Source organism: Mytilus galloprovincialis, chromosome 7, assembly GCF_965363235.1.
Source record: "Mytilus galloprovincialis chromosome 7, xbMytGall1.hap1.1, whole genome shotgun sequence".
NCBI lineage: Eukaryota > Metazoa > Mollusca > Bivalvia > Mytilida > Mytilidae > Mytilus > Mytilus galloprovincialis.
In genome coordinates, this window is record NC_134844.1 from 38,545,172 (window position 1) to 39,121,887 (window position 576,716).

A 576,716-nucleotide genomic window follows, 5' to 3' on the forward strand; every position below is an offset into this window, starting at 1 on the left:
AGGGGCCGGAACATATTGGGACGGATCGACCTAGGGACAGATCGACATGAAAGCATACTATTACTAAACTAAAAGAAAGTGTAATGCTATTTATAATGCCAGCCATGGGATCTTTTATTTCAAATACTGATAAATATCATAGGGCCGAGAACGGGATTTTAAAACTCCTTCCCAGGAGTTTATTCATATATTAGAAGAAGTCGAAGAGTGATTGGAAACAGCTGATACCCATTTTTTTTCTAATCATAATACATACTTACCAAACAAATTTTTATAAACATGATAAAGAATGACCTTCATTTCACAAAAAATATTTCATTCAATAATGTAATGCTGTAGACACGCTATGTGTGGAAATAACCAGTATAATCTGGATAATACACAACTGCAAACTGGTGGAAAAAAATGAGTAATCACATGATCAAGCAATACAATTTCTTCATTTAAAAAGTAGCTTTTCTCCGTTAACAAACGCAACAATGATTAAGATCAATTCAGGGGAAATAATCCTTGTACTAAATTGAAAGTAGAAACAACGTGAGGGAGGGAGAAAAAAGAAAACAATTGCTTTGATATTTTAAACAAACCATGGAAAGACAAGGTTTGCACAAGTCATAACCATTTATCCATCTTTCTGTACCGACTGCGGGTCCCAATATGTTATTTCCCAACACTGCAACAGTTGAAATCTGGACATTTGTTTATAAATAATGTATAAAAAAATAATACATGCATGGCCATGGCATGGACTCAAAATTTTGTGCACCAGATTTAGTTATCTTGTTATGTACCCTCGTTTAAAGTTATGATAATGTGGTTACATATACTGTATATGACAAATATATTGATCTTGCAGCATTTGCAGCATTCAAAACCGATGTTCATTTTCCCTGATTTATATTGTTTCTTATTGTTGTCTAGTTGCATAATGTTTATTATTTGAACAGAATATGTTATCATGATTATCTTGTTATGTTTGATGAAAAAAATCGCCAAATATTTGTATAATTCGCCATAACCAATTACATACAATGTACCTGTCAACTGACCCGTATTCTGCGGGTGTGACCTGAGATTTTCACAATTCTGAGGGATCACCCGGAACACCCGCCGGGTCATTGAAATAACCTGGGAATTCCGAAAATGACCCGATTTCACCCGTATTTCTTAGCCTTGAGAGTGATTTCATAAGTAATATTCCTTTGAAATACCGGCAAATTCGCAATTCTTCCATGAACAGGAAGTTCATCTAGCTATGTAAACTGTCAAATTAAGTGACCCATTAAGTGCATGGCTTTGCTTGACAGCTTTGGTGTCAAACACACTGTTAATTAACACCAATTACCTTAGCTTTAGGTCGTCAATAAATAGCACCATTGGTTTACAAACTGATCTAGAGTTACTTCCCCTTATTTGTCACCATTCAAAATTATTACTTATATTTACGTTTTATGGGTAAAAAAGATTAAATCGTAAAAATATAAAATTCAAATACATATTGAAAAATAACTTTTCATTATTTTTATACCTTTATACAATTTTTTAAAAAAAAGTTGAAAATTATTTTTTACATTTATACTTCCTTTAACTGTATTACTATATTTTATCATAGTCTAATTTCCTTGTGAAATGAAAAATATTGTGGTTAAAGGCTACATAGAATAAAGATAAAAAAAAAGTCAATAGTCTCAAACATTTAAGAAATACATTAAATTCTAGTGTTTGATGATTGTAGTATTTTTCTCAAAAAGTAAAGCACATAAGACTGAGTTACACAAATTTATAAAAATCTTAAAAAGTGCAATGAAATAATATTTAATAAGATTTAAAATGACTTAACAAAGTGAACATGCATTGATGTTTTGGTATCTTTGATATATATTATAAGAAAATGTACCATAAATACTGAAATTCAGCTCGAAAAAGCTCGTACGCGTTATGACCTGAGATTTGATTCTTCAATGCAGGTTATGACCTGCATTTTCATCGTCACAGGTTGACAGGTATGCAATTAATTATTTCCCCCTTGATTTGCATACTTGTAATAGGATACTGGAATTTAATGTATTCATCTTTATTGATATTTGTGAACAAAATGATCCCTTCAGTCTATTTATGCAGTATAACTGATGAGACTACCATTACCATATCACATGCATTATTATAGTAGTCTCAGAGTTTTATGTATTATGTCATTGACCCAACTGTTCAGGGTAAACCCTCTGTGGTTGTATCCAGCTTCGTTCGGCATAAAAATTAATTGTTTATTACCTTGAGTACTATAATAGATAAATATAAACTGTAAACAGCAAAATTGTTCAGCAAAAATAAGTCTACAAATAGGTCAACATGACCAAAATGGTCAATTGTCGCTATAAAGAATCATTGCCCTTTAAAGTCAACTTTTCACACCTTTTCGTAATTTTATAAATGAGGTAAACAATGAAATATGTCAATATAATTGATAACTAAATCAAATTTTTTTGCTAAAATCTTTTCCTCTGAAACAAGGACGTATAACTAACATAATACATCCTTGTCTTAAACTACATGAACTACTCGGCCAAGTTGGGCTAATATGTTCCAAGGCTTATCACCACCTTTTTTTAAACACAAAGTATAGTGCATTGATCATAACATTCTATACATCCTATTCATGAACATTTTCAAAAATTTATCAATGTAATATATGCTCAGATATTCAAGGCACAACATGATGTTACACTTGTTAAGAAAATTACATAACTTTTGCAAGGTGCAGGAATGTAATATCTGTTGTAAAAAAATATAAATTATGTCATTGTTTACCTCATCTTTAAAAATTGGAGTTATCTTCCTTTGTCTAGAATAGCTGTTAAATCAACTACTAATAAATGGAAGCAATCTTTACAGTTCAGTGCTTTCAAGCAATTTGATTGGCTTATATCTCTGAAACTAAAGCATTTCAAGCAAATTTGACAGAATGAAAATGTTCATCTGGTCAAGACCCATTTGCCCTGAAATTTTCAGACGCAAATCTATTGATGAGTTGCTGCCTCAGAATTGGTAATTTTATGGCAATTTTACAGTTTTTGCTTATTATTTTGAATTATAATAGAAAGAGATAAACTGTTTACAGTAAAATTGTTCAACAAAATAAGATTTACATGACCAAAATGATTGATTAGTACCCTTTAGGAGTTATTGCCCTTCATAATAAAGGAGTATGTTGGGTAAGGTCCTAAAATGGCCCCCTTTTTTAGCGTAAATTTCAAATTTGGATTTATTGACCAATATCACAACAAATCATACATGAAGCTAATACAGTGACTAGATAGGAAATAAGCCATTTTGTTGAAAATATTACATTTCTGCGTTTCATTATGACGTCACAAGCATGACAAGTTGTACTCATATTGATTTTTCACGAAAAAATCAATAAAAATGGGTAAATTTCCATAGATTATCGGACAGGAAACATAGAGCGCATACGTCGACGACAAAGATCTTTTAAAAAAATGTTTGTGAAGACATTTCACATGTCTTATTTGAATATCAAGTTTGTCGACACCTGCGCTCTATGTTTCCTGGTCCTTAATTTGGTTGAAATCCAGCTGATTTTGTCAAATTCCACCAAAATCCCTTATCTTGACCTTTTTGGGATGTAAAAATCAACGTGTTAGAATTAAACTTTGACAAAAACAGGTCTGTTTAACCTTTTCACACGTCATTAAGGCAAATTAAAATGTTTATTGTCTTGTAACTATGAACTTTATAATTGGGGCCAGATATGGCACTGACCGAACTTACTCCTTTTTAACAACTTTTTGTAAATTTTTGTAATCTTTTTCATAAATCTTCTTCTCTGAAACTTCTGACTGACTGAGACAAATTTAACTTGGCCACAATCATCATTAATACAGCAGTCCCACTAGGCCACGATCACACTACGATCTGTGAAAAAATTGTAGTACGATCATGTAGATCGCAGTAAGGTTGTATCACGGTCGTGTTGAGGTCTTCGAGATCGTGATGAGCGTGGCCAACTTTGAACATGTTCAAAACAATTGTGGTGCGGTCGTGTTGCAATCAGGTCGTAGTGAGAGCGCACTAAGGTAGTGGTAAGATGGCAAAGGTTGCTGTGCCATTGTAGCAAGAGCTTAGCGACAGCATGCTTCTATTCGGAGAGACTGCGCTAGGATCTCACAGCAACATTATTACGACCTCACTACGACCATCACATTCTCACCGCGACCCAACTACGCTTCCTCTACGACCATACCACGTTTACACAACACTGTTCAAGACCACAGTACGATTCTAGCATGCCCTTGCAGTCCTCATCACACTCTTCTTACGACCTCATTACGTTCATACTACGACCATCTTTCTCATTGTCATTTCACATAAAATATATCAAATCTCTCCAGGTTTTGTTTGTCTGTATGTAATTAGGACTTCTTATTTTAGGGCACTTTGAAGCTTGCCGTTCGGTGTGAGCCAATGTTCCATGTTGAAGGCCGTACCTTGACCTATAATGGTTTACCTTTATATATTGTTACTTGGATGGAGAGTTGTCTCATTGACACTCATACCACATCTTCCTTACTATCAGAACTCTGTTTGCCTCTACATCAACCCCTACCACCTCGCCCACATCTTCTAGTAAATTTTGGTGGCATGACTGTATTGTTTCCAAGAAATCTACGTATCAATCAGAAATAGAAGGAATGGATCTGTATTAATATGGAACATGATGTTGACGTTATCGCTAAGAACCTAGTAAGAACTCGGTATGAACGTAGTGTAATTGTGGTAAGAACGTGCTATAATCACAGTAGAAGCGTGGTAAGATCGTGTTGCAATTGGATTACTCGTGGTATGGTGGTAGTGAGAACGTGATAAGTGTAGAAAGATCTTGATAATCGTAGTGAGGTCCCAGAATAAGCGCGGTGAGAACGTGGTATAATCGTAGCTAGATCATTGTAGAAGTGTAATGGGGAAGAAGTAGCATCGTGAAAGCATTGAAAATTTACATTTTCATGCCGCTCATACTGAATTTATTTTAGATCGCAGTGAGTGTGTAGTGATCATGGTCTAGTGGGACTGGGGCTTAAGGCACAAATGTATCTAGTTAGAAAATGTGACTTTCCTATCAACCAACATGGCTGACATCACTAAAAGTAGAACATAGGGGTAAAATGCAAGTTTTGTATATAACTTTTTGAATCTGTAAATAGAGAAAATCTGAAAGGAAAAATAATGTTCAGAATTATGAGCTCTAAATTATTATTAGAGTTATTGCCCATAAATGACATATTTTACGATTTTTTTAAATATTTGCATTTATCATGTTTAGAGAGAAACATATTTTTTCTGTTATGCCTCATTATGATAAATAAACACTCAAAATTACAAAAAAATGATCAGCAAGGCAAGATCTATCAATAAGTGGAAACTAAACAGACTAAAAGATCAGTAATACCAGATCAACAAAATAGAGATTTTTGTCATGGTCTGTTCTCATCTACAATGTTAGAGAGTGTTCTTTGTTTGATATTTAGGTAGACCAAGGTGAGCAACACAGGCTCTTGAGAGCCTCTAGTTTTTGTTTTTGTCGACTTCTATCTTTCCTTTTTCTTCCCATGTGCTTGTAGCTCTTGTTAGAAGGAGGTAGAATCTAGTGGGCAGTTTTGTGTGCAAAAATGTGTAAAATGTTAAATATTTCACCTAATCTTCGGACTGATTCAAATATTTAACAGTGATAAGTTTGCAGAGGTGTATTAGTATTACCACTGTAATATCAACTGATCAGACGGAGCTTATAATTTGCATAAGGACCGTCTATTTGAAGATGTGTGCGATAAGGTTGATAGCCATTATAATTATTATTGATTTCTAATCACCAAACAGTGTCACCAAACAGATGTACAAAAGAACTGAGTGTATAATATGGGACAAATAACTGGACACTTCATTGATAAGTTTATCCCAAAACTCCTGTCTATAGATGGACTGGTCTTTAATAAGCGAACCTGTTAAATTCCGTCCAGTCAAGTGAAATAAATCAAGTAATATCCATGGGGGATGTCACCTGTTGCAAATGACACCGCCCTGAGGTTGACATATATGGTGCATCATAAAGAGTATATTTGAATTTTTATTAATTTTAGCAAATACAGTAGTTTGGGCGTATGACATTTGCGCCGATTTAAAAAAAAAACCATTCTTTCATTTGCGCCGATTTTATATTTTCTCCTACCAGGTAATTAGATTTACAGGTAAGTTAATACTTGTACATGTATTATACCATAAAATCTGGTTATAAATGTTGTTCACTTTTGTTTAATTAGTTAGTTTTGATTCATATTGTTCTGGAAGTTTGTTGAAACATGATGGACATATTGAACACTAAAATGAGCTGAGGAGTCAATTCTTTAATCATTGAGGGCCATACATATCGGAAGTTCAGTGTCTTGAAACATAACAACATATCTTACTAATGTATCATAAAATCGTGTAAAGCCAGAGTCACCACGGATTCTGGTAGTCTGACTATTATCAAAACACAGAATGAGCCCAAAAAGCAGAGGCTAAAGAACGGTCAAGGTCTGGAGTTGTTTCTTGTATGCCTTCTTCCATCTCCCCATTGTGAGCAGGGGACAACAGTTAAATATATACATGTTATGATTGACAATTCATTTCATTTGTACAAGTGTCTAATCAAAGAGGTCTATAATGATAAATGAAAAATAACAGGACTTTGATGGAGAGTTGTCTCATTAGCACTCATACTACATCTTCTTATATCAATATATTCACCTGTAATTTACCTGGAAAAAAAAAACGGCGCAAATGAAAAAAAAATCGACGCAATATAAACTTCCTTAATTTGTTAATAATTAATTGGGTTACTTTAATGTGCAATTTTAAATGTTTTTCTCTTGTTTAGTAATTTTAAAAGTTGATTAATAATCAAAAGTGTATATTGCTCAATTTTCTCTACTCTTAATATTTTGCTTCTGTAATGTCTGTGATTCTTTACCGGTAATCTAAATTAAACAAATTGTCATTAGGTCGGATTATAATTAAAAGTGTAGCAACAGATAAACATGATTATTCAATTCACAAAATAGCCCACTGCCACTTTTGTGTGTAATATACAGTGCAAGTGTAAAAATATCATACATTTAGAAAATTGAGCCTTTAATTTACAGCTCAAAAATTAAGCTTATGCACATCCGTACCGTATTGACAAGTCAAGAGATGTTCTGAAAACAAAAAATATTACCTGTTTACACCTGACCTAATGAATTCTTCAACTAATATATATCAGATAAAATGAACATCCAAATTGTCTTCTTTCATTTCTGGCCTTAAAATACAATAAATGAATGAAAGTGGGAAAGAAAAAATACACTACTAATAATGAGAACTATATTTGAAGACCGGAAATAAAGGTAATTAATTGTTGTTTTGTCTGATATTACATGTACTAAGTGACATAAATATTATTTGACATTATAAAATGATTTATCAAGGGAAATATATAAAATACTCCCACCAATAGAAGATTATTTCCTCCAACATTAACCACTTCATCGACTTTGGGTTCATTGTATGTTTTAAGTTCATATACTATATGTATCGTTATAAAATGTGAACATCTGGATTGTTTTAATCGTAAATGCCATCCACCAAAAAGTTTTGAATCAATGGTTGAACTATGAAAGGTTACAACTGACATCATAGAAATTTCACCTCAGAAAGTAACAAATCTATACTTTCATCTCTTTTTGACTTGCAGGAGTCATTTTAGTAATAAAAGTATTAAAGGGAGACAAATCCAGGTAATCTAAGTTTACTTTTTTATATATTTTTGTAAGGAGGACTTGTCAATGAATTCAAATTTATAAAAGTACATCATTAGTTTAAAAACTAATTAACATTTTCACAAATATTGATAATCCATAGAATGCTTTTTAGTCAATTGCAGACAATTTTGATAATATATTGTAGATTGTTTATGTTTCTGTAAAATGCTGCTGAATCGAGGGTCTGTTGGAACCAAATTGAATTAAAATTATTTGTATATTATAGAAAGGGTCAGAAAGAATGACAACTCTTTGCTTTAAAACTATAATACAAATGTACATAATATTTATGTATTTTTTCTTTTCAATGGAATTGTGACTCTATCTAATATTTGACTGTAGCTAATAATAAGTTTTCTTAAAGCTGTAGAACTGAACAGTGAAGTTAAAGATTGTGATTAGTACTAATGCTACTACTTTTTACTCTGATGTTGAGTGAATTTGCAAATACAAATAAGCATGTAAAACTTACCTTCTCTATTCACAAAATATGCACTAAAGACATCTGAGTTACATCATACAGTATGATGTAACTCTAGTGCATATTTTGTGAAAAGAGATGATACATGTAATTTATAGATCACATGATTGTATACTAAATCAAAGATGAAAGTTGATTTTAGTATACCTAACAGGCATTTACCTAGACACAACATACACGATTTAACAGCAAATATAATGCTAGGTAACAAGGTTTAAAATTTCGATCATTTAAGAAACTTAACTTACCTCCACATTTTATAAAATAAAAATTGATAACATTTTTGACTGGTCAATCAATATTTTACTTACAGGAGAAGGCTCTGACATAGTTAGAACAGCTGTTGGCAATAGATTTATTTTTTAATAAATTGTTTGAAAAATATTGTAGTTGACAAATATATATGTCAATGAATTATGAAACTGATTTTTCAATTCCAGAAAAAAAATGGGGAAAGAAAAATGTTGACAATGACAGTTTATTAGAAGTTCCTAAAGGATGGAAAGAACCAGGAATAACAAAAGAAGAAAATAAACATGGCATGCTGGCAGAAAGTTCTTTTGCCACTTTATTTCCAAAGTACAGAGAAAAGTACCTGAGAGAATGTTGGCCTTTGGTTAAGAAAACTTTAGCGGACTATGTGAGTATTTAATAAAATGTAGACTTTTTATAAGAAAAAGAATGTTAATGGATATCTTCATTTTATAAAGAGTAAATCTTTACAAAGATAACATTTTTTTTTGTAATAAACAAATTAATGCATGTTATGTAAATGCAAGAATAAGAGTGTGTGTATGTGTTTTTTTTTACTTTTTGGTAGTGGTTAGTGTTAGTTGATGTTCATATAATGTATATTTACAATAAAATAAAATCAATTATTTGATATTTGTTTTATTCAACAAAACCCTTTACACCTTATAGCTAGTCAGGTGGTGATGGTAAAGAGATTGTAAAAGCCTGACTACTGAAAAAAAATTAAAAGAAAATATCTTAAGGATGGATGCAGTGATTCATACATGTATCATCATGTTACCCATAAGCATGAGTGAGCATTTTAACCAACTTTTCTTGAAAATTGTGCTGAACTTTGATTTACAGATGAATTCCCATTTTAGTATTGCAATAAAAACATTATACAATTACTGTCTTTTGGTGAGATAAATGTGTGGTTTTATTGACTTTTGAAAAACTGATATTCACTGAGGTCAACGGCCGAAGTGAATATCAATTTTTCAAAAGTCAATTAACCGAAACAAAAGACAGTAAATGTTTTATTCCATATTCCGAGAGAAATGAATGTAATGGAAAATATTTACAAAAACCAATTGTACATCAAACCTTTTTAACCAAAATTATACACGTAAAAGCACACAACGTTTTGCGCATTGAATATCCTTTTTCCACAGGTGAATATGCTTATTTATTCAAAATCCCATTCATATAGAAAAACCTACTAATATTTTAGCAATATGGAATAATAGTATTTATTTTTAAGTCACACCAGTATCAAGTGATTGTTATTTATCTTTTTCAGGAAATCAAGGCAGAATTAGATGTAGTAGAAGGAAGTATGTCTGTATCTACCACCAGAAAAACCTGGGATCCATATTCTATTGTCAATGCTAGAGATCTTATCAAGTTATTGGCCAGGAGCGTCCCTTATGAACAGGTAGAGTTGTTTTTTAATATAGAAATATTTTCCTAGACTTCCCTTTCGAAGAGTTTCTACTCAGATCCAGTTGTTTTGACAGAGGTAGAACTAATTGCTAAAAGATACACGCCATTGACTGAGCATGCACAAGCATGCACGAAAAAAAAGGCATGTGCACAGATTGATAATTAACGGTCTCTGAATTTGGATATTTTCTCAAAAATCTGTGTTTTCTGTTGTTCAAAGACAAAGGAGTAGGTTCAGTAAGACCCCTTTTTGGCCTCAAAATATAGCAGTTTTAGAAAATTGTGAAAATGTAATCGTTTAGATATTTATTGCAAAGTAGAATGCTTCTGCTACATAAATATGGGCTGTTTTTGACAAAACAATGGACATATATCGAGTACTAGCATCATTAAGTCATGCTAAATTACTGAAATCTTCACAATTGTAGCATTTTAGTTAAATTTTAGACGGTTTCCGTCTGAAATGAAAGTGGCCGCATTCGTGTTCATTCATAATATTGAAATTTAAGTTGTATTTGATAATACATAATATATATAAAGGTTGAGGATGAACACGGATGCAGCCACTTTCATTTTTGACAAAAATCATCTGAAAAGTGACAATTTTTGGCATATTTGATAGATTTTTCATATTTAAGCTTGAATCGGGCTGTTTTAAATGACTTATTAAGTTAAAATCTTCCCCATTAACTAATTGAATCAATTGAAATAGACACTTAAGTGTTTAGAAAGTGTCTAAAATCTTTCGTTACCGGACCTACTCCTTTAGATTGTAGAGAGACATTTATACATCATATCACAAATATATCTGACTGTGTACAGTTTCAGAGGAGTTGCGGCTCAATAAAACCAGTTTCTTCCTTTTGTAGTATTGATTACATTTGCCAGAATACTCCATGCAAACATTATTTACTGTAGAAAAGTTATGGAAAAAGCCAACAGCTTGCATTATATGTATATAGACTGTTCTTGTCATTAATTATGACATTATGGATAACATAAAGTGTATTTGATAACATAAGATTAAAACCCTTTCGGAGGCTATGGAACTTTATTTTATTTACAGGCAATTAGGATTCTAGAGAATGATATAGCATGTGACATCATAAAGATAGCATCACTTTGTAGAAATAAAGAAAGATTTGTAAAGAGAAGACAGAGAGTCATAGGTCCAAATGGATCTACACTAAAGGTGATTAATTTTAACAAATTATATAGTTGTACTGTAGCACACAGGTTAGCACTGTTTAAAGATGTCCAAACAAACACTTTTTAGCTGTAGCTTGAACTTGTGTGGTAATATGAAAATAAGAAGATGTGGTATGATTGTCAATGATACAACTCTCCACTACAGACAACTAAGAAATTACTTATTATAGGTCACTGGTAAACCTTTAACAATGAGCAAAACCCATGCTGCATAGCAAGCTATAATACTCATCTTCATTTTAGCCGACATCAATCATTTTACTCAAAAACTAAAACACTAAAAACATGGTGAGAAAAAAAATATTTTTGAAAGTTATTACATCTAAAGATAGATTCTACAACCATTTCAAATTATTGGTATGCTTTTGAAATACAATTCATGAACATAAATATCACTAAATAAATAAATGTCACTTACAATATTTGACTACAAAATTTATATCTATAACATGGATTTCATTTTTAACTCTATCTGCTTCTATTTATATCTAATTCTGAGTAATTTAGAGGATTCTATGTAACTACTTCTTTTATCTAAACAGGCAATAGAGCTGCTAACAGAATGTTATGTTCTGGTACAAGGTAACACTGTGTCAGCTTTGGGACCACACAAAGGATTAAGAGATGTAAGTTAAAAGACATATAACACTTTTATAAGATTTTAATGAATAATTGAATCAGAATAAAACTATTGTAATCAGCCTCATTACATGTTTCCTCAATTAAGAAGTTTTAGAAGAAAATTAAAAGATGATGGAAAAATGTATTATGTTGAAGATGAAACAACATTTTTTTTAGAGAAGAAAAGGTATAACCTTTTTTACTAATTGACAAACAGAACAGCAAAATATCCTAGTGATTGGCAGAGGATTTGTTTTGATTCTGTCAATAAAATCAAATCCTTGCCTGTTTACTTAGAAAAAAGTCAGTCATTACTTCTGTAACGATAATTTATGTATGTATAAGTCAGCTTATAAAAGTTCATAGTTGTCTAATTGCTAAATGTTGTATTTTTCAGGTCAGAAAAATCATTGAGGACACTATGAAAAATATTCATCCTATTTATAATATTAAGGTAAGACTTGGTTTTAGTGTGCTCAACAGTTCAGTAATGTGAAACACTTTGTTTCTTTGTTTGTATGTTGGTATTTAACAATTTTCAGCGCCCTTGGCTATATCATCATATAGTTTATATTGGTTAAGGAAGTCGTAGTACCTGGAGAGAAACACCAACCTTCAGACTTGTTACCTAATACAGAAGGACAGCCTATCTGGTACTGTGGATTAATTAATATTTGTTGGATACCAATTTTCATGGGTACAGGGTTACCACAAATTTAAATATTCAACAATATACAAATTTCAAAAGGAATGTATGCAGACTTTGCCAAAACCAACAAATTGTTAATACACGAATATACAAGTTTTCCTCAATAAACAAAAAATTGGTACCCACGAAAATAAATGAATCCACAGTCCATGTCAACGTGACAGAAAACCAATCTATATTTATCAAATGACTACCTCTTAATTGGCCTGAATATAATAATAGTAGGGAATCTATTTAACCAAAAAACCAATCAATATTTATCAAATGACTACCTCTAAATTGGCCTGAATATAATAATAGTAGGGAATCTTTTTAACCAAAAAAACAATCAATATTTATCAAATGACTACCTCTTAATTGGCCTGAATATAATAAAAGTAGGGAATCTATTTAACCAAAGAACCAATAGATATTTATCAAATGACTACCTCTTAATTGGCCTGAATATAATAAAAGTAGGGAATCTATTTAACCAAAGAACCAATAGATATTTATCAAATGACTACCTCTTAATTGGCCTGAATATAATAAAAGTAGGGAATCTATTTAACCAAAGAACCAATAGATATTTATCAAATGACTACCTCTTAATTGGCCTGAATATAATAAAAGTAGGGAATCTATTTAACCAAAGAACCAATAGATATTTATCAAATGACTACCTCTTAATTGGCCTGAATATAATAAAAGTAGGGAATCTATTTAACCAAGAACCAATCGATATTTATCAAATGACTACCTCTTAATTGGCCTGAATATAATAAAAGTAGGGAATCTATTTAACCAAAGAACCAATAGATATTTATCAAATGACTACCTCTTAATTGGCCTGAATATAATAAAAGTAGGGAATCTATTTAACCAAAGAACCAATAGATATTTATCAAATGACTACCTCTTAATTGGCCTGAATATAATAAAAGTAGGGAATCTATTTAACCAAGAACCAATAGATATTTATCAAATGACTACCTCTTAATTGGCCTGAATATAATAAAAGTAGGGAATCTATTTAACCAAAGAACCAATAGATATTTATCAAATGACTACCTCTTAATTGGCCTGAATATAATAAAAGTAGGGAATCTATTTAACCAATGACTACCTCTTAATTGGCCTGAATATAATAAAAGTAGGGAATCTATTTAACCAAAGAACCAATAGATATTTATCAAATGACTACCTCTTAATTGGCCTGAATATAATAAAAGTAGGGAATCTATTTAACCAAAGAACCAATAGATATTTATCAAATGACTACCTCTTAATTGGCCTGAATATAATAAAAGTAGGGAATCTATTTAACCAAGAACCAATCGATATTTATCAAATGACTACCTCTTAATTGGCCTGAATATAATAAAAGTAGGGAATCTATTTAACCAAAGAACCAATAGATATTTATCAAATGACTACCTCTTAATTGGCCTGAATATAATAAAAGTAGGGAATCTATTTAACCAAAGAACCAATAGATATTTATCAAATGACTACCTCTTAATTGGCCTGAATATAATAAAAGTAGGGAATCTATTTAACCAAGAACCAATAGATATTTATCAAATGACTACCTCTTAATTGGCCTGAATATAATAAAAGTAGGGAATCTATTTAACCAAAGAACCAATAGATATTTATCAAATGACTACCTCTTAATTGGCCTGAATATAATAAAAGTAGGGAATCTATTTAACCAAAGAACCAATAGATATTTATCAAATGACTACCTCTTAATTGGCCTGAATATAATAAAAGTAGGGAATCTATTTAACCAAAGAACCAATAGATATTTATCAAATGACTACCTCTAAATAGGCCTGAATATAATAAAAGTAGGGAATCTATTTAACCAAAGAACCAATAGATATTTATCAAATGACTACCTCTTAATTGGCCTGAATATAATAAAAGTAGGGAATCTATTTAACCAAAGAACCAATCGATATTCATCAAATGACTACCTCTTAATTGGCCTGAATATAATAAAAGTAGGGAATCTATTTAACCAAAGAACCAATCGATATTTATCAAATGACTACCTCTTAATTGGCCTGAATATAATAAAAGTAGGGAATCTTTTTAACCAAAAAAACAATCAATATTTATCAAATGACTACCTCTTAATTGGCCTGAATATAATAAAAGTAGGGAATCTATTTAACCAAAGAACCAATAGATATTCATTAAATGACTACCTCTAAATTGGCTTGAATATAATAAAAGTAGGGAATCTATTTAACCAAAGAACCAATAGATATTTATCAAATGACTACCTCTTAATTGGCCTGAATATAATAAAAGTAGGGAATCTATTTAACCAAAGAACCAATGGTATTCATCAAATGACTACCTCTTAATTGGCCTGAATATAATAAAAGTAGGGAATCTATTTAACCAAAGAACCAATCAATATTTATCAAATGACTACATCTTAATTGGCCTGAATATAATAAAAGAAGGGAATCTATTTAACCAAAGAACCAATAGATATTCATTAAATGACTACCTCTTAATTGGTCTGAATATAATAAAAGTAGGGAATCTATTTAACCAAGAACCAATCATTATTTATCAAATGACTACCTCTTAATTGGCCTGAATATAATAAAAGTAGGGAATCTATTTAACCAAAGAACCAATAGATATTTATCAAATGACTACCTCTTAATTGGCCTGAATATAATAAAAGTAGGGAATCTATTTAACCAAAGAACCAATAGATATTTATCAAATGACTACCTCTTAATTGGCCTGAATATAATAAAAGTAGGGAATCTATTTAACCAAAGAACCAATAGATATTTATCAAATGACTACCTCTTAATTGGCCTGAATATAATAAAAGTAGGAAATCTATTTAACCAAAGAACCAATAGATATTTATCAAATGACTACCTCTAAATTGGCCTGAATATAATAAAAGTAGGGAATCTATTTAACCAAGAACCAATCATTATTTATCAAATGACTACCTCTTAATTGGCCTGAATATAATAAAAGTAGGGAATCTATTTAACCAAAGAACCAATAGATATTTATCAAATGACTACCTCTAAATTGGCCTGAATATAATAAAAGTAGGGAATCTATTTAACCAAGAACCAATCATTATTTATCAAATGACTACCTCTTAATTGGCCTGAATATAATAAAAGTAGGGAATCTATTTAACCAAAAAACCAATAAATATTCATAAAATGACTACCTCTTAATTGGCCTGAATATAATAAAAGTAGGGAATCTATTTAACCAAAAAACCAATAGATATTCATAAAATGACTACCTCTTAATTGGCCTGAATATAATAAAAGTAGGGAATCTATTTAACCAAAAAACCAATCAATATTTATCAAATGACTACCTCTTAATTGGCCTGAATATAATAAAAGTAGGGAATCTATTTAACCAAAAAACCAATCAATATTTATCAAATGACTACCTCTTAATTGGCCTGAATATAATAAAAGTAGGGAATCTATTTAACCAAAGAACCAATCGATATTCATCAAATGACTACCTCTTAATTGGCCTGAATATAATAAAAGTAGGGAATCTATTTAACCAAAGAACCAATAGATATTTATCAAATGACTACCTCTTAATTGGCCTGAATATAATAAAAGTAGGGAATCTATTTAACCAAGAACCAATAGATATTTATCAAATGACTACCTCTTAATTGGCCTGAATATAATAAAAGTAGGGAATCTATTTAACCAAAGAACCAATAGATATTTATCAAATGACTACCTCTTAATTGGCCTGAATATAATAAAAGTAGGGAATCTATTTAACCAAAGAACCAATAGATATTTATCAAATGACTACCTCTTAATTGGCCTGAATATAATAAAAGTAGGGAATCTATTTAACCAAAGAACCAATAGATATTTATCAAATGACTACCTCTAAATAGGCCTGAATATAATAAAAGTAGGGAATCTATTTAACCAAAGAACCAATAGATATTTATCAAATGACTACCTCTTAATTGGCCTGAATATAATAAAAGTAGGGAATCTATTTAACCAAAGAACCAATCGATATTCATCAAATGACTACCTCTTAATTGGCCTGAATATAATAAAAGTAGGGAATCTATTTAACCAAAGAACCAATCGATATTTATCAAATGACTACCTCTTAATTGGCCTGAATATAATAAAAGTAGGGAATCTTTTTAACCAAAAAAACAATCACTATTTATCAAATGACTACCTCTTAATTGGCCTGAATATAATAAAAGTAGGGAATCTATTTAACCAAAGAACCAATAGATATTCATTAAATGACTACCTCTAAATTGGCTTGAATATAATAAAAGTAGGGAATCTATTTAACCAAAGAACCAATAGATATTTATCAAATGACTACCTCTTAATTGGCCTGAATATAATAAAAGTAGGGAATCTATTTAACCAAAGAACCAATGGTATTCATCAAATGACTACCTCTTAATTGGCCTGAATATAATAAAAGTAGGGAATCTATTTAACCAAAGAACCAATCAATATTTATCAAATGACTACATCTTAATTGGCCTGAATATAATAAAAGAAGGGAATCTATTTAACCAAAGAACCAATAGATATTCATTAAATGACTACCTCTTAATTGGTCTGAATATAATAAAAGTAGGGAATCTATTTAACCAAGAACCAATCATTATTTATCAAATGACTACCTCTTAATTGGCCTGAATATAATAAAAGTAGGGAATCTATTTAACCAAAGAACCAATAGATATTTATCAAATGACTACCTCTTAATTGGCCTGAATATAATAAAAGTAGGGAATCTATTTAACCAAAGAACCAATAGATATTTATCAAATGACTACCTCTTAATTGGCCTGAATATAATAAAAGTAGGAAATCTATTTAACCAAAGAACCAATAGATATTTATCAAATGACTACCTCTAAATTGGCCTGAATATAATAAAAGTAGGGAATCTATTTAACCAAGAACCAATCATTATTTATCAAATGACTACCTCTTAATTGGCCTGAATATAATAAAAGTAGGGAATCTATTTAACCAAAGAACCAATAGATATTTATCAAATGACTACCTCTAAATTGGCCTGAATATAATAAAAGTAGGGAATCTATTTAACCAAGAACCAATCATTATTTATCAAATGACTACCTCTTAATTGGCCTGAATATAATAAAAGTAGGGAATCTATTTAACCAAAAAACCAATAAATATTCATAAAATGACTACCTCTTAATTGGCCTGAATATAATAAAAGTAGGGAATCTATTTAACCAAAAAACCAATAGATATTCATAAAATGACTACCTCTTAATTGGCCTGAATATAATAAAAGTAGGGAATCTATTTAACCAAAAAACCAATCAATATTTATCAAATGACTACCTCTTAATTGGCCTGAATATAATAAAAGTAGGGAATCTATTTAACCAAAAAACCAATCAATATTTATCAAATGACTACCTCTTAATTGGCCTGAATATAATAAAAGTAGGGAATCTATTTAACCAAAGAACCAATCGATATTCATCAAATGACTACCTCTTAATTGGCCTGAATATAATAAAAGTAGGGAATCTATTTAACCAAAGAACCAATAGATATTTATCAAATGACTACCTCTTAATTGGCCTGAATATAATAAAAGTAGGGAATCTATTTAACCAAAGAACCAATCGATATTTATCAAATGACTACCTCTTAATTGGCCTGAATATAATAAAAGTAGGGAATCTATTTAACCAAAGAACCAATAGATATTTATCAAATGACTACCTCTTAATTGGCCTGAATATAATAAAAGTAGGGAATCTATTTAACCAAAAAACCAATCAATATTTATCAAATGACTACCTCTTAATTGGCCTGAATATAATAAAAGTAGGGAATCTATTTAACCAAAGAACCAATAGATATTCATCAAATGACTACCTCTTAATTGGCCTGAATATAATAAAAGTAGGGAATCTATTTAACCAAAAAACCAATCAATATTTATCAAATGACTACCTCTTAATTGGCCTGAATATAATAAAAGTAGGGAATCTATTTAACCAAAAAACCAATCAATATTTATCAAATGACTACCTCTTAATTGGCCTGAATATAATAAAAGTAGGGAATCTATTTAACCAAAGAACCAATCGATATTCATCAAATGACTACCTCTTAATTGGCCTGAATATAATAAAAGTAGGGAATCTATTTAACCAAAGAACCAATAGATATTTATCAAATGACTACCTCTTAATTGGCCTGAATATAATAAAAGTAGGGAATCTATTTAACCAAAGAACCAATAGATATTCATCAAATGACTACCTCTTAATTGGCCTGAATATAATAAAAGTAGGGAATCTATTTAACCAAAGAACCAATAGATATTTATCAAATGACTACCTCTTAATTGGCCTGAATATAATAAAAGTAGGGAATCTATTTAACCAAAGAACCAATAGATATTCATCAAATGACTACCTCTAAATTGGCCTGAATATAATAAAAGTAGGGAATCTATTTAACCAAAGAACCAATAGATATTCATTAAATGACTACCTCTAAATTGGCCTGAATATAATAAAAGTAGGGAATCTATTTAACCAAAGAACCAATAGATATTTATCAAATGACTACCTCTTAATTGGCCTGAATATAATAAAAGTAGGGAATCTATTTAACCAAAGAACCAATAGATATTCATCAAATGACTACCTCTTAATTGGCCTGAATATAATAAAAGTAGGGAATCTATTTAACCAAAGAACCAATAGATATTCATTAAATGACTACCTCTTAATTGGCCTGAATATAATAAAAGTAGGGAATCTATTTAACCAAAGAACCAATAGATATTCATTAAATGACTACCTCTAAATTGGCCTGAATATAATAAAAGTAGGGAATCTATTTAACCAAAGAACCAATAGATATTCATTAAATGACTACCTCTTAATTGGCCTGAATATAATAAAAGTAGGGAATCTATTTAACCAAGAACCAATCGATATTCATTAAATGACTACCTCTAAATTGGCCTGAATATAATAAAAGTAGGGAATCTATTTAACCAAAGAACCAATAGATATTCATTAAATGACTACCTCTTAATTGGCCTGAATATAATAAAAGTAGGGAATCTATTTAACCAAGAACCAATCAATATTTATCAAATGACTACCTCTTAATTGGCCTGAATATAATAAAAGTAGGGAATCTATTTAACCAAAAAACCAATCAATATTTATCAAATGACTACCTCTTAATTGGCCTGAATATAATAAAAGTAGGGAATCTATTTAACCAAAGAACCAATAGATATTCATTAAATGACTACCTCTAAATTGGCCTGAATATAATAAAAGTAGGGAATCTATTTAACCAAAGAACCAATAGATATTCATTAAATGACTACCTCTTAATTGGCCTGAATATAATAAAAGTAGGGAATCTATTTAACCAAGAACCAATCGATATTTATCAAATGACTACCTCTTAATTGGCCTGAATATAATAAAAGTAGGGAATCTATTTAACCAAAGAACCAATAGATATTTATCAAATGACTACCTCTTATTTGGCCTGAATATAATAAAAGTAGGGAATCTATTTAACCAAAGAACCAATAGATATTTATCAAATGACTACCTCTAAATTGGCCTGAATATAATAAAAGTAGGGAATCTATTTAACCAAAGAACCAATCGATATTTATCAAATGACTACCTCTTAATTGGCCTGAATATAATAAAAGTAGGGAATCTATTTAACCAAAGAACCAATCGATATTCATCAAATGGATACCTCTTAATTGGCCTGAATATAATAAAAGTAGGGAATCTATTTAACCAAGAACCAATAGATATTTATCAAATGACTACCTCTTAATTGGCCTGAATATAATAAAAGTAGGGAATCTATTTAACCAAAGAACCAATAGATATTTATCAAATGACTACCTCTTAATTGGCCTGAATATAATAAAAGTAGGGAATCTATTTAACCAAAGAACCAATAGATATTTATCAAATGACTACCTCTTAATTGGCCTGAATATAATAAAAGTAGGAAATCTATTTAACCAAAGAACCAATAGATATTTATCAAATGACTACCTCTTAATTGGCCTGAATATAATAAAAGTAGGGAATCTATTTAACCAAAGAACCAATAGATATTTATCAAATGACTACCTCTTAATTGGCCTGAATATAATAAAAGTAGGGAATCTATTTAACCAAAGAACCAATAGATATTTATCAAATGACTACCTCTTAATTGGCCTGAATATAATAAAAGTAGGAAATCTATTTAACCAAAGAACCAATCGATATTCATCAAATGACTACCTCTTAATTGGCCTGAATATAATAAAAGTAGGGAATCTATTTAACCAAAGAACCAATCGATATTTATCAAATGACTACCTCTTAATTGGCCTGAATATAATAAAAGTAGGGAATCTTTTTAACCAAAAAAACAATCAATATTTATCAAATGACTACCTCTTAATTGGCCTGAATATAATAAAAGTAGGGAATCTATTTAACCAAAGAACCAATAGATATTCATTAAATGACTACCTCTAAATTGGCCTGAATATAATAAAAGTAGGGAATCTATTTAACCAAAGAACCAATAGATATTTATCAAATGACTACCTCTTAATTGGCCTGAATATAATAAAAGTAGGGAATCTATTTAACCAAAGAACCAATGGTATTCATCAAATGACTACCTCTTAATTGGCCTGAATATAATAAAAGTAGGAAATCTATTTAACCAAAGAACCAATAGATATTCATTAAATGACTACCTCTAAATTGGCCTGAATATAATAAAAGTAGGGAATCTATTTAACCAAAGAACCAATACATATTTATCAAATGACTACCTCTTAATTGGCCTGAATATAATAAAAGTAGGGAATCTATTTAACCAAAGAACCAATCAATATTTATCAAATGACTACCTCTTAATTGGCCTGAATATAATAAAAGTAGGGAATCTATTTAACCAAAAAACCAATCAATATTTATCAAATGACTACCTCTTAATTGGCCTGAATATAATAAAAGTAGGGAATCTATTTAACCAAAAAACCAATCAATATTTATCAAATGACTACCTCTTAATTGGCCTGAATATAATAAAAGTAGGGAATCTATTTAACCAAAGAACCAATAGATATTTATCAAATGACTACCTCTTAATTGGCCTGAATATAATAAAAGTAGGGAATCTATTTAACAAAAGAACCAATAGATATTTATCAAATGACTACCTCTTAATTGGCCTGAATATAATAAAAGTAGGGAATCTATTTAACCAAAGAACAAATAAATATTTATCAAATGACTACCTCTTAATTGGCCTGAATATAATAAAAGTAGGGAATCTATTTAACCAAAGAACCAATAAATATTTATCAAATGACTACCTCTTAATTGGCCTGAATATAATAAAAGTAGGGAATCTATTTAACCAAAGAACCAATCGATATTTATCCAATGACTACCTCTTAATTGGCCTGAATATAATAAAAGTAGGGAATCTATTTAACCAAAGAACCAATAGATATTTATCAAATGACTACCTCTTAATTGGCCTGAATATAATAAAAGTAGGGAATCTATTTAACCAAAGAACCAATCGATATTTATCAAATGACTACCTCTTAATTGGCCTGAATATAATAAAAGTAGGGAATCTATTTAACCAAAGAACCAATAGATATTCATTAAATGACTACCTCTAAATTGGCCTGAATATAATAAAAGTAGGGAATCTATTTAACCAAAGAACCAATAGATTTTTATCAAATGACTACCTCTTAATTGGCCTGAATATAATAAAAGTAGGGAATCTATTTAACCAAAGAACAAATAAATATTTATCAAATGACTACCTCTTAATTGGCCTGAATATAATAAAAGTAGGGAATCTATTTAACCAAAGAACCAATAGATATTTATCAAATGACTACCTCTTAATTGGCCTGAATATAATAAAAGTAGGGAATCTATTTAACCAAAGAACCAATAGATATTCATCAAATGACTACCTCTAAATTGGCCTGAATATAATAAAAGTAGGGAATCTATTTAACCAAAGAACCAATCAATATTTATCAAATGACTACCTCTTAATTGGCCTGAATATAATAAAAGTAGGGAATCTATTTAACCAAAGAACCAATAGATATTCATCAAATGACTACCTCTAAATTGGCCTGAATATAATAAAAGTAGGGAATCTATTTAACCAAAGAACCAATAGATATTCATTAAATGACTACCTCTTAATTGGCCTGAATATAATAAAAGTAGGGAATCTATTTAACCAAAGAACCAATAGATATTCATCAAATGACTACCTCTAAATTGGCCTGAATATAATAAAAGTAGGGAATCTATTTAACCAAAGAACCAATAGATATTTATCAAATGACTACCTCTTAATTGGCCTGAATATAATAAAAGTAGGGAATCTATTTAACCAAAGAACCAATAGATATTTATTAAATGACTACCTCTAAATTGGCCTGAATATAATAAAAGTAGGGAATCTATTTAACCAAAGAACCAATAGATATTTATCAAATGACTACCTCTAAATTGGCCTGAATATAATAAAAGTAGGGAATCTATTTAACCAAAGAACCAATAGATATTTATCAAATGACTACCTCTTAATTGGCCTGAATATAATAAAAGTAGGGAATCTATTTAACCAAAGAACCAATAGATATTTATCAAATGACTACCTCTTAATTGGCCTGAATATAATAAAAGTAGGGAATCTATTTAACCAAAGAACCAATAGATATTTATCAAATGACTACCTCTAAATTGGCCTGAATATAATAAAAGTAGGGAATCTATTTAACCAAAGAACCAATAGATATTCATCAAATGACTACCTCTTAATTGGCCTGAATATAATAAAAGTAGGGAATCTATTTAACCAAAGAACCAATCAATATTTATCAAATGACTACCTCTTAATTGGCCTGAATATAATAAAAGTAGGGAATCTATTTAACCAAAGAACCAATAGATATTTATCAAATGACTACCTCTTAATTGGCCTGAATATAATAAAAGTAGGGAATCTATTTAACCAAAAAACCAATCAATATTTATCAAATGACTACCTCTTAATTGGCCTGAATATAATAAAAGTAGGGAATCTATTTAACCAAAAAACCAATCAATATTTATCAAATGACTACCTCTTAATTGGCCTGAATATAATAAAAGTAGGGAATCTATTTAACCAAAAAAACAATCGATATTCATCAAATGACTACCTCTTAATTGGCCTGAATATAATAAAAGTAGGGAATCTATTTAACCAAAAAACCAATCAATATTTATCAAATGACTACCTCTTAATTGGCCTGAATATAATAAAAGTAGGGAATCTATTTAACCAAAAAACCAATCAATATTTATCAAATGACTACCTCTTAATTGGCCTGAATATAATAAAAGTAGGGAATCTATTTAACCAAAGAACCAATAGATATTCATCAAATGACTACCTCTAAATTGGCCTGAATATAATAAAAGTAGGGAATCTATTTAACCAAAGAACCAATAGATATTTATCAAATGACTACCTCTTAATTGGCCTGAATATAATAAAAGTAGGGAATCTATTTAACCAAAGAACCAATAGATATTCATCAAATGACTACCTCTTAATTGGCCTGAATATAATAAAAGTAGGGAATCTATTTAACCAAAAAACCAATCAATATTTATCAAATGACTACCTCTTAATTGGCCTGAATATAATAAAAGTAGGGAATCTATTTAACCAAAGAACCAATCGATATTCATCAAATGACTACCTCTTAATTGGCCTGAATATAATAAAAGTAGGGAATCTATTTAACCAAAAAACCAATCAATATTTATCAAATGACTACCTCTTAATTGGCCTGAATATAATAAAAGTAGGGAATCTATTTAACCAAAAAACCAATCAATATTTATCAAATGACTACCTCTTAATTGGCCTGAATATAATAAAAGTAGGGAATCTATTTAACCAAAAAAACAATCGATATTCATCAAATGACTACCTCTTAATTGGCCTGAATATAATAAAAGTAGGGAATCTATTTAACCAAAGAACCAATAGATATTTATCAAATGACTACCTCTAAATTGGCCTGAATATAATAAAAGTAGGGAATCTATTTAACCAAAAAACCAATCAATATTTATCAAATGACTACCTCTTAATTGGCCTGAATATAATAAAAGTAGGGAATCTATTTAACCAAAAAACCAATCAATATTTATCAAATGACTACCTCTTAATTGGCCTGAATATAATAAAAGTAGGGAATCTATTTAACCAAAAAACCAATCAATATTTATCAAATGACTACCTCTTAATTGGCCTGAATATAATAAAAGTAGGGAATCTATTTAACCAAAGAACCAATCGATATTCATCAAATGACTACCTCTTAATTGGCCTGAATATAATAAAAGTAGGGAATCTATTTAACCAAAGAACAAATAAATATTTATCAAATGACTACCTCTTAATTGGCCTGAATATAATAAAAGTAGGGAATCTATTTAACCAAAGAACCAATAGATATTTATCAAATGACTACCTCTTAATTGGCCTGAATATAATAAAAGTAGGAAATCTATTTAACCAAAGAACCAATAGATATTTATCAAATGACTACCTCTTAATTGGCCTGAATATAATAAAAGTAGGGAATCTATTTAACCAAAGAACCAATAGATATTTATCAAATGACTACCTCTTAATTGGCCTGAATATAATAAAAGTAGGAAATCTATTTAACCAAAGAACCAATAGATATTTATCAAATGACTACCTCTAAATTGGCCTGAATATAATAAAAGTAGGGAATCTATTTAACCAAAGAACCAATAGATATTTATCAAATGACTACCTCTTAATTGGCCTGAATATAATAAAAGTAGGGAATCTATTTAACCAAAGAACCAATCGATATTTATCAAATGACTACCTCTTAATTGGCCTGAATATAATAAAAGTAGGGAATCTATTTAACCAAAAAACCAATCAATATTTATCAAATGACTACCTCTTAATTGGCCTGAATATAATAAAAGTAGGGAATCTATTTAACCAAAGAACCAATAGATATTCATCAAATGACTACCTCTAAATTGGCCTGAATATAATAAAAGTAGGGAATCTATTTAACCAAAGAACCAATAGATATTTATCAAATGACTACCTCTAAATTGGCCTGAATATAATAAAAGTAGGGAATCTATTTAACCAAAGAACCAATAGATATTTATCAAATGACTACCTCTTAATTGGCCTGAATATAATAAAAGTAGGGAATCTATTTAACCAAAGAACCAATAGATATTCATCAAATGACTACCTCTTAATTGGCCTGAATATAATAAAAGTAGGGAATCTATTTAACCAAAGAACCAATAGATATTTATCAAATGACTACCTCTTAATTGGCCTGAATATAATAAAAGTAGGGAATCTATTTAACCAAAAAACCAATCAATATTTATCCAATGACTACCTCTTAATTGGCCTGAATATAATAAAAGTAGGGAATCTATTTAACCAAAGAACCAATAGATATTCATCAAATGACTACCTCTAAATTGGCCTGAATATAATAAAAGTAGGGAATCTATTTAACCAAAGAACCAATAGATATTTATCAAATGACTACCTCTTAATTGGCCTGAATATAATAAAAGTAGGGAATCTATTTAACCAAAGAACCAATAGATATTCATTAAATGACTACCTCTAAATTGGCCTGAATATAATAAAAGTAGGGAATCTATTTAACCAAAGAACCAATAGATATTCATTAAATGACTACCTCTTAATTGGCCTGAATATAATAAAAGTAGGGAATCTATTTAACCAAAAAACCAATCAATATTTATCCAATGACTACCTCTTAATTGGCCTGAATATAATAAAAGTAGGGAATCTATTTAACCAAAGAACCAATAGATATTTATCAAATGACTACCTCTTAATTGGCCTGAATATAATAAAAGTAGGGAATCTATTTAACCAAAGAACCAATAGATATTTATCAAATGACTACCTCTTAATTGGCCTGAATATAATAAAAGTAGGGAATCTATTTAACCAAAGAACCAATCGATATTCATCAAATGACTACCTCTAAATTGGCCTGAATATAATAAAAGTAGGGAATCTATTTAACCAAAGAACCAATAGATATTCATCAAATGACTACCTCTAAATTGGCCTGAATATAATAAAAGTAGGGAATCTATTTAACCAAAGAACCAATAGATATTTATCAAATGACTACCTCTTAATTGGCCTGAATATAATAAAAGTAGGGAATCTATTTAACCAAAGAACCAATAGATATTTATCAAATGACTACCTCTTAATTGGCCTGAATATAATAAAAGTAGGGAATCTATTTAACCAAAGAACAAATAAATATTTATCAAATGACTACCTCTTAATTGGCCTGAATATAATAAAAGTAGGGAATCTATTTAACCAAAGAACCAATCAATATTTATCAAATGACTACCTCTAAATTGGCCTGAATATAATAAAAGTAGGGAATCTATTTAACCAAAGAACCAATAGATATTCATCAAATGACTACCTCTTAATTGGCCTGAATATAATAAAAGTAGGGAATCTATTTAACCAAAGAACAGATAAATATTTATCAAATGACTACCTCTTAATTGGCCTGAATATAATAAAAGTAGGGAATCTATTTAACCAAAGAACCAATAGATATTCATCAAATGACTACCTCTTAATTGGCCTGAATATAATAAAAGTAGGGAATCTATTTAACCAAAGAACCAATCGATATTCATCAAATGACTACCTCTTAATTGGCCTGAATATAATAAAAGTAGGGAATCTATTTAACCAAAGAACCAATAGATATTTATTAAATGACTACCTCTTAATTGGCCTGAATATAATAAAAGTAGGGAATCTATTTAACCAAAGAACCAATAGATATTTATTAAATGACTACCTCTTAATTGGCCTGAATATAATAAAAGTAGGGAATCTATTTAACCAAAGAACCAATAGATATTCATCAAATGACTACCTCTTAATTGGCCTGAATATAATAAAAGTAGGGAATCTATTTAACCAAAGAACCAATAGATATTTATTAAATGACTACCTCTAAATTGGCCTGAATATAATAAAAGTAGGGAATCTATTTAACCAAAGAACCAATCAATATTTATCAAATGACTACCTCTAAATTGGCCTGAATATAATAAAAGTAGGAAATCTATTTAACCAAAGAACCAATAGATATTCATCAAATGACTACCTCTAAATTGGCCTGAATATAATAAAAGTAGGGAATCTATTTAACCAAAGAACCAATAGATATTCATTAAATGACTACCTCTTAATTGGCCTGAATATAATAAAAGTAGGGAATCTATTTAACCAAAAAACCAATCAATATTCATCAAATGACTACCTCTTAATTGGCCTGAATATAATAAAAGTAGGGAATCTATTTAACCAAAAAACCAATCAATATTTATCAAATGACTACCTCTAAATTGGCCTGAATATAATACAAGTAGGGAATCTATTTAACCAAAGAACCAATAGATATTCATTAAATGACTACCTCTTAATTGGCCTGAATATAATAAAAGTAGGGAATCTATTTAACCAAAGAACCAATAGATATTCATTAAATGACTACCTCTTAATTGGCCTGAATATAATAAAAGTAGGGAATCTATTTAACCAAAGAACCAATAGATATTCATTAAATGACTACCTCTTAATTGGCCTGAATATAATAAAAGTAGGGAATCTATTTAACCAAAGAACCAATCAATATTTATCAAATGACTACCTCTTAATTGGCCTGAATATAATAAAAGTAGGGAATCTATTTAACCAAAGAACCAATAGATATTCATTAAATGACTACCTCTAAATTGGCCTGAATATAATAAAAGTAGGGAATCTATTTAACCAAAGAACCAATAGATATTCATTAAATGACTACCTCTAAATTGGCCTGAATATAATAAAAGTAGGGAATCTATTTAACCAAAGAACCAATAGATATTCATTAAATGACTACCTCTAAATTGGCCTGAATATAATAAAAGTAGGGAATCTATTTAACCAAAGAACCAATAGATATTCATTAAATGACTACCTCTTAATTGGCCTGAATATAATAAAAGTAGGGAATCTATTTAACCAAAGAACCAATCGATATTTATCAAATGACTACCTCTTAATTGGCCTGAATATAATAAAAGTAGGGAATCTATTTAACCAAAGAACCAATCGATATTTATCAAATGACTACCTCTTAATTGGCCTGAATATAATAAAAGTAGGGAATCTATTTAACCAGAGAACCAATCGATATTTATCAAATGACTACCTCTTAATTGGCCTGAATATAATAAAAGTAGGGAATCTATTTAACCAAAGAACCAATCGATATTTATCAAATGACTACCTCTTAATTGGCCTGAATATAATAAAAGTAGGGAATCTATTTAACCAAAGAACCAATCGATATTTATCAAATGACTACCTCTTAATTGGCCTGAATATAATAAAAGTAGGGAATCTATTTAACCAAGAACCAATCAATATTCATCAAATGACTACCTCTTAATTGGCCTGAATATAATAAAAGTAGGGAATCTATTTAACCAAAGAACCAATCGATATTTATCAAATGACTACCTCTTAATTGGCCTGAATATAATAAAAGTAGGGAATCTATTTAACCAAAAAACCAATCAATATTCATCAAATGACTACCTCTTAATTGGCCTGAATATAATAAAAGTAGGGAATCTATTTAACCAAAGAACCAATTGATATTTATCAAATGACTACCTCTTAATTGGCCTGAATATAATAAAAGTAGGGAATCTATTTAACCAAAGAACCAATCGATATTTATCAAATGACTACCTCTTAATTGGCCTGAATATAATAAAAGTAGGGAATCTATTTAACCAAAGAACCAATCGATATTTATCAAATGACTACCTCTTAATTGGCCTGAATATAATAAAAGTAGGGAATCTATTTAACCAAAGAACCAATCGATATTTATCAAATGACTACCTCTAAATTGGCCTGAATATAATAAAAGTAGGGAATCTTTTTAAGCAAATACTCAACAATGTAAACGAGGTTTTCAAATAAAAAAAATTGTATGAATAAACAAGTTTTTTGTTAAAAATAAGACAATAAATGGGCATTCTTTTTGTAAAAATCCTGAAATTACAATTTACTAACAAGCAATGTGGCAGATGAAACATGATTTATGTAAAACTAATACCAGACCTGGCATGCATTAAATTTTGGAGTATGATTATCGTATTCAGACTCAATTCAACCAATCAAAATTGTGGATTTTGTGTTTTGAGTACAAATATAGTAATCTTAGTACTGAGTAAAGTTTTATGACGAAAGGCACTGAATTAAGTATTATTGTTTGACTTGTTAAGGAGTTCTGTTGATGTTAAGGGAGATTTTATAACCATATCAAGCATAATAATAATTGCATTATTATTGTAGACATTGATGATAAGAAAAGAATTAGCAAAAGATCCTCAACTACAAAATGAAAGCTGGGATCGATTTTTGCCAAAATTTAAGTCTAAAAATATCAGTAAGAGGAAACAACCCATGAAGAAGAGAACTAAGAAAATATATACACCTTTTCCACCTCCACAACCAGAGAGTAAGGTAGGTTTTTATATGACTGCAAAATTTTTGCGGTCGTATATTGGTATCACGTCGTCGTCATCATTGTCCTCAGCATCGTCCAAAGACGGATGGTTTGCGGATAATAACTTTCGTATAAGTTAATAGAAATAAAGAAAATTTAAACACAATGTTTATAACCACAAAAAGAAGTTTGGGATTGATTTTGGGGGTTATGGTCCCTAAGGTTTAGAAATAAGGGGCCAACAGGGCCCAAAACAAGCATTTATCTAGTGTCAAGACAATAAGTTTTGTATAAGTATTTCAATTGTTCTGAAATTGTACCACATTGTATAATACCATAAGTAGAAGGTTGGGATATAATTTAAGGGTTATGGGGCAAACAGCCTAGGTATAAAGGGCCAAGAAGGGGCCAAAACAAGCATTTTTGTAGATTCAAGACAATAAATTGGAGTTATCTTTCTTTGTCCAGAATAATAGTTGAATCAACTTAAGGTAGATAGGGTGTCTTCCTCCATTTTGGATTTTGAAATACCAGAAAACAAGGTCTAGATTTTTGATAAAATGTGCAAATTTTGAGATTAGTAGGTAATTCATGTGTAAGATTTTTCATTATGATATAGAAAATGCCATGTTTTATCATATTTAGGGTTGTATTTTACCAAAAAACAAATACTTTTGTTTGATTCATTTTTTTCAAACTTTGCCAAATAAGGGGAGACAACTCAAATGCAAGGGCAGATAATTCAGATAGTGTTACTTTTACAATAGAATGTGTTAGGAATTTACCCATTTTATTATGTAGCAAGAAAACGAGTCCGGTGACCCTATTTTTTCTTCTTCTTATCTGAAAGAATATTATTGGAGCTATCTTCTTATATTTTATCTCAAAATTCTATGGTGTAGTTTTCGTTTATGACCGAAAATTGGGTTTTTCCATGATAATCTATACAAAATCTGACAATTTTGCACAACCTGTAGTGTGAAAATAAGTCCGGTGACCCATTCTTTTTATTAATGTTCTTAAACAAGCAGGATATAAACTACATTTTGGCAAATTATTAAGAAATTCTATGGATTATAATTTAGACACCCCATTTACCTTAAATCAATGCTATATACAATATACAATGCAATATTCACTTCATTCACTTCTACTACCAACTGATAAATTTTAGGAATCTTTACCATTCAGTGATTACAAGCACTTTGATTACCATTCTAGGATTATGCCCCTTTACAAGTGGAAAAATTGAAGAATTTTTTCGTTTCTATTCTCTTAACTTAAGTTTGTCTCTACAACTAAATTTAATGAAATGTGTATATAATGCTTATTACCTCTTTACTCAATTTAAGTTCAATTTTTGGCAGCTTCACTTTTACAGTTCTTGAGTTATGTCCCTTTATAACATTATATGCTAGCGGGGGCATCATTTGTGTCCCTTTTGACACATTCCCCATTTATTTTACTATTAATTAATATTAATTTTACCCATGACTGTATGAAATTTTATATTTTAATACTTGAATACTTTATGATGTATTTTAATGAGAAGTTATTGTTGCAAACTCCATTAGAAATTTGAATTGAGATCATTTTTGGAATAAAGGAAAGGAGGAGGTAAAAACAAAATTTTAGGGAGGGGGTCAATTTTTCTCATTTCAGATTTCAGAAATTAAAAAGAAAATTTCTTCAAATATTTTTTTTTTTGTCTTCTGCTTTCAGGTTGACAAAGAACTTGCTTCCGGTGAATACTTCCTGAAGCCCAGTACCAAAAAGGCAAGGAGGCAAGCTGAGAAAAAGGTAATCAATTAATTATATGATTATACACAATGTTAAAATAAAGATAGACATAAAATATAAAAAAATTTCTTAAAAACGTATTTTTTCATATTTCAGATTTCCCGTTTTGGCATTATTTTTTCTTGGTCTGTGCATTCCCTCGTCTGTTTGTTCATTCATCTGTCCTGCTTCAGGTTAAAGTTTTTGGTCGAGGCAGTTTTTGATGAAGTTGGAAGTCCAGTCAACTTGAAACTTAGTACACATGCTCCTTATGATATGATCTTTCTAATTTTAATTCTTAATTAGAGTTTTTACCCCATTTTCATGGGCCAGTGAACATAGAAAATGATAGTGTGGATGGGGTATTCTTGTTTTAAAATCATTTTTGTTTATTATTTGTTTTTGAAAAGAATGAATAAAAGAGGATCTGTGTATTGAAAAAAAAACTTTAAATGAAACCAATTTATGCAATTAATCATGATAATCAATACAACATTTCCAGCCATTTATAGGAAACTCTTAATACACAAAAAATTGAAAAAATTAAGAAGAAGATTGATTAGGAACACTTAACCTGCACAAACAAACGAAAATTACAGAATATAATGTTTATATTATAGCCTGTTTGCTATTCCAATGAAAAGATGATTTTGAATACTATTTTGAACACTAATATTAAACAAAAAATAACCAGTAAATAATTTTAATGATTATTGTTGAATTTTATTAGGAAAAACAGAAAGAAGCAGTTGGAAAGAAACAAGACAAGAGAGCACAAGCATTTGTTCCTCCACAGGAGACAGGAGAGTCAGCAGCAAAGAAATTAAAGAAATCAGGTTAGTTGTATTTAATGCCCACTCACTTTTAATTAAAATACATATATAGATTATTAAAGATTCTTTAGGCAAGAATGTTCGTCCTGAACATGCATGAAATATTTGCCACTGGACTTAAAGCAACTCATAATCAATCAATCAATCAGGCAAGAGGGAGTATTCAATCCCATTGAAGAGCTACGTGTAGCCAAGAAATATCCTAGGGTTTGAAAAACCTTTGAAAATCTGTTTATCGCTATTTTCTTAGGCAACATCAAGAACATATGCTTATGGCGTCATACATTATATTTCTACTCTACTGAGGAAATCCTATATAAGTTAGGTAGGGTGATATGAAAAATGATCACAAAAGAAAAATCAAGATAAAATAGTGATAAATTGTTTTATTTTATGAAATTGATGAAGGGAGTAATATGAAATTAATCCATAATTGTTTCTAAATATTTAAAAGCCTCTATTAAGATACATCATCAAAACTGCTAGATTTGCACTAGATACTGAAAAAGTCTTATGTAAACTACATCTTCTAAATGATTAGTTGATATATTGCTCCATTGTAACATGAAATGCAATTACTCCCCTACAAATACATATTTAGGAAGTATGCATTCTTGAAAACTCAATTTCTACATTACCCAGTCATTCAATTCAACGTATAACCATGAAACATAATGCAAGAATTTGGTGTCTTAATAAAGTACTACTTTGTATTGGTAAATTCATATTCCAAGATGGATAGCATATAACAGTTTAAATGTACTTAATAATGTCTTTATACGACCGCAAAAATTTTAATTTTTTGGTCGTATATTGCTATCACGTTGGCGTCGTTGTTGTCGTCGTCGTCCGAATACTTTTAGTTTTCGCACTCTAACTTTAGTAAAAGTGAATAGAAATCAATGAAATTTAAACACAAGGTTTATGACCACAAAAGGAAGGTTGGGATAGATTTTGGGAGTTTTGGTCCCAACATTGTAGGAATTAGGGGCCAAAAAGGGCCCAAATAAGCATTTTCTTGGTTTTCGCATTATTACTTTAGTTTAAGTGAATAGAAATCTATGAAATTTTGACACAAGGTTTATGACTACAAAAGGAAGGTTGGGATTGATTTTGGGAGTTTTGGTTCCAACAGTTTAGGAATTAAGGGCCAAAAAAGGGCCCAAATAAGCATTATTTTTGGTTTTCGCACAATAACTTTAGTATAAGTTAATAGAAATCAATAAAATTTTAACACAAGGTTTATGACCATAAAAGGAAGGTTGGGATTGATTTTTATACGACCGCAAATTTTGAAAAAATTTTCGTCGTATATTGCTATCACGTTGGCGTCAGCGTCGTCGTCGTCGTCGTCGTCGTCCGGCGTCCGAATACTTTTAGTTTTCGCACTCTAACTGTAGTAAAAGTGAATAGAAATCTATGAAATTTTAACACAAGGTTTATGACCATAAAAGGAAGGTTGGTATTGATTTTGGGAGTTTTGGTCACAACATTTTAGGAATTAGGGGCCAAAAAGGGCCCAAATAAGCATTTTCTTGGTTTTCGCACCATAACTTTAGTTTAAGTTAATAGAAATCTATGAAATTTTGACACAAGGTTTATGACCACAAAAGAAAGATTGGGATTGATTTTGGGAGTTTTGGTTTCAATAGTTTAGGAATAAGGGGCCAATAAAGGGCCCAAATAAGCATTTTTCTTTGTTTTTGCACAATAACCTTAGGTTAAGTAAATAGAAATCTATGAAATTTAAACACAATGTTTATGACCACAAAAGGAAGGTTGGTATTGATTTTGGGAGTTTAGGACCCAACAGTTTAGGAATTAGGGGCCAAAAAGGGACCCAAATAAGCATTTTTCTTGGTTTTCGCACCATAACGTTAGTATAAGTAAATACAAATCTATGAAATTTAAACACAAGGCTTATGACCATAAAAGGAAGGTTGGTATTGATTTTGGGAGTTTTGGTCCCAACAGTTTAGGAAAAAGGGGCCCAAAGGGTCCAAAATTAAACTTTGTTTGATTTCATCAAAATTGAATAATTGGGGTTCTTTGATATGCCGAATCTAACTGTATATGTAGATTCTCAACTTTTGGTCCCGTTTTCAAATTGGTCTACATTAAGGTTTAAAGGGTCCAAAATTAAACTTAGTTTGATTTTGACAAAAAATGAATCGGTTGGGTTCTTTGATATGTTGAATCTAAAAATGTACTTAGATTCTTGATTATTGAAGTTTTTTGGTCCAGTTTTCAAATTGGTCTACATTAAGGTCCAAAGGGTCCAAAATTAAACTTTGTTTGATTTCATCAAAAATTGAATCCTTGGGGTTCTTTGATATGCCAAATCTAACTGTGTATGTAGATTCTTCATTTTTGGTCCTGTTTTCAAATTTCAAATTCTACATTAAAGTCCAAAGGGTCCAAAATTAAACTAAGTTTGATTTTAACAAAAATTGAATTCTTGGGCCTCTTTGATATGCTGAATCTAAACATGTACTTAGATTTTTGATTATGGGCCCAGTTTTCAAGTTGGTCCAAATCAGGATCTAAAATTATTATATTAAGTATTGTGCAATAGCAAGTCTTTTCAATTGCACAGTATTGTGCAATGGCAAGAAATATCTATTGCACAATATTGTGAAATAGCAAATTTTTTTTTTAATTAGAGTTATCTTTCTTTGTCCAGAATAGTAAGCAAGAAATATCCTATTGCACAAGAATTTTTTTTAATTGGAGTTATCTTTCTTTGTCCAGAATCAACTTAAATCTTTGTTATATACAATATACAATGTATATACACTTTTTACTACCAACTGATAAATTTAAATAATCTTTACCAAATTACCATTCAGTGATAACAAGCAGTTTTTTTACATCTTAATATTTTATGATGTATTTAAATGAGTAGTTATTGTTGCAAACTCCATTAGAAATTTGAATTGATATCAGTTTTGAAAAAGGGAAACGGGGATGTGAAAAAAAGGGGGGGGGGTTAAATTTTTCTCATTTCAGATTTCATAAATAAAAAGAAAATTTCTTCAAACATTTTTTTGAGAGGATTAATATTCAACAGCATAGTGAATTGCTCAAAGGCAAAAAAAACCTTTTAAGTTCATTAGACCACATTCATTCTGTGTCAGAAACCTATGCTGTGTCAACTATTTAATTTTAGATTTAAAAAGTTTGAAGAAGAAATCTTTAATTGATTTGTAAAATCTTGGCATTTGTTTTGTGTAAAAAAAAACCATGTAATGTCAAAAATTTGATCACAATCCAAATTCAGAGCTGTATCATGCTTGAATGTTTTGTCCATACTTGCCCCAACTGTTCAGGGTTCGACCTCTGCGGTCGTATAAAGCTGCGCCCTGCGGAGCACCTGGTTGGAGTTGAGGTCACAACAGTTTATGAATTAGGGGCCAAAAAGGGGCCCAAAATAAGCATTATGACCATAAAAGGAAGATTGGGTTTGATTTTTGGAGTTTTGGTCCTAACAGTTTAGGAATAAGGGGCCCAAAGGGTCCAAAATTGAACTTTGTGTGATTTCATCAAAAATTGAATAATTGGGGTTCTTTGATATGCTGAATCTAACTATGTATGTAGATTCTTAATTTTTGGTCCCGTTTTCAAATTGGTCTACATTAAGGTCCAAAGGGTCCAAAATTAAACTTAGTTTGATTTTAACAAAAATTGAATCCTTGGGGTTCTTTGATATGCTGAATTTAAAAATGTACTTAGATTTTTAATTATTGGCCTAGTTTTCAAGTTGGTCCAAATGGGGGTCCAAAATTAAACTTTGTTTGATTTCATCAAAAATTGAATAAATGGGTTCTTTGATATGCCAAATCTAACTGTGTATGTAGATTCTTAATTTTTGGTCCAGTTTTCAAATTGGTCTACATTAAGGTCCAAAGGGTCCAAAATTAAACTAAGTTTGATTTTAACAAAAATTAAATTCTTTGGCTTATTTGATATGCTTTATCTAAATATGTACTTTGATTTTTGATTATGGGCCCAGTTTTCAAGTTGGTCCAAATCAGGATTCCATATCAAGTATTGTGCAATAGCAAGAAATTTTCAATTGCACAGTATTGCACAATAGCAAGAAATATATAATTGCACAATATTGTGCAATAGCAATTAATTTTCAATTGGAGTTATCTTTCTTTGTATAGAATAGTAGTTGATAATATATGTTGGAAATTTGCCAGACATGACTATGATGTCATTTTCTATTTTTATTTGCCAATATAACTTTATGTAAATAACTTCATTGGAAATTTGCCAATATAAAATGTTGCTGATGAAGCTTTTTTTCCTATCTTATCTAAAATGTTTTTAGATAATGTATGTTGGACATTTGCCAGACATGACTATGATGTCATTTTCTATTTTTATTTGCCAATAACTTTATGTAAATAACTTCATTGGAAATTTGCCAATATAAAATGTTGCTGATGAAGTTTTTTTTATTGTTTTATACAATAAACAATGTATATTCACTTTTACTACCAACCAATCTTTACCATTCAGTGATGACAAGCACTTTATTTTACATTTTAATATTTTATGATGTATTTAAAAGAGTAGTTATTGTTGCAAACTCCATTAGAAATTTGAATTGATATCAGTTTTGAAAAAGGGAAACGGGGATGTGAAAAAAAGGGGGGGGGGTTAAATTTTTCTCATTTCAGATTTCTTAAATAAAAAGAAAATTTCTTCAAACATTTTTTTGAGAGGATTGATATTCAACAGCATAGTGAATTGCTCAAAGGCAAAAAAAAACTTTTAAGTTCATTAGACCACATTCATTCTGTGTCAGAAACCTATGCTGTGTCAACTATTTAATTTTAGATTTAAAAAGTTTGAAGAAGAAATCTTTAATTGATTTGTAAAATCTTGACATTTGTTTTGTGTAAAAAAAACCATGTAATGTCAAAAATTTGATCACAATCCAAATTCAGAGCTGTATCACGCTTGAATGTTTTGTCCATACTTGCCCCAACTGTTCAGGGTTCGACCTCTGCGGTCGTATAAAGCTGTGCCCTGCGGAGCACCTGTTTTTTTTTTTTGTAAATTCTAGTAACATATATTCATTGTTGCTTTATTTTAGATGATACAGTCAATGTTGAAGAGTTGAAAAAGAAAATCAAGAAAGCTCAGGTAATTGTTTGTCTGACTGTTTAAAACACCAATTTCAACTTCTTTTTTGAGACTAGCTGTGACTAAGTCAATTTGCCTAAATGATGTCATTTAACAATTGTCTCGTACTGTTTAAAACATAAGCATGGTGGCATCAGAAAAGTAAGGGAAATTGCTATATAGATATGCTTTATCCCATCCTTATATCAAGCCAGACAAAATAAGGATTTAGCCTATCAAGTGTTTTTTCCTAGCAACTAAGAAGAAAAAGAAAAAGAGAGACTTTGGCTGCACTTATCCATGATAAGTTATATTTTATTCATTGTCTGTTAATCTGTATTTATACCCCACGCAACGGGTTGCGGAGGGTATAATGTTTTTGACCCGTCCGTCAGTCCTGTTTCTTGTCATCGCAACTCCTCTAAAACCATACAACAGAATTTCACGAAATCTTTTTAGATAATAAGGACATACTATGTAGTTGTGCATATCGACAGGAAATTGTGATTCAATTTTTTTTCTCAGAGTTACACCCCTTTGAAATTATTTACTTTAGATGACTACTGCAACAGTTTGTCATTGCAACTCCTCTCAAACCACACAACAAATTTCACGAAACCTGTTCAGATAATAAGGACATACTATGTAGTTGTACATATCGACAGGAGATTGCGATTAAATTTTTTTCTAGGAGTTACGCCCCTTTGAAATTATTTATTTAATGTACTACTGCAACAGTTTGTCATCACAACTCCTCTCAAACCACACAACAGAATTTCATGAAACCTTTTCAAATGATAAGGACATATTACGTAGATATGCATATCGATAGGAAATTACGATTCAACTTTTTTTCCAGGAGGTATGCCCCTTTGAACGTATTTGCCCAATATACTTCTGGAACCTTTTGTCATCGCAACTCCTCTCAAACCACACAACAGAATTTCATGAAATTGTGTAGATAATAAGGACATACTATGTAGATGTGCATATTGACAGGAAATTACAATTCAATTTTTTTTTTCTTACACTTGTTTTATTTCTCAAAGGTTCTTTAATTTTTTATTGTCAAATTCTCTGAACTGACATACCAAAATTTTGCAGAAATTAGTTGTACATAAAGATGTTTGGTTTGGTTTCAACTGAAATGAAAAAGACCAGCAAGAGCAATTATGAAATCTAAATTGTTATTTTTTATATTTCAACTCTTCACACAGTAAATAGTCTTTTCTGTAAACATTTGATTGAAAGATGAGTAAGAGACCTTTACAACAATTCTTGTGTTGAATGGTGGCTCAATAAGTTACTTTTGAGTCCTATGGAAATTACGTTTTCATTTTGACCATGATAATTATAATAATAATAATCTATTTTATTACTGTGTCACATATTGATTGACATACATATTATACAACAATATTAAAACATACATAGAACAATCAATACCCAGCCATATCATTTGGCTTATGAGACACCATATCTATAGCCTAACCTGACACTTAAATATTTGGCAAGGATGCCAGATAGGTTTATTTATATTACAGTATGAGTAAATGGGTCCTGTCATAAATATTTTTCTAGTTTTGAATAATTGCTTCTTTGTAAATTGAATTCAAAATCCAGATAATAATGCATTTATCTCTTTTATTTCCTAAAATGTTATTAATTTTTTTTTTCAAAATAGATTCAAATATGTATATCTAAAACACATCAGGGAAAACATTCCTAAAGGACAAGGTACGATAAGGCCCCCTTTTTGCCCCCCCCCCCTTTTTCTCATTTTTCAAATTCTGTTTTGGAAAGCTACTTAAAATATTCCCTTAGGTATAAAGTTTCTTTGGATGAACTTCAAAACCATTGATTTCAAAAAATGGGTGAGCAGAGGGGGGTAAAAGGGAAAAAAAACGCCAAAAGAAGGAAAAATTACCATTTTTGGGATACGATTGCTTTCAAGCAATCTGTAGACTTATACCAGTGGCTCAAGACAATGCCCTCACGTCAACCATTTTATTCTAAACATTAAGAACATCTCAGATTCTTATGATTGTCTTGCTTTTAAAGTTAAATACAAACAAAGGGATTGAACTTAAACAACTTTCCTATAATGTTCTTTTCATAATCTTCATTTTTGATATTTCCCTTTACTTATATGCATGTTTTTAACAACACGGAAAATCGGCAGAATTAAGCAGTATTTATATTTAGTGTTTTTATAAATTTAGAAACACGTCAGAGGGAAGTCCCCATTTTTGATAAAAATGCAAGAGTTCTCTGAATTCCAGAAATCTATTTCTGTCATATAAGAACTGAAGTGGAGTTTTTTTTATATGTCACCATTATGAAACTGATACTTGATATTGTACTTCCATAAAGAAATAGAGAACCATCTAGGTCGTTTAATCAAAATTTAATAAACGTTCTTACTCCAAGGTTTGTTTAGGTAATTATGCGCATGCGTATAGTTTTCTGGACTTCAAGGGATATTAGCTATAAATAGATTGAATGGTTGCTCTGGATTCCCCCCTCAATTTAATAATTAAAAACTCATGGGATTCTTTCTTTGTATGTCTGCTATTGAGGGTTATTGTTGTTGCGTAATTTTAAATCATATGCATCATTTAAATTAAAATAAATGTATTCCACATTGTTGAGGTATAACTACACACCCCTTCAGGCAAATTGGAGTCTTCCATATTATCGTTTCAAGTTGTCTCCCTTCCGGAAGTAACTTCCGTCAATTCTGAATGTAAATACACTTCGAGAAAAATTAACTCGTTCTGTTGATATACATCATATTATATTAAAAACGATCGCAATTTAAATTGAGGAATATGTACGGAAAGGAGTCATGACAACTGACCCAAAGGAAATTAAACATTTAAAGAGTTAGGAATGGGGTTCCTTCTAGAATTAACGTAAGAAAATAGGTGATAATTAAGATACAAAGTGAAATACCTTCTCTCACTCTGAGTCTCAATGACTGCTGTGGAAAGTAAACTTGGAATTTATAGTACAAAAATAAAACACAATAGGCCTAAGTACATTGTTCATACACTTTTATCAGGGATTGGCTATTTTGTAACAATTCATATTACGTAAATTACATTTTACATGTGCAGTTGAATTAGTTTTGAAAATATTATTATCTAGCTACATGTATACATGTCTCAATAAAAACAATGGCAATCGTATCCCTCAGAGCATTCTGCTCTTTGATTGGTCATTGTTTCTTAAAATTTAATAGGGTGCGCATACGTGACCCAGAGAAAATTACAGCGATTTAGACAGAAAAATCAGTGCTAATAACATTGGAATAAAAAAATTCCTAGGTCAAATTGATCAGGTAATTATCGTTTGATCGAAAAAAATAATCATATGCACAACCCAAATTTAGAGAAGAAATCTTGTACATGAAGATGTTGTATTTTTCAGAAAAAGAAGATTGGTCAGACATCTGGATCCTGACAAATAAACGGAGTTCCAACTGCAAAAAACTGTTGAACAGAAGTAACCAGGACTGCATGAGTTAAATTGACAAGACAACAATATTAGAAAACTGAATTTTATTTTGAACTGTTTGATGCAGTTTTTAATATGACAAATATTTTTTGTATCAAAGAACACTACAAATTTTATGTTATTTGTAAATTTTTGTTGTCATATGTAAACTCTAACACGAGCCATTTATAGATACCATTCGTTTTATAATATGATTGAAGAAATGTGGAAATCTCAGCTACAGAATTTTTTTCCTTTGGATAAGTATGCATTAAATATATCATGATGTTTAAAAAATGCAGTAGAAAATAACTTGATTGTACAGCTTTGTTTGGTTTATCTTTTATTGGGGGATTTAGTAATATGTATAACTGTAATTCAGATTGCTGATGGACCTTTTCTATCTAACACAACATACATGATAATTGTGAGCGGCGTTTAATTCCTGTTTATATTTCGAAGGAGAATACTAACAAAGTAAGCAAACTTTTTATTCGAATATGTATCATTGGAGTTTGATTTCACTAACAATTTCATGATGTATAAAAAAGACTTTTTTCAGTGTTCAAATTGAAATTGGTTTTGTATATATATGTATATATATACATACCTGTCAACCTGTGACGATGAAAATGCAGGTCATGACCTGCATTGAAGAATCAAATCTCAGGTCATAACGCGTACAAACTTTTTCGAGCTGAATTTCAGTATTTATGGTACATTTTCTTATAATGTATATCAAAGATACCAAAACATCAATGCATGTTCACTTGGTTAAGTCATTTTAAATCTTATTTATTATTATTTCATTACACTTTTAAAGATTTTTATTAACTTGTGTATCACAGTCTTATGTCATTCACTTTTTGTCATCATCTAAAATTTATTTTTCAAATGTAATTTTAAAATGAGACTACTAGCCTTTCAACATACCATGTAGAGGTTTTATATGTATGAACATTCATCTCTCAATTGACAAGGAAATTAGACTATGATAAAATATAGTAATACAGTTAAAGGAAGTATAAATGTAAAAAATAATTTTCAACTTTTTTTTTAAAATTGTATAAAGGTATAAAAATATAAATGAAAAGTTATTTTTCAATATGTATTTGAATTTTATATTATTATGATTTAATCTTTTTCACCCATAAAACGTAAATATAAGGAATAATTTTGAATGGTGACAAATAAGGGGAAGTAACTCTTAGTTGAAATATCTTTGTAAAACAACAGGGCAATTTATTTACGACCTAAAGCTAAGGTAATTGGTGTTAATCAACAGTGTGTTTGACACCAAAGCTGTCAAGTGAAGCCATGCACTTAATGGGTCACTTAATTTGACAGTTTACATAGCTAGATGAACTGCATGTTCATGGAAGAATTACGAATTTGCCGGTATTTCAAAGGAATATTACTTATGTCATGAAAATCAATCTCAAGGCGAAGAAATACGGGTGAAACCGGGTCATTTTCGGAATTTCCGGGTTATTTCAATGACCCGGCGGGTGATCCGGGTGATCCCTCAGAATTGTGAAAATCTCGGGTCACACCCGCAGAATCCGGGTCAGTTGACAGGTATGTATATATATATTTAAATAAAAGTTCAATCATTTATTGCATTGTTTCATTGTGAATTTAATATTTCTCTACGTCTTGTCTGTGATAAATTCAACAGGAGGTTAAACAGCCTAATACCCTTATAATATCATCAAAGGTCTCACTAGTTCGGCGGAAAGTTTTTACTATTCCAGTAGAAGTGTCATTTTCACTTTTTTATATTCAGCCATGCTGGATCTATGCGAGCACTCTGCATTTTAAGATTGTGCAGAATTCTTAATTGAAGACATATCATGAAACTAATTATGTGTTTTTATTAATGCAGAAACTTTATACACCATTCTAATCCTCAACTGCAAACTTTTGACATGCTGTTTGTCCTTAAATTAAGAAAAGATTGGACCAACAACCCTTTTATTTTAGATATACACTTACATATAGTTCCTTTGTAAATCAGAATTTATAATAATTTATTATTTATAAATTAATGTGAAAAAGTAATATACATCACTCTAAATACTTAGTAAGAATTTTGAAAGTATTTTATTAGTATCTTATGCTTGTATATATAAAAAAGAAGATGGGGTATGATTGTCAATAAGACAACTCTCCACAATAGACCAAATGACACAGACATTAACAACTATACGTCACCGTACGGCCTTCAACAATGAGCAAAGCCAATACCTTATAGTCAACTATAAAAGGCCCCGAAATGACAAATGCAAAACAATTCCAACCAGAAAACTAATGGCCTAATTTATGTACAAAAAAATGAACAAAAAACAAATATGTAACACATCAACAAAAGACAACCACTAAATTACAGGCCCCTGACTTGGGACAGGCACATACATACAGAATGTGGCAGGGTTAAACATGTAAGCAGGATCCCAACCCTCCCCTAATCTGGGACCGAGGTGTAACAGTACATTATAAGAACAAACTATGAAAATCAGTTGAAAAAGGCTCAACTCATCAGATGGATACAAATAGAAATACTAGACAGAGTTGCTGTGGCAGGGTACTTAGGTTAAACATATTTATTTATAATTGATAGGGAAACAAGTAATCGCAACTTATTTTAATCCCTTTCCACTTTGTGGTTGGAAATGCTGCCTTGTAGAGGCATTTAGCCTACTCTTTTTCAAAATCTACAAGGGTGTCTTTTGCGTGTAAGAGATATGGCTCTCTTAACACAGTTCAGCCATTTATTGTCCCTTTCCAATGGACTGTCATTATTTATCAAGACCATACTTGCAAATGGTGTCAAGGGAGAGCTGAAAATTCAGTCCCTTAAATTTTCTCCACAGGAAAGGAGATCAAACCAGGAACCTTTGTATTAGTAGTCTGATACAGTTACAGGGGAGCTTATGACGTTGCTAATGTATAATGTTATTTTCACAACGTCAAATTGTGACATATTGGGAAAAGATGCATTTTCGACTGATTTTTATCATTCAAACTGATTTAATTAAAAAGCGAATGTATGGACCCCTATTTTTTAAAACGACATTTTGATAAATATACAGCAAAAAATTACGTTTTTTTTCTCAATTCATGACCATTTGATAAATATGAGTTATTTCTGAATAAAAAATGCATAAATGTTTATGATACTTCTTATAAAATACAGAAATTACCGATTTGTGTTTATCTGTTAAAACAAAAAAGTATGTCTTTCTTTCGAAAAAGAAAATACGGTAAAAAAAACTGAATTTTGAGCAAATATACATAATTTCAACCTCATTTTACTTAAAAAGTAGCACACGAAGGGATATTTTTTTATCACATATTTAATTTAATCAGATAAAAAATAGCCTATATGCAAATTTTCATCAACTTGTAAATACAGGATCAAAACTGTATTGTATGCCCTTAACCACTACACTTGCCAGTGGGGCGACTTGTCCTGCTTCCGAAAATATCTATCTCATAGGGAGGGATAAATTCTACTTTGTAAAGGATCACTCTGATTTAAAAAAAAAAGGGGGGTTCTCTGAATCTGACATTATCAAGATGTTTGATTTCTTAATTGATAACATATTTGTTACGTTTGGAGGACGTGTTTTTCAACAGACTGTCGGCATTCCAATGGGAACCAATTGTACCCCTTTTCTTGCCGACATGTTTCTTTATTATTATGAGGCTGACTTCATACAGGAAGTGCTTAGAAAGAAAGATAAGAAGTTAGCAATATCCTTTAACTTACCGCTATATAGATTATGTTTTCTCACTGAATAATTCAACATTTGGTGACTGTTGAAAGCATCTATCGGATCTAATTAGAGATAAAGGATACAACAGATACAGTTAAGTCGGCCTCATAGCTTGTCTTATATCTAGAAATTGACAATGCGGGTCGGTTGAAAGCAAAACTTTACGACGAGATGATTTCAGCTTTCCAATTGTGAACTTTCCATTTCTAAGTAGCAACATTCCAGCAGCACCTGCATACGAGGTATATATCTCCCAATTGATATGATATTCCCGTGATTTTCTTGATAGAGGGTTGCTGCTCACAAGGAAGACAAGCTATTAAACAAAGAGTTCCAAATGGTGAAGTTGAAATCATTCCTTCGTAAATTTTACGGACGCCATCACGAGTTGGTTGACTGTTATTGAATAACCGTTTCACAGATGATTTCGGATATGTTCCTCAAGTCGTAACTATAATCTTCTTCCCTTTCATGAATGTGACCTACCGAAATAGACTATTTGCCGGATTTTTTTATAACATGAGCAACACGACGGGTGCAACATGTGGAGCAGGATCTGCTTACCCTTCTGGAGCGCCTGAGATCACCCCCAGTTTATGGTGCGGTTCGTGTTGCTTATTCTTTAGTTTTATATGTTGTGTCATGTGTACTTTTGTTTGTCTGTTTGTCTTTTTCATTTTTAGCTTTCCTTAGCCATATTTTGCACAACTTTTTGGAATTTTGGATCCTCATTGCTCTTCAACTTTGTACTTACTTGTTTGGCTGTTTTGATATGAGCGTCACTGATGAGTCTTACGTAGACGAAACGCGTATCTGGGGTTCTAAATCATAATCCTGGTACCTATTAGCCATAGCGTTGTTAGTTAATTTTCGATTTATGAGTTTGAATGTCCCTCTGGTATCTTTCGTCCCTCTTTTACATTCTTATTTATTGAATAGACAAAATTGCGACAAAACATTATAGGCACTGGCTACGGTTACATGGAAATGTAACAATAATAAAAATATTATTGTTACATTGGAGACTAAATGCCGGAATGCATGGTTGGGTAAGGACCTGTTTAATTACGAATGTAACAATAATTATTGAGGCTACGGTTACATTGCGTTATTGTTACATGAAAAAAGCAATGTACGATGGGACTAGTAATATGTACTAAATAATAAAAGTTGAGGACATTTATTACATACATTTATTAACTGTAATTTTTTTATTTACAATGACAATTTCTACAAATCCAGTAAGTTGTTTTTAAAGTCCGACACATTTTTGAAGAACGAAATTACGTCCTCCACGGATACGTGTACATACAGAATTTCTTAGTATTTAAGTTACAGTAAGCAAACTTTGCTTTTGATTATGAATTTGCGTCAAGTTATAAAGCTGTATGAAATGTATGTCTTGATCCCAAGTTTTATTTTTTTCACCATAAACAAAATTGCTCCAAAGTATAATGACAGTAATAAGAGTAGGTGTGCAGTTAAATACTTTAAAAAAGTGAAACCATTTAACTATATTTTTTCGCCTTTGACAGTCACACTCCTAATCTTGAGCAGTATCTTTAAGAACATCAAAACCATTAATACGTAGTAAAACTATTCAAGTTGTACACCATTTGTTGAATAATAATATTTTATTATTTATTAGTATTACCAGAGACATATAATATTATATGTCTCTGGTATTAGATTACAAGTATTGTTTAGTACATATGAAAGAATGAAGCAATACAACTATAGAAGATTAATTTTAGTTTAATCAATCTAGCGTACGTTGCTGTTTTTCATGTAACAATAACGTAATGTAACCGTAGCCTCAGTAATTATTGTTACATTTGTAATTAATCGGTTCTTCGCCCAACTTTGCATTCCGGCAATTAGTCTCCAATGTAACAATAATATTTTTATTATTGTTACATTTCCATGTAACCGTAGCCAGTGCCAACATTATAACATTCTACTTTAAATTTAAAAAAAAACCGCCAAAAGACAAACTAAAATCTACACATTATCTTAACTTATAATTCAAAATGTGTACTAGTACCTTTAAAGGGGTACTAGCTACGAGATATGTAAAAAATCTTAAGTTTGATTTTTTGCTGTTCAATCAATAATGAAAGTGAAATAGTGAAATAACAATTCGCTTTTTGCAGCCAAAAAGGTTCAATTTTGTCAAATTACAGTAAGAAACATTGATAATTAGTAATTCACTTGCAAGTGAGAGAGTCGACCTCTTTAAATCCGTATTCATGTGAACTTCAATTTAACCCCTAGCTAGAGATTGACAACGCATGCATTGTACGTGTACTGGTTATTTAAAGAACAGGAATGTCAACAATATGAAAGTGAAACTACGGTAAATCATTCTTCTTCTTCTAATATACAGTTACAGCTTCATTGATTGAAGATTACGAACTATTATTTTTGATTACTAATTCGATGAACATAGAATCATTCTTATACGGTTAAAAACAATGAGAAACATCTTTTTTTAATCTTTAAAATAAAATCAAACAGACCTATAAAAATCCAATTGCATGTGTTGCTTTAATCTATTCATATCTTTATTTATGTTTACATCGCTTATATGGTCATCTGAGGTCAAATCGATAGGTAATTAATTAGATGACGTCTGGACTAAAATACACATGCACAAACGAACCTATATATCATCTACCCCATGCTCTGTAAACTGTTTATTTTAGACTTTTGATAGTTTGGATAAATGTTTTACATTGTTATAAATCAAATATGAGAATTTGAGTCAAATCGGTGACCATGAATTTGACAGCTAGAGCCCCTTTAAGACCCACTTTTTACATCTGGATAGTATTGCAATGCGTCAGTCAGTTATTTTAATAGGTCACATTCCCGACGTTGTTCATTAATTTATACTACATATCTGTTGATGGATGTATAGTGTTGCAACTCAGTGATAGGAAAATAACGTAAGTACAAAACTGATAAGTAACTTATTGATGACAATGTTTGCAAAATGTTTGATTTCAACTGCATGTTTTTCTTTTTCTTTGAGATCATATCATATATCCAAAGCTTCAATTAAACTGTGCAGTTCCCGTTTTGCATATAATGTCAATTAGCTAGAAGTAAAAGATTGACGTTTGATTACATTTCAAACACATTTAACTGTATCTAGAATTGTATTGGATATGACATAACATTGTGTTTTGTTATCGCAAAATTGAGATTGAAAATGGGAAATGTGTTAAATAGATAACAACCCGACCAAAGAGCGGCTACCAATAGGTCGTCACACAACTCTCACACAGCGAGAAAATCTGGCACGCGGATGCAGGCTTCAGTTGGCCCTTGCACAAAAATTTGTACTGGTTCAGTGAAAATGAATATCCAACTCAAAAAAATATTTTTTTTTTTTTTTTTTTTTAAATGTTGAAGATTGACAAAGACAAGCTGCTCCTTTCTGAGGACAGGCGCAAAAACGCGACGCGTCTAAACATGCTTTGTGAGATCTCAACCTTCCCCATATACCTCTATCCAAGTCTGATGATAGAAAAGGTAACAGAAGAAACTAAGAAGACGAAAAAACTACACTAACATGACAGCTCCAGATTTTAATTTAACTGATTGAAATATTATGTTTTCATCATATGAAAATTGAGTGTAATCACTTCCATTAGAACTTGACCATCATAACATCATAAACTATATGAAAAAGACGTAACCTGTATCTTGCCAGCAACTGGCATTATAATAGATATGTTTATTTCCGATGCAAAGACGCTATGAGTGACATATATTGATTTTAAAATATGCCATCTTTAATGACCTGACACCAATATCTTAACTTAATCCTTCATAAATAAGTCTGTTTAAAGGTTTGGTAAGCTTTTCAGGTGAAAACGACATATTTGTGCTTTGTGTAGAATATTACCAAAAATTGGATGTGAAATACCTAAATATTTAAGATGTCTGCGTGTTGATTAATAATCAAAAATGATGTCCTTGTACCGATAATAAAATTAGGTAAATTAATTGTTTGACAAGTTTATCATATCGAAAACCCTTGTGTAATATTTTTCAGTTATACAGAGATTTCTGTCTTTAAAATCAAATGCGTTGTTACATACATGAGTGAATCGAACAAATTGAAACACTCTAAGATGGCGAGAAAAGTGAACGCCACCATCTTAAAATGGATAATTAACAATAGGAAATGAAAAAAACATTTTTTTTTCGTAAATTTTGGTATTGAACGTCCCGTGAAAGTTAGTGCGCATGCAGAAGAATAAATATTTTCAGTGTACATACTGAAGTCTTCATTATTGAGAGCAAATACATCATCCAAGAATCTAAAATGTTATTAAAAATCACAAATTCCACTCCGAGTAAAATTCAAAACGGAAAGTCCCTAATCAAATGGCAAAATCAAAAGCTCAAATACATCAAACAAATGGATTTCAATTGTCATATTCCTGACTTGGTACAGGCATTTTCTCAAGTAGATTCAGTACGTGGTTTCATATCTAGCTAAATCTCTTACTTGTATGACAGTCTTATACTATTCCATTATATTGATAACGATGCGTGATCAAAACAAACAGACAGATAAAAATGTAAAAAATAAGGGTACAACAGTCAACATTGTATTATAATCTCCATCACTATGAAAAAAAACAAATATGTAACAAAAAAGCAAAATATGACATATAGACAAAGCACGTTAGCAAACACGAAATACAAGAATACAAAAAAATACCACAGCACAATAACACAATGCCGGGGTGAAAAATACAGAGCCACGTCATGTCACAAAGAATCACAAAAGGCATATAGACAATGTACTAAATATTTGTATACGATGTTGTTTCAATGGATCTTTTACTCAGAAACTGGTCCACAACAAATGGTCCCAATTGGAATTCCGATAAGGAATCACCATAGTGAAAACAAATGTAATTTAGTGAAATTTTAGTGCAGTTATTGTATCAAAGCAGGTAGATTAACATAGTTCTGTTGTTTGTTATTTCTAAAAAAACAATACCTAAAAGATTTTGAACATATGTTTTCGCAATCTGACTTTTAAAATGCCCATTAAATTATGTGTGTGCATTTTTTCTAATGAGATCATGAGGCAAGCATATGAGGCAAAGTGGTATTCAGGGTTGAAAAAATTAACTGAAATGGTAATAAAAAAAGTTGTCTGCATCCTTTTCATCCAAAAATGTATTTTGAATTAGTATTTACCGAAACATATCAGATCAACGCGTTATCAAATCATTCGCAAGTCTGGCTAAAAACATGATCCAGCAAACTACAGGGGCATAATCATTGTAGGTAGCATATGCAAGTTATTTAGTCAAATTCTAAATACCAGGTTGACAAAATGTTAGACAAGTTGACAAAAATAAAGATATTATTAAAAGTTAGCAGATTGGTTTTACTAAAGAATGTTGCACAACAGACTATATGTTTGTGTTGGAAGCATCATTACAAAAATTGTGAAAACATATTTCAAAGCCTATCGATCTGTATACATGCTTTGTAGATTTTAAGCGTGCATTGATTCCGTTTTTCATCTGCATATTTTGTTATAAACTTAAATGTATATGTGTTGGAACAGAGATGTATGACATTATAACATATATGTATTTAAAGTATTTAAACATAGTAACATGTGTTAATATGGACCAACACAGGACAACCCTCTTCAAATAGAATAAAAGACGTATGACATGGGGAAATTCTGAGCCCCTGCCCTTTCAACATATATTCAATGTTTGATAACCTACTTTGACCGAACATGTGACTGAATGTTAATCTAACACATCACTTAAATATTATAATCCATGCTGTTGATGTAGTTCTTTATCATCATTTGTCCAAGGACTTAAGAATTGTGTTTATAAATTATTTGAATTTACAAATATTTTAAAAAGACAGCTACCACTAAAAAGACCATGTTTCTTGTATTTAACAAATCAGGACTGCATAAAAAAATTAAAATATCATTTGGAAACCATATTTTAAAATGATAACAGAACTACACATATCCACGGATAATTTGTTCAGCAAATCGGATCGTTCAAAATGCTAAAACATAATTCTATATTAAAGGAATGAAAGATAATTTCAAATAAAAAAGAACTTTTCACTGGAAAGTCCAAAACCTAGTAGTTTGATATTTATAACCATATAATCCGACCAATCTTGTTGTATGGCACTAAAAATATAGCTTATTTTATACTTTATAAGAAACAAAAAACATATGGATAACTTTATTTTTAAAGAAAGTGATTGTCTTGTACTATAGAAATTTCATACTTACTTTTGTGAATTTTCACTTAAAGTTAGCATAAAACATCAAATATGGCATGTAGAAGGGAACTAAGTTCACTTTCTACACTGTTTAAGAAATTATGAATGTGATAAAATTATGGATTCATCTTATGAAAGAAATTGAACCTTCAATATTATCATATGGGAGGCAATAATATATATAAATCTAGCATAGAAAACGTTTGACATAGCCTTAAATTCCTATATCTGAATTATATGTTTGTAATCCAGTCTACCTGGAAACAAACCCATATTTAAAAAAGTAACAATTTTCTGATTAAAAAATTTGAAAAAAAAATGATAGTTTAGAAAGCAGTTTTGAAAAGAGTACAAATATAAAGTCAGGCAATGAATTAAGAACTAACAGAAAATATAAATGAATAAGGCAAATGATTACAAGATTTAGAACTAGAGCTGTCATGACCTTGAAATTGAAAAAGGAGACATATTAGTATAAAATCTGAAAACAGAAAGAATCAGCTTTGTAACAACGCAGATGAAATACATTTTCTCCTTTTAGATGTCCTATTCAGTAAGAAACAATTAAGGTCTTTACATCTGTATTATTGAAATTCTAAACTCAAAATTATCTCTTATCTGATGAGATGAAATTTGTTTGTTACTTCAAACTTATCTTAATTATTGCTCTCCCTCTTTGAAGAACGTGAAAAACTTCTAGAAAATATCAATGTAATTTGAACAATCGCAAAGATTAAAAAAAATCTACCAGAAGTTCTCTTATATGCTAATAGGTATGAAGACGTATTTTCTCCCGGTCATAGTGGCTTCAAGTGACATTGTATATGTTTTGTTTAAATGTACTTCAATTACTCTTATCGTTCTAATCATTTACTGTGCTTTACTTGTAACAAATCATTTGATAGTATAACTCAAATTTTGAGCTCAATGATTGGTTAATAGAAATATTTTCAATTATCTTAAAACTTTGTTTTTTCCGGTTTTATAGAAGTACTTGAAGTGTACTTAATATATATAACAATTTTATTATAGAATTAGTGGATTATAAACATGTTTGATTGATAATAGTATATTTTCCTGTGTCATATAAGTCAACAAGGCCCTGCAACTTTGTTTTATTAAATTGATTGTTGATTGAAAGCGTCTGGATGATTATAATAAGGTAAGTGTCTGCAGTAATGTAAGATAAATTGACAAAACGCTATTATTAGATCATTGAAGTTTGATTCTTAGTATAAATAATAAGTAAAATCACATAAATACTGAAACTCCGAGGCAAATTCAAAACTGAAAGTCCGTAATCATGCTTATCAAATGGCAAAATCAAATGGTAAAACACATCAAACAAATGGACAACAACATTCATATTCCCGACTTGGTACAGGCATTTTCAATTGTAGAAAATGGTGGATTGAACCTGGTTTTAAAGCGTTAAATCTCAGCGCTAGACACATCATTTTGAATTTAACTAAGCCATCGGAATCTTTCCACATTGCAATTTTAATGACTTTTTGAAACCGTTTATTCCTTCCTGGAGGGGTTAATTCTGCAGAGTGACTGAAAATCTAAAAGTATGTTATATTATTTGGTTAGCGATAATGGACTATTAAATTTAAATGTGAAAAAGATACTTTTAAAGGATGTAACCACTCACTAATAATCAGAACAACCACTTAAAAATTACCATGACTGATATTGTTTTACAAATATGTTGTATATTTGATTTAATCATGCCTCCAGTTCAATGAACTGAGTTCAATACAAAACTGGAAATACAGGTTTTAGAATTAAAATTTGATCGACTCTTAAACTTATGAATTTAAGGAAAGAAAAAAGTGTCAATACTTAAGAATATTATCGGAATATTTTGATCATGATACTAAAATTGAAATAAATAAAGTCAGCATCTTTCCTCTTTTAAAAATTTCGTCAAATTCAAACTTTTTAAAATGTGATCATTTACAATGTCACTCATTGGTATGAGCTTTGCGATTGGTATTTGATTTAATCATGCCTATTCTCCTAAAGCCAATGATATTACATTTATATAAAAGTAAAAGTTGATGAAATATCTTGAAATTTAAATTAGATGCAAGATATTAAAAGCAATACTTTTATATTTATGCTCCAGAATATCAGAAAAATATTTGCGTAAAAATGCAATCAATAGATTTAGCATAAGTTGGAATATGACAGTATTATTCCGTTTACAATTGTAAAAATGTAATCACATACAATGGGAGGCTTTGCATATGAGTTGATAGACAAAAATGACTATTTAAATAGAAAAGACCAAATGGCACTGTTTTTAAAATATAAAACAATAAAATCATATGTAAGCTTTTAAAACTAAAGACATCTAAAATGAAGTGAAAAGATAACTGTTGCGGGAACATCCTTAAAAATGTTACATTACATTTGTTTAACATATTTAATTTATTCTATATTAATATAACATGCCTGTTTCGATTTAAGATTTTATATTTTCAATTTCAATGCCACTCTGAAAAAATGAATGGAACATACATGTACACACAGTCAGGATTCTACTTCGTCAGAATTATCTCTCAATTACGCCATTTCATTTTCACAATCGTAGAAATGGAAGCCATTGCAGGGCTGACGCGAAGCCAATTTTGCTCATGGAAACCGATAAATTTATCCACATTGCACCATTACGATCCTTATATGCAGCTGTATTTTAAAAGACGAATGTTTCAACTAGCTAATAAGCATCAGTTATTGACCTTGTCTGCATTGATTCAACTTAAAAATATTGCCTGATCGGTTGTCAGGTGGAATTTTCGAAAATTTATAAACGTTTAAAAAAAATCTAATTAAATATTTCGTGGAAGGGCAGACTAGATTGTTTTAGCGTATAAAGACTAGAAACCCTAGTTTTCACACACAAAAAAATTTATTTTTGCAAAGATATGCGTTTTCATCATCCAACTTGAAAGACTGTCGTCAAGTACTTTAAGTAAACAAATAGCTATTCGAACACAATTTCTCTGTTTTTGTGACTCATTAGATGGGTATTTCACTTGACCCATATATTTCATCTTTTAGTACTGTATTTTGTGTTATAAAGTCAATCTGTAGCTTTGATATATAAAAATAATAGAATCTGAAGCGAGACGATGTATGAAATAATCTTACTTTGTACGATATCAAGACAAAATATTCAACTCAAACAAGCCTTAACATAAAAAGGTGCACCCGATTTTCTCTTTTCGATACAATTGTTACCCAATTTTTTGGAATTTTTTCTTGAGTCACATAATGGAAGGGCAGACACGAAAATTTGTGAACTAATAGATTGGTATGTTTTCCGTCCGTGGTAATTTTTTCAAAAAAATCGGAGGTTATGCATTTTCTTCATCCAACTTAAAAGATACCCATGTCGTCGACTTCAAATCTAATTGTTCTGCTTAACTATGTACTAGATAAATTGAAAACTTGTGCAAATTGTGTTTTTAAAATAAAACACCTCGTAATTGAGAAGAAAATTGTAATTTTGTTTGTTTCTATTAACTTTTAAAATTGTTGTTACTATAGCAAACAATACAGTACACATTTTTCGCCTTCTCTAACAAAGAGCTTCGATTCTTTTGTTCTATTTCAACCGGGTTTCCGACTGCACAGCATAGTAGATTCTCCCAAAAGACAAATGCATATTGATATAATTGAGATTCGAGCCAAAAATATGCTAGGTATGAAACAAAATAATATATACGCAATGTGGATGAATTGGGACTTGATGTGGAGATGTACTCCTATTCTTTGCGGAAGGGGAAAGCAGCTCAACGTTTAGTACAACACCCTTCTCATATTTAATATTCATTAATGAAAATATAGTTTGTTAGGCATTTCCATGTAAAGAAAATTTGATTTTTTCAAGTTTTATTGCATTTTTTTAGTTGTATTTTTCAAATTACTAAATATAATATTTCAGATACAGATGCTTCTATCATTTATCGGTAATTCGTATATTTTCCCTTTGATTTTACTGCCTAATATTTCCGAGTATCAACGAACTGGCTGTATCACTGAAAATATTAGGCAATACATTGTGCGACGTCATAATTACCGATAAACAGAAAAATAGGTAGTTTCGTTTTTGATACTGACTATATTATATGGAATATCTCAACTCGCCCTAACGGGCTCGTCTAGATATTCCACATGATATAGTCAGTATCAAAAACAAAACTACCTATTATTCTATATATATTTGGTTTTAATTTCTTAACCTTACTTAATCATATATGAAGCTGTAACTGGTGACATAACACAAGGGCTCTGTTCTACCATTCATTAAATACTAAATGATTCCTCCCCCATATGTACATGTATAATTGAAGCAAATACATATATACATGTCAATTTGTATAGTGCTCTAGCTCGTCGACACTTAAAAAATGAGTTTGAGACCTCTTCGTGGCAAGATCACTAGACTTTGATCTTCTGATAACAAGTGTTCCGTTCGAAGGTCGATTTTTTTTCTCTTGGTACTACGATTTCCCACAATACAATGGCAACCTTGATAAAGCTAAGTGCTGAATGTGGTGTTCAACACCATAAATCAATCAAGTAATCAAAGTGCATGTACCCAATCATCTTACATTCTCTTACATTACATATATTAATGTACATAGGTTAGTGCAGATTCCTTAAAATTATATCAATAGGGAAATGGACAATTACGGTAAAAAGTAAAATTACAAAAAATACCGAACTCCTGGGAAAATTCTAAACGGAATGTACCAAGTCAGGAATATGACAGTTGTTGTCCATTCGTTTGATATGTTTGAGCATTTTTATGATTTAACTTTTTTCCTAAGCTAATTGCAAAATCAAAAGCTCAAACATACCAAATAAATAGATACACATCTATGTATCTAGCTTTTCACATCTGTACAAAGAATTTTACTTGGTTTTCTATAGGGCCTTTTAGCACCATGGTGATATATGTTTAGATTTTATGATGATAAGTACTCTATGTGCAAGTGTGGTGCTTTTACAGTAGGGATACAGTACTATTCTAAAATCCTATGATGCTTTATTTGTTGGAAAAAAAGCTGACATAAATGTAGGTGCTTATTTGACCATGAAAATATTTTGCACATCTCCTTTTTAATAAAAAATTTGAAAAAATTAAAAGTAAATATACATATTAAGAACAAACAAAATTCAAAAATCTATATAAAAAAAACGTCAAGATGATTTATGACACTCTGGCAAGCCTGATCTATTATTGGTATCAAGAGTTGTAGTTTACGTCAAACATTTAATTCAATACGCTGCCTGTGCAGCTATAATTTCAGCAGCAATGTGCCCCTCTACTCGCCGACTTGTTTCTTTATTATTATGAGGCTGACTTCATGCAGGAACTTCTTAGGAAGAAAGATAAGAAGTTAGCAATATCCTTTAACTCTACTTTCTGCTATATAGATGATGTTCTTTCACTAAACAATTCAAAATTTGGTGACTATGTGGAACGCATCTATCCAATCGAACTAGAGATAAAGGATACTACAGATACAGTTAAGTCGGCTTCATATCTTGACTTACATCTAGAAATTGACAATGAGGGTCGGTTGAAAACAAAACTTTACGACAAAAGAGATGATTTCAGCTTTCCAATTGTGAACTTTCCATTTCTATGTAGCAACATTCCAGCAGCACCTGCATACGGGGTATATATCTCCCAATTGATACGATATTCCCGTGCTTGCATTTCCTATCATGATTTTCTTGATAGAGGTTTGCTGCTCACAAGGAAGCTATTAAACCAAGAGTTCCAAATGGTGAAGTTGAAATCATCCCTTCGTAAATTTTACGGACGCCATCACGAGTTGGTTGACCGTTATGGAATAACCGTTTCACAAATGATATCGGATATGTTCCTTACGTCGCAACTACAATCCCCTTCCCTTTCATGAATATGACCTACCGAATTAGACTATTTACCGGATTTGTAATCACATAAGCAACACGACGGGTGCCACATGTGGAGCAGGATCTGCTTACCCTTCCGGAGCACCTGAGATCACCCCTAGTTTTTGGTGGGGTTCGTGTTGTTTATTCTTTAGTTTTCTATGTTGTGTCGTGTGTACTATTGTTTTTCTGTTTGTCTTTTTCATTTTTAGCCATGGCGTTGTCAGTTTCTTTTAGATTTATGAGTTTGACTGTCCCTTTGGTATCTTTCGTCCCTCTTTTAAGGGACTGTAGAAACAGCATATATGAAGAACTTTGAAAGATCTCAATTCTGATTATTTCATAAACTGTTTCATTTTTACAAAAGAAATTCTTAATTAAAAGAAAGCTACCATTTGTAATTTTCGACACTATGAGTGTATGTGACATATTAAAGTTATAGGGATATCATTTATAGCGTTGCTCCCTGATCATTGCTATAATTCTTATTTGAGAACAAGAAAAATCCTGTTTTTTGCATATTCAATTTAAAAGAATTTACTTGTAGAAATTATTATTTTGTTAACATACTAAATGTATCATGTCTATCACTGCTTTCTTCTAAAGCGCCGATTCCAAATTAGGTCTTTCGAAACTTCAGGCTTTTTGTTTCCCCATTAGTTAAGTCATGTTTTGGTGCGTAATTTTTCATTGTTTGAAGTTCTCTATCTTAAACTAAATCAGCTTTGTTCATTACTTTTCAAGTCTTTTTTTTAAATGTCGTCATCCACTACATGTTTTAAACATATAGGTCTAGTTCTAACAATTTTGTTGTTGCATTGTCGGTAATCTGTAATTGCAAACAAGTGTGATATTTGTGGTGGTGGACGTCCCCGAGGGTATCACCAGCCCAGTAGTCAGCACTTCGGTGTTGACATGAATATCACTTAAATGGTCATTTTTACAAATTTCCTGTTACAAAACTTAGAATTTTTCGAAAAACTAAGGATTTTCTTATCCCAGGAATAGATTACCTTAGCCGTATTTGGCACAACATTTTGGAAGTTTGGGTCCTCAATGCTCTTCAACTTTGTACTTGCTTGGCTGTTTAACTATTTTGATCTGAGCGTGACTGATGAGTCTTATGTGCTTCAAAACGTGTACCGATTTTCATACGATATGATCTTACAATTGATGTATCGTGGTCCTTTAACATGAAACCGTGCGTACAATATAACACCCAGAAATGTTTAGAAAGTATTGGTTTCTAGTCAAAAAACAATTGGGGACCAAATATTTTTTCGATTTAGCAAACATGATCTTTTCTTATATAGACTTTCTATAATACCATTTATTTAGACAAGCATTTTTATGACATTACTTTACTGTTTAGCTATGTCAATGATACTCTAATGCTAAACAAAATAAGCAAATAGTGAAAGTCGTTATATCAAATGGTAAATTTTCACCAATATACAATATAGGTATTTTATTTTAAAGAATTGATTTTGACAACACTAAAGTAATATTTGTTCCTTTTTTTATATACATTTCTGAAGTCGCAATGTTTTTTTAAATGATAGTGCACATCAGACGTAAAAGCAACCTCTTCTCTACACTGATCACAATATTATATAGAATTATAAAAGAATGTGTTTGTGCGAGTGCCAATGAAACAACTCTCTATCTAAGTCACAATATGTAAAAGTAAACCATTATAGGTCAAAGTATGTGTGTTTCTATGATTATTTTATTGAACATTTATCTACCCTTAGATTCATTTCTTTTTTAGACACATTATCCGTAAATATGGAAAACCTTTCACTGCGACTATATAATTTTCTAAGTAACAAGCTTGGATCCGAAGATACAGTGAGAACAAGACGAACTTATTATTTAACACACAATTATTTGAGCAAAACAAAAACGCACTCACCGTTCATCTGTGGAAGTAAAGGGGAAGGTCTTAGGATGAAAGGCAGTGACACAGATACAATTGTCTTGATTAAAGATATACACATTGTTGAACAACCTAACAAAAATGTTGGTTCTAACAAATTTGTAATGAGATCTTCTGATACCAGACCAGGCTTTGCACAGTTAGAGCTGTGTAGTAGTTTCACATATTCAGATGCGTGGTTAAAGAAAATCGGACATAAATTCTTTCTTTCTAGTAGTAAAATGATGGAGCAGTTACTTTTTGTTAACAAAGACTATAGTGCATGTAACATTACCAATCTACATGGGCCATGTATGTCTACAAGTAATGAAACACAAGACTTTACTGTTGGGATAAAGTGCATATCATTCATTAAACAAGCACAGGAATGGGTAGGAAGAAAACGACATTGGCCAACAGCACCAATGCAAAAGATAATTATTGATAGTGGGGTCTGGTTTGTTCCAATAGGCTACAAGCTGTCACCAAATGAAGATATAGAATGGCGAGCTGCATTTACAGTAGCTGAAATACTGCTAGTGTTTTCTTTTACCCATACCCAACTTATGGTTTATGCTCTTTTAAAAATAGCATTGAAAGACTTAATTGAAAACAATTGCCAATTCAAAGAACTTCTATGTTCTTATTTTTTATAGACGGTTGTTTTTTGGATTTCAGAAGAAATTGGGGTCACAGAATGGACACCGCATAACTTTATGAATTGCTTTCTAGAATGCCTTAAACGACTGGAATACTATGTTAAGTATGATAGCTTGCCGCATTATTTTATAACAGAAAGGAATATGCTTGAACATAGAGTCACTTTACCCGAGTGGGTGGATTTGAAAATAAAAATAGTTCAGTTGTATAAAAAATACCCTACATGTCTTGCTTCGTCAGGTTTTATGTCTGTCTTCTTCCTTGTGCCTCTATATGTAAATGTATCACAAAACATTTTGCCTGCATTAAGTGAAACTGACATGGTTGGCTGTGCCAAATGTTCCGCCAATCTTTCCAGTCTTAATGAAGTAAGATTTATGCTTCTAGATGGTCAGGCTATCCTCACATACATACTTACGCCTATGCAGGTATTTGTTAATAGTTTTGAACTACTCAAACAAAAACCCGACCGGTTTATATTCAAGTGTTTATTCAGTACAATGTGTCGAGGCGTTGGTACCCGTTTTACCTCTGACGATGTGACTGGTGGTGGTAATAAACTACATTATCAAAAACTTAAAGAGATATTACCATTTGTTATCTTAGGAGTACGAAGCGATGCCGTATCAGGATGGAATGTTTTAGCTACATTCTATTATTGCATAGGTAGATATTCAGTTTCACTAAAAATAACTGACTACGTATTATGCAAGATAAAGGAAGCGAAACAAGAGAAACTGTATTACAGTGAGGATAAGTTTACCATCGACTATTTACCAAGGGGATGTCATACTATTGACTTGAGCGATATACACTTAGCTTATTCAATGGAGCCGAACGATTTTTATCGTGGCTCGTTTTTAATTCCCGATGAAATGAAACCAGAAGTAGAATACAAGAGATATATTCAGAAACCTCCGATTGTGTACACATTTTTTATACGTTTTATGTGTTCACTAAAGTTAGAGCAGACTCAAAAATGTTCACAGTCATTAAATAATATAAAAACATTAATTGAAACCAATAACAATATTGGTACGCATGTTATGAAAGCAGAATGTTACACACTTCTTGGTATTGCTTACTATCTGATGGGTGATTTGGTGGAAGCAGAAAATTACCACAAAAAAGCTTTTGTATCAGATCGTTCAAGCCAATTCAGATATGTGAAAAAGCTACAAAAAATACGAAGACAATACGAAATGGGAACGAAACCCTTGAACAATTATAGTCCAACATCTATTCAAGATCCTTGGCACCACTTTATGTCAGAAACTTTGAAAAATTTGGCTTTAAAAGATGTTTTATAAGACGGATTCAACCAATGTACACAGACATTAAAAGGATGTATACTTAACAGTGGTTGGATGTCCTGCGGTTTTAATATGTTTTGCAGAATTCGTCAAGATTGTCCGATTTCTTATTAAGTCTTGGTATTGGTAGATGACATTATGGCCATTAAATTAGGACAAAATAGTAACCTCAAATGTGTAGAGGTGAAAAAAGATTGCTACCTAAAAATATGTGTACTAGCAGATGATGCAATTCTATTTCTTAAATCATCAAAAGATGTTAGTTTAGCAATACATATAACTGAAACTTTTGGTAGTTTCTCAGGGTTACAATTAAACAGAAGGATTTTGGTTTAGGAAACTTAAACACAGTAGCGATAAATTGTAAATGAGAAATTAGAAAACTGATAAAATTAAAAGGCTTGGCTTTTACTTTAATTATAACAGTCAAGAATAAAAAATGAATACTGGTAAACAGCTAAAAAAATGTGAAAAGATAATATCAAACTGGATGAAAAAAAACTTAACATTAATAGATAATATTTAAAACTCTAGCCTATCATCATTTTTGGTCCTCAATGCTCTTCAACTTCGTACTTTATTTGGCCTTTAGAACAATTTTAATTCGAGCGTCACGGATGAGTCTTTTGTAGACGAAACGCGCGTATGGCGTAAACATTAAATTTTATTCCTGGTATCTATGATGAGTTTATTTCTAACAGAATGGGAATACAAGATAAAGTTAACCGAACAACAACATGCAAAGAATAAAAGAATAAAAAAAAACAAAAACAAAAAAAACAAAAAAAAAAAGAATATTTGGAAGGTGGGTTAAAGATGACCTCTATGGAATTAAAATTCTATTTTCCTGACTTTAAACAACCTCATCAACATTGTTTTGTCAGTGGTAGTACTGCGAACATGAATAAAACATGGCTCATTAATGATATCAGTCATTGATGTCTTTCAGTGAATATAGAAAGAAGATGTGATAAGATTGCCAATGAGACAACTCTCCACAAGAGACCAAATATATAGGTCTCCGTACAGCCTTCGACAATAAGAAAAGCCTATACCGCATAGTCATCTATAAAAGGACCAAAAATGACAAATGTAAAACAAACTAAATGAGAAAAGCTTAAGGCCTAATTGATGTACAAAATTATAAACGAAAAACTACTATGAAACAAGCAACAACCACTGAACTACAGGCTCAAGTCAACATTGGTAACAACCATGGCACAGCTTAGTCACTACTCCAGTACTGACATGATTTAACAATATTTCTAAAATTATCCGTTTATAAATTTTGAAATTATTAAGAAACTAAGGGTTCAACTCCCTCATGCAAAGTTGACTTTAGATGAATTTGGCTATTTATTTTGGGTATTTTTTGTTATATAATTTCTCATCAACGGGTTTGGTACTTATACATCTTCGGATTTCAAATGTTTGGCTTTTAGCGTTCCTGATGAAGGTAAATCCAGGAAAGCGCTTCGGACGCATGAACATATAAAACTGTTGTTTTCAATTTTTTACATCACTGGGTCGATACCTATGTATGTGGATTATCAGTCCCCGAGGGTATCTTCAGCTCAGTAGTCAGTACTTCGGCACTGACATGATTTAACAATCTTTTCTAAAATTATCCGTTTTATAAATTTTGAAATTATTAAGAAACTAAGGTTTTAACTCCCTCAGGCAAAGTTGCCTTTATATGAATTTGGATATTTATGTTAGGTATTTTTTGTCATATAATAGCTCTTCAACGAGTTTGGTACTTATACATCTTCGAATTTCAAATGTTTGGCTTTGAGCGTTCCTGATGAAGGTAAATCCAGAAAAGCGGTTCGGACGCATGACATTATTTAACGTGTTGTTTTCAATCTTTTAATGATCTTGGTTGTTAAGATAGGTTCATTGTCAAAGAAGTATTCAAGCAGTAACACAAATGAGTAAAAACATAATACTCTGATTCCGCCAACAGTGGGAACTACCCTGATGAGCCATATCAATGGTTTACTGCTATTATTGATCTGCAATATTGTCCTGTCTGTATATCACATATTGTAATATTTTAATGTTTTGTAAATATTGACCTCTAGTTAATTTGGCTTTATAACTGTTTATTTGTGTACTGAGAAAATTAATGACGCAAGGCTAATTTGACAAATGGCTAGTTTTATTATCTGCAGTTAAAGTTGAACTGTCAGATGTGATTAAGACAAGTAACGATATCTTGGGGTGTAGGGTAATAAAAATTAGTTATGCCTATTTGTTTGAATAGAGATAAAGTAATTAAACTCTATGATAAAGGTCAGTTGGTCAAGCAACTGGGAGATTGTGTATGAGGTGTGATACTGAAAGATGTGTATTCCTTGAAGTCTTGAATCAGTTAGATTCTGGAGGACTTGTATTCAAAGTTAATATGTGAAAACTTTGTAGCTAACTGTCAATAAGTCGGAAGTAATGTACATTTGTTAATAATAGTCATCAAAGGTACCAGGATTATAATTTAGTACGCAAGACGTGCGTTTCGTCTACATAAGACTCATCAGTGACGCTCATATCAGAATATTTATAAAGCCAAATAAGTACGAAGTTGAAGAGCATTGAGGGTCCAAAATTCCAAAAAGTTGTGCCAAATACGGCTCAGGTAATCTATTCCTGGGATAAGAAAATCCTTATTTTTTCAATAAATTCAGAGTTTTGTAAACATGAAATTTATAAAAATGACCACATAATTGATATTCATGTCAACACCGAAGTGCTGCCTACTGGGCTGGTGATACCCTCGGGGACGAAACGTCCACCAGCAGTGGCATCGACCCAGTGGTATAAATAGTACTGGATTATAATTTAGTACGCCAGACGCGCGTTTCGTCTACATAAGACTCATCAGTGACGCTCATATCAAAATATTTATAAAGCCAAATAAGTACGAAGTTGAAGAGGATATATTGTCGTCCCATAGATGGCTATGTCCGTCCGTCTGTGTCGGTGTTGACCTCCCCTCGATCACGTTACAATATCAAAATTGATGTGACATGAGTGTCACTATAAATGCATAGGTTTGGCATAATATTGATAGTATAAAACAATTTTAATGATCCTACAGTAAGAGCAAAGTAAGACTAATTAAAAACCAATTGTTCAGAGAACAATTGAAGGTCTTTCCACCAGTAATATCTATTTTGATATTAAAATATTAAAAATAAGTCTAAAATGTCTGTTCATATGGCTTTGTGATTTATAGATATGAATTTAAAGCAAAGGTGAAAATCTAGAACGTCAAATTAACCTTTGACCTTGACCTCAATTTCAAGGTCACAAACTGAGGATCTCAAATCAAAAGACCCTCGGTCTCTAATATGTATGGTTAATAAGTTGTATCACTTTACACATAATTTCAGATATGATAGGGCAAAAACTCCGATTCATTGTCTACACACCCTTTCAACTAAAATTTTTAAGTTACGACATGTCGCAACTAACAATTTAGTCAAAATAATTTGTCAATATCTTATTAGGTTAATGAAAATGAGTGAAAATAAGCCAAATTCAAAATTTAGAATATGACCTTGACCTTTGACCTTGACCTAATTTTCATTTTTTTGGACCAAGGACCTCAAATCAAAAGATCCCAGGTCTCTATCACTTATGGTGTTCCAGTTTAAAATACATTTCAAAATTTCAAATACAAAAGGGGAAATAACTCTCATATGGAGCGTTCATATTGCTTCGGTCAAAATTGGACAAATCATGCAAAGGATATAACGAGCAATTTTATAAAATAAATTTGTCGTAATCTTTTACGGTTGCGAAGGAGTCGTGGACACAAGGAAAACAGTGTTTGGGGAGATAACTCCTACAAAGAAAAGTATTCTGTTACGCAGGGTAAATTTCAAAAGCGCATAAACTGTTCGATATCATATACCAAATATCTAAGCGACAAATTGCGAAACAAATATTTATCGCAAGAACAAAATTAGACGGAAGAAAAAAAAATAATCAGAAGAAAAACAATAGGTCTTTCCACAGAATAGTGGAAAGACCTAATTATATAACGCACAAATATTTTATTATATTTTTAACATGTAATAATGACATAATGTATGCAGATAGACATTATATAGAAATAGAGAAAAAAACAGTTGAAATCTTCACCATTGAACCACTTCTGATGATATTACAACATTTAAAACTAAATCTGTTTCAAATGATGATGAACATTCAAGATCTAACACTATAGCATCTGCAGATCTGCAAAACATGACTAGCATGATAAAAATATAATAACACCTAAATATAGATTCTTCCATTGATTCGAGTGGATTATCGGATTTATCCAATCGAGATAGTTAAAATATCAATTTTAAAGTCCAAGCCACGGCGAGGACTTTAAAATTTATAATTTAACTATCGAGATTGAATAAATCCGATAATCCACGAGTAACTATGTAAGAATCTGTTTCTCTAATGATTAAACAAAACAATTTTTTTTTTTTTTTTGTTAACCGAAAATCCCCTTCGAGTGACTTTCACATTGCACGAAGTTGTCAATTTCATTTACACCTGTTAGCATATTTTTGATTCATCCAGTTAGCTGTGTTAGTCATGATCCTTAAAATCATCCAATGATCTTTTGAGATCACCGGCAACCACACACACGTTGATTACATTTCTTTATACAATGGGTTCGGAAAGGGATAAATTTACATAGAATTAGAGAAACTGAATTATAGCATCTGAAAATCCTGACTCTTACATACAAAAAAAGTAAAATTTCAAAAATACTGAAAATGGTGGATTGAACCTGGTTTTATAGCGCTAAACCTCTCACGACAGTCTCTTCAAATTCCGTTATAATTACAACGATGCGTGAACAAAACAGACATAATAAATGAAATAGTCAAAATATGGATACAGCAATCAACAATCTTTAAACAAATAGCTTTACAAAAAAAGCACAAAAGCATCTATCAAATTAAAAACACATTCATTGCTTCGCGTGTCTGACGTCAGAAAATTAATACGTCACATAGGAAGAAATTTTGTTGTTCAAAGTTTACACAAAACAATATTATAATTTCACTTTGGGAATGTTGGCATATAAAAATGAAAGATGCTACAAAGATTACAGGAAGTTCTAATCATACTATCAATGTAACGTATAAACCTATACATAAAGCAATCATTCTTTTAGGTGTAACGACGATTATAAACATGCTTTTAATACTACAATATAAAATCAAACAGTCCTAGAAAAAAATCTATCTTTAATATTAATGTTTTTCAGCGGGTTATTTGATCATCGGAAGTCATCTAGATGTTTGATTACATTGTATCTAGACTAAAATACAATAGTTTAGACTTCTTGATTTGTTATGAATCAAATATGCCCCTTATTCGGCACAACTTTTTGGAATTTTGGATCCTCAATGCTCTTCAACTTTGGACTTTTTTGGCTTTATAAATATTTTGAAATGAGCGTCACTGAAAAGCAGTGAATATAAATTTGACAGTTAATATAAAAAAAGAAGACGTGGTATGAATGCCAATGAGACAACTGTCCACAATAGATCAAAAAGACACAGAAATTACCAACTATAGGTCACCGTACGGCCTTAGACAATGAGAGAGAAGCCCACACCCCTTTAAGAATACTTGTATACTGCATATTTCTTGTTTACCAAACCACCTTCGGAGCTGAGTGTAGTGACGTTTACTACAGTTTAACTAGTTTCTTCTGCTACACAATCACCATGAGAAGGAAATAAATCAATTAATTTCAAATGGAAAAAAAGAGAGATCAAATGAAACGATCTATTTCGAAAAAAGAAAATATCATAAATATACAACTCATATGGCTTACATTTCATTATAGCTCACTAGACAAGAAGAAAGTTTTATTGTCTGAGTTTTTTACGAAAGAAATATACCGATAAACCTATGCTATTATTTTTTTTTTATTGTCTTAAAAGGGCGTTGAAATGAACAGGAATAATTCTTTTTTAAATTATCAAACGATATTGTGAAAAAGAAATAACAAAAGAAAATTTAAAACGTTACATGCTTTAATCTGAAAGATGAAATATTTTATTCTGAATCGATATAGTACGCATGAAATGTTTAAAACAACGTAGAATATGATTATCTTTTGCTCACTGGATTTTCCATGAAAAAATATATTTATCTGTTTTGTGGAAATACTTCAAAACTGGCGTCCTTTAATAGCAAAAAGGAGGAGCTCCCTATTGTTTGAGAAAATCATAAACCGGTATAAATGAGAATGACACATTTGTGTGTGTCGTATAAGTAACGAACAAGCTGGAATTTATTTTATAGGTAACATAGCTGGAGCTCTCTGACTATAATTCACTCAACAAAGTTTGTTTTGTTTGTTAGAAGGTGTAATTCGAACATCACAATAACATTCGCGTTTAGAAAGAATAGTATAATTTAAAACTTGTTTGTATCAATTGCTAGAACAAATTAACTTCAGTATAACGAGGGAAAGTCAATGTCAATGCAATGACACTCACCAAACGCTTGGTGAAGATACATTTGAAGATGAACTGTAAAATATTTTAATAAACTGGAATATTTTCAGTGACAATCTTAATTTGATTTTAATTTTGTCTCGGAAAGATATAGTGTTACTTGCTTCCGGATGATAACAGTACGGTAAGTGTCTAAAGTAATTTAAGATATTTAGCTGATAAAACTATCAAATGAGTTGAGTCTGATTCATTTTAGATAGAAAAAATAAAGAAATACTTTTGAGAAACAAAGATAATTTTTTTCCAATTTGAAGATCGACAAAGATAACTTAAGTTATATCTTCGTAACCTGACTTTCATAAAATACATTTTAGAAAACGTGGAACGTTTTCCACTGAGACACCAAACGAACAAGGTGCAAAAAATGAAGGTCACCGTATATGAAGCCAATCTATTAATAATTGATTATTTCTCGATGTATATTTTATTACTGTTACTGTGTAGACTATTTTTGGTAATATACATGTGACGTGGCTCGGTACCTATATATCACGTCATTGTGTTATAGTGTTAGTGTTAATTTTTGTATGCTTTTATTTCGTATTTGCTAATATGGTTGTCAAAATACCTTTTTAGTTTTCTTTGTTGACATATTTGTTATAACACCATGTGGACTGCTGTAACTTTTGACATTTTTATATATTACATCTGTTTGTTTTGTTCGCACATCGTTGTCAAAATAATAAAATTTTATGGGACTGTCATACATGTGAGAGGTTTGGCTAGCTATAAAACCATGTTTAAAATCCACCATTTTCTACATAAAAAATGCAAAAAATGCATGTACCAAGTCATAAAATATGACAGTCGTTATCCAGTAATTTGATTGAGCATTTGAGTTTGCCATTTGCTTAGGGATTTTCCGTTTAGAAATTTCCTCGGAGTGCGATATTTTTGTATTATTTTACTTTTTTCTTTAGCTTTCCCTGTGATTATCAACTTTTTCAAATTATCTCATATATTCCTTATATCAAATTCTACAATTCATTATCGACATCGAAATAAATGTATCAACATTGGTTGCTTACTATGACGTTACCAGCCGAATTATTCATGTCAGCTTGAAATAAGGTCTGAGTGGGGAAGAGGTTAGAAAAGATTGAAAATATAAAGACTAAAAAATGTGATTAATTTTAGTATTAAAATACAAACACATGTTATCATATTATGCCTTCGACCAACTTTCCTGTTTGTGTTATAAAGTTATGTTTACAGATTAACAGATCCAACATTCTTTTGAATACTCAAAAATAATTCCCGATGCATATTTTGTTGCGCGGAAATATTCAACCAACAGCTGTAAATACCGTAATAGCTTTCTGTAGTATGTTAAAAATCGTATACTCTGCTTTCCACATCCTGCCCTTTTTATTTCCTTGTTCTATTCAAAAGTCATCCTGTTCAAAGTTAGTATCTGACATGTGCTTGATTTGTTATAATGACAAAAGGAGGGTTCGTGCTCACCTATTTTGGGTCTGTACCAAGTCGGGCTTTATATAGGCCATGGTTTTTATCCAATTCATAAATAGTTTAATCGATACATATATATATTAGAGGAATAACGAGAAGCAATTCATCGCTTGACTCAATCTTTTGTATATAAAACATAAAAGGACGAAATATGAGATCTGTGTTACATAAATTGCGACCATAAAAATAAATAAAGATGCAGTCTTTTCATGATCGATTCAATACCAGTGTATATGCAGTGAACAAATTATTAATCCATATCAATGTGGAAATTTATATATTCAAAATGTCAATCGCTCTATTTCTTACTAGATTGAAATATGAAATTTTCATTATCAGATATCTTCACAACAGCGGAAGCCGGAGTCAAAGCCGAAACCGATAAGAAAAATGAAATATCAGATAGTACATTCAATGAGTTAAATGCTCATCTGTAAATGTACTAAAACAAATAATTTCAACCAACGTTTTTAATTCAGTGACTCTATAAATGAGGGTAACCTAAAAAGTGTATTTGCGTTAGGCTAAATAGCAGTTAATTATACTTTTTTTTCATTCTCGATTTTATCTGCTTTCCATTGCTGTTTGTGTTCTCTAGTTCCATATTTCGCCACGAAAATATTTCTCTTCGCGTGCTAGGTTCGGGCTCTAATGGGATTTCTGGTGCATGCATAGAAAACGTAATCAAATTGTATCATATGTTTTGAACAGACATTAATGTTGAAATATAAACTCAATCAGATATACATGTAGTTATTGTCCAATTATCATTCACACTTCATATATATATATAACGTCATAACGACGTTCATAGTCTTGAAAAGTCCCAAGATGGAAGAAAGCTCTAGACAATGCTGCTTTTAAAACTCTTTTTGTGTATCTAATTTTTAATATATAAATTATATATATATATATATATATATATATATATATATATATATATATATATATATATATATATATATATATATATATATATATATATATATATATATATATATATAAAATGACTGAATAAATAGTCAACGATCAATCTTACAGGGCGATGGATCATGTAATATGATTCTGTACACTACAAAATATAATATATAACAAGTCAAAAAGGGTACAACATCACCATTAAATAACTATAAAATATACAAATATTAGATATTTCGGATAACAGATATCCTTCTTCGGTAATTGCACAATGACAAATGAATCATGTCAATTCAAATTGAGACTCTATCAAAATCTTGATTTATACAATTTAAGGGATATACCTTGTAAACTTTGAACTTTCAAAAATGAATTTTTTAAAGTAAAAAATCTCAATAATTATGGTTATTTAAAATTAAAATAGGGAATACATAGTAAAAAAACAAGAATATTTAAAACCCACATATTTACCCGTTGCGAACGACAGTGTATCGACAGTTGCATGTGCTTCACAATGTTTACCGATTTTCATACAGATACAACAATACTTGGCAGATTTAACGCAGATCGTACGAACTAGATTCTAAGAATTCAAGTGTTTTTAGTCTAGAAACGATCGAGAATCGAATATTTTAGTAGATTTACTATATAATCTCAGAATTATTCTAATCCATCTCATAGCTATGCATGGTCTTTTCTAATATATCTATTATATAATATATATGGACATGTATTTTTTGGATAATACATTAACGTTTAGCTTTGTTGATGAAATTCTAATGTTCAGTAAATAAAGCAATTTGTCGAACTGATAATATCCAAAAAAAAAAAATACCAGGAAAAAGTATAAGAATTGTAATTAAAAGATTTTATTTTGATTTTGGCAAAATAAGTTTGGCAGCTGTTTTGTATACAACAAGTAGAGATACTTTTTACATCGGTTTCTTAATATGACAATGCTTATAACATGTAACAGAAATATTGACTCTAAGCTAATTGCTTATGTTTGATTTTATTCTTTGATTGTGTCCTGGAATATGTAGTTTACCCTAATTTTATTTCTTTTTCAGTCACATGATATAAAAAAAAATGGAAAAGGTTTCATTGAGATTATATAACTTTCTGAGTAACACACTTGGGACCGAAGATACAATAAAAACAAGGCGGACTTTTTATATAACACACAATTCTTTGAGCAAAACAAAAACGCACACACAGGTGATTTGTGGAAGTAAAGGAGAAGGCCTTGACATGAAGGGCAGTGACACGGACATTATTACCTTACTTAATGATATACACATTATCGAAGAGTGCACCAATACTAACGGTTCTAATATCTTTGTCATGAGGACTTGTGATACCAGACCGGGTTTTACACAGTTAGAGTTGTGCAGTAGTTACGAGTATACAGATGTGTGGTGTAAGAAAATATGACACAAATTCTTTCTTTCTAGTAGTAAAATGAAGCAAACATTAATGTCTTTAAACAAGAATAATGTGGTATGTACTCTTAACACTATACATGGACCATGCATATCTACAAGAAATAAAACACATGACTTTACTGTTGGTATAAAGTGCAGATCCTTCATTCAACAAGCGCAGGAATGGGTAAGCAGGAACCGACGTTGGCCGACAAAAGCACTGAAGAAAATAATTATTGACAGCGGGGTATGCTTTGTTCCGATAGGCTACAAGCTGTCACCAAATAAAGATATAGAATGGCGAGCTGCATTCACGGTAGCTGAAATAATGCTAGTGTTTTATTTTACTCATACTCAGCTTTTGGTTTATGCCCTTCTAAAAATATTGTTAAAAGACGTGATTGAACGAAATCTAAAATTTAAAAAGCTTCTATGTTCGTATTTTTTAAAGACAGTTGTTTTCTGGATTTCAGAAGAAATTGATGTTACTGGATGGACACCGCATAATTTTGTGAATTGCTTTCTAGAATGCCTTAAACGACTTTTATACTACGTAAAACACAATATCATGCCTCATTATTTTATAACGGAAAGGAATATGTTTGAACGTAGAATTACTAAACCAGATTGGAATAATTTGAAAACAACAATAGTTCGATTGTATAAAAATTTCTCTGCATGTCTTGTTTCGTCAAGTTTTATGTCCGTCGTTTTCCTTGCGCCTCTATATGTACATGTATCCCAAAACTTGTCGCCTACATTGAGAGGAACGGACATGAGAAAGTTTTCTAAATGTTTCGCCAATCTAACCAAGCTTAATGAAGTAAGATTTATGCTTCTATGTGGCCAGCCAACATCTACAAACATACTTACACCGAAACAGGTATTGATTAATACTTTAGAGCTGCTCAAGCGAAAAAAACGACCGGTTTATATTAAGCTTTATATTCAATACGTTGTGTCGCAATATTGGTAGCCGTTTTACCTACCAGTATGTTACCCAGTGTGAAAATAAACTGCATTATCAAATTTTAAAGGAGATATTACTCTTCGTCATAATGGGAGTACGCAGTGATGCCGTATCGGGATGGAATTATTTAGCTACATACTATTATTGTGTAAGGAAATATTCAGTTTCACTCAAAATCACTGACTACGTGTTATCAAAGATTAAGGAAGGAAAACAAGAGAAACTGTATTACAGTGAGGATAAGTTTACCATCGACTATTTACCACGGAGATGCAATGATACTGATTTAAGCGCAATATACACAGATAATGCCATGGAGCCGAACGATTTTCAACGCAACTCTTTTTTAATTCCTGATGAAATGAAACATGAAGTAAAATACAAGGGATATATCCAGAAGCCTCCAATTGCGTACACATTATTTTTACGTTTTATTAGTTTTATAAGCTGAAGAAGACGCAGAAATGTTTAGATTCTTTAAATGATATGAAATCATTCATTGAAACCAATAAATATATTGGTAATCATGTCATGAAAGCAGAATGTTACACACTTCTTGGTATTGCGTGTTATCTGAAAGGTGACTTGATGGAAGCAGGAAATTGTCACATGAAAGCTTTGGCATTGGACGGTTCAAATCAATTAAAATATCTAAAAATGATAGACTACATACGAAAGGAGTATGAAACTTAAACAAAACATTCCACTTGACAGATATAAAACCCTTATGAATAAATTGGCATATACGATCATATACAGTCACAATATTTCTCCTCTTGCTTGTTTTAATTTTAATTTTTTCGTTTAAAATAGTTTTAAAGAGGACAGCTAAGCTCAGTAGTCAACACTTCGATGTTTACATGAAAATCAATAATGTGGTCATATTTATAAATTTCCTGTTTACAAAACTTTGATTTTTTTCGTAAAAACTAAGGATTTTCTTATCCCAGGCATAGATTACCTTAGCGGAATTTGGCACAACTTTTTGGAAATATGAATCTTCAATGCTCATCAACTTTGTACTTATTTGGATTTATAACTATTTTGATATGAACGTCACTGATGAGTCTTATGTAGACGAAACGCGCGTCTGGCGTACTAAATTATAATCCTGTTACTTTTGATAACTACTAAACGTGAAAGGTACAATAAATAAAAATTAGAAATGTGGTATGATTGCCAATGAGACAACTCTCCACAAGAGACCAGATGAAACAGAAATTAACGATAGGTATCTGTATGGCATTCATCAATGAGCAAAGCTCATATCGCATCGTCACGTATGAAAGGTCCTGAAATTACAAATATGAAACAGCTAAAAAGAAAAAATAACGACGTAATTTAAGAACAAAATAATGAACGAAAACAAATATGTTACACAGCAACAAACCCCAACTATTAAAATAAACGCAATTTTTTTATCCTGATAACTCAGGAATAATAAAGATGATGAAAGGTCATTTTTTTCCAATATTGATTGAGAGGGGACATGAGTTGTTTTCTACTTCTCATGTTCTCATTTTTCCCACCAGAAAAATATATATCTCCTAATCACAAAAGTTAATATTTTTGATAATTTCTATTTGAAATGCTAGTGAGGTCGACAGTGAGTGAGATAACTTTTTCCTTCCCCCTTTCCTGTAACAGGACAAACGATACATTGTTTTAGACGAACACCGGAATATCTGTACCCCTTCCGAAAATAAAAGACTAACCTTAAACTTTTTTTTAAGAATAATACACATACATATTAAAATGTTAAAATTCAAGCCACTTGAAACCGTCCACAAGGGACAACCCAGTAAAATTTGGAAACATTTTGAAAGTAAATTAGAAAGTAATAATTTGTTTGCTAATATGACCATTCCTAGAATGGAAAATAATCTTTAGGTACTCACACCTCTGTTTGTGCTCGTTTTTGCCATAAAATCAACTAACAATCAGGTGATGGTATAAAATAAAATATACACAAAGCTCAAAAATAACGATTCTTGTTCATTTAGGTCTGTGAACTCTACAGAAAGGCCAACGTCAACTATCAGATCATTACTACAATCTCGTCTAACCCGTCTTCTGGTCATATGAAGGACCCTTCTATGTATTGGATATATAAACTACGCCAAAAAAATCAAATATTGTTTCATATCAGCCTGTAGTGAGTATTTTACAACTAATCTTTCAGTTATTTTAACTAGAATCCTTAATACAATCCAACAGCTTGCCATGATCGTTTTCAAATAGGCATTTATTTGGAAAATAATGAGAATAATTATGTCTGCAGTGTAAACATTAATCATATGGTTTAGATAAATTCCACGCTTTTGGTGGTCCTTACAATTTAGTCGACAGTTTTGATTATTCCATGAGTCGATTAAAGCTGTAAACTTTGACCAGAACAACACCTGTACTACATAGTTTCGGCTACATAGTTTGTCGACATTTTGTAGGTATTCCAATGGGCACCAATTTCAGCTTTTAGTTGCAGACTTTTTCCTATAGTGTTACCGATTACTGATTACGGCCAAACTACCAAATGCACCTTTATACTTAAATTTACGACAAAAAGGACCATTCTTAGTTTTCTGTTATTAATTTTCCTTTTGTGGTGGATGATTTGGTCCCATCTTATGGTGTTTATATATCTCATCTCCCATCTCGTATGATATGTCCATGTATAAAATGACGTTATTCAGTTCAACGAGCCTAATCTATATATCACTGTTAAAGTATTAAGTCAGGTATTTCGTTCCCACATATAAATTTCAATCTTTACTCTGTTACTTCTTCTCTGAAGCCTTCAGACATGTACGAAAATTATTATACATGTGGTATTATGTGGCAGTTAGCTGGATTTGTTGTTTCAGTCTGAAAAATACCAGTCACAAAATTTAGATTTAGGCAACAATAGTTCAAATCTCATTAATCGATTAAGAAGACAAAACAAGGTAACGAATCATTTTACAACAGTATCACGCAATGAAATAAAAATAAACAGTACTATAAAACTACTTATATTTCTATAAATGCAATGTTTCGTCAACAAAGGTAATTTATAGTTGCTAACATCATCGTCATATGGACTCTGATGACTAGTTGCAATGGCAATCATAACGAATTTCCTCATTTCTTTAATCGTTTACAATAGAGAATATGATGGTATGCAATATTACAAAACCATGCTCATACAACATTGCAACATCGTAAGGGTTATGCAAAAAATAGCATAGTATGTCAAACATATCTCATGAACTTAACAAGAAGAATAAGATAGAAAAAAGACTAGAATACATCGGTGTTGGGGTAGTGGTACCTTTCGATTAATTGACAAAATAAATTATGTGAATAAAATGAATTTGAAATATCTTTACAAGATCTGTTGACCTTATAGCTACTTATATTTATTGATCATTAGTTTTCAACTCCTGACATTCGGTTCATCGAGACTCAATCGTAGATATGGTTTTAAATCGTAATGCTTCATAAAAGACTATTCCGATACGCTTTTCCGGATTTGCCTTCAATAGGAACGCTCTAAGCTGAATATTTGAAATAAGATTGTGCAAGAACTTATAAACAGCATTGGAGCTTCATAATAAAAAAAAAACCTCAAATGACAAAAAAGTACCTAAAAGAATAGCAAAATTCATATATGTTGTCAACTTTACGGCTTGTATTTCCTATCATGATTTCCTTGATAGAGGATTGCTGCTCACAAGGAAGCTATTTAACCAAGAGTTCCAAATGGTGAAGTTGAAATCTTCCCTTCGTATATTTTACGGACCCCGTTTCATAGATGATATCGGAAATATTCCTTATGTCGTAATTACAATACCCCTCCATTTTCACGAATATGACCTACCGAATTAAACTATTTAACGGATTTGTAAAAACATTAGCAACACGACGGGTGCAACATGTGGTGCAGGATCTGCTTACCCTTCCGGGGCACCTGGTATCACCACCAGTTTATGGTGGGTTTTGTGTTGCTTAGTCTTTAGTTTTATATGTTGTTTAGTCTGTACTATTGTTTGTCGGTTTGTCTTTTTATTTATAGCCATGGCGTTGTCAGTTTATTTTTGTTATTACAATTTCTTGTTTCAAAATTTTTAAAATTATTTGAAAATAAGGAATATCACCCTCATGCAAACCTCTGGTTCTTTGTCCAACTTTGGCTATACTTTTTTTATTTGGTACTAATTACTGAGCTAGTAAAACCATCGAGGACTTATATCTAGTCAATCAGCAGAGGTATCGACCCAGTGTTGTAAAAACTTAAGCAACCCATGAACAATTGAATTCGTCCGAAGCTCTTTTCTGGATTTGCTTTCATCAGAAATATTTAAAGCCGAATATTTGAGGGACACCTGACATCGTTCAAAAGCAAGGAATTCAAGCGTGATAAACTAACTTATTCAGTTAATAGTTAGTTCTTCCGATTATAGGAAGATGTTAAGTTCTTATAAAGTCTTCACAAATACTGGTGAGACCTCATGATTTGTGTTCTGGTCATTTCGTTTTATAAAAACAACAATTTAATTAGCCACCAGCTGTTATTTATTTTGGTAGCTTCCTTTAATATAGAAAATATTTTTCTGCTTTTCAAATTTTCTTTCCATTTTCAATGTAAGCAATAGCTTACTGACGTTGTTTATCATAACGTGTTATAATTCAAAATTTATTGACTATGTTGAACGCATCTATCCCATCGAACTAGAGAAAAAGGATACAACAGATACAGTTAAGTCTGCCTCATATCTTGACTTACATCTAGAAATTGACAATGAGGGTCGGTTGAAAACAAAACTTTACTACAAACGAGATGATTTCAGCTTCCCCATTTCTATGTAGCAACACTGTATTAGCGCCTGCATACGGTGTATATATCTCCCAATTGATACGATATTACCGCGCTTGTATTTCCTATCATGATTTCCTTGATAAAGGGTTGCTGCTCACAAGGAAGCTATTAAACCAAGAATTCCAAATGGTGAAGTTGAAATCATCCCTTCCTATCACGAGCTGGTTGACCGTTATGGAATAATTCACAGATGATATCGAATATGTTCCTTATGTCGTAACTACAATGCCCTTCCATTTTCACGAATATGACCTACCGAATTAGACTATTACCGGATTAATAATAACATGAGCAAAACGACAGGTGCCACTTGCGGAGCAGGATCTGCTTACCCTTCCGGAGCACCTGAGATCACCCCCAGTGTTTTGAGGGGTTCGTGTTGCTTAGTCATTAGTTTCTTTTTATGTTGTTTCGTGTGTACTATTATTTGTCGGTTTGTCTTTTTCATTTTTAGCAATGGCGTTGTCAGTTTTTCGATTTATGCGTTTGACTGTTCCTCTGGTATCTTTCGTCCCTCTTTTATAGTATTTTTTATTTGTCTTTATGAATATAACTTTTACTATTTAGTTTAGTTTTGTCGATATACATTTGAGTGGCTCGATACTGATACATCCCATCAATGTGTTATTGTGTTATTGTGCTATTTTACATTTTTTTGCTAATGTGCTTTGTCTATATGCCTTTTGGGTGACTTTTTACAGTGAATAAGATTATAACACAATGTTGACTGCGGTACCCCTATTTGACATTCTACATTTTATGTCTGCTTATTGTCTACCACCTCGTTGTCATTAAAGTGAAAGGGTTTAGTTAGCTATAAAACCAAATATTTATAAATTTCTAAAAAAAGAAAATGCCCGTACCAAGTCGGGAATATGACAGTTGTTATCCATTCGTAATGAGGTGTTTGAGATTTTGATTATTTTGCCATTTGCTAAGAGACTTTCCGTTTTTTAACTTTTCTTAGGAACTGATGTTCAAATCTGATAAACATATAGAACGAAATAAAAATAACAAAAGATAAGTAGAAAGTTGCATAATTCAATCTAAAAGATGACAATTTACATACATGTATGTTGACAAATTGAATTAAAAATCCGGAAATATTTTTAAAAAAGAATCAACACATATGATATAATCGCCTTGTGCAATTTCTCTTTTCACAGAAAACGATATTTACCTGTTTCCTAAAAGTACAATAACTGAGATAAATATAGATAAAGGTGTGAACTTTGGCGTCGATTTATAACGATGGATACTTGTTTGCGGAAATTATAAACATTTATCAGTAATGGTGATATGTTTTCCTGCATCATAATACATGTAATAGTGAACAAGGGCTTATGATCTGAATTACAACATAATAGGAGCTTTCTGACAATAGTTTAATAAACTAAATTAAGGTTAGTTTGTTAAAAGGGCTAGCTACGAACATGACTTGAAAACACTGACATACTTTTGATCAGTTTTGACTCTTGTGGATTAACGAAATATTCATAAGTGTCAAAGTATAAGTAAAACAGCCTTACAATTGATAGCGTTACAATAAGGTATGTGTCTGAACTATTTTGACGATTGGATGAATTGAGTTTTATTTATTAATGAGACAATTTTTTTTTAATTTCAAAATGTTGAAAAACAATAAAAGACTTGTTAAATCAACTTTTCATTCTTAACATTACAAACGCAAGCAAACATATGATTAATAAAAAAAATGTGTGACGATTGCAAATATGATAATAAATATCCACCCAAGATAAATGACCAGTTTTTAACAATAAAAAAAAATACAGGTTATAGTATAATAAGTCAATTTACATTTTTCGATCTGCCTTATTTAAACGTTTTTTTTTGTCGGAAGTCCACTTTTTGAAATGTTTAAAACCTTCTCATAATTACAAGCGTTGTAAAAGTTTAAACGGAGATTGAATTATCGACATTTTTGTCTAAATATGATGACATTACCCATGAAATTGTGCATGTTATTTGGAAGACAGGTATCAATGTGAAGTTGAAAATACCAAAACTGCAGAAAATATGATTGAATAATCTATATCGGTTCGGAATGTCAACATCCGTTGTATTAAAAAATTAAATTAATTTAATTTTCTCAATTGCAACTTCAGACAACAGGGATAATCATGAAATTAATACAGTTTTTTTTTTATAAAGTGCTACTGATTAAATTGACTCGCGTGTTTTTCACTGAAGACGAAACGAATGTCTGGAGTACAACATTTCAGGCCTGGTATCTATGATGAGTTTATATACATGATGAGTAAAATTTAAGCTTACAACTCAACTTGATTTAAAACAAAACAGATCCCGCCTTGCAAGCAAAGTCTAGAGACAGGACATGTTTGTTTTTTTATCAGATTGTCAAAAAGTACCTATCATTTGCCTCGCTTGAGTGAGGGTTAGGCTACGGCAATGCATGGATTTTCGAATGACATGTGTGCACGTGGTATGTAGTTATTCTGCAATGCATGATCTGATAAATTAGCTCATAGGCTGAATTCGAAAAAATAAATATAGTATAGTGTTAACGGGAGATAGATCTGTGTACCTTGATCTCAAATATATATTAATCTTATTTTTATCAAAAGCGGGTATCAATTTCGATAGGAGTCATATGACAAGGTGTATTGCATGTAAGTAACACAAATATAAAATTTATCCAATGATTCTTGATTCTCATTGTCTTCAGCTTTGCAAAAAGTAAAATCACAAAAATACTGAACTTAGAGGAAAGTCCATAATCACATGGCAAAATCAAATAACAAAACACATCAAAAACGAATGGACAAGAACTGTCATATTCCTGACTTGGTACAGGCATTTTCAAATGTAGAAAATGGTGGATTGAACCTAGTTTTATAGCGCTAAACCTGTCGCTTGTACGACAGTCGCATCAAATTTAATAACAATGATAATGATGCGTGACCAAAACAAACAGACACAATAGGTAAAATTGTCACAAATAAAGGTAAAAAGTATTAATTCGGTAGGTCACATTTATGAAAAGGGAACGGGATTTATATGGAAATGAATAACGAATGTTAAAAAAGGATTTACTTCAATGCAAAAAGACAAAAACAACATAGCAGTAGAAACATTGAAACAGTATACCGGAAATGTTTTATTAATACATAGGATAAAATTTCCTTGTGCAAACTGGATAATCCAGGAAAAACAGTATCTACCGGTTTCGTAGTTGTTTTCGAAAATCATACGCTTGTATATGTTACAGTAAATAGATGAAATTAGGAATTACACGTAGATAATAATCAATTTAGTAAATCTTGTATTTACTTATTGTATTAGCGATTTACTTACTTGATATTTAGTTGATAAATAAAGACACCAAAAAAGAAAGTAAATTGGTACGGAAAAATTAAAACACAAAAATGCTGGTTTCCGAGGAAAATTCAAAAAGGAAAGTTTCTAATCAAATACAGTAATATCCAAAATCTCAAACACATCAAATAAATGAAATAAGTGTCATATTCCTGACTTGGTACAGGCAGTTTCTTCTGTAGAAAATGGTGGCTCAACCCTGGTTTTTTATCTAGCTAAAACAAACCTGGGTTTATAGTTTATTGCAAGCTTAAACTCTCACTTGTATAACAGTCGCATAACATTTCATTATATTGACAACGATATGTGAACAAAACAAACATAATAGGTAAAAATATCAAAAATATGGTACAACAATCAACATTGTGGTTTTCTTTATCACTATAAAACAAACAAATATTTAAATTCTCCCTTATAAATTCGTCCGAATTTAAAACATTTCTAATCTATCTACATGGCGAAATAAGAGGCAAGTCAAAATGTAGGTTTAGTTTGCTCGCAGTAACTTCGATAATATATAACAATGTTTAATTTACAAAGTATCTCAACCAAACATACAATATTGTCACCAATTAACAAAGAAATGAATGCCTATTTACACAATGAGTGCAAATTACTTATCATGATACGACAAACTGTTGAAAAATCTTGAGTTATGTATGCACAGTTTACGAATCTTTGCCATTTTGTCATTGTTTTGGTTAACTGATGCTAGAAACTGAGAAGCGAAAGCAACCAAATCCTCGTTACTACTTTGAGAAACAGATCCATGATTTCTGTTGGTCTTCTCAAAATTCAGATCATTTTCTTCCTTTAGAGTTGCTAGCATTTCGGTTGGTATTGGAGACGTAACAAGACTGACATTTGATGCAACCAAACATTGTCTACTAGTATTAAGGTGAAGATCTCATTCACAGTGATAAAGGCGATTTTTACGAAAATAGTGCATGTTGCCTAATTTTGTAGTTCTGTTGTCTCTCTTCAAAATCACTAGCATGTCTCAACAATGCTTTCTGAGTTGTATTACCATTTCTTTTAATCATCGGACCATATTACAACATAGGTTTAACAGTTCGTAAATATGTGTAAAAGAGGGACGAAGGATACCAAAGGGACAGTCAAACTCATAAATCTAAAACAAACTGACAACGCCATGGCTAAAAATGAAAAAGACAAACAAACAACAGCACACACGACACAACATAGAAAACTAAAGAATAAACAACACGAACCCAACCAAAAAACTAGGGGTGATCTCAGGTGCTCCGGAAGGGTAAGCAGATCCTGCTCCACATGCGGCACCCGTCGTTTAAAATTCATTTAAAAATTACTGGTAATAACTGGGCATTTTCAGGAATTACTTTTATTAGCTAAGTAAATCAGGAATTACACGTATTTCCTAAATTTAAGTAATAACCTGTTATTCCTGATTTCACATATTTTCTTTAGCATATACACTTAAAAAAATATTGTATTTAATCAGAAATCAATCAGATATTTCGTCAACTATTTATAATAACGGAAATCGACACTACATAAATTTTAAGGTCCGAATTGGTTCGCCGATACGATATAGTTGTCTCAACTCACTAGCGACGGTTTTTGGGGTTGTTTTTTTGTGTGTCTTAGATCTTTAGAAACCAGGACAGCCATCTTATGATAAACTTTTCAAAGTGTGTTCTTTTACTGACTGATTTTTTTTTTTAAATTGGTGTGAATTAGAGTGGAGAATGATGCAGGTATAGCAGCAGACGCTTTTCCATTCGGCGCAACCTAACTCTTTCCTTTTTTAGTTCATGCTATTCATACATTTTTTTTTATATATATATGTATTACCTTGATTTTTCTCTTCTTAATCGAAATAAGAGATATGAACATCGATTAAATACCATCCAAAATTACATACCTTAATGCGTAGCTCTATTAATTGTATTTTAATACTTAATAAATTAACAAAAACTTGGAAATCATGATATATCATATAGTTCATTATGCCCTTTATGCAGTATAAGTATTGCAATTAACAGAGTTGGTTTTGAATTCTGACTGTGGTACGATTGCGAATTCAAACATAAGTTGTTCTTATGTTACATGCATAATGTAACAACATTGTAAGGGGAGGGTTGGCGCAATCAAACTTGTTCAACAACTCCATATGACTGTAATTCATTTGTTGTCGTTGGTTCATGTCTGTCATGTTTGTTTTTGTAAATTATTTTGTTATAAATAAAGTCGTTAGCTTTCTTAGTTGACAAATAACTAGTTTATATATTCTACTATGACATTAGTCAGAGAATTATACAAAAGGCCCCAAAAAATAAATATAAAAACTATGAAACATTTGTTTACATTGAGTCTATAATGGTAAATAATTTCACCTTACTTTTTTTCCTTCTTTTTTAGTTCAAGAATCATGGCCGAAAATATGGAAAACCGCTCATTGCGATTATATAATTTCCTAAGTGACAAACTTGGAAGCGAAGACACAGTGAGAACAAGACGAACTTATTATATAACACACAATTATTTGACCAAAACAAAAACACACACACCGTTTTTCTGTGGAAGTAGAGCAGAAGGTCTTGATATGAAGGGCAGTGATACGGACACAGTTATTTTACTTAATGATATACATATCGTAGAAGAGGCCAGCAATACTATCGGTTCTAATACATTTGTCATGAAGACTTGTGATACCAGACCTGGTTTTGCACAGAGTTGTGCAGTAGTTATGACTATACAGATGAGTGGTGTAAGAAAATCGGACATAAATTCTTTCTCTCAAGTAGTAAAATGAAGCAGAAATTACTTTCTTTAAACGAAAATAATGAGATATGTACACTTAACACTCTACATGGACCATGTGTTTCTACAGCCAACGAAACACATGACTGTACTGTAGGTGTAAAGTGCAAATCATTCATTAAACAAGCACAGGAATGGGTAGGAAGAAAACGTTGCTGGCCAACGGAAGCATTAAAAAAGATAATTATTGATAGTGGGGTATGGTTTGTCCCAATTGGCTACAAGTTGTCGCAAAATGAAGATATAGAATGGCGAGTTGCGTTTGGTATCGCTGAAAAACTGCTTGTCTATTCTTTTACTCATACTCAGCTTTTGGTTTATGCTCTTTTGAAAATAGTTTTAAAAGATGTGATTGAACAACATCTTAAACTAAAAGAACTTCTATGTTCGTATTTTTTAAAGACAGTTGTGTTCTGGGTTTCAGAAGAAATTGCTGTTACAGAATGGACACCGCACAATTTTGAGAACTGTTTTTCGGAATGCCTCAAGCGACTTGCATACTATGTTCAACATGACATATTGCCGCATTATTTTATAAAAGAAAGAAATGTGCTTGAACAAAGAATCACTTTACCAGAATGGAGGAATTTGAAAACAACAATAGTTGAGTTGTATAAGAATTTCCCTGAATGCCTTGCTTCTTCAAGTTTCATGTCTGAATTTTTCCGTTCTCCTCAATATGAAATCGTATCACAAAACATGTCACATAGATTAAGTGAAGCGTATGTGGTAGGCCATTCTAAATATTCCGCAAATCTCGCCAAGCTTAATGAAGTGAGATTTTCGCTTCTATGTGGTCAAGCCGTCCTTACAAACAAACTTATGCCTATGCAAGTGTTGGTTAATTGTTTTGAGCTGCTCAAACGAAGTCACGACCGGTTTATTTTCAAGTGTTTATTCAGTACGTTGTGTCGTAACATTGGTACTCGTTTTACCTATCAGAATGTCATGTGCGGGGGTAATAAACTACATTATCAACGTTTAAAAGATATGTTACCCTTTGTAATAATGGGAGTACGTAGTGATGGAGTATCAGGGTGGAATGTCTTAGCTTCATACTATTATTGCATTAGAAAATATTCAGTTTGTGTAACAATCACTGACTACGTGTTATCGAAGTTTCAGGACGTTCAACAAGAGAAACTGTATTACAGTGAAGATAAGTTTACCATCGACAATTTAGCGAATCAAAGTCAAGATACCGGTTTAAACTCAATATATATAGCTAATACAATGGAACCGAACGATTTTTCTCGTAGTTCGTTTTAAATTCCTGACGAAATGAGACCTGAAGTAGAACACAAGGGATATATCCAGAAACCCCCTATTGTTTATACATTATTTTTACGCTTTATGTGTTTACTTAAGTTAGAAATGATGCAAAAATGTTTAGCGTCTTTAAATGAAATGAAAACATGCATTGAAAGCAATAACTATATTGGAAATAATGTCATGAAAGCAGAGTGTTACACCCTTTTAGGTATTGGGTGCTATATGGTAGGTGATATGACTGAAGCAGGAAAATGCAACAAAAAAGCTTTGACGTTAGATCGTATAAGGCAAATAAAATATTTGAAAAAGATGAGCAGTATAAAATGAAAAAAAATACCATAACTCTAATGCCTTACTCTGCTTACAACCGACCGATACCTCTTAAGAGTACAGTGGTATATATACACACTCGTGGTATTTTTTCTCCTGATAGAGAACAATGTTGATTTTTTTGTTGTTGTTGTTGTTGTTTTTATTTTATTTAAAAACGCAATTATCTAGAAAAAAAGAAAACTTAAGGAAAGAGTATAACAATCATTGTTTGCCCTGCAATAATAAGAATAATAAAATATTCTATTCTTACAGTATTATGTTTTTTTGTGTGATATTTTTGCAATCGTTTTAAAGGAGAACTTCTTCCGCTTTAATTCATATGGAATATATATGCATAAAGGGTCATGTACAATATAAAATCAGACCGATCTTGATGCAAAATTCGTGTAAATCTAATAATGAACACAGATATATGGCGAGCCGTTTTGCTATTTATTCTTACTTCAAGATATCTCATAAACTTTATAAGATATCTTATATAGTTTTATAAGATATCTTATATAGTTTATAAGATATCTTATATAGTTTATAAGATATCTTATATAGTTTATAAGATATCTTATATAGTTTATAAGATATCTTATATAGTTTATAAGATATCTTATATAGTTTATAAGATATCTTCTATAGTTTATAAGATATCTCATATAGTATATAAGATATCTTATATAGTTTATAAGATATCTCATAAACTATAGAAGATATCTTATAAACTATATGAGATATCTTATAAAGTTTATGAGATATCTTGAAGTAAGAATAAATAGCAAAACGGCTCGCCATATATCATTGTAGAAAATGGTGGATTAAATCTGGTTTTATTACTAGCTTATCCTCTCACTTATATGACAGTCGTATAAAATTCAATTATATTGACAACGATGTTTTAACAAAAAGACAGACATAAAAGGTAAAAACGTCAAAAATAAGGATGCATCATAGTCATGACAGCAATGAAGTCATAGATATTCCCAGTAAGGTCTAGATCACTCACCTGTTGATAGAGCACCTGCTGATATAGCACCTAAAAATATTGGATTGCAAAAAAAACGTCGACGAGATGTGCTCAAATGTATGTTTACAAAAGATCTAATATGCACTATTTTTTCTCACTTTTAACCTAATTTATTTATTTTTTTGTCAGGATTTATTTGAATTAATATTTTGAAAATGTAAACATTTTAATCCAGATTTGTAGTATCTCCTTTAGGTTTAAATATTTTGCAAACTAGTCCCACTCCGATCCTATATAACATTTATTTTTACGGGAGCTTTTTCCACCAGTAGCTATAGCTTTACTAGTATTTGATTTTAGCGAGAGCAATTTATGTTTTACTGAAAAATTATAACACCAGGGTTTTCGATATCACAAACTAGTCAAAACATTTACTAAATTTTATCATCGCTACAAGGACATCATTCGTAAATATACTGTAACTTAACATGCAGACATCTTATACGTTCAGGTATTTCACATCCAATCTTTGATGGCAATATTCTTTACAAAGCTCAAAAATGTCAGTATTCACCTCAAAAGCTTACAAAACATTTGTAAAAATAGACTTATTAAGAAGGGATATAGTTCCGAAACTGTTGTCAGGTCATTAAAGATTGCATATTTTGGCTTTAATATTGATTCATTTATAAGGTCTTTGCATTGGAATTAAACACATTTATTCTAAAACCAGTTGTTGGCATGACAGGTTATGTTCTTCTCATATGTTTTATGATGCTAATACTAAACCCCTAACGGGGGGGGGGAGGGGGGGCTTGATATTCATATGATCAAGACATGATATTTTAATCAGCTTAGTTGAGGTTAGGAGCTGGCATGTCAGTAACGGCTAGTATTCCTTTGTTAATGTATGTATTATTGTCATTATGTTTAGTTTCTTTGTTAACCTATTCTGATATCGGACTTGGAATTCTCTTGAACTGAGTTTTACTGTGCGTATTGCTGTGTGTTTGTCATTTCTACATTGGCTAGAGGTATAGGGGAGGGTTGAGATCTCAAAAACATGTTAAACCCCGCTGCATTTTTGCGCCTGTCCAAAGTCAGTGGCATCTTCGCTAGCCAAGGAGTGGATCGTAACCCTTGGCTAGCGAGGATGAGTCGGTGGCCTCTGTGGCCTTTGTTAGTCTTGTATGGCATTTAATTAGATATTTTCTTGTGTATTATTCGGAGTTTAGGATGACGTCCATTGTCACTGAACTAGCATACATATTTGTTTAGGGGCCAGCTGAAGGACTCATCTGGGTGAGGGAGTTTCTAGCTGCATTGAAGACCCACTGGTGGCCTTCGGCTGTCGTCTGCTCTATGGTCGGGTTGTTGTCTTTTTGACACATTCCCCGTTTCCATTCTCAATATTATTAATAAACAGATATCTGATTTTAATTATACACATTTTTATATCATATAAAATAAAATTGAGAATGGAAATGGGGAATATGCCAAAGAGACAACAACCCGACCATAGAAAAATAAAACAACAGCAGAAGGTCACCAACAGGTCTTCAATGTAGCGAGAAATTCCCGCACCCGGAGGCGTCCTTCAGCTGGCCCCTAAACAAATATATGCTAGTTCAGTGATAATGAACGCCATACTAATTTCCAAATTGTACACAAGAAACTAAAATTAGAAATAATACAAGACTAACAAAGGCCAGAGGCTCCTGACTTGGGACAGGCGCAAAAATGCGGCGGGGTTAAACATGTTTGTGAGATCTCAACCCTCCCCCTATACCTCTAGCCAATGTAGAAAAGTAAACGCATAACAATACGCACATTAAAATTCAGTTCAAGAGAAGTCCGAGTCTGATGTCAGAAGATGTAACCAAAGAAAATAAACAAAATGACAATAATACATAAATAACAACAGCCTACTAGCAGTTAACTGACATGCCAGCTCCAGACTTCAATTAAACTGACTGAAAGATATGATTTCATCATATGAACATCAGGCACAATCCTTCCCGTTAGGGGTTTAGTATCATACCATCATAACATATATGAGAAGATCATAACCCGTGTCATGCCAACAACTGGTTTTTGAATAAATGTGTTTAGTTCCGATACAAAGACCCTATAAGTGAATCAATATTAACGCCAAAATATGCAATCTTTAATGACCTGACAACAGTATCGTAATTATATCCCTTCTTAATAAGTCTATTCAAAGGTTTTGTTAGTTTTTGAGGTGAATACTGACACCTTTGTGCTTTATAAAGAATATTTCCATAACAATTGGATGTGAAATACCTGAACGTATAAGAAGTCTGCATGTTGAGCTATATTTACGAATGATGTCCTTATACCGATGATAAAATTTAGTAAATGTTTTGACTAGTTTGTGATATCGAAAACCCTGGTGTAATAATTTTTCAGTAATACATAAATTTCTCTCGTTAAAATCTAAAACATTGTTACATACACGAGCGAATCGTACAAGTTGAGATATATAAACACCGTAAGATGGTGACAAGGGAACGTCACCATCTAAAAATGGATATCATGTTTATTGACCTATAAAGGAAAAAGTAGTATACCGCTGTTCGAAAGTAACTATTCCAGTCATAATTACGTTCGATAACTCTGCATGTTACTGGTTTAATTAGGATTATGTAAAATTTACTGGTTACCCGATGAATGATTTAAAGAAAATTAAACAATATATTTATTTCACCTTGGTTATTTAATATCAATTGGAGGTCTTTTTTATATAAATATAAAATAATATCGTAATGAATTGCATCGAGAACACTAATTAATCTACATTGGTATTATTATTATTTATTATTTAGGTATTGTCAAAACTTACATTGTGATTAGGTGCCATGTTTATTTTCGATCTTTGATCACGTTGATGTTATGACTTGATTAGTATCTCCTTTATCTAGCTATGCCCTTGGCTATCATTATTGTGACTATAACATGTCATATTTAATTGCAATGTAAACAATGAAATTAAATTGAATTATGTGCATGTACAAAATTATTTATTTAAAGTTTGAAAATTATTTGGTCGCCATTTTTTTTTCAAAATTTTATAAAATAAACAGCATGTAACAGCTTTATCAAAAGGAACCAATGTTTGATTCCATGCTGCTTTAAGGTAAGACAATGACTGAAAACGCGAGCATCCAACGGTTATTTGATTTTCAATGTAACCATCTTACAAAATATATTTTTACCAAGTCGTCCCACGCTGTCAACGAGGTCGCCATCTTGAAAAATAATACCAGATTTTCTTAAAATGACTGATTTTCAAATCAATTTGGAAGGGACATAATAAAAAATTAAACTATTGCATATACGATATTCAAATATTTATGAATATAGTAATAAGCAAATATTCCCACAATTATTCCATCTGTTTTGTTTAAATCGCAATTTTAGGTTTAACACGACAGAAAATCCAATATTTATCGGAGTTGAATGATTAACAGTGTGAACTTATCGAGGCAACAAGGCAAATTTTCAAAAGCATTTGGAAGGGAGAAGACCAAAATTTAAACTATTTCAAAAGGCATAAATAGATTTCTTAATATATGAGGAATTACTATATATTCCCACACTTTATGTATCATGAACTTAAAGTACTTTATTTTATCGATTCTTGAAAGCCCCTGTGCATTTCTATACATTTTACTTGGGCTTAATACGGGTGATGTGTGACGTCGTCAAAGTCACGTGATGACTGCTATAGTTGGATATGGTCAAACCTCGCGCTTCCATGGTAATGTCAAATATAATACTAAAATGACAACACTACACAAATGGACTACGCACAAATAAATGAAAGAACATTCAGGACAGAGAAATACACAAACAACCAATACAATAATACATTTCAACATGTTAATAGCTATCAAAGATACCAGGCTTAGTTTTGGAATAGTTAGTATAGATGTATTTTATTTCATTTCAGGGATTTCCGAAAAGTGTGACAGTGTAGGAACGGAACAGTGATCAACCGTACGGTTTGTTAATATTTTTATAATTCTGGAGACTATCAAGCGGGGCTCCGCCGGACATATGAAAAAAAAAGTTGCTTGATGGAAAGTTTGATGAACACAAATATTACTATATAACGTTTCTACCGCAAGTTTTGAATTGTTTAAACACAAAGTCTTTATGCAAAAATGGTCCTAACATCTCTTGCATTACAAAATTTTGAGATCCTGATCTGTGTAGGCCTTTTTAGAATAATTTGCATTCCCATGAGTTTTTTAGTCATTTTAATTGAGGTATTGGATGTTGATTTACTTGGTCTAGACATTTTATTGACGGAATTGGGGTAGGACAGGGCCTCCTTATTAATCATGTATGTCATCATTATCATCCTTTAGTTTTACATTTTTTTCATATAAGAACCACCTTAATTAGTATCAATTTTTTTTTTTTTTGAGTGTATGATACAGCTTTTTTCAACTTATCGTTATACTATCTGTTGTTAGGTTTTTTTAGTTGATTTTTTTTTAATGGAAACAAACCAGTGAGAAACTATAAAAAAAAAAAAAAAATACTAAAAAAGGGGTCGTTCGTTTCCATTATTTTTGTAAATATATTTTGGTACGAAAATTAGGAACATCTCGGTCATCATTATTTAGATAAGAGAAGTCCGAATGGAATGTTTTCCAAAACAAAACATCTTTGATCATGTGAGAAAACTGAACGAGAATAATTGTTATTAGCAAGAGGTGAAAGTGAATATTCTTTAATATGATTTGTAAAACTTTTCTTGCAGTGAATAACACGGACAAGTTTGACTTTCCAACTTCAGGCTTAACATTTTCGTTTCATTATGATTTTCTGATTATGAGGATATATTTGTATTTTTCTCTCATTTTCTTCCGTTTTATATTTCCTTAAAGTGACACCTATATAATAGCTACATGTACTGTAATATGTGAAATCGGTTAATGATTGAAAAGGTGTATCAAATTGTGCATGGTATACATTTGTGAGAATGTTCACAAAAAAATAGTGATTGCTAAATTATAAAATGTTTTTGAAAAACCAAACAATAACATTCATTATCATTAGAGACTTGATTATCCAGGGTGAATCCATAAATAAATAAATAAGCTTTATTTAGAGTCGGCATGGTATATAAAACATAGACAAACATAAGCTCTAATGAGCTTTTAACCGACATATGAGACATTATTTAACAGTACAACATTTATAACAATACAATACATAATATAGTACACAGATAAGATAAGAAATTTTATTTCAAGTCGGGTTACATTAAATACAAACATAAGCTCTGTAGAGCTTTTTGCCGACATGCAATAACTATCACAGCACAAAAATGAAGCACTAAAAGCAGAATATAAGCATAAGCTAGATATTAAGGCTAAAAGCATATAAGTGTAAACTAGGCATAAAAGCTGGTAAAAATGCATAGCTTAAAAATTGAAAAAATGGGATATGATCTAGATGGTAAATAAATTTGCATAATATATAAACTAAAAGTCTGCACAAACTGTGCACTTACAGTCATTTCCATTCCATGACTTTAAAATATTTTTGAACTGACTAAAATTAGCAATTTTTCTAAAATCATCAGGTAGATCATTCCATAAAACAGCAGCTGTGTATTTAAAAGAGTCCTTACCATAGGTTGTTGTTCGGACCCTAGGTATATTTACAATATTAGAATATCTAAAATTATATTTACAGTCTTTCAAAACAACTAAATCATGTAAGCATGGTGGTGACAATTTATATGAAATTTTAAAACACTCAATAGCCATGTTACGCATGACAAATCACCCCACATCTAATTGTCCCACTTTCTAAAAAATCGCCCCACTCTTGTTTACCAACTTGCTCCACTTATGTAAAAGGGTAAAATCGCATTAAAAGAAGGTCTGCCAACTCTCCCCACTCATGACAAATAGATAAGACACGATGAATTTATTAGTGCCAACTCGCCCCACTTATGAAAAAAGACGCCATCCCATTGTTTATCTATGTCCCTGCCCCACTTCAATACCTATGAAAACCTTAGTGAAGTGCTATAAAATCAAGTTGCTGTTAATTGAAATCCTTCAATTGTATGATTATGATACAATTAACAGTTTGTTTTCAATTTTTATAAAAAAACTAAGCTTACAGGTATAAAGTCAGTCTTGAATAATGATACGAAAATGTATTTGCAATTATATTTTAATAAGAATGTCAAAGTCATAAGAAACGAGTGAGTGGTGAAAATTAATGTTTATCCAATTCTTGAACCAATGCATGTATATATCATAAACTCCTCTGTGCACAATTTTCTCATTTTTTACGCAAATATATTGTATAATCGGCATTTTTTTCTCTCTCTGTCTGTTATGATTTAAAAAATAAGGCTGCTCATTAAATACTGTGTTTTGAAGCCGAAGTTTACCGATTCTCACCTAATAGTAAACAAATAACAATAAGCATGTAATTGTTTATTTTAATGACATATCCATTCGTATTGCGACCACAGGATTTTTATGAGGAGGGTTACGCTCAGGTCACTATGCATACGGAAAATATGTCGGCGAATTGTTTCCTGGAAGGAATTATCAATTTAGTTATAAAAAACATATATATATATATATGCATATTTTTTTTTAATTTGAGGTTTCATATGACTTTAAACATCATTTAATTTCAAAAATAATGGTTTAATAAATTTCAGGGTTTTTTTTTATTCTGTGTAGATTAGTTTTCATTTAAGTGGGGCTAGTTGGTAGACCTGAAAATTGTATATTGAAGTAGATTTTACCTTTTTCAATAAGTGGGGTGAGTTGACAGGGGAAAAAATTAAAGGGATTTAACCCTTTTTACAAGTGAGGCGATTTTTTTAAAAAGTGGGGCAAGTTGGTTAAAAAGTGGGGCGTTTTGCCAGTTGGGCGATTTGTCCTGCTTCCATCCAGGGTTTGCAAAAGTATGCTTACAAAATACAAATCCTATTAAAAGTTTGTTTCTTGTTGAACAATTCAATTTGTGGTTCACTTACATGACTTATACTATTTTTACACAGATGATACTGAATCCACAGTACAATGTATCTAAAAATGTTTTGTTAATGTTACAAAATGTATATTGATGAGATAATTTCTAGAAACAAGATGGTATTTCAAAATTCCTTGCCTTATAGGCATGCTATATATAAAACTTATGAGTAGAACACTGATATACTTGAATAAATCACATCACATTAAGGATTTACAAATAATCATTTATTAAAATAATGCCCCATGAGAGTTGTTGACATGAGTATAAATTAATATCTTAATTACAAGTATTATAAACTGAACACCTCTAGAAAGGGTTAACAGGATACATAATGTACATGTACATGCTCATTCAAACAATTAAGTATTCGATTAAAAACATATACAAATAAAAGGAGTATTTTAAAAATTTAGCAGTAATGTGCTTTCTCATAAGTCCTGATAAAACTTTAAAGTTTTCATGGATACTGAGAACATCAAAACAAAAAACATGAATAAATGAGATGTAAATTTATATTTATATAATTAGAAATCAATTAATGTAAAGTAATGTAAATTTAGAAATTAACACAAGGTTTTTACTAATGCAAAAAAATCAACTTGGTTAATATCAGATTCCATTTTTGTGATACATGTACAAACTCGTAATCTGATATACACGTATCTGTATGCAGATTTTCCTGAAATCGCAATAACTTATCTTAGAATTTTAATCAATTTTTCCAACTCACAACAGTTTCTGAGTTTACAATAATCTTATATTCATGACCAGCATGAACGATTGAGGTAGATTCTATATTTTGATTTCTTTTATTTTTTATTGCAGAGTATATATAGTTGGAAATTCAATTTAATTGGTGACAGTAATTTGAGGTTTGTTTCTATTCACAAGGTGCATGAAATTTAAGAATCGGGACAATATGATTTGCACTAGCTAAGAGATAAATTACATTGTGATTTTTTTTGGTTCAATCATTAATGAAAGTGTAGTAGTGAAATAATCATTCACTGTTAGCAGCCAGTACACAAATGTATGTTACTGTAATGTTTATTTTTGTAAGAATAAGCTTAGAAAGTTGATGATGAATTATTCACTTGCAAGTCAACATTGAAAGAGAAACAAAGGTAAATCATTTGGTTGACTGATTTGATCCACAAAAATATCATTCTTATACAGGTTAGATTGAAAAATCCATTTGCACGAGGTCAGTATCTATTTATATTTATGTTTATATAAATTTATATCGTGTTATGTGACTGTCAGTAGTGTTCAGGGTCATACCGTAATTAGATGGCCTCTAGACTAAAATATACATGATTTCTGCTATATATTATCTAGTATATGCATTGTTAGCTGTTTATAAATTCAGACTTATTATACTTTGGATAATTGTTTTAGTATGTTATAAATCAAATATGAGAATTTGAGTCAAATAGATGAACATGATTTTAACAGCTATTTATTACTGTGCACCTTTAAAATTTGATTTGATTTTTTTGTGTTTTAACACCCCTTTTAAGCACCGTATTAGGGCTATTTTGTTGCGGTCAGTTTTTATTGCTGGAGGGAGTCTGAATGCCAAGACTAAACCACCAACCTTCAATAGGAAAACTGACAATCCTAGCTATAGTAAATTAAGATTTGAGTCGTGTGCACCCTTTCAAGGGTGATTGACTAGTTTAGGCCTCCTTTTCAAAACTCTGGACCTGCATCTGTACACTTTTAAAATGAATTATGTCCCTTTATCATATGCATTTGTACATATATATACTACCAAATCTTACAGAATATGTGTAACATAAAATATTGTCCCTTATGAAATATTGTCTTTCGGACAAAATTTCATATAAAATATTGTCCACTGACAGTATTTCATAATACAATATTGTCCCTGACAATATATCATTATGAAATAATGTCCTTGTCCAGGAAATTTTGTCACCTCCCTCTGGACAATATTTCACTATGAAATTCTGTTCATGACAATACTACACTGTGAAATAGTGGCTTTGAAAATACTTTTTAATTAAATTATTATACAATTAAAAATAGTACACAAGCATGCAGCATGTTTATAACTGAAATTGTTTTGAATAGCAGGGAATTTATATTATTACTAATAGTGAGTTTCAAATTTGCATATAGATACATTACAAATGGTTTACATGTATTATAGATTAAAGAATTGTCTAACGTATGTTTCATTTTATTACAGTAAACTGTACAAATATAAGTAATGAACTGACAATCACTAATTTTGTAAATATATACACAGGCACGTGTCGCAGGAAAAAATCCTATATACCTTCTCTAACATGAATGTATGTTGATAACCTCCCCTTCATGAGACAAAATTCCATGACAATCTGTCTACGAAATATTGTCTCAATACCCACAAAATATAACCAAAATATAACCTTCCTTTAATAGGACATAATTTCACAGTATTTATCTGTGAAATATTGCCTCAATTCACACAAAATATAACCTCCTTTTAACAAGACAAAATTCCATAACATTCATCTGTGAAATATTGTTTTTATACAGACAAAATATGAAAATTTGTCCTTCTCTGGACATTTTTCCATAGACGAGCACAATATTTCATGCTACATAGTTATGAAATATTGTCTTGTGGTACAATATTTCATAGGACAATATTTTGCTTTACATAAGCTCCTTTTTCCTATTATTCAGTTGCTTTATCATTGATATCAAGGTGCTATCTGAATAGAGTTTATATATTAAAATGTGTTGAAATTCAAAATGTACATTTTGTAGTGCTTGCATTCTAGGGGACTTCCATATCTCATTGTGCTATTTGAGGGGGAAACACACTTACAAATTTAAAGCAGTTTTCAAAGAGCAATGTTGATTTTAAAGATTTTTAAAGATACCTTATATAATTTATCTTTGTTCTAATTTATTATATATCTTTACAAGACCCTCTTTTGAACTGTCTAGATGGAAATGTATTATAAAACATTGAAAAATACTCTATTGAAATAACATTCTAGCATTCCAACTGCTATATTTATATACTGTGTTGAAACTCAGAATATCCTGAAATTTTCAATTAACTACTTTAAATATATTAAAAAGTATTAAATACATATTATAGGTCTACAGATGAATGTTTCAGGAGAACAATTTTCTGCCAAAGTAAGAACATTATCAGACCTACCAGGATCATCAAAAGAAACTACAATAGATAACACTGGTTCAGCAGGTGTCATTCACCGTATTGAAAATAATACAGCTTCCATTAAATTTACTGGTACTGTTATTACTGGTCTGTCAGACGAAGAAATTTCCTCTGAAGAAGAACAAGACTACTCCTTTAGAGAAATAGGACCTGTGGATGAAGAAACATTGAAGAAAATTAATGAGAAATTTGTTCCTGAACATGATGATGATATTGTGAAGTTAGAAATAGACTTAAAAAAGCGAGGTCTCAGTGACGCAAGTAAAGAGGATAGTATTGAAAAGACAATAAAGACTGATAAGGGGGAATCACCCAGTACCTTTAGTCAAAGTAGATTTAATCCTTTTGATAGAGACTTGCACATGGAAGAAGATCATTTTGAAATCAATAATTCAAGGCCTCGTTCAGGTAATTTGTTCCTTAATAATACAAATGTTTTTGTAATACTAAAATAAAGGAATCCACAGAAGTGTGCTAAAAAATTTATGTTTAATTTTCCCTGTTGCCATTTATTACTGGTACTATTCATGGAGTATGCTTTATAATTATTCATTTAGAACAAAATACATTGAAAAAATCTCATTCAGTTCTTTGATGTGAAACAGCTCTTGACTTTAGTACAAATATGCTTTTCTACAAGTTTGATATAAAATATGATACAGTCAGAAATGATATCAATGAAAATACTCAACAAACAGTTTCTTTGAATAAGTGTTAGATATTTTTTTGCACCACAGGATCTTTTTCATCATGGACCAATTTATCAGAGACAGGGGATGAAATCACTATAAATGCTGAACTTGGACTGGCCGAGGATCATTTCTCACATCCTGAGGTATATATATATAAGTACGAAGTACAATTGTTGTGATGTTTAAAAAAACGTAAATATTTACAGACGGTTACTAAAATGTCCATCTTTATAAGTGGATAGATGCAAATTAGGTAGAATTAATACCGCTGCTACATGTAAATATTGCATTATCATATTTAATGGTTTGATAAGTAATGGAGACCATTGAGCATTAAACAGATTTTATTTGGGGGAGTGCCCTTCAAATGAGAGCATACTACATTACATTACATATACATTGTAGTATAAATTGTCTAACCAACTTGTATAAGATAGAGAGAAAAAAAGATGATGGGAATAATAAAAAAAAAATATAGCAAGAGACAAACAAAGACAAAAACAAAGCAAAATGAAAGCATACTACCGGTACACTACAATACATACATAGTATAAATTGTCTTAAAAACTCTTCTAATCTTATAAGATAAAGATAAAAGCTGATCTCTATAAACAATAAAAAAGACGGAAAAAGACTCAAACAAAGCATTATACAGGTACAAGGAATCCAATGTAAATTTGTCTTTTACAGGGACATTTTGGATTAAGTAATCATGAAGAATTAGAGATGGCTATAGAGAACTGTAAAGAAATGATCAGCATAGCACAGCCTCACTCTGACAGAATGAAAAATCTGGTTCAGAAATTAATTCAGCTAAGACTGAAGTTACAGGAACTTAAGGTAGGTTGGATTGTATATAGGTAAAGAAATGATCAGTGAAGCATAGCCTCACTCTGACAGAATGAAAAATCTGGTTCAGAAATTAATTCAGCTAAGACTGAAGTTACAGGAACTTAAGGTAGGTTGGATTGTATATAGGTAAAGAAATGATCAGTGAAGCACAGCTTCACTCTGACAGAATGAAAAATCTGGTTCAGAAATTAATTCAGCTAAGACTGAAGTTACAGGAACTTAAGGTAGGTTGGATTGTATATAGGTAAAGAAATGATCAGTGAAGCACAGCCTCACTCTGACAATGAAAAATCTGGTTCAGAAATTAATTCAGCTAAGACTGAAGTTACAGGAACTTAAGGTAGGTTGGATTGTATATAGGTAAAGAAATGATCAGCGAAGTACAGCCTCACTCTGACTGATTGAAAAATCTGGTTCAGAAATTAATTCAGCTAAGACTGAAGTAACAGGAATTTAAGGTAGGCTGGATTCTATATAGGTAAAGAAATGATCAGCGAAGCACAGCCTCACTCTGACAGAATGAAAAATCTGGTTCAGAAATTAGTTCAGCTATGACTGAAGTTACATGAACTTAAAGTAGGCTGGATTGTACAGAAAACTTCAAATGGACAAATTCAGTAATTCAACTTATATACTAAAACATTTTGTAAATCAGGTTGAATAATCTACAAAATGTAATTAGAATAGTGTTTTAACCAATTAAAATCTGTTGATCAATGGAAATGGGATCTTCTTTTAAAGAATTTTCAATTATCAAATAATAACAGAGCTTCTTTATGATACTTATACTTTAAAGAGTTAAATAATTAAAGATTATACCAGTTCTCTACCAATGAAAGGGCTTCTTTTATGATCCTTTTTATTTTTCAGGAAGGACCAGAACCAGTATCCTCTGACATTAAGATTGTTCTGGGACACAAGTTTACAATCCAAGAAAGTCGTAATGCTAAGCATTATTGTGAAAAATGTAATGCAATGATCCTAGGGGTAATTCAGGCATGGCTCAGATGTGCAGGTATACTTATCTTTCATTAAAACTGTAAATGATTGTCATTCAACTCAGATCAATGCAGAAACAAAACAATTAAAAAACGCTGTTAAAACCCTTTCATATTTTCTTACTAAAATAGTTTTCGAAGGAATGTTTCTTGGATCGTTGATTTGACATTTAAGAAGCCCTTTGGGTATCCAGCAGAGAAGCTTTCATGAAGTGGTATCATAAGGCTCTACTACAAATCTTTAATAAAACTGCTAGTATAAAAAGTAAAAGATGTGGTATGATTACTATTAGTCATAATCGATATTATGCATAAATGAATCAACTGAAAAACACTATATTATTATCAACAAATGAAAGTACAAAAAAAGTATCAATAATATATCTTTTTATTCCAGATTGTGGTTACAGCTGCCATGAGAAATGTGTCAACGGCATCAAAAGAACTTGTGCAAGTCTAAAGGTATGTGATTTTTTTTTTTCATGTCCAATTTCTACATGAATTTTCTCCCATTTGAACATATATCCTAAATCATTGTTAAAAGAACTTTTATATCAAACTTCACATTTTATCATTATTTTGAAAAGAATTTGTTTTGAGACAAGCTTGTTTCTCCAAATATAAAATATATATATCACTATTCATACCTTTATTATTTTATAAACAAAAATTAAAATAGTGAAAATGCAAATGTTTGCTATACTTCATAACAAAATTTGTATGCTTTTGATGTCACAAGGAGATATGCCAGATACTGGTCAAAAGAAGACTTACTTCTGGTGCATTTAAGCAAATTTAACATAGATCACAAGCATTATTCACAAAGTTAGTTTAACAGCAAGTATTGTCGTTAATGATCACAAAATACATGCATGTGAAATTTTTTTTTTAAAGGAGAGTAGTATTTCTTTAATTTTAACTTTAGGTTGCAGAAAATGGTATCTTTTGTTTGTCAATATGCCCAGATAGAGGTTTGTCAGCTCAGAACTACAGGTGTGCTGAATGTAGAAGTCACATTTCATTTAGTAAGTTGTAGTTAAAAAATAAGTCAAATAACAAAAATACAGAATTCTGAGGAAATACAAAAATACAGAACTCTCAAGGAAATTCAAAACAGAAAGTACTTAAAAACAAATGGCAAAATCAAAAGCTGAAACACATCAAACCAATGTATAAGAACTGTCATCTTCCTGACTTGGTGAAGGCATTTTCTGATGTAGAAAATGGTGGATTGAACCTGGTTTTATAGCCAGCTTAACCTCTCACTTGTATGATAGTCTCTTAAAATTCTGTATATATCTTTTGTCTATTTATATTCTTTATTATAGTTTTTACAATGAATGACAGGATAGCTCTTAATTTAAGACAATTATATTAGTTAAATGATATCTGCTGTTGCATGGCTCTGTCATAAATATTGAAAATAGATTTATCCCTTTTAGTCATACCAACCAAGAAAAAAATTCTGAGTTTATAAAAAAAATGTGTATTTTTGTCTCTTTATACTTTCTTGATGGTTACACAGAAGTTACAAATTCATTTGAAAAGTTTTGTACATATGTGTTTGCCAAAATATATTTATGCTTTATAGTTATACAAAAAATATGTTAGATTTATGTTTAATCATAAGAATTAGTTGCAATGGAAAGCTGTTATCAAATTATATTTTTAGAAAGTGGATTCAGTGAACCAAGGTTATGTGATTACAGTGGGAACTATTATTGTGAACTTTGTCACTGGAATGATACAATGGTTATACCCTCTAGAGTTCTACATAACTGGGACTTTGAACCACACAAGGTATTATATAATACCTCTCCACAGTAAATTACAGAATAAGTGTAAACTCCAGCATTATATTTCAACAATAAAGATTTATTCAGACTTTCTTATCAGCAATACATCACAAACAAGAGTTGAATTATCAGATTCCACCATTGATTTAAACACATGAAAGTGTAAAGTGAAAACAGAATTATTTCTTGCAATTTTACTTTTAACTCAATTTACTGTGATAAGTTTAAAATTGAGATTTCACTTTAAAGTATAATGTTGGGAGAGTCCAAGAAATCGGTAGTGCAGAACTCACTGTTGCTACTTGGTTATTGCACCATATCTATATAATTTAATTTTGGGTGTAACACGTCTTCTAATTGGCTGAAGTTATTTTGTTATCAGCCCATAGACATAATTTAGTCATGTGACAGTGACGTCATCAACTTTTTTCATGGTTTTCTATGGTTTAAAACAATTATAAGAAATGACTGTAATGTTTTTTCTGTCTATTCGAAATAACATAAAAAATGTGGTGCACACTGTTGAATAACCCGCTATGCGCGCTATTCAGTGTGCACCAAATTTTTCATGTTATTTCTTCATAGACAGAAAAAATATTACAGTCATTCCTTAAATAATGATGATAGCTGATACACTATAGATATACAGGTTTTTAAAATATAGGCTACAACTTCTCTTTGATGGTAAGATTGTCAACATTTTATTTATAGGAGCTTTGTTTTTTCTGTAGTGTTCTGCAGATTGGTTTATCTTTTCACATTGTTTTATTTTTGCCATGATTTGTCATTTTTTATTTTTGCCATGATTTGTCATTTTTTATTTTTTGACATTATTTGTCAGTCTCTCTTGCCTTATGATTTTGGATTCTCCCTAAGTTGAAGAGCATTGTGGATCTTACAATTTACAAATACAGCTAAGCTTTTTTATTACTTGTAATCAGGACTGCATTCTTTTCTCTCTTTTTTTTTTTTTTTTTTTAAAGGAAAGTAGTTTTATTTGTTGAAACATTTTCTCAAAGATAGCAAGTCCAATCTTTTTTAGATAGAAAGTTTTAATTTTATTAAAGATTTCATAAGGTATGCATTTCTGTATAAATGAAAATTCTAATTAGATTCATATTGTTGTATACTTACAGGTTTGTAGGGCTTCCAAACAGTTCCTTAAGTTGATGACTGACAAGGCCGTGATGAGAATCCAAGATGTTAATCCAATGTTGTTTAACTATGTGGAAGAGTTGAGTGAGGTTAAGGTATGGAAATGGGTTGTACATGTATGTTGATTTTAAATGACACAACATAAGAAGCTTTATACAGTGTAACTTGACTAATCTGACACACTGGGGGACCAGAAAAAAATATCAGATTTAGCAGGGTGTCGGAATACTCAGGTTTTTCTACAAGGATAGTTATATTTTGGGACCATGTAAATGTGTAGGTTAAAGCAGGATGTTTGAATACTGAGGTGTCGGATTAGTCAGGTTGCACTGTATGTCAATTATATATATATACATGTATATATATATATATCAGTCTAAAAATTTGCACAACGGTACTGATATAAGATGTTATTATACGAAAATGTTGTTATTAAATCGTGTTGACAAATATTTCGGCTCAACAAATGGCCTTCTTCTGTGTCACAAGTTTTAACAAACTTATATATATATACAACTCGTCTAAACATCAACCCAACAATGTTAGATCTGTAAATTTGCTTTCGCAAATTTTTTGTTCTTTCTTCGCCGGGATTCGAACCCATGCTACTAAGTATCGTGACACCAAATCGCCTGCACTGTACCCGTCCCGCTAGACCACACGACCACCTGGGCTTATATATATACTATCAGGTTTTTCGCATATTGAAATCTTGCAATAAATATCTAAGGAAAATTTGATCGTTGATTTATCATGCTTTCATGATAAAAACAATAACTTTTCTTATTTTACAAGATAACTTTATGATTTGACACCAAATTATGCCAGGTCAAACACATATGACATCTCCCCTGTGTAGGGAAAGTTTCATGCTCCCTGTACATTAAAAACCATTTCACAAACTTTTTGACTTATTGCAAGGAAACAGTAGATTCTACAATGGAAAATGATATTGCAGTTGATATAGGTATCTGGAATATAAAAATACAATTTACAATTTTTTATTAAACTGAACAATTAGAAGAAAAAAATATAGAATCTAAATAAGAATATAAAAAAAATAAAAAACTAATGTAGAATCTGTTACATTTTTCAGAAATTATATTATAAATTTATATTGCAACAAAAGTTTGAAACATTAATTTAGTGTGATGCTGATATTTTCATATCTATCTCTGGTGTTAAATGTTATTCTTTCACACACGTTGATCAAGAAAGACTCATGGAAAGATTTCTGTGACGAAATGGGCTTTGATATTTTTTCAAATCTTGTTTAATCTTAGTTTGCTGTATTCCAGCCCTCCTATATTTTCTGACAAATACTGTTAAACTTTAATTTTAATAATAAATGATTGATTTTTTCTTACTTTCAGAAATTACGAGAAGAACTACTGATAATGAAAAAATATCTATTGCTTTGTAAGAATGCAATGAGTGAAAAATTTCTGTTGATGTTAAAGGGTAGACAACACTTTGTTGAAAATTCAGATGTGTATTCTATGCAGGATTTCTTAGATATTCAGTCAGATAAATTATTAGGAGATTTAGCTACAATTCATTCTGCCTGGGCTCAACATATTAAAACAGACTGTGAGGTGAGTTGTCACATAAGGAAAATCATTAAATATCTGTATATTTAGTTCAGAATTCAAATTTTCTGAATTAAGAAAATAGAAAAATGTGACAAGCCAAAGGACATTAACAAAATGGATTGTTGAAATTTTAGGTCTTAAAAATGCAAAAATTTTTATAAGATACTCTCAAGAGGTGTATTTTTTTCTTATCCCTAATTTGAGTGAGTTAAGTGTTGTAACTTAATATGCATTGATAGATTAAAATAAGGATAGGTGGTATGATTGGCAAAGAAGCTTTTACCTTTTTGTGTTAGGGGTGGGCAGCTGTAAAAATATATATTTGATAACAAAAAAATACCCCTGTAGTTATCATGCTTAAGGTGGCTCGCGGGTATAAGATTTTCAGAAAAAAATGAGACATTTATTTTTCATTACAAATTTTATCTTTTACCTTAAGTAGTGGTTACTTCATCATATGGTACAAAAATCATTCCAAAAAATCAATTTGTGTTGGCCCCAGGTGACTTTTAAAATGTAGATATTATTGAAAAAGCTCCAAATTATCTCCCTTTGGTGCAAAAATGCCAATTTTTAGCATTAAAATTGAAATATCTTTTTTAAATCATCGGTGACCTATATTTTTTATTGTTGTTTTCAAATAAGCTGTACATAAAATAAAAAATGGTAAAATTTTAGCGATTTCTGTAATTTAGTTCTTTTTTTATTTCGATATTACCGCTATTTCTCCTATTAGTTCAACAGAAAAAAATAACATCAACAAAAATATATGTTTCTTTCGAAGGCAGATTGTGGGCGTAAATGAACGGTGACCCCATCTTTTTATTTCATTTTTCTATTAAGTATAAGATAAAGTGCATTTGTAGAAAAATATAGGGAAATCCTATATTAAATAAAGAAATTGATTTAGACCCGCGAGCCACCTTAATCTATTTCATGGACAGATTGATGATTAACAAATTTCTGATGCACTTATGACTATTTTTAATTGCATCTGTGATTTATTTTTACTTCTGTTTGTATCAGATACTGATGATTCTATCAGCAACTCTGTCATATATTTATTTTTAAAATTTTCAAATATCTTGAAGCTGGAAAAAGCAACCTATTCTAGAACATCATCCCTACCACACATTACATAGTCAGAAATAAACAATTTATAATGAGAAAACTATCTGTACCTCTCCCAATCGATAACTTTCGAGATCATTACATTTACGGCAAAAACTTTGGTTTGAGTGAACATCATTTGTACATTTAGGGGCGTCATCATTTCTTGAGTGAATGGTTAAAAAAATTATAATGCTATATTGCTTGAATTATTCAGAAAACTAAATTCTTATAATTGATATTCAGCACTGCTATCATTAGAGAATTGTGATTAAGTACTTACAGAACAAATATTATTTTTAGTTTGATCTGCTTAATCATGATCACAAAGAAGCTTGATGAACTTTAATAGAGCAGAGATACAGGCGATAAACTCTATCTGGTAAATAATGTCAAATAGGTGAACACAATTGATGAACTTTCACGGCAAAGTCATAACTCAAAAGTGCTCTATTATTTAGTAATCCTCTTGTAATGGGGCTTATGTTTGACTGTGAGAGATCTATAGATATACACCAAAACAGTTTGAATGTGAATGTTAAACTCATTGCTCTGTGTTACAAGAGCATTTCCTAAAATTGCAATAGTTGATTTCGCATTTATTTTGAATTTACAGTTTTAATATTGTCTCTTTTCATTTGAATGGCTGATATATATTTGCCACTGAACATTAAGTAAATATTGAATAAATTTAAATATCATATTAACTTTTCAGCTATGTAGAGCTAGAGGATTTATATGTGAGTTGTGTAATGACCATACAGAAACATTATTTCCATTTGATAGTGTAGCAATAGTGTGTTCACAGTGTTCATATGTTTTACATAGGTAAGCAAAACTCTAATTCCAATAGTTTGTTTTGCCATTTCCAATTTTACACACATGTCATGTGATAAAGTCAAAAATCTATGCAGATTTAGGATCATCATCGTCTGCATGTTAATATCAACAAATGGGTTATGGCAGTTTATGATAGATTTTCATTCAGGTAAAAGGGGTCTATTTAAAATCTATTTAAATCTTTTTACATTTGCTTAATTGTTTGTGTAAAAAAAAGTCTTGTTCACAGAAAAATTTCAGCTGATACAACTTTTTAGATTGCCACATTGAAAGAACAACATTCCTATAGTCCAAATTCAAAAACTCATCTTTGTTCCAAATTTATTTTTTTTTTTTGGCAAAGGGAAATACCTCTGATACAACAAACTAGTCCAAACCAATACAAAGAATAAGCCTTGTATAGTGTGCAAGATTTGACAACTTTTTTGTACATCATATGTCCATCTCACGTTAAACGGTTTATGGTTAAATGTGGATTTTAAAATAAGTTTGTTCATATAGAACTATGCAATAAAATAAGTTGTTTCCCTAAGGATTACTTTGAACAGATTGAGTGTTTTCTACTTTATGGTTGTCTCCCTTGGCAAAAAACTTTAAAACTAGAACTAATGTCCAACTAATTTCCAGTTTTAGAATTTTGTCAAGGGGAGACAACCCAACCGTTAGTAGAACAAACTTAAAAGAATCCCTTATACCTTAAATAATAATCCTAAGTCCTTGTTTAATCTTTTTCTTTTCATTTTTTATTGGTCAATCATTTTCATTTTTTCAGGCACTGTTTTATCAAGAAAGGATCTCAGTGTCCAAGATGTGAAAGGAAAAACAAAAGAAAAGCTACTTGACAAAATTCCATGCATACAGACTGTTTTATCATAGATTTTTAACAATATATTAAAAAATGTGCAATAATTGTGAAAACAAGAAGAATTCACTTGTTTCCTGATTCTGTTTGTCTTTCAGATATTTTTTTTATAATAAATTGTAAAATTGTTGTATTATTGTGATTACTGGGACCCCAATTGATAGAATTAAAATGAGTTGTCATCACATAGTTTATTCTGTATGGCTGCTCTCATTATCTCCCTCTCCTGATATACATATGTATACATACTGGTTTATTGACCAGTGACCTTTAAACTTTTCATATAGAATCTACCAGTAAATACTAATACAGTGATGAAAATATCTATTACTTATATTGATTGATTGGTGTATTGTACAACAGAATTGTACTATTTCATGGCTGTCAGTTTTCACTAGTGTAAGGAAAGAAGAGAGGACTACCAACCTTTGATAGGAAAATGGCTTATCCTTGTCAATAAAGATTAAAGTCTTTTGCACCTGCTACTTGCGGATTTGAACTCACAACCTCAAATACATATCGTCGCTGGGCTTCTAAAATGTCGTATATGACTTTTTTGGCTAAAAATACTTTTTGACATCAATGGTCTGGGCGGGAAGAAATCTTTGGTATCACAAAATAGCATGCAGTTAGACCAATCAAAATGTGTGAAATAAGACATATTACAAAATTGCCAATGTCAGTTGTTTGTAAAGTTTGCTTCCAAAATGTGGTATGAAAACTTGAAAATCGTTGTAGAATGGCTTTGGGAAAAAAATAATTGTACATTTCTTTATTTCTGTGAAAATAATTTAAGTTCTTGGATAATCCAGAAATGTCAACGTTTTTATTTCACTGCTATTTACAAAAATGTTCAAGTTCACATACAACATTTTGGAAGCATGCATTTTGCCAAAATTTTCAAAGCCTGTTTGAGAGAAAAAAAATTCTTGAAAAATTTGTAATTTACAACATTTTAGAAGCCCAGCGACGATATGTAGATCAGCTAAAGGTTCAGAAATTATAGCAATGCTTACAAACGCTTCAATTCATTTAAACTTTTTAAGACAATTTTAGGAAACAATGAGATGCAAGACGTATGATTTGATAGATACATGTAAAAACAAGGTATTGAAATTTTGCTTTTCCCAAAATAATAGGGAAATGCACCTTTATGAAATATTTTAAAGCTAATAGATGCAGGTTGGTGATATACATACACCAAAAAGAAATTAGTTTCTGCATTTTAACTACTTAAAACCAAATGCATGGAAGATACTGTTACATGAATATACATACAGATGACAAAACAAGTAAGCTTAATATGTAAAAAAGCAAAGAAAGAAGGATGATAAAACTTATAAGGGTCATTTTTTTTCTCCTATCCATGTAAAGACAAAGGTTTTACTACAAGACATCAACAATCAATAATTTGTGATGGTAAAGTTAAGGTCATGTAAATCCTGTTAGACAGGCTCTTTTGGGCCGCTGCAGAGGCTAATTTGTGAGCAAACCCTGCAGGGACACTTAAAATTGCAGACGTTGTAGTTATAGATGTCTATATTGGCTATAGGTGAAGGGGGAAGTTTGGGATTTCACAAGACATGTGTTACTGCTGCATTTTTGTGCCTGTCCCAAACCAAGAGCCTCTGGCCTCTGTTAGTCTTGTATGATTTTTAATTATAGTTTATTTATATGTTTAGGATTTTAGTATACATCATCCATTTTCAGTAAACTAGCACATAGTTTTATTTAGAGCCCAGCTGAAATCCACCTCCCGATGTGGGATTTTCTCTTTGTGTCGAAGACCCTTTGGCGGCCTTCAGCTGTTTTCTGTTCTATGGTCGGGTTGTTGTCTTTTTGACACATCCCCATTTCCATTCTCAATTTTATTTTCCCATTACTATCATTCCATACCCCAAATATAGTTAACCTATTGCTTACAGTATTCCAGAAACAGACCAAATGGTTTACTTTTTTTAAATTGTTATTTGTATGGAGGGTTGTCTCATTGGCACTCACACCACATCTTCCTATATCTACAAACCATGAAATCTTAGAATTGACCAATGAACCATGAAAACAAGTTCAAGGTCAGGTCATACATGTATATGCCAGACAGACATGTCCACCTTGCAAAGAATTCTATGTTCCAAATATATTTGACCTATTGCTTGTAGTATCCTAGAAAAAGGCTTAACCAGAATATCTTAATATTCATTAATGAACCATGAAAATTGGGTCAAGGTCAGATGAACCCTGACAGTCAGACATGTACATCTTATAATCAAATCCTATATATTTGATGTGTTGCTAATATTATGTGAGAAGATGAACGATTTATGTAAATTAAACATGAACAAGTGGTCAAGGTCAAATGATGCATGCCAGACTAACATGTACACCTTACAACTATTCAATACACCATATATATAGTTTACATACTGCTTATAGTATCTGAGAAACAGACATAATACCACTGATCCAGGAAATGAGGTCAAGGTCAGTTGAACGATGTCTGAGGAACATATACACTATAATGCAATGAACCCATTTATCAAATACAGATATAATATCTTATCTTCCGCGAAAAGTGAGAATCTACATGACAAAAAAGTTAAACTATACATTTCAAGCAGTCATGAACCATGAAAATGAGGTCAAGGACAATAGACATATGGAAGATGGACCTTCATATAATAAGACATTCGTTTACAAGGTCAGGGTGTTAAGAAAAACGGTTCTTAAATATAATTAAAAGCTTTACACAGAGAGTTTTTGCGGCCAGATTGTCCTCCCCATGTCACGCAATCTGCCACTTTAGTCCACGGCAAAACAATAGACAATTTCGGAATACGCCGCGCAAAAATATTTACCACCAATTGTCTGATGAAATATGAAATATGAAAATATGACAAAGATATGAATGTGGGACATATGAAACTGAAAAATAGAGAAAACATAAAATGCCAGAAAAAAGAAGAATATATGGTGACAAGAGCAGAAAGAAACACTCAATATTGGATTGGAATTTGTGTGTCCAATTCGGGTTAACATGTCCTACGAAGTCCTACCTAAATAGTTACGACCTTCATGTTACCCAATTTAAAATCTGCTAGTGATAATCAGTGATTAGGCTTCATGGCATGTCTCCTTCGCCTGCTGAGTTGAGAGATGCCTCTTGTCATCAAATTAGAAAGAACATCTCAATTCTCTCGCCTTCAAATACAATGACAGAATGTGAATGTCTAATATGAAAATATGAACAAGTTTCTCAGGTCAAAGGACCAAAAACAACACAGAAAATGAATTTTAAGCTACATAACAGAAAAAAAAAGCAACACAAAGGCTGCTTTGAAAACTTTGGGCATGTTAAAGATGTTCAGAAAGGCAACACAGTGCCTGTGCTACTAGTTGCACATGTCCTGTTGCTAATAAAAGGAAGCCAATTTTTTAGTGACTGTCATCAACATGGAAAAATTACCTTAAGTTATAGTTACTTCAACTGATATAACGTATATTATGGTCATCTGTGACGTGAAAATTAAATAGCAGTAGTTCATCTTATAGGGTAACTCAAGTCCTATGTACTAGCTTGACAAAAAAAAAAGAATATTTTTTATTGAAATTTGCAGTTTTTAATCGTTTTAAACCATTTTAAAGCTAAGAGATATCTCCCTCATTTATATATGAAACGTCTGTTACCTTCTTTTATTTGTGTGCACCTACAACAAATTAATTATTCCAGCAATAGGTGAATTGTATACTTCGTGATCGGTGTATTTTGCTTTGTTTGTGGAAACTACGGGAAAACACTAACTGACCTAACTGAGGAAGTGTATAAAGTCGTGTTTTTTCTATACATTGCATGTTGTTTCTGTATGACATCATATCTGATATTAGAAGTACACTACTAGTGGTTACATTCTAATGTAAAAATTGTTGTTTCTATGTAAACATGCATTTCAAGTACTTTTGATTTGATTTCCGTTGAATTGAGCATTATTTGATGTGGTATTTACTTAACTTATGTTTTTAACTTGTGTACCCGTTTTCTTCTTCCGTCTGTACTTATTTGTAATGGACGTTTAATGTACATATGTTTTTGCGTTCTTTTTATGGTAGTCAGTTGATGCTATGGCCATTGGTGTTTTAACACATGTTTGATTAAATGTGTGAGTTTCAGAGCAAAATTATCGAATTTGATTTACATATCCCGATTCCCTCTGTTTAAAACTGTACAAAATAATGTCAATAATGAGTCGTGCTCTGTTGTATTTCAATATTTTTTATATATCTTTAATATAAAATGTGCTAGTTGGTAATATGGCCTTTTGCTTTACAGTACTCTAATATGGACCGCAAAATAGTTAGGCACATTCTTGTTTGATGTTACTGTACAACTAACTAGCCTTACATGTATTGCCCTCTAAAATTGTCTTTCAAAATAATCAGTAACCAATAATTATTGATTCCATTGAGGACAACGCTATAGCATGGGCTAAAACGAGAAGAAGTTGAACTGGACACTTTGTCAGAATAGAGTATCAGGTTTATGATACAACGTCGAATATGCTGAGAGGTTAAACAACTGTGTGAATGATCGAGCAAAGTCCGTTTTAGAGACAAAGAAGCTGTGAAATGTCTATCATCTCTTCACAATAAAGCTGTTGTTACTGCGGACAAAGCTTCAAATAATATTGTCTTTGTTTGTAAATAGCTCTACTATGGGTGTCTTGTAAATTAAAAAAGAATTTAGAATAAATGAGTACCCAGGTAATACAGACACAAAGACATATTATTTGACAATGACGAGATTTTGGCGCATCATAATATCATCATGGCTATCCTGCAACGAACATTATATTGACCAGCAATTCTGAGGAATTATCTTGTTTGTTTTAGATACGTAAGCTTCAGACGTTTCGTACAAACAACGGTACATTGCCGTAGCTCATCTGCATTTTCTTCACCGGAATTGTCCATCAGATTGACACAAAAAATGTATCCGCAGTGAAAGAAGGCATTCAGTATTACTGTGAAACTGTTTACTCTCGTAAAGCGGTAAGTAAGTAAGTAAGTAAGTAAGTAAGTAAGTAAGTAAGTAAATTTTATTTAGAGTCGGCATATGTATACACAATAACAGACAAAACATGAGCTCTAGTGAGCTCTTTAAACGACTATCACATAAACAAATCATGCAGCATCATGCAAATACTATCAAATAAAAATGAAAAAAATATGCAAGTATGATGAAAGTCCATATATTTGATCTGTGAGCCTCCAGGGTCAAAGCTCATGTGGCAAGCGCCTCTATGTACATTAAACGGGGGAGCCAGCAAATCACTTGAAAATCATAAAATAATAACAAGCTAAAAGCATAAAAACAATAAATAAATAAATAAATATAAGCACTAGCATTTAGTGGCAGATATATTCAATAAAAGCAGAGCTAAAGGCCAGTATAAAAAGAAAGAAAGAAAGAAATTTCAGCCTTGAGACAGCACTGAATTGAAACGACATGAACTGCAGTTACATTTTTGACCCCCACACCAGGAATTTATATAAATCCTAAACTGGTCAAAAGAAGTCATGAGTCTAGCCTCATTAGGAAGGGAGTTCCATACTTGTGCTGCCTCAAATCTAAAGGATCTTTTACCCTAACTTGAGGTTCTAGGTCGAGGTACCTCAGCAGTATTCACATACCTGAAATTATATGAATTGTTTTTTATTACAACTAAATCTTGAATAAATAAAGGACATTTTTATTAATTATTTTAAAGGTCTCCAAGGCAATTGAGGGCATTCTACGAGTTTTAAATGATGGAAGGTTTGAAATCTGCAGAAGTGTTTCGTATAAACTCTGATGGTCTTCATAAAGCGAAGCGCTCGTTCTTGTATTTTTCTATTTTTCTGGTATTTTGTTCACCGCAGAAATGCCAAGTCAAAGGGCAGTAACCAAAGTTAGACATAATAAAAGAGCAATAAATGGTAAGTTTACTCAGTTTGTTAAGATGTTTCACAATTCTTTTCAAAACATTTAATTGACTTGCAGCCTTTTTACAAATATTTGAAATATGTAAATTGAAGTTTAATTTAAAATCAATTGTAACTCCAAGTAGTTTAACCTCATCCTCACATGATATACCATTATGGTATTAGCCATATCAGGATTCTAAAAAAATCTAAATATCTTTTGGATAATTTCAATTTCTATCTTTCTCCGAAATTAGTTCTATCAAAACTTTTCAGTTTTCAGTCTTGTATACCATCATTCCCCATGTGAAATTGAAAGATCGTCTTAAAGAAATAATCCACAATCCTTTTCAATAGAGAAATGGTAGAATACGCTATAAATTCATTCCTTTGGGATACCATATGGCATATATTTTATAACAGAAAGGTAAAACATGTTACACAGAAGAACAAGTGATTAGCTTGCTGGAGTTTCTTATTGACAACATATTTGTTTAATTTGGAGGTAGACTTTCCAACAAATTATCGGCATTCTTATGGAAACAAAATGAGCGCCTCTCCTTGCCTATCTCTTCTTATCTTCATATGAGTCGGAGTTCCTGCAGACACTTGTCAAAAACAAGAAGATCAAAGAAATCAGATCATTTAATTTCACTTTCAGATATATTGATGATGTTCTTTCCATTAACAATCCAAACTTTTCTGATTGGATTCATTAATATATCCTCCAGAGTTGGAAACTAAAGAAACAATAGACATGGCTTTCTCCGCCTTCCGATTTGAAGACTAATACATCGAGTTTGACATAAACGGTCATTTCCGTGCCAGAATCTTTGACAAACGAGACGATTTTAATTTGAAATTATCTATTTCACATGTATTCAAGCTGTCGAGCTTGCTACCCAGACTTTATAAAACGTCATCAGTGTCTGAGCAGAAAGTTGACGAACCAGGGTTATGTCACAGAATGTCTCGTACTTTTTCTAAAATAAAGTTCATCGAAAGATACTTAAACTTTGTTGATAGATATTTCGTATCAACTCCAAAAATAATATACATGATGGCCTTAAAGTATAGATTATAGGTACTGACGTTGTTTATTTGTCTTTGTAAGCAATTAACATTTACTGTTTATAGATATAAGAAGATATGAGGAGTACCAATGAGACAACTCTTCATCTAAGTCACAATTTATAAAAGTAAACCATTATAGGTCAAAGCACGGTCTTCAACATGGAGCCTTGACTCCGAACAGCAAGCTACAAAGGCCCCCAAAAAATAACTAATGTAAAACCATTCAAACGGGAAAACCGACGGCCTAATTTATATAAAAAATGAGAAACAAGAAACACTTATGAATCAAATCAACAAACGACAACTATACAGAGCATCAGGTTTCTGACTTAGGACAGGTGCAAACGATTACAGCAGGTTTTAACGTGTTAATAGGTACTAACAATCACTTAATTCATTTTTGGTAACATCCTTTTGACGTTGCTCGGTAATTATACATCCCGCCAATGTGGTGTTGTTTTTCATTTTTGCTTAAGTGCTTTGCATGTATGCCATATTGTTTTTCTTGAGGAAGAGCAGAAAACAGTCCAAGTTCACCAATGGTTCTTTTTTGTTTGTTTTTTTATGGATTAAGATTATAACACCATGCTGACTGCTGAACTCCTATTTTTAAAATGTTAACTTTTCCCCAACGTACTTTGTATGATATCCACATTCATTTTTTTGACAAACTTGCTATGTGCTTTTATTATCATGGTTCGGTTTCTATTGATTAATGTGATTCTTGTCACATTTTTGTCCTAATCTCTCATTTCCTGCTTCTTTTGTTCCCTTTTATATTATATGCAGTTTTTTCTTCTTGTCCAGATTCCTCTCATTTTATAGATTATCCATTGTATGGGAAGAGATTCAAGAGCTTATTTTACCATTTTTTTTTTTAATTCAAATTTTCTATTAAAAAATAGTAACCGTTCCAGGGACTCTAGTTTAAAACTGTACATGGGGATTTGAATTTAAAAATGGCTGCAGGTTCTATACATACAACGTATAAGTAATATGCAGTCTTTGGCTTATATCTCAAAGCTCATTTAGTAGTTAGAGCAGGACAGGAATGACTAAAATTAATCAGCTTGTGAAGTTCTTTGCACCATGATTTTTTTTTTAGCAAAATAGGACAAACCAATTTAGAATATTTGACCGTGAAATGTACTTTTTAGTAAATTTCATAGTTTGTTTAGTTATTATCTTAAAATCTTTAAAACTATTATGGATAGAGAGAATCTTTTAATAGTAATTCCAGAAAAAGCGCAATGATCGAACGAAATTTACAAATTGTTATATTCTTTTAGAGGTTAAAAACACAAGAACAAAAAGGTCTATACATAAAGGTTAACAATCGTCGAATGACTGTTTATAAGAGTTATTGCCATTATTAGCGATTTTTACCCATTTTTTTGGAACAGCTATATATATTAGATCATCTCGATGCATTACGTTTGCGCGCATTACCATTACATTTGCGTGCCAAAAGTCATTACGTTTGCGCGCATCTTTTTAACAGGTAAACTCAGGTAAAATATAGGTAAAGATACTTATTTACTTATAAGGAGATAAAGCCGCATATTTTTTTTTTGGTATTCGGATATAATTCAATAACTCAAAGGTGTATGCAAAATTTTAAGAAACTGTGACATAGCCCATTTATTGTTACTTGACCTTAAGCTATAACGAAGTTTAAAATTGGTTATGAACAATATATAATTTGAATTAAGAAATTATTTTCAAAAGTGATAATTGATACTCATATCTATATGAAAGTACCAAAAAAATATCGTCATTTATAATTTAATATATCTTGATTTATATTTTTACCTGAGATTACCTGTGAAATGAATGTGCGCAAATGTAATCAAAAGATGCGCGCAAACGTAAAACATTTTAATCACCAAATGCTCGCAAACGTACCGCGCCCGATCATCTGTACCCAGAAATGAGATTTGCATATGGCTGAAATTGCCAACTGACCCCTTATTAGAGTTAATGCCATTGTAAGAGGATATTTACCCTTTTTTTTTTATACCATCTGCAAAACTTTGAACCTGCAAATAAATATGAACCAACATAGAAAAACAAATTTGTTGAGTTGACAACGTATATTTATTCCACCTAACAGAAGTTCTAATGGAAATTTAACTTTGTTATAAACATTGTCGTAATATCTATTCCTGTTGGAACAAATATTCTGTACCATTCAAAATTGATTACCAACTGCATGAGTATTTATGCGAGTTATTGCACCTGAGGACATTTTTACATTCTTTGGAGTATTTTTTTTTTTTTAAACTGATAACCTGGATTATAATATAATTATATACTACTGATTCACAGCCTTGAATAACGATTTTTTTACTATATACAAGGATTTGCATGTATAGCAAGATTCTTACTAAACAAATCTTTACTATAGGCCTATCTATTGTTATTTTCACAGTCATCCCGGAAAGTTGATTAAATAGCTAGAAACTGTAAACAGAAGAGATGGCCATCAAGACAAGAAATACAAAAAGAAACTATATAGGACTAACGAACAAGCAAACATAACTTTATACGAGAACTTTAAAAATACTTTACATTGTCTAATTTTCTTCGACTAATATTTTTTTTATTATATTGACCTATTAAATGGTACCTTTTGTTTTTGTTTACAATTTACTAAACAAATTAGAGAAAAATTCTTTCACTGACTAGCAACTATATATATTGTTGACGTAACAGTCTAGATGCATCAATATCTATGAACCAAATGATATTTTACTTTGGCCTATTAGGAATAAACAGTTAGAGTTACTTCCCTTGCGATGACTTATTCCAATGAATTGTGGGTAATGACACACTTTTAGAAAAAGAAATATGGCTTCTAAATAAGATGTGATGGGTCATTTAAAAATCAAAACATTTAGACATGACAAGTAAATATGCATGGAATTTTTGTCATACGAGGCGAAAAGAAAACATCATTCTGTTGTTTGGACCGTAAATTATTGTGAAAATATGTAGTGATAATTTTATAAACCACTAACTAAATTCGAGGATCGTAAGTAACCCGGGATGCTATTGACATCACCGGTAGAAAAACCTATATTTGTTTTATGAATGTCACTTTTGATTTGGATTAAATAACAGGAAAAATTTCAAAATGAGTTGTGATGTTATGCCGACGATTTCTGAGGACGGTTCGAACGATGGCGAGTCGCAGTGTTCGGGTGATGATGCTAACTTTGAACACTTGATGGTAAACATGCTGGATGAGCGAGATAAGTTGATGGAAAATTTGAGAGAAACTAAAGATACGTTATCATTAACACAAGCCAAACTACAAGATGTTGAAAGGGAGAGAGATGCTCTCCAAAACCAACTTAATTCCACTACCCCGCAGGTAAAACATTCAAGTCACGCCCATTTCATTTAAATACATTATTATGTATTAAAAACTGACATCATCTTTTACAAGAATAGATTCAAAACAGCCATTTTGTATACATTAACCCAGCCTTGGGATATTTCATTCATAAAATTTTTACTATGAGATTTCAAGGAAAATGTGCAGTCTGAAGTTAAAGACTTACATTTTACATTTTTTATAGAGTTGTAAATCGAATAATCTTGAAAGTTAGAAATGATAATAAAATAGTATTTCCTTTACATACATTGACATATGAAATCTAATATTTACCAATAAATTTGTGTATTCAAATTTCAATAAACATAATGGAGTTAATGAAAAAATATTGTTTCTAATACAATTTTTGAATTAATATTGTTTTTAATTTTTGAGCTTTTTAATACAGATTGTTTGCTCTGTGATTGGGATCTTAATCTCTTTTGAGTAAAAAATTTGAAACAGATGTTTTGCATATTTACTATAAATATCTATCTGTGAAAATTTTTGAGAAATCAAAGAGCCATCTGACTTACTATTTATAGTTAATTGGATTATATAGGTATATTAAAACACCTGCTGTTATTTCTGCATTAATTGGTTTAAATCCAATTGTTGATACACCTGATGGTGTACTTGATTAGATCCTCTATAATAGGATTAACTGTCTAGCATTCACAAATTTTGTATAATGAAGTTTAAATACATATATTTAATGCATTAACAAAACAGAATAGAAAGATATTAATCATGCATTGATTTTGTAAATTGAAAGTAACAAAATCGAGATCTTACTCAAGTTACTGCATCATTTCAACTGATGTTTAACATTTGTGTGATACAGATTGAAGTCAAACAACGGCATGGCTTCTGCTATGGCCATCAGTCAAAGTGTGTTATCAATAACAATCGATGAGTGTCCACACAGGAACGAGAAAAAAAGTATAATAGCCCCATTTTCTAATTCTACCACCTTTATTGATATATTCAATCAGTATCATGACTTTGGATTAAAGAACAATGAATTTACTGTGACTGGAAAAAACCATGAAATATCTCCCACATTGACAGTTTGAAAATTTTATAAGCTGGAAGTCCTGGCCAAGTCTTCTGCAACTTTTGAACATGGACTATTCATATCTTGTATACTTTATACAATGAACTGATGAAAATAACCTGAAAGAATAACAAACTGATTATAAAAAAAAATTCCTACCTACCGACCCTAATTTTTTGGGGCATGCAACAGGAAACACACCTATTTTTTTTTTGGCCTTACATTGCCCATTTCCTTTCTCAATTTCATTGCATGTATATGAAATTTTCAATCCTCAATGAGAATTCCCTTTTCACTTTCTGTTGAAGAAAAAGAGCTTCCAGATTCACATATATACATGTACATGTACAATGTACAATGAATTTCAAGGGGGTATTATAAACATGATAAAGGAGGCAGTCTTCAACCTATTTTTCAAAATTCATGACCACCATTCCTTCAGACACCGCCACACCCTTCCCCATTCCATCAAAAAAGTCTATGGGGAAACACTTTGTTCCAGAGATTTTTTGGGTAACTTTTGGAAAAATGATTAAATCTGACTGGTGCAGTCATATTATTAGAATTATACATTTTGTACATCATATTTATGCAGAATGATAGATAAAGACAGACTGTATTCAGCATTGAGTTCAGCATTGTTATCTTGAGCGACTAATTATTATTAAGTACTAAATGTAAAGTCACACCATTAAGCATAAAAGGTAATTTTTACTCAAAACTCTTAACTTTTAATTAATTCCATGTGTGTTACACTTGATTTTATATCACTGATTCCATGCATAATAAATCCATCTGCAACAGATTTGAGAGATGAGTTGTAGATTGATTGAAGTGTGTATTAAATAAGGAAATTGCCAATGAGACAAATTTCCAATAACATACCAAAGGAAAAGAAGTACATTTAAATACATCATGTAACAACAGACCATCTTACTACCTTCAACAAACAAAACCGCTACTTTATAGTAAGCTATAAATGTATATATTGTAATGGATAACAAAATTTGAATCTTCAGGTATTTACAGGGAACATAAACTTCATGGACTGTGTTTGAACAATGGTCAATTTATGTTTAAACCCTCCTTTGGTACAAAACATAAATTCTGGAATTCCATAATAAAAATGAAATTGAGAATGGAAATATGGAATGTGTCAAAGAGACAACAACCCGACCATATAACAGACAACAGCAGAAGATCACCAATAGGTCTTCAATGCAGCTAGAAATTCCAGCATCAGGCCTAAATTAAAATATTGTTTGTTTGCCCTTTACCGACCGACCCTATGAATTCGTTCCGACTGAAAATCTTTTATTTGTATTTCCTGGCAATATTTTATTTTATTTTTTTTCTTCGTTCCCACCGAAAATCTTATATTTGTATTTACCGCTCAAAACTTTTTTAACGGAATCCTTGGGTTTTATCTTCCTCGTACAGTGTTTAGTCCGTTTGGTATCACTAGAGCGTTTGACACGAACACGTGCATTTAGATATTCAAAGCATTGTTTTGAAATCGATGTCGAAAGTTTTAAAATCATGACAAACATTGCCCTGTGTGTCTTTATACTTGAAGAGCAGGGTTCATTAAGAATAAGTTTGTCCAAAACAAAATTATCAACGTGTGTACAAAACATTTTGTAAACGGACGTTGTATCTTATGTAGGGAGGACTTTGCTGATCAGGATGATAATGATGCATTCGATCAGCTTTGGCATATTATTTATATCTGACATGAACCAAAAGGCCTGTAAAGGGGAGAATAATTGGCAGTAAAATCGCCAAGTTTTTCCTTTATATAGACCATTTATAAAGGCAATGTAAAATACGTGACAAGTGAGTTTCAAGTCTTGAAGCATTTTTATAGGAAACACCGGCCCACAGGAAAATTTAAACACTCGAGGGTTGAAAGTAAAATAAGACAAATGCTTAGTTTTAGCTCTTCTAACTGGTTGCAAAACGATGATGGCGGGAAATGGACTACCGGGCAGTGGCTTTATATTCTAATCAAATTTTCTTTTTATTTCACAGATATGGCTCTGGTATTCTAAGTCAGGGACTTTCCATAAGTATAGAAAGTCCCTGTTTAAGTTCAAATTTTGATAAAATTGTTAGTATGTGAATAAAACATGCTATAGGTTGCACATTGTAAATACAGCTGATTCACAAACCATGCTAGGGAGAGATAGATAATTAATATTTTTGTCATACTGGTTACCAGATATGATCTCTCATGTTTCATCTCCTAGAGACATGATTTGGGATTGGTCACCATATACCGTCAAATTGAAATATGTGGAAAATCTAAGGTCGAGGTAAGGGTACGTAGTAAAGACTTTTAATGTAAGTTAAAACTCTAAAAAGTTCCAGGCATATAAACATTGAAAATATGCCACATAGTCCTTTATTTTTATATTTGAAGAAAAAAGGTAGCAGTGCATATGCATTAACTTCACTTTCTATATTTTTTTCAAAACCTCCTAGGACTATTATACTAAATTAAATAATCCCAGAAACTTCATAGTAAAAGCATACTTAAACAAATGCAATACAAACAACAATGATATCCTGCAGATTTTGTATCTATAAAATAAAATATTATACCTACCCACCTACACATGACAAAAAATGTACCGAGTCAAATTATTTTTTGGGAAATAAAAATAAAATATTTTACCTACCTACCTACCCTGTTTCAAAAAATAGGGTCGGAAAAGGGCAGACAAACAATATTTTAATTTAGGCCTCATGTAACACACATGCATAAACCTTTTTCACTTAGTCTCATCATAGTCCTAGTTTTCAACATTTTAACCTACTAAATATAAATCTGAACTATTTGTCAGAGGTCTTTTGAGTTGAAATAGCAACATACAAAATGTACATTCAACTCCATCATAAAGAATACAAAGAAAGCTCACAGACCTTTATCATGACTACATACAATGTACAAATTTGTCAGATTTGGTACTGTGTGTTATTAATTTTAAATAATTATAATTCTCAAGACATGTACTGGATTTTAAGGACATAATCATGATAATCAATGTACAATATAACAATTCAAAAATAATAAAACAATGATCATTTAAAATTGGTGAAAGTCATAATTCCATCACTAGTATGGGTACTAAAAGACAATGCATGTGTGCATATTTGGTTATTTAAAAAATGGGAGGAAGGTTTGGTTGCTTATCCTGTATGCCAGAAATGATCAATTTTTAACACATTTTGTAAAACTTTTGCATTGGTACAAAAGAAAAATCTACATTATTTGAAAACTTGAATAAAAGTCAAAGCCATTTTGATGCTTATTTGAAAACTTGAATAAAAGTCTATTAAGCCATTTTGATGCTTAAATGATGTTTATGGCTTGCATTTTGATTATGCAGTACATCTACAAATGTATGGACTGAATAGGGGCAAACCATTTCTTGCAGCCATACAAATGTAAAATGCAACAATTATTATGAACACTTAATGTTTACCTGTTTAAATGTGATAATTCACAATGAGTATAATGAAATTCAGTAATGATCTAGACCAACACCATCCTTACTTTGAAACTTGAGATAACAGATCAGATTTAAACATGGATCAACAACATCACACAACTTTACAACTCTAGATTGATATCAAGCTAAAAGATCTGATTCCACGTTTTATTGTGAAATGACAGAGAAAAAAATCATGTTTTTGTAAGGAAGCTGTCTATATCATCACAGCTGTTTTATTCAGATAGATAAAACAGATTACAGACAGATACACACTGCCTTCTATATAGAGCATTTAGTCCAACTGAATTAAACTGTGAATGCATGTTTTCATTCAGCAAATGTGTTTTTTTAACCTTCAATATCTTGGTTTGTGTTGTACTACTTTTGGGACAAATTATATCAAAATTATAGAAAACTTCATTGGCTCTAACTCAAAATATGGACAGTTTTATGTTTAGGGCGTCTTGAAATTTTTTGACAGCTTTTGAAGTGCTAATTTTTAACCTTTTTCAGCTGGACCAAATCACTACTTTCCTTTAAAATTCTGGAACCAATCTTTTTTACAGTGTAATTTCACCCCCCTACTTGCAATTTGAGGCATTTAACATGGAGAAATAAATTTGGAAGGGGTATAAAAAAAAAATGGCAATTGACCCACTGTCAACACGAGGGAATCTTTGTGAACAATGAAAATCAAGGGACGACAATTGTGGTCTGGGACCAATATAGTGACTTCTCTTGTTACATACATGTTGATGGGGAATTTTAAGCTTGTTGTAGTCCAATTAGATCAATCAATACAAAATAATATATACACATACATTATCATTATTATTATAAAATATATACAAACTCTTTAACAGGCTCAGGCTGAGATAAAAATATAAAAATAAAAAGCAAATTTTAAACCACACACAAAAATAATAAAAAACACCTGAAGTTAATATATTTACTGTTAGCTGGACATGCTGGACCACACTACTCTAGCTATAGGGTATAGAAAACTGCTGACAGAATTATCAGCCAAGTGGTAGTAATGATAAAAACAAGAGAGGGAAACCCTTTCACTTTCTTTATATTTGATGAAAACATAGAACCTGAAATGATTTCATTTATTATCATATGAAGTGATACTAGAGAATTTCTAGGTGATTAAGTTTTCACCAGATGTTTTGTTAATAATGCTTAAAGGATATAATGTTGATCTGATGGTGATAACAAATCCTATCATATTAATTATCATGGTGATTTAAGTAGAACTTTATGGCTAATCTGATAGTCATAAGCTCTCTATGCTGCATTGAAGTTCTTCTGTGATTGTAGAAACCATGAAAAAGTTTTAACTGACTTAATGGCATTTATTTTCTGACTTCTCTCAACTTAATTCAGATAAATGAAATAATAAGATGACTGCAATCTATGTTAAGGATGTACTTAGGTGAGGTTTTGGAAATTGGTGTCAAATGTTCGGATTCCTCAGTATTTTTCCATCAATACAGGGTAAAATATTTTGCCCATAACACCCATTTTTCTTTGTATAAAAGACTTCAATAGCTCATAAAAAGCCATTTTCCAAAATTTAAGCAATTTCTTAATTTTTGTTCTTTGTATTTGAGACCCAAATAATACCAATACAAATGTAAGGTAAAAGTCCGAGGCAACCTTTTCCCGCTTTTTTTAGAAACTCAAATATCTCGAAAATGAGGTCCATGACCTATCAATATTTTTATCTTATTTTGTTCCTTACTTGATGCTATTTCAAAATAAAGTATCAATTTTAATTTCTTGATTTTTTAAAATTCACCTAAGTACATCCTTAAGTAGCGCTTCCTGGACATTCAAGACTGAACAAAGGTTGAATGCCAGAAAAAAAATATAATAACAAAACATTTTGTGCTTCAAAAGTAGTTGGGTCTTTGAACAAGTTTTTTTCAAGATTTTCTTTCAAACCAAGGCTAACTATTTGTAAACTGTAGGTCTTACATATACATCGTAGCTCTGAATGGTATGTTTGTTCTTAAAAAAAAACCAACTAGCACACTTACTTCAAATAGTTAGATGTTTACATGTTACTGCTAGTAGAACTTTGCCAATAGTCCATACTTCAAATAGTTAGATGTTTACATGTTACTGCTAGTAGAACTTTACCAATAGTCCAGAGTTAGCAAAATATTTGTTTTTCTTTTGTGCTAGTGGTCATGGTGGTGGTACTTGAAAAAATGTGTGATGTTCTTCACTATTATTTCTATTGCAAAACACCAAAATTGTCCAAACTGTGGACAAACCTTCAGATTGCATTTCAAAAACTCTGGTAGTGTACATATGTATATTACATATACATGTGTAGCCTTCTGTATTTCTTGTCAAATAAAATGTATTTTAAAGAGACCTGTTAGAATGTTAACCTTGTCTGATATTCAAGTGCACATGTTAAATTTATATTATTATCAGCAATAGTTAAATGTTATTACCAGTACATATTAAATATTTAATTTCAGCAAACAAAAATATACCATAACATTTTTACAATACTATATTTCTATTACAGCAAGAATTTGTTTCCTTATCGAAAGAAGTTAATATTTTACGGGACCAGTTACTGGAAAGAGAGGAAGAAGTAGCAGAGCTCAAGGCTGAAAGGAACAATACCAGGGTACGTTATCATGTAAAGTGAATACAGAGGAAACTTCACAGTACAAGTAAACAAGTTAGAGTAAACTTTAGTAATTAGAAGACTAACGAATATAAAAGGATGAAGAAAAGAAAGATGTGTTGCTAAGATAGGAACTAAACACAAAAGAAAAAACAAAAAGAAAGTAGCCTTCAAAGACACTAATATGTACACAACTTTTCAAGAAAATTGTTAGTTAAGCTTACCATAGAGTAATTTATACATTTAAACAGTAAACTTAAATAAACATTTTATAATGGTTGATCATCAGAGAACACAGTAAACAGACAAGAGTACTCTGTTAAAATGTAATTGTGTACTTCCTATTTTAAACTAAGGACAATGCTTTGTTAGATTTGATTACATGTGATATTTAAATGTAGGAGGAAAGAATATAATAGAAATATTTTGAAGGTGCGTTAATAACTAAGTATCCCCAGTGTTAAGTAATAACACAATTACCACTGTGCTGGTAATGAATTCACTGAAATTAGGATACTGTTATAAAATAACAAGATTATACCTACTATATATAACTCATTGTTCTTGTGAGGATTTTAAAGTACTCTGGCTTCTGTCAGTCTTGTTATCAAAAAGTTTAAACCATCTGATAGATATAAGAAGATGTGGTATGAGTGCCAATAAAACAACTCTCCATCCAAGTCACAATTTGTAAAAGTAAACCATTTTAGGTCAGAGTATGGTCTTCAATACCGAGCCTTGTCTCACACTGAACAGCAAGCTATAAAGGGGCCCTTTGAGCATAGATATTGTGTACATGCATACATGAAATCCATTTCTTGTTAAATCTGACCACTTATGATATTTATTTGTTTGATCTTTTTGTGGTATATTTTGATGAACTAAATTCATAACCTGAAAAATATTGCGGATTTCAAAATGTACCAGAAGAAAGAAAAAAATTTGAGTAAAAAAGTTACGAAACACTTCTAGTTGCTCAAGAAACGTATTCACATATATTTAGACAGAGAAGGACGTCAGATTGTACAGAAAGATTGCACTGAAAAACACGATAAAAATGTCTTGTTTCCTGTGAATAAATAGTTGCAGGAGATGAAAGCAATTTGATTTTAGAAAATAAATTGATAATTATGTATATTTTGTACTTATCTCTTATGATATGCAGGTGCCTTTAGAATGTTTGTTAACTTTTATCAAATTTTGAAATTGGCTTAAAGTTAAAAATTATGGTGAATTTATTATTACTTTATTGGGATACACTGCATTTGTATGTACAATGTAAGGTAGGATTTTAAAACATATACTGGACTTAAAGTATAAATCTACGGAACTTTCATAGTCATTTGAACTCTCTGTAAAGATCTAAGAGTTTTTTAAATCTAATTGATAAGGCACTTGGTTTTGTTCCAAGGTTTTGGTATTTGAAAGACAATCTTGATCTCCTAGCATCATCAGAGATGGTAGGCGGAATTTATGTTTTATTGCAAGTAATAGCAATGGTACTGCCATTTCTAATAAAACCTCAAGCATGCCTTATATTTAGGGTTAGTGTTAAATGGGCTCATGCACCATTATGTTCATACCTATTAGTAAATTGCTATAGCTTGTTTTCATTAAACTTTTGAAGGGCAGAAAATATTGCTTTGATCCCAGAATTTGACCCAGAATTTGAACATTTTAGTTAACTTACATGTAACAGAAAAATCTCTATAATTGCAGAAAAGAAATCATAAGAGTGATCATGATTTACCCTGCAATTACATCACAATGGATGACATCTTGAAATAATGAATAATTATAGATTATCGTTGATCATCTCAACGAGATTGATATTCTCACTTGAGCCGGGACGGTGAAAGCGAGAAAGGCAATTGAGTTGAGATGATCGATGATAATCTGTTTATCGCTATTTTACCTATGAGGACGTTGTCAATTGCATGTCAATTTCAGTAGAAACGCCACATGCCTGCTTAGTTTTTAGCGATATTTTTCCATCTCAAGCGAGTAGCATGATATGAAAATTATCACAAAAAAAAAAAGATCAAAGGAAAAATGCATTAAATAGCGATAATTATTATTATCAATATATATAAGGCCAACATTAAAAATATCTTTGTTTCCCCTCCCCGACTGAGGTTATCAGGGTATGGTAGGTAGGCAAATTATTTATTTTTATTTCTAGATATAATTTTTCTATATTGAATTTTGTAATTTTTACAAAATTCAACAGGTAAGATAAGTCAAGAAAAGTGGGGTATTCCCTGTATTCAGTGTACACCCCAGTTTTCTGATGTTAAAAACAGTATACAGAGACCTCCTTTTCCTATTCATTTTATGGTATAAAATCTACAAAAGCACACATCCTTCATGTGATAACAATGTGTAATGAAAGCTCTTAGCAAGTGTTTAATTAGTTAAAATTCAAGCTTATTTCAAGTCAAATTTGATGCATAACTCACAACAAAACAATTCCTGTGTTCACCAATTCATACCTTGATCATCAATTATGAGATGACAAAAAGATATGTTAATGACTTAGGAATTAAAATTTAATGAATAAAAATTTTCAAAAAAAGTGAACAAAATTCAGTTATGTTCAATTGCACCTGGATCATGCAGCTTGGTCAATTAATTCCTAAACAAAAGATTTGTATGTTTTTTCGAGTTCTAGAAAAAACAAGGCTTCACTTACATGTTTTGTTGTTCCTAGAATACTTTAAGTATTTACAAATTCAACTGATTCAGTTATAATGTCAAACATGCCCTTTTGTTAATTTCATGCCATAAATTGAAAAATAAAAACACAATTGAAATGGTATTGTTTACACAAGAGGTGAAAGCAGGGAATTCACGTATCCAACATTTTCTGACTTGTGCCCAACCTGTTCGAAGTCGAAGACAAAGTAGATTGATTTAAAGCACGATTCAGACCATTTTTACTCAAAGATTTTATCCTTAAAACAGGAACAGAGGTAAAAGACAAAGCCAATCAAGGTGCACTCAATGGGTTGAAAGATGCTTCAGATTTTTTATTTTCAAATATCACCCTTGCACACAACACAAATCGTGTAGCAAGGCAGTTTCTTTTCCTTGATTCCGAATGATATAGACGCTTCAATGCAAAAATGCCTTGATTTAAAACGCTTGTTGATTACAGCATCGGAAAGGTATGACAAAAAACCAACATAGCCAAAAAAAAAAATTTTGAAGAAGAATGGCCAATAAAATTTTTCAAGTCGCTGCAATTCTACCGGGTCGGTGCTGGGAGGGGAAACAAACAATATTTTATTTTTGGCCTAAATAAAAACTAAGATTAAGTAACAATAAAAAAAACTAAATAAGAATTGCAACCTTAAGTTTTAAATTGAGTTCTAAATGTAAATGTTGTATATACCAATATATGTCCTTTCAGTAAAAATTAAAGAGAAATGTATTGTGAAAGAAAAGTCATGTCCAGTCTTAAGAATGGGCAAGGTAATAAAGCTTGAAATGTTATCAACCCTGTCCCCAATCCCAAAATAGACTAATGGGAAAATTTCTTTTAGTTACCATAGAGGATGCAGGCTCTACTACATTTTAAACCATGTTGTAGAACTTTTATTTTATAAATTATTTTCCAACTATTCTTGCAACTATGATTCACTATTACACACCAACTAATTTGAAGTTGAGAGGAGGACCTGGGATTTTATTTTAAGCAAGATAATTTATGTAATACAAGGTTAGAGTCAAGATAATTTATTCTTTTTTATAAAAATAGGTATATCTTCTGCTTTACAAAAGAGATGAATTAATGCATAGGTAAATATAGGTAGTTTTTCCATAGCGGATCAGATTTTTTTTTCATACACCATACTGATGTCATATTTTTCAGAAATGTCCTAATCTGCATGAATAGTTATTTGTTAAGATTGAAAAAATAAGTATAACTGCAAGACCCAGCACAAGGGATTAAGAAGTTTAGTGTCCCCTCTCAACGTGATTTTATAGTTTTCCAGATATATGTACATAAATGCAAGAAATTTAATAAGGTATAAAAATACTTACTTCTAAATTATGCAATGTTTATGAAATGATTTTGTTTGATTTCAGTTGTTACTTGAACATTTAGAATGTTTAGTATCACGACATGAACGTTCACTAAGGATGACAGTGGTCAAGCGACAAGCCTCCTCTCCAGCAGGTGTGTCCAGTGAAGTCGAGGTTCTCAAAGCTTTAAAATCATTGTTTGAACATCACAAGGCTTTGGATGAAAAGGTAAATTAAGTGAAAAAATTAAACATAAGAAGCAAATTTGGAATATATATATATAGATGAAAAAAAAAAATGCTTAAATAGAATTCCATGTTTCCTTGCGATTTTGTTGTTATTGTTGTATGTGTATATGTCATGTATGTTGTAAATTTTCAGAGTCTGATTTTAGGAATTTGAATGGCCATTGATGAAGTAAGAAATTAATCCTTTCATGTGAAATACAGGTAGTACACTTTGTAGTTGAAAGTTCTTTGTTTGATGAACAATAAAGTCAGGTGTATAGTTAGCCTCCTTGGGCATTGTACATGTTTCCTATGAAATATGCTAATTAATAAGGTCAGGAGAAGACAAGTGGAACAGACCTTTGATAGCAAGTTCAAGAGATTTGAAAGGTTTATTTAATTAAATTCTCATTTATTATTTCAGTCAAAAGGGGTAATGATAAGTAAATATATAGTTTGTATACCAAGCCTCTCATATTTTGGAGTTCGGTTGAATTTCTACACCAATGGTTTTCTTTTTCTTTCAGTTTGATCCATGTGCATTGTGAATATCCTTATATAATAAATTACTCAAACTTTCTGAATGATGCAAGAAATTGACCATTATCCACCGTTTAATCGGTGCATGAACATGAGCTTGGTTCTCATAATACATTCTGTACCTTCTAAACTGTGTGGCCACAGAAATTATTTCTGGATATTCATATCATATAAAAAGTACTCTTATAAGTGCTCTATATTTGCTTTGTTTAAAAATGAATTTTATTTGGCTGGGAAAATGAAGCATGGATTTTAAAATGGTGGCGGAATCTTCCTTGCATGTTTGATGGTAATTTCATGTATTTTTATCCAGCGTATTGTTTCTCACATGCATATAAGCATGTACATATAAATACATTCTCAACTGAAATCGAGAATTTAAGTCAGGGATTATTAACTACATATGTTTTATTATAAATAAATATGTTTTAAGGTGTGAAAGTCAACCTTGCTCTCCTTCAAAGCATTCTAAGTAGAAGCTTTAGGCTAGCTGTAAAGTTAAGTTTTACAATCAAGTTGCAATGTCTTATGAACATTTGACAAGACGTTTGAAGGTTAGAGGAAAATATATGACAAAACTTGTATAAATGGCTCACATAACTAAGTAAATTTGGATTACACATACAGAAGTTGACCAGATAAATAGCTGTCTTTTTCATAAGTTTTAATTTTGGCCATCTTCTATTCGGTTAATTTAAATAGTTATCAATGAAAACTGGCACAATCCTGCCTTCTACTACAACAATGTATTTAAAAATTGAAAAAAGAAGCCAGTTTTTATTAATGTTTAGTTTGATAGTCAATAAAATGGAGAACAGATTGGAAAAGGAAGGATTCCTTGCTACATCAAGAATTTGAAAAAATGATGAAAAAAATAGAAATATGATACATTGATACACCAAGATGAAATTTGTTGAAAGAAAGAAAGGAAAAAAAGTTAATTGTTAAATATTGGTTTATTCACTCCAATCAATCATCATCTTTGAGCAAATACATTAACAAGAAGAAAGTTAATATGATTGGTAATTATTTGATGATGACCTTATTATTAAGTTTGTTTGTATTGATTGATATGAGGTGACCTAGTGGTCTGGTTTTGTATCTATACCAATACTGTAACAACAGTACCAACGAGTAATCCATTAGATTTACCTTGGAATATAAGATATCCATTGATTGATGAAAGCCTATCATTCAGATGAACAACAGCAGTTGACAATGCCAATGAGCTAAGAAAGTTTTGCAGCATGTGTACCGGTAAACACTGGTGTAGAGGTTAAAACTTATTATCGCACCACAGATAAATGAACACGTTGTGATTGGTTTGACGCCTTCACATGGTGACCCCTATGGATCTGTATTTTTCTACAAAATGCAGCAGAAAAAGTCCAGCTTATGATAAATTTGTAATACAGTTAACTACTGACCCCTATGGACTCATCCCCTAGGGATTTTACTAACCCTCTATGGATCCGTAGGGGTCAGTAGCGAACTATATAACTTATAAAGTCTGATTTGGTAATCCCATACAGACACTTTCTTTTGATGATTATTGTACATATATATACCTATATAAAAGAGATCACTACATACACATGTAGAACAAAAAAGTTCCTTCACAAAACATAGTCCAACCTTTGTTCTGTTTAAAAAAGTATGAAACAAGTCTACTTTACACTTGTACATACAGTATATTGGTAATTTGACATAGTTTTAAAATTTTGATAATTTAAATTCAATTAAGAGATCCTGGTGCCAGCTGCCTGCTCTTGTGTCTTACTGGACTTTACAGAAGCTTTTCTCAGTAAACAAATACACAACAATTGTTTCTTACTGGACTTTACAGAAGCTTTTCTCAGTAAACAAATACACAACAATTGTTTCTTACTATTCCCACTATTGTTTACTATAGAATGCCAGGTGTTTAATGATTTGATCCATATATTTACTTCAGGGAAATTGATTTATTGATTCTGGTTGGCTGTTTGATTAGTAAACTTAGTTATAGGCCATTGTTGTTATTCCAAAGTGTATTGCGATGGGAGAATCTAGTTCTGGTCCTATTTTATTAGACATATGATAGTCAGGAAAATTCTGTCAAATAAGTAGTTTGTCTTCTTTATAAAATGGGTTAGCTAGTTAGTTTATCAAGATTAGGGGAACATATCTGCTTTTGTGATTTTGTGCCACCCTTTTTTGGCCACAAAATGAATGTTTGGAAATATTCAATTGTCTTTTGAAAGAGTAAACATTTACTGCCTAGTTGAAGCCTCCATTTTAGGTGAAAAAAAAAATAAAATATCTAATCTTGATTTTCTTGGACTCTCTAGGTTTCCTCCAACTATAAAAAATTAACTGCCACAAATAGCCAATAGTACTGAAATTGACATTAAACAAGAAAAATTAATCTAAGAAATATGACATAGGAAGTTGCTTGAATTGACAAAACTTATATTCTTTATGCAAACAGGTATTAAGAACCATGATTGGCATAAGATGTTTTTACTTGTTTTTGTATCACTAACAGGTCAACACTGAGGTTATGAGTTAAAATCCTGCACTGTACAGGTGCACTCTACTTAAATCTAAATTGACTAGAATTGTCATTTTTCCTATTGAAGGTCAGTGATTCTCATCAGGCGCTCAGGCTTCCTCCACCAATAAAAACTTCACCAAGAAATAGCACAATAGTGATCAAGTGGCGTCATGAATTTTAATCTAGTCTTTAAAGCTATAAAGTTGGAAAGTGGCCATTGTTAAAGGCAGATGAGCCTCACAGGAAGAACCTCTAGACTAATGATATGTTCTATGATGAGTTTATTTCTGGTAGATATATAACAGTGACTCCACAGTTTAGACTTGAAATTTTAAATTAAGCACCTCAATAGTTAAGGCTACACAATAGGTCAGACCTGAAAAAGGATATATACATGTATATATAAGTTTTTGACTAAATAATTTGATACATAATTATTACTGTATCTCTTATATTCCAGTGATTTGGATAATGTTAAAGAATTTATTTTAGTTGAATTTGGGAATTCTAACCCTCTGTATCTTAAAAGTTATTGTATAAAGTTGCCGAATTGACAGTAAATTGTGGGATAATAAATTTTAATTCCATAATAGTTTCTCAAGATCAATGCCATCTAAGAGAAAAAGCAGTTTTAACGATTTAAGCGAACTTTTGGCCGGTGTTAATGGAAATGTATAGACACTCAGACTTACTGTATGAGTCATCCCCCTGTCTTGGATAAAACTCAATTCAACTTATTGATTTTTGGCGGGATATTGCACCATGGCTTCTACTGATTATTTGAAATACCAAATTAGACATGTAGTAAGAATCCAAATAAAATGATTTACGACAAGCAAAAGAAAGTCAATAGTCATACGAGATGTGTACAATAATATGCACAATATTACCCAATCCATGCAAATCTTTGATACAGAAGAGGAATATGATAACATGTGTTGTCGAGATGGCGTGTTATCTGTGGTAGGTTTAAATGTACGTACTTGTACCTAATCAGGGTCCTGCTTATGTAGGCATGCTCTATGTAGTGCATTTATTGCTTGGGTTGCAGCCAATGCAAGGGGGTTGGGTCTGTAAAAAAGTGCTTTCCTTAATGGGAAATGATCAGATGTGGGTTAAAACATGGTTGAAAAGAGGTTAATTAGTTTCATTGGTCAGGAAATTCCCTTAGTTGCTAGGTACTTTGTGATATTTGTAGGTTAATTGATGACTTGTACAAATCAATGTTATTGAAGAAAAACAGACTGTATTTAGTGACGTCTTTTAAAATTTGAGATTGCAGAAAATTTTTAGTCATGTGAGGAAAATGATGTTTTAAAGAAATAAGTGAAATGCTTTGTATCACACTAAGATTTCGCTCAAAGATTATTTACAACCAACATCTTTGGTACAAAAAAGTCAAATCTCATGGAAAAACGTTAAAATAAGCTTATTATGCAATGTTAAGAGAGAAACCTGTTTGACTGTTGACATTATTTAAAGAAAAAAATCCAGAATCAAATAGATTAGTGCAAAAAGGCTGGTGAACTTGAGGGTTGATGTGTTAGATGACATTATCCAGAAATGTGATCTTCAGATAAGAAGAATTGATATTTTATATTGTTTGTCTTCTTATCCTGTTCTGATATCTGAATTTTTGTAAATTACCTGATTCATTTGCCAATTACTTCTGAGATAAGTAAAGAATGTGAATTTAAGAAAGCTGCAATTCTTAAAGTATTAGAGATCAAAATTAGGTCAATTCTGCAGTTCATGTTTAAACTAAAGTGCAGTGGTTACAGAAGATTAAGTTTGAGACAAGGTTGAAAACAAAGTGGATATTTAAAGGAAATTATCCATTTCTGTCTGGTAAAACAAAAGAATAAAAGTCATTATCATTAGCCATATAGGCAAATGACTTTTTAAGTCATTATTTTTTGTTTTCTTGAATCATCATCATGATATACAGAAAATTAGAATGTGCTCTTCATATTGTGTCTAGGGTACAAATACTAGATGCATCAAAGAAACTGCCTTATTGTCAAACCCTTCTGTCTTAAATTTCAGATCATGCTCACTTAGAATTTTTGTATGTGAAATGTTTAATTTTGAATGAACATGACAAAATATTGTATTTAACTACCAGTCAGTACAATCAAATGACTTGGACCAGGATTTAAATGAGTCATACAAGTTAGTAAATTGTATTGATCAAGATTAATAATTACAGTTAAGATTACATAATAATTAGTAATAAGTATTTATCAATAATTTCAGGTGAGAGAGAGATTGAGAGTAGCCTTGGAAAAAGTTGCCTCCTTAGAAGAGGAACTGACAAATGCTAACCAAGAGGTAATTATACTGCTTGACTATTGCCAAAGGTTTTACCTAACTTAAGGTTTCTAATGCTAATCACATAGATCATTAGTTAACACAGAACATACACATCTCTTGCTGTTAAACATACCTGTTTTCTGATATACAGTATACATTTCTACAAGGAAATTTGTCTTTTATCAATTTTGAAATTACTTAATGATACTTGTGGTTTATTTGCTATCTTATACATGTACTGGTGGTCATTACTATTCTTATCTTCAAAGTTCAAACCTTGTTATTCTATTGGTTTACTGTCTGTCTGTCATTTAGATTGTCTTTTCTACTCTTTTTCCTATCTTAAGATAATTTTTTGAATAATGCCCTATTTTTTGTCTTTTCTGCTCTTTTTTCTTTCTTAAGATATTTTTTTTATAATGCCCTATTTTTTGTCTTTTCTACTCTTTTTCCTTTCTTAAGATAATTTTTTGAAGAGTGCCCTATTTTTTTGTGCATTGTCAAGTCAAGTGCTAGTACAGATAATTTTTTAAAGTTTAAAGTTTTTGTAGTTGTTCAATTTTTCAAAATTTTAATGATACATGAGATTACATTGTACAAAGACCCTAATGATTGAGAGGTCACCATGTCAAAGGTGAAGGACACAGTAAAAATTAATAGACTGAAATTGTGGCAAAATCTTAGATTTGGTATCTTTTGAAATGTTTGTCCAAATTTCACAGTTCAGCTGACATAATAAAAAACAACAGAATTGCCAGATAAAAGTAATGGTTTGAAACTCCTGAGTTAATGTATTCAAATACTGTATTTGAGTCTTGTGAGGAAAACATGCTTTAAAAATCACTTTCTTAATTTTAAATTAATAGTGATTGTTTTGTTGTTTTTGTGCCCCAGACGTAGCAGAGGGAGCATTAAGTTTTACCCTTATCCGTCTGTATGTCCCAAAATTGGTTTCTGTCCTCTAACTTGAGTTTGCGTCAACCAAATGTTATGAAATTAATACACAATCCTTATTACCACTAAATACAGATCAAGTTTGAATTTTGATGTTACTCAAACCATTATGGAGTTTTATCACTTTATAAATTGAAAAATTGCTAAAGCAAAATTTTTAGTTTCTGTTCTGTAACTTCAGTTTTCCCCAACCAAACATTATGAAACCTATACACAATACTTATTACCAGAAAGCTCCGATCAAGTACAAATTTAGGTACAAATTTTATCACTTTTATTGTTTTGGAGTTATGTCCCTTTATAATGTTGTATGCAAGCAGGGGCTTCATCTGTGTCCATGGGGACACATTCATTCTCCATTAAATTCATTCTGCATTTATGCTCTCACTTCATGAGCTAATCTGAAATGAACATTTACCATTAAGGATAAATCTTTTATCTTTATTCTTCTATTAAATTCATGCTAAAAAAGATTATTTTTTCGCTTAAAGAAGACTTTTTCTTTACAGTTATTTACATTACGAGAACAGCAGAGTAAGTCGAGACATTCTAGTGGCAGCACAGAGGAGACTATGAAATTGATGAGTAAAAATGATCATAAGGATGAAGTTAAACCTGAACATCTACCTAAGGTATGGTTAATTTAAAAATAAGGTGATATAGTATGATTGCCAATGATGCTACTCTCCAAGGCATGGACATGAAAAATGAGAAACAGTTCAGATGAAAAAACTAGTGGACTAATTTATAATCATACAATTTAAGAAATACAAATAAGACAGATTTACTTATGGTTGCTATGTTTTCTTCAAGTTAATAAGTAAGCAAAATTTGTGAAGCTTCAAATTTGATAAAACACTGCAACTTAAAAGTTATTTCTATATAACAAGATACAGAGTTCTCAGATGTATTCAAAGTTGTGTGCTAGTTCACTCTGGGCACTCAGGCTTCCTCCACCAATAAAACTGACCGCCACATAAAAGTACAATAGTGATGATAGTGACGCTAAACACTAATCAAACAATCTAAGATGTATTAGATATCTATAATCGTGATGATAATGAAAGAAATAAGAAAGTACATCAGTTTTTTTTCAAGAAATATTTCATTTTGGTCAGCACCAGCTGCCTTACTACTGATCTTATAAAATGAATGATGTAGTATACGTACATAAGACATCATATTATAAACAAGGATTGGCTATTAAAATAGTGATTAAAAAAGTTTTTAAAAATTATTGTAAACAGTAGTTAATTACCAAATGTTCCTCAACATGTATGAAAGGAGTTGAAAGAGGTGATTTGATGTCAAGTTTTGGGTCATGAAACATTTGATTATTAATTGTCAAATTTCACTTTCATTTACCAAAATACAGAACTTAATTTGTTTATAATATTTTATGCTTATTTCAGAGATTATCTAATGGATCTATAGACCCTGATTCTGAAGTGAATAGAATTATAGAATTACAAGACACTGTAGAAAAACAGAATAGTGAATTAACTTCTACACGGACTAAACTGTTAGAATTAACAAATAAGTGTACAGAATTAGAGGAAAGCTTAACTACAACTTCTAAAGATCTCATCAAATCACAGGAACAAGTGGTCAAGTTACAGAGAGATTTAAGAGAGGTCAGTTTCTTAGATAAGACTAACCCTAAAAAAACACCACACATTGAGAATACCAGGCTTAAAAAAGAGGGTCGAAAGATATCAGAGCAACATTCAAACTCATAAATCGAAAAATAACTGACAAAGCCTTGGCTAAAAAAAAAAAAAAAATTAAACAGACAAACAATAGTGCCCAAATATGCAAGACATGAATTTAGTCTACGAAAGGCTCATCAGTCATGTTAGTGACTCTCATTTCTAAAAAATTAAAAAATGCCAAATAAAATATGAAGTGACAAACAAGAAGTAATATTGTAAAAAAAGAAAAACAGCAATAATTTGGAGCATCTTCGAATTTAAAAAACCAAAGACTATACATATAATCGTATGCTATGGATACAGATTTATGTTAAATAGATGTGTATTACTATGTTATTTTCCTCCAAAAATACATCCACAAATCCTATGAAGTGTTTCCAAAACTGTTGCATGTTGATAATAGACAAATCTTGGAAACAGACAACAGAATCTATTGACCACAAAAAATGTTCTTGTTTTCTTTTTCAGCTTCCCCAATAGATATTGAGTAGTTTTTCGCTTGTAATTGTCTTAGGAAATCGATTTTGATATTAAATCAAAATAAAAACAAGGACAGAAAACACCGTCAAATTTTTTTCTGAAATGGGTTCCAAAATATTTTTTTTTTGTATTTTAGGGCTCAAATGATTGCAACTGTATATAAACACGATAAAGTTTATTTTACATATCAAATGACATAATGTTCTCCTCAGTCATTATTTTCAAATAGTCAATTGGGGTTAATTTGAAATAGCACTGTTTCCCTTAAATTATAGCAGCATAATTATTATCTTTTCCGTGATAACAAAATTTCAGATACCGATTGGGCTCTTAACTCATTTTAATGTTCAAAAGATATTGAGTAACCTGAACCTAAAGATTTTGCTCATACTCCCCAAAGATAGTTTGTTTAGGTTGATATACATATAGGAATGACACTCATTCTTTTTCTCTAAAAAAAATCCAAATTCAAGACTTTAAGAGGTAACATATTGTTTTTAGCAATACACTACTAGTCTAGTCAAAGTTTTGAAAAATAGAGTCTTTCAAAGCTCTGCCTATAACACCAAATTTCCAAAAAAGGCATACACATAAAAAGAGAATATTTTTAATTTTGTTTTTAAATGTCAATTTGCTTAAAATGATTTGATTGCGAAAAAATATATAAGTCATCAAATTCTTTTTGTTTAATTTATTTGAAAACTATTTGCATGACAATTAATGTTTCATCATTACTATTTTACGCCCATATAAAGACATTATCTATTATTTTGTGTTAATTACAATTCATTGAGTCAATGAATCTATAATCACCTAATGTGTTTATTTTACTCCCACCACTGTATTTAAATATATATAGCCTCTAGTGGCTTTGTGTAAAGTTGTTATCTGGAAAACTCTTTAAGTGAAATAACTACTAATTATTGATTGTTTATGTTTTATAGTCATTAGCTCAGCGAGAGGACCAAGAGGAGAGGATTGCTACTTTAGAAAAACGTTATCTGAACGCCCAACGGGAATCAACATCTCTTCATGATCTCAATGATAAACTGGAGTCAGAGTTAGCTACAAAAGAGAGCCAGTTAAAAAGTGTAAGTTTCACTGGTGAATATGACATGTACGATGTTAAAAAGACAATGCAATAGAACTTTCATTGGCAGGTTTAAACAGTACAAATCAATGTGTATTTGAAGGTGTGATCAGTTGAAAAGTAGGTGTATAGAAAGGTATAAAAATTTAATGCAAATTTTACAATTGGTAATATTACAAAAAATATTACATAATCATTTCTCTTTTGTAAGTTGGATTTTATAAATATTTAATTACTTTATATTCAAGATACAGTAATCAATGGATGAATTGTTTTGGGAAGTAGACTACAGTATTATTTGTGCTTGCAATGCAACATTCATGTGGAGAAGTTAATCTTGAAAAAATCACTGCAAACAAAAACACAGAATTTTTATCATCATTTAATATAATAAAAAGTTTAAACCTGTAGATTTCATTCATTGTATTACGTCAGATATTTAGAATACATTTTATTTATTTGAAGGCATACACACACATATTGTTGACCCTGGCCAATAATGGAGTTCTTGGTTCCCATACTTCAGAATATTTATATATATGTGGAATTTCAATCTTTAGTTTCAAGCATACCTGCTCAATCACAGAACCTATGTTGTGCACACTGAAATATGTTTCTTATATTTGTAAATTATGTTTGGGGCCCAGCTTTAATTTGATAAAAGGTTGATTTTTACCTAGGCACTCATTGAACAATTGACAATTTTTATTTTTATTGAAAATTTATGGTTTTTCTCTTTGTATCAAACAAATAAACAAAAAAAATGTCATAAAGTAACGCAAAGAAATTGAATTTCACATTTTATAAAAACAATGGCTTTTCCTCTGCCAAAATGAATGAAAGATTTTCAAAAAGCATATGTTATTATCATGACCTTAATTTTGACCTGGTTAAAAAATACTGTTATTTACATTGCAGACGGAAGAAAAGGTGCGAGCGACACAAGAGAAGTTAGAACTTGCCGAACAAAAATTACAACAATCATTGAAAAAAGCCGAGGCATTGCCCACAGTAGAAGCAGAACTAGCTCAAAGATTAGAAGCATTAACTCAGGCAGAGGAGCGTCATGGTTCAGCTGAGGAACGAATGCAGTTAACTGAATCCAAACTACATGAGAAAGAGACAGAAATACAAAGGGTATACTTTACTTGATAATTTAAATCTGCTTCAATTCCGGTATTTGTTCATGCACTGGGTATTGCTTTGTAAACCCCAGTTAATTCCTTGCTGCATAGTAGCAAGGGGTATATAGTTTTGTAAACCCCAGTTAATACTTCGCTGCATAGTAGCAAGGGGTATATAGTTTTGTAAACCCCAGTTAATACTTCGCTGCATAGTAGCAAGGGGTATATACATGTAGCTTTGTAAACCCCAGTTAATACTTCGCTGCATAGTAGAAAGGGGTATATAGCTTTTTGACCGTATGTCAGTTCCTAAGGCTGTCTGCAGAAAAAAAAGATTTTGAGATGCTAAATCAAGTATGATAATGGGATTGTGAGCCAACTGTGGTCAATAATACTGTAAACGAACTAATTTCATGACTTACGCCTGTTGAAAAATACAGTGAACATAAATCGTCACCAATATGTTTAACTTGGATCTATCCCTATTTAACAACATCAAACAAATTGGAAATCACAGATTTAAATTGTTGTGAAATCAGCTAATATGTGCCTGTCCCAAGTCAGGAGCCTGTAATTCAGTGGTTGTCGTTTGTGTATGTGATACATATTTTTTTTTTTTTTTTTTTTTTTTTTTTTAATACATAAATAAGGCTGTTAGTTCTCTCGTTTGAATTGTTTTACATTGTCTTATCGGGGCCTTTTATAGCTGACTATGCGGTATGGGCTTTGCTCATTGTTGAAGGCCGTATGGTGACCTATAGTTGTCTCATTGGCAATCATACCACATCTTCTTTTTTATAATAAGGGCTACGCGCAAAATAAAGTATCCGCGAACATAAATTGGTTTACAGTAATAGGAGGAAGATCCCTGGTTAAGACACAAGGTCTAAGTTCTAGGTCATAGTTTCTTAAAGTTGATTTGTGTAGCACAAAACTTCAGATGGAAATTGTAACTGAAAAGAATCATTCCTTAAAGTTAACAGAAGAAACTATGCTCTCAGAATAATATAAGCTTTTCTCTTTTACATTGGGGATGTGAGATTTCTCATTAAAGGTTCTTTAATTGAATTTCTTGTTTTTCTAACAATTATACAATACATGTACACCAACCAGCAATAGTATTTGATACCATAATTTAATGTAAATGATGCATTAGATGATTCTCCTATTCTTTTACAGTGTCGACAAAGAGAGAAGATGAATGAAGAGCATAATACAAGATTATCACAAACTATAGATAAATTATTATCTGAATCTAACGAGAGGTTACAACTTCATCTTAAAGAAAGAATGCAGGCATTAGAGGAAAAAAATCAACTTACTCAAGAATTAGAAAGTGTCAATCAGGCACTAGAAGAAATTCAGAATGAAAAAGTGAGTATCCTCTTGCTGTGAGCTACAGCCAACTTATATTGTTCGTGTTCACTTCAAGGCCAACCAAAGTAAAAAAAAAATGAATTTTCTGTTTAACTACTTAGCACACATCGCTGAAAAGTAAATCTGATTTTATGTACACAGATTAATCTGTTGACATATTTATTTTATCCTGAAAACTAATGGTATTTGTGTGTGACATAGGAAGTAAATTTTCTGTTTGTTTTTCTCTCAACTATCTCAAGGAGCATTTGCTAACATCTCTGTCATTTGATTACAGATGGATATTTTCTTATTCAAGTTATTGGCATTCATCCCACACCACTATATTTTATTTTGTATGCAGATTAACTGTTAAGGCACCCTGACAAATACAGACATTATTATAGGATAATAACCACCAGGATTTCGAAATGAAAAAGGATTTTATGACCAGTTAATTTCAGCTTTATAACATGTATGGTATTACCTCCTCCCAAAATACATGAAAATATTCTGATTAGTATTTTATGATGTGAGATATATTCAAACCACAAAAATGTTTGTGATACTGTCTGTTACTTCACTAGTGTGTCTTCATGATATTGAACTAAGAACTACTACATATAACGCTACTGGAAATTTAGAAATCAAAAAACATATTTATGATTATAAATCTGAAAGACTGGTTGAACTAGGGGAAATAATTGTGATGTGATTTTAAAAATTTTCTTTGCAGGAGAGAATGAATGAAGATTTAGCACGAGCTAAAAAAGAAATTGATACTCTTAGGCAGCAACTTGAATACCTGGCAAGGTAAGTGTTTAATTGTCAGAGAATGTAGTGAGTTTAGTAAGTGACTATAAAAAAAAACGGAAAAAAAGAACAATTTTGAAATGACAGTATTGATTGACATATAAAAAAGAAGATGTGGTTTGATTGCAAATAAGACAACTCTCCACAAGAGACCAAATGACACAGGAACTAACAGCTATAGGTCACAGTATGGCCTTCAATAATGAGCAAAGCCCATACCACATAATCAGCTGTAAAAGGCCCTGAAAATCACAAAGGTAAAACAATTCAAACGAGAAAACTAACGGCCTAATTAATGTACAAAAAAATTAATAAAAAACACATCTGAACACAGCAACTGATAATAACCACTGAATTACAGGCTCCTTCTTTCTCTTGTTAATTTATCAATAAGCTTTCTCAAGATTCAAAATTTTGAAGTTGTTCAATCATACCAGAGTTTGTCATCAATTTCTACAAGAACTAAAAGTAATATAAATAAAATGTTTGATAATTCGCCGTTTCAGAATCTAATGCATTCTGGGTAATATATGGAAAAGCATACACCAAAACGTTGTGATTGGTTAAAAACGTTCTAAACAATTGAAATGCAACCAATGACGTAACGTTATTTTCATTTTGGTGTACGAACAATGAGATTACCCATAGTCCTCTAGTTTCTGAAATGGCGAATTGTTTAGATCCAAAAAATTAAAAAGTAATGCTTATGTGTAAGTGAAGGTGTCAACTTTTAAATAGTAATTTAAAGTATGGGTGGTAATTTGTAGTGAATTCTGTTTATGCTTAATTAGTAATACAATATTTCTATTTTCAGGCCAGGTTCTGGGTATGGGTTACAGAGTCCCAGTGAAATATCGCGGCGGACAAACCGTGGCAGGGAACACGCTCTTAATGATGATCCTACAAAAGTATGTTTAATTCATTCCTAGTTTATACATATATAATGTCAGTGATTATTACACAAAATGACATTGACATTTATAATGCAACCATCTTGAAATTTTGTTGACTATAAATATTTGTGATAATATCGCTTAACAGTAGAAGACAGAAGAAAGACACCAAAGTCAAAACAGACAAACAGTGTAAAAAACGATAGAAGAAAAAACATATTAACCACATCAAAAACAACATAGAAAGTTAAGGAACCCCATCAAAAAACTTTGATGATCTCAGTAGGTATTTTCAATAAGATGAGTTATTCCTGGGGTTACATCAGATACCACTTTTATATGAAAATATTATACAATATTAGAATTTGACTGACTATTTGAAAGTCACAAAATCTTTATAGTTAATATCTATCATAGGTCCTGTCTTGATATGAGTTTATATCATAACAGATCAACTTCACAAAACAATAGTTAAGTTGAAACATTTTCTGTGATTTTATGTAGGAGTTTTAACTATTGGGAATATTCATAATGTCCCTTGTTTCTCATTACAATATAAAGGTGAGGACTGTTCCATTTAAACATGCATGGCACCCATGGAAGACACTTTCGAAATGAGGTTACCCTGTGTAGATGGAATATTAGAATTTCATTTCAAATTTTTAAACAGAAAAAAAATTGACACTCATGTATAGTGGAAGTTTTGAAGTGCCTTCCCACAGTCCCATGTATTTTTTTTGGACAACACTAAGAAGATATAGAGGCCCAGCATGTACGAATTTGTTTTATATAACATTGCTTTTGTTTTTGATAGGTGAATACATTAAATGAGCAGGAATAGGAGAAAATATAGGTCCCAGAAAACAGACAATTGGTTTCAATAATATTGTTAATGATTTTGTTTTATAATAGGTGAATACATTAAATGAACAGGAATGGGAGAAGATACAACAGCAGCATGTGTTAGCTAATGTCCAGCATGCTTTTGATACCAGTGATACAGAGGAAGATAGCGAGTCTGTTCTGGGGACATTTGACATGTTGTCACCTAGTGGACATACAGATGCCCAGACCTTAGCCTGTATGCTACAGGAACAACTTGACGCAATAAATAATGAAATAAGGTAGGTTGTTGTTGTAGCCAGAGATATAATGCTTTAATTGCCTTTTGCGTAGGCCACATAAAACTTGAAGTCATCCATTTTGGTGTCTGCAAAATTATACTGTAAACCAAATAATTATCATGGATACTTTATTTCTCATTAAGCCAATACTAGCCCATTCACTTTCGCTATTTTCAAAATTGCGTTATGTAGTTCAATGAGGGAAGATCCAAGTTTTACTCATTTGCGACTATTTATAATCGCATTATTTTTTCTAAAAGACGGCAAAAGACACGAAAGTAAATCGCATACAAAAATTAGTGGGTTTACAGTATTTATTTCTAAAAATTTGGAAGATTTAATATCTCTGTAAAGGAATAATCATTGAATATGTTTGGACTTTCATTTACAATAGCAGCTTATCCAATTATTTAGGAATTATAGTTGGTCATTGTCAAAACTTTGAAATTACCAACTTGGATGGATGAAAATTTACAAGTTTTATAGGCCTTACATTTTTCAGGTTAAAAAATAATCAAGAAATGATTTAATTTATTGCTTTTAAACCAGGATAATGTTTTTATCTTCTGAAAAAAAAGAGTATTTATCATTATTGTATATTATTTAATCAGATTTTACCTGTCAATTGATGTTGTTGCTTTGCTGTTTTACTTTCGAGTTTTAAACTTTTGCCATTCGCTTTCTGTTATTATTATTAGCACCACAGCAATTATTTGGAGGAAATGATATAAATAAGGGCTGTTCTAGAATATTTTTATTTTGAGACACTTGGTCTTATTTTTTAAGAGTGGTTGGGTCTAAAATAGGCAAAAGATAAAAAGGTTTATAGGCATTGGGGCTTCTGAAAAAGACCACCTGATTTATTTTGACCCAGCCTAAATTGTTTTTGTTTCCCTAACTAGTAGTAAGTACAGTCTTATATCCAGATGATATTTTTGTTTAAAGTTATTTAATGGAAAAGAGTTGCATTTATTTATTTATATAAATTCATAGAGAAGGCTATAAGAAACTAAATTAAAACAGGAGATTATTAATGTTTTTGTATAATATCATTCATACTCAGTTCAGTTCATGATCTTTTTTTTAATTCAGTGTGATCATTTATGTAGAACTTTTTCTTTAGTTATTTTTCGTTAGTTATTTTTCGTTAGTTATTTTCGTTAGCTATTTTCGTTAGTTCTTTGCTGCTGGATGTTAAACAAGCAACTGTTTACAGTTGTTTTCTACTGTAAAATCTTTATCTTCAAAATCTAGTTCAACTGAAATTTGTGTAATGATTAAAGATCAGAAAAGTTATCACTTGGATATTTATTTGAGGAAGGAAGATTGGGGTTACTGCTAAATAGTAGATAAGAAATACTTTATCTTATACACTAATAATACCTTTAATATATAATCTTTTTCAGTGAAATTAATGAAAAAACAAATCCACGAGGGTAATTTGTAGTTCATATATTTATATCAACCTTCAATCTTTGTCTTGCGTGTAATTAACAGGGGAAATAACTTTAGTCTCTGTCTTATAACATTATACTGGCTTTAATGGGAAACAATCTTGTAATAACAGTGTATGATACAACAGCCAGTTCATCATTTATTAGAATTTGGATTTAACTGGAAAATATATCAATTTCAAAAGCCATTAAGTTGAGAATATTTCATGTTTAAAAACAAAACAAAAAAAAAACATTTTGAGAGGAAAATCAGTTTAAACTCAAAAGAAATTACATGAACTCACAGATTTTAAAAGATGCTTAAAACTTAATTGATTTAAACCCTATGGTCCATTGGTCCTACCCATTCATAGACAAAGATTTGCATTTTTTTGCTAGATTCTTTGTATGTTAAAATTCTGTTCAATATGCATTTGAGAATCTATAATTGCAGTCTTTCTTATATTTAAAAATCAGCACTGCATACATATAATAAGCATTTAACATTGAGTTTTGATGAAAAACTCTCTTACCACATCTATATAATTATATCATATTAGCTTGTAGTGAATTATAACATGCTTTATGTGTGAGATTAAACTTTGACAACAGCTTATTGCTAGACTTCAAGCAAAATTTGTATGCTATTTATTTTTTATATTTTCTCTTCTTGAATCATTCTATAGATTGTTCTCTCTTACAAAGTTCCCACCATCACTGACATATTTAAACTCAAATTTATGACAAATATTCAGGTTTTAGAACTATATAATTATACATGAATGATGAAATGTCTTGTGAAAATAGTTCTTTTAAAATTTTAACCATAAAGCTGGAAAGAAGAAATTTATATATCATTGATTTTGTTCCCTCCACATAATGATGGAGCTATCTGGTCTAACTAGGAGGAGGGAATTGACAAATGTGAATCGGTACTACCCATTCATAGACAGATTTGTATTTTTGATAGATTCTTTGTTCATCCAAATTGACAATCATTTTGAAATTTATAGCAAGAAAAAGATGTAATGCCAATTAAGAATACCTACATTTAATCTCAACTTATTAGGTTCATTTACTGTAAAATATGTAAATGAATTTACATAGTCTTTGTTCTGAATAGGTTTCTCTTTGTATATGTAGTCAATTTACAAGTTGATATCAAGTTAGTTATTATTTCTAAAGATAATTTGATTTTCTTTAATATATTATCAGTTCATATCATCACACATATTTTCAGTTACTAGTTCAAATCATCAAGTTACAAGTTCCGATCAAGCCTATCTAGTATATCCACTTTCATATGCTCAATTGATCATGTAGATTTTTTAGTTAGAATTGATTCATGCATGGTTATATTTTATTTAAGAAATTCATTTAGATTTTCCATCCAAAAATTGGATTTTGTTGTTGTGCATGTACACAGTTAACTTGTTCATTAAAGTTGTTTAAAATACAAAGATTTTTCAGGATTTATGTCTGAATTTTTATGCTATTAGATAAATAACTATATATAAAAGATCTCCCTCTTTCAGATTGATCCAAGAAGAAAAAGAATCTACAGAACAAAGAGCCGAGGAATTAGAAAGCAGGGTAGGCAGTGGAAGTCTTGATGCTATCGCCAGCAGATGGCGTACATCTCCACCCCTCAGTGGTAGCTCCACCCCAACACCCAGGACGATTTTGTCCAGAGATTACCTACAAAAATATCACACTGTAAGTCCCTTGGAGTCAGCACTTCTCGTAACTTTTTGGTGTTTTCAGACTTTCTTCATTGCTGACTCCAGAAATTACATAAAAAAGCATGCTCTATCATTTGAAATCTTAACACCATATAATCACAAAACTCCAATTAATCTGCTAAGTGTCAATGATTTGATGCATTTAGGAAAAAAGGTCTGGATCCTCTTAAATAATATTCAAGGAGAATATAAGTAAAACAGAGCCAACTATTTATTAAAATAGGATGTTTTAAATGTGGTGTACTATTTTCATTGATGCATCTTTGTAAAAAAAGTACCTGATAAATAAAAAAGTATTAAACTTTTGTTTTCAGTTATTTGGTCTTTAGATAAGATCTTTGGTAAATAAAAACTAGAAAATAAATAAATCAATATATCAAACCTTGAATTAAAATTCTAACTCCTGCAAAAGAGTACTTCAAAGTAACTTTCATAAACTTCCATGTTGAAATATAATTCAACGCATTTGGCCTCTAAAAAGAATCATGTATTTAAAACCATTGGGTGCCTGGGTCTTATTAATAGGTTATTAATATCTACACAACAAAGATTATTTCTACTTGGGTTGGTAAAGAGTTCTTGAGTAGTATTTCACTGCTATGTTGTAAATGAAGTTTCATTGATTTTCTGAAATTGTTTAAAGCTTAAATTATCACTGTTAATTTACATGTATTTCATAAAAATAAGAACTTCACAATTTTTCACTGATTGAATTCCATTTCAACATTTTAAAGATAAAATTTGTTGTTTTCCAATATAGCATCTTGTAACAAAGAAAAATGAAGCTTTCCTAATTTGTAAATAAAGAAATAGCAGTCTAAGAATTTTCTATTATTTTTTTGTAACATTTTTTTATTTTTAAATGATAGAGCATGTTAACATTTGGTTTTAGCATGACAGTATTACACATATTTGCTGTTGTATCTCAAAATTTGTATAAATATATATATTTAGAAGTGGTATTTTCCTTATATTCAATTATTTATTATTAGATGTGTTATTTACTAAAACACATATTTTAGATACATATATAGATATATGTTTATATATTTGGAATTCATTTTGCAGTTCATTAAAATGTTCCTTCTATTTGTTTAATTAGTGTATTGAGCTATCACAAATTTCTTATTTAAGGTGGTAGACCTTGGTTCAGGGAGATAATTCTTTAAATCAGTTAAGCGTTTGTAAAAGTCAAGTTCATCAATGTATTTTAAGCATTTACCTGAAACAGATTGAAATTAATCTATGTAACCTAGAAGCTTAAAATATATTTTTGAAAATGGTTGACACAAACGTACTGATGATTTTAAGAGTTATTTCCCTTAACCTAGGTCTACCTCCTTAATGTATCTATATGAGTTAACTCCCTTCTCTCCCTCTGCTGGCACATCAATTATTTATATGTTAATAGTAGTCTAGATCATGTTTAGTAGTAAAATACAACTCATAAAAGCATACAACATTCAGAAATCTCTATATCTATTGAAATTTAGCAGCTTATGAATGGCTGAATAGCAATATAAAGTTAATTTGATTAAATATTTTCAAAATAGGAAGAAAAGGGGACCACTGTTTGCAGTTGTTTCTGTTTTCTGATTTCAGTTCATTTCAACTATCAGTATTTTCCCTCATTCTTTATTCAAGTGAAAAAATGATTTGTATTGCACATGTGCAGTATAGAACTGACTGATTCAAAGTATAATAATTGTAATATTGAAAAAGCATGTATTGGACAGTATAAGTAAATATGTTATGGCTATCTCAGGAAAACCTTTTTTTGAAGTTTTTGGCAATTTCTTACACTGAAAAAAAAAGCTTTTGGTTGGAGAGAAATATATTATATTGTTGATGATACAATTATATCTTCTAAAATTGTAATTTTTCCTGGAATATGCCTAAGGGCTGTTCCATTAAAACATACATGGTACCTAGAGAAGGCACTTTGAAAACAGAGTAACCACCCATAGAAGCCATTTAGAGTCATGCATAATTTTTAACCTGTTCAATACAATATTTTGCATCCACCCATAGCAGCAAATTTAAGATGCCTTCCCTAGGTCCCATGTATGTTTTTATGGACAGCCCTAACTTCACCTGACATGCATGTCTGTTGTCTTCAATCTATCACCCTCTTGCATGCTACTGCACTGTAGACATTTTTGTACTGCATCAATTATATTTATCAAAAATTTTTATATAGTCCAATATCAATATTCAAATGTTCTGACACTTTACATAAAATAAAAGATAGAATAATTTGGAATTAGTTATTTTCCTCGAAATGTGAAAAAAAAATACTGAAAATTTTAATACATCTCTATTTTTGAAGAAGAAAAAAATTAAATATTTACTGGTCTATTGAAAAAAATGCATATTTCAAATAAATATATACATTTTTGGAAAACTTGCCGTTAAAAGAAAATCAAGGTAAACAAATGGAATGGCTTCATTTCTTGTTATAAGCTTTGATTAATAAAAACTGCCAATCAAGATATATTTTCTTAGCTTGTATTAACATTCTGCTTACTATTGAACAAGAAATGTTATTTATCCTCCACTGTAGGCCCCTGCAGGAATGTCAGCTTCACATCTCTATACTTATTCCTCATCTAGTCCACAGTTGGCTACTGCCACCACAGCTGAATCTATTAACCAGGTAACTATACACACCTTTCAATAACCAGGTATCTATTCATTAACCAATACAAACCTGTACCATTCATTAACCAGGTAACTATACACACCTTTCAATAACCAGGTATCTATTCATTAACCAACACAAACCTGTACCATTCATTAACCAGGTAACTATACACACCTTTCAATAACCAGGTATCTATTCATTAACCAATACAAACCTGTACCATTCATTAACCAGGTAACTATACACACCTTTCAATAACCTGGTATCTATTCATTAACCAATACAAACCTGTACCATTCATTAACCAGGTAACTATACACACTTTTCAATAACCAGGTAACTATACACACTTTTCAATAACCAGATATATATTCATTAACCAATATCATGAATATTTACCTGTACCATTCATTAACCAGTATCATGAATATTTACCTGTACCATTCATTAACCAGGTAACTATACACACCTTTCAATAACCATGTATCTATTCATTAACCAATAAACACCTTTACCATTCGTTAACCTGGTAATTCTATTTTGATTGTTAGAAAACAAAAGTTAAGCAGAGGTCATGGGGTCAAAGATAAAATCTTTTCCAGATTGAATAGCATTATGAATCTTCAGACTTTATATACCCTAAACATGAATAGCACAGAACAAGGAAGATGTCTATTGTTGATAGTGATTTCTGTTCTAGTTAAGGCTTTGCACTTAAATGCTTTAGTTCGCAGTGCCCTTGTGAATGAAAAAATTCTTAACTTTATAAGATTGAACATAATGAATTTTTAGAAGACCTCAAACATTTTTATGCCCCACCTACGATAGTAGAGGGGCATTATGTTTTCTGGTCTGTGCGTCCGTTCGTCCGTCTGTCCGTCCGATGTTCGTCCGTCTGTCCCGCTTCAGGTTAAAGTTTTTGGTCACGGTAGTTTTTGATGAAGCTGAAGTCCAATCAACTTGAAACTTAGTACATATGTTCCTTATGATATGATCTTTCTAATTTTAAAGACAAATTAAACTTTTGACCCCTATTTCACGGTCCACTGAACATAGAAAATGAAAGTGCGAGTTTCAGGTTAAAGTTTTTGGTCAAAGTAGTTTTTGATGAAGTTGAAGTCCAATCAACTTGAAACTTAGTACAAATGTTCCCGATGACATGATCTTTCTAATTTTAATGCCTAATTACATGTTTTACCCATTTTCACGGTCCATTAAACATGGAAAATGATAGTGCGAGTGGGGCATCCGTGTACTTTGGACACATTCTTGTTTTGGGATCGTATAATGGTATGATGTAGTCCTCTTCAACATCTGTGTTGTCTAAAGACACATTGGTTTCCATACAATAACTTTAGTTCTAGTGAATGGATCTCTGAAATTATTTAAGAATGTTTAATACCACAAAAAGAAGGTTAGGAGACATATTAGGCGTTATGGGGCCAACAGTTTAGGATTTAAGGGCCTAAAAGGGGGCCAAAAAGAACATTTTTTGTAGTTTTTGGACAATAACATGAGAAATGTCTGTTCTGGACCATTTGATTGGCCCAGACCTAAGTATACAAGGACACTAAGACTGCTTAACTTCATTTATCAAAGACCTAGGTTGAATTCCTGATTCATTTTTCCATTTCCCTTTTGCCATATTAAGTTTATATCTCGTAATTTGCATGTATTACTTTATAATAAAGGGATGATAGTCTGCAGGCTAAGCCGCTTTAACAATGCTTACAGAACAATATTTATGCTAGAAAAATATATAGATAGTTACTTTCTAACTTGGCTTTATAATTATAAGATTGGAAGCTACATACCACATCTTGAACAATTCATTGTAATACTTTTATATGGAAATTTTAGATATAATTTTCTAGTAAAATTTGTGTTGGAGCTATAATCATGATATAACTTTTTAGCACAAATGCAAAGGATGATAAATTGTCATTAGTTTTATGATGACTTTTAAAAGTTCTAATGTTTTTTTTCAACATTTTTTTTTTTAATTCAAAGCAAGATATTACACAAGACTGACAATAAGTTCAATAATACTAATCCCTGAAGGAAGTGGTATGTTTCATCTGTTACTCATAAGATACTAACAACATAATCAGTGGAATTTAACAATACCTTTCAACTATAAAAGACAAGTAGTGAATTTAAACTTGATTTTAAACTTCGTTTTTAAAGCAGCAGTATAGTCGTGATGATTCAGCAGTGAATGAAGAAGCCATGACGATAAAGTGTGAATCTAGTCCCCCAACTCCTCGGTCTTTACGTCTGGAGAGAATAGCCACAGCAATAGCTCAAACATCTAATCCAACTAATGAAGATTCTGTTTTATCTTCAACTCCAAAGTAAGTATAGATGTCTAAGGAGTAATATATGGTAACACTGACATAAGAAATCTCTGAATGCAGGAACTGAAAATTAAACTTTTTGTTGTAGAAGCTGTATTCATTTATGTGTATCAGCGGGAAAAAATATAAAGCATATCAGATAAAATATATGCCAAAACATTGGATTATAGCATATCCTATATTTTATTAGAATGGATATCTAGTCTTAGTTGTTTAGAGGAATCATATAAGTAGAACAAGCTTCTGTTTCTGGAATTGTTATCTCCATCATCCTAGTAAAATGTTTAGCGAAAAGGTATATAAGTAAAATGATGATAATTGTAGGATATATGACGCTATGCAACTCATTTGACCTCCCACATTACTAATTTTTCAAACAGAATTCACTTATTCCTTTATTTTGTAGTACATACTATCGTCTTGCACTACAGTAAAAACCTTTCCAAAGGATCTTCCAAGTCATAAGACGAATATTTATCACTCAAAGGTTATCCTACAATGTTTATTTGAGTAGTGTTTTAGCTTCATATTTTCAATTTTAACATGTTTAAGATATATCACTTTCATAATGCCAAGATATTTCATTTGTTATATTTCTTCACACTTTCCATTTCTGTAGATCTGTGATAGATACCATGCAAGCAACAGCTAGTCCATTTAGTTCTACCAGTAGTAGTCAAGATTCTCTATCCAAAAATCAAAAGAAAAAGGGAATTAAAAGCTCACTGGGAAGTTTCTTCAAGAAAAAAGGAAAAACGAAGGAAGGAATAAACAGAGAAATGACACCTGTTGGTATGTATATTTGTATATAATGTGATTATGTCCAGTTCTATTGTGCAGAGATTGTATAAGGCATAGTGAAGATGTTCCATTATAAAACATCATAGATTTTTAAAACCAACTAACAATCGCAGGGGCATTATGTTTTCTAGTCTGTGCCTCTATCAATTAGTCTGTCTATTCAGTAAATGGTTAATAATTTATGGTTGCATTAACTTTAAATTGAAACTTGGTATGTTGTCAACTTCAAAAAAAGAAGCGAAATAGGTTATGATTTTTTATTGGGTTGATGTCTTATTGAAAATCATACCTTATCTTATTTTTATGCCCCTGTCTGTTCATTTGTGCATACCTAAAATTAGTTTCTGTTCTCTACCTAGAGTTTACATTTAACTAATGTCATGACACTTGTACACAATGCTTATAACCACAAAACACAGATCAAGATCTTATATTTGTGGGGTCACATTTACCATTCCTAAATTACGCCCCTTAAACGGAAAGATTGCTGAATTTTATTGTTTCTTTCTATGAATGTGTTACCAAATGTTATGAAACTTATACACATGATTATAACCTTAAAACACAAATCAAATTTAAATGTTGGTGGTGTCACATTTACAGTTCTCTAGTTATGTCCCTTTATAACTTTTTATGCAAGTAGGGCATCAATGGGACACATTCTCCATTTATGTTATGGTTATGACATAGATTTAGCTGTTCACTTAACCTGTAAAAGTTATTATGAGCAGGATCAAATGGACACATATTCTTGTTAAAGTCATATGAAACCTAAAATGAAAAAAAAACTGATGCATATGTTTCTATAACTAAATGGATAGTTGTCATTATAAAACTCATGTACATATATTTTTTTTTTTTAAAGAAAATTCTTTAATTTATCCACATTTAGAAGAATTTTTTTTGAATCGCTTGCTTCCAGGAAGCAATTCGCCGAAATATTTTCTGTATGCAACGTAACCTAAGCATGACCCTTCTCGTAAAATTCCAGGGATCGCAATACGCAGGGATCTGTCATTAAAATAAACTATTATCTGATTGTACATGTTATACACGTGCTCAATATTCATGCTTCTTTGTTGATTGTTTGATTTATAAGGTGACACTCGGTAAACTACGGCTTCAAAACACAGCAAATAATGAGCTGCCATATTTGTTAAATCATAACAGACAGATTAAAAAAATTGAAGATTATACGATATTTTTGCTTAAGGTAGCACAATACAAAGATTTTTCATCCCCAATCAGACATCTTTAAACTGATGTAATTCCACTTATCTTTCTTTAAATTTTATAAATGAGGTACCAAAAGAAAGAAGAAGGATTAATCTTTCAAATTGTGATAATTTCATTATGACATAATTATTACATCATTAATTGTTATGTAATGAGTTGCCATATTGTGATGTCTATACTTGAATGAATTTAGCTTCTTTATTATTCATAGCATCCCAAAATGTTTTATAGATTCTTGCACAACACAGTTTGACCTCCAAAACTGTGTCTCAGATTTTTCCTATTGTATTTCATTCTCTCATAAATCTTCAATGAAGTTTGCAAAATCAATTCATAAGAGTCCACTAAATTCAATTGGGTATAAAATTTGTTTTTGGAAATCTGAGATACAGTTTTGGAGGTCAAGCTGTGTTGTACAAGAATATATAAAATATTTTGGGATGCTATGAAGAACAAAGAAGCTAAATTCATTCAAGTGTGGATATCACAATATAGCAACTAATTACATAATAATTAATTATGTAATAATTATGTCATAATGAAATTATCACAATTTGAAAGATTAATCTTTCTTCTTTCTTTTGGTACCTCATTTATAAAATATAAAGAAGGATGAAATGAATTACATCAGTTTAAAGTTGTCTGATTGGGAGTGACAAAATCTTTGTATTGTGCTACCTTAAGAAATGCAGTTAATGATAAGTTAATGATATATACATGCATATGACTTTAAATAGTTATTTTAAGGAAAGTTATTGTCCATCAATTTTTTTTTTAAATCTAATTTTCTTTTTAGGTGGAGGATTTGGTGAAATGGGTGATGTAAGTGCTGGTGATGCTTTAACACTAGGACTTGGCCAATCAGAATATGATAGACGCAAGAAAAAAAAGTAAGTAGAGTTTCATTTATTGTTAAGGGTTCAAATTGTAAATGACCAGGTTTTAAAAAAAAAAAAAATCATTTGAAAAAGATTAAAATGGAAGATCGGATTTATCACAATTCTTTTAAAAAACCCACACTAGTTACTGGTTATAAATCAGGATTTTAATTTTAGTTTGATGTTCATCCCATTCATACAGCTATTATGTGATGTTATGATTTAATTTTTTATGTGTAAACAACAGGATTAATGGAAAATTAAGCAAGACCTGAACAAAATGGTCAACTAAAATAATAACTAAGAATTGAAATAGCTTTGGTCTGATATGTATGTATATGTACTTAAGTTTGACTTATTTTTTAGGCATGAGTTATTAGAAGAAGCAATGAAGGCTGGTACTCCATTTGCTTTATGGAATGGTCCGACTGTTGTAGCATGGCTAGAGGTTGGTATAACTTCCTTTTCTTGAGCGAATTAATTTTGTCTTTTGAAGGTTCATTTTACATTACACACAGAATTTCGACAGAATAATGATGGCTATGATTATTAGTTTGGAAGAATGTATATTTGGAGTGATATATTCTTCTGTACTGAAAATGTTTTCAAGGCAGGAAATGATTGAAAGTTATTTTAATTATTGTGTTCAATGTTTGAAAACTAAACTTACATTTATATTTATTCTACAGTTATGGGTTGGTATGCCAGCATGGTATGTGGCAGCATGTAGGGCTAATGTAAAAAGTGGTGCAATAATGTCTGCCTTGTCAGACCAAGAAATACAGCGAGAGATTGGCATTAGTAATCCATTACATCGCTTAAAATTACGACTAGCCATTCAGGAAATGGTCAGTCTCACAAGTCCATCAGCACCTAAAACTTCCAGAACTGTAAGTATTTTTTTTATACTGATAAAATTACTGTAGATTGCAAGGGAAAGGATAAGATTCCAACTGAAGTGTTGCAAATATGTAATGAGCCAAGTTCCTTTATCTATTTCAATTGAAATGTGTTACAATTAGGCTTAATACTGATTTTCATTATGATAAAATACTGTAAAGCAGAAATTATTTAAAGTTTTGAAGAATGGACAAAAATGCAAATCTTATCCAGGAAAATCAGATTACAGATAAAAATATCAAATTCAGAATTTGAGTTCATGTTATGGTGATATTCACCCAGTCACATTATTCACTTTATTAAAAACCATGCAATAATTTCTGAACTTAATAAATTGTAAAATTGTTTAGTAGAAAATGTAAATTTAACTTTAGCCCTTTAAATGGTTTAAAGAAAGTAATTCTTGAGTGTTTGATAGGAATAATTACAATGATGTCAAGTTTCAGTTTACATTTTTTTTATTTGGCCCCTAAAATTTAATTTGGTTAAAATAGTGCAGTCCTCTGGTATCATTGACCAGTAGATCTGTTTTGATCTTGTAAACTAAAACTAGGGGTCCAATAGATAACTACTTCAACAATAAACCCATGCAGTTGCAAAATACACCTATATGTTATCCCTGTTCTAAATTATATTTGTAGACATTAGCCTTTGGTGATATGAACCATGAATGGATAGGAAATGAATGGTTGCCTAGTCTAGGACTACCTCAGTATAGAAGTCATTTTATGGAATGTTTAGTAGATGCAAGGATGTTAGATCATTTAACAAAAAAAGATTTACGGGGACAATTAAAAATGGTCGATAGTTTTCATAGGTAAGATATAAAAAAAGAAATGTGGTATGATTGCCAATGAGACAACTCTCCACAAGAGACCAAAATGACACAAAAATTAACAACTATAGGTCACTGTACAGGCTTCAACAAAGAGCAAATGCCATACCGCATATTCATCTGTAAAAGGCCCTGAAACGACAAATTTAAAACAATTCAAACGAGAAAACTAACGGCCTTATTTATATAAAAAAATGAAAGTTGTTCATATATCAAAGGGTAGTTATACAAATGGAAATTCCTGTAAATATCTACTTAAGATAATGTTGATTCAGCCTGCTGATACTTTAAAAGAGATTCTAAGATACAGAGGGACATTCAAACTCATAATTTGAAGAAAAACTTACAACCCCATGTAAAAAAAAAAACAGTGAGAAAATCAATGAAAAAACGGACAAGTCTACAAAACACATCATACAAAACTAAGACTGAGCTGTAGAACCCCACCAAAAGATAAGGATGATCTCTGATGATTGTAAAGTTCCAATCTGTATCAACGATAAACATTAGAGTATAGTGTTATCAGAAAGTAATATTTAGAAGGAAAATAGTATGGTTCAGAAGCAGATAATGATTTGAGGTTGAATGAAATATTTGGACAAGCTTGTTATGCAATTCATATTTTTATACTAGGGATAACATTGACCAATTATTTGTGCATTAGCTTTTTTTTTGTATTCAAAATTTTTCAAATAAAAAGATATTTTTACTTTTGAAATTGAGATTATAATAGTACATTTTTGGGGAAAATTGCATACTAACGTTAGTTATCTACTACAAGGAATAAAACATTGCTTAACAGTATATATCTAAATAGAATATGCACATCTTTGTGTGGAAAGAAGACACAAATGATTAGTTGATTGAATATTCTTTACTAACCTTCAATTGCATAAACAGTAATTGAAAAAAGTTTTAAAATTTAAAAAGAAATTGTATTTTGTAAGACATTTAATCTTGTTAGTGTGCTGGTTTATTTTTTCATCTTTTAAACCTTGACTTTATTGTATATTTTCAGGACAAGTTTACAATATGGTATAAATTGTTTAAAAAGATTAAATTATGATAAAAAAGAATTAGAACGGCGGAGAGAGGAAAGTGCTACAGATTGTAAAGGTAGGGATGTTATTTTGTGTACCTTTTACAGCTAAATTCCTAATGCTTGTACAGTTAAAATTTGGTTGGCTTGTTTGCTTTGTTTGTATAAATGTTAATTCAAGCTTTGTAATTAAGATTGACGTCTTTAAACAATATATATAGGCACGATTAAACCCGTATATATTATATTTAAATTTTATTGGACGTTATCCTAATATAATTGTACAATATAAAAACAAAGCAAGCAAGCTAACTAAAGTCTTGCTCTACATGCAGTAGTAAATTAGCTGTAAAGATAGAATGTTTTATAATGACTTTAATACAGTCAAACCTGTAAATAAGGTCATTATTAGGGGGATAAAGAAAGTTTGACTTTATGAGAGAAGTGACCTTTGAATTGAGGTTCAACATTGGTATTACAACAGTGGGACATGAAGAGGTTGTCCTGACAAAAAAGGTTTTTTCTATTGATTGAGGTAACCTTTATGGTAGGTAAATAACACTTTATACATGTACCTACATGGTCATTTTCAATGGTTTTTTGCTACCATGCGCTTTATAATATTGCATGTCATTTTCAGTCATACGTTGCTAACAGCAAAACTTATTGTTTTTCAAATCAATTCATTACTTCGTGATTACACCAAGAAATTATTTTGTTAGCACATAGTTTTCTCAGATTATAGTTTCTTCTAAATTTAGAAAATGAAAGGTGACTCAATAGATTATATAATTAGAGGAATTATCCTGATGATTATACTGCATCATCTCTATGTCTTGTCAAGATAAATGATTTACTTTACTTGGGACATACATATCATGTTAATTACAAATAAATGCAAAGTGTGGTTAGATGAATAATAGTACGACTTTAAGCCTGACCAGTTAATTTCAAAAATAATTATGTAAATATATCCATTAATATCTATAATTGTTTAAATATCTATAAATAGACTAAATCGTTTATCATTCTATTTCAGATGTTTTAGTATGGACAAATGAACGTGTTATAAAATTTGTACAATCTATAGGTCTAAGAGAATATGCAAATAATTTAATTGAGTCAGGAGTTCATGGTTCACTTGTGGCTTTAGATGAAAGCTTTGATCATAATAGTATCGCTTTAGCTTTACAAATTCCTAACCAAAACCCACAGGTATGTTATATTTATAGATTAGATGTAACTATAGAAAGTGTTCCAAAAAACATTTCCAAATCTTTATAAGTAACTTTGTCTACATGTATTCTCATTACAGTAGACAGAAAATACTAAGTATCAACTTTTTTGCAAAGATAATGTTACTGAAAGAGCTATTCTTTGTTAGAGAAGACATAAAAAAAACAACAAGAAACCATCAGGGCTATTCCAGAAAAAAATGTATGGGGGGTTGGAAGGCACATTATATTAATAATACATGAGTGATGGGTATCAGAGCAACTTTTCACACTATAATGCACTATAATTCTGAATTTTAATTGTCTGGGTGGCGGGTGCAGACAAAAACTGCCTTCCAACCCCCCATATATTTTTTTCTGGAATAGCCCTCAGTCCATATTCGAATCATCACACCTTATTTAACACATGTTCATAGCATCTTTTCATAGACAACTTTCAGATTCATACATTTACTTGTGCATGGTCAATTCACATTGTTATTGTTATTAGGTCACAGTAAGAAGCGGTTGTTCAATGACTTAATTAATGCAGATTGACCCTGGGACAACTAGTGTAACCCATTCATAAAAAAAAACAGGAATTTGTTTATTGTAATATAAATCATACTCTTAGCTTAATATTTAGAGCATAACTTTGGTCATAAATAAATGTACTACAATTTAAGATTTACAGATGATAATACAGAAATTTTTTTTTAGGCACGTCAAATATTAGAAAGAGAATTTAATAACTTGTTAACAATGGGAACAGATCGACGGCTAGACGAGGTAAGTCACATGTCATTAGATGAACTTTAACCTAACAAATGAATGTTGTCCTGTTTTAGTTATTGAGGGAGTAGTAGGACAGTACTTACTAAATTTAACTTCGTTAGGTGGTTTTGGTCTGGTTTTGAAAAAATTAAGAAAATAATTCTAAATTCATCCTAACAAAAAAAATAATAATTTGATTGGTTGATAAATTAAAAAAAAATCTTTTAGATCTTTCATTTCAACCTTTGAAAAAAGTTCCAGGGAATTACAAAAAATATAGATCACAAATTATGTCAATTTTGATAAATTTGAAAAAGACCAGCTTTAAAAAGGAAGCTTTTCAATTTGCCTAATCTCTCAAGAATATCAATTTTGCCTAAAGAAACTGATTAAAACTTAGAGAAAGATGTTGGTATTTAGTAATTGTATTTGTGTTATAACTGTTATGCCTTCTAAGTAACAAATACAGATATTTGACTCTAAAATGTTCAAGCATGGTTGGGAACAGATGGAATTTTTTTCCAAATTTTAAGCATGGAAGGTAAAATTTGTGATGGTGACCACAAGGCTTGGATGCTTGGGCAAAGGGACACATCATATTATAAAAGAGAGAGAAAACTGAAAATGAAAAGAAGAAAATAATTTAAAAAAAAAAATAGTTTATACTTTTTTAGTTGAAATTGCTAGTTACAGGTTTTTTCTCCTGACATTTAAATAGGCACACTTCTGATTTACATAATATTAATTATGACATGTTTGATTTACATAATATTAATTATGACATGCAATCTGTAGAGTAGAAATTGTAACTTGTTTTTTCTAAGTGTGATATCTGAGTTTGCTTGTTTTCAGAAGAAATCTAAGAAAGGTGAGAACGTGACATCAGTATTTTATGCTTTTACTGACTGACTTTGGTCATTATGCCTAAAAATGTCAATTTTGTCAAAATAAGATCATGTGAAATGTTTTCATAATTTTAGATCTTTTAAATGGGTGAAGGCAATAATGTTTATTTAACAAAAATTGGCATCACATGGACATTTTGATAGTCTTTCATAGAATATTTGGTTAGAGTCATAGGTCAGGGTCAGAGGTGTATTTCAGATAAAATGTGTCTTACTAGTATGCAAATTAGATTAAAGGTGCACAAGTCTGTGGGTAGAAGTTTATTTGTAAAACTCACTATTTTTTTTATTGCACTTCAATTGAATTCATTAAGTTCATGATCATAAATAGTACAAATTTTCCCTTTTCCATTTGTATTTTTTGGGGGATACTTAGATTCATTGTTTTACATGATCTTAAAATTTGAGCCTCTCCCCCTTCCATTAACAAGACCATGGGCTACGATGTATCACTGTTTCTCTCACCTTTTGTGGAAACTTTGGTTGTCAAACCTTTCCTTACTAACATATGCTTGCTAACAAATATATTGTTTTCAGAAAATAAAATAGTTTGTCTGGGCACTCATTTGAACACTACAAAATTTTAAGTTTTCCCAAGTTTACAAAGGGAGGTAATTGCAGTTCAAGTTTTTTAAAAATGTTGAAAAAATACTAAAGGGAAATTCATGTTGAACAAACAACACCATGATGAACCGAAAAATAATGAAGAGACAAACTAAACTACCTTTAGTTTTATCTAAATGGAAAGTTTCACTGAGTGGTGTTAACATTAATATTGTTTGTCTATTAACTAATGATTGTCTAACATTCTATTTCTTATTATACTGAATGTTTACAAATTGAGCATGAACTCAGTTGGTACTGGCATGTATCAGTTATCCAGCTTTTGTACTAAACCATCAATTGTTGTATTTAATAAGAAACATCCCAAGACGTTTGTGTAATGTAAACTGTTGTAAGGTTATTGTTTCCCTGTTGAGTAAATTGTCTGCACCATGATTATGGTTACATGAAAATACTAGATCCCCAGAAAATTGGTTGGATGTATTGAAGCACTGTGCTTTTCCTTCAGTATTTAAACAGTAATATATTCAAAGATGACTTCATTTAGAGTAATATATAAACTTCATTAGCTTATTAAGATATCATTAGTCTCTTAATCCTTAGTAGTGTAGTCGATATAAAGAGGTAAAATAGTAAGCTTTGCTAGCAGAATTCATTTAAAAAAATTATACATTCAGATATTTGCATATATGCATATAGTTATATATCTATAATACACTTTGCTGGACTCCAGAAGGGCTAGTACTTGCAATTGCAATCACTTGGTGTCCCTCTTTCATTCATCTGCTGACATCCTTGATTAACTTTCAAAACATTTTCTCAGAAATTAATAGACAAATGAAAATCAAGCTTGGTCATAATCATATGTAGGGTGTCTTGTTTCTACTTTGTGTTAAGTGTTCTTTCAAGACGACCAACATGGCTGCCATTATCAAAAACATAAATTAGGGAAAAACAAAAGTATGGTCCTCTACAAATTTTACTTTAAAGATTAATATGGTCATTAGAAATGAGAGCTGACATTTTGGTTTATAATTACATAATGGTTAGTTCTAGACTACTTCATTTACGTTGACTAATTACTGATTATTATTCTCTCAGAAAAATTACAATTTTACATTCAGTTTACCATATGACTTGATAAAAAAATTGAAATAATCTTAAATGAAGTTAAGGTTATTTTTACTGTTATGAACCAAAAAAATGAATATAAATACACTCTTTTTGTAGCAGTTGTATTCCTGAAACAACTTCAAAACAAGGGAAATTATTTGAACAGCCTTTGAAAAATGTTTTTTTAAAGCTCATAGTTTAAACAATATTTTATGCTGATAGTGTATCATTTATAATCTTATCTTTATTTAAGCATAAATGTACTTAAACTTATATTATTTAGTCAAGATGTGATATTGCAGAACATGTTATTGATAAAGGTTGCGAGTGGTGATTATCAAACAGAAATTTCTGCTCCTCATTTATCAAGTTCAAGACTTTATTAGTTGACCTACAGAAACAAATCTGACCTTGGATTATAAAAAAATACAAGTACAATATAGAAATTGCATTCGCCACTAGCTGGATGATTTCCTTTTTCTGTGAATATTTGATGTATATGTTTTACCAAATAAGCATGCTCCTCATTTACCAGATAATCTTGTCACTAAATCTGTTTGCGGTAATAGTCAAAAATGAGTAGGAATAGAAATTACATAATAACAGTTGATAGTACCTTTCTTTTGTCATACTAATTAATTTGTTGGAGTACCAAACATTATATATAAATTATATATATATATGAACCAATTTGTAATCGTTTGAAAATTGAAATTATTGTTTATTTTCCAGGGTGAAGGTGGAAAACTACGTAGAGCCCCTTCTTGGAGGAAGAAATTCCGTCAAAAAGACAAAAGTAAAGATAGCGGTGATGAGGCAGAACCTGCAGAATCTCAACAATCACCACAGCATCCTCGCCGTGGAAATGACAATTCCATGGAACGAAGACCCAATGAAAATGGACGGACGTTCTCACAATAGGACGTAATAAATTGATCCAAAAGACCAAAATAATTGCTAGCATCATTATTCATTTCAAAGTGTATGTTGTTGTCTCAGTGAGTTTAGATAGACAAAGATTGTTGTATCACAACTTCCTGTACTTAAAGGGATAGTCTCTAAAACCTTAAGATTCACATTTCTGTATTCTCATAGAAAATTAGGATTTAAATTTTATCTTTTGTAATGCATACTTGTTATAATTGAAATATAATTGTAGCTGAACATTACAGAATTGAAATGTGACAAAACACAAGATTTTATTGAATCAAAATAATTTTTTATGAGTTTTATTTGGTCAGTGAAGTTTTTGTTACAAAGACTACTTTTGTGTACATTTTACTGACTGATACTGGAGGAGAGCTAATTCTTTTGAATAATTTGTAAACCTCACTACAATTTTTTATATATTTTTTCTTTATCTTCAAAACTGAATTGCTGATGATTCTGTTCAGGTTTTATTCATCAGTGTATGATGATAACCGTTTAATATAACCATTGATTAAATAAGTGGCATGTGGTATATCTGTGATAAAACTCCATATTCAGGACTAAATCCATAATCATAGAATTATACAGTACATTTATATACAAATCCAATATAAAGATTGCCAAAATAATGAGATAAGCTTTTTATAATTATGATATTCATATAAAACATTTATTTAGCCATAATAGGATATAACTATTACTATTCTCACCCTCTAAGTGGAGGGGGAAGGGGGGAGGAGCTATATTGTAATCACCTTGTTTGTCCTTTCATTTCTTCACCAAACAAAACATTTTGTTACACATTTCCCTGGAACTAGTATTGAACAGAGTTACTACATGTTTTGTAAGAAGCTTGACAGTGATAAATGTGAGCTTTTTCTCAGCATCTTGTTGAATGGACTTAATACTTTTCTTTATGTATTTCCAAAATACACCTTTGTACTTAACAGTATTGCATCCTTTTTGGTTAGCAGCTCAACAGTAATGAAATTGTGCTTTTCAAATTTGTCCACACACCTACATCATGTTTTCCTGATACTTTGAATTACAAGTGGGGGAATAGCATAGCAATACATGCATTATTGATGGTAGATAAGTTCTTTGTATGGTTAATATTAAGTTTTGATACTTTAAATATGGCCACCATGGATAGGTTTATGTTGGAGCTAAAATTTTCACAATTTTTTATACTACCCCAAAAAAAATTTTGGGTTCGTATAATGGTATGATGTCGTCGTCTGCGTCGTCGTCGTACGAAGACACTTTGGTTTCCGGATAATAACTTTAGTTTAAGTGAATAGATCTTAATGAAATTTTTTCAGAAGGTTCAGTACCACAAAAGGAAGGGTGGGATTTATTTTGGGGATGATGGTCCGAACCGTTTAGGAATTAGGGGCCCAAAAGGGGCCAAAACAAGCATTTTTCTAGTTTCAGGATAATAACTTGTTTACCAGTATTTCAATTGCTCTGAAAGTATACTACAATGTTTAAAATCACAAGTAGAAGGTTTGGATTCATTTAAGGGGTTATGGGGCCAAAAAGGGGCCAAAACAAGCATTTTTCTAGTTTCCAGACAATACCTTGTGTGTAATTTCATGGATCGCTCTGAAATTGTACCACAATGTACCATATAACAAAGGGGAGGCTGGGATTAAGTTTTGCGTTAATTTCCCAAATATGTAGGAATTAAGGGCCAAAAAAGTGCCAAATAGAAGCATGTTTCTAGTTTCCAAACAATCAATAACTTGTGTTTAAGTGTATCGATCTCTCTGAAATCGTACTACAAGGTTCAATATTACAAAGGAAAGCATGGGATTGAGTTTAAGGGTTATTGCTTCCAGGGGGGGGGGGGGGTTTCAATAAATTGGGGGGGGATCTCAGTTTACCATTTTTTGTAAGGGATTTTTTTTTTTTCAACATTTTTCAAATTTCAAATTTTGAAAAGTTTCAATAAGAAATATTTAATTGCAAAGTATTGTGCAATAGATGCGTTAGATCTTGAACCACATTAATTTTGTGGCAAAAACCTATATTATGTCAAAAATTTGATCACAATCAAAATTCAGATGGTATCAAGCTTGAATATTGTGACCAAATTTGCCCCAACTGTTCAGGGTTCGACCACTGGGGTCGTATAAAGCTGCGCCCTGCGGAGCACCTGGTTTTTATTCTTTTGTAACAGTGAAATTTAAATTGTACATGTATATAAATGGTAGTCAGCTACTTGTTAAAAGCTCTATAATATACCGTACTCAAGTACTCTGATCACAAATGGTAGAAAAAAATTAAAAAACAGCATGAAACCTTCCATATAATCTGATTGTGTAATAAAAAAATATACTCATGTTAGAATGTAAGTAAAAATTAAAATTAAAAGGTGTCTTTAGGAGAATTGGTTACATTGTGATATTATCTAAGTTGATCTTATTATGGCTAAATATTATATTTTGATGTGACAGTTAGTAGAATATATTCATTTTTTCAATCTAGGTAGTGTTGATTTTGAATATGGAAAACCTGTGAACTAAGGGTATCTCTTTATCAATATCATGCAGGTTTCCATAGTAAACAAAATTGTAAAATAATTGAAAAGAAGTTGTAGCAATAATCTGTTGAAAAGATTTTAATTGTTGCATTTATTTCATGTTTTAGAAGGAGACCAAGAACAATGTATTGTGTAGAACACATTTGATATTAATGTACAGATAGTATGTAGTAAAAAATATGTATGACTGCTTTTACCCATAATGCCATGGTGTACATCATAATCATATGAATGTTTGTGATTATCAGTTATTTTATGTTTGATTTTTGGTGGAAGAAGACTTCAAGTCTTCTGAAGGCCAATGGTGCAGACTTTAAAATCATTAAATTTTCCGTATGCCGCATTCGTTTCTGTGTATTACAATTTCATAACAACTTCTGATTCCTGACACCAATTTTTACACATGATTAAGCATCTGAATCATTTAATTTGTAAATTATGATTGAAAAACAATCACTATCGTAAATATGTACCCTTTTATTTATGTAAATTATTAGATTTCATCTCATCTACATGAACGTTATCTGTTTACTTGTAACCGGATGTTTTTACTGTAGATATTTGAAGTACGCATGCGTGAATTTGGTATCGGGACAACTCGCCCTTTTTAAATGTTCGCCCTTGAAGTTACGAATTTGCAGACAAAAAGATTTTGTTTTATATAAAGGATCTATTTCTTATTAAATTGTTGTCTTTATTCATTGTTTTCCTTTGTCATGTGAATTAGATGCCCTTCTACTTCAAATGGTTTGAATCTATTTATAAAATTATTCAAGACTCAGTTGACAAGAGCAGTACGCTGCTGTTGGGAGAATTTTGATTAAACTCTAAATGCTCATAGAATAAGAAATATAATCTAAACTGAATGTACCTCCTTCTGAATAATTTATTGCAATATAAATATGAATCCCTTTTGACAAGAGAAATCTGACTTTTGTCAGAAATATTTGTTTCAAAAGTGCAAAGGTATTCACGTGTGGCGGCCATATTGGTTTGTTTACAAATATGTGAAGAAGCCTCTAGAACCATGACCTAAACATAAATAGTCTTCCGAAAACATAAACTTTATGCAATACTATTTTATCAATCATGATTATTTTCATGAATTTAAATTTGATTATTTAAAGAAATAGAATTATAACAATTACGATTTTAGATTAGAGATTCTACACTGCTTTGATCTATTTATAGCCAAATTAGTTTACCTGTGTGAAAATATAAATAATGGTCTAAATGGATATTAATTTGTTTACTAAACAAGTAAAGACAAACTATGGATGGAAGATAATAATTCACATAAATATTTCAGGTCATTTGATTTATTTTAATAAATTTTCAGTTATTTAGTATTTTGTAAAAAAGGGGGAGGGTTTTTTTTTACATGTCACGCCGTATCTCAAAAACAATTTATGATTATTGCTTAAAACTTTACACACTTCTTTGTTATATTAATCTAAAGATCTGTATACTTTTTCGTTTTGATTCAAAATTTTATTTTAGTGATATTTAGTTTTTTTTGAAGAAAAAAAGAGGGGGTTCATATGTCCCTCCATATCTCAAAAAAAATAAATGGAACAAAGCAGCCTGAGTTAGTGGGGCTGCTTTTATGGTAATTCAAATTACCTTTTATTCACCTTCTTGCACCTCAGAGCTATCAGCTCTTTGATTTTTAAATTGGTTGAAAAAAATAGCTTAGTTTGTTCACTAGTCAAGAGTATCTTGGAAAAAAATATTGTTGAAAGATTATTTAAAATCCATTTTAAAACTATCATGATTGAGATTCATAGAAATACAAGTACCGGTAGTTCTGTTGGTTAGTCTGTGATGTTAGTATCTGTGATACTGTAAGACTGTAATTAAGTTTTGCTGACCAGAGGAAGCTTTAGATTAACAGGGATCTGAATTATGAAGGGGTTCTTAATCAAAGTTTTACCAATTATTAGATATTTGTTTATTCATTCAGTACCCTTCTTTATTAAAAATACATGAAAGTCTGACTTTTTATGAAGGTGGTTATAGGATTACTTGTATAAGTAAAGTTACTTTTCATTTAGTATTTTGGTGCTAAGACCTTATATGTTTTAACATTACATTTTGGTTGTGCCTTCCAAGGAAAGCTTGGTTGTGATTTCAGATGTGTTCATTATAAATATACTCACTCCATTATACACTTCATTATGAAAGACTTTCTTAGCACTAACTTAAAACTTCAACCTGTGAGAAAAATAGCCCATGTTAATCTTCATAGTACAAAACAATGTAATATTAAAGACCTGGAAATCAATGTAATTATGATGAAAAGGATTATTTTTTTTAAAACAAAATGTTACGAATCCTGAAAGCAGACACCATTTACTCAACAACACCACAATAATTTGATGCCATGAATACATTTATTTGAAGTTCAATTAGAATTTATTAAAATGCATTTATTTCAAGTTTTATATATCTGATGAAAAAGTGTCATATAAAACATTTTTGATCCATTACCAAATATTTTTGGTGTTTTTTATTGTGATAGATGACATTGATGATTATGATGTGTATCCATGTGTAATTGTGTGGGCTGTGTATGTGTGTGTGTGGTACATGCTTCATTTTTAACGTCATATTTATTTCTTACCAGATTGTAAATGTAATAAACTGTATAGCATGTCTGAAAATATGCAAATACAGTGATTCAAACAGTATTATCTTGTCTATATTATGTTAGCCATTGAACTGCTGAAAGGATGCACATCAAATGACATATATACAAATCACTAACACACTTACCTCTTATGCAGTTTGTTAAATATAATGAATATTTTCAACCTTTTCCTCATTTGCAAAGATCATTTTACATCACCAACATTTCTATAAATGACCTGCTACCATATATGCAAAATAAAATTAAGAATGGAAATGGGGAATATGTCAAAGAGCCGAAAGGCCACCAATTGGTCTTCAACACAGCTCATTCCATTGAGTGCATCACATCCACACCCATCTATATTCGCAACTGCTATTGAAACTTTATTCTATGTACAAATTATAAAAAACCAGTGTTACAAATTCCCATTCTAATCAATACAAACTTTCATCTTAAATATTGCTTATCATAGACTTTTCAGACCTGTTGGTATTTGAGAGGATGAAATGAAGAAACACTATTAGGCAACATATTTCACAATAAATGGTCAACTACAGAATACCTCCCTTCAGTCTATTCAAATCATCTCTTTCACCTTTACCACACCTGTTATGCTTGAAGTTACAAACAATACAAAAGTAAGATGATGTGGTATGATTACAGATGAGACAACCTGTTCTTCCTTAGCTCTGCTGGATACCAAAATTAATCGAGTTTCCTTTCGAACAACATAATATTGATGGTTCTGCCAATTACACCTTGAAACCTTTTAAAGTTGTAAACTTCTGTTTGTTCAGCAATCAAAACAAGATTTATGAGTTACCGAAAAACTAACTATTTTAATAAGGGTTTAATGAAATTGTGAATCTAATGTTGATACTAAAACTTAAAATAAATCTATGGTGGTACATGTACATACAATTTTGTTAAAAAAAACCCTTTTAATGAGCATTAGTATAAAAAAACAATTCAAAATTTCAATCAGATTTATGATTTTTAATTAGCACAAAAATAACATGAGATAACAATCCAGTGGTAGTGATGCCTTTCCTATTTGTATAAAGCTTTATATTTGAGAAAAAAAAGGAAAAAAAATACTTCATACCTATATGCAAAAACCTTATGTTGTGAAATTTTGTCGGTCATATGTCCATTGTTCCTTTAAATTACCTCATTTTCATGGTTCACTGACTGCTTAAAAAAATGCGGATTTTTAATACCCCATTTATGGGCATTATGTTTTTTGGTCTGTGCGTCCATTCGTTCGTCCGTCTGAAACTTAGTACAAATGTTTCCTATGATATGATCTTTCCAATTTTAATGCCAAATTAGAGATTTCCACCCATTTTCGCAGTCCACTGCACATAGAAAATGATAGTGCGGATGGGGCATCTGTGTACTGGGGACACATTCTTGTTTGTCATGTAAAATACTCACTTCTAATGAGTATTAAGACAAGCATCATTTGGTTTATGGAATCCTTGTAAAGTTTACATGTCTGACACACAGGGTTCACCTGACCTTAGTATTATTTCATGGATCATGATCAGTTTCTGGCTCTGTCTATTTAAGTCAGGAATATGACAGTTCTTGTCCATTCGTTTTTGATGTGTTGTGTTATTTGATTTTGCCATGTGATTATGGACTTTCCGATTAGATTTTCCTCTAACTTCAGTATTTTCGTGATTTTACTTTTTCCTAGGAACTAAAAACAATAGGACCACTATCTGGTGTATGAAATGATTGTATGTTCTACATGTCTGTCTGGCATGGTTTATCTGACCTTGACTTCATTTTCATTGATCATTGAAAAGTGTTTGTGATACTTATATTCAACAGGCAAGATATTTCAGCATTTGCACACTTGTTAATAAAATTGAGAATTGAAATCGGGAAAGGTCTTCAGCTGGCACCTAAAGAAAAATATGTACTAGTAAGATGAAAAAGGACATCAAACTTAACTCTAAAACACATAAACGAACTAAATAAAAAAAAACATACAAGACTAACATAACAAAGGCAAAAAGGCTCCTGATTTGATACAGGTGCAATAATGCTGCAGGGTTAAACATGGTTTGTGAGATCTTAACCCTCCCTATAGCTCTTGCCAACTTAAAATAAACAAACACAGAAATACCCACAATAAAGCTATGTTGAATAGGAGTCCAAGTCTCATGAGTCTGGTGTCAGAAAAGGTAACAGAAGAAACATAATGTTTGATTATAAATTTTGAATTTCTGTGGGAACCCTGCATTTAATCAAAAGGTACAAAGGTTCTGCAAAGTGGGTTAACCAAGATGAAGGACAGCAAATTGGGCTACTGCAAGTGAAAGGTGTGAAACATTTCATAATTTGGTCTGAAGCTTTTTAATGATAAAAAGACTTCAGAGTATTTTGCCCTGTTAACATAAAGTTTGGTGCTGATGGGGATTTTTTTAAAGGTTTTTCTACATTTTTTCTAAAAATGGACATTTTTTTTAAAGATAACATTTAGATTCAGTTGGGGATTACATTTTTTTTACACATCATTAATCAACTTTGTCAAAACTTCATAGAATTTTATGAAAGTTGGATAGAAGCTTCTTCAAAATCAAGAAATAGCACCCTTAGAAATATATTTGATTTAAAAAAGAATATTTGAATATGATAAATAGATATAGGCATTACTACATTACACTTTTACTCTGAATATTTTTTGTGAAAATTTAGAATAAGAAAATCTAAAATAAGGAATATCTTATTTAAAACAAATTTAACATTTGCACAATGGTAATTCATAATGATAGGCTTTAAGTTTTCACACTTAATTTCAGAATTAGTGTTAAAATATGGATTTTAAAAAAATGTGGTTTGTAATTACCTCCCTTTGACATATATTTTTAAAAAGAAATGACTTTACTGTAATAAGATAAGATGGTAGTGGAAAACTTTGTTTGATTCTGAGTGAACATCAGCTCTATTGAACTTTTTTTCAGAATGTATCAAACATATAATTAATGTTAAAACAAAAGCACATGTAAACAACATTTTGGCTGTATGATATCATATTAAGTTAAAATCCACTTCAGCTTGAAGTTCCTCACAGGACACCATTTAAATCATATAAAAATTTTGTATGTGAAAACAATGTTGGAAACTTTACATGTCCTTTTATTCTTTATCAAAATATAATCTTTGACAAATTATTTATCGGTTTGTATCTTGACAAATGAAATTGACAAATTAAAGATTTATCCTATAATTTAAATCTTTTTTTTATGTACAAAAATTCCTATTTTGACATTTGCTGAAGAAAAACATGGTTTTTAATACCAAGGATGTATATATATTGATGGGATGATATGAAATAAGGAAAAAATGGTACCTCAAAAAAGAATGTTTTCATATCCTGAAAATTGAGACTGATGAAAATAAATTCATCTATTTATTGATTGTTGGTGTTTCAACACTACATTTTCAACACTAAATGCAATATTGAGGTGGCTAGTTTTCATTGGTGCAGGAAACAAGTGTGCCCAGAAAAACGACAACCTTTGGCAGGAAAATATTTGTTGGTTAGCTTAGAATAATTTGCATTAGAAAACATTTAGTTTTAAAATGCATAAGAACAGCAATAAGTGCCCTGGTTTTTTGTTTATATTTTTGTCAACAGTTTGGTAAATTTGTGTCATGAATTTAAACACCATGTTGGTTATTTTTCCCATTGAGAAAATTTTTACTATATTCAATATGTTAAAGGGAGATAATTTTCCACCATGATTTGTTGCTTGTATTATATTGACTAAATATAATTAAAAATAAAGTAAATTTTGATGTAATTCCTATTTAATAATGGTCACACATATTCTTAAAATGATAAAAAGTTCTTATCATGGAAATAAATTTTTTATCTTACATTTTCAATGTTGTCCATAATCATGACTCATTCAAAACTATTCTTCATTTTGATGTTAACTATTTTGTTTTGTGAAATATTTAATTTGTGATCACGTGAAACTGAATTAATTTTGAGGTGATTCTTTATATTGGGTTATTACCTATAGAAAAGTTCAGATAGGGTCAACAACTAGAACAGCTGTTTTCTAACCTAACTCTTTATGCATAACTACAGGACAAACAGCCAAGGCTTGTAAAATTGATTTTGGGCCTTTAAAAATGATCTCTAAAGAACAGCAGAAACATTGTTTAATATTCTCGACACAAGAGTCATATGTATAAGAACCACAGACACCTTAACCCTTAAAAGCCATTGCTTGATGTATTTAACGTTGCTATGATTCATTAGCACAAGTTTTAAGATGTGGTTAAGGAAAAGTGGAAAACATTGTTTCTGAATTGATTATATAATTTGTTTATTAGAATTTTCATTTCAGAATCTAGGTATATCTTCCCAATATAAACAAATGTCTCTTTGTGTAGTGTTGTGTTCTTATTTACTTGAGACTCAATTTGACTGTACCTCCTTTTCACAGAAACAATGAATCAAAGCTTCCTAAAGCTGGATATCAGGCTAAATGTGAACATGCTATAATGTTATTTTCGCATCTATCCCTAATCAACTACCTGTTTACTGAATACTCTACATACAAGTTCATGCGCCTTTTTCGAGTCAGGAAAATCAATGGCTGTATTTAGTTATATCTTAATGTCTTTTTCATTTATGGCTTTTGCTTTTTATGGCATATCTTTGATTGCTCTGTTTAATTAATATTTCATTGCTTCTTGGCAATTTAATTATTGGAGGAACACTTGTAGTCTATATGTTGCATGCTTGATGTTTTTTGTTGTTGGATTGCTGTCTCATTGATATTATTTCCTTTCGTCTATCTAACATTGTAGTTTGGGCAAAACATCTTGATCCTGACCACAAACTTCACTCTCCAAATTTCAATATAAACCAAAAATTCATCTCGAGTTAGGACGGTCAATAATTTGACCCATCCCTGAGTCAAACCAGATTTAAATCAGTATTTTCTCCTTATCTGCTAAGCATTTGAAGTCAAAAAGACTGATTAACTCAGCATTTGACCTATGTTTTCAGTTACAGTCCTAAGTCCTTCTGGAGACTGTCACCATCTTGGCTAGCCTTTTAAAACCTAACTGATGGTCTGGTTCAAATTAAGGTATATTTATGTAATGTTTGCCACTGGTTAATAAGCTTCCATCAAACAAAGAGTCCTGCTCACCAACTAGTAATCTCTCAAGTAATTTCCGACACACTGCTCATGACATTACTATTGCAACAACTCTTTAAAGGGTATGCTAGTTGCCTGTATATGTGGCAAGGCTAAATTTCTGTCCCTATTCCAACCTAACCTAATTGTCAGTAGCTGTTCAAATAGTTACCCTTCATCTTGTTATTCCTTAACTGCCAAAACCAAGATTGTATTAATTTTTAATATGCTCTTGTCCTGAACATGCCTGAACTATTTGCCACTGGATGTAAAGCAACAATCTATAAACCAATCAAGCACGTGAAATAGAATCTTGATGTCTTTTGATTATTTGTGTCATTGGGTTGCTGCCTCATTGGCATATACAAGAGTAGCAATGCCCTTTAACGTCCGGCTTCAAACAGTCATCTTCTACTACCGTTAGGGTCAAATTGATTAATATTTTATCGTGGGATTCATCAGAGGTCTCAAATAATTACCGTTACCGCCATTTTTGGAAAAAAATTAACGTGATTTTTTCCATTATGCTTCATAAAGGTACCCCCATTACGACCCTCATATACTAACACCTCCTTTCATTGTTGCTAAGTCTTAAGTTTTTCTATGTAATGTTAAGGGCTATAAAAACAAACTATAAATATGACAATAAAATTTAATATCAATGACAAAGTTTTAACAAGTTTACATTAGAAGTAGGCACACAACTAGCTCAAGCATCTTATTTGATTTAAAACACAAGTTGACAGCAATTTATTTTTACAAAGCCTAAACCTGAAAAACATTTATATCAATATTATTATTTATTACTTCCAACTTTCTGATCAATGACCTCATTACATTCTACTATTCTGAAATATTTCCATGAAGTATATTTTGATTCTAAATTTGTATTTTGATTTTTTTTACAAAATGAAAACATTTTTATGTACTATGATTATAGGTGAAGAGAATGCAGTGCTAAGCAACACACTTATGGAATGAATATGTATGGAATGATTTTATACACAAAATGTTTACAAAAATATACAATTGTTCAAAATAAATTATACGAAATATGCATATGGCAAAAAAAAATCATAAACATATTCTCTTTTTGGAATGTTGGTGTGTTAAAATCACAGGAATGTTTTACAAGAATCATTCATGAAATACAAAATCAAAGTCCTGCCTATTTTATTTTTTTAAACAAAAATTGATTATTTTTATTTTTCATTTTATTTACCCTTAATTTTTTTAATCTAATTTTTATGTTCATCCTCTTTTAGCAAAACTTCATTTCACTTTATAAAAATTGTAAAATTTTGTTTTTACAACTTTTTCATTGATTCTTAATTGTAAAAAACTGTAACAAAATATCATTAAAAAAACTAGTAAATAAAAGTTGCCAATAGATACTTTTATCTAATTCAATATAAAAATGTTCAAGTATTCAATAACAAAAATGTTTAAAACAAATACAAAACCAATGAATATGTATGACTATATTCTCATACGTTGCAATCTCTTTGGCTTATGCAGAGTATATACAATGCAAAATGATTATGCAATTTGTAATTATGACAACTTATGAATATTTATAAATGAATTCAACTATATATCTTTGTAATTATTCCACAATTTGCATAAATATTGTGTCAATGTTTTTTTTTTTGCTTTGGCCATTTTTCCAAACAGAGTATTCATATAGAACAAAGCTATTCTAGAGTATTGTAAAGACATATTTTTTTTAACTGTTCATTTTTTAATATCTTTGCATAGTTCATATAATGTTAAAATCTTATAAAATATCTCTGTTTTAATCTCACCTTTTTAAGAGTAATTTCATCAATCAAAATAAAAAGAGCAACTTTGTGACTTCTCGATTCAAAAGCATTCAGTAAACATTGAAGATTTTTGTTTGTTATTTGAGGGGGAGGGGGTAGGAGTTCCCGAAATCCTGGTCTTAAAAACATGAAATCTCAAGGTCCAGAATTTAAATAAATTTAAATCCTGACATCCTGAAATTTCGAAAGAAGAATTCCAGGATCCCGAAAGGGTCAATCCCAAAAGGGTCAATCCCGAAATCCTGATCTTAAAAAAACCTGATCCCGGAGTCACGATAAAGGTCCTATCCCCCTCTTATTTTGAAGAAAAAACAGAACTTTTAAGCCAATACAAGCTTGATTAGTGCATTTATTTCATGACTGAAGCAAAATCATTTTTTATTCACTTTTCAAAATAAATTGTCAAAAAGACATCCATGTATACTGTCAAAACTTAGTTTCTTGGAGTATAAAACAAATCTTACAATGTCTTCATAATATCTAGGCATAAGAATCTCAATTTTCTGGAGTAATGACAAATCTGTCAGATCTTCAATACACAACCTTTGATTATTTCTTGTGTTAACAAAGATTTAATATCAATTATTTAACCAATCTCAGTTGTGTCAATACATAGAAAAAATGGTATTATGAAATATTCAGGAAAACTAAAATCTCACATTGTGCTGAGTAATATTTATATTTTACGCTCCGAAAATTATTAACATGAAAAAATAAATACAAAGTGATAAAAGCTATTTACAATAAAAATACTGAATAAAAATGGATGAACAAACAAATAAAGCAATGCATAAACTACATAGTGATAATAAAATCTGAAATAAAGTCTTCAAAAGCTAAAACTGCCTTGTAAGCTAATAGGGTGATTTATCAAAGTGACCAAGCCATTATAAACATAGCCATCATATATCATATTGTCATTTCTTATGTTCAGCCATTTAAAGCTGATGCGGCGTTAACATCTAAATGACAATGAGCAGACTCAATAAAATTTTCGCAGAATCATGAAATGTTTACACAAGAGTGCACACACTGAAATGTCTCGCCTTCTTTACTAATCATTGATATTATGTTGATAGTCCTAAGTATAAAGCTTAATAACAACTGTCACATAAACTTAACATTAACCAACATAGCTAAACAAAGACCAATGAACCATGAAAATGAGGTCAAGGTCAGATGAACCATGCCAGGCAGACATGTACAGCTAACAAAGCTTCCATACAACAAATATAGTTGACCTACTACTTATAGTTTAAGAAAAATAGACCAAACACAAAAACTTAACACTGTGCAATGAACCCTGCAATTGAGGTTGTGGTCAAATAAAACCTGCGAGACTGACATATAGATCATAATATATATCCATACACCAAATATAGTTGACCTTTGGCAATGTTTGGCATATAATATTAGATAAAAAGACCAAAACTTAAAAACTTAACTTTGACCACTGAACCATGAAAATGAGGTCAAGGTCAGATGACATCTGTCCGCTAGACATGTACACCTTACAATCATTCCATACAACAAATATAGTAGACCTATTGCATAATGTATGAGAAAAACAGACCAAAACACAAAAACTTAACTATAACCACTGAACCATGAAAATGAGGTCAAGGTCAGATGACACCTGCCAGTTGGACATGTACACCTTCCAGTACTTCCATACACCAAATATACTAGCCCTATTGCTTATAGTATCTGAGATATGGACTTGACCACCAAAACTTAACCTTGTTCACTGATCCATGAAATGAGGTCGAGGTCAAGTGAAAACTGTCTGACGGGCATGAGGACCTTGCAAGGTACGCACATACCAAATATAGTTATCCTATTACTTATAATAAGAGAGAATTCAACATTACAAAAATTCTGAACTTTTTTTTCAAGTGGTCACTGAACCATGAAAATGAGGTCAAGGACATTGGACATGTGACTGACGGAAAGTTCGTAACATGAGGCATCTATATACAAAGTATGAAGCATCCAGGTCTTTCACCTTCTAAAATATAAACCTTTTAAGAAGTTAGCTAACGCCGCTGCCGTAGCCGCCGTAGCGGCCGCCGGATCACTATCCCAATGTCGAGCTTTCTGCAACAAAAGTTGCAGGCTCGACAAAAAACTGATGAGAACAATTTATATATACAACTTGATATATAGCACTTGATGTAATACAAAATTACAATAAAATAAAGTATTGCATAAAAAATTCATAAACAACCACACATCATAAACAAATTACCAGTCTTAGACTGATATAACTGTATAACAATTGTATGAGAATAACTCATAAATAAAAACACAAATTGATTAGACAAATTTATGCAACAAGTAGCTCTAATTCCATTGGAATATCCCATATGATCAGGAGTTAAATCATTCAGTTCAGAAACTAGAGGATTATGGGTAATTTCAAGAGAATGATGTTGCTCCATTGGTTGGATACCCATTGTTTATGACATTTTTATCCAATCAAATGATGGTGTATTCTTTTGCAAATATTAACATGAATGGATATGATTTTATTATGGTTGATTATTAAATAGAAGAAAACAATAATAAAAATATGATGTTAACAGTACCCCAAAATATACTACTTTACTTATAAGTAAGAGAAAAAAAGAATGTTACTTTATAAAGTTAGTTTGTACCCTGTTTAAAATGTTGGACCGATACACAAATGGCTCTAAATGAAGATATAATTTTTGTACAGCAAGGAAGATGAATACTTTTTGATAGATAAACAATTGCAATGGGATTTTAGTGTCAGCTTTACTGTTCATCAACTTTGACTCTTATAGTAATGGATATTTTGCACAATTTTGTTAATTTATAAACAACATCAGTATTGTAGTAGCGATTCAGCAACATCTAAGCTGTACCTTTTGGATTGCCAATACTATGGAAGTGTTTTTATTGGACATACAATACTACTTGATCATAAAATATTTCGTCCCTTTCTCCATGTAAAACTAATGTTCAATCTATATTTCTTTACGAATTCAACTTAATGCAATGAAGCGGAATATCAATGTTCCTCTGCATTTCCTACTTAACTGTTCTTTTTTAAAGCTAAAAAAAATGGAACTGAATGCTCCTGATCATAGACAGACAAAATAAACGTCAATCTTCCGTTCACTAAAATTGACACATAAATCTGTTTTCAAACAGGTAATAAAGCACAATATAAATACCATGATTCATTCATAACAATAATATACAGCTGATCTTAACCAATGTCAATCCATACAATAATAAATAATTTCACAAATAGACAGACCTGCCAACTATCCCGATTTTTGCGGTATCATCCCGATTTTTATCCCTCAACCCGAATCCCGATATCGGGATCGTAAAAAAAGTCAAAATCCCGATTTTCAACAAATATACCCGAAAAAATTATTGTTTACCGATTTTGAAGTTTTTCTGATCAATTTAAAAAAAATCTATAATTTTACCTGGGGACATATTATGACAAGTTAACGACCCTACGCTAATCAACAGTCACAACAGGTGTCATAATTAGTGGTTGTATGTAATCAGATTACCTAATTGGTCGTAACAGTCCTCAAAATTACACAAATTTGGTCAAACAGCCTTTCAATTTTAATCAATTTACCATACAAGCACAATTTGCAACATTTGCCATAGTTCCACAACAAAATCATAATTAATTGAAAGATGAGAACTGTAATGAACTCTCAAGAAAACATCGTTTATCTTGAAATCCGTTTAATTTTTGAAACCAGACGTCGTGTGTCTGTTGATTCAAGGATTTGTATACTACAAATCCTTGGTTGATTTAAAATCGATGCCATTTTGTATTCACTTTTACTGTGTTACTGTATAAGCCTCCGCCGGTAAGAGCACCTCTGAATACAAAGAAAGAGAACTCAAATTTTATCCATTTTCTCATTGATACCGATAAGACCATAAGTAAGACTAAATCAAAATCTGTCTTCAATCATCCTTCTAACTTTAGGACATGTAGTTTTAGGTCTGTTGAGTCAAGGTTCATAGATAAGAAGGTTTTTGGAGGGTGAAAAAAGGATGGGGGTCTCTACTTTGAATCCTTTATTTTTAATGCCATTTTCTCTATTCTTCAGTTATTTTGTCAATTTTATAATTTAATAGTACAAGAGTCATGCAAATAAAAGAAATCAAGGCCTACAAGCTCATCATTAGTATACCAAAAGAAAAAAGAAAAGAACTTAGACTATTATAGGAGTAAAAAACAAGCACACAGAAAAGTCGCTAAAATTGTAACCCTTTAAAATCTGGTCGCGCGCTAAATCCCCCATGGAGATTTTCAAAAGTTGGCAGGTCTGAATAGATGAAGATTGAAATGCATTTTTTTTTGGGGGGAGGGGGGTATAAAATAACAAAGTATTGAAACTCTTGTCAAAAAAATCATTATGCTGTTTACCACTATAAATAGTAAATGTATTTCTTAAAACTCTTAACAAAATAATTTTGTATTAAATTCAAATCTTCCAACTTAAGGCAACATAATCCAAAAGCTAAGATTATAAAGCAAAAAAAAAAAAAAATAAACATCACATACTGTGGATTCATTATTATTCGTTGGATATCAATTTTCGTGCATTTCGTGGCTAAAGGTGAACCACAAAATCAAATGTTCAACAAATGACAAATTTTCTAAAGGCTTGTATAGAAACTTCGGTGAAACCACGAAATTAAAAATGTCCACGAACATGCAAGCTAAGTTAACCTTCATCCACGAAAAATAAATGAATCCACAGTATTGCATTTAAAATAATAAAGAAATTCTATGAACAAGTAGTAAAAGTCTATAAAGTCAATATTTAATTCACACAAATTTGATATTATCTTCAATCTGTCACCATTTTCCGCTTAGTACATCATTGTGCTGATATTATCGTCTAGCTTCTATGTTCTCGTGTAGACATTATCATCCAGCATCTGTGTTCTTAGTCTCTTAGAACAATCTCATTTCTTGCTAGGACAAGAATCTTTATTACACTCTCGAACAAACCTTATATGGTGTTCATGAAACTGTCCAAGTCTTTCTGTGGGTAATGAACATACATTTGCAGTTCCCTGTAAAAAAAATAAAAAGTTGATGAGAAATATTACTCAGTTGTCTCCCTTAACCCATATGTGAAAATCATTAACCAAAAAGAACGGCTGTTTGTTATTTATTATTAACAGCTATGTAACTACTATAATGAGCATTTTACTTAGCACCAACTGTGTTGTGAATTTCCAGTTATGTCTGGCAAAAACAATCATTTTAATCTCTATAATAAACAGCTGTGCCAAGAGGGTATGATACATCCCTTTTTTGCATATTAAAATAGTGTAACTTTCACCATTCCCAAACCAACAAAAGTTTGAATTTTGTAGTTATTTGATACAAGCATACAGGACCTTCTAAAAATCTCCTTAAATCTAATGGTTAGTCTCATAACACTGTAGTAAAATATCATACAATTCTCCAAATCAAAAGGAACCTTACTCTTAACCAACAACTTTTTAAAGAAAGCTTCTGTCAATCCTATGTTGTGTTAAATTTCACATGTTTATTTTAAATAAATCTCAATTATTGTACAAAGTGTTGAAATAGTGATGGAAGGGCTAAGGTATGCTATAATATGCCCCTTTCAAACATATAACCAGGTGCTCCGCAGGGCGCAGCTTTATACGACCGCAGAGGTCAAATCCTGAGCGGTTGGGGCAAGTATGGACACTACATTCAAGTGGTTAGAGCTTTGAATTTGAATTGTGATTAAATAGTTGACATAGCATAGGTTTCTGACACAGAATGAATGTGGTCTAATGAACTTAAATTTGTTTTTGCTTTTGAGCAATTCACTATGCTGTGAATATTAATCCTCTCAACAACAAAAAATATTTTAAAGAAATTTTCTTTTTAATTTCTGAAATATGAATTGAGAAAAAGTGAATATTGCATTGTATAGTGTATATATCATTTATTTAAGTTGATTCAACTACTATTCTGGACAAAGAAAGATAACTCCTATTTTCAAAGAAGATTTCATAAAGCATTGGTTTTAAGTGATTCAACAACCATTATGGACAATTTATTGTCTTGAAACTACAAAAATGCTTGTTTTTGACCCCTTTTTCACCCTTTATTCCTAGACTGTTTGCCCAATAACCCATAAAATATATCCCAACCTTCTACTTATGGTATTAAACATTGTGGTACAATTTCAGAAAAATTGAAACACTTATACACAACTTTTTGTCCTGACACTAAATAAATGCTTGTTTTGGGCCCTAATTCCTAAACCTTAGGGACCATAACCCCCAAAATCAATCCCAAGCTTCCTTTTGTGGTTATAAACATTGTGTTAAAATTTTATTGATTTCTATTAACTTATACTAAAAGGTATTATCAGTTATTATCCGGAAACCATCTGTCTTCAGACGCCGCGGATGACGACGCCGCTGCGATACCAATATTTTGCGGTCGTATTAAAATAAAGAGATGTGGTAATTTCAAGTGAATTAAAGCAACTATATTTCCTTTTAGGCATTCAACAATGAACAAAACCAATAAGTAGCTATAGAAGACCCCAGCACGATAATGTATTTTTCATCATCCTTCCCTACGCCTTTATCACCCTGCACATAGTTCTCATATCACGTTTTCAGACAATAGAAGGTATTATCAGTGACGTCACAATGTGAGAGAAGTTATCAGCAACATCACAATTTGAGAGATGTTACCAAGCTTGCTTTCATCAAGCTTCAAACTATCTAACGGAGGGAAAAAAAGACTAGTAATAGAATGATAACTAGATAATCAGGTTTTTTATGATATCAATGTGTAGAAAACTTGATAATTTATAATAATAACATACCTTTTCAGCAATTCTAAATATATAATCACTGGCGAAGAATTGTGTTACAGGTACACTCCACTGAAATTTAAAAAAAACAACATTATTATAAAAGAACAAAGTTTGAATGTCCTCAAAAATTTACATTATTTAATCAATTAAATCATGTTATTGTTTCGCAACAACATATTTGATACAGAATGTGAAGAATAGTTAGAGTTTATTAATATATCATATTGAAGGAGTACATATGTAGTTTCAAATTAGTGAATATCTGTTAACCTGTCTCCAATTCCCGTCACCAGGTAAACTAAATTCATGACAGTAACACTACTGGTAATTTTGCTATCTTTTTTTTAAATACAATACAGTGTTCTCTTTTGGGAAGCTTGTGCAATATACAAATCAGGCGGCAATATTCACATATACCCTATGATGACTCAATATTTAATGCCAGCTAATTAGCAACTAATTGCTAAAGATTTTGACATAAATTTTGTTGTTATTATAACTGACTTAGCTTTATAAATATAACATTCAGATCAGTTTCATATTCAAAATCTTTCTTTTTTTTTAATTTATCACAGATTTGTTTACAATAGAGAATATTTGTAAGATAGCACAACATAAAACAAGACTTACCTGATGAGGTTGTATATAATGCAGATCGTTATAATTCAGATTTCTGTCACAATTTTGACGTACCTGATGAGGTTGTATATAATGCAGATCGTTTTTATTCAGATTTCTATCACAATTTTGACATACCTGATGAGGTTGTATATAATGCAGATCGTTATAATTCAGATTTCTGTCACAATTTTGACGTACCTGATGAGGTTGTATATAATGCAGATCGTTATAATTCAGATTTCTGTCACAATTTTGACGTACCTGATGAGGTTGTATATAATGCAGATCGTTATAATTCAGATTTCTGTCACAATTTTGACGTACCTGATGAGGTTGTATATAATGCAGATCGTTATAATTCAGATTTCTGTCACAATTTTGACGTACCTGATGAGGTTGTATATAATGCAGATCGTTATAATTAGGATTTCTGTCACAATTTTGACGTACCTGATGAGGTTGTATATAATGCAGATCATTATAATTCAGATTTCTGTCACAATTTTGACGTACCTGATGAGGTTGTATATAATGCAGATCGTTATAATTAGGATTTCTGTCACAATTTTGACGTACCTGATGAGGTTGTATATAATGCAGATCGTTATAATTAGGATTTCTGTCACAATTTTGACGTACCTGATGAGGTTGTATATAATGCAGATCGTTATAATTCAGATTTCTGTCACAATTTTGACGTGTTTTGGTATGACACAAAGTCACATTAACATCGGATGATACTCTGAAAAAAAAAAATAACAAAATAAATGTATTTGTTTTTTTCCCAACATAAATGTTTGCACAAACACAAAAAAAAAAAATTAACAACATAAATGTTTGCACAGATATAAAAAAAAATTGTAAGGGTTCCGCTGAACCCAGTGTCTCACCTGCTTTTGCTGTTAATCGCAGGCCCAACAAAAATGAGGAAAAAAAATCAATAAATATTCCTCTCTTTAATATCTTTTGATTACAAGAAGCTTCTGTCCAAGTTTGTTAAAAAAAAAAATCCAGGATAGTTTATGAATCTAATAAATGTTTTAGAAACTAATTGCTGACTGTATGTAATGTTAACTGGAAGAAAAAATAAATCCATTCATAAGTAAAATACAGATAAACAGGTACAAAATTTTAACAAAATTTCCTTTTAGATACTAGATTTTTATCATAAACAAGCTTTTGTCCCAGTAAGGTACATATCCAGGATTGTTTAAGAAAAATATTAAAATTTAAAAACTTTAACCACGGAGTGAATGTATTGTTTCCTGGCAGATAAACTAAGTCCTTTTATAAGTTAAATACAGAAAAACAGGAATTTTATTTTTACAAATTTTACTTCTGGATACTATCTTATGATCATAAACAAGCTTCTGTACAGGTTTGGTAGAAATCCAGGATAGTTTAAGAGCCTTATCAAAATTTCAAAAACTTTAACAACAGAGTGAATATTTGTGGACGCTGCTGCTGCCGCCAACGACGGGATGTAGGATCACTATGTCTCGCTTTTTCAACTAAAGTGGAAACCTCAACAAAAATCTGAATTAAACCCACTTCTACTTCATTCGGAAATGAAGAATAGGAGTAAGATTTATTTATCTGCCAGAGATTGATAGAGTGTTAGTGGCTTAATATCCTGTGGAAAATATTTCATCAATTTAAAGATTTTTATAGTTTTATATCAATTATAATTTAACATGGGGATTGCATTAATCTTTAGCTGATACAATTTCTTTCCCATAAAAGATATAGAATAATAATTGTTTTTTACATTTAACACTTATTTATACATCAATTTGTGGCACAGTGACACTGGGGAGGTAATCCTCTATTGTCTATCAATTAATTAGATTATACTCCATTAATAGTTCCTTCCTACTCAATTCATATATACAAAAAACTATTATATCAACATTTCTATTCTAAGATGTTTGATGGACTGAAATGGCCTGAGATAAATAATTTGGACAACCCATCTCCATTGATATAACTGACACATAGAAAGAAAAAAAAATGTTTAAGGCAGCAGAATATTCAGATCAGCTTGTGGAAATTCAGAAATTATCATAGGCAGATCCAGGGGGGGGCCTTGGGCCCCCCCCCCCCCTTTCGTGGGAAAAATTTGGTTGATTATATAGGGAATCACTGAAGCATGACTGGAGAGGGCCCCCCTTAGGTCAGTCAGCGGGCCCCCCTTATGAAAAGTTCTGGATCCGCCACTGTTTATTGCATCTTTTTTTTAAATTTCTAAAAATGTGACTGGGTTATAAAAGCAATAATTTAAACTCGCTTTTTTATTATTTTTTTTAAATGAAAGCAGAAATTTCCTCAATATTGCAAAAATCAAAATCACAATTTAGTCTAACTTGACAAAATTGCAATAATAAAAGCATGCAATAATTTCGTAATTTACAGTAGTAATAAATTGCTGATAATGATAACCAGTATGATCTTACAAATAAAAAGGAATTAAACAAGACTAAATGACCATAGAACATCTCACTGGTCAAACATTTTGGTCTCTTATAGAGAATTGTCCCCTTGGCAATCATACCACATCTTCTTTTTTATATAGAACACTTTACTGGTCAAACATTTTGAACTATGTAAACTTTAGGTTCTTTATATCAACTTACCCAAATGATAGAGTAAAGGATGTTCTTATGTCCCAAAACATACTATATATAACCATGTAAGTTTTATTGTATGCTGTACAGGGATTAGCAATGTCTGTGTCACAATACGTCTCATCTACTGTTGCTAAGGTTTTGTTTAATAGACTGACAGTTATCTCTGCATGAAGGTCAACTGAAATAAATAAGAAACATATTATCAATTCCTAAAGGTAATTTCTAATGAAGGAGTTTGAATTCATTGGTCATATTTTGCCTTAACAGGGCCTTTCACAGCTTACTCGGATAGCCAAGTATTGTAAATTTTGTTTGCAATATAACTTTAAATAATTTTGCCAAGATCTTTTTTTGTGATACTTTTTCATATCATGAAACTCGACTGAGAAAAAAACATAGAATAGGAACAAAACAATGTCATGGGTATTGGTCATTTATGTTACTTTGGAAATTAGCAATTATCAATACTTTTTGAAACTAGTGAATATTTAACAGCTTCAGCTGAGATTGCAGCGGAAATATATCATCTAATTTAGTGGATGTTTCACAGCTTCAGCTGAGATTGCAGCGGAAATATACCATCTAATTTGAAAACCATCAATAATCTGTAGTACAAATGTATATTAATTTTCAAGGATTTTGTTGGAATAGTCCACAAATTCAAAAGTTCAACTAAAATAAGTTTCTATAGGCTTCTATGCAACCATGACCATGACAAAACCATGAAATCAAATATCCACAAAGTTACATTTTTCCCTCAATTCATTAAAATTGGTATCCACTAAAATAAAGAAATAAATATTAATATAAATGCCATCAGCCCTTACCCTCATGTCTCTTCTTCCTTCTGTTCCTGATCAATGTGTTTTGTATCTCGTTAGTATTTACATTGCCAACGTTACTGTATTGTGGTCCATTAGAGTTGTTTATAACTACAATGATGTTATTATCATCTGGTTTCTTGGTCTGAAATTCACAATTTTCTAGGTTATCAAATCAGATAAATTTTGTATCAACTATTATTCTCAACAACAAAACTATCAGTATATTTTTTTTCAACAGCGTTATATCATTTTATATAATTTATAATCTGTATATATTAAAACATATAAACATGTTTCAGTGATTGCCATTATTCAAATTTGTTCCTTGTAAAACAAATTCTGGGAAAACTTCAAAAGACTTTGAAAAGTTGAGCCCAGGACTGTTTATTTTTATAGAGTAACTGAGTAAAACATGGATTTTAATATGTTTCATATTGCTCAATCCATGTAAGGTTTGTGATTTATTGCTTAATCTAAGTATAATACTTCTGAACAAAGTACTGTTAGTCTTTCTACAACATCAAATTTTGACGGTCATATTTAATAAAAAAAAATTAAAAAAATCACCCCCCCCCCCTCAAATAAAACTGAAATACATACTGTAGTTTTTTCCTCCCCAGGAAGTTCATTTGTCTCCTCCTTTGAGTTGTTCATCTCTGTATGGTTATTATCAACAACTGTAATCAAATATATTTATTAGTATGATGTTATCATCTATAACTAGGGTGTGTAGCACTTCGGTGTTGACATGAATATCAATATATGGTCATTTTTATAAATTTCCTGTTTACAAAAATTTGAATTTAAAAAAAAAAAATGGATTTTTTTATCCAAGGCACAGATTACCTTAGCCGTATTTGGCACATATTTTTAGAATCTCAATGCTCTTCAACTTTTTACTTGTTTGGCTTTATAAATATTTTGATCTGAGCGTCACTGATGAGTCTTATTTAGACGAAACGCTTGTCTGGCATATTAAATTATAATCCTAGTACCTTTGATAACTATTTAACAACCTTGACTACCCATGAGAGTGCTGCAAAGTCCGTATGTTTTATCACAATTTTTTAAAGAATTCTTATTGATCATTCAGAAAACAAATGGATCAATATTAGACCACTAGTTATTGAGGGATGATTCCATAACTCAGTGGATTAAAAACTCATAGTATCAACAAGTAGGATGTATCATTAAACTGACTAGCAGATCTGAAAATTCCTTTGCATGGTGCAACTTATCATAATAATGTTCAAGACCAAAATATCTTATAGTATTATTTCTTAATGAGGGAGCTGGGAAACATAACAAATTACTAAATAATTCAATGCTCTTTTTCATATAGATTAGACCGTTGGTTTTACACTAGTAATTTTTGTGGCCCTTTATAGCTGGTCCGAGAACACAATTATTTCGTAGTGCATTTCTTTTAGAACATAAATGAAAATAAAAAAAATCCCACCTGCGCTTTCTCAAAGAAACTTTTACAGTGTGTTGTACTACTTTTGGGACAAATTATATCAAAATTATAGAAAACTTCATCGGCTCTAACTCAAAATATGGACAATTTTATGTTTAGGGCGTCTTGAAATCTTTTGACAGCTTCCGAAGTGCTAATTTTCAACCTTTTTCAGCTGGACCAAATCACTACTTTCCTTTAAAATTCTGGACCCAAATTTTTTTACAGTGTAATTTCACCCCCCTACTTGCAATTTGAGGCATTAAACATGGAGAAATAAATTTGGAAGGGGTATAAAAATTAATGGCAAGTAACCCACTGTCAACACTAGGGACTATATTTGTGAACAACGAAAATCAAGGGACGACAATTGTAGTCTCGGACCAGCTTGCTGTTCAGTGTGAGCCTAGGCTATGTGTTGAAGACCGTACCTAGACCTATACTGGTTTACTTTTACAAATTGTGACTTGGATGGAGAGTTGTTTCATTGGCACTCATACCACATCTTCTTATATCTATCTATAGGCATGGTAGGAATCATTAAATTTTAAAGTATTATTGAACCAGGAAATAATATTCCAACATGTTTAGTAAACTCAATATTTGTATGGGTATTGTGTATGAGGTGACTTATAGAAATAAGGCAATAGTCCTTTATAGCTTGCTGTTCCTTATGAGCCAAGGTTCCATGTTGAAAGCTGTACTTTGACCTAGGCTATAATGGTTTACTTTTACAAATTGTGACTTGGATGGAGAATTGTCTCATTGGCACTGATACCACATCTTCTTATATTTATTGACAAATTACTGATACTTACTAATATAGGGGGGTTGGTTATTTTGTGGCTGAATGACGATTTGTGGAATGACAAATTACTGATACAATGTACTTACTTATATAAGGGGGTTGGTTATTTTGTGGCTGAATGACGACTGGTGGAGTGAATGGATAAGGCCAACCTCCTTCATCGTCCCGATAAGGTGGAGGACAACAGAAACATTCACCAGGTTCGTGTGGTATCACAGGCAATCCCCCAGAAGTCCCTGCAAATATAAATATAATGGACAATCATTTTCATTTTCATCTGGTGCAAAATTGATTTTCGCTTATTTCACCCCTTAACCATTTTCAGAAAGTTCAAATAAAACTCATTAATTTCAAAATGAAGTTGAAAGAATTTCAAATAGAACTCTCAATTTCTGTAAAAGACTCACAAATTCCAAATAGATCTCATAAATTCTTTTTAATTTTACTATTAATACATTATTATTCATGGTGTAATAAATATCATATCTCTGCACCCGGAGGCAGGCTTCAGCTGGCCCCTTAGATGTTAACTTACTAGCTGTGGTGGTAGTTTTTATAGATGTTGAATGCAGTATAGGTTGTGTGATAGGTGACAACGTTGTCGTAGATAGTGTATGATTTCTTCCTCCAGCATGTAATCTGAAACAGAAATAGAGATGAAATTGGTCTCTTTATAAATACAGACCTAGAATGCCATATTCCTTAATTTTGTAATTATAATGATATATGGAATTTGACAAAAATCTGGTACCCAATCAATCATACACTTTGATAATACATGTATTATTATACAAAAGGTACGGGGATGTTGTAGTGTAGAAAGAACTTCATATATTATCAGAAATTCAGGACTTTGACCCACAATGGTTTACTTTTACAAATTGTGACTTGGATGGAGAGTTGTCTCATTGGCACTCATACCACATCTTCTTATATCTATCTAACAAACTTTTGTTATAGTTGTCTTTGAGTTATAAAAAACAGATTAAATGTTAAAACAATTGTGTCCTAAAAAATCAACCTTTTCTTGAGTCCGAAAAGAAACATGACCAAAGTGTCTAAACAAACAAATAGAATAGCAAAATGTTTGTTTCTAAAAAAAAAATGACCATTTTGTATTTCAGAGAAGCTCAGAAAAACCACAGAAAACTGTTATTGATGTTTTAAAATTTAGTATTTATTTAAATGAATTAAATGTATCCTTTAACTGTAAACATATACTGATGGTATGTCTTATAGCTTGCTATATATGTGTATTTTTGGAATTTTTTTTTAAAGAAGTGTTTCAAAACGTTTGTCTGTCAGAATCCCATATTTGACTGCTCTGTGTAATTGTACAATTCCATAAATATCATCAATAATAAATTCTGTTTATATAAAAGCAAAGTTGATATGAATGTGATAGTAAAATAACAAAAGTACCAAATTCCAAGGAAAGTTCAATACATGAAGTCCTTTCACAAATGACAAAATCAAAAGACAAAACATATCAAACAAATGGAAAACAACAGTCATATTCCTGACTTGGTACAAGCATTATTTTCCTTATGTAGAATCCCCCCCCCCCACCCCCTACATACTTACTTTTACTTTAATTCTACATATGGGGTCCGTCGGATAGAAATAGACCTAATTGCAAGTGAATATCAATATATCTATTATCCTATTTCGTCTTGAAATAAAATCTCTATCAAAAGTTTGTAACTGTTTCAAAATTGAGTGGTTAAAACAATCCTGTTTACAAAACTTTGAATTTTTTCGAAAAACTAAAGATTTCTTATCCCAGGCATAGATTACCTTAGCCGTATTTGGCACAACTTTTTGGAATTTTGGATCCACAATGCTCTTCAACTTTGTACTTGTTTAGGTTTATAACTATTTTGATATGAGCGTCACTGATGAGTGTTATGTAGACGAAACGTGCGTCTGGCGTACTAAATTATAATCCTGGTACCTTTGATAACTATTAAAACAGACCAAAATGCATCTTTTATTTCATAGTTGAATGCTCCTTTAACCAATCAAAGTTGTATGTACATGTTAATTTCTATCTGAAGCAGTTCATATATATTCTGTGTTATAGACTTACTGTGACTTAGCATTATTGACTGAAGGTGAACTACTTGTTGTATCTTGTGAATCTTTATGTCTCTCCAATATATATAATACAGTTATTGCTACAAGACTGAAATGGAAATATATATAATACAGTTTTTGCTACAAGACTGAAAGGTAAATATATATAATACAGTTTTTGCAACAAGACTGAAATGGAAATATATATAATACAGTTTTTGCTACAAGACTGAAATGGAAAGTTCATGCGTTTTAATGACTGGTGTTTCATATAGAAAACAATGAAAGAAACTTAAAAATACCACAATTTACACATTACTTAATGTCATATTAACATCTAATAAATTCAATCTGAAAGTGAATAAATCAAAAGACATATTATCAACGATTCATATCTATACAGATGAAAAAAAAATTCAGGGCTCTTGGTCATGAAACTTAACTCAGTATTCTGAGTACAAGATTTGTAAGCGCAACACAAAATCCAGTATTTTGACCAGTTGATTTCTGAGTCTGAGTATTTTTTTTGGGCAGATAACTTACTCAGTGATAGCACATTCTGGTACTTAGTAAATTAAGAGCATCTAAAAGAAGTAAAATCAAACATGCAATCAGTCCAATTTGGGGAAAAAATATCTTGTTTTCTGAATATTTTGTTGTGCATAGAAAATATCAAACTGTTATTTTGCCCAATTCAAATTGCCGCAATTGTAAGCTTCATTTAACTTCTTTTACAGCTGATTGCATTGAGTGTGTAGGCAAAGGTAATATATTTGGTTAGCTTGCTTACTAACTGAACCGTGGATTCACTATTTGGTAAGATATACTACCCTTCTTTCGAAGTAGACTAGTCCTACAGAAGATAGATTGGTTATCTGTCGGACTAGTCTACTCTGAAAGGAGGGTAATTTACCTATCCTAAAAATGACTTCACGGTTCAGCTAACAAGCAAGCTAACAAAAGATACTTCCTTTGCCTACACACTCAATGCAATCGGCTGTAATTGCTCTTACTTTACCAATTACCAGAATTACCTACTTGTAGGTTGAAAATTCAGCAGAGCTCATGTTTTATCTGTGTTATGCATATATATGTCGACTTAATTAAAACTTACTTACTAACGTACAGAGAAGCTATGAAAAATTACATACTCTCAGGCCAAAGGGTTTTTTATGAAAATATTGTATTATATATTGTAAATGATACTTACCAGAAAGCCATGATGAGTATTAAGGTGATAATTATAATTTGTATAAAGCGATTGCTGCACCATCCATTGTCTGTAGGAGGTGACGTCTTTCTGCTGCCATGTTGATGATTGTGCGATGAACTATGACGATATTTGTGACTTGGTGACGATGATGATGATTTCTTTGGTGGTGTACTACTGCAAACAAAATAAAATAAACAACGTTAAAACATACAATTAAAATCTGTCATTTGTCTTCTGTGCTATCACATACTTTTTCATAGCATTAATTTTGAATTGATGCTATGAAAACAAGTGAAACTGCGAGCTACTGCTCACTGATGATACCCCCGCCGCAAGTGGATAATATTAATTGTGTAAAAATATGCAAGTGTTCGGTAAACAGAAAGTTGTTGAGTGATGAATCTGAAAACGCATCACACGGTATAGCTGACTTATATCAAGCCTGAAACCAAATTTCAGAAATCCTGGTAGTGTAGTTCCTGAGAAAAATGTGACGAAAAATATTCATGGGACGGACGGACTGACGGACTTATGGACTAACGGACTGACGGAAGGACAGACAGAGGTAAAACAGTATACCCCCCTTTTTTTCAAAGCGGGGGTACAATTAATGATGTTATCCAATCAAAATCAATGTTACAATTGTAATTACCAGTAGTAAGGCATAAAACTGATTTGGTTTTTTCTTGTCTTTTAAAATATCTTTTGCAGGTAAACTATCATAGCTGTGTAGTATCTTATATAAGCCTTTTTGAAGTGTTATACATGATTTTGTAGTCATTAGGTTATTAAAATCACTCTCAGAACTATACTTAGTGTCTATTTGTTGTTGGGATGAACAAGTAACTAGCTATGTACATTCTATAATCTTATTAGATGTATTTCGATTTGTAACCATCTGATGAGTTAAGCCTTTTTTAACTGATTTTTATAGTTTGATCTTATGTTGTACTGTCACACCACTGTCCCTGGTTAGGGGAGGGTTGGGTGCCCCCTAACATGCGTAAACCCGCAACATTTGATGTGCCTATTCAAAGTCATGAGGTTTGAGAAAAGCATTACAAAAATATTTTTTTCATTCAACATATTCATATCCTCAGTAAATAGGAAGAAGCCGTCTGATAGATTCCTTAAATCACACTCATATTTCAAGTAACACTGTCAAACTGCTGACCAAAATTAAGGTAATTCTGTTCAAAATTTGATGAAAAATTTATTGCATGCACAGACAGACAAGTTGATTGCAAGGCAGCCCCACTCCTGGAATAGGTGTATAGGGGTATAATATGATAAACACAGGTTGGCATTCATGTCTGTTATATTTTATCTACCTGCATATATCAGCAGCCAAGTACTATAAAACAAGTTGACTGTTATGTGCATTTGGTTTTGTTCTAATGTACAATTTTTTTCAACATTAAATAGTTCTATTCAAACGTCACTTTTAGATGTACCCAATTACTTAAATATATGATTTCTTATATCAGTTTTTTCTGATGACAAATACCTGGCAGAGGAAACATGTAGAGATGCTTAATAAAACTGCAGATCATTTGAAGTATTGTTGTCAATTCTAATTAATTCAGTTTTGCATCCATTTGCATTATTTGACAACCTGCGATACCAAGAAATCAACTTTCAGTGATTCTACTGAAAGGTTTTTCAAAGGTGTCAGTTCACCATTTAGAGATGAAACATTTCTGTTCGAAATAAATGTGAATTATAAATGAATACTTTGACAGATAATGTAAACATATGATTGTAATTGTGACTCACCTAACAGTGCTAACACTACATGATGACTTAGAACTGACTGTTGATTTTAAACTATCGTAACGTTTTAATTTTGATAATTTTTTGTTCATTTTTTCAAGTTCATCTATTCTCACTTCTAAATTGTCTGTTAATTTACACAATTCTTTAACTGCACCAACATTCTCCATGAAAATACGATCCTGAAAAAAAAAAAGATAATGATTAAGTGAAAATTTTTTACAGTATGAAATTCAAAGATTCTATATGTGTAAAACATATTTGAATCATCATTTAAGATTGATGCAATAAAATGCATTACACTTATGATACTCCTTTCTGAATAAATGTTAAAAGAAATGTGTTTGACTATTGTTGGTCAAAATCAAGACTGAGATACCAAAACTAAAATTAGGGTCAAAATGTATGCAAAAAATGAATTAAATAATAACTAGGTACACTTACAGTAACTGTTGGTGTATGGGACAATGTTACAGGTAGTAACGGAAGTAAATATTTTATATGTGATTAATTCATTTATCAATTATTTATCAGATTAACCCTCCTTAATGATAAGATTAATATAATACATGTGACCTTCTTCAGATCAGTTTCTATAATAGAGTGGGACCTGTTGCACCTTTAAAATGATAACATTACATTTCTACGAAAAAGTAACATTTTGTTATCTTAACTATCACATATTTTTAGCACCGAAGTAATACAGTTGTAGTACATGTACCAGTTATCATTAAAGACAAATCATGTTGTCAAATGGTTGTGACTGACTGGCTATTCGTTTTCCATTGATATACCTTTAAATTTTGTGTATTGTATATATAACAGAGAAAAATAAATGAGTTACAAGTTCTACAAGATTTCTTGCTTCACATATATATCTCTATGTATATCTGACAAAAACATTAAAATTAAATTATAGTCTTTCAAAATCAATCGAAATCTTATTGATTTTAAGAATTTTTTTTCCAAACTTGTCTCATATAATATAAAAACTTTTTTTAAAGGATTTTTATAAAGTGGTGCTAAATAATTCAAGGTTTGAGGAGCACCATTTTTATATTGCTAATGGTGATCCCTGTCTACAATATCAATGTATTGACAAAAAACATGAAGTGGCTGTAAGGAAGACCTTAAATAAAATCCTTAGTATAACTCCAAATTTAGGTCCAATTAGTCCTTGTAACAGAGGTTGAGAAATATGACGTGAGAGTTTTTATCTTAACCAAATTAACCAATGGATGAACAGAATGAAGGCCTGTCAGATAACATGAATATATTTAAAATCAAGTCTAAGAGTGGATGAATAATAAACTTTACTATATATGTTAGAACAAATTCTGGACAAATTTGATTTTAAACAAGTCATTTGGTCTCATTGGTAATCATACCACATCTTCTTTTTTATTTAGTTTCATAAACTCCTAGGACAAAATTTGAAAAATACCTTTTACGATAAGATTCCTGCCCATTCAAACTACGTCTTTGCTTTCATTCTTGCATTTCTTTGTTTTGAAGCCAAACTCACCTTATTTACAACTAACAGGTTATTAACCTGTTTCCCAGAATTTAGTGCAACATCCCCTGTTTCCATGACAGCATCAGGAAGTACATTTTGCACTTCCTGTGCCAATACACCAGTATCATGGCGCTGATGTTCAGGCATTCCGACAGTGTCAGCGAATTCCTCTTTATATTTATATTTGTATATATTCAGTTGAGCAACATTCTTCAGTTGATCTTTTGAATTAACCTACAAAGAAAGATAACTCACATTAGTTTAACCAATCAATATTTTTTTTAATTGAACAGTAATACATGTGTAACTACAGAGTTGGCTTCTCACATTAAATGATACCTAATAGATTTGGCATTAAGTAACCTTATATAGAATCAATTTTCAACAAATATATTAACTTGCAAAAGAGAGAAAATTTCATAAACAGAAAATACCATGAGGATGCTGATGTCAATTTAACCTTCCAAATCTACTTTTATAAACAAACAAAAACCAATTGAATATTATGTCGCTTTGCAGTTTTTTCCTTTCCAAATACTTAATTTATCTTTACTCTCTTTGTTTTGAAATTCTGGACAAATCTATGTTAGAATTATACATTTTCTTTTGTAATCCTTCATTGGCCATGATGTGGCTGCCTGAATCACACCCAAAAGCCTCTTATACAAAAGTTCAGAAAGGCATGAACTAGCATGCTTACAAAAACTGTTAACACCCCTCACATGACACCATTACAGACTTTATGAACTGGATCTCTGCAACGGTTGTCTGTTACCCAGTTATCACACAGTTAAATGACACTTCCTAAATCAACTCCAACTGAATTTACTACCTTTTCTTTTTTTATTGAAATTTTCTTAAACAATTATAATCAGTAATATTTCAAAACCCAAATAAACTTATTATCTTCTGATCAGAGGGAGATAACTCAATCAAATAATAAAAGGGTCTAAAACTCAACAAACTGAAAAGCTAAAATTGTAAAAATTTAACTTGACCTTCATTTAGTTACAGGAAACAACATATCTAAATATGAAAATATTTCATTAAGAGTTTTAATGTTAATGAACGGACACCAATTTTTACTTAAAAATCTGGTTAAAAATGTAAACCTCTTTTGAATAATTATAGTATAACTAATCGCCGTATTTGAATATCAAAAATAAGACAACGCGTGACCGAACGACGCATGGATTAAACGAGTGCGCAGCACGAGTTTAATCCATAGCGGCGTTCGGTCACAAGTTGTCTTATTTTTGATATTCAAATACGGCGATTAGTTATTCTTTTTATTACATTGGCAAATGGCTTTTTTTTATGAAATTAATGTAGAAAATGTAAGGAACTATATCTTTTTCCTACGCATTGACAATTTGTTTTGATCCGACGTTATCGACGTCTTGACAACGCCTATTGTTGTATGACGTCAGAGAGTGAAATAACCAAGTTTATTTCACATGTGAAATTATCGGTTTTTATCTAACTGGGAAATCAATGTAATTCATTGCAACCAATGTAATAATGTATAATCTTACCTCTTTAATATCATCTTTAACCCTTTTATCTGAGGGTTGGAGTAAATGACCAGTCAATCTCATGTTACCATGGACGGTTAGTGCCTCCTCTGGATGGTCAGTGTTTACTCCTACCCTACCCACATGGTATACCCCATCTGGAGTCTGAGCTTTCTGCCACATCACATCTACGTCACTGTCAAACTGACCGGGATTGGAGGCCTGAAAAATCATCATAATATCATAATAAATATATCATCACAAATAAAATCCTGTAAATTCATTATAATCAAGATTCATTTATTTTCGTGAGTAACAATTTTCAGGGATTAAGGAAAACTTACATGTTCGTGGATATTTAATTTCATTGTTTTGGCGAAGTCTGTATACAAGCCTAATAAAATTTGTGATCAGTTGAACATTTAAATTCATGGTTCACCTGTACCCACTAAATCTACAAATTGGAATCCAACGAATAATAATGAATCCACTGTAGTTTATTTAAGAAATTATATATAGCTGTAGTAAATTGTAGATTTCATTGATAAAAATTATATTAACTTTTCTCTCATTATCTCTCTTTCATACATGTGCCAGACTTGAATTAAAGATAAAGCGCTTAGGTTTAAAAATTATACAGGCAAGGCAGTCTCAACCAGAGAGATTATTGTCTAAAAGCATCATGAAATTTTTTTATATATTTTTTCATTCAATGTAATCTTGCTGCAAAAAGTAAAATATTCACAATAGAATGAAGATAATTGCTATTGTAGAATGATTCTAATGTACTTAAATACCTACATCCATCCACACTAAGCATTAAAATCTCTGATCACCTTGAAACTCACCCTGACAATCAAACGCTCAGATGATTGTGCTGCCACCATATAATCATTGTCACCACAGTGTGCATGTAATGCCACAACTAACATAAAGTATCGCTGATCTGGATTAGGTCGCCCTTTCTTTCTCATATTGTTAGAAGTTGTCTCACTAAAGTGTAGCCGACCAACAGTCATTTTATTGGTTTGATTTGGTATAATATCCACTCTGAAATAGTAGCAAAAATTATCAGTAATATTTAGTGACCATATGAAATAGTGAACCTTTAAGATTAACATATTTATATTTTATTCAGCCATGTTTTCAGATTCAAATAAACACTATTCTTTACATTGTCTGGGAAGATAGTGGGTAAAAATGATACCTGAAGTATCATTGATATCCTTCAAGGCTTTCAACCATTCTGGACCAGACATGATCAGTCAGCCAATTTCTATACACCACAGAAATTCCTTTGCAAAAGGTGGAGGAGGAGAGAGATAATTATAGTCATAATACACTGATGTCAGAATTTGGAGGAGGAGGGGAGAGATAATTATAGTCATAATAAACTGCTGTCAGAATTTCATAGATTGATTAGTGTTCAACACCACTTTCAACACTGTTAAGCTATTTCTTGACAGTCAGTTTTAAATGGTGGAGGAAGACAGAGTGCCCCTTGAGAACCACTGATTTTGGTAGGAAACTGAAAATCCTAGCCAATTACGATCAGAATTGAAGGCACCTGCCCCGTGCAGTATTGGAACTCACAACCTCAGTGCTGGCTGGCTAGTGAAACAGTAATGGGACTACTTAGACCACTCCGGAACTGAGGCCCCTCCTTATAATTTCAATGTGTAATAATAATCCAAAGTTTTCTGTCCTAGTGAAAAACTAAAAACTTCTTCTGTAATACACATTTATGTTTATCATATGTTTCACACTTCAAAAAAGAAATACTTGTACATTTATACATTTTTACATTTGTCATTTGTAACTAATATATGTACGGTATTTCAAAATTCAAATATTTTTTTTCTTTCTTATAGTTATTATTGTTGGGATGAAATACCATTGAAATACCATTGTTTTATTATTTATCTATATTTCAACAGGAGCAGAGGGAAGGGGGGGGGCTTCACTTATTAACATATGTCATTGCCAAATGTGAAGCAAAGGATATTTTGGAAACATAAACCTTATTTCCTTAACACACTTTATGTATATATAGTACATGTTCTGTCATGAAAAAAAAAACAACACCTCCTTTTCCTTTTCACCATTATATAACATATGTCATGCACCTTTGCAATTACCTACAACAAGTTTCCATCAATTGTACTTGTGGTTGGTACATATATGTACAGACTGGTAGTTTATACAGATAAACATATACTGATGATATAAGATATTGCACTAAGGTTGTCAGGACTTTTGAATAACAGTATAAATCACCTTAGTGAACCAATTTTCTTGCAACTGGTTAATCTATCAAAAGCTATTTACAGACATGTAAATTATTGATAAAAAAATATTACTATTTTGAAATAGCCTGTTTCAAGTACCTTTAACTAGATTTACTTGAAATTCTACCCTCACCAACTTTAAACACCTGATATTTCTCTAAATGCTGCCAATGAACCATTCTCTTTGTTTTGAAACCTGACCTGACAGGGAGAGAGTCATACGATACAACATGGACATTCAAACAAATAAATAAACTTACAATGCCATGGCTAAAACAGAGAGAGAAAAAATACCAACAGACAAACAATAGTTCACAAAACACAATATAGAAAACTGAAGGCTGGCAACACGAATACCACAAACTATGGGTGATCTCAGGTGCTCTGAAAGAGTAAGAAGATCCTGCTCCACATATGGAAAGGTTTTTCATTGGTTTAAATGTCATTCTTTGTATAATCAACTTACCTCACAGGATGGAAAGGCTTTTTGCTTCTGTCTGATTGTGACTGTTCTATTTTGATTGTTTGTGATGGTGACTCTGACTGCAAAAGTCAACATATAAATTTAAACAAAAAGACTGGTACTAATATTCTGAACTTGATTAAAATAACTTTTCAATGGTAAATTCAACATGGAAATCTAAATAAATTTGTGACAATGTTTTTAAGTACACAATGTACATGTGAACTATTCCTGGAAACATCATTTTTTGCAAGAAAATTGTTTGTTCTTTAACTAGTTCTTTGTTAATGAAATGTCACAGAGATATGTTTTATCTATGCTACATATAAACCATTGAGTAAAGTCAAAGTACCATGACTGAGTTTAGGGTCAACTAATCTCCAATGAAATAAGATGAAACTAGATGTGCCAAACACTGCCAATGGTAATGTTGCCTACCATATAATATTGACTTTCCGTTAGTGATTTCACTTAAACTGATCTTATCATAAACGTTAATGATTGTCAACTCTATAGTGGCAGATCCAAGAGGAGGTTCTTGGTGTTGGAACCCTTTTTTTTGGACAATCAATGCATTTGAATGGGGACATATTGATGGACCCCCCTTTTATATATGAATGGATCCACCCCTGCTTTACATATGATGATGCCAGTACAGAATAAATAAATTTCACCTTTGCAACTTCAGAGAGACAAAATTGAAGTTTTCTAAAACTTTAAAAATTATTATTTTACTTCCTGATCAATGCAAAATTGTTTTCTGACTTACCTTTACACCATAGAAATGTAAATGAAAAGCATCAATTTTCTTGACCCCTTCTGGAGTTCGGACATATCTAGGGTCACCAGCAATTGCCATGTGTGCTGTGACCTGGAAATGATTCTTTTTCTGACATACAAAAGCTTCGTCAGGTGTTGAAAAGTTAAATCCTTTGTCAGAGTCTATACGATATTGAGGCGGTGGTCTGAAGTAAAAAAAAATGCATACTACTATGGATTCATTATTATTCACTGGATTTTGTTATTACAGATGAGCCACCAATTACAAATTTTCTACAGGTTTTATATGCAGAGATTGGCAAAACCCAGAAATCAAATATCATCAAAATGCACATTTACCTCAATCCACAAAAATTGTAACCTACGATAATAAATGAATCAACGATAATTCCTAATTCTTTAAAAAAAAAAAAAAAAAAACATAGTTAATTGATTGCACATTTTTAATATCTATTACATCACTGATTCATAAAAAATACATAAGTGTATAACTGAAGATCATGACAGCTATTTCTCAGGTAAAAGTTTAATAAAACAGAAAACAAATTAGATAACCCCACAAAGACATTATTCATAATTTGACATAAAAATGTTTCCAATATTTTTTTCATGTAAAGCTGTAATACAATAAAACCCTAAGCAATTTACTTCTTGTTTTGCTTATTTTCCTATATCTGTACGTGCAGTTTAAAGTCAAATGAACAAAAAATAAACATATGACATTCTTATTTAAAAAAAAAACAAATCAAACAGCATAAAGGAAATAATACTTTTTTAAGTGCTCTTTATCTTAAAAGAATACTTGACTCATATTCAAGATCTTGGTATGTTTTCAAAAGCAGCTGTTTTATGTAACTTTTTTTCTACGGGTATTGTATATAAGAGCCTCAGGGAAGATAAGTTATAGTAACTGTGTTCAACCTTTTAAAAAAACTAACTTATTATAAAATTATTATATCAACACAGATGAGATTTGCAATGTAAAATATCATTAACCCAATTTTGATGAAAGAACCAGAGTTCAATTTAAACTTCCAATTTTTTTGACTTTAACCATTTAGACTTACAGATCTTTGAGATTAGAATCTGTTAATGCTGTCCACTTCTGAACATTGAATGCCTGCCATTTGATCACTTGGTATGAGGAGTCCATGAAACCAGAATTACTAGAATCTGGGTCATATTGATAATCTTCTTCACAATCTAGGTAGCCACCAAAACTGGAATCTAAATAAAAAATACATAATTTTAGATCATTGGCATCTGCAAATAGGTGTATGGTTAAACTTAATATAAGTGGTATGTCATTCATGTAAAACAAAAACAGACTTGGGTCCAGAACAGACCATTGACTACTGATTTCACTTTATAAGATCTGATTGAATATCAAAAATATATTATTTAATAACTATTCAATTTTGTGGAGTTCAGGTTTTATAAAAAAGAAGATGTGGTATGATTGCCAATGAGACAACTATCCACAAAAGACCTGCAGACCTTTTGTCATATTTTAAGTTTATATATTTTCATGCTTTAATGACAATATGCAATGTACTTACATTTTATATAGAGATTTTCAAGCAGGTATTTATAACACTCGTGCACATTTGATTTGGGACTCAACAAGTAATTCAAATTTTTACTCTCTAGAAAGTCAATACTTTAATGGTATCTGAACCCTTAATATAGATATTTAGTTCTTCAGCAGCAAGTGATGTGAACTTATTACTTGCCATGATATTTAATATGCTTAATGGATCATGTATGGATATGCTTCATGGAGCATGTTTTTCATAAGCTTAATGGAGCATTTATGTGTATGCTTTTGGGAACGTGCATTTATATATATGCAACAAAGGAAAGGGGATCTTTTTTTTTATTTCTAAAAAATACCATAGGTAAAGAAACTACAGTATTTGATGAAATATAATTAAGTAAAATCTTCAATAAATTTTCAAAATACTCTACTTTAACTTACTAGGTTCCTGTTTAATAGGTAAGATATCTTGTCGTCCATTCAGTAGTACATTGGTTAACGTATTGTTTAACTTACTAGGTTCCTGTTTAATAGGTAAGATATCTTGTCGTCCATTCAGTAGTACATTGGTTAACGTATTGTTTAACTTACTAGGTTCCTGTTTAATAGGTAAGATATCTTGTCGTCCATTCAGTAGTACATTGGTTAACGTATTGTTTAACTTACTAGGTTCCTGTTTAATAGGTAAGATATCTTGTCGTCCTCCATTCAGTAGTACATTGGTTAACGTATTGTTTAACTTACTAGGTTCCTGTTTAATAGGTAAGATATCTTGTCGTCCTCCATTCAGTAGTACATTGGTTAACGTATTGTTTAACTTACTAGGTTCCTGTTTAATAGGTAAGATATCTTGTCGTCCATTCAGTAGTACATTGGTTAACGTATTGTTTAACTTACTAGGTTCCTGTTTAATAGGTAAGATATCTTGTCGTCCATTCAGTAGTACATTGGTTAACGTATTGTTTAACTTACTAGGTTCCTGTTTAATAGGTAAGATATCTTGTCGTCCTCCATTCAGTAGTACATTGGTTAACGTATTGTTTAACTTACTAGGTTCCTGTTTAATAGGTAAGATATCTTGTCGTCCATTCAGTAGTACATTGGTTAACGTATTGTTTAACTTACTAGGTTCCTGTTTAATAGGTAAGATATCTTGTCGTCCATTCAGTAGTACATTGGTTAACGTATTGTTTAACTTACTAGGTTCCTGTTTAATAGGTAAGATATCTTGTCGTCCATTCAGTAGTACATTGGTTAACGTATTGTTTAACTTACTAGGTTCCTGTTTAATAGGTAAGATATCTTGTCGTCCTCCATTCAGTAGTACATTGGTTAACGTATTGTTTAACTTACTAGGTTCCTGTTTAATAGGTAAGATATCTTGTCGTCCTCCATTCAGTAGTACATTGGTTAACGTATTGTTTAACTTACTAGGTTCCTGTTTAATAGGTAAGATATCTTGTCGTCCTCCATTCAGTAGTACATTGGTTAAACTATTGTTTGGTGAATCAGGGTACTTTCTCTTGGCTGGACGTGATGGAATGCTAAATATAAACATAACAAAATCACAATAAATGTTTAATCCAGATAGAAGATTTTCTTATAGATTGCAAAGTGAATTTCAAATGTCATAAACACTTTTCTTATATTAAGATGTAAGATTTTCAGAAAGAATACAAAAAGGTGTAAATTTCAATTGACATAAAGTTTCGTTTACAACTAAAATTCTAGTTTATACATTTTGATGATAAGTGCTTGGTATATATTCATGGGTTAAGCAATCCTGATAAAAGTAAATCCAGAAAAACACTCAAGATACATTAAATCTCTGATATATGCTTGTTGCAAGTACTTTTTCCAGGTTTCGATTGTTTGAAAAAAGTCTCTAGCGCTTAAAGTGTGTTTGTTTTGAAAGACCTTCTTCACTTATGGACAAGATCATATGATTGGAAAATCAAACATATCAACCATTGTTTATTTTTGGCACTTATAAAACAGGCTTACCTGAAGAAAAATATCTTCCTTACATTATTATTGAGCACATATGGTGTTATTTCCCTTTTTCTTAAAAAAACATCCTATCACATTATATCATTTTATTTCATGTGTATATAAATTAACATTGTGTTTCTGAATACATGTACAAGTATTAATTGTTTCGTACCACGCAATGAATTGATCGAAACGGATCTTTTGAAGAGAAAATAACAGGGAAATTAAACATGATCTTTTCATTGATGTAGGTTAACCAAAGCAATACATCTTGAATATGCAATAAACTGCAGTTAAAAAATGCATCATTGTTTTAAATTACTTATAGTTATGATCCTTGTAACTGCAACTAGATGAGCTTTCCATATTAAAAGTGTGAATTTATACAAACTACTTTATTATTTGTATGTTAAACCTGAAAAGAAAAAGATTGCTACCTATTTTATTAGTATGATCTTACCTATAAGAAGAAGAGATCATCTGTGAATCTGCTGGTTCATGTCTGAATCTACAACGAAACGTAATTACTGAAATATTTTTCATGTCATAAGTTGAACTCATAACTACACAGAGTGTGATACAAAAAAGTTATATTATACGTAAAACTGTATTAAGTAGATTGGCTTATTCAGCATCATATATTATTAGTTTTTTTAAATCAAATAACTTGAGATGATATCAAGTGGTAAGAAAACTCAAATTATTCTTAGAGATTTTGTATCTATTCAATCAAAATTAGTTATTTGCAGTTTCTGGTGTAAACTCAGTTTTCTAAATGAAATGTTAGAAAGTGCAATAATTTGTGAGGTTGGTGTTGTTCTTAATATATATTTTAAGTATTGTAAGATCATTCCATACTTTACAGTTTTTACTCTTATTAATACCTTCTCACCATGTCACACTTTTGATAATGGTGTCTTACCTTTTGAGGAGGTGAGATCATTTGTGGGTTCATGCCATACTTCTGTTAATAGTGTCTTATTAGTGATGAGATCATTTGAGATTTTATGCCACACTTTTTTTTATAGTGTCTTTTTTGTGAGAAGAAATCATTTGAAAAAGAGCAGGCTAATGTCGGAAAGTGGAAAGAGATAAATATAAGTTGCAATAACTTATTACCCAATCCACTATAAGATAAATATGTTGATAAAAACTTTAAATTAAATCATTTGAGAGTTGATACCACATAACTGGTAATGGGTGATCTTAAATGTAAGGAGAGGGGATCAATTGATAGTAAATGCCACACTTTTTTTAATGGTATCTTACATGTAAGGAGACATCATTAGCAGATTCGAGAATTGATGCAACACTTTTAACTGTTGTTACCTTTGAGGAGGTGAAATCATTTGAGTTTGATCTGTCTTACCTGTGAGGAGGTGAGATCATTTGAGTTTGATCTGTCTTACCTGTGGGGAGGTGAGATCATTTGAGTTTCATATGTCTTACCTGTGGGGAGGTGAGATCATTTGAGTTTGATCTGTCTTACCTGTGAGGAGGTGAGATCATTTGAGTTTGATATGTCTTACCTGTGGGGAGGTGAGATCATTTGAGTTTGATATGTCTTACCTGTGAGGAGGTGAGATCATTTGAGTTTGATCTGTCTTACCTGTGAGGAGGTGAGATCATTTGAGTTTGATCTGTCTTACCTGTGAGGAGGTGAGATCATTTGAGTTTGATCTGTCTTACCTGTGAGGAGGTGAGATCATTTGAGGGTTCATGCCTGTAGCAGAGAGAGGTAAAGGTGTGGATGATGAAGGATCAGGGTGAGATACTGGAGCAGGTGGCATGTGGTTTAATACAGGTGGCTCATTATACCCTGATGGAATAGACTTGGTGTGAATTCCTGGAGGCCTGTGGTGGCTCGGTGGATACATGTGATGCATCGTGGGGTTCACACCGTATTTGTTTTCTGAAAAAGATAATAACAGGTTAGTGAGTGTACATTTAACTTATTATGATAAATTGTAATAGATATATCATTTTAAATTTATCAATTAATAGAAAGTCTTTTTTACCTGAACCCTTGATTGAAATTTCCATTAAGATATATGACAAAATTCACCTGTTCTTAACTCAGCTGTTTACTAAGTTAATACTTGGGTTCAACCCTAATAAATTGATGAAAATCACAAAAAAAACAAAATGATCAAAGTTGATATGTGAGGTAATAACCATGCATCTGCACATGACTTAGCTAGCAAAATTTTACTTTGTTACCAGAAGATTTTAAGTCTTTTTATTTATGAAATTCTACCTGTATTCTTAAAGTCTAACTGATTATGTGTGGAGGGTCTTATGTTTTGTGATTGTTTGACTTAAATTGTTAGGAAGACTGAAGATGTTGGGCAAACAGACAAAAATTGGTACATATTTTACTCTAAAATTCTCCTGCTGCAATGCTGGAGTAATAAGACAAAAAGTAAACTAAACTCTAGACCACTCAATTCAAAATGTTCTTTGTTAATTGTAATTAAGTCAATTTCAAATTCTTTTTTTTCCTTCAAATAGAAAGTATTCATTCAGAGGATACTCATTTTTATCTTTATCTTCATTGTAAATCAAAGCAAATACACCAATCCACTAGGATTCTAGTTTATTTTATATCAAATAAATAATTTTACCAACTAACACATTTAACCTATCAAACTCATATAACTTGACACAAATGTTGCCAAAAATATTGACACCTTAACATCTTAAACATGAAATAAGTTGTTTAAGAAAGAAAACAAACAGAAAAACAAAAAGTTAAATATCTACTTCACATCCCGAATTGGTACAGACAAAAAATTATGTAGGTGTGAACAAGTAGTATGTGCTTTATCTGCCATAATATAACATTTCAAAACAAACAATACCGTAAATTAACTTATTTTCACGGATCATTGACTTCACATTTAGCCCTTTCTAGCCCTCTTCGCTGCAATTTAATTTCAAGATTTTCAAATTACTGATGGGCAGTAAGATCTTAGTTTTAAATTTTTGCAACTTATAATTACATTCGCGCTATTTTTCTTCTCGCAAAATCGTGAAATAAATAACACGCAAAATTAGTTGGTTTACACTAAACTGTTTTTGCATTTCCTTTGAAATTTAAAAAATATTTTCTTTGTAATTTAAAAACAGATGTATCTAAACAAATATTGAACTCTAAATCACTATTAGAAACAAATTTTTATTATAAAGATCAAGTTCTATAACAACAACACTTTTTATTTTTGAAGGTATCAAAATGAACAAAAAATTGTTCTTTGTGAAATAACCTCACTAGAAATGTTTCAACTTAAAATATAACGAATGAGCCATAAAATAAAAATTAACCAGCTCAGCTTGAAGAAAAATTGAATTTTGAATTTGATATCTATGGGTATACCTTTACCTTATTATCAACCATACACATAAAGCATTACAAAAAGGACAAGCAGTTGGCGATAGTTCCAATTATTTCAAATTTTTCTTACCATGAAATTTTTTCATCTTAATCCAATCATTGATTTTTTGGTTACAGTTGCACATTTGAATTTCTCAGATTATCTTTAAATTTTCAAGAATTCAATAATTTCATTCTGGTTGGACATGACAAAATAAAAGGAACCTAAAAGAATTCTTTAATTTAAGCCTCAGGTGTGACAAGCATTATGATATGAGTATTTTTATTGCATATTTGCCACCCAGATCTTGTTAACTTTCCATTTTCCACAAAATTTACATTTGATTCTTCTTTTAAGCTGATGATCTTGTCCCGTAGATTAACAACAATTGTCAAAAAAAACTGACACTGATTACTTAATTAAGCATTTTGTGTACCGAAATCCGATCTATATTTAAACTACCAAAAATCACATGTTGTATTTAACAAAGTTTAATAAAAACACTAAAATGGTTCATTGTCCTTCTTGATATTGACAAAACGATCAGACTATATTGACGAGGTATAGAATCGTGTGTGAGGTCGAGACATTGGTTTAATTAATGATTGGTACGACCTGGTACTACATTTACACGCCTTAACAAATGGAAAATTAAAAGAAATGGCTAAAGTAAATCAAGACATCCAATATTGACCTCCATATCAATTTTCGATAGGAGTCTTTAGTAGCAATTATTACGTAAAGATGTGGGACACCTAATGGCAGCAGTTACATAAAGATGTAGGAATCTTAAGTAGCAATTATTACATAAAGATGAATTTAGCATTTTATTCAACCTATTTGCACTATACATGTAATTAGAAGTAAAATTGAGAAAAAATAAATACTTTTTTCTATGTCTTAAGGCTGGTACTACAATATCGGATAATCGGATATTTTTAGCTAACATTTTGGGTATCCGATTGGGTCGGAGTCTACTGTATTAAACTACCTGGAACTAACTGGGACTATTATAGTCCCAAGTCTAGTTATTTGAAGAATAACACATTTTACACTTCTGTTATTACAGTACAACATTGATGTACAACTTAATAGATAATTCATTACATTTTATTAAAATTTTTATGTCATTAATCATTGAATATTCAAATGACGAAAATAAATAAATTATTAACAAAAAGCAATATTTGGTTTTATTAGTGATAAAGCTGCAACTATATAGAATATGTATTTAATTTTCGTCAATGTTATCATAAAAACATGAATAAAAAATATGAATGAAAATTTCCAACAAAACAAGAAATAAATAACCTACCTTTAAGATAGAGAACCATTGTAAAAGTCATATTAGCGAGGTCATTAGGTTGTAGAGAAGACCCATCATTTACATTTGTTCATAAGAATTACACTGACATGTCGACAGGTACAAGTATATACAGTGAGCCAAGTAGGAAATCGCCAGACATACAATTTATGATGACATTTCCGGAAAAAGAAATTTCTGTTCCTTTTTTTTTTCGTGATGTAATTAAGAAATTTCCCATTGTTCATTTTTTTTTATTAAAAGTAATGGAGGTGACAGAAATAAATGCAGCAGTACAGTGTAAAAATATGGAACACTATATTTTACTTTTATCGAAAGATTTTGTTTGATTTTTAAAAATAAAAATATTCCAAAAAGAATTAAAAAGAATAAAGAAATATTATTTAATTTTTAGAATTCTTATTTTAATTAATTTCCATGATTATAATGAAATAACAATGTTATTCATTTATTTCCATCAAAAATTATTTATTTTTATGAAAATTTACTTTTTGTGGATACATGATTATATATGTTGTTTTGACAATATTTGCATATCAGCTAGCAGGAAATTATCAATCAGCCTATAGAATATTATCTTTTTTTTTCAACACTGAAATTAGTGTGAATAGAATGTATGTACATTCACCTATAACTGCAAATTCAGTAAAATGTGTGTGCCACAGAATGCTTTTTAAAATTCTTAACCTAAAAATTAATAGAAAATCAACATTTAAGAAAAAAAATAAAAAAAGTTTGACCTTCAACTTTCTGAAATATGTTTAAAACATGTTTAATTTATACAAGACTAAGAAATATATTTGTATTTTGTATCCCTTCGGCAACTGTTCAGACACATAAACTATTTTTTTTTCAACTGTTTTCACAATTTATCAAAATCATTTTGAATTCTTTAAAACATGCTTGATTAACCCTATATATACATAAAAAAAATATAACACAAATCACGCTTGATTAACCCTATACTTACATAAAAAATTTAATACAAACATTTTTTTATTGATTGAAATAAATCTTGTATCTATTGTGTCTTTGAAACTTTTTGTATATTTTAATCTGGGAGTATAAATAAACAATTATCTTATTCCGCTATACACAAAAAAAAATTAACAAAAAAATAACAAATAATTTATCCGTAATATCTAAACAACCAATTAACTCAAATCAAATAATGTGTCATACCCTATAGAAAACGGAAGAATAAAGATATAAAAAATAATCTAAATCCACCTGGCTGAATCACCTCCAATTAAATTTTTAACAAAAAATCTTGAAAACAGAAATAAAAGATTATTGTAACTATTTAAAAAAAAAATACATCAAAAGTGACAAAATTACTGTGTTCAATTTCAAAAGAAAAACCTGATAGAAATTTATTGTATGTTTAAACTGAAGTGAACATAATCACAGTAAGTGTTATTTAAAAAAAATCTAAAAAGTTCTTGACCTATTAATGATTTTATAAAAGAAATGCTTTTATATGTTTTATATTCCTTTTAAGTTTCTTTTTCATTTTATTTTTTTGAGCGATAATTCCAAAAAATACTGTAAATTCTTTTAAAACTAATCTTTTTTAAAAGGAAAGCTTTTAATTTAAGTGAATTCCATAAAGATAACAATTATTGCTGTACATTAATTTATGGTATTTATATTCATATCTTAATTTTAATTTTACATATATATATATCATATATATATATAAAATAAAAAAAAATTAAAATGTTTTAAATATTTTAAGCATGTATCATATGTACCCATGTTATCCGATACTATACTAATGCCCTTTGTGTTTCTGTACTCCTAGTTCAACAAGAAATTTCTTAACTATTTGCCAAAAAAAATATAGGTTGGTGATGATCTAATTCATTATCATATACTTAAACCATTTTAAGCAGTAGTTTATTAATAATAAAAAATAAATGTAAGCGTTTTACGTGCAATATTATTTTAAATCATTAAACTGCATAAATTTCTTTCTTCATAGTTTTATTTTTGTAAATCTATGTTATATGCACACGATAAATTTATCATTATTCATATGCATGTTGGTAAAAAAACTCTACAGAGCTGCTGTTGTATCCTTATATGTATACCCGACTTAAAATAAATCTTTTATGCTTGATGCTTTATGCTCTTGATATATACAGACATTAATTTCTTCAATTAAAGAAGACCCTTTCTAAGGAGAGAATTATTTTTTTGTATTGAAGTGGTAAATAATAACTTCCTTTTACTGCAGTGTTACAAAGCCAATTAGAATAACTTAAAGGACAAATCATAAAGGGGAGATTATCTGTGACATAAGGACATTAAATATCTTATTGTGTATAAAATTCAAAATCTATAATTTTAGAAAAAAATATAACTTGTGACTGTCAAGGATACAAACTTTATTGCCATATCAATTTAAATTGACTAATTAAAGGTGATATATTTCCCATTAAATGATAAAAAAACTAAAACTAATCAATTAATAAAGTTTGTTACATTTATAAGTACTATATACCCATTTTCAAATCTATATATCTAGACAACTTAAATGTGTATGGCTATATCAATTTAAAATACTAATTAAAGGGTATATATTTCCCATTAAATGATAAAAAAACAAAAAATAATCAACTATTAAAATTTGTATCATTTATAAGTACTACCTATTTTCAAATCTATATATCTGTGCAACTTAAATATGTGTAATTATCGTGAAAAATTGCATTAAGTATCATACCTGGGTTTTCATACATCTCCATTGTAATGTGTATTGATACATCAACAATTACTGCCGCGACATGTTATAGAAGTTACTTAAATATTAATACTAATCAGTTACGAGCAGTTGATTTTCCGACTAAATAAAAACTTTTCAATTCCACGGACATTTGATAATTTGCAGAAGCAGAGAAATGTAAACTCTTAATCTTGAAAAGCTTCTGCTGAAAATAATTAATTTTAATGCATTTTTAACATGAGACATTTCAGTTTGTTTACACACAGATTGTTTCTATTTACTGCTTAGCAAATGGACTGTGTCCTGTTTTTCAATTTCAAAAAACACTTAAGGCTCATAAAAATTAATAATAACGAAAAATTAAAAAGGTCTTTTCCGACAGAAGATACATTAGAACAATTGATAAAATCTGCTATAAACTAAACAGACACATCTGCACAGCAGAAGATAGAAGCCATTGTTTCCTTCAAACAATCTGTCCTAAGAAATTGATTGAAAAAAATACCTCTAGTTTGACAGACTTTGAGCAAGAGACCAATTACAACGTGATTACAAGGTAAAACTGTGAAGCAGAGCCAAAAGAAAGTGGTACTTACCCCAATTCAAGCGCCTGTGTAATAATGCCTTGAATTTTGTCATTTAAATGTCTTTTTGCATTAACAGGTGTGATTAATGTTGACAAAAAATAAACCGAAAATTAAATCCTTTAAAATTTCACAATAAATGGCCATCCATGCATTTTAACCATCTCATAAAAAATTGTAATAAGTGTCATAATAAAATTGATTCACATTACTTAATCTTCGCTAAAAATCGGCTAAATTGAATTTATATCATCGAAATCTACATCCGCTATTATCTGCTCATAGCCTGCAACCCCATCTTCCTTAGCTAATATTATAGTGATCGGAAAATATTCTATATCCAAATTTATCAATTATGAAATTTTACACTCAAGAAAGCCTTGATAAATTCATTACAAGATGACATATATTCAAAAGGAGAACGTTTAATTACAACTCAATTTGTCTCCAACAGACTGAATAAATAGATGAAAGTTACAGGAAAGCTTAGAGTTCTTTATACGGGAAATGTCTCATGGAAGTTATAAACTACTTTTATGTACCATTCAGTAAGACTTAGACATACGATTGTACCTGGCTGTTCCTGGGTGTAATGCCCAGAGGTTAACTAGATTTAATCGTTTTTCAGATATGTAAAGTGTTTCTTACACCTTTTAAAAGACAAACAAAAGTAAATCTTTACTCTAGTGACAAGTTTGTAAAAAAGTTAAACATATTCAATAATTCTTCACAGGCTTGCAAAAATCTAAATATACATCTGCAATACCATAAACTTTGGGCTGATAATATGAAACGATTGTTCCTGTACCGGCAATGTCCATTTACTACCTGTTACTATTGGAGCTTTCATAATGCCTTAATTAACAGTTTATTTACACTTGTAGGAGGTAGTATGGTTGTATGAAGTACGGATATCCCATTGACATCCAGGACAAATATAATCTTTATTTTTCTAGAAGTTGTCGATATCCCCAAATACGTCCAAAATGGTACAAATATTCTAACTTTCCTTCATGAGTTGTCACTTAATTCTTGTAATTTGACTAAAACACATGTTATATTTAAAGGAATCTATTTAATTCAAACAGGAAATTTACATTTAAGAGGTAAGAAAAAAAAAAATCAATGTGTAAGAATCTGCTTTTCAATTGCATTTAATCTGATCAATTTGCTATCCATACATTTTATTCATTATGTTTTAATAGAAATATAAGGCGTTGTCCCGATAAATAGAATTCAAACACAAACGATATTCTTAATACAAATGTATAACAACAAAAAAACATTTTTAAGTCAATCAAAATTAATTAAATCATAATTTATAGCTGTCAAGTGTTTTCATATGACAAGGAATATTCAGTCAAGTTTATAGTCTTAATAATTTTATGTTTGAGTGAACTTATAAAACATACATCATTTCAGTATAAGATCTTTACTATTAATGAGGACATTATATATAAGCTGATCAGTCTGTAGCATTTCTTGATTGATTTGTGGTTGCTTAACGCCACATCAGTACAAAAAGCCTATAGCACAGCAAGTCAACATTTCTTAACTCCATCACAAAGTTTTAATAAATATTATCCTATGTTTTATTTGTTAACTTTCAAACTGACTTTCATTAAAAAAAATCTTCAAACTTTCTCTGTTATAATTTCTTTATTGAGACTATTCAGAAGTTATCAAACTCCTTAAAAAAAACCTACTAAAGATTAAAATGATCAAACATGGCCACAATTGAAGTGGTGACCCTACGATAGGAGTCCTATTATATTCTTTTTTTTGTGTGTGTTTTTTTTAAACCTAATAACTTTATAAACAAAAGTCTTTTTGGCTATATACCAATATTCAGTATGAAGTCATTAGCGTTTAAATTGACATTTCCAAAGATCTAGATACCTATCTTGTTTTGCAAGGAACACATCTGCCATGAAAAACTTTGTAATTTTGCTTATTCTATTTTTACTTTTGGCAATACTACATTTTAATATTGTTGAGTTATAAAAGTTCCAAATTATATTTTTACAACAGGACAACTGCATAAAAGATTTTAGAATTCATAGAATATTTCTATCATGTCTTTAATCTTAATAACAAAATTTTGACAAAGAAATTAGAAGGCTTTATCTATAAATAAAACATCTTAACTCTGATTTTTTCAAGTCTTTCGGAATTTCACTGCATCTCACCACTTTAACATTATCTTCAAAACAATACTGTTAGTACCTTGACGTGAAATTCTTCAGCTAACAGTACCAACCTAAATCAATTATGTCTCCGCTATAACAAAATTTTTATAGCAGAGATATCATGTCTTAAACAGAATATTTATTAATTTTCATTTTCAAGATATAACTTTGTTAATTGATTTCAATCATGATGCTCAAAGGTCAAGCTAGTTAAATTCCAAAAATAATTGAAATCCTTGACCATGACGGACTATAAGCAGAATAATTGACCACTTATAGGGTAGTAAAGTCAAACAAAGTGACTTGAAGACTTAAAACCGGACATCCACATGTCCTGATAAAATGTACAGCTGATCTATATCTATTTCTCAACCATCTGTCTAATTTTAAAATTTCGATCTATTTGTCATTAGCACTATGAAGATTCCTCTACAGAATTTATCAAAGGCAAACAACTTTTAATATTTTCATCTAATTGTGTTCAATGACTGCTGAGTATTTTAAGGATGTTCGCTGCTCAGTTTCAAAATAAATAATTTTCATAAAACTAGTATGTATTGATAGGGAATAAATTGAGGAATAAAAAGAGCAAAAAAAATATAGGGGTCAATGTTCTTGTTTTCGAGATATAAGCCATTGAAATTTTGGCGGGAAAATGTTCTCTCTTGATTTTTCCTAGCTTTATCATTGACCAGTTAAAGATCTCAAATACTATTAAAAAATAAATAAAATTTTAAAAGACTTTTACAAATGATCGACTTATTATAATTATACATGTAAAAGATTTATAAAAAGAAAAATGGGGGTTCACAGGGATTTTTTTTAAGGCATTCAAATGGATAAAGCCAGAGGATTCCGAAAATCTGACAAAAAGTCCAAAACATGACAAGCAGACATCCTTAAAGTACATTTTTTACAGATTAAAACTTTTTTATCATGCATTTTTAATTTTTTAATTTCTCCACCTAGCTCCGCCATGAAGCAGGCAGTTTATCATATCTCTAAATTTTCTTTGTTTATCGGACAAAATTTGGGGGTGAAATGGACCTCACCTTATTAAGTTTATACAAGTTGTTTAAAACCCATTTGTCAGCCCTAATGACAATTTTTCAAGTTTTCAAACATTTATCCCAAATACGGAAAGTAAAAGAACAATATTGATCCAAGTGAAAGGGAGGCTATCAAATCAAAAGAATATAGACAAATACTTTCCCTATTGTTAATATCCCTATCCTTAGTGGTGATAATTATTTGGTTCCTTCTTAAGAAGTGTACACATCTCAGCTGTTTCAAGGTGGACATTGTTTGCAGATTTCAAAGAACATAAAACATTTCTAACAGGGATATATAATATACAACTGTCTTACAACACAAACAACACAAATTATGAAAATCTGGTACCTGTACTCCTTGAAGGCATTCCATTTAAACATTGCATTCACACCCATCTTTTGTAAGGAAAAGTTATTTATAAACTGTCATTCACTCAATACAGGAGCTTTTCCCAGATATTTATAGATATATGACACTTGAATGAATAAAAACAACAGATCAAGTTGAATGGATTTAAAAGTTTTGTTAATCGATACTGCCAGCCCTCCCCTCCCCAAGAATTGTTTTTTTAGGACTGCTATTCCAGCAACCTTTTGACTTGTGCTCTTTTGTAGCATTATCTGCCAACTGCTGCAGGTACCTGTTTAATTCCAATTCTGACAGATCAAATGGCAGTCTATCAATCATAAATCAGTATAGGTCTATAGATATATCAGACTTTCTGCACTGTGTATTCATGTTAATATTTGATGAAATAACTCTTGGTGAATGTGATGGATATAGTTGATTAGATTCATATCAGGTCAATTGTACAAATTACAAAACTTCATTCTTGAATATTGAGTGTTGTCAAGTCTGCAGCTAGGTGTTCAACACCCAAGCAGTGCTTATAGGATGTAAACTGGGAACAATCTTTGACTGCCTCAGGAAATATATGGATAGTTACTTTGGATGGATTTTAACATTTAGAGAAACCATTTGACCAAATGAGTCTATTCTTTACAAATTATGCTAGGAGTTTGTTTGGTGCTAGAAGTATGGCACTTTCTACTTGTCGGTTATAAACAGGGAACAAATTTTGACTGCCTCGGGAAATGTATCGAGAGTTACTTTGCTAGGATTGGAACATTTAGAGACAGCATTAGACCAATTGAGTCTATTCTTTACAAATGATGCAAGAAGTTTTTTTTGAGCTACGAGTATATGGCACTCTTTAAACAACCATTAAATTCCTAAATGGGAGAGGAGAGGGGATTTGTTTATTGAAAAATTATTCATTTACAATATCAAAATAAAATATAATAAACCTCTACTGCCTATCTTATCTACTCAAGTTTAAAACATAATAAACTCCATGTATTCTTGGAGTATTCCAATGCTACTCTGTTTATGAGAAATACAATAATTTGACTGATGACTTTACCATGTTTCAAAGTTATAATCTTAGCCAATTTAAATCTCAGTTTTAAAATATTCCCTCAGTTCTAACATTAAAGAGTCAATATTCATAAATTATTAAGGTTAGGTCATGCTGATTCTCCAGAATAGAATGTAGAGGGTTATAGTCAACTGACTTATCATACAACTTGTGTAATAGATATGTTCATAGTTTGAAACAATAGACTGGCTTGCTACAAGGTATGATGTTTCAGAACTTTATTTCTGGATTTTATAGTTTTGAGTCTTGTGGATAGAATATCAAAGAATATCACATTCTTACTCTGTACCATGCAGTAACAGGAGTAATATTCTTGTAGTAGGTAGGTATGGATTCAGATTTTATCCTTTGACTGGGATTTTATATCTAAGATACCAGTATTACAAAGTGTATCACAGCAAGTAGTCATGTGGCCCTTTGAGCTATTTCTATTTAGAAAACTATTCCTAATAACAATACACCCCCTCTTAAAAAAACCTAACAATTACAACCCAAAAATGCCAAAAATATTTTAAATTTTGTAATTAGGTCTACTGAGGGCATTTTGTGGGGTTAAGATGTCATGAAATGCAAGGAAAACCTTTTATCACAGGTTTCAATATTATTTCCTGGTCTCATCACTACCAATGTGAGCACAAACAAAAGAGTGTAATGAAGGAAACAGACTTTAGGTTCTATCCATGTCTATGTCAAGCATTTTTATAATGTTTTATACTCAGATATTCAAGTTACCAAATGATGTGTATGTTCATGTATATATCCATACTTGGTAAAAAACTTAAGTTTAACAACATGTACAATGGAAGATAAACCCAGTTCAGAAATCTTCTGGTACACATCATAAAACTCAGTACCATCTTTTGGATTAGACCGATTATTGGGGTTTTCAATAACTAAACAAAGGCTTTAATATTTCATCTTCTTACTCTTATTACTTTAACCATTGAACCTATTACATGAAACTGGCAGTAAAAGAATTCTTTGGTCCTGAAGGTATGGACTGGTACCTTACCTTGTGTTGTTACTATTCCTGTTGGAATATGATGTCCATCAGGTGGTGAATAGGGCTCTGAATCAGGTGGACTGTCAGGCAGTGTCCTGAAATTAGGAAAAAGTTCTATGTCTACTGTCTATTCTAAAATCAGAAAATTAAAAGAATTTTGCAAAAAAGGTAAAACCCCCAAAATACTGAAATCCAGGGACTCAAAACTGAAAGTCCCTACTCAAATAGCAAAATCAAAAGCTCAAACACATCAAACGAATGGATAACAACTGCGAGTAAGTCAGGCAAGTAATGCTTTGAAATAACAATGTCTTTTCTAGACATATAATTTGTCCAATAAATACAGTATTATGGTAAATAAGTGGTCTAATTAATTTTTGATTGCATACAGTAGCAAATTATTGGTCTAAATATATATACTTAAACTAGCAAATTATTGGTCTAAATATATACTTAAACTAGCAAATTATTGGTCTAAATATAATACTTAAACAAGCAAATTATTGGTCTAAATATAATACTTAAACAAGCAAATTTGATGCAGACATATCATTTATTTATAAAACTTTTAATTAATTTGAAAAACAAATATTCACACCATGTAAAAAATAAAAATCAACATAAACAGAAAAAGTTTTCGTAAATTCAAAATTTAAAACTATGTTATATCAAGGGAGATAATTTTACAAAATGGAATGTCAAGTTAATTTACATATGTGTGTATGTAGCAAAAATGGTCGACCCCAAGTATTTATTAAATTGAAAAGAACACATATTATCATACTTTATTTTAAAATTCTATTTATCAATTTTCTTTCTATTAAACAAAAGTGCTTTTACCATATATATATACATTGCAAAATCTGAGAATATTGCAAAACCTTATAACTTGAAAATACCCACGACCAACTCTTTTTATTGTAATTTAAAAAATAAAAGTTTGGCAAAGCATGAAAAAAATTATCTGGTTTTTACCTTAGCTTTATCTATCTTAAATTAGCAATATAAGGGACTTGAAGGTCTAAAACTTACTTTGAATTTAATTCAACACGGATTTTAAATATCCTTTTACTCATTCTAAAATTCAAGCACTCAGCTTTTCAAAGAATTAATCTGATTGTATTTCAAAATTCTTAAAAATCTCTAAAGAATTATTGAAAATCTTTGAAGAGTTTAGATTCCATGGTGGTGTCAGTTCTTAAGAAGCAGTGCAGTCCCCATAAATATTAAATTCAATGTAACTGATTCCTCAACATTGACAATCATATCTTATTTCTCATTTTTTACATCTTTTAAATTTGAAAAAAAATATGACTTAGGAGGAAAATATTATTTTGATGCAAATATCGATTTTTGAAATAGGAAAAATTAAGGCTAGAACATACTGTACCTCTCAATAATATCACAAGTACGTACAATAGACAATACAATCATTCAAATATATTTAAACATTTTATAAAATTAATTCTGTCCAATCGGAAGAACTTATCTTATATTACACAGAAATTACTTTGGTGCCACAGAATAAAAACTACCCACCACAAAGCTATTGTTCAGGACTGACGCATCTATCCTAGCATTAATGCAATCTTTAGTTTTCAAACACAACAAATTAGTATTTTATGTAAATTAAATAAATTAATATATATCAAAACTACAACTTTTCATTCTACACAACTTCTTCTTGTGAAATAATTCCTACTTTTTCTGTATTATATAAACCACGATGAAATAAGAAAACATGTTAATATATGATTATTTTTTAATTTTATCTTCTTCATTAATATTTTTTGTACTTCAAAGTTATTATGTAAACACTTTTTGGCTCTCATTATATTTCTTCTGTACAATTTGAAATGAAAATAACTTTCCCTTTGAAATTTGAAAAAGAAATTGTACTTTTAATAAATATATGCAAGCACTTTTAATTAATTCAAAATATGCAATCTTTTACGTAACATGTACCTTTTGACAAATTATTTTGTTAAATAATGCACATGAATGTTTATATTTTTTTGACAATTTCATAAAACCTCTGATAATTTTTTATAAAAACACATTGAAAATATGTATAAACAAATATTATTCTTTTCCGTGTAATTTTTTTTCTACTTAACATTTTAATTTTCTGCAACTTGAGAGATTAGTAACTTTTTAGAAGGACAAGCAACGTATGTGAAAAAAAAAAAAAAATGTGTTCGTACTGGTTTTTCAAACCTTATAAAATCACAAATTGCACTATTTGACTGCTGAAAATACATTTTTGTGATAAATGGCAATGGTATCTAAAGTCAAAGTGACACTCGCATAATACTTGATCAAAATGAAGAAAAAATAATCTTACTGTGCTGGGCGGTAACACCAGGCATAGAGACCCCATTGTTCACTGTCACCCGTAAAAGAACAATCCGTACCAGTGGGGAACATCTAATTTTGTAAACTATACCCTGGACTTATTGTTACAGTATAGCTGGTTGAAAATGTCTAATATTTCACACTTGTTTAACGTTCAAATCGAGACAATATTTATGCTTGTTATTTAAATACTTTAAAACCTATATATATAAAATTACACAATATTACTTTTTCTTTCGAACATTAATATTATCATATAAGATTTTTCACGATTGTCTAAATGTGTGAAAATTTGTTCACTCTGATTGCACATGAGTACAACATGAATAATTTATTAATTACCCAATTTAACGACTGTCTGAACAAATATTAAACAAGCCACGATGGAGGTGTGGTTAGTATTAACATCAATCAACACGGAATAAAACATGAATAAACATTACTTTGAAAATGTTAAGTATTAAAAAACAACATTAGCAACTCAAAAAGTCAACTTTCTTTACCTTGTTGGTGCTAAACCAGAAAATAAATTCTTAAATATATCCCAGTCCATTTTTTTTTTTTTTTTTTACCCCTCTAATTATCCCGACAGTCACATGGTATAAAAAATCACGTAGGTTGTACAATAATCTTTACAAAAAATCTGTATGGGTTTATTTAATGCTACAACAAAGAACAATTCTGACATTGACACGTTCTTGAAACTGAACCTTGATTGTATGGGGGACAGTTAGTTTTTTTAGCTTTACAAATAAATACTATAAATCACCTCATAAAAACAATCTATTTGTTATTTTTGGACTTTTGAATGAATGTTTTAATAATATTAAAAAGCAAATATTTGCAAAAAATTATTGAATAATGAATAGTAAATTGAATGCCGAATCTATTGTAAACCCCCATTTTTTAGACAAATATTTTTCTTCCGCAATCGAAATTTCTCGTGTGTTACCGAATGAGTAAGTACATCTCTTGATTGATAAAAACAAAGAATTTTATACTATTTTACGAAAACGAAAATGTCCTTTTCAAAGATCTTCTTTTGGTGTTTTTTTTTTACCGGCCAAATATGGCAGTCAGCCATTTTTTTCTCCATTAAAAGCCATAGCGACGTAATGTAGACGCCTGTATGGTTTTTGTGTTGGATACATACAATACGCCGCCATTTTGATTTTTGTTATTTGTTTCATCATAAATCAGACCAATGTATATCTCATTTGAATTGTTTCACATTTGTCATGTCGGACCTTTTATAGATGACTATACGGTATGGGTTTTGCTGATCCTTGATGGCCGTATGGTGACCTATAGCAGCTTACATTTGTGTCATTTTGATTCCGGTGGAGCGTTATCTCATTTGTAATCAAACCGCATCTCATGATATATAATATACCACCAGACCAAATACTGCATTTGAGACAAGCAAAGCTTAGAGACATATGTGAGAATTTCCTGGTCAAGTTGGTACTGCTTTAAAGATCCTGGACAGAATTACCTAACTGTCAGACTTGTGATCTTGTGAACATCTGAAGATTTTACTTGATAAGTTTATAACTAATTCTGATTTTCAAATTCAAGGGGTGAAAAACATAAACTTATCACTTTTTTTATTCTGTGTTTTACTTTAAAATCTGCAAAGGGGTGGGAGAGGTTTGTGTGTACATCAAACTTGTTAAACCCAACTGTATATTATCTTGACCATGTGTTGTGTTGCAGATGGTTTCAGTATTTGTAGTTGTCAGATATGGACTGTTGTACAGTACTGTCCAATAATTTTTGGCTTATATAATGTTATCTTATTAATTTAAGCATGATATACAAATAAAGACTATCAACTGGGTATTTCCTTTTTGGTCTATGTAACATTTGTAAGGGTTACAGAATTATTGTGGTATGTAAGTGTGGTAATTTACAAGGGAGGCCTTATGTGTGATATTTTATCATCTTGACATATCATCAAATTTACACATGATCGAGTAAGATAACAAATGTCAGAAGTAGCGTTGGATTCAGTTACTCTTCCACAGCATTCGAGTCTACCCACTTTTTTTAAGTTGGGTTCATGTAACTGTAGCTTAAACTGTTTGAAATTTGTTAGGGGTAAGTCAGTTCTGTTTTGAATTTATTTAATAATTTCCATATTTTTTTAATTTTTAACACACAATATCTAGTCTTTCTAATTCCAGATTGCTCTGATGTCCAAAAACCTATGCTAGCTCACAAGGTGACAGTGAATGAAGACATATATTTCAAGGCATTCCAAAAATGAGAGAATGTTACCAGGATTCCATATAAATTATGCTAGAAAAAAACAAGCAGATTAATGAATAGACTTACACACTCCCCTGCCGGGGTTTGACATAAAAATCAGTTCTAGAGAAATCATAGTCTATTTTTACTCATTTTTAATATATAAGAATAACATTATTTTTTTTAAAGTAGAATATAATACATACGGATGCATTGCAGGGTTGTCATAGCAATGATTTTGTCCATTTAGAATGGCGTGTGTTCTCAGGTGATTGTAGTTAGACGTGGGTACCGGTACATGTGGAGGTGACGATGTACTTGATGGTAGATTTATATTATTGACATGGTGATGGTGATTCTGTGATGACTGTAATGGCCGACTATAGGCTATGGCGGGTATCGTCTCTTCAGGCAGGCATCTATAAAATATACATCACAATTACATTTAGCTAAATGTTGCTGGATTTTTGTATGTCCAAAATGTAAATGTGAAGACAGGTATGAAACAAACAACTTTAATTTTCATCCCAAAGAATCATGAATACACCAAAAAGTAATTGTTCATGCAAGAATTCCTTCAAACTGATGCAGAAGTTTGGATGTATTTTTAAAAATACTGTAAACCAACAAATATCACAGATACTTTTTTCGTGTTAAGCAACTGTTATCTGATTTCTTGATTTAATCATATGAGAGTAGACCCATTAGTGGTTATTTGCGAAGATTTAGTTTCATGTTATTTTTGCACTTGTGAAATAACACTGGATTGAACAAATATTTTTTATGATGCTGTTTCTTACAAAGTACTGTCTAACTTCAATATTACGAGTAAAACTTTAAAGCAATAGATGCTACAGAATACCTCTGGAAGTTCCTTCAATAATTCAAGTCAAAATATATGAAAAAGACCTCTACTAAAAGGCTTTTCAGTTGAATCAGTTCTTAGCTTTTTTTTTTTGCTGCCAACTTTATATCATAGGTAGGCTTTTTCCTACTAATTAAACATAGGATGGAAGTTTATCTTTGCAGGAGCTACAAGTTGCACTGACAGAAGCAGTTTAAAGGTCAGTGTTCCATCTGACAGTTCATTTCTTACATAACTTTATGTGACAACCATTAAACAGATGAAAGAACTGAAAATTGTTTTAAACTCTGATAAAAAAAAATGGGGAATGTGTCCATGGGACACAGATGATGCCCCTACTTGCATATCATATAAAGTAATAAAGGGAGATTACTGAAGAAAGGTAAAAGTGACACTACCCAAATTTGTACTTAAATCCAAGTTTTGTGATAAAAAGTAGTGTGTACAAATTTCATAATATTTGGTTGAGGAAAACTTAAGTTAGAGAAAGGATACGAAAAATTCAGCAATTTTTTTCCTATTTGTAAAAGGGCATAACTCTAGAACAGTTCAAGTGACGCCACCAAACTTGATCTGTATTTTGTGGTAATAAGCATTGTGTATAAGTTTCATAATATTTGGTAGAGACAAACTAAAGTAATAGAGAACAGAAATGAAAAATTCAGCATTTTTTCCATTTGTAAAGGGGCATAACTCTAGAACAGTAAAAGTGATGCCACCAAAATTAATACTTAATCTGTGTTTTGTTATAATAAGCACCGTGTATGAGTTTCATAACATTTGGTTGAAGCAAACTAAAGTAGGAGAACGATAACCTATTTTTGGACGTACTAATAGACAAGGATAACTTAATGCCCATTCGGAATGGCAGGGACATAAAAAATAGCTCAAAAACAGAAGACTGTCATAGGTCAACAATTATTATACACAAGAAAATATTTACCATTATTCAAAATGAATTAAATTACAATTACCTTTAATTCAAAAAATAATAAATCAATAAATTCCACACTTTTAATTTCTAATATAAAATACCTGTACATTCTTGTAGTATTGATCATGAGTGGTCCTACATCTCTCACCCATTTATTACTTATAACATCCATTTAAAAAATTATCACAATTAATTCCATTTTCACTTTTAATATGTAAAATCCTGATATTCAAAGAAAATTAAAACAAAATTTATTCAACACACCTTGACATTTTCTGTGTCATGGAGATGCATCAAAATCTAAACAATCTCAGGCAAGAAAAATCAGTTAATTAAACTTCTGATACCTGTAGTTAAAAGTTTATCATCAGATCAAAATTTCGATGAAGCGAGATATTATTTTAGCCAAGGTATACCTATACATATGACAACAATGGACACAACGAGAGTTAAAGGACAAGTTCATTGATATTTTTAGCACATCAATTTACAAACTACCTGGGGGCTAAACTAGTGGTATTATAACATGGGCTGTACTGTCGCAGGATGGCACAAGGAATACAAAAGCTGTGGTACGTCCTGTCACATGGTAAAACCATATTCTACCTACACATCAGAACTTCTCTTTACTTATCTTTCTTTAACATATATACCTGTTCTCAAATCTAGTAGTTTTCAATTAGCAATTTAAATTTGAATAGACCCATCTTATACCGACTTATCTTTACGATTATGATGGAACGATTTTAATAATCTTAAAAGCTTTTTAAGCGTGAAAATTATTTTTAATGGTAGAAAAAAATTACTTCAAATTATAAACAGATGAATAAATCATCTCTGATGTCTTCATTAGAAACCATCTTCAAGTATAATTTGTATCCCTTTATCAGATGGTAGTAGCCCTGGGGAAGTCTATATCTATGTCAAAATCTAAAGTCTAATATAAAATTTAAACAATGTTTATTTTACTTACTCAAGCAAAAATAAAAATATTTTTCTTTTTCAATAGTTAAATATAGAAATTGAACAAACAAAACACTATATTATGTCAGTTTTATTTCCTTTTCTCAGTTTTAATGTTACAAAATATATTGCTGAAAGGTATAAGTTGTAATAGTTTCAAACAAAAAAAGCCTCTAAATGCTGCAAGTGCTAATAGTTCAGGTGGTGAAACTAGAAATGAAAAATTTTAAAACCAAGAAAATATCCAACTGCTCAAATAGTAAAATTAAAGTAGCGAAATTAGACACAAAATAGTTTTCAACCATGAAAGCATACCCCTTTCAAGTGCTTTTGATTTTCATGTTCACAGTTAGTTCAAACATCATATGTATTTACACATTACAAACAGATCTCATGTGTTATCTCAGAGTGAAAATGGTCTACCAAATGAAATAAGAAATGGCAGGGCTTTCTGTCAAGTTTATATGAAGCAAATGCATGAGATTTGGTAAAGGTTTTAAAGATCAAAGAGAAGAAAAAATAGATCAAAGTATGAGAAATTAGTTTCAAGTTTGGGCAGACTGATCAAAAGAGGATAAAAGTTTGAGTAAGCAATGTATGCTACTGTCTGACATAATTCCCTTTGACAACAAGAATGGAATATAAACCAGTGCTGCATTATAACTATGGTAATGCATATAGACTATATTTTAAAGCTGCTCAAATAGGAACTATGAGTCTTATAATGTCCTTATTCAATGTATACATGATTACACATATATTTCTGCTTGTAAACATTTATAAGAGATTTTTAATATTTAAAAGACGGGGGCTAAAGATACCATAGGAACATTCAAACTCACAAGACGAAAAAACAAACAACGCCATTGCTAAAAGGAAAAAAGAAAAATAGAAAAACAATAGTACACAAAACTAAACATAGAAAAACAATGTATTGTTTCTCAGGTTTAAGGGAGGTGCATTCTAAAGACTGAGCAACACTAAACCAACCAAAAACTGGGTTTGATCTCAGGTGTTCTGAAAGGGTTAGCAAATCCTAATCCACATGTGGCACTCATCTTGTTGCTCATGCTTGTACAAACCTGGAAATTAGTCAAACACTCAATCACATGGTGTAAATAAGGATGTAATCATCAGGATCATCATCAGAAACCACTTTAAATGTAGTTTCTTTCCCCTTATAAAATAGTTCCAAAATAAACAGAAAGTCTAGGAAACAATTGTAATCAACAAATATACTGCAACAAGAAAACAAGGATAAACTTGAAAATTGCATAACAACAGGTGCTCCATAAATGGACTCCTCTGAAAGGTGATACTTCAATTTTTTAGCATGAAATCCCCATTACATTCTCACTGCATATATGTGTGTATAAAGTAAAGACAACAAAATAGTTCTATCTAATCTTTATTCAGGTTTTTTTAAATGTATGGTCTCGCAGGTTCTAGGGAGATGAGATCAGTAAATTTTAAACAACAATTGAGGGGAAGTTGAGTATTGGTCATTTTGAAAGTGTCCTGACACAGTGAGCATCATTATATTTGTCAGGAATCTCATGACAACACAATTTCTTTGGCCCTTTTAACATTAACAAAGAAGATGTGGTATAATTGCCAATGAGACAACTCTTCACAAGAGACCAAATGACACAGAAATTAACAACTATAGGTCAACGTACGTAGTATATACAAATCACTTTGATATAAACACAATAAAAGTGAGCAAAACCAATTTCCAAAAGATTGGAATAGTTGTATGCATAATTTATAACCATTATTTCAGTTTTCTATTCAGGTATGGTGGTGAATAAAAAATAAGCAACATGATATTGTGCTTGTGCATGTAGTTCCTATACCATCTTTGTCAGAAAGATAGATGAAATGAACAACATGGGTTTCAATGTCTATAATCCAGGTCACTAAAATTCACATTGAACTTGCTTTTAAATTTTAATTTGATACTTTTATCAAACATGTTCTTAGTTTAAAAATTTCACCACATGTATTATATATAAGTGTGATTTGAGGTATAGTGGCTAAGGTGGCTACATCATATTTCCAATCTTTCCAAGAAATGAATTTCAAGACCACTATAAACTTAATGTCCATAAAACAGAAATTTCAGCTGCAATAATTACAACTGGATTTGTTCACAAACAAAACAGACCTCCACTGTAATAAGTTCACTGTGAACACTTATCTACATATATCTAGATTCATTAAAGCATGCAAGTATTTAGTGCTTCTACAAAATTGGAATCTTCTCATTGACTTAACTCATAATAAATTAAATATAGGAAGATGTGGTATGAGTGGCAATGAGACAACTCTCCATCCATTAGTAACAATTTATAAAAAGTAAACCATATTGTTTTTATGTCAGTTAAGGAATTAAGTATTGATAATCAGATCTTAAGTCATTAAATTCAATAGCTACTTGTTTACAATCAGAGCGATTCAATGATTTCTTCAATGGTTTGACCTCTTGTCCTTTATTAAGACCAAATGGTGATCTCTTTATGTCTATTCTTAATAAAGTTGTAATAATTGCTTGTTGAATTTTGCCTCTACATGTTTAATATCTGGTTATTTTTGTCATTGGATTGCAGTCTGATTGACATGAAAATTACCTCCTTATTCGTATTATTATATAACTGATGTTTGCAACACGTTTCCATTTCATGAATAAAACCATAACTTAATCATAACGCTTACTACAGGTGTATAAAACTTTATATGAGAAGACAAATATAATTCTCATTTATTCAATGTCTACAAAATATCACAAAATGTAATATTTCAAGAACAATTACATTTAATCTATTGTATTTTTTCAGTCTAGTTTTTTTGTAATGGTTTGTAAACATGCAAACCTAACATTACGATCAGATACGCTATGGATAAAAAAAGTATTATGAAGTCAAATGAGCACCTATCGTGGAAAAACTAGCTAACACCAGGCAGACGGTCTGAGTTATATTATGACTAGTGGTAAAGTAGGGTAAACTTTGTATTCAAAGACAGGTTCTTAAGGAAATGAAACTGAACAAACTAGGTCACATCTTAAATATCTTCAATGCTGGATTTTAATTTAATATTTTAGTTTATACCTTAAATCAAATTATTTAGAATTGTTTGAAACTGTTTCCCCATGTCAAGCCCCAATTATAAAGACATTAATGTGCAATTATGAAAATATTTTTCCATTAAAGTTTTTTTTGTTACAATATTGATGATGGCTGTGTCAACATTACCTGTTAATCAAAAAGCTAAATACAAAATCATGCAAGGCATACAGAGTTATCTTTCTTTGTTCAGGAAATTAATTATTTTTTAAAAGAGAAAGGTAAAAGTACAAATATCATAAAGAAAGAGAAGAATCATTCTGAAAAAGTACAGATGTAGTTCTGATTTTAGCTTCAAGTTTAACTAATACCAGTAAATAAAAGTTTCATAAATTTGTTGCTGTCAGTGAATTTTACCAGAAGCTAAAAATGTTGCCATCATTAACAAAGCGTTTTTATTCTTTAAAAAAAAACCAACCATACCTAATCCACATCATGAAACAGAAATTGTTTTTTGAGCAGAAACAAAAGATTGATATAATTTGAAATTGCAACAAATAAAATAAAGCTATGCAAGAGGCTTTGTTTCGAGGGCTCAGGTTTAATTCTTGAAATTTTAAACAAAGGACAAAATTCACTTTGGGTCAACATGGCCTTGAATTTCAACTTTTTCATAAAATATCACAAAGGTCACAACTTGATTCTTAAATTGGTCTAATTCAAAAGCCTAGATACACAGCAAAAAAAAATCTTCATAAGAGTCAGCACATTTTGGACATATAGCAAAATTAGTGAAAATATTACGATTATGTGCATTTTCTTTTTTAGATCTAATAGCTTTAGCAAACCCTTGGCCACAATCAAGGATCCAAAATGTGTTTTTAACCAAAAGGTACCAATAACACAATTGTAGCCCTGGACATAAATATATTCTAGATCAGAAGTTGCAGCCAAAGTAAGTTATGATGGACATTGTTTCAAAACTAATGTTACAATACACACATGCAAAATAAAGAAGTTATTTTGCCAGAATTAAAAGTTTACATCTGAAATTGTACTATTTTGACATGATCTAAAACATTAAAATCTTTAAGCCTTCTCCTTTGTATTTGTTATAATTCTAGCAAGTATTCAAAATAGTTTTTTAAAGATAAATTCAGCAGAAACTTATCTAATCAATATATCACATATGAAGTGTAATTTCAATTTGTGCACAATTTCAACACTTTTGGCTCTTGAAATTTCCCTCATGTGCTTTGTTTAAACTTTTCTTTAAAAGTGGCCTTTATATGGTTTATCAAATTAATAACTATATACCTTATACATATTGATATTGTTTATAATTAATAACTATATACCTTATACATATTGATATTGTTTATAATTAATAACTATATACCTTATACATATTGATAGTGTTTATTTCATCTTTTTTAGAAAAAAAAACCTCTTTTCTTACAACTGTTTAAGTAAGCTTGAATTATCTCCACTTAGTGAAAATTATAGTTGTTTCCCTTTGTACACTGTCTGGGATTTGTACATATTATTAAATTTTAATATATGTTAAATATACAAGTGGGATACAGCTTATAATACTTGAATCATTAGAACATAGACGCACATCTTAAGCTTTGAAAAGTGTGTGAGAGATATATTTATATACATAATTAATCAAAGTATGAAATAAAAGATCAGGAATTTTCAAACTCTTTACAGATTTCCAGTCTCTTTCAGATCTTGTCCAAGACAATAAAGACATGAATTATTACCAATTTAAGTTTCCAGTGGATAAAAAATTCATTCAGAATTAACAAGAAAGGATTAATGTAGAGTCTCATTAGAATGAAACAGGAAATAGTAATATTTCATACCATATTTCATAACCTGAAAGTTACCTTACAACAGAATGAGAAAAGAGAACGATAATGTGATTCAAGAGGTCTCACTGAATAATAGAAAATTCATTCTTCCATTTTTCTTTCCAAAAACCAAAGGAAATCAGGACCATGGAACTATATCTATAATTACTTAAATCATGGAAGTATTAATAAACAGTCATATTTCATCAAAACACCCAGGGTGACTTGGGTTTATAGATATTATCACCTTGACTGAAAGTCTGTCACTGGCATCCATGCTGAGGGGGAATCTTGTTTGACTGTGTTGGTCAATGTTTAGTTGAAGCTTTCACACTAACTTTTACAAAGATTTAATATAAAGGATACATGTTATTTACTGTTAAGGTAATGAATAAAGAAGAAAATTGTCTTTGTATGGATATAACTTGCATTGTAATAGCTATTTGAAATCATATAGTGAGTATTACTTTTTCAAAAAGTTTATAGCAACTTTCTACCGTAAAACATCACATTGGGCTTCCAAAATGTTGTAGATGATTTTTTTGTTGGTAAAACTGCTTTTTTTCACACAAAAACGGGCTTGGTAGTTGGCAGGAGGAAATCTTTTATATTCTCAAATATCATCCATTTAGATCAATCAAAACATTTGAAATAATACATATATTACAAAATGCAAATCTCAAAGCGTTGTATGTGAACTTGAAAATTGTTTGGAATCAAGAACTTGTACATTTCTTTATTTCTGTGAAAAAAAGGTTAGTTTATAAGTTATCCAGAAATGTCCAAGTTTTTATTTCACAGCCTTCTACAATAATGGTAAAGTTAACATACATAATTTTTTTAGCAATCATTTTAATCAAATTTTTAAAGACTGATTTTTTCATTGTTAACAAATTAGATATTTATATTTTGGATGCCCACAGAGGACACACGGTACGATTTCTCTTTCAAACCATAGTAAAATTAGTTAATAATTATTCTGTTTTTCAAAAAAAATAGTACATTGTATTTGAATTTTCCCACTAAAAACTAAACTTGATAACACATTTGACATTAGAGTTACTCCCCTTTAGTCATGTATGGAAACAAAATTTACATCTAAAGTTCAGTAAATATACATAAAAAAAATCTCTTTTAGACATTGATTGATAAATTTAACCTTTCTAAATCAAAAGGAATAGTTGACTGCACATAAAACTAAATTTATCTTTCAAGTATGTCGGTTAAAAGCTCAATATAGAACTTATGTTTAAGTTATGTCCTTGTATACTATGGAGACTCTAAATAAAGCTTATTCATTATGAGTTTTTATTTAGCCTTATATTCTGTATCAAAGTATAGAATTTCTTGTCTTTTAGTGATTCAGTAAAAGTACAGTGAAAACATTCCAAAAATAAAGACCATTTCAGTAAGGTTTGAATTCCTTTCCAATATGAAAACTATAAGGTCACTGTAAGCAAGTAATCAATCAATATATTCATTGACTTTCCAATGAGTTTAAACAAACACTTCAACAACTTATGTAAAAACATACAGTTACTTAAAATTAGTACCATCAAAGTGTTTACACACTACATGATTCTAAATATTTCACAAATTAAACAAATATACATTGATAAAATTATTGATCATTCATAAATAGGAAAATCAGTAAATTATAATAAGTGGAATGTGTACCGATGACCTATACTTATATACCTCCAGTTCTTTTGAGATAAAAAAAATATTGAAAATTCAACATAATGAAATCTAAGTGCTATTAGCGATGATATAGAACACAAGAGTGTACACACTGAAATGTCTTGTGTGCTATACTGACAATTGAAGTCTCAAAGATAAATGTTTTACTATAAGTATCACATCAACTTAATATCATCTTTAAAGATCCATGACAAAAAGGTCAAGGTCAGATAGATCCTGTCAGACAGACAGATACAACTCACAATTACTCCATACACCAAATATAGCTGACCTATTGCTATAAGTATTTGAAAAAACAAACTAAAACACAAACTTAACATTGACCATGAAAATGACGTCAAGGTCAGATAAAACCGGCCAGATTGACATGTACGACCCTTTGCAATCATTCTGTTCACCACATATATATTTACCCTTACAGTGTCTGAGAAACCAACCTGGGGCCATCATGTAATTTTAACCTTGATTGTTGATACATGAAATAAGGTTAAGGTCAGGTGAACCTTGTCTTGTGGACATGTATATGTTGCAAGGAACCCATAATATCATGCATATACCAAATATAGTTATCATATTACTCATAATAAGTAAGAAACTCACATGACCAAAAAACTATTATTTTTTTAAAGCAGTTGCTAAAACCATGAAAATATTTTCAAGGACAATGGACATACTTAAAATGTTATCTGCAACCATAACAATCTGATACTGTAAATTCAGAAATTATTGCGAAAAATGCGACAGGGTTATAAATGCAATAATTTAAACTTGCATTTTGAAATATTTTATATGAATTAAAACAGGATTTTTCTAAAAATTGTAAAAAAATTTAAATGGCATTTAAGTCTAAAATGACAAAATCACAATATTAAATGCACACAATAATTTTTGAATTTACAGTAATTGGTATAAGACTGATGTTATTTCTGAAAGGCAACAAACTTGATAATTTGAACATTTTTATCAGATTTGTTTTCTGAAAGGCAACAAACTTGACAATTTGAGCAGTGATTTCAGATTTATTTTCTGAAAGACAACAAAGTTGAAAATTTGAGCATTTTTATCAGATTTGTCTTCTGAAAGACAACAAATTTGACAATTTGATAATTGGTTCTGAAAGGCAACAAACTTGACAATTTAAGCATGTTTATCAGATTTGTTTTCTGAAAGGCAACAAACTTCACAATTTGAGCATTGGTATTATCAGATTAGATTTCTGAAACGCAACAAATATGACAATTTGAAAATTGGTTCTGAAAGGCAACAAACTTGACAATTTGATAGTTGGTATCAGACTTGTTTTCTGAAAGGCAACAAATATGACAATTTGATAATTGTTTTCTGAAAGGCATCAAACTTGACAATTTGATAATTGGTATCATAGAATTGTTTTCTGAAAAGCAACAAACGACAATTTGAAAATTGTTATGACACTTTTTTTTGTGAAAAGATAACAAAATTGACAATTTGAGCATTGATATCATCAGATTTGATTTCTGAATGGAAGCATACTTGACAATTTTATAATTGGTTCTGAAAGGCAACAAACTTGACAATTTGATAATTGGTATCAGACTTGTTTTCTGAAAGGCAACAAACTTGACAATTTGATAATTGGTATCAGACTTGTTTTCTGAAAGGCAACAAACTTGACAATTTGATAATTGGTATCAGACTTGTTTTCTGAAAGGCAACAAACTTGACAATTTGATAATTTACATCAGACTTGACGATTGATAATTGCCATCATACTTGTTTTCTTTTTTTAGTTTTATGATGATCAATTACCACAGGTGAATCGTAAATTTAAAATCTACAAGTATTTGAATTTTAATTTATGCAAATTAGACATGAATCATTATGTACATAATGTTGTCAATAAAAAATGAAGTACATTTCTTTCTAAAATCTGGGCCAAGAAACCACTTACAATTTAATTTTTAAGGAAAAAATTATCAAAATAATCAAGGATATATCTTTGCTACCAATGCTCTTGGACAAAATTTTATTGAAATAATATATCATTTAATTTAATTGAACTATAATTTTTTTCAAGATGTTTTCTAAGAAAAAGCACTGAACAGTATTATTATTTGACAAATTATTGTTGGTTTTATTTTCATTTTCCCTATTAGTGAGAAAACAATTTTTTTATGTTCATTTAAAAAAATGTAGCTAATGAAAAAATATTTCCAGATTTAAAAAAAAAATTCCTAAAAGCAAAATTGTTGATTTCGTCTTACATATATATACAAATATATAGATATAAGAAGATGTGGTATGAGTGCCAATGAAACATCTCTACATCCAAGTCACAATATGTAAAAATAAACCATTATAAGTCATTTTACGGTCTTCAACATGGAGCTTTGACTCACACCGAACAGCAAGCTATAAAGGGCCCCAAAAATTACCGGTACTAGTCAGTGGCAGATCCAGTGGGGGAGGTTCCGGGGGTTGGAACCCCCCCTTTTTTTTTGCCGATCAATGCATTTGAATGGGAGCATATAGTTGGAACCCCCCTTTACTCTGGGTAGGGAACCCCCCTTTTTAAAATGGCTGGATCCGCCACTGCTAGTGTAAAACCATTCAAATGGGAAAACCAAGTCTAATCTTTATAAAAAACAAGAAACACGAAACACTCATGTACCACACGTCTTTCTCTCTCTTAGGTTCCCTCTTGTAGACAGTGTATCATGTTACATGACATTGCTCTTTTCTAATTTATATTTGCATGTCCTATCTGTATCAAGGAAGCACAGCTTTTAACTTAATATTTTTGTGATGAAAAATCAATGCACTCAATTCTCTCTATAAAACCTTTAATAGCCCTTAAAATTCTAAAACACTTAATAAGAATTATGATTTTGATCAAAGCGATTTTGATATAAATGAAGCAAAAATCCTTTAATTCATAAAGTTACAAATTAATTTTTTTTACTAAACGCCTCCTTATTTTTTAAATTTTCATTTCACTGAAATGTTTTATCTTATCATAAATATATATCAAACTTAATAGGTTAAAACTTTTTATTTCAGTCCAATAAATTGAAATATTTAATGTTGAGGGTTTTGAGTTATGAATCATTCCCTAATAGTTTCCTGTGAGTTTAAAGAAGAATTATGATGTATAGATAATCATATAATTATACATTTCCTTGTGTCAAGTATAAAATAAAAATCTATTTGGCCGCCAATTTGCCTTGCAACATTAACTAATATTGATAGAAAATTCAGTCTGTGGAAAAAATTGTAAAAATATGTACATGTAGTACGGTAACTGTTAACAGACAATGACTGACACCTCATTGTTAATTTAACATAGGCTAGTGAATTTCAATGTTAGAGATGGAGATAAATTAATTTGACATTGACAATTTAAGGCCAAATGCACACAGTTACAGGGTGAAACACTTCAGTACTTCACTCAAAATTTGCTACAGTCATTACACTTTTACTCCCAAAAAAACATCTTTTAGTTTGAGAAGAGAATGAACTTGGAAAATTATAAATCAGAATCTATTTCTGCCAGCAACAACAACTTTGTATCTTCAATGAATTCAGGATTTGCTGATAAAACAGTCATTACAAGCATATTAGCATACAGCAGTTTAAAATTTGTCTGCATGACGACAGTGGTGTGGTGGGTTCCTGCCTAAAATGCAGAAGGTCATAGGTTCAATCTCGGGCTGGGTCTAACTCTTTTTAACCTAGCATAAAGCAATTTGTTGCAAGAATAAAGACTTGGTTGTTTTTTAGGATCAAAATAATGATAATTGTTTCTGTAAAAGAAACTTATACATGTAAGGTACTAACCATTAAAAGAAATCTGTTTCAAAATTTGAATGTAGTTCGAAAACTGTTCATTTTCAAGTGCATATTTTGGGGGGATTCTTATCATCCCCTTTCTATGTGTGATCCATCTACCATGGCATGGCACAATAATGTAAAACTGCATCCAACATGTTAAATTTATTTTTCATAATTTTTTAGCTTAAAATATATATCAACAAACCTCTGCACTGTTGTTATTGAAATTTGCCAATGAAAAAGTTATGGGAAGTCAAAAACAAACAAAAATGAAAATATAGTTCGTCAGAACTAAAAATACATTTCAAATAATAAACCACATGAAAAATATAGGTCAAAAAGTTAATTTCTCCAATGGGATGCATCTTATCTTCATCAAAGTATACATGAACAACATACTTAAGATACTAAAAGAAAAGTAATATAATCAAGGTCAAATTAGGAAATTAGCCTATATAATGATGTTACAATAAGTGATCTTGTGGTCTAACAATACTTCTGAATGGAGCCAACATGGGTCTGTGTCGTCAAGTGTTCTATAACTGCTGAATGTAGTTAACCTGTACTTGTGGTTTTCTACATGTATTTATGTTTTGTCTTACACCTACTTGGATTTTCCAGGGTCAAACCACAGTCCAAGAAAAAAGATCTGGACATACAGGGACTAATTTATAAGCAGATCTAGTTTGTAGGATGTCTTTACATGTACAAACTGTATCTGGATAAAAGGAATGAGACAACTATCAAACCAGAGACCTGAATGTAAACCTAAATCAAATATAATTTGAAAGCCAAATAAAACTTTTCACTCACAATATTTTTCATCATTTATTGATATAAAATGTAGAGAGTCTTATAGCAACAACACTTATTTTGATTGATGTACATAGTTCAATCTTAAATGAAGTGTTCATATTAGTTCTATCCAATTATAATGACACAACAGACAAAAAATCTTTAAAAAGGACAAGTAAAAATTAATTTATTTACCAATATAGTTAAAAAAATAATGCAGTAAATATAAAATCTAACATATATCTTAGCAGGTTAGAAAATATTCAACTTTATTCATTAAATTTTGTTTTTATATTTATGTTCTTGTTGTAAATCTATAACATATCTCATTCATTCATTTTATTTTTGGTTTAACTATGATTTAATATACCATGATTATAATTCTAATGTTTATCATATTGCTCATAAAATTTCGTCAAATTCAATCACCCTGAACCTGTTAGTATGGGTGGATTAACATAATTTCCATGGTTTAGGGAGTGTTGGCTATTTCCGATTTTAACCAAAGACGTAAATTCATACGTAAAATCATGTTTAATTCACTGAATAGGCAGCTTGAAAAGTAAACACTTATTACTAACTGAACTAAGCTAAAAGTGACATTGTATACAATAGAAAGTTATTTGTAAATTTTCCTATAGCTGATTTTAATAACCAAATACACATATTGTATACTTTGAATGCTTACAATCCCTAACAGTCCATTTATTAGTAAAATAATTTCTTATATACCTCATCTCTTCAATTAAGTTTAACTGAACTTAAAATGACAACTAGTAGTCCATAGAAAGTTGTTTGTAAATTTTCCAATGGATGGTTTTCATATCTAAGTACAATGTACATATATTATATAATTTGACTGTTCCCAATCCCTGACAGAAGAATAACTTCAAGTCCCTGTTTCTTTCTTAAAATTGACTATGAAAAAAAATTGACATATTAACAATTATGGTTAACAAACTTTATAACCCAATTAAGATAAAATAAAGAACTATTATTGCACATGGATAAAAGCAGTGGGAACATAATAATATAAAGTAAATGCTTTGAAAACAAGAAATTGAAATGTATTTTTTAAATTTGAGTTGAGAGTTTATAATAATGAACCATTTTAAAGAGACAAATATTAGGTCAATGACACCACCTTATCCCAAGATTTTCCCTTTCCTTTTTCTGTATACTGAAAAAGAGTTTTATGCCACACAAAAGTATGTACTTTAGGATCAAAGACCAATTTTCTGGTAGGTCACTGAGTATAATATCTGATTGCTTTTGAAGAAAAATCAAGATTGGCAAATACATGTATACTCCTGTGCTTTTCAATAATTCTACTCCTGTGCTTTTTAATAATTCTAAGTGCATTGTTCATTACTTGCCACACATGGAGTAACACTATGTTATACTACATTGATAAAAAAACCACTTCAGATTACACTTACAAACAGAAAGGAGCATACCACATCTGGAGAATGCAGAGAGCAAAAATAATAGTAGAGAAAGTGTAAACACAACCCTATTGTAGAGAATGCAAGGAGCAAAATAATAGTAGAGAAAGTGTACACACAACCCTAGTGTAGAGAATGCAAGGAGCAAAATAATAGTAGAGAAAGTGTAAACACAACCCTGTTGTAGAGAATGCAAGGAGCAAAATAATAGTAGAGAAAGTGTAAACACAACCCTATTGTAGAGAATGCAAGGAGCAAAATAATAGTAGAGAAAGTGTAAACACAACCCTAGTGTAGAGAATGCAGGGAAGGAGCAAAATAATAGTAGAGAAAGTGTAAACACAACCCTAGTGTAGAGAATGCAAGGAGCAAAATAATAGTAGAGAAAGTGTAAACACAACCCTAGTGTAGATAATACAAGGAGCAAAATAATAGTAGAGAAAGTGTAAACACAACCCTATTGTAGAAAATGCAAGGAGCAAAATAATAGTAGAGAAAGTGTAAACACAACCCTATTGTAGAGAATGCAAGGAGCAAAATAATAGTAGAGAAAGTGTAAACAAAACTCTAGTGTAGAGAATGCAAGGAGCAAAATAATAGTAGAGAAAGTGTAAACAAAACTCTAGTGTAGAGAATGCAAGGAGTAAAATAATAGTAGAGAAAGTGTAAACACAACCCTAGTGTAGAGAATACTAGGAGCAAACCATTTGTACAGAATCAAGCCAGTAATGGGCAAAACACTCATCAAGACTGTAAGGAGGAGGGGAAAAAAATGCAGAGAACCTCTTAAAGGTTGGAATCAGGTGATTACCAGCCGAAAAAGAATGCAAAGAGTATAATTTTGAGAACAAAATAAGGTATAGATCTGACATACACTGATACAGAATAAAAATAATGGGTAAAAAAAATCAATGAATTTACTGTGGCTCAATGCAAAACATGCAAATCAGATATTTCAGGGTACAACACAGAAAAGCAAGGAGCACAACAAGACTCAAATAGGGAATACAACAACACCTGAATAAACTGCAAGAACTAGCATGTTTTATTTCAAGGGGTAATACACTTTTGTGTAATTATTGAAAGTAAGACACTTGAGTAAAATATATGTGTCGAATATAACAAGTAAAATTTATTTAGCATTCTAGGTTAAAGCACTTGGGTAGCATATAAGGAGCAAAAAAGGTTATAGAAAACAAATATCAAAACCATTGCAAGAATCAATCTAGAATACAAAGAAGAGACCAATTGCAGTATATGCACAATAACAACACACATATAAATCTTCTGTCTGAAAGTCTAACAAAGCTGTAACAACAAAAACAGTACCAATCTTTCTGCATCAGAAGTGCAGTACGACAATCTACGTCTCTCCAGTGATGCTAAAGGCTAAAATATTTGAAAATCCAAAGCTTAAAAAGATGAAGAGCCATCAACCAAAAAAGACAAAAAACATAGCCAAAGACAGTATACTTCTAGTTCAAACAATGGATACTATATCTACACACAAATAGCCTTCTGGTGATAAATATCTTATCCATGTACTTTTACTAAATCAAAGATGATCAATCAATTATAGATTATGTAAGATGTTCATACCTGTATTCAGGTAATAATAATTTACAGGTTTGTTGTAAAAAATGCTATATCTTCCTGAATTCTAAATACTTTTGTGTCTAGAACTTTGTAAAAGTGCTCACACACTTAACCATTGACAACATAACCCTAATATTTATATTAAGATTCATCACCACTCTGGAAGTGAGGTTCATAAATTATACCAGATACACAATTATTAGTCACCATACTTTCTTTATTGTTTTGAAAGTACTTAAACTTGTTAATTTTAGACTTAAGAATATTCACAGTCAAAAATTAAGTTGAAGAAAACATTATTAGAGGCAAATAAGTAAAATAAGAGGGAACAAGCTGAAAAGACATTATGAACGATCCATGTAAATGAGGTAGAGGTCAGACTAACCCTGTCATTATGGAAATGTATGACTTACAATCATTACATCAAATAGAGTATAAACCTATGGCTATAGTGTCAGAGATACAGACCTAACCAAGCATAAACTAAACATTGTCTAATGAACCATGAAATTGAGGTTAAGGTAAAATAAATTCTGCCAGACAGGCATGTACACCTTGCACTCATTCCATACATCACATCATGTAGTTAACATATTGCTTATCATTATTCAAGTATCTCAGTCTGAGAAACAGCCTTAACCGTACAAACCTAATGCTGACTTCTGAACCTTGAAAACCTTGAGGTCAAGGTCAGATGATATGCCAGACAGACATGTTGAGCATACAATCATTACATACACCAAATATAGTTGACCTTATGCCTCTACATGTAGTACCAAAGAAACAGATCTTACCATGATAGATTTACACTGATCAACCTCTTTTAATTTTCAGCCAAATTCAATGTATTACACTTTTTTTTTAGTTTTCCAATCATTTCCCTGTTTCAACTGTATATCTCCCTTACTCTTTTTTTTAACTCTTGACTTTTAAAAAATCATTTTTTCATCCACCACCTCTGTTTAAAACAAAAAGCTTCAATGCCTCATTACTGGCTGATATTGATGAAGAAATATTACAAGATATTAGAACTGACAGGTAAATGCATGGTAATTTTTTGTTTTGTGGTATACAAGTGACCTGGTAAACATTTTTACAGTGTGAATATGTCTTTGATGTAACTGTATAAATGATCTACATCGTGCATTAGGTGCAAAACTACTGGAATTTGCACGAAAAACTTCATGTACTTATTTATACATGTCATACTTTCTTTTCTATTTAAGGAAAATGCAGATCTTTGAAGTTTTAATGGATAGGAATTACCTATTGATTAGGTCCATGCAGTTTTTATAGTTATAATACTACTAGGGCAATACCATAATATGTCTTTACAGATATATCTTAAAGTTTTTACAGTTACTAGTTGGGTAATACCACAAGTCAGTACAAATATATCTAAATTTTTACTACTACAATTTTATAAGGGCAACTACTAACTTAGTAGGAAGTATAGAAATCTAAATATTTTCGGTCAACTGCAAGGTCATTGATATCACATTAGTCAATGCAGATCTCTGAAGTTTTAATGACTACTGCAAGGTCGATAACAAATGTAGATATCTGTCATTCTGAATGATTGATTCGATTATGGTGGAGGAAGCATGAATGCTCGTATAGAACCACTGACCTTGAGTAGGAAAGCCCACAATCCTAGCTAGTCAATTAAGATTGGAGTTGAGTGGACCTGCGACATGCAGAATTAGAACTCACAACCTCAGAGTTGACAGGCTTAAATGATATCAAGACTTGTCACAGTAGATTTAACTGACCTCCAGTTCTCTCTCTTTTTTCCATCAACAGTAATTCTCTTGACTTACTTTTGAAAATGATATAATATAGTGTTGTAAATCTGAAGACGACTTACTGTTGTCAATCTTATACATCACTGTAAGATCAAGGTTACTTAAAATAAAACTATTAAAACAATAAAACATGCATTTGAAGTTTCTAAATGTACATGAAGAATTTTAAAATCGTATTTAAAGTATAATAAATTTAGTTTAACGATGACTCTTCACCTTTTTGTATTTTATCGGTCATAAAAAACATTGTTGACAAGTGGTATCGAACATGCAAATAAGGTTAATTAGTATGCAAGAGCTAGATAAAACCACACATTAAAACTACATGTAAGGTTGACAATCATAAATAAATGGTTCATATAAGTATTATATATAGGAATGCACTGACCTTGTACGACAAGAACAATTTTATAGAGACAGACCACCACAAGGAAGAAATGAGTAGTTCATGTTTCTACTATTGGTCATAATACTAATTGTTTACATACAAGTACTAGCTACATTATCTTTATAGTAATGTGTTTATTAGTCCACCCAATTTGTGTCATTTATATTTATTATTTCTATACATGCATATGAAGTCCCAAATTTTCTATGAACCTTTTCATGCAACCCAAAACATGTGTTGTAATGATTCTTTCAGTTTCCCCTATATTTTAACATTGGTTACAGACTGTACACATTCTCATATCAAAGAATAAGTTTTAATGCCTCTATAATAGACCAATTCTCCACTTTTCTAATTTCTTATTGATTAAACTTATCCTTAACTGTTACACTATTTTTTCAGCATAGATAGTTAAGACCTTGCATCCAACCAGTAAAATAAGCAAGCTCTTCTCTAACAGTCTGAAATGAAATTATCTGTCCTCCATATATTGAAGTGTTTAACGACCTTGACTGGCTATACAGCCCTCGAACGGTCCTCCATCAACATATAATGGGGCCTTTATAGCTGACTATGCAGTATGGGCTTTGCTCATTGTTGAAGGATGTAGTGACCTAAAGTTGTTAATTTGACTGTCATTTGGTCTCTTGTTAAGAGTTATCTATTTGGCAATCATACCACATCTTTTTTTTTATATTAGACCATAAGCTTTTTGGAGTTGCCAGGACCTGAATAACAGCTGCTCCACAATTTAAGTCCCATGAAAAGGCCCTTTTTCTGAATCTTCTTCTATAGTTGAATACACAAGGTCAACTATTATGTTATTGGTTTGAGCTTAGATATAGGGTAACTGATATGGATTAATTAGACCATAAGAATTATAAAGGACTCTTTTATCAGCCTACTGTTATTCTAACACTTCAGTTTTTACTTTGAATGTACAGGTGCATTCTACTGTAAACATTAAGGAAAACTGATATTCATGTTAAAACATGAGATTTATAAGAATTGGTATGTAATCTACAATAAGCATTATTTCAATTGCTTGTAGCAATTTTTTCTGTACTTGTTTGGAAACATAGGGCAACTAGATTGATTTAGTGACAGAAACATTCACAATTTTACAAGTATTTGCATGTAATTCAAAATTCTTAGTAGGATACAAAATGTCCCTTAAGGATCACAACAACAAGCTAATCTTTCAAATTTGTACCCATATTTAAAATTCTCATTACAGAATCTCAATAATTTCCATGAATTTATGAATTTAAATCAATATCATTCAATTTTTAATTGTCAATTCCTCAAATGAAAAATTGCAAAACTTGGACTTTGATCTAAGAAACTTTTTTGTCTACAATACTAGACCAGGTATAATAATATACCGGATGATTTATATGTCCTCTCCAATAAATCATAGTTACCACATTAAACAACTATCAAACTACACTTAAACTCTACTGAACTATTCAACATCAAAACAATCCGTAAGAAGTCATATTGGTAATCATAGTCCACTCTTAATAAAGTGGTCACGGTTTTTCTATAAACAAATAAGATCCCAACAGGGTAACATTGAGAAGTTTGATATAATAGGCTTTTATAGAGATTTTGAAGGTAAAACATGTAAATCCTACTATTTTGTCACTAAATTATATCAACATTGACAACAATTTAAAAAAGATAAATTTTTAATGAAGTGACATAACAAATGCTCATCTTGTAGCATTTATTGCATTTCCTAGTATAAAAATCCTGTATGGAAGGACAGTGAATTCATCAATGACAAGCTGACACATAATAAAACAGCTATTACTTATTAATGGACACTTTGACAGTCTAATGAAACTATATATGAAGTCCAAATATATACTGGGCATAACATTTTTGAATTTCTGAAACAAAGATAGATTTGGAAATTAGTATGGCGTTCATTATCACTGAACTAGTATATATTTGTTTAGGGGCCAGCTGAGGGACGCCTCCGAGTGTGGGAATTTCTCGCTACATTGAAGACCTGTTGGTGACCTTCTGCTTTTGTTTTTTCTATGGTCGCGTTATTGTCTCTTTGACACATTCCCCATTTCCATTCTCAATTTTATTATAGAACTAGTTATGATTGAAGTCACTTCTTTGTTAAAAGATATGTTTGATTATCTGTTTTTGACACATTATAAATGAATAAACAGCAGAAAAATTCCAGTTCTTAAATCAACATTTATCCACTCCAAAAACCAAGTGGTGAATCCAGTAGTGGGTTCAGGAAGGTTGAACCCCCCCCCCTTTTTTTTTTTATAGATAATCAATGCTTTTGAATCGGGACATATGGTTTGACCCCAGTTTTATCCTGGTTTTTGAACCCCTTTATAAAATGGTGGGATCTGCCCCAACAATTTGCATTTGATAGCTGAAAAAAATAAAGCATTTTCTCATTTCACACATTAATAAAATGTTGACCCTAATAATGATGGGAGTTTTAAATGACCTTGACTAACTATACAGCCATCACAGTGACCTTGACCCTGTTTCAATCTTGACCAAATTAATACCATACTACATGTAAATGCCAATGCATCAAGTTTGTCTCAACTTCATACAGACATTTGACAAATAATTCACACATATCACTGCACCTGCATTGAAATGTAACCTTTATATGCTGTGAACAAATTTATAACTTAATTCTGCCTAAAACCAATAATAGATTCTTAATCCTTTTTAACCATTTGTTTTTTAATCGAAATATTTTCATACTTTTTGAAAAGAAAGAAAAAAGTTGAATGTTAAATAAATCTTTACACATTTTTATTTTGTAAAGGACACATGAGTCTAAAAGAAAATCCAGAAGAGAAATTTAGAAGAGAAATTCAGATTGAAACACAACCAAACATCAACCAAATTGTAGCAGAATAAAAGGAAATCAAACTCTTATTTGAATATATAAGAATGCAAAATGAAAACTTTATTTGCAGAGATAAAATTGAGTTGGCAATATAAAAGTAAAACTATCTAATGTAAAAGAAACACAATAACACTCAGTATATATCAAATTAAATTAAAATCTTGTCAGGTTTCTGAAAGAATTTTTCATTAATTTCAAGCATTAGCCAAATCTTGTTGGATCATTTTTTTTGTTTTACTTTTATTTTTTATACTACATTGTACTTGCTTAGACATCTAATGATAAACTGGAAAGGATCATGCATACATCAAAAATTTGTTTGTTATGGACAGCCACAACCAGCTTTTCCAGGACAATTTGAATGTACATATATCATTTATACTACTAAATAAAAGTGAAAAAAACATGTGGTTTTTTTTCGTGTGTGCATGTACTCATATTTTGCATCATGGATAGATATACCCAATATCCTAAAAAAAAATTCTATTGATAGACAAATTCCAAAGTTTCAATTTAATTTCATTATTACTTTTTTCTCAAATTACAAAATCTATGTGGTTGGCTTTAATTTTTAATCTAAGCAATCAATAAATGAAACAATTACAAAACGACACAATATATATACAGACCAACCACTGATGAAAACAACTTAGACCATAAAAGAACAAACAAAATTTTGCACTCATACAAATATGATAATCAAAATGCCAAAAAAAAAAAAAAAAAAAAAATTCACCACATCATGGAATCTTATGATATATTAAAAAAAAAAAGGTGAACCTCATTTAGTATCTGGTAGATAGTTATCACATTGACAATCACTGAATCATACCACACATTGTTTTATTTTACTGTAAACAGTTTCCAAAGACTATAACAGTCTATCACTCCATATAATGATATGCAAAATTACTCATATACATATATAAGTATATGATGGTATACTGTTGTCTGTCTCTAACTTGTAATGTATGAGTATACAATCATAAAAATGTCATTGGATCCAAGTCCTCACTATCACAAACTTTGTAACCCCTCGTGTCTATTTGTATCTAATGTCCTCCTAAAATTACACAGTCATTTCAGTTTTGGCGACCAAGCCACTCAAAAATAAATAGAAACTCTAGTGTCATGATACTAACAACTTCTGAATATTCATAAATTAGATAATAGCTACAATGATGCATATTGGTGGTTCCTTACCATAAAAAAAACTAACCAAAAACCAGAAATTATTTGAATCTAGAACAATTTCAAATTCTGGGAAAAAAAGAAATGTAATGTATGCCGACTATAGAAGGGTTAGTTAGTTCATACTGAAATATCAGTGAAAAAACCCTTAACCTTAACCAGGTGCACTATAACCCTCCATACTTTGGTTGCAGTTGGCTTGGTACATTTTTTATCAATGACAATGTTCCAAAATTCAAATGTCTTCCAGATTCAAATAATTTCTTGTTAAAAGCTTTGATACAATGTTTTTGCTACTTTGTTTCTTCACATCATATAGATGTTATCAAATTAAAAAAAAATTAAAAACATCTTTTTAATCCTAAATTGCGTTTTAATCCTTATGTCCTAATATGCCCAGTCACGGTTCCTCTGGTTATGTCTGTTTGTTCAATGTATATATGTAAATAACCAAAGGGTACCTGCAGTTTACAAGGATAATGAACCAGAGATATATGTCTGTCAGACCTATCTATTTTTTAATTATGAACCTTGGATGCAGTCCCAGTCTGGATGCAAGCCAATTATAATTTGATAGATATAAGATGTACCTGTAAGGTATTTTTAATCAATCGTTAATTAGGTTGTATGATTAGCTCATTTTTATGCATGAAAAGCTCCAACATTAATTGCCAGACAGATGTCTATGACTGCACAAGGCATGTATCGTAATTTACATTATAATCAAATTCATCAAAGATATATATATGCATCCTGTTTACAAATTGTAAATGATCAGAATATAGTCTCCTAAACTTGGTCCTGTAAACTATTCTTCTTATAATTGGACCAGACACTTTATTACAGGACATTTACACATACGATTTGGAATTTTTTACTTAATTTTACTAGTCATTTGGTCCAGTAATGCATATCACTTAACTGGACCAAACCAATGTTTACAGGCCTTTACCCATGTACAGTGACATTTGGAATGACTGCCTTCTTGACACTGAACCACACTGCATCAGTTCATTTTATGCATTTGTTTGGTTGCTTACCCTTCTGTCAGTCATTTCGAAGGTCGTCAGACATTGGGAAAAGTCCAGAAAAAAATTGGTTTGGTCCAGTTAAGTGATATGAATTACTGGACCAAATGACCAGTTAATTTATCCAAATCATATGTGTAAATGTCCTGTAAAAAAGAGTCTGGTCCAGTTAAGAAGAATAGTTTACCGGACCAAATGTCCAGGTGATTTCTCAAAGCCTTTGGAATCTGTAGCACCTTAGTTCACCCCAATTTTCATGGTAGGGTTCATGTTGCTTAATATTGTTTAGTTTTCTGTGCTGTGTGTTGTTATTATAGAATGTTTGTCTTTTTATTGTTTTTCTTTTGGCCATTTGCATTGCATTGTTTCTTTTTCCTTTTGACTTACAATATTAAAGGTTTTGACTTGAACCTTTAATTGTGTCTGTTCGGTTTTCTTATTGTTTTAGTTCCTGTAATGATTCTTGCCTTGTAGTTCATGAACTTAATAGAAAACAGGTTGTATTATGTTTCATCAGGGTTCCCATAACACAAAAATCTTTTAGAAAGTTTTTGATTTAAATAAATAACAGGGGACATCTCTAAAAAGATATACAAAAAGGAAGTGAACATCATTTGTTTATTTTTAGTAAAATTAAGCTCTTTGTACATTCATGAAATGTCTTCTGACCCATCCTTCATGCCGGAGGGGTTAATTCTTACCCAAGTACCATAAAGGAATAGCACCTTTACATAAGTGTTATATCTTTTTACCAAAATGTTTGTATAAATCACCTTCATTATAGAAGCCAAATCAATATTCTAAATTACATGGTTTAAAACGGATAATTGATTTAATATTTATTTAAACATTGTTCATTCATTTGTATTAAGTTGTCTGACACACCATCATAATATTGACATAAAATATTTAAATCATTCACATCTTAAATCAACATTTTGATTGAACATTCTTAATAATATGACTCAGTCATTCAATTTTTGAAATCAAAACAAAATTACATAAAAAAGAACAAAAATTAGAAATGTTTTGTACTTAATACTTTGAACCTCTTAATGACTCTACGGTAAATTGGTAATTTTCAAGTTTTGTAGAAGTTTTTAAGAAAGTCTATTTTAACAGCAACTTAAACATTCAAGGAAATATTAAATTTAAACCTCACCTCTTTAAAAAATTTACAAGATGGTTAATACTATAGTATACATTTACAGAATATGATAATATCCTTAACCATGTTAACTTTTAAGAAGATTGCGACCCTCTTAAAGATAACAGAAGCAAAACATTTGTGCTGTAGAATTATGTAACATAATTACACCAGGATAGCATACACAGCAAGTTTTCCCACTTTATATATATAAATTCAGTAATTTTATATCCTGTCTATTGAAATGGAGTCAATTTTCAGATTAACACAACTTTAAAATTTGAACATCAGAAATATAATTTCAAATTTAAGACCATTTTTTTCTTCCTCAATGTCAAGAGGACCAGTTCAACTGAATAGTTCATTTTCAACCAGGAGGCACAAGGCAACATAATGTATTTTCATTGTAAAAAAATATGAGATTGATTTTCTAAATTTTGTATAAATTTTTCTCATTAGTACAATTATTCCTCATAGAAGGGCTTTCTTGCTGTCACATTTTCATAACAACACATCTAGAAGAGGATTATGAACAACGAATTGCAAGTGTCAACACCATTCAGGTTCTAGTATGGCAGAAATATGAAGGGCCATATGTGTCTATGGAATTACAGACAGGGTTGGCAGCAAATTGGTATAAGCCACTCATTTTTATCACAGTTTACATTGAGTCCATTCAAGCATATTTACAATGGTCTCAAAATTTGAAACCCAAATTGAAATTTAATCTCAGACTTACGTTTTTTCATTCTGTAAATACTGATCTAGTAAATCTATGTCCAAATAATCACTAACATTGTCATAACCCAGATTTCTACCTGAAATGAGAAAACAATTGTTTTAAGTTATTTACACTACCGTATATTAGAATTACGCATGCACATATGAAATGATATTTTGGATGCATACATTAGTTACACAGAATCCAGACAATACACATTATTAAAGACATCCAAAGTGAAATGACAAAATAATGCCCTATACACACATTGAGTTCAAAGTTACACAGCTTTGTGATTAAAATTAAAAAAAGAAATAAAAGAAGGGAAGAAACCATGGTTTGAATGAAAAGTGAGTCTGGTGAATAAAAACATAATTATGTATGGAAGAACACTAGACTATAACTAGACTATTGTCAATTTGCAATACATTGTATAACTAAGTCATTGCAATGTAACTAGTCTATCGTAATGTTTATTACAATGTTACTGGACTATTTCAATGTAACTAGGCTATTGCAATATATCCAGACTATTGCAATATAACCAGACTATTGTAATGTAACAAGACTATTGCAATGTATCCAGGCTATTTAAATGTATCCAGACTATTGCAATGTAACTAGACTATTACAATGTTCCAGACTATTACAATGTAACCAGACTATTGTAATGTAACTAGACTATTGCAATGTTCCAGATTATTACAATGTAACCAGACTATTGCAATGTAACTAGACTATTGCAATGTTCCAGACTATTACAATGTAACCAAACTATTGTAATATAACTAGACTATTGCAATGTAACTAATCTATTGTCAATTTGCAATACATTGTATAACTATGTCATTGCAAAAGAACTAGACTATTGTACTATGTAATGGATCCAGACTATTGAATTATAACTGGACTTTATTGAATTATAACTGGACTTTATTGAATTATAACTGGACTTAATTGCAATATAACTAGGCTATTGCAATGTAACCAGACTATTGCAATGTAACTAGATTATTGCAATGTAGCTAGACTATTGTAATGTATCCAGACTATTCCAATGTATCAAGACTATTGCAATGAAACTAGACTATTGCACTATAACTAGACAATTGCATTGCAATATGTATATAATTAGACTATTGCAATATAACTAGTGTATTGCTGTAACTAGACTAAAGCAATATACTAGTAACTATCATATTGTATTATAACTAGATTTGTTTTATTTTTGGTGTTTGAATGCCACTTTTTAGCACAAGTGCGCCACCAGTTTTGGGCTATTTCATGGCAGCCAGTTTTAATTGGCGGAGGAAGCTGGAGTGCACAGAGAAATCCACAGACCTTTGATAGGACAAGAGTGCACACGCTGAAATGTCTTGCCTTCTTTACTAATCATTGATATTATGTTGATAGTCCTAAATATAAATCTTTATTACAAATGTCACATAAACTTAACATTAACCAAGACAACTAAACATCGACCAACGAACCATATTAAAATGAGGTCAAGGTCAGATGGACACTGCCAGGCAGACATGTACAGCTAACCATTCTTCCATACAACAAATATAGTTGACCTATTGCTTATAGATTGAGAAAAACAGACCAAAACACAAAAACTTAACACTGAGCAATGAACCATAAAAAGGAGGTTAAGGTCAAATAAAACCTGCGCGACTGACATAATGATCATAAAATATTTCCATACATCAAATATAGTTGACCTATTGCATATAGAATAAGAAAAAAAGATCAAAACTTTGACCACTGAACCATGAATATGAGGTCAAGATCAGATAACATCTGCCACCTAGACATGTACACCTTACAGTCCTTCCATACACCGAATATACAAGACCTATTGCTTATAGTATCTGAGTTATGGACTTGACCACCAAAACTTAACCTTGTTCACTGATCCATGAAATGAGGTCAAGTGAAAACTGTCTGACGGGCATGAGGACCTTCCAAGGTACGCACATACCAAATATATTTATACTATTACTTATAATAAGAGAGAATTTAATATTACAGAAAATCTTAACTTTTTTTTCAAGTAGTCACTGAACCATGAAAATGGGGTCAAGGACATTGGACATGTGACTGACGGAAACTTTGTAACATGAGGTATCTATATACAAAGTATGAAGTATCCAGGTCTTCCACCTTCTAAAATATAAAGCTTTTAAGAAGTGAGGTAACGCCGCCGCCGCGGTAGCCGGCGGATCACTATCCCTATGTCGAGATTTCTGCAACTAAAGTCGCAGGCTCGACAAAAACTGACAATCATATTCAATTAAGATAGCGGGTTCCAACTCACAACCTGAGTGTTGACTGGCTAGTGATTACAGTAGTAACTATTTAGACCACTCGTCAACCAAGGCCCCTATATTATAACTAGATTATTGCAATGTAACTGGAACATTGCAATATAATCAGACTATCGCAACTTGACTACAGCATAAGCCATTACCAGTTATAATTGAGCATTTTTCAAATGCTACAAAAATTTCTGAAAAACCCTTGAGGATTGTTGTTATTGAATTCAATAAGACGATAACCTTGTTAGACTAAAAGAGAAGCACGTTCAGACTATGTAATACAAATAACATTACTAACAAGATGTACATCCATAAAATACATACAATACTACATAAATTCCTTGTCCCAGACAGTAAACCTTGTATTGTATGCCATCGGAAACCATGTATATAAATCAATCTAATTGTTTTTAATTTAGTAATAGTGATGATTTAAGACTATTTTTGGCTTACACTTGGCATGAGCATATGACTAGTTATATTTACATCAAAAGACTTATTGATAAATAGGATAGAACAATGTTCAAGTCAGTGTCGACTTTGGAAACTTATCGGCATTGCAAAAGAGAATGAATAATGTCCATTTACAAAAAGTGTTTACAAAAATATCAAAGAAATACCTCCTTCAAATCTTAGGGGTTTTCTATTTAAGAAACTGTGAATTCAGCAAAATTAAGTATTTGTCTGCATACAAGTATAACTTAAATCCCAAACTAAAATTAGTAGATTGCAGCAAGTCATAAGTGTTGCATGTTGCTTATATGCAAACAGATATTATATTCACAAAGGTCTTGGTCCTGTTTTTGATTAACTGGATAGATGGTACAATATACAATTATGGCCTGTTGAAAAGGTTAATATCCAAAAGTGTCAACATGAGAAGGTTATTTCACTGAGAGCACGGCCGAAATATATGTAAGGTTTAATAATACAATGTATCAGTTGTGGTGTAATTCTGGTTTTACCATTTGAAGCTTAACATCAGTTATTATTCAGTTATTTACAAATATTGAAGGCAGATTGAGATTAAATTGAAAGTGAGGGTTCTCCCTTTGAATCAGTTTTTAAATTTGTCACAAAAAGTACAATAGAGAAAAAGATGGCATGCTTTTATTGTAGCTGATTAAGAAAGATTTTCAAGCTGGCCTAGTAACTGGAAGCATACGTGCATACATACACAGTGTAATGTCAAAGTAATAAATGACATCGAGTTCTAACATCATCAACAACACTGACTTGACAGGGTCACAACAGAACCTGAAGGAACAGGATATAAACCAGGAAATAGGAACATCAAATATATGACAATATAAACAGAACACATAAAATATTTGACAAGAACATTTATATACAGTAAAACCTGCTATTAAGGTCACCTTTATTACATGTAAACCTGTTTTTGTGGGTCACCCTCCTCTTGGCCTCTCCATCTGTCACATGTTGATGCAGATTGTTTATGCCAGTACACTCCTGGTTTATATATACTTGTACCAAACTAAGATAGACTATCTGACTATCATATTGTACAAAGTTTATATTTACACATATATCACAACAATGTTATAATATCTTAATCTTTTTGAGAAATTTGTGATTTTAAAATTTAAAATTATAATGAAATGCTATGATTCAAGTAAGTTTTATATGTTTTTGGTTCACATGAAGCATCTGACTACATGTACTACATCATAACAATACCATAAAATTTTAAATTTCTGCTTTTCTGAAATTTTAAAGTTGACAGTAGTGTGAGCCAGATAAAATTTTAAAGTTGACAGTACCGAGCCAGATAAAATTTTAAAGTTGACAGTAGTGCAAACCAGAAATTTTTTTAAGATGCCAGTTATGTGCCAGCCAGATATCTTGTATTTCTGTCAGTAAGTGGTAGTGCCAACAGCAATCTTTCTGATATTTATTTTATGTCAGCTCATCTGCATTCTCCTAGCTGTTATGGTATGCTCTTCTTTCACAAAAGGTAATTTTACCAAATATTATGTTTTCTGTAAGTATTGTCAGTATCAGTGTTTATGTCAGCTCACAAGTATTCCCCTATTTGTAATGGTCTGCTCTTCTATCACTGACGGTAATTTTACCAGGTATTTAGTATCTCTTCTAGATATAACTGTTATCAGCAGTGTTTTTGTCAACTCACTTTTGTTCTCTTAGCTGTAATGGTATATCCCTCTTTTGCTGACAGTCATTTTGCCAGACATCTTGCATGCTTGTTAGTATAATGCCTGCAACCGTGTTTATGTCAGCTAATTTGTGTTCCTCTAGTTGTAATGGTCTGCATCTTTTTCTATGAAGGTTGTTTTGACAGACATATTGTAAATTGAACTTTATATTTTCTCTATAGTGAGTTCTAGAGCACCGTCCCTTGATGAATATTGCCCAGTAGCAATGTCAACCCTTGCTGCTGTGCATTAATCATGAGGAGAATCACTATTGGAGTTATCTCATGTATCTGTAGCTAGTTCTGAAGGATCTCCCCTTGATGACCTTTGCATTGTTGTGATGTAAAAGTCCCTCACTGCTGTGCACTGGTCATGAGGAGAACTACTGCAGAATGAGACACTATATTCCTGGTTCTATTTTTTACTTTTTGTTTCCGTATAATAAACTTTATATCATATTCTTTTAATATTAAATCGACCTCATTGCCCTCAATGCCTCTTACCTTAATTATATCCTACATTGCTCATATCATCAATTTAATATTTGTGTATTATTTATAATATTGTGTATTTCACTAATGTTTATATAATCATTGTATGATGTTTTTGTATCTTGCCCGACAAGGGCCCATGATTGGTCTAATAAAATAATGTCTAATGTCTAATGTCATATTGTATTCCTGTCAGATTTGCCATCAACAGTGTTTATGCATGTCACCTCATCTGAATTCTCCTAGCTGTATAATAAATTATAATGTCTGGCCCCATATTATTTAAGGTTATTTAATCAGCTCACTTTTGTTCTCTTAGCTGTAATGGTTTATACCTCTGTCAATGAAGGTCATTTTGCAAGACATCTTGTATTCTTTACAGGATAATGCCAGCAACAGTGTTTCTGTCAGCTCATTTGTGTTCATCTGAAACATTCTGCCTCCTTTTCACTAAACAATGGTTGATTGAAAGGTGCCTTACATACAGTAGACAAACATAAAACATGCATATTCAGGATGATATCATGTAAATGTCATAGAAAAATACCCTTTTGAAATAATCTAACCCCCTGAGTCATTTGAGTTGGATATTAAATGTTATAGGTTCTAATTCATATTTACTCCTATAGGTGAGGTTTGCAATGTATTTTCAAGCCCTTGTCAACTTAGGCGTATTTTTTTTATCTGATTTATAAATCGAGAAATGTGAAGTAATTTGACATCCCTGTAATTCTGGGTGGTGTAGTCATTTGATGTCTGACTTGATATTTGGTATTTTCTTTTCACTGACTGGACAAAAACTAACCTTGGACATGTATCCTTTTTATGTTTGATAACTGAAATTCGATAAAGAGAGTATACAATTATATTATGATAAAATTAAATTGAAAGTGAGGGTTCTCCCCTTGAATCAGTTTTCAAATTTGTCACAAAAAGTACAATAGAGAAAAAGATGGCATGCTTTTATTGCAGCTGATTAAGGAAGACCTTCAAGCTGGCCTAGTAACTGGAAGCATACATGCATACATACACAGTGTAATGTCTAAGTATTAAATGACATAAGTTCTAACATCATCAACAACACTGACTTGACAGGGTCACAACAGAACCTGAAGGAACAGGATATAAACCAGGAAATAGGAACACCAAATATATGACAATATAAACAGAACATATAAAATATCTGACGAGAACATTTATATACAGTAAAACCTGCTATTAAGGTCACCTTTATTACATGTAAACCTGTGTTTGTGGGTCACCCTCCTCTTGGCCTACTTATTAGCATTGGAAAGGTGTCACATGTTGATACAGATTGTTTATGCCAGTACACTGCTGGTTCATACTTGTACCAAACTAAGATAGACTATCTGACTATCATATTGTACAAAGTTTATATTTACACATATATCATAACAATGTTATAATATCTTAATCTTTTTGAGAAATCTGTGATTTTAAAATTTAAAATTATAATCAAATGCTATGATTCAAGCAAGTTTTATATGTTTTTGGTTCACATGAAGCATCTGACTACATGTACTACATCATAACAATACCATAAAATTTCAAATTTCTGCTTTTCTGAAAATCTTTAAAAAAATTTCTGGCTCGCACTACTGTCAATGGTTGATTGAAAGGTGCCTTACATACAGTAGACAAACATAAAACATGCATATTCAGGATGATATCAAATGTCATAGAAAAATACCCTTTTGAAATAATCTAACCCCCTGAGTCATTTGAGTTGGATATTGAATGTTATAGGTTCTAATTCATATTTACTCCTATGGGTGAGGTTTGCAATGTATTTTCAAGCCCTTGTCAACTTGGGCCTATTTTCTTTATCTGATTTATAAATCGAGAAATGTGAAGTAATTTGACATCCCTGTAATTCTGGGTGGTGTAGTCATTTGATGTCTGACTTGATATTTGGTATTTTCTTTTCACTGACTGGACAAAAACTAACCTTGGACATGTATCCTTTTAATGTGTGATAACTGAAATTCGATAAAGAGAGTATACAATTATATTATGATAAAATTAATTTATTAATTTGATCAGGTCATTAACATGTAGCATCAATTTCAGATAAGACAGTAATCATACATTCAATTACTGAGACTGAAAAAATAAAAAGTAAGTCCAACATGTCTCCTAAGGCTGAGAAAAGAGCATGCATATGTTACCAAAAATAAAAACTTCATTTTCTTAATAATCTTATAATTTATTTAAGATAGGAAAGTACTATTATAAATTAGCTTCAGTCAAAATGCCTGTATGAATTTGTGTTTAACACTGCAGTTCAAGTTACACTCTACTGTTAAGTGCTTGTAAGAGGGGAGATAACTCTTGCAAATGTCATATAAAGTAAACTCATATAGAGGCTCATAACTTAGTGCACTTAAACTCTATCAGCTACTTCAAATGGATGAAAAGGACAGTGTTTTATATGTATAATAATATGCTGCAACATTCATACTGTCATATGACTGTAGCCTCATTGTGATTTGAAATAAAGATAAGTATTAAAATCACTTTCGTTTTGTCAAAATGTCTGTATGAGTGTTGTGTCATGAATCTATACACCATATACCTTGTCTTCATAACTATGATAAATAAATAAACAAGCTACTTGGTTCAAAAAGAAGAACTGTAAGTGTAATATTTTTCCCCAATGATACACCCACTATAAGTATTCAGTAAACCGGAAGAGGATGAGCGCTGGATGTAAAAATGCATCACACAGTATACCATGAATTCTCATATGAAGCTAAATAATACTAAATTACAGGAAGCTACGATAAGAAGTTCCTAAGAAAATGACAATGCTTCTAAGAAGACTTAAAACAAGAACAAACCAAACGAACTTAATTTCACCAACATTTTCTAGTGACATAATCCTTTCACTTTCTTAACCCTCTAAATTCATAACGTGATAGACATCTTCTAACAGTATAAGAAAAAGAAAAAAAGAAAATAATTTTTAAAAATGTTTACTAATTCACCTTATTATGTTCTAAACAAGCTGTGCTAATGTTATCTAAAACATGTAGATTGTATGAAAATATTTTGGTTACCATCCTTAGTAAATAAATCAACAAACATTAATTAATTGTTTTTACATATAAAAAATCTTAAGATACCTATATAACTGTCTGTTAAGTGTGAATTAGTGATGTAATAAGTAAATGTAAGCAAATTATCCCTACTTAATCTTTGACATAAAAGTATATTTCAAAATAACATTTGCTGTCATCAATGTGTGTATCGAGTCAACGGAACTACGAAATATCAAAAGTATCAAATGTATTAAAAGTAGTTTTCAAGTGTCTTTCACAAAACAAAACGTCAACAACTAAAATGAGATATAATATTGACCCCTAACATTATAACATTGACCTCAAACATTAAGACTAAAGTAAATGTATGAATGAAAAAAATAATCAATTGAGGAAGTTATGTAATAAAGTTGTAGATACAAAAGTAGTTATATTATAATATATTAAAAAAAAGTTACAAGAAACCACGGCGACATATATATTTGTATTTTACATAATATAGATTTACTATTAAGAGGACAATGATCTCATTTAGCAAGTGTAGTAAATAAAAAGGATGATTTGACTAAAACTTAGCTTTGGTTCTCAAACAAGGATGAATTTGATTAACTTAAGGCTCAAAGGAGACTGACTTGGTCACTTGTCAAAACGTCACTCATATAGCTAATGAGAGTATTTAACAATCAACACTAGAAGGAAAACTTTTCATAATAATATTTACATGGTTTGATTTCATTTCACATGTTTCACTTCTTATTCTTTCTTGAAATAAAAACCAATTCAAATTCCCATACAGAAAAAACTACAGATAAAACTCATTATGTAGTAAACTATGCTAAAAACAGGACCGATTTTATATTTGTAGAACATTTCATCACATAGATTTGTGTGTTAAGATCCACCATAGATATAATAGCTATCTATGGATCCACCAAGCAAGGGCTGGCTGACCTGAGGTTGAGCGTGAAGACTGGATACTACTAATTCAGTTTGAAAAACATTTTTTTCTGGAATAATTTATCATTCAAGACCAAATTTGCTTGTGTGGTACCTTAAAGCTTGTGACCCCAATTGTAAGCACAATCTAAACTTGCTAAAAATAGATTTGGCTACTCCTCGTCTGCACTCCTAACTTACAGCCAACATAAATTTTATTTTACATCAATATTTAGTTGTAACCACGGAGAATATTAAAGTTCTTCCTAAATGTGCTCTTCCATGAACTTCCTCCATATAATAACCATATATCATTGATATTTGGTCAATAAGTGCCATTAATGGTCTGCATAATCAATAGCGTTAAACAAATTTTTTTGCTGTTAAAACATTTTATTTTTAGTAAAACAGAAAACAGTACTCTATGAAAGAAAGGCTTTAAATATCACTAAATCTGATTATTGATTTCGTAATTTTTACCTGTTTAAACCCTTGGTTAAAGATTTTAGCTAAAATCATGAAAAGTTGCCACTAATTTGATAATTAAAATGATCATATTTCATTGATTTTCCCATGCAAAACATGATTGACATTAATATTCATATTTAAACTGTTATATTAGGAATTTTGAATAAACATCTTATTTTCAACTATAGAGCTCTTTTATTTGTCCTGTTACTAAAGATATCTTGGGAATTGTCTGAATTATTTTATAGGATGATTGGTGAATTTATTGAAGAAATTACCAGTGACAAATTCTAATCATTTAATATTGATATTAAAATAAAATAGTATTGAAAACTTGTATACTTTATGCTGCTGATTGACAACAAGAATCACCATATATATAACATCATTTCAATAAACCAAAAAAGACATATGATCAAATGTTCTGGTACAACAATCACCATAGAACGTCACTTTAATAAACGAGAAAAGACAAATGGACAAATGGTCTGGTACAACAATTGCTATAGAACGTCACTTCAATAAACCAGAAAAGACATATGAACAAATGGTCTGGTACAACAATCACCATATAACATCACTTCAATAAACCAGAAAAGACATATGAACAAATGGTCTGGTACAACAATCACCATATAACATCACTTCAATAAACCAGAAAAGACATATGAACAAATGGTCTGGTACAACAATCACCATATAACATCACTTCAATAAACCAGAAAAGATGTATGAACAAATGGTCTGGTACAACAATCACCATATAACATCACTTCAATAAACCAGAAAAGATGTATGAACAAATGGTCTAGAACAACAATCACCATATAACATCACTTCAATAAACCAGAAAAGACTTATGAACAAATGGTCTGGTACAAGAACAACAATCACAATATAACATCACTTCAATAAACCAGAAAAGACATATGAACAAATGGTCAGATATAACAATTGCTATAGAACGTCACTTTAATAAACGAGAAAAGACATATGAACTGGTCTGGTACAACAATTGCTATAGAACGTCACTTCAATAAACGAGAAAAGACTTATGAACAAATAGTCTAGAACAACAATCACAATATAACATCACTTCAATAAACCAGAAAAGACTTATGAACAAATGGTCTGGTACAACAACCACCATATAACATCACTTCAATAAACCAGAAAAGATGTATGAACAAATGGTCTGGTACAACAATTTGAATCACCATATAACATCACTTCAATAAACCAGAAAAGACTTATGAACAAATGGTCTAGAACAATAATCACAATATAACATCACTTCAATAAACCAGAAAAGACATATGAACAAATGGTCAGATATAACAATTGCTATAGAACGTCACTTTAATAAACGAGAAAAGACATATGAACTGGTCTGGTACAACAATTGCTATAGAACGTCACTTCAATAAACGAGAAAAGACTTATGAACAAATAGTCTAGAACAACAATCACAATATAACATCACTTCAATAAACCAGAAAAGACTTATGAACAAATGGTCTAGAACAACAATCACAATATAACATCACTTCAATAAACCAGAAAAGACATTTGAACAAATGGTCTGGTACAACAACCACCATATAACATCACTTCAATAAACCAGAAAAGATGTATGAACAAATGGTCTGGTACAACAATCACCATATAACATCACTTCAATAAACCAGAAAAGATGTATGAACAAATGGTCTAGAACAACAATCACAATATAACATCACTTCAATAAACCAGAAAAGACATTTGAACAAATGGTCTGGTACAACAATTGCTATAGAACGTCACTTTAATAAACGAGAAAAGACATATGAACTGGTCTGGTACAACAATTGCTATAGAACGTCACTTCAATAAACGAGAAAAGACTTATGAACATTAATAGTCTAGAACAACAATCACAATATAACATCACTTCAATAAACCAGAAAAGACATATGAACAAATGGTCAGATATAACAATCACTAAATATACCATCACTTCACTAAACCAGAAAAAGACATTATGAACAAATGCTCAGGTACAACAATCACCATATACATGTACATGATATAACACCACTTCAATAAACCAGAAAAGACATCTATAAGGCAACATATTGTCTTCAACATTAGATTGGGTGGTAAAGGGTTGCATTAAAGTAACATGTAAGCAATTTTCTATTTTAGGTTTTTTCTAGCTATACAGCAATGATGGTAGCAGAAGTACAAAATACCTGAAAGACCACCACTGCAAATCACAAAAAGACTTTAAAATGTTTACAACTTGGCTCACTGTCTGATGTGCTAGAGGTATACTAAAGTTATACAACATTTCACTGGAAATCTATAATTAATGACAGGTAAAAAGTTGCTACTTAGGTGTATCTACAGGGAAAAAGATGCAGCTTTATTGGAGCTGCAATACAGAGTTACATGTAAAAAAATGTATATAAGATTTAAAACTCACCTTGGTCAGAAAATTTTAAAAAAGAAAAAGGTTATCATCAAAGTCACTGTGACACATCACCAAGGTGCCTACTTAAACATGTACATATGATGATGAAACATCACATTTTTATTCCAACAGAGACGTGGGTCGTGGGATATGCATCAATAACACAGTTACCAAACAAAAACAAAAAAATATCTAGAGGTCATTCTTCAATATTAGAATTAAGTGTCCACAGAATATTTCAGGTCGTAAGATTGCCAAGAGTCTAAAGAAGTTGTGAACAAAGGCTAACAAAGATCTGCCTTAATACCAAACTAGCAATGACAAAAAGCATCACCATATAACATGTATAATAAAAGACTGTAAAAGAGTGATGATTATAAGTATGGTAAAGATAGAAAATCTAATTTTAGATTTGTATGCAGCATTTACTGAAATCCTAAAAATGTGCATTTTTCAAGTCCTAAAAATAAATCCATTCAAAATAATGTTATTGACCTTCTTCGATCAGACCGTCATGACCACGCAAGGTTTTGAAGAAATAGACCTGCATCTGTACTTGTGGTTTACAACTTATCTACTAGCTTGTGACAAAAAGGACATCTTGGTTTTAGTTTTTATCATCTATCAATGTTACTATAACATTACACAATATTTAACAGATATAAATGATCACAAGAATGGGGATACATTCTTCTGTCACTTAATAACAAACACATTTATCAATTTTTTGCTTTATAAAATTATTTTTTTTCAACCAAGAAAGCTCAAGGACACTCTATTTGAAGTGTAAAATCAATTACAATAAATAAATCGGTTATAAGTATATTTTTTTATAAAACAATTGACAATTAACCCACACAAGGAAATTCTGAAAACAAGGATATATATAAACGTTCTTTCTTTACCTAACTTTAATGTAAGTTGGTGGTTTATAACAAGGTTGAATTAGGTCACCAATATAAACGGAAACTGACCTGAATATAATGTCATTATTTTTAGTATAGGTATATGCAACAAACGGCTAAGAAGCATAGAGTGAACAAATTCTATGTTCACCATTCAAGATTTTTTTTAATAAATAATCCAAAATAAAATATACAGACTGATAGTTATACATGTTTTCCATGTGTACTCTTATGAAAATCAGAAACTTTCTGTCAGCAACAGAACAACAATTCATCACAAAATAACTCTTACAATGGTGTTAAAATACAAAAATAAATATTCTTAAGAAGCTAAATTTTAACCCCAACGGCAACACAAGTTCATGTACCTGTCTTAGAACTTGTCAGGGCTTGTGTAAATTTATCTTCTGCTGTTTTTGTCATTTTTGGAGAATTTTGTATTGATGGCTCTTACTATCTTTGATTGGTTGCTGTCTCATTACAGTACAACCCAAATAGAAAAATTTGCAGTATTGATAGATTTGACTGGAGCAAAGAAGTCATTTAAAAGAAGTGCATGAATTAATTACTAGGGTTCGTGATAGTTGCTGTAAAAAATAAAATAAAAAACCAAATAAATGGCCTATCAATCATGTCAAAAGCAATGTACATGTCTTCCAGACTTTTATTCAGTTCGCAAAGGTGGCTTACAAGTTTTTTAGATAAATTTTACAGAGGTCCTATAAACAAGCTGTAAGGTATATGTACTGATACATACAAATTTTAATGACTGAAGATACAAAAAAAAAAGAAAATAACAAGAGTGTGACAAAAGAGTAATCAAAAACCATAAGTCCAAGAAAACAAGAGGCTCTCAAGAGCCTGAATCGCTCACCTGGTAAACAATGCCTTATTGAACATATTGAACCATGCCAGGCAAACATGTACAGCTAACAATTCTTCAATATTACAAATATATATGACTTACTGTTTATAAATAAAGAAAATGAGACCAAAACACAAACACTTAAAACTTAGCAATGGACTGTGAAAATGAGGTCAAGTTCAAATAAAACCTGCGTAACCGACATATAGATCATAAAATATTTTCATACACCAAATATAGTTGACCTAATGCATAAAGTATTAAAAAAATAGACCAAAACTAAAAAAGTTAACTTTGACCACTGAATTATGAAAATGAGGTCAAGGTTAGATGACACCTGTCAGCTAGACATGTACACCTTACAATCATTCTATACACCAATTTTAGTAGACCTATTGCATATAGTATAAGAAAAACAGACCAAAACACAAAAACTTAACTATAACCACTGAACCATGAAAATGAGGTCAAGGTGAGATGACACCTGCCAGTTGGACATGTACACTTTACAGTTCTTCTATACACCAAATCTACTAGACTTATTGCTTATAGTATCTGAGATATGGACTTGACCACGAAAATTTAACGTTGTTCACTGATCCATGAAATGAGGTCGAGGTCAAGTGAAAACTGTCCGACAGGCATGAGGACCTTGCAAGGAACGCACGTACCAAATATAGTTATTCAATTCTGCCGCCGGATCACTATCCCTATATCAAGCTAACTGCAACAAAAGTTGCAGGCTCGACAAAAATGATCAAGACAATTTTTTTAACTAATCATTTATTAAGAGAAAAAACTTGCATACATGTACTTACTATACATCTTTTTCTAAAATAAAATTTTACCCTGCTAGGTAGAGAATAGGTAGGTAGATTATGTTGGACATTGTTAAACTTTGAACCCCTTAACTAAGAAACATTGACTATGAAGATTACCTCAGTACCATAGTATTAGTGTGTTAAAATATGGCCACAATAAAAAATCCTCAATTCAGTTGAAGTTTGGTTGAATTTGGTTGAGTAGTTTTAGAGGAGAAGATTTTTTAAAGTTAGCAAATATGATGAACAAATTGTGAAAAAATTGTCATTAAAGGACAATAACCCCTTAAGGGGTCAATTGACAATTTTGGTCATATTTAACTGATTTGTAGATCTTACTTTGCTGATCATTTTTGCTGTTTACAGTTTATCTTTATCTATAATGATATTCAAGATAATGACCAAAAACTGCAAAATTTCCTTAAAATTACCAATTAAGTGGCAGCAACCCAACAATGGTTTGTTTGATTCGTCTGAAAATTTCAGGGCTGATAGATCTTGACCTAATGAACATTTTTAACCCTGTCAGATTTGCTATAAATGCTTCCGTTTTTGAGATATAAGCCAAAAACTGCATTTGACCCCTATGTTCTATTTAAAGTAAGGGCGGCCATGTTTTTTGACGGATCAAAAATCGAAGCACACACTTTGTGCAGGATAATCTAAGGAACTATCATGCTAAGTTTCATCCAAATCCATTCAGTAGTTTCAGAGGAGAAGATTTTTTAAAGTTAGCAAATATGATGAACAAATTGTGAAAAATTGTCATTAAAGGACATTTACCCCTTAAGGGGTCAATTGACAATTTTGGTCATATTAACCTATTTGTAGATCTTACTTTGCTGATCATTTTTGCTGTTTACAGTTTATCTTCATCTATAATAATATTCAAGATAATGACCAAAAACTGCAAAATTTCCTTAAAATTACCAATTAAGTGGCAGCAACCCAACAATGGTTTGTTTGATTCATCTGAAAATTTCTGGGCTGATAGATCTTGACCTAATGGACATTTTTACCCCATGTCAGATTTGCTCTAAATGCTTCCGTTTTTGAGATATAATCCAAAAACTGCATTTGACCCCTATGTTCTATTTTAAGTAACGGCGGCCATGTTTTTTGACGGATCAAAAATCGAAGCACACACTTTGTGCAGGATAATCTAAGGAACAATCATTTTAAGTTTCATTCAAATCCATTCAGTAGTTTCAGAGGAGAAGATGTTTGAAAAATTGTTAACGACGACGACGGACGCCAAGTGATGAGAAAAGCTCACATGGCCTTTTAGGCCAGGTGAGCTAACAATACAACAGCATGTCTAAAAGAATAAAACAAACAACAGTATTTGAGTGTAAAACCATTTTGCACTTCTGATCTTTATCTGGACTATTATTACTTTAAAACATATCAACTAACCTCTGAGTTTCATACATAATTCAAATTTTAGAAATTGCTATTGTCAATTTAAATACTGGAGCAATCAATCTTTCAAAAAAACCATTCAAAATTAGATATTCCATCAAATTATATAATTTTATACCTCAGAGTTCAAAACAAATAAGAAATTGTTATTGAAAAACAACAATGTTTGCATTTAATTGTAGTATTATACAAATACACTTTAAATTAGTTTGCATATAATATACATAAACCACTCATATGAGAAAGTTCAATCTGAGATTCAACTACAAAATAAGAGTATGAGTGTCTATTATGAGTTTTAACCATGTGAGAAAATAGTTCACGAGTTTAGTCAACAATTGAATTCCCAATGTGAAAAAGTTTGAGTTTCAATCACATAAAATTTTTTAACCTTTAAGAATCTGAAAGATCATCATCATTATTTGAAGGTTCTGTGTTAGAATCACCTATGTGAGAATGTTCTGCATGCGGCAAGTTCTTATGTTCCATTGGATAATTAGTTTTCTGAATCATTTTCTGATCCATGAACATGAGAATTAGACTGAGACATGTGTGTATGTCCTAAAAGGCTATAAAAATTCAGTTTTGAATTCAAACACAATTTTAAGAGTCCACTGTATAAAAATGATGTAACATGCATGATCAGATGAACAAAAGTGGATTATAAATTATAAAAGATTTTCTATATATGTACATGTATTTTATGTGTATTCATTAATTTTACAGCATTAAGATAAAATAAATCTTTTCAAATATTAAATATTCAAGACAGCACTTTACATGCCTTATTTAATTTCTCCACAATTTATTTACTTTAATGATATTTACATTCTGTGAATCTTAAACAATATGTTTACACCAATTTTATCTTAACTGCATCCTTACAGATTTGGATTTGTGCAGATTCACATTAATACTGTCAAATGATGCTCTCCTTGTATACATATTAAAGGCAAAGTAGATCATGAAAAAGATTTCTTAACATTCAACCTCTAGCAAGTTACTGATAAACTTCATCTCATAGTGATATATGGAGTGCACCTTAATAAACAATCAACTTCCGGTGAGTAACTGACAGACTTCCCCATACACTGGTAGACTGAGAGCACATTGATAAACAATCAACCTCCAGAAAGTAACTGACAGACTGAATGACATGCTGGTAGACTGAGAGCACCTTGATAAACAATCAACATCAAGAGAGTAACTGACAGACTTCATCACAAGCTGGTATATTGAGTGCACCTTAATAAACAATCAATCTCCAACAAGTAACTGACAGACTTCAACAAAACCTGATATATTGAGTGCACCTTAATAAACAATCAACCTATAGTGAGCAGCTGACAGACTACACCCATCACATGCTTGTAAATTGAATGAACTTTGATAAACAATCAATCTCCAAAGAGTAACTGACAGACTTCATCACATGCTGGTTGATCTAGTGCACCTTGATAAACAATTAATGTCAAACAAGTAACTGACAGACTTCCCCACACACTGGTAGATTGAGTGCACATTGATGAACAATCAATTTCCAGAGATTAACTGACACATACCATGACATGCTGGTAGATTGAGGGTACCTTGATAAACAATCAACATCAAGAGAGTAACTGACAGACTTCATCACAAGCTGGTAGATTGAGTGCACCTTAATAAACAATCAACCTCCAACAAGTAACTGACAGACTTCAACAAAAGCTGGTAGATTGAGTGCACCTTAATAAACAATCAACCTCTAGTGAGCAGCTGACAGACTACATCCATCACATGCTTGTAGATTGAATGCACTTTGATAAACAATCAACCTCCAAAGAGTAACTGACAGACTTTTTCACATGCTGGTAGATTAAATGCACTTTGATAAACAAAATCATATGCTGGTAGATTGAATGACTGATTGAATGTTGGTTACTTTGTGTCCAGTGGTAAATATTTCATGCATATTCAGGACAAGATACATTAGGTAGAACCTGTTATAAAGGCAGTCTAAGATGAAAGTCAGGGAAATTAGACTGCCACGGGAAAATAAGGGTAAATTATGGATAGGGAAAGAAATTTAGACTGGCATTGGATTGCTTAAAGAGTTGTTGCAAGGGTTCTTAACATACAGACAGTGTGCTAATCTCTCTACACAAGGCATAGGATCTTAAGTCCTTATTCTGATTGAAAGTGGCTTGGTACTTTAACATATCACATAGCTAAATGGATGTCCTACTTTTGCAACAGGTGTACTGCCAGTGGGAAGAAGACCCGTAGTGACCATATTTCTTTTCCCCAGCGTTACCCTTAGGGGTCTGGTAGGTTAAATGCACCTTGATTAACAATCAACCTCAGACTGTAACTTACAGACTTCATCATTCATTTATGCAGGTAGATTGAGTGCAACTTGCCATTTTTTACACTTGACAGCTGTTAGAACAAACCACTTGTGTTGTAATCTGAACTACAGAGACCTCTCAACTAAAACATTCTGTACACTACATACAAAACGTCTCTGGTTATTTTTTATTTTTTTTTTATTATTCTCTGGTTATTTGCCTATTAAGAAACTGAATTGTTTTTCAAAATTGTCATAAAATATGCAGACTTATATTTATTCATCAACTGCATACTACATGAATACTATGTGTATAAATTAATACCAAATACATGTATACACACGTTACCAGATACATGTAAATTGAAGAAAACACATTAAAAGCTCCCATTCTGAATAAATTGTGTTTACAAGTTTAAATCTTTGTTAAATATTGTCTTAAAAAGATACAGACGCTTATGAAATATTTCTTTTTCTGTTTTTGCAATTTCTCTACGTTAACAGTGACATGCTACATATAACATGTATAAGCTTTGATCAATGTCCCTAAACTTTACACAACAACTACAATAATTTAGATAAATGTATCTCTTATCATATTACTATTAAAAATGAAAAGATATTCTCTCTTATCATGTTTATTCTTAATCATTGTCAAACCACTATAGTGTAAGAAATTGGATAATTTTACTTCATTTGGCGACATCATAAGCATGAAATTCGACACTTATGTCAAAAATTACTCCCCTTAAGCAATTTTTTTAAGAAAAGGGGATCATTCTTTGGATTTATCTGACTAATCTTTTCACAGGATTTTATGGTCAAACTCCAAATTTTACAATCCTTAAAAAAATATTTTTAAAAGTAACATTTCAGAAAATTTATAAAATTAAATCAATAATTAAAACTGTTTGTAAATTGTTCAAAATTTATTGGGTAACATGACATAGATCACTCAGTGCAGACATAAACGGTTCAAACTTTTATAGCCCATGTCATGCAAATATTAATGAAAAAAATGACTAGTGATGTGTAAAATTTTAAAAATATATATGTACAATCAAATAGCTGAAAATCACTTTATTAACCGTAAATTTTATGGTAAAATTTCACTAATCAATTTTTTTGTACATTAAAAGTAATACAAAATACTTTGGATAATATCTTGCCATTTTTTAAATCTGAAAAATTTTTATTTGTCATAATTTGAAATTAAAAGTATCATACTATTTCAATCGAATGTGTGACCAACCCTTTTTTTAGTGAATATTAAATAGTACAGTTTGTACCCAAAATGCATCATTAATTAAAATATGTAGGAGGTGCTTAATAGGATTGATAACACGGTTGTAGTTAGAAAAAAAAAAAAAAAAAACGAAAAAATTACGGACTTATTAACAGAATTTCACCTTCTTGGCCCTAATAATTGTTGAATAGATGTCCATTACCAAGCATTTAATAGAGTTTAGAAACGTGGTTTCCAGGACTTTACAAGAAAAAAAAAATAGGAATTCCTCATCATGCATGTGGAACTGAAGGGTTATCTGACACAATATCAAAATTGACCAAGTCATGAAGTGGACAAAACTCTTACAATTACATGTAATTACAAATCACCTGACCATGCTGGTGTCTTTTTAACCCAATAGTGAGAGAAAAAAATAACTGACTGGTAAAGTTAAAACAGAACTTTCATTATCTGATCATGTTCATGTATTAAACCAGTATGAACAGTATCCTTTTCTGTTCAAATTTGTTAAACCTATATATATTATATATATATTCAGAGCAATGTCATGTCCAAATTTCTATAGAGGAACAATGTACAAAGTGATAACAAAACTTGAAAAGTTCAGTTTGATAATTATGGTAATAAGTTTAAAGCTAATAAAAATGGTGTGTTTAAGTTTCTGGTTTAAACTGACATTAAAATAGGTATGGTGGTCAATTGGATTTCTGGTTTAAACTGACATGAAAATAGGTATGGTGGTCAATTGGATTTCTGGTTTAAACTGACATGAAAATAGGTATGGTGGTCAATTGGATTTCTATATTTTTTCTAATTTTCTAAATTTCAAAATATCTTCTTTATAACCATGAAAGGAAAAAATTACATTAGACCAAAACATCATATTTTAGAAATATTGAATATGATGGAAGGCTTACAAATAAATTTGAAGGTAATCTTCAAATAAATTTCTGTGGTTGCTGAATATTGTGATGATGTTGTTTATCTTTAACATCATGAACATCAGGAATAATGAAGCTAAGATAAGGCTAAACACAATCTTATAAAAGTTTAGACATCAAGCTGGAAGGCTTAATTTGATTCAAATTTGGGTCTGATATTAAAAGGCAGGAATGGGACTGGAATTTTCTACTTTTATGATGGACAATAAAAAGTATACATGAGTTATTTTCTAGTCACATAGTAAGATGCAAAGTTGAAACGTTATTTTTTCATTATGTCTATAAAATTGTGTGTGCATGTGTTTAAACTTTTAACTAATAATTGAAATCACAACTAGAACATGTAGAAGAATCAAGATTTTTTTTTAATTGACACATATATGTATTACAGGGTTGAAAATTGTTTTAATACCAGTTTAGCCCATATGTTAGATAAAGATAGTCCTGAGTGCTTAAAATGTATAAATAGCAGTTTGAAAACCAGACAGATTGTCCTTGACAGAAGAATGTCAGTTTGCCAGCACAGTACCTTGCTCTGTGTACAACATAATAATTAGATAGGGGGTCCAGTCACGATTTGACAAATAAAATGTTTCTTTGACAATATCGATGATGTATTAGTGTTTTAATCCAGTGGCAAAAATTACATGATGAGAATAATTTAATGAGATTTGTAACATAACTTATACACTGTATTTGTGGGGGATAATGAGTTTTTAGTAAAACATCAATATTTATGCATGTTTTTAGCGAAATTTATTTGCTCTCAGTGTTTGTCATTCAGAGAATGTCATGCAATTTCATATGCCAGGTATGGAACCCATAGCATCTCCACATTTTCTTCATTTGATCATTGTGCAAAATAACAATTTCATTTCACAAAAATTTTTCTGTTGGCATGCATTTGTCTGCAAACATGTACATGTATACTGTTCCTGCTTGTTATAATTTTTACAACCTGCCTTACATGTCTAAGTGAAACAAATAAGGGAAATGTGTCATTGACATTGAATGGAAACACCACTACACTATTCTCTATTTCTCAGATGATTTTTGGGGTCTCAAAGGATGACAACATTGTTAATGAAGAGCAAAGATGTGTTAGAAAGAGGTAAATTGTTCAACACATATATACACATAAAAAAGAAGATGTGGTACGATTGTGAATGAGACAACTATCTACAAGAAACCAAAATGACACAGAAATTAACAACTATAGGTCACCGTACAGCATACATTTTGTATGTTCTTCTGTTGAACTATTTGGGTCAACTCATTTCAACTTCAGAGAAAGACCCCCAGCAAGAATTGTAAAAACTAAACCTTCAAGTACAATGTAGGAATTGAATTAAAATGCACAAATATCACTTTCAGAGACATTACTACTTTATTACTTTAATTCTGAAACAGCATACTACATACATGACATATGTGCATGTACAATGAAATTTGTCTGTGAAGACAAATTTTTCAAAATTTCTGTTTTCTTAATAAAATTTTGTGAGAAAGTGATTATTTCCTGAAATGGCGATAACTTGAAGTTTGTGTATGAGATACACTCTTTCATTTTATCTGTACAATGTATATCTGCACTTCCTGATAATATTTCTTTCTACCGGGATAGATCTTATTGCTACATTTGTATATGTCCACCCACTGGACATCACAACTTTCCTGTCAACTTTTGATGTCACAAGACATTTGCACTTGAGAAATACATGTACATTGTATCTGACCCAAAACCTCAATAGTTCAAATGGCGTAAATTCTCAGGTCAAGTGTCTCAGATTCATAAATAATGAAAAGGTTTATTGAGAATTGTTTTTTTTTTTTTTTGCATCATTTAATAAAGTGCATGTATATTGTAACTTGAAAACTAGCTAATATGGGGACAAAGTCCCCAATAACAGTAGAAAAATCAATAAAAAAAAAAAATTGGGAAAATTTTCCCGAAATTTTCATTGTACTAATGAACTTAAAATTGTTCATTTTTTTTTTATGTTATGTTTTGAATTCCCGTATCTGCGCAGAGATCTACAATGTACTTCCTTTTTCTGGTCTCGTTTGTATGAAACATTGAGTAAAATATATATTTATCAGTCTAGTATAAAATAGGAAGGAACGCAATACCAATTTCATTTTTAATAATTCCTTTATATGAAAAAACGTTACCTGGTGATAGCGTTTCTTTGTTTACATTGCATATGACGTCATAACTTAAGTAACGTCACAACTAAAATCCCTAAAAATAGAACCAAAATCGGAAGCGTTACGGTATTTCCGTTTCTTTTTTTTTTTAAATATTTAAGTAACAAAAAAATAATTCATACAGACTTCGTCCCCATTTACAGGTAATGCCTGCCTCATATTAGGTATTATCTATATTTACTCCTGTAAGATAACTGCTAAAGCTCTACAGTGTATATCTGATGATTATAATCATGATAATAAGTATTTGACATTATTTTGAAATCAGAAAAAGTGAAGGATGACAGGATGGCCCGCTAAAAAAACTGTACCTTTGTCATCACTTCTTTTGTTTGCTATAAACTCATTCCAGACATTGAAAAGACACGAAAAGAGGGCCATGAAAAAAGAATAGGTTTGTTTGCCCAAACGCTACCTACCCAGAAAAAGCTGCCTACTCAAATTCTTTTATTGTCCTGATTTGAAGAAGTTTTTTTTTAATCAGATAAGCATGAAGACTAATAAACACCCGATACTTCAATTTCTCTTTTTAAAAAAAAAAAAAAGAAAATGCCTACCTACCTACCCACTGTCTCAACCTTTGGGTAGGGTTTGGGCAAAACAAAATATTTTTAATTGTGGCCCAGGATATAAAAAATATGGCCCCAAAAATATAATTTGGCATCTGCTGAAAAAAGATGGCATGTGGAGTGAATGTCATCATCAATTATTACATTTTATAATCAGTTACTGTTTTATAGTGTTAGTAAATAAGGAGGCGTGTATCCAGGTCAAGAACTGTACCATTATTTTACCAATTTAACGCTTTATATTTCTGAAATTGAATTATACATGACAGTATCAAGCTAAAAGTTGGTAAAAAATGACCATTCTATTATTAAACCATGACATTCATCTGTCAACATGTATTTAAAATACGATGAACCGATCGCTGCAATGAAAACTTTTTATGTGTCAAAGTTTTCTAACTTGTCAAAATTACAAACCTATGACATCTTGAATTGCTGGGTCTATAACCAGTGCATCCATTAGAACTTTTCCTTTCAATATATTTTGTCACTTATAATCCATTTTTGATCTCTTATACAGAAGTTTTTTTTATGTTGTTCTTGTTTGTGTACCAATACACTTTGCACTTTGCCCTCGTGACGTTTGGGTTTAATAATTTCGAATTAGATTGTCTCCCCTATTTTGGAAAATCCAATCTGGTTTCCCTCACTAAGCAAAATCAGTACCAGGTTTTCATTATTTAATTTTCAGTCGTAATTATCTCCCATGTTAAAAAACCTCAGAAATATAAATATATTTTATGAAAAGAGAATGGATGGATGAATACAAAAGCGATATAAAAATAATTAATAAAACAATCTTTTGTAATAGGCAATGTTATAAAACCAAGTAATTTTCAAAATAATGCAGAAACATTTTTATACTTTTTTTTTGAAGAAAAACCTCTGTTCATGCACACTGGGACTCTTATACTAAGTATATATTAGTATAATAGTCCCAGATGCACACAAAAATAAATAGCTATATGAGGCTGGTAACCATAATGAAACCTTTCATGTTAAATTTTTCATTTCATAATAATAACATATCAAGAATTTTAAAAAAAAATTGTTAGAGGGTATATCTTTTAAAGACTTTTAAATCACAAAGATACTAAGTCGGCTTGTCAGTCTTATCAGATACTGAAATCTGAAGTTGATTGATCATTTTTGTCTCCCTGAGTGAACACATTTTGTTTGCTATAAACTCATATATGTTGATTAAGCTCCAGACTCATTTTAAAATGACAACTTAATAATATTAGCTAAATGGAATAAATGAAACATTTATGATCCATCACATATTTTTAAAGTTTAAATACTTAGATATTAAAGGCTAAAGGAACATAACTCATTTGTTAGTTTTCATTGTTTCAGTAACTGCAAGTACACTGAGACATGTGGGTCTTCTTCTTTAACTTCATGCTTATCAATATCTTACTTACTTAGTCCTTGCTACTCCTTATGGCACATGCTTTATCTAATGAGTCCAATTTTATCTGATTTTTAATTATCTCTTATGTTGGGCTGTTATGCCACTTTCTAAAATTAGGGGAATGTTAGGCACTCACAACTATGCTCAACCCCACCCCATTCTATGTGTCTGTCCAAAGCCCTGAGCCTGTAATTCAGTGGTTGTCTGGTTACAGTTTGTCATTTTTTGGTTTCTTTTATTGTCATAATTCTAGCTGCTGTTTTTTTTTTGGTTGTAATTGTTTCACATTTTTTTGCCCTTCATAGCTAACTATACAGTATCGGTTTTGCTCAATATAGCAGGTTATAATTTTGTAATTGACTACTCTATAGTTTTTATAAATGCAAAATAACTGATCTTTGACCTAAAAAAAAAAAAATTAATACAGAGATTGATTGATTGTTGGTTGCTTTACGCCGCATTAGCACAAAAAGGCTATATTGCAGCGAGAGCTAATTTGAATAAAACAGAGAAAAAATTATTCATGTCCATATGTATGAAGTGATGTGAAATTGTGATATAATGGGGAAAAAGTGTGGCTCATGCATCAAAGAGTAAAAACTTGTGAAACTCTGAAGTCAACTGATTTTTCTACTTAATGTTTCATGTTTTAACTAGTCTACACCACTTCCAGTAATCATGGTATCCTTGCACTTTCCTGGTTTTATATCCCAAAGAAGATGAAACATTAAAAAAAATATGTTTCAATTCAGCATAAATTTTTAATCAAACAGAAATAAATGAAGAAAAAATGGACTACCAGACTACTATATTTTATTCTATGTTTTAACATGCACTGAAGAATGGCGTTGTAATACAAGACAGTTACCGCAAGAGTTTGGTGACCTGTAGTTACCCCTTTTGCTGCCAGAGGGACACATGTGTCCACACCGACTGCCGGAGGGACAAACACATATGTCCATGTTTTAATTTATGCAAACTTCTCCTCAGTGCTGTATCTTATTCAAATGAAAGACTAAAGATCAAACATGGTTACATGTTACATCAATGGGTCCCAAATGTAACAGTCATTATGGCATGACATCATTGTTGGACATCTAACGTCACAGATGTCGAGCTGTGGTAAGAGGGTTATATGATTTGGACTCAGGTGGACAGATGTCTCATTAGCAATAATAACACTTCCATAGTTGGTCATCTAACCCCACACAAATTCATGCATCATCTTCCACAATTAACAGTCAGATTCATTTGTAACAAAGCTGCACAATGACTAATATTCCTTCCCTCTGTTTTGTACAATATAGTGAATGTGCTATGGTACTTTGTTATTTAGATATATTGTTGGTTCTGTACTAATTCTGAAAGTTATCTGGTATGCAGGAAACATTATAAATAGAGCAAGAAACAGGTTCCGAATTCAAAAGATCTAAAACAAGAGGCTCTCAAGAGCCTGAATCGCTCACCTTAATTTTTTTGGTTAAATCTCTCATCAATGATTATTTTGGCTTTTCAATTTATTTAAATGTTCCTTGAATCGTCCTATTTTCTTCAAAAGCAAAAAAAAAATCATTTTCTCCTATGTTCTATTTTAGCCATAGGAGCCATGTTTCTGACATACAAGGAAATGAAATATAAAATTTATACTAGATACTCTGAAACTCATTTAGCCTAAGTTTGGCTGAAATTGATACAGCAGTTTCAAAGGAGAAGATTTTTTAAAGTAAGTCAACATGATGAACAAATTGTGAAAAAAGTCTTTAAAGGGCAATAACTCCTTAAGGGGTCAATTGACAATTTTGGTCAAATTGACTTATTTGTAGATCTTACTTTGCTTAACATTTTTGCTATTTACAGTTTATCTTTATCTATAATAATATTCAAGATAATGACCAAAAACTGCAAAATTTCCTTAAAATTACCAATTAAGTGGCAGCAACCCAACAATGGTTTGTTTGATTCATCTGAAAATTTCAGGGCTGATAGATCTTGACCTAATGAACATTTTTACCCCATGTCAGATTTGCTCTAAATGCTTTCGTTTTTGAGATATAAGCCAAAAACTGCATTTGACCCCTATGTTCTATTTTAAGTAACAGCGGCCATGTTTTTTGACGGATCAAAAATCGAAGCACACACTTTGTGCAGGATAATCTAAGGAACAATCATGCTAAGTTTCATCCAAATCCATTGAGTAGTTTCAGAGGAGAAGATTTTTTAAAGTTAGCAAATGTGATGAACAAATTGTGAAAAATTGTCATTAAAGGACAATAACCCCTTAAGGGGTCAATTGACAATTTTGGTCATATTAACTTATTTGTAGATCTTACTTTGCTGATCATTTTTGCTGTTTACAGTTTATCTTTATCTATAATAATATTCAAGATAATGACCAAAAACTGCAAAATTTCCTTAAAATTACCAATTAAGTGGCAGCAACCCAACAATGGTTTGGATGATTCATCTGAAATTTTCCGGGCTGATAGATCTTGACCTAATGAACATTTTTACCCCATGTCAGATTTGCTCTAAATGCTTTCGTTTTTGAGATATAAGCCAAAAACTGCATTTGACCCCTATGTTCTATTTTAAGTAACGGCGGCCATGTTTTTTGACGGATCAAAAATCGAAGCACACACTTTGTGCAGGATAATCTAAGGAACAATCATGCTAAGTTTCATTCAAATCCATTCAGTAGTTTCAGAGGAGAAGATGTTTGAAAAATTGTTAACGACGACGTCGACGACGACGACGGACGCCAAGTGATGAGAAAAGCTCACATGGCCTTTTAGGCCAGGTGAGCTAATAAAATCACACAATTTTTTAAAACTACATTTTAAAAATGTTGTGCGGATAAAATCTCTCATTTGATTACCTGCTTAAAAACAAACTAAAAGTTGCATAAAACATTTTATCACATTTTACTAATAAAAGTTTCTTTTCATATAATGTAGTCTCTATCAAAACACTCAACAATATGCACTTATATTCTGACTAACAATTTCATACAAAAAACTTCTGCGGATATGACAAAAAAACAACTTGTTCCTTCCTTGTATTCATTGAATTTGTTCTGCATTGGAGATTATTACTTAATTTTTACATAAACAAATTACAAGAACTTTAAAATGCACCAAGGACTTTGTGAATACAGATGAAGCTGTATTGAATAAATGAATATGAAACACATTTGTCTGCAGTTTTATTTTTGTCTTTAAATTTTTGATTGATTTAATGGGCATGTTGATTATGCTTTGGTATTGGAAAATGTATAATTGGTAGAACTTTAATGTTATCCTTTCTCTTCTTAATCATATTTTTGTTTAACCTAAAAATTTCTCATACACGGTCGATGTCCACCCAACAATGTCCTGGATATATCTGTATACTCTAGCTACATTACTGAGTTATGCAGCCCTTTTATTTGTTTTTTAACATACTTGAGATGGTCATTTTTTGTACCTCTTACCATAAGTTATAAATTGATATGTAATTTCTAGAAGACAGTAACTTGAATCAGTGTTCGTAAATTTGACAGTCCTATAACATGTCTTTCATTCATCAAAATAAATTTATTCTTAAAAAATGATACTATAAACAATCATGTCTTGATTAATAATTTCTCTATTTCTGAACAAATAAATATTACACTGTTTAGAAATATTATATACAACATAGTTCATCATAGGATCATCAATTTCATACATTTTCTTCATTTATGAATCTCAACAACAACATACACACTGATGGCATTTTAAATTGGCTAGTCTTCTACAGTGATCTATGCAGAAGAAACACAATAATGGTTAAGCACTCAACTTTACTTTCAGAAAAACAATAGGTTCTGTTTAAATAAATACAATGACAAACATTACAAATATACAAATGTATTTCCTATAAAAAAAGATTTTATTCTGACATTTAAATTCATAACCCATATTTTTGAGTTTTCAGTCAATAAAATTATTCATCATTTCTCATAACAGTAAAATATACTTTATGAAAGTTACATTTCAAGCATGAAACCTCTCAACACCTATTTTTCTACCAATAGCTCACACATATTGAGTAAGCATTACATTACATGTAATATATGATATGGAGAACCAAAAGAATGTGTATGTAGTAAGTTAGAATAATACAAAGGGAATGTACAATGATTCGTATGCTTCTGATAAAATGAAATGAAAATTCAGACTAAAAATGATTTTACTATAAAGTATTTCATTCCATAATGTATAAAAAAATATTTGAGTTAAATACAAATTATCAACTAGATAAATGTTTAGATCTTTGTTCATTACCAAAGATTTCAAAGATTTCAAATATCTTATGTTTATGTTTATTTCAAATTTTTAATAACCAAATATTTCAAATATCTTATGATTATCCCTTTTATAATAGCAACAAAAAAGACAAGTATAAAACAAAGATAACCAATATTATTTTTTTTCGCGAAATAACTGATTGAAATTTAAAAACTTATAAAATCTCTGATGAATATTACTGTGGATTCATTTACCTTTGTAGGTTTTAATTTTTCGTGGATTGGGGAAAAATGGAGTTTTCAAGGATATTTGATATCATAATTTTGCAAAGGTTTGTATATAAGCCTATAGAAAAAAAATATCTTCATTGAAAACTCCTGGTTTCAGTATATCCACAGAATCAATAAAAAATGGCACCCCAGGAATAATGTTGAATCCACAGTGGAGATATTAAGCATAATAAAGTTATTTATAAATAATTTAAAATCAATCCTAAGTTTTTTTAATAGTTTATGTTTTTCTTGGTTTAGTCTTCTTTTTAGCTGCTTGAGCCTGTTCACTGTACAATGATGAATCACCTCCTTCTCCCCCTCCTCGGCTCTGTGAAGTGTGGACCAAATCAGCCTGGTTTACTGTTAACATTGTTTGTATCTGTTGAACTGATCTTAACATAAAAGGTAAAAGCTGAAAAAGAGATTAAGTGCACAATTTAGAATATTTAGAAATATGTCAAGTTTTAGAAATTTCGTAACTTTCTGTTACAAATATATTGTGTTACAATGTAACATTATATTTTTGTAACAGAATATTAAAGTTTATGAAATTTATCAAGGTAACACAATATTTTTGTAATTAGATTTAAAAGAAATTTAAACCTACACAAAAAACAACATAATTGATGAGTCGGTTTAATCTAAGAAAAATATTGATTTGCAAAATTCCATCTTTACTAAAATACATATCTTTCTTTTTTCTTTTGAATCATTTACAATTTAAGCTTTGTGTGTGCCATATCATCAACCTGACATACTGAGTAGTAAAAATCTAGAAAAGGATCAAAGAAAATAATTTACAGAAGGAATAAAACCAACACATAGCAACCCAATGGTCACAAAAATAAAAACAATTAAAGAAAATCAATAAAAAGTTAATAACATAAAATACTTGGATGAGGTGGCTTTTCAGGCAGGTCCCTCCATCATTGTTAGATGAGAAACAAACTGTTGACACAAAGAAATGTCTCACTTTTTACAATTTTAAAAATATGATGCAAGTGATTAAAATGGCAATATTTAAACACAAAGGCTATCATTGAAGTCCATGAAACATGACTGAGGAGGAGTGGTGGTGTTAAATTATCTCAATGGAAATGAGATGCTCCAATGCTTATACTAGTGCATAAGAAATATCATTGACCTACCACTAGTGGTTCATAAACTTACCCAATCATACACTAATATATGATTAACACCACCAACATCGATGGTGAAAACAACACACCTTAGTCTGGCTTATTTTACTTAGTCAACACCAGACAAAAAATGCCAACAGTTCAGTTTTATATTGAAAATGATATATTAACTTTATACTTACAGTTTGATAATTATAGATAGCATAGGCTAACAGTAAGGTCAAAGGTAGTATAAGGAATGATCCTTGATTTAATTCTTGTTCAAGTGATTTCCTCTGAAAAAAATAAATACAAAATACTTAATTTAATGTTAACTGATCAGTCCTTATTTCTATTCAAAATACTGTTTAAATCAATATTAACAAAAACACTAAAATGCTTACATGAACAATTTTTCCCTTTGACCCAAAATAAGTTTACAATACATTATACTCACAGGAACTTGTACTGCTAAACCACTTAGTTGCCAAAACAACACTATCTACCAGTGTGAATTCAATTAACAACAACACAAAATTTTGTTTGCAGATTTTTTCTTCCTAAGAAAAATGTCAATCATGTCAAAAGTATTTCCCTTTTTATACCTTATTTCCCCCCAAAAAAAGAAAGGTTTAATGAGATAATTGGCAGAATAAACAATATAAATCAAACTGTTACAATAGTTTTCAGGTCTAAGTGGCCAATTGGGTTAAGATTTGTTGATGTAATTTTTACCCAGGAATCAACATTAAATATTTCAATAGATATTTTGAATTCTCTTCTAAGAGGAATGTCTAAATTTCATGTCATGCACCCTTGCAACATCTCTGTAGGTGGTTCGTAGGTGATGTTGATGCAAGGCAAAACTTTGGTCCCTATCAAACATGCCCTAATTTTCAGGGGCTGACAATATCCATCTTTTTCTGGTAGAATCTTCCTTTTGTATTAACTGTTAATTCATTCTCATCATAAATATGCATGAAGAAATTTGCTACTTGGCATTAAACAAACAAAAATTAAGCAATAATTGGAAGTTAGTCTGAATTGGGATTATGATTAAACTTGCTTAAACTTTTAACTTAATCATGTCTGTCATTTTAATCTTATAATTTGTGACAATTTTCAATTATACATATAGAACTTTTCACCACCTTTATTTAGGTAGCAGGATATTATGAATTTCAGTTTTTCTAGTTTGATCTACAGTAAGTGGTAATTCTTATTTACCTTTCAGTACTGAAGTCAATCAAGCTTTTACTTCAACAAAATAGATAAAGAGATAAAAAATGTGTATGGAGTTCCACGGAACCAAGTGTCTCGCCTACTTTATAAATCTAATAAATGTTTTAAGAACTTTAACTGCGGACTGTATGTAATATTAACTTGAAGAAAAACTAAGTCTATTTATAAGTAAAATATGGAAAAACAGGGTTTTTTTTTACAAAATTACTTCTGAATACCATCTTATGATCATATACAAGCTTCTGTCCAAGTTTGTTTGATATCCAGGATAATTTAAGAAAGTTATAAAAATTTCATTAACCTTAACCAGAGTGAATGTAATGTTAACTGGCAGAAAAACTAAGTCCGTTTATAAGAAAATACGAAAAAAACAGGATATTTTTTTATACAAAATTTACCTATTGAAAACTATCTTAAGATCATAAACTAGCTTCTGTCCAAGTTTGGTAGATATCCAAGATATTTTAAGAAAGGTATTAATTTTTCAAAAACTTTAACCACATAGTGAATATTTGTGGACAACGCCAATGACAATGGCCGAATGTAGGATAGCTGTGTCTTGCTTTTTCAACAAAAGCTGAAGGCTTAACAAAAATGAATCCTATGATTGCCAAATTATATTGGAGTCTAAATTTCAAAATTAATGGAAGCAGAAGAAATGCTTAAGATATTCTGTTTACTTGTAAAGTATATGACTAAGTTAATTTTCTAACATACCTGTGGCGTAAAATCTACTGTAAAATGTTTATAAGATTGATTAGCTAAAAACTCTATTTCTGGTAATGTATAATCATATGATGATCTAGATAATGAACTCTCTATTCTTATTAGATATTTCTGAAATGCAAAAAAAAAATCATATTAGAGTCATTATAAGAAATTGATACATTGATTTATTATTGTGAGGAATGTTTTCATGGCATTAATGGGTACAGCCAAACCCCAACATGATGCAAGTGAAACACAGACAATGCCAACTAAAGTGCCACAAACTGTAATTTTATTGAGAGAAAACATTTTTATTCCAAGGGATCAAAATAACTACTATGGTGAGTGGAACACATAAACTTGTATAATTATCAAAAATATGTCACCTGTATAAATGATAAAACAATTTATTTTAATATTAAGTGACCTTGAACTTTGATCCATTAACCCAAAAATCAATAGGTTTCTTCCCCTTCCCTAAATCTCTTATATGCACATTTTTAATTCAAATCAAGCAAGGAAAACAGGATACCTTCCCAAAACTTTTTAAAACAACAAGTCCAAACCCAGCCAGACATATGTAAAGGAGAATGTTACTATTAGTGGGGCTGCAACAGCTTTACTTTTTGGAACACCAGAGTTCACAATTTATTTTTAAGTGGGATTCATTTTGATAAATTACTAGTTCTTTTTTTATGCGATTTATGAACAGTTTATCTGTAAACCTTGTTTTTTCTTTTAAACCATAGTGCTGTCTGCCTTTCTTTGACTTTATACATTTTTCAGCACCTTGGTAACCTCTTACTTTTTGTATGTCCATGATTTGTGTATCATTTACTTACCTCATTACTTATAGGTAAAGATGGCAGAAAGAAGAATGATGTCACACCCATGTTTACTGTGTGTATTGGTGAATCTACATTGTCATCTCTGTATAAATGTATCTACAAAAGAATTGGGTATACTTGATTTTATAAAATTAAGGAGCTTTGGAAATGGTAATTTGACTATAAGAAAGGCTGATCTTCATGCAGTCTGTAGCAGTTGAGTTTGTCTCATTTAAATAAAAACAAGTCGATTATAGATTATCCAGTTGTACATTATGTAGTTTTTTCTCTACCAATAGTTAAAACATGCTTAGGTTAAGTTGACTTTATTGTTTTGCATTACTTCCATGTATTTTACATTTATCTTATTGTAACTAGTTGTCTCATTGGCATTCCTTCCACATCTTATTCAAATATTTAACATGTCATCACAACAGTAAGATATTATAAACGTACATGAAAGTATGTTGCCCATATAGGGTTGCTTTCATCTAATGAGAAGGTGGTTTTTTTGTTTGTTACAAAAGAGATATAAACAGACATATGCATACTAATTTGCCATAGTGCAGACCAACATTAAAGTAATTAATTAATTTATTATTAATTTGATATGGATATCCATTAGTGGCTACCAGTACTATATGGCTACTTGTGAGTTTATCTGTTATGTGTATTTTACCTTTAGAGTGGACAGGTAATCATCATGGCAGACAACATTCCCACTGATGTCCATCTGATTCATCTTACGGAACGCAATGATGTTAACTCCAGTGAAATCAGAATTCTCTATCTGTAATGATAAAATCACACACATTGGTCATTACATCTTTTTAAAGGAAGTAAATTTCAGTTATATTTATGTAATAATCACATTATCTGGAAACTATACATGTAAAAAGTGATGTCTGAAATACTAAAAAAAATATTTTAAAAAGCATCTTATGTATCTTAAGCAAGTTCTATCAGAAACCTAAATGAATGGAGAATTCAGTTTGGTATTACTTAGAACAGCATACTGTTTTGTCCCAAATTATTACCCATACATTTCATAATATTGCAGGAATTAGGAGCTTCAAGTCTATAACATGACGGATTGCTTGGGCACTGGCTACTGCAACCCTGAAATTTCCCTTCTATTCTAACTCAAGTTTTTTATTTTCTCACACTTTAAGGCTCAATGAGTGCACAGTATAAACAAATTTTTACACTTGGTACATACTGACTATTCTTCTGACAGCATAGATTTTATTTTAAAAATAAAATGCCTTATAATCTAGTAAAAGAGTGTTCTGAGAACCTTATTTCTAAGACACAATTCTACATACCATAATATTTCTGGATTTTGGTGCTGATCTTTCTATATGTTTGTTAACTTCAGTTTTCAGTCTGATGACATAAGTACATTTTGGCTGTAAAGAAAAATACATTTAATAAAATTATCTTTCAATTACAACTGTTTATTGTAGATGATTGGAGGATCCTCAAAAAAAAATTCAATAGGCAGTTTTTCATCTACAATCTCATCAAAGGATTATTACAATGTATAATACATTCCCCTTCAAAACTCAGTTAGAGCGAAAAAAAAAAAAGGAAAAAGGGGGGGGGGTGTATTTCACATGTAAAATAAATTCTGTACTTTTACTCCTTTGATGTTGTAAGACAATGTGTGACCTTTCCCTTCAAAAGGAAGGGTTGAGCTTTCACAAACATGTTCCCATTCTGTATCTGCCGGTCTCAAGTCAGGAGCCTGTAATTCAGTGGTTGTTATTGGTTCATGTCTGCTATATGTTTTATATATGTTGTGTTGTTATACATAGGCTGTTAGTTTCTCATTTGAATTCGTTCACATCTTTGATGTTAAGGTCTTTTATAGCCTACATTAAAGCATGGGTTTTTCTCATTGTTGTAGGCCATATGGTGACTTATAATTTGTTATACAAATACAACATCTCCTTATTCTTATATTCAGAATGTGTTGAAAAAACTGTAGTTCCTTATTTTAAATACTTTATTAACCTTGAAAGTCAATGCAATAGGTAAGAATAACTAATTCAAGAATTCAAATATAAAAACAACACTGACAAATAGAGCAATTTGTGAATTAATGTGTTGTTTGGTCACTAAATAAATGTTTTTAAACATTGGAATCCTCGTATTAGTTATTCTATAATTATCTGAAAAGTATGCATAAAATTTTAAGGAACTTCATTTATACTCTTCTTAAATTATGAGCTGTACCACAATTTATGAAATAACAGTATATTTTTCAAGTGACCTCACTTAACTTCTGAAAACTACATTACCTGATGAAATGTTGTTACTTACCTGAAGACCTCTTATACGATAAAGTCCTTCTTGGTCTGTTTTAGATTCCTCCTGGAACAAGGAGCACCCTTCTCCTTCTCCCATAGCTTCTACAATTATTCCTTGTTCAGCCTCTCCATTCAATGAAGTAACTTGGCCATAACAACTACAATGTAAGAAAGTGGTTTTCAGCTTGATTGAATAAATAATAGATGATGATATCAAGATTTTATAAAATGATTTTTTAGATGTTAATTTCTTTTTATCACATGGAACTTTGGCATTATAATGTTAAAGTATAAAGTTCAGTAATTATTTAACATTTGATCTAGCTTATGATTAAGATTATAGCAACTTTTGGTACCTTTTATTAGCTGAGATCTTTTAAAAGTATTTTAGAGAGTCCCTAAAGTGTTGTTGTTATAAGACTCTCTACATTTTATGTTTTTTATCATAACGACCCTGCATACCCTCGGGTATCCACTTTATGGACTCTACCGTACTACCGACTCACCAGGCGTTGGTTCACTTTCGTTTGTAATTGATTTTAAAAGTATTGTATAACAACAGAAGATAAAAGGTAACTAATAACAGGCAAAAGTAGGGAAAGCAGCGAAATTGATTTACAGCAAACAATCTGATAAAATGTTTAAGGACCCTCATTCCATCATTAATATATCATGTTGGTTTTCAAAAGGAAACTCTTTGCAAGGGTCTAAAATAAAAAGACTTGAGACAACCTACCTAAATGCTACTCTCTTTCCACTGATAGTGATATTCATTGTGGTACCTTCTAATACTTCTATCAGCTGGGATGCTGGTTCAAACTGGTATTCTTTCATCATAGATCTCAAGAAATATTTACCAGGTCCCTACAAATATAAAACATATGTGACTGAAAAGCTATAAAAAATTCATGTCTCATTTTTTCTGCTATTTGATAAAAAAATGTACCATATTCTCAAATATTCTTGGTCTTCCTACGATTCTTGATCTTATTTTCAAGACAAATTGTAAGACTAAATTCAATATATAACATATTTTGCTCTTTTTGGTATTCTTAAATATTAAGTAAAAGGACAAATATCTTGTTACTGGTTACAGACCTGAAAATAGGCAAGGTCAGTCTGGGTTGCAATTTTCATTCTTATGAAAAAGCTCACTTTTATGAATTGAAGAATTGAAGTAGCATAAATATAGAGTATAATTGAACTTTAAAGAGTGCATTTGTTGTAGAAAGAAATTTTAAACAGTGTTTTATCAGATGAAAATTAAAGGAAATTACAAGAAGGTTATAATGTACCCCAGTATCATATAGAGTGCAACAATAAAATAGTGACTTACCAGTTCAGGGAAGACTATGGTACCTCAGTAACATATAGAGAACAATACAATGTTTAATTACCAGTTCAGGGAAGACAATGGTACCTCATTAACATATAGAGAACAATACAATGTTTAATTACCAGTTCAGGGAAGACTATGGTACCATTTTCTTGTGTAATATTATTACTTCTGTATTGTTTATCTCCACTGAGGGACAACACCACTCCAGGGAGAGCAGTCCCTACTTTGTCTACCACCTGTAAAACAATATAGGTGCAAAAATCAGATTAAATCTCAATTCCAACCTAGTTCAATGATGTTTTAATTCAATATCAAATCTCCAGGATTTTAAATAGTTTATTTAACCAAGGGTCATCATATATTTGATGTCACCATTTAATATTAATACAAAATGTAACATGGTGACCAATAATAAGATTATGATAGCTTAATAATCCTTTGAATAAGCTTATTCTCATCTATATTCTATAGTTTGTTATCATGTTACACTGTTGCATCCCTGTTCAAGGTTGGGGGAGGGTTTAGTACTAACTTGTTCAACTGTCGTATTCTTTATGTGCCTGTCCCAAGTCAGGAGTCAGTAATTCAGTGGTTGTGGCTTGTTACTGTAGATAATATTTGTTTTTTAATCTATTTTGGTACATTAATCAGGCTGTTGGTTTTCTCATTTGAATTGTATTTCATTTTGTTGTTGGGGCCATTCATATATTGCTATGTGGTATGGAATTTGCTCATTGTTGAAGGCCATATATCGACCTATAGTTGCTAGCATTTAAGTCATTTTTTTTCTTCTAATGGATTGTTGTCTCATTGACAATTGTATCACCTCCTTATTTTATATCATGTATCTATATAAGTCATTCAGACAGCTACCAACAGAAACTTAGCAACAATTATTAAAATCACAAAATGTGGTCCATTTGATATAACTAACCTTTACAGAGATTTCTCCCAGTTTATAAGCAGAAAATACAGCCATTTCACCATCTTGTTTTACAAACACATAACCATGTTTCTCTGCAGTAACTTCATAGTCATTTCCTTTGTGAAGTGGTCCAATCCTTAAAACAACATTAATATGTGCAATCAATTTCAAAATCAAGTCCATTGTTATTTTCATTTTTCAATACAGTAGACTCACTTAATAGTTTGATGGATTATATTTTTTTCTCATTTTAGACATGGCTTTCTTGGAAACATTTTGTAAAATTCCAATTCTTCAAGTTATGATTTTAACCTTATTTACAATTTTTTATCCTAACAATGTAGAGAATACTATTAGTTATCTTGGTGTAATCAGGGGTGTACAGAATTTTACACCGTTGTTGAAAATTCATACACCCTGAGGCGGAGCCGAATGGGTGTATGAATTTTCAACAACGGTGTAAAATTCCGTACACCCCTGATTACACCAAGATAACGAATTTATTTCTAATGAACAATTCCTATACTCATTTTGAAACCAGGATGTAAAATTGAAAAAAAGGTAATGAAAAATTTACAGGGTAACATTTTTTCAATGTCCATGTTGCTGCTCATTGTGAAATATTTTTTACATAATTTTTTGAAAAATTGAGAAAATTTTTGTGTTCTTTGAGTTTTCCGGGGAAAAAAAATTTTAAATATTTTCTAAAATTTTTAAAAAATTTTTTTTTTAAATTTTTTTAACATTTTATTTTGATTATTTTTTTTTTTTTATTTTTTTTTTTTAATCTTGGCAAAAAAAAATTTCTGAAATTTTTGGCAAAATTTTATTTATCCCGGGGTGAACCAGGGTGGGGTGTTATTTACACCGGGGTAATTAACCAATCAGATTGCAGTATTTTTGCTGCATTAGAAATAAAAAGCCTTCTCTCAAACTTTAATTTTGTTATTATATCATCAGGTAACTTGTATATATACAGATATGTTATATTAGTTTGTTATTATATCATCAGGTAACTTGTATATATACAGATATGTCTCTCAAACTTTAATTTTGTTATTATATCATCAGGTAACTTGTATATATACAGATATGTCTCTCAAACTTTAATTTTGTTATTATATCATCAGGTAACTTGTATATATACAGATATGTCTCTCAAACTTTAATTTTGTTATTATATCATCAGGTAACTTGTATATATATACAGATATGTTATAAACTTATTACACTTTTGACCTTCCAAGGAGACAAAGCTAATTTCTAGTGAAACCTTAAGAGATGAGAGGTTCAACTTCATATAAACTTCAGGAATAAAGCAGACATTGAAAAACAGCAAATCAAAGAAAAGATATTAGTGCCTCTCTATCAAAATAATAAAGTGCTAATTATCTGTTTTTATTTTCTTTCATTTTAGATGAAATGTTTAGAATAAAAGCAACATTTAGTTTGTACCTACATTGTAATTCCATTCAACTACTCCTAGCTGTGTCTTATAAATTGCAGTTTTTTTTCAAATTATTTTTCACTATTTTTAAAATTGCTTACTTAAATCCACCATTAGCAGCTGAATCAACAGAAACAGAAGGTGCCTGTACTCCTTTAGTTGTCACAGTGATATTAACTCCCATTATTGCAGGTTTTATATGACCAATGATAAACACACCTCTCTTACCAATAAACTTAGCTACCTCACCAGCACAGGTATCTTAAACATAAATTATAGATATAAGTGCCAATCAACAGTTTTATGCAATTACTATTTCTTCATTATCAGTTGGTTATTTTGTTTAAATGTCAATATTGTTTAGTAAAAAATTGTTTTTTTTTAAATCCACAGAGTTCATGTTAGAATATTATGAAAGACTGCAAACTATATATTCCTTTAGGACAGTGCCATTAAAAGGACATCTGATGTTCAGTAGCTGTCGTTTGTTGATGTGGTTCATAAGTGTTTCTTGTTCTCGTTTTTTATATAGACCGTTGGTTTTCCTGTTTGAATGGTTTAACACTACTAATTTTTGGGGTCCTTTATAGGTTGCTGTTTTATGTCAGCCAAGGCTCTGTATTGAAGACTGTACCTTGACCTATGATGGTCTACTTTTATAAATTGTTACTAGAACACACCCGCGAAATCGCGGGCATTCAGAGCGTAGTTTAAAGTATGTAAAGTGTTGTTATCATAAATCATAGGTTATTGGGGACAGGAAAATTTTTTTTTAATCCCTCCTCCTTTATTTCCAAAATTCCCAATGTGTGGTTTTCTATCAATTTCAATATGAATATACATTTAGTATGTTATGAACATTTAAGTAAGGAGCCTGTACTTCAGTGGTTGTCGTTTGTTTATGCGTTACATATTTGTTTTTCGTTCATTGTTTGTACATAAATAAGGCCGCTAGTTTTCTCGTTTGAATTGTTTTACATTTTCATTTCGGTGCCTTTTAAAGCTGAGTATGTGGTATGGTCTTTGCTCGTTGTTGAAGGCCGTACGATGACCTATAGTTTTTAATTTCTGTGTCATTTTGGTCTCTTGTGGAGAGTTGTCAACATGGCAATCATACCACATCTTCTTTTTTTTTGTAATCAATGAATTTTGTAAAAGATTTAATGACTGGAGAATTTCAGAAAAGGTATAAAAAGTGCACATGAATAATTTTAGCGCTTATCTGTATATTATGAACATTCACTATATAAATAAAGTGTATTTACTTTCAATTATAAGTTTTCTAATCGATCCATGGTGGTCATTGATATAGTATACAGACTCTCTCTATTTAATAAACTCTGTGACCACCGTGGATAGTAAACTTGAAAATGATAGCAAATAGAATTCTGAAAATACACTTTATTCGTAGTATATGTATGTTCAAAGTATACAGAAAAATGCAAACCGGAAGTATAATCTGACTTACAATTTTGTCCAATGACGGGACAATATCCGGATGCCCTTTTTCTCGATTTTCTCCCAAAATAACTCAATCTGAATAATCATATGAATGGATGACAAATGCGACTATGCACTGTACCTAAAGGACACAGAGGCGTGTTGATTAATTTATTGTGGAAAGAAGAGAAGCGACACCCAAAATGAGGTCTTCTCATTTAATAGTATAGATTTGGATGGAGAGTTGTCTCATTGAACTCATACCACATCTTCTTATATCTACTTACCTCCTAAAACAGCCACTTCTGTTTTGGCAGGACTGAATAACAGCTCTTTAGAACTAACACTAACTTCCAGCTTTTCACCAGTTCTGAAATGAGATACAATCTTCTATAAAGCTAACTTTATTTAATTTTATATGAAATGCAAGAACAGAAAGTATATAACTATATCTATATATACATTACATGTATTGAGTCCATTACAATTTATTCCCTCGGTTTACACTTCGATATTAAATGTTGCAGACAGTTCTTTTGCAAAACATTCATGCACAACACAAATGTTTGGGTTCTTTGGGTTTTAAGAAAATTGAAACAAAAACACAACATGTCAACACAAACAACAACTGTCATTCCTGAGTCGCTGGCTTACAAATTTTATATAAAATTTCTTTTGACTTTAATTGAGGTTGTGAATTAATTGTTGCAGTAAGCACATGAATAACCTCAACAAAAATTAGTTTAACATTATAAAGGAGACTGAGGTACATGAGATATTACCTTGCCCAGTGTGAGAACTTGTATACAAATGGTCCAGTTGGTTGTAGAGCTTTGTTATCTTTGGAATCTGCTGGTGGGGATTTGTTTTCTGTAGTCAGTGGACCAAGGACAATTGGAGTTTTATCCACCAGTGATCTATAATATAAGGCATACATATATTTCAACCATTTGCTTGTTTTGAAATAGTTTTATGTGTAGTAATTAAATGATGTCAAATTATGTTTTACTGAGTAAATATCCCAGCTGGAATATGTTAGTTTTTTTCATAAGTATCTTTTTTTACATTATACTTTTCATACAATTATTATTGATTTAAAAGTGAGTAAAAATTAATAGTTGATCATTAATAAATTAATTCAAATTAGGTGTAACTGCTTATTTCAATAGTTGACTTCATTTATGTGTTAACACGGGTATTTAATTTAGAAGTATTAAACTGATTGCAATAAATATATATAGAACTAAAGCAAAACACTTACAAAAGTGTAACTGCCAGATCCTGAACAGCTTCTTCTGTTGTAACACTGCCCTCTATCAGATGTTTAACTGCTGTCAAGGTCAGTAACTCTGGACTAGATCTGAAATTACAAATTGAACATGAACAGAATATTGCACAAATAATTTCCTTGCTATATTTGTTTATATTTTCCTCTCAATCATGTCATCACAGTAACTTGTCATCACAGTTACTTTTTGTTTTTAGATCAAATTTTGAAAGTAAAAAAATGCTTCAATTTTTGTTTGTATTATTATAATTATTTAATTTCTATTTCACTGTAATTTTATGAGAACATAACTGTAAAATATTAACTAACAATAAATTTGTTCAGTCCCAATCCAACTTATTTAACCTGACTTTGCTTTGCTTTTAAATTCTTTGAACTTATTATTTTGACTTTCTCTCTTGATTCTTTTTTTAACATGTTTAATAACATGCTATTTGTGTATTCTTTACTCAAAACACACTAAAGTGTCATAAGTGTATGTATCCAAACAAACTTACGTGTCATATGTGTATATATCCTTTTCAAACTTGTGACAGGAATCTGGTGTCAACTTATATACACCTGGCTGGGCTAAACAGAATCTATTCTTTCCTTTGTTCAAATTGAATGATCCAACTGTCCCAACTTTCTTCTCATGGGCAAAATGCTACAAAAGAAGAGAAACTGTTTAGCCTTCATTTTTAATAGAGTATATATTAAAACGTTTATTTTCACTTTATCAAAGATAGTAAGACTCCATAGGGAGAGTTTAATTATTTTTTTAAAAATAAAAAGAAGCTAAACAAAACTGGCATTAAGAAAATAAAACAAACATAGCTCACAAAAATATTACACAGATAAATAAAACAAACATAGCCCACAAAAACATTACACAGATAAATTTTCAGTTAAGTGTTTATTTCATACAATGGTTTACAAACAACTACAAAATTTCAACATGATTCCCATGACAACAATTCCTTACCAACTAAATTTCATATTAGGTAATACATTTAAGTATCTTAATCAATATATCTCTTCATTTCAGAGTCAATTTGTAGATTTTCAATTAGTCCACCCCTTTTCACAGTTGTTTAAGTTTAAAACCAGTCAATAATAGCATCCCTCCTGTATATCAACAATTTACTTACCAACTTAATTTCATGTGAGATACTACATTTAAGTATATATCCTGTCTGTATAAACTTAATCCCTGTTAGATCTTTATCTGTGACCTCTATGTCAATGGTCTTCTCCTTCCAACACCAGGTGTCATGCATCAAAATGGCTAAAATAAAACAATGTCTTCCTTAAATCTGATATACAAGTAAATGTGAAATTTAAGAGTTTGAACAGTAAGTCTGAGCATATTGATATTTAAGTATATAAGATTACAATACTGAAAAACATTTTTTTCTCTTAAATAGATAATCATGTATGTTTTACATATTGATAAGTTGAAGACTGAAGTTAACTCCAAGATGATCAATGGAAGGAAACAGATTTTGTCAACTGATAATTTCCAATTTTAAATCTAATAAGTAGTACAAGACCAAAAGTCTGGAATATATACTTCATAAAGTTTAACCCATATAGCCAACAAATCATGACAAATTACAAAATCAATTCATATTTTCTAAGAAACCATTACAGTGTAACCTGTGTTATCCGACACACTGGGGGACTAGAAAAAATGTTGGATTAAGCAGGGTGTCGGAATACTTTTTTTTCTGCAAGGATAGGTATATTTTGGGACCATGAAAATGTGTCAGTTAAAGCAGGATGTTGGACTACTCAGGTGTCGGATTAGGCAGGTTACACTGTATATACTAATTATTAATTTCAATATTTATTCATTTCAAAAGATTGCAGTTAAAATATTAAATCATGCTGACTGTACACTATCAATCATGAAAATAAAAGCATGCAGACATGTCGATATACATACCTTTGTATTTTCCTGGCATCACATTTTCAAAATAAAATATGCCTTCTTTCCCAGATTCTTTCACCTTTAAAACAAAATAAAAACATATCACAATACTTAAAAACAAAATTTGTCATAGTTAACCATCATCATAACTTTGACTTTTATATCATAATTGAAATTATAAATTTAATATCAAAATACTTTAAACATGAATGTTACTTTATAATCACATACGCAAATATATTTAAGGTTGGTTAGGAATAAGTATAGATTATCCGGTTTTCTACACATGTATATTATACAATATCAGCTGCAATCCACAATGTGAACCTTTTTGATGAGTGAGCAGTGAACAATAAAAAGATGGAGTTGTACTTCTGCCAAAAGAATTTCAACAATATGCCCATAAAAATGTTACTACATTTGTACTATGAATATTAATTGACATCCAAACATACATATCATAAAATACAGCATCATTTTTTATTTTGTGGTCAAGCCTGAGCCTTCATAAGTCTTCTTGTCAATGTTTGTTCATAGAATTGGTTGTGTGAACGAAAAACCACAATTTATTTGGCCGAAATGTCAAATTAACTTATGCATATTTACCTGAACTGTTTGTTTAAAGTCATCTCGGCCTACAGCCTCAAGGGATACCTCCATGGATCCACATTTCTCTGTTTAATGAGAAAAGAACATTTCAGTTATATAGTACAACAGTTTGAAAGTTACCTGCTTTATCAACCCATTTTTTACTTTAAGTTATTGACCCTGGAATAATAGATACAGATAAATCCCTCAAAACATAATGATTAAGAAAAAAAAAAAAAAAATCCACTACATTTCTAATGTAACAAAAGCAAAAACAAATCATAATTTATGGCCCAAAGCATATGGTTAAACATTGTTCAATGGAGTACGTCCGGAAAGGGCCGATTTTGGCCTCAAATTTCAGGTTCATCTAACGAAAGATTTTTGACACTTTTTAAAGACTTAAGTGTCTATTTCAATCGGTTCAATTAGTTTATGTGAAAGATTTTAATTGATTGAGTCATTAAAAACACTCCGATTCAAGTTTAAATATGAAAAATCTATCAATTATGCCAAAAAACGTCACTTTTCAGATGGTTTTCGTCAAAAATGGAAGTGGAGGCATACGTGCTTACCCTCAACCTTTAAATATGTTGTGTATTATCATTAAATACAACTTACATTTGAATATTATGAATGAACACGAATGCGTCCACTTTCATTTAAGACGGAAACCGTCTAAAATTTAACTATCATGTTAAACTTGTGAAGATTTCAGTAATTTAGCATGACTTAATGATGCTAGTACCCAATATACTGGCATTGTACTGTCAAAAACAGCCCATATTTATGTAGCAGAAGCATTCTACTTTCCTTCTAGTAAATAGCTAAAAGATTACATTTTCACAATTTTGTAAAACTGCTAAATTTGGGGCCAAAAAGGGGTCTTACTGAACCTACACCTTTTATAATGACTCAAATAAATGTTAGAATCTGCTTTTAAGCATGTTTCCTTGTAGAAAACACAGATGTTGTCAGTTAATCTATATTCTTGAAGCTTTCTTTTCATTATTTTTTCAGTTTTTTACTTCAATGAAATTTTGAATCTAGTTTTGAGGCCATTTCTTGTATTTGAGTAATTGAAAAGGAACACATACCTAGACAAGCAACAGCTCCTGTAACTTTTGCTCTAAACTGTGTAAACATGACATCTAATAAAGGAGCATTAGGTATGATGATAGACTTCTCACTGGGAATAATCTGGAGACCTCCAGCAATCTCTTCTTCAGTGAGATGTACCTACAAGTGAATCAATTAAAGATCAAATCAGAGTCATTCACTGATATCTGCTGACATTGTTTTGTTAATTAGAAATTGATGTAAATATGAAAACTTCCAACTTCAAATAAACACATAAAAAAAATCAGAAAATCAGAAAAATAAATTGCTGCAATATCTGCAGGAACAGACTAAATGTGCAATAAAATGAGTTGCTTTACAGTAATCTATTTTCTATCAAATGCTTTTAAGGTGGTACCCAACACCTTCCCTAAAATTAATTTGGCTCGTTTATTTTTCATAAAATTTTGACAAAGTATTTACTTTGAACCTTTGACAAAAATATAAAAAATTCAAAAAATTTTAACCAACCATTTTATCAGAAAAATTACACTGGTTATATAGCAGTTTGACAAATACTAATTTTTATCATTGAGAAGCTTAATATTCCCTTAACAACACAACGTAATTAAAACGTTTAGCTGATTTTACAGAGTTATCTCCCTGTAGTGTTAGGTACCACCTAAGTATTATACATTTTAACTTATACATTGGTTGTACCTTTATCAAATATTTGCCTGATGCAGCATGGGTACAGAATTTTCCATCTTTATCTGTTGCTATGGATACAGCATCAGAATTTTTCCCTTCTGGGAAATAGATGACTCTTCTTTGTGGAGGTACTTGTCTAAGACCCTCAGGAAGCTTATCAATGACTATTTGACCACAAAGGCTGAATCTGTAAAATATATCACATACAATACAAGAAATAAGAATAATTGTTAAGGTAGGGACAGAATTTATCAGGAGTATCACAGTATGTCCAACAAACAAGCTAAGATAATGCAGATGATTTTTGTCTTGACTTTTAAACTGTAGTTTTCTTTTTATTGGTAATGTCATTTTTATTTTTATTTTGAAGTATTTTTTAAGTATTTACTGGTAATTCAGATATTTTTGCCACAGTGGAAACTACAAACAAATAAATAACAATATAGGGTTATTGCGTGAATATTGGGGAATATTGTCCTGAGTTGAATTTTATATTACACGAGCTTGCGAGTGCAATATATGTTCTACAAGGGACAATATTCCCCAATATTCATGTAATAACCCTTTTATTGTATAGCAATATAATATTTGAAAGTAAAAATTGGTTTAAACTAAGATTTTGTCGTTGATGACGTCATGAATTTTGAAAGATTTATTGCACTAGTGCAATATTAGAATTTATTGCATGCTAACTTTTGGTTTATAGTTTCTGAGTGAAATATTATATTGCTATGCAATAATATTGGTTTCAATGAAATACAGTGATTTCCCAGTGAAATAAAAATAGATAATTTCACATGTGTTTAATACAACAATATGTGTTGTCAAGAGGTTGTTGATAATGTTCCATTAAAACAGTTCAGAATATGTACAAAAAGACATAGTTCCCTTCATTTCTACTTAATTTCCATTAAACAAAACCATGGTGTATGTTATAAAAAGAATACTTTATCTTAGAATTAAATTATCAAAACATTTTCAACCTGTAACCAAACAAGACTGACAATTAACTTATGCGCTACAAACATTCTTGAAATAATGTGTTGTTCAGTTACTTGTTGAATATCTTTATATATTCCATTCTTGGATTAGTTACTCTACAAATTTAACTTACTTGGTAGCTACAATATCAGGTAGATGTGGAGTATTAGGAGATATTTTAACACTGGTTTCATCAAACAGGATGTCGTCAGCCTCTACTTTGATGATGTATGATCCTGTTTTCATATTCTCCAAATGATAAGTTCCATCAGACTTTGTTGTAGACTGTTTTTTACTATTCACATATACTGCAGCATTCCCAACTCCAGATCCCTTAAAGAAAAACACAAATATATGTATTCCACATTAATATACAGTGAAACCTGTTTAAAGTTACCACATAAAGGAGAGCACAAATTAACTCATATGACAGGTGGTCTTATAATACAGATCAATCTATTTACAATGCATTTCATACAGTACTTTCACAGTAAAACAAACAAAACATTGTTTAATCCCTAAAATTATGCTTTTGAATGAAAATACAAAACTCAATTTATTTACAGGACATTAAAAGAGTTACATTACATGTATGGAGTAAAATTTACTTCAGAAAGAATATAACGTCACAGTACCCAGATTGCACCGATTACCCAAATTGTGCCTATTTAGTAAAAGTAGCAGCGGAAATCTTACATGTTAGAGATGAAACGATTTGTATTTTTACTATTTGACATTATGCACGTCTTTCAATATATTAAAGTTAATATATTCAAATATTCACAAAATGTTCACAGTATACCTCAACAGATAAAGTATAACTGCAGAAGGTAAAATGTACAGAAACGTTGCCATGCGACGTCCACCAAAAGGTCATCTTTTAAAAATGTGCAAATAAAATATGTTATAATTCTCCATTTCTAAAGAAATGAACAGTAAGCACAGATAAATGTCCAATTGTTCTAAATATTTGTAGAAATAAAACAAATTACAGTCGACTCTCATTATGTCGAAGTCAGCCGGACCAGAGAAATATTTCGAGATACACGTAGTTCGACTCAAACGAACACCGGAAGTTCGACAATCTAAGGGACACAACCCTTGCTTAGCTTGGTAAAGCTAAAATAAATCCGGGTGAATATGGCAAGGGGATCGATATTCTAGTATTGGATCAATGTATTTGTATGTCACAGTCTTTTATTATAATAATATTATAATGACATTATTTTTACTTATTCAATTGTTTCAATTAAAAAAAAACCTATGGCTTTTCCAAGAGAGTAATTTCCAATCAATAGTTTCGTTATTCAGGTCGGTTATAGCTTACAAAATTGTTTATTCTGTTATTGATACAAGAGATTAAGGAAAATTTTGATTTCTATTCATTTTGTTTTATCTCACTCTTTCTTTTCAAAAGAAAATATAACAAGATTAATGACGCCGTTTGAGTTTTTTGGTGATCATCAACGGAAGCCATAATCTTCACTTTATACACACCCAAGCTCATTAGTGTAAATCACAAATTAATTGTTTTGTAAACATCTTAAATACTTTTTCATGAACATTAACAATGTATCACTAATTATTTATCAAAATTCCATAAAAGATAATCTTAGGTACCGGTAAACACTCATGGAAATAGCATGTCATAAATCAATACAGTTATCAGTGACCGGAAAATTTAATTACACCTGTATTGTCAGATTAACTATTCAATCCATTTAAATCCCGGAGGTTATGTTTTGACATTTGTGTATTAGTTCGAGATAGAAAATGAATATTGAATGCTTTTATTTACCTTGGGACCGTAAATTTAGTTCGACTCAACCGAAATTTCGACTCATCCAATTTTGACCCATCAGGAGTCGAATTACATACAGTTTTTGTATGGAATAAAGGTCGGGACCAAGTGAAAACTTCGACTCATCCTAAATTTCGAGTCAACCGAGGTCGAGACAACGAAAGTTAACTGTATCTGTAAATCGATTTTTAAGGCTGGGAATTTAAGCATGGATGCAATTTCGGTACTCCTCATTTCAGAATCATGGATCATTTGGAGGTATATTCAAACCTATTTTTTAATGTCGGATTCATTATAGATTAACTATTCAATCCATTTAAATCCCGGAGGTTATGTTTTGACATTTGTGTATTAGTTCGAGATAGAAAATGAATATTGAATGTTTTTATTTACCTTGGGACCGTAAATTTAGTTCGACTCAACCGAAATTTCGACTCATCCAATTTTGACCCATCAGGAGTCGAATTACATACAGTTTTTGTATGGAATAAAGGTCGGGACCAAGTGAAAACTTCGACTCATCCTAAATTTCGAGTCAACCGAGGTCGAGACAACGAAAGTTAACTGTATCTGTAAATCGATTTTTAAGGCTGGGAATTTAAGCATGGATGCAATTTCGGTACTCCTCATTTCAGAATCATGGATCATTTGAAGGTATATTCAAACCTATTTTTTAATGTCAAATTCATTATAGATTCAAAATTAAATTTGTGGAACCATATAGTGAATAATGATACATCTTCAAAATAAACAAATAATGGGAACTTTGGTCTGGATCATAAATAAACATAGGTGAAAAAACTGTCAAAATAGGTGCAATTTGGGTACCATCAAGTTATACTTATTGAAATAAAAAAATTACCTTTACAGAGTTGATAACTCTGCCACTAACAGAAAATCCTGACACTTGGAAAGTTTGCTGCAATATAAAATAAAACATAATGAAATAATTACATAAGCTGTATGTTTCATTATAATACATTATTCTGATTGGCTAACTGCACATCTCGGGTTATTCCTTAAGCAATTGCACTACACAATAAAATTATCATTCATGATGGCAGGAGATCCCACAATAGTGCACAGATGAATTAAATAAAAACTTGATGATCCTAGCTAAAAATGTAATTATAAGTATGATCCTAGTTAAAAAAATGTAATTATAAGTATTGAATGCTTCTTTTTGTCACTTCATAGGGTTGTAAAAGCGTTGACCGTGTGCACATTTTTAGAAAGAAGCGCTTACGCGATTCATACAAAATGTACTTTGGTCAACACTTTTACACCCCAATGAAGTTACAAAAAGAAGCATTCAATTCTTAAATGAAATAAAGATATGTGTGCACTGGAAACCATGTCATGCATACACTATTTCATTTCCATTTTAGTGTAAACCATGTAATCTGGGTTAAAAAACCTTTTTTTTTCTTTCTTTTTATACTTCACTGTATAACGCATATATGAAAAGATAAATAACTAATTCCACATTGAAAAGAAGACATCAATTTGTATATACAGTGCTGGCCCCAAGCGTACATTTCAGGTGGATCCTTATCGTTAGACTGGAATATTTTTTTATGAAAAGCAATCACTGAGTTTGCTTTGTTTTTATCTTTTTATGTTACATTGTAATTTGAAGAAACATGAGTTTGTCTTAGATATATAATATACATTAGTATATTTTGGCTTTGAGTTGTTGTGTCATTGTCCTGTACCCTACATCATGATACTGGAGTGTTCTAATTATTAATTAAAAGTATATTTTACCTGTAAATCGACTGCATTATGAAGAACTCTAAACTCCATACTTGCAGGTACAACATCAAATCTAATATGTTCTCCTTTGAAAAATGGTACCTGAAAATTATTAAAGAAGCAGAATTATCATGTCATTCACTTTGAAACAAACTTTTAAATTTTTCATACAAAACTGTTCATATATTGAACAAAATACTACAACAAATGCTCATTCATCAACGGTTCTAACTTTCATTTCTCCAAAAAGAAGCTGAAGTGTCTTGGGTTTTTTCCCTTAAAATTAAAACTAAGTTTATCATCTACTTATGGCTATTTTTATTTTCTGTAAAATATTTTCTCTAATTCTACGGAATTTTATCCCTTTCCAAACCCATTGTATAAAAACATTTAATCAACATGTGGTTGCCGGTGATCTTAAAAGATCATTGGATGATTTTAAGGGTCATGACCTTTATAGCTAACTGGATGGATCAAAATATGCTATGACAGGTGTTAATGAAATTGACAACTTCGTGCAATGTGAAAGGCACCCGAAGGGGATTTTCGGTTAATAAAAAAAGAAAATGTATTTTTTAATCATTAAAGAAACAGATTCTTACATAGTTACTCATGGATTATTGGATTTATCCAATCTTGATAGTTAAATTATAAATTTTAAAGTCGTCGCCAAGGCTCAGACTTTAAAATTGATAATTTAACTATCTCGATTGGCTAAATCCGCTAATCCACTCGTATCAATGTAAGAATCTATATGTATATCTTTTTTTTTCATACAGAACTATTCATATATTGAACAACATACTGCAGCAAGTGCCAAATTTTCAATGGTCATCAAACAGACGTGGTTAGATTTTTTCTCCTCCTGTGATTAAAGCTAAGTTTATCATCTATTTAGGGCTATTTTTATTTTCTATCAAACATCTTATACTTTTTTTCATACAGAACGTTCCATATATTGAACAACATACTGCAAAAAGTGCAAATTTATCAATGGTCTTCAAACAGAAGTGGCTTGGTTTATTTTCCTGAAATCAATGCTCAGTTTATCATCCATTTATGGCTATTTCTATTTTCTAGCACATGTATTATATTTTTTCATACAGAACTGTTCATATATCGAACAACAATCTGCAAAAAGTGCAAATTTATCAATAGTATTCATTTCTTCAATCAGAAGTTACTTGTTTTTTTTGTCTTGAAATTACTACTCAGTTTATCATCTATTTCTGGCTATTTCTATTTTCAAGCAAACATCCTTTTCTATACTTACAATGCTAAATTCTCCAACAGGCAGAGATGGAAAGGTAAATGTTCCATCGTCCTTTGATGTAACATAACATAAGGACTCCTGCTTGTCAGGGGAGACAAATCCTTTAGGAACTGATTTTTCGCAGTCCAGCACATCCTATAAATAAAATAATAGTACTAAAGTATCTTCATCCTTCTTGTTAAGGGCATTATGATAAAATATATAAAAATTTAACAAGTTAACAAGTGAATAATCATCGTAAATTCACTGAATTATGTGTAACAAAACTGTACAATGAATATCAACTGTGGATACTGTAAAATATTACAGCCTTGTCAGGCTTAACCACAATAATGTATAAGCTTGACCTACAATGGCTTACTTTTATAAATTGTTATTTGGATGGAGAGTTGTCTCATTGGAACTCATACCACATCTTCCTATATCTATTGATGAGTTTTTTTAAACAAATTAGTCACGGATTCTATATCAAACATTTATCACAACTAATAAATACTGGAACTGTTGAATTTCAGATACCAGAAAGAAAGTTGAATTTTCATATTAATAGTTCCAACACTTTGATTTGTAAGGTGATACATTTATAAATATCAACTTCCAACTGATGACTTGTCTTTTCCTTATTAAAATGAATGTTTCAAATACCAAAAGAAATAAATAAAGTTGAACAAACAAGAATGTTTCCCTAATACAAAGATGCCCCATCAGCACTATCATTTTCTCTGTACTGTGAACCGTGAAAATGGGGTAAAAACTCTAATTTAGCATAAGAATTAGAAAGATCATATCATAGGGAACATGTGTACTAAGTTTGAAGTTGATTGGACTTCTAACTTCATCAAAAACTACCTCAACCAAAAACTTTAAACTGAAGTGGGACAGACAGACGGACAAACGAATGGACAAACGGACACACAGACCAGAAAACATAATGCCCATAAATGGGGCATAAAATTCATATTTACCTGTTTGTTTACAACTTTTGAAAAGAGTACAAAGTTAACTCCCTTGATTGGTTCTCCTTCGCTTTGTACCTTTCCCTAAAAACAAAGATTTATAAGAACTAAAACATACCCATTATATTTACAATATAGTAACATGATTAACAAATTAGACATGTATTGGTTAATAGCAAGGTCATTTGTTTTTAACTAATATGATTGTAATTTTTAAACACTACATAGAAAATGAAAGGTTGAGCAGCACAAACACCACTTAAGGTGGTACCTAACACTACAGGGAGATAACTGTAAAGTTAGCTAAACGTTTTAATTACGTTGTGTTGTTTGGGGAATATTAAGCTTCTCAATGATCAAAATTAGTGTCTGTCAAACTGCTATATAACCAGTGTAATTTTTCTGATAAATTGGTTGGTTCAAATATTTTGAAATTTTTATATTTTTTTCAAAGGGTTAAAGTAAATACTTTTTCAAAATTTTATGAAAATTAAACGAGCCAAATTGATTTTAGTGAAGGTGTTGGGTACCACCTTAAAACTGAGATACTCAGGAAGGGATAATTAAATTAATAATGAATTCACATTCCTAATATTGACCTCTTTTGTGTAATATGTGAGATATAAGATTTTCTACATAATGATATATGGAATGGAAATATCAGTTGTCAGTTACAATATGAGAAGAGTAAGTGCAACAAATGGATTAAACGAGCTTCATTTTGTGTCAAAGATGTCTAAGCCTGTTCTGCTTAGTCAGTAAGGATAGATCAGCTTGATAACTTTAACAGTATTAACAAATGATTATTAAAATTTACCAAAAATATTATAAATTAAACGCATTTTAGCTTGTGAAATTTAATTATTTTTCAATGATCTTTACAGCAAGCAAGCTAACCAAAAATATTACCTTTGCCAACACACTCAATGAAATCTGCTGTAAGACAATATATACACCATTGTTATACTTACAACTACTTGATAACCAGCTATCACTATAGAACTTCCTACATCACCATTATCAGCCGTCACTGTAGCTTTGGCTTGTTGCTGTAAAATATTTAATATTTAATATCATGATTGTATATACAGTAAGTTACACTTTATAAAATTAGATATCTATGCAATAGGTCAAGCTATTAAAATTGCTACAAGTCTAAAATAAGTGTAAATAAATAGACCATTTTTATAAAACTGTTTTTAAATTTCTTTATATATCCAGATACAAAATGTATTGTCCACCTATTACATGCAGTGATATTGTTGTCTTTTTTCAAAACTACCTCTACCGTTTTTTATTGGGAAAATTGCATATTTTTTATTGAAATTGGGAAATTTGTTTATTCTATTCTAAATACATCTCTGATTTTTTGCTGACCTTTACTGTCTTTTTTGCACTGTTTTTTTCATGTATATTTTGGTTGTCAGACATTATCAACCGGAAAGGTACTTTTTGAAGAAGGGAAAGAAACAGAAGCAATGATGGTACTTAATGCATTGAAAACTACATGTGTTACAAACACCATGATGATCTGGTCAGAAAACCGGATCTCAAAAGTGCTTTTTAATATCAAAATAATAACATGTATACGATATTTACAAACATTACTACCAATGCCATCACTGTTTGGGGAAAATGTAAAACTTTTTGGGAGGAATTTTAAGCCATTTTTTTTCTAGTAATTGGGAATTTTCTCTAGAGGAAAAGGCCAAACTTAGGCTGTTATTTGAGGCAAACAATATCACTGACATGTCACTATTTATAGTTTACTTATATTTTAATGTTATGCTTATACCATGTATATTACTGTCCTTTTAAACTTCCAGGTGAAAAATGAAGAAAGCAGTCTGTATTTATGACTACGTTTATCCAGTTTTGTAGAACGTTTTGCATCGATTGTTTACATCCCAAAGGGTGCTCTCATACACGCCTGCATTTCAATGTCGTCTAAGTTATTTTTGAGACGACCCCTAAGAGTGACCTTTCCAAGGCACTTGTTGTGAGAAACATGCGTTAAAATATGCCCAATGTTAAAGGGCAGAGCCACGTTAAACAAACTGTTAAGAACTAAAAAGATTATTATAAAATTTGTTAACAATCACTTGGGTTCTCCTAGCTAAAATAAATGTATTTTTGAAACCACAATGTTTGTAAAATTTGCATATTTCTGTTCATATTTGAAATCCTATTAGTACCGAGAAAAATTCAATTATATAAAATGAAAATTTATTCAAAACAAAAGTTCATTCTTCATCTTTGATTCTAAAGGCAACAGTCTCCTTTTTTCTGTCAAAGATACATGAATGTTTACATAAAGCAGATCTTACCTGTATGAATTTATATTTTGGAGAAGCTGTTGCTTTTATATCATAGTCCCCTGGCATGACTTTACTGAAAATGTAGCTGGAAAAGAAATTATAGAGGGTTTCATATAAAAATAAGGTGGTGTAGTATGATTGCCTATGAGACAACCGTCAACCAGAGTTTAAATAAAGTGGATGTGTACTGACTTCAACAAAAAGTCGGCCATAAAAGGTTCATGACATGAAAAATATGAATTTGTTATTACATTCTCTACATGTTTAAGTTGCTGTAGAAAGTCATAAATATTCTAATTATTCATTCTTATATCTGCTGCTTATAAATCATAACCTAATAAAAGAAAGATTTAAATATTTTCTAACTGTCTACCTAATATGTGTAAATTTAGAAACAAGCATATCAGCAAGGATCCTTTATGCGCATGTTTGTGTGAGGCACAGAAACAACTTTTAAAAGGGATGAAAAGAGAGCAATGCATGTTCATGGTTAATCAATGTTGTAAATTTTAAAATCAGGATAGGTTCAGGGGAGGTAACAAGTTTTTTTCCCAAGAACTTTGAATGGATTTTAACTGTAACACTTGATAAAGGGAGTTTTTAATGACCTTGACTGGCTGTACAGCCCTCACACAGTCGGGTAACACTTAAGGGTACCTACCTGCCATCTTCAGCTGTTGTAACAGTCTGTAGAATGTCTGGTGACCCTGACTTGTGCAGTGTAACTGTCACACCAGATGGTCCATTTACTTGACCTTTACTTATGACCTTTCCATTGACAGAGAACCCTGTAAACTTGAAATTAATGTCTTCTTGACGACTGCATGGATCGGTGGTGCCGTCAATCTTCAATTCAACACTCTCTGGTTCTGTAATATAATAACAGTAAAATCAAAACAGTAATTTAAGTACAAACTGATATCAGGGGTGGATCCAGCAATTTCTAAATGGGGTTTCCAATCCAGGTTAATGGGGTTGGTCCAACATATAACCATATGTCACCATTCGAAGGCATTGATTGTAAAAATAACAGGGGGTGCCACTGCTGATCTAGATTGAAATAGCATCAACCGATAAAAGATCTGATCAATAAGCATATAAGTATTAAAGATTTATATCATTTTCTTAAACCAAACCTAAAAGTCAGATATCCAGTTAAGACAGTGCACACAGAGCTGTACAAACATCATGAATCTATATGCAGCTCTGATCCAGCTAGGAATCATATGAATTGAGAATAATAGGCATGGTATGAACAAACAGTTACTTCCTATACAATAGATACCTTGCCTGATGAAGGATAAAGACATCTATTTTTATATGAGTTATCAGACTGGTTTTCTTACAGTAAATTTAAGAATTCTGTTTCACAGAATTTTGACAGTAATAATATGTATCTCAAATTTTCTAATGTTTTGAAAAATTTCAGAAGCTCTATATATATATATATATGAGGGGGTTATGGGGTACCTTCAGTCGAATAATGGTAAAAATTCTTGCCAAATGTTATTTTTTTCCAAAAATGACAGTAACAATTATTTGAGACCTCTGACGAATCACGATAAGGATATTTTGACGAATCACGGTAACATTCTAACCAATTTGACGCTAAGAGTTACTGAAAATGACTGTTTGACACCTGATGATAAAGGGCATTACTACCCTAATATAAATTTGGCTTGAGTTGTAACTCATTGAAGACCTAAAATCCCAATTTTTTATTGTTTTTACTCTATATCATGTTTATAATTAGCGAGAGTAAAACATGGATTCTAAAATATTTTAACAATGACTAAACATAAATTACCAAAGCTCCATCCTTTAGGTGGTTCTACTTTCAGTTTAAAGTCAGCCTTGTCATACAATGGAATGAGATAGTATCCAGTGTTAGGAGCACAGTCAGTCTGATACTTTATACTTCCATGCATGGTATACAGCTTCACCTAGAAACAATATAAACACATGATTATGTTTATACATGTTATACAAAACAATATTCATCATCAACTAGTCTATGAATGTTTTACTTTGGCTCAATATATTAATATGTTTATTTGCAGTTGTAAATTAGTTGTAGCTAATAGATGGGAAGGATTAATTATATTTCTACTGACCAGGTCAGCAATTTAATTACGAAATAATGCCATCAGAACTTTTATGTCATAATTTGTCTAGAAATTCAATACAATACCTAGCTGCGGAACTGACTATGGTCAATAAATAGTCAAAAAATAACATAAGGCCTATGAGCTACGGTTCCTCAAAAGGCTGTATAGATTATTCTAGTCTGAGATTACTCTGAATTCCAACAGCTGTTTTGTCAGACATTTTTACTTTTATTTTCAAATGGACATCAAGTTACCGTACGAGAGACTTCGCGACCTTGAGATGCAAATATGCAAATATTTATGCTTTTTTCACCTCCTTTATAAGAGATCGGTATTATACATTTAGAACCAACCACTACTTTCACCACCTTTACAGGAGATTGGTTGTAAAGATTTAGTAGTCAACCACGATAACAATTGGAAGCTCTTGGACATTTACATTACTTGCATCGTAAATGAACGAGGTATTGACCTAGGGTCATTTGCATTCATCATCTCCCATAGTCCATTGTGCCTTACTTTTTTCTTGTGATCACATGACAACCTTTCAAAATGAAAGTTAAAATGCAAGAATCGATGAGTCACTGTGAAAACTGTCTAAAATAAATGTGAGAAAATAGAGCACAGGCACTCGCCTCAGTTTTTTTTCCCTATATACCTTTAAATAACACAAGGTACTTAACTCGTGATTTAGAAAAATGTCATACAGTGATATTCAATTAAAAATGCAGTGTCTCGGCTGTCAACCCCACTAAAACTTTTTATGCCGTAAATCTAATTTGATTTATCTTCACAATGGTGTATAACCTGCCTACTTTTGTTGTCAGAATCATCCGTAGTAATCCTACCCAAGTATGTCAATTGTAATTATTTCGTCAACCTACACAAAATTGGCAATACACGTCTCGCAGTAAATGATTAATTATGACGTCAATGTTATTCATAAAATTGACCAATCGGAAATTGATATATATAAGGAGACGTGAAGCGTTTATTGCCAATTCTTCAGCGGTTTGCAAAATTATTACGATTGACATACTTGGGTAGGATTGCTACGGATGATTCCGACAACAATTGTATGCATGTTATACACTATTGTTACGTAAAGATAAATCAATTTAGATTTACGATATAACAAGCTTTAGTGGGGTTGATATATACAAAGCGGCTTATAACGGAATTTCGTCACCACCTGACATTTTTCTAAATGCAAGTTAAGTACCTTGTGTTATATCAAGGTATACAGGATTTTTTTGTTTTTGAGACAAGTGCCTGTGAAATAAAGGGAGGCAGGTAGGTAAAACTTACATAAATGAAGAGATAAATGAAAAATGAACAAATTAATACCCGCTTTATATTATTCCAAGGCCCTTTGTCGGCACCAGAAGCTGCGAAGCAGCACATCTATTTTGGACGGGCAAATATCCACTCTTTGATATGGGAAGAGCTCTGACGTCACACAGCCCCAGCTTATCTGGCAAAACAGCCATTGGACGTCAGAGTATTCTCGGACTTAGATTATTCATTATTCTATTTTAGGCTGGATCGACTTTGAGCCAGAATGACTTGGGAATGAATTTATGTGACAGATTAGTAGCTTGTTATATCGTAAATCTAAATTGATTTATCTTCACAATGGTGTATAACCTGCCTACTTTTGTTGTCGGAATCATCCGTAGTAATCCTACCCAAGTATGTCAATCGTAATTATTTCGTCAACCTACACAAAATTGGCAATACATGTCTCGCAGTAAATGATTAATTATGACGTCAATGTTATTCAGACTCTCTCTTGACTTTACATATGAAATGAAACAAGATCAGATAACTCTGAAAATTATTTAGACTTTCCCATAAAATTGACCAATCGGAAATCGATATATATAAGGAGACGTGAAGCATTTATTGCCAATTCTTCAGCGGTTTGCAAAATTATTACGATTGACATACTTGGGTAGGATTGCTACGGATGATTCCGACAACAATTGTAGGCATGTTATACACTATTGTTACGTAAAGATAAATCAATTTAGATTTACGATATAACAAGCTATAGTGGGGTTGATATATACAAAGCGGCTTATAACGGAATTTCATCACCACCTGACATTTTTCTAAATGCAAGTTAAGTACCTTGTGTTATATTAAGGTATACAGGATGTTTTTGTTTTTGAGACAAGTGCCTGTGAAATAAAGGGAGGCAGGTAGGTAAAACTTACATAAATGAAGAGATAAATGAAAAATGAACAAATTAATACCCGATTTATATTATTCCAAGGCCCTTTGTCGGCACCAGAAGCTGCGAAGCAGCACATCTATTTTGGACGGGCAAATATCCACTCTTTGATATGAAAAGAGCTCTGACGTCACACAGCCCCAGCTTATCTGGCAAAACAGCCATTGGACGTCAGAGTATTCTCGGACTAAGATTATTCATTATTCTATTTTAGGCTGGATCGACTTTAGAGCCAGAATGACTTGGGAATGAATTTATGTGACCGATTAGTAGCTTGTTATATCGTAAATCTAAATTGATTTATCTTCACAATGGTGTATAACCTGCCTACTTTTGTTGTCAGAATCATCCGTAATAGTCCTACCCAGTGCTCTAGCTAGAAATCAAAAGGGGCAGGGTGCCAGTGGAGGGCAGGGCACTTATTATGATAAAAAAAGGCACTGCTCATTTTTTTTGTCTACGTTTCTGTGTGTATCACGAGTTAACGAATCTCTCTTTTTTTTACTGTATATATGTTTTTTTTTTTAAATAAAGATGCTTTTCAACTAATGTCTTTATTTCATTGTTTGTGTAGTTATGAATGATATAGTACATCTTCATCAACATATGTTTTTTCAGTTTAACTTCACTCTACCCTTTATCAAAGAATATGTGGGTTTATTTTTATATATAGGAATTATAACTTTTAATGCATCGTATGACCTGAAACTGAGAGCATTACTAATTCAACAATGTTTAGAACATGGATTGCTAAAAGTATAATTATCAAGTAGAAATTGCAATATATTTTTTTTAATATGTTCAAAGACAGCTAATATCTTTAAGGTAACATTATTATGTTATTATATATTCAATTGGTAATTTATTCCTTTTTTTTATACTAGATAATATTTTAAGAGCACAAATTTGTAATAAGCTAAAACAGGGGCAGTAACTCCAAAATCAATTTCCACCACGTTTAGGTTAATTAAAAACTGTGCTTGTCGCTAACAAGTTGAGATGGAAGGCATTTCTGTAAAGGCATAGTTTTATTTTGATGACTTAAATTCAATTCCAAAGTCATGAAAGTCTTCACTTATATACACGCTCTTCCATTGTGTCTTGGAGATCAAAAATGCCGACCCAAGCTAAACACACTCGCTGACACATTCATCAAAAGTATGACAAAAAGATACATTGTCCTAATTAAATTACCTAGTTATTAACACCTTTGAAGTCTTTATCATTGTAATTGAGCGTAATGACATGATTAACCTGGGGGCAATCACACAGGTGTCATATATGTAATTAACTTGGAGATCAGAAATCGATGAAAAAACAAAATTTTACCAAAACGGCACTAGATAATTTTGGAAAAAGACGTCAGGGCAGAAGGGCACGGATGATGGCACCCAGGGCGCGGCCGAGGGTACCCAGGGCGCAACGCCCTTCTATTTTGGGCTAGCGAGACCACTGCTACCCAAGTATGTCAATCGTAATTATTTCGTCAACCTACACAAAATTGGCAATACACGTCTCGCAGTAAATGATTAATTATGACGTCAATGTTATTCAGACTCTCTCTTCACTTAACATATGAAATGAAACAAGATCAGATAACTCTGAAAATTATTTAGACTTTCCCATAAAATTGACCAATCGGAAATCGATATATATAAGGAGACGTGAAGCGTTTATTGCCAATTCTTCAGCGGTTTGCAAAATTATTACGATCGACATACTTGGGTAGGATTGCTACGGATGATTCCGACAACAATTGAAGGCATGTTATACACTATTGTAAAGATAAATCAATTTAGATTTACAATATAACAAGCTTTAGTGGGGTTGATATATACAAAGCTGCTTATAACGGAATTTCGTCACCACCTGACATTTTCAGAGGCGGATTTAGGGGGGGGCCCGGGCCCCCCCTTTTTGGGAAAAAAATTGGTTGCTTATATAGGGAATCACTGAGGCGTGACTCGAGCGGGCCCCCTCTTAGGTCAATCAGTGGGCCCCCACTTATGAAAATTTCTGGATCCGCCACTGATTTTTCTAAATGCAAGTTAAGTACCTTGTGTTATATTAAGGTATACAGGAATTTTTTGTTTATGAGACAAGTGCCTGTGAAATAAAGGGAGGCAGGTAGGTAAAACTTACATAAATGAAGAGATAAATGAAAAATGAAAAAATTAATACCCGATTTATATTATTCCAAGGCCGTTTGTCGGCACTAGAAGCTGCTAAGCAGCACAACTATTTTGGACGGGCAAATATCCACTCTTTGATATGGGAATAGCTCTGACGTCACACAGCCCCAGCTTATTAGAGTATTCGCAGACTAAGATTATTCATTTTTCTATTTTAGGCTGGATCGACTTTGAGCCAGAATGACTTGGGCCAGATAGATTTTGGGCCAGATCGACTTGGGCCGGATTGACTTTGGGCCTGATTAACTTAAGCCGGATCAACTTGGGGCTGAATCAGATTGGGGACGGAACGACCCGATACCATACAATACACCTTATCGCTATTTGTCCGCCATTACCGGATATCACACAGAATGCGTGAAAAGTTCAAGCGGCCGGGTCAGCCGGGATTAGCGATAAGCTGATTGAACTTTTGACGTCAACAACAATCACTTTTCCATTGTGGCGTCAGATATTTTGTTTTATGACGTCAACATTTTACGGGAACCTGTGTGATATCCAGCAATGGCGGACAAATAGCGATAAGGTGTATAGATTGTATACAATGCTAATGTCAATGATGCTTTCTCAAAAACTCGTTACTGACACTGAATAACTTACTTCAACTAAAGAAAAGTTGATATCGACGTCAGATTTGACAAATCCCCCACAACCAAATACAGAATCGCCATTTATGTGACCGATTAAGATGATATAAACTGGTGCTAAAACACAAAATAAGAAGACATTGGTCCTCATTTTTCTTCCAAAGCCGGTTGTCGAAGTTATCTAAACGCTTCTGATGAATTGCTAGAATTCGTGCTTTAAAACGCATCCCTGATCTATAACTAAATATAAAACAATTCCGGGATAGAAATTAATTTTCAGGTCGATTTTGAACTTGATATTTATTGATTTTACTTAACAAATATAACTAATACAGCAACCATATATAAGTATATTTGATAAACCGGGTTATTGTTATCATGTTTTTGAATTAAAACAATTATATCATTATCTAAATTAGTAGAAAAACTTAAGTTGTGTTGAACAAATCCGGAATGTTGTTTTGATCATAGAGGGCGCTGATAATCAGATATGATGAACGAACATTGTCATTGATTTTTTTTTCTGAGGCAGCTTCCCACTCATTGATGAATATGGTTTGATTTATAGTAAAACAACATATTTTAATTCGTTCTGACAGAAATGAATAGACCCAGACATTTATCGTAAGTTATTCCGATATGCACACGTGTTAGGTTGGCAATTTAACCAGAAAAAGGGGGACTCGATTTACCGGCTTTCATTATGACACTCCTTTTTTTTTTTTTTTTATAGTATTTTAACATTGTAAAAGATTGTTATCATTTCTTTCTATTTGATCTCATTTGGGATTTTTTTTTCAAAGTAGAAGAAGTCCTTTGCCATAATTTGAAAGGCGCATATAGTTCAGTGGTTGTTTTGGTTCATTTTTTTCATATTTGTTTTTCATAAAATTAAATTGTTTTGTTTTAAATTAGGCTGTCAGTTTTCTCCATTAACACTGTCAACTATTGCTGACTAAATGGTACAGGTTTTTATTTTCGTTGAAAGCCGTCTTTAGTCTTTAGTCCAATTGTTGGTACCCCAATTGTTTACATCTTCACGATCTTCTTCATTTGATCTATGAGTTTGAATGTCCCTCTGCCTCTGGTATTGTTTGCACCTCTTTCATTATTGTCAATATAATGGCATTGTATGTGATTTTTTTAAACTGAGATGTATAGCTATTGTGCCTGATATTCATGATATTCATATGATGAAGACATAATTTTTCAATCAGTTTAATTGAGGTCTGGAGCTGGCATGTCAGTTAACTGCTAGTAGCCTGATGTTATTTATGTATTATTGTCATTTTGTTTATTTTCTTTGGTTACATCTATCTTCTGACATCAGACTCGGACTTCTCTTGAACTGAATTTTAATGTGCGTATTGTTATGCGTTTACTTTTCTGCATTGGCTAGAGGTATACATGTAGGTGGAGGGTTGAGATCTCACAAACATGTTTAACCCCGCCGTATTTTTGCGCCTGTCCAAAGTCAGGAGCCTCTGGCCTTTGTTAGTCTTGTATTATTTTAACTTTTAGTTTCTTGTGTACAATTTGGAGTTTAGTATGGTGTTCATTATCACTGAACCAGTATATATTTGTTTAGGGGCCAGCTGAAAGACGCCTCCGAGTGCGAATATTTCTCGTTGCATTGAAGACCTGTTGGTGACCTTCTGCTGTTGTCTGCTCTATGGTCGGGTTGTTGTCTCTTTGGCACATTCCCCATTTCCATTCTCAATTTTACTAGCTATTAAACCTGGCCCAATCCATCTTTTTCTACATCAGAAATGCCTATCAGGAATATCATATGACCATTGTTTATAATCCAATGGTTTTTTTTTTGCCATTTGCTTAAGGACTTTCTGTTAATAATTTTCCTCAGAGTTCTATATTTTTGTTATTTTACTTTTCATTTAAATTTTGGTGGATATTTGTCTAATTGGCAATCATACATCATCTCCTTATTTTTATTCTCATGATAAAGTTCTGTGGTGTATCTGATTATTGAAAGGTATGCACCAATGTTATATCTGATTTAGTTGAAACAAACCTGTTCATTCGTGACATTGTGTATTCATCTTTTTTGATATTGGTTATTTAGTGAAATCATAGCAGTGTTTACTGGATGGTGATTATAGTGTATATGATTTTGAAACACCTACAAAGCTATTGAACAATCCCTACTTGAAAGATAAGAATGTAGATTGTGTAGCCAAACACTGGGAGTTGTAGATTTGTAGTGTAATTAATAGTTATCCCACAAGGACGCGGTGTGTCAGTGTAAGACAACTTGCCCCACTTGTAAAAAGATCTTGCTTTCTTTAAGTATGTCATACTACTATTATTTCGTATCCAGTCGTCCTGGTGTAGTGGTATGTGTCATGGCTTGATATGCTAAAGGTCTTGAGTTCGAATCCAAGCATATACACTGGATTTTTTTCTACGTGAATTTTGATAGATAGTCTTTTCCGTATAATTGATTATAAGTTTTATAGTGGATTTGACATTCCCGCCAAAATGTTACAGAAAGCATGCATAACAAAGAAACTCAAACTGGGGTTATCCGGCTCAGAACACCCCTGTTAGAACAAAGGAGCTGGGATGTAAATGTATATATGAACATGAAGTTATAGAATAAGAAAATAATAACAGAAATATAGTATTGAATTATTTAAAATTCAAGGAAGTAAAACACAGATTTATCAATTGCCTAAGGAGAGTAGGAATATACATGCAAGTCATTTTTGGGTTTTTCTCATTGTTGAAACCTGAATGATGAATTACAGTTGCTCAAATTATGTCATTTGATGGACAGTTATCACATTGGTGATCATACCACCTCTTACTTGTATATACATATACATGGATGAGTTTGCTGATTTGTCTACCAACTGAATCCTATATCACAAACAAAGTAAATATTTGAAAAATTTAAGTCCATTTTACCAAGACAGCATCTTTCCAAGTACAAATGTAATAGTTGAAAAAGACAAACATCAACACTCAAAACACTACATAGCAGGCTAAATATAACTAGCAAAACTAATCAAAAGACTGGGGGAAAATACCAAAGTCATAAAAATGTCTTGGATATTAACATACTACAGTGAACCAACGGGGGCCCCGGTGGCAGAGTGGTCTAAGTAGTTACTACTTAAATCATTAGCCAGTTAACTCTGAGGTTGTGAGTTCGAACCCTGCTCATACGGGTGCACACAACTCCAATCTTAATTGACTAGGATTGTCAGTTTTACTATTGAAGGTCAGTGGTTTTCTCCAGGCACTCCAGCTTCCTCTACCATTAAAAACTGGCCGCCAGGAAATAACCCAAAAGTGGTGTTTAAAAGTGACATTTAAAACACTAAATATCAAATCAGTGAACCAACCCCAGGTAAATCTTCAGTATGATATACAGAATCTCTGTTTTTAATAATATTTTGTTATTTCTTTTATTTAGGAGTTCTGGTAACTCACTTTATGAATTACTAAGTTTAGAAAAATCAGCAACACATGATGATATTAAAAAGGCTTATCGCAGAGTAAGTACATGTATAATGTTCAAGATTGAATTTTTGTCTATCTAGAATGATGACATTTTATTAACACTACAAAGATGATATACTTAAATGAATTAAAGTAATTTGAATGATAGGCAAGATCAATATAATTGCTTCAATTTTTTATTCAATGCCATTCAATATTTACTTATGTTTGATTAATGCACCAGTCAATTATCTCATGTTTCGCTAAGGCCTATACAAAACATTTATGTGTATCAACATCAAAATTCTACATTAAAGAACAATGTGGATTTATCCTTTTTAGTCCGGTTGCAAAAATTGAGGTTGTCCTGTAGACAAGCAGATAAAAGTCATTTTTGGCAAAATTTATGAAATAAACTCTTCCTACAGTGTCAATTTAGACACATACCATCCCTGTATACTCTGACATCAGGGTAGCACTAGAGTTCACAAAAAATAAATGATTATTAGAATTATACATGTCAAATATTGAAATAGATTTTGTTTTTAAAAACAGAACTTTTGATCACCATGATCACTTCTGCAATGAAATTTCTAATGCAAAATAATTATAGAGATTAGTGATTTTTATCTTTTATTTCAGTTGGCTTTAAAGTTTCATCCGGATAAGAATCCAGATGATCCGTCTGCGGCGGAAAAGGTAAAGAAATTGTAAATCATTGTCATATTTCTATTCCCTAATGGATTTTTGTATCAATTTTGTTTCTTGATAAATTTGAAAATAGCTATAATATATTTGGTTTATCTTGGAAGAAGGTACAATTTGTGGGGGTAAAATGTTTTTTTCAAATTTTCTTTTAAATTTGAATGTTAATGCTTGGGTAATTTGATTAAACATAGCTATTTCCTTTTACTTTAAGGCCAAATAAAAAAGTATGTGTGGTTCCAGTTACATCTGAAAAAACCACACATGTATTTTTATTTGGCCTAATTATGAAATAAGAAATAAGAGTTAATTTAGTAAAATGTTATTTCAACATTCATATCATATGGTTCTAATTTGTTAATTTGTGATGTTGGATTCCTGTCTCATTGATTTTTACCACCCATCTCCTTTTAATTTCACACACCAAATATGTTCCCACAAAATATGATAAAAAAAAACTTAATTTATACAGTTATTTAAGATGGGCATGAATGCATGTTTTATTGATATTGAATCAAGTATTTGTATTATCTATTTGAGAGTAAACATATGTATCTGTAACAATAGAGAGACTATTGATTAGTTATAGGTAATAAATACATTGATTATAAACTGTATCCTTGCTCATTGATCAACTCAGAGTGAGAAATGCAACATGTATATATATCCCCCATGAGAGCTTTTTTGTGACATAATTTTTATATAGACAGAAAATTAGCCCAGGATTACAGCAGAAGTAGATGATTTATTGACAATAAGACAGACATAAATTGGTGTCTGTACTAGATTGATAACCAGTAATATCAATTGATTTATTTGTAGACAGTTTTGTTAAAAAAAGCTCCAGAAATACTTAAGTCCCTAGGTATTATTAGAAATGATAATTTCTGATTCCCATTAGGCATGTTCAATACATGTAAGTGAGTAATTTAACATCCAGAAAGAAACATTTGTAGTTCAATTGTACCCAAGTTTGCCAGCTATAATTGTTGGACATACTATATGGAATTCTACATTCTGGTATTTCAGGAATCTAAAGCTGTTTAAACCCACTAAGCATGCTAAGTTCACCTAGAAATTGACCCCTCTTAGAACCATCTTATAAATAGCAAGTGAATTAAGAAAAAACTAAAATCCCCCAAAGCAGCCAGTATATATATGTTGCACAATAAACGGATATTGAATCTTTGGATTGTACTATACCTTGAAGTTTGGTTCTTTTGTTATTCTCTGTTCTTTTAAGATTTTTGTATCTGACGTTATATTTGTTATTCTCATCTGATTTTGTCTATTGCTTAGTCCATTTCTTTGTGTGTTACATTTTAATGTTGTGTCCTTGTTCTCCTCTTATATTTAATGCGTTTCCCTCAGTTTTTGTTTGTTACCCCGATTTTGTTTTTTGTCAATAGATTTACGAGTTTTGAACAGCGGTATACTACTGTTGCCTTTATTTAAAAAAAAAAATTAAGCAGAAATCTGTGGTCAGTGTCAGTGGTGCATCCTTCTATCTGTCAATTTGCTTGAAACCCCACACAAACATGTCAAAATGAGATGGTATAAAGAGCTACTTTTGACTCACTACAAAACATTTTAAAAACATGTGTAACCAACTGAAAACATGATATTTTCGCTGAATGCTGTTTCTTTGGATAGCAAGTGCCATTAAATTTGGGATTTATCATTTGACTTCATCAAATTGTGTAAATATTTATTCATTTCTTATTTGATAACAGTACATTTTCATGATATATTACATGTATTAAAGGGATAATTCGCGATTTTTCACTTTTCATCTTATTATGTTCATAATACCATAAAAAACATATTCACCAAGTTTTATTTCGATATGAAAAGTAATAAAGGAGAAAATTGGGAATTATTAATTTTATTTTATCAAACTTCCTGACTTATGTGACGTAGTTTAAGTCTTTGAGCATGCCGGGAGTGAAATTAATCTCATTTAAGTCTTGTTCGTTACCCATCTAATAACGCTATTTAAAGTGCATCGACGACTTTTGGTGTAGCTATTAACCAACGAAAAGTAAGTGATAGCCATGCAACTTTTTAAATTAGATTGTAGGATTCATGTGTGGATTTTTTATACGAATTCTAGTAATTAAAGTAAATAATACAATAGAACATTTTTATGATTTTTTTCTTCAAATACTTTAAACAAATATATGAAACTGACACGATCGATAGTGTATTATAAAATACATGTTGTATTCTGAACTTTTTGCTTCATTCCAGAAAACATTTTCACTTGCTTGTACTGTGGAAATTAAATGTGTATTAATTTGTGACATTATGTAATTCTAATCTTTTGATCTTCATTAAGTGACACCTAGGCGTCACGGTTCAGCATTTCAGGTGTGAACAACATTTCGTATGAATGATATACGGGAGTCAGTTATAGTTATAGACACAGAAATGTAAGAAAAAGAATTAAAATGAATTTACGTGAGAAATAAGGTCGCACAATAACTGGATAGCTGTTGTATATTTTCATATATTTTGCATAAGCTCACTTTTAAATGAATTATGACTTCTGATTAGTTTTGTAACGATAAAACACTGAATTATTTTAATTGAATAAATTTATAAATAAAAATAGCTTTCTAAACACGAGTGTATGAACTAAAAATTGTACCTTTTTAAATTAAAATCGCCAACCTTTAATATTTCAAACAGATTGCAATTATATAATTTAGTCCATCCAAAGCGATCTTTATTTACCTATTTATGAATTAATGTTCTCATCAAAATATTTTAAATCTCACAACGCATGCATGAATACTTCAGCTATTTGAAAAAAAAAATATTTTAAAAAATTGACAGGAAATTTAAGGATCCTCTTGGAATGGAATCGAAAAATTACGAATAGAAATTCTTTTCAAGTGTGAAAAACGTCAACCAAATTTATTCATAATCGGGAGCGTCCTAATATTAAAATAGTCTTCTTCTCACAACGAATATTACTTTAGTTATTTGACCAACGATGTTTAAATAAAAAGACAACGAATTTAATGTCATCTTAATTTCCCTATTTTTGAATGTAATTATAAGTCTGTTCAACTGATAAGAATACCCCTAAAGGGGACAAGCAGTTTATTCTTTAAATTGCTGTCATTGAATATCAAGAAAGAAAATAAATCCCGAAATCAATTTTAAACTTTAATACTCAAAAGTTTTCCTAGAAAATATTCACATCCCTTGGGGTTTATTAGTGTACGTCCAGTTGCATATGTTTTACATGAATGTCGGAACAATTGTGATGATGTCGAATTTCTTCCTTTATTGGAGAACGATCTAATTGATATATAAATTTGTGATTTTTCTATGTTCATAACTTCGATGAACCGAAGCAAGTTATTATATCGACCTGTATTTAAATCAAATTGGTCCTCTGCTTCTTCTTCTTCTTCTTTTGGTATACAATAGTCTATCGAATTCGATGATTACATACTGTTGGCATTCGTGGACTAGTCTATTTACAAAACTGTTACCCCAATTTACACAAAATGTATGTTTCTTTCTTATGTTCAATGTATACATGTATATATTTTAAATTGCGATATAGCTTCGTAACTTTCTATCCAGGCGTAGAAATGAATCGTCGACAAGTGCGTACATTTTTTTTAAATCAATATTTCTGGTATGTTCCAATCTGTTCTTTACTATTGACAACGAGTATATATTACATTTTCCCAAATTAAACCTTGGAAAAAAATGTAAATAGATTTTTATTTTATCAAACTTTTTTTTTTTTTGGTATTATTTATATTTTTATAAATAATATTCTTTACACCAGTAATGTTATTTATAAACAAGCGTATGAGTTTAGTAATGACTAGTATATTATATCACTTTCAGACACGCGCCCCTGTCTTGTGATATAATATAACTATCAGGTGTATAATATACAGAGATGTATATTATACACCTGATAGTTCAAAATGGCGAGTTATAAGTTAGCGGCCGTGTACACTGATCAATACCTACAGAAGTGAAACGATGCATGAACTTGCAAGCCCGACAGGAAATCGCTTGAATACCTGGACGTGTCACCTCACACCCCTCACAATACCTTTGGGAGTAATACCTTTAGTCATGCTGGTGATCAGATGAGGGAAGATCCGAATTTATTTGAATAAAATTTATTACTTTAAAGAATAAATAGAGGTGGTACTACTTTGACAAATCCTTGTACATGAGAGTTTTCTGTCAAATCTTTATTTCACAAAGAATGAATTGCATAACAATGAACTGAGCTCAAAGCAAAGTACTTTAATAATACACTTAGACAAAGAGCTAAATCCAGTGATATACTTTGTACTACAGGTCCTTCATTAACATCCATTGACCAAAACCATATCTCAACAACATTCCATACTACATGGTTGGATTCGGAAGTCCTGAAAAAGACATGATTTTTTTTAACATATTTTAAGTATATATACACAGGTTAAAACTTTCTTGTTGTATAATCATTCCGTATCTAGCAACTATCAATTTACTTAATGCACATATTGATATATGTTGAGTGTACCTCTGTTGGAAATAAGAACACACAAACCTCCACCTAGTTTTAGTCAATGGACAAAACATTCAAAACTATAAAATATTATAGATCTAAGACTTGTCAGTGTCTATTTACCATTGCCACTGAATCAGTGATATATGTATTGTACACATAATTATATACATGCAAGACTAAAATTATAAAGTACATACATGTTTGTATATAAGACTAAAACTGACATTCAGTCTTTACAACATCTTCATTCCCAGAGTCATTTTCAAATCTGACTTCATGGTAAAATAAGATTCCATATCTACAACCAATTAAAAGGAAAAATCCTTCTGATAGACTAGCATTTAAATCCAATTTCTGAAATGGAAGCTAGGTCACCTTGGAACATAGAACTAAAAAAAATCGAACAATATATCTGATATATTTCAAATGCATGTACATGAAATAATATAAATCTTTAAAATTCACCATATTGTTCCCTTTTTCATCTTCTGTTAGATACTGTATATCCAGTGGCGGATCCAGAAATTTTCTTAAGTGGGGGCCCACTGACTGACCTAAGAGGGGGCTCGTCATGATTCAGTAATTCCCTATATAAGCAACCGAATTTTTTCTCAAAAAGCAGGACCCCCCCCCCCCTAAATCTGCCTCTGATATCAACCTCTAGATGTCTTTCAATTACATTCAGTTTAGTGTGGGTTGATCTTTGATTGTTGTACATGTTACAACCAGATTCCCGGCAGGGGGCAACTTTGTAAGACCGCAGAGTTTCAAGCTTAGATTTTGAAATAAGGGGAAAATGTAACCTTTTCAATTGATAAAACAGGCTCAACATCATTTCTATACATATATAAACATATTCTAAATTGTGGACACACCTTCATTAAATATTCTACTTCAATTAGTGGAGGAGATCAAATTAAAAAGTTGCAATGGTTAAATACTCCAATCGCAGTCTTTCCTGCTAAAATCTCATGTGTAGAATGTGATAGACGGTTTTTGGGTCTATATATTGTCCTTGATATTGAGGTTATTTTGACACAGCAAAATATAAAGAAAATGTAAACTATGATCTGGAAATTGACTTCGTTTTCACAAAATAAGCCCACTTAAACTGAACTTTAAATGCAAAAGACCTCTAAATGGCTAACAGATATTGCTATATAAAAGAATAGTCCATGATTATACATGTACATGATATTAAAGAATTCATGAAATTTACACTGATTCTGTCAGTTGAATGGACTAGAATGAGATAAGTTATAAACATGTACATGATAGACATAAAGGTTTTTTCCAACAGTTGTGGCGTAAATCAAATCAGTTGTATTTTATGGTTGTTATATTTATGTACATGTATGTAAATCATTGGCTCTTCAACCAATGATATTTTACAATATCGATTATTTGTTTATTTTTCTATTGTTGGTATTTTTCAGCATACTAAAAATGTTTTAACACAACACGAGCGCAAGCTTGATAGGGTGTCCTCACACAGGGTTTCCGCTGGCGGTCGCCATTTTCCCAATTTGCGAAAAAATAATACTTGTGGCGGTAAAAATTCGTCATTTGCTGAAGAATTTGGCGAAAGAAATATATAGAAAGATTTATTTTCCTCCTTGTTTATTTACTTTTTTCGAGTTTCTCGGACTTTAACTTATCAGACAATACTCGGAATTCACCTTGACCTCATTAAGATTTTGACAGAAAATCAATTATCAGCTATCGAATGGGGGGGGGGGGGGAATGCTTTCTGGCGTCACAATTTCAAATGACATAGGATAACATATGATCTGTCCATATACATGTATGAGGGTAGAAATGGGGGTATCTTATTGAAGTATTCTTGCCAAATGAAGATTAAACAGTAATTCTTAGACATGACCATAAAAGAGGGGGGATAGGACCTTTATCGGGACTTCGGGATCGGGTGTTTTTAAGCTCGGGATTATCCCCCCTCATAAAATGTACACTTTTTTCCAGACGATTAAAAAATCAGCTGAATTTGACAAATCACACTATTTGTTTTCCAACCAAAAATAACCGTAATTGGATGGGGGTTCTGTGTATTCACATTATATATAATAGACTACTGACATATAGATACGTAGTTGACTACGTATTGACGACAAACAATATTCCTACGACTTTTGCAATTTGGGAAATCTCAACAACTTGTCTTTAGAGATTTTCGGCAATTAAATATTTCATACATTTGTTCTTTGACATCTTAGTAATGTAAATGGACTATAAGTATGACTTTTGAGCAAATTTAAAGGGAAATGACAAATTAGCATTCAAGGGGAGCAAATGCTTTTTAAATTGGTAAGCGGGTTTTAATATATAGAGGGAAAGTGGAGTCATCTTTTTAGACTTTAGTTACATGTAAATATAACTTATGTAGACTTACCTTCTAATTCTATAGGCTATCAAAAAAAAACAAAAAAAAAACTCGGAACTATTTCTACAATTCACTTGGACTACTGATATGCAAACCTAAAAACAAAAACAAAAATATCATAAAATAGTGATTGAAAGAGTCATAACACTTTGAAAGGATAATTCAGACACGTGTTACACGGGGAGCATGTTTGTTTACAAATAATAATGTCACGTGATCGCGCACTGACCTCGCATGCTGCATCGCCCTTACAATTCACTAATACATGTACATAACCATTTTCATGCAAACATGCAACGTGAATGTGATTGGTTATCAAATTATACAAAAATAATGCATGAACCGTTGAAGAAGAAATTATTTCATCAAACAGATTGGATTTTTCATTTCGACACGAATAGGTCGAGTTGACATTCCTGTCATCGGACATAGTATTGAGATAAATGGGATAAAACGGACCGTCAAACAGGTCTAGAGAAGCACATCAGTAGAACCTTAACATAAATAAGTAATACTTACCAAAATTTCTCTAATTGATAACCTATCGAACTGAAATTTCACAAAAATACCGGTAAATAATTTTGTTCATTGTGATGCTGGTTAAATAAATATTCTTACTCCTATTGCTTCATGTAAAAAAAAATGTATAGAATTGAATTCGACTACAGTTCAGCATAAAAAAACGTGAATATGTAAAAGCCAGGTAATATGTTAATTATAAAGTGTGTATAAATTTCCGTAAACGAAGTTACCCGTATACTTCACCAAGAATTACATTTGAGCGCAAAGTTCTGTATATGTGTGATTTGGTTGGTTTATGTAACATTAATTTAGACTGGGATCCTGGCTAATCTTGACCTTACGACGCGCAGCTAGATTGGGCCGGATCCCAGGCTAATGTAACATCGTAGAACTCAGGATAACGGAATTTTTTGCGTTGCTATTAGATCATTGAGGCCATCTATTTTTATTGCGGGTTCCACATATTTAAATCGGAATTATAGAAAAAATGGAATGTTGTGAGCAGAATCAAAACAGAAATGATGAAAACTGCAACATTTCCAGCAAAATATAAATAGGATGGAGGATCTGTGTATTCACATTATTTGTAAAACTCTCCTTATTCATGTGAAGCGTGTGCTTTACATCGAGGCTTATTCTTTACATCGAGGCTTATTATGCTAATTAATCATCGACGCCACAGTACTTCAACCAATCAGACAATGTTTATTTGGGGCATTCGATCGATTTTAACTCAGATTTTGGAATATTTCAATCGAAATTATAGAAAAATGGAATGTTGTTAGTACATATAAAATAGAAAATGATGAATACTTTTAGCTAAAGATAATTTGGATGGGAGTTCTGTGTATTCTCATTATTTGCACAACTCTCCTTACTGATGCCATATTTTGGAATTTCCGTGACCTAAATGGTTCGCGAAAATTAATATTTTTATATATAGTATAGTAATTATAAACAAATTAGATTTACGAAAACAGTTTTCACGGAACACTTATTTATGATTTAAACTTTGACTTTTTAACTAATTCCAATATTAACAGTTTAAAAATAACAGACTATGGTTATTTAAAAAAAATAAGAACATTTTCCGTATCAAGTTAGTTTGTCAGATAAAACAACCGTACGATTGACAAGATATCGACACACACACAATTACGACTACATCGGTTACTGTAGTTTTGGTTCTTTGTGGTTTATAGACATATCGTGATTTTTGATCGGGGAAGACGACAAAATGGCGGAACGCAGAGAATTGATACTCTAAATTTAAAATCGATGGTGATCTCTTATCTAGCGGAATAAAACTTTAATATCTATAAATTTGAGCATTTCTATATAGAATGGACATAATATCAATTTTTGATTTTTTTGCGAAGTTTCCCTTTAAGCTTCATTGAAGCTAATCGGTCAATTCTAGTCTGAATTCTTACAATGACCAAGTCCTTGAGTAACACATACAAAATAATAAAAAGCATGACATTCAGTTTGGTATTGATTTTGAAGAATCACTGGTGATTTTCTGCAAAATTAAAGAAAGTGAATACTAACATGTTATGTTATAACTGATTGTGAATTGAAAGTTTCCCAGGGGAAAAAATGCACTAATGGAAATAACATTTTTGATTTGCAAATAGCATTCCTAATAGAATACAATTACCATGATTCCTTAAATAGAAAAATGGTTTAAGGGATTGATGATTTTTCAAACAACATTAGGATCTTGAAAATTGTTATATGAGAAACATCAAAATTATGAATTATGAAATATAAAAGACCAGTATAAAAAATAAGGAGAGGGATTCAGGGAATATTCTTGTCTAATAATATGTTTATTTTTTATTAAAAGAAAAGGAGAGATTAACATTAATCTGTAAATGTCTTTTTGATGTTCATTTCTTAGTTTGTTTGGAATTTAAATAAAATTTGACTTAGTAGAAAGTTGCTTTTATTATCTACTGGCTTTCTATGAACCTTTAATTTGCAAGATAGTTGCTTTTACATTTCTTCCCTTGCTTTGGGTCATAAATTTTCAGTTTCAGCTATAAATTTAGAGATAATGACATTTTGAATAGCTGTTTATTGCCTGCAATTACTGGAAAAAATAATTAATTTTCCTGTTTCCAAATCAATAGAATGTACAATGTAGGTTGTTTCACCTTATGCCAGAGAAAATGTGTGGAGGGGACGAACACCACATAAAAACAAAAGTTATTGGTGCTTTATATATATTTACATTTTTCATGAAAGAATATGTTCTCTAACTCCATTTCAACTTGTGAAAGATTTTAACTGATTTAGTCATTAAAAACGATCCGATTCAAGCTCAAATATGAAAAATCTACCAAATATGCTGAAAATTGTCACTTTACAGATGTTTTTTGTCAAAAATGAAAGAGGCCGCATCCGTGTTCATCCACAACCTTTATATATGTTATGCATTATCATAAAATACAACTTACATTTCAATATTAAGGATGAACACGAATGCGGCCACTTTCGTTTTACACGGAAACCGTCTAAAATTTACCTAAAATGCAAGAATTTTGAAGATTTCAGTAATTTAGCATGACCATTGTATGGTAAAAAAACAGCCCATATTTATGTAGCAGAAGCATTCAACTGTCCAATAAATAACTAAAAGTTTACATTTTAACAATTTTGTAAAACTGTTATATTTTTGGGCCAAAAAGGGGTCTTACCGGACCTTCTCCTTTCTGTTTTAAACCACATGATCTGAAAGATGATTAGAGAAATGACGTGTATGTGAAATCTATAAATGTCCTCCTTAAAATGTATTAAAAAAGCCTTCTGTATATACATTCTTTTTACCCAATGTCTTAAACTTCATACTCAACAGTAAAAAAAGAACATCAACCTATCAGTTGAATCAGGAAAACTTGAAAAGAAACATACTGCTTAGAACTGATTATTTTGCCAGATTTTACCAATGTTTTAAGTTATAAATAATCATTGTTTTACACTGTTGTATTTGACAGTTTAAAGAAATAAGCCATGCCCACACAGTATTAATAGACACAACAAGACGCCAAATATATGATGAATATGGATCTATGGGACTATGGGCCGCTGACCAGTTTGGTGAAGAAAATGTTAATGTATATTTGATGCTTACCAGTAAATGGTGTAAAGTAAGTTCTTGTCTAAGATATTAAACTGCAATCAGTGCGTTTTTGTTTACAATAAAGCTAAAAGGTATGCATATAAGTCTGTGCTATGGCCTTTGGTCTCACATCCATGTAATTATAGACATGTTATATGTTAAAAGTGAAATCTGTTGTAGACAACCAGTAAGACAATTGGATGATCGAAATATGTGTTGTTTTCTCTTTTTTTGTGTGATATTAAATATTTTTGTACAAACATGAAATTGTTGTTTCACATAATATTCATATGCAAATGTAATTTTCCAAGTACATTGTATACTCATCACATGAAATCATCATATTCAATCATTTGCCTTGCTGACAAGTGTTTCCTTTATATGAAACTTAAATTTGTTATTAAAAAATGTCAATAATTATAATTTGTTTGTAGGCATTTTTTATATGTTGTGGTCTGATAACATGCTGCTATTGTTGTCTTTGCTGTTGCTGCTGCTGTGGAAAATGTCGACCAGAACATCCGGAGGATGACTACGCAAATTTACATGTAAGTTTTGTACTCAGGGAAAGATTTCATTACTATTGAACTTAAACTCTTTGTTTATGATTAGGCCTGTTCACAGAAACTAGTCAGTTAATACAAACAGACTCTTTTTTTCCCAAATAGATACTTCATGTTCAAGATTTCACCATGCCAGCTATTGGGAAATCCATTGAAGACTTGAACATCCCTGTTGATTTAAATATTATATCATTATTACAGCTGCGAATGAATTCATTAACAAAAAATATATTCACTGATTTCAAACCAGTAAGTATGCTGTATGTACCAGTCCACATAAAAAAACAAACACGGTTAATTGGAGACATGTCATGTTTTTTCTCATTAATATAAAGGGCCTAGGCAATTTTTTGCACCCATCATTGCATTTTGATATATATATGACATCAAGGCTCATCTAGTTATAGAAAATGGTGTGACATGTTTTCAGTAACTTCAATGTTCCACTTTTAAAAGCTTTCTGATGCAGAAATCTTGTATCCTCAGCAAGGGTATAACTAGTGAGCAATAACTCACAGTACGTCTTGTCTGTTCTGTAATAGGTTTTTAGATCAAGGAAGATTCATTATCAGTATCTGAGTTTTATGCAGATAATAATCAAATAATTACTGAAAATTCAGAAATTTTTGTGTGCACTTATTATTGATAATATTGAGCAATGGATATATAAGTTTTCAGGAAATGCTGCATATAGACATGATAGATAATGTTATCAAAAAATAAAAATGTGAGTTTTTATTTCAAAATCTATCCTGTCACAACAAACTAAGATATCACAAAAATTTCTAAATTTACAGTTATTGTATATTCTGTTAATTTCCAGACTCCTTTGCAGGATGAATTCAGTTCCACACCTGAAGAATCACCCGTGACTTCACAACCCCATGGTGGGGCTATACCTATTCCTGCTCCAGGTAACGATAGCGTTACAGAATCTACTACACTAAAACCAGAAGCCAAAAGTTACGGTGCAGGAGAAGATTCACCGAAGGCACCAGAGAAAGTAGCTGAAAATGGAGTCAATAGACAGAGCTAACCATAAGAGAACTTAGAACAAATTGTTACCTATTATATAGTAAAAAATTGTTAATGCTGATTTTACGGTAAAAAGTGTATCAGGATTACAAATTGTTACTGATTATATAGTAAAAGATTGTTAATACTGATTTTACAGTAAATAGTGAATCAGGATGTAATATAGTTGTGCAAGCTGGCAGTCCTGATAAGATAAACCCGTTCCCTGAAATTTGTTACTACTGGGGATTCATTTATTTTTCGTAGGTACCAAATTTTGTGGAAAAATCAGAAAAATTATATTTTGGTGGCTATTTGACTACATGGTCTTGGAAAACTTGTACTTTGTAGAGATTTAATTTTGTGGTTCACTTTTATCCATGAGATCCACGAAAATTGGTTTCCCATGAATGATAATGAATTCACTGTATATTCATTGTTTAATCCTTGAAAAATGTGTTGTCTAATCTATTTATAATTATTCTGTAACTATTTTAAATTATTAAATTTTCTAACTTTAAACACACACAATTGACTTTGTAGTATTTATTGTGATATTTCTTGTATTCAACATTTAATAATGTTTCCTTTACTTTATATTGTTTTACACATTTTTAACTAGAATACATGTATTGTAAGACTATCACAGTAGTTAAACAGAATCTGAGTAAATCTAGGTAGAATTTATAAGAAAAATTATAGTACAATGTATTACTCTAAAGCTAGAACATGAGTCATTTTTGTTGTGGGACCTCATAAGCCATTTCTAATTGTGTAAAACTATATTGCTAGAATTTTTACAATATATGATCTTACTAGTTATTTCATTTATTAAGTGCAATGTTCATACATTAATATTGTTTACATGAGTTGTGTGAAAGAACTTTTTTTTATTAATTTTCAAATACTGTGGATTCATTTATTTTGGAGGATATAAATTTTCAAGAATTGAGGATTATTGCATTTTGGTGGATATTTAATTTTGTGGTTTTGCAATAGTCAGCAAACTAGCTTTTAGAAAGTGTGTAATTTGTTAAACATTTAAATTTCATGGTTCATCTATACCAACAAAATCTCTGAAAATAAGTATTCCACAAAATGATAATGAATCCACAGTAGGTATAGTGGAACCAAGCTAGGTATAGGATATATGGAGGAGTACTTTATAATATTTTTATCCTTTGTCTAGGAAAACAATATCTATTAATCAGCTGAATTAAGATTAGAACTAGTTCTCAGTTACTGGAACGAATTAAGATTAGAACTAGTTCTCAGTTACTGGAAAGAATTAAGATTAGAACTAGTTCTCAGTTACTGGAAAGAATTAAGATTAGAACTAGTTCTCAGTTACTGGAAAGAATTAAGATTAGAACTAGTTCTCAGTTACTAGAAAGAATTAAGATTAGAACTAGTTCTCAGTTACTGGAAAGAATTATGGTCAATATTTCTCCTGAATATGCATGTAATAATTGCCACTGGATGTTAAACAGCTGTCTATTCAAACACCATGTTCTTGTCAATTGGTATGAATTTTAATAGAAGCTACTATCGTATAAATTTTAAGATACTATAATCGCAAGTTCTGAAATCTAGGCTCAGATCGCCTGGACTAATTTTCTTAAGTTAGTTTACTTATTTTGTATAACTGTAAATGATTAAAGGATACATTCCCAAACAGAATAGCGATGTGTAAAATATCACATCACCTTACTGATAACAGACTTGAAAGTGTTTTTTCTTACTTTTAAACATTTTGCAAGTTTTGAAAAGAAGTAAAATATTAGTCCCTCTTCAATCTCATGAATCTCTTTTTAATAAAAAGGTTGAAGCATACCAAAAAAAAAAAATCTATTATCAATTTCAAAATGGATGAGACCTATATATTATAGAGCTAAATGTTTCTATTTCTTAGTCATTTAAACTTTTAAGATTAAACATTGACTCTAATACAATGTACCAACTTAATTCTCTTACACTAGTTCGATGGGAGAATCCTGTGCTATGAATGAAGATTGGATGTTCTCCATCATACATGTATAACACTGAAAGGTTGTGAAGTTTATATGAACTTTTATTGTTTAACTGTAGAAATCCTATTATTTATTTGTAATTATTTCTACTGTATATTTGTTTGTTTGTATAGTATAAACAATAACAATATACCTGTTTGTATCTTTTATAACTCATTTATCATGTGTTTTTCTAACGTTTCTGTTTGTTGAAATAAAATTAATGAATAACAGGGTATGTTCTTTTTGGAAATTGCGATGAAGTTTTAGTAAGTAAATCTTCGATAAATCAAATACTGTTTAATCATCAAGGAGAATTCTAGCACTCACATATTTTTTTCCTGGCTGCAAAATAGGAAAAATAGTTTTCCAATTCTTTTGTTGCAATCATTTTGTATTTGCTAACTCTGTACAATTTTTGAACACTAGGTTTTCAGACCTGACAGATCTACCCCTTTACTTTGGACTTGCATTTATTTATCTTTCTTTTGATGGGGTTGGGGTGCAAAACTGTTATGGTTCTGGCTAGATCTCTATATGCTGTATTTTCCAGGCTTCTTTTGAGAGAACATATACATAGTGCATTCTTGTGATTCTGTACATTTTATTAATGTATTTTTCAAACCCTTTTTTATATGGCATATATGTACTCAAATTTTTCAAGTGACAAAATGGTGTATATGTATAAATCCATTCTATTTTATTGAAAACTGATCTAGTAGCCATTAAAGGTAATATTGAAATTGGAGTTATCTTCCTTTCTTCCTAATAGTATTTGAACAAGTTCCATGGTTAATAAGGACCATTTTATCTTGTAGACGAAACGTGTGTCTGGCGTATATACAAAATTTAGTGCTGGTATCTATGATGAGTTTATTTATCTTCTTTCATGTACCATGACATGTTATTGTAACACTATATTTCATTCAGATCCTAATCTTATCTACTTATCTTCCAATCACATGGTACATTTTGTTATATTTGTTTACTAATTTATTGTATGTATTATATATGTTTGTGAAAGATAACATGATGATGTGTTGCCTACAGAAGATGTAGGACAAAGTATTCCATTAAAAATCATGTGATCATTTATATTGTGTTATAATAAACAAATAAACATTTACTGCTCTTATCAAGTTGTTTATTTATACGTATAAAGATTTATATTAGTAGTACACAATGCATTGTAAATATAATTGCTTCCTTGTTTACTTCCATGTAGGAACAGTGTTAAGTCACATGTTTATGACTGTAAATAGTTTTGAATGGTTTTTCTTTCGCCTCCTGATGAGAGATTTTCTCACCGTGTTGAAGACCCATTGGTTGCCTTCAGATATTTTCTGCTCTTTGACACATTCCCTATTTCCATTCTCAATTTTATTTTATTTTACTGTGTCTATCTGTGGATCAAAACTTTAGATAGTTCTCATGATAACTTTCAAGCTAGCGATATGATCAAGATCTGATATAAAAATAAGATGTGGTGTGATTGCCAATAAGACAACTTTCCAACCAGAGTTCAAATGACAAAGAAGTTATCGACTATTGGTCATGGTATATCAATTATGTTTTTAAATCTTCAAATTTGATCTGAATATCAGATCTCTGAATTTGAAGTTGTCATGGTTGTTAGTTTATGTCTTTAAGGCTGCTTTGTCCTGTATAACTATGCTGAGGGATTACCATTTAAAATCAAAGGTCAAGGATTCAGATCATAATATTGGTATCGTCCTTATCCAAGAGGCTTTACAATTTCACTAAACTTGTGAACCAATAATTTTTTCAAATACCATGTGCGTTCTTCGCAAGTGATCTGACAGGGCCTTTTATAGCTGACTATGGGGTATGGGTTTTGCTCATTGTTAAAGGCCATACATTGACCTGTCTTTGTTAATTTCTGTCATTTGATCTCTTGTGGAGAGTTGTCTTGTTAACAATCTTACCACATATTTTTTATATGAAATACATATTTCTATATCCCAGTCTCACTTTAGGTCAAAGGACAATTTACATGAAAGATGGTAACCTCATACAATAAGAGAACTTTATTCAAGATATTGGTTATTTAGCTTGAATACCAAAAGAAATCTTAAGCTTTGTGCATTTGTTCTATTTCCATATATCTTGTTCCACTGACAGATAGGCGTACATATGTCTCGAATTCAGTGACTTTTGTCAACAAAAAAGTTAAACCAAACACTAACTCATTATTAATGGTTTTATTTTTATAAAACACCATAATATCACATTGGCTTTTTTTTTGTATTTTACATATTTTCCACATGATCAAAAAATTACATTACATATTTACTAACTAAATTTACAGGGTGTTACAGATAGACAAAAACTACTTTTATAAAAAAAAAAAATCCATTATACGAGTATGTGTATTGACATTACTTATTATTTCCTAATATGTAATACATTAACAAGCAAAAATCATGGAATATGGGTTGACTTTTTAGCAATGAAAACCAGTTGATAGTAATTTCATTGTTAACCTTTTCCTCCATAATGACGCTTTTTAACGCTAACCCCTTTACTCCATAATGACGCCTTTTGACGCCTGTGTATTGCTTCAGTTGAAACGTCTTACCTAGGAAAAATCTTTATCAGACCTAATAAAATTTGTGTCTAATATAAAAATGTTATTCAAGGGAATATTTAACTGGAATTTCATTGTTGAAATATTCCTTTTTGCAATGCATTGATACTTTAAACCTGATGATTTTTTTTAATTGAAAAAATCCTGTGCGAATCAGGTATGTGTAAAAAAAATGTCAATGGAGGAAAGGGTTAAATATATGAGTAAGGAGATATGGAATAGATACAACTGAGACAATTATCTTCTAAGACCAAAAGGATGATAATGTGAAAACCTTCACCACTACATATATGATTGCACCTTGGTTTTATTTAGCTAGGTTGTAAAAAAGATGTTCACCATTTTTGGAATAAATACTACATTTGAAGTTATAGCAAATGTTTTTCGACATTTTGGAATATGTCTTTTATCCTTTAGGAAGTGATATGATACACTGATAGATAGCATGCTTCTTGTTCAGAAAAAAAATTGTTTCTTATAAATATATTTTGTGATATTTATTTAATATTAGAAAATGTATAAGTAATCTGTATAAATTTTAATTCTGTATATTTACAACAAATAGCAGTCATTATTTCATTTCTAATTTTAGCAAGCAAATTTTTAAATATCTAGCATGTTATATACATGCATAATAAAGAAAAACATGTTTTCTGTTATTTTAACAACAAAAATGGTCTATATTTCCTTTTTTCTAATTTAAGCATGCAATTTTTTTTTTAATCTAACAGAAAATATAATACATGATATAAAAGCATGTTTTCTGTATATGTACAGTATAAAGGTTTAACTATAAAAACTCAATACATTCATGATTTACTTAAGCGAGCACTTCGTCTTGTTTTACTTCTTGGTTTTGTATTTTGTTTATTTGTTTTTTCTGTGTTTTCTGCAACCTCATTTTCATCACTGGGATCTTCATTTTCAGATAATTCTTTTTTGACAACACCTCTACTTGGAGCCTAGTAAAATAACAAGTTAAGAAATATTTTAATAATACATTAATCAAGAGAAAAATAAATACTGATACCAGAAGATGTGTTTACCTTGACATTGTGTTTTTCTTTCTTTCTTTCATAAGCATGATTCTCTGCATGGTTTTCTTATGTACACACTTGCATTACACTTACTTTCCATGTGAAATAATTCAACATTTATTTTGGTGAATTTTTGGAAAATGTTGGAACTGATTGTAGTCACCTATCACAGCTGTCCATGTTGTATTTTGCTATTAAATTGATAATTGATAGGTGACTATGAGACAACACCTAAAACTTGATAAATACAGGGAAAATCTTAAATCTAAAATTGAACAAGAATGAGTCCATAGTACACAGATGCCCCACTTGCACTATCATTATACATGTTCAGTGGACAGTGAAATTCGGGTCAAAACTTTAATTTGGAATTAAAATTAGAAAGATCATAAATAGGGAACATGTGTACTAAGTTTCAAGTTAACGTGACTTCAACTTCATCAAAAACTATCTTGACCAAAAACTTTAACCTGAAATTCACACTATCATTTTCTATGTTCAGTGAACCGTTAAATTGGGGTCAAAACTTTAATTTGGAATTAAAATTAGAAAGATCATATCATAGGGAACATGTGTAGTAAGTTTCAAGTTGATTGGACTTAAACTTCATCAAAAACTACCTTAAGGAAAAACTTTAACCTGAAGTGGGACGAACGGACGGACAAACAGATGGACGAACAAAACAGACCCACAGACCAGAAAACATAATGCCCCTCTACTATCGTAGGTGGGGCATAATAAAAATGCAATGATGCTACAATCAAAACTCACTGAAAGGTTTTCCATGATAAGAAATTCAAAATGGTACTTTAAAACAAGAGTGTTATGCTGATAATACTCATCTGCTTCTTGGTTATTATAGGTGTAATACCACCATTTTTTTCCCTATTTGTTTTTGATAAATTTGCAGTTTTCAAAAAATTGCGCAGAATTTATTTTTGTTTCAAATAAGGAAGTATTTGTCTTGAGTTAAGTTTTATCGTGTCCAGTATTAGACAAAATTTAAAATAATATTTCATTGCTTGTAAGATAAAAACCGACACTGGAAGTTAACCAATCAAATTTTCACCCCTTTTTTTCCTGTGTAGAAGCTTTTGCACCAACAAACAAGTTTAACCCCCGCCACATTCTGTATGTGCCTGTTCCAAGTCAGGAGCCCGTTATTTAGAGGTTGTCGTGTGTTACACTGTTCATTATTTTTTACATAAATTAGGCCTTAAGTTTTCTCGTTATGAATTGTTTTACATTTGTCATTTCAGAGTCTTTTATAGGTGACTATGCAGTATGGTTATTGCTTATTGTTGAAGGCCATACAGTGACCAATAATTGATAATTTTTGTGTCATTTGGTCTTTTGTGGAGAGTTGTCTCATTGGCAATCATACTACATCTTCTTTTTCATACTAAGCATGCAAGAATTAAAATAGCCAATACAAAGATATGTCCAAACACAAACTTCATAAATGTTTATAACAACATTAATAGAAAAAGCACTCCAAATCAACACAAAACTTAAGACACCTCAACGGAGGAAATATTTTTTCTTTATTCATGCTTTAGACATGTTGGATCTTTTTTCGTGCATAAGCTTATTTTTCTTTTTCTCCCTCACCAAATATACCTTATTCTAAAAAAAACTTTACAGATCTTCTATAAAAGCATGCAAAGCAAACCTTTGATCAACTTGCTTGATATGTTTGCTTGGATGTTTGCAAACAATAGGTAGGCAGATTTTCAGTCTTGTTTTATATATACTGGGATTTGATTGGACAATAAAAATTGATATGCAATGAAGTTAATGTTTATTGTCCAATCTAATTCCAGCATATAGTAAACAGACTGCCTACCTTTTGTTTACAAACATCCAAACAACCATAGCAAACAAGTTGATCAAAGGTTTGCTTTGCATGCTTTTATAGAAGAGCTGTAATAAACAGGTCAAATACTCTAATAATGATAGGAGACTATCGTATATATCATACAAATGTACTCACAGGTGATTTAATATTCCATTTTCTGGGTTGTGGCAACCTATAAATGAAAATAAATAAATTTGTATAAACATATATATATTTTAACTGTCTTTTATTCTGTGTTAAAACCTATCAAAAATTTCTTTGGTTTTTCAAAATAGTTTATAATAATTTATTTTGCCCTGTTGACTTTCACATGCATACAATGTTGGTGTCATACTGTTTAAATCTTGAACTACTTTCCTTATTTCTTCTTAGGGTCAATTTTAAATGAGAAAACAGCAACCAAATTATTTTGTGAAGAAAAACACATCCTTACTAATATTAGAACCCAGGAGTTATATAATCTATAATTTCCTTCCAAACACACTAAGCAATTCACCACCAATGTGAAATACTGATTATTGAAATTTCATGATGTTTACATCTAGTGAACACAAGTGTGTATACAATGTATATATTTATGAATATTATACCATAATGAATGAAAACCTGAATATTAATAACTAAACATTATAAAAAGTTATACATAATAATTTATTTAGACAACAGGAATCAAGGTCTATTTATTTGGTTAAACTGATTATTAAAGGAATTATACATATTTTGTTTGTGTGTATGTTTGTTTGACTAGCACTCTCAAAAATTGAGAAACCATTAACAATTCTATGGATTCTACATATTTATAAATACTAAGGAATAGACATTATACATCTTGTTATGAGAGTTAAGTATATCCTGTTTTGGTTTTGAAAGGTATCGATGTATTAATAAATGATTTACTTGATGGTGTGAAACCCAGTACAAGTACTTACGGTTTATCTGGAGAGAACATGTAAACTGTATCTTTACTACCCTGTGCTCCTTTCTGAGGTGTTCCAGGAGTGGCTAAAATATGTAGAAATATAAGTTGTTAACAACAGTAATAGCTTGTAACTTGTTTAGTCCTTGTTCTTGTTAATTTATTTTGACTTTAGGATATGGAATGTGTCTTGCTTATGTTCATGTCAATTTTGTTTTGCCTATGTTTATGTAAATTTGATTTTTTTTTTTTTTGGACTCTACATGGTTTATATTATTTCTATTAAAACAAGAATATGAGTCTAAAGGGCAATATGCCTTACTCCCAATGTCACAGTTCCTTTAACTAATACAAATGTTTCTTCATATTTAGAACGTTATACATTTGGAAATTGTTTAAAAGATCAACTTTTTTTAGCCATCCTTCCAATGAGTGGTTTGACTGTATATGTCATATTAGGGTCTTACCAAGATTTAATCAACTCCAATATGACATATACATGTATACATGTATTAAACAATTCGCTTCATAATGAACATGTCTTATAAGCTTAAAAACAATATGATCAATAACTACCTAAACTCAAAATTTTAACCAAATACACAAAAATAATGCCCTCTTTTATTAAGGTGGGGCATAAAATGAGAAAACAGTTTGTTATCTAGTGCTTGTTCATCTTCTTAGTTCTAAAGCATGTTCAACTAAGTATAACTGATTAGTTGACATGTCACAAAATAATCTAAAGTGTGATTACTTCGCTTGACTGGCTTGAGGATAATGACAGATATGAATAAATCTTCTATAAAGCATACACTAAAGCCATAAATCATGAAAGTTAAGACAAGAGTGCACACGCTGAAATGTCTCGCCTTCTATACTAATCATTGATTTTATATTGATAGTCCTAAGTATAAAGCTTAGTTTTATTACAACTGTCTCATAAACTTAACATTAACCAAGATAACTAAACAAAGACCAATGAACCTTGAAAATGAGGTCAAGGTCAGATGAACCATGCCAGGCAGACATTTACAGCTAACAATGCTTCTATACAACATATATAGTTGACCCATTACTTATAGTTTAAGAAAAATAGACCAAAACACAAAAACTTAACACTGTGCAATGAACCGTGAAAATGAGGTCACCGTCAAATAAAACCTGCGCGACTGACATAAAGATCATAAAATATTTCCATACACCAAATATAGTTGACCTATGGCATACAGTATTAGATAAAAAGACCAAAACTCAAAAACTTAACTTTGACCACTGAACCATGAAAATGAGGTCAAGGTCACATGACATCTGCCCGCTAGACATGTACACCTTACCATCATTCCATACAACAAATATAGTAGACCTATTGCATATAGTATGAGAAAAACAGACCAAAACACAAAAATTTAACTATAACCACTGAACCATGAAAATGAGGTCAAGGTCAGATGACACCTGCCAGTTGGACATGTACACCTTACAGTCCTTCCATACACCGAATATACTAGCCCTATTGCTTATAGTATCTGAGATATGGACTTGACCACCAAAACTTAACCTTGATCACTGATCCATGAAATGAGGTCGAGGTCAAGTGAAAACTGTCTGACAGATATGAGGACCTTGCAAGGTACGCACATACCAAATATAGTTATCCTATTACTTATAATAAGAGAGAATTCAACATTACAAAAAAATTGAACTTTTTTTTCAAGTGGTCACTGAACCATGAAAATGAGGTCAAGGATATTGGACATGTGACTGACGGAAACTTTGTAACATGAAGCATCTATATACAAAGTATGGAGCATCCAGGTCTTCCACCTTCTGAAATATAAAGCTTTTAAGAAGTGAGCTAACACCGCCGCCGCCGTAGCCGCCGCCGCCGCCGGATCACTATCCCTATGTCGAGCTTTCTGCAACAAAAGTTGCAGGCTCGACAAAAACCTGAAACAAGTACCAAGAAGAAGAAACAATGTGTATTAAACTGTTGTGTTCAAATTAAGAAATTAAAAGTCTTACCATTTTCATCTGAAGCATCACCGAACACTCTGATAGGCATACAGGTTGGGATTGGTGATGGTGGTATCAGTGTTACATTTTGATCAGCATGGAAAGTTATGTTGTTCAATACACCTAAAACAAATACATTATTTTAAAATTTCATAGTAGTTGTTACTGATTGAGAAGGTCATCTAAGCAGAGTACACTTAATTAAAGGGTTTGCAGTAAATAGGAATCACATGTGAATTCATTTATTTTGTTGTTTATCAAGTTTTTTTCAGAAATTTCATAAATCTTTATCATAAAGCATTTATTGAGAAATATAATTCAATTCATTTATATAGAAAACCAAATTATTGCCCATATAGTACTATGCACATTGAAAACTGTGTAAAATTATTTGACAAAGGAATGACAAACAAAAATATCTATTTGCAGTGATTTTACCAGAATCGTCTGTTGATTGTAAAATTTAAAAATGACAAACTAAGAAACCCATTTGGTAAAAATTAACACCATTGTAGATACAATTGGAATCAATGCCAATATTAAAATGAGTGGAAACACATTATAGATGCATTATAAACAGAAAGGCAGTAAAAACAATAAACAATATGTCTACAACACAATAATCTTGAATATTCACTTGACAGACATATTAGGTAAATGTTCCATGAAAGTATTATGTTGTTAATGGTCCACTATATGATTATTCTAATCTACAGTATGTAAGTATATGGTAGGCTACAAATGTATGTATACAAGTTAAAGCAGATATATTTTATAAAGCTGATATCATACACACTCTTTAGGTTTAATTTTTTTAGATATGTTTTTAAAGATTTCCAGAGATTACTTCAATTCAGATAAAATAATCTAAAATTATTAAAGAAAATGTGAGTTTTCATTATTTTCTTGTTCTATTATCACAATTATTCAACTTCTGAATTCAAAAACTTATGTTAATTTATTGTCAGATGGAAAAGAAATCAATAATTAACATCATGGAAAATTTGTAAAAAAAATAACAGTAAAATCAGGAATTGGAAGCCGATAAAAACAATGTCTGTAAAAACAAATTATGCAAATGGAACCAATTTGTTTGTATAATAATATTGTCCAAGTAAGCAGAAATACTAATATAATACATGCAATCAGAAAAATTACCATCATCGTGATAAAAGGCTGTAAAAAGAAAACGTCATATTGCCAAAGTCAGAGAAAAATAAACAAGAAATATAAAATAAACAGCTGCGTCATGAGCGCATGATACGCCCGTCGTCTTGTGTAGAAGTTTTATGAAAAATCATAAATGGTTTCTGAGAAGGTTTTAAGCAATAACCATATATTGTTTTTGAGATAAGGCAAGACATGTAAAACCCCTGCTGCTTTTTTTTTAACAAAAAACTAAATATTACTAAAATAAAATTTTGAATCAAAACCAAAAAATATACAGATCTTGAGATTGCAAAGAAGTGTGTAAAGTTTTAAGCAATAATCATAAATTGTTTTTGAGACATGGCACGACATGTTAAAAAAACTCCCCCTTTTTTACAAAATACTCAACAACTCAAAAATAAAATTTTGAATTATCACCAAAAAGTATACAGATCTTGAGAATAATATAACTAAGAAGTGTGTAAAGTTTTAAGCAATAATCAAAAATCACTTTTGAGATAAGGTGCAACATGTGAAAAAAACACACCCGTGTTTTAGTTACAAAGTGCTGTAACTTAAAAATTTTTAATCTTATTTTCACCAAAAAGTATACAGATCATTTGACCATTATAAGAAACAACTACTTAAAGTTTCATGAAATTTGGATAAGTCGTTCTCAAGTTACGGTGCGACATGTTTATGCAGGACAGAGAGACGGACGGACCCTGGACATTTGTATACCATAATATGTCCTGTCAAAATTTTGACGGGCATATAAAAATATGATTTTCAATTTTTCTTAGATTTCAAAAATCTCCTGTGTTGAATTTAGAAATATGTCACATGATTTAAGAACAAAAGCTCCTTTGCACTTTGCATTCATAAATAGTTAAAAAGATATAAAGAATTTTGTCAAATCTATTGCTTACTTCCACTTCATGCCAACTCTGGTGGATAGTTGTCTCATATGCAATCATACCTCATCTCCTTTTTTTTTTATTTTTTTTTAAAATAAAATCAAGGAAGGTAGGGGATAGCTAGCTCTTCAGTTATCAGAAATAGCATAAAATTCAATTACTTTAGGCAGATTTAAAAGACATTTTTTTTTTTTTTCTTACATGGAGGCAGATATGTTGAAACAACAGAAAATAACTATGATTTATTTCAGCTATTGATGCAAGAAATAAACTAAACATTTACCTGAAGGTGTGCTTATAGCCCTGTTACCTCGGAGGGCCCTAGGAGGTGTGGCTTTGTCCTTTACCCCTTCTGCAAACTGTATTAAATATAAATAATTATGAAATATGCAAACAGAGTTTCACTCTTTTATGCAACATGAGCAGTTCATGAATTTAACAATATAAATTTTAAAGTGTATATCAATTGATTGTTGGTTGCTTTACATCCAGTGGCAAATATTTCACTCATGTTCAGGACGACAGTGTATATTCAATCAATAATTATACACCTTATTTTCAATTTTGCAACAAAAAAACTATTCATTTCATCTTTTTCCTGAAAAATGTACACCATGTAGGTTTCCCTTAAAATCTACAAAATCTGGCATATATGTATGAAAACACCAAATGAATTTTGAAAGCAACTAAAGTAAGTTTTCTGAACATATTCCTTAAGTGCTTCATGTTTATTGTACTCAAACCTTATAGGATTAAACACATTTTTTTCCTAGGGGTTATTGATGTGTAGAACGGGGTGATTTACTCACAAACTGAATAAAAGTGTAAAGTTTGTGAGTCAGAGACCCAGTTTACACATCAGTAACCTCTAGAAAATATGTATTTAATCCTTATAATTCTTAACCCGATCATTTGCAATTTTTAATTAACAATATTTGGAACATTGGCTACTATTTACTGTTAAATGCACAATTGACAATCCATAACTAAAGAGTAAGCTGCCATATTGACTTTCTGAAATCCATTATGTTAGTAATGCAGTGTGATCTAAATTAAAATAACATCTCCCTCAAACACTACATTTTTATGAGAAATAATTTAAATTTGAAGCATACAAGAAACAGGATGATCTTTATCTTGAGTGTTTTCATTTGTATGACATCAAGTTTTCCTTTGACGATAATGTCCCAAGCTCATTCACGATTTTTTCCTGGAATTTTATTTTATTGTTAATTCGTACATCTGTATTGTGCATGAATATATCATAATGAATGTTACGAAAATAGTTTTTGAAACATGGTTTATCGAAGTGTAAACCAAAAAAAAGCTAACAGACCAATCCACTTGAAGTATTAGAAGATATGAAAATCTTATAAGAATTATTTAAAATTGTTATGATAAGTAAACCTTATCCTGCAAAACATAATTGCAAATGAGCCTACCCTGACTCCAAGATGTGGGCTCTCATCTTCTTCTTCATCATCTTTACTCTTTTTCTTTTCTATTAAAATAGATTTGCGTTTGGAAGTTTTCTTCAGAGATGGTGATTCAAATGTAAGTGCCTCTGCTGATGCTGGCTCTTCGTTGGAACTTTTTGATAGGCTGTCATGAATATTCTGAGCTCTCTCAAATGCCTTCCTAGCAGAATTAAGGATTGCTAATGTAGAAAGTGACGCTTCCCTGTAATATGCAATGTTAGTAAAACATCAAAGTGAAAACAGTGCTCAAAGATGTCAAAATTACTGTCAATTTAAAAATATCATTTTTGAAATTTCAAAAGGTAAAACACATCCATTCATTTAGATCTAGTAATGGTCAATAGTTTCACATCCATATTAAATACTTCATGGCCAGTTTATTTTTATTTTGTTTCAATAGAGGCTATGTTTGAATCAACTGATTTTTTTATTTTCAGAAAAATTGATGTAATTTTAGAGGTTTTTTCAATCTATAGAGAGAGCCTGGGTGATATTTTCTGCATTTTTTCTGAATATGGCATGTTTCAAAATGTTAGGAGGACGAGTAAGTGCAGAATAAACATATAGGTAACTGAAAATTTGCAGTCAACTACTAGGTGATGAAATAAACAATTTGCAGTCGACAACTAGGTGATTAAATAAACATTTCGAGATAAGACATTAACATTTTTTCAAATGCAGTTTACCACTTTTTTTTTAAATCATATTAAAATTGAACACTGCATGTTATGCACAAATCTTCTATATTGAAACTGCTAGTAAATTTGACATCAACTTGTGAAAATGGTGAAATTAATTTTGTTAATATGGATTTCACTCACTACCAATAAAAAGATTGAGAAAAGAAATTACCCAGTTTAATTGATGGATACTTTTCCTATATCTCTAATTTTTAATCTTTCCATACAAATAAAACTTATAGAATCTTTTAAAGTTTTAAAGGTTCAATGAAATTAATAAAGTAATGTTTAAAAGAACAATTAGAACCAGCTAAATCAGGAATTGACCAATTCTTATTGAAAACTACGTCCTTTCATGAAACTTATCTTAAAGATCTTTCTGGTCAAGAAAATAAGATAATTTTGAGAAAAAAATGGCATATTTAGCTTTTATTTCTTAACTCACTCCTGGTATGGAGATACTAATAATACAACACTATTTAATAATTACACCTATGCCTTACATTTAAAAAAAAATTGTTGCAGAAAAGATAAAAGTATTCTTACCTGGCAGGGGTCTTCATAGGAGTGGCATCTGTAACTTGGACTGCAGGTGGACCCATGACAGAACTATCATTGTCTGATCCTTGTTTAGAACCTCCTTTTTGTCCTTTCCTTGATGATGACCCAGGTCTAGGTGAACCTTTATGGTTCTCCAGTCTAGGAGAACCTCCATGGATTGGTAATCTTGGGGAACAAGGTTTAGATGATGAAGGAGTTCCTGGTTTAGATCCAACTGGGGTGGTTGGTTTGGATGAAACCTGTGGACTACCTGGATGTGAAGTACCCTGAGGTAAAGAACAATAACAAAATACTTTTAGACAGTGTTACATGAAATCATAATAAAGGCTCCATAAATGAGAACATCCACTTGTTATCCAATATAACATGAACAACGTTTCTTCAACAATGACATTAGGTACCTCTGACCTTGAAAGTAAAAACGTTTTAATCAGTCTCAAGACAGACTGCATGCAAAACTGCAGCTAACTAGAAACTACAAGCTTCAATCTCCTCAATAATGTTGTCCTTCTGACCTTTCAATTTAATAATGTTCAAGCTCTCCCCATTGCCCAGCACTATCCAACACTCATAATTAGATGCAAGAATTGCCATATTTTGCGGTTACAACTCTTTGGCACAAAGTCATATTGTGAAATTTAATTTGACTTACAAAACAGCACCTACAAACTCTTCAAAGGGTTGTTGCAATATGGATTTTTCTCTCTCTTATTTAGATTTAATGCATTTGTGGTTGCTTTTCTCTCTTTATTTATCTAACTATCTTCCTATTATAAAAAAATACTGGAAACACTACAGGTGCAAAAACCGGCCTATATTTTTATGGAATTGTTTCAAGTGAAACTGGCTTTTTTATCAGGTACTGTTTTTGGGTGGATTTTTTTATGAAGCCTATAAATCTGATGAAAATTTGCTTAATAATGTTAATTGCAGACAATAGCAGAGAAGTTCTTTCAAGGGAGCTTTTTCAAGCTTAGTTTGGTAAAGGCTACACATTGAATAATCCTGAAACAAACATTATGCCCTAGGTTCAGTCTATCAATTACTGCTGTAACTTGATCTTTAATCTCAAAATAAATATGGGTCCTTTTCACCCAATGAGTATTATCAAACCTAAATTTGGCCTTGCTTTAATATAACAAATGATATTAAATATGAACCTGAACTATTGATGCATTCCTCTGTCTTTCTGTCTCTTCCTCTTGTTCTTCAAACTTTCTTAGGTCAAACTCAATCTCAGTGGCTAACTGTCTGTCGGCTGATAATATCTCTGAAAAAGGTCATATATTCTTTAATCCTTAATCTTATTCATATTTCAGTTTACCATAATACTTCGCTGCTAATTAAAACTGAATTGAAAAAAATATCAAATAAAACTTATTGGTTAGATGTCAGTTAATAAAAGTATCTATGGAGTATTAAAGATAATAAACATCAAAACTCATTCTCAATGGTTTACTTCCCACTTCCTGACCAAATTTGACATCATTCTGTTTACAAGTATATATCCGTGAATTTTGAAAGATGGACAGACAAGGTGAATGTAATATAGACCAACTCCTAAAGTTATGATATTATAATAAATAAATACAAAGAAAACATATTTAAATTACTTTAAAAATTCATCAGATTAGATAAGAAAGAATTACTTCATTTTTTCCTCTATACTTTTCTTCAATAAGCACCTAAATAAGAAAGTTGATATTCATACACTTTTAAATGTGTCTCAATACTTTAAATCTGTCTCAACACATTCTAAACCATTTAAAAACTGTCTTCACTTTGTAGTGCATTTCACCTCCAAATGCAATGTTTATATTGATGGGATATACATGTCCTGTAAAATTCAAAAAGAAACAGCATATTTTGCCTTTTTGCTTATCACCATGCTTCTTTTAAAAGTTCATATTTTAGATTCCCTCAACCTACAATGGAATCCTATTAAGCCAAAGAAATAGGAAGCAAAACTACAATTTCAGGACATAAATAAAACAATAAGCCTATATAATATTCAAGTACCTTGTACTTCATTCTTATAATCTTTCAGCAGTTCTCTAAGATACATCATCAGGTCTTTCAATACTGTAGATCTTTGTTGTTCTAACTGCAATATATATATGTAGTAAGTAACATTACTTGACAATGGCAAAAAGACAATCACTTAAGCTTCAATTTTACTTTCACAATCAAAATCAAAGGATTTTCATTCTGGTAACAGCAAATCACTTCAGTCCAAAAAGTGTTAAAAGGTGCTTGATATTTAATATAATAGCTTATTTCATTTCTAATTTAAAAAATATTTTTCTAAGTTATCTCCCCTGATATAAGATCTTCAAAATTTGGAATTATTGTAATTATTCAAAGTAAATTTCATTTTTGGATCAAGTTTGCTAAGGGCTGTTTGAAGATTAAATGTATGGGATGCATGAGAGGCACTTTTTAAAACCCTAATCACTTATAGTACAAAATGTTCATTTAATTATAACTCTTCTAGCTCCAGTAAGATTGTTTTAAACTTTCACTTACCATGTGTTTAAGTGAGACAACAATTGGCACAATGTTTTCTATAACATTTTTCTTCACAACCTGCAATAAAAATACGAAATGGATGATATAAAATGCAATTTTTCAAATTTGTTTAAAATGCAATTTTAATATATATATATTTTTTACTTTGAAACATGTTCGTATTAACCTCTGAACTGCTTACAATTTCCTAAGAAAAAAAATGTTTTCCTTAATTTCAGGGTCAAAGACACCAAAATATTTCATTCAAATTATCTAGACAATTCAACTGTTTTAACTGGTCAAGCAAGGAAAGCTCCTTCTTGAAAGATCCCTCTTTTATTAACTTGCCCTTTGAATGGTATAAATAAAGGAAAATCAACTAGAATAGCAGGAAGTTGTTCTAAGATTAAATTGTCGTGTTTTAACCTAGTTAACAAGGGCCAGCAGTAAAGGTCTTATTTCATCTCCAGGACAATTAAATTTATAGCTTGAACAGGTTCTAAATCTATATTAAAGTTATTTTAAGTTCACATGTACCTGTGTAATTAATGTCTTTTTAGCCACTGCCATGACAACAGCAGCTCTTTCTTCATCATCACCAGCCATCTCATCCTGTGGTTTGGCACGTAATGAAGAAAGTTTAATTTCCTAAAAATAAAAAATATAACTATTCTTACAAAATGTTGCAGTGCCACATTATTCTATATCTGATTCCTATAAAAAATAATTTATAAATGGCTCTTTTTGTTAAAAATTGTAAAATTTCATTTTTCATTTCAATATACATCATAAGCAACAAAATACAAATGTATGGTGTAAGTGTATATCAAATTAAGATTTAAAATTTATTTTCATTGCTATACAATAATCTTATTTTAAATGAAGGCATACAACAATTGATCCCATATATTTCAATCCTGTACTTAAAAACTTCCTACATTTCTGCAACATATACCTCTGTGGATTTAAAGGAAACTTATATTGGCAAATTTCATGAGTGAAAGTTACCCACAAATTTTATTGTTAATGTAACTTTGAAACAGGCTAGTATGATGAATTTGTTAAAACCTCAAAATAAAGAATCTATTAATGTACAATTTTTTCTCAATCAAAGCTAGTTGTTACCCACAAAAAAAAAGAACCCACAGTAGTTCAAAATAAGAGAACTTGTTTTTTCTTACCTTACTACTTAGTATAGCTAATGTATCCTTTAATAAAACACTGCTTTTCTCATTCAGTGGTATAATTCCATCAACGACACCACCAAGTATCTGGAAAATATTTTATTTTATCATATACAATTCTACATCAAGCTATAGTACTTTCATACTGTATCAAGTTAAAAAAAAAATTCAAAGAACAAAAAATCAGTACAGAAGACCTGATCACTTTGATAGGCCACTAGCCACTACTGCATGTTAAGATAGTCGGTAAGACAAATTTGTTACATAGACTGCTAGTGACCTAATACGATATACATGTATATGAGGTCAGTATATTGCATATGGGGATTCGAGCTTCGCTCACCAAATGGAATATTAACTAACCCCATATATAGCATATTAGGTCACTAGCACACTAATGTAACTAAAAGTATTGAAAAGTGACATAAAAAACTTTTAAGTTTATGATGCAAAGTAACTTTGATTATATACCTCTTGCGCCATTTTGGCAGTCATCTGAAACCTGTGTTCATCAGTCATATACTCCAACATAAACAAATATAGCTTTAATCTTTTGCTGTAAGACAAAGTCATAAATACAATTTATTTACAAATCAGACATAAATAACCTAAATAAAAAGATAAATAACGAAATGCTTTCCTTAATATGGGCATTTTTTAGCCAAATTCTCTCAAACATTTGTTCCTTTAATCTAAATCTTCCATTTATGGCTATTCCAAAGTTTAAAACATAACAGTAAATGAAAAACTGGTACTTAAGACTATGAATTTTGTACTGTGGAATCTTAGGAATCTGATCACTATACAATTATGGTTGAAAAAAAGACATGTTAAAGTACCCATCATAAGTCAGAAACCATGTCCATCAATGTTTACAAAATTACTGTCCAGACTTTGATAGTCTCTATTTAATTTTTTTTAGGTTTAACTTTTGGCAATAAGAGCTTGACATATTGAATAAGACACATATTCATTTTTGAAGAACGCATGAAACCTCTATATATCTTTTGCTCTCATTGATGGATATCCCACTTCTTTTTATAATTATGATTTCTTCATCTTCAACATTACATTGTTCAAAAATTTCTTTAAGTTGAATGTCTTTGTGTTAGATTTTTTTGAAATGTTTAGTGTGTTATCATGGAAGTCCATTTTGTATTCAATTCATGAGATTTACTATTAAACAGAAATTTTAGTTAACTAAAGATAGAATTTGCTTTGATATTTAATGAATGGCTATTATCTATTTTGAACTTATTGAACCATAAAACTAATTTTTGACTCTTCACATTGAATAATCCGCGAAGCAGATTATGTAAAATGTGAAGAGTCAAAAATTAGTTTTATGGTTCAATAAAATCAAAATAAATTATTGCCATTCATTATAAATAAATTTCTATCAAAAATAAGGCTCAAAGAACTTTTTATATTATTTATATTAACAATAACAACGTACACACATGTTGGGGTATGAATACACAACGTCAGAGTGGGCGTGTCGCCATCAAAATTGACAACATTGAAAATAAAACTAATAATTTTAACCAATCAGAAGACAGTAAAAACACCAAATTTATTTATAAAACCATACACTACCTGGCATTATGGTCCCCTTTCAAGCAAAACATTTTCTTTTCTTTTTCATTTTGTGGAAACTTGTTGAAAGCTGGAAATAAAGTGATATTGTATGAACTCGGCAGTGCAATGGATTAATCATTGATTTTGGAAAAACATTTTCTGTAGATTTCTTGAGTATATATGGGAACCACAAATTCAACTGTTCAACAGATTCAAATTTCAAAACAGGACAAAAAGCGAGGCTTTGGCGAGCTTTTCTCTTGTCTCCAAGAAAGTACAAATACATTTCATATTTTCTGACAATGTATATATATATTGTGTTTATCCTGAAGTTACTCACAACACTTGAAAATTTAGTTATTACAATCTAAATCATTGTCTCTAATTTCTCAAAGAAATCAACAGTTGAAACGCAGACCGCGAAGAGGACCCAAAAATAAACTGGTTAGGAAACAGAAATATTAACATAACCGCTCGGTCAACATGGAGGTGGGGTAACAGGAGACTTTATTTGTACAAGAACAAATCAAGCAAAAATTAATTTGTATATTTGTTATTTGTACAATAGTTGGCTAATTGTAGGATAAAGCATCTTATGTTCACTTACTTGCATGATCTTCATAGGCATTGAAATGAAATATACATTCTAGGAAATGTTGGAAGAACATGGTTGGGTGTCTCTGCATTAGTAAATGAACTAGACAGAACTCAGCTGAAATAAAAACATGTTATCTTAACAATTGAGTATTTCCAAGACAAATTAGTTCAAAATATTGAATTTCATAAAAGGCTTTGGAATCAATTCATCATAATGCTATCTTTATTGTAACTTTAAAGTTTTTTAATGATATATAACATAAAGATGTTGTTTGCTATTTGTATATTATTATAATTATCTGACATGCATGGAAGATCAAATCTCTAAAGTATGTTATAGATTACTGATCTCATAGCAGAAAACATTGATTTTAAATCTTCAATCTTGACTTTCATCTCAACCTTGTATCAAATGAAGAAAGAAGGTAACATAACTTCTTTCCCTTTCTTTTATGAAGAACAAGCAGATTTTTTTTTGACAGATCTGGTTGAAATCTTTCACAACTTTTTTAGATTCTTATGATTAAGAGCTTGACATATTGTATAAATGCCTGTCTATGATGTCTTTTAATAATTAGTGGTGTTGGGTTGCTGTTTCATTAACAAAATCATCATATCTTTTTATTCAAGAAAAATGTTTTTGTTTTAAAATTTTCATTATCCTTTCTACATTAAAAAAATAGCACACTAACCAAAATCTGCTATCTCTTTGTTAGAATCCAGCAATGTCATTATGAATCGAAAGAATAATACTCCTTTCCATTTCAAGAAATCTTCCTGGAATGAAATAAAGCCTCAAATTAATACATAGTACATATCACATGTGGGCATTAGTAAATCTTTATCTACTTTCTAAACTCATCACCATATTCTTTCATGTTTCACATTAAAAGCACAAATTACAGTATTTTATGGCATATTCATGTTTCTTAAATAAGCATTTACAAGGGCCAAAATATATATAAATTGAATAAGTTGTTATTCATTTAAGGTTTGAGACAACAGTCAAACCTTCTATAAAGGTCACGTCTTTTAAGTAAAAACCTGTCTTGGCAGGTTATTTTCTTCTTTTCCAACTGTAGTCATTCTTTTGCATTGTGAACCAAAAATCAAATGTCACCTTTCTTGTAAGGTCACTTTCTCTGGTCCAGAGGGTGACCATTATATATAGGTTTGATTGCAGTGGGTTAACTAGATTATCCCTGGCAATAGTTTTTTGAGTGTTTTAGAAGACATTTTACCTGTTATTGATGTAAATATACACTAGGTCTGAGATAACTAGATATCATTGAGATGGAAGCCATCTCTGTGGGCCCCGCTGTGAATAATGTGCATTAAAAAATTGTATTTTTACCATAGGACATGGGTTTGTCAACTGAAATCAAAGTTTTTGACCTTGACCTTTGACCTAGGAAGTTGTAAATAAATTATGACACACCCTTTGGTGTTGGTTTATAAACATGTCAAGTATAAACTTTGAAATGATAACGGTTCTCAAGATATAGAGCGGACACGATCTTTACCATAGGACATGGGGTTGTCAACTGAAACCAAAGTTTTTGACCTTGACCTTTGACCTAGGAAGTTGCACATAAATTATGACACACCCTTTGGTGTTGGTTTATATACATGTCAAGTATAAACTTTGAAATGATAACGGTTCTCAAGATATAGAGCGGACACAATCTTTACCATAGGACATGGGGTTGTCAACTGAAACCAAAGTTTTTGACCTTGAACTTTGCCCTAGGCAGTCGTTCATAAATTATGACACACCCTCTGGTGTTGGTTCATATACATGTCAAGTATAAACTTTGAAATCATAACGGTTCTCAAGATATAGAGCGGACACAATCTTCACCACAGGACACAGGGTTGTCAACTGAAACCAAAGTTTTTTGACCTTGACCTTTGACCTAGGAAGTTGTACATACATCATGACACGCCCTCTGGTGGTGGTTAATAAACATGTAAAGTATAAAGTATGAAATCATAATGGTTCTCTAGATATGGAGCGGACACAAAGTGTTACGGACGGACGGACGGATGGACGGACGGACGGACAGACTGATCACTATAGGGGACCCGCCTTTGGCGGGGCCCTAATTACCTGAAGTAACCTTGTAAACAGTGTTAGTGTCTGTTTCCTAACCAATGGTGATTCATCCTTCAGACAAGCAGCAATGTTTGATACATATCTATCAGCTGTGGTTGTGTACCTACAAAATCAAAACTTTTTGATTCACACTAGACTTGCAATGTGAAAAGTATCAACAATTGTCATTAAAGTTAAAATAAGAAGATAATCACCCTGTCACAATAGTTGATCATACAATTTTACTAAATAATGACAATTGTAAAGTAACTTTTCTGTAATAAAGCATGTACTTCCATAATGCAGTGCTATTTATAAATCATGTAAGGATTCCATTACTAAATGCGTTCAATTCTTATCACTTTTTGTATCAAAATTAGTAAAAAACGGAAATATTTTCTCCTTATAGTAAATTACATCACCCTTTGGTAAGCTTACCTGACACAAAGATCACACATTATAATAACAAGTGAAACTGCGAGCTACTGCTCACTGATGATACCCCCGCCGCAAGTGGATAATATTAATAGTGTAAAAATATGCAAGTGTTCGGTAAACAGGAAGTTGTTGAGTGATGAATCTGAAAACGCATCACATGGTATAGCTGACTTATATAAATCCTGAAACCAAATTTCAGAAATCCTTGTATTGTAGTTCCTGAGAAAAATGTGACGAAAATTTTCAACTTGGCTATCATGTGTAAAATCATACAAGTGTTCAGTAAACAGGAAGTTGTCGAGTGATGAATCTGAAAACGCATCACACGGTATAGCTGACTTATATAAATCCTGAAACCAAATTTCAGAAATCCTTGTATTGTAGTTCCTGAGAAAAATGTTACGAAAATTTTCAACTTGGCTATCATGTGTAAAATCATACAAGTGTTCTGTAAACAGGAAGTTGTCAAGTGATCAATCTGAAAATGCATCACACGGTATAGCTGACTTAGATAAACCCTGAAACTAAATTTCAGAAATCCTTGTATTGTAGTTCCTGAGAAAAATGTGACGAAAATTTTCAACTTGGCTATCATGTGTAAAATCATACAAGTGTTCGGTAAACAGGAAGTTGTCAAGTGATGAATCTGAAAACGCACCACACGGTATAGCTGACTTAGATAAACCCTGAAACCAAATTTCAGAAATCCTTGTATTGTAGTTCCTGAGAAAAATGTGACGAAAGTTTCATGGGACGGACTGACTGACGGACGGACTGATGGACGGACTGACGGACGGACTGACGGACAGACAGAGGTAAAACAGTATACCCCCCTTTTTTAAAGCGGGGGTATAACTACATTATTACGTATTGTAGGGTCTCACCGGACACATAGATCACACATTATAATAACTACATTATTACGTATTGTAGGGTCTCACCTGACACATAGATCACACATTATAATAACTACATTATTACGTATTGTAGGGTCTTTGCAAGTTTCTAATTCTCTTGCTAAAGCGGCAACACATTTCTTAGCCAAGTCTGGATTCTGCAGACAAAGTTTACCTGTAAAAATATAACTATTTTCAATTAAAATCAAGACAAATCAGTAAATTGTTAAAAATAATGATGATAATAGTTTGGTTTGATATATCTAATGGCAACTGTCAATATCATATCCCAACATGAACTTGTTAATGTTATACAAATATGAATTTTGCTTTGTAATAGACAGACAGGCTGATCCAACCAGTATTTGCTCTTAATCCTGAATCAGGCTGAGAGGAAAAGCAGCAATATCAATTTTCAAGTCTTCGGTTATCAAGGCCGGTATATACAATAAGTTGAAGAGCTAACCATTCAAATATATTAAACAAATATAATATACCTATTATCAATTAAGAGATAAACATATTGTAATGGAAATTCTAGAAGAACTTGAAATACTTATTCACTTACACTGAAGACTTAACCAAATTATTTGCATATTTAAGTGGAAAATAAGACAAATTTTCAAATAAAAAAGAGCTCTTACCGAGAGCTATGAAAGCAAAAGCTCTGATTCTATTTGACATCTTTGATCCTTGAAACTGTGAGAATGCTTGTGTAAGTTGTATCTGTGAGAACCCCTGCGTCTGTTGGGAGAATCGTAACTGTGTTTTCTGTGTTAAATCTGTATGATCCTCAGTAGAACCTACAGAGCCTGAAGAAGTTCTTGTTGAGGCTCTACTGGAAGCTCTGGTAGTCTTCTCTGAATTCTCTGCACTTTCTGTTGAACCACTGGATATGTTTACTGATCCTATTGTTAACACAAAAATTATATTATTTAAAGTTTTAAGATATCATAAAGCTACAAAGAGAGGTTTAGCTAGCTAAACAAAACATATTTTATCCACCATTTTCTACATTAGGAAATGCCTATACCAAGTCTAGAATAGTTGTTTTACTTATGTTTGATAAGGTACTTTCCGTTTTCAATCTTCCTTGGGGTGCAGTATTTTTTATATTTCATCTCTTTAAGAATTATAGTACTGCAACTGACATCGAAAAAGACGCTTAGTTAACGAGTTTAATGGTCCGGAATAACACACGGCTGCAAATTGTTTTAAATGATAGAATAATATCTATATTTTAATTGCCGTCGGGTCGTAAAAAGTTTCTATGGTCACATTTTTGTATTTTATCCCTTTAATGGGGGTACCCCTCAATTTACGGTTTTGGGTAGTTACCTTAAAATCCAAAAATATATTTTTTGGTTAAATTTCCTGCTATTTTCGTAAATATTTTCTATGCATATATCATCAAGGAGCATCGGAATGATGAAGACATAAATATAATACCATCTCCAAGTAAAACTTTCAAACTTAAAGTTGGCTGTTTTTTAGATAGAAATTTAACATGTTTTTCTTTGAAAACGAGAAAACATATGATTCCAAAATAGTATTTGACATTTGAGAGGACAAAACATATTATTTCGATACTGCATGCAAATTTTGTTGGGCAAATTCCAAAGAATTTTGTCAAAAACTCAAAAATAAAAACATCATTTGTACCTTTTTTAATTACGGAAATTTCCTATCCGTCAATCAGCTCCACCATTTATTTTTTCCTTCACCATCAATTTGATAGTTTCGATGTGATTATGTAGATTTTGTAGGAGAAGTTAATTTATTTTTGAGTGATTTGAATATATATAGTATTTCTTTCGTGTATTTTCTGTAAATAAGTTATATTTTTGTTAATAAAATATTGACTTTATATAAAAGTTAACCAAATCCTTCGGATAAGAGGTTTTTCCGGATAATGACTATAGAAAATACATTGTATGTCAATGTTTAACCTCAGAGCAATTAATATGCATGCAAGTGGTCGGGGGAAAAAGTACTATTGAAGATTCGCAGAGATTTGGTGTGTGACAAGGTGATGCTAAAACCAACTTCTCTTAATATTCTGCTTTCAGTGGGCGAATCATCAGTGATGTTATGAGACTTGCACCAGAAGGCAAAATTGGTGCGTCTTTAAATTAGATTGATTGATTGATTGTTTGTTGCTTAACGTCCAGTGACAAATATTTCATGCATGTTCAGGACGAGAACAAGTTAACAATAAAAACAATAGGTAGGATTTGTCATAATACAGGTCATTCGGGATGATGATCGAGAAAATTTAGACTGCCACTGGAAAATGATGGTATATTGGATTGGGACAGAAATTTTCCATTGCAATATGCCACCTACGGACTCCTCAAAGAGTTGATGCAAGGGTTTTTCACGTGCAAACAACGTGACACTCCCTTTACACGAGGCATCGGACTTAACGTCCCCATTCTGACCGGACGTGACTGCGAACTTGATACATCCCGCATAGCCAAACGGACGCCCACTTCGTTTTACTGCCGGTCGGGAGAAGACCAAGTGATCATGTTTCGTTTCCCCAGTCACCCTTGGGGAACTTTAAATTAGAAACAACAGAAATCCATATGTATCCTCACAACCTGACACTTTTATACGATCTCGCGCTCAGTTTCTTCCTTGTAGTTTGGATATGAAAACAGGGTTTTTGTGTAAAAGACAAACCTTTAAACAAAAAACCCAGAAAACTACGCAATTCAGACACAGTGGGGCCAAGGGATATGAAATATAAAGTTTAGCTCTGAACTCAATTTAGGGGGTGCCATATCTGCTGCAGGAAAATTGAAGTCTATGTTAAGACTTTCAGAATTAAACCAAGGTGTGTCTGAAAATATCAAGGATACATTAAAAGAAGAACAATTACTTCACCCTGCCACCAGTGCTCTTATGAGCTATGTCCTCGTTTTGATATATCTATGGAAATGATGCCCGCATAGCTTGTTAATAGATATAGGAAGATGTGGTATGAGTGCCAATGATACAACACACCATCCAAGTCACAATTTATAAAAGTAAACCATTATAGGTCACTGTCCGGTCTTCAACACGGAGCCTAGGCTCAAAAGTTCATTTGTTCGTTAATTGATGAAATATAACACAAAAGCGCCTCTGAACCGTATATTGTCCTTAAAGATAACAACAATTCGTAAATGTAAGGCTATTACAAAATCAATCGTTTCTGTAGCAACATTCTCCCCATTACATTTGGGATTGGCAGTGCAGATACATCATGCATATGCCTATGGGAATATGGGTCACGAACATTGATCGAAACTTTGTTCTCACATTTATTTTATGTCTTCTATGCAAAGGTAAGACTATATCTGACGAGTTTGACCGAATCATGACGGTATTTACGCTCCAGATAGCATTTGTACTCAAAAACTGTGTTTGCTTTGAACAAACTCTGTCCTGCGCCGAACTTGTTCTTATAAAAAAGGGAAGTGTCTTGTAATGCTAATACGCGTACTGAATCCGCATATGATGACTAAGAGATTGATTCATGTCCCTATTTTATGAATACTTGAGCTAGTGTGTGTCGCTTTTAAAAGTTATATAAGGACCATGACTGATTTTGAATTACAACATTAGAAAATTGGCATTGCATTGTATAATTTTTTATCCTTCCCTTAAAAAATTAATGAGTTAACTTTTTCACCAGGATTATCCCACTAAAAAAATGATCATGCACCAAACTGACTTTGTTTTACACTCAAATTTTTTTGAAACTTCGCATTCGCCTCGGGTGACTATAGTATATTTTGTGTTATAACTGCTCTGTCCAGACTTTGCAAATACACAATATGTATTTATCTATAACTAGATACTAATTTTCACAAAATACACAACCTTTAAGATGCAAAATTAAAAACACTGTTTCAGCGCTTGAATTTTGTTTTTTTCAAAGATAGAAAAAATATTGAAATAATTTGATAAACTGGTGTTTTATACTTTAGAAAATAATTCTGTTATATTCTTTAGTGAAATACTATACACACTATGAAAGTTTATGGATGTGAAAAGGTCAAGGCCACTTCTTCTTTTGCTATGTCTTAAATGGAAAAAAATCAGAAGGTTCCAAATCAACGCCATTTTTTATGGCAGCTTTTCATATAAGTAGTCAAATTTGTCGTTTTAACATCGTTTGTAGCATATGCTTATGATTGAATCGTTTTTGTAGCATTCTATTGAATAAATATCAAAATATTTCTCCTTTTTGTCCTTGTGGTTGAAATGTTGATAATTTTAGGTCTGACCTTTGACCTCAATTTCACAAAATTGTGACCACTCTGGATTTTTACGACCCAACTTTTCTTATTGTACACGTTTTCCTCTTTCCATCGATATATAATTTAGGTGTGTGTTCTTCCGGACCATTAAAGTTTTAAAAAATGAACTCTGGTTGCAGTACTATTAGTATATTAAGGTGGTACCTGACACTTTAACTAAAATTAATTTGGCTCATTTAATTTTCTTAAAATTTTGACAAAGTATTTACTTTGACCCTTTGACAAAAATATAAAAATTTCAAAAAATTTGAATCAACCGTTTAATCAGAAAAAATACACTGGTTATATAGCAGTTTGACAAACACTTATTTTGATCATTGAGAAGCTTAATATTCCCATATGAACACAACGTCATTAAAACATTCTGCTGATTTTACAGATTTATCTCCCTGTAGTGTTAGGTACCACCTTAAATAATTTTTGTTGCAAGGATAATTTTTCTTGTAGTAATACTTTTTTAAATGACCACACATTTACTATATTAACAAAGGTCATTTTGAAGGATTAGCAATTAATCCTAAAATATGTTATTTTTGTTTATATAGTCTTAACAATTCATTGTAGCTATTAACCTTACCATGTGAAGCTGGAGTTGAAATACAGGGAGCAGCAATCATACTCTGTACAATGAGAAAGATTCTCTTTGGTGTTTTGGCGGGACATATCTGTGCTATCTCTCCCAATGTAAATAAGTGTCGTACAATCATATCCTCATTTATTGGATCTACATCTACAAGTTTTAGAGATAAAAAAATCAGTTACAAAGATTTAAACAGATTTCTGTTTTCATTTATCTGTTCATGATCCTCTATTTTTCTATGAAGTTTTATTGAAATCCAGTCCAATAGGTTTACTAGAGGCTTGCTAGGTAAAATGTTGAACAAATACAAATATGTGTATGCTCATCTGTACCCTGTCTATTTTCATAACTGTCAGTCCACAGCAATGGGCCAATACAAAAACAACTGTTGTTGTAATTTTTCAATTTTCGGATACACATCTCTTTATCAAATGTGCATTTGAAAAATGGAGCTTGTATGCAATATGAGAACATATGAGAATGTTAAAACAAATTTTAAGGTGAAATTAAAATCAGAGGGACATGTGGATTGAATTTTGCAGAAAAACATGATTTTTGTTATTTTGAAGAAAGTTAATTTCTACCAAAAAAAGAGGTTAATCTTCAAAGAACTAGAAATCAAAAAGATATGGCCCAAGTTTGCAGTAAATCCTTACATTCTTCTAATATAACGTGGGACAGGTAGGTATCACAAGCCTTGAGCAAGTCCACACACCAGGCGTCTTTCTCAGATCTCTTGTTTGTTGCTTCAGCTTTACTTTCACACAACTGAAACAATTCAATACAATATTTAACAATGATCCAATTAAACAGAATTTTACTAAAACTGTATACTAAGAGGCACTTATATTTCATAAACAGCTTCAGTGAACCTGAATTAAATTTCAATGTTTCACAGAAATGATTTAACACAAATATAAAATGTGAACTATTTCAAGGTTCTCAGTGATTATCATGAGGATTCCAGAGAAGCATGCAATTCTATCTGCATGCATTTATGAAAAATCTTATATTGCTGGTATTTTCATCAGAAAGATAACTATGGTAATGTATTGTGTGCTCCTGTCAAAGACTTACTATGTGAAAATAAAGACAATATCTACCATTGACAATACATACCTTAGAGAGGGTTTCTATGGTAATGGATATCAGCTCTGGTGGAGAATTGAACTGCAGTAATCTGTTCCTTAAGTAATCTGAAAAAAAATACATTCATTCATTATTTGGTTGGTAAATCTAAAATCAATCCACTTTCAAGACTGTTTAACCCTTTCACCGATTGCTGCCCAGACTGAAGCTACTCTGAGACGATGGCTTCCCTGGCTACTATTACTCAAGTGGGAGATCTTCATAATAAATGTCAATAAAAACATCTTTGTAGTTATTTGTGTATTTATTTCATTCACTAACACTTTGTTCACAGTTTTGTTCATGTTTTGATAATTTTTTCTTCATAAAATATTCAAATTTTCGGCATTATCTAGGTGAAATTCTCAAAATTCTGCTCTTTGATTCCAAATTGTAATTTTTTAACCCAAAACGGCAAAATTTTGAAAAATTTTACGAGGCTGTACAAATTCCTCACACGGAACGATGTCCATTCCAAGTGTTTTGTACATAAAACGACATTTTATGTCAAAAAAGTATACTAGTTTGGCTTCAATTCTTCCATATTCTTTCAAAAAAAATGTTCCCTCATTTCAAATTCTCATAAATTCCGTAAATTTCCTCTGATTTTGACATGGTTTTCAACAAACGGAAGCGCCATGTTTACACTTTCATCCGGGCATTCATCAAAGAAAGATAACTCATGTTTGCACTGTTTTGAGCGGGAAATATAAAAGAGGTATTCCGATCCCGGTAAAACGGGACTCATCGTCAGCTGTCTGAAGCGTAAATCCCGGTAAACCGGAACTCATCGGCGAAAGGGTTAAGTAATTTAATCATTTATTTTTAATTTCCTTTAAGAAGTTTTGTGTAAGCTTTATATAATAATGTACATTTTCTTTTCATTTTGAGTAAACTCATTTTTGCATGAAATTATCATAAATGTAACATCTTGATATATGAAAATATATCAAATAATCTATAGAAAAAATGTTAACACTCTTGTAAAATATTTATTTTTTATCCACAATTTCTTTCTATCAAAACAACTTTTCTGTTATTGTTATAATTTTTTTTGTATCCATGATTGTAGTTCAAAATGAAAAACCACAACATACCAATAAGTCTATCTCTTTTATCATCAGGGAAAAACTTAGCAGAACAAGCCATCACTGACAGAACTCTTTGCAAGGTACTATAGTCTGTTTCTGAAAATCAGACAATCATAAACATGTTATACATAAGTCCTATTGTATTTCTGTTTTTGTAATGTAAGAATACTTAAATATAGCATTTCATGCAAATTGCATATAAAATAATTAATACTCAAAGTAATTAGCATGGAATCACCAACAGAACTGACAAAGTACATGCAGTATACATTAGTATAGAATGAAATTCAAAACAGTGTGGCTGTGGCCATTGATTGACACATTAAATTCATCCATTGACTGGGACAATTTAGGTGAACGTTTGTATGTAACGACCATTGCTTACTGTGTACTTTTTAAAGACACTTAAACTATGGGTCACCAAAGGTTCTCAACACCTTATTAAAGTAATTCGAAAAAATTAATCAGAAATAACATGATGTTTTGATTTATATCAATTATTTAAATCAAAACATAAAGGTTATTTCTGATTAATTTTTCGAATTATTTTATAATTAAAGGCGTTAAGAAACCTTGGTGACCCCACAGTTTAAATGTCTATCGTAGGTACGTCGTGAACAGTGGTCGTTACAGACAAAAGTTCACGTAAATTGTCCCAGTCAATGGATGAATTTAATGTGTCAATCAATGGCCACAGCCACACTGTTTTGAATTTCATTCTATGACAATTTTCAGTAAAACCACATCCCCATATTGGCCATAGCCCTAAAGGTAAAAGAGGAGTGATAAAAAAATACCCTTGTCCAAACTTACTTAACATTGTTATTCTACAGGGAAACAAATCAAGTATTTATGCTGAATATTTTATATCAGGAAATACACTTTTTTGATATTTACACTAGACACATTTAGGTCAATTAAAATGGTTGCAATATAGCACCCAAACATTAAAATACAGATAGATAAACCAGATACATATGCATTACATCTAAACTTTAAACATATTTCTGTCTATAAGTCTATGAAGAGGATATATAGGTAGAAGGGCAGGTTTAGGAGCAATTTTTTGGGATTATAATTACTTGAATCCAATACTTATATGTATATATTTTAAGTACTGTTCAATATCATTTGCATTCCTTGTAGTTATTCTATTTTTCAATTCTGGCATTGAACTTAAAAAAAAAGGGTCAGTTTTTACATAAACTTTCAACCAAAATTAAAAAAAGAAACAAAAAAAATATTCATTCAAGTTTTGGGTATCATTACAAATTTCCAAAAAAAAAAAGACTTGAAATAAAATCTAAAATACAAAAACAATTAAAGGAGCACTAGCTGTCAAATTCATGTTCACTGATTTTAATCAAATTCTTATATTTGATTTATAACAATGTAAAATATTTATCCAAAAAAGTCTAAAAATCAAAGAGCTGAATAGCTCTGAGGGTAAAGACGGCCCTTGTTGTTATTTCATTTTTTTTTTTTGGGGGGGGGGGGGGGGAGGGGGGGGTTATCTTTTGATAGTCTTCATGCTTCATGTAAAGAATGAAAAAAAAGAACAGCTAGAACATGTGGAAGGTTGACACTATTGGAATCAATTGTTGTTTACTGTAATTTCATTTCTTTAGTTTAGGATTCAATTTAGACCAATGGAAGAGATCTGCATCTTCTAAATCTAAACATACAATTAAAGTTGATAGTTAATTATCTAAAATCCAACTAGTTGAATTCTGTCATTTAACAACAACTACAATTATTTTTGAAATCTTAATAGTGTACGACTGAACTGCAGGCTAGGGCCATTTTCCATTTTTTGTGACAGTACTCTTAAGATTTTAAATTCTTTTCTTAAGAAAGTTAGGACTGAAAAATCTATTCAGTTTTAAATTTCCATTGATAAAGTTCCCAGTTACATATCTCATCACAGGGATACAGGTACTAATAAAAATAACAATATGATTGATGTAAACTGTGTGAAGCTTGTTTCCAAATCCTACATTTTGAAATATTTGTAAAATTTCATGAATAAAGAGGTTTAAACTACAAAATGCAACATTTGTAATTTTTTTTGTAACTATTACAATGATTATGTTGGTACACAAAATTTAGTTTTAATGGAAGACTACTTATCATATACTAAATGTCACATTTTAAGTATTTATTTTAGTGGATAATTAGCTCATAAATTGAGGTGCTCCTGAATTGGAGTAAGATTTTCAAAACAGAGCTTTACAGAAAAAAATGGAAAAGATCGTTTCTCTCCCCCATCTCATGTAGCCCCTCGGACTTCCTGTTTACTTTGAAAGTTGTTGACCTACAAATTAAAGTTTTGCATGTTGATGTTTGAATCATCTACAGCAAACATCATTATGTTTAAATTTAACAAATACTATTTTTTAATAAGTGCACAATCTTTGAGAATGATTTAAATAACCAGTGAAGGATATCCCTGCTTATGCGTAGTGTGGCATTCCAACAATGACGTCACTATAAAATATAATGTAGGTTGGATATATTTAGAATATTTTGTCATACTGATTTTTCCGGATTGTAAAAGAAACGTAAATAGTGTAAAGGAGAGCTCAATATACGATAATTTCGAGAGAAACAGAAGGGAAATGTGTAAAAAAAGTGTTTAAAGTCAATTTATTCATTTGTGTCTCCCCATCTCATCATTCTCAGTAAGATTTGTTGGGGGGTTTTCCACGCTATAAAAACACAAGAGTGCACACACTGAAATGTCTCGCCTTCTTTACTAATCATTGATATTATGTTGATACTCCTAAATATAAAGCTTTATTATGACTGTCACATAAACTTAACATGAACCATGAAAATGAGGTCAAGGTCAGTTGAACCATATGCCAGACAGACATGTACAGCTAACAATGCTTCCATACAACAAATATAGTTGACCTATTGCTTATAGTTTACGAAAATAGACCAAAACACAAAAACTTAACACTGAGCAATGAACCGTGAAAACCAGGTCAAGGTCAAATAAAACCTGCACGACTGACATATAGATCATAAAATATTTCCCTACACCAAATATAGTTGACCTATGACATATAGTATTAGATAAAAAGACCAAAAGTCAAAAACTTAACTTTGACCACTGAACCATGAAAATGAGGTCAAGGTCAGATGACATCTGCCCGCTAGACATGTACACCTTACAATCATTCCATACAACAAATAAAGTAAAACTATTGCATAAAGTATGAGAAAAACAGACCAAAACACAAAAACTTAACTATAACCACTGAACCATGAAAATGAGGCCAAGGTCAGATGACATCTGCCCGCTAGACATGTACACCTTACAATGATTCCATACAACAAATATAGTAAACCTATTGCATAAAGTATGAGAAAAACAGACCAAAACACAAAAACTTAACTATAACCACTGAACCATGAAAATGAGGTCAAGGTCAGACGACACCTGCCAGTTGGTCATGTACACCTTACAGTCCTTCCATACACCGAATATACTAGACCTATTGCTTATAGTATCTGAGATATGGACTTGACCACCAAAACTTAACCTTGTTCACTGATCCATGAAATGAGGTCGAGGTCAAGTGAAAACTGTCTGACGGGCATGATGACCTTGCAAGGTACGCACATACTAAATATAGTTATCCTATTACTTACAGTAAGAGAGAATTTAACATTACAAAAAATCTGAACTTTTTTTTCAAGTAGTCACTGAACCATGAAAATGAGGTCAAGGACAATGGACATGTGACTGACGGAAACTTCGTAACATGAGGCATCTATATACAAAATATGAAGCATCCAGGTCTTCCACCTTCTAAAATATATAGCTTTTAAGAAGTGAGCTAACACCGCCGCCACCGCCGCCGTAGGATCACTATCCCTATGTCGAGCTTTCTGCAACAAAAGTTGCAGGCTCGACAAAAATGAATGATGTGAGGGAATGTCACTCTGGTCAACCCCATTGGGGATTGACGGCTTGAAGCCGTCTGTCCCAATAAAAAATAAACAGGGATCTGGCATGAAAATACGTAGCTTGGTTTCGTGTATATTTTAGTCTAGATGCCATCTAATTAACCATTGAGTTGACCTCTAAAATCATCCCATGACCATATTAGCGTTGTAAACATAAATATAGATATAAATAGATTAAGCAAACTCATGCTGTTGGATTTTTCTATGTCTATTTAATTTTATAATATAGATGAAAAATACATGTTCATCATCGTTTTTACCTTATAAGAATGATTTTTTGGTGGATAGAATCAGTCAATGAAATGATTTACCTTTGTTTCACTTTCAGTGTTGACATTCTTTTCCTTTAAATAACTTTACACATAAAATTCACATGTTATCCATCTCAAGCTAAGGAGTTAAATTGAAGTTCACATGAAAACGGATTCCATGAGGTCGAATAATTCATAATCAAAGTTTTTTTAGCTTATTTTGACAAAATTGAACCAAATTGGTGGCTAAAACGAATTATTATTTCACTATTTGCATTTCATTAATGATTGAGCAAAAAAAATAATATATTAGATTTTTTATATATCTTGTAGTTAGTGCCCCTTTAACTCTATAATAGCACATGAACAAAACAAGACAATATTCAATCTGGTACAAAACTTTGTCAATCAATGCAACAATGAAACAAACCAAATATATAGCTTATGAAAATAAAAAGCATTTTTAAAATAGCCTCAGCAACAAAAAGGCAGCATATTCCAATATATACAGAGCAGCTCCAAGCTAATGCATAAATTTGCATAAATACTTACTGGAAACAATCTCTGGAAAAATATTGTCAAATGACGTTAATGCATACACGAATATACATATGAATAGAACCCAAGCTTTTCACACTGTACATTACAAAAAAATCATATTTATTTCTTTTCTCTATTGTATTTTTCCTCTTTTTCATATTTATAAATTTATCACAGAGCATACCAGTATTCATAGTTATGTATTGTTCATTGTTCACTATGTGTAATATTTGTGTAAAAGCAAATTTTCTATTTTCTTAATATTCATTTTAATTGTATCATATCATGGTGTGATAATCTATCTGAATAATAATGGTTTAAACTATTTAAATAAACTTTGTATTTCTTTTAATAAAGTTTCTCAATTGCTACTCTCTTAAGAATGTGTCTATGGGTCACAGATGCCCTTGCTTGTTTAAAATATGCAAGAGTCAATGTACTAATTCAAACTTATTGATGTTTTGTTTGTACTGAAGAGGCATTAATTCTCGAAATGTAGATCTGGTGCAATAAATTGGTAACACCTATATTATTTGTCAATTTTCAATTTATAAAGTGAAATAAGACAGGAATGGTGAGTGATGCCATCCAAATTAAAACTTGATTTGTGTTTGGTAGTAATAAGCAATGTCTTTAAGTTTTCTAGCATTTGGTTGAGACAAAGTAAAATAAAAAAATTTCAGGTACAAAACCACTGATTTTCAGTGGAAGACACTTATTGAATAACTTACCATCAGAAGTATGAGCTTGTTGTTCCCAGTACTCTATCACAAAGCCATGACACATCTTAGGAACAGCTGGTGCTAACTCGGCCAGTAACATCCAAGCTACCTAAAAATATAATACATGTAAACAAAAATAACTCTTTATAAATGTTAGTGCTTTCTGTATTTACCTACATATCAAGAAGCTCAACAAAACATTTATAAACCAAAGATATTCAAATTCCAAGAAACATAATTTACTATACAAACAAAAGGAACCTAAAAAGTACAACAAAATTCAGCTTAGGTCAGGTTGGCCAGAGGGAGTTTGAACCTTATTTTGTTTTTAACAGAGTAGTTACAACTGGTAAGTTATAAATCATTTCTGCACTGAAGAGCTGACTACTGAGCTGATTATATTGTCAGGGACTAGCAGTCCACAATGGGTAGACACCAGCAACATTGGAAGTCTCAAATTATAATGAAATTATTGCTGTTTCACTCCTGGCACCTAACATTATTATTTGCCCATCATCATTATCAACCAATGGTAAAAATTCCATGCATATTCAGGTTGTGATCAAATTAACAATGAATCCAAAAAGATCTTACAAAAAGAATTTTACTGTTATGGTATGGTAGAATAGTAAAGTTAAACAGGTTTCAGGTGTACAAAGTGTTTGATTCAAATAATTATCATTATTTAATGGCATTATTTTAGTAATTAAAGACAAAATTAAAAAAATATTTAAGTATACTTCATTGTTATCTGTGTTCACATGAGTCTGCAAATTGGAAATAAGAGTGGCTTTAATCTTTCCCTGTCTTGACCAATGTCGACATGCTTTCTGTAAATATTTCCTGGAAAAGAAGTGATTTCAAATTATACAATGTTTTTTTGTGTCATGAAGTTTCTTCTGTTGATGAAAATTTTATCATAAAGGCTTTAATAATTTAGGACATTACTTTTTCAATCTTCTCTAAAGAAGCACCTTTTAAATTTAAATTTAAATTCTTGTATTCTTGTCTTTCACTTTTACTAATGTGCTTTGTCAATATGCCTTTTTATCTTTCTGTGTTTTTATAGTGATAAAGATTATAACACACTGTTGTACAGTTTTGTTCACACATTGTTGTCAATATAATGGAATTTTATGCAGCTGTCATACAAGTGAGAGATTTAGCTAGCTATAAAACCAGAAAAATGTCCGTACCAAGTTAGGAATATGACAGTTGCTATCTATTCGTTTGATGTGTTGAGCTTTTGATTTTGCCATTTGATAAGGGACTTTCCATGTTAAATTTTCCTCAGCATTCTGTAATTTTGTGATTATACTTATTAAGTGTTTACTATAAAAATCTTACCTTAGATCTACTGACTCAGATCGGGTCATTATATTGAGGACATCCCAGGCAAGTCTGTGTGATTCATTAGACATCCTGAAATAATTCAAACTGAAATGTAGTCCTTATGATTTACACAATAACAACTTCATTGAGGACAAAGCAAAAGGTATACATGACCAATTAAGTTCTTTTAATTTTGACACACGTCCAATTTTGTTGCTCAGTACTTTGGTCCAATCAGTAATTTTTCATTATTTTTTAATGAAAAATTAAAAAAATGCTCTACTTCAAGAGATTTCATCCAACGACTAAAATTCTAATGAAATTTTATAATTACCCAGAAAATTCTAAAATTTAGCCAAGAAAATATTGGTCACAGACCCAAAACAGACCAGAGAGAGTGAGAACTATATGTTAAACAACACATGATTTCAAATCACATTAATGTGAAGATAAGCATGATCAATTTATATTTAATACATTACTCCATTGTAAGAAATAGAGTAAATTGTTTCTTGGGAGTATCAGAAATCTATTATTTAATAAATATATCAAACTAAACTATCACCTTAATAATTATAAATAAAAGAAAAATGCTTGCGAGCCAAATCATTATCTAGGATGACCTAAATATGTTTTTTTTAATATTTATAGAATATTACCCAGTGAAATTACTATTCTTTGAGAAATTAATGAGTCAAAAAGAATTGAACAGAGTAATAACTATAAATTCTGAAATGTACAAATTATAAGGAAAGTATGAATAGTAATAATGCCCACCTTTTCAGAGGTACAATATTGTGTAGTATGATTTCTTCTAGCTGGTCCATACATTTCTCTTGTAGGGTTGACTCTCTATCTATAACTAGAGGCATCACTCCTTCTAACCAGGATCTAGTGAACAAAATATAAATTTTTACTGTTAAAAAAGTCAAAAAGTAGATAGATAAAAAATTAAGTAATGACCATAGATTGAAGTTTCAAAAAAGAAACCAGTTAATATGACAATTTAACTGTCACTTCATATTAGCAAAAAATCCTTCAGACACTGTTCAATATCATTTTGAGATCATTTTACAATAGAAGGTGTTTAAACACATGCAAATTTTCTATGTTGACAACATTTTTACAAGCTATCATAAAGAAAGAATTGACCATAATTGGTTTTTTTAATTTTGAATATGTTACATAATGTTTTTAATTACTGTGACTTGACTGTTAGTGTTGCTCTCCCCCTATTGCAACTTATTCAAAATTCTGACCAAATTGCAATTTGTTTTATAACACCAAACTGTTCAACTGGTCAGAAATTTGAACAAACTGCTGTAAGAAATCACAGTCAAGTCGTTGGAATTAAAACATCATATATTTGGTAAAATATGTGCAAAATAACAATACTTTTCCTCAGTTTCCATGGGGAGATAACCTAAAACATTATTCTTTTGAATAGACTTTTTGAAAGAAAAAATGATTATCTCCCCATGGAAACTTCCTACAAACATACTGTAATTTCACACATAGTTACTGAATATGAAATATTTTAATTCACATAATGTCTGATTCTTGTGAATATAGAAGACTTTTCGAAAGAAAAACTATATAAAAGCTTAGTTTGGACATTTTTATAGCAATTAAAAATTACCATTTTCTACATAAGAAAATGCCTGTACCAAGTCAGGAATATGACAGTTGTTATCCATTCGTTTGATGTGTTTGAACTTTTGATTTTGCCATTTGATTGGGGACTTTCCTTTTTGAATTTTCCTTGGAGTTCAGTATTTTTGTGATTTTACTTTTTACAACATTTCACCTTTAGCATGAAAATGACCAAAAAATGTCTATACAAACTGATAGACTAAATTTTCACATCAATAGTAATGTGGAGTTTAAAAAGACTTATAGGATTGTAAGTATTGTGGGTTTTATTTTCACCTTGCACTTTCACATTTTGACTGAACAGTTAGTTCAAAATTCTGGCCAGTTAAACAGTTTGGTATTATAAACAAATTGCAATTTGGTCAGAATTTTGAATGAGTTGCAATAGTCAGATAGCAACACTAACAGTCAAGTCACTGTAACTGTTAAAAAACAAATCCTTAATAGCAAACAATTCTAATGAATCAGAAATCAAAATGTCAAGTTGAAAAATGGCATATTTAAAGGGAAACTTCGCAAAAAAATCAAAAAATTGATATTATGTCCATTCTGTATAAAAATTCTCAAATTTATAGATATTCAAGTTTTATTCCGCTAGATAAGAGATCACCATCGATTTTAAATTTTGAGTATCAATTCTCTGCGTTCCGCCATTTTGTCATCTTCTACGATCAAAAATCAAGATATGTCTATAAACCACAAAGGACCAAAACAACAGTAACCGATGTAGTCGTAATTGCGTGTCGATATCTTGTCAATCGTACGGTTGTTTTATCTGACTAACTAACTTGATACGGAAAATGTTCTTATTTTTTTTTTAAATAATCATAGTCTGTTATTTTGAAACTGTTAATATTGGAATTAATTAAAAAGTCAAAGTTCAAATCATAAATAAGTGTTCCGTGAAAATTGTTTTCGAAAATGTAATTCGTTCATAATTCTTTAAAGTAATAAACTTTATTCAAATAAATTCGGATCTTCCCTCATCTGATCACCAGCATGGCTTAAGGTATTACTCCCAAAGGTATTGTGAGGGGTGTGAGGTGACACGTCCAGGTATTCAAGCGATTTCCTGCCGGGCTTGCAAGTTCATGCATCGTTTCACTTCTGTAGGTATTGATCGGTGTACACGGCCGATAACTTATAACTTTCCATTTTGAACTATCAGGTTTATAATATACATCTCTGTCTTGCGTGTCCGAAAGTGATATAATATACTAGTCATTACTTAACTCATACGCTTGTTTATAAATAACATTTCTGGTGTAAAGAATATTATTTATAAAAATATAAATAATACATAAAAAAAAAGATTTGAAGAAATAAAAATCTATTTACATATTTTTTCCAAGGGTTAATTTAGGAAAATGTAATATAAACTCGTTGTCAATAGTAAAGGACAGATTGGAACATACCAGAAATATTGATTTTAAAAAATGTACGCATTTGCCGACGATTCGTTTATACGTCTGAATAGAAAGTTACGGAACTATAGCGCAATTTAAATTATATACATGTATACATTGAACTTAAGAAAGAAACATACATTTTGTGTAAATTGGGGTAAAAGTTTTGTAAATAGACTAGTCCACGTATGCCAACAGTATGTAATCAACGAATTCGATAGACTATTGTATACCAAAAGAAGAAGAAGAAGAACGAACTATACAAATCAGTTGAAAAAGGCTTTAGTTAACTCATCAGATGGATAAAAATACAAATACTATAAATACAATTGGAAGTTTTCGTTTTTGCAATTTGAGAGTAAATGATGTATCAAACGTTCAAGAATATGCATGCATGTAATATGTGTCACTGGATAAAAAAAATCATCCTCAACACCTACTTCCGTATGGGACTTTCCCTTTCAGTGACCTGCAAATTTAACAGATGATACACTTTCTAAGATTTATATGTCCAACAACGACCCACTGCTCTACATGTGTTACTAACAGCCTAAGATAGCAATTCTTTTGTTAGGTCAATTCTCTTTCGTACAATACCAGAAAACATGGAAAATAAGTTCTTTAAATTTTGACTCTGGAATTAATACCCTTTTTTTCGTGCGACAAACTTTATTTCTGGCGATGAGCAGACATGGGCGGAAAAAACTAAAAAGATAGATTTAATATTTGTTCATTCATTTAACATGTATAATATGAATATCATTTAGTACACTTCGGTCTATACAAATGCAGAATATACCATGATGGTTTGATTTCGTCAAAAGATATAAGAGATCTGACAAATAGATTATCACTTCGATATTGCAAGACACCCATTTATAACTTTGCACTTTTGCATACCAAACTTTCGCAAAAAGATAAGTCATTTGATTAAATAAGAAGTTGTGGTTTGTTTACTTGGGAGACACTTACTAAAATGAAGTGGACTTAAGCAGCTACATACGTCACGGTATGGCCTTCAACAGTGAAAAAAATTAAAAGTATATTGTATAATTCAACTAAATGTGAACATGGCTGTGAGTTAGTACGTCTGGAGGTCTCCCTCTATGGCGCTTGTACCTCGGAAAACTTATACAGCTTGTTTCAAGAACAACCGGGTTCAGACAAACTGTTCTGAAATCGATATTGTCACTAATGCATTCACCCAATTCAATATTACCATCAAATAGAGTAAATTCGGGGCAACAAAGACATTCTGTCAATAAAGGCATAACTATGCATTTAGTACACGAACACCAATCCGGCTGTTTTAAACTGGCGAGGGTTGCTAAGGATATCTTGATTTCGGGAACTTTCTGCAGCTTCCATTTTATGGAGCTCTTCTTCGGTATACTCTGGCTCTAGTGCGTACCCAAATTGACCATACTCGTCAAAATCTGCCTCTCTTGACCGGACTGGAACCACTGTTAGTACTATCAACCTCTTTTTGTTTTTACTATCAACCTCCGAACAAGACATTTTTAGTTACGATTTTATGATTAATTTTGGGACAATATATACACTGTCCTATAGAAACAAGCATGCGCAAATCATGAGAGAAATATATGTGAGTAAAAGTAAATTGAATTAGCAAAGTTAATATCCTTTGGTCTCGAATGTATGTTAACTAATTAATGTGTTTTTACAGGCTAGCTCAAATCCTCATCCAAATAATATAATTTATATGTAATAATCCCTTCCTACCACACCCAAGATTTAATGCCGAGCGGTAGACATATTTAAGGTACTAATTAAGTATAATTAAATGAACAATAGATAACAATAATTAATCATAAATGTGCAAAGATTTAAAAACATTTTTTTTTCTTTATTCGTACAATTATATTCCGCTTCGGTAGAGTTATCTTCAGATAGTTTCAGATATTAATTAATACATGGGTTTCAAAAGTCTAAATGTAAGTGTTCTCGTACATTTTTTGCCTAATAAAGACAATCAAAATGATTTGGTAAAGCTATTTCTAATTTCTAAGTTCCCCTTTTTTATGAGACTTAAATCAAGGACAAGAGGTGTATATCATTTTATTCTGACACATGAATTAAGTTTCCCGTCTTTAACCGAAAACTGTTTATTTCTTAGTAAATTAATTTATTTGAATTCAAATAAATAATAGCACCAAATATAATTAAATAATTCCACGGCGATCTATTTTTATTTGTCACCTGTATTTTTAATGTGTGTATTAAATGCTCCCTTGTTTTATAATCCACTGATCCGAATAGACAGTCACACCTGGCAAGGTGTGCCCTAGAGGCGTGGTTAAATACCGAAGTGCAAATAACAATTTATCTTTAAACAAGCCATCTACGAGTATTGCCACAGAACCGTGAATACACACATCGTATAAACCTAGTCATAGCAGAGATAGTAAAAGGTCAATAAGAGTACACCAACATATTGTCTTTACAGATTATTGTACTTTAATTTGTTCACCTTATCAGTCCGAAAATGCTTTAATTAAAAATAATTTTATAACTTTTTGTGTTGTCTAAAAAAATAATTCGAATATATACGTTTAACATAGAAAATTTATCTCATGAATGTGTACAATTGCACGTCTGTGCGTTTTATCTTCTTATTATCGGCTGGTTATTAGATAAAGCATAAGTCATCGGCGCGCTTACGATTACGTTAAAATATGATTAAAAACCAAGACTTTTAATGATTGTATTTTAAATCCCGGCATGCAAAAACCAGGAGAAAACGTCACGACCTACAGGAAGTAGTTAATATTTTTTCATTAATTATTGAATTTCTCCTTTATTACTGCACATTTAGCGATAAAACTTTGTGAATATATATATTATGTCATTATGAACATATTAAAACCATAAGAAAAAAATCGCGAATTTTCCCTTTAAAGAAAGAACAGTGAAGCATACTTTTGTAATGGTTTTTCTGTAGGAAAGTCCAGTAACAAATCAGTCAGTGACTGCATAGACTGTTTCCGTACAGAAAGAGCTGGATCTCGACATCTTTCAACTAAAACATCTAAGTCCTAAAATAATAAAATTTGAGACAGTTCCTTTGGTACATATAAGGCATATGTGAATATCTTCACAAACGAAATCCAGTTATTTGAATTAAATAACAAAAGTTGTAGAAATTGGCTATTATGGGGATATCTGCTTGAGCCAATTTTTTTCATTTTTCAAACTATATCTTGTTAAATATGAAATGGCCCCAAAAAAGAGTAAATTAAAAAGAAACATATTCCAAAAAAAACAACATAAATTTGTATTAACTTTACCATTTGTTAGATAATATATTTTTATTTGGAAAATGAATATGTCCTTTTTTAAAGAAAAAAACTTCTGATATTTGATTAAAACAATACATAACAGTGTTTTAAATTATCAGCCCTAAATAGCCATGAGTCCTAAATAAAATTATAGAATATTGGGTTTTCTACACATTGATATCATAAAATAATCCGCGAGCCACAATGTGCCCCTTTTTGGCGAGTGAGTGCAGAGAACGAGCTAAAAAGCTTCACAGTATGTTGTGCAGCTCATTTTACAATATCTTTTTGAAGAAAAACCAGATGATCTGTTTATCCTTCTATTACTGTTTTTCCCCCTCCCAAAAAAAATTTTACGTTTAAAAATGTCTCCTCACACATTGGTACGTAGCTGATAACTTCTGAGACATTATGACATCGCTGATAATGCCTGTTCTAGTCTCAAAGCTGTGATACAAGAATTACTGAGCGATTGAGCAGGGTGATTTAGGCATAGGGAAGGACCATTATTATCTGGAACATACCTGTCTACTGTAGTCAGGACATTGAAATCTTATGATATTCTCTAATGCATGTAATGCTGCCTTTCTGACATTTACTTTAGGATCTTTTGCTCTACGTCTAAACATGGAGGTAACACCATCATCATCAGGCATGTCTGAAACAAAGTGTTAAATGTATGCAAATAATTCAGTAAAGCATAGATTCCCATATCCTAAATTAAAATTCTATTGCATTGACTGTATATCTATATGTAATATACAGTAACTGACCGTTGAAAATGCGTTTCCGTAGAGTTTTATTTATGATGTCAATAAAACATACAGGTTTGCTGAAATTTTACGTTGTCCGCTAAAAATTATTTTTACCCTAAATAATTCATTTAAAACAGTTACAAGTATATAAGGAATAAACATATATTGTCTTGCAATATAAATGTTATTTGTCCTCTGCTCGAAACAGGTAGAAATACTCGGCGCAGCCTGGCTTTTTACCGGTTTCTAAGCCTTGTACAAATAACATTTATATTTCAAAACAATGTATGGTTATTCTATATATATTATACACTTTTGTAACAAAGACAACATACTTGGATTAAATGGTGTGAGATAAACTCCATGGAAAGGTGTTTTCCCGGGAGCAGGTGGTTGGTTGGCATTCATTGGTGTCTGATCTTCTACAGCTGGACCGTTAATATTCTCTGCTGTCTTCTCTGCATTGTTTGTTGTGTTATTGTCTGAAATAAACACAAAAGAATACATGGATAATACAGTATATAGATTCATCATTAACATGCTGTGGATTTATTTATTTTCGTTGGTACCAATTTTTGTGGATTTAGGAAAACTAACATGTTTGTGGAAATTTGATTTAGTGGTTTTGCCAAAGTCTGCATACAAGCCTTAAGAAAATTTGTCATTCGTTAAAAATGTTATTTCTTGGTTCAACTGTACCCACAAAATCCAGTAAATTTGGTATCCAACATATCCACAGTAGGTAAAAAAATAAGACAACTTAGTAAAGTTCTTGCAGAAAAAAATATACAATATAAAAAAGAAGATGTGGTATGATTGCCAATGAGACAACTATCCACAAAAGACCAAAATGACACAGACATTAACAACTATAGGTCACCGTACGGCCTTCAACAATGAGCAAAGCCCATATCGCATAGTCAGCTATAAAAGGCCCCGATAAGACAATGTAAAACAATTCAAACGAGAAAACTAAAGGCCTTATTCATGTAAAAAGCCCTGATTTAAATATAAAAAAATTTAATGAAAGACAGATATAAAGAAATTTTTATTCTAAATCCAATATTGTTGCTAAGCATTTTTGTACATTATTCAGATTTAATAACTCGGTTGTCATTAAAAATACTGTCAAAACTAATTATTATAGGAGAATCAAAGAAGAAAACTATACTCTAGTTTAGTCTCCCTTTACTTTATAAACTTACCGTCAGTAGTAGATTGTGTCCTGACGTCCATGGCAGGTGTTGGTATAAGATGTGGAGGGGCATGTTCCCTTAGTCTACTTCTAGGTGTAACTATATCTTGTAATGTCTCTTTTATAACTCTGTCTTTTGATAAGAAACATGTTGAAAATGATGATATAGCTCTGGTTCTTACACTAAAAAAAATCAAAAGCAACATATTACTTATTTAAATAATTGTTTTCTCTCAAAAGATTTTTTACATTACTCCTATTGTAATTTTGAATTCAATTACAATGAATCATCCTAATCATATACATCATAAATGTGCAATAAAAAAACATGTGATACAGGGAAGGCACTTTGAAATATGTACTATAGGTAGATAACAAGTGCTGTGAAAATGTAAGTGAAATGTCCACTGTTAAAGAGAAATACCACATTTTAAAAGTGTCCTCCCCGTGTACAATGTATGTTTCAATTCAACAACCACAAGAATATTGGTCTTAAATTGGTGAATGGACAGGAAGGATACTATTCATAACCCTTTTTTTTAAATTGAGCAAAATAAGGACAGAAATAATAGGTTTTTTTAACTACGATTAGGTAACACCATGAATGCCTGTACTCACGTAGGTGCAGCATCCGAACATCTAGCTAACAATATTCCTAATAATGAGGTATGCTTGATAAACACAGCTGTTTCTGGTGTCATGTGCTCTAATAAAAAAAAAAAAAATCATATTGTCTTCAATATAAAAAAGAAGATGTGGCATGATTGCCCATGAGACAACTCTCTACAAGAGACAAAAATGACATAGAAATTAACAACTAAAGCTTCAATGTTCATTCTCATATATATATGATATTCAGAAAAAAAAACATTGAGTGTTATAACTATTAAAGAAATGAGTAAACTTTTTTGGTGCATTATAAACACTTTTTCCTATACAAACAACTCTTTCATATCACACAAGTCTTGGGTTTATGTATGTTATGTTTTGTAAACTATTGTTCGTTTTTTCATTGTTATTTGCTTGATGTCATGACAATGTCAGTTTTTTGCCACTAATGAGTTTGAATGTCCCTTTGGTATCTTTTTATCACTTTTTTTAATTCATCTCTACAAAATGACAAAGAGGTAAATAGTTAAGCTTCTTGCTAGTGAAGGGTTGTTTGTATGAAGAAAATGCAGATTAAACATACAACATATAAATTCCTCATCTGTATTTGAAATTGTACATACACATTTCTTTAGGAATAGCAATTGGTATTGTGAAAGGACACAGCCTTTAGGAAATACACAGTAAAATTGTCAAGTACTCAGGTCAAGAAATGATAGATCTTTGTTCTTTTTATACATTGTAAGAATGACTAAGAAAATTATTTTGAAGTGAAATAGCATACCATCAGGTTGTCTTTCTGGTGTAGATAATAAACTCAGTACAACCTCCATTGCAAAGGCTCGGTTATTTATCTGAAAAAATGCCATATGGTGCAAATGAATTCATTTCTCAAGTTAAATTAAAAAGTTCACTACTACCAATGGAAAACATATCCCAGAAAATAAGATCTTATTTAATCGATGAAAATTGGTAACTATGAAAGAAAATAAAAAACCCACAGTAGTTTACATAATAGTGGAACAACTAACCACAGGGGTATCTGAAATTAACACAAAGAGTCAGTTGCATGTAATGTTTACAGCCTTACTGTTTAAAATAACAAACATCATACCTTAGAATGTTTAGAGAGTTTATAAAACCATTCCATCATACCTTAGAATGTTTAGAGAGTTTATAAAACCATTCCACCATACCTTAGAATGTTTAGAGAGTTTATAAAACCATTCCACCATACCTTAGAATGTTTAGAGAGTTTATAAAACCATTCCACCATACCTTAGAATGTTTAGAGAGTTTATAAAACCATTCCACCATGTGACCGTAAGCTGTGTTTGGAAGTTCCTGTAATATCGTGACAACAGACTGTGCTACCTTCCCTCTGTATTCAGCTTTATCAGGAACTTTTGTACACATATGTTGGAGGAGTGTCTTCACTGTGCTGACTGATCTTTCTTCAGACTTCAATAAGGAACTATAACCAAATATAAAAGTGAATATGATGTACAGAACTTCAATGTTGAAGATCCAAATAACTACATACAAAAATTAAAGTGATGCATGTCTCACTGTAGAAGTATGTCATGTTATTTCCACTAAATTCAATGAATTTTTGACATTGCTTGAATTGTTTCACATTTTGTCATGTCTTTAGGCTTATGGTTGACTTTATGGTTTGGTTTTGTTCATTGTTGAAGGCCAATAGTTGCTGATATCCACATCATTTGGTCTCTGGCTTATGATTGTCTTATAGGCAATAGGCAATCATATAATGTCCCATTTTTATATAATTCTACCATCACTGTATCTGCCTGGCTTTATGATATCAAGATGATGTGTGTGCTAGTTTTTGGAGGGATTATATTTATATCCATAAAGTTTTCCAATAAAGTACAATGATCAACAGCTTTATAATCATGTTATAGTCATGTTAGTAAGAAATGTTTTGTATCATCCATTAAGAAATTTTTCAAGTCTTTTTTTATAAAAAAAATTCTTCGCAACCATAATCATAATACAATACAGTAGTATAGAAATTATACAAAATATTTATCGCAGCCATTTGTGTTTTTTACAGTGAGTTTGTAAAATTCTGAAATTGCCTCTTTAGATGGTTACACCATTTTCAAAGTGCCTTTCTTTAGCACCCTGTACGTTTTAATTTAACAGATATCATATTTCATTACCTTATGAAGTACATAGCATGGTCTCTTGTCACCTGTATGTGTTTAGGTATAGATGATAAGTTATTACCTTATAAAGTACATAGCATGGTCTCTTGTCACCTGTATGTGTTTAGGTACAGATGTGGCATTACCTTATAAAGTACATAGCATGGTCTCTTGTCACCTGTATGTGTTTAGGTACAGATGTGGCATTACCTTATAAAGTACATAGCATGGTCTCTTGTAACCTGTATGTGTTTAGGTACAGATGTGGCATTACCTTATAAAGTACATAGCATGGTCTCTTGTCACCTGTACATGTTTAGGTACAGATGTGGCAGCAACTTTATTATCACCAATCAACATTAGAAGATTAGGCAACAGATATTTACATGTCTAAAATAGAAAGAAAAATGTTCTCAAATGAACTTATAATTACATGTTTACCATATTTTTGTAACTGCTACTCTCTTTGGTTATTAAATCAAATTTCCATTTATCTATATAAAGCATTATCATTAAAACCATCTGGGGTTGATTTCAAAGTTATTAACTATTTTTTCTATATGTGCTATAGTATCAATAGATTTTCAAAAGTTAAATACCAGTACATAGTTGTTTCATTTAACAGGAGTTCACTTTAGTAGTTATTGGGTAAATGTTTCTCAATCTTTTATTTTTGGTGTGGATTTTATGGACTTGTTTTTCTGATTCTTTGTTTTATCTTTTAATCCTTTTGTTGTCAGACTTTTGTTGACTTTTTTGTTATTGAAGCCCTTGATATTTTGAACTCCTTTTTAAAACAATATTCAAATATTAAAATTCTTTTTTTTTTATACATCATATAAACTGTATAGCTTAAGAGTCTCTTATGATCCTTATAGGACTGCAAAAGTTGCAAAAGCAAACAAAATATATAAAAATGTATAGAAAGTGGACTTTTCATGAATAAGAAAATAATATATCACTTTGGAGATAAATACCTTTGAAGAGATGAAGTATAGAAAACAAAAAAGTTTGTTTAATTTTTTAAATGTGTTTTCTGCTCTTTGGTTGGTTTGTTGTCTCTTTGACACATTCCCCATTTCCATTCTCAATTTATTGTGTACTGTAAAAGTTTTGATATTGTACCATGTCTTTGTTGACCACCTCCTATATGACAATACTTGTATTCTTTATACTTACAGCATTGACCAATGATCCAACATGTCCATGTAGTGGTTTACACAATAGACTTAATCCCTGAAAAAAAGACCACTTTTGAATACAAGATAAATACAAAAAAACAAAGATTATGTAATGCTTTAATAATTGAAGTTTGGTAAACAATTTCAAATAGGAACAGAATAATAAAGGATGTTTAGAAATTGCAACAATAAAGTGCAAAAATTAAGAATTGTAAAATTTAATTTACCTTCTGTCCAGGGTATTAATTATTGTGATATTGGAGAATGGTGCATGCAAACAATGCAATTAGAACTGATTGTGACTTGCAAAATATCTTCTGATTTTGCGAACATAAAAACATTACAAAATTTGCTATATTTACAGTATTTAACGATAACTTACCCTATAAGCAAGTCCTGGCAGTGATAACCTCTGAATTGTCCTGTTAATAGTAAATTACAATTTACATGTATATGAAATAGATAATCATTACATTGTTAAAAGTAAATCTGAAATTTTAAAAATTCTCTTTATTCTGCTTATATATTTGTTATTCATCCGTGGTTCATTAAATATGAATAATGTCTTTCTATGGAATATATATTTTTTCTACAGGGGAAAACAAGAAATTTTTCAAAAAAATTAAAAATCTTAAATTTACAGCATTACTTTCCATACTTTTTTTAAAGGAAAGAAATTAAAGTTTCTTGCTGGTTTCTTGCTGGTTCTACACTAAGTGATCAGAAAAATTGAGTTCATTTAAGGTGGATAGCAACAACATATTTCTATTTTACAAAAGTAGTTTTAAACATATTTGTTTATAGTGGATTGGGAAACAAGTTTTTGTAACTTGTATTAATCCCTTTCCACTTTGCAGGTGCAACCTTGTAGCGGCATTTGCCTACTCTCTCTCGAAATCTACAAGGATGTTTGTTACATGCAAGAAATATGGCTCTCTCTCTTAACACGGGTCAGCTGTTTATAATCCCCTTCCGACGGACTATCATCTTTTCTCAAGACCATACTCGCAAATGGTGTTGAGGGAGAGCCGAAAATTCAGTCTCTGAAATTTTCTCCAAAAAGGTATACAACACTTTTACACTAATGATTATTTGGTTTTCTTGTGCACCTAATTATTCCTAAAAAAAACCATCTTATTCAAACTGTGTATTATAGGAAGTTGGATTTTTTTTTTAATTTAATTGTGGGGCTACTTCTTAGCTATAATTAGTCAATTGTGGATTAGATTGCAAAGAAAAGCTAATGAAATAAAAGAGGCTCCATGGACCTAGACTGTTTTAGAGAAAAGAATATTAGTGGAACCAATTAAACAGGCAAAAAATCTTCTCCATTAATACTTATTAAACATTGTATACCCTTGATCAAATTTTCCATCATATGTGTCTGTATCTTGTCTGGTGAGTGTAGCTAGGATCTGGACAGTGTGATAGGCTGATGATTCAGACTGGCGTAGGGATGTCGTCTCTAACAAACTTATCAAATCCTACAAACATATAACTAACTTTATTATAATACATGCACACACTAGACAATCAAACAATTCACCTTTAATCCAGTAGCCCAATTAGCAAACAGTTAAATTTCCAACTAGTTTGTTTGTAGCAAGAAAGGTCAACCTCTTTTAAGAGAAAATCTGTATTGCCATCTTCTTATCTAGTTATTGTGATAGATATGCATTTTGAACAGTCAAATTAAGGTTACTTTTCTTATGAGGAAAGTTTTTTTAGGGTGATCTTAAAATCCAGGTTTGAATGTACTGCCAATTTAATTCTACTGGTCCATACAAAAAAAATAACATGCAGACTACATTCATGTTATGTTATTGTTTATTTCAAGTAAACACCAACATAACCTTACACAAAGAACATAATATAATTTTTGCAGATTTTTTTGTAAAGGAATGTCACTAATTTAAGTTTACTTAATTGTCAATAGGTAGGTATTGCTTTCAAATTTCTGTATGAAAAAAATATCCCAATTCTCATAAATAAAATTTAACACTTGCATAAATCAAAGAGCTGAAAGCTCTGAAGAAAAATGACGCCACTGTCTCTAATATTGGGATAGTTTTTATGTGTCTTGATTTTCACATACCGTAGTTAGTTTAACAATGCAACATGTCTCGTAAGCATATAATTGATATTCGTATATGCGTGTGTGTGTGAAGTGAAGGTGACAACTGGCTGTTTTTTAAGACAAATGAATAGGTCAAGACTACCTGAATTGTACAAATAAATACCGTAGAAAGGCTTGTATATTTCTCACTGGTACATAGTCTGAATCCGGGTACGTTCGCGCCCACTCATGTTCGCCCCTTTCACTTTCACACCCTACATGTTCGCACCCAATCTTAATTGGTTTTGTGTTTAATAACTCTGTAAGCAAGTGTTTTCTTATAAGTATAATTGTTGTCATTGTCTCAAAATAAAGTGAGACAGCATTTTTTTTTGTGTTGAATAAATCTTAATCATGTTTTAGATAGCGTATTGTTAAAAATTATAATAATCCTTTCTAAATAAAGTGGTATTTTGTCAACGTTTTATTTTGTGTTGAATAACTCTTAATCATGTTTTGGTTAGTGTATTGCATAACTTTGTTTCATTGACTTCTTTCAAAATGAAGTGAGATTTTGACTATGTTTTTTTCTGTGTGTTGAATAGATTTTATCATGTTTTGGTTATAATAGTGGATTGCTATATTTTGGTTCCTATATTTTATTGTTTCGTTGTTTCAGATCAAAGGGACCAAGCTGGTAAAAACAATTATCTTTTGTGTTTTTCCTTTAAAATCTTCAATGTTTTACTCATACCTAGCTATAAATACATTCAGTATTTACACCAAAGCAATTTAAAACAACAATCATGATTTTCCAATTATTCAACTTGAATTTGAATTAAAATTGGGCGTGAATGAGTAGAGTGCAAACGGACCTTGGGTGCGAACGTGCGAGGTGCGAACGTGTAGGGTGCGAAAGTGTATTGGGCGCGAACAGACCTGATACCACATAGTCTGAACCCCCTTCTCCCACAAAATATTAAGTAAATAATCTTTTTGTTACTGTTATCAAAGGTCTAATGAAACTCAGGTAATTTCAAACATTTGTCACAGAATTCTAGTCAAACCGGCACCTGGTTAAATTGGCACCTGGTTAAATCGACACCTGATATAATAGTCAATTCGTCACCCATGTTAAATATAAATTTTAACAGTATTTTAAGCAAAAAGAGTAAAAATAAGTAAGGGGTTGCCAGAATTTTTTTCAGTATTTAAGCAAAAAGAGTTAAATACTATAGCTAACTTTCACATTTTTGGGTGTTCATGTACATTTTGTATATATTTATTTTTCTCAACTTAATGACTTTTTTGGTGTATTTTTAATGATATATATATGAGTAGTCAAAATAATTATTACGTCTGGCAAGGCTTTTTTAATTTTATTCTGGGACACCTTTCTATGACCCCAAGGCTATGTTAATTTTTTTCTGGGACGCCTTCCAACGAAGCCTTCCTACGAACTTTGTAGGAAGACATCACAGAAAAAAAATAAAATAGCCTTGCCAGACGTCATAATTATTTGGACTAATACATGAGATATTGGATATTTTTATGCATTATTTAAACCAGTTGAGCATTTTACAGGATTGTTTGTTTAATGCTTTTTAAACTTTACTGAAAAAAAAACACCTTAAATTTGTTTATTATTTGGCATGAAAGTTTGATTTATTGAAAGGGACTCATAGTTTTCCATTTTATTTTAATAATTGTCTAATTGTTAAAACAACAGCTTGGGTAAGGGCTTCGTTGTTTACCTTTATACACAACAACATAATTTCACTTTGGTTTCGTTGTTTACCTAAATACACAACAACATATTCACTATGTACTTGGTAACAGTTATTAATTAATTGAATAGAAAACATTATAACAAATATTATTGGATGCCGAATTGACGTCAAATAGGTGCCGATTTGACTAGATGCCAATTTAACCAGGTGCCGACTTGACTTGTACGTTTCAATTCCTCTGCGATCGTTTGCGGTATTTTCTTGAGAAAAACCTATTTTCCATCATCAAAGAGAAGAAGAAACTGCTTGAAAATAATTCTGGAACGCTTCATGATTGTTAAAATAAGTTAAATTCACTCAAAAAATAATTTTAAAACTTGCGATGTTTAAACAGGAAGTTTCAAAAGCATGTGTAAAAGAAGAAATTAACCGGTGAGAGTGGAAATCCGTACATAACAGATATCACTATAGTACGACTTTGAAAGCAAAACAGTTCCATCCTTTTGTAAAACAGTCTTTAATATACCTATCACATTAATGTTTGAAGGGTCTTAAGCTTATTCAAAAAGTCGGTATGAAACACCAAAACGGAATGAACAATAACCGATTACGTTTTGTAGTTTACAAATTCTAAACTGGTTCCCGTCAAACTACAACACTTTGTTCGAGTGTAGTGGAATACAAGCAGAAACCAGTTAGTTTGTAAACTGGTTCCTGGCTGATTACTACACAATGACCTCTCATGCATAATGATAACACAAGCAAATTCCAGTTTGTATAGAAAATAGTAAATACGAAACCAAGCGCGGTAGGCAGAGAAATGTAATGAAGTTCAGGTCGCCAGTAATGGAACAATGACTGCGTCATTTTCTAAAAATTAAATAAACTATTCAATCAAAACTTTTTCAATACTTATCATTTATTTAAATGACATATATTCATCTTACAAATGTATGTGTGATAAATTATAATAAACTAAATTACTGAATTAAAATGAGTATGGAATTTTAACATCTAACATTTAACTTGATATGGTTGCCTTATCATATTATTATTGTTCTGCCACTGGACATTAAGCAACCAACTTTTAATTAATATTATCATCATAGCAATATAAAATAAAATAAATAAAATTGAGAATGGAAATGTTTGTTTGCATTACCTTTAACAAAGCTTCTAACAATTTTCTGAATCCTGAGATTTCTTGTGGAGCCAGTTCCTCTATACTCTCATCATCATCACTTCCAAAATCCTACAAAATCAAATTAAATAATTGTAATGTTATAAACTGGAGGTATTTTGATTTCTGTGGGTTACAATTTTTGTGGTTTGTCTATGAAATTGGTATCATTGGGATACGTTTTTTGGGTTAACTATATTCTTATATAGTACAAAATTTAAAGGCAAGTTTTGTACAAAATTAAATGCCAGTAGGGTAGCATAGTGTGAATGAAGGCTAATTTTCTGAAGACACTTGACATACAATTTACCTGAAGGTTAAGAGTAGGATCCTGGTTCCTTGTTTTATTTCCTCTGCCTCTTTTACCTTTCTGGCTTGGTGCTGGTGATACACTTCTCTTCCTTTTACTACCAGCTTAAAATATAAAAATATAAATCAGAATTCAAAATGATGGCTTTCTTAGTTATGGACTGATAGAAGTGGAATTTACCCCTTCAAAATATTTGTCAACTTCCAATGAAAATTATTGTTACAATTGAATTGCATTAGAATATAAAAATATAATGCATATCTTTTTTTTAAACTTTTGTGTGCAAGATGATGATCTAATCAGATTAGATTTGTTTAAAAATGATTTTTTTGTTTTTATAGTCACAATCTGGTAACATTATTGATTAATTGATTGTTAGTTGCTTAACTTCCAGTGACAACAATCATCTGGTTTAAAATTTAGCAAGAAATTTCCAATGCAAGAAACGTGATAAATCTAACATTGGATATCCTACAATATACAGGACCTAGCTGGGGACTCGTAGCTCTTAGGTCCTTATGTCATTTTTTGGTCCACAAATAGTAAAAAAATAACATAAGGACATAAGAGCTACAGTTCTGCAGCTATATGGGACCCTACTTATACATGTATTAATAGCAGGGATTGAAGTTAAGGTTTTGGCAATGGTAGCCCACAGCTTAAATTTTGTAGCCAATATATATAGTTCTATACAAAGAAAAGCAGTGACTTTAGGAGCCCACACCAATTTTAGAGGCCATTGGTGAGTGGGCCCCTGCTAATTTCAAACCCTGAATAGTAGAGGGAAATTAAATAAGGTTTCTGGATGCCTGTGCATGTTTTATTTTAAGTTTGTTCTTACCTCCTAAAGTATTTATGGTTTTGATTATATCTACAGCCTTTTCATATAAAACTGGATGAAACACCTTGAATGCTATGCTTCCTGAAAAATATAAAGTATACTGTCAATATCTATAAATTGATCAGTGGACAAACTGGCTCCTAGAATCTGTTAATTTTTGTGTGTATCTAGTAGTGGGCTCTGAAAAGATATGATGAACTATTTAATGCAATTACAAGAGCTCAAAAAGTAACTATATTTCATCCCTTTGGAGTTTGAGCTGTAAGTATTCAAGGAAATAAATTTTTTTTAAATCCTCATGCAAAATTTATAAATTAAAAACTGTGAATATAAAATTCTCGATATATCATACAAATAAATAAATTTAAAAAGATGCCTAACCATTTAAGCAGTTACATCTATATTCGTTTTTGTTAATTGCATCCTTAATAAAAAGAATTGTGCATGTATAAAACAATTTGAGAGTCAACAAGGTAGATAAAATATGTTGAAGGGTAAGAGACTGATAAACATGTGCTCTATATAGTGTCGGTTTAGAATGAAAGGATTCATGAAGTAGCTGTACCTATCAATCATTTAATTTATAACTATCTGATATGAGAAAAGGCCAAACAGGAGTGACAAACAATTAAAGTAACAAGACTTAAAATGTACTGTACCTGGTATACTTAACATCTTAATGTAACATGATGCAGATAAAATTCCTGCTTCTTTTTTTGTTGAACCTGATGTTTTCTGAAAATACAAAACACATACATATTTTAAAATACAGAAGTGGTGTTAGATTTTCAATAAAAACCAGAAATTTTCATTTTCATAAATAAAGTTAAATTTCAAATTTCACCAAACTAAGTACTATTCTATTAAAAAAAAACAAAAAAATCCTATGAAGACATGATTTTCATAATTACAATTAAATATTCTTATCCAAAGTTGAGCTTAAACAGGGTGAAGAAAATATGTCAGTTTCATTCTAAAAAGATGTGGTATGATTGCCTCTCTTCACAAGAGACCAAATGACACATTATTTGTAATCTTTGAGGTTCTACTGTTTTATTGTTTTCCTTTCACAAGATATTTGTATTTGAACTGAAAGGAGCATCCATGAACTTACAGTAAGCAAAAATTTAAAGCTTTTTTTTTGTTTTAAATATCAAATTTAACAAAATTGTAACCTACCTTGTTCCCTATCTCCATCAAATATGCAAACAATGCTATCAAACTTTTATGTGAAATATCATTTTCAACCAGAACACTCCAGAATCCTGAAAAATAAGAAATAAATAGATTATAACAATAGAGAAATAATAAAATATTAAAGTGATCATGAACTTGCTGAATTGCTTCATAAAATTTGGGTTATTAGACACGGTGACACCTTTCCACATGTACAGCAAACACCAATCTATTGTCAGGGTTCTCAAATTGTTTGATGCTGCCTACCTACCCTGGTAAACATAAAATAACAATCTATCCAAAACAAATTTGAGACGAATTGTTTAGAATTTATATTTTGAAGATTTTTTCATTTTCTTACGTCACTTTCTTGTCTTAAACATAAAACCCTCTTTACCTACCTACCAATCTTACAGGGCATGGTTAGGCAATGTCCAACTAAGAATTTTATAAGGGTGGCCTAATCAGGTGATTCATGTACTTTTATTATGAATTGTACTCTACCTTCTCCATCTTTTCCTTCCTTGTTTGACTTCCAGTCATCAAATACAGTCTGTAGTATCCTAAACGTAACAGTGTGATATCCATTATCTTCTAATTCACCCTCTACAGCAAGGTCTAAAGGATCTATTTCTGTGAAGTCATTATCCCATATAGATTTTACCCAATCTGTAAAAAGAAATCAATTCTAATTTTGATAAACATAGGCAGCAGCACTTAATAAATGCAAACAATCCTGTTTGAAAATGTACATTTTTATATACGCAATCAGCATCCACTTTTTTAAACAAGTACATGTACAAAAGAAGTCATAAAACAGAAGTTTAACATAATTTAAAGACAAATAACACAGTAAAACAATCATTCATAATATTGAATCACTTTATAGGTTTTAAAAAAATACATGAAAATTAATCTGAAGAAATATGGTATGTATTGTAATTCTGATTTTATTTAGTAGATAACTATCGAATTAAAACATTTGGTTTTCATTTAGAATCAAAGATGTATGTTGCATGAAATTTGCAATTTTAATTCATAAAAACCATTTTTTAGTTGTTAATGTTTGCCCCCAATTTTTTCTTCAATGTTTTACAAACAGGTACACAACTTCTTGTTGTTGATGCTGCAAATTGTTGATTCCTAAATATGCGAATTTTAAGCATGGTGACTGATGCGAATTTCTTCTTTGTTGTAATGTAGGCCAGCTTAGGTGTTCAAGCATGGCTGTTACACTGCTTTGATAGCTGTATTGATTTAGTATATACCTGGCAGCTTTTCTCTGTATCATTTCAATTTTTTTGTATTTGTTGTTTCTGCCAGGGGTCCCAGACAACACTATTCTATTTTTGGTCTGACATACGTTTTGAAAGCAAGTTCTTTTGTTTTTATGCTGATCATGATAAAAGTATCACAAGACTTGTAAGTCTTAAACCATTACAAAAATTATTTAATATAGACTTCTAATATTGATGCAACACTTGACCTGCAAATTTATTTGTGACACTTGATTCTGTTTTTGTTGTCCAACATTTAACTTTCAAAGCAATTCGTGACGTTGGACATTTTCTATTGTGATGTTTAATAATTTTTTATAGGGAACTTTAGTGATTCTATTAAATTAGGGGGCATATATGGACCATAATTTGCTATTGGGCTCGTTTCCTATAACGATAGAAAAGTGATAAAAATGTGTATTACTGTAAGAAAAGTTGTAACTACATCTAAAGATGCCTTTATTTTTATCAACATACAAGTGTATGCTACTCTTCCCTAAAAAAAAAATTGAAATTAACAAATTTCAAAGATTATACGACCGTATTTTTGTGTCGTTTCTCGCGTTACTTTTCGCTTCCGAAGTGCATAACGCTGACTGATTTATAGATAATCGTCACCGGCAAATTCGTAACTTTTGCTTTCAAATAATAAAGAACATCGACCAATAATGATAGTCAGAAGAAAATGCCGAGTACTATAAGTATTTCTGTAGCAGGTGTAAGAACACTAGCGTTACTTTGGTTTCCGATTTCGTAACGCAAATTTTAGATGATGTAATCTGCTTTGTTGTAATAGAATTCTATATAACAATATGTAAATATGAACTCTCGCGAGATGTTCAAACAGGTAAATCAGAGATGATTTACATTCTAGTTTTGTTCTTCGTAATAATTAAGTTAGAAATGACGTTATCGTTATGGGTTACATTTCACACGAAACAGAAGTCCAGTTATTTCCTTTTTTTTTATTAAAATTGTTTTTGTCGTTAAGTTCTAATCATTTCCGGTCATACATGAAACATGTGACTAACATGTGATCACGCCCTTACGGCCGGATATATGAAATACTAGGTCTAAACATTGTTTTTGTTTCCAACGGGATGTTAGCAAACATAATCTGTAGACTTGTTTCGTCTTATTTAAAAAAGGAAAATACAATTTTCAAAGAGATTGCGCCGGGGGTCTATTATTTTTCCTATGTGCATAATGTTACATACGATCTTGTGTGAAAATAAATGCCCAATGACTTGACAAAATCGATTTCAGATTTGACAGACGTTATAACACACTTCGTTTCCCGGTAACGATGTAAAGGGTCCTTGGAAAATTCAATCGACATTACGTCTCTTATCATTGTGCCAATGCTCGTTGGATTGATTTTGCTTCAGCAGTAAATATTACGGGATATTTTAGGTGAATAAAGATAATTTAATAAAAAATACATGTTAATATACCGTTACACTTGGAATGTACAAAGTTGGTATCCTTGTCACAATTTTTAATTATTTCTTTTTATTCATGTTCTGCAAACACTTTTCAGAAACGCAATAAACTTGTCAAAGGAGAAGTAAACTTTTACCATGCATGACTTGAAAGGAAGTACTTTATTGATTTTAGCCCACTAAAGTAGGTTAAAATGTGGAAACCATGTAGATGGTGTACAGGTCACAAATATCACATGGTGCCTATTTAAAGATTTTAATTCCAAGTTAAAAGATCTTTTCTTTACTGGATTCAAAGAATTTTACATTGCCAATGATTTGGAATAAATTGTATATAACTGGAATTTCAAAACCAAATATAAATACATTTTTTTGGCTAAAACATCAAGATACAACGATCATGGTATCCTGTATCAATGAAGAAAATATGGAAATTTCTGAATAAATTGTACTAATTGTTTTCAAAACAAGCACATATTTAGGAGTTTTATAATACTGTTACATTTAAGATGGATTTTAAGAAAAAGTATACTGTTCAGATTATTTTAAGCAGATTTTGCAATAAAATAAAACTAAAAAAATGCTTTCGGTTTCTTATGGTTTCCTGTCGCGTTTAAAAAAAACTTGAATTTAACATTGAAAATAGATTTTAAATATTAACATGAAGCAAGTAACACTAGTAATGGTGTTCATTTATGTCTTTTGAAATATATTGTGCAAAATAAAGAAAATAAAGATTGGTTTCCTGTTTGGTTTCCTGTCATGTAAACGGTGAATCAAAATGTATTAATTTTTTCTTGAAAAACTCAATTGTTCCATTAATACTATTCTAACACCAACACAACCCACAGAATAAAAGTTAAAGTTTTAGAACTTATAAAAAATGATACAAAAAGAAACCAAAGGTCAAATACCAAATTATGGTCCATATGCAGTCTGTGCCAAACTGTTTTAGGGTTTGTCTGACCAAAAGAGAAATTTGAAGTTTTCTACTATATATTCAACCAAAAAATCTTTAAAGTTCTATCTAACCGAATGATTAATATTTTTGTCTGACATTTTGGTCTATATCCTTATTCTATCCTGTCATTTCCATTTACGGGAAAGAATGAAATGTCTTATATATCTAATGTTGTATATCGTGTAGCGTGAAATTATGAATAAAGGAAAGACTGCACTGCCCATATTTACCTGTATTTCTTACATTATTTAACGAAATAAACTTAATTACTAATTAAGGTCAAATCACTAATATCGTTTATTTCGTCATTAGAGTTATAACTTTTATTACGAAATAAACCAATATATAGATTGTACCATATTTATTGAATGTGTATGCATAATACGGCATAAAATGAGAATCAGTAACTGTATATACATGTATACAAACATATCTTTAAAGACAAAAATTAAATAATAAATATCGTTTATTTCGTAATTAGAGTATTATAAATAAACTTTGTTACGAAATAAACCGATATATAGATTATAATATATTGATTGCATTTATTCATACTATACTAATACAGAATAGTTTAAACTATCCCGTATTTGGCATCACAAATTGAATTTTCATATTTCTTTCACCCCCAAAATATGTTTACCCCTTTTTTATAACATCTCCCCAAAGAAAACCCTTTCTTCAACTTTTATATAGATTAATTAATTATTCTTTTCTATCCCGTAATAAGATACACATTTCTTATATGAAAGACACTTTTTGTTATATAGAAATCGTCTTCTATATCATGTATATATACTGATCCTTATTCTATCCCGTATTTGATATAAAATGACACTTCTTTATTGAAATCGTCTTATATATACTGATCCTCATTCTATCCCGTATTTGATATAAAATAACACTTTTTTTAATATAAAAAGACACTTCTTTATTGAAATCGTCTTATATATATACTGATCCTCATTCTATCCCGTATTTGATATAAAATGACACTTTTTTTAATATAAAAAGACACTTCTTTATTGAAATCGTCTTATATATACTGATCCTCATTCTATCCCGTTTTCAATATAAAAAGACACTTCTTTATTGAAATCCTCTTCTATATATACTGATCCTCATTCTATCCCGTTTTCAATATAAAGACACTTCTTTATTGAAATCGTCTTATATATACTGATCCTCTTTCTATTCCGTATTCAATATAAAAAGACACTTCTTTATTGAACACATTTTTAATATAGTAAGACACTTTTTTTTTATTGAAATCGTCTTATATATACTGATGCTCATTCTATCCCGTATTTAATATAAAAAGACACTTCTTTATTGAAATTGTCGAATATTACGGGAGAGAATAAGGATCAAAATAGTACACATCTTATGACAGATATAAAATAAAATCTTTCCTTTATTCATATAAAAAAATAGCGTAGTTTTATATATATTGCAAATCAGCATTTTTCTTCAATCCCATACAGGATAAACAAGATATAGCCACATTTTGTTGGTAGAAAGAGTTTGGGATACACTGATATATGTATATTGATAAGGGCATTGTAGCGAGGGCGCAACTTCAAGCTTGTTGTCTCTTTTGTATTTTTAGTGCAAACAGTGCCATTTAATCTAGTATTTGACATTTTTTTCTCATAAAACCAAGATCTTAATAAAGACTTTTGTATTTTATTGCATCCACTTCGTTCTTGAAATGAAATATTTATAGAGGTCTGGTTTGTGTGTTACGTTTTCTAGCTCTGAAAAGAATTTAAATGTTTCACAAACGATTTCTTTATACGGAGATTTGTATTTAAGAGATCTCAAATACCGTTATTTAGAATTGTTTACCATTTGTAAAGTTTTGTAAGGATAATTTTGCAAAAACTTCCAAGGTTCGTTCTAAGTCCGCCATGTTTTGAATTTTCCGCCAAACATTTACTTCCGGTATATTCTAAATCGGGACCGACTGACGGACATATGTTTCGGAAATGATCAGAAAAATATTAGCACCTTCAAGCCCTCCCTACCCCCAGATGAATTCAAGATAAAAATTTAAATCGTGATCACTGGGAAAAAAGTTTTTTGTGAGTTTTAAATTAATTTTCTAAATTTGAAAAAAAAACAATAGATTTTTTTTACAAGAAAGAGCGTTGAGATGACCGTATTGAAAATGATTTTCTTGAAAAAGCAAATGTTTCAACCCTACAAATGAGACTCATCAGGACACCGGCACTTGATATTTGGCTCATTTATGTTTACAAAATTTACATCATTTTAAACAAGCCAAGTTAACATTCATTAAGATATAAAAGCAACATCTTGGAAATACGACAGGTTAGAACTACCAAATATGATGATAAATCTAAGAGAGCGATGTCGCTGATAAAATGAGAAAAAGGACAGGACCACCGAGGTGTATTCGAATACTTGTTTTCTAATTCAAATACCTAATCAAAATAAGAAGATTTGGTATGATTGCTAATGAAACATATCCTCAGCAGAGATGAAATGACTTAGAATTTATCAACTGTATATATATAGAGAGAGAGAAACTAAGGGGGACAGATGCATTTTCGACTGTTTTTCATAATTTTAACCGATTGAATTTAAAAAAAAAAAGGAGAGGACATTGACCCCTCCTTTACAAAATGGCATTAGGTTTGATTACATATGACGATTATTTGTTCCAATTTTAATGAAAGAGTGAACGATGATGTTTTTTTTAAATTTGATAAATATACCTTAGAAAATGCCGTTTTTTTCCCCTAAAATCCTGAAACTTTGTTAACACTGATTAATCATATTTATGTAAAGAAGACTTTCATATTTTTTTTGTTTACCAAAATCCACCTGTGTATAGCTGTTGGTATTTAAAAAAAAGTTAGGTGTGTCTATCCAAAGGATAGAAATGTTAAATAAAAACCCGAAATTTTGAGTAAATGTCTAAAATTTCAACTTCTTCTTTGTCTTAAAAGGCAAATTTTTGTAAAAAAACCCACCTATTTCAAATTATATGGGGAAACATTGACAATATCGACAAAACGAATGAAAGAAATTGACTCAGGGTGATTACTCTTGACTACGAAGAAGTGTCTTTCCAACTTGCTGTAAAATGCCATGAATATCTGACCCTGAAAGTTTTTAAAATCTTTTAACTACAAACTGCTCTGTATGCTGTATTTTTGTGATAAAGAAAATTCTGTAGTTTCCTAAAACCTTGTGAACTTTTGACAAAGTTACAATGCCAAAAAAAAACCTATCAGTATCGTGAATCCATTTACTATATTTTAATAGGACATGGAATTCCCCCATGTGCTGATGTTATATGCAAAGCTATATACATGTCACTACAGGGAACACTTGAAGGAACAGTTAAGACTGAGACCGGCACAACTGACGGAACAACGAGGGTTGGTTAAAAAATGTGTTTATGTTGAAAATGCACACTTTTTATTTTCATCATATGTCCTTTATATGGGTTTATTAACACTAAAAGCATGCAGTAAGGTTGATTCAAAGACATTTGCAGTACCATATGCTTTAGTTTTTATATATATTGTTATCTTATCTTACAAATCACAAAACAAAACTGCCTATCTAACTTAAAAAATTTACAACAAAATAAATCTACGCATTCTTTATTATTTGATACAATGAAAAATCATTAAATCATTTTTTTATATAAAAATTTCAAGAATTCATTCTATTTTCCAAGTAGAGTTGATTTCACTCGACTTCGCATGTTTGAAAAATCCCCTACAAGTAAACTCAATGCGCAAGTCCAGACTTTCCTTTAATGACAAGTAACTTGACGAAGCGTTTCAAAGAACATGTAGTGAACCATAAATAAAATACATATTTAGATATTCCTTTATCGGATTGGTTGAATGTCACACACCTCCAACAGGTTGTTGTCATTAACCATATTGTACAATGGAAAAAATCGGGGATTTTGTACTTAAAATATCTAAACGTCATAGTAAGTCTATATTATATGTTTTTAAACATTTAAAACATTTCAAATTGTTTATAACCGTAGGGTAGTCAATAATTCTTTAACTTGTTGTAGATTTCCATAATTCTTTTACCTTACTCGTGCAGAAGTTAACAGAACGAGATGTTGACTGAGGATGTTGACGATTAACAGTTTGATTCCGAGTCCCGTTTCGCATACAAAATAAAATCTGTAGCGTTAAAGTTTTTTAATTACACAAACTGAAACTTTCATTTAGCTTTTTTCACGTATGCACTAAAGAACGCATATATATGCAGGACTTGCTTTAAATACATATTTGTTAACCTATAACATTTTTTCCATCAGATGTGGTGTGAATGCTTTTTCTCTTCTTATTTCATATATAGGTTTACGTACATATTTGGGCAATTTATACACTATACATTCGAGTATAAAAAAACTTGTAATTATATAACCAAGGTCAACATGGAATTTAAATCACAAGTCACAACAAAGACATTTCTTAATTACTTTCTTTCAATGCTTATTCATTCAGGGATTTATAAAATAGTTCTAACATTAAATAATATGAAGTCAGAAATGAAAATAAATATTGTATATTTGTATTTATATCTGTCAACAGCTGTCAAACGTTTCATGCTTGTTGGACAGGATCGCTAAATCTGACACAATAATTATGTTTTACCTTCACTGAAAGCATTGAATAAAATATTGTGATATTTTCTTCTACACGGACATGGAAAAGTTTTAAATATTCGTAATGGTTGAGTAGACCTATATACTATATATGCATAAAGCATGCCAATATTCATAAAATACACAACTATTATGTTTTATTCGATAAAAATATGATCGTTTTATTCCGGAGCGCAGATGATGTAATATCTAACAAACGGATCTTAGCGAAGTTTAGCGTAAAAAGACAGGCAATTAGTAGAAACAATGGTGGTATACCGACATTTAGCCAGTGCTCAAATAAAGTTATGGGTGTCTCTTGTCGTATCTTAACAACAAGCAAATAATGCTTTGGAAAACGGAATCATTCAATCATTGCACAAACCCTTAATTAATCGACTATGCATACTTCCAAATCTGATGAAATACATGCATTGTCATTTTGTTTCTATTCCTTCCCATGCATTTATCATTCAGCAACTTAATATGAGGTCAAACCAAATTGTGTTGAATCAATCTAACATGTAGAGATAAATAAATGCATGAATATTATTCTCAAATACTAATTTTTCTCTTCAGACAATCGTGCTTTTAAATATTTTACAAGAAAGAGATCTACACAAGCTGCAGCTGCCGTACAACAAGATCTGCAGCATGAACTAGAGGGTATAAAAGATGCTGGGACGTGGAAGGGAGAACGTGTCATCACATCTAAACAAGGCCCTACAATTCACGTAGCAGGATCTCAAGCAGACATACTCAATTTCTGTGCAAACAACTACCTTGGTTTGTCTGTACGTAAATTGCATGATAATTAATTAATTATAGAAAAAGAGGATATCAGAAATCACAAAAAAAAAGCGGTAGTCGTTACAGACTATACTAGCAATCACAACTGATTTCTCAGCAGACAGACAGACAGTCAAACAAACAAACAAACAAACAACGAACAGAACACGGTCCAAATAGTATGACTTGTCACTTACACACAATGTGTTGATTTTATACCTGTTTTAGTTGTGTACAAACCTGTAAATTTATAAAAAAAAAATGTCATGGACATTTTTCTTTCTGTATAGTTGCAAAAATATTACAAAGCAAGGATATTGTTAATATATGCTGAATATATATGAATATACGTCTTTCTGCATGTGTCACTTTTTTAATTTGAATAACTAGTATAAATTCTCAGTATATTACACGGATGTATCTGTTAAATTTAATTACATGCTGAATAATCGATGTTTACAGAAACAACTAGAATCTTGCTATTGAAACAAGATGTCTTAAAGCGACAGTGTTTAATACAACGAATTATTATGCAGGCATGTATGTACCTTATTTCCTTTCATATTCTTGTTTTTCTTCTTCTTTAAAATGACTGAGTTGATTCTTCGTTGCATGTGAATAAAATATTTGTTAATTCTGTAAATTATAGAGTCACCCTGAAGTAATTGAAGCTGGCAAGAAAGCACTTGACACACACGGCGCTGGTCTCAGCTCTGTCCGATTTATATGTGGTACACAGGTAGGTTCAATATTTCACTTTTCAGTAAAGAAAAGAACAAACAAAGTATTAGTAACAATAATAATAATAGTTCTTTTCTTCACTATATCACATAGAACAAACAGCAACAGAAACAGAAAAAAAGTTTTTTATGAAAGCATTCTCTCATGGCAAAAATTTTGGAATTCACGAGATATACTATTTGAAATTGCTTGCATCAATTAACATGGAATATTTATACATTATTTAAGTCTAAACTCAACGATTGTAATGATAAAGTCGCCGCAGTTGTTACCTTGTATTTAAAATTTTCACATCTTATTATTTGCAACTCAGTCAAGTGGTTTTCGTAGAACTATAACAAAGGTGTCAGTCGAACAAGATGAACTAGAGTAAGACATACCGGGCAAAAATAAGAAGATGTAGAATGATTGCCAATGCGTCAATTATCCACAAGAGACCAAATGACAAAGTTATAAATTTCTAAACACTAACCCTTTCTGACAAGATTTCAAACGTGTATTTTAGGATCTGCACAAAGAACTTGAAGATAAAATCTCAAAATTCCACAAGAAAGAGGATACAATTTTATACGCTAGTTGTTTTGATGCAAATGCCGGACTATTTGAGGTATTACTTGGACCTGAAGATGCTGTTATATCAGACGAATTAAACCATGCATCTATTATTGATGGAATACGTCTGTGTAAAGCTAAACGATTCAGATATAAACACACAGATATGAAGGGTAAGTATCAAACTTCGATCATCACGATAATGGACGAGTATCAAACTTCGATCATAACGTTAATGAATGAGTATCAAACTTCGATAATCGCGATAATTGACGATTATCAAACTTCGATCATCACGATAATTGATAAGTATCAAAAACTTCGATCATCACGATAATGGATGAGGGTCAAACTTCGATCATCATAATAATTGAAGAGTTTCAAACTTCGATAAAACTCACGTTTATTCAAGATATGATAATTATTTATAACAAAATTAAAATAGTAAAATACATTGCTGAACAATCAAATATAACCTTCTTCATTTCCACACCCTCTGGCTATCGTAGTTACAGATGCAAAAGGTAACACTGATCAAAATATGCTGTACCAATTGCATGACAATTCGATTGTATTGTTATGGAAAACACAAATCTACTATGCAATATATAGCAAAATTATTCTTTTTGATAGCAATCTTGACTCAGATCCTATACTAGTATCTCATGTAAACTTAGCTGATAATATGGTGTGATTTTTAAATAAAAATCTTAAATCGTTAAAATAAGTGCATTGGTGATATTTGTATTTTCAGATCTTGAACAAAACTTGAAGGACGCATCCTCATGTCACAAAAAGCTGATAGCCACAGATGGTGTATTTAGTATGGATGGCAGCGTTGCACCATTGCCGTGAGTTTTCCAACAGTTGTATACTGGAAGCACTTTCAGTCTAATGCGATTTATTTTCTTGTCATACACCCCTTTTCACCAGATTTTAACATGTATATATGCTGTAAATATATAGCATTTCCAATTACTACTACTTTATTTGTGACAGATACTATTTTGATAATTATAAAATCTTAACGAAATCTTTCGATCTTCTTTTTTATACCGGGCTTAACTTATTTTTTAAGTATTTTTATTATAGTGACATAACAAGACTTGGAAACGAGTATGGAGCATTGGTCTTCATCGACGAATGTCATGGAACAGGATTTTTTGGACCAACTGGCAGGTAATAATAGGTGTCTTTATGACTTACGCTGTTAATAATCAATTACAGATGGAGCAAAATATAACGCAATTTAAATCATAAACAGTAAAGTGTTAAAGGTACAGATATGTAATGCGGTGACAATTAAAATGACTGCTTATTATTTTTATAAACATTCATAGAAAAAAATACCTGTTACTCAGATTAACATGAAACAAGTAGTTTATGATAAAGCTTTAACGTTCAATAATTGCAACGATCTGGGAACGACCAATCAATTGAGAAGGTCTGTCAAACATGGAAAATTTCAACAAGAGTTTCCTAATTTCAAACTGTTCTTTTACATGTATTGTAAGCCAGTACAAATGAAAAGGCTTTACGGCAATACGAATTATCTATGTAATTTTCATTTAATGAAAGAGGGTCGAAAGGTACCAGAGGGACAATCAAAATTGAGAAACCTGACATCAAGCCTAAATCTTTGATGCACGGCACTTCATGTTTAATCTTTTTGCCAAATCTTAAATTTTACAATGACATTCAACACCTCATAATACACATTTTTGCCTGCCAGAAACTTTGGTGAATAGTCTTGATTGCATTTTTTAATTAGCTTAAATGTATATAGAAACTGAGATAGTCATGGTTTTATATACGGTAATTTGCCTATTATTTTCTTACTATCTTATCGATGTATACGCTGCATTTCTCACTATATGTCCATTTGGTTCAGTTTTATAATAATTAGAAAATTATTTTCAGAGGAACTGATGAGCATTTTGGATTGGAAGTTGATATCATAAACTCAACTCTTGGTAAAGCCATGGGAGGTGCTGCTGGTAAGTATTTTACTATTATTTTTGTCCTGCATTATTTGGCAAAAAAATTGGAGTCCAGAAACGTAGAATATATTTCTCATTTTGTGTCATTTAAGTTTTATTTGGTATGTTTGAATATATATATATATATATAAAAAAAAGGAATATATGGTATGATTATCGATGAAAAAACTACCCACTAAAGTTCAAATGAAGTCTGTGGATGTTAGCAATTAAAGGCAATTGTACAGCATTAAACAATAAGAAACAACCACAACTTATTATTGTAGGCTATAAACGGCAACGACATAAAAAATATGAAACAGTTCAATTATAAATCTATCTTTTATATCTAGATACATCACTTGGATGTTTCACAAGGATTGTTTCATTTTATGGGCAGACAATTTGAATCACGCGATGGTTAAATGGTGCTTTCCAATAAATCACAACATCCATTCATGAAATGTATTATGTTATCCATCATCATACTAATAGCTTGATTGAACAAAGATTGAAATAGACCAACTTTTACAATACAGGTGGTTATACCTCTGGACCAAAAGAACTTGTACAGCTTTTAAGACAACGATCCAGACCTTATTTATTTTCAAACACGTTACCACCACCAGTAGTAGCATGTGCTAGCAAGGTAATAAACAGTTGTAGGTATGATAAATAAAGGAGGAATATTCAATCATTTTATCATGTGGATACATATTATCGAAAATGTTTACAATTAAGACGTGTAACTAACAAACAAGAAGGCCAAATTAATTGTGAAGTAGAAAATCAGTTGTTTTTCTTTTGGTTAAAGTTAAGGTTTATAATGCCACACACACTTAAATTTGATGATTCCAGTTGTCCTTAGAAACGCCCTTTGTAAAGAACAGTTTCTGGAGAAGTTTGAGTTACCTTTTCACATGACATAAGAGTTCAGCTTATAATTTGTTGATTTGTTAAAAATAAAAAAAGCATAAATGAATATCTGTATGTCTTATTCAAATTACAAGATACCATATTTATTGACGCAGCATACTTTTGATAGTTTAATATCATCTTTTACAGGCTTTTGATTTGATAATTCAGAATCCAGATTTACCAAAGAAGCTGTTGACCAATACAGTGAGATTTAGGTCTAAAATGACGGACGCTGGATTCACTATCTCTGTAAGTGATGTATATAACCAATGACTATGAATAAATTGTGATGATTACATGTCCTTTTGAATGTACCTGTGGCAACTGCCCGAGAATAGTGGGGTGAAGATATGGAAATATACATTGTTCAACCCTTTAGCATGTTTTTTTCTGCATTCCCCCTAAAATTATTAGCTGCAATTTAGACAAAAGTCAAATACAATTTTGTTGTTGCAAACATTTATAAAAATGGAATGTTGAAAAAATGTTTCGCTATTAGCAACCAGTTTGGTTCAATTTGGTCAAAATAGAATTCAAAACATTGCAAATGTATCTCTATATTGCAAGTCAAAATTTCAAACTCATTTAAATCCGTATCCATGTATTCCTAACCTGACCTTTAACACGATATCGGTAAAGCATGCCCTAAGAAAGCACACATATCAGAAATTGTCTGTATTGCAGGGTGATCCAGGACATCCCATTTGTCCAGTTATGTTAGGAGATGCCAAGTTAGCTAGTACTTTTGCTGATGATATGTTGGGTAAGATAAAACTTATTATTCCCTCACTCTTTCTGTTTATTTAACTAGATTTACATTTTCCTGATCAGTGTTGAAACTCTGAGAGATTTAAAGCCTCTTTCCACCTTCAGCATTGAATATTCCCCACACCGCAAAAAACTTAAATTATATTCACAGATTCAAGGACAGAGATATCAAAGGGACATGTGCATCTTTTGCAATTACTAGTAACAAATTTGCAAACTGGAATCTGATCCCTTCTGGCTCTGTTAGAAAATAAAATAACAGAAATTTTAAGAAGGGTTCTGCTAGGTGAAATAAAAAAAAATGTTTCATATTTTCTTTTGAATAAAACTAGAAAGATCTGGTATTTAACAAAATCGTAATAGGCTTTAACAGACGAAACAACTGTACCAAGCACATGTTTTCTTTGTGGAGTACTAGTAGATAGAACGTTTTCTTATCTAAGAAAATACTATTCATCAACTGCTCATTGTAAATTTGACATTGAATTTTTCAGAGAAAGGTATCTATGTAATAGGATTCAGCTATCCAGTTGTTCCAAAGGGTAAGACTTGTTATACGTATTTTAACATGAAGGATAGGGTTGATGCTCATAATACATTGATAACCACATTACTTAAAATAGAGAGAGAAAAACACCACAGGAACAGCCCTTTTGTTGCTTTTATTTATCTCAAAAGATTTTGGAAGGTCTTTAATGGTCTATAGTTATTTCATATCAAATTGTTGCAACCATCCTGGCATACTGACTTCGTTACATGTAGTCAAGACTAGAAATATTTTTGCAATGAATGGAGATGAAAGATTATAAACCAAATACCGGAGAACAGTCAAAACATAAAAGAAAAATCAAAATAAAACCATTACCGGATTTGATATACTTCATGGCGCGACACAGATAATGAAATGGCTGAAACTAGAAAAATGCCTCCAATTTAAAAAAGTCCTTATTATATTTCAGGAAAATCAAGAATCAGAGTACAGATATCTGCTGCTCACTCAGAGCAAGAAATTGATAGAGCTGTGGATGCTTTTGTTGAAATCGGCAGAAAACTCAAAGTTATCAATTAAACTAACAGTGAAGATTGAAATGTTAAAACGTTGTTATTGTCTACATGAACTGTGATTTTGATACTTTATTAAAACAGTTTACAGTGTACAAATCGGTTGATAATATAAACTGAGATTTATTTTTAACTGAGATTATGTAGGTGTGTGAAGATTCAAAACTGTAAATAAAAATCATATTTCATCAACCAATGATATTACATAAAGTGTTTGATTATTTTGTTTTTTTACTGACAAATGCATTTTTTGATTTTGAAACTGAGGGTGATCTCAGGTGCACCGGTAGGGGGCGTAGATCCTGCTAAACATGTGGCACTCATGAATTTTGAAAAACGTAGAATCTCCTTTATGCAGAATATTTATATTTTATGATATATTCTAGTTTGCTGTCTTTATCAAGTAACAGTTAAACATAATCAATCCCGACAGAAAAAAAAAATCATCTTAACTTTTTCTTTTTTTTTTTATGTAAATCAGTTGGATAAAAAATGATGAACTATAAAAAGAAATTGTGATAACGATTTTAGTGTGTGCGGAACTTTTTTCTATAACAACGATCATATCACTCAATATGTTTGTGAGTAGATTTATGAATATTTATAGATTATTGATGATCATCTCACAAGATTGGTTTTCTCCCTTTAGCTGGTACGGCGAAAGCGAGAATAGCAATCGAGTTGAGATTACCAGTGATAATCTGTTTATCGCTATTTTACCTATGAGGACGTTGTCAATTTCATGACAATTTCATTAGCAACGCCACGCGCGTCCTTAGTTTCAAACGATACTTTTCCATCTCAAGCGAGTAGCATGATATGAAAATTATCACAAAAAAAGATCAAAGGAAAAATGCACAAAATATCAATAATTTTTTTTATCCCAAATATCTCATTTACTGAATTTATGGCCAAATAGACGATGGTGCCCTTAACAACTGCTTAAGGATTGAAAGTCCATCCGAAAGGTGACGGTGGTAAATTCTTATGAATTCATTTAAGTGTTTCAATAAAATTTTACGAAACTTTCGAGCTTAATGTTTTAATAGCCAAATACAGTAGACATCCATAATCATTAAACAAATGAGTTTAAAAACATAAAAGTGAGATCAAAATAAAACCATTACCGGATTAGGTATACTTCATCGCGTGACACAGATAATGAAATGGCTGCAACTAGAAAAATGCCTCCAATTTAAAAAAAAGTCCTTATTATATTTCAGGAAAATCAAGAATCCGAGTACAGATATCTGCTGCTCACTCAGAGATTCATTTATGAAATCATTTAAATGTTTCAATAAAATTTTACGAAACTTTCGAGCTTTAAGGTTTTAATAGCTAAATACAGTAGACATCCATGATCATAAAACAAATGAGTTTAAAAATTACTATCAGTACCAGCTTAAGTCAACTGCGACCGAAGCAGTATAAACTTTGGTTTTAGTCGAATTTGATGATAAATAAACTCCGTATTTTAGTCGAAGTACACTATTTAAATAATGCCATACCCGAAGTAGTGGTCAGTAGTAGCGACGACTTTTGGCAAGCCTTAAGGTAGAGAAATGGAAGTGTTTAACGACCTTCACTGGCTATACAGGCCTCTCTCGGTGGGCTCAGTGCCCGAACGCGATTGGTGAGCATTTCAATAATTTTGTGCCATCGGTCAGGAACGAGTGGTGGTCGCCATCTTGGTTTTGTGGATTCTTTTTGGTTTGTTTACTATTTTTGTTGTTATTTCTTCACAACTGCTGCTTTCAGGGCTCGTTTGGTCGTCTTGGCAGCCCGCTAACCTCGATGATGGAGTACTGGTAGATGAGTCGTGGACGTAGTTCTAAAGATGACAGGAAGCGTTATCAGGACAAAAGCCGTGAGTCAGTGAAATGAAGGTCAATCATCTAACACCTAGGATACAGCCCTCGGACGTTAATCGGCATAACACTCTCCCATGATACAATGAGTTTTGGAGTGCATGTTAGCGCGGGAATACGGTCATCTACTGCGTTTACTGTACGGCGTTGGTTTGGTTACTGTCATCTATAAGTAGTAAGTCGTTGATCATCTAACTGTAAACCCTCATCAAAGATAGTGGGTAAAGGAGAGCTGGCCCAGCACGTCCGTTCAGCTGTAATGACTGAGACGGGATGGATTGCCATGGTATACCGCCATCTTGGATTGTAGTCTTGGTCTAGTTATTTGCCTAAATGTGCAAGTTTGGAGACAGATTTGCAATTCAATGGTTAAACTGTTTTTTCCATTTGAAGAAAACTGTTTAATTTTTCGTATTATACAAAATATTTTAACAAATATCAATTGTTTTAGTTTTAAAATCATTTTTTTCAAATGAGCCATTTAAGGGGAGATAACTCTTTTAGTACAAAATTTATACTGGGCTAATAGGGAATTAATTATTTTTACTTGTAGCAAGACAACAAGTTCGGTGACACCATGTTTTCTTTTTATTTTCTTAAGCATATTATGAAATCTTTCTTCTCACACTCTATTTCAAAATTCTGTCTCATAGAATTTTCTTATGCACACTAATGTGTTTTTTCACGAACAAACTAACCAAATTTTGGCAATTTTCAACGACTCTTAGCTTGAAAAACAAAATAGCACGGTGACCCATACTTTTTATTAATTTTTTGAAAAGATCATAGTAAAATCTTCAATTCGGTAAATTATAAAAAAAAACTGTCTAAAAAAATATATACTTGTGATCTACCTTAAGTGCTAATGCTAAATGCATTATCAAAGCAACACCAAAGTTTAAATTTTAGAAACACCGACCCCCCCCCCCCCCCCCCAAAAAAAAAAAACAAACAAACAAACAACAACAGAGGAACACGAAGAACGACATTCGAAAAATTTCAAGGTTTTCTTTTAATAAAATTATCAAGAAATATTGTGCTTTACACTCTATCAAATATTTTAACAGTTGTAATTGTTGTTGTAAATTTACATTCTACGCTATACATATAAACTTTGATATTGTTCACAAGAATTCCACCTACGTTTTACCAAGGGTAAGGCAAGTCAAGGTATCATCCATGAATAAAATAATTCAAATTATGTCAGTTTGTATAATAAAAAAAACCACCACACAAACACGAGTGGTTTAATAATTTGAATATCAATGACCAAACTGTCGAATCCAATTGAAAAATTTAAGTGTTTACGGAACAATATAAATATATATTATATATGAGAAAGATAACACTAGACAATATTCAACAAAAATAAATATGAATACAAAAAAAAAATGGTGCATGATTTTCAAAAGCAACCTTTAAAAAACATTTTTAGAGCGAAATTTAAAAAAAAGTAAATATATAAATAAAGTTACAAAAGTATCTAATAGGATAAAAGATGATTAAATAGATCAGGAAACGAAGTGTTTAATCTTTGCCTCGTTCAATGGTCAGAGTAAAAAAAAACAAACTAGGACACAAGATACAACCATATGGTGGATGAATTATAATACCCACCAAAGCTTGCATATATTACATGAAATAGAAACTCACACTTTTATCAAGGTTTGAACATTTACTTTTCATACATTTTTTTCTCTCTCTCGATTCCATGCAAATCAATATTTTGCCTGATCTGACTCACTGCAATACACCAAGAGATACAGATTTAAAAATAGAATATAGAAATATCTTTACTAAATAATCATACGCAAAGATATACATGCAATGGTAAATGGAAAAGACCCCTTCAGCCTAATTTTACAATTTGTTTTTTGAAGGTTTTACTATCGCACCACTATCCATGTTTAGGGGAAAGGTTGTCTATTTTTATTGTCATGTATATTTTGGGTTTTCTATCATGATATTGTGATAAATCGAATTGTATAAAACTTCGATTCATCTGTTATATTCTAGTTGACTATATCGTATGGATTAGACTCATTGCTGAATATGATACTGTGCCAAGTAGTTGATTACATACCATATAGTTGGCTTCTGTTGGGATAACTGTCAAATTTACAATCAAATCACATCCCATAATTCTGTATTCAATGTTTATACCCTATTTGAAATAGCCTGTTTTACATTCTACCAGTCAAAGATGTATAAAAATAACAGGATACGATCTATTAACAAGGAATCTTCAACAATTAATTGAATCAGTATTAAATGAATGCTGCATGTAGAACAGAATCTGCTTATCTTTCTAGAGCACTTATGATACCCCCGTTTTTTGTGGAGTCTATGTTGCTCAGTCTTTAATTTCTATGGTGTATTTTGTCATTTTGTCCTTTTATATTGGTTTTGATGTTTTCAGATTGTGTTCGAATTATGAGTTCGAATGTCTTTTTGGTATGTTGCACCTCTCTTTAGAAATAAGACTATTACGGGCACTTCGTTTCAATACCCGTGAAACTCCATTATTGTTTCACATGACCAAAAGTTTAAAAGTCAATTTGATTAAATGGTGAAAACTTTTAAATTTTCATTAGTTGTAGAATAACTGATTGTTATAGAATAACAGTTGTTATCGTATAGTTCGTTTCTGTATGTGTTGCATTGTTGTTTGATTTTTTGTTGCACTACAGTGTTTCTGTTGAATCGCTGTTTTCCTCTTATAGTTGATGTGTTTACTCCAGTTTTAGTTTGTAACCCTTATCTGTTTACTCTCAATCGATTTATGACTTTCCAACAGCGATATACTACTGTTGCCTTTATTTAAACCTCATTTGCCTTTTCCTGTTCTTACTGGAATTCATACTTTTTCATTCGATAATTCTTATGAAAGGCATGTTTTATGGTACACATATGTGTTTCTACATTCAGACAAATTGACTTTATAATTTAAATAAACAAATCGTATACACGTTAAAGTCTAAACGATTTTTCTGGGGTTTTTGGTATATCTAGACGGTAGGGGAGTAAGAACATCCATGTTCATAATAAAAATGGTCACTGGATTTAATTTTGTCCAAAGCATATGTCATTGTCCATTATTTTTTTCTACAAGATTCCATCCCATCTACGCATTTTCTTCGTGTTCAACTATCGGAAAAAAAAACAATGTGAACTTTACTTCTACTAGATGAAATTTTCAACATTCATCACCACATTTTAATTGATTAACTATAATATTTGAACTTAATTTTAGACGGAATTAACATGATAACTGTAAAGATTTATGTTATGTAAACTCTAAAAAAAAAAAAAAAAAAGATACCAGGCATTTAATTTTGAACGCCGTACGTACTTTTCGTCTTCCAAGGACTCGCCAGGGACTACCGAAAAAAAAAAAAACAACAACCCCAAAACTAAATGGTCAAAAGAAATTACTACTAAGACGAAGAGCATTGAGAAAAAAATAATTCAAAATACAGCTGAGGTTATCTATTTCTTACGTATGAAATCTTTAGTAATTCGAATAATTCAAAATTTTGAAACAGTATTACTACTAGTACTTCTATAGTACTTCTAAAGTCAGGAGCCTGTAATTCAGTGGTTGTCGTTTGTTGCTGTGTTACATATTTGTTTTTAGTTCATTTTTTTTAACATAAATTATGATATCAGTTTTCTCGTTCGAATCATTTTACATTTGAAATTTCATGGCCTTTCATAGCTGACTATGCAGTAAGGGATAACTCATTGATGAAGGCTATACGGTGACCTATAGTTGTTAATTTTCGCGTTATTTAGTCTCTTGTGAAGAGCTGTCTCATTGGCAATCATATCACATCTTCTTTTTTATATTATATCAAGGATTATTTATCTCAACAAACAGTCCAAATTGATGATGAATCAAAGATGTTATTTTAATTTGATGGAAGTGCAGTAATGGAAGATTCTGATTATAGATATAGGAAGATGTGTGTGAGTGCCACTGAGACAACTCTCCATCCAAATAACAATTTAAAAAAAAAGTTAAACCATTATAGGTCAATGTACGGCCTTCAACACGGAGCCTTGGCTCGCACCGAATAACAAGCTATAAAGGTTGATATATGACTGTTCTCTTTTAATAAATTTAAACGTCAAACAATTCAGCCCCATTAGTAAGAGCAGTTGGGGTGTTTATATATATGATGAAGTAAATATTTATCAAAGGTACCAGGCTTATAATTTGATAAGCCAGTCGCGCGTTTAGTCTATATAAGACTCTTCAGTGACGCTCAGATAAAAATAGTTAGAAAGTTAAACAAGCATAAAGTAGACTAATATTGAGGACCCAAAATTTCCAAAGGTTGTGCCAAATACGGCTAATGTAACAAATGCCTAGGATAAGAAATCCTTAGTATTTCGAATAATTCATTCTTTTGCAAACAGTTAATTTATAAAAATGACCATATGATTGATATAAAAGTGCTGACTACTAAGCTGGTGATACCTTCGTGGACGAAGCGTCCACCAGCAGTGGCATCTACCAAATGTTGTAAATAGTTATCAAAGTACCAGGCTTGTAATTTGATACGAAGACATCAAAATAGTTAGAAAGTTCAGAACTTAAAATCTCATTCTTAGTAGATGAATTCAGAACGTCATGAAATATAATAATAGTGCTGAAAGTGGCATTAAACAAAAAACAAAAAGTCAACCAGTCAATTCAAATTGGAATATTTTAAGGTTCTCTCATTCAGTGTCCGAAATAATTTTAATTCTCATCAAGAAAATTCAATAAACATTCTTCTGACGGTAAACTGTGAATAAAACACCTGACCATGTGCTTTATGATAATCGCCAACTGTGAGATCGTAGGTTGATTGTTAATACTCATGTGGGTGAACCCTATTTTATAAATAATAAGTACATGTCTTTACTCATTTCATTCACTTACATTGTCGTCCTTTGTTGCTCAATCTAGTCATCCGTGTCTGCTCAATCGCTTATATATTCTACAATATGAAAAGGCGATCAGCAAAAGTGAATTCACTTGACAATGTTTATATCAGTGAATTCATTAAACGCCAACTGGAAGGTAAATTATTTCGGGCGATATTAGATCATAAATTTAAGTTAGCCAGAATATTGGTAGAAGGCGGGGTAGATGTGAACTGTAGACTGAGAACAGGAGTTACACCTCTAATTTTGATTTGTGATCAAAAAGTGGAAGATCACTTAAGACGTATGCAACTACATTTAGTACGCAGTTTAATCAATAGGAACGCAGACGTAAGTGCAAAAGACAATTTTGGTCGAACGGCTCTTACATACGCATTCTTATCTGGTGATCTTCAGCTTGTGCGTGTGCTAGAGCTGCATGGGTCGTCATCATGGGATGTAAATGTTTCATTTTACAGACAGGCACGGGAAAGCGTTCTGATTATTTCTGACTTAAACATGCACTTTCATCGATGGAATTCCAATGACTTTGCAAAGGAAATGAACTGAGTTTTACATGTCTAAATGAACTAAGAGATAAATCAAAAAAAGATGCATAGTTCTATCTTCGAGCAGCATTTTTCAGGAACGTTCGTATTAGAAAGTGCGATGGTAACAAAACTTTTGAAACCAACCGGTTTCGCAAGAGAAAACTTGAAGGCCGTACAATAACCTATAGATTAGATTGTGATTAAACAAATATGCAGTCTTAAAATGTGGTAAAACATCTATGTCGTCTATCTGCTAAGTACCGAACGTGACCGAATATAACTGTTATACCGAGAGTGAATTTACATTGCTATACGACGTGTCTCTGTATTAGTACATCCAACAGTCATGTATTTATTTTCAATGTTTTTGTTATGGTTTCGGTTTAACAATGAGTTGTGTGGTATCGTTTTGCTTCAAATAATTCTTAAACTGCCTTTCAATACCATCAGTGTCATATCCCAGATAAAAATGTTATAATGAATGTGAATTTGCATTGCTATGTGGCATGTCTCTGTGTTTTGTACATCCACTATTCATGGATTTTTTTATGTTTCTGTTATGTTTTCGGTTGGATAATCTGGTGTGTCTTATCGTTTGTAGTCTAAATAATTATAAAATAGCATTTCCAAACCATAATTGTCATGATTTTTTTGGACGTAAGAGCATCACTGTTTTTGATATCCTGTGGTCGTTGATGTATTCAAAAGTATATCTTATGTTTCCAATGTCTGCTAGAATGTGGCCATGGGACACAGATGATGTCCCCGCTTGCATATAACGTTATTACGGGACATAAATCAAAAACGGCAAAGGTGACGCCACCCACATTTGTACTTGAATTGAGTTTTGTGGTAATAAGCATTGTGTATTAGTTTCATAACATGTAACCGGAGAGCATGATTCTACTTGCCAAATCGCATGTCTTCACCGGGACTCGAACCCGGGACGTCTGTGTAACAAGGCAGCGCGTTAACCGACTGAGCTGAAGTACTTCTGCTAACGGCTGACTAAATATATACCACATTTACTTAAGGGAAGCAATCCCGTCACAAAAAAAACAACAGTCTAATGTCTGTCCAAAGAGGAAAAGGTATTTGGCGCTTTTAATCTCAAGTGCAGCTTAACATGATTGTATATAATTTGATTCATGGAAGTCGCTTTTCTTTTACAATACATCCTTTTTTCGAGAATCAAGTACTATAATTTCGCGAGTTATTGCTTTGATTGAGGTAGTTGCCCTGTTAATATCTTATTTCCGGTCTCAAAAAAATGATCTTTTATTATAAAATAAGAATTAGATTGGTATTCTGCGTGCCCTATAAATAATTTTTGTTATAATTAAATACAATCAACCCTATGGTATAGACATATCTAAATTATTCAAGGACACAAGTAACTCGAATAATTCAAGCCCTTTCCGTGTCCGATTTTCTCCCACACGAGGAGATGTAGCCATCGTAGATCAGCGGAACATAACGACTGAATTATTCGGGTTAGGACACAAGATACAACCATATGGTGGATGAATTATAATACCCACCAAAGCTTGTATATATTACATGAAATAGAAACTCACACTTTTATCAAGGTTTGAAAATTTACTTTTCATACATTTTTTTCTCTCTCTCGATTCCGGCATGCAAATCAATATTTTGCCTGATCTGACTCACTGCAATACACCAAGAGATACAGATTTTTAAAATAATGGAATATAGAAATATCTTTACTAAATAATCATACGCAAAGATATACATGCAATGATAAATGGAAAAGACCCCTTCAGCCTATTTTTACAATTTGTTATTAAGGTTTTACTATCACACCACTATCCATGTTTAGGGGAAAGGTTGTCTATTTTTATTGTCATGTATATTTTGGGTTTTCTATCATGATATTATGATAAATCTAATTCGTTTTTTAATTTTTCTAATTGTATAAAACTTCGATTCATCTGTTATATTCTAGTTTACTATATCGTATGGATTAGACTCATTGCTGAATATGGTACTGTGACAAGTAGTTGATTACATATAGGCGAGTGTAATATTTGAAAAAGACGTCTAGTTAAGGACTTTAATGCACCCACCTAACACACGGCTTATTTCTGTTTTAAATGAAAGATTAATGATTTAACTTTGATTTTTGCCCTGTCGTCGCAAAATCGTACGGTGCAGTTTTTGTAAAATTGACGTTTATTTCAGAAATAAGTTGAAAATTATAAAATTACGACATGTTTTTAAAGCAAATGAAATTAGTCGTATCTCTTCTTTTAGACATAATAATTAAGTGAATTAGATTCTTAAAATAATGAAAAACAATATTTACAATTGTAGGTCCACATGCTTTTGCATTCCTTCTAAATATTTGACATTTTGTACGAAAATTTTCATAATCCTGACCTTTTCTGATCTACTATTAAATTTTCATTAAATGCTTTTGCACTCTATCCGTTTTAGAACACACCAAATTACTCATCAGTTATCGTTTTTTCATTCAAGATCAAGATTTTATCTCAACATTTCTTAAAATCCCGAATTTCTGTAATTTTATGATGTTAGGTACAATCACTATAGTTTCCGGAATCCCTTATCTATGTCGTTATCGTTTTTTTACTGAATATATTAGTCGATTTCCGTGTAATTAATAGTGCTTAGAGTACGATAAATCATATTTAAATTTTTTATTTCTATCTTTAACTTCAGTGTAGCTTAAATAGATATAAAATCGTCCGAAATGAAGGTCAAATCAAAGTAAAACATGGTTTTTGAGTTCTGTAGGTGGCACGGTAGTATTTCCTGGCCCATAAGGGATAATGATAGCCTTTTTAGAATTTTCACCACTTTCTAACACTGCAAAAAATTCTACATTCACAGTTAACTGAAGTACTTTCATTTTACTATTCAGAAATGAATTTGAATATGTATCATGACCGTTTACTTTTTTTGCTATTTTTAAAAACCTAAGGCCACTAGTACTTTTAGGTATTTTATGGTGCAGTGAATACAAAATTTAAAAAAATTCTCAAAAATTCATTTTCATCTGTATGTAAAATTATTTCATATTTTTCTACACCTGATTCATCCCTCAGTTTGGGAAAGTATGTTCAGTTGATACTGTATTTTTTGTCCAATCACACTGTTTAGATACATTTACCCAAGTAGGGTACACAAAAGAGCAACCTAAATTCTGGAATGCAAATACTACCGTGCCACCTGTAGAATTCACCCCTTTCTAAATAAGGAATCATATCGGAAAATTGTAGAAAATCTTCCGAGTCATGTCAAATTTTCACAGTCCAGTTCACAATGAAACCCTTTCTATGCTAAAAAGCAAAAACTATCCATTGATGACACAGATGCATAGTCTGTCATGTATTTACTACATAGAAACTATGTAGTTAAACACTTAAATGAAGATACAGTTGTATTGCCGCAGTGGGAAAACGAAAAGATGAAGTTTACAGAAGAATGGTCGATGAATATGAACAAAAATGAAAACATCCCATTTGAAAATACAAAATATCATAAGAGTTGCTTTAAATATTTCAAAAGTAAGCACAACCTATCATCTTCTGTTTTGTCTGTACAAAGACTTTGTACTACATCTTCTTCTTCTTCTTCTTCTTCTTCTTCTTCTTCTTCTTCTTCTTCTTCTTCTTCTTCTTCTTCTTCTCTAATCTTTCCTCAACTATCTGGAGTACCACTACTTTTGTAGTGTAGCACGGATAAGCAACTGATTTACTGTAAGCAACTGTGTGCATGTTCAGGAATATTATACAGTGTATTTGATGGGTGCACAAACCAGTATTATTTCGCCTAAATATATTGTTCTAGATACTGGTATAATGGATATCAACACAGCCTGGCGTACCCACCACCAATTTACAACGCAACGGCAGTTGGTCTTATCCAAATTGAGCTAAGGCTGCGATCCCAGCTGGGAGCTCAATTCAAACATAAAACTTTAAAATAACTTAATGTCAAATCACTTTTGTAAACGTGCAGGAAACTGTTCCATCACCATACTATATACATTTGAACTCCATATAAATCACACATGTTATATCAATTATACACTAATCAATGTCTATTACTTTAAAAGTTCATGCACTGTGGCATATACTAAAATCTAAAATTACTTCGTGTACCACCAAATTATCAATGTTACTGTGGCAGTTTGTTACTCAGCATATAACTCAACTTTTTATTGTTCATTCTAAATTAAACCAATATGCACATCTTTATTGGTACTTCACTCAAGTCTCAAGTTTCCTTACAATGCACCAGTAGCCTTATATCTCCTACTTCACTAGAAAAAAAAAACACACAACAAGTTAAGTTAGGGAGAAAATCAGTAACTTACATAATAGTTACTTTATAATTATCACCTATTTGGGACAAAATTTTTATTATCCTAGTATAATTTCCTTATACCTTAATAGAAAAATAATTTCTTAACTTAATAGAACAACTTAGCCATTTATATCAACCCTTAAGTTTCCTTACAAACTTAAATATAAGTATTGCAGAAAATATCAGAACACAAGGCTTACTTAACATTAAATAGTCATATTAAACCTTAAACTTTTGATGAATAGTAACTTAATAAATTTATTTATTTTATTTTAAACTATTTAATGATTTTAAATGACTTTAGATGACTTTGCCATCCTAACTGCCAACTAAATCCAGTATAGAGCATCTTTTATGGTGTAGAGCATATACCATTCCTCTTGTTATGGCCTCAATTTTCTCCATAAATGAGAAAGTCTGTATTAATATTGGAACTTGTGGGCTAGAAACATCCAAAATCACTCTCAATAGCATTGAATTGTTTGAGAAGACAAGATTTCCTATTTCATGATTAAAGTCATAAAGCAGAGTTCTTAGCTTTGGAATAAATTGATTCCTCACAGTATCTGTACTAGCACATTGTAGCAAGAAATATTCAGTATCTTCGATCTCATCCATACACAACGGACATATCGCACTTACTTCGTACTTATGAAATCTACTACGATTTGATTGCAGTGTATACACTCCTGTAAGTAGTCTAGCTTTTACATTAGCTTTCATAATAGAAATAGAGTCAAGTTCCCTGTTGGCCCAAACGTTATGAACAGTTTCACAATTCATTGACATGGGATGCAAAAAGCGAAGAGTAGACTTTCCTTCTGCCATATTCGTTATCTTCTGTCTCCAGAATGTTTCTATTCTCTTTTTCACATAGTTTTTCCAACTTTCTCTATTTGGAATTGAATTCAAGATGTCAAAAATAGATTCAAATTCATACAATGAGAGTATATCGTTCACATAAATAAACCAGCTATGAGAGGTGTTATCCTTCATCACAAGTTGTCTAATACATATCTCCTTCTCTATATCATTGTTTCGCACAATGTTGCCAAAGTTTACTAAAATTTGTCTATGTAAAAACGCTTCTATTGGCATCTGGCCAGACAGAATATATATTGCTGCATCGGCGGTTCGTTCTGGCAAGTTTTGCAGAATTTTAAGTTGTGATTTGTGAAAAAAGTTCAATTCATCCAATTCCTTTCTGGTAAGTGTTACACAGTCTAGTCCAAAAATTAATCGTGGGCGAACATATGTATTCCATAGTTTGATGACTATATTTGGGTTGACTTCATTATGTCCGTGCATACCTGCACCAATTAGTGAATAGCAGGTTCGTCTAGCTAATTTAATTCTTTCTGATACCAAACATTTTTCTACTGAATTTCGATTAATTCCAACATGAGTATATGAAACAACATGTTCTATAGGTTTTTCGTGTAAATAAAATTCATCCACACATTTTTCATTTCTTTTACTGTTGAAAGTCTTAATTTTACTTTTAGCTTCACTAATAAAATATCTATCTTTATTTGCAAAAGTTTCTTGTAAATTTAACATTGTCTGTAACGAAATAGCATCTTCCGCTAATAATACAATATCATCTGCGCATGCTGGTGAGGCAATATGTATCGTTCCAATACGGAAGCCCAAATGTTTGTTTTGATACCAATCTAATAATGGATTAATATAAAGTTTATACAGAGTAGGAGACAAAATACCACCTTGCCTAACTCCCTGTTGCTCATCAGAAGCTCTTGAAAAATGTCCATCCCACTTAACCTTTGATCTCTACATGTACCAATTCTACCGACCAGTCTCTTCTCATATATCAACGAGGGAAGTAGATAAGATCTACAACTCATTCTGATTTGTTTCGGTTTGTATATTTTGCAAATGTATAAAGCCTATAAGCAAGTTACACAACTTCATAAGGTATCCTCTGAGGAGCAAACTCAAGCTGTATTGAGTGTTACTACATATATCTTCTACAATGATTTGATTTACAAAATAACTCATGATAATTTTACTATTAAATCTTTATACCATCGAGCTTGCATCGTTAAATATTTGCTACAAAATTTGAAATCAGAAAGTAAACAGCTATTTAATTCTGAACATAAAACAGCTTTTACTAACATTTCGACGATTAAAGATGACGTGCCTGTACACAAGGAAGTATTCTGGCTAACAACTTTAATTACTTGATCAGTTAACCGGGCTTAATTTCTGCCCGAGTATCGCCGCCGAGAAAACTACACAACATATTATAAGCTTCAACAAAAACTAAAAATATATGGTAAATTTTTAGTTATATGTATACAGCCTCAACAAGGCCAAGGTACATCCAATATTGTATACAGAAGCTCTATAATTTTGTCTTATGCCGTAATGACGGAAAATTACCCGTTTAAAATGACTGTCTGTCAAATTTAAAGATCTGAGCAGTGACTGTGAAACTGGTTGCAAGCACTTTATGCAGCTACTAGTATTTTACGGAAGCAGATGTAGGGTAAAATTGTAATCCAATCCGATGAATATCCATTATCTAAAAACATTTCACTGGATTATTCAATTGAAATTATGCCACCTGCTTTAAAAACATTTCTGTATTATCTTTTGGATGATGGCGCATCTGCGGCAGTAAATAAAGCTTACGATATTCCTATTGACAAAGTTCTTAGATGTATGGCTTTAGTAGAATGTATATTGTCTATAAATATTTTTTTTAACTCTTTTTCATTGAGGTTTATCATTACAAATGCACCGTATTTATGGACACACCTTTGATAACTATTAACAAGTTTGACTGATCAGGAGATTAGAAAAATTGAAAATGGGGCATACATTCTACATGACATTATTTTTATTCTGGGGGTTAAAATTTTATCCAAGACAATGTCGACCTAACTACAAACAATAAAAGTTCTCCGTATGACTTTGGTTGGCTAAAAGGCTACATCGGTCTAATATGATGTCATCCAACTTTCTACAAGATTTGATCTGTTTACGCATTGGCTTAGGTATAGGGGGAGGGTTGAGATTTCCATAAACATGTTTAACCACGCCGCAATTTTGCGCCTGTCCCAAGTCAGGAGCCTTTGGCCTTTCTTAGTTTTGTATGGTTTTTTATTTTAATTTTTCTTGAATATATTTCGAAGCTTAGTATGACGTCCATTATCATTTCAAAATAGTACATTTTTTGTTTAGGGGTCAGCTCAAGAACGACTCCGGGTTTGGGAGTTTCTTGCTGCATTGATGACCCATTGGTGGTTTTCGGCCGTTGCCTGCTTTTTGAACGGGTTGGTGTCTCTTTGACAAATCCCTCATGTCCATTCCTAATTTTTAATTCAATCTGTATATAGAAGATCTTGTGTCCGCTTTGAGCAAAATCTCTGCTGTACTGATATATGCCCATGCCAAGGAAGTTATCTTTGTATGGATATGTTGACCGATAAGAATGATGATATTACAAGTTAAAATGAAGCTATAATATTCCGATATCGCAATATTCCGATCATTTAGGTTATACGCTAACGGGATTTAACATAAGAAAGCCAAAATAAAAGGTTCAATATAAAGATAACCTTGTCCTCCGTTTGAAGCGGTGATACAAGATATAAAAAAGTAATACTTAGTGCCAAAGTAGCCGAACGTCATCACTAGCGTAATTTAAAAAAAAGTACACTACTTTGACAAGTGTTGTTTGATTAATTAGATATCTCAAGATACACGGCGGCCGACTAAAGTAAAATCAACCACAGTTTGACGTACAATGAGAGATCATATTTTCCTTGTGATGTTTCATATTAAAATTGTCAATTTGTTGATATAAATATACTACAAGCACTTTACTCATTTTAGTAATGTTAGTTAGTACTCTTATCATATCTGATTTAGTGATGTAAATGAAATTGCGGTATGATCCAGACTCAACATATTGCACTACAATAATAAAAAAAAATCTGCCCTATGGTGGTCTGATCTTGAAGCGGTTGGCAGGCTTTCAAATTAACAGGAGACTATACGTTTCCTCAATTTTAATGTACAGGTCATCATGGGACTTTTCTGAACAATTAAAAATACGTCATATGTTATATTTTCCCCTTGCTTCAAATATTTTGTTCAGGATTATTTATATCAAATTTGCAGATATATGTTTGTAAATACGTGCAATCAAATGATATGGAGGTATTATAAGATTTAGATAATGCAAGGGCGACTACAGATACATTTGTGTGACTTAATGGTTGATTTTCAAAGACTCAGAGAGAAAACGCTACGTAACATGCGTTACCGTTAAAATCAACCAAAATTAATTAATACTATGATTGAAATATATTTTCCCAACAGTAATACAGCATTCCTCTAAAATTGTTTCGTTTTTGCATTTGTTTTGACTCGATTTTTCTACTGGAAGTATCCGTGAATTAAAATTGCACCCATGACCTTTGACCTCGATTTAAAAAAAATGCACCATAATTTCTTTTGACGACCGGGATATTTAGAAAGTACTCTTTATTAGCTTTTCAGTGATATATAATTTAGCCGTGTGTTAGGTAGGTGCATTAAAAATGTAAATTTGGCTCTCATATCACTCGCCTAATATATTTGGCTTCTGTTGGGATAACTGTCAAATTTACAATCAAATCACATCCCATAATTCTGTATTCAATGTTTATACCCTATTTGAAATAGCATGTTTTACACTGTTTGAAATAGCCTGTTTTACACTATTTGAAATAGCCTGTTTTACGTTCTACCAGTCAAAGATTTATAAAAATAACAGGATATGATCTATTAACAAGGAATTTTCCACAATCAATTGAATCAGTATTAAATGAATGCTGCATGTAGAACAGAATCTGCTTATCTTTCTAGAGCACTTATGATACCCCCGTTTTTTGTGGAGTTTATGTTGCTCAGTCTTTAATTTCTATGGTGTATTTCAGACGCGGATCCAGCCATTTTAAAAAGGGGGGGTCCCAACCCAGAGTAAAGGGGGTTCCAACTATATGCTCCAATTCAAATGCATTAATCGGCAAAAAAGGGGGGTTCCAACCCCCGGAATCCCCCTGGATCCGCCACTGTATTTTGTCATTTTATCCTTTTATATTGGTTTTGAATGTTTTCAGATTGTGTTCGAATTATGAGTTCGAATGTCTTTTTGGTATCTTGCACCCCTCTTTAGAAATAAGACGGCACTTCGTTTCAATACCAAACTCCATTATTGTTTCACATGACCAAAATTTTAAAAGGCAATTTGATTAAATGGTGAAAACTTTTAAATTTTCACTAGTTGTAGAATAACTGATTGTTATAGAATAACAGTTGTTATCGTATAGTTCGTTTCCGTGTGTGTTGCATTGTTGTTTGATTTTTTGTTGCACTACAGTGTTTCTGTTGAATCGCTGTTTTCCTCTTATAGTTGATGTGTTTACCCCAGTTTTAGTTTGTAACCCTTATCTGTTTACTCTCAATCGATTTATGACTTTCGAACAGCGATATACTACTGTTGCCTTTATTTAAACCTCATTTGCCTTTTCCTGTTCTTACTATAATTCACAAATTTTTTTATTCGATAATTGTTATGAAAAGCATGTTTTATGATACACATATGTGTTTCTACATTCAGACAAATTGACTTTATAATTTAAATAAACAAATCGTATACACGTTAAAGCCTAAACGATGTTTTCTGGGGTTTTTGGTATATCTAGACGGTAGGGAGTAAGAACATCCATGTTCATAATAAAGATGGTCACTGGATTTAATTTTGCCAAAAGCATAGATTATGTCATTGTCCAATATTTTTTTTCTACAAGATTCCATCTCATTTACACATTTTCTTCATGTTTGACTATCGGAAAAAACCAATGTGAACTTTACTTCTACTAGATGAAATTTTCAACATTCATCACCACATTTTAATTGATTAACTATAATATTTGAACTTAATTTTAGACGGAATTAAATTGTAACTGTAAAGATTCACATAGTGAAAAAAGATACCATGTATTTAATTTTGGACGCCGTACGTACTTTTCGTCTTCCAAGGACTCGTCAGGGACTACCGAAAAAAACAACCCCAAAATTAAATGGCCAAAAGAAATTACTAAGATGAAGAGCATTGAGAAAAAAATAATTCAAAATACATCTGAGGTTATCTATTTCTTACGTATAAATTCAAAGATATCAAAGGGACATGTACATCTTTTGCAATTACTAGTAACAAATTTGCAAACTGGAATCTGATCCCTTCTGGCTCTGTTAGAAAATAAAATAACAGAAATTTTAAGTAGAGTTCTGCTACTAGTATGTGAAATAAAAAAAAAATGGTTTCATATTTTCTTTTGAATAAAACTAGAAAGATCCAGTATTTATCAAAATCGTAATAGGCTTTTACAGACGAAACATCTGTACCAAGCACATGTTTTCTTTGTGGAGTACTAGTAAACAGAACGTTTTCTTATCTAAGAAAATACTATTCATCAACTGCTCATTGTAAATTTGACGTTGAATTTTTCAGAGAAAGGTATCTATGTAATACGATTCAGCTATCCAGTTGTTCCAAAAGGGTAAGACTTGTATTTTAACATGAAGGATAGGGTTGATGCTCATAATACATTGATAACCACATTACTTACAAGAGAGAGAGAAAAACACCACAAGAACCACCCTTTTGTTGCTTTTCTTTATGTCAAAAGATTTTGGAAGGTCTTTAATGGTCTATAGTTATTTCATATCAAATTGTTGCAACCATCCAGGCATACCTACTTCGTTACATGTAATCAAGACTTGAAATATTTTTGTAATGAATGGAGATGAAAAATTATAAACCAAATACCGGAGAACAGTCAAAACATAAAAGAGAGATCAAAATAAAACCATTACCGGATTCGATATACTTCATGGCGTGACACAGATAATGAAATGGCTGAAACTAGAAAAATGCCTCCAATTTAAAAAAAAAAGTCCTTATTATATTTCAGGAAAATCAAGAATCAGAGTACAGATATCTGCTGCTCACTCAGAGCAAGAAATTGATAGAGCTGTGGATGCTTTTGTTGAAATCGGCAGAAAACTCAAAGTTATCAATTAAACTAACAGTGAAGATTGAAATGTTAAAACGTTGTTATTGTCTACATGAACTGTGATTTTGATACTGTTATAAAACAGTTTACAGTGTACAAATCGGTTGATAATATAAACTGAGATTTATTTTTAACTGAGATTATGTAGGTGTGTGAAGATTCAAAACTGTAAATAAAAATTATATTTCATAAACCAATGATATTACATAAAGTGTTTGATTATTTTGCATTTTACTGACAAATGCGTTTTTTGATTTTGAAACTGAGGGTGATCTCATGTGCTCCGGAAGGGGACTTAGATCCTGCTCAGCATGTGGCACTCATCATGAATTTTGAAAAACGTAGAATCTCCTTTATGCAGAATATTTATATTTTATGATATATTCTAGTTTGCTGTCTTTATCTATAAGTAACAATTTAAAACATAATCAATCCTGACAGAAAAAAGAAATCATCTTAACTTTTTCTTTTTTTTTTATGTAAATCAGTTGATGAAAAATAATGAACTATAAAAAGAAATTGTGATACCGATTTTAGTGCGTGCAAAACGTCTTTCAATAACAACCATCATATCACTCAATATGTTTGTGAGTAGATTTATGAATATTTATAGATTATTGTTGATCATCTCACAAGATTGGTTTTCTCGCTTGAGCCGGTACGGCGAAAGCGAGAAAAAAATCGAGTTTAGATGACCAGTGATAATCTGTTTATCGCTATTTTACCTATGAGGACGTTGTCAATTTCATGACAATTTCATTAGCAACGCCACGCGCGTCCTTAGTTTCAAACGATACTTTTCCATCTCAGTCAAGCGAGTAGCATGATATGAAAATTATCACAAAAAAGATCAAAGGAAAAATGCACAAAATATCAATAAGTTTTGTATCCCAAATATCTCATTTACTGAATTTATGGGCAAATGGACGATGGTGCCTTTAACAACTGCTTAAGGATTGAAAGTCCATCCGAAAGGTGACGGTGATAAATTCTTATGAAATCATTTAAGTGTTTCAATAAAATTTAACGAAACTTTCGAGCTTTAAGGTTTTAGTAGCCAAATACAGTAGACATCCATGATCATAAAACAAATGAGTTTAAAAATTACTATCAGTACCAGCTTAAGTCAACTGCGACCGAGGCAGTATAAACTTTGGTTTTAGTCGAATTTGATGATAAATAAACTGCGTATTTTAGTCGAAGTACATTATTTAAATAATGCCATAACCGAAGTAGTGGTCACTAGTAGCGACGACTATTGGCAAGCCTTAAGGTAGACAAATGGAAGTGTTTAACGACCTTGACTGGCTACTATACAGCCCTCGCACGGTCGGATCAGTGCCCTAAGGCGATTGGTGAGCATTTAAAAAAAATTGTGCCATCGGTCAGGAACGAGTGGTTGTCGCCATTTTGGAGGTCGCCATCTTGGTTTTGTGGGTTCTTTTTGGTTTGTTTACTATTTTTGTTGTTATTTCTTCACAACGGCTGCTTTCAGGGCCAGTTTGGTCAGCTTGGCAGCCCGCTAACCTCGATGGAGTACTGGTAGATGAGTCGTGGACGTAGTTCTAAAGATGAGAGAAAGCGTTATCAGGACCAAAAAACCGTGAGGCAGTGAAATGAAGGTCAATCATCTAACACCTAGGATACAGCCCTCGGACGTTAATCGGCTTAACACTCCCCCATGATATAATGAGTTTTGGAGTGCATGTTAGCGCGGGAATACGGCCAACTACTGCGTTTACTGTACGGCGTTGGATTGGTTACTGTCATCTAAAGTAGTAAGTCGTTGATCATCTAACTGTAAACCCTCATCGAAGATAGCGGGTAAAGGAGAGCTGGTCCAGCACGTCCGTGCAGCTGTAATGACTGAGACGTGACTGGGTTGGATGGATTGCCTTAAGGTAGATTCATGGTACACCGCCATCTTTGATTGTACAATCACAGTACAAAATTGGTCTAGTTATTTGCCTAAATCTGCAAGTTTGGAGACAGATTTGCAATTCAATGGTTAGACTGTTTTTTTCCATTTGAAGCAAACTTGTTAATTATTCGTATTATTCAAAATATTTTAACAAATAACATTTTTTTTAGTTTTAAAATATTTTTTTCAAATGAGCCATTTAAGGGGAGATAACTCTTTTAGTACAAAATTTATACTGGGCTAATAGGGATTTTTTTTTTACTTTTACTTGTAGCAAGACAACAAGTTTGGTGACACCATGTTTTCTTTTTATTTTGTTAAAACATATTATGAAACCTTTCTTCTCACAATTTATTTCAAAATTCTGTCTCATAGAATTTTCGTATGCACACTAATGTGTTTTTTCCTGAACAAACTAACCAAATTTTGGCAATTTTCAACGACTCATAGCTTGAAAAATAGCACGGTGACCCATACTTTTTATCAATTTTTTGAAAAGAGCATAGTAAAAATCTTCATTTTGGCAAATTATAAAAAAAAATCTATCTAAAAAAATATATACTTGTGATCTACCTTAAGTGCTAATGCTAAATGCATTATTAAAGCAACACCAAAGTTTAAATTTTAGAAACGCCGAATCCCCCCCCCCCAAAAAAAAACAACAACAGAGGAACACGAAGAACGACATTTGAAAAATTTCAAGGTTTTCTTTTAATAAAATTATCAAGAAATGTTGCGCTTTACACTCTATCAAGTATTTTTACAGTTGTAACTGTTGTTTTAAATTTACATTCTACGCTACACATATAACCGTTGATATTGTTCAGAATAATTCCACCTACGTTTTACCAAGGGTAAGGTAAGTCAAGGTATCATCCATGAATAAAACAATTCAAATTATATCAGTTTGTATAATAAAAAAATAACCACCACACAAACACGAGTGGTTTAATTGAATATCAATGACCAAACTGTCGAATCCAATTGAAGAATCTAAGTGTTTACGGAACATAAATATATATTATATATGAGAAAGATAACATTATCCTGTTCTTACTGCAATTCACATACTTTTTCATTCGATAATTCTTATGAAAGGCATGTTTTATGATACACATATGTGTTTCTACATTCAGACAAATTGACTTTATAACTTAAATAAACAAATCGTATACACGTTAAAGTCTAAACGATGTTTTCTGGGGTTTTTGGTATATCTAGACGGTAGGGAGTAAGAACATCCATGTTCATAATAAAGATGGTCACTGGATTTAATTTTGCCAAAAGCATATGTCATTGTCCAATATTTTTTTCTACAAGATTCCATCTCATTTACACATTTTCTTCATGTTCAACTATCGGAAAAAACCAATGTGAACTTTACTTCTACTAGAGGAAATTTTCAACATTCATCACCACATTTTAATTGATTAACTATAATATTTGAACTTAATTTTAGACGGAATTAAATTATAACTGTAAAGATTCATATTATGAAAAAAGATACCAGGCATTAAATTTTGAACGCCGTATGTACTTTTCGTCTTCCAAGGACTCGTCAGGGACTACCGAAAAAAACAACCCCAAAACTAAATGGCCAAATGAAATTACTAAGATGAAGAGCATTGAGAAAAAAATAATTCAAAATACAGCTGAGGTTATCTATTTCTTACGTATGAAATCTTTAGCAGTTCGAACAATTCAAAATTTTGAAACAGTATTACTACTAGTACTACAATAGTACTTCTAAAGTCAGGAGCCTGTAATTCAGTGGTTGTCGTTTGTTGCTGTGTTACATATTTGTTTTTCTTTCATTTTTTTAACATAAATTATTATATCAGTTTTCTCTCTCGAATCGTTTCACAATTACATTTGTAGTTGCATGGCCTTCATAGCTGACTATGCGATAAGGGAAGGCCATACGGTGACCTACAGGTGTTAATTTCCGTGTTATTTAGTCTCTTGTGAAGAGTTGACTTATTGGCAATCATATCACATCTTCTTTTTTATATTATAACTTTTTATATATATGATGAAGTAAATATTTATCAAAGGTACCAGGCTTATAATTTGATAAGCCAGTCGCGCGTTTAGTCTATACAAGACTCATCAGTGACGCTCAGATGAAAATAGTTAGAAAGTTAAACAAACATAAAGTAGACTAGCATTGAGGACCCAAAATTTCCAAAGGTTGTGCCAAATACAGCTACTGTAACAAATGCCTCAGCCCTGGGATAAGAAAATCCTTAGTATTTCGAATAAATCATTCTTTTGCAAACAGTTAATTTATAAAAATGACCATATAATTGATATATAAGTGCTGACTACTAAGCTGGTGATACCTTCGTGGACGAAATTCCACCAGCAGTGGCATCTACCAAATGTGTTCAGAACTTAAAATCTCATTCTTAGTAGATGAATTCAAAACGTCATGAAATATTAAAATAGTGCTGAAAGTGGCATTAAACAGAAAACAAAAAGTCGACCAGTGAATTCAAATTGGAATATTTTAAGGTTCTCTCATTCAGTGTCCGAAATAATTTTAATTCTCATCAAGAAAATGTAATAAACATTCTTCTGATGGCAAACTGTGAATAAAACACCTGACCATGTGATTTTTGATAACCACCAACTGTGATATCGTAGGTTGATTGTTAATACTCATGTGGGTGAACCCTATTTTATAAATAATAAGTACATGTCTTCACTCATTTCATTCACTTACATTGTCGTCCTTTGTTGCTCAATCTAGTCATCCGTGTCTGCTCAATCGCTTATATATTCTACAATATGAAAAGGCGATCAGCAAAAGTGAATTCACTTGACAATGTTTATATCAGTGAATTCGTTAAACGCCAACTGGAAGGTAAATTATTTCGAGCGATATTAGATCATAAATTTAAGTTAGCCAGGATATTGGTGGAAGGAGATGTAGATGTGAACTGTAGACTGAGAACAGGAGTTACACCTCTGATTTTGATTTGTGATCAAAAAGTGGAAGATCACTTAAGGCGTATGCAATTACATTTAGTACGCAGTTTAATCAATAGGAATGCAGACGTAAATGCAAAAGACAATTTTGGTCGAACGGCTCTTACATACGCATTCTTATCTGGTGATCTACAGCTTGTGCGTGTGCTAGAGCTGCATGGGTCGTCATCATGGATATGGGATGTAAATGTTTCATTTTACAGACAAGCACGGGAAAGCGTTCTGATTATTTCTGACTTAAACATACACTTTCATCGATGGAATTCTAATGACTTTGCAAAGGAAATCCACTGAGTTTTGCATGTCTTAATGAACTAAGAGATAAATCAAATAGATGCATAGTATTATCTTTGATCAGCGTTTTTCAGGAACGTTCGTATTAGAAAGTGTGATGGTATGGGTAACACAACTTTTGTGAATTTAAATTGATATCGGCGTGTCTCGGTGTTTTGTACAACATCTATTCATGAATTTTTTTTTATGTTTCTGTTATGTTTTCGGTTGGATAATCTGTTGTGTCTCATCGTTTGTAGTCCTGTTAATAATAAAATTGCATTTCCATACCATAATTGTTATGATTTTGTTTGAACATAAGCGCGTCACTGTTTTTGATATCCTGTGGTCGTTGATGTAATATATTTGTTGTTGTTCTGTGGTGTTCCTTTTGTTCCTTTGTTTACTTCTTATGTTAACCTGTTTCCCTCGGTTTTGGTTTTGTTAACCGGATTCGTTTTTCTTAATCTATTAATGACTTTTAAAACCGGCATACTAATATTTCCTTTATCTATAGTTGTTTATTTCTGTGTCATATGGTCTTTTGTGAATTTATTCATTAAATAAAAAGTTATATACTTTTTTTTATTTTCCGAATGTCAGATATGTTGCATGTAAGGATCCGATAACCCTTATTACTACTTCTATTATTACCAACAACCAATCAAAGTAAAAAACGTATTATAATACAAATTTTATGTCTACATTCAAAAAGTATATCTTATGTTTCCTATTCATTTGGTTCCATTGTCTGCTAGAAACAAAACAAAAGTGACAAAATTCAAACTTGAGGTGCCCTAAAGTTAGAGAACAGAAACCAATTTTTGGGACGTACGGACATACGAACGGATGGACGATGTACAGAATACAACGGTAAAACTTAACGCCTCCTCCGCTACGACGGGCATACTAAAATGAAATTTGAGATGAGAATCAAATTCAAATAAAAGATGAAAATTTGACTGTGCTTTGTCGAAGAAATTTGTCGTCTCTCGACACTCTAAAATATTTCTATATCGAGACATAGACTGCGACAACCAGATTTACAATTACCTTCCGGAACTTTTGATTTTCAGTGTTTTACATCTTCGTAATTAGTTTTTTATTTCTCGGTGATACTAATGGGTCTCATCTAGATGCAATAACATTAACGGTACCAATTTTCCTGCATCTAATGGGCATTTCGACAATATATGTCTCTTCAGTGATGCTCTTGCCCAAAATATTTGAAATCAAAAGCTTATATAAAAGATCAAGAGCTATAATCCAAAAGGTCAAAAAAGTATAGCAACGTACAGCTGACGTACTGAATAACAAGCCTCGAATTTGTGATGTTGGTATTTTATACTCGATCTATGCAACTACTGGTACGCTCATGATTAAAACAAGAAAACATTAACAAACGATAAAAATAAAGTTAAGGATATGTAAAAAAGGGGGTTATTTTGATGCAATATTTTATAATAATGACACTTTCCATGATCACAAGTTATATTTTACCATCAAAATCCGAGTAACACAAACCAAATGGAGCAAATGTAACAAATTGTAATGCTTATAATATGCAAATAAGGGGATAAAAGTATGAAATGGAACCATGTGTCGATTCTTGGTTATATATTGCTTTTATTTTTAATGCTAGGTTTCTTTAATTAGAGGCTGCAAACAGATGTTTCAAGTGAGATGAACAATAAAAAATATGTGGAAACTTATTTTATAACTATGTGATCGTTGAGATCAAATGTCGTTAATATATATCATAGTTGACATTTTTAAAAATAATAAAAATTGTGTTGTGTGGGCTAGTGTTGACATTAAGTCTAAATATTGACCTTAAAGAAATCTGTGTCAGGTGATTTTTTCTTCATATTATCATATGAACTACACAATTATCGAGTGTTGAAGTTAAATGTCAAAAGAGGGACGAAAGATACCAAAGGGACAGTCAAACTCATAAATCTAAAACAAACTGACAACGCCATGGATAAAAATGAAAAAGACAAACAAACAACAGCACACACGACACAACATAGAAAACTAAAGAATAAACAACACGAACCCCACCAAAAAACTAGGGGTGATCTCAGGTGCTCCGGAAGGGTAAGCAGATAATGCTCCACATGCGGCACCCGTCGTGTTGCTTTTGTGATAACAAATCCGGTAAGTAGTCTAATTCGGTAGGTTACATTCATGAAAGGTAAGGGGATTGTAGTTACGACGTAAGGAACATATCCGATATCATTTGGGAAACGGTTATTCCATAACGGTAAACCAACTCGTGATGGCGTCCGTAAAATTTACGATGGGATGATTTCAACTTCACCATTTGGAACTCTTGGTTTAATAGCTTCCTTGTGAGAAGCAACCCTCTATCAAGAAAATTATGATAGGAAATGCAAGTACGGGAATATCGTATCAAAAGATGAACAGCTGATTCTTCACATGTCTGTGCGACGTTAAAGCTAATCAGTACAATGTCTGTTTGTCTATTTCATCTTTAGCCATGGCGTTGTCAGTTTGTTTTCGATTTATGAGCTTGACTTTTCTTCTGTATCTTTTGCCCCATTTTTATTGTCGTATATGTTTAACTTTTATTTATACACTATATCGGAGGTATTTGATATGCTAATATACAAAATACGATGTGGTATGATTGCCAATGAGACAACACTGCATAAAACTTAACAACTATAGGTCGACCACCGTACGGCCTCAATATTGCGCAAAGACCATACCGCATAGTCAGTTATAAACGCACCAAAGTGACAAATGAGAATACTACCGGCCTAATTAATGTACAAAAAAAAACCCCAAAAAAAAACAGATGATCGAAAAGCAAACATGTAAAAAGTAAAATCACAAAAATACTGAACTCAGAGGAAAATCTAATCGGAAAATGTATTATCACATGGCAAAATCGAATGACAAAACACATCAAAAACGAATTGACAAGAACAGTCATATTCCTGACTTGGTACAGGCATTTACACATCAACAAACAACAACCACTCATTCACAAGCTCCAGAATTGAGACAGCACATACATACAGCCTTTCTTATATTATGCTTTCAAGCTCAAAGGTGTAGTTGATCTTTGTATAGCGTTCCTGACAAAATTTATTACAAGAAATTAAGACCTCAGATACATGTTATTGAGAAAATCAGGCACAAAACCCGTCTGTTGAATCGTATATAATATAAATTTAATATCTCACGTTTCGATATATAGCTGATGCCACTTGCGTCTTATTACAGAATTCAAAGTTCGATGAATATACTAGAATCCCATCGAATTTGAAATAAAGGATAACGATATACAATCAAGTCTGCCATATATCTTATGTTTCAAAATATAGACGATGTAAACTTTACAACAAAAGAGACGATTTCAGCTTCTTAAAAGTAAAGTGGCAAAAAATACCGAACTCCGAGGAAAATTCGAAACGGAAAGTCCACATGCAAAGGCAAAATTCAAAGCTCAAACAAACCAAACGAATGGATACCAACTGTCCATTACTAGTGATGGTACAGACATTGTCTTAAATAGACAATGGTGGATTTAACCTGGTTTTATAACTAGCTAAACCTCTCACTTGTATAACAGTCGCTTAAAGTTCCATTATATTGGGGGAAAAGACATAAAAGGTAAAAAAAAAAATATAATAGGGATACACCAGTCATCATTGTCTTATAAGCTTAGTAACTAAATGATAAACTCATCATAGATACCTGGATTATTATTTTATATTTTCGCCAAACGCATGTTTCGTCTACAAGAGGCTCACCACTGACGGCCTAATAAAACGGCAAAATAAAATACGAAGTTGAAGAACATTGAAGACCACCAATTTCTAAACATTTGCCAAATACAACTAAGGTTAACTATTCCTGAGGTAGAAAAGCAATAAGTATTTCAAAATTCAAAGTTTTGTAAACAGTTTATTTATGATTATGACCATATCAATGATAATTTATTTCTACACAGAAGTACTGACATTAGGGCTGGTGATGCCCTCAGGAAATAAAGACTCAATATAAGCGTTATCACTTAATTTTCAGTTTCCTTGAGACGGCATTATAATAACGTCTGCATATGGAGTAAATTTCCCAGTTGATTCTTTATTCTAGAGATTGCAAATCTAACTATGATTTCATTGATAGAGTGTAACTTGTAAGTTGTAACAAGCAAGGTTTCAAATCAATAGCTTCGAAAGTTACCCGACACCACCACGAGTTGGTGGGCATTAGAGAATATCTGTTTCATGACGGATTTATTTCAATTTGCCTAACGACAATCACGTTCTCTTGTCATCGAATGTGACATTATGGAATTAGGCAAAACAAACAATTTGTACTTACAAAAGCTTTACCACGAGTGACACATATGGAACAGTATCCTTCTGAAGCTCCGAAGATTACCTTTGTCTTTTTTGCTATGTCTTTAGTTATATATGCTGTGTTTTGTAAATTTGCTTGTTTATTGTCCTTTTTCTTTTATCGTGAAGGCGTTGACAATTTGTTTTCAACTACTGAGGTTGAATACCTCTTGATATCTCTAGCCCCTATTTTAGTTATACTACTAGTAACTTACGTAGTTTAGTAATGCTTCATTCTTGTTTCCAGCAGGGCTTGGGATTTACAGTGTTGTTCTTTTTCTTTAAAGCTTAAAGTAGACTGCTTTTTGTTGTTTCAATCTGTATACTAAAAATCGTTATCTTTCTATTTTTCTTGGGATTGATATCTTGTTTCCGTCATGTTTGCTATTTTTGACTGAGAGCAAATCAATCAAAATCATCTGCTCTTCAACATTTCTTTTAGGTATTTGATTTTCAAACATGCTTGCCTCAAGCATCACTTAAAGAGGCATGAATTGTCAAAATGCGCATCTATTACAGTAAATATATGTAATATACAGTTAATATATTAATTACTTGCTATATTTTAACATTTCCCGTCTTATTCTAATATGCCAATAGTTTACATAATTGTTTAGAACTTGCTTTTTCAAAGATGGTTTACTTTTACAAATTGTGACTTAAGTATCCACATCTGATTCACGCCACCTCTAGAATAGGTAGTTTCACAATAACTTTGAAGCCCTTCATTGATTGCTAATAAAACAGATGTTAATAATTTAGAAAGAGGTTTCGTGGAGCAATTGGAAGACCCAGCAATATACCGTTGTTTGTAAGGACACTTATGTAGTTAAGGTATACAATGGAAGATCCTGTTCTTCATCTTTGGTTGAAATTCCAAAGGAACATAGAACAGACTTATGATTATCCAGGATTTCCTATTTGGTAAGTGTCGTGAGGGTATATGTTGAGTTTCCAAGTGAATTGTCAATACCTGATTCGTTTATCAAGCAGTTAATGTAATGAGTTTTACACACACAAACGATGTTGTTTAGGGCTTTATCTGCGAGGACAACAACATATTTGTCATGGAGGAAGGATAGGTGTTTTGCAACATTTGGGTCTTTAAAGATTGACGTAGCATGGGCATTGATAGACCCATTAAAATGTCACAATTGGATATGGGACACACTTAGTAAAATTACAGATTAGATTACTAGAACTATACATCTCAAATTTGAAGACCTCTAAAACAGTCGCTAAAGATGGTTGAACCGCCGACAACTTGTTTGGGTCAACTGAATCGTGGAGAAGACCATAACACTTATGTAGTGTCGATTTCAGTCGTTCTTTCTGTTGGGGGATTTTTTTGTGTGTAAGGAGCACACTCTGTAAATGAAGTTCTTATAATGTGAACGTGCACGAGTGCGCGTATTAACTGTGATATGTAAAAGCCAAACGATGGAGTAGAGGGTATTTTGCTGATGAAAAATGGAAGCTGAACACCACATGTTTGTCATAAATTATAGTTTGAAAACGTCCATCTGTGTCAATCTCGTGTAAAATATCGAGATATAAAGTAATCTTTATACTTACGGTAGTATTCTTATTTTCAAGTTCCATAGGGATATGTATGTCTTTTGTATCTAGGCAAGTTGTAGACATATCGATGCAATATCTACCATTGAACAAGTAGAAATCTAGTAATAAAAACGAAATTAATCAAAGTTTTTTAAATCAGAAAAAATGACATTTTTCACAACTTTGAACAGAAATTTTACTACAAGAAACTATCTGACATAATAAAACTTCACTAAGGGCAGTTGTTTTGATCTTTGACATATTGAGCAGTGGTATACTACTGTTGCCTTCTATATTATTGACATTCAATTGGTAAGACATTCAATTATAAAGTTTGCATTCTTAGACGAACTATAATAGGTCTGTTCTATGTTCCTTTGGAATTTCAACCAAAGATAAAGAACTGGATATTCAATCTTGTATTGGATATCTAAACTACATAATTTAGAAAAAGGTTCCGTGGAGCACTTGAAAGACCCAGCACTATACCGTTGTTTGTAAGAACACTTGTGTAGTTTAGATGTCCAAATTTGATCAGCAATCACAGCCAGTCATCACAGTTATTGTGATACTGCTTATTCTAGAGGTGGCGTGAATCAGAAATGGATGCTAAAATATTTCCAAAGATCTTTGAAGTACATACAATCTAAGACTCTTTTATCTTGCAATAGTATTAAAACATTTGGCTTTTCTACACTTTTCACAAGTATCGAGTCCCAATTCCAAACTAAAAGACAAATTGAAAGAGTTGGTATTGCTTTGTTTTATGGAAAAGAAGTCCAACGTAGATACCAGTATCTTGTCTTAGGGAGGGATAAATCAAACTTTGTAAAAAATCACTCTGATTCCAAGAAAATAAATCTCTGAAACTGACATAATAAAGATGCTTGATTGACAACATATTTGTTACGTTTGAAGGACGTGTTTTTCAACAAACTATTACATACGGAGTACATATCTCCTAATTGATACGTCAATCCCGTATATCCTATCAGGCTTTCCTTGATAGAGGGTTGCTGCTCACAATGAAGCTATTAAAGCAAATGGTGAAGTTGAAATCATCCCTTCGAAAAATTTCCGGACGCCATCAAGAGTTGGTTGAACGTTATGGAATATTCGTTTCACAGATGATATCGGATATGTTCTTTATGTCGTTACTACAATATCGTTCCCTTTTCACGAATGTGACCTACCGAATGGGACTATTAACCAGGTTTGTAATAACAAGAGCAACAGGAACAGTTGCAACATGTGAGGGTTGCTGCTCACAATGAAGCTATTGAAGCAAATGGTGAAGTTCAAATCATCCCTTCGAAAAATTTAATAACAAGAGCAACAGGACTGTTGCAACATGTGATCTGTTTACCTTTCCGGAGAAATTAATATCACCCACAGTTTTGGTAGGGTTCGTGTTGCTTAGTCTTTAGTTTTTTATTGTGTGTCTTGTGTATTATTTGTCTGTTTGTCTTTTTTTCTCTCGCCATGTCGTTGTCAGTTTATTTCCGATCTATGAGTATCTTTCGCCCCTCTTTCAGAAAATTTAAAAAGGTGTTTCCACTGAGGTTTAAGCTTAATATGATTACTGAAGCGTAAGAATGAGACGAAGTCCATATATATGAATATGCCATATAGAATAATGATAATCTCTCAGGCATGTACACTAATAAATAAGACGCTATTTGAAAGTTTACATCGACAATAGCGTTAAAACTCATCCAGCATAACATACTTCGTTACGCCAGACGAGCTCATCAGTGAAATGTGCACGAGTCAAAACAGTTCAAAAGGCAAAAAAAAAGGTAAAAAAGAATTGAAAACCTAAAATTCCGAAAATGTGTTTCAAATACGCAATATGGCTGGGGTCGAAAAAACCGTTGTGTTTTCAATAATTTGACATTTAATTTACAGTTAAATTTTAATTCGATCAATATTAGCTGGAGCAAACACAGCAACTCATTAGAAACTTGAGAAAACTTAAAAATGGACACTTAATTCAAAAGACAGTATTCAAGATTTTAAAATCTAAAGCCAATGATGATATTTCTCCGTCGTGTTTGTTTAAGAATAGTAGAAAATCGAAAACAAATAAACAACATTAAACTGTTTTATAATAACCAAATCTTAGATTATATTATTATAATGGCAAATTAAAATTTGCTGGCATATCACATCATACACAAAGAAAATTTTGTTTACCTTTTCGCCGTTTCGCTGCATTATTACAGTTATGCATGGTTACCTTCTTGCATATCATCATGATTATACAAATGTTAGATCTGTAAATTTGCGGAAGCTAATGTCTCTTTTGACCCGAGCTGGCAACAAAACATATTTCCCATTTTCGCTACAGGCCACTGCAAGCAAATAATAAAATAAACAAACAAAAAATGAAACAACACTGATTGCCAGTGGCGGATCCAGGACTTTACCTAAGGGGGCCCCGCTGACTGACCTAAAAGGGGGGGGGCCGCTCCAGTCATGCTTCAATGATTCCCTTTATAATCAACAAAATTTTTCCCACGAAAGGGGGGGGGGGCGCCTCCCCCCCCTGAATCCGCCTATGATTGCTCCCTTTAAGTAGCGCCTCAGTCAGTTTATAATTTCCTCTAATTCTGAATTCTTTATTATTTCTGAACTAAATGAGTTTGTAAGCAATCTTACTTTCTTATAAAGGAAATACTATTTAAAAATGATGATCAGAATATTTTATTTCTTATAACAGAGACATATAATACAATCATGATAATATAATGTATTATATGTCTCTGCGTATAACAATATAAGATAACTTTTAAAAACATTGAATAAATATAAATAAATATTTATACAGCACGCCATACACATATCCCAAGTGTCATAAAATAGGACTTCGGAGAAAAGTGTTCAATCCAGGATGTAACGGTGAACAAATCAGAGGGTCCGAGTTAGTGTCTGTTAAAATGAACGAATTTTGCAATAATTCGTCGATTTGGGTAAGACTTGCTGTTTTGAACAGGTTGTACAAGCTAGACTTTATAAGATCTTATAAGATAGCTAAGACACATTACTTACATAAGATTTTATATGTGCAATCGGGTTACATAAACTTAGCTTCTTTAGAAGTCATTTTGAAGATGAATGTAATTAACTGCCATTGTTTGTAATGAAATCTAAATTTATACGAGGACACTATTTAATGAAAAAAATATATTTTAGGCAAATATTTCTGTGGAAACATTTCACCTTTTGCTTAAAAATTGCCTTTAGTTTGAGATATATTTTTTCATAAAAAAGTAAACATTGGAAACTTATAGGTCATTAGTGCACATTTAAGGTATAGATTTCACTGCAAAACACAAAATAAAAAAATTCAATAAAATGTTTCAAAGGGAGATAATTTGTAAGTCCTTTATTACAGGATTACTGATCATTACTTAGCATCATGATGGTCAAATTCTTTGCTTGTCCGTTACAAATCCTTTCAACTTTGGATTGATTTTAGATTGACATAAATGGAGCAAAAGTTTTGTCGCCATGTTAGAGGTTAGAGGAGGTCCCATTTACTATAATGAGTTGTAGGGAAAAATGAGGGTAAAAATGCACATTTTTGGCTGCCATTAGCTTCAAATTGGCTAAAATTTCATTTTGATTTGTCGAATTATCCTTATCATGATTTGTCAAAGGGCTCAAATAATTATCTGTTATCGTTATTTTTGAAAAATATTTAACGTGAATTGCTAAAATGGAAACAACAGTTAGTTAAACTGTTAAATTCAAACATTATAATACATTGTGATCACTTTTTTTAATTCATGTGACAAAAAAAAAATTTGTTTCATAAAAATTGTGAATTTATCTCATTGGAGTGTTGGAAAAGAAGCCACGAACAAAATTTCATGGATAAAATTGTCACTGAAATAAAGGTCACAAGAAGACATTATTTATACTGTCATAGTATGAATGTAAATCATTTCATAACTTAACATAATAACCAATTGATATGAAATTTGAAATATAGACTATGGTATAGATATTTGTGTTAATCTGGTAAACCATTATATGTCAAAGTACAGTCTTCAACAGGGAGTCCTGGGTCACACTGAACAGCAAGCTACAACAAAGTGTAAAACAATTCAAACAGGAAAACAAACGGTCTAATCTATATAAAAAAACAAAAACGAGAAACACTTAACCACATCAACAAACAACAACCAGTATTTTTATGAGATGTAAAGTTATTTATTTTCCCCTATAAGTCTTAAATATGTACTTTAAATAGAAAAATTGTCACAATTTATCTTTGTATCAAATAAAGAAATTCTTGGCATAAGTGTAGTATTATCTTGATTATAGACAAAATTTCACACCATTTCATTGCATGCAAGAAAATAACCATCACTGGAAGTTAACCAATCATATTTTCACCCCTTTTTAACTATGTACAATCATTAGTAACCATGTAACCTCAAGTTTTCATTTTTTTTTATAGAAACAGCAAATAAAAAAAGTATTGTGCTTTGAAGCAAACTTATTACTCTGAGATTGTTTACTGCAATGAAATGTAGAATCAATTTCATCCAACTGTCAAATTCAAGGGAATATTTTTTCTACCTTTTTTTTTATGAAACCAGATGTGACATACACAATGTAGTATGCTTTGGTGGTATTACACCTAAATAAACATTTAAAACAATTTACAATTATATAAAAATGTTTTATATATTTTTGAAAGAGATCCAATTTACAATGATTTAGTCATGCCATAATGCACTTAAGTAAACATGATGCATATTAGAGAGAATATATATAAACTGTTAATTATTAGAATTGTAGATCTTTGATAAGACCAAGACAAAAAAAAAACTTCATGAATTTTCTTGTGTGTTGTAGGATCTGAACTTGACCTGGAGGGGAAAATGGCCAGAGTTTACACAATGTTTCCAGGATACTGTGTTGATATGGGTACCAAGTGGATGGTTGTGGTTAGCTACTCCATTTTATTTCAGATATCTACTGGCAACAAAGTCTGTCAGAGGAAAATGGTCCAGTATCACCTACCTTAAGATGGTTTGTATGGTTATTTTATTTTGAGTTTTTTATATATTATGTACACAAATTATACTACATTGTTGTCCACAAATGTCAGTTTGGAAAATATTCACAAATTTGTTAATGATAAACATCATGAACTTAAACAGAAACTTCTGATTGAATCTTGAATAATGCAACAACAATGCAATGTGTATTTTTCATTAGAATAACATAATTTAGGGGGGATAGGACCTTTATCAGGACTCCGGGATCAGGTGTTTTTAAGCTCAGGATTTTGGGATTGACCCTTTCGGGATCTGGGAATTCTATTTTCGAGTTTTGGGAAGTCGGGATTTAAATTTGTTTTAATTCGGGACCTGAGGATTTCATGTTTTAAAGCCCAGAATTTCGGGATCAGGACCCGTCCTACCCCACCTCATAATTTGTATTGTCATTGAGAAATCACAATGTAATTTGTATTGTCATTCAGAAATCACAATGTAATTTGCATTATCATTGAGAAGAAACAATGTAATTTGTTTTGTCATAAAGAAGAAAAAATGTAATTTGTATAGACATTAAGAAGAAACAATGTAATCTGTATAGTCATTAAAAAGAAACAATGTTATTTGTATAGTCATTAAGAAAAACAATATAATTTGCATTGTCAATTAGAAGAAACAATGCAATTTGTATTGTCTTTGAGAAGAAACAATGTAATTTGTATTGTTAATCATGTTAATGAAAAGAAACAGTGTAATTGCATTGTCAATTGTCCACAAGAAGAAACAATGTAATTTTTAGCTCACCTGGCTCGAAGGGCCAAGTGAGCTTTTCCCATCACTTTGCGTCCGTCGTCGTTAACTTTTACAAAAATGTTCTCCTCTGAAACTACTGGGCCAAATTAAACCAACTTGGCCACAATCATCATTGGGGTATCTAGTTTAAAAAATTGTGTACGGTGACCCGGCCAACCAACCAAGATGGCCGCCATGGCTAAAAATAGAACATAGGGGTAAAATGCAGTTTTTGGCTTATAACTCGAAAACCGAAGCATTTAGAGCAAATCTGACATGGGTATAATTGGTTATCAGGTCAAGATCTATCTGCCCTGAAATTTTGAGATGAATCGGACAACCTGTTGTTGGGTTGCTGCCACTGAATTGGTAATTTTAAGGAAATTTTGCTGTTTTTGGTTATTATCTTGAATATTATTATAGATAGATTATAGATAGAGATAAACTGTCTACAGCAATAATGTTCAGCAAAGTAAGATTTACAAATAAGTCAACGTGACCGAAATGGTCAGTTGACCCCTTTAGGAGTTATTGCCCTTTATAGTCAATTCTTAACCATTTTTTGTAAATCTTCGTTATCTTTTACAAAAATCTTCTCCTCTGAAACTACTGGGCCAAATTAAACCAAACTTGGCCACAATCATCATTGGGGTATCTAGTTTTAAAAATGTGTCCGCTGACCCGGCCATCAAATCAAGATGGCCGCCACAGCTAAAATTAGACCATAGGGGTAAAAAGCAGTTTTTGGCTTATAACTCAAAAATCAAAGCATTTAGAGCAAATCTGACATGGGGTAAAATTGTTTATCAGGTCAAGAACTATCTGCCCTGAAGTTTCCAGATGAATCGGACAACCCGTTGTTGGGTTGCTGCCCCTGAATCGGTAATTTTAAAGAAATTTTGCCTTTTTTGTAAAAATTTTATGTTGAATAATATTATAGATAGTGATAAACTGTCAACCGCAATTCAGCAAAGTAAGATTTACAAATAAGTCAACATGATAGAAATGGTCAATTGATCCTCTAAGGAGTTATTGTCCTTTATAGTCATTTTTTAACAATTTTCATAAAATTTGTAAATTTTTATTAACATTTTCCACTGAAAGTACTGGACCAAGTTCATTATAGATAGAGATAATTGTAAGCAGCAAGACTGTTTAGTAAAGTAAGATGTACAAACACATCACCATCACCAAAACACAATTTTGTCATGAATCAATCTGCTTAATTTGTTTAATATTCACATAGACCAAGGTGAGCGACACAGGCTCTTTAGAGCCTCTAGTTATTGTTCATGAGAAGAAACAATGTAATTTGTATTGTCATTGAGAAGAAACAATGTAATTTGTATAGTCATTGAGAAGAAACAATGTAATTTGTATTGTCTTTCAGAAGAAACAAGGTAATTTGTATAGTCATTGAGAAGAAGCAATGTAATTTGCATTGTCCATTAGAAGAAACAATGTAATTTGTATTGTCTTTGAGAAGAAACAATGTAATTTGTATTGTCTTTGAGCAGTTGAGAAGAAACAATGTAATTTGTATAGTCATATAGAAGAAACAATGTAATTTGTATTGTCTTTGAGCAGTTGAGAAGAAACAATGTAATTTGTATAGTCATATAGAAGAAACAATGTAATTTGTATTGTCTTTGAGCAGTTGAGAAGAAACAATGTAATTTGTATAGTCATATAGAAGAAGCAATGTAATTTGCATTGTCAATTAGAAGAAATAATGTAATTTGTATTGTCTTTGAGAAGAAACAATGTAATTTGTATTGTCCATAAGACTGTATCTTAAATATATTGAAAATAAATTTGTAAGCCATTTCATAATAAGATTCCTAAGGAATTTTTAATGAAATTTATTATTATAGATATACTAAACTTGGATGAAGGTGATAGGATAGATCAATATACATGAGGGAAAAATTATCAAACAAGGTGGGAGTGATAATTTTTCAACGATTGTGTTAATCACCCTAACGCCTTCATCCAACTTTAGGATTTAAGTGTGCACTATGTTATAAGAAGGACAACTGACAGAAGTGATGTTGAAATAAGGATGCTTAAACCTCAACCCTTGAGCAGGTGTATGGATCAACAATTTTTAAAGCTCAGTAGGTGTTGAATTTAGGCATTAGAAACTGTTGCTACTAATCTAACATGTTGCTATTGGTAGGGGCTTATGAAAGTTAGTTAAAATTATCAGATGAAGTTTGTCCAATGAAATGAACAGATGATATAAGAAATTTGCATAAAGACTAACGTATAATAAGTAGATTTATTATATACTTATATGACTGAGGAGTAAGTACAAGTAAACGGTTTTCTTAGTATAACCATTAGCAATAGTCTCACATCAGCCATCCATGATGAAATCAATATCGGTCACAATTGCAAATGTTAGTTTTCCAAAATCTACAAATTTTGGTACCCATGAAAATAAATGAATCAACAATATTTACTATTTATTTTATATCCATACAGATATTTGCACTAATTATATTGGTACTGACTACAATCAACGTTGTTTATGCTGCTGTTGACCTGAAAGAAGAACCATCATACTGGAAAGCATCATTAGTTGGGCCTGTGATTGAAGCAGCCACAATTGTAAGTTCATTAGTTGGGCCTGCGATTGAAGCATCCACAATTGTAAGTTCATTACTTGGGCCTGCGATTGAAGCAGCCACAATTGTAAGTTCATTAGTTGGGCCTGTGATTGAAGCTGCCACAATTGTAAGTTCATTAGTTGAGCCTGTGATTGAAGCAGTCACAATTGTAAGTTCATTAGTTGGGCCTGTGATTGAAGCAGCCACAATTGTAAGTTCATTAGTTGGGCCTGTGATTGAAGCAGCCACAATTGTAAGTTCATTAGTTGGGCCTGTGATTGAAACAGCCACAATTGTAAGTTCATTAGTTGGGCCTGTGATTGAAGCAGCCACAATTGTAAGTTCATTAGTTGGGCCTGTGATTGAAACAGCCACAATTGTAAGTTCATTAGTTGGGCCTGTGATTGAAGCTGCCACAATTGTAAGTTCATTAGTTGGGCCTGTGATTGAAGCAGCCACAATTGTAAGTTCATTAGTTGGGCCTGTGATTGAAGCAGCCACAATTGTAAGTTCATTAGTTGGGCCTGTGATTGAAGCAGCCACAATTGTAAGTTCATTAGTTGGGCCTGTGATTGAAACAGCCACAATTGTAAGTTCATTAGTTGGGCCTGTGATTGAAGCTGCCACAATTGTAAGTTCATTAGTTGGGCCTGTGATTGAAGCAGCCACAATTGTAAGTTCATTAGTTGGGCCTGTGATTGAAGCAGCCACAATTGTAAGTTCATTAGTTGGGCCTGTGATTGAAGCTGCCACAATTGTAAGTTCATTAGTTGGGCCTGTGATTGAAGCAGCCACAATTGTAAGTTCATTAGTTGGGCCTGTGATTGAAGCAGCCACAATTGTAAGTTCATTAGTTGGGCCTGTGATTGAAGCAGCCACAATTGTAAGTTCATTAGTTGGGCCTGCGATTGAAGCATCCACAATTGTAAGTTCATTACTTGGGCCTGTGATTGAAGCAGCCACAATTGTAAGTTCATTAGTTGGGCCTGTGATTGAAGCAGCCACAATTGTAAGTTCATTAGTTGGGCCTGTGATTGAAGCTGCCACAATTGTAAGTTCATTAGTTGAGCCTGTGATTGAAGCAGCCACAATTGTAAGTTCATTAGTTGGGCCTGTGATTGAAGCAGCCACAATTGTAAGTTCATTAGTTGAGCCTGTGATTGAAGCAGCCACAATTGTAAGTTCATTAGTTGGGCCTGCGATTGAAGCATCCACAATTGTAAGTTCATTACTTGGGCCTGCGATTGAAGCAGCCACAATTGTAAGTTCATTAGTTGGGCCTGTGATTGAAGCTGCCACAATTGTAAGTTCATTAGTTGGGCCTGTGATTGAAGCAGCCACAATTGTAAGTTCATTAGTTGGGCCTGTGATTGAAGCAGCCACAATTGTAAGTTCATTAGTTGGGCCTGTGATTGAAGCATCCACAATTGTAAGTTCATTACTTGGGCCTGTGATTGAAGCTGCCACAATTGTAAGTTCATTAGTTGGGCCTGTGATTGAAGCAGCCACAATTGTAAGTTCATTAGTTGGGTCTGTGATTGAAGCAGCCGCAATTGTAAGTTCATTAGTTGGGCCTGTGATTGAAGCTGCCACAATTGTAAGTTCATTAGTTGGGCCTGTGATTGAAGCAGCCACAATTGTAAGTTCATTAGTTGGGCCTGTGATTGAAGCTGCCACAATTGTACGTTCATGAATATACTCTAAACCAACTTATTTTTCTGTATACTTTATGTGGCATTAAATTCTTTCTAGCCAACTTTGTGACCTGTATTTCTGTGTCATTTGGTGTCTTGTTGAGAGTTGTCTCATTGGCAATCATACCACATCTTCTTTTTTATATTCACAGTATTTTTTTTCGCAATCTTTTCATTTTCTTTATATATTTCTACAAGATCACATATTCATGCAGATTTGATTTTATGTTATATTTCTACTCATGAAACGCACAGAAATAATTCGCTTACTTAAATCAGTTAGTTTACTTTAAATGAATGAAAAGAAATGGCTATCAAAGGTAAGATTTTATCCCAACTCATGTTTTACTTCAAGTGTTTTGTAAGTGATAAAAATTGAGTTTCATTTCATTGACAAAAGTTTCTGTTTTTGGAAAGAAATAGAAGTACATTGTAGGTAAAAGGTCACAACTTTTTTTGTGGATTATAATGAAAGCTAATGCTTTAACAAGGCCCCAGTAACATTAACCTGTTATCACCTATTTTTGTTTTGTACTTTAGCAATGATTTCCTTAGTTCAAGTGTCTTTTCAAGTAATGGTAGTATACTGGTTTATCACAATAGAAAGATGAGCCAGAAATAAAAAGGGTTTTATGATATATAAGTAATACAATTTCATATACATAGACACTTTTTAGTTGAATTCCCTTTTTAGAACTTGCTTTTGTCTTAGGTCCTACAGTCCCAGCAATTCTTAAAAAACACTTTCAGTGAGACTTAACAATTTCAAATTTACCAAAGTGTTTAAATTGATTGAATGATGTTTAATGCCCCTTTCAGCAGTATTTAGCTATGTTTGGTAAGTTTTTTTTGGCGGAGGAAGCCAGGGTGCCATTTTGGAAAGAACTGCTGACCTCGGTAGGAAATGTGATGATCATACGGATAACTGATAACCTCAGTGTTGATAGGCTAGTGATGTAAATGCACTACTTAGACCACTTGTTTTGTTATTTGATTTTGCCATGTGATTATGGACCTTCCGAATTGATTTTTTCTCAAGTTCAGTATTTTTGTGATTTTACTTTTCACATATTTTGGGATGACAGTAAACACACATAAATTACTAATCAGTACAAGATTATGTTTTTTTTTTTTTAGCTACTGGTGATATTCTACATTGCATTGGAAAGGCGCAAAGGTTTGGTGACGTCTGGTGTGCTGTTTATTTACTGGACATTTGCTATATTAACCAAAATCATTCCATTCTATACAAAGCTTCTGAAAAAGGTATTACATTAAGCATTTATGATATGATATATAACAAAAAAAGATACAGTCTTATAGACAGAAATACAGTAAAAAGGTTTTCCCTTTTATCTTCAAATTTCATATACCCCACCTTAGGTAGATTTCCACAGTTAAAAAATAAAATTAAAATGAACCACAAAATGTTTGATCATCTTCTATTCCTGGCTTAACTGTTTGTGTTATACATGTGCATATGTATCTAATCAGTATCTTCCATAGATTTGATTTTCTAAAGTTAAAAAGGTGAAATATAATTCCTTTTTTGTGTATCCATGGCAACATTCTGCATTTACCATTAAATATTGCAAAAAGGGGGTGAAAATGTCACATATCCCCCCAACATTTGAATCAAACTAGAATTTCAATGCCTTTGAGTGATACTGTTGACATTTATCTTTCGTAAAATTTAATCACAAAGTTCTTGCAACAAAATGTTGGAAAAAAACATTACAATAATTGCTGGACCAATATTTGGTATGGATTTGCAAATATGGAGAAGTAACTTTTGAATTAAGGTACACAATGCTAAATTATTATAGAAGGACAAGAAGAGGTCCCAACAAGAAGGATTCAAGCTTATTTGATGTGACCTGTATGGCAAATTTAACTGTAATTTCATTATAAGAAAATATATGTTTTGCAGGTAATTTTTTCAGGTGTTTATGGAAATGAAACTCCATTTTAAAAATACCAGTTTAAAAATATGAAAGGAGATATGGTATGTTTGCCAGTAAGATAACTCTCCATCCAGAGTTCAAATGACATGAATATTAGCAATAATAATTCACCCTAATGTCCTCAACAATGTGGAAAAACTCATACAGTATAGTAAGCTATAAACGACCTGACATGAAAAAAATGTGAAATAATTCAAAGTAATAAACCAATGATCTAATTGATAATCAAGTTACAAATATCCAAAAATTAAATAGGATAGACATGAACCTGTGACTGATTTACAGGCTCCTGACTTTAGACCAGCACTAACAGAATGCGACAGAGTTAAACATGTTGTTAGCCATCAAGCATCTTCCCAACCTTGGACAGTGTTTAAACAGCACAATGTCAGAAGGAACTGTAAAAATTCAGTTGCAAACGACTGAAATGTTACTGATTTAGAAACATGTACATGTATACAAGTTTTCCTATAAATTTATTAAGTCCAGATCAGATTTATCTATATATTAAAATGTTATCTTTCCAGGATAAAAAAGAAGACACAATATTTCTAAAGATCTATGTATATTTTGGATTTTGGCTTTGGGTAATAGAATTGATTTTGCATAGCATAGCAGAAAAATTACACCATAACAGGGTAGGTTTTTAAATTGATTTTTAAGAGATTTAGTAAACCTTTCATTGATATGTAGATGCATGACAAATACAGATGGACTTTGGTGTGCAAAATATGTCTGTTTTTTTTCCAAAAACAGTTGATATGAAAATATTTGCTGCATGATTTTAATTTCATGAAAAAAAATGGCAATAACATTTAAATTAGTAATTTCTTTCTAAGCAGATTTTGTAATGGTACATGTGTGGAATGGTAAAATGAATAGTGAAAAATTTACAGTGAAAATGCTTTTTAGAATTTTTAAAAACAAGTGTTGATGTATGAAAAGATCACTTTGATGTATAAGCAATCAACCAAATCATTCAATCAAATATAAAAAAAAACATTAATTTATTCTGTTTTTATTTAAACCACAGGATGTGTGTCCAGAACAGAAGGCCTCATTTTTATCTAGAATTACTTTTAACTGGATAACAAGGTATGTAGTAACAAAGCCCATAGGCTCCTGACTTGGGACAGGCGCAAACATGTGGTGGGGTTAAACATATTTTGTGAGATACCAAAGGGCTCCCTCAACCTCTAGTCTATGAATAATAAGGAAACACACAGCTATGTAACACACAGTATAGCTTAGTTTAAGAGAAGTCAGAGTCCAATGTCAGAATAGGTAACAAAAGAAGCTTAAAGGAAAATGACAATGATACATACATGTAGTTAGTTATAATTAGCATAAACTGCATATTTGGCACAAGACACAATAAATAATTTGAAAAAAGCTACTTATCAATGGTTCAACACTTTATTTATGCTGCAGACATTTTAATAGTTCAGAAAAAAAGTTTTTTTTGTTTTTTTTTCAAAGAAAACAAGTTTACCCATTATAAAATTTTTGCTGTTGTTTTCTACAGTTTAATGATACAAGGCTATAAAAAACCTTTAAACGAAGATGAAATGTTTAAATTAAACGAGAGAGACATGTGTAAGGTGGCATACAAAAGATTTTTAAAGAATTGGGATAAAGAACGCATCAGTGCCTCAAGGTAAGTAGTTTGTTATATAAGAAAACATACAGTCTGAGAGTACTTAAGAAAACCTGGGAACAGTATATCTAATATATATGTTCCTGAGAAAACAAAGACATGAAAATGTTCATGTATAAGATGCTAAGCATTGGGATTCAGTTACAATCAGCATTGCTTGGGAATACAAGAAAATAGCAAAAGAGTTCCTCAAGTGTCAATTTTTAATGACTTTGATATATGAAATAATTACAAGCAATAAACTTGTTTCTGTGATTGGAATAGAAAGAAGAGGCATCTTCTATAGAACTTGATTTGGTTATGGATAGGATGGCCTTTAGAATAAACTCATCATAGATACCAGGATTAAAATTTTGAAAGCTGGACACTTGTTTCATCTATAAAAAACTCATTAGTGACACTCAAATCTGTGCAAGGGCTGTATAGCCAGTCAAGGTCACTAAAAACTTCCATCATCAAATCAAAAAAGGCTTATTAAAGTACAAAATTTTAACTTTCATCAATTTAATGGATTCTTCAGGAAAGCTATGGGCCTTAAGTCCATAAAACATACTCCCATTTAAAATACTGCAATTAGGGTATATCAAAATGTCATTGTTTTTATATTGTGGCTCAGATTTGTAAAAAAAACAATGACTTTTGCAGGCTTGGCCAGTCAGGATCTTCACGCAGATACAATCTGCAAGATGACATGTCTGAGTCTACACCGCTACTTGCTCCGAAGCCAGTGATTAAGGATCCAAATACTAAAGAGAAGAAAAGATCCTTGTTCAGAGCACTTGCCAAAACCTTTGGTCTAGAACTACTGCATGCACATGTTTTCAAGTTGATCTATGATATAACTATTTTCATTTCACCTATACTTCTGAGGTAAGTGTATTTTATTTCTCACTCATAGATATTTGTCAAAAATAAGTAAATTTAAGTATAAGAAGATGTGGTATGAGTTTTGGTTTAATGCAGTTTACTTTACCTTTCAGTGGTGGTCACAGTAGCTTTAAACTTAGAATGCATGTAAAGTATGATGAGAACTGTGAAAAATGTAGTTCTTATTAGAGTTTTGACTTAGATTATGTGGTCCATTGAACCTGGAAATTGGCAGAGTGAAATCAGCACATTCTTATAATTGTATGGTAAATTTTTGGTTTATGCAAGTCATATAATGGACACAATATAGAATCATATTCATAACAGCATAGACAAGACCATGTCTTGACGCATTCAGGTTATCAATTAACTTGGTTAGATTATGTGAATGTTCGTCTGTTGTGCCCACTTGTCATATTGTACCTGTATAGACATTTAAAATGTGGGGTCACCAAAGTTTCTAAACGCCATAATCAAAGAAATACTAATAACTAGCAGAGGACTAAACCTTATATGTTGATTTAAATGGTGAATATTTAATTCTCTTTTTTTCCTTTCGTGCGCCTGCATGTTCTTTACTCTTTTATTCTATCTAAATCCCCATTGGAGACCTCTGACAGACTGAGTGAGTGTACTCACTATGATCAATAGCCGATAGCAAACAATTTAGAGGTAATAGATTCAGTATTTTTACCAACATAAGTGTTGAGGTTGTCTACGCTGTTATGAAACTGATTATATGAACCAGTTTACATTAATTTTTCATAGACAGATCTATAGAACTTTTTCAAATTAACCAAAAATTTTAATCAACCTAGTTAGTCTCATTAGAAATTACAGAAAATGTATTGATTAAACTGAGGTTTTCAAGACTCAAATGACCAAAACCTCTAAATAATCAGCTGAACATTTTGTTTTTAACCTGAGTTTTTAATCATGCACGATTCGCCAGAATATGCATCATGTTGAATATGGGCAGTATTTTGAAGAAGAAGAATTTGCTGGGACCAAGCAATTTCTACCACTCATCTAAGTTTTTTACACAACAGAGTTCGACACAAAGAAGTTCGGCTGTATACACAATACTAGAAAAACCAGTAATTACTGTTGGCATGTGAAATTCATTTATTTTTATTTTCAAGAACTACTTTTAAAGTTAAAATGTTGATTCAACAGAACAATTATATTAGAGATAGGACAGATACATATCTGTACATATTATAACTATTTGCTGTTTGTGTTTTTTTTCTAGATTTTTAATTGCCTTCAGTAAAGGTTCAACAGAAACAGATTCATCAGAATTTTCACAAACTTGGAAAGGCTATATGCTAGCAGCAGCTTTCTTTGTGACTATCCTCATCCAGTCCATAGCATGCCATCAACAGTTCTACTGGGGGATGACCTTAGGAATAAGGGTCAAGGCTGCATTGATGGCAGCAGTTTATAGAAAGGTACCGTAATTGGCAAGATTTTGATGTATAAGGGCATACGTTACAGTTACAGGGGAGGTAATGACGTTGCTAACGTAAAATGTTATTTTCGCGACGTCAAACTGTGACATATTGGGAAAAGATGCATTTTTCGACTGATTTTTGTTAGTCAAACTGATTTAACTTTTAAACCAGTTCATGGACCCCTCTTTTGTAAAATGACATTCAGTTCTTCATACATATTGAGATTATTTGTACCAAATTTCATGAAAAAGTCAATGATGCAAATTTTTTGAATTTGATAAATATACAGCAAAAAATGAAGTTTTTTTCTACATTCATAAGCATTTGATAGATTTTAGTTATTTCTAAACAAAATATTTCATGAATTTATAAGATTCTTATATAAAAGAGAACTTATAAATAATTTAACAAAAAACAGCTTGTGTTTATCAAAAAGTAGCACATGAAGGTATATTTTATGTTACATATTTGATTTAAGCAGGTAAAAAATAGCCTATATATCTTAAAAGGAAAAATTCTAACCGTCAGAAATAAACTGTTGGATATGCCCATAAATTACCTGTTTACCTTTTATTTAAGATTATTTTTTAATGTTATCTTATTTTAGATGTAACTTTTAACAACTTAAATTTCATTATATTATGACTGATCAAATATATGCAAATACTGTGGATTCATTATTAATTGTTAGATACCAATTTATTTAGGGTTTCATGGGTACAGGTGAACCACAAAATTAAATGTTCAACAATTATAGATTTTCCATAGGCTTAGTATGCTGAGAATGGCAAAACCCGTAATCAAATATCCACAAAACAGACAAGTTTTCCTCAATCCACAAAAAGTGGTACCCACGAAAATAAATGAATCCACAGTATCTGAAATAAAGTAAGAGCAGTGTGCCATCTTGTTAATACCTAAGTTCATTTTGAATAACCTGCCTATTGACATTGTCTGGACTATATTGACATAACATACATGTAGGCTGGAAACATATGTCTATCATAACTGGGATAATAAGAGGGTAAATAAAGTGCTTATTTATTATGGAAGTTATATAGTGAAAGGTTAAGGTTTAAGGCAGTCATGATTTTAGTTTTATCTTTGCCAATATGAAAATAAGATGCACATTATTGGAATATAGAAAATGTCTTCATACTCTAAATGGAAGCGGAGAAAAGGTTGTACATTTATATTATATATTTTCTTATAATTAACATTCAACAAATGAATAAAAATATCAACCCTTCACACTTTAAAGATAAAATGTTACTAAATAAGAAAGAAAAAAACCCACAGTAATTAAACATCTACAGAAAAAGAAAAACACTTTCTTATATAAAAACCAAATATGGATCGGTGCTGAATACAAGTAGTACAATTGATGATCTAATCAACAGAATACACAATGATGGTTTTATCTAATCATATGCAAATTCATTGTCTCCCTTTGTTCAAATACACATCAGCTTTCCTTGAGTCAAAATTTTGGTTGGCTCAAAATTTTTCACTTGTCTTATCTATTTTGAGATAACAAGGTTCAACTTCTTTTTTTTTTTTTTTTTAAATTTTATTGAATTAAGCTAGATGCAGTGTTTTTTCACACTTATTCATTTGATATATTTATAGGCACTTACATTAACAAGTGGAGCAAGAAAAGAGTCAACTGTCGGTGAAATTGTCAACTTGATGTCCATTGACACACAACATGTCCAAGACAATATTAACTACCTGTGGGCCCTGTGGTCATCACCTTTACAGATTGGATTATGTTTATACTTCCTCTATCAGACTGTGGGAGTATCGGCTTTTGCTGGATTCGGAATTCTTATTTTACTTCTTCCAGTAAATGGAGTTGTCATGGGTAAAATTCATGGTCTTCAGGGAGAGCAGATGAAACAGAAAGATAATCGAGTTAAATTGTTATCAGAAGTACTCAATGGTATAAAGGTAATTTCTCTATAGAATCATAGGCTTCATAAAAGTTAAGTCAATTAATATGGAAAGGTAGATCTATAAAAAAAAAATAGAGACGTTTTTGGTCTCCCCAGAACTTTTTTTTTACAATTTTTTTTCAACTGTTATGCTAGGTAGCTGCCACCCTTAACTCTAAGTTTGGTCATGTCAGTTGAACACCTGCCAATTTTTTAGGGGACTCTAAAAAGGATTTATTCTTCTTTTTGGGTTCATGAGGAGAGAACTTAAAATTGAATTATTTAACTGCATTATGCTTGATTAGGAGAACCTATTCTTAATTTTTTAATGTGGGCCAAAAAAGTTCTGAATGTTTACAATACTGGTGATGGTTCTTCCTCAAAGTAAAGGGGCCTCCGTGGCCGAGTGGTCTAAGAAGTTTCGACTGTAGCTAGTCAATACTGAGATAGTGAGTTAGATCCCAATTCGTGCAGGTGTACTCGACTCTGATCTTAATTGACTAGGATTGTCTGTTTTCCTATCGAAGGTTGGTGGTTTTCTCCAGGCACTCCAGCTTCCTCAACCAATGAAAACTGGCATCCACGAAATAGCCCAGAAAGCAGTGCTTTAAAAGGGTGTAAAAAACACAAAAATCAAATTAAATCCTTAAAGTTACTTTAGTGCTGATCTTAAATTCAAGACTACAAAAGTCGGCAGAATAAACTTTAACACATAACCCCATTTCATAAATAAATTGAACATTTTACAACATATTTTTAGCTTTATTTTTGAATTAACATCAGTTTATTAAAAAGATGATTTTTTTTATTCACAATTTCAATTTGAACTACCGCACTGGTATTCATGTACAAACACTTTATTTTCTTTTAGATCCTGAAATTATATGCCTGGGAGATGTCATTTAAAGACAAGATTGCTGCTATCAGAAACATAGAACTGACCATACTAAAGAAGTCTGCAATGCTTAGTATGATTTTCTGGTTCTCATGGGGTGTAGCTCCTTATTTGGTAAGTTATAAATCAAGTGATATTGAAATCTAATTCAGATTGAAGATCTGCCTGTTTTATTTTATTCTGGTTTCCTAAGTGTTTTTATAAGAGAAAAGAGAAAATCTAATACAATGTATATACAAATATTACATATGACATAACTTTCTTGGTATTCCTAATTATTGGAAGAATTTTATACACATAAGTAGTATACCTAAAACGACAAAGTTATTTTCCATTTACCTGTAGATATTGTAAAAACTGTTTTTTTTCAAAGGTGATTATTTTCGAAAGGGATAAATATTTCGCGGTGGTGTTTTTGCCATGGCTTTGTTTGGACTTTTTGGTTTGCTTTTTGGCCTTGTATGTTTGTCCCTAATATTTTATTAACTGTGCATTTGCCTTCAGGTATCGCAGATCAAATTTATTCGTTTATAGTGTGTTAATATACGTTTTTTGATTGAGTTAAGCCTTCCAATTGATATTTTATCGTGTGGTTTTCTATGTTGTGATGTTATGCTATTGTTTCAGAAAAAGGGAGAAGGTTTGGTACCATTAAAACGTTTAATCCCGCTGCAAATGTTTGCACCTGTCCTAAGTCAGGAATCTGATGTACAGTAGTTGTCGTTTGTTTATGTAATTTATACGTGTTTCTCGTTTCTCGTTTTTTATATAGATTAGACCGTTGGTTTTCCCGTTTGAATTGTTTTACTCTAGTAATTTTGGAGCCCTTTATAGCTTTTTGTTCGGTGTGAGCCAAAGCTCCGTGTTGAAAGCCGTACATTGACCTATAATGGTTTACTTTTATAAATTGTTATTTGGATGGAGAGTTGTCTCATTGGCACTCACACCACATCTTCCTATATCTAATTACAGTTTAAACACACACAAAAAAGCAAAGAAACTGTGCTTTTATTGCTGTTTATCATCTCAAAGTCACAATAAGGCCTTCAACACTGAGGAAACTAAATTCTCACCTTACTGCAAGTTTAAGACAGCCCCTAGAAGCCGCTAGAGAGGAATTCTTTGCAAAAATTATTAGAATAGACTTTCTAAGATGTAACACCGCCTAAGTGGGCCCAGTCAGAAAAGAACATATATTTAAGAAATTAAGGTATCGGATGAAAGGTGAAGTACTAGTGATCCTTCCTGTTTTCATTGCATTTAGTATTCAATTTGATAGCTAAATGTTTTTTAATAAAAAAAAATAGTCAGTCATCTATATTCAAGGAACTTCAATCTTAACATAAGCAGGATTCATGTTTCCCTTTTATTCATTATTTTTTCAGGTATCCTTGGTAACTTTTGCTACCTTTGTGTTTCTATCCAAAGATCATTATCTTGATGCTGAGACTGCTTTTGTTGCTATTTCCTTGTTCAACATTCTGAGATTTGCCATAAACTTTGCTCCTATGGCTCTTACAGAAACTATAAAGGTATGTGACTTAGTGTGCATAAAAGTAGTAGAACACTTTTTACCTCAATAGTAATTGTGTCACTTGGATTACACCTTAGCAAGTTTATATTCCTGAAAACAATAGATAAAAATCAGAACAAAGAAACCATTTTTGGTGATCTTCAACTTTGTACTTTATTTGTCCTTTTTAGCTCACCTGGCCCAAAGGGCCAAGTGAGCTTTTCCCCATCACTTGGCGTCCGGCGTCCGGAGTCGTTAACTTTTACAAAAATCTTCTCCTCTGAAACTACTGGGCCAAATTTAACCAAACTTGGCCACAATCATCATTGGGGTATCAAGTTTAAAAAATGTGTCCCGTGACTCGGCCAACCAACCAAGATGGCGGCCATGGCTAAAAATAGAACATAGGGGTAAAATGCAGTTTTTGGCTTATAACTCAAAAACCAAAGCATTTAGAGCAAATCTGACACGGGGTAGAATTGTTAATCAGGTCAATATCTATCTGCCTTGAAATTTTCAGATGAATCAGACAACCCGTTGTTAGGTTGCATCCCCTGAATTGGTAATTTTAAGGAAATTTTGCCGTTTTTGGTTTTTATCTTGAATAATATTATAGATAGAGATAAACTGTAAATAGCAATAATGTTCAACAAAGTAAGATTTACAAATAAGTCAACATGACCAAAATGGTCAGTTGACCCTTTAAGGAGTTATTGCCCTTTATAGTCAATTTTTAAACATTTTTCGTAAATCTTAGTAATCTTTTAGAAAAATCTTCTCCTCTGAAACTACTGGGCCAAATTAAACCAAACTTGGCCACAATCATCATTGGGGTATCTAGTTTTAAAAATTTGTGGTGTGACCCGGCAAACCAACCAAGATGGCCACCATGGCTAAAAATAGAACATAGGGGTAAAATGCAGTTTTTGGCTTATAACTCAAAAACCAAAGCATTAAGAGCAAATCTGACATGGGTAAAATTGTTTATCAGGTCAAGATCTATCTGCCCTGAAATTTTCAGATGAATCGGACAACCCGTTGTTAGGTTGCTGCCCCTGAATTGGTAATTTTAAGGATATTTTGCTGTTTTTGGTTATTATCTTGAATATTATTATAGATAGAGATAAACTGTAAACAGCAATAATGTTCAGCAAAGTAAGATTTACAAATAAGTCAGCATGACCAAAATGGTCAGTTGACCCCTTTAAGAGTTATTGCCCTTTATAGTCAATTTTTAACCATTTTTAGCTCACCTGGCCCAAAGGGCCAAGTGAGCTTTTCTCAGCACTTGGCGTCCGGCGTCCGTCGTCCGTCGTCTGTCGTCCGTCGTCTGTCGTCGTTAACTTTTACAAAAATCTTCTCCTCTGAAACTACTGGGCCAAATTTAACCAAACTTGGCCACAATCATCATTGGGGTATCTAGTTTAAAAAATGTGTCCGGTGACCCGGTCAACCAACCAAGATGGCCACCATGGCTAAAAATAGAACATAGGGGTAAAATGCAGTTTTTGGCTTATAACTCAAAAACCAAAGCATTTAGAGCAAATCTGACATGGGGTAAAATTGTTCATCAGGTCAAGATCTATCTGCCCTGAAATTTCCAGATGAATCGGACAACCCGTTGTTGGGTTGCTGCCCCTGAATTGGTAATTTTAAACAAATTTTACTGTTTTTGGTTATTATCTTGAATATTATTATAGATAGAGATAAACTGTAAACAGCAATAATGTTCAGCAAAGTAAGATTTACAAATAAGTCAACCTGACCCAAATGGTCAGTTGACCCCTTTAGGAGTTATTGCCCTTTATAGTCAATTTTTAACCATTTTTCGTAAATCTTAGTAATCTTTTAGAAAAATCTTCTCCTCTGAAACTACTGGGCCAAATTAAACCAAACTTGGCCACAATCATCATTGGGGTATCTAGTTTAAAAAATGTGTCCGGTGACCCGGCCAACTAACCAAGATGGCCACCACGGCTAAAAATAGAACATAGGGGTAAAATGCAGTTTTTGGCTTATAACTCAAAAACTAAAGCATTTAGAGCAAATCTGACATGGGGGTAAAATTGTTCATCAGGTCAAGATCTATCTGGCCTGAAATTTTCAGATGAATCGGACATTCCGTTGTTGGGTTGCTGCCCCTGAAATGGTAATTTTAAGGAAATTTTGCTGTTTTTGGTTATTATCTTGAATATTATTATAGATAAAGATAAACTGTAAACAGCAATAATGTTCAGCAAAGTAAGATCTACAAGTAAGTCATCATGACCGAAATGGTCAGTTGACCACTTTAGGAGTTATTGCCCTTTATAGTCAATTTTTAACCATTTTTCGTAAATCTTAGTAATCTTTTAGAAAAATCTTCTCCTCTGAAACTACTTGGCCAAATTTAACCAAACTTAGCCATAATCATCATTGGGGTATCTAGTTAAAAAAATGTGTCCGGTAACTCGGCCAACAAACCAAGATGGCTGCCATGGCTAAAAATAGAACATAGGGGTAAAATGCAGTTTTTGGCTTATAACTCAAAAACCAAAGCATTAAGAGCAAATCTGACAGGAAGTAAAATTGTTGATTAGGTCACGATCTATCTGCCCTGGAATTTTCAGATGAATCAGATAATCGGTTGTTAGGTTGCTGCCCCTGAATTGGTAATTTTGAGGAAATTTTGCTGTTTTTTTGTTATCTTGAATATTATTATAGATAGAGATAAACTGTAAACAGCAATAATGTACAACAAAGTAAGAACTAAAAATAAGTCACTATGACCAAAGTAGTCAATTGACCCCCTAAGGAGTTATTGCCCTTCATAGTCAATTTTTAACAATTTTCTTAAAATTTGAAGATTTTCAATAACATTTTCCACAGAAAGTACTGTTATAGATAGAGATAATTGTAAGCAGCAAGAATGTTTAGTAAAGTAAGATCTACAAACACATCACCATCACCAAAACACAATTTTGTCATGAATCCATCTGTGTCCATTGTTTAATATTCACATAGACCAAGGTGAGCGACACAGGCTCTTTAGAGCCTCTAGTTTGTAAATCTTAGTAATCTTTTAGAAAAATCTTCTCCTCTGAAACTACTGGGCCAAATTAATCCAAACTTGGCCACAATCATCATTGGGGTATCTAGTTTAAAAAATGTGTCCCATGACTCGGCCAACCAACCAAGATGGCGGCCATGGCTAAAAATAGAACATAGGTGTAAAATGCAGTTTTTGGCTTATAACTCAAAAACCAAAGCATTTAGAGCAAATTTGACAGGAGGTGAAATTATTTATTAGGTGAAGATCTGTCTGCCTTAAAATTTTCAGATGAATCAGATAACCGATTGTTAGGTTGCTGCCCCTGAATTGGTAATTCTAAGGAAATTTTGCCGTTTTTTTGTTATTTTTATAGTTATAGATAAACTGTAAACAGCAATAATGTACAGCAAAGTAAGACCTAAAAATAAGTCAATTTTTAACAATTTTCATAAAATTTGTAAATTTTCACTAGCATTTTCACTGAAACTACTGGGCCAAGTTCATTAAAGATAGAGATAATTGTAAGCAGCAAGAATGTTTAGTAAAGTAAGATCTACAAACACATCACCATCACCAAAACACAATTTTGTCATGTGTCCTTTGTTTAATATTCACATACACCAAGGTGAGCGACACAGGCTCTTTAGAGCCTCTAATTAACTTTTTTTATTTTGAGTGTCACTGATGAGTCTGGCATGTCTGGCGCAAATTCAAAATTTCAATCCTGGTATCTATGATGATTTATTTACTTGTATGAATGCTATAACTAAGTTAGTTGCCTTGCTTAATTAATACTATCTTTCTTGTTGCTTCTCTGTATTACATTCATATCTACTATTATATATTTTGTGGGATGAGAGTTTATATCATCTTGATAGGTGAAGATTTCTTTTCAAGGCTGACAACTATTTCTACACTTAAGATATGAACTGAAGTGGCTTTTTTGTTTGTTTAAACAATCCTTATATTACATATAAGTAAAATAATTAAGACACAATCTGTTGAATAGATTAACAGTTTATCTATTTTATTCTAATGGGAAAATGAGTGGATATACTGAATACAATGTTTCCAGGAAATTATTGGAAATATCAATTAAGTTTCAAAAGAATAGGGATCTTGTTTATTGCTTTTCATCTAAACAGTTTTTATGGGTTTTTGTTTTAATAAAAACTGTATAATCATATTGTTGTTGTTTTTAATCTTAATACCAACACTCACTTTTAAATTTCAAATTTCTGAAAACAAATCTGATAAAAGCATCTCACAAATGACTACAGTATTCTTTTATTTTATTTGCAGGCCAGTGTTTCAATAAAAAGGTTGAATAAGTTCTTAAGCCATGATGAGCTGGATTCTGACAATGTATTCCATGATTATTCTAAAGGTACATATATGACATGATTTATATTTCTTGTTGTAGCAGAGCAGACCAATTTTAAGATTCAGAGATGATTAATTTGAAAATAAATACAAATTTCAGTTTTTGTCACTAGTAGTGTTATTCTTCCATTCTACTCATCCTTCATTCAATTTGTTAAAATTATAAAACTTTTTAGGTTAAAAGTAGATGTCCACTTCGTAAATCCTCTCACCAAAATATGAGGATTTCCTGCAGAACTATTTATGGTGGGAACATTTTAAATTGTTGGTTGTTAATTTAGATTACTTGAATGTCATTTTAAATTTTACTTCTATAAACACTGAAACATGTTGATCACCAATTTCAAAATAAAAATGAATTTGAAATACTTGATAATTTGATGATTTCATTTAAATTGTGGTATACTGGGACCCACCAAAAATCTTTAAATTATTATTCAAGGAATAAAAAAACTAATTAGCAGTAGCTTTATAGTTTTTTACTGCTGGTCTAATCAAGTCTTTTAAAAAAAAGTTTAATTATACAGATAAAGTCAGCACAACATGACAAAGTTTATTAAAAAGTGAATAATCAACAATATCTTCCAATGTAGATGATGCCATACTTGTTGAGAATGGGACATTTATGTGGGATCCAGACATTGGAGAATGTTTAAAGAAGTAAGTTCTTTAATAACGTGGTAATAATGATAATTAGGAGATAACAGTATTGTTATTGAAGATTTACAGGCATCAATAAAGTTGAAATTGAGTTGACTGACAATGGAAACAGTAAATGTATATTTCAAAATATTCAATAACGTAATGATACCTTCAACTCTTCTAATACAAAAATGTTATACTCTTTCTAATTCAACTTGATCAAAACAGCGCTTAAGTATATACATTTTTAAACAAATCATACACTGTTTGCATGAGCTTGTACACAGGAATTCAGACCATCAATTTAGGAATTAATGCCCTAAAATTTGTGGCTTTATCCAATTAGAATGTGCTTTGCCAACACTATTGGACTATAGTTTTTATGCCCCACCTACAATAGTAGAGGGGCATTATGTTTTCTGGTCTGTGCCTCTGTTCGTCCGTCCGTCCGTCCGTCTGTGCCTCCGTTCCTCCGTCCGCTTCAGGTTAAAGTTTTTGGTCAAGGTAGTTTTTGAAGAAGTTGAAGTCCAATCAACTTGAAACTTAGTACATTTGTTCCCCATGATATGATCTTTCTAATTTTAATGCCAAATTATAGTTTTGACCCCAATTTCATGGTCCACTGAACATAGAAAATAATAGTGTGAAGTTCAGGTTAAAGTTTTTGGTCAGGGTAGTTTTTGATGAAGTTAAAGTTACATCAACTTGAAACTTAGTACACATGTTCCCTATGATATGATCTTTCTAATTTTAATTCCAAATTAAAGTTTTGACCCCAATTTCACGGTCCACTGAACATAGAAAATGATAGTGCGAGTGGGGCATTCGTGTACTATGGACACATTCTTGTTTTATTTTGATTTGTCAATTTACAATAGTTGCTCTTCTAAAAAATAGTAAAGGAACAGACTTGTTTTCCAAGATAGTTTGAATTCATCTTTTTTTCAATCTTCATAAGAAACAGAAGATCAACCATTATAATTGGATTAGAAGAATATTTCTATTACAATGCACCTGCTTTATATTAACAACCTTCTGCCTGTAGCAATAATTATAAGCTAAAAATTTGATAATGAATTTCATGAAATGAATTCAAAATAAGTATTTTGACCAATTTCCATTGTGACAGGTAAAGTCAAAACCTCTTAGAACAGTCAACATTGATATTCCATTTATAACTGTTCTTCACCAGTATTTCTAATTGGCTGATAATAAATAGAGTTGACTTCTATAAATAGTGTGGTATATTATAAATGGTACTGGCATTTAAAGCCTACAGATCATATGCATATAATTATTTTTCAGTATAGACCTGTCTGTTCCAGAGAAATCCCTTGTAGCTATTGTTGGACAGGTTGGGAGTGGCAAATCAAGCTTGATGTCTGCTATATTGGGTGACATGACTAAAGTTAAAGGGACAGTCAATGTAAAGGTATGTTATATTGCCATGAAAAAAGCAAAAAAAAAAAAAAAAAAATTGGAACAAAGTAACTTTCCATACTATATGTACATGTATATCTATGGATTTACTTTCTTGAAGGTAGCCAGCAGCCACAAATTGGAAGAGATAAATATCTGTAAATATATTAGGAGTTATACATCCTTAAAAAAACAATGTACTTTTTTGAAGAATTTTTTTTATGCAGGATCATCTGATGCTTTTGTCATCACAAATATCTGCACAACTAAATAGAAGAGAAGTTATAGAAAACATAATCATTTTGTTTTAGTAAAAGCTAGAATATTTACTTCGAGGCATATGATGCTCTTGAATTAAGTATCTTAATATTGACCTGCCATAGAAGAAGTGAGAACAAAATGTTAATACACAAAGTTTTTAATAATTTAATAACTCATTTGATTACTGTATTTAAGATTATTCTTTCCTTTATATAAAAATTAGGTGATATGGTATAAATGCCAATGAGACAGCTATCCACGAAAGTTCAAATAAAGTGGATAAACCATTTTATATGATTTTTGTTGAGCTTGCAACTTTTGTCGCAGAAAGCTCGACATAGGGATACTGATCCAGCTGCAGTGATGTTTGCTAACTTCTTAAAAGCTTTATATTTTAGAAGGTGGGAGACCTGGATGCTTCATACTTTGTATATAGATGCCTCATGTTACGAAGTTTCTGTCAGTCACATGTCCAATGTCCTTGACCTCATTTTCATGGTTTTAGTGACTACATGAAAAAAAAAGTTAAGATTTTTTGTAATGTTAAATTCTCTTTTATTATAAGTACAGTAGACTCCCGCCAATCGGATACCCAAAATGTCAGCTAAAAATATCTGATTACCCGATATATTCAATTAGACGATGAATGTATATTCATTGAATATTCTGCAATTATAAGTAGATCTAATCCTGAGATGTTACTGACCCTGACAATTGCCTAATATGTGAAAGGGCTAGAGGAAGCTGGAGGTGACCAAATGTTGTCCGAGCATTTACTCATGAACCATTCAGTCAAAGCTTTTAAAATTTTAATATGTTGTTACTGACAACAAAATGAAGGTCAAGTTCAAGAATGACGATTTCGACTTTTACCGTTCAGGAGTTATAGTTCTTGAAAGATTGAAAAATGGCGTTTCCAGTCGTGTCCGTGCATTTACTCATGAACTGTTTAACCAAAGCTTCCCAAATTTTAATATGTTGTTACTGATGACAAAATGGAGGTCAAGTTCAAGAATGACGATTTTGACTTTTACCGTTCAGGAGTTATGGTTCTTGAAAGATTGAAAAATGGTGTTTCCAGTCGTGTCCGTGCATTTACGCATGAACTGTTCAATCAAAGCTTCCCAAATTTTAATATGTTGTTACTGATGACAAAATGGAGGTCAAGTTCAAGAATAACGATTTTGACTTTTTCCGTTCAGGAGTTATGGTTCTTGAAAGATTGAAAAATGGCGTTTCAAGTCATGTACGCGCATTTACTTAGGAACTGTTCAACGAAAGCTTTTCAAATTTTAATATGTTGTTACTGATGACAAAATGGAGGTCAAGTTCAATAATGTCGATTTTGACTTTTACCAATCAGGAGTTATGATTCTTGAAAGATAAAAAAATGGCGTTTCCATTCATGTTGTTGCATTTACTCATGAACCATTCATTCTAAGCTCTTTCAAATTTTAATATGTTGTTACTGATGACAAAATGGAGGTCAAATTTGATATTGATATATTCACTTTCACTGTTCATCAGTTATGGTTCTTGTGATATTGCCAGGACACAAATAAATGTTAATAAATCCGGTTTGCTGTCGTTGTGACAGCCTCTTGTTTATCCTGCAATTGGGTGTTCTACTATACAGCCCTACAGATATCGCTATGCTGTATCTGTATACAATACAGATATCGCTTTAAAGCTCCATCCACTGTCGGACTGAGTATTGTATGAACCTGGGTGACCTCAGAATGTGTATTGCAGTCGCATTCCAATGACGTATTTAAAATTGCGAATTAACAATTACTTTTATGCGTTCTGTTTGTTTTCAAACATTTCTTTAAAGCAATAAGTATCACACCAATTTTCTGATAACATACACACATGAACAGCAGTCTTTTCTACGATGACAACTATCGATTCCAAAACTTGAATGTGTATGATTGTGTAACAAAAACAACCATGTCAATTTCAGCATGCATGTTTAGTGAATGTCGAGTCTGAAGCGTAGGACAACTCGTACAGTCCTGTTTCAAATTGGAAAATGTTTTGTTATTTGTTTTTACTGTTGAAATTAGTTGTTATGTTAAAATAGAAAATTATTCACCTTGAGCGATGTGTTATTGTTGACCATTCGAAATTCTTTTTTTGCTAACCCGTCTTCAGCTAAATGTGTGATTACTGTATCATATTACTACATGGACCTCAAGGGATTTCAAATCGAAAATAAATGCAAAACATGTGTTTTTGTATCTTACAAAACACAAACAATACAAAGAATTAATTGCAGGATAAAGACAATAACTGTTTAGTGTCTTTAAATATCAGCTGTATTTGTACTCGGCTCGAAACAGGTGTAATAGCTCGCTTATAAAAAGCTTGCATACACCTTGTTTCCTAGCCTCGTACAAATACAGATGATATTTAAAGACACTAAACAGTTATTGTCTATATTACATTACAGGGATCTGTGGGATATGTACCTCAGCAAGCCTGGATACAGAACTGTACTTAACAAGATAACATTTTATTACATTACAGGGATCTGTGGGATATGTACCTCAGCAAGCCTGGATACAGAACTGTACTTTACAAGATAATATTTTATTTGGTAATGATATGGAGCAGGATAAATACCATCAAGTGATCGATGCTTGTGCATTACAACCTGACCTTGACATCCTGCCTGCAGGAGATAGCACAGAAATAGGGGAAAAGGTAATTCTATGATGAATTTATATACACCTATTTTATTTACATTTTACTATTAAACAATGGTATGTATGGTATTTACTATTGATTTACTGAAATTTGATCTAGAGAACAAAATTAATATGAAAAAGCCACCAGTTCATATGCATATATTCATTTTTCAGCAAAGACATGTTTTTTTTAGTTTTTTTTCAAGCCTAATTGATAGGTCTTTTGTTGAAAAAAACATGAAGTCCGTTATAACCTGGTATCCTTGATGATTTTTTGCTTTTATGTATCATTTTCTGTCAATTAGTACTTTAAGTAAAATTTTCTTGCCTCTTTCACCAAATATCCTGGATTTTTATGAGTTCATCATTCACATTCTATAAGCAAAGCAACCATTAACCCTCTTGCTGCTTGGAACATCTGCTGTGCCTGAGCGACACATATGTTCATATTTTTATTTATGCAAGCTTCTCATCATTGCTGTATCTCTTTCAAATAAAGGATCAAAGATTAAACAGTGTAATGTTTTTCTTCAATAGCTCTCAAATGTAACGGTCGTTAGGGCATGATGTCATATATAGAAAGACATCATTGTTGGGCATATAACGTCACAGACGTGGAGCTGTCTTATCTGAGAATTGAAATGCAACCTTAAACCAGGTGCTCTGCAGGGCGCAGCTTTATACGACTGCAGAGGTTGAACCCTGAATAGTTGTGGCAAGTATGGACACAACATTCAAGCTTGATACAGCTCTGAATTTGGATTGTGATCAAATTCCTGACACAATATGAGTTTCTGACACAAAACAAATGTTAAGATCTTACAAATATATTATGCAATATTGTGCAATTAAAGATTTCTTCTTCAAACTTTTCAAAAATTTGGAATTTGAGAAATTTGGGGAAAAAAAAATGAAAACTACTACCATCCCCCTTTTTTTTTTAAAAATAAGTCCAAAACCTGACATTTCTTTATACATAATTTAAAAGTAGTGTAAGGGAGGTAGATCCGAACATACCCAACATTGTATGTTAACTGTTTTTGAATTACCTCCCTTACACTGCTTTTAAATCGTCTTAATTGTCCATTGACCAGAAAAACCTAGCCATAACCCCCAAAATTATTCTCAACCTTCCTTTAATGGTATTGAACCTTCTGGTAAAAATTTATAGAGATCCATTCACGAAATCCTATTTTCCCACTTTTTTCACTTCTAATTCCCCTTTTTTAGCCCCAAATTCCGAAACATTTTGAGCTATAACCCCCCAAAGTCATAACTAACCATCCCTTTATAGTATGGAAACTTGTGGTATAATTTCAGAGAGATTCATACACTTAAACACAAGTTATTGTTTGAAAACTACAAAAATGCTTATTTGGGCCCCTTTTTGGCCCCTAATTCCTAAACTATTGGGACCATAACCCCCAAAATCAATCCCAACCTTTCTTTAGTGGTATTGAACCTTCTGGTAAAAATTTATAGAGATTCATTCATTAAATCTAGTTATTGTCCCGATAACCTATTTCCCCCTTTTTTCACTCCTAATTCCCCTTTTTTAGCCGCAAATTCCAAAACATTTTCAGCCATAACCCCCCAAAGTCATAACTAACCATCCCTTTATAGTATGGAAACTTGTGGTATAATTTCAGAGATATTCATACACTTAAACACAAGTTATTGTTTGAAAACTACAAAAATGCTTATTTTGGGCCCCTTTTTGGCCCCTTATTCCTAAACTATTAGGACCATAACCCCGAAAATCAATCCCAACCTTCCTTTGGTGATATTTAACCTTCTGGTAAAAATTTATACAGATCCATTCACTAAATCTAAAGATATTGTCCGGGAACTAAATGTGTCTTCGGACGACACAGACAACGCAGACGACAACGACGATGACATGATACCATTATACGACGCAAAAAAAATGTTTGCAGCTGTATAAAAACTACTGGCAGAAAGAGGGTTAAAAAAATATTTTTACTGTTGTAGGAACTCATATTCAAATTATCAAATATCATTGGTTCTTATCGTTTATATAACTTTATTTTTCTGTCATTATATCTATGGTAAAATATGTACACAGGCTTAACAAGTTGGACAAAGGGTTACTTTATGATGCTTATGTTTGTAATAAAATTTTAGATGCAGAAAACATTAATTGTTGGTATTCATCTATGAAATATGTACTTCAATCACTTGATATACAAAATTTAGATACAAAGCTCAATAAATTAATTAAATTTGTAAAAGGTAAACTTTGTAATAGTTTTAAAACATTTTGGTTGGTCAAAAGATCTGAAACCTTATCACAAGGTAATAGTAAATTAGAAAATTATTTCAACCTCAAGACTGACTTTGTAAAGGAGGCTTATTTATCAATTAAAGATTTTAGTATAAGAAGAGCTATATGTAAAATGAGAATAAGTGCTCATGATCTTAGAATTGAGAAAGATAGATATAGTAAAAAATACATAGAGAGAACTCAACGTCTATGTCATCACTGCTTATCACATGGATCAAATTCTATTGAAGATGAGACCCATTTTACAGTAAATTGTCCATTATATGATGAACAGAGGAAACTGTTATTTGATAAAGTTATCACTTTTTGTACTAATTTTAAAGAACTACCTAATGACAAGAAATATTTCTGGCTGTTCACAAATGAGCATTTACCAACTCTCATGTGCCTAGGAAATTACATTATTAAAGGTTTAGAAATAAGATCCAGATGTAAACAAAATATATGAAATAATATAATATTTTACTGCTATTAGATTTAATATAATAGTTATATAAAACACATGTTGTGTTAGGCTCTGATCCTGTCCATAATGTTATAGTATGGAATTAGTTTTCTGTTTTGCTTTTTCCAATCATATTGTGTTGTAAAATGATGCCCTTTATGGGTTCTTGATTGATTATAACAGGGTATAAATTTAAGTGGAGGACAGAAACAGCGAGTGAGTTTAGCCAGAGCTGTGTATCATGACACGGATATCTATCTCCTTGACGACCCTCTCAGTGCTGTGGATTCCAATGTTGGTAAACATATCTTTGATCAGGTCATTGGTGAAGATGGCCTACTGAAAGATAAGGTAAAGTTCTGTTATTGATATGTGAAGTGTGGCTGAAAAGTAAAATCACAAATATACCCAACTTGGACGAAAATTAAATGGCAAAATCAAAAGCAAAAACACATCAAACAAATGGATAACAACTGTCATATTCCTGACTTAGGTACAGGCATTTTATTATGTAGAAAATGGTGCATTAAACCTGGTTTTAAAGCTTGCTAAATTAATTGCATTTTGGAAAACGTATATGAATAACAGAAGATGTAGGGTATATCTCAATGAAATCAATCCACAAAAAAGAAGACATCTGTATATATAACAGATCAGAAAAGTCAGAATATAATAAGATCATCAAACATCAGTTTTTTTTCCGACATTCATAAAGCATTTTACAAAAAGTATTATTCTAATATCAAAGCATTGTTTGTTTCTTTTTTTTTTTTACCTTCTCCTAAATGAGGTTATACAGATCAATGGTAAATTTTCAGGATTGTTAGATTGGGAACATTTTTGAATGCTATATTTTATGGACATATGATATTGTTTCAAATTTCAAACTTTGGAAAGACAATAACATTGCAGTTGACAAAGTAAATACAATCAAAGGGATATAAATCTAGTATTTTGTGAGAATTTTTTCTGCCATTGTTTTGTTTGCAAATTTTTGATACTCATATATGCATGTAATCCAGTACTATTTGATATGCAATAGGTGAAGTACCCAAAAGCCCATTTTCAAGTTTTTCACAAGGGAAACAACTCTAAGTAGGAGAAACATTTTCCTTGTGTATACAACCAGTGGCAGTTCATGGTGTATTGATCAGGATTTGAAAATAACTAGATTTCATAAGTGCATTGCACATTTTTGGTCAAAACAAAATAGGTGGCTAGGTCATGTAAACTCATAACAGCTTAATATTTACATCAACACATTTCTCCTTCCATATGGTTTGTAGAGGGAAAGATTCAGTTTATCATACCTAATAATTGGTTCCCTATGCAAACAGTGAAAATATTAGAAACAAAGAAGGTATTTTTAAAATAAATATTATAAGCCTTAAAGTCTTATTAAAATTTCTGTACCTTTGGTACAACAGACAGACAAATTTAGATGATACTGCAAAATACATTAAAAATCTAAACATATAAAAAAAAACTGTCAATATCTATGGATGAATCATATGAACAGCTGTATTTCAGACAAGAGTTTTAGTGACTCATGGTGTAAGATGGTTGCCATTTGTTGATAAGATCATTGTAATGATGGATGGGGCAGTGTCAGAATGTGGGTCATATGATGAACTTCTATCACATGATGGAGCATTTGCACAGTTCTTAAAGATGTACCTAATACAAACAGAGGATGAAGAAGAAGAGGATCCAGATGGTAGGTTCAAGGTCACATGAAGAATACTGGAGATCTTTAGTGTCATAATTGACAATTATCCAAAAATTTTGAAAGCTACAATTATTTCCCAGAAAAAGCAACTGCTGACAATGCCGGATAAATATTATCTTATACAGTCAAACCTACCTTAACGGTCACCTCTTCCACCGTCATCTGCCTCTATTGGTCACTTTCAGACCTTCCCAAACATTTTCTCTATATAATTAAATCATTTCAGCCGTCACCTGTCTAATGCGGTCAGCATCATCTAATTTTTACAATGATTTTTGTCATTTCAACTTTTTACAACAGTCATTAGAATGATTTTAATGTTTTTTACAACCAAACTATCATCATATATTTTCAGTATAAAAAAAAAGGGAAAAATGAGAAAGGGAATACATTTGAAACCGAGATTGTGATTGTGCATTAAGAGAGGAATTTGTAAATTTTTCTTGTTCCTCTCCTTTTAATATCCAGCTTAAAGCCTATCATCATTATACTTTTCCATGAATATAAACTAATTCAAATGTTTTCTTCAATTTTCTAGTGCTAGATTCCACAATTTCTTAGTTGTCTGCTTGTAGGAATGATAACTGAGGGTGGGGGGGGGGGGGGGCAAGATTATTTTCGGGACGCTGGGATTGGCCGATTTTAGCAACGGAATATTGGGATTGCCTTGTTTAAAGATTGGGAATTCGGGATAGAAAATCATCGGGATACGGGAAACCCACGTTTTTAGCCATGGGAAATCGGGATTTTTATGTTGAAATATAACAGGATTGACAAAAAACTGTACCTTGGACAGATAAAAGTGCCATTTTCATCATCTCCTTGGCACTATTTTGCCGGCTCCAGCAAAATAGTGATTTACATAGAGTTTTGCTATTTTGCCGGTCTTAACTAAGATTTTAATAGAAGTATAGAAATTAAGAATAGAAAAAAGATAGAAACATACACTTTAATAAGGAATCTCTATACTAAAATGTCTTCTTTAAAAATTTATTTAATTTATTTAAATTGATATTCTTTACTTTTAGAATAAGTAGTCTCTAAAAATGTGTATTTTTCAAATATTTAAAAAAGAAAAACATAAATATCAAAATTGATACTAGTACTTTTTTCTTTAATAGGAAGTCTAAAATAAAGCAAAACATTTAAATTGATACTAGTACTTTATTCTTTGATAGGAAGACTAAAATATATTTCTTAATAGAAAAACATATAATAAATACACATAAGAAAAGCATACAAACCCATAAAAAAAAATCGACATTCTGATTAAAACTTTTAATAAAAAATTTATATTAGTTTTGAAACAAAAAGTAACACCCAACAACTTCAAACTGCTCGATGAGCGTTACTAAACCTGTTTCTTTTGCGTCTGCATCACTTTTGCAGACTGAAATGCAGATAATTAATATACATTTTAGTATTCAGCATTCATAAAATCATAAAATAAATGCTGTCAATAGCTAGATTTCTATGCATTGTGTGTACAATAATTTTTTTGTATTAATCTTTAACTTTTTGTCTGGTTTTCATGATTTTTTTAGTCCTCGTTTCACGTTTCCTCAGTTACACATAGTTGTCGTTTTCAAATTGCTCTAAAACCTGCTGAAGCTTTTCATATCTGTTGAAAATCAAGTTTGTTTTATAACATCACATTTTGTTGTTTTCTATTTTGAACGTTTAATGTTCAACAGAAATTAACGTATGTACATGTAATTAAATGAGTAGAGTTCTCCAAATTTAACTGACCAGGAATGCAAGGCGAACATTAAAAGGTTATTGACATCTAGCCACATATATCATTTGTGCATAAATAGTTTCCTTAAAAAATATATTTCATATCATCTTGATTAAAAATCTGAAATAGGACTGGCAAAATAGCAAAACTCTATATGAATCACTATTTTGCCGGAGCCGGCAAAATAGCGCCAAGGAGGCTATTTTGCCGGAGCCGGTAACATAGCACCTAAGAGGTGCCGGCAAAATAGCCACTGCCTTTCATTATACTTCAATCAGAATGGTATCTAGAAACAGAGTAGATCCAGATTTTATTGTTATTTTTGTTTTTTTGAGTGCCATATTTAATATCCACTGTACGCGAATGAAATGCTAACCAAAATTCATGATAAATGTCTAAGCTCCTTGGTATTAGTGTCGCTCTGATTTAGAGTATCAGTATACCCAAAGAGTGTGGTAAAGGTTTTTTTTGTGCAACATGTTTTTCCATTTTTGATTTACAACCTTCCGTGAAAAAAGTTTTTGCTTTACTGTGAAATTAGTAAAAACGGCAACGTGCAAGCATTTTTTTTATTTTTCGTTCATCGTGAAATTGGAATTTTATTTCGCGTTTGTCCGTGAACATAACGCCTCTTTACAACCCTTCCCAAAAGTTAGACTTGATTTGGATATTTTCAATAAGAGTAAGACCTAAAAGAAAACACATGTGTTTCCGGTACCCCTATATATATATCTTCCCTAATTTTAAGTACCTATAATCTAACTCTACTCTTAAAAGGTTATTGGATGTTATGTGGACAAGCACTTGTTAAGTCAGAATTTTTCTCCCATATGAACCAGTCAAAAACGTTTGAAAAAAAATTATTTTGCTTTCCTACCGATCCTATTTTTTTAGGGGATGTTACCTGAAACACATGTATTTTTTTCTTCGCCTTACTACACATATAATTTCACAGACACAGTCTTCTCTATAATCGAATATTATATATAAATATTTCTGGCATTCTGCAATTTTGAAGAAAACAAATACCCCAACTTGACGTGTTTAAAATGTACGTACTAAATATATTGGTCAAAATGCACAAATTGAAAGCAAATAATTAAGAACAACATTACTCAGAGGGGTTAATTTTCAAAGTTGGCCTCCTTTAAAAGTTGTGTCAGATGTGTCTATTCGTTATCTTAAATAGTGGAGGACCTCTTTATTAAATAAATGGTGATTTCTGGTTTATCGGGATCGGGATTTTTAACAAAATATGTCCGGGATTTCGGGATTTTCTGATATTAAAACCAGGAAATCGGGATGAGACCCCCTCTAGCCCCCCCTCATAACTTTACTACTGGAAAACATTTTGTCCCAATCCTGACCATGTGCGATATCCAAATCAGATTTTTATGCCCCACCTACGATAGTAGAGGGGCATTATGTTTTCTGGTCTGTGCGTCCGTTCGTTCGTCCGTCTGTCCGTCCGTCCGTCCGTCCGTCCGTCCGTCTGTCCCGCTTCAGGTTAAAGTTTTTGGTCAAGGTAGTTTTTGATGAAGTTGAAGTCCAATCAACTTGAAACTTAGTACACATGTTCCTTATGATATGATCTTTCTAATTTTAAAGCCAAATTAAACTTTTGACCCCAATTTCACGGTCCACTGAACATAGAAAATGAAAGTGCAAGTTTCAGGTTAAAGTTTTTGGTCAAGGTAGTTTTTGATGAAGTTGAAGTCCAATCAACTTGAAACTTAGTACACATGTTCCTTATGATATGATCTTTCTAATTTTAAAGCCAAATTAAACTTTTGACCCCAATTTCACGGTCCACTGAACATAGAAAATGAAAGTGCAAGTTTCAGGTTAAAGTTTTTGGTCAAGGTAGTTTTTGATGAAGTTGAAGTCCAATCAACTTTAAACTTAGTACACATGTTCCCTGTGATATTATCTTTCTAATTTTAATGCCTAATTATATTTTTTACCCAATTTCACGGTCCATTCAACATGGAAAATGATAGTGCGAGTGGGGCATCCGTGTACTTTGGACACATTCTTGTTTTTTATCATTTAAAAGGATCACCTCCCTTTAGCAGTCACTTTTTTGACTTCCAATAAGTGACTATATTTGAATGTTTGCCATAAGAAATTTTGTTACTGAAATTAGAAATGTGGTAATGCAAGGGGGCCATGGTGTCCTTTGATCACATATATTTTTTTTTATAAGTGTTGATATTTCTGCAGTTAAATATTTGAAAGCACGTGAGTATATATCTAGTTATCTGTTTTATTGACAGTCACATGTTACAGTTGTTCAAATATCACTTGTTACTACTAATAGATTTTCCAGAAATAAGTTTTTACAAAAAATCCAATGATTTTCCAATCTGTTTTGTATATGATCTTTTGTAACAAAAGTTATGTTAATGTCCCTTTATATTGATAAGTGTTTATTGTAACACTTAAATTATTTCTGGAATTTCCTATTTCTTTATTTTGATACAGGCCTCCTTTGGAGTTTAGGGTATCATATGAGGAACAGTTTTACTAAAAAGATATTTTACTTTGGTCAACACTATTGTTTAAGACAGCCAGTAGCAAAATTGTTTTGTTGTATTGTTTTTTTGATATATGAATATTTAATGACAGAACCTAAAATATTGTAAGAAGATGTAGTAAAATTGCCAATGAGACAAATCTCCTCAAAAGACCAAAATGACACAGATATTCACAACTAGAGGTCACTGTACCGCCTAAAACAGTGAGTAAAACCCATACAGCATATAAAATGCCCCAACTAAAATAAAAAATGTAAAACAAATAAACGAGAAAACTAATGACCTGATTTATGCTCAAAATAATGAACAATAAACAAATATGATATACAGCAACAATAGACATTACCACTGAATGAATGGCTCCTGACTTGGACAGGCACATACTGAATAAAGCAGGGTTAAACTAGTTTGCTGCCACTAAAGCTTCTTCCTAACCTAGGACCGTGGTGAAAAAGCACAATGCAAAAAACAAACTATGAAAAACAATAAACGAAAAAACAAATATGAGAAAGAAAAAAAAATCCACTCAATAACAGGCTCCCAACTTAACAAAATATTTTTTAATTTAATTTAATTTGTTTTGGGTGTTTTTTAAAATTCGGATGCTGTAATTCATAAAAATCACAATAACTTATCCTGCATTTTTGTTCATTTACCAAAAATTGCAATGATAAATGTACACAAAAATTACTGAAAAAACGCCATGTAAAATCTATAAAATAAAGCATAAGATATCATGAAAACATTTAAAACTTATGAATGAAAATAAAACTGACAAAGCAATGTCCAAAAAATATGAAGACGGGGAAAAGACACACAAATCATCCAAGATGTCTTCTATAACTTAGTTCAAAATATTGTGCTGGTATTATGAGAAGTCTAAATTAGTTGTTTTATTTTTATTTCAGAAAAAGAAATAAAAGCCAAGATATTACAAAGACTGACATCAATAACATCAGAGGATGATGAATCTGATAAGTAAGTCATTTACGATAAGAAGGTCGTTTACGATAAGTAGGTCATTAACGATAACTAGGTCATTTATTATGGATTCCTTATTATTCTTGAAGGATTAATTTTCGTGGATGTCATTGGTAAAGATAAACCATGTATTTGAATGTTTACAAAGTACAATTTTTCTATGCTGACTTGGGCAAAATCATATAATTAAATATTAATGAAAATACAAATATTCAACAATCCTTGAAAACTGGTACCAAGAATAAAATTGATCTGTAGTTTACCAGTATGTCATGTATGTGATCACAATTTTTTTAAACAGAGCTATCTTTAGTAAAAGTCACATTACAAAAATTGTACAGTTTCAAACATGAAATAAATTTATCTAGGTACACTTTACAAAAAAAACCAGCAGAAAGTAAAAATCACAAAGAAGTACCCTGCATAATATGTGGGAATCATATTTGTAGAAAAAAAGTCTAGTAAATATGGTCTGAGGTGAACTATATGAGTATAAAGGTAGATAACTCCGGTTTCTTAAAGAATCTCATTATTTAGTTTCTGAAATTACAGAAATGTAAACAAATCTTAAAACCCTTTATGCCTATTGTATTACCAAAATAAATGTCATCGCATTATCTAAAGATTTCAGTGCAAGCTTTGCTGCTAATTTATAATAACCTAAGAGTGTTGAAGGAATATCCTAATTGACATTTGATTTATGAGCAAACATTTTAATGGGCAAAATTCACATCAAATTCTGTAGAATATACATGTTTGCTAGATGATCTTAGTGGATAATGCATTGTTTTCATTGCATATAAAGAGCAAAAAGTGTATTACATTTAAGTCTTTTATAAGTAAAATTAATATGCTATTTTTTAGGGCTGTGCTGTCAGAAACAGATGACAAAAAAATCTTGAAAAGATTAATTTCAAAAGATGTAGAGCATCCTAAAAGCCCTGAAATACAGAGACTCAAGTCTAAAGAAGATGAAATAAAGAAGGAGGAGAAGACATCTACAGGAGACAATAAACTTATTACAGACGAAAAGATGGAGGAAGGAAACGTAAGTATGCTTTGAAAGTTGATGAAATACCTTGGCATTGATAATGAAGTGAAATTGAGAATAGAAATGGGGAATATGTCAAACAGACAACAATCCGACCAAAGAGCAGACAACAACCAAAGGTCGACAATGGGTCTCAGCAAAAAATCCTGCACCCAGAGGTGGGCCTCATCTGGCCCCTAAATAAAATACTGTACTAGTTCAGTAAAAATGAACTTCACACTAAACTCCAAAATATATAAATGAAATAAAATTAGAAAACATCCAAGATTAACAAAGGCCATATGCTTCTGATTTGGGACGGGCGCAAAAATGCAGCAGGGTTAAACATGTTTTCTGAGATTTCAACCAATACACACTGTAAAACTCAGTACCTTGTAATGGTGCATTAATTACCATGTAGAAACAATTAGTCACATTGTTAATGATTTTGTTAGAATTCATCATAAGCAATTGTGTCTTTATTTGTTTCAAATGATCTGTTTATTATCAGGATTGCGAAAATTAAACATAGAGTAAATATTTTATGGTCTTTTGGATTAAAAAAAGTGGAATATATATACCAGAATTAGGTACTGTAAATTCAGAAATTATTGCAATGTTTTTATTATTGTGAAAAATACGATAAATCACAAAAATTTAAACTTGCAATTTGAAATATTTATAGGAATTAAACAGGATTTTTCTCAATCTCGCAAAAATTAAAATCGCATTTTAGTCTGAAATGATAAAATCACAATAATAAATGCACACAATAATTTCTGAATATACAGTATTGTTATTTCAGCTATCACTATGTGTATTTTATACATATGCCATACATGTGTTTTATATTTCAGGTAAGACTTGGTGTGTTTGGTACCTATGCCAGAGCACTAGGTGTACCATACACATGTATCATCTTGATACTGTTTGCCTTGAATCAAGCCACCTCTGTATTTGGGAATATTTGGCTGAGTCAGTGGACATCAGATACAACACTGACCAACAGGTCACTAGAATCTAACAGTACAGTATACAGGGAGAGAAATGACTATTATTTAGGGGTATATGGTGGAACAGGAATAGCTATAGGTAATTTGAATATTTTAAGTTAATTAGATGAATATCTTATAGCTTTGCCTGTCAGTTGACTGTTTTGGTTTCTTTATCTGCTGATCAGTCTATTTAAACAATACAGTTTCTTGATTGAAAGATAACATGCTTCAACAAAGAAACTTTGTTATGCCCCCACCATAGGCTATAGGGACATAAAGTGTTACCGTTGACCGACTGTCCATCCTTTCTATTGAATAAGTGGGAATCTGAGGCAAAAAATACTGGGTATCTATCCTGTGATTTCAAAGCATGAACACTTTATAGGATGAACAGTCATATATATAACTTTTTATTGTTTCTTCTTTTCAGGAATATTTTTATTTTTCTCTTTGACAATAATTTGAAATTTTTTCTTCTTTTCAGGAATATTTTTATTTTTCTATTTGACAATAATTTGATATTTTTTCTTCATTTCAGGAATGTTTTTATTGTCGTATGTGACATTATTCATGTTAAGATCAGTGGCAGCTTCAAGAAAGCTCCACCATGAAATGTTACACAGTGTCATTAGAGCACCAATGTTTTTCTTTGATACCACACCAATTGGTAGAATTGTCAACAGATTCTCAGCAGATATTGAAACGATAGACAACGAGTTGCCCTGGACAGTTCAGATGTTTTGGGATACTGCCTTTATGGTTGTTGCTACATTTGTTGTGATATCGTATGGTACTCCTTATTTCATGACTGTGATCATACCATTTGCATTTTTCTATTTTCTTGCTCAAGTAAGTCTTCCGATATTGGAACTAGTGTTTACTTTTTTTACTTTCAAGAATTTATATAGACATTATTAACATGCTTATAAATAAAAGAAGATGTTTGGGATGTGTTAAAGAGAAAGTCTCAAATGACTTAAAAAATAAGATAGACACATGAATGCTTGTAAATTGATATGTAATATTTGTAATTAAACTACAGTCGACTCTCGTTATGTCGAAGTCAGCCGGACCAGAGAAATATTTTGAGATACACATAGTTCGACTCAAACGAACACCGGAAGTTCAACAATCTAAGGGACACAACTCTTGCTTAGCTTGGTAAAACTAAAATAAATCCGGGTGAATATGGCAAGGGGATCGATATTCTAGTATTAGATCGATGTATTTGTATGTCACTGCAGTCTTTTATTATTATAATGACATTATTTTTACTTATTGTTTCAATTTAAAAAAATCCTATGGCTTTTCCACATGTTCCAAGAGAGTAATTTCCAATCGATAGTTTCGTTATTCAGGTCGGTTCATGGGTTATAGCTGACAAAATTGTTTATTCTCTGATACAAAAGATTTAAGAAAATTTTGATTTCTATTCATTTTGTTTTTATCTCACTCTTTCTTTTCAAAAGAAAATATAACAAGATCAAAGACGCTGTTTGAGCAGTTTTTAGGTGATCATCAACGGAAGCCATAATCCTCACTTTATACACACCCAAGCTCATTAGCGTAAATCACAAATTAATTGTTTTTTAAAAATTTTAAATACTTTTTCATGAACATTAACAATGTATCACTAATTATTTATCAAAATTCTATAAAAGATAATCTTACATAAACACTCATGGAAATAGCATGTCATAAATCAATACAGTGGTCAGTGACCAGAAATTTAATTACACGTGTATTGTCAGATTAACTCTTCAATCCATTTAAATCCCGGAGGTCATGTTTTGACATATGTGTATTAGTTCGAGATAAAAAATGAATTTTGAATGCTTTTGTTAACCTTGGGACTGCAAATTTAGTTCGACTCAACCGAAATTTCGACTCATCCAATTTCGACTCATCAGGAGTCGAATTACATACTTTTGTATGGAATAAAGTTCGGGACCACGTGAAAACTTCGACTCATCCGAAATTTCGTGTCAACCGAGTTCGAGACAACGAGAGTTAACTGTTTTACAATGTTGTACTTGTACTCATGGTGTAAAGAGAAAAAGATATGTAATAAAACTATTACAATGTTGTACTCATTGTGTAGAGAAAAAAAAGACATGTAATATTTGTAATAAAACTATTACAATGTTGTACTCATTGTGTAGAGAAAAAAAAACATGTAATATTTGTAATAAAACTATTACAATGTTGTACTCATTGTGTAGAGAAAAAAAAGACATGTAATATTTGTAATAAAACTATTACAATGTTGTATGCATGGTGTAGAGAGAAAAAAAATGTAATATTTGTAATAAAACTATTACAATGTTGTACTCATTGTGTAGAGAGAAAAAAGACATGTAATATTTGTAATAAAACTATTACAATGTTGTAAGCATGGTGTAGAGAGAAAAAAGACATGTAATATTTGTAATAAAACTATTACAATGTTGTAGGCATGGTGTAGAGAGAAAAAAATGTAATATTTGTAATAAAACTATTACAATGTTGTAAGCATGGTGTAGAGAGAAAAAAATGTAATATTTGTAATAAAACTATTACAATGTTGTACTTATGGTATAACATAGGTTTGCTATTTAATGTTCTTTTAAAAAAATATATTGAAATGTAGACCAGTATATTCTGCAGATTTGAGACATTTAAACAAAATATTAGACAGAGCAAGAGGTAAAAAATATTCTTTCTAAATATGGCATTGCATGTATTAATTTAAACTACAGAGCAGCCATTTTTTTGTCATTCTAAGAATAATGATTGAGATTCCATATTTTTGAAGGACTATTTTTTCAGAGACCATATCTAGAATTGTTTTTATTGTTGGTTTGAAAATGTTATGTAATTCTTTATTATAGAGATTTTATGTAGCCACATCTAGACAGTTGAAAAGACTTCAGTCTAAGACGAGATCACCTGTATATAATCATTTTGGAGAAACTGTCTCTGGGGCAAGTGTGATTAGAGCTTATGGAGCTCAGGAAAGATTCATTGAAACTTCTGATCAGAGAATAGATATGAATCAAAGATTTAGTTATGCCAGTATAACTGCCAATAGGTTGGTTTCAAATTATATGTAGGTTTTGATAATTAAATTTGAGTAAGACTTAACTTCCCTTTTGTGGCCATGTTGAAGGTCTTGTGTCCAAATTCCTTTATAAATGATCATATTTCAGCCAAATTCAAAGTATTTTATTGACAGCTAGATTTAAGAAAAAAAAGGTTTCTGAACAGGATTTATTCCTTTTATCCTTTTAATTTTGTTAGTCAAATTAGAAAATCAACTGTTTATCCCTCCAAAATGTCGGCCAAGGGAAATTACTCCAACCCAAATTACAAATTACACATTTCAAATTGGAACCTATATTTATCAATGAATTGGTATATTGAATAAATACCTCAGATTTAAAAACAAACCAGTGAAATTTGAGAGGGTGGAGAGAAAAGCATTGAGATTTCTTTTTGTTTCTCAGTAAAATAACATGAAGTTTATGTTTACTTTTAAAATTCATCATGTATATATTAAATTCTGTTTCTATAAACTAGGGTAGTAACAGAGAGTGATTTCATGAAATAATGAATAAGAAATTCTGTCTACATATTGGGTGGATTGAAACGGGTTTGTTTGTGTTATAATGATTTACTGCATCTAAAACTAAGGTTGAACTTCAAAGCAATTTATGCCACCATGGATAATTTGTACTACTCTTAATTCAGACATTTTTGCATGCATTTATTATTGATACAATTTTGGGCAAATACAAAAATGAGTGATTTTATGAAGTATTGAATACAAAAAAAAGCTATCATAATAAAAATGATAGCTTTACTTTTCCCAACACCTACATTGTAAAAATCACAGTAATGAAAACATCTCAATTTATTTTTACAATATATGATTAAGTTCATGTTATTCATTTTTTACATTTAATTATTAAACAGATGGCTTGGAGTAAGACTGGAATTTCTTGGTAACCTAACAGTATTCTCGGCAGCCATGTTTGCTGTTATATCTGTTGTCAACGGACATGGCATCGATGGAGCTATTGTGGGTCTATCCATATCATATGCCTTACAGGTTAATATGTTGTAGAATAATAGGATGTGTGTAAAAAATAAAAAGAGATGTGGTATGAGTGCCAATAAATTCACTTTCCACCAGAGTCCAAATGATGTTGATTTACAGTATTATACAGCTATAAAAGGCTATGACCCCGGCTTCAATAAATGTGAAACCATTAAAAGGACAAAAGCAAAAAATGATCTACAGCAAACAACAAGTTTAATTTATTTAAGTTCAGAATAACAAAAAAATTGTTGCAAGTGGTTCATATAAATACTAGAAAACTTATAAAATATGAAAAAATCCTTGTTATTTGTCTATTACAGTTTGATAGACTTATCTCAAGTTATTTTAAATGAATGAGTCATACTGGTTGACTTAAGGTCAATCAGTGTTATAATCAGTTCTTACCGAGATGTAATAACATAAACACTGTGACAAAGGTTATGTACATGAAAGTGCATGAATTCAATAGTTTGATTTCAATCTTGTGTAAATTATCCTCTGATTATTGTCCTTTTAAACTGTTCTTTGACACTGTATTATTAATATATTTTCTATTCTTTGACACTGTATTATTAATATATTTTCTATTCTTTGACACTGTATTATTAATATATTTCTATTTTTTGACACTGTATTATTAATATATTTTCTATTCTTTGACACTGTATTATTAATATATTTTCTATTCTTTGACACTGTATTATTAATATATTTCTATTTTTTGACACTGTATTATTAATATATTTTCTATTCTTTGACACTTTATTATTAATATATTTTCTATTCTTTGACACTTTATTATTAATATATTTTCTATTCTTTGACACTATTATTAATATACTTTTTATGAGAAAGATAGTGCAATTAAGTCAGAAATCATAGCAAACCTAACAACATTTCTGAAAGAATATTATATTTTTAGAATTATATTTTTTTTAACAGATTACAGAAAATTTAAATTGGTTGGTAAGGATGACTAGTGACCTGGAAACTAACATTGTTTCTGTTGAAAGGGTTAAAGAATATACAGAAATCCCTTCAGAGGTATTATAATTATTTGTATTTTAGTATTCGCTAGAAAAGGATGACAAAATATGAAACAATTGTTGATTCATACCTTAATAACAATAAAACAAAAAAAATATGTCAGACCCTTTCTACTGCCACCACTGGATTGCAGGGTCCTTTGCATGGAACTGGAAAATAAAGAAACTTGACTGTACAGTTGTGCAATATAAACACAATACAAGACAAAACTGAAAAAGTCCATGGGAAAAGGCTTGACTCATCAGCTGGGTACTAAGCATGCAAATAATGGCAAAAGCAAAAGACAAAAAGTATAAATCTAAGAGTACTCACAGTTATTGATAGATAGTTCGAATCTTTATTATCTAATTGAACCATCTCTCAAGAATGAAATATGAATCTGTACACACCAATAGGATTAGGTGTAACATGATGCCATGTCATAAGCAGTCTTTCTGAGAAAAACATGACATTGTGCAATGCAAGATATAAGTATTGTCTATTGACAGGCTATAGGACTTAAGTATTCATAATAGATAGGAATACATGTCAAGTTATGTTTTGATTTATTAGAAATGAAATACTTTGTCCTGAGAAATTACTTCAAAATTAATGATAAATTGATAACATTTAAGAATACCGGGTAAGTTTATTCAAAGGACCTCTAGGCTACAAGATTACCATACAAATGAGGATTTGATATCTATTATATAACAAGATTTCTATAGAAAGAGCCCATTTTTTGTACATGTACTGTTCATTATGCTTTTTTTAATTTGATATAAATGTATAATTTCTACCTGCCTCTAGGCCAACCTTGTGACTAACTACAGACCATCCCCTGACTGGCCACAGAATGGTGTTGTAGAATTTAAGAGATATTCTACGAGATATAGGGATGGATTAGATCTTGTACTAAAAGGAATCAATACACAAATTAATGCTGGAGAAAAGGTTAGAGATTTACAATTCATACTTATCCAATGAAAAAAATGCTACACATCTTATATTCAAGTAACTCCAGTCTGTTATTTGTGATTTACACAATTCTATCTCAATATGTGTTATTTGTGATCCATACTGATCAATTTCATTTTTTGTTATTTGTGATTCAACTTACCCATTCCAATCCCAATTTGTGATCCATACTGATCAATTTTGGACTATACTACAGTGTATTTTGATCTCATGAGTAATTTGATTTAAACAGTAATAATAGACTTGCTGTTATTTTTGTATTTAAATTAAACAACTCTATTCAATATCAAGTGCTATCCAATTCTCACTTGTTAAGAGATCTATGATTTATATTATTTTTTTTGAAACAGAACAGTGAAGTTATAGTTTTCACCTTTATCCTTAGACAGAGAGCAGGCTGTTAAATCTAGCATCTTTTTACTTTTACTTTTAGGTTGGAATAGTTGGTAGAACAGGGGCAGGTAAATCTTCCCTAACATTGGCACTATTCCGCTTGATTGAACCGGCCTCTGGAAGAATTATTGTTGATGAAGAAAACCTGTATATCATGGGTTTACATGACTGCAGATCTAAATTAACAATTCTACCTCAGGTAAAAATAAATATATAGTGTAGCAACCGTAATAAAATGCTAAGAGCACTGTAGCATAGTATTTCTTTTTGCAGAGTTTAGAATAAAACAATTTCAAGGACCATGAATGTACATAAGAAATTACTTTTGTCCTTAAAAGAGGGGCATAAAGAGGGGTATCTGCATGGAAGAAGGCGAAACAAAAATGCAATTTCACAATGAACTAACAATTAAAAATGTCTTGCATGTTGAACTTTTGATGTATTTCCTCTTGTTTTGTAGATAACGGGATATTTTTGTTGAAGGTGTCTAGAAATTTTCTTTAGTTATCTTGAATTTCTCTAGAGTTATTTCTCTTTAATAGTTGAAGACCTTGAATGATTTTTTCTATTTTTTAAATTATTGGACTATTTCCTGGTGTGTTGAAGAAGATTGTCATTAGAACATCAATCCTTTATTCAATCTTTCTTTATGAAAGTGATTAAATTGTAAAATAAAACTTTATATGTTATTTGAGGGAATTTCATTATTATTGTAAAATGTTCTCTTTCTTTTAATAAGACATCCAACAGTTTCTTTAGTATCTTTTTCATGAATTTCCTTGTATGATAAATGTCAAGTGTTTTTACAAAACTTTTATCATTTCAGGATCCTGTGTTGTTTTCTGGCAGCTTGAGAATGAATTTAGATCCAATGGATGAATACAAAGAGACAGACTTATGGAAAGCTTTAGAACATGCACATCTTAAAGAATTTGTACAAAATCTACCTCAGAAGCTGGAGTATGATTGTGGGGAAGGAGGACTTAATCTCAGGTGATTATCTTCTATCTTCTACTGTGACAAGGGTATTTCAAAAGATAATCTTAGATCATCTTATATACTGAGCCAAAAAAGTTTAGCAACAAAAATGTGAAATTTTATTCTATTACAAAATCATAACAACATATAATTCTAATAATAACAAAATGAAATTATGACATGTCAGAAGCAACATGAATGTTTATCACTCACATTCATTAGGATTTTCTTTGTATGGAGCGCGGGAAGGTCAAACTGCGGAAATGAGTATAGTGTTATACAAAATCAATTTCTCAGCCATGCTCTAAGTGCACCAATGAAGGACTGGCAGGCAAACCAGCAGCTGCCCTTAGTCATACACTACTATTGTGGCCGGAAAAAAACTTGTCACGTGTTGACATAAAGCGAAGGTAGCGCTGCTCCCCTTGACAATAGTTTTTTTTTGGTCTACGAGATATCGACCTATCCTGTGCAGTTGCAATTTGTCGATATCTGTTTGTTAGTCTCTAAACTGTTGCCTTATGCACATTAAATCGAGCCACGATGTCAGCAACACTCATTCAAGCATCAACCATTCCAAGAGCTTTCTGATGGTCATTTTTGGGATGGCCTGGTTGACGCCCTACACAATTTTTTTAAAGGTGTATGTGTTTTTCTTACCAATGGTGTGTTTCTGAATGTTAGTGAACAAGAAATTTTTAATATCGTTTTAAAAGTACAGGTACAGAAGGTAAAACATCAATTACATGTGAAAAGCTGAAATGGCGCCAAATCAATCGCAGGAAAAAAATACAACTATTTTAAATTACAGGTAAAACTAAGGATTATATCAATGATGTTTAAATATTTTTTTTCCAGAAACAACAAACATTTTTTAAAAATGTGTTGCTAAACTTTTTTGGCTCAGGCTAGTTCCTGATGCAGCAGGTTAAATATATGTCAAATCAAAGTATTGATTTTATGATGTAATGGTTAGAAAGTTAGATGGATCTTTACTTTTTCGGCACATTAAAGGAAAGAAATATCTTCTTTTTTCAGTAGTAATTTACAGACCAGAAATGTTTACTGAAAAAATATCATTAATGTGATAGACAGACCATTTTCTATTTCATGAAAAATAATTGAAGAAGAAGTAGGGGCATTAAGTATAAAAAAGAAGATGTGGTATGATTGCCAATGAGACAACTGTCCACAAGAGACCAAAATGACACAGACATTAACAAATATAGGTCACCGTACAGCCTTCAAAAATGGGCAAAGCCCATACCGCATAGTCAGCTATAAAAGGCCCTGATATTACAGTGTAAAACAATTCAAACGAGAAAACTAACGGCCTTATTTATATAAAAAAGGCCCGGTTATGGCCCAATAATATGAAATGATTGACAACTATTTTAAATTGACACACAATGTTTGGAAATGCATAGGGTGAAGAAAAATAAATAAAAAATATAAAGTTTGTTATCTGATGACGTCACAATTACGTAATAATGTATACCATTTTCATGAAAACGATGAAAAATACAGAATTTATGCAGTTTTCCTTGGTTATTTCCATTTTGGAAACATCCTGCACAGTCAAGAAACAACAAAATAATTTAAGAGAATCTTTACTATAACTATTGGCATAATCCCACCAAATACAAAGTTGTTTCTTGGGTGAGCAAATACTTTGCCAATCTAAAAAAGACTTAGAATTTGATGAAAAATAAAGAAAATCAGGATATTTGACAAAATTTACAAGTTTGGTCATGATTTGTTGCCATGGTAACTTGTTAAATGTGGTATTTGTTTTCATTTCCTGAATACCTTATACCTTTGTCTTGGTGGATCGAATTTAAGTATATGTATGATAACATTTAAATTTGCAGTAATATTTGGGCCAAATAAGGGCATTAATGCCCCTACTCCTTTTTGCCAATATTTAAGTTGGCCCTCTTTAATGGTTTGTTTGCAGTTAGATGGGATTAAATTACAGTGGGTATTAGAAATGTTTATTCCAAAATATTACAAGTAGTTAAAACTGTCATACTTTATCACTAAACAAGTTAGAAATAATAAAAATAGGTGTCAATAAAATTAATAAAATCGATTGATTGTTTAATTGGTGTTTCAATCAAGACTTTAACACCACTTTCAAAACTGTTGACTATATCATGGCAGTCAGTTTAATTAAGATTTATGGAGGCAGACAGAGTGCATGGAAAGAACAAATTATTTGCAGGAAAGTTGACAATCATAGTCAATTAAGATTGCAGTTGAACAAACCTGCCATGTGATAGGTTTGAAATCATGACCTCTGAGTGTTGACATGATAAATTTATGGAAATTTGAAATTAAGTTATTGTTTGCTTTCAGCCTATCTTATCATTCCATATGTTCACAAATCAGTAACCAAGTTTACATTTTTCAGTGTTGGTCAGAGACAGTTGATTTGTTTAGCTAGAAGTCTTTTAAGGAAGACTAAGATACTGGTTCTTGATGAGGCCACTGCAGCAGTTGACATGGAAACGGATGACCTTATCCAGCAGACAATTAAACAAAAGTTTGCTGATTGTACTGTTATAACCATAGCTCATCGTTTGAATACAGTCATGGATTATGATAGGTATATTTTTGTCAGATATTTATTTTAATTCCCTTGCAACACAGTATTTTGAACTCCTTTTTGTCTTGAGGTTAAAATGAACTTTATTATTCTTTGCTTCAAACATTTTTGACTACTTGTGACTAATATTTTATCCATGAACTATTTCTATTATACATTTTGAAAATGTTAAAGTATTAATTTTTGTTCATCTGTAGATAAATGTATGTGTACATATGTAGCATTGTTACTCTGATATCTGAAAGAAAAAAAATACATTTCAGAATCATGGTCCTGGACAAGGGTGAAATAATGGAATTTGATTCTCCAAATGAATTGCTGAAGAACACAGATGGATTATTCTACCAGTTAGCTAAAGATGCAGGAATTGTGTAAGAATTGAAAAATTCTATCAGAAAAAAAGAGATTATGGTACAGCTGAATAGGATGGTATTGGTGATTTACAAATTGTATAAATCACAATTTTTTTTCTGTTGTTTATTAGATTTATTTTTTTGAAGTATCAGTGCTAATGACAAAAAAAGTCAACTTAAATGTAAGAAAAGGGTCGTACAGGGATGTCTATATGGGTTGTTCAATTTCTACAGTGTTACAAAAGTCTAAGCTATATCCTTTTTTATTCTATTTAGTAGCCAGTTACCTAAAATCAAAATCTCAGCCAAATTGCAATAGATCTGTTTGAAATTTTTTTTATACCTATAGAATAGTTTTGCTTACTTTATGAATATTCATGAATATACCTGCTTTCTATATTTTATTTGTTTCAACTTGCAGCATGCTTTTTGAAATATTTTGTATGAAATAGAATATATTCTTTTACAAATGCAATGCAAAAATTATTTAGATCTGATTGATAAATATACTATAAGAAAAACATTAATGCATAGAATAAATGTATTCTCAGATTTGATTAAATAAGTGAGTGTACCTTAAAGGTTAAATTTATATTTCAACTGATTTAGCCTTTTTATGTGGTAAATGCTTGATTTTGAAAATTAAAGAAACTTGATCAACTTTCTGCAATCTAAACAAAGTGCCATATTTTTGAATTTGTTATAACTGTATTCTTTCTTTCAGACCATTTTGATTAGGTTAAACAAAAAAAATCAAATTTCAAACTGACTAAATCTTTATTATCTCAAAAGTTTTTGTAGTGTGTTGTTAATTAGACATAATATTCTTGTAATTATCATATATTCATATCATCATTATATGTATAATATGTTGTTATAAATATTCATATATTTACACATATCAGTAAAAAATATTTTGACCACCGTATTCTCTGTAGATATGTCTCCAAATGTATTTTAGAGCTGACCATTTCTCAAACAGTATGCTTTTTGGTGTAATGAAATTTTTCATAGGTTTATCACATATTTAGTATTTTGCTTAAATTTTGGTTAGGTCTTTAATAGTAATTGTTTTTTTTTCATTGAAAACTAAAAATTTCATTTTATTTGGGACAGTTTCAGCCTCATTCAAATTCAATCTAAAATTTATTGTGGTTCATCTGAGGTGTAACTAAAGATGCTGCAAAGAAAACATTAACAGCACATGTTAGTGTTTTAGTATAATATTGATTATTTCTTTAGATTTTTATCTGATCTCCATTTTTTTGGTGGTGTGCTTGTTGACCAGTCTTTATTTTTTTTCATGAGGTGTTTTTGTAAACTTGTTTGTCTTTTGTCTTTCGCCATGGCTTTAACAGTGGTTTGCTACTGTTGCCTTTTTTTATCAACTCATTTTTTAATCTTAAAATGAAAAAATTCCAAAACATTTATTGCAAAATTGCTTAAAGATAGTTTACATGTAACCCTTTTTTTTTGCTCCCAACTCCCTATTTATTCTCCTATTTTGCATGCTTCCACTTAAATGTTTAATTTATATGCTTTGGATACATCTAAAAATAGCGTTTCTTTGGTCAAGTTAAAGCAATAAATTTATATGGTTTGAACAGCCTAAAAGATTTATTTTAATATTGATTGTGTATTAGTTAATATATAATAGTTTTTTCATATATACATATTGTGATATTCTTTTGATCTTTTGATCCAGTTTACACCATTAGAAAGTGCCATAATAAAGACATAATTTGATTTATTGATATAAGATATAACTGAAATTATTTCGTTGAAATCTTCTTTTTAGCTGACCTGGCCCAAAGGGCTAAGTCAGCTTTTCTCATCACTTGGTTTCCGTCTTCCGTCATCCGGCATCCTGCATCCTGCATCCGTAAACTTTTACAAAAATCTTCTCCTCTGAAACTGCTGGGCCATATTTAACCAAACTTAGCCACAATTATCATTGGGGAATCTTGTTTAAAAAATATGTCTGATGACCTGACTTACCAACCAAGATGGCCGTCATGGCTAAAAATAGAACATAGGGGTAAAATGTAGATTTTGGCTTATATCTCTGAAACCAAAGCTTTTAGAGCAAATCTGATATCTGTAAAATTGTGTATTAGGTGAAGATCTATCTGCCCTGAAATTTTCAGACAAATTGGACAACCCGTTGTTGGGTTGCTGCCCCTTAATAAGTAATTTAAAGAAAATTGTGCAGTTTTTGGTTATTATTTTGAATAATATTATAGATAGAGATAAACTGTAAACAGCAATAATGTTCAGCAAAGTAAGATCTACAAATGAGTCAACATGACCAAATTGTCAGTTGACCCCTTAAGGAGTTATTGCCCTTCATAGTCAATTTTTAACCATTTTTCTAAAATTTTAGTATTCTTTTACAAAAATCTTCTCCTCTGAAACTAATGGAACAAATTTAACAAAACTTGGCCACAATCATCATTGGGGTATCTAGTTAAAAAAATGAGTCAGATTACCTAGCCAACCAACCAAGATGGCTGAAATATCTAAAAATAGAACATAGGGGTAAAATGTAGATTTTGGTTTATATGTATGAAACCAAAGCATTTACAGCAAATCTTGTTTAAAAAAAATGTGGTCGATGACCCCGCCCACCAACCAAGATGGCCAACATGGCAAAAAATAGAACATAGGTGTAAAATGCAGTTTTCAGCTTATATCTCTGTAACCAAAGCATTTAAAGCATATCTGAAAGTAGTAAATTTGTTTATTAAGTTAAGATCTAATTGCCCTGAAATTTTTAGGCAAATCAAGCTACCTGTTGTTGGGTTGCTGCCCCTGAATTGGTAATTTTAAGAAAATATTGCAGTTTTTGGTTATTATCTTCCATATTATCTTAGAGAGATATAAACTGTAAACATCAATTATATATAGCAAAGTAAGATCTACAAATAAGTTTACTTAAGCAAAATGGTCAATTGACCCCTTAAGGATGTATAATTGCTCTTCATATTAAATTTTAAACAATTTATATATATTATGTAAATTTTACGAGAAACTTCTGAGCCAAGTTCATTTTAGATAGAGAAAATTTTAAACAACAAGAATATTCAGTTAAGTAAGATTGACAAACCAATCATCATCACCAAAACACAATTTTATTATGAATTCTATTCTCGTCTATAATTTGTGTTCTTTGTTTAATATGCTGCTTGCACAAAGACCAAGGTGAGCGACACAGGCTCTTTAGGGCCTCTAGTTATAATAAAAACATTTTTGTTTATATTGTTGTTTGAATAAAAAATTAAATTAAGAAAACATATTCAAACTTACATTAGTGAATAAAAGTTTACATTTAAAAAATGATACAATATTCAAATACTTCAGTCGAAACATCTGTTAGTTTTCCAGCCAAAAAGCTTAATATTCATGAGCTTTGGTTCTGTTAAGTTAAACATTATTTTTAATTTCAGTTCATTTATCTGTTTTGGAGTTTAGTATGACATCCATTATCACTGAACTAGTACACATTTTTTTTGTTTAGGGGCCAGCTAAAGCACCCTCTGAGTTCAGGACTATCTTAATATGTTGAAGACCCATTGGTGGCTTTTGGCTGTCTTCTGCTCTTTGGTCCGGTTTTTGTCTCTTTGATACATTCCCCATTTCATTCTCAATTTTATCATCTTATTTTAAGTAATCTTAAGAAGTGACACCAATACACGAACAAAGGACCATAAAGGTTGAATGACATAAAATTTAAGAATACTTTTGAATAGCTTTACTTATCGGTAAGTTTTAGCCCAGGTTGAAAATAATCGATCTGCACTAATTTAGTAAAATAAGAAAATTAAGATAATTTTTGTAGTAAAAGGGTATAAAGTGCTAGCTATAATCTGTCATTGATAAGCCAAATGATTGCTACAGATATTAGAGTCAGTTTAGAATAAAATCAGAACATTTGTACAAATGTAATTAATTGCATTAATCTTGTACTTTACAACAGGTGCAGTACATTAATGGACAGTGTTTGTGGGAAACACAATGGGTTGTAATAAAGGACTGGCAATGAAATATTATAAATAGAGTAGAACACATTATATCGTTCAAGGTCTCATACATTTAAACATTACAATGGTTTGAGGGTTTAATATTAACATTTTTTCTTTATTTGTATTCAGTGAGATATGCATACTGTAATGATTTTCTGATATTATAGTCTTTATTTAATCTATTTTTTGAAACTTATTTAGAATGTTTTCTATTCTCAAATTTCATTCCATGATTGTATTTTTCAACAATCTGACTAATTATTTTTTTTCACTGAGATTGTTGAATAACTTATACCAGTAATTGATATTTTTCTTGTATTGAAAGTTATGTTGTAACCAATATTTTGTTTTCTCTTAATTTTTGAAGAGTTTTGTTATATTTATATATAAAGTTTGGTATACAGAAATATATATAATATGTTGAAAATCAGCTTTGTTTTCATTACTTAAGCCATGTCCAAATGTCGCAGCAATGTATTAAGAAGAAGTATAAAAAAGATAACAGGAATTATACAAAAAATATTTGACATTACAACAAACCATTAACACCTGCTCGTTCTGAAAAAAATATATAACAATATATATATAAATAACCATGAGCAACAGTGAACAACAGTTGGTCAAGATATTAGGTAGGCTTACTCTATGTTCAGCACTTCAATTTGTCTGGTAGGTGCTTAAAAGGAGACTTGGGGATTACTTAAGGAATAGTTGATAAGTGTACCGGCCATTTTCTATCCCAGATTTACCTAGTTCATCGAAAAGTGAACTGCTATCTTTTGATACCGTTTAAGCTCATCTGGCCTCCCAGGCTATGTGAGTTTTTTGCATAATCAATCAAACTATTTAACCACAAATTGTTTTGTTTTTGCGCTAAGTACCCTTAAGGCTTTCAGCAAAAAAATAATTACCAAATATGATAAGAGTATGCATAATTATCCTGTTATCATCTCATTTTGTCTGTATTTAGTCCCAACTTAGCTCTTCAAGCATTATAGTGACACATCCTTGCCATGGTGTATATGATGTATAGTCTAAATTAGAGACAAATAACAGCTCCCCTCAGAATAAGTTCTAGGGTGTTGGCTAGGTTGCTTGGCTGTCATATGGTGGAAGCGTACTCTATTACATATGGCAAAATCAGCCTTTTCTTTTTTTGTACATTCTTAGGTTTGGTTTTACAGATCGAAATGTTCGATTACCCTTTGCTGTAACATTTTGTATATGTTTATTCAATGAGAGGGTTTTCGATATTGAGACCCAAGCACTTGGCAGTATCTACTGCTTCGAATATGTGGTCATGTAAGCTGTATGGATATTGTACAAGTTCTGTTCTTTTGCAGTAAGTCTATCTTTGACATCACTAATTTCTATGCCACCAGCAAAGAGGCAGACATAGGATTGGGTATAACCGGGCAATTCATTGATTAATGTAAGGAACAATACAGGAAATAGCATAGTGCCCTTTGGCATTCCTGACAGTACAACATCTTGTTGTGATCTAGCCCATGAATGAACTTGTCAAAATCTTTTCAATGTCTAGGAGTATGATGTCAACCTGTTTTCCATTTTGAATGCTTTTGGCTATCTGGTCGATGTTAATAATAAGCTGGATTTCACATGATCTACGTTTTTATGACCCCGCAACAAAGTTGTCGGTGCCATATAGTTTTACCCTTGTCCGTCATTTTGTCATTCCTTCATTCCACAACAAACCATTATACGGACTTTTTCTAAACGCCTTCATATATTGGACTAATTTTTGGTATGTGAGTTAACCAAGATGAGTTACAGATCAAGTTATAGTTTCGTCCGCTTCTCTAATTTTTGCAGAAATTACGGGCTTTTGACTTTGATAAATTGTTGAAAATCACAGTTATTCGGATTTTTTTTCTAAATGCCTTCAGATATTGGTCTGAATTTTAGTATGTGTGTTAATCATGATGAGTTACAGATCAAGTTTAAGTTTCGTTCCGCTCCTCCAATTTCTGCCGAAATTATTGGCTTTGGACTGTGATAAATTGTTGAAAATCACAGTTATACGGATTTTTTTTTCTAAACGCCTTCAGATATTGAGCTGATATTTGGTATGTGAGTTAACCATGATTACTTACAGATCAAGTTTTGGTTCGTTCCGCTCCGCTAATTTTTGCCGAAATTACGGGCTTTGGACTTTGATAAATTGTTGAAAATCACAGTTGTACAGATTTTTTTTTATACGCCTTCATAGTTTGAGCTGATTTTCGATATGTGAGACTACCATCATGTTTGTGTCCACGTGAATTGTTGAAATTTTTTGAGACGGGGCCATTCGTGTCGTTTCGAATAATGTTCATTGTCACAGAGTATATTTTGTTGATCGAAATGCGTAACAATGCTGTTGAGAAATATATGTTGTAAATGCTTACAATTGATTAAAGTAAGAGAAACAAGAAAATAATTTCTAGTAGCTGCCAAGTGAGTATTTCATTTCTTGTAAAGGGTAACTATGTTAGTATCTCTTCAATCTTCTTATAGTATATAAAGTGAAAACTTAAAAATTCTTGTGAGAACTGGTGATCGGTCTGCAGCTGGTTGGGCGCGAGGGAGTTTTTCATGAATGGGCTGGTCTGAAATCTTCTTGGTGAAACCGATGAAAACTGTTTATTCAAAATATTAGTTTTACTCAGTAATTTCAATCAAAGAGTGTGTATGCCTTTTGTGTCTATAAAGCCCAAAGTTTAGTAATTAGATGGTTGTTTTAATTGCATGTTTAAATCGTCAACCTACATGTTCTACCTGAATCTTACAATCAAAAGGGAAGTATTATCACACGCCTGTGTTAAAGTAAAATACAGGGAAGTGGTAAATCATAGCGTTATGGATGTCTGTTTTCTATTTTACTTACAAAGAATGATCATACAGTCTCATATTGTCGATTATTTAAGCTATTCAGAGTAAAATCGAACCGAATGTGACGTGTTGGTTGGGCTTTGGCTGTAAATTCAATGGACGCCCCCATTGGGTTCGAGTAGCGCAACTGCAACAGAATCCTGTCCCTTGAATGACAAAAATCTTTTTGGTTTTCAGTGAAACTAAAACTTATGATTATGTGTTTGCTTTATTAATTTTCTTTACAACCACTGGGTCGATGCCACTGCTGGGGGAGATTTATTTCCCCGAGGTTATCACCAGCCCAGAAGTCGGCACTTTTTGTGCTGACATGAATTATCATTGATATGGTTATATTTTTAAATTAACTGTTTACAAAATTTTGAATTTTTTAAATACTAAGGCTTTTCTACCTCAGGCATAGATTACCTTAGCTGGATTTGGTAAAACTTTTAGGAATTTTGGTCCTCAATGCTCTTTAACTTCGTACTTTATTTGGCCTTTTTAACTTTTTTGGATTCGAGCGTCACTGATGAGTCTTTTGTAGACGAAACGCGCGTCTGGCGTATATACAAAATTTAGTCCAGGTATCTATGATGAGTTTATTTCTATCGTGCTTGTTGTTGACGAAATTTGTAAATATCTTTGTTTTCTCTCCTTTTTTTGCGATGATTTGTACGTATTTTTATTTCTTTCTGATAAGACGTCAGATATCGATATATATCCAAAGGTGTTTGAAAAGGTATAACAAACATACTGAACCTCTAGGAAAATTCAAAAGGGGAAATCCATAAAAACTGAAAAAATCAAATTAGGTCAATTTTGCAGTTTTATTGTTTGTTGATACACTCTGATCATTAATACTTACTATATGTTCACTATTTGTTCAGGATTTATGTCTGCTACTATGCTCTTGAAGGTTTGTCCGACTCTTGATGGTGTCGGTAAAATTATTGAAGGAATGATTTCAACTTCACCATTTGGAACCCATAGCTCAAAAGCTCCCTTGTGACCAGCAACCCTCTAACATAGAAATCATAATAGGAAATACAAGCCCAAGAATATCGCATCACTTGAGAGATATATACTCTCTATGCAGGCGCTGTTTGAATGTTGGTATATAGAAATATAAAGTTTACAATTGGGAAGCTAAAATCATCTCTTTTGTCGTAAATTTTGTTTTCAACCGACCCTCATTGTCAATTTCTAGATGTAAGTCAAGATATGAGGCCGAATTAACTGTATCTGTTGTATCCTTTATATCTAGTTCGATGGGATAGATGCGTTCAACATAGTCACCAAATTTTGAATTATTTAGTGAAAAAACATCATCTATATCGCGGAAAGTAGAGTTGAAGGCTACAGAGATCAAATACGAAATGTAAAAAAAAATCTTTTCCCGCCGATAAATGAAAAAGTCCTGTAATTGCTGATATTTCTAGTCTATGCCACCACCTTCAATTTTCTTTTGCTTCTCTAAATGGAACAAACATTCAAGCTATAGGGACCCATACACCTGGAGATGACATATCCTTGAATTCGCATGAGACTAATAACAACTATGCAAAATATGTCAAATATCAATATTATCGATAAAATACATACAACTGTACATCTGTTAATAAAAGAGCCATATTTTTCAATGGAAAGTAACAGGCACATAAATATATATTTATCACTATTTCGCGTTATCATCTCATGAGAGTCTTTAAAAAAGTAAAATCACAAAAATACCGAACTTAGAGGAAAATTCAAAATGGAAAGTGCCTAATCAAATGTTAATATCAAAAGATCAAACACATCAAACGAATGGGTAACAACTGTCATATTGCTGACTCGGTACATGCATTTTCTTAAGACTAAAACGTCGGATTAAACCTGGTTTTTGTCGAGCCTATGACATTTGTCGCAGAAGCAAGGCATAGCGATCCTACATTCCGTCGGCGTCGTTGTCGTCGGGCGTCGTCGGCGGCGTCCACAAATCGACGATATGGGGTTAAAGTTTTTGAAATTTTAATAATTTTCTTAAACTGTCGCATCAAATTTCATTATATTGACAACGACGTGTGAACAAAACAAACAGACATAGTAGGTACAAATAGGGACACAACAGTCAACATTGTATTATAATCTTAATCACTATAAAAACAAACAAATATATAACAAAGAAGCACAAAAGGCAAATACACAAAGAACATTAGAAAAAATAAAAGACAAGAATACAAAAATGATAATAGAACAATACCACAATTACGGGATGTATAGGGACACAGCCACGTCATATGTATCAAACAGACTAAACAATAAAAGTATTATTTATAAATTCAAATAAAACAATACTATAAAACGTTATTAAGACGATACACAACGTTAATACCAAGAATCTATACTTCAAGACCATTGCGAATCATTTGTAAATTTAACACGGAATATTTATAAAAAAGGTCTTTGTTCCTCCCGATGAACTTTTTTTTTTATAGAAAAATGACGAGACGTTCCTAGACATACCCCTGGTTCATCAAATATCTGCTTAGACACTGTTGACGTTTAACTAAATCTGAGTAGAAGCTGTAAAAATAAGTTGGGAAATGTATAACCCATATGCAGGTGTTGGTATATTGCTACTAAAGTGGGGGAAAATTGATATTTCAAAATTAAAATCGTCTCGTTTTTCATAGATTCTGGTACTCAATTCACCGTGTATGTCAAATTCGAGGTACACGTATAAAACTGAGGCAGAGGAAGGGTATTTATTAATGGAACCCTATCAGAAAAGTTTGGATTGTTTTAAATGGAAAGAACATCATCAATATATCTGAATGTGAAATTAAATGTCCTGGCTTACTTAATGGTGTGTCGTCATTCTCTCATATTTAATGCGTTTCCCTTGGTTCGTTACCCGTATTTGGTTTTTTTTCTATCGATTTATGAGTTTTGAACATCGGTATACTACTTTTGCCTTTATTTATTTGATCTTCTTGTTTTTGACGAGTTTCTGAAGGAATTCAGATTCATATGATAATAAGTAGGTCATATGATAATAAGTAGGTCATATGATAATAAGTAGAGGTCGACAAGGAGAAGCGCACAATTCGTTCCCATAGGAATGCCGACAGTTTGTCTATCCCCAAATTCAACATAAATGTTGTCAATAACTAAGAAACTCCAGCATATTGATTTCTTTACCTTTCTGTTCACTATTAACAAAATATACCTCAATGCTCTTCAACTTTGTACTTGTTTGGCTTTATAAATATTTTGATATGAGCGTCACTGATGAGTCCTATGTAAACGAAACGCGCGCCTGGCGTACTAAATTATAATCCTGGTACCTTTGATAACTATTATGGAATCCCAAAGTAATAAATGTATAGCGTATGCTACAATTTTCATGTTGAAAATCGTTGTGGATTATTTCTTTTAGACAATTTATCAATTGACATGGGAGATGTTGGTATACAGGGTAAAAAACTCAAAAGTTTTGATAGAACCAATTTCAGAAACAGATCGAGATTTAAAATTATCTAGAAGTTCTTTAGGTTTCCTGTTAGAATCCACATATGGTTAATAACAATACGCGAGTAAATAGTTCCACAGTTTTCAGAAGGCCCTCTTTCACTGCGGACAGAATTTATGTCCATGTAATGGACAATTCTTTAGTCGAACATGCAGACGACCCGGCAATGTATTGTTGTTTGTACGAAATTTTGTGAAGCATGTGTATCCAATACAAACAAGATAGGTCCTCCGATTTGCTGTTCAATGTTGACTGAAGGCATGAAGGACTTAGGATTCGCTAAAATCTCATCCTTGTCAAATGATATGTCTTTTTATGTAGAATTACCTGAGTGCTCATTTAAAAATAATTCTTTTACAAGACCCCAGAAATTTTTTCAAATACATATTAAATTATTGACCAATTACAACTACAATGTTTAAACATAATTTCCAAATTTCCACTTTAATTTTAAAACATAATTTCCAAATTTCCACTTCAATTTTAAAACATAATTTCCAAATTACAACAACATCCCTGACCATTTTTTGTAATGTATATTATTTGTAAAATTTTGGATAACTAGGGATAGCATGAGAAATATATATATATATATATATATATATATATATATCAGTAACAAATCAGGAAAATATGAATGCCTACTCAAAAACAATCTATTAGAAAAACGAATTGTTACAGAAGAGTTGCACCAGGCACTTGCATTGCACTATCCTTATAATAATAGTAGTATATAAGGATATGCAAATGGATAAATAAAGGCAACAGTAGTATACCGCTGTTTGAAACTCATAAATCGATAGAAAAAAACAAATCCGAGTTACAAACTAAAACTGAGGGTAACGCATTAAATATAAGAGGAGGACAACGACACAACATTAAAATGTAAAAATTATATATAACTGTTTTACAAATATGAATATAACAACAAACCAGAGTATATATTGGTAACAAATAATTTGATCACTACAATATAACAATTATAAAAGTGACGTTGAATTCCCTGTCATTTATTCATCATTCACACACGAACTTGTCTCAGAAAAATATATACCTATGTACCTTAACCTAACTTTCAGGTATAGAGATGTGATATTTTTCTTAGAAAAGTGCTTATGAACTTTCGGGTCATCAAATGTTCAGTACTTTACTGGTACTTTGATTAGCTTTAGAACATTTTAGTATTTTGTATTTATTAAAGAAGAGGGACGAAAGATACCAAAGGGACAGTCAAACTCATAAATCCAAAACAAACTGACAACGCCATGGCTAAAAATGAAAAAGACAAACAAACAACAGCACACACGACACAACATAGAAAACTAAAGAATAAACCACACGAACCCCACCAAAAAACTAGGGGTGATCTCAGGTGCTCAGGAAGGGTAAGCAGATCCTGCTCCACATGCGGCACCCGTCGTGTTGCTTATGTGATAACAAATCCGGTAAATAATCTAATTCGGTAGGTGACATTCAGGAAAGGGAAGGGGATTGTAGTTACGACGTAAGGAACATATTCGATATCATTTGTGATACGGTTATTCCATAACGGTCAACCAACTCGTGATGGCGTCCGTAAAATTTACGAAGGGATGATTTCAACTTCACCATTTGGAACTCTTGGTTTAATAGCTTCCTTGTGAGCAGCAACCCTCTATCAAGAAAATCATGATAGGAAATGCAAGCACGGGAATATCGTATCAATTGGGAGATATATACCCCGTATGCAGGTGCTGCTGGAATGTTGCTACTTAGAAATGGACAGTTCACAATTGGAAAGCTGAAATCATCTCTTTTGTCGTAAAGTTTTGTTTTCAACCGACCCTCATTGTCAATTTTTAGATGTAAGTCAAGATATGAGGCCGACTTAACTGTATCTGTAGTATCCTTTATCTCTAGCTCGATTGGATAGATGCGTTCCACATAGTCACCAAATTTTGAATTATTTAGTGAAAGAACATCATCTTTATAGCGAAAAGTAGAGTTAAAGGATAGTGCTAACTTCTTATCTTTCTTCCTAAGAAGTTCCTGCATGAAGTCAGCCTCATAATAATAAAGAAACAAGTCGGCAAGTAGAAGGGCACAGTTTTTTCCCATTGGAATGCCGACAGTCTGTTGAAAAACACGTCCTCCGAACGTAACAAATATGTTGTCAATCAAGAAATCAAGCATCTTGATAATATCAGTTTCAGAGAATTTTTTGTTTGAATCAGAGTGATCCTTTACAAAGTAGGATTTATCCCTCCCTAAGACAAGATACTTGTATCTACGTTGGCCATTCTTTTTTACGAAGCAAAGCAATACCAACTCTTTCAATTTGTCTTTTAGTTTGGAATGTGGAATACTAGTGTACAGAGTAGAAAAGTCAAATGTTTTAATACTGTTACAAGATGAAAGAGAGTTAGATTGTATGTACTCTAAAAGATCTTTGGAATTTTTAAGTATCCACATCTGATTCACGCCCCCTCTAGAATAGGCAGTTTCACAATAACTTTGAAGCCCGTCTTTGATTGCTGATAAAATAGATGTTAATAATTTAGAAAGAGGTTTCGTGGAGCACTTGGAAGACCCAGCAATATACCGTTGTTTGTAAGGACACTTATGTAGTTTAGGTATCCAATACAGTGATGGCAGATCCAGTTCTTCATCTTTGGTTGAAATTCCAAAGGAACACAGAACAGACCTATGATTATTCAGGATTTCCTCTTTGGTAAGTGTCGTGAGGGTATATGTTGAGTTTCCAAGTGAATTGTCAATACCTAATTCGTTTATCAAGCAGTTAATGTAATGAGTTTTACATACAAAAACGATGTTGTTTGGGGCTTTATCTGCGGGGACAACAACATATTTGTCATGGAGGTAGGATAGGTGTTTTGCAACATTTGGGTCTTTAAAGATTGACGTAGCATGGGCATTGATAGACCCATTCAGTTTCTTAATTCTAATTTGTATCAACGACCTCACTGCCTTTATCCATTCGGAAAGAGTGTCTACGTCTTCCTTCTCGCGCTTAGCCCATTGTCTGGCATAATCCTCAACTGAATCCATCAAAATTTTAAAGTTGAATTTCCAATTGATGGATTTAGGCTCACGATATATCGGACCTTTCGATAACAGATTTCGTAGAGAAGTGTTATTAACAATGTTGAGGTCACCGGTAATAACGTGGCCAGCGGGATTATATGTGAATTGGGAACTAGCACAAGTGAAATCGGGAGGTTTAGACTTGAAGTCGTCAATATCGAGATCCTGCAAAACGTGTTTGTAATTGAAAATTTTAGTTGCAATATTAAAGTAGAAACGAAAACTGATATTGAGGAATTATTTTAAAATTTCTTAAATAGATATCTAAAAACGTCAATTCAAAATTGAATAGCGTTGACCGAAGTGCATTTTGTATGAAGCGCGCATTCGCATCATTTTAATAATGTGCACAAGGTCAAACCTTTTTTCAACCCTATGACATTACTAAAAGGAGCATTGAATACTTATAATTACATTTTTTCTCTGTGATCATGAATAGTTATTTTTCTTTTATTTACCTGTGCACTTTATTGTGGAATCGCGTGTCATCATGATTGTTACAATTCATTTCGAAATGAATGTTAATTTCAGAATGACACCAGATTGCTGTTAGTTATTTATTTTAGGTATTTTTGTCATATAGCTCTTCAAAAGAGGGACGAAAGATACCACAGGGACAGTCAAACTCATAAATCGAAAATAAACTGACAACGCCATGGCTAAAAATGAAAAAGACAAACAGAAAAACAATAGTTCACATGACACTACATAGAAAACTAAAGAATAAGCAACACGAACCCCGCCAAAAACTAGGGGTGATCTCAGGTACTCTGATAAGGGTAAGAAGATCCTGCTCCACATGTTGCACCCGTCGTGTTGCTTATGTGATAACAAATCCGGTAAATAGTCTGAATCGGTAGGTCACATTCATGAAAGGGGAGGGGATTGTAGTTAGACGTAATGAACATATCCGATATCAATTGTGAAACGGTTATTCCATAACGGTCAATCAACTCGTGATGGCGACCGTAAAATTTACGAAGGAATGATTTCAACTTCACCATTTGAAACTCTTGGTTTAATAGCTTCCTTGTGAGCGGCAACCCTCTAAAGAAAAGAAAATCATGATAGGAAATGCAAGCGCGGGAATATCGTATCAATTGGGATATATATACCCCATATGCAGGTGCTGCTGGAATGTTGCTACTTAAATGGAGAGTTCACAATTGGAAAGTTGAAATCATCTCTTTTGTCGTAAAGTTTTGTTTTCAACCGACCCTCATTGTCAACAGTTTCGGTACTTATACATCCCTCGGATTTTAAATGTTTGGTATGAGCGTTCCTGATAAAGGTAAATCCAGAAAAGCGCTTCGGACGCATGAAATTATTAAACATGTTGTTTTCAATTTTGTTTGTTCAAGTCTTTTACATTAGTAGTGCTAAATAATTGTAAAAGTTATAAAAAAAAACAGATGGCTTACGCCCATAATATGTTTATTTCAATAGTTATCAGAGGTACCAGGATTATAATTTAGTACGTCAGACACGCGTTTCGTTTACCTAAGACTCATCAGCTGTGACGCTCAGATAAAAATGTTTATAAAGTCAAATAAGTTAAAAGTTGAAGAGTATTGCGAAAATTAAAAAAAGTTATGTGAAATACGACTAAAGTAATCTGTTCCTTGGATAAGAACATCCTTAGTTTTTCAAAAAAAATAGTTTTGTTAAAATGACCATATTATCAAACATCACGCAATTTTGAATATGAAGGACATGATAAAAAATGCATTTTGTCCTCATAATCTTCAATACACAATGTATAGGTTCTAAGGTTTCTATATACATTTGAAAACCTTCCTATTCTATTGCTAGATTATGTGATGACATTCTCAACTTGATTCAACAATACACTTTTCACGGTAAGTTTCGGGTATTAGTTTACATAGATATGTCTGCAAAGAAAAAAATTATATCATATATCTATATAAGGAAACGTTTAAAATGAACTATCTAAAGTAGCATTTTGTTTGACAATATCACATAGTCTCTGTTTTATAACTAAAATATGTTAATATTAATGTGGGTTTCGTGTTGTTTATTCTTTAGTTTTCTATGTTGCGTCATGTGTGCTGTTGTTTGTTTGTCTTTTTCATTTTTAGCCATGGTGTTTTCAGTTTGTTTTAGATTTATGAGTTTGACTGTCCTTTTGGTATCTTTCGTCCCTCTTCTTTAATAACATAGCATAAAGAATTTTGTGAATACCACAAATCATTTAAACCAAGATTCAACAATTCCTTTCGTATTATACAAACCCAGTTATTCAGAGTATACATACATGCTCACTCTCCTTTGCCTTTTTACCGAATTATTTTATAACATAAACGCATTAATGTTAATCGGTGACCGTGACAACAGGGTGAACATCCAATAGAAGAAGTATTCACTAATATAATAATGACATCTCTATGAACTTACTTGATTCTATAAATAATTTTGATGTTATATCATAAAATTCTTATGAAATATTATTTATTAATCATTGTTTAAATGTCACCAATATCAGCCAAAATTAAAATTTCAGGTCTTATTCGCATAATGACGCGCTATTCGGTATTTCGAACTACCGAAAAATGTCCAGCCGAGATACACCTGGGATCAGTATATATGTTCCTGGATACGATGACCCAATTTGGGAAAAAATAGATAGAGAACCTTTTTTTATTCACCAACAATTATATTGCACATGCTGTTAACAGATTTCTTATTTGGTACAGCTGTTTCAGTGGAGATCCTTGTATATTAGTACCTGAATACTAGGGTAACAAACTAAAACTGAGGGAAACGCATTAAATATAAGAGGAGAACAACGACACAACATTAAAATGTAACACACACACACACACACACCCACCCACCCAAGACCCACCCACCCACCCACACAGACACAGAAACGGACTATAGCAGTGTTGTCTGGTTTATGTTTACAACTATTTTTTTTCACTTATATTTAGTGAGTTATTTGTTAAAACACTAGTTTTTATTGATCTTTCTTTAATTCATTTAATATTTTTGACCATTCTTTTGGGATTGCTTTTCTTAATTTGGAGAATTCAGCTATCCACTCTGATTTATTTTTTAGTTTTAAACTTATAAATTTTCTGAATAAATTCCCTCTTCATCAATAATATAGGGTTATTGCATGAACATTGGTGAATATTGTCCCGAGTAGAATTTTATATTGCACGAGCTTGCGAGTTCAATATATGTTCTACGAGGGACAATATTCCCCAATATTCATGCAATAACCCTTTTACTGTATAACAATATAATATTTGAAAGTAAAAATTGGTTTAAACTAAGATTTTGTCGTTGATGACGTCATGAATATTGAAGATATATTGCACCAGTGCAATATTACAATTTATTGCACGCTTACTTTTGGTTACTTTCTGTGGGAAATATTATATTGCTATGCAATACTATCATTTATATGAATGATATTGCTATCAATCCAGTTTTGGAAAAGTAATGTTTTGTTTTGAAATTATATCAACTAATTCCCCAAATGACTTCCTGGCGGATAAGTCTGTATTTGTTTGGATATTTAGTTTTAGTATTTTTATTTTTTAACCATACTTTATCATATCCAGATTAAATTCTGATATGTCTGTAGTACCTGGTAGAGAATATATATTATAAGAATTCATTTGGTATGACCACCCAATTAAGAAATTTATCAGCCGTTAATCTTTTTATCCAACCTAGAGAACTTTATAAAATTTAAGGAGCTCAAAAGTAAAGAATTTTGCAACAAACACATCAGTTCAGTGGTACAGGCCTTGTTAATAATGTCAAAGGTGAATCCCTAAAATAAATTTTCTTTGTTAATAAAACACTTCCGCCCGCCATGAACAAGTAAATACGATAGTTACAACTAATTGCACTTCTAGGTCTACATTGAATAATTTTCTGCACTAGTCAATAATTCGAGTGAAGAGGCCCTGTTTGTTTAAACCATAAATCCAGGGTTCTTTTCTGGTAAGCATCATCAAATCAAAATCAAAATTAGTTTTATTTAGAGCTATCAATTGTAACATTATTAACGATGAAATAAACAAATACATAAAATTAACTTTTGGACAATTTAATAAATATATTGTGCTATCTTTGCAAATCAAGAAACATATAATTAACTATTGAATAATTGGACAATTCATATGTATATAAATATATATATATATATATATATATATCCATCAATTATTTTTCGTATTGTTTCCGATTTTTTTTTTATTTCTTCCGTGAACGTGTTATTTTTGTTACTATAAATAAAAAAATAAATAAAATCGTCCTGGTTTGAAATAAAAATTATAACACCGGCTTTGAAAGATTTTAAAAGTGCGATAAAGTCTATCCACAGGTAAGTTTGAATCAAAAACTTGTTTATAGCTTAAAGAAAATAAGATTCTATAAATATTTATCTTGTAATCTTCTTTTTTTAACGGTAAGAGTGACATATTTAAACATCACATACACGAAGAGGTGAAAGGTTAAACTCATATCACTTAATCATGTTAATCAGTTCCAAAAATATGTGTAGTATACATGTATGTCAAATATTTTATAAAGAAATTCGTTACATTTTACATTTACCATGTAAAACTGTAGCATCTAAGTGTTTATTGCCTTTTAACAATAATGTTTTACGCACTACATTTTTTTGTAAAACAAATGACACATTTTAGCTATTAAACTTATAGTTCAATAATGCAAAACTAATTTGGGGTCACACAATTCAACTACTTTAATAATATAAAAATAGTGATTATTGTCTGTTTGCAGGAATGGGTGATAAAGATCAAGACAATTATTTAAGAAATTTAGTCGTTATTGCTAATTATGGAAAAGAGGCATTAGCTTGTCTTCTCGAATATGAAGTTACAAGTAAACATATTTCTTTAGAAGACTTTGTTAATAGCAATCAGCATGCGATATACCATTTGTGTTTTAATAAAAAGAAGTGCTGCCAGTGTGTACAAGGATGGAAAGCATGTGTTCCAACGAATAGAGTTCTGAGAGAAAGCCAGCTTGAAATTGTATTGAACAAAAATATTTCGCGATATCCATGTCATAAAACACAAAACGTATCGGATTTCTGTTGTTGCCAAGCCCTCCATAATCTTACAACAGAAAGATTCGATGTCACGCTACTGCGTTGTTTTCTCACAAATTTTGGAACACTTTGGAAAGTAGCACCCGTTGAACAAGCAGTCAACACGATTTTACGGCATCGCAATGATTATGGACATGCAAGTGATACTCGAATTTCCGAGGGACTATTTCAACAGCATAAGGCGGAAATAGAAAATGCCATTTTAGACATTTTTTCATTTTGTAGACCCTCTGATGTTTTAAGTATGAAACAAAGGCTTTCTGATTCCTACTGCAGATCGTTAGATACAGTGTCATGTAGCAAGTATCTAAGTGTACTATTAGAGGATATTCGCCTACAAAGCAGTTTAGAAAAGGTATGTTCAAAATTATATTAGTTAGATAGACCAATACAACTATACAGTTATGCTGATAAACTTGATGTAATTTGTTTGTTTTGGAAAAAAGATATTTAATACAGGTTATTATTGATATGTTAACAGATGAACAAGAAATATTCCCCTCATACTGTGGCAGTCTAAAAACTAAACATGTTTAATATGGGGGGGGGGGGGGGGGGCAAGGGGGGTCCCCATAACAGCAAAACAGTGAATTGATTTGGTGAAAAACAGATAACAAGGAATTGAAAAGGGATAATAACAGATAACAGTAAATGAAATATGAAAATAGATCTGTCCAGGACCAATCCAGTAGATGACTCGTAGATCTTAGTATATAACTTGTGGTATGGACCTAGAAAATTGTAATTTGTGTAAACAAGACGTTTCGGCCGTTGAGGCAGTTCTGCCTTGGTTGAATTTTTATCGTAACTTATACAATAAGTTATAGTATGGATGTTGAATTTTTCTGAACAAAATTACTAGTTTCTGTTTTTGGTATAGGGATGTTTTTAATCTAGGGCATTTGAGGAATCAATTTTTAATGATTTAGGTTTTGTTATTTAATTTTTGAAAATAGTGCAGCCAGTGACACTTTAATATCAATTTGATTTTTAGATTTTTTTTCTTCTGAAAAGCAATATATATACTTTACAAGTAATAAAAAAAAAACATTGATGCACAGTATATTTTTTTTATTTAATGACTTCATGATAAAACTTACTTATAAAATACAAAAATACCCAGATCAGTGGAGACAGGACATGTAACTGAAACACGCATGCCAGTTATGGTTATTCTAATAATAGAAATTGACTCAAGTGATAATTCTGAAAGTATAATAGAAATTTGACCTAGTGAAAACTTGGATGACACCAAGTGAAACACCAATCATCTTGTGTGAAATTATAGAATATGGAAAATTTGGGTTCAGCATTGGAGAAGCTGTAGGATTTTAAAAAGGGTATTTGTCAAAAAATTAAACTGAAGACACATCTGTATTTGCATCAATAGTTTCTGACCTTCATATTTCGCCATGTGAAGCAGTTAAAAAGCTTTTAAAAATATGGTGGTCAGGGTTCTCTTTCATGTAAATGAAAAGAGAGGAAGTAGGACTTATAATATAAATGCCAAAAAGAAAAAGATGTTGTATAATTCCCAAAGCCATAATTTATTATTAAACCCACACCACTTAGTAATGTAAAACAATTCAAAGGAGAAAACTAACTGCTTAATTTATCCACAAAATAGTGAACGAGAATCTTAGTAACACAGTAACAAACTACAACCACTGAATCCAGGCTCCTGACTTGGAAATAGGCACATACAGAATGTGACTGCGTCAACTTTAGCATACTACATGTAGTTGGTGTTCAATCCTCCCCTAATCAGGGCCAGTGGTGTAATAGTACAACATAAAGATTAGTATGTGGTCATTGAATTAAAAAATCTATAGGAAGAACCAATGCTTTTTTTTTATAACAAAATCCATAATAAAGTTATTGAACAAGTAATAAGTGAATTAAATTTGTACAAAATGCTACATGTTCACAGACAATGGAATTTATTACAAAGGATAATAATAATATATACTGGAATGGTGCTGGGTCCAATTGATTTTATATGTTTATGTGATGTATGTTACTGAAATTCTTCTGCAAATACAGGGCCACACGATATTACCAGTAGAAAGACCCCAATAGATACACATTGTAAGAAGATTTCAGTATCCATTCAAATCACAATTTTCAATTATCTTCAATTTCTACGGAAGATTGGCTGTCAAAATGCTAACATTCCAATTTTCAATAACAGTTAACAGCAAATAGATTCTCACAACAACAGATAACAAAAAAGATAATAGTCCTATAACAGCTAACAAAGAATAAGACAATAACAGCTAACAGTAAAAATATTTTCGGAATAACAGATAACAAAGAATTAAAATGCCCCATAACAGCATAAGAGTTAAACCCCTTGCCCCCTCTTTAATATGACAATTAAAATCATTGGCTTACCGGATTCATTTGATACAGACAATTTATTATAAAATGAGTTATCATTTTTCAAAAGAAAGAGTGTTCTAGGTATTGTTCATAATATCTTAAATAATCAATACTATGTAATTGAAATACTTGTTTAAACAATTGATCTCGCTACACCAATGCATTTCAGAACAAAGCTGTGTTGTAATATAAACAAATCATATATAAACCATATTATGCAAATAATTAAAAATATCGTCGTAAATTACTCGACAATCATACTGGAAAACATAAACAAATCATCATGATATATTTCAACATAATTGCAAATTTTAAGATGCATATATATATGTAGGACATGGAGGTGCGATGGGGGCGCTGAAGAATGATGGTCCGTACGCTGATGTGCGATGCTTTATGTGACACATAGTTAAAAAACTACAGACGTATAAATATCTTTAGAAGAGCTTTTAAAAGTATACAGTCTGCTAAAAGTTAAGCACCACCTTTTTCTATTGCGTCGAAGAAAAAAATCATTAAAAAAAAATTCCGTTATTTTTCGATTAAGAGAAAACATTTATGTAGTAATTTTGCTAACATATACCTTAAACAAACCACACACTTAAGTTTGGTCACTTATGTAGGTTCTATGCATTGAAATTTTGCATTCATAGAAATAGTGCAAATTACACAAATCGGAAACTGAATTTAAGTTTCACTGTGATTTTAAATTTTCTACAACAACTGATCACCCAATATCATTAACATTCTCTACAAATAATCTTTGGTATGTTCGGCAAATTTAAGTCAATTTGATGTATATTCGTCCCTCTTCCGGTACAGTTCCATAACACGGTGTCTCATACTCTGTACAAGTCTTCTGAACTTAAGTTGAGGAAAACTATTCCACTCATCAACAATTATCATTCTTAAATAGCCAAGAATTTGCAGTGGTGGTTCTCTTCGATTGCGATTTCTGCCAATGGCATCCCAGACATGTTCGAAAGGGTTCATGCCTGGAGACTGGAAGGCCAAAAGATAGTGTCAATGGCTTGTTGCTATTTGTACTCGGTTACAATTTTTGCCATGTGTGGTCTAACGTAATCGTCCATCTACAAGGGTCTTGACGCAAGTGGGTGATTATCAAAATGAGGCCCTACAATGTTTCGAAGCATCAAATCCCTGAATGTTTGTGCGTTCATGTTACCCTGCAGAATATGCATACCAAGCTTACAACAGTATATGAAACAACCTTATGCTAAACCCCACCAGCACCATATGCAGTCGTTAGGCAAATGTTTGTATGGTCATTGGCAGTTTTATTTTCCCGCCAAACCCGTATTTTGTCGTCTACTGTTCGTAACAGAAACTGACTCTCATCTGATCAATGAAAATTTTTGCGAACGCTAACGCGACCACCTGGAGACCAGTGGTGTCTGAAATTAGCCGCGGGCTAGTAGTTAATTGGCTTGTCTTAGTACGACAAATAAGCAGTCTGTCCTGACCACAGGAAGTTAAACGGGGTCTTCTAGATCTTAGTCCTTCATGTACAGTTCCTGTGTCAACATGCCGTTGTAAAAGTCTGACAATGACGGTGTGATTAACATTGAAATGGTTACCGATGCTCATAATACTCCTACCAGCATTTGACATGTTAATTGGTAGCCAACGTTTAACCACTGATAATTTACGCCTTGTCATATTACACAATGACTTGATGAAGGTCAATGTCACCTATACGCGACAGTAGCAGGATGATTTAAAAGTATCGAAACAGCGTTTTTGTAAAAGTGCAGACGACCTTTCATAAAATAATTGTGCATTAGCTTTCAACTATAAGTTGTTTCTTTCATGAGTTCCTCGTTTACCGTAATATCATAAAGATGAGAATCTGTATGTGGACCCATATTTATTTTGAAAATGTCACGCTAGATCAATCATACGTTAAACAGAACCTTTTGAAGATATCAATAAAAAATACCGCTGAAGAAGATTACCTACCCCTATCTCCAAATCCTCCCGTTCTCCGTAGTATTAAAAGTTTATACGCCCCTTACCATGTTAAAAACCTGGAAAGCTGTTACTAACGAACAACTTGACACCTACATCGACATGAAAAGCATAGCAAATTTTGACCGGCGAACTTCATCATTACCACCATCGCACTTTGGTGGAATTATCAACAATATAACGTAACAATCATAGAATCAATAATATCCAACGAATTTATTGTAAAAAACGTCATAAAAAGTTTAAGACACGCATGACATTGTGCAATGTCAAAATATAAGTAACGATCATCGACAAAATATAGGATCAGGTCATTGGTGTTTTATAACTGTACATAAATTGCAATATTTATTTTTTTCAAAAACACAATCGATGTTGAAAGAATTGACTGCGATGTGAAATTGATCACCTTTAAGTATTCAAAGGATTAAAGAGTTAAAATTAATCGTATTTTAATTTCCAGGGAATGCAGGAAATCAAAGAGCACACAGAGCACTTTGGTGAGTTACATATTTAATGTTTCAATTGTAAGAGTTTCACAAAACCACTTAAAGAATGACCAACATGAAAAATAGTATCATGTCTTAGGGGGAGGGATAAATTGTACTTTGTAAACTATCACTCAAATATCTGAAACTTACCATACGAAGATGCCGGGTTTCTTATTTGACAGCTTATTTGTACGTTTTAACACAAAACAATCGGTGCTCTCATGGTAATCAATTGTGTTTCTCTTCTTCTCGACTCTATTCTTCATATGATCTGACTTCAGACAGGATTAGGAAATAGAAAAAAGAACTTAGCATTATCCTTTCCCGCTAAATAAATAATGTTCTCTAAGTAAATAATTTTAAGTTTGGTGTCAAAGTTGAACGTATCTAACCATCGAACTTGAGATAAAGAAAAAACATGTACAGTCAAATGTCATACCTTGACTAACATCTAATCACAGTACTGAAGTACTGAACATCGGATGACGACAAGTTTTTGTGTATGGTCAAAAGCACTTGTCTCAGGAAAAAATATTACATATCTCTTTTCCTGAAACTGAGGTTAATGTACAGAGATATATTTTTTTCTTAGACAAGTTCGTGCATGGATGATGAATAAATGACAGGAAATTCAACTTCACCGTAATAACTTTTATATTGTAGTGAAACACATCAGTATACACTGATTTGTTGTTATATATTATATTAGAATAACAGTTACATGTATATATGATTTCCATCCATTTGTATATCATTCTATTCTGTTATTCTAATTAATAGTGCAATGCAAGTGCATGATGGACACTTTTCTGTAAAAATTCGATTTTTCTAAAAGATTGGATACGAGTAGGAACTCATATTTTCCCGCAAAAATAATTACAGAGTTGCCGGTATTGTCTCAAAATGGTCTTTGGAATATTCTTCCGCATGCTTTAACACAATTTGTCGGTACGTGTGCATTGATATTATTAAAGGGACACTAGCTACGAGATATATAAAAAATCTAAAGTATTCATGTTTTTTTTATAACTAAATGGATAGTTTTTATTATAAAACTTATGTACATATAATTTTTTCTGAAGAAAATTCTTTGATTTTTCCACACTAAGACGAAGTTTACTTTTTTTAATTGCTTCCTTTGAGGAAGCAATTCGCCGACATATTTTCCGTATATTCAAGTCACCTTAGCGTGACCCCTCTCGTAAAAATCCGGTGATCGCAGTACGCATGGGTCTGTCATTGAATAAACTATTATCTGATTATATATGTTATACACGTGCTCAATATCCATATTGTTTGTTGATTGTTTACTATTGCGGCTTCAAAACACGACAATTAATTACTTGTCATGTTTTCAAATATCAACAGAAAGTGAGAAAAAAAAATTTGAAGATTATACGATATGTTTGCGTAAAAAATTGTAAAATCGTGCACGGAAGATTAAGTTTATGATATATACATACATTGGTTCAAGAATTTGATACACATTATTTTTCAACAGTCACTCTTTTCATATGACTTTAACAATAATTTCTTTAAAAATTACAATAATCATTTATTTAATCAGTATCGTCATTGTTATTATTGACTTTCTCGACTCAATCATAAAACAACTTATTTTTCTTTTGTTTCATACACCGAAAATCCCACGGAGTATACTTTTGTCTAGTGAATCTATGTTCAGTTCTTATTAAGCTGTCTGGGCATTTGGCCGCGAAACTAATTTTGATTAAATCAATTCATTATGATTGCAAGGTGGAAACAGCAATGTAAGCACGAATGGTTGTTATATATCTCGTAAAAATTATAATTTACATCTTAGTGAAGTGGGAGTTTTGTTAGTGTAAAAGGTGCAATTATTTGAACTATGGTTTGTAGATTGAGCCGACTTCATATGAATGAGCACATTTTATATATGTAAATATTTCTATATGTAACGTTTTTCTTGTTATTATCAATATAAAGCTAAAAAGAGAAAAACCGACTTACTCGCCCCTTTTTATATATGTTTTATTTATTTAAGTTCTGACATTGAATGTAATGTCATCGTCAAGGCTAGTCGAGTAACTCGGTGTTTGCATGAAAATGATCTTGACTAATAACAATACCTGGTTTATTTGTGATACCAAATGAAGGGACTAACACTGATACTCATGAAGTTGATGGATCGTTAGATTCTGGAACTTGATAGTTTTCTTTAAAGGGGTGAATTGGATTAAAGAAAATTCTACACAATGTCGTGATACCCGGAATGCTTTTTAAAAATAAATTCTATTAGTTATACAATATATTTGTAAGTTAAAGAGAAACAGTAACTTGAACAATTAAACATATTTCTCCAGCATATACCAGCCAAAGGAAATCATGCCGTATATAATTTTTTTTTTGTGTTTAAATTTCAGATCCACGACAATGCAACATTATAGGTAAATATTCAAGAAAAAAATCTTAAATTATAGGACATTATTTAAGGTAAAAGATACCTGTTACTTAACTAGAAAATTAGCATGTGTCAATATGTTATACATTATGTCTTTTATTGTTACTGCTATTATTATTGTAACTAGACATTTGCTGAAACTAGGTATATCTTAGACTTAGACGATTACAGTTGACGAAAACATGGGGTCAGCTATGTAACGTTGGTAGCCTATATATATTAGCTAAGAGACAAGCCATGTGTACTGATTAACATACTTTAATATAATGCTTGAGCTAAGTTATCAACACAAATACATATAAAAGCAATACGACGCGACCTTATCTGCTATGTCCATCAACAAAACACCTGCGTGAACTCTGAACTGTATAAATATTTATGAATGAATGAAAGTTACAATATTACATCTCTTCTTTTCTCAGATTAAAGTTTTACCTTAATTATTTATATTACTGTCTGTGTAGTCATAAATTCTTTAACTGTCTGTGTAAACAAATTAAGGGATAAGATGCGTAAAATTGTATCAATAGAAAATTAGAACTTTATATAAAAAAGAAGATGTTGTATGATTGCCAATGAGACAACTATTCACAAAAGACCAAAATGACACAGACATTAACATTTATAGTCTGTGATAAATGTAAATTATTCGGTACGTGTACTGTAATGTCAATATAATTAGTGGATCGTCTGATCAATCTGATAAGGCTATCATTACGAGTGTGAATAGTAAATTCCACAAAATTGATTTGTATCATAAATTCACAAATATAAATCAACATCAAACCTAACTGATACACCAGAAAGAGCCCAGGATTAGTATGCCTGTAACACAGCTTTTTAACGCACATAATCATCGAGATGTTTCGGTATTTGTTTTTCTCGTGATGATCTTCTCAATGGTGTGTTTGGTATAATGTCATCATCAATGATTTCTTCGTCTGGCGTATACTAAATTTATTCCTGGTATCTATGATGAGTTTATTTCTATCTCCTCATCAGTCATTATCTTAGATTTCCCAACCTTTTTGAAGTGTGACGAATTTCGAGTTACATCCTTTTGCTGTTCGTTCGTTTCTGTAATCATACTACACTTTTAATTCTTGATTGTTAATGGTTGAGGATTGTAAGGGGTAGATAGTTTATCTTTCTTTTTCTGTTTGACTAGTACGGTATCTCCAACTGTAAAATCAGGTACTTTTACTGAATGTTTTTTCTCGAAGTATAATTTCATTTTACTTTTGTTCCTATGGTCTTCCTTTCGAACTTCACTGTCAGCTTGGTCATTTATTAAAATGTTCGGCATTTAGGTGTTAATTTTCCTTCCAAATAAAAGTTCTGCCGGGGACACGTTAGTTGTTGAATGTGGTGTTGCTCTCTAATTGTGAAGAAATGTGTGTATTACTTGCTTCCAACTACGATATTCCGTTTGAGCTGCACGAATTGCTTTCCCCATAGTTCTCATGAATCTTTCACTTTCCGCGTTAGCGCGAGGCAATAACGGAGTTATTTTGCAGTGCTTAAAACCCATATTATCTGCATAATTTCGGAACTCTCCTGAATTAAACGGCGGTCCGTTGTCTGTTTTTAGTTCTTTCGGTATTCCAAAAATTGGAAACGGTCCACAAAAATCCATGCTGAGTTTCTCCCATACATTATTCGGTATCTCGGACATTTGTAACGTTTCGAAAACATTTTTCGGTGTGGACGCTAAACATGGTATACATAATTTACATGTTTGTTCAACAAGTCTGTCTATTCCAGGGAAGTATACCTTTTCACGTAACAACTGCTTTGTACTTACTATGCCCTGGTGCTCTTCGTGTGCAAGGTCAATTACACGCATCTGTAAATCTTTCGGAATAACGATTCTATTATCATGCAGTATGATCTCCATATCATTAACGGGAACGACGGTTAATTCGTATCGTAATCTTGACAATGTATCAAGTGTATTACTCTCATACTTATCTCACCTGTTTGATTTTAATGCAGTAATATCAGTTTGTAGATCATTATCCTTTTGTGTACTTTCAGCTATCTCATTAAGGGTCATTGCCTTCGGCACAGCGTTGTCAGTTAAGTATCGGACATATTCTTCAGCTAATTGTGAATGTTTACATGCGATTGATGTAGTCGGGGTCGGATGTCTTGATAAATAATCAGCCGCGTTCACCTTTCCTGGTTTGTACTGTACTTTGAAATTGTATCCCTGTAATCGTAATCTCCATCGTTCAATGCGTGCTGGTGTTTTTGCCTTTGTACTGTTGAATATAGTTTCAAGCGGTTGGTGATGGGATACCAATGTATATGATTGTCCGTACAAATAAAGGTGAAAATGTTCAATTGCCCATACAATTGCTAATGCTTTCTTTTCTGTTTGCGAATTGCGTGTTTCAACGTCTGTCAATGATCGGCTTGCTAATGCGATTATTTTCCCATTTTGTGTTAATAATCCAGCTAATCCAACGGGACTTGCATCTACTATCAACATTGTTTCTTTGTTAGGGTCAAAGTATGACATCACACGGTCAGCAACAAGTTCATTCTTTAGCTTGTCAAATGATTCCTGTTGTTTAGATGTCCATTCCCACTTGGAATCCTGTTTTGTTAATCTGCGGAGCGGTTTAGTAATAGCTGAGTAATTTGGAATGAAACGTCCAACATAATTGGTCATTGCTAAGAAACTACGGATTTCACCTATGTCTTTCGGTATTGTCGTGTTCCTGATCGCGCTAATTTTTCTTGGATCGGGCGATATGCCATCTGCACTAAAAATATGACCATAGAATTCAAGTTTGTTCTTATTAAATTCACATTTTGCCTTATTCAATGTCAAGTTCTTTTCTTTAAGTCGTGCAAATAGTTTTTCCAATCGTTTATCGTGTTCGTCCTGGTTCCTTCCAAATTCAATAATATCATTGGATATATTTCGGACTCTAATCCTTCCAGTGCATTACTTAATGTGTTTTGGAATAACTCTGCGGCTGAAGAAACACCAAAACTGAGTCGTGTGTATCTACGTAATCCTTTTCGATAATACTTTGGATCCGTTTAAATCCAAGATCATATCATCAAGTGTTGGTGTAATATGACGTGAACGCAAAATAGCCTTGTTCAGTTGGTCCATCCACCTTTTTTTTTTTTTTTTTATTATATCCTGTTTTTCGAGTTTCTCGAGTTCTGCTTCTAGTTGCTTTCGAATGTGAAACGGAATACGCCTATGTGGTTGAATAACTGGTTTTAGACTTCCATCAATATGAATTTTAACTTTTTCATCTTTTAATTTTCCAATTCCATTGAACACATCGCTATATTTATTGCATAACATTTCATGTTTATTTGCCACTGACGAAATGACTGGCACTATGCTTAAGTCAACATATGTATCATAGCACAATAAATTCCCGTATCTTTCCTTCATCACATACACCGGTGCGGTTGTTATTTTATGGTCAGTCTCTATCGTAGCGTGAAATTTTCCCATTAATTTCAAGTTTTTATCTGAACCATATGCAAAGACTCGGCGTGAGAAAGTTTGGGCTTACACTTGATGTTCTCGAATGTACTTTCATCAATAACATTAATACTTGATCCTGTGTCAATTGAGATATCCACATTAGAATTATTGATTTTCACGTTGATTTTCGGTTGTCCTTTCTGTACTTTATTCAAAGTATTTTCTCTTATTCCAAAAACGTAACAATCGTCAGAACTGCTATCGTGAGCTTCATGATCATGTTCGTAATAGTCAACTTTGTTTACTTTTCTTTTAAAAGTGCTAGTTCCATCCATACGTTTGGATCTACATACAGCGGCGAAATGTGTCAACTTTTTACATGACTTGCAACTTTTCCAAATGCAGTACACTTGTTTGCATGCGGAAAGTCACTCCCACAGTTTCTGCAAATATTAGTAGTCCTTTTCTTTACGTTTTGGTCTGTTTGTGTCTGTAGAAATCGTGGTCCGTTGCGACGTCTTCCACTTCCTTTTCTCACAGCATTTGCGGAGTGTTTGTCTGATTGTTCAATTTCTGTTGCCAGTTTTTCAGAAAGTTCTAACGCTCTAGCTGATGAAATTAATCCTTCAAGGGTCGTGTCTTCCCTAAGAGCATTTCGTCTTAGTCTAGTTAAATGACAACCTTGGATAATTTGCGATTTCACTTCTCTTTAGATGTTTCCGTAAATTCACAGTTTACAGCTAGCTGGCGTAGTCTCGTGTGAAAACTGTCGATAGTTTCATCAGATGTTTGTTTGGCTTGCCTAAATTTGTAGATTTCATATTTCGTATTCTTTTTCGGAGCAAAGTAAGCGGTTAACTTGTGTTTAGAGGCAGGAGGGTATCAAAGACTTCGTTAACATCTTCTCCAGCGTAATGTAACAAAAGTGCTCTTTTTCGTTTGCTGTCCTTAATGTACACTCCGATGAATAAATTTTCTAGTCTACTTATCTATTTACGCCACCTTATTTCGGCATTATTTTCATGTACCAGAAAACTCGGAAAAATTGGTAAAGATGCAGCCATGGTTTAATTATCAGAGTCACTAATTAATAAATCCAAAAAATACATTTTTAACATTTTCAACTTTTGTTTTTATCCTCGTCGCCAATGTAACGTTTGCAGCCTATATATATTAACTAAGAGACAAGCCATGTGTACTGATCAACATACTTTAATATAATGCTTGAGCTAAGTAATCAACACAAATACATAAAGCAATACGACGCGACCTTATCTGCTATGTCCATCAACACAACACGTGCGTGAACTCTGAACTTTATAAATATTTATGAATGAATGAAAGTTACAATATTACAATCTACTTTATGTCTGTTACTTTACTAATACTTTACAATACTTTATTTCTGTTCTGAAATGTATTATCGTCCAGTAAAATCAGCAAAGAATCAGACGCTTTTCCCGAGAAACATCGTACTGCTTTTTATCTTGTGGTTCTTAAATCATGAGAAAATGCAACAAGCAAAATACACAATATTAGAATTAACCGCCGCAGAGCAGCGCAGAAAATTTGAAATATTAATGTTTATGTCGTCTTTCTTTTTAACTATTACACCTTTACACCTGCAACTGCTCCCTAACCGACTTAAATAGTGTGTACATTTTTCTCGTCTGATATACCTTTGCACATTTTATCTCTTTTAATCAACGGAACTAAATTGCGGATACATATGTGTTGACATGAACATCGTCATAAGTGCACTCTACAGTACAGTTTCAAGAAAATTATAAAAACGGTCTCGTGTCATGAGTCGAGCATACCAGACTTATCCGTGTTCATGGGCGAGAATTATCGACAACGTGATAGAAATCGCATATACTTAAATGATATTACTTAAAACCTCCGTTGTTCAGTTATATGAGTTAGCCTTGTGTTTTTTGAACGACGTTTTATATCTATACTTTGAGACGACTCAAAATAAAAATGCTCCCTGTAAGTGTAATCAAAATCATATTCGTAGGTGTATGACAGTTTCTGCAAATGTCTAGTACCCATAGTAGCAATTGTCCACACATGACTTTCATGCTCTTTAAGTTTTACGATTATATGCAATCTAAGAGAGAGAAAGGTTGAAAAGGAACAAAATATCACCATACAGTGAAAGAAACACGTAGTTATCTACATGTATATCTCACTTGCAAGTATATTTAACATATATCTTTCAATCCGGTGTATGATTCGAACTATGTATCTTAAAGAGGCACTAGCTACGAGATATATAAAAAAAAATATGATTTTTTGGTTCATTTATTAATGAAGGTGAAATACTGAAATAATAATTCGCTTTTAGCGGCAAGTATAGTTCAATTTTGTCAGAATAAGCTAAGAATCAGTAATGATGAATTAATCACTTGCAAGTGGATAATTCGACCTTATTAAATCCGTATTCATGACTTTTTCTGTGCGTATTGTCTTTATTCTCCATTGCGCTTCTCTCAAGTGGCTTCTTTGTTAGTCATGTATTTTTTTTTTAATTTAAGTTCATTTATATGTTTTGGAGTTTAGTATGACGTCCATTTTCACTGAAGTAGTATACACTCCAAACATATTTGTAGCATATGCGTCAAACCATCACTACATAAATGGCAAAAGTCATACCAGTTTATAAGAACAAAAGCTCAAAACAAAATGTGTTTAATTACAGACCAACTGTAATTTTACCACTCATTTCTAAAATTCTGGAAAAACATGTGAAAACACACTTAGTAAAATATCTTAATAAATACAACTTATTGTATAGAATGCAGTCAGGCTTTCGTGCAAACCATTCTTGTCAAACTGCATTAACATCGTTATTAGATAAATGGCTTAAAGCCATTGATGATGGCGATCTTGTTAGGGCAGTGTTTCTAGATCTAGCAAAAGCCTTTGATCTTCTCAATCCTGAACTGCTAATTCAAACATTAAACACTGGTTTACATCATATTTGGTTTACAGATATCAAAAGTATCTATTTCAAATACATTATCAGACGTACAAAAAACAACAAAAACGGGTGTACCTCAAGGATCCGTATTAGGATCGGTTTTGTTTTTTAATTTTTATTAATGATCTTCCTTTGTCTAATCCTAATTATAACACCGATGATAGTACCATATCAGTCATTAGACAAAACAAAAGTCAGGCATCAGTCAGAAACTTACTACGGTTTTACAAGATATTTTTCGCTAGTGTGATGACAACAAAATTGCTGTAAATGTATCTAAAACGAAAGCTTTATGCATTGGATCTAAACAGAAACTTTCTGTTACATCAAATGAAAACATTAATCTTGCTTTAAATGGACCTCAAATTATAGAAAGTACATGTGAAAAGTTTCTAAGTATTTTTATTGATTCATCTCTATCTTGGTCTTCTCATATCGATTGTATAATCATAAAAAGTTAACTCTTCTTTAGCTTTACTAAAAAGGGTAAAGAAATATTTCAATCGCAAAGCTAGACAAATGTACTATAACGCTTACGTTTGACCTCACTTAGATTATTGTTGTTCAATATGGGGAAACTATAATAACTTTTTATTAGATAGTTTACTGAAACTGCAAAAAAGGGCAGCAAGAATAATTTTAGACGAACATGATTACACCAAACCTTCAAGAGAATTATTTCATAAATGTAACATTGTGCCAATCACACAAAGAATGCTTTATCACAAATCATTACTAATGTATAAGGCAAAACATGGCTTAGGTCCAGAATATATGTCTAGTCTCATTTTATCAGCTTCTGCAAACCAAAAATATAATACGAGATTCTCTTCCTTAGATAATTTTATAATTCCAAAACCAAATACAGAGTTATATAATTCTAGTTTCTCGTACGCTGGACCAAAAGTGTGGAATGCTCTTCCTAATTCAATGAAAAAATCAAATACAGGATCAGAATTTAAACATAAATACAAATCAATGTACTTTTATTATTATTATTATTATTATTATTATTATTATTATTATTATTATTATTATTATTATTATTATTATTATTTTCACTATTATTATTATTATCATTAATGGCTACTTTGTCTGTCGGGGTACGAACACAAAACGCTTTGCGAGTACTTGGTGTTTTTTTAAAATTCTAGAAATGGGTATATATTGAACCCTCTTATCAATTTCAGAATTGTTTTCAAAATGAGATATACCAATATTAACAGTGTTCATAATTTAATTCAAATATTCTTTTTTAAATTTTTTATCCGATTTTTCACGTTTACACCAATGTTTACAGTAGTCAGACAGAGCGTCTTTAATGAATTAACGATGATATCCCTAGGTGTCTAACAGTTTACTAGCGGTAGTATGGCATCTGGCATACAATATTATAAGTCTTGTTTCTTTTATGATTTGTTTTACACTTTACAATGTCTATGTACATATTTCTTATGACAGCATGGACTAAAGCCCTAATAAAGAAACACCGAGAGGATTCTACATATATTGAAACCAGAGCAGTTGGGTGTGCTGAAGATATTCTAAATGAAAACAACATTTTGATACTTGTCTCAAAGGCGGGTGGTGGAAAATCAAAACTTTGTCTTCAACTAGCACATATTTACAGTAAAAAACAATACAAACCAATGTTGTTTTCAAACACTAAGAAAATCAAAACAAGTCTGATTTCAAGTAAGTGTTTTGTAATATTGGAAGACATTTTTGGTGGAACAAATTTGGAGTTTGACGATGATATACATAAAAGCACTCTAGATATTCTAAGCGCATGTCCAGAAAATGAAACAAAATTCGTTTTAACTATGCGTACAAACGGGGAAGCCTACAAACATATTTTTTCTAAACATAAAATCTTTAAAAATAACATTATCAATTTAGATAAGATCATATTGACAACATCAGAGAAGAGAAAAATTTTCTTACAGCATCTGACGGTAAACAGTTTATCAATTTGCAAATGTGATTTCACCACTGAACAAGTTTGCTGCAATCAGGTGATAAATTTAGATGGTAGTATCCAGGTTGGAAGAAAGCTTTTTGAAGAGATAATTACACTTGTACCAGACACACATGTAGGATTTCCTCAAGCGTGTAACGTTTTTAGTAGTAACAAGCAGATGTCAAAGTTAGGTTTGAATTTTTTTAAAAACACAACGAAATCGCAGATTGAGGAGTTCAAGAAAATGAAACTGAAAGCGTTGAATGATAATTGGACAATGTATCAGTACTGTATATTGGTATATACGGCAATTAAAGGATATTTTGATTTGAGTGATCCTGATAATATTTTAATCACGAACATTTTGTCGGCTTTAGAATTTGACAAAACACATATTCCTGTTGAGTTAAAACAATTGCTGACTAAACTTGAAGGAAAATTCTTCGTCCAGGGATGGCTTCAGAAGGACTATATGGAAAACACAATTATACCTGCATATTTTTTCAAACATACAACAATACTTGAAGCCGTTCTTTTATCCTACGGCGATAATTTTTTGAAAAATATGTCTTTTAGTGAACTCGAATGTCAGGTCGATAAGTGCCCTGCACAGTTGAAAGTCATTAAAGAATACGTTAGACCTAAAGGATACAAAATTCTCCCAACTGAACAAGAATTTACTATCTCGGTAGGATCTGACCTATTAATTCAAGGGCTTGTAGAATTTTTGAAATCGGATCGAAACGCAATTGAGATTGGAAAATATCTACATAAGGTTGCACTCAAGTCTAGACATGATAAACTTATTGCAAGCTTTTTCAAACGAGCGAATTTGAATAGTTTTCAAGGATTAACAATCGAACGATTGTTAGAAGGGTTAACAAAACGAGGAACATGCTCATTATTTTCAATCCATCATAGAAATATACTTTACCAATATATTAATTATATAAGTTTTCAGGTTTTTATCAAAGATGTTCGTCCTGCTAGATTGCAACAAATTGGAGACGAATTTTTTAAATTCAGCCACGAAGTTTTGATAAGAAGGCTTATTTCATACATGGTGCCTACCATCGGTTCAAATGTCAAAACGAATGGAGATGATGTTGGCAAATATATAAGAAAAACAGCTATACTGGAAAGGAATGATACATTTGTTAAATCATTTTTTATGGATCTAGATCAGGAATTATTTTACTTTGATCAACCAATACATTTCTATGACCAAATTATCAATGAGAAATCAGGAGGAAATCTCGAGCATTTACCGATAGAACGTAAACATACATTATTATGTCAATTGAATAATATTTTAGACGGATTGACTGATCGCTGTAAATGTTCTCTTTTTATGAAATTTCATCCAACAATTTGCGAAAGATATGCTTTGTTTGGGAGTTTAAAATTTATACTCATGTTCTTGAAATACAACATCTTAGAATGTGTTTCGATAAACAATGATGTGATTTCCTATATTATTTTGTCTAGAATAAATGCATGTGATTACTATTACGTACAGCACATGACTGGAAACTGTTTAAGAGATGTAATGAAGACTTCTAATAAAGAATATTCTTTACACTTTGAAGGTGATCCTTCGATAAGGATTGGTCAATTCTTAGGACAGCATAAAAGTAATAAGTTGATTAAAAGTATTCTGTCAAATATCTGCTTCATCACTAATGAAAATGGCAAATCGTTATGCTGTTCAAAGCTTTCTGCTGGAAATAAACTCAGCTACGGATATATGTCACCGCTGACGATGAAACATTTACTTGAGGGACTATACAATATTTATGATACGAGACCTCAGGAGCTGCCTTTATGTTGTGAAGCATTCTTCCGAAAATTTGTGTTCGTATATTCCAGTATACCGACGTTTCTAAAATATTGCAGACCCATATTATCTCATGAAAAAAACAATTCCGAATTTGTCGATGTCGAAAACTCAGTATTAGCGATGAAGCTCATCACCTCTCTTAGAGAATTTAATGATTTTTATTCCGAAACCGAAATTTGTAAACGCTTGGGCTTAAGTGGAAACGACGTAGTTGTTTTAAAGACAGATCATTTCATGTATTATTTAGATAGTAACTATTTTGACCAAAGTGTCATACGAGATATTGGAAGTTATGTATATAATCATGGGATTCTAAAAGGAAACGTTAGTTTCATCGATTCCGTAATTCAAACTTTGAAATGTCATGTTGACAATCGAATAACCAGTATAATAACCAACGAGGACGTCTTGATTACATTACCAAAACCACCTACCTTAACATTCACACGTCTAGAACTATTCAAAAGTGGCTTAACGAACGAGGTAGAGCGCTTGGATGAGGTAAAACGTTTGGTTCCTCAGTTGATTGAGCAAATCCGACGAGCACAAGCATTATGTGATTTGAATAAGAACTGAACTGTTCCGGTGAATTAGTTATACAATGAAGAGAACTCAAGTTTAGGGAAAACATATCACAGGTTCGAAAAAGAGGTAGGAGATATCAAAGTGACAATCAAAACCTTCAAGACGAAGAGAAAAAGACATTACTATGAAAAAAGAAAAGAAAAAAAGGCAAAAAGACAAACATCCGTCTACGAAATACTTCACACAATCCTAGGCTTGAGCAAGACAAACCACTACATAACGGTTTGACCCCTGCTGCTGCGGACGGTAAAGCAGATCATGCTCCACATATGGCATACGTCGTGCCTTCAACTATGAGAAAACTCAATATCAATAGAAAAACGAAAACATGAAAACAAAAACTAGAAAAAGAAAGTCAAATGATGTCCTTGAGCAATGTCAATTACCTTTTTAAAAACTCTTACCAGCCCTTCCTATTTTTATGGAATAAATAAAAAAATATCTACATATATCATTCAATTCAATTTGACAGTTTGTTTCAAATTATATAGAAAATACAAAAAAACCGGTTTCAAATTGAAATGAATATGGACGCCATTAGGGCTTCTTATATTTATATGTAAAATACATCTTTCCCAAATTTGTCGTTGATAGATTCAGAAACTATAAGAAATTGAGATGTTCCAGAAAAGTGGTTCGGGCTCAGTAAAATTTATGAATATTTTTATCATACAGTCCAGGAATAAACACTACATTTGGAGAACAAAAGTGTACCCCCTCCCCTAACCACCAAAAGTTAATATACAATAAAAAGAAACCGTTTTGTTTATATTAACTGAAGTATAAGTTTTGTTTCAATGATATAAATTGTTTTAATGTGTAGCATTAAGCCACTATTTCAGGGGCCACTGAGAGTGGATTTTCTTTTTCTTTTTTAAATAGTTAATTTTAGAAGTGGCTTTATTATACATAAATGTACTCATACCTTTAACATCTATACACACAATAAATCGCTGGATTGACGCCCCAGTCATCCACATATAAAAGAATATTACAAATGCTGTTTGATTCCCACTTGGAATGGGATGCATTAAAATGACAAAAGGGGTATTTTATTTTATTTGTAATATTATATATAAAATGCATTAAATCCAGCACCAAAATATGAAAAAGTATTTTAATCCTCATTTGGTGTAAAACAGCAGATTATGTGTTTTCCTAATTTAAAACCCCTGCTTTAATTTCTTAGGGTGCCATGCTATTGTTAGTTTTTCTTCGACTGAACCTAATCGTCCCTCCACTATCTTTAGCATTCAGCTATTTTTAATGCAACTATTCAGTCTTTAAACACGAAAACCAGCCATAACAATAAGTAAAAGAGGTACGAAAGATACAAGAGGAACATTCAAACTCATAAATCGAAAATAAACTGACAACGCCATGGCTAAAAATGAAAGAGACAAACAGACAAACAATAGTACACATGACACAACATAGAAAACTAAAGAACAAACAACACGAACCCCACCGAAAACTAGGGGTGTAACTGCCAATGAGATAACTATACATCTTAGTTTAAATGGAGTATTGGTAAGTAATTATAGGCAACCATATGCAACTGCCTTCATTTGTGAGATATACCTACAAATAAGGAGATGTGGTGTAAAAGAGGGACGAAAGATACAAGAGGAACATTCAAACTCATAAATCGAAATTAAACTGAAAAAAAAAAAAAAAAACCACCCAGACAGACAGACACACAATAGTACACACAACACAACATAAAAAAACGAAAGACTAAACAACATGAACCCCATCCAAAAGTGGGGATGATCTCAGGGCTCCGGAAGGGTAAGTAGATCCTGCTCCACATGTGCAACCCGTTTGTTTGCTCATGTTAGTACAACCCCGGTAACAAGTCTTATTCGGTAAGTCACGTTAGTGAAAAGGTGACAGGATTGTAGTTACGACATTAAGAACATATCTGTTATCTACGAATATTCCATAACGGTCACCCGACTCATGATGATGTCGGTAAAATTTACAAAGGGATGATTTCAGCTTCACCATTTGGAAATTATAGTTTAATAGCTTCCTTGTGACCAGCAACCCTCTAACAAAGAAATCATGATAGGAGATACAATCCCGAGGATATCGTATCACTTGAGAGATATATACTCGCTAAGCAGGCGCTGCTTTAATGTTGCTTTAGGAAATGTAAAGTTCACAATTGGTTAGCAACACTTCATTGCTTAAATCAACTACCGTTTAGTTAACAGAACCAACAAAACAAAAAAACAAAAGGATGGAATCTTAATATCAGACACAAAGTGTGATACAATTGATGAACAAGAATTACTGCCTAACTGGTGTACAGACATGACCAATGATGATTCCAATTGGTACGTCGATGCTACTGTCTGTTTCAGTATGAAATTTAATCATACCTCGTGACACTCCTAATTATTTTTCTTTAGAAGCCATGGAATAGACCAACCCTTCTGTTTTCCCCAAAAATGTTTCAAATTTAAAAATTTTTGAACATTATAGCGCCACTCGAAACCTTGACTGTTTTTTCTCTATCAGACCTATACAGTCCTGACAACCTTCATTTTTTTTGTCTAGAAGCCATTGATTAGACTTCCCTCCTACCCCCTTGTTTTTACAAATTTTTAAATGGCGAGCCCTAGCTTCAAATTTATGAACATAGCGCGACTTTGCAAAAACGATGCGCCTGTTTCTTCTCTACAAGACCTTTATAGCTTTAAACTGTGACACCCCTCATTGCTTTTCGCTAGAAGCCATGAAATAGGTCAACCCACCCCACCCCGGCTTTTCCCAAAATTTTTCAAATTGGAGCCCTAGATTTAGATTTTTTAAAATAGCGACACTAGAAACTACACACACACGATGCGCATGTTTCTCCTCTTCAAGAGAACACAAGACCTTTATAGCCAATGAATCAAGAGTAAGTAAATTAAGGCTCAAAATTATCTATATATTTTATAATATAAAAAAGAAAATGTGGTATGATTACCAATGAGACAACGCTCCATAAGATACCAAAATGACGCAGAAATATAAAACGACCGCAAAAATGTTCTTTGGGTCGTAAAATGCTATGATGTCGTCGTCGTGTGTGTCGTCGTTGTCTTCAGAAGACACAGTTGGTTTCCGGAAAATAACTTAATAACTTAAGTGAATGCAATTGCCTCGAACATGCAGGACTTATAGGCATAAGGGGCCAAAAACAAGCATTTTTTAAGTTTCCAAATTATAACCTGTGTTTAAGTGTATGGATCTCTATAAAATTATACCACAAGGTCTTTGATCTTCGAAATCTATATTATGTCAAAATTTTGATTAAGACAGTATCAAGCTTATATATTGTTTCCAAAATTGCCCAAATTGTTCATGGTTCGACCTCTGCGGTCGTATCAAACTGCGCTCAGTGAAGCATTTTATTCTATCATTAAAAGTTTCATCTCTGCTAACTTGTTTGTTAGTTCATCAAAGACACCAAAGGTGATATTTCTTTCAGGGAATGACTACTTTTACGTCCCAAAATTAGTAATGAATGATACTCTTAAAAGGGGTGTGACTTGTTTAGAGTTTGGAGAGGGTTAACTTCATACCCAAACTTTGGACCTCACATAATCATTTGTAGTAGTTTCGTTTTACCCACCTGGGTCATTGGATCAAAGCATTTCTAGGCTATTTTCTAACATATGTACCTTGCGTCAACGAAAGCTTTGCCATAGGGAATTATAAACGAATTAAAGTTGGGAGGAGTATGGTCTCCATATCCAAACTGCGCCGCAATTTTGCGACTGTCCCAAGTCAGGAGCCTCTGGTCTTTGTTAGTCTTGTATGATTTTAAATTTTAGTTTCTTGTGTATAATTCGGAGTTTAGTATGACGTCCATTATCACTGTACTACTATACATATTTTTTAAGGGGCCAGCTGAAGGACGCCTACGGGTGCGGGAGTTTTTCGCTACATTGAAGACCCATTGATGGCCTTCGGCTGTTGTCTGCTCTATGGTCGGGTTGTTGTCGCTTTGACACATTTCCCATTTCCCTTTTCAGTTTTATTTGAACCTCATTTGTAGATGTTCCATAACCAGATGGGTCCAGGCAACCTTAGGCATTGCAATTGGCTATCATGTGAACATTATGTGGATAAACGCTTTGCTTTAGGCAATTTTACGTAATAAAGTTTGAATAGGGTAGGCCGCTCTCTATCGTTCCCAATTTTGGAACTCAGTTGTAAAAGTGCCGTAAATTTACCCATCTGGGTCTTTGGATCCTTGCAATTGTAGGGCATTTTTAAACATTTGTACCTCGCGTAGATAAAAGCTTTGTCGTAGGGAAATTTAAAAGAGTTAAAAGTTGGGAGGGTATGGTCTCCATAACTTTTCCCACCTGTGTCTTTGAATGCAGACAACCCCAGGCCATTGCATATCATTTGTACTTATTGTTGACAAAAGCTTTGTCTTAGGGGATTTTTTACGAATTAAAATTGGGAAAGGGAAGGCTGATCTCTAGAACCCCAACTTTCGAACTCAGGTGTAGAAGGGTCGTAAACTTACATACCAGTGTCTTTGGGTCTGGGCAACCATATCTACGTTATTGCTTATCATTTGTTTCTAGTATGTTTCTAGAATGGAGAAAAGCATTGCCGAAGTGATTTTTTTCCAAATTGAAGTGGGATGGGTTAAGGTATGGGGACACCACAAATTAGACACATCATGACCATTCATGCATTTTAACCATTCTTTTTTTTATTTTTTTTGTGGTTTTTTCCCACAACCCACATTATGATCATATCCCACTTCCTTCTTTTTTCTCTTCTTTTTCCCAGATCCCACAGTTTCTACACCTTAAATCCCACATCCCAAAAATGTCTCAACCCCCTCTGTTGTAAAGTATACAGTAATGGAATACGGAAATATTTGTTTACAAAATAATTGTTGTTCATAGTATAGCATATCACATACTGATTTAAGTTAATAACCCTATAACTATTACGTCTTTTTCGCACACGAGGTTGTTGATCTTATAAGTGTTGAATATCACGCCTTATTAACAGCTATTATTATTGCAGATACAATATGTTTTTCTGATTGCCATTCAAAACAAGTTTTCTGCTATCACGTGTAGAAAATTCTTGTCTTCTGTTTCCGATTGCATTTACAGATCGATGTATTTTTTAATCGTGTATAGCAGACTTTGATCCGAGTGTGTAACCTATTGTTACTACAGTACCGATAGCCGTAACTATGTTGTGTATATATCTTACAGACAAATCGTGCGTATTATGGTGACCATTACCTTTTAAAATACAAATTAATAAGGTATAACCTTCAACGACATATGAACGCCACCATAACTTCTGACATTTAAATGTATAAAACACCTTTCTTTAATAAGTCGAAGATCAATTTAAAAGTTATTAAGAAACTAAGATAACATCTCCCTCCTGCAAAGACGACCTTTAGTGGATATGGCTATTTTTGTTCTATCCGTTTTGTTCAAGTAATCAAGTATTTATACATTTTTAGATTTTTAAATCATATGGTTGTGGAGTTACCAAACTTATGAGTATTTTATAATACAGCCAAGGAATAATACAACATTACATTTGGAAAACAATTACTTAATAATAGACGAAAATATTTGAGGTATTAGTTTTCGACTTCTTTTTAGTGATATACATCGTTTTATTGTGTAGCACTAAGTCACAATTGTAGTGGAAACTGGGGTAGTATATTTGTTTTTCTTTTTAAACAGTCAACTTTAGAAATGGCTTTACTATACGTCTCATAGTCATAACTTAAATAAATATACCAGACGATACATAAGATAAATGGTTGGAGTGACACCCCACTCATCTTCAACTAAAGGAGCATCACAGATTGCAAATTAACAGCATAAGTTCATTAAAATGACAAAATGTTTTTTATTTATTTAATTTGTTATACTATATATAAATACATTTTCTCCAGCATGCACCGAAATAGGAAAAAGTATCATAATCCTCACTTGATGATAAATAGCAGATTCTGTGATTTACTTTCATTACTTCTCATAAAATAATAGCTTCTTAAGTTAGTTAGAGTGCCATGACATTGTTTGTTCTTCTTCGTCTTCTGATATTTTATATTTTCTTTAGGATCTACTGCTTTAAAGTCTTTAAAGTTTACTATTTAGTCTTTAAAAATTGAAACACGCCATAACAACTAGTAAATATTACAATGAACTCTTTACACATCGTAAATAGCGTATCACTTATGATTTAATGTCAATAACCCTTTAGCTGTAAAATCGTTGTCGTACAGAAGGTTGTTGCTTTTATAAGTGTTGTAAATCACATCTTGTTAACGGCTTTTATTCTTGCATTTTCAAATAATCTGTGTTACCGATTATCATTCAAAACATTTTTTTATCGCGTATTGCAAACGTGTGTCTTTTGTTTTTCGTTGCTTTTGCGTGGCTATGTATTCTGAATTCCTGTATAGCAGATTTAGATCTGAGTGTTTTATCCCTTGCATCTGCAGTATCGATAGTTGGTTGCAGGTTGTATATATGTCTCACACACAACCGATTAACAATTTGTATGTTTATATGATAATATAAAGGTGTTTGGTTAACGTCAATCATGCAAGAACAACCAAAAATAGAAAATGAAAAAAAATAACGAAACAAAAAACAAAAAACAAAAATACTAAATGTGAATAGAGGTGTTCATACTGCTTTCATGAATATCCATGTGCATCACATTTCAAGCTCTTAGTAGTCCAGTGACACTAAGTTATATGAAATTAGCATTTTTCTCTAATAGTTTGATTAAATGATATTTGAAACAGTTTTTCCATTAACAATACAGTTATAATTATCAAGAATTTTAACGTGAAGAACTGATTTTTCTAATGGTAAGACAATTTCTCCGACATTTTAGAGTGGAATCCTGACAGCTTTCAATTCAAACGATGGTTTTAGTCAATAGTAACTTTAAAGGTTACAAATAAAAACATTATCTAATTTGCTCTTTACCTATTTAAAAAGCATGAAGACATTTTTTTTTATAACGCTGTAAATAGACAATAGTGCGATCTTTATTCATCGATGGATTTGGCTACTCTTTTTAATTTCCATCTGGGTATAATGCTCCTTGTGCCTATTCATGTGATTATAGGTCTATAATTGTCTTTTTAATGCTATAGGTTTTCTTATAATATTTCACAAAAGCTCCTTGGGCGAACAATATTTTTAAAGGTTATTTTCATTTGATTGCAATGGATACAATGTTTTGCACATGCACGAAATCAGAGCTCATGTGTTAGCGTGTTGTCTCATATTCATTTAGGTTAGCACTCCATTTTGGTTTATTACATTGATAGAAATGCCCGTCAGTTTTGTTTATTAGCAAGAGTTGGAGTATATTCCGTCCGCAATAATTTCACCCATGGCGATTTTAAAATTTCTTTTTTATACAAAATTCATAGTTCACAGTTTAATTCCTGTTTGAATTGTTTAAAACTTGTCATTTACTTAGGGCCCTTTATAGCTTGTAATTTTGGTTGTACTTAGAGATCATAATTATCATAATTTCAAATCCTTTAGATCCTGCAGTTTAGATAGATCGACGAAAACTTATCAATTACTTTAAGATTGTCCATTATCTACCAATGTACAAAGATATTTAAATATTGTTTTAAAGGGGCACTAGTTTCGAGTTAAATAAAAAGTCTTATATATTATTTGTTTGGTGCAATCATGAATGAAATGCAAAAAGTGAAGTAAAAGTTCGATTTTAGCACCCAGTATGGTTAAAATTTGTCAAAATTAGCTAAAAACATTGATTATGAGTTATTCACTTGCAAGTGAATAATTAGACCTCATTGAATCCGTATTCATATGACTTGAATTTAATCCTTTAGCATGAGAGGGATAACACGTGAATTGTATATGTGATGTTATTTTAAAGAAAAGAATGTCAACATTGAAAGTGAAACAAAGGTAAATCATTTGATTAACTGAATCGATCCACAAAATATCATTCTTATTAAGGTAAAAACGATGATAAACATTTATTTTTCATCTATAATATGAAATTAAATAGACCTAGAATAATCCAACAGCACGAGTTTGCTTAATCAATTTATAGCTATATTTTATGTGTACATCGCTTATATGGTCATCGGATGTCTTTAGCGGTCAACTCGATAATTAATTAGATGGCGCCTAGAATAAAATACACACGAAATAAAACTGCGTATTTTCATCCCCGTGCCCTGTTACTTGTTTATTTTAGACTTTTAATAGTTTGGAAAAATGTTTTGCATTATTATAAATTAAAATCGGTGAACATGAATTTGACAGCTAGTGCCCCTTTAACGGTTTTAACATTGATGTTGATAAATAAATTAATTAAAACATTCCTAAACATGTGCTACTTTTCTATTTTATGGTTTAATAGAAACACGAACGATATGGGATTTCCATCAGTAAAATCGGTAAACGCACATCATAAAACACACAAAACCCCCAAACCATCGCATTTATTGTTGTTCATAATCTCAAAATCACAGAACGTTCTACAACACAGAGAAAAAACCTCTCAGGCCACTGCAAGTTAACGACCATTTTAAGCGGAAGATTTTTGCATAAAGAAATGTGTTTAGACTTTGTAAGATTTTACACAACCAAATTGGACACAGTAAAAAAGAACATATTGGATGTAGTTCAATACTTAAAACGAAATAGCTTCTATGCATAGGTGAATATATAAAACTATGTAGAATATGCTTTGATAATTAAGGTAGCACATGAAAGATAAAGGATTGATGGTCCTATAAAAACACATATTTACTTATAATTTTGAAAAAAAAAAAAAATAAAAATGCATGATTGAGTTCTAAAAATGAGGGCATACATTGGATTTTATCTAAAATATGGTTTACCTGGTTGATTTTCCTTTGTTGTGCTGTCAAACCATCGTGCCATGTAACGAGAGGATTGGTCGATCGCAAACATATTTAATCCAACCAAATTATTAAGTCTGTTCTTCAGTGGTTGTCATTTGTTAATGTATATCATTATTGTTTTTAAAGTGTTGTTTTGAACATAAGTCAAGCCGCTTGTTTTCTCTTTTAAATTTCAGTATGTCGGGGCACTTAAAGAAGAGGGGCGAAAGATACCAGCTGGACAGTCAAACTCATTGATAGAAAATAAACAGACAACTCCATGGTTACAAAAGAGAAAGACAAACAGACATATAATAGTAAACACTTGTGTGTAAGAATGACCAGTAATGATAAAGACCAACAGAAATACTGGATACATACACTACCTTTTATCATTTTACTAATTTTGTAATGATGATGAAAAGGCAAACATAACTTAACTTCGTTGACGTTATTTGTATAATTATTTCCTGACTTGCCCTTATAATAAAAAGAGTTACCTACTGAGCGATAGCAGCTGTTTGATGTGTTAAAACTGTTGGTAAATAAAAACACATTTTGATAAAATTTCACAAACCCTTTTTAATCAAATGATTAATTATGAACATTGAATTATATATGTGAGTGTTTATTAAGCAATTTGACAAAATTATTGCATATGAATTCATATAATGTCTTAGTTAAAGCAAATAACAAACTAAAACATAGTCATAAACATATAGATATAGATATATATGTATATTAATTAATTTGTTGAGCAAAATCGTTGGATTCCCACCGATGGAAATGGATATTTAAGTTAGATGTGATCACTACGCTTTCCCGTCTGTGAAATGAAACGTTGACATCCCATGATGACGGTCCAATGAGATCTAGCAAACGCATGAGCCGTATGTCACCAGATAAATATGCATATGTATGGGCCGTACGTCCAAAATTGTCTTTTGCATTCACATCTGCATGCTTACTGATTAAACATCGTACTAAACGTAGCTGCATACGTTTCATGTCTTCGTCCACATTTTGATCACAAATTAAAATCAGGGGTGTTACGCCTGTTCTTAGTCTACAGTTCACATCTACCCCTCCTTCCACCAATATTCTAGCCAGTTTATATTTATGACATAATATCGCACGAAATAGTTTTCCTTCTAACTGTCTTTTTACAAATTCACTAACAAAAATACTTTCCTCCTCCAGTGAGTTGACTTTCGCTGATCTTTTTTTCATTGTGAAAAACATATATAAATGGACCAAGAAGATTCAAAATTCCTCAAACGTTTAATTGTAGCTTCAGAGTATAAAGCAAGACTGTGGTACCTGAATGGTTTTCAGGAGTTTATAAACATAAACACCTTCTCAGTTAAGGCAAATGACCACATCAATCCCAGTAGTAAATATTATCGACTTTTGTATTTTAATTTGATCATTAAGTACGTTGACATTTTAGTTAAGGTCGTTAATAGTAAACTTTGATGACATTTATCTCGTTTCATGATAATAAGATCGTAGGTTGTAACTTACAAAAATACATTTTTCAAATGCTCTATATTTAAATATTCATTGCTTAAACAAATACAGCATTTATTGAGATATGAGCGTGTATGAATAGCTACATTATATTGTTGGCATCAGTGCATGGAGGGAGAGATATCTCTTTCGTCTAATATAAACCCCTTGCAGGCACATACGATATGTAAGAATAGATATTTCAATTGTTTAAACTTTTTGTTTAATATGTTTTGCAATTTTGAAGTAAAAAAGAAAGTGATGAGAAATAGTATTACGATTAAATAGGAAAAGACTAACGATGAAGGTGCGATGACACAAAAATGATGGCCGAGGAAATAAAGAAATGAATACATAAATATCTTTAAAATATGTATGGAAAATACATGTATATATTTTTAAAGTAATTTTTTAATACTTTAAGATTTAAACTCATCTCAATTTTACAAGTTAAATTATATAGAAAATTACACACAAAAAAAAAATCTAATAAGTTGTTAATAGTTTGCCTACATGACCATGGGGCAGATATTTTTCATGCTAAATACATATGACGAATCATGCTATTTCCAACGGATGCTTTTTACAGTTTGTTATTTAGTGTTGTTGCAATATCACTGTACAAGGTAAGGCATTCACAAACATGTTTATAGTCAAAAAATTTATGGTATGACTCCAGATTTTAAATTAATACACAATTCTGACCATACGAACATACCACGAACCTATACTTCCAACGTTTGACACATTATCAAATTATATGTTGAATAATTGGACAAAGAATTTTAGAGGTTTTACAGCTTATTTCTTACAGGTGCAGCTTTAAAGTACAATCATTTTTACTTTTGAAAAATATATTGAATAGATTAATATCTATTTCCAAATACGTTTAATGTGAACAGATGTATAGATTTAACTTTATGTCATATACTGAAAATGTTACAATTGGTGCCGCAAAAATTATCAACATGATGTTTGAAATTAAGGGGAGGTTAGAACAATACCTAAAGCTTCTTATCAGGAACAATCTCACACCTTGAAAAGAAATTATACACGTTTAACTAAAAATACTATTTCCTTGAACACCGAACAAGAATTTGTAATTATTTTAATTATATCCTATTCATAAAAACATTAAACACATCAACTCCATTCTCTTTACTTTGATGATTGTTTTTGTATTCTTGACTATAGATAAAGAAAAATAAAGGCAACAGTAGTATACTGCTGTTCGAAAGTCATACATCGATTGAGAGAAAACAAATTCGGGTTGCGAACTAAAACCGAGGGAAACACATCAACTATAAGAGGAAATCAACAAAACTGCAGAAACATTGAAGTGAACAAAAAACAAACGACTATGCATCACACACAGAAACGAACTATGAGATAATAAGTGCTATTCTCCTGGCTTGGTACAGAATATTTAAGAAAACAAAAGAGTTAGCTGAACCAGGTTTTATGGCTATCCAAACCTCTGCGCTTTATGACAATGTTAAATATACTGCTGTAAAGTATAGCTCATCTTGTGATCCTGTTTTTTAATTCTTATGTTGTATTATATCTGACTTTCTAAGCAATCCTTTTCTCCACTTTCTTTTAATGTATTCAATAGTTTGACCTCAGTCACACACACTGCAATATATTCTTTAGTTTTTTATATCCTTTTTCTCTGTGTTTTATTTTTCGTAAAATAATTTGTGGTTAGTTGCACACCTATTCTTTTCTTTTCTCTTTTTCTTTTTCTTTCGGTTAGTTTTCTAAATGGTGATGTTCTGCAATGCATGCATACTGAGTTTACTAAGACGTCGGGATGAATTCAATAAGATAGATGTAAATCCAATTCAGAATTTCGTATAACTTTCATCTTGTTATCGAAATCCATTACGATTCTTATAAGATATATGTTTTCTTTACCTGTACTGTACTGTTGCCTGTACTTATTGTCTCATTATTTAATTTTTGTGAGCTCTGTGTTCTTCTATTCGTATGTTTATGTATACTGGTCTGTTTTGTACTCTCTGTTCTCTCTATTGCATAAAGTATACGCCATTTTCAAAAAAAATATTTCTGCAACATTTAGGTATTGTATTTGATATAGATGTGTTCTGATCTTCTGTTCTACATATAAGAAACTATCTAAGTGGTATATCGAGTTTAGAGCGAGGTCGAGGTTATCAATTGTTAAAGACAGCAGTATAGTTGTTGTTGAGTTGAAATAAAGTTTAATAGTTTGCCATTTGTCACTTTTTTACCGCTTTTCATGTGTATATCTATGTTGTTCACGGTTAATGTTTCTGACATTATTGTTGTCATTTTTACAATCTACTGCATATAAATATAAATATTTATTTTCTCGTTTGCCCTGCAACGGCCTTCACTATCTGGAAGTGACTCATTTAAAAAAAAAAATCTTTATTATTTCCATTGTGTATTACACCCAGGCTCAGTAATACAATTAAAAAAAAAGATTTCCCGTCATGCTAATCTGAATCTAAAGTATTTATTTACTAAATTCCTTCAAATAGAAATTGTTCTTTTCTCTTGTAAACCGTCGTTTAAAACCGTGATTATATATTACATGTATAATTTAATCAATATATTAGAATTGAAATTTTCATACAGATAAACTCATCGTAGATACCAGAATTGCAATTTTATGTTTGCGCCAGACTCGCGTTTCGTCTTCTTAAGATTCGTCAGTGACGCTCGAATTGAACTATTTTAAAAGGCCAATTATAGTACGAAGTTGAAGAGCACTACAAATAAGTGTAATCGTACTCATCAAATTGTCCAACATGTTATTATATGTTAATAAATCTGATCCATAATAATGTTTTATAGCAAGAAGTGAAAAACTGTACGTTGTAGTTACTGTGAACATATTCGATGAAATCACAACGCAGCAATTTCCTTATATAATATAAGGGAAATCTGCCATTTAAATCACCTAAAGATTTCACATATCTAAATCCAAGATTATAAGATCCCGTTTTACAACTGCACTAACCAGTTTGAAACATAGAAACAGTATAACTATTTCACAAAGGGAAAAATCCCTATTTCAAACGAAAATAACGATATTGTGTCATGTGTGTGTTGTACATACTGTTATCTTTTGATTTTCTAAAGGGACGTAACACCACTACTAACCGTGTATGAAATAAGTCCCGCCTCCTTATTACCTTATATGGAATATAAAGGGACGTAACTCCACTAATAACCGTGTATGAAATAAGCCCCGCCTCCCAACTTACCTAATAATAAATATACACGGTTTCCACGAGGACGTTTTTGACCAATCGCATTCCTAGAAATGTATAGGAGGTAAGATAAACAGTTATCTTAGTCTGCATATACATGAATAATATCTTTCACTCATTGCTCTTATAAATGTTCAATTGACTCCTTGTAAGATCCTGATTCCATAGGCTTATCTACGGAGGTATTTTTCGTCAATCTTCCTATCTTCAATCGGGCTATTTTAGAAATCTGTTGGATCATATTTTTTTTCACTACTATGTGTATTTTCAATGTGTCGCTATAATTTGTGACTGTCTAGAGATTTTTCTTATTCTGTATGGTTTGAAATGTCTCTCCTGTATTTATAAAACTTCCATCTAAGTGCACAAAAGTCTTGAGGAAATGATGATAGTCCGTCGGAAGGGGACGATAAATGGCTGACCCGTCTTAAGAGAGAGCCATATCTCTTGCACGTTAAAGACACCTATTGTAGATTTCGAAAAAAAAAAGCAGCTGGCTAATGCCGCTACAAGGCTGCACTCGCACCCGCAAAGTGGAAAGGGATAAATATAAGTTGCAAAACTAGTTTCTCAATCCACTATAAATAAATATGTTAAAACTAAAGCTGCTGTGGAGGGTCATCAGTAAAAAACTTTTATCCTTCGTGTTAATTTTTTTTTAAATGTGAAGAAAATCCGTTTTCTCTTGATCAACACATTTGTGCGCCTTTTTATTTAATTGATCAACACAAAGTATTTAGAATACCACAAAAGAACAGCTGTGTACATGTGTAAATAAAGAAAACAAAATCTGATAACTAATGTGTCACGAGAAAAACTGAAGCGCGCTGTTGTGCTAGAATGGATAACAACTGTCATATTCCTGACTTGGTACAGACATTTTCTTATGTAGCTAATGGTGGATTGAATCTGATTTTATAGCTAGCTTAACTTCTCACTTGTATGACAGTCGCATCAAATTCCATTATATTGACAACGATGCGTGAACAAAAACAAACAGACATATTAGGTAAAAATGTCAAAAAGGGGTACGGCAGTTAACATTACGTTATAATCTTAATCATTAAAAACAAAACAAACCCGATAATATGTAACAAAGAAACACACAATGGCATATAGACCAAAAATACTAAGAAATGAATACACAAATTTACTATAGTGCAATAACACAATGACGGGATGTATAAGCACAGAGCCACGTCATATATGTATCAAAGAAACATAAAAAGCATATAGACAAAGCAAATAGCAAAGATCAATGACAAGCATACAAACATGTTTTACAAAATGTTTCAATGTATTTTGTAAATTTGTAATACTGAGTAGATATTTTATTCAGATGCAAAATCTGAAATTGATACATTAAAAGATGTCTTATAAAGAATACCGATTAATCAACACGCCAGGTAAAAAAATTGTCTCCCCCCCCCCCCCGCAAACAGGGGAAAATCTCAGAATAGACGTCAACCATAAACCACAATAGAATCAGTGTTATATAGTCGACTTCTTATTTTACTGTAATTATTTTATATGTTCGCGTTGTATTATATCTCCTTAATGTAAGGTTGCAAGCTTGAGGGAACTACTTGATAGCTCGTCTAAAATATAGAGATTCGCGCAGGATTACAACTAAATTATGCCTGCTTTTACACTAATAGATAATCCCGAATTCCTCTTATCACTTAAAGGTCTCCAATGTACTTTGTTACATTGTAAAGATAAATAGTAGTAGTTCCGAATCTACTGATGTTACATTCTGTTTATACCAGATAATTAAAATACAGACAGGTGGACCAAATAAAGTTTTTTAAAATGTTTAAACATTTCCTCAATAGAATGTTTAATTGATCACGTGATTATTAATAATGTCCTTTAAATGTTGATTCTATAGTGTCTGCAAACTAATTATCTATTTATAGTTTCATAAAATAATGTTAGGAATTTGCTTACTTCAAAGGTCCGACATTTAAACCCACCAGACTGATCAAGTGGTTACAAAAGGTATGTATACATGCATTTTATAAGAGAAATAATCCTCGATTAGAAAATGTTTGTATTTAAACATCGTTTAGATGTTTTAACTCATATATGTTTTATAAGTGTTTTCTTTTTATTTGAGAAAAATGGTACACTCAACAAAGTCTAACCACGGTATAACGACTTAAATTTTGTGTATGGATGATACCTATGTGAAAATACGGACTGTCAAACAGAACATAGCCTATAAAACATGCAAACACAATCTTGATGTCATAGTAACCCACTCTGAAGGCTATCATACTCAGCAATCAAACAATCTACCTTTTAAGACAATAACTTTCATATTTGAGAAATTCAACGGGGCCAGTTAAGCGATGCTAAATTATTAACTTTTGTTTTGTATTGCTACCTTACATCAAAAACCGAAACAAGAGAGACAGTATGAATAACCATTCGTGACCTATTCGAGAAAAAACCCCAACAGTTTTTCACATTTAAATGATAATTTACATAAATGTTTAACATATCACACGAAATCAAACAAACCTATAAAAATCAGATAAGACAAAAAAGTAAAATCAAAAAAATACTGAACTCAGAGGAAAATCAATTTGGAGAGTTTATAATCACATGGCAAAATCAAATAACAATAGGTTTTCAGCAAGGTTCGTGTTGCAAAATATTATCATCCGATATAAAGGGTTTTTCTCTTTGTTTCCATATTCATCAAAGCCTCTACTAATTATTGTTCACAGTTTAAAAATAAAATAACATATATACAGGATGTGGTTGTTTAATTTTTAAATTTCCGTCAATAACTGATACTGAAAATGTGATGTCAAGTTAAAACAACATCAACAAGTAAATAGTCAAAAACTCAATAAGGTTTATTTTTAGTATGGCAACACCTGAAGCAGATATTTCTGACAATGGAGACATACAAAAGGAAAGGAAATCTGCAGAGGACAACTTTGAAGGTATATATGAAATATTTTGAATCTAAAACTTAACTGTCTCTAAAATATAATATGACATCAACTTATTAATCAATCGATAATTTTCTTGTACTTTTGTTTTATTTGACATCTTCTCTCAGTTATTGTCTACTATTATGATCTTTAACGCACTATTTACTTAAAATGTAGGATGATACCATTGTGTTTCATTTATTTTCTTATTTTGCACAGATCCTGTCAAGAATCATTCACCTAATAAAGATAAAGAAGAGGAAGAACTATTACATAAACTTAATAATCATTTTAACGATCCATACACACGAATGTGTAATGGTCGTGGACTTGGCAGGGTACCAGAAAAACTTATCCTCCTGCTGTTTGTATGGGTTTTATGCACATATCAGGTATTTGTTTAATTCATCTTTTATTTATATTAAGTATCCCTGTAAATAAAAGCAACAGTATACCGCTGTTCAAAAGTCATAAATTGACAGACAGGGAGAAAACAAATCCCGGTCACAACCTAAAACCGACGTAAACATTGAATTTGATGCTTCTGTCAAACAAGTGAGAGGTTTAGCGCTATAAAACCAGGTTCAATCCACCATTTTCTACATTTGTAAATATATGTACCAAGTTAGGAATATGACAGTTGTTGTCCATTCGTTTGATGTGGTTTATCATTTGATTTTGCCATTTGATTAGGGACTTTCCGTTTTAAATTTTCTCGGAGTTCAGTATTTTTGGGATTTTACTTTTTTTTTAAATGCACCCAGAACATTTCTATATTTATCAGTAAACGTGCTAACTCTTGCAATGTAGTCAGTTTTATTCAAAATATTGGGCACGATTAGGGATTCAAAATCAATTTGTAGACTTTTTAGCTTCGATGTAAAAACAATGGTATATCAAGGTAAGAAAATTTCAACCAATATATTCACATCGGAACTGTTCGAGTTCTAAGTAAATCTCTCTTGTTAGGCAGCAACAAAGCCTCATACAAAAAATATGAAATTTTTCTATCTTTGAACTTTATTTTATTTACATATTCCCTGATTCTTTATTATCATGTTACTTTTTAATCATTCAAATTCAAACGTATATAGTGTCGCATAGTATAAAATATAGGTTTTTAAATTTCTCTCTATGGTCTTTTAACCGATTTGTATTGGTGATTTTATCTTCATTTTTAAAAGAAATAATTTCAATACGAATAAATAAGCTGTCACAATCGTAGAAAAAAATAGTGCACAGTTGCATAAAATTCCATTATATAGACAACAATTTGTGAGCGAAACTAACAGACATAAAAGGTAAAAAATGTTAACAATTTGGGTGCAGTGGCATCGACCCAGTGGTGTAAATAGTTATCAAAAGTACCAGGATTATAATTTAGTACGTAAGCCGCGCGTTTTGTCTGCATAAGACTCATAAGTGACGCTCATATCAAGATAGATATCAAACAATACAAAGTTGATGAGCATAGAAGAACGAAAATTCCAAAAAGTTGTGCCAAATACGGCTAAGGTAATATATTCCTGAGACAAGAAAATCCTTAATTTTTCGAAAAATTCAAAGTTTTGTATCAGGATATTTATAAAAATGATCAGATAATTGATATTCATGTCAACACCAAAGTGCTGACTACTGGGCTGGTGATACCCTCGGGGACGAAACGTCCACCAGCCGTGGCATCGACCCAGTGGTGTAAATAGTTATCAAAAGTACCAGGATTATAATTTAGTATGTAAGCCGCGCGTTTCGTCTACACAAGACTCATCAGTGACGCTCATTTCAAAATAGTTATAAAGCCAAACAATACAAAGTTGAAGAGCATAGAGGATCCAAAATTCCAAAAAGTTGTGCCAAATGCGGCTAAGGTACAATGTAATCTATTCCTGGGACAAGAACATCCTCAGTTTTTCGAAAAATTCAAAGTTTGATAACCTGTGAAGATCATTGTAAAGCTCTATTTCTTTTATTGAATTTAACAATCATGAATTATCCTAGATTAAAGAGAGAATAGCATTATTAAGTATAGATTGGTAGACAATCATCGATTGAGTTATAACAAATATCATATGTAATTTCCGGATCTCTTCGGACATTTGCGTTTTTTGTGAAAATAAAGATGAACAATAATTCACAACATGACAGTCATATCTTGTATTATATTTCTTATAGTTAGTACTTTTTGGAAATGATCGGGCACAGTTTGCCGACTTTTTGGAAAGAAATAATGTAGCAATGAAGCATTTATTGTTGAAAGACTGGTCCCAGGATTATGAAACTATGCCCTATCCTCCATCGACTGGTATATATGCCATTTACACCATAGATAACCTGTTAAAGCATATCAATTATACTGTCACAAACGTAAGTATAAGCACATAATTGGGTTGAATCTAATGTAAAAATGAGTTTATTTGGACCATACACAACTCTTCGAACTTCTGGGAAATATGCCTATTCTCTGGCGAATTATATTTAGAAAAAAATGCTTCACTTTTTATCATCGAACTATATAAATTGGTCAATTTGTCTCAAACGAAGGTTTGAACATACCGTTTGTCTGATAACGAACATCTATTAACCCGTACGCTCAAAATAAAGAATGAATCTATCAGTCATAAACGCATTTTCCACAGTGGTCTGACAACCTTTTGCCTGCTGTCATTTCTTGAACAGTTATCCTGAGATTTTTAATGTAGACGTCTGCGCACATTTTCCTTAACACTTGCTGCAAAGAGGGTTGTCTTTACTAAATATTTGCAAATATGTAGCATTTAAATTAATTATTATGTACATTTGTCCATTTTCCATCTTCTACTAAAAACAAATACGAATTTTATGACTATCAGGGAAAAATAAAATCAAAATCTGTCAAGTTCTACATGCATTTGTTGAGATGAATATATTCATATTTTGTGATAGTATTGTCAAACTTCAAAAGAAAATTGCAAAAAGAATAGAGCTGATTGTCCTAAAAAATAGGGACCATTGACGTAAGTTGGTCTCATACATCTCTAGAAGTATATGTTGGGCAATTTTCATTTATTTAAACTAACATTTTATATGACAATGAAAAAGATAATTAATTCTTTTGTGTACAATAAATGTGAAAATAGCTCTTTTAAAATTTATTGTGAGTCTGAAGCGCTTGCTGAAATTACCTTCATAAAGAAAGTTCAAACCGAAGAACTTTTAATGTCAGAGATTACAACCTTTTTAAATATTTGAGGAGCGACAAATAGAAACAATCTCAGAAAAAGACAAAACCATCAAAAGGCATGATTTTGAATCTTAGTTTCTTTCTAATTATAAAATTTATCAACGGAAAATTGAGAAAAAGTTTTTAATCATTCAGTTTCGAAGGAAAGATTGTTAATCGCGTCAAAGGACATTCTACTATAAATTAAGACGATTGGATTATATCGTCAATTGCTCATATTTATTCTTTTGTTATAATTCAACGTAAAGTTTTTGTCCAAAGGTTTACAATATCCCAACAACATCTGTTGGGTCTTTCTTCATCAGACGGATAAACGGAACAGGTGGACGCGAGAAGCCAGTTACGCTATGTCTTTACTATTTGAAACAGGAATATATAATGAAGACGAAGAAAAAATTGTAGCAATTGATACAACCCATAAGACAGGTATTTTACGATTCAATAGGCAACTTTATGTCATGAGATATGAACAACTGTGCATAAGCTAGGATAGAAACTGTAAAATATTTCCTTACATACATAGAAAAGGACGATTATATAACAACTGCCACATTGTTTATCTTCTAAGGGAAATTGAAAGAAAACAATGCAGCGTAGAACCTGGCTATATGTGTAGCAAAACCTCCCACTATATATCAATTTAAAAAACCCAACTCTAAAATGACACCATTACGTACAAATAAACGCAAGAACAATCAGAAAAATCTACAAGTGCATTACAACATGTAAACAAAAGAATAACAACTCACATCTCACATGAATTTACGACCAGTCATCACAAATCTTCATACTTTACGGAATCCAAGAGATGAAGTGAGAGTTCATGGGAAATACTTGTATGGGAAATATAACCTTTCACAAACAAACAAAAAAGAAAGAAATAACAAAGCAATAACTTAAAAAAAAAAACGGTCATGTGAGGTTTTCTTGATTTACGCTTTTTTTTCCAAAGGCAATCTCTCTCAATTTGTCAGATGGAGGTCAAGGTATGACACATACCTCTCATTATATTTCTTGAATCTTTTATTTCAGGCGTGATGGGATATATTTGTTACACCCGCTTATCAAACTTGAAATGATTCATTAAAGGGGTGCTATTTTCATAGCAGATTGAATTGGTAAATTTATGGACTACACGTAGTTTGTTTAAAAATTGACATGAAAATCTTGAAAACAGGTATCTTTTTACAATTAAAAGAATTTATTAAGGTGAACTAGAAATTACGATTTCCTTAAAAACTGAAAAAAAACCCGGTTCACGAACATACCGTACATCTTGTCATTGAAATGTTTCACCATTTTGATGTGTTAATCATTGTTAATGTAGTTACTATTAGTTTGTAGTGAAATTGATGAACAAAGTCCTCCTGATTATGGCTTCGAACCAAGCATAGCAGACCTGATGAGAAGTACTGATGGAAAACTAGTGAGGTAATATTTTGTATAAATTTGTAATATCTGTGTGCTTCTCATTTATCTAAGTTTGCCTTAAGGATGTACTTAGGTGAGGTTTTGGAATTTGTGTCAAATGTTCGAACTCCTTGGTGTTTTTCCATGCAATACAATGTAAAATATTTTGCCCCATAACACCCATTTATTTTTTCATATAAGATTTATTAGCTCATGAAAGGTCATTTACCAAAATTTTAGAAGATTCTTGATTTTCTTTCTTTGTGTTTGAGACCCAAATAATATCAATGCAAATAAACGGTACAACTCCGAGTCAGCCTTTTCCCGCCATATTTTAAATCTCAAATAGCTCGAAAAGGGAGGTCCATGACCTATCAATATTTTTAGCTGTCTTTTATCCTTATAGAGTGATCTACCAGCTTATAGTATCAATTTTAACTTCTTAATTAATTAATTTTCACCTAACCTCACCTAAGTACATCCTTAACGCTTTTGTTTTGATATTATCTTGGTATCCTGTAATCCCCTGAAATCAGGCATTACCTTAATCATTTGGAATCAAGTTTTGAGTGCGTATGTGTTCAATGAAGAAATGTTTCCTAAAATCGGAGTGCAAAAAGAAAAAAGTTTTATTTGCTTCAGATTTTACCATACAAGTATATATATTTTCAAATATTAGTATATTTGAAGAAAAAACTTTTTGTTATAACCTTCTATCTAACTTATGACAGTCAATTATTTCATTATCTTACACTTCTGATTGCATAGCTTTTCATAATACGGTTGTTGATATTGATTTTCAATATAAAACTAAAGGAGATGTGGTTAGTCCGTACGTGATTTTTGCAAAATGGCAGTCTAGGGAACATATTGTTTTTCCAATTTTAGAGCGTTACATTCTTTACATTATTTGTTCCAAGTTTTGGGCGAAGATATACGAAAAACGCTTCCTCTTCTACTATTCAAGACCCCTCTTGTCTAACTACAGACATAATATATGCCTAAATTTAGTAAAATGTCTTGAAAGTAAAGAAACGTTAGTACCATAACATTAGTAAATTTAGTAAAATGCATTGAAAGTAAAGAAACGTTAGTACCATAATACTAGTACACTTTGTCATTTTGTAATATTATCTTATACGTAAATGACGTAAATGAGATATATTTCATGGAGAAATGATGAGAAATATGTATAATCTTTTTTTTTTCAACTTAAACTTGAAAGAAATAAAACAATCCTTGTCGAATCAGTTCGTCAAACGGTGATTTTCCAGTTAAAAATACAGCAACGATGATCTGGTGCAATTTATAAACGCACATAAACGAAGAGGGGAACGTGTCGATCATGGTTTCTTTTTTGCGATTAAATCTATAGTCCCAATTACAAAAGCAACAATCTAACTATAAAAACATACTCAAAATGTCTTAAGGAATGCATCACCTTCTTTTGACCGATATAAAAAAAAAACAACCAGAAGTTTCCAGTCAGATAACTAAACTTGCTTCGGACAATATCTAATTGAAGTATTTCAAGAGATAAAAAACAAAATAAAAACAATAAATGAAAGAATACATAAAAATAATACCTTTAAAAATATCTTATATTGATAATAGGAGATATGGTATGCATTTCAATGACACAAGTTTCCTCCAGTGTTCAAATTAAAATGAGCAAAACAATAATTGGTCACTGAATTAACTCAAGAAGGATAAAAAACACATTTTTACCTATTATGTCTGTTGTTTTGTTAACGCATCGTTGTAAATATGTAACAGTCTCAAACGTGTCCTCCCCCCCCCCCCCCCCAAACGTGTCCGATTCTCCCAAACGTGTCTATTCTCCTCAAACGTGTCCGTAATATTCAATATCCCCAAACGTGTCCGATTTCATGACCCCCAAACGTGTCCGATAATTTTTATTCGCCAAAACGTGTCCATTATTACACTCCAGAACGTGTCACGTCTTTTAGTGCTAACATTATAAATGCATGTCCCAAATCATTAACGTTTACGGCAGTTCTGTGATGGGGAACACAGTTGATGAAGTGGTCATTTTTTAGCATTTGTTTGTTTATAGATGTAATATGACATCTATGGTTTGTTCAATGGCATTTGTTTGTTCAATAGCATGTGTTAAATGATTAGCATAAACAATATTGCAAATTTATTCTGTGACATATGAATTGACGTTTGACTGAAATTGATTATTGTCCAGTTGCAAGTATTTCATGTTCATTTAGAGCAAACATACATATAATTCTTGTACTGTTGAATTAATCGTTAAATATGTAAATTATTTTGTACTAATAAAGTCCGTTGATGCCGTTTATATTAATCCAAATATTGCACTCTTTTTTTCAGCAGAATTGACTTCCTTTCAGGCTTTCAACAGTTCTGATATTTTAAAAGCTCTTAAAATCATAAACTGGTTATCAGTGTTTTTACATATAAATTATCAGGTTTCGATCACCACTAAATTCGGGCCTTTATAGCTAACTAGGCTTTGCTCATTGTTGAATGCCGTACGGTAGCTGTTAATTTCTGTGTCATTTGCAATCATACCACATCTTCTTATTTATACTGTAGATACGTTTCTGAGTGTTACAAATATAATAGAATTTTATGCGTCTATCATAAACTGAGAGTTTTAGCTAGCTATAAAACCAGATTTAAAAAGTAAAATCACAAAAAAAACACTGAACTTAGAAGACAATCTAATCGGAAAGTCCATAATCACATGGAAAAATTAAATAACAAAACACATCAAAAGCGAATGGACAACAACTGTCATATTCCTGACTTGGTACTTTAATCCTCCATTTTCTGCATAAGAAAATGACTGTACCAAGTACGGAATATAACAGTTGTTATCCGTTCGTTGGATGTGTTTGAGCTTTTGATTTTACCATTTAATTAAGGACATTCCTTTTTGGATTTTCCTAGAAGTTCATTATTTTTGATGTATCATTTTTTTTATAAAATGGTCACGAAACGAAAAATGAAAAACACGGCATTATTTAAATAGTACAATTGACAAAAGCATACGACAGACACAACTACTGAACTATAAGCTCCTGACTTGTGACTAGTTTTTTGTTACTCCTATATACATTTAACATACATTTAATCCAATGTTATATTGCAAACAATATATAGTGGACGTGTCATTGATGAACGACTTATTTCTCTACATATTCATGATTTAATTTTAGGTTATTGTCAGTTAGCATTGATTTTAAATTAAGTTCAATCCATTTGAATGCTGAAACTGGACAAGCTATACAGTGTTACGGTATTCATGGCACTGTAAGTAATTATTATTTAAACTTCTCTTGAGAACCAGTCGCATCAATTTTTTTATATTCCGGAAATTACGTTAGCTACATTGAGATCCGAAATTATCAGTTTCTTTCATGTTCCGCCTAAGTAAAGATATTATGGATGCAACAAAATATTTATATTCATTTTGATAAGTTCATGGCAGACTTAAGTCAATGACGTCTTATGATAGTATCAAAGGTACCAGGATTATAATTTAGTACGCTAGACGACTCATCAGTGACGCTCATATACAAATATTTATAAAACCAACCATGTACAAAGTTGAAGAGCATTGAGGATCCAAAATTCCAAAAAGTTGAGCCAAATACGGGTAAGGTAATTTATGCCTGGGATAAGAAAATCCTTAGTTTTTCGAAAAATGTAAAGGTTGGTAAACGAGAAATTTAGTTTTTTGAAAAATGTAAAGGTTTGTAAACGGGAAATTTATAAAAAATGACCACATTATTGATATTCATGTTAACACCGAAGTATTGACTACTGGGCTGGTGATAACCTCGGGAAAGAAACGTCCATCAGCGGTGGCATCCACCAGTGAGGTAAATAGTTATCAAAGGTACCAGGATTATAATTTAGTACGCCAGATTACTGTGTGTCTTCAAAAAGTTTTAAGTACACAACTATAGTTAGCTTGACAGTAATGGATAATATGTGAATCATATATCTTAATATTATATAAGCCACTATCCCATCCTTTTTACAAAATGCTAACAACAACGCACGCGATATATTATCAGTTTTTTTCATAAAAACCGAGTGCATTGTTGCCGGTTTTAGCTTTGGTTTGGGGTTCACACCTTTTAGTATTTTATATATTCATGATCTATTCAAGGTGAAATCATACTTTTTTTACTCAACTCTACTTACAGAGTCATTACAAAATTTTGGTAAATATAGTTCGCCTTAAACCGATAAAGAAGTAATGGTTTTCAATTGAAATCGCTTTATTTATCGATTAAAACATTAGGTACATGTATGCTCATATCAATCCGATCAAATTGATCCGTAAGAATTAGTTTCATTGGTTACGTAATTGTACGCTTCTTTCATATTTTCAATGCTCTACTTTGATTTTTTTTATTTAAGCGTTAGACAAAACGAAAAGTTTGCTTATATTATTTACAACGACAAAATTGCTATCAGCCAATTTTTCAATTTTCAATATTGCAGGTTTTCTTTGATAATCGACAAATAAATGGACAAATAATAGTTAAACTTAAAACAAGTGTAGAAGAAGTAAAATGCAGTGCAGATAGTACGGTTGATGGTAGGTGAAAAGCAAATTACTTTATTCATCTATTTTAGTATGTGAAGTATTATTTAATGAATATTTTTAATAACATTAACGGTACCAATTTTCCTGCACCAGATGCGCATTTCGACAATACATGTCTCTTCAGTGATGCTCGTGGCCAAAATATTTGAAATCCAAAGCTTATATAAAAGATGAAGAGCTATAATCCAAAAGGTCCAAAAAGTATAGCCAAATACGTGAAAGGAATCAGAGCTTTGCATGAGATACATTCCTTAATTTATAATAATTTCTAAAATTTTGTAACAGCAAATTTTAATAACACAAAAAAATCCGTATTTTCATGCCAGTACCGAAGTACTGGCTACTGGGCGGGTGATACCCTTCGGGATAAGATAGAGATACATTTCTATTAAAAGTGTAAGACGAATGTATTAAACAAGCATAATTAATTGAGTTGCATTCCTCTTCATTTGCCTTAAATGATAAAGTGTGTATTATTACTATACTATTATCGTTATCTTTATAGTAATAATAATAATAATAATAATAATAATAATAATAATAATAATAATAATAATAATAATTATGCTAATAATAATGATATTGATAAAATACTATTATTATTATTACGGGTAGTCGAATAATCATTATATATTGAAGAAAAAATACAACCTTGATATTTAATATATACTTAGAAAAAGAATTCATTACATCAAGAAGCAAATACGTTTTGATGATGTATTTTTTTATTTCTACTTTCTAAAAGGGTCAATAAATGGATTTTATGAGCAACATGATGTATTATGACTCTTTAAATATAATTTAATGAAACGTTTGTTACCTGACAGGTTCCATTTAAGATCAATTTGATATTCCAATATCTAAATGTTGTTCATCATAGTACATAAATGTATGCTGTGAAAGATGTTTTACGTTATGAATTAATTATTTACAACTATTTCCTTGATCATTTCAGCAAAAGTTGAGGAAATTGTGATTTCAGCACTTGTTTTGTTGTTCAGTGTTCTACACGGACTGTTCTGTTTGTACAGTTGGATTTCTTCTATCATTCTGTGCAAGGTAAATATGTAGGACTCGGATGTGCAACGGGGACGCGGAAATACGATTGCCACGCTGAAGTTCGATGGTACGCGCCGAAGTACAATGGTACTTTCGCTGAAGTGCAATGATTTGTCATGACGTTTAGTTATTGTGACGTTTCTTTAAAAACACAATCAACTGTTCGCAGACAGGGGAATAGGAATAGACAGTTGGAAAGCAAGTTCTTGGAAACGTCTGTTGTCGTCAAGCTCTATCAGCAACAATAGCAGGGGGAATTAATTAGGTGGCGCTACAGTCGTCCGTAACGTCAAAAAGTCCGCCAAATCAATCGGCTAAAAGATTGACGTTTAAAGTATTTTCTTCAACTTGTCATGCTTTTATTATAATACAATTTAAAAATTTGTAGGTTTTTTGACCAATATTATTTCTTTACGACATACACACATTACAAAAAAATGATTGTTATTGCTATTCCTTTATCCTGTCCGTTCTAAAAAAAAATAGCCATCTTTTTTGTTCGCCAAAAAAACCGATTTTTCCTAACTTGACGTTTGCGTATCCAAATACAGAAAAGAACGGTCATAGTGTTAAATGAAACCGGGAAACCTATTTCAAATTTCTACACAATTTTGAAGCCATAATGTTTTACTATTATACATCAATTTTAGTGACCACCAGCCATGTCAATTTGTATCTGGTTTTAGCTGCGTTTCTACTTCAAAACAGTGAAGTTTAGCTTCTTTTCATTGTACCTGTTTCAAAAGTACTCTAAAATACTGATTTTATTAAAGATATGAATGAAATTTTGATTAAATATTGTGGTTCTTCACAATTCCATACGACACCTGTATTTTAAAGTAACTAAAACCCCTTTTGATCCCCTACACAAATTGACGGTGACATTGTTTTCTTTTTTCAACATACGTCATGTAACGTTAAAAACAAAATATGTGTCAGGGTCATGTACATAGTAAAAATTTACACATTTGAAAAGTGAAACGACAAACAAAGATCTTCTTTATTGCATTTGAAACTATACGTCTCGGGAAATTCTGACAAATCTGACAAATTATTGTTAGCCTATGGATGGACAAACTAGGCACAAAAAATAGCAATAGAAAATGCATTGCAAAGAAAATTTCTGGAGGAAAAACCATACTTTATAGACAGGAAATGAAGGTCAGTTTAATAATTATATTTATATTTTATAAGTTAAAATCTTGCTATATATTATTATCTCTTTACTAAATAAGCTACAATAATAAGAGCAAAAACTAGCTTATTAAGTCAAAAGATGTGTTCTTACAAAATTGAAGTTATTTGGCAAATTCTTGTCAAATTTAATCATCATTGAACATTATTTAAGTAAAATGCACAAGATTTGTCCCACTAATTTCATTTCATTTCTGAGATTAATATCCAATTTAATATTCAGGTAAAATATATATACAATACAGCAGCTGATACAGCAACCTGAAGAGAAGAAGCCCCATTTTGTTTAAAGTTTACTTTCATAATCTATATAATGTCCATGAGAAATAAGACAAAGGGCTACTGTACAAGCTATCTAATAGTTTATTTCTACAATAATAATGATTTTGAAATTCAAAATTGTGTCACTTTCACTTATAATTTTAAGCTTTATTTTTTTACAGAATTTTCTGTCAATAATTTTGGTATAAAACATGTAAAACTTATCCCTTTTCTGTAGGATATTTTCTAGGCAGTATTTTACTGTTCGACTAAGAAACAGTTAGATAGGCTTCAGTTTAAAGGCTCTCCTACTTTGAAGAAAGTTATTGTGACCCTTGGCCCCACTTTATAGAATATAAAATATAAATGATCAATACTATTATTCTATCAATTTTCAGAAAGATTATTCAAATTGTATAAAATATGTTTTATTGCATTAAATATTAATATCAGAAGTGTTTAAAAAAAATCTACTAGGTTTGATCCCATATACAATTATAAATATTACAAAGTATATTTCATCAGCCAGATCTAATTTATATCAATATAGTCTAGCTAGGTTTTTAGTTTTACATGTAGGTGCCATTATCCACATTTCTGATGTTTTTTTTTTACTAATATTTTGTCTTTTGATTATTATATTTAGTCCTTCTCTGAAAAATAGGTAAGTATTTCTTCTTTATATTATTATAAAATTGAGAATGGAAATGGGGAATGTACCAAAGAGACAACAACCCGACCATAGAAAAAAACAACAGAAGAAGGTCACCAACAGGTCTTCAATGTAGCGAGAAATTCCCGCACCCGGAGGCGTCCTTCAGCTGTCCCCTATAACATAGTTCTAAATCGAGTTTCTTTTATTTTCTTTTTTATTTTTGTAAAGTAAACTCCTTTTTATGCATTTTGCTGGGTTTTTATATTTGACAAGTGATATTAAGGGGAGATTACCACTTGCACAAATCGGCATAAAAACCACCGCTTCGTATCGAAAATAACTTGACGTTTGTGTATCCAACATTCTAATGCCGAGATATTTATATCGAGTGTTTGTCTTTTTGAGATGCTTTATTAAATTTAAATTCAGCCAATCATTTTTAGTTTCCTCGTAAATATTTAGATTTTTCGATTAGGAGACTTGACAGTTTTAACCCAAACTCCAAGTTTGAAGATAAAATAAAGAATAAAGGACTTAGATTTGATGTGTAAGTTTTGACGAGTGAAAACTATGTGTATTCAAGATTAGTTGGGTCAATAATTTTTTATTACGACAATAGTATTTAGTGAGTAAAAATGAGGTTTGTCTCGTCCGTTTTTTTACTGAAATAATCACGGTCACGTGACTCTATTGTTGCTGATAAACTTGGGGTCAAACTGTGACATGCTTTCCAACTGTAGAAGGTTACAAAAATTTGTAAAACTAAGACAGGCAACAGACCATAAGGAACAAATCAGCTAAAATATGATCTTGGTCTGCAAATGAAGAAGTATGCCGCCAATATTGTGTATGACTAATAGTATGTCTTGATCTTAATCATAATGATGATTTTTTCTTCAAGTATATTTTTCACTTGATTTTGTGTGGCAAATAAAATTTTAAAATAAAATAATTAAATGCAACGTTTTGCCATTTGACATGTTTGAAGTCGAGATGATTTTGTTTTATTCGTGAGACAAATCTTACTTTGTAAGAACTTGCACACTGAAGCTCCTTATAATGACATTTCTTCTCTTATCCATAGTACTAAATCAGAAGCCTCTAGTCTATGTTTCCAACTAACTCTTTACTTCTGCGGGCTAAGCGGATGATTAGCAAATTAACTGTTGTTTGTCCTGACCAAAAATCAAACCCGATCTCCTAAATGCGAAGCTAGCCTGCTCACTACTTCTTCGCTTCATTAAATGGGATTCTAACTTCAGACCATCTCATCTAGCTGGTATACACCATCACACTCAATCGTAACATTAACGTTAACCTTCGAACTTCAGCGTGTTAACCAACGCACTTCGGCTTGGACCATAGCATTTCACCGTGACCGCCGCGGTTCCGATTCCTACAAATATATTGATACAAAACGCAAAACAAAATAAAAAACATGTCATCCACTTAAAATAAGTTCCAAACGATGTTTCCATTTATGCAAACTTCAAAGATGATGAAATTCATTATAAAAACAAGCAGTTTTTGTATGATTTCATTATACCAAACTATTTTTAGGGGTAAATTCTAAGCTAGAATTTGGACCAGTTAACACGATTCACATCCTGTTTTATATTTATTGATTGATTTAGTGATTTCACATTTGATATAAATACACTTTTCTAAATGTTTTCATGGAAAACAGTTGTAATCTTCTATTGCATCGAAAAACAAATATGTTTATAAAGGTTGTATTTGGTAAGTAATGCTATAACAAGTATGTTAAAGGTTGTATTTGGTAAGTAATGCTATAACAAATATGTTAAAGGTTGTATTTGGTAAGTAATGCTATAACAAATATGTTAAAGGTTGTATTTGGTAAGTAATGCTATAACAAATATGTTAAAGGTTGTATTTGGTAAGTAATGCTATAACAAGTATGCTAAAGGTTGTATTTGGTAAGTAATGCTATAACAAATATGTTAAAGGTTGTATTTGGTAAGTAATGCTATAACAAGTATGTTAAAGGTTGTATTTGGTAAGTAATGATATAACAAGATAAATGCTTTGGCACACCAGAAAGCAGTGTCTTATCGTATAGGGGCAAACGATTGTATAATTTGTATAATAATAATAAAAAATGATTTCAATATGATTAAAGTCATTCTTAAAAAAAAGATGCAAAACATTTTCTATGCTGAATTCAGAAAACAAAAGACCATTACAAGAAGAAGGAAAAAGGAAAGATACTGTCTAACAGAGCATGTTGGGAAATATTTAAGCTGAATGATTTGATATTATGTCTTTCGAATATCATAACAATAGTGGGATCAGTAATGAAATTAAGTATTGACCATGGGGTGAGTAAAATTAATTCTGTTTTACATAATAGTAAACACATTAACTGACAACGCTAAAAAAGAAAAATACAAACAGTCATGTAATAGACCACAAGACACAACACAAAAAACTAAAAACTAAGCAACACGAACCCCACCAAAAATGGGGGTGATCTCAGGTGCACCAGAAGGGTAAGTACACATTTAGCAATCCATCGTGTTGCTCTTGTTATTACAAACCCCAGATAATAGTTTAATTCGGCAGGTCACATTCGAAAAAAGGGAAGGGGATTGTAGTTACGACATAAGGAACATATCCGAGATCATGATCAAACAGAAAAACTCAATGATCGATTCAAGATTAAAGTTGTGAGGGCGGTTTAATCAGAATGATGGAAAAGGTGTTTTTGGGACTTATTTTAACAGGAAACGGTATGTGCAAATGAACTGAATTCTTATGTGTCACGATGTCTTAAAAGTAAAAAAGTTAAGGGCGGATTGCTAAAAGCTAATAAAGAAGATACACGTTTTCCATCTTAACTGAGGAAAACTAGCGATACAAGTTTAATTCATATTAACATGGACTTTTGTTTATTCATTTTCTTTTATACATGTATATTCTACTTCAGATACAAACAAACTATATCATATCAATGTACGATACAACTGGTATTCTCCTTGGATTTGGCTGTTTGTTTACATGGATGAGTGCCTTGCATTATTTAGCGTATGATCACGTTTTTGGCGTAAGTACAAAGAATATGGAGTACGAAAAATATATTGATTAATTAATCCGAATTTGATTTTTTTCAGTAGTCGATATTTGGACGCATACAGTTTATGCGAGCACCGACAATGAATCTTGAGTACAAAAGGGATTTTTAATGTTCTTACTGCCTACGGCATCTCATCAATAACACACTACTTTTAAGTCTGATATTTTAATACTAATATTTAATATCTATAATTATAAGAAAACGTACAAATGGTGTATGAATTTTGTGTAGTTTTCAATTAAATGATTGATAAGTTTATATTCTAAATTTGTATTTCAGCTTTTATTTTCTGTGATGGAGAGATCAGCATTTGTTGTTTTAAAGTTCCTGGCCTGCATTTCAATATTGTTTACTGGGTTTGTTTTATTTGCATGGGTAGTCCTTGGACCCTACCATATAAAGGTACACTATCTTAATATGTTGCACGAGGTTTCGTCTTATTTAAAGAATTTTGAGACTAGTTGAAATAAGATATTCGTAAAAGTTCACTACATTACTCATTTGACATCTTCTTAATATAGTTATCTTTCAAGTTCGGTCAAACTATTAGAATCATGTTTTCAGACTTATATTCTAGAGTTGAAAATAGTATTACAATTATCAAATATATCATGCATAATGTTGAAATTGAAAATAACAGCAGGGTACCAATGCTCAAATTTATTTGTTCAGTAACGAGATACAATCAAAGTTAAAAGAAAAACTAAATCAAAAGAATGCAAAATGAACATGATCTGTAGCATTGACATGATATGCGTTCTGGTATGCTTGTTTCAATCGGATTACGAATACATTTTCACTCAAAATGTCAAATTCGGGAATAGGAAATGGTAAAAAATGTTTATCGATGGTTACATTTCGTAAATCAATGAAAAAACAAATAAAAAAAACAAATACCCAGTTGCGTTCACATGGTAAGGTCGCCTACTATGCAGTTACACAAGCCATGCAAAAATAGAAACACGCAGTCAAAAAACTTCTTCCTTAAGCTTATTGACCATAGATGAATTTGGCTAATGTTTTCTTCTCAGGTCCCTTCTTTTTATCGATTGTTTCTTTTAAATTCTTTTCTTTTTAAAGTAACTCCGTTTCTAGTTATTGTAAACCACTGTTCGTCGGATGTATGCAATTTATAAAGAGTTATTTTATTTTATTAGTTTGATTAAAGACACTTTATATATATAAAAAGAAAGTGAACAGAGATACAATGTTTTGAATACATTTATATATATTAAATTATAATGAACATATTGATCATTAAATGTTTGTTGTCTTTTTGTCATATTTGTAGGTGGTGGGTGTTTCATTAACGTATTTCTCACATTTATTTATTTATAAGACGAAGTGTTAAAGGTTAATATCACATATAAGTTACATGGGTGAATGACATGCACAAAAGAAAAACCTTTATCGGTTTAGTATAGCACAAACAATGTTATCTAGGTTAACTATTTCTTACATCTTGAAAGAAAGGGTAAAAGTCCATCATACGTTGATCATAACAGTTCCAAATAATCTATAATACTAAGTTCACGGCCGACACTCGGCTAACCGAGAGTTAATCTATATTGAGTATGCGGCTATATGGGCGGTTGGTCTGTTAATCGGGTTGGTTATACGTCTGTTAAGAGTAAAACGCACAATTTAATGTCAAATTCTGTTAAATATACAGATTTTTGGCATATTATAAGAACCAAATGAAAAAAGGAAAAGTGTCTGACAAAATTATATCTATCGTAGAACATTTTCCACCTGTAAAAACAATTTATAGTCTGCGCAGTTTTCAGCATAACTAAAAGGCGTCGCGCAGGTATGTAGTATTTATGCTTATACGCTCAGCAATTGTTTTTATTAAAAGGCGAAATAAACAGTTTTAGATATCATTTAAAGGACGCAAAAAAGTACTTTGGTTCTAAAAAATAGATTGAAGTTAGTAAATATTTCATGAATGTAATATAACGTGAATAATACCACGTTTTAGTGAAAATTATGGGAATAAAGTCTGTTAATGGGTTGAACAATTAAAATTGTGTCAGTTAAGAGTTATTTAGCCACGACAATAGTTTTGCTACCTTTATATTTTCCCATTGAAAAAGTTAAGAATGAGATGTTCTTGAGTAAATAAAATGATAATACGGTGCAACAGTATCCTTCTAGTAAGAGCATTTTTATTTTGACTTTCTTTGCATTTTATTGAAGGGTGTGTCACTTCAATTTAGCGTGATATGGATTGTCCGCTGGAATATGCATGCATTTATTATTAACGTTTTCAATCAGCCTTAATATTTGTGTCTGTTCAAATTAAAGTAGTACGTTCTAAAATCCGACTGAAGGTGTCTTTCTGATACAGCACTGGGTACAGAAGATCTTTTTTTTATTTCCTGTTATGGGCCCCAAAGGGCATAAACATTATAACATCAATAATTTTCATAATACAATATAAACAATGATATATATAAAAAAGATTAATGAGAACTATTTAAGTTCTTAAAGAATATGTAGATAAAGAATCTATAATATGTGGGTTTGTTTTTAAATACTAATGCATTTTAATGCAAGTGTGGTTGAAATAGGTAACAAACAAGCAACCCAAAAAGAAAAAAAGAAAAATAGATATACATATAAAAAAGAAGATGTGGTATGATTGCCAACGAGACAACTGTCCACAAGAGACCAAAATGACACAGACATTATCAACTATAGGTCACCGTACGGCCTTCAACAATGAGCAAATCCCATACCGCATACAGTAGTCAGCTATAAAAGGCCCCGATATGACAATGTAAAACAATTCATACGAGAAAACTAACGGCCTTATTTATATAAAAACAAAAATGAACGAAAAACAAATATGTAATAAACGAACGACAACCACTGAATTACAGGCTCCTGACTTGGGACAGGCACATACATGAATAATGTGGCTGGGGTTAAACATGTTAGCGGGATCCCAACCCTCCCCTAACCTGGGACAGTGGTATTACAATACAACATAAGAATATATGTATAGTACACAATAAGTTGGAGCAATTGTTCAATATATACATATAACGTGTTGTCGTTCTCATATGCACATGATATTGGTCACTGGACGTTAAACCCTAATTCGTCAGTATCATCCAATTGTTTCTTTTCTTCTATTAGTTGATCATATGTTGTTTACAAATCATTCTAAAGAAGTAAATGGAAAGGATCGAATGAAGCTACATTTGGTTATCTTATGTTTTAATTCATGTTATTCCGTTTAGTTCCTTTCTACATAAGTGCAGAGGAGAACTGCAGTTGTCCGCATGTAAACTTCTAGCATTTGTCACCAATTTGAGTACATCGCAATCCGTTACTGTTTCAACACCCAGGGGTGTTTCATGTCTGTATTCTTAAACAATTATTATTTTTTCTAACTAACTCTTTACTTCTGCGGGCTAAGCGGATGATTAGCAAATTAACTGTTGTTTGTCCTGACCAAAAATCAAACCCGATCTCCTAAATGCGAAGCTAGCCTGCTCACTACTTCTTCGCTTCATTAAATGGGATTCTAACTTCAGACCATCTCATCTAGCTGGTATACACCATCACACTCAATCGTAACATTAACGTTAACCTTCGAACTTCAGCGTGTTAACCAACGCACTTCGGCTTGGACCATAGCATTTCACCGTGACCGCCGCGGTTCCGATTCCTACAAATATATTGATACAAAACGCAAAACAAAATAAAAAACATGTCATCCACTTAAAATAAGTTCCAAACGATGTTTCCATTTATGCAAACTTCAAAGATGATGAAATTCATTATAAAAACAAGCAGTTTTTGTATGATTTCATTATACCAAACTATTTTTAGGGGTAAATTCTAAGCTAGAATTTGGACCAGTTAACACGATTCACATCCTGTTTTATATTTATTGATTGATTTAGCGATTTCACATTTGATATAAATACACTTTTCTAAATGTTTTCATGGAAAACAGTTGTAATCTTCTATTGCATCGAAAAACAAATATGTTTATAAAGGTTGTATTTGGTAAGTAATGCTATAACAAGTATGTTAAAGGTTGTATTTGGTAAGTAATGCTATAACAAATATGTTAAAGGTTGTATTTGGTAAGTAATGCTATAACAAGTATGTTAAAGGTTGTATTTGGTAAGTAATGCTATAACAAGATAAATGCTTTGGCACACCAGAAAGCAGTGTCTTATCGTATAGGGGCAAACGATTGTATAATTTGTATAATAATAATAAAAAATGATTTCAATATGATTAAAGTCATTCTTAAAAAAAAGATGCAAAACATTTTCTATGCTGAATTCAGAAAACAAAAGACCATTACAAGAAGAAGGAAAAAGGAAAGATACTGTCTAACAGAGCATGTTGGGAAATATTTAAGCTGAATGATTTGATATTATGTCTTTCGAATATCATAACAATAGTGGGATCAGTAATGAAATTAAGTATTGACCATGGGGTGAGTAAAATTAATTCTGTTTTACATAATAGTAAACACATTAACTGACAACGCTAAAAAAGAAAAATACAAACAGTCATGTAATAGACCACAAGACACAACACAAAAAACTAAAAACTAAGCAACACGAACCCCACCAAAAATGGGGGTGATCTCAGGTGCACCAGAAGGGTAAGTACACATTTAGCAATCCATCGTGTTGCTCTTGTTATTACAAACCCCAGATAATAGTTTAATTCGGCAGGTCACATTCGAAAAAAGGGAAGGGGATTGTAGTTACGACATAAGGAACATATCCGAGATCATGATCAAACAGAAAAACTCAATGATCGATTCAAGATTAAAGTTGTGAGGGCGGTTTAATCAGAATGATGGAAAAGGTGTTTTTGGGACTTATTTTAACAGGAAACGGTATGTGCAAATGAACTGAATTCTTATGTGTCACGATGTCTTAAAAGTAAAAAAGTTAAGGGCGGATTGCTAAAAGCTAATAAAGAAGATACACGTTTTCCATCTTAACTGAGGAAAACTAGCGATACAAGTTTAATTCATATTAACATGGACTTTTGTTTATTCATTTTCTTTTATACATGTATATTCTACTTCAGATACAAACAAACTATATCATATCAATGTACGATACAACTGGTATTCTCCTTGGATTTGGCTGTTTGTTTACATGGATGAGTGTCTTGCATTATTTAGCGTATGATCACGTTTTTGGCGTAAGTACAAAGAATATGGAGTACGAAAAATATATTGATTAATTAATCCGAATTTGATTTTTTTCAGTAGTCGATATTTGGACGCATACAGTTTATGCGAGCACCGACAATGAATCTTGAGTACAAAAGGGATTTTTAATGTTCTTACTGCCTACGGCATCTCATCAATAACACACTACTTTTAAGTCTGATATTTTAATACTAATATTTAATATCTATAATTATAAGAAAACGTACAAATGGTGTATGAATTTTGTGTAGTTTTCAATTAAATGATTGATAAGTTTATATTATAAATTTGTATTTCAGCTTTTATTTTCTGTGATGGAGAGATCAGCATTTGTTGTTTTAAAGTTCCTGGCCTGCATTTCAATATTGTTTACTGGGTTTGTTTTATTTGCATGGGTAGTCCTTGGACCCTACCATATAAAGGTACACTATCTTAATATGTTGCACGAGGTTTCGTCTTATTTAAAGAATTTCGAGACTAGTTGAAATAAGATATTCGTAAAAGTTCACTACATTACTCATTTGACATCTTCTTAATATAGTTATCTTTCAAGTTCGGTCAAACTATTAGAATCATGTTTTCAGACTTATATTCTAGAGTTGAAAATAGTATTACAATTATCAAATATATCATGCATAATGTTGAAATTGAAAATAACAGCAGGGTACCAATGCTCAAATTTATTTGTTCAGTAACGAGATACAATCAAAGTTAAAAGAAAAACTAAATCAAAAGAATGCAAAATGAACATGATCTGTAGCATTGACATGATATGCGTTCTGGTATGCTTGTTTCAATCGGATTACGAATACATTTTCACTCAAAATGTCAAATTCGGGAATAGGAAATGGTAAAAAATGTTTATCGATGGTTACATTTCGTAAATCAATGAAAAAACAAATAAAAAAACAAATACCCAGTTGCGTTCACATGGTAAGGTCGCCTACTATGCAGTTACACAAGCCATGCAAAAATAGAAACACGCAGTCAAAAAACTTCTTCCTTAAGCTTATTGACCATAGATGAATTTGGCTAATGTTTTCTTCTCAGGTCCCTTCTTTTTATCGATCGTTTCTTTTAAATTCTTTTCTTTTTAAAGTAACTCCGTTTCTAGTTATTGTAAACCACTGTTCGTCGGATGTATGCAATTTATAAAGAGTTATTTTATTTTATTAGTTTGATTAAAGACACTTTATATATATAAAAAGAAAGTGAACAGAGATACAATGTTTTGAATACATTTATATATATTAAATTATAATGAACATATTGATCATTAAATGTTTGTTGTCTTTTTGTCATATTTGTAGGTGGTGGGTGTTTCATTAACGTATTTCTCACATTTATTTATTTATAAGACGAAGTGTTAAAGGTTAATATCACATATAAGTTACATGGGTGAATGACATGCACAAAAGAAAAACCTTTATCGGTTTAGTATAGCACAAACAATGTTATCTAGGTTAACTATTTCTTACATCTTGAAAGAAAGGGTAAAAGTCCATCATACGTTGATCATAACAGTTCCAAATAATCTATAATACTAAGTTCACGGCCGACACTCGGCTAACCGAGAGTTAATCTATATTGAGTATGCGGCTATATGGGCGGTTGGTCTGTTAATCGGGTTGGTTATACGTCTGTTAAGAGTAAAACGCACAATTTAATGTCAAATTCTGTTAAATATACAGATTTTTGGCATATTATAAGAACCAAATGAAAAAAGGAAAAGTGTCTGACAAAATTATATCTATCGTAGAACATTTTCCACCTGTAAAAACAATTTATAGTCTGCGCAGTTTTCAGCATAACTAAAAGGCGTCGCGCAGGTATGTAGTATTTATGCTTATACGCTCAGCAATTGTTTTTATTAAAAGGCGAAATAAACAGTTTTAGATATCATTTAAAGGACGCAAAAAAGTACTTTGGTTCTAAAAAATAGATTGAAGTTAGTAAATATTTCTTGAATGTAATATAACGTGAATAATACCACGTTTTAGTGAAAATTATGGGAATAAAGTCTGTTAATGGGTTGAACAATTAAAATTGTGTCAGTTAAGAGTTATTTAGCCACGACAATAGTTTTGCTACCTTTATATTTTCCCATTGAAAAAGTTAAGAATGAGATGTTCTTGAGTAAATAAAATGATAATACGGTGCAACAGTATCCTTCTAGTAAGAGCATTTTTATTTTGACTTTCTTTGCATTTTATTGAAGGGTGTGTCACTTCAATTTAGCGTGATATGGATTGGCCGCTGGAATATGCATGCATTTATTATTAACGTTTTCAATCAGCCTTAATATTTGTGTCTGTTCAAATTAAAGTAGTACGTTCTAAAATCCGACTGAAGGTGTCTTTCTGATACAGCACTGGGTACAGAAGATCTTTTTTTTATTTCCTGTTATGGGCCCCAAAGGGCATAAACATTATAACATCAATAATTTTCATAATACAATATAAACAATGATATATATAAAAAAGATTAATGAGAACTATTTAAGTTCTTAAAGAATATGTAGATAAAGAATCTATAATATGTGGGTTTGTTTTTAAATACTAATGCATTTTAATGCAAGTGTGGTTGAAATAGGTAACAAACAAGCAACCCAAAAAGAAAAAAAGAAAAATAGATATACATATAAAAAAGAAGATGTGGTATGATTGCCAACGAGACAACTGTCCACAAGAGACCAAAATGACACAGACATTATCAACTATAGGTCACCGTACGGCCTTCAACAATGAGCAAATCCCATACCGCATACAGTAGTCAGCTATAAAAGGCCCCGATATGACAATGTAAAACAATTCATACGAGAAAACTAACGGCCTTATTTATATAAAAACAAAAATGAACGAAAAACAAATATGTAATAAACGAACGACAACCACTGAATTACAGGCTCCTGACTTGGGACAGGCACATACATGAATAATGTGGCTGGGGTTAAACATGTTAGCGGGATCCCAACCCTCCCCTAACCTGGGACAGTGGTATTACAATACAACATAAGAATATATGTATAGTACACAATAAGTTGGAGCAATTGTTCAATATATACATATAACGTGTTGTCGTTCTCATATGCACATGATATTGGTCACTGGACGTTAAACCCTAATTCGTCAGTATCATCCAATTGTTTCTTTTCTTCTATTAGTTGATCATATGTTGTTTACAAATCATTCTAAAGAAGTAAATGGAAAGGATCGAATGAAGCTACATTTGGTTATCTTATGTTTTAATTCATGTTATTCCGTTTAGTTCCTTTCTACATAAGTGCAGAGGAGAACTGCAGTTGTCCGCATGTAAACTTCTAGCATTTGTCACCAATTTGAGTACATCGCAATCCGTTACTGTTTCAACACCCAGGGGTGTTTCATGTCTGTATTCTTAAACAATTATTATTTTTTCTAACTAACTCTTTACTTCTGCGGGCTAAGCGGATGATTAGCAAATTAACTGTTGTTTGTCCTGACCAAAAATCAAACCCGATCTCCTAAATGCGAAGCTAGCCTGCTCACTACTTCTTCGCTTCATTAAATGGGATTCTAACTTCAGACCATCTCATCTAGCTGGTATACACCATCACACTCAATCGTAACATTAACGTTAACCTTCGAACTTCAGCGTGTTAACCAACGCACTTCGGCTTGGACCATAGCATTTCACCGTGACCGCCGCGGTTCCGATTCCTACAAATATATTGATACAAAACGCAAAACAAAATAAAAAACATGTCATCCACTTAAAATAAGTTCCAAACGATGTTTCCATTTATGCAAACTTCAAAGATGATGAAATTCATTATAAAAACAAGCAGTTTTTGTATGATTTCATTATACCAAACTATTTTTAGGGGTAAATTCTAAGCTAGAATTTGGACCAGTTAACACGATTCACATCCTGTTTTATATTTATTGATTGATTTAGCGATTTCACATTTGATATAAATACACTTTTCTAAATGTTTTCATGGAAAACAGTTGTAATCTTCTATTGCATCGAAAAACAAATATGTTTATAAAGGTTGTATTTGGTAAGTAATGCTATAACAAGTATGTTAAAGGTTGTATTTGGTAAGTAATGCTATAACAAATATGTTAAAGGTTGTATTTGGTAAGTAATGCTATAACAAATATGTTAAAGGTTGTACTTGGTAAGTAATGCTATAACAAGTATGTTAAAGGTTGTATTTGGTAAGTAATGCTATAACAAATATGTTAAAGGTTGTATTTGGTAAGTAATGCTATAACAAGTATGTTAAAGGTTGTATTTGGTAAGTAATGCTATAACAAATATGTTAAAGGTTGTATTTGGTAAGTAATGCTATAACAAGTATGTTAAAGGTTGTATTTGGTAAGTAATGCTATAACAAGATAAATGCTTTGGCACACCAGAAAGCAGTGTCTTATCGTATAGGGGCAAACGATTGTATAATTTGTATAATAATAATAAAAAATGATTTCAATATGATTAAAGTCATTCTTAAAAAAAAGATGCAAAACATTTTCTATGCTGAATTCAGAAAACAAAAGACCATTACAAGAAGAAGGAAAAAGGAAAGATACTGTCTAACAGAGCATGTTGGGAAATATTTAAGCTGAATGATTTGATATTATGTCTTTCGAATATCATAACAATAGTGGGATCAGTAATGAAATTAAGTATTGACCATGGGGTGAGTAAAATTAATTCTGTTTTACATAATAGTAAACACATTAACTGACAACGCTAAAAAAGAAAAATACAAACAGTCATGTAATAGACCACAAGACACAACACAAAAAACTAAAAACTAAGCAACACGAACCCCACCAAAAATGGGGGTGATCTCAGGTGCACCAGAAGGGTAAGTACACATTTAGCAATCCATCGTGTTGCTCTTGTTATTACAAACCCCAGATAATAGTTTAATTCGGCAGGTCACATTCGAAAAAAGGGAAGGGGATTGTAGTTACGACATAAGGAACATATCCGAGATCATGATCAAACAGAAAAACTCAATGATCGATTCAAGATTAAAGTTGTGAGGGCGGTTTAATCAGAATGATGGAAAAGGTGTTTTTGGGACTTATTTTAACAGGAAACGGTATGTGCAAATGAACTGAATTCTTATGTGTCACGATGTCTTAAAAGTAAAAAAGTTAAGGGCGGATTGCTAAAAGCTAATAAAGAAGATACACGTTTTCCATCTTAACTGAGGAAAACTAGCGATACAAGTTTAATTCATATTAACATGGACTTTTGTTTATTCATTTTCTTTTATACATGTATATTCTACTTCAGATACAAACAAACTATATCATATCAATGTACGATACAACTGGTATTCTCCTTGGATTTGGCTGTTTGTTTACATGGATGAGTGTCTTGCATTATTTAGCGTATGATCACGTTTTTGGCGTAAGTACAAAGAATATGGAGTACGAAAAATATATTGATTAATTAATCCGAATTTGATTTTTTTCAGTAGTCGATATTTGGACGCATACAGTTTATGCGAGCACCGACAATGAATCTTGAGTACAAAAGGGATTTTTAATGTTCTTACTGCCTACGGCATCTCATCAATAACACACTACTTTTAAGTCTGATATTTTAATACTAATATTTAATATCTATAATTATAAGAAAACGTACAAATGGTGTATGAATTTTGTGTAGTTTTCAATTAAATGATTGATAAGTTTATATTCTAAATTTGTATTTCAGCTTTTATTTTCTGTTATGGAGCGATCAGCATTTGTTGTTTTAAAGTTCCTGGCCTGCATTTCAATATTGTTTACTGGATTTGTTTTATTTGCATGGGTAGTCCTTGGACCCTACCATATAAAGGTACACTATCTTAATATGTTGCACGAGGTTTCGTCTTATTTAAAGAATTTCGAGACTAGTTGAAATAAGATATTCGTAAAAGTTCACTACATTACTCATTTGACATCTTCTTAATATAGTTATCTTTCAAGTTCGGTCAAACTATTAGAATCATGTTTTCAGACTTATATTCTAGAGTTGAAAATAGTATTACAATTATCAAATATATCATGCATAATGTTGAAATTGAAAATAACAGCAGGGTACCAATGCTCAAATTTATTTGTTCAGTAACGAGATACAATCAAAGTTAAAAGAAAAACTAAATCAAAAGAATGCAAAATGAACATGATCTGTAGCATTGACATGATATGCGTTCTGGTATGCTTGTTTCAATCGGATTACGAATACATTTTCACTCAAAATGTCAAATTCGGGAATAGGAAATGGTAAAAAATGTTTATCGATGGTTACATTTCGTAAATCAATGAAAAAACAAATAAAAAAACAAATACCCAGTTGCGTTCACATGGTAAGGTCGCCTACTATGCAGTTACACAAGCCATGCAAAAATAGAAACACGCAGTCAAAAAACTTCTTCCTTAAGCTTATTGACCATAGATGAATTTGGCTAATGTTTTCTTCTCAGGTCCCTTCTTTTTATCGATCGTTTCTTTTAAATTCTTTTCTTTTTAAAGTAACTCCGTTTCTAGTTATTGTAAACCACTGTTCGTCGGATGTATGCAATTTATAAAGAGTTATTTTATTTTATTAGGTTGATTAAAGACACTTTATATATATAAAAAGAAAGTGAACAGAGATACAATGTTTTGAATACATTTATATATATTAAATTATAATGAACATATTGATCATTAAATGTTTGTTGTCTTTTTGTCATATTTGTAGGTGGTGGGTGTTTCATTAACGTATTTCTCACATTTATTTATTTATAAGACGAAGTGTTAAAGGTTAATATCACATATAAGTTACATGGGTGAATGACATGCACAAAAGAAAAACCTTTATCGGTTTAGTATAGCACAAACAATGTTATCTAGGTTAACTATTTCTTACATCTTGAAAGAAAGGGTAAAAGTCCATCATACGTTGATCATAACAGTTCCAAATAATCTATAATACTAAGTTCACGGCCGACACTCGGCTAACCGAGAGTTAATCTATATTGAGTATGCGGCTATATGGGCGGTTGGTCTGTTAATCGGGTTGGTTATACGTCTGTTAAGAGTAAAACGCACAATTTAATGTCAAATTCTGTTAAATATACAGATTTTTGGCATATTATAAGAACCAAATGAAAAAAGGAAAAGTGTCTGACAAAATTATATCTATCGTAGAACATTTTCCACCTGTAAAAACAATTTATAGTCTGCGCAGTTTTCAGCATAACTAAAAGGCGTCGCGCAGGTATGTAGTATTTATGCTTATACGCTCAGCAATTGTTTTTATTAAAAGGCGAAATAAACAGTTTTAGATATCATTTAAAGGACGCAAAAAAGTACTTTGGTTCTAAAAAATAGATTGAAGTTAGTAAATATTTCATGAATGTAATATAACGTGAATAATACCACGTTTTAGTGAAAATTATGGGAATAAAGTCTGTTAATGGGTTGAACAATTAAAATTGTGTCAGTTAAGAGTTATTTAGCCACGACAATAGTTTTGCTACCTTTATATTTTCCCATTGAAAAATTTAAGAATGAGATGTTCTTGAGTAAATAAAATGATAATACGGTGCAACAGTATCCTTCTAGTAAGAGCATTTTTATTTTGACTTTCTTTGCATTTTATTGAAGGGTGTGTCACTTCAATTTAGCGTGATATGGATTGGCCGCTGGAATATGCATGCATTTATTATTAACGTTTTCAATCAGCCTTAATATTTGTGTCTGTTCAAATTAAAGTAGTACGTTCTAAAATCCGACTGAAGGTGTCTTTCTGATACAGCACTGGGTACAGAAGATCTTTTTTTTATTTCCTGTTATGGGCCCCAAAGGGCATAAACATTATAACATCAATAATTTTCATAATACAATATAAACAATGATATATATAAAAAAGATTAATGAGAACTATTTAAGTTCTTAAAGAATATGTAGATAAAAAATCTATAATATGTGGGTTTGTTTTTAAATACTAATGCATTTTAATGCAAGTGTGGTTGAAATAGGTAACAAACAAGCAACCCAAAAAGAAAAAAAGAAAAATAGATATACATATAAAAAAGAAGATGTGGTATGATTGCCAACGAGACAACTGTCCACAAGAGACCAAAATGACACAGACATTATCAACTATAGGTCACCGTACGGCCTTCAACAATGAGCAAATCCCATACCGCATACAGTAGTCAGCTATAAAAGGCCCCGATATGACAATGTAAAACAATTCATACGAGAAAACTAACGGCCTTATTTATATAAAAACAAAAATGAACGAAAAACAAATATGTAATAAACGAACGACAACCACTGAATTACAGGCTCCTGACTTGGGACAGGCACATACATGAATAATGTGGCTGGGGTTAAACATGTTAGCGGGATCCCAACCCTCCCCTAACCTGGGACAGTGGTATTACAATACAACATAAGAATATATGTATAGTACACAATAAGTTGGAGCAATTGTTCAATATATACATATAACGTGTTGTCGTTCTCATATGCACATGATATTGGTCACTGGACGTTAAACCCTAATTCGTCAGTATCATCCAATTGTTTCTTTTCTTCTATTAGTTGATCATATGTTGTTTACAAATCATTCTAAAGAAGTAAATGGAAAGGATCGAATGAAGCTACATTTGGTTATCTTATGTTTTAATTCATGTTATTCCGTTTAGTTCCTTTCTACATAAGTGCAGAGGAGAACTGCAGTTGTCCGCATGTAAACTTCTAGCATTTGTCACCAATTTGAGTACATCGCAATCCGTTACTGTTTCAACACCCAGGGGTGTTTCATGTCTGTATTCTTAAACAATTATTATTTTTTCTCTCTTTTTTAGCAATGCACCACTCTCTACTGTCCTTATCTATTATTTTATATTCTGCATCTCCATCCAGATTCTCGTGTATACCATGAGGGTACGGAATGGGTTTTTTGTTTATTTCTGTATTCTTTAAATTGTTATGCCACTTTTCTCTACATTTTATTTATCTTACTCATTATTCTTTCTCTATTCTTTATATTCTAGCATCCAAATATATTTTACTTACTGCTGTTTAGTTACATTACGACGTTTATCTCTGATTTATATGCTTGTTACTAATGTAGATGACTTTTGAACAGAATCCACAAGATTTGGATGAAATTAATATTACTTTAATATTACACTTTTTGAAACCATTTTTATCAATTTTCAATTTCTATTGTCTAAATTGTTCATTGATCATGTGTTGTTTACGTATGTTTTATGTTTCATTGTTCATGTGTTGTTTCCCTATATTTTATGTTTCAGTGTTCATGTGTTGTTTCCGTATATTTTAGCCGTTCGTCTTGAGCCTACCCATGATGCGACAACACCCCACATAGTAGCAATTATTCTTTTATTGCCATTCATAACTCTTAACAGACCAATTAACAGACCGAGTTTTATACATCCGACCCATTAACAGACTAGGTTTTAAATAAACATTGATTAATGTCACCAAAATACAGATTTTCGTGAAGATTTTTCACACAATGATATTATTATGGTTAACAAACATAATGTCTGTCTTTTTTCGATGTTCAAAATATTGCATGCAAGTAAATTCGAACAATGTGCCATTTTGTGTACATTTTGTGTGTGTAAAATGTGTATAAATTTATTGATGAGTAACCCGCCTTTTCATTTTATAGAACGTTTATCGAAGCTAGAAAAAAAATTATTACACCACTGGATTCAGCAAATTGAATTGTTTTGTCAGACATGAATATTTTTTATGATAAAAATATTTTTAAAAAGTTATACAATGAAACATACTAAACTTGCAATGATTTTCTCGATGACACATGATTAACAGACTTTAGCAAACCCGATTAACAGACCAACCGCCGATATAGCCGCATACTCAACATAGATTAACCGACCAATCTCTCGGTTAGCCGAGTGTCGGCCGTGAAGTTGTTGACCGGGCAAACTAACTGGTTTAAAGTGTTAATTATCACCATAATGAATTAGCTGACTGGTTGACCGAGATGACTGGGTCTCAATAATCAGACAAAAGATTTAGATCGATTGTTTGGCTCCCTATTATGATATTTCAGATTCTATTGGCAGATATAGCGTGTATAGCAGCAAATTGTTACCTCAGATTGGCTCAGAAACGAATAATTCTAATGCAACATCGTTGGTTGCGTTCATTTTGATTGGATAACGTCACCAATTTTCATGGCATCAATCCATAATTGATTATACGGTAATATTCCCCCGCCATTTACCTTATCTTGCAACCACCAACACACTTATTAATGCCGTCGGAGATTTAAATGCAATACAGGTATCTCTTAAATAAACGACAGAAAATCATAGCATTTGGAGTGTATATAAACCGCAATGTAATGTTAACATATGTTCTGTATACAAAATAAACTGAACAAGAATATTTTTTTTGAAACGGTTAATTACTTTTTATTTACAGTTTGCTTCCTGGACATCCACCTTCCAGTCTTTGTTGTCTATTATGCACGGAGACGAAGTTTATGTCACTTTTACTGCTATTGATTCTGACAAAGAGATTATTTCGTATATCAATGTAATTTTTCTTGTGATATTTTTGGCTATATTTACTTTAGTCACTTTAAACATATTTATAGCAATATTCAACACAGCATATGAACATCAACATGACAATGTAAGTATATTTTGTAAAACGTATCTCATTTAGTAATCGGTTATCAATTTATAATCTATATCTGTCATTAATATGAAAAGCAGAGATGTTGGTCAATTTATTTGATCCGTTAAATACAACTTACTCCTCCCTGATGGAGTTAACTCTTGTTAGCGAATTAAAGATATCTTTTTTCGACAGTAACCTTCCAATTATTCTAATGCAGTCCATCGAAAAATTGACTTTCTTGTGTTATCTTAATATACAAATATTGACTTTTTAGACATATAAAAAAGACCACAGAAGTGACCTTCTGAAATTTATAGGAAGAATGGAAACTAAAGCGTTTGACACCGATGCATGTGTGTCATGTGTAAAACGTTGTTGCCCATCAATGTTGGGATGTATGTCGTAAGTATGAATATGGCCCAATTTATTATAACTGATATTTCTAAGACCGCCATTAGCTTGGAATTTAAAGCATATATTATCTCTATTGTCTGTGGGATGTAATATATATTCTACTTCAGTTTTATACATTTTCGAAAATAAGTGGCTGACTTTTGAATTTCATATTCATCACATGAGTCGTCTTTATTCTTATTAGAAAGTATAAAACCACTAGTTCATAGCCCTATTGACTTCTAGGGTAAATATCGCAATCATACACATTAATGGCTACGTTGTCTTCATATAAGGTGACAATCATGTCATGTCAAAACTATATTTTATCCTGACTTGTGCTGGAAAATTAAACATACTGTTAATTGCATTTGATAGCGTAATGGTTTCCAGAAGTTTGATAGTACAAAAATAGGTACTTCTGATCTGAACAACATCGTTGGTGTACAATCATACTATAATTTTTTATACTTTTTTTTTTGTCATTTAAAATTTTTTTTTTAGCAAGGGTTCTACAGTGAGCTCAAGTCCACAAGCTTTCATTTGATACCAACGCTACCAAATAATTCACATATTGACAAAGATGCAGCTATGCGTAGGAACCTATTTGTTTAGTATATGTACTACTCTCTTGTTCTTTCCCGAGACCGGTCACAAATCAGTGGTTTTATACCTCACACTCTGACAGATAATTCTGTCATTAATTTAAAGAAGTTCAGTTAAAAGTCTCCGTAATACAACCAAACAAAAAAGAGGAGGGTACGTCTAGGGCACTATGTTTTTTTCACAAAGTTGTTAGAGTCTGCGTTAGATTTGTTAATCATTCAGCAGGTCGAGACCTATAGAATTTTGTCGTCAGATTACATTTGCATAATATTTTACAAGCACACAATAAAAAAAAATGTTCCTATTAAATTGATCAAAAACACAATGAGCATCAATGCATTGTAGGCTAATACCAGTTTATTTTCAATAACCCCCTCCCCCATCAAACAACTGGGGGATGAAAGAATGAACTAACTTCCCCATAACTAATTACATCAGTATATGGTTTAAATGCTTTAATGTACTATATTATATCATTTTCATATGAATTTATCTGTCCTGGTTGTTCTTGCGTTTATTTGTACTCCATTCCTGTCAGGTAATGTTGTTATTTTAGCGGTATTTTCACCATTGCCATTTAAGCGGGAGGTTTGGCTAGCCGTAAAATCAGGTTTAACCTACCATGATCTTAAAATATCCTGTATCGAAAGTTACGAATATGACAGTATTGCTTTTGTTAACACTGTGTATCATTGTTTGGTAACACAAGACAACATACTTTTGATAATCTGTGTTGGTGTGCCGAATGTGGCTTTTATTTTTATTTAGCAATGGTCCTTTAATAAAGTTTTGATGACCTTTGCAATGACAGAAGTAAGTTGAATAAAACAAAAATATTCCTTGTGAAACAAACAAAAAATAAGTTTGTGGATGCAGTTTACGTACGATTAAAATTCACTCCTTTTATTTTACGAAATAACTGAAAAGTTGGGGCATCCTGATTTCGAAATCTAAATGCAAATTGACATCATTTTTCGGATTTGGTGTTGTTGCTGTCTTATGAACGAATTTCTGAAGTCTTGAGTACTTAAAACTATGTACTTAAGACAGAAACACTGTTTGATAATGTGAGCATAGAACTATCATAGTCTGTAAATGTAATCACAACAGAGAGAGTAGAGAAAAATGAAATCTCTGAAAAACATTGCGCTGTATGTCATTCAAATTACATGTTCTCGGTACAATTTATGCATGTGGTAGTCTTTTGTATTGTAAAGAATTCCGTGAATTAATCAAAGAAACAAAGTAGATAAGATTATGTAAACAACCAATCATAATGTCCTGGTATCTATGATGAGTTTATTGTCGGGAACATTGGTGTGCTAAATTATGCATATGCGCAGAGAACAATGTACCTGACCTGTTTAATAGTACTAATGATAGTAATAGTAATTGTTTTCATTTAACAAAAAACTTATTATGATACATCTGCATATTTCAGGTTTTGTGATGAAACCAATACAATCGAAAATCCTTCCAATTAAAAGCAGGACTCCATATAGCAATAAAAGTTTTTGACGATATAATTTGATGTCAAGATGGAAGAAGAAATATTGCAATTTACTATTTTATTAATGTAAACAGTTTTCACATTTGTATTTTTTGTGTTGAATAAACAAAAAATATCTTTAATATGTAGTTGCATACACAAAAAGAAGTGGGAGTAAAAAATGCAGTCCATCTTGATATAATTTTGAATTTGGAAATTAGTATGGCGTTCATTATCACTGGACTAGTATATATTTGTTATGGGGCCAGCTGAAGGACGCCTCCGGGTGCGGGAATTTCTCGCTACATTGAAGACCTGTTGGTGACCCTCTGCTGTTGTTTTTTATTTGGTCGGGTTGTTGTCTCTTTGACACATTCCCCATTTCCATTCTCAATTTTATTCATATTGTCTTGATACTTGACGAAGCATTGGCATCTTTAATCTAAAAGATATTCAAATTTTATTTCTACTGATAACTTAACGACATGACAATTGCAGCAGGCAACAGGTGTAAATAAATTCATCATAAATCTCATCATCGTAAGCCTGTGACGTCACTTAAAATGTTTGCATGGTTCAACTTTAACTTTAAATGTTGTTTATTATTTGATAATCTTAGTTCTGAGTGTTTATAATTGTGTAGTTGGTACTATTTCTTTGAAATGTGTCTCAATATTTTATCCCCGTTATTTGTAGTATATTAAATAAGGTATGTGTTAGGATTGCTAATGAAACACCTATGAACATGAAGTCAAATGACGAAGATACAAACAATTAAATTACAGCGTACTACCTTCAACAAGGAAAAGAACGTATAGTCAGCTGTTTTGTGTTTTTCTATGTTGACGTTGATGTTTGTTTGTTCTTATTTTGTGCTGTTACACGCTATGCCATGTTAAGGGAAATATTATCCTATCCACATTATGTATGTGTCTGTCCGGAAGCAGGTGACTGTTACCCAGTGGTTGTCGTTGGCTCTTATTTATGTTTTCCTAAAAATGTATATTTGTAAATAAAGCAGGCCGTTAGAATTCTAGTATGAACTGTTACGCATATGCCATATCTTGGCCTTATGTAGAAGAATAAATAGATAAATAAAACAAAACGAACTACAAAGAAAATTCATTACAGAAAGTCCCTTAATAAATGACAAATATCATAAGATCAAACACATCAAACGAATAAAAACAAATGTTATATTTCTGACTTGGTACATAGATATTTCCTTGTTTGGGAAAATGGTGCAAAAAACCCTGGTTTTATGCTAGCTAAATCTCTCACTAGTACCTGTTTTGCGCATATAACTCCGTATTATTGACAGCAATGTGTGAGAAAATGAACCAGATATAATAGGATCATATGCAAAAAAATGCAGTCAACATAGTGCAATCATCATTAACACAAATAAGACGGACACGAGCAATATTTAAAAAATTTGTTTTAGTATTTTCCACCAGAAATATGTACAAAAAAATAAACTATATACCTAATTACTTCAAAAATAAAGCTACCATATATTTACACCAATCATATTGTATCCAATATTTTAAACAACAAGAGAGAATTTAAGACCTTTAAGGTGAACAAGTGAAATCTAAACGTCCAGATTGCTCATGTGCATCGTCAAAATACAATTAAAGTCCAGAGGTCATGTTAATTGCTGGCGACCTTAACATCGTAATCAATAACCAACATATAGAATATCCCAGCCCATCCAACGGAAAAAAGAACTTTCGGTTATTGATAGATGCAGTTAAAGACTATGAAAGAAAAGGGATAAAGTGCGATCCAGATGAACTAAAACTGTAAACTTTGTCTGAATGGACCAAAACTATTCAAATATGCATTTAGAAACGCACCCGAAACTACGATGTATTAGCACAAAGGTTTCTAACTTACCTAAGATCAAAGAGGATGTTGATACTTTGTCTTCTTTGAATGACAACGATGTCGTTTGTCAAACTGTTAAAGCATCCACTAATTTTGTCTTTATATGTAAAAATCATTGCTTGGAATGTCTCACAAAAAAGTTTGGAATAAAACTGATAATCTAACATATTCTTTAACATCGCTTACAAAGGATGACCGGTTACAAAATCACAAATCTGTCCTACCAACTGTAATATCAAAGTAAACGAAGAAAATCTATCTTCATTTTACTGGATACTAAAAACTTCTAAAACTCTTTGTAAAGAAAAAAGAAAAATCACAAGGATACTGAAATCCGAATAAAATTCAAAATTGAAAGTCCGTAATCAAATGTCAAAATCAAGAGCTCAATAGGTAAACCTACTCCTTTTTGCCAATATTTAAGTTGGCCCTCTTTAATGGTTTGTTTGCAGTTAGATGGGATAAATTACATTGGGTATAAGAAATGTTTATTCCAAAATATTACAAGTAGTTAAAACTGTCATACTTTATCACTAAACCAGTTAGAAATAATAAAAATAGGTGTCAATAAAATTAATAAAATCGATTGATGATTGTTTGATTGGTGTTTCAATCAAGATTTTAACACCACTTTCAGAACTGTTGACTATATCATGGCAGTCAGTTTAATTAAGATTAATGGAGGCAGACAGAGTGCATGGAAAGAACAACATTTGCAGGAAAGTTGACAATCATAGTCAATTAAGATTTCAGTTGAACAAACCTGCCATGTGATAGGTTCGAAATCATGACTTCTGAGTGTTGACATGATAAATTTATGGATATTTGAAATTAAGTTATTGTTAGATTTCAGCCTATCTTATCATTCCATTTAGTTATCATATGTTCACAAGTCAGTAACCAAGTTTACATTTTTCAGTGTTGGTCAGAGACAGTTAATTTGTTTAGCTAGAAGTCTATTAAGGAAGACTAAGATACTGGTTCTTGATGAGGCCACTGCAGCAGTTGACATGGAAACAGATGATCTTATCCAGCAGACAATTAAACAAAAGTTTGCCGATTGTTCTGTTATAACCATAGCTCATCGTTTGAACACAGTCATGGATTATGATAGGTATATTTTTTACAGATATTAATATTTATTCCCTTGCAAACAGTATTTTGAACTCTTTTTCTTTTTCTTGAAGTGAAAACAAACTTTATAGGTTTTTGCTTCAAACATTTTTTTTATTAATTGTGACAAATATTTTATACATTTTAAAAATGCTAAGGTACGATTTTTTTTCTTCAGCTGTAGATTATTGCTCAAGACATTTTTATAATATTATCCTGGATAATATTCACAATGCCTAGGCATAGCTTCATTGTTGTGATATAAGCACATTTCAGAAGTATAATTTATTATATTTCAGAATCATGGTCCTGGACAAGGGCGAAATAATGGAATTTGATTCTCCCAATGAGTTGCTGAAGAACACTGATGGATTATTCTATCAGTTAGCTAAAGATGCAGGAATTGTGTAAGAACTTTATATGACTGAAGTGACTCAACTAAAAAAATTCTCTCATGAAAAAACAGATTATGATTTACCTGAGCAGGATGGTATTGGTGAATTACCAAGCTTATAAATATTATTAAGCTTTCAGTTTCAGAAGATTTATATGACTGAAGAGAATCAATTAAAAAGGAATAAAGGAAATAAGAAAATTGAGTTACAATGAAAAGTACCAAAAGTTCAAACTTTGCCAGACAGGGATGTTTATTACGATGGGTGGTTGAATTATTCAGTGCTATAATACTCTGAGTTATCTCCCTTTTTATGCTATTTTGTTGCCAATCACCTAAATATTTAAAATCTCAGCATCATGCAATTAGAATAGATCTGTTTTAAAAAAAAGTATACCTGAAGAATAGTTTTGTTTACCTTATGAATATTCATGAATATATCTGCTTTCTGTATTTTATTTGTTTAAACTTGCTGAATGCTTTTCTGGGATGCTTTTGTATAAAGTAGATCACAAACGTTTACACATGCAATGCAATAAATTGTGTAGAACTGATTAATAAATTTACTAATAGAAAAACAATAACACATAGAATAAATGTACAGTCAAACCTGTATAAAGCAATTAACTCATGGGAAGTATCAAAAGGGTCTGCTCAAGAGAGGTGATCTTTTAAAAGTGGTTCCGAAAAAACCCATTCTGATTCAGACTTTGCAAATGACCGGGACAGGGGAAATTATTTTAGTGTTTTCAATAAGTAGTTATCCTAAATGTTTGCAGACAAATAAAAATGGTGTATTCTAGCGCTCTAAATTTGAGGAAAATATTTGAAAAAGTTAATATTCCTCTAGAAAAAAGTTGATGATTATGTTTTCATTGGAAACTAATTGGAGATAAACATGAGAAAGTCTTAAATTCACAATTTCGTGTGTGATTTCGGATGCAAATGGGTGTTGATTCTCATTTTTATGTTGATACTGAAACACATTTAACATCATTATATTTGATTCGTTAAAACTTTGAAAATGACAGTTGCTAAAAGTTCAAATGCTTATATATTTAGTGCAAACAATATGTGACCCCTAACTACGTTACACAGATGATTGCTGAAAAGAGTACAACTGCTTTACAGTTTTTATACAATAAATCCTTGAAAAAAGGAGTGGGTAAGGGGGATTGTATTTACAATTAGATATAATAAACTTGTATAGACAAATTTATGCTATTTTTTTTTTAAGTAATGATTATATTAATTATTGTAGATTTTGAAAATAAACAAATTTATCTACCACATTCTGAACATAGTGCTAATAGCCATACTTTTGAATTTGTTATACATGTATTTTTCATTAACTGACCATTCTGATTTGGTTAAATTTCTAAATTGTTAAAATTGTTTAATCTTTATTATCACAAAGTTTATGCAGCATGTTGTTAATTAGACATAATATTCTTGTTATAATCTTTTATTCACATTATATGTATTACGTTGTTATAAATATTCATATATTTACATATCAGTAATATATATTTTGACCACCATATTGTCTGTAGATATGTATCCTAATGTAGTTTAGAGCACCACTTCTCAAACAGTATGCCTTTTGATGTAATGAAATTTTTCATTGTTGCTAACTTTTACATATTTAATGTTTTGCTGAAATTTTGATTAGGTTTTTAACAGTAATTGATTTTTTTTCATTAAATACTAAAACATTTTTTTTTGTTAGCACTAGTTATCCTGCATCCTGCTTGGGAATGCAAGGACATTTGAAAAACTGTTTACAATCATATGCATATTATTTTGAACAGTCTCAGATTCTATTAAATTAAATTTAAATTTGTTGTGTAAAGAATTGTTTTATCCTCTATAGTGACAGCACATGTCAGTTTTCTGATTTCTGATTTCTGATTTAATATTTATTGAGATTTTTATCTAATCTCCATTTTTTTGGTGGGGTTCCTGTTGACCAATCTTTAGTTTTTTGTGTAGTGTTTTTGTTAACTTGTTTGTTTTTTCATTATCTTTTGGGTTTTTTCGCTATCATTATGTTGTCAGTTTATCACCTTTTTTTTAAAAAATAAAACAAAAAACATTCCAAAATATGTATGGCAAAATTGCTCATAGATAGTTAAAACTTAAAGATATGCTCCAAACATCCCACGTATCCTTCCATTTTGTTTGCCTCCACTTTAAGGATTGAAATCTCAACATAAAGGTGAATATATTGTTATACTTAATATACAGCTAAAATGGTTGATAAGTAACAGTAAAAGTAATCACTATTTATACTTTAATCAACCTTAAAGATTTGTTTATATTGATTTTGTATTAGTTCATATATAATAGTTTTTCTTTATATATATTGTAATGTTCTTTTGATCTTTTGTTCCAGTTTATACCATTAAAAAGTGCCATAATATAGACACAATTTAATTTATTGAAGTAAGATCTATTCTTTATAAATAAAGATGTTATTTAGGTAGATAACTCATTCCTATACTTCTGTTGAAACATCTATTATTCTCTTTTAAAAAGATTTACACAATAGTTAATTATAACATGTGGTTTGAAAATCGATTTGATAAATAAGAACACATTTAATAAATAACAAATTAGGATAATTTTTGAAGTAAAATGGTATGGAATGCTAGCTATAATCTGTCATTGATGAAACAAATGATGGCTAAAGATAGATATTGGATACAGTTTATGTGAAATCAGGATAAAACCTGAACATTTGCACCAATGCAAATAATTGCATTAATCTTGTTCCAACTACATTAATGGACTGTGATTTGTTGTGAACACAGGGTTGGAATAAAGGACAAGCAATGATATATGATAAATAGAATTCATTATATTGGCCAAGGTCTCGTACACATAATCATTACGATGGTAGATGGTTTCAAGGATTAACGTTTTCTATCTTTGCACACATTGAAATATGCATAATGATTTCCTGATAATTCCTTATTTAATCACACTTTGCGAAACTTATTTAAAAATATTTTTTTACTTTCAAATTTGATTCCATGATTGTAGTTTTCAACTACTGTAAATTCAGAAATTTTTGTGTGCATTTATTATTCCGATTTTGTTATTTAAGACTAAAATGCGATTTAAATTTTGCAACAGGGAGAAAAATTCAATGTTATTCATATAAATAATTTCAAAATCCGAGTTTAAATTATTGCAATTATAACCCTCTCGCATATTACTCAATAAAAAAAAACATCCCAATAATTTCTAAATTTACAGTATCTGACTATTAATTCTTTGTTCACATAGATTGTTGATAGAAGTAGAATCTTTAATACCAGTAATTGATACTCATCTTGAATTGAATGTTTTGTTGTAACCAATTTTTTGTTTTCTCTTAATATTTGAAGAGTTTTGTTATATTTATATATAAAGTTTGGTAAACATAATTATATATAATATGTTGAAAATCAGCTTTGTTTTCATTACTTGATAGTTATCAAAGGTACCAGGATTATAATTTAATATGCCAGACACGCGTTTCGTCTACATAAGACTCATCAGTGACGCTCAGATCAAAATAGATTTAAAGTCAAAGAAGTACAAAGTTGAAGAGCATTGAGGACCAAAATTCAAAAAAGTTGTGCCAAATACGATTAAGGTAATCTACTCCAGGGATAAGAAAATCCTTATTTTTTCAAAAAAAAAAAAGTTTTGTAACAGGAAATTTATATTAATTATCATATAATTGATATTCATGTCAAACAGAAGCTCTGACTACTGGAGTAGTGATACCCTCGTGAACGAAACGTCCACAAGCAGTGGCATCGAACCAGTGGTGTAAATAGTTATCAAAGGTACCAGGATTATAATTTGATACGCCAGACGCGCATTTCGTCTACATAAAAGAGGGGCGAAAGATACCAGATGGACAGTCAAACTCATAGATAGAAAATAAACTGACAACGGCCATGGCTAAAAAATAAAAAGTGTCAAACAGACAAATAATAGTGCAGAAGACACAACATAGAAAACTAAATAATTAGCAACACGAATCCCACAAAAAACTGGGGATGATCTCAGGTGCTCCGGAGGGTAAGCAGAGCCTGCTCCGCATGTTGCACCTCTCGTGTTACTTATGTTATTCCAAATCCGGTAAATAGTTTAACTTTAATTCGGTAGTCACATTCGTGAAAAGGGAAGTGTATGATAGTAACGACATAAGGATAAGACTAAGACTTATCAGTGATGCTCAGATCAAAATAGTTATAAAGCCAAGCAAGTACAAAGTTGAAGAGCATTGAGGACCCAAACTTCCAAAAAGTTGTTCCAAATACGTCTAAGGTAATCTATTCCTGGGAAGTAAATCCTTATTTTTCGAAAAGTTCAAATTTTTGTTACAGGAAATTTCAAAAATGTTCATATAATTGATATACATGTCAACACTGAAGTGCTGACTACTGGGCTGGTGATACCCTCGCTGACGAAACGTCCAGTCCAAATGTTACAGCGATGTATAATAAAGAGGAGGCATAAAAAGGGCAACAGGAATTAATACAATTATAAACCAACCATTATCACCTGACCGGTCTTAAACTATATAACAATACATATATACGAGCAACATTGAACAATATTGGTCCAGATATTATCAGCATTTCAATTTTGTCTGTTAAGTACTTAATAGGAGTCATTGG

At 31.3% G+C, this 576,716-nt stretch overlaps 12 protein-coding genes, 2 long non-coding RNA genes and 1 pseudogene across 52 annotated transcripts; 11 read left to right on the plus strand and 4 right to left on the minus strand.

Moving 5' to 3' along the window:
* The first annotated feature begins 458 nt into the window (after positions 1 to 458).
* On the plus strand, positions 459 to 41,678 carry LOC143082928 (KRR1 small subunit processome component homolog). The gene is made up of 11 exons (XM_076258945.1): positions 459 to 601; positions 8,775 to 8,974; positions 9,869 to 10,003; positions 11,078 to 11,203; positions 11,763 to 11,846; positions 12,239 to 12,295; positions 30,163 to 30,333; positions 32,039 to 32,116; positions 32,826 to 32,931; positions 38,036 to 38,085; positions 41,497 to 41,678. The coding sequence occupies exons 1-11, from the start codon at positions 589 to 591 to the stop codon at positions 41,527 to 41,529; spliced, it is 1,053 nt and encodes a 350-aa protein (XP_076115060.1). The 5' UTR covers positions 459 to 588; the 3' UTR covers positions 41,530 to 41,678.
* Positions 41,679 to 48,175: 6,497 nt separating this feature from the next.
* LOC143082929 (uncharacterized) lies at positions 48,176 to 61,867 on the plus strand. 2 transcript variants are annotated; one of them, XM_076258947.1, is made up of 2 exons: positions 48,176 to 48,289; positions 59,350 to 61,867. In XM_076258947.1, the coding sequence occupies exon 2, from the start codon at positions 60,213 to 60,215 to the stop codon at positions 61,464 to 61,466; it is 1,254 nt and encodes a 417-aa protein (XP_076115062.1). In that variant the 5' UTR covers positions 48,176 to 48,289; positions 59,350 to 60,212; the 3' UTR covers positions 61,467 to 61,867. The 2 variants fall into 2 exon arrangements, with proteins under 2 accessions (XP_076115062.1, XP_076115061.1); XM_076258946.1 differs by lacking the exon at positions 48,176 to 48,289 and adding an exon at positions 52,676 to 52,800.
* A 17,014-nt stretch (positions 61,868 to 78,881) lies between these two features.
* Positions 78,882 to 85,672, plus strand: LOC143082930 (uncharacterized). Its single transcript, XR_012980509.1, has 2 exons — positions 78,882 to 79,054; positions 83,412 to 85,672. It is a non-coding gene; the product is annotated as an uncharacterized LOC143082930 (long non-coding RNA).
* Positions 85,673 to 93,497: 7,825 nt separating this feature from the next.
* Positions 93,498 to 106,648, plus strand: LOC143084196 (differentially expressed in FDCP 8 homolog). Its single transcript, XM_076260608.1, has 13 exons — positions 93,498 to 93,533; positions 94,594 to 94,621; positions 96,560 to 97,030; positions 97,360 to 97,457; positions 98,005 to 98,154; positions 99,037 to 99,181; positions 99,562 to 99,626; positions 100,090 to 100,189; positions 100,837 to 100,964; positions 102,097 to 102,210; positions 103,489 to 103,710; positions 105,533 to 105,645; positions 106,430 to 106,648. The coding sequence occupies exons 1-13, from the start codon at positions 93,498 to 93,500 to the stop codon at positions 106,497 to 106,499; spliced, it is 1,740 nt and encodes a 579-aa protein (XP_076116723.1). The 3' UTR covers positions 106,500 to 106,648.
* A 9,725-nt stretch (positions 106,649 to 116,373) lies between these two features.
* Positions 116,374 to 164,118, plus strand: LOC143082932 (liprin-alpha-1-like). 15 transcript variants are annotated; one of them, XM_076258959.1, is made up of 26 exons: positions 116,374 to 116,924; positions 124,030 to 124,134; positions 128,227 to 128,391; positions 133,723 to 133,797; positions 135,243 to 135,365; positions 136,146 to 136,367; positions 137,870 to 138,016; positions 138,934 to 139,152; positions 140,319 to 140,513; positions 141,232 to 141,308; positions 142,123 to 142,216; positions 143,114 to 143,325; positions 144,732 to 144,761; positions 146,294 to 146,474; positions 149,064 to 149,156; positions 151,332 to 151,498; positions 152,121 to 152,293; positions 154,335 to 154,428; positions 154,783 to 154,864; positions 155,106 to 155,306; positions 155,958 to 156,133; positions 157,170 to 157,267; positions 158,230 to 158,405; positions 159,125 to 159,193; positions 160,031 to 160,046; positions 162,493 to 162,630. In XM_076258959.1, exons 1-26 carry the CDS (start codon positions 116,685 to 116,687, stop codon positions 162,495 to 162,497), a joined length of 3,435 nt encoding a protein of 1,144 aa, XP_076115074.1. In that variant the 5' UTR covers positions 116,374 to 116,684; the 3' UTR covers positions 162,498 to 162,630. The 15 variants fall into 15 exon arrangements, with proteins under 15 accessions (XP_076115074.1, XP_076115063.1, XP_076115064.1 ...); XM_076258948.1 differs by lacking the exon at positions 160,031 to 160,046 and having other exon boundaries at positions 162,493 to 164,118; XM_076258949.1 differs by lacking the exon at positions 160,031 to 160,046 and having other exon boundaries at positions 151,335 to 151,498; positions 162,493 to 164,118.
* A 15,701-nt stretch (positions 164,119 to 179,819) lies between these two features.
* Positions 179,820 to 271,541, minus strand: LOC143082934 (myelin regulatory factor-like). 11 transcript variants are annotated; one of them, XM_076258966.1, is made up of 25 exons: positions 271,362 to 271,541; positions 247,753 to 247,831; positions 221,726 to 221,938; positions 216,924 to 217,009; positions 204,911 to 205,133; positions 203,682 to 203,729; positions 202,698 to 202,773; positions 201,671 to 201,704; positions 200,760 to 200,919; positions 199,682 to 199,877; positions 198,916 to 198,992; positions 196,998 to 197,211; positions 196,183 to 196,383; positions 194,657 to 194,881; positions 193,135 to 193,313; positions 191,356 to 191,532; positions 190,159 to 190,254; positions 188,605 to 188,708; positions 188,156 to 188,305; positions 186,406 to 186,482; positions 185,809 to 185,947; positions 184,988 to 185,159; positions 182,994 to 183,096; positions 181,743 to 181,802; positions 179,820 to 179,952 (listed from the first exon to the last, which is right to left on the minus strand). In XM_076258966.1, the coding sequence occupies exons 1-25, from the start codon at positions 271,402 to 271,404 to the stop codon at positions 179,842 to 179,844; spliced, it is 3,243 nt and encodes a 1,080-aa protein (XP_076115081.1). In that variant the 5' UTR covers positions 271,405 to 271,541; the 3' UTR covers positions 179,820 to 179,841. The 11 variants fall into 11 exon arrangements, with proteins under 11 accessions (XP_076115081.1, XP_076115086.1, XP_076115080.1 ...); XM_076258971.1 differs by lacking the exon at positions 201,671 to 201,704 and having other exon boundaries at positions 202,661 to 202,773; positions 205,040 to 205,133; XM_076258965.1 differs by lacking the exon at positions 201,671 to 201,704 and having other exon boundaries at positions 202,661 to 202,773.
* Positions 271,542 to 275,263: 3,722 nt separating this feature from the next.
* Positions 275,264 to 310,225, minus strand: LOC143082935 (BOS complex subunit NOMO1-like). 2 transcript variants are annotated; one of them, XM_076258978.1, is made up of 31 exons: positions 310,035 to 310,225; positions 304,706 to 304,841; positions 303,560 to 303,767; positions 302,908 to 302,983; positions 301,552 to 301,629; positions 300,590 to 300,664; positions 299,625 to 299,759; positions 298,364 to 298,453; positions 297,459 to 297,515; positions 294,929 to 295,128; positions 293,824 to 294,001; positions 293,142 to 293,283; positions 292,063 to 292,130; positions 291,472 to 291,535; positions 290,675 to 290,811; positions 290,042 to 290,190; positions 289,518 to 289,616; positions 289,039 to 289,173; positions 288,544 to 288,626; positions 286,918 to 287,077; positions 285,379 to 285,505; positions 284,587 to 284,680; positions 284,503 to 284,525; positions 283,842 to 283,969; positions 283,119 to 283,263; positions 282,119 to 282,202; positions 281,473 to 281,583; positions 280,809 to 280,910; positions 279,976 to 280,095; positions 278,220 to 278,312; positions 275,264 to 277,310 (listed from the first exon to the last, which is right to left on the minus strand). In XM_076258978.1, exons 1-31 carry the CDS (start codon positions 310,170 to 310,172, stop codon positions 277,137 to 277,139), a joined length of 3,609 nt encoding a protein of 1,202 aa, XP_076115093.1. In that variant the 5' UTR covers positions 310,173 to 310,225; the 3' UTR covers positions 275,264 to 277,136. The 2 variants fall into 2 exon arrangements, with proteins under 2 accessions (XP_076115093.1, XP_076115092.1); XM_076258977.1 differs by lacking the exon at positions 284,503 to 284,525 and having other exon boundaries at positions 284,564 to 284,680.
* Positions 310,226 to 310,481: 256 nt separating this feature from the next.
* On the plus strand, positions 310,482 to 329,493 carry LOC143082937 (dnaJ homolog subfamily C member 5-like). Of its 2 annotated transcripts, none has more exons than XM_076258979.1 (6): positions 310,482 to 310,645; positions 313,461 to 313,542; positions 314,129 to 314,185; positions 324,648 to 324,800; positions 325,207 to 325,320; positions 326,159 to 329,493. In XM_076258979.1, the coding sequence occupies exons 1-6, from the start codon at positions 310,623 to 310,625 to the stop codon at positions 326,369 to 326,371; spliced, it is 642 nt and encodes a 213-aa protein (XP_076115094.1). In that variant the 5' UTR covers positions 310,482 to 310,622; the 3' UTR covers positions 326,372 to 329,493. The 2 variants fall into 2 exon arrangements, with proteins under 2 accessions (XP_076115094.1, XP_076115095.1); XM_076258980.1 differs by having other exon boundaries at positions 310,484 to 310,645; positions 326,171 to 329,493.
* A 1,105-nt stretch (positions 329,494 to 330,598) lies between these two features.
* LOC143082944 (condensin-2 complex subunit D3-L-like) lies at positions 330,599 to 389,966 on the minus strand. 5 transcript variants are annotated; one of them, XM_076258993.1, is made up of 46 exons: positions 389,894 to 389,966; positions 384,870 to 385,034; positions 384,369 to 384,454; positions 383,849 to 383,924; positions 383,190 to 383,270; positions 382,349 to 382,452; positions 382,021 to 382,110; positions 378,429 to 378,556; positions 377,455 to 377,494; positions 377,071 to 377,127; positions 376,166 to 376,281; positions 374,999 to 375,194; positions 374,505 to 374,574; positions 373,730 to 373,817; positions 373,122 to 373,294; positions 372,252 to 372,398; positions 371,686 to 371,819; positions 370,803 to 370,918; positions 365,581 to 365,694; positions 364,819 to 364,893; positions 364,212 to 364,314; positions 363,481 to 363,580; positions 357,987 to 358,076; positions 356,881 to 356,957; positions 356,418 to 356,529; positions 355,759 to 355,911; positions 351,516 to 351,779; positions 350,917 to 351,046; positions 349,553 to 349,661; positions 348,135 to 348,219; positions 347,453 to 347,557; positions 346,864 to 346,933; positions 345,739 to 345,823; positions 345,265 to 345,354; positions 344,621 to 344,731; positions 344,102 to 344,161; positions 343,595 to 343,679; positions 342,736 to 342,845; positions 341,561 to 341,841; positions 340,299 to 340,494; positions 339,140 to 339,215; positions 337,949 to 337,966; positions 336,800 to 336,913; positions 334,791 to 334,863; positions 333,997 to 334,033; positions 330,599 to 331,928 (listed from the first exon to the last, which is right to left on the minus strand). In XM_076258993.1, the coding sequence occupies exons 1-46, from the start codon at positions 389,955 to 389,957 to the stop codon at positions 331,776 to 331,778; spliced, it is 5,007 nt and encodes a 1,668-aa protein (XP_076115108.1). In that variant the 5' UTR covers positions 389,958 to 389,966; the 3' UTR covers positions 330,599 to 331,775. The 5 variants fall into 5 exon arrangements, with proteins under 5 accessions (XP_076115108.1, XP_076115106.1, XP_076115107.1 ...); XM_076258991.1 differs by having other exon boundaries at positions 330,601 to 331,928; positions 340,299 to 340,536; XM_076258992.1 differs by lacking the exon at positions 337,949 to 337,966 and having other exon boundaries at positions 330,602 to 331,928; positions 340,299 to 340,536.
* Positions 389,967 to 391,867: 1,901 nt separating this feature from the next.
* On the plus strand, positions 391,868 to 400,823 carry LOC143082947 (2-amino-3-ketobutyrate coenzyme A ligase, mitochondrial-like). 2 transcript variants are annotated; one of them, XM_076259003.1, is made up of 12 exons: positions 391,868 to 392,024; positions 393,276 to 393,490; positions 394,135 to 394,224; positions 394,732 to 394,951; positions 395,533 to 395,629; positions 395,871 to 395,957; positions 396,699 to 396,775; positions 397,297 to 397,406; positions 397,823 to 397,924; positions 398,360 to 398,438; positions 398,938 to 398,985; positions 400,729 to 400,823. In XM_076259003.1, the coding sequence occupies exons 1-12, from the start codon at positions 391,979 to 391,981 to the stop codon at positions 400,782 to 400,784; spliced, it is 1,227 nt and encodes a 408-aa protein (XP_076115118.1). In that variant the 5' UTR covers positions 391,868 to 391,978; the 3' UTR covers positions 400,785 to 400,823. The 2 variants fall into 2 exon arrangements, with proteins under 2 accessions (XP_076115118.1, XP_076115117.1); XM_076259002.1 differs by lacking the exon at positions 400,729 to 400,823 and adding an exon at positions 399,403 to 399,720.
* Positions 400,824 to 432,272: 31,449 nt separating this feature from the next.
* Positions 432,273 to 485,855, plus strand: LOC143082942 (multidrug resistance-associated protein 1-like). Its single transcript, XM_076258989.1, has 30 exons — positions 432,273 to 432,378; positions 434,276 to 434,452; positions 437,701 to 437,826; positions 440,657 to 440,785; positions 442,011 to 442,121; positions 442,517 to 442,578; positions 443,009 to 443,140; positions 443,786 to 444,010; positions 445,260 to 445,458; positions 447,091 to 447,411; positions 448,267 to 448,404; positions 449,676 to 449,822; positions 454,137 to 454,221; positions 454,811 to 454,877; positions 456,165 to 456,291; positions 459,069 to 459,245; positions 462,163 to 462,330; positions 463,510 to 463,696; positions 468,892 to 468,961; positions 469,829 to 470,012; positions 470,852 to 471,086; positions 471,528 to 471,838; positions 473,860 to 474,059; positions 474,944 to 475,079; positions 476,013 to 476,114; positions 476,907 to 477,050; positions 477,508 to 477,666; positions 478,294 to 478,460; positions 480,859 to 481,053; positions 481,317 to 485,855. The coding sequence occupies exons 1-30, from the start codon at positions 432,346 to 432,348 to the stop codon at positions 481,426 to 481,428; spliced, it is 4,626 nt and encodes a 1,541-aa protein (XP_076115104.1). The 5' UTR covers positions 432,273 to 432,345; the 3' UTR covers positions 481,429 to 485,855.
* Positions 485,856 to 498,744: 12,889 nt separating this feature from the next.
* Positions 498,745 to 504,884, plus strand: LOC143082938 (uncharacterized). Its single transcript, XR_012980510.1, has 3 exons — positions 498,745 to 498,878; positions 499,683 to 500,368; positions 504,848 to 504,884. It is a non-coding gene; the product is annotated as an uncharacterized LOC143082938 (long non-coding RNA).
* A 5,450-nt stretch (positions 504,885 to 510,334) lies between these two features.
* LOC143084075 (uncharacterized) lies at positions 510,335 to 511,110 on the minus strand (annotated as a pseudogene).
* A 22,593-nt stretch (positions 511,111 to 533,703) lies between these two features.
* Positions 533,704 to 551,131, plus strand: LOC143082939 (mucolipin-2-like). 3 transcript variants are annotated; one of them, XM_076258981.1, is made up of 12 exons: positions 533,704 to 533,827; positions 534,704 to 534,783; positions 534,994 to 535,166; positions 536,947 to 537,138; positions 538,256 to 538,420; positions 539,332 to 539,425; positions 542,617 to 542,710; positions 543,914 to 544,010; positions 544,975 to 545,078; positions 549,378 to 549,530; positions 550,139 to 550,255; positions 550,565 to 551,127. In XM_076258981.1, exons 5-12 carry the CDS (start codon positions 538,342 to 538,344, stop codon positions 550,748 to 550,750), a joined length of 924 nt encoding a protein of 307 aa, XP_076115096.1. In that variant the 5' UTR covers positions 533,704 to 533,827; positions 534,704 to 534,783; positions 534,994 to 535,166; positions 536,947 to 537,138; positions 538,256 to 538,341; the 3' UTR covers positions 550,751 to 551,127. The 3 variants fall into 3 exon arrangements, with proteins under 3 accessions (XP_076115096.1, XP_076115098.1, XP_076115097.1); XM_076258983.1 differs by lacking the exons at positions 533,704 to 533,827; positions 538,256 to 538,420 and having other exon boundaries at positions 534,599 to 534,783; positions 550,565 to 551,131; XM_076258982.1 differs by lacking the exons at positions 533,704 to 533,827; positions 534,704 to 534,783; positions 534,994 to 535,166; positions 536,947 to 537,138 and having other exon boundaries at positions 537,145 to 538,420; positions 550,565 to 551,128.
* Positions 551,132 to 554,588: 3,457 nt separating this feature from the next.
* On the plus strand, positions 554,589 to 568,783 carry LOC143082940 (mucolipin-1-like). 5 transcript variants are annotated; one of them, XM_076258986.1, is made up of 6 exons: positions 554,589 to 554,750; positions 555,359 to 555,475; positions 555,785 to 555,907; positions 565,952 to 566,065; positions 566,427 to 566,554; positions 568,593 to 568,783. In XM_076258986.1, exons 1-6 carry the CDS (start codon positions 554,727 to 554,729, stop codon positions 568,633 to 568,635), a joined length of 549 nt encoding a protein of 182 aa, XP_076115101.1. In that variant the 5' UTR covers positions 554,589 to 554,726; the 3' UTR covers positions 568,636 to 568,783. The 5 variants fall into 5 exon arrangements, with proteins under 5 accessions (XP_076115101.1, XP_076115099.1, XP_076115100.1 ...); XM_076258984.1 differs by having other exon boundaries at positions 554,594 to 554,750; positions 565,952 to 566,164; XM_076258985.1 differs by lacking the exons at positions 554,589 to 554,750; positions 555,359 to 555,475; positions 555,785 to 555,907 and adding exons at positions 560,024 to 560,169; positions 560,778 to 560,894; positions 561,204 to 561,326 and having other exon boundaries at positions 565,952 to 566,164.
* Positions 568,784 to 576,716: the final 7,933 nt, after the last annotated feature.

Bases quoted from the DNA above. Each gene is read 5' to 3' on its own strand.
- LOC143082928 (XM_076258945.1), top strand. The intron at 8,975-9,868 runs GTGAGTATTTAA...TATCTTTTTCAG, and splicing joins AGAAAACTTTAGCGGACTAT to GAAATCAAGGCAGAATTAGA. The intron at 30,334-32,038 runs GTAGGTTTTTAT...TTCTGCTTTCAG, and splicing joins CTCCACAACCAGAGAGTAAG to GTTGACAAAGAACTTGCTTC.
- LOC143082929 (XM_076258947.1), top strand. From the start codon at position 60,213: ATGAATTGCTTTCTAGAATGCCTTAAACGACTGGAATACTATGTTAAG.
- LOC143084196 (XM_076260608.1), top strand. From the start codon at position 93,498: ATGTATATTGATGAGATAATTTCTAGAAACAAGATG. The intron at 99,627-100,089 runs GTATGTGATTTT...TTTTAACTTTAG, and splicing joins GAACTTGTGCAAGTCTAAAG to GTTGCAGAAAATGGTATCTT. The intron at 102,211-103,488 runs GTATGGAAATGG...TCTTACTTTCAG, and splicing joins AAGAGTTGAGTGAGGTTAAG to AAATTACGAGAAGAACTACT.
- LOC143082932 (XM_076258948.1), top strand. From the start codon at position 116,685: ATGAGTTGTGATGTTATGCCGACGATTTCTGAGGACGGTTCGAACGAT. The intron at 136,368-137,869 runs GTCAGTTTCTTA...TATGTTTTATAG, and splicing joins TACAGAGAGATTTAAGAGAG to TCATTAGCTCAGCGAGAGGA. The intron at 158,406-159,124 runs GTATGTTATATT...ATTTTTTTTTAG, and splicing joins TTCCTAACCAAAACCCACAG to GCACGTCAAATATTAGAAAG.
- LOC143082934 (XM_076258965.1), bottom strand. From the start codon at position 271,404: ATGGATGCACTGGTTATAGACCCAGCAATTCAAGATGTCATAG. The intron at 217,010-221,725 runs GTATGTATTATA...TCCTAATTTCAG, and splicing joins GACAACCCTGCAATGCATCC to GACACTGCCTGACAGTCCAC. The intron at 191,533-193,134 runs GTGAGTCACAAT...TTTTGTTTGCAG, and splicing joins TGTAGTGTTAGCACTGTTAG to TAGTACACCACCAAAGAAAT.
- LOC143082935 (XM_076258978.1), bottom strand. From the start codon at position 310,172: ATGAGGACCAATGTCTTCTTATTTTGTGTTTTAGCACCAGTTTATATC. The intron at 288,627-289,038 runs GTAATATCTCAT...ATCTCATTTCAG, and splicing joins AAGTTCTCACACTGGGCAAG to AACTGGTGAAAAGCTGGAAG. The intron at 283,264-283,841 runs GTAGGTTGTCTC...CTTACATTGTAG, and splicing joins GGAAAGAGAGTAGCATTTAG to TTGTTATGGCCAAGTTACTT.
- LOC143082937 (XM_076258979.1), top strand. From the start codon at position 310,623: ATGAATAGACCCAGACATTTATC. The intron at 310,646-313,460 runs GTAAGTTATTCC...TCTTTTATTTAG, and splicing joins AATAGACCCAGACATTTATC to GAGTTCTGGTAACTCACTTT. The intron at 314,186-324,647 runs GTAAAGAAATTG...TGTATTTGACAG, and splicing joins ATCCGTCTGCGGCGGAAAAG to TTTAAAGAAATAAGCCATGC.
- LOC143082944 (XM_076258991.1), bottom strand. From the start codon at position 389,957: ATGGCGGACTTAGAACGAACCTTGGAAGTTTTTGCAAAATTATCCTTA. The intron at 373,818-374,504 runs GTATGCTATTTC...TTTTTTTATTAG, and splicing joins ACCAGAAAGACAACCTGATG to AGCACATGACACCAGAAACA. The intron at 365,695-370,802 runs GTATGCTTCACT...TTTGTTCACTAG, and splicing joins ACAGAAAAACCATTACAAAA to ATCCTGGTTAGAAGGAGTGA.
- LOC143082947 (XM_076259002.1), top strand. From the start codon at position 391,979: ATGGAAAAAATCGGGGATTTTGTACTTAAAATATCTAAACGTCATA. The intron at 392,025-393,275 runs GTAAGTCTATAT...TTTTCTCTTCAG, and splicing joins TAAAATATCTAAACGTCATA to ACAATCGTGCTTTTAAATAT. The intron at 395,630-395,870 runs GTGAGTTTTCCA...TTTTTATTATAG, and splicing joins GGCAGCGTTGCACCATTGCC to TGACATAACAAGACTTGGAA.
- LOC143082942 (XM_076258989.1), top strand. From the start codon at position 432,346: ATGAACGAATTTTGCAATAATTCGTCGATTTGG. The intron at 447,412-448,266 runs GTAATTTCTCTA...ATTTTCTTTTAG, and splicing joins AAGTACTCAATGGTATAAAG to ATCCTGAAATTATATGCCTG. The intron at 448,405-449,675 runs GTAAGTTATAAA...TTATTTTTTCAG, and splicing joins GGGGTGTAGCTCCTTATTTG to GTATCCTTGGTAACTTTTGC.
- LOC143082939 (XM_076258981.1), top strand. From the start codon at position 538,342: ATGTCTTTACTATTTGAAACAGGAATATATAATGAAGACGAAGAAAAA. The intron at 539,426-542,616 runs GTAATATTTTGT...ATTTAATTTTAG, and splicing joins ACTGATGGAAAACTAGTGAG to GTTATTGTCAGTTAGCATTG. The intron at 544,011-544,974 runs GTAGGTGAAAAG...TGATCATTTCAG, and splicing joins TGCAGATAGTACGGTTGATG to CAAAAGTTGAGGAAATTGTG.
- LOC143082940 (XM_076258984.1), top strand. From the start codon at position 554,727: ATGAAATTAAGTATTGACCATGGG. The intron at 555,476-555,784 runs GTAAGTACAAAG...TTTGTATTTCAG, and splicing joins CGTATGATCACGTTTTTGGC to CTTTTATTTTCTGTGATGGA. The intron at 566,165-566,426 runs GTAAGTATATTT...TTGACTTTTTAG, and splicing joins ATGAACATCAACATGACAAT to ACATATAAAAAAGACCACAG.